Source organism: Anabrus simplex, chromosome 3, assembly GCF_040414725.1.
Source record: "Anabrus simplex isolate iqAnaSimp1 chromosome 3, ASM4041472v1, whole genome shotgun sequence".
Lineage (NCBI taxonomy): Eukaryota > Metazoa > Arthropoda > Insecta > Orthoptera > Tettigoniidae > Anabrus > Anabrus simplex.
The window spans coordinates 59,807,809-60,315,622 of NC_090267.1; the positions used below are offsets into that span (position 1 = coordinate 59,807,809).

General features: G+C 42.0%; 1 protein-coding gene across 1 annotated transcript; it reads left to right on the forward strand.

Annotated features, from left to right (window-relative positions):
* Positions 1 to 48,140: 48,140 nt before the first annotated feature.
* On the forward strand, positions 48,141 to 431,979 carry LOC136867002 (organic cation transporter protein). Its single transcript, XM_067144099.2, has 8 exons — positions 48,141 to 48,199; positions 265,716 to 266,079; positions 343,715 to 343,869; positions 354,825 to 354,993; positions 391,926 to 392,067; positions 404,000 to 404,137; positions 411,398 to 411,745; positions 429,985 to 431,979. Coding segments are annotated over exons 1-8 (1,539 nt in total). The 5' UTR covers positions 48,141 to 48,198; the 3' UTR covers positions 430,207 to 431,979.
* Positions 431,980 to 507,814: the final 75,835 nt, after the last annotated feature.

Consider the following 507,814-nt stretch of genomic DNA (forward strand, 5'->3'; position numbering starts at 1 on the left):
AACCAGCTTAAACGTGTTCTGGCTAGACGCTTTCACTTTTATAATAGAGTAGGCGATTTTTTGTCTCTCAAACTTACGTTCCTTTTTGCAGTGTGTGCGTCCTTTATGGCTTAATAAAATAATTGTTTTATTTTTAGTATTATTACAATTTGATTTGAATACGGAAGAGGACCCGAATACAGCCTTCCGTAATACCACATTTCAGAAGCTTCTATTCTATTTCTTCCTGAGCTAGTTATCGTCCATGTTTCACTTCGTGTGACTGTGTGTGTGTGTGTGTGCCTCACGGTTTATTACAGCCTTCTCAATAAGGAGGTTAGCGATAAGTAGTGGATAACGGGACAGCTCTCCATTCCAGGGTTAAAGGAGAAATTCCTCCAGAACCAAAACTGGAAATGACATATTATCGAATGGAATAATTCGTTTATTAATGAGTAGGAGTGGTGATGGTGGCGGTGATTATTATTTTAAGAGAAAGTACAAGGCAACCATACTTTTTTGTTTGAGTCATCAGTCAATAGACTAATTTGATGCAGCTCGCCATGCCACCCTATCCTGTGCTGAACTTCTCATTTCTACATAACTGCTGCATCCTACATCTGCTCTAATCTGCTTGTCATATTCATGACTCGTGTACCCCTACCGTTCATGCTGCCTACACTTCCTTCTAAGACCAACTGAACAAATCCTGGGTGTCTTAAGATGTGTCTTATCATTCTGTCTCTTCTTCTTGTCAGATTTAGCCAAAACGATCTCCTCTCACCAATCCGATTTATTATTCCTTCATTCGTGATTCGATCTATCCATCTCAACTTCAGCATTCTTCTGTAACACCATATTTCAAAAGCTTCTATTCTCTTTCTTTATAAGCGAGTTATCGTCCATGTTTCACTTCGAAAACATTTTTCTAATTCCTGCATCAATGTTCGAAGTGAGCAAATTTATTTTCTTAAGAAAAGCCTTTCTTGCTTGTCCTAGTCTGAATTTTATGACCTACTTACTTTTGCCATCGTTAGTTATTTTGCCACCCCCAGTAACAATATTCATAATTTCCTAATTTAATATTCTCTGAATCACCTGACTTCGTACGACTGCACTTTTGTTTCGGACGTATTTATTTTCATCTTGTACTCCTCACCCAAGTCTCCGTCCATACCATTAAGCAATTTCTCCAGATCTTCTGCAGTCCCAGACAAAGTAACGTCATCGGCAAATCTCAGGATTTTGATTTACTCTCCTTGGATTGTGATTTCCTTTCCAAATTCTTCTTTTATTCCCTTTACTGCCTGTTCTATACAAACCTTGAAAAATAGGGGGTGAGGAACTGCAGCCTTGCCTCATTTCTGGATTGCTGCTTCTTTTTTCATAGCCCTCGATACTTATCACTGCAGAATGTTTTTTTTATATAAATTGTAGATAATTTTCTTTCTCCGTACCTGATCCACATCACCTCCATAATCTCAAATAGCTTGGTCCAATCAACATTATCAAATGCCTTTTCTAGATCTACGAACGCCACGTATGTACGTTTTTCCTTCTTAATTCGATCCTCTAAGATCAGAAGTAAAGTAAACGTTGATTGAAGTGTTGCTACATTTCTTCTGAAGCCAAATTGATATCCTCCCAACTCAGTTTCAACTTATCTTTCCATTATTCTGTAAATAATACGTGTTAGTATCATTCAGGCGTGAGATAATATACAACGGTGCAGTAGTTTTCACATTTGTCAGTGCGGTCTTTCTTGGGAATAGGTATAACAACATTCTGCCGAAAATCGGATGGCACTTCTCCTGCCTCATATATCTTGCACACTAAATGGAATAACCATGCCATGTTGGTTTCTTCTAAGGCAGTCAGTTATTCAGAGTGAACGTCATCAATTCCAGGTGCTTTGTTCCTATTTAGGATTCTCAAAGATCTGTCGAATTCTTCCCCCGAAATTGGGTCACCCATTTCATCAGCATCAACAGCCTCTTCTTGTTCCAGAACCATATCATCTACGTACTTACATTGATACAATTGTTAGATACGTTCCTGCCATCTTTCTGCTTTGTCTTCTTTCCCTAGAAGTGGTTTCCCATCTGAGCTCTTAATATTCATACACCTAGTTTTCCTTTCTCCAAAGGTTTGCTTGATTTTCCTGTATGCAGCATCTACATTTCCTAGGACCACACAACTTTCAACGTCCTTGCAGTTCTTCATCCATACTTCCTTAGCTGTCCTGCACTTCCTATCCACTTCATTCTTTAACCCTCCGTTAAACGCGCGCTCTGTTGTAACACCGCTACACGCGCGCGGACTGACAGTCCGCGATTGTTTGTAAGCTTCCATTCATTTCATTTCAATTCTTTTTTCAAGAATTCCTTATTTCTCTCTTTTGTCAATCTGTCTTACATCGTAATTACTTTATTTCGTTGTATTTATATTGATAAATGTATACAATCTACATTTACAAGAACATTTCAGTCCTTTAGGATAAATTAGAAGTTATCAACTGCAAATCACAGGACTTAGCAAAACTAGTTGTAAATTAACAATAATTGGTTATTAATTTACTCCTTGGAATAAAATTGTAATCGTTACATTCTATTACTTGATGTACAGTATATCGCACGGAAGAAGTCACGACGTCGTGATGTTCTTGCCATGGAGTAAGTGCATTTCATTTCATCCACCTTATCAACGCCCGACTTCGTGTCATTATAGAAGGTAATCATTGAGGGTTTTGATCCATCTGAATCGTCATCAATAGAATGGTCTTCATGGAAAGTAGATAGAACCAATACAGCTTTGTCGTTCCTTGATTTGTATGACACAAGGGTATATATAGCGATTTGTGCATATTACCATTTCTTGTAGCATTTCGTCGGTAAAGAACAAATTGCAGAGCTTCAACTGGCGTCTCAGTATTCATGGCAACTCCTACTACTCCAGGGGAATGTTTTATAATATTATGTTCAGGTTGCCTGACCCTTCTACTGCAGGGCGATGATTCGACTCGGCCCCGTCCTTTCCAACATATATTCCATGCTGCTCACTTTCAGTCACGACCTCTTCGTACGTGGACTGTTTTCTCTCAGAATTATGATCACTATCGTTTACGACGTCCCGATCACTATAATCACTTGCACCAACTTCATCGTCGTCCAATGACTGCTCGATTTGATCCATAACTCTCGGAATAAATCGCACCAACTCCTTGGAAAGAGGACGCACAATAATTATTCATAGCTCATTTTATAATAACGTGTTTATCCCACTGTAAATAATCACAAGTAGAAAATGTATAAAAATGAACCCACTACTACACTTGTAGGTAATAAAAGTGTATAATTTTATAATAAATAGTAACGGAAGAATGGATGACTTACCAAAAGAGTGAGTAATATTAACAACTCACCAATACACGCCTGCGGACTCAGACTCCGCAAGTCTGCAGTTGACAATATAAACTTCCGTAATCAACAGCTCGGCGATTACTCAGACATTCTCACGCCGTCACGGCCTTTGTATTGCTGCCAAAGGAAGGTACAAGAAGGCAGCCCATTCTGCCTTGCATTTTCGGCCTATGATACCAAAGAATAATAAAGTGTGGAGTCTCACTCCGCGGCGCGTGTAACGGAGGGTTAATCGCCTGTATTCCTTTCTACCCTCTTCATTTTTTGCATCTTGTATCTACGTCGTTCATCGATCAGGTCTAGTATCCCTGGAGTTATCCATTGATTCTTTGTTGATCATTCCTTTATTCCAAACGTCTCTTCAGCAGCCCTAATGACCTCATTCTTCATGTCCGTCCATTCTTCTTCTACTGTGTTTCCTTTAGCCTTTTCATTTAGTCCTTGTGCAACATGTTCCCTGAAACAATCTTTCCACTCTTTTTCTTCAACTTGTCTAAATACCATCTCACTGGATTCCTTCGCTTCTTCAATTTCTTTAACTTCAGATGGTATTTCATAACCAACAAGTTATGATCAGAGTCCACGTCTACTCCTGGGAACGTTTTTCAATCCAACAACTGGTTTCTGAATCTCCGCCTTATCATAATGAAGTCTATTTGATACCTTGCAGTGTCTCCAGCTCTCATCCATGTGTACAGCCGTCGTTTGTGTGGTTTGAACCAAGTATTAGCATGGAATAAATTATGATTGGTGCAGAATTAAACCAGCCGACTTCCTCTTTCATTCCTTAGTCCCGATCCGAATTATCCTGCTGGATTACCTTCTCTTCCTTGACCTACCACTGCATTCCAGTCTCCCATCACAATTTGATTCTCGTCACCTTTTGCATATTGTATTAAATCTTCTCTCTCTTCATACATTCTTTCGATTTACTCATCATCAGCTGACCTAGTACGCATATAGACCTGCACTATTGTAGTGTGCATTGGTTTGGTGTCTATCTTGACAACAATAATCCTTTCACTAAGCTTGTAGTAGTAGATTACCCACTTCCCTATTTTGTTGTTCATTATTAAAGAAACTCTGCATTTACCCTGTTTGATTTTTGTTGATAATTCTGTAGTCGCCTGACCAAAAAACCTGTTCTTCCTGCCAACGTACTTTACTTATACCAACTACGTCTAACTTTAGTCTATCCATCTCCCTTTTTAGATTCTCTAACCTACCATAATGATTAAAACTTATAATATTCCACGCTCCGACTCGCAAAATGTTATTATCTATCTTTTTGATGATCGCCCCCTCTCGTGTAGTCCCCACCCGGAGATCTGAATGGGGGACTATTTTACCTCCGGAATATTTTACCCGGGAGGAAGCCATCATCAGTACATCATTAATACAGACAGAGCTGCATGTCCTCGGGAGTTAGTTACGGCTGTAGTTTCCCGTTGCTTTCAGTCGTGCAACATTATCAACAGAGCTAAGCCATGTTGAGTATTATTACAGAGCCATATCTAGACTGCCGCCCTTGTAACTTCCGAAAGGCTGCTACCCCCTCTTTCGATGGACCATTCGTCAGTCTGGTCTCACGATAGATGCCCATCCGATATGGTTGCAATTGTGGCTCGGCTATCTGCTTCATTCGGACGCACAAGTCTCCTCACCGCGGCAAGGTCACATGGTTCACAGGGGACTCTATATAACAATAATCAGAGAGAAAAATTGAAGGGGTACAAAACTTCGAAAAACGAAGGTATCGGCCAAAGAAAGACAAGAGCCGCGAGAGGCGTAAAAGAGGGTGGAGAATAATCGTTGCGTACTTTATACCTACTATGAAAACAAAAAGAAGCAAAAACTTATCTTCCACATAAGTAGGGCGATTTACAGAAAATTGTCCCTAACGATCATAACTATTAAGTTACAATATTAGGCCCTATAATGCTATTGATTCCCGTCAGGCAAACGCCGAGATCGAACCAATAACATTATAGTGACCAATACACCCATAAAAGGACGTATTTTGGTACATAGCTTACCTTGCGATGCGTATCTACATTCTGCAGCTCAGTAGAACATGAATCAGGGTATCAGGGTAAAAACGAGGGCTAACTAAGGTAAACTAGGTGGATACGAAATAATGCAGGGTAATACCTAACAGAAAACATCGCTGCATTCAAAGTTCTACAATAAGGGATTTATTACATAAAATATACTATTTACAAATACGAGAGCTTTCAAATGTGACTGGGATAAATATAATGTTGAGCCGACGACTACCAGTTCACTGCCTTCGCGAAACAGCAAGGCTGTAACAAGCATGGGACAATGGCGTAAGTAATAAAATAAAGAAAAAACGGATATCTGCAGAAATACACGTCTAGCAGTAACCTTCTCATCATAAAATTACTATGCCTCGGAGCATCGAACCCTGGAGCTAACAAATATAAACACATAATGTACAGTGCTCTGACCCGGTATAGATCCCTGGATCAGTAAAGAGCAAGGCATCAAATAACCACATACAAAAAATAATAGGAACACAACTCCCTCATCCAAGGGTCAACATAAAACGGGCAAAACGTTAAAAATGAAGCAGAACAAACAGAAATGAAATCTCTCCAGGCATCGTAACATCAAGGTCGTCCTTCCCCTCAAAACACTCGACAAACAGCTATGTTGCCGAGTTCCAAGACTGTAACGTCAGACACTACACCCCTCACCAGCGGTTCGCACTAGACAGGCGGCGGCCCTCTTATTTATGAGCTCAGCTGACGGCCTTGTAGGCTGACTGCAAGGAAAGCTTCGCTTTTCATAGTACCTCACATTATTTGGCTGCTAAAGCGCTCTCTTAATTACACATGGGCTACACGCCATCATATCAGTGTCACAAGCAATACAACAAACTCTCATTTCCGCCACCACTGGGCTCATCCTTAATTATACAAGGGCACAATCCAGTGCGCCATAATCACATAGCCATAATAAGGCGTCTCAAATGCACCTAACACATTCTTAATCTGTGCTGGGGCTTTCTCCATATCAATACACACAGTCAGCTACATGCATAATGCCCAAATTTCTCAAACATAAGGACACGCCCAACCTGTCACGTTTAGCTTTGTGAGTTACGGGGTAAATCCTTATCTCCAATACACTACATTCGACCGCTAAGAAATATGCCTTGACGCTGCACTACAAACAGTACCTGTCTGTCTGACATCACTAGCATGACCAAGAGAATCCAACCTGACCCATGAAGACAACAAGTACACTAACATAATACTAGCGAATAGAAATGTAATTACGCCAACAAGGAATATACAACCTACTACCTACGCTAATATACTGGGTTCGAGCTTGAGGCATAGCTATTCATTACCAAGAATTATCCTAATATGAATTAACCTGTTGGCTGACGGCCAACCTTGTACCTATCTAGACTTTAAGTTACATGCTTGCTGCAGAATTGGAAAGCTCTGACCTTAAATGACTGTTGACATGACGGAGCAGCCTCCCATGTGGATCACTGGATTTACCACATCATGATAGACTGTGACGCTGGCAGCAGATACAGGCGGACGACTGGAGACATTCTATCTGGCGAGAACATATCTTGCAGCTTCTTAGATGGTTGGAAGATGCCCCCTTCGACGTCGTGCTGAGCAGGTACGCCAGACGTTCGTGGGTCGATTCCCGATGTCGTGCGGCTTCAGCTCCCGTTATTGCTTCCTCGCAATGAGTGTGTAGAAGCTCGTACTGGATTGATGCAGGGGCAACTGGAAAGAAATTTCTTACTACACACAGTCCAGATTCGATGCCTGTTTCCACTAAAACCATGCTTCACACGTTACGATGACCAAGTCTTGTTCTGCATTTAAACTTGGTACACCACTGTCTTCTTCATCAAACTCGGTAACATTATTATCTTATCCTTTCACTCGGACAACACTTCGCGGTACCAGAAATAACCTGAGCCTTCATTAATTCTTGCATTACGTTAGTTACAATTGGACCTCAAAGAAATATGAAGTTACTAGTCCAACAGTCCTTTATAGGCAGTACCTCATCTGATGACAGCAGATCAACACATGTGATATCAAGAATTCAGCTTAATTATGCAGGTTAATTACTTACTTTCTCCTCGATTCAATAGTTCTAGGTGTAAGTGCAGCTCGAAGATAAGACGTTGTTCTCGATACCGACTCGCAGCGTGACGACCTCGTTCAAGCATCCTTACAGTCAAAGAATAAGGCTGACGTGCCAGGCGGTCCTGCATTTATAATCAGGCTAGCGTTACCACGCCCGCTTGGTCGCGTATGGGATACCCGCACCCGCGACTCGAAGTTCTCCCGCACAAAGGGCGTCAAGTACCATACTTAGCGAATGCATTTATAATTACAGCCATGTTGCATATCAAAATTTAGCGGAAATTATGCAGGTTGCAATTCTCTTATCAGATCCAATGCAATTCTTCCGTAGCCAGGGATATTAAATTAATTCCTTCTTCCCTCCAAATGTTCGTTTGCCGCGATATGGGGCGCGTCCCTGTTCTCAATTAAGAAGCTTCGCTTGGGCAATAAATTCCTTTTGTGAGTCTCTGGAATTTTTCATAATGATGCTGTAGCTATCTTCCCACGAGAAACGCTTCTTCAGGAATCTCTTATGAAATGAACTATTATACAATGACTTCCTTGGTGGTCTCAAGTAATCCCAATATTTAATGCTAAAATCCAGACTATTGGTACATGAACTGTATGGTTCAATATATAGCTAAGAATATTTGTCATTTAATATTAATTCTTTATTTCAAACAAGAACTGATTTGAGGGATCTTACTGGAAAAGTAAATCATTCAAAAATGAATGCTTGTTTGTTCATATTCTATAGACTCAAAACCTGCTGCACCGATCTCGCTGAAAATTTCATACTTTGTTTTTATTGCTCCTGAGATGGTTATGAAGTGGTTTGACATGTTAAGTTCTCACCGTTCCCTAGATTTAGGCACTTTAGCACATCACAATAGGCTAATTATGGAGACCGTAAAATTAAAGGAATATCATCTAAAACGCATCAAGAATTCGGAATACAATAAGACCATGTTTAAAGAGACGAGAAAGCTTTCGAATTAATAGAATATGCATATAAAACGTCGAAAGGAAGTTCCGAAGAACTTATAAATGTACACCCATCATAATTCTGGAATTTGACTAAAAATAAACGGAAAAATATATCAAAGCCCGAGGTTATGACTTAAAACGGCGAACCTTTGCGTAGCACTAAGCAATTAGCCAATGGCCTTGCCACATATTTCAGCAAAGTATATGTAAGTAATAGTTACAGAGGTAATAATTGGGTAGGCTCTCCCATGAAAACAAACACTTTACTCCCAGTATCGCATGTAGGTGAAAAAGAATATATTCAGGCTATAAAGAAACTTAAAACTACTATGTAAAGCTCTCCTTGCATAATAAAGGGCTGTTCAGATATATTAATGCAACCATTATGTTACATATTTAATCTTATAATAGATACAGGTGTGTTCTACGTTATGGGATAATATAGTTAATTTCGTCCTTGAACAAGGCCTTTGAAGAGTAGTTGCCACCTAGTACTTCTGGGATGCTGACGTTCGGTTCGGTCATGGAGATTTAATTCCAACTACCACTCTTTGGATACCAACCTGCCCAACGCAGACTGAAGTCCAGAAAAGCCTTCTTAACATCTTCAGAACACCTGGAAGGATAATCGGACAAACTCAGGATTACCAAATGGAAAAAAAGACCCCTGGCCTCTTCAAATGGATGGAACCACGGGAAGTGTTGCCTTCCGGTCACACTGAGGACTGGTTGCCATGGAGGTCCTTAAACAGACTTAGATCTGGAGTGGGTAGTACCAGAGTGATTCTACAAAAGTGGATCTTCCCCTTCGATACGGCCTTTTGTGTCTGTGGTGAACTTCAGACAACCGAACACCTGCTATGCTGCCCCCTGTGTCCATCAAACAGCACAATGGAAGACTTGGTGCTGGCCAAACCAAATGTCCTTGAAGTGGCCAAATTTTGGGCCGAATCGGTGTGACAACAGTATGCATGTATTGTTGAAGACCTTTTACTTGTATATATTTGTGTATATAGTTTGTTTCGTTTAAATGTAGTGTTATTCTATTGTACTTCTGACTCGAATAAAGGAAAGAACAGGTGTGTTCTGCCCGATTTATAAATCCGGAGATCATTCAGATGTACAAAATTACAGACAAATTTCCATAACATGTGCCTTCGTAAAAGTTTTGGAAACAATATTATTTATTTTCGGATTGTTAATCATGTTAGAAGCTACATTTCACCCTATCAGCATGGATTCTATCCTGGTAGATCAACTATCACAAACCTATCAAATCTAGTTCAAGGTGTGGCTAATGCTTTAAACAGTCATAAATCCATTGATGTAAAATGAAATGGCGTATGGCTTTTAGTGCCGGGAGTGTCCTAGGACATGTTCGGCTCGTAAGGTGCAGGTCTTTTGATCTGACTCCCGTAGGTGACCTGCGCGTCGTGATGAGTATGAAATAATGACGAAGACGACACATACACTCATTCCCTGTTCCAGCGAAATTAATCAATGATGGGTAAAATTCCAGACCCTGCCAGGAATCGAACCCGGGACCTCTGTGACCAAAGGCCAGCACGCTAACCATTTAGCCATGGAACCGGACAATTCGTTGATGTGATTTATACGGACTTCGAGAAAGCATTTGACAAGATTGATCACAGTGTGCTTCTTAGAAAGCTATCGGAATTTGGATTTGGCAATGCTATGCTAAAACATCTCATATTTACATAACAGATATCAGTTTGTCATCTAACATCAGACCAAATCTTTTGTGTTCAATATTAATTCCGGTGTACCTCAAGTTTCAAATTTAGGACCACTATTGTTTATGTTGTTTATGAATGATTTCCCAGATGTTGGTGTAAATTCCAAATGCCTCATGTATGCTAACCGCCTTAAGTTGTACAAGGAGGCGTCACATGTTAGTGACTGCATTTCTCTAAGTAAAGACATTGAGAAATCTACATACGGAGCGTCAAGAACAAAATCTCATTTAATATCAGCAAATGCTTCGTGATGATTAATTCTACGGTGAATGATGCAGTGTGAATAATTCATGAACGGACAGAATCTAAAACGAGTCGAGTACGTAAATGACTTAGGAGTTACAATGAGTAGTAACTTATCATTCACTGCACATATTGAAATAAAAGTAAAATACAGCACTCAAACAACTAGGTTTTATCGTACGAAACAGGTAGGACATAAATAACATTAAGAATTTATGTGTCCTCTATGACTCATTCGCGAGGTCAAAATTAGAATGTGCATCCGTTGTATGGAAACCAAATTACAAATCACAAATGAAAATTGTTGAAAAGGTTCAAACAATATTCTTAAGGTTTATTTATTACAAGAAACGTATTCAGTCAGCATACAGGTTGAGAATTTCATGTAGTCACTTATTAGAAGAATTTTGCTGCTTTTCATTAAACGCTTGCCGAAAATTATATCAACAACTCTTTCCACAGAAAATTATAAATGGCGTTATATATAGTGGTGATATACTAGCCAGAATACATTTTAACGTACGCAAATCAATCTTGTGTAGCCGGACGTCCTTTTACAATCCCTTATCCAACATATTAATTAATAAAAATTCGCCATTTGTAAGTGTGTGTAGTACGTTTAATGACGTATTCAAAGACTATGACATAGATCTCGCAATGTCCCTAACAGGCTTCAAAAAAGGTCTAGTAATTTTCCTTAATGAATATACTTTAACTATCTTCACAATCAATAGAATGTTATAAAAAGGAATTAGAATTCATTACACTATGCCTTTGTCAATAATACAAATGGATTTCAGTTGTCTATAAATTTCGAGGTTTTTACGCTGTTAATCATGCACCTGACCTGTTCGCATATGTGCGTGCCTGCACATACATTTCTAGATCTTCTAACTTCTGTGATGCAAAATAAATAGAATGTGTATAAATGTACAGAAATGTAAATATATCCGCTTAACTAGAGCAAGATCACAGTTACAACACGAAATTTCACTGTGTGGTAAAAACATGATGCCTTGTACCTTAATAAAATTGCTTGGCATTCACATCTGCAGCAATTTAAAATGGAATAAGCATGTTGAGGAAATAAGGTGCAAAGCATACAGAGTCCTGGAATTCATCCGCAGATCTCTACTGGGAGCCAGGAAGAAAGCAGTTCAGACAGCCTATTTGTCATTAGTACGGCCAATACTGTTGTACGGGCTTCCTTCCTGGCACCCTACTACAGTGGAGAACATGACGAAACTTGAGGGAGTTCAACGCCGAGCAGAACGACTAATTACTCAACACGGTCACTTAAATACAGCCAGGTCACTGCCCTCCATAACAACCCTCTGTAAACAAATAGATATTGCTTTCCTGAGAAAACCCCTCGCAGGTAACATTCATATAAACCCTTTCAACCGCTTACAGCTGAACTATCGTTCCGCTCAAAGAGGTCGAGGTGTGTCCCTTTTCCCTCCATTTGCAAGAACAGCATCGTATCAAAGTGGCTTCTTTAGTCGTTCTGCTCGGTTGTGGAATGAACTCCCCCCGCAGATAAAAGAACTACCTGCAGAAAAATTTTGTAAAGACGTAAAAAGGATGTATATATAACGAAACCCTCTGTACAAAACATAATTTATCTACTGTGTGAATGTTCAGTATGAGTGGGAGGATGGATGAAAGTTATGGGATCCCCAGTGATTGAGACGGTAAATGGGTATGAGTGAGCCGGCCTAGCTAAAATATGTGGGGTTTATAGAGAGAGAGAGAGAGAAGGAGTGGGACTCTGTGTGTGTGTGTGTGTGTGTGTGTGTGTCGAATTACTTGAATGTTGAACAGGTCTTGTGAGTATTATGTAAATATGCCTATGTAAATACGGTAACTGTATATAAGAACACTATGTAGAATGTAATTGTATATTTGTATATTATAATTTTAAGTGGTGATGGAGGCACTTTTGTGGTATGTGGGGCTATGCCCTTTCTCCATTCACCATCCCTAAATTGTAACTACAATTAGTGGAAAATAAATAATAATAATAATAATAATAATAATAATAATAATAATAATAATAATAATAATAATAATAATAATAATAATAATAATAATAATAATAACTTATGTAATCAGAAGCCAGTAATTGCAGCACTATCTAATCCTGATCTGCATAGCCTAGAACCGATTGTTGTTTTTTGTCATTTTTCTTCTAAATTTGTTTATTATAATTGTTCAAAATCTGTTGTTAATATTTCGTGATCTTTTTCTGTTTTGCATTATATATAATAGTACTATATTTTGTAATGTATGTTGTAATTGGAGTGCAATTTTGCTACAGACATCTGTCATAAATAAATAAATAAATAAACAAACAAATAAATAAATAAATAAATAAATAAATAAATAAATAAATAAATAAATAAATAAATAAATAAATAAATAAACAAACAATATAGGCGAAATATCGATTCTGTCGTACAAGGACGAGACAGAGCTCATTTGAAGCATCGCGATGTGAGGAACAAACCTCTGTACGTCCCTACGGGACCCCAAAACCACATTTTAAAGCACTAAAACGAACCGTTTTCGACATATTGGCACCTCAGTAACCCGACTCTAGGAATCGGCTGAAGAAGTGACCTGCTGTAAACATGGCAACGTTAAATCAAGAATACTAGATTATCAGAAAAGACAAATATTATTGTATGGATCGTTTTTAGGGTCACTGAGATAAACTGTGACAAAATTATGGATGTAATAATATTCTAAACTTACATGTGCAAAATAACATGTTCTGACTGACTGACTGACTGACTGACGATTCATCATCGCCCAGCCAAAACTAAAAAAACTGAAGATGTTACAGACATGAAATTTGGTATTTGAAATCTCCTTTAAAAATAAAGAAACGCGTATTTTTTGTTTTAGGAAAATTCAATTAATGAGGGGTGAACAGGAGTGACAAAGTGGGTGAATTTAAGGAAAGATTATATCTACAGTATAATTATCTCAGGAACTTAAATTGTTACAGACCTAAAAATTGATGAATCTCCTATAAACGTAAAGAAGCATAGATAGTTTATTTTCTGGAATTCCACTTAAGGGGAACTGAAAAAGGGGGTAAATTTTTAAAATAAGAATATCTGTAGAACGTTTCATGAACTTTACATGTTACAGACGTGAAAATTGTTTTTAAACTTTTGAAAATAAAGAAACATGTATTGTTTTTCAGAAAACACTATGGGTGGGGGTGGGGTAAAAAGTACTGAAAAGAAATTGAATTATCTTTATTAGGATAGTGATATCTCATAAACTGAAGATGTTACACAGGTGAAAACTGGTATTTTGGAGTCTCCTTTAAAAATAAAGACACACGTATATTTTTGTTATCAGAAAATGCACTTAACGGGGGGAGGGGGGTGAAGGAATTGAAATATTAGTTGAATCTTTTGTATGAGGATACTTATAGCTCAAAAACTGAAGATGTTGCAGACATGAAAATTATTATTTGTAATTTCCTTTTAAAAACGTATTCTTTCGTTTTTTGAAAATACACTCAAGTGTAGGGAAGAAGAATTGAAAAATTAGTTGAATTATTTGTATGACGACACTTATATCTAAAAAATTAACAATGTTGCAGACGTGAAAATTGGTATTTCGAATCTCCTTTAAAAATAAAGAGTAATATTTTTGGTTTTCGGAAAATCTACTTAAGGGCGGGGTGAAAATAATTAAAAGATGTGAATTCTGTTTATGAGGATACTTATATGTCAGAAAATTAAGATGTTGCAGACATGAAAGTTGGTATTTTGAATCTCCTTTAACAATAAAGAAACGCGTATTCATTGTTTTCGGAAAGTCCACTTAAGGGGGAGAGGGGTGGAAAGAAGTAAAGAGGAAGTTGAGTTCCTTTTATGAGGATAATTATATCTCAAAAACTGAAGATGTTACAGATGTGAAAAGTGATTTTTGGGCATCTCCTTTAAAATTTAAAAAAAAGTTTTTCTTTTTTTCGGAAAATCCACTTAAGTTGTGAAATGAATTGAAAAAGCTGGTGAATTTTTAAAATGAGTAGCGGTATACGTACAGTATATGTCAAAACGTAACATGTTACAGACGTGCAAACTGGTACTGTATTTGTAATCTACTTTAAAAATAACGGAACCGGTAGTTTTGTTTTCGGAAATCCACTTAGTGGGGTGAAGATGGGGGAAGGAGAGATTAAAGGAGTTGAATTTTTTTTTAATAGGGATTCTTATATCTGAAAAACTGAAGATGATACAGACGTTGAAATAGGTATTTGGAATCTATTTTAAAAATAAGGAAACCTGTATTTTTTTTTCGACTTGAGAGAGACTGTTTCTCACATGTACAGTTCTATGTCGCATGGTCATATTAGCCCCAAAAGGCGATATCACAAACGTGATTTACAAAGAGTTTCTGGGGCAAATGAAACTCAATTTTTCGGTGAGAGTTTATTCTTTCGTGATTTTCAGATAATGCCTTAGTGCAGTATTGAGGAACGATTACTTTCAACAAATTACGAAATCCACGCGATCGAAGCCGCGGGTAACTGCTAGTAAGAAATAAATAAGTAAATAATTAATACGTAATTATCAGCCATATCACAAAAATGAAGTTAATTAATTTTAAGGCTTAGAAACTTATGATACATGGTTACAAAAATATGTAAATCACTCGTTCGTAGACGTTCATCATCATCATCATCATCATCATCTGTTTACCCCCCAGGTTCGGTTTTCCCCCGGACTTAGCGAGGGATCACACCTCTACCGCCTCAAGGGCAGTCTCCTGGAGCTTCAGACTCTTGGTCGGGGGATACAACTGGGGTGTATGACCAGTACCTCGCCCAGGTGGCCTCACCTGCTATGCTGAACAGGGGCCTTGTGGAGGGATGGGATGATTGGAAGGGATAGGCAAGGAAGAGGGAAGGAAGCGGCCGTGGCCTTAAGTTAGGTACCATCCCGGCATTCGCCTGGATGAGAAGTGGGAAACCACGGAAAACCACTTCCAGAATGGCTGAGGTGGGAATCGAACCCACCTCTACTCAGTTGACCTCCCGAGGCTTTTCAAATTTCGTGGCAGAGCCGGGAATCGAACCCGGGCCTCCGGGGGTGGCAGCTAATCACGCTAACCACTACACCACAGAGGCGGACGTTCGTAGACGTTACTGAATAAATAATTATTTATTCGTTACTTCCAGTTATACTGAAAATTAAATCGGACTTGGCTGGTCAAACGAACCGCAGTCGAATTCAACAAAATATCAAACTGCACGGACGTGAACAAAACTAGGAACGCTGAATGATCTACAAACAATCAGCGATGATTAGAAAACACAACATCGAAATGGATTTTTTTTAATTGAACACCGGACAAGTCTCGCTGAAAACAAAATATAAACACCAGAGCTATAATAGATAACTCATAAAATAAAATCGATGATATAGAAAATAATGGTAGAATGGTAACAATAATTCCAAAATTCATAGAAATAATTACGTAGATGAAATCAAATGCATAACACAGAATGTACCTGAATCCAAGCGCCCAACCGAAATACCTAACCCACGTGGTTCTAGACAATATATCTGTTGCTGTACTACACACAGAAATATCTTAACATTCAAAATCAATGAGCACGACTTCAAATAATCTCAATAAAAATAATATCATACTTGTAAATGAAATATATGAAAACACTTCCAATAATATTTTTTTATTAGAATTAACTGGCTGTGTACTAAGGAGCATATATTTTTTTGCTTTACGTCGTACCGACACAGATAGGTTTTACGGCAACGATGGGACAGGAAAGGCCTAGGAATGGAAAGGAATCGGCCATGGTCTTAATTAAGGTAGAGTCCCAGCACTTGCCTGGTGTTTAAATGGGAAACCACGGTAAACCATCTTCAGGGCTGCTGACAGTGGGGTTCGAACAAAACTATCTCCCGGATGTGAGCTCACAGCTGCGCGCTCCTAACCGCACCGGCAACTCGCCCGGTACTAAGGAACTTATTGTATAACATGAGATCAGTCACATTCCTTCCAACACAAGTATGGATGTACTTTCACAAACCGCAAATGAAACCGCCATAGATCTCTTGGTTCCGTGTAAATAAAATAAGAAATCAATGCAATATTGATGTTAGCTCTACCGGGCGAGTTGGCCGTGCGCGTAGAGGCGCGCGGCTGTGAGCTTGCATCCGGGAGATAGTAGGTTCGAATCCCACTATCGGCAGCCCTGAAAATTGTTTTCCGTGGTTTCCCATTTTCACACCAGGCAAATGCTGGGGTTGTACCTTAATTAAGGCCACGGCCGCTTCCTTCCAACTCCTAGGCCTTTCCTATCCCATCGTCGCCATAAGACCTATCTGTGTCGGTGAACGTAAAGCCCCTAGCAAAAAAAAAAAAAGAAAAAAAAAAGATGTTAGCTCAAGTGCTCACAGATGGCAGCATGGTTCCATATAATTAAAATACTGAGTATGTTTCGTTCAATCACATATAGGTACAAATCAAAACAAAATGGTGTCAAAATTCCCTTTGGGAAAATCAAAGAATCATAAATATGCCCTAAATATCTGTGGGTTATGGTCCTCCAACAACGGTTGCTAGGTAACATAACATAACACATTTTGTCAGATGACCGCCAGCCATAAGATATAGCCTGCGCGTTTGCTAGGTAACATGGACAGTTGCAGAGTGCACTCCGACAGACCAATCGAGCAGAGGAGGAAGAGAGGGGGGCGCGTTGCTTCCCACCCTCCTCTGCCGTGGCAGAGAGGGATTCGTCCCCACCTTCGGCTATCCTGGGAATGGTTTTCCGTGGTTTTCCATTAACCTGGGCTCACTCGCTCCCCCCCCCCCCACCCCGCTCTCCATGCCGTGGCTCTTCGTCTCAGCATTCGGGAGGCAGAGAGGGACTGGTCCCCACAGTCGGCTATCCTGGGAATGGTTTTCCGTGGTTTTCTATTCTCCTGGGCTCGCTCCCCATCCCCTCGTCTGCCGTAGCTCTTCGCCTCTACATTCGGGGGACAGAGAGCGACTGGTCCCCACCATCGGCTATCCTGGGAATGGTTTTCCGTGGTTTTACATTCTCCTGCACTAAGGCGAATACCGAGACAGTTCCTAGTATAGGCCAGGGCCGCCAACCCTCTAATCTTCTCCGCACATCTTCTCCGATACAAATCTCCTGGCCTGAGAGACGACGTCACCGTCTAGGAGGCCAGCCTCCCCCTTCAGGGGAGGAATGAAAACACTTTAGTAGTAATAGTAGTAGTAGTAGGAAACATGGGAATGGAAGGTGCCTCAGGACCAGGCGAGATGCGTAAACAGCCACGGCAATAACGCAGCCTCGTTTCCTAGCGGCCCATATTTCAAGAAGGCAATTCAAATGAAATTCCGCAAAAGCACACACCAACATACACATACAGGATCAAATACACACCAACCCCTACATCGTCCCTCTTCACCACCCCTACCAACGTACAAACCAATAATCTACTACTACTACTCATTCTCAGTCTCCTAAACAATCCAACAGTCCAACCAAACCCAGGGCCCCCTCGGTAAATCGAGTAGCTGAGACCCTGGAATACCAAATCTGTGATTCCCCCTCCGCCATACAACTATTTCCGCCAAGATTACCAAGAAAATCTCACTTCCTTAAACGTCATACTCCACTGCCTTTAATTCGCCTTTCAAATGCCAGAAACACCAGATGAAGCACTGGTTCTCGGAGCCGAGACAAGGTGGACCATTAAATGCCGATAAGAACGCTGCTCATTCAAAATTATGCTACTTTTTCAAAATTTAACATCCATGCACTCACATTACCGTAAATGTGTTAGTCATTGCGAAAATACCACCGGTACAGTCCCGTTGCAATACCAAAGCAACAATTGGGCGTGGTCAGCATCTGGATGGGCGACCAGCAGGGGCAACCACATACCGGAGCACATTGTTCGCTGTGCCAGCCTGGTCACGAGCATGCGCTGTAGCCTTGGTAAACAATTCTTAAAATGCTTTTCACAGCGCTAACTTTTCAAAACAAATAAAACAATTCACTCAAATTAATTAAATACACATAAAATATTAAAACAACCTGAATGGAAAAGCAATTAAGCGCACCAGTATCGGTACGTCACATACCATCTATATCTCCGAAGATAGGTGGCACATACAGATTACCAAGGAGAGGTAACTTGGGTCGGCGGATGCAGAATGGGTCCCGGCCTGAAAGTGGCCACGGCTGGTCCGTGGTCGACAGCTCTGCACTCCGACCGACCAACCGAGCAGAGGAGGCTCTGACGTGGCTCTACGCCTCTGTATTCGGGAGACGGGGAGGGGCTTGTCCCCAGCATCGGCTGTCCTGAGAATGGTTTTCCGTGGTTTTTCACTCTCCTGCACTAAGGTGAATGCCGGGACAGTTCCTCTTATAGGCCACGGCCGCCAACCCTCTCACCTTCTCCACACATCTCCTTCACCGTATCACATCTCCTTGGCCTGAGAGACGGTGTTACCCTCTAGGAGGCCCGCCGTCACCCTTAGGGCCGGAATGCTACTTGCTTTACGTCGCACCGACACGGAGAGGTCTTATTGCGACGGTGAGATAGGAAAGGGCTAGGACTGGGAAGGAAGCGGCCGTGGCCTTAATTAAGGTACAGCCCCAGCATTTGCCTGGTATGAAAACGGGAAACCACGGAAAACCATCTTCAGGGCTGCCGACAGTGGGGTTCGAATCCACTACCTGCCGGATGCAAGCTCACAGCTACGCGCTCCTAACCGCACGGCAAATTCGCCCGGTAGGGCCGGAATGAAAGCGTTTTCGTAGTAGTAGTAGTAGTAGTAGTAGTAGTAGTAGTAGTAGTAGTTCTAGGTAACATCACAGCCTGCACGGTTACTAGGTTACACTTCCGTTAAGCATTTCGTGATGGTAATTTTTCAGATGACTCTCAGCCATTAAGATAGGTGATCAGTTGTGCATGAAGGGACCTAAAGTCGGATTTTTCTGTTTTGAGATATTTATGGTCCTAAAATTGGCATGTAAGATACTGACCTTTCAACAACTACAGTAATTCTTCTAGGTACAATACTTCCGACTATATTTATTATTGACTGTTGCCATTAAGAAAACTAAATTTGAGAAAAACGCAATTAAAGTTTTAATTTATTTTAATTATTTACAATTATTATGACATTTGATGGCAAAGAGTCGAACTGCTTCATAACTTAGCTTGTTCGGAAGATGCATATGTAGCGCAAGTAAAATTTCCGTTGACGACTTTGGGTCCGTTTCTGAGCAATTGGTCACTTATACTTTATTTCAAAAATCAAAACTCGCAATTGGTTAATTTTATAAAAGAATACGTCCAATTTTCGGACGAGATGTAGGGAATGAGAACGAATACGGTTTGAGTCACGAAAAGGGGCCATAAAGAGGTTTATCTTACGCATGTTAGAGGAATCTCACAGGATATCTCCATTTCAATTACGCAGAGATATCCTTAATGACTTTGAACAACTATGACCTCGTAAGATAATCTGTCTTAGACACTGGACTTAATTGCGTTTACCTGTACACTCGATAGAGTACGCAAGACGTTCTCGGTAAAAATACTTACCGTAGTTCTTGGCATAATTTATCACTATAATTACGCCATAACCTTTCTCAAACATTTTCTTTCAAACGGTCCAGAAGTATACGGGACGGTGTCTGAAACATATCCAGTCATTCCACAGAAACCACAAACAGTTGACCGATTCATTTTTCCATAATTTTCACCTTACCTTGGCACCTAGGTAGATACATTGGTCCCCATACGGAACTTTCACCCCATCAACCTAGTAATTAAAACTGAGAGGACTTTTCCTATCAGTGAAACTCACAACCACTGCGTGCTGTTTATCATGGGTGGGTTGTAAAATTACAGAGTGATCAATGTGAGATGCGAGAAAAGTAAATCGTTATACACAAGAAAATATTCGAATATATTACCTGTTGCTACTGTGTGCATGTGTAGTAATATCACCACTTTAATGTCCCAGAACGTTTTGTTTTTGCTCAATTCAATCATCACTGATCTGCATATAGAGCAGTCACCCAGGTGGCGGATTACCTATCTGTTTTTTACCTTGTCTTTTCTTAAATAATTGCAAAGAATTATTGGTAAATTATTCCAATCCCTAACTCCTCTTCCTATAAACGATTATTTGCCCCAATTTCTTCCTACTGAATTCCAACTTTAACTTCTTGCTGTAAACTTTCCTACATGTACAAACACCACTCAAACTCATTCGTGTACTAATGCCATAACACGCCATCTCTCCAGGGTGGGAACTCCGATTCGCAGGTCACGTATGGGCGTCAACTGTCAAATCACGGCAGATTTAAGTGCTAATCATTTTGTACCTAATAGTGCTAATATCATGTGTCTAAGTGAATAACTACCAATGTTGTAGACTCAGTGAAAGTGAGTGTTCAGACATATATAGATCATTCCACGTTAAGAAAACAGTATTGGAGGCGCGCGGCTGTGAGCTTGCATCCGGGAGATAGTAGGTTCGAATACCACTATCTGCAGCCCTGAAGATGGTTTTCCGCGGTTTCCCATTTTCACACCAGGCAAATGCTGGGGCTGTACTTTAATTAAGGCCACGGCCGCTTCCTTCCAACTCCTAGGCCTTTCCTATCCCATCGTCGTCATAAAACCTATCTGTGTCGGTGCGACGTAAAGCCCCCAGCAAAAAAAAAACCAAAAAGCAAAAAAACATTGCTCTTAAGAACCTACAAGGAGTGAACACTCCCCCACTCCCCCACTCCCCCACTCCCCCTCCCCCTTCTGAGACACCCATAATCCTCGACATTTTTTTTTTTGCTAGTTGCTTTACGTCGCACCGACACAGATACGCCTTATGGCGACGACGGGACAGGAAAGGGCTAGGAGTGGGAAGGAAGCGGCCGTGGCCTTAATTAAGGTACATCCCCAGCATTTGCCTGGTTTGAAAATGCGGAAACCACGGAAAACCATTTTCAGGGCTGCCGACAGTGGGGTTCGAACCTACTATCTCCCGAATACTGGATACTGGCCGCACAATCCTCGTCATTAAGGGATATTATACTGTACTTTGTAATGTATTATGAAAGATAAAAACAATGAGGCATTTCTGCCCGTGAGTTGTTAAGATAACTACATACAGTAACATTTTTTTTTTTTCAGAAATCCACTTGCAGGAAGGAAGGACAATGGCGGGAGCCATCGCTTCGTTGTCTTCCTTCATTTTCCTTCTGTGTGGCTGCGTTAGAAGACTCGTGTAGTCCCTCATTCTGTGAACCGCCGGCAGCTCACTTCTGCACTGAAGTTATCTGCAGTACTAATTTGTTGCGTGTGTGTTTTTAGGCTTGAAGTCAGTACGTAATTGTCTTGTGTTGAGTGAGAGTTATGCGATAAGCCTACGTGTGTGATTTCTTATTTTGACACTAATACTGTGATGTTTTGTACAGAAATCTACAGTATTTATTTGTTGCGTCTGTTTTCTAGCCTTTATTGCCTAGAGAAATGTATTAAGTGCAATTTAATGCATCGCTCACCGCTCGAGCCCACAAAATTTATTTGTCTATTTTCTCCTCCAATTTGTCTTACACCGGGCGAGTTGGCCGTGCGCGTTGAGGCGCGCGGCTGTGAGCTTGCATCCGGGAGATAGTAGGTTCGAATCCCACTATCGGCAGCCCTGAAGATGGTTTTCCGTGGTTTCCCATTTTCACAGCAGGCAAATGCTGGGGCTGTACCTTAATTAAGGCCACGGCCGCTTCCTTCCAATTCCTAGGCCTTTCCTATCCCATCGTCGCCATAAGACCTATCTGTGTCGGAGCGACGTAAAGCCCCTAGCAAAAAAAAAAAAAACTTCAATTCTGAGGATTTTATGTGTCATAGTTTACCTCTGAAATGACGTATGACTTTTAGTGCCGGGAGTGTCCGAGGACATGTTCGGCTCGCCAGGTGCAGGTCTTTTTATTTGACACCCGTAGGCAACCTGCGCGTCGTGATGAGGATGAAATGATGATGAAGACGACACATACACCCAGTACCCGTACTGGCGAAATTAACCAATGATGGTTAGAATTCCCGACCCTGCCAGGAATCGAACCCGGGACCCCTGTGACCAAAGGACAGCACTATAACCATTTAGCCATGGAGCCGGACAGTTTACCTCTGATTCTGTACAAACCAAAAATAGTCCTTTTAAACCCCCGTCCCATTTAATTCATAAAAATACTGTGTAGCTTACAATAGTTTCTTCCGCTTTTTGCCTTGAACTTAAATACTGAATTTCACAAATTTACGTGCCGCCGTTTTCCCGTGATGGTGTTCAGCGATATGGCAACCCTGTTGTCATAGGAGCAATACTGTTTTCTTAACATGGAATGAGCTATAGTATATAGACATAACAAGTTATTGCTATCCTCTGTAAAGCTGCTGCTAGAATAATTTGGGTGGGTTTGATGGTATGGCCCCGTGGTGTAAGGGTAGCGTGCCTGCCTCTTACCCGGAGGCCCCGGGTTCGATTCCCGGCCAGGTCAGGGATTTTTACCTGGACCTGAGGACTGGTTCGTGGTCTACTCAGCCTACGTGATTAGAATTGAGGAGCTATCTGACGGTGAGATAGCGGCCTCGGTCTCTAAATCCAAGAATAACGGGCGAGATTATTCGTCGTGCTGACCACACGACACCTCATAATCTGCAGGCAGCTAACATCACAATTTTGACACACATTGATTGAATGGAAAGTGAAACTCATCTACACAACCAATGCAGATAACGACGGATATAACAGAAGTGTTGATGATTTCTGTCGTTTTCTCCACAGTAGCATAAACCTTCTGCAAGGCCCTAAACACCCAGGTAATAAATGAGGCAAGGAAAAAACGGTCCGCCTCTGTGGTGTAATGGTTAATGTAATTAGCTGCCATCCCCGGAGGACCGGGTTCGATTCCCGACTCTGCCACGAAATTTCAAAAGTGGTACGAGGGCTGGAACGGGGTCCACTCAACCTCGGAAGGTCAACTGAGTAGAGGTAGGTTCGATTCTAACCTCAGCCATCCTGGAAGTGGTTTTCCATGGTTTCCCACTTCTAATCCAGGCAAATGCCGGGATGGTACCTAACTTAAGGCCACGGCCGCTTCCTTCCCTCTTCCTTGTCTATCCCTTCCAATATTCCCATCGCCCCGCAAGGCCCCTGTTCAGCATAGCAGGTGAGGCCACCTGGGCGAGGTATTGGTCATCCTCCCCAGCTGTTTCCCGACCCAAGGTCTGAAACTCCAGGACACTGCCCTTGAGGCGGTAGAGGTGGGATCCCTCGGTGAGTCCGAGGGAATAACCGACCTTAGAGGGTAAACAGATGAAGAAGAAGATGATGAAAAAAGAGTAGGTTCACCAATAGAAATAAAACATTCAGTAAACCCTCTAACCCTGAACGGACATCGAAAGCCACGAATGAAGCGGTATTCCTGACCAGTTCCATAATCAACGTACGAAGGCGGTTGAGACGCGTTCTCGAATCATCATCCAAATCTTGCGAAATAGAAATTCCAGAAATATTTGATGAGTTTGGGAAAATATTCGTCCGCCTCTGTGGTGTAGTGGTTAGTGTGGTTAGCTGCCATCCCCGGAGGCCCGGGTTCGATTCTCGGCTCTGCCACGAAATTTCAAAAGTCGTACGAGGGCTGGGACGGAGTCCATTCAGCCTCGGGCCTCGGGAGGTCAACTGAGTAGACGTGGGTTCGATTCCCACCTCAGCCATCCTGGAAGTGGTTTTCCGTGGTATCCCACTTCTCATCCAGGCAAATGCCGGGATTGTACTTAACTTAAGGCCACGGCCTCTTCCTTCCCTCATCATTACCTATCCCTTCCAATCTTCCCATCCTCCAGCAAGGCCCCTATTCAGCATAGGAGGTGAGACCGCCTGGGCGAGTTACTGGTCATCCTCCCAGTTGTATTCCCCAACCCAGAGTCTGAAGCTCCAGTACACTGCCCTTGAGGTGGTAGGGGTGGGATCCCTCGCTGAGTCCGAGGGAAAAACCAACCCTGGAGGGTAAACAGATCAAGAAAGAAAGAAAGGAAAAAATATTCTTAGCTGAAAATACGAATGAAAGAATTACCCTCCGAAGATCACGGATACTGAACATATCCGGTTGGACGACCTATTTAGCAGCGTAATTTCCAAAGACAAGATTGTTAAAGACCATGGGATATATCTGTAGACACGCTCCAGGGCCTGATCGGTTTTTCGTAAGAGTCATTAAGGATGATATGGCTTGTGAAATAACAGACATGATTGCTACTAGAATGCTACCAACAGGAAAATGCCTACCTATTTTAAATCTGCTAGGACAGTTCTGCTGTACAAGAAGGGCGGAGCTATCAAACTGAAGACGTATTACCATTTACTCCGTCATTGGGAGGGTAATAAAAAGGGATTTACATATTCAGCTGCGTTCTTTCGTTAGCTGCAATGAACACCAGCGAGGTTTCTGCAAATAAACAGCGACCCTTGCAAATACATAAATTCTTGAAGGATTATTAAAATCAACAAAGGAGAGAAATCAGGATACAACAATATTTATTGAAATATCGAAAGCTTTTGATAGCTTAGGCCATACACATTTAAAATCAACACTGTTTGCAGAAGGGAGCTGCCTAACCGAGGCGGGAAAGGCGAGTTCGATTCCCATTCAGGAAGTCAAAAAATTTAAGAAACGAGATTTCCATTTCCGGAAGTGCACATGGCCTTGAGGTTCGCTCAGGCTACACCATAAATGAGTATCAGGTTAATACCTGAGGGAGGGGGGGGAAGTTGGCGGGGCATATAACTAACCACTCTAACCCACCAAGTGCCGAGTTTACCGAACAGTAGAAGTCTTTGCCTTCTACCCCTCCCAGGGCCTTCATGACTTCGAATTTTGCTATCCACAGAAGGAATTCCAGCTAAACTAAGAAATTTAACTTTAGAATTGCAAACTTTTAACCAACGCAAGTGGAGACAGAGAAGGGAAGAACTAAATACTTCTTTATACAAAGAAGCGTCCTGCACAGTCCTTCCCTGTGACAAACGTGATACGATCTGGCCACCAACTACACTAGTGTCCAAACGTTAAGCAAGGCAACAGGAAACAGGCCGCAAATCGCACGACATATGCACCTACCAACCTTACGTGTTCACTCTGTATAGGAAAGGAGTGTTCCCTGCTTTGACTAGCGGCGTAACCGCAAGGTAAACAGAGCCAGTGCCTGCACTCCATATTCCCTCAGTCGTGTTTGCCATGTTATAGTGTGCGGAGTGTAGCCGCATGGTGAACGTGACAAGGCACAACGACGCCATTTAGACCCCGTTTTGAAAGGAAGAAAACTCGGCCGCCTGGAAGCAGGCCAGACACAGACCGAAGTCGCCATATCCATGAATGTGGCACAATGTGTCGTTCCCAGGCTTTGGAGACGATTTCGAGACACAGGAGATGTTAGTCGTAGGCCAGTACCAGGTCGACCAAGGGAAACTACCCCACAGCAGGATCGATATCTGGCCTTAACCGCCAGACGAAATCGGAATGCACCTGCAAGACAATTGTCGATGGAGCTTCCAGACATCTCAGGGGTTGCCGTTTCCAGGCAAACTGTGTACCGGAGGCTCAGAACAGCAGGGCTGTTTGCCCGAAGTCCAGCGGTATGTGTCCCGCTCACTCCAGCACAGAGACGAGCCCGTTTATTGTGGAGCCGTCAACATCGAAACTGGACCATGAATGAATGGAGGCATGGGCTTTTCACAGATGAATCCCAGTTCAGTTTGCAGGACGATTCCCGACGCGCATTAATCTGGAGAGAACCGGGTAGCCGATAAAACCACAGGAACATCGTGGAACGGGACCGTTATGGTAGTGGTGGCGTCATGCTCAATCATGTTCAATGGCCGCACGGACCTGCACGTCATCATGGGTGGTCTGAGGAACACTGTTAACGCTCGAAGATACAGGGATGAGTTACTGAGACCACATGTTCGACTCTTCAGAGGTGTGGTTGGTCCAGACTTCCTCTTAATGGACGATAATGCCCGACCGCACAGCGCTGCTCTGATGGATGAATTTCTGGCTGGGGAAGACATTCATCGTATGAAATGGCCAGCGAGGTCTGCGGATCTGAATCCTAGAGAAGATGCCTGGGATGAATTGGGGAGGCGAATTGCATCCTATCAGCCTCCACCAAAGACCCTCCAAGACCTTCGCATTGCCCTTTCGGAGGAATGGGATCGACTGCCACAAGAGCTCTTGGACCATCTGATAGAGAACATGCCACGTCGCTGAGAAGCATGTGTGGCCATTGGGGGTAACCATACATCCTATTAACAGCATATTTTGTTGTGGAAGACATTGCCAAGTTTTGTTAGTTATTGTCACAGGTGTACCTTAGCTATCAGAACCTTTCTGACACTGTTTTTCTGGACAAGTTGTGTGACATATGGTGTGTGATTCAGCCTCCGTTTGTTCAGCAATCCGTCTGACAATCCTATCAGGCGGTATTGGCCTCGTTTAGTGATTATGTTTAACTTTTGGACACTAATGTATGTGTTTGTTGGATTAGCTGAGGAAAGTGTCGCATCAAAATATGGGGTACAAGTTATGTCTGATTTACCGTCACTCAATGTAACGCGGTTCGCTGACGACACTATTATCATCGGAATTAATCGAGAAGCAACATGAGAACTAACCCGCGTAGCCTTACGGCTGTTGCGGCAGATAGGCCAGGAAATAAACTCCAAATGATGTGTCGGTCTGTGTTTTGAAAAGGGACACTTTGTTGAAAGGACCCTGTTAGTCGAAGAACACATGGTGATTAAACTAGGTGGACAGTTTCACTTCATTGGCGTTCCCTTCACTGTTACGATTAACTCTGATGCAAATTCAGTTACGAGAAATCTACACCAAAAGTTAGATGTGCTTACATCTTTTCCTTTACTTAAGCCTGATCATGAATACGTTGTTACCGAGCTCGATAGCTGCAGTCGCTTAATTGCGGCCAGTATCCAGAATTCGGGAGATAGTGGGTTTAAAACCCACCATTGGGAGCCGTGAATTAGGTTTTCCATGGTTACCCATTTTCACACCAAGGCCACGGCTGGTTCCTTCCCACTCCTAGCCCTTTCCTATCTAATCGTCGCCACAAGACTTATCTCTGTCGGTGCGACGTAAGGCAACTTGTAAAAAAAAAGTACGTTGTTATGGAAACAGTGATATGTCCTGCAGTCCTATCTTCACTTCAGACACTCAACTGACACAAATAATATCTCGTTTTCTGAATGATGCTGATAAAATAATACGAAGCTCCTTGAAGGAAACTATACAGTTGCCTACTGACATCTAAAATGTTACGTTATATTCTGACAGAAAGTATAAAGATCTTTTCCAACACATTATTAATGCTAGCAGTGTTTAAATAAGAGCAGCCGCTGCATACGTTTACGCTAGCTGGGATTCCATTAGACAAAATTTCACTTGTCTACCTCTTTGAACATAACTAATGATGATAGAATTAATAAGCAACTAAATAGTCTCTATTTTACGAGGATATATATATATATATATATATATTTTTTGCTATTTGCTTTGCGTCGCACCGACACAGATAGGTCATATGACAACGATGGGATAGAGAAGGTCTAGGAGTGGGAAGGAAGCGGCCGTGGCGTGGCCTTCATTAAGGTACAGCCCCAGCATTTGCCGCAGAAAACCATCTTCAGGGCTGCTGACAATGGGATTCAAACCCACTATCTCCCGGATGCGCGACTCTAACCGCACGGCCAACTCGCAAGGTACGAGGAAAATACGACAAGAGTTTCTAGACCCTAATATAAACCCCTGGCCCTCTCTACCTCACGATGGTATAGGAGTTGTTACGCCTGCCACTAATAATTGGATAAAACACCATGAGGGCCTTTCCTGTAGTGAACGGTGGGATACAATTAAAATGACGGCTAATGTCGCTAGAGTAAGAACAGTGCTGAGTAGATATGGTAAAGTCTATTGGCGTTGCCACGAAAAAGCAAAATACTGGTTCTCGTCCCGGAATCGTACCCATATGATGAAGTACAGTAAAATTATAGGTACCACCGAGTAATATAATTAATTGCAGCTGAAATTTTACTCAGACTCATTGTATATCATTGGATGGCAGCACTAGACGCATAGATATTATCTGTCTGTTAGGTCATCAGCCCAGAGGCTGGTTGGATCCTCATATAGCACCACCACAGACTATGCAGTTATATAGACATGATTGCTCTTAAAAATTGCAAAGAAAAGGCTATATAATACACCGTGAAATTTGAGCACCGTAAAGGCAAACTAAACGAAGTAGACGGTGAAATAAAAAACATTTTAATTTCTACAGTCACCTTATACAAAAATGAATACCATCTACAAGAGATTGAAGTGATTGGGATACCCTTCGAACACGCAGTACGGTACCAGCATTCTTCATGAAGTTCGACTTGCCAAAAATGGAATACGAGACATTGTGCGTAATGTAACCCGTAGTTCATTGGGAATAAAAAAATCCTACCTCTACAGTTAGTAATACTCTGCACTATACAATGTATTTACACAGACTATAAATTTACAGCAAATATATATATTAAATGGCGGGAGGTATCCGAGGACTTCGGATCGCCAGGTGCAGTTCTTGTGATTTGACGCCCCTAGGCGACCTGCACGTCGTGATGAGGATGCAATGATGATGAAGACGACACATACACCCAGTCCCAGTGTCAGGGGAATTAACCTATTATGGTTAAAAGTCTCGACCCTGCCCGGAATCGAACCCGGGACGCCTGTGACCAAAGATCCATGGAGTCGGACACTTTACAGCAATGTAGACCTATACAATAACTATTAAACTACAAAATAGTTCGTAAATCATAAATCAACGTGACAAAAAGGAATCTACAAAAAATCCGCTGCACATAAAATTAAGTGGTGATAAAAATCTTAAAAGGAAACATTCAATAAAGTACCCGGAAAGCTTGCATTATACAGCAGAATATCTGTCCGTTTATTATACCAATCTATACCGCTTCATCAATCTCAACCAAATTTTATGACTTGCCGTTTAGGACCCCGCGGGTAACACTGTCTACGACAAATTACGACAGCCCCCTCCCCATTCCCTAGATTTAGGCACTTTGGCACATTAGCATAGGCTAATATACCCGAAATATCGGCTTTGTCTTACAAGGACGAAACAGCTTATTCTAAGTGTCCCGACGCAAGGAACAAAACTCGACCACGTTTTAAGGTCCAAGAACCAACCGTTTTCGAGGTATTGGCAGTACACTACCCCCGCTCAAGGAATAGGATGAGGAAATGATCGACCGTAACCTTGGCAATGCCAACTAAACAGGCCTAGTATTCGAAGTAGGCATGTGCGTGAGTCTAGGCATTACCGCATTCGTAGTAGGAAGCGATAGTCTAGGCAAGGCCAGAAAAGTCTAAATCAATCAAACAATCACTGCTGATCTGCATTTAGGGCAGTCGCCCAGGTGGCAGATTCCCTATCTGTTGTTTTCCTATCCTTTTCTTAAATGATCGCAAAGAAATTGGAAAACTGGAACATTTCCCTTGGTAAGTTATTCAAATCCCTAACTCCCCTCCCTATAAACGAATATTTGTCCCAATTTGTCCTCTTGAATTCCAGATTTATCTTCATATTGTGATATTTCCTGCTTTTAAAGACACCGCTCAAACTTATTCGTCTACTGATGTCATTCCACGCCATCTCTCCACTGACAGCTTGGAACATACCACTTAAGCAAACAGCACGTCTCCTTTCTCCCAAGTCTTCCCAGCCCAAACTTTGCAACATTTTTGTGACGCTACTCTTTTGTCGGAAATCACCCAGAACAGATCTAGCTGCCAAGGAGAGATTCTATTTAAATATTTTAAACTCATAGCTAGTTTTAATAATCCGAGGTACTATTTATTTATTCGTGTCAGAAGTACAAAATCTGAAACATGAAAACATAAAAAAAGCATGAAATGGACACAAGTACACAAATATGTGTTCATCAAGTGACTTCAAGCAGTTCCCACCCAAAACTTAGCTACCTGGAGAGCACTTGAATTAGCTTGATTCAAATCACTCATTGTACATCTGGATAGGCGCAACGGACAACATAAGAGATGCTGTGTTGTTTGAAATTCGCCACTTATATAATTTGTCCCATTTTTCTTACAACTTCAGTTCACAATCTGTTCAGGGACTTCCAGATTGACCAGTTCTCTGTGTGGCCAGGAAGTAGAGATTTCTTCGGTTCCATCCATTCAGACAAATTACTTGTTCTCTCCTTCCACATGACAACTCGTGCTTTTGCAACTGTTCCTTGTAACGGTTGAGTAGTTGTTAGGAAGCTCTTTCTCGATTTTAATCTCCTTTCAGCAGGTTGATATCTGTAGAGTGGATGTGAAGTCATAATAGATGATTTTGTCGTTTTATTGTTAGCAGCCACATCTCTTATGGTAACAGATGGAGCAATCCCAGCCAGATATTTCACTTTATTGATGGGAATTAGCGTCAAACAACCTGAAATAACCCTTCGTTTAAGGCAACATCAACCTGTTTTGCATGGGCTGAGTTATACCACACAGGACAGGCATATTCTCCTGCTGAATAGCATTTGACCAGTGCTGTTGTTCTTCACGTTTGGGGATGGGTGCTCCAGTTAGTCTCTGCCAGTTTACGGAGGAGGCAATTCCTCTAAGAGATCTTCTGCTTCAAATTAAGGCATTGCTCATTGTATGTAAGTGTACGGTCCAAGGTGACCCCTAGATACCTAGGATGGAAGCAGTGAACCAATAACGTACCGTTCCAGTATACTTCAAGTTTCCTGTTAGCTTGCCGAGATGAATTTTGTTACTATAACCATATTTCCATACCCTGACGAGCAAATTGGCCGTGCAGCTAGGGGCGCGCAGCTCTGACCTTACATTCGGGAGATAGTGGGTTCGAACCCCACTCCCGTCAACGCTAAAAATGGTTTTCCGTGATTTCCCATTTTCACACCAGGCAAATTCTGGGGCTGTGCCTTAATTAATGACACACCCGCTTCCTTACTACTCCTAGCCCTTCCCGATCCCATGGTCACCATAAGACATGTCTGTGTCGGCGCAACGTAAAGCAATTGTAGATTTCCATACTCTTATCAGCATAATGATTCTGAATAGTTTCTAAGTGTTGCTTTCGATATTTTCAAGGACGATATCTGACTACAGAATTGCCGAGATACTTGCGGTAATCGATTCAAATTTCTAAATTCCCATTAGCATACTGATTACGAGAGCTGTTTAACAAGGCCAAGAAATAGAGGGAATATCCTCAACGGAACTTGGCCTTAGCCTAGGCCACGTCCTTCTGCATGCAATAAGAATAGCACGCTATGTTATTTTTATTAGCAAATACATCGCAACTGGGAAATATCCGCTGGCAATGATCAATGATCATTTACAATAGTGTGATAATAAATAAAAGTTTGAACATAATTACCCAACAACAACAAGATCAACATTTATTTATCGTATGGCATATATACAGAAAACGGAAAGCAAGTACATTTTATTTTAATGTCCAAAGTTGTTATCCATTCTAGAGCCTCTGTGTTGGCCTCTAGAAAATCAAACCAATCTCCAGGTTAGGCTCTTCTGCTACAGTCCTTTATAATGTGTTCGATGGTTTGAAAAGGAGCACCACAGTCACACTCGGGGTATTGTGTCTTTCCCCATTTATACGGGGACGCAGCACAGACTCCATGACCACATCTAATCCTATTAAGGATGGTCCAAGTTCTTCCTGGGAGATCAGACCTCGAGTTAGGTGGGAAGAAAGGCCAAAGATGCTCACCTGTTTTTGAGGTCCATTCTTCTTTCCATTGGGCATAGGGGTTGAAATTGTATTCTGTAAGGTTCTGAGGGAACTTAATTGGCGGATGTCTAGATTTCAACCGGTTCCTGCGAAGGTCAGGAATATTTGAGTGGATGGGCAAGTCAGGGTTCTCATTTATCTTGGAGTATTCTCCAAGCAGTGCTTGTGCTCTACGGAATGCAGGACGCATGATGTTCCTCAAGACAGAAAGCCAGTGGGTAGGAGTTGATCTTATTACGCCTGAAATAATCCTCATTGTGTTGTTGTGTTGAGTGACCACAAGTTTCACATGGCAGCTGTTGATCCACACAGGATCACAATATTCTGCCGCAGAGAAAACAAAACCAAGGGCAGAAAATCTCAAGGTAGTTGCAGTAGCACCCCAGGTTGCACCACACAACTTCTGCAGAATGTTGTTACGACTCCTAATCTTTGCTGCTGAATTTACTAGATGTTGCCTGTAGGAGAGTGTCCGATCTAATGTTATTCCTAAGTCCTTTTTTTTTGCTAGGGGCTTTACGTCGCACCGACACAGGTAGGTATTATGGCGACGATGGGATAGGAAAGGCCTAGGAGTTGGAAGGAAGCCGCCGTGGCCTTAATTAAGGTACAGCCCCAGCATTTGCCTGGTGTGAAAATGGGAAACCACGGAAAACCATCTTCAGGGCTGCCGATAGTGGGATTCGAACCTACTATCTCCCGGATGCAAGCTCACAGCCGCGCGCCTCTACGCCTAAGTACTTTAGCTAGTTATTGTGTCTGAGGACCTTGCCGTTAAAAGATACTTGGGGAGTACAGTTTGCCATTTTGTTATTTAGATGAAAGCAGGACACATCAGTTTTGCTGGTGTTTGGTTGGAGTCTCCATTTCCGAAAATAGTCTATTAGAATGGAAAGGTCATAAATTAAAATGTTCTCCGTTTCTTTCAGGTTACTATGACTTGTAACTAAAGTTATATAATCAGCATAGCAAAATTTTCTAGATTTCGTTGGTGGCAAATCTGATACATACAGATTGAACAGGAGAGAAGCCAAGACTGATCCTTGAGGGAGACCATGATTCAATCTTCTCAGCTTGCTAGTCCTATTCCCTAGAACAACCCGAAAGAGTCTATTATTAAGCATGTTTCCAATTAATTGTACCGTGGTTTTGCATGGTAATATCTGAAGAAGTTTATACAGCAGCCCTTCTCCCCAAACCGTGTCATAAGCAGCAGACAGATAAAAAAACAGCAGAGGTTTTCAACTGTTGCTGAAAGCCTGCTTCAATGCATGTTGTGAGTGCAAGGACTTGGTCACAACAGCTACGATTCTGCCTAAAACCAGCTTGGTCAATAGGAATATGTTGATTAATTACAATGCTAATTCTGTTGTATAGTAGACTTTCAAGGAGTTTATAACAACTGAGGAGAGCGATTGGTCTGTAGCTTTGTGGTATATCTTTTGGTTTGCCAGGTTTCAATATGGCAAGGACTTTAGTCTTCTTAAACTCCTTAGGAAGAATGCCTGTCTGAAGTATTTGGGTAAAGAAGCACGTCAAACACCTTCTCGCATTCCGTCCCATATTTACGATAAATTAAGGATGTATTCCATCAAAACCTGGTGACTTAACAACTTTCATGTCCTTTAATGCTGAATCAACCTCGTCAATCGTGAAGGCTTCAGAGTACTCGGAAGAGGTTGTAGAGGTACGTTTAAGCATCCTTAGGTTCTTTTTCACCGTTTTTGTATGTTTTTTATCTTTAGTAACCCTTGAAGTTAAAACAATACGGGAGGCTATTTTGTTTGGTGAGATAGTTGACTTCTCTCTAACTCCTGTTGATCTTCCTCCAAGTTTTCTCAGTAGGCTCAAGGCGTCTCTACTGGAATGAGAGAAATCCAAGTTACTAACTGTTTCTGTCCATTTCTGTCTACGATTTTCATCCAGACTCCGTAATGGACACCTGTTTCAAGAAAATCTTTGTATAGGGCATAGCTCTGTTCACTCCATCCAGGAATGCATTCTTTCCTGTAGCCTCTTGGGATGTGCTTTTTGCCTACAGATTTCACAAGCCCTACAAATCTCAGGTTGCAGAAATCCAATAGATGTATTTGTCCAGCATTTCAGAGAATTTCGTCCAGTTTGCCTTTTTAAAGTTCCAGCGTGGGCGTGGGAAAGATGTAATTAAGGGTGTAACTGTTCGCTCTCCTCATCAAGACACTTGGGGAGATGAAAGTTATTACCTTGGGACACATGAATATCAAATAAACTATATGTGGCTTGCCCGCAAATTGCCACGCAAATAGAAACAATTAACATTCCATGGTTTCCCATTTCTCTATGTGATGTTTGGGCGCCAGGGTTAAAATTTATATTTACTAGCATAGAGACTTATACTTATATCACAGGGGTAAGATTTAAATAATTAACCATTAAGTATCGCTTAAGAAAGAAAATTTACGCAATATAAAATACAAATGAATTTATTATACAAAAAAAATGAGATGAATCGGAAAAGTTCCTTAAAGCGTGGAGGGATTTAGAATTTACTTTACTGAATTTACTAATTGCTTGCTTTATCTATTTGAAGCTCACCAATTGCAGCTTTCGTTGAAGTCATCGGGTTTCCGTGGTTACTCGTTCCCTACTTCTCGAAGTAGAATTGGCTCCACGGACATCCTTCCTTCCTTCTCTGATGTGGTAAGGGCTATCTGGACTAGCACTCCCTAATTACCTAGTCTTTAAATTAGACATTGGCCCTATACTTGTAAAAACTGATCAGCGTTGATCGTAAGAGGAGAAAATTCAGAGATATGAATTTTTCCATATGAGTAGAAATCTCAATCCAACTGAGCTATACTATTTATACGGTACAGACTTGTACCAAATTCCGTGGACTTGAACTAAACATAGTTCTTCGTCCAGAAGATTTACTGAATATAACACAAGCCGTAAGCTTGTTTTGTCTCACGTAGATCCGATAACATAACCGCAGCTAAGTACTGTATCGAAGCGATAACACATTGTACAAAAATAACTATGTCGCGGAGCGACCACATACTGTCTCAAAATCAATAACGTCGTTCACAGTAGATGTTCACAGTAGAAGTTGTAGTTAGGTTGTTAGGTGCAATTCTCGTGGTGAGAATCTCTATATATCCGGGCTCACCCCCACTTTCGGTAACAGTTCAATCTCAAAACTCATATACAACGAAGTATCTGATTCGTAGATCGATTTATCAACTCCCGTTCTCTTCTTTCTTGACAAGTCCAGTAGGCGTGTCGATGATGTAGCTGACCAGCTTGCAAGCCTCGCGCGTGGGTCGCTGTTTACTAGCCTTGGCTCATGAGTTAAATCCAGTGAGTCATGTAATTTTCCACGCTCAAGAATAACCCTTTCCGTATACACAAATATGAGATGAAATGACAACAACTGTATTTCAACATATTAACCAAGTCCAATACATAATAAATTCCTATCTTTCATAATATAATAATAAATAATAAATGATGTTATAATATATATAATATGATTGCAAAAACCTAATTTACAAATGCTTGACGTAGAATAAATATGTTATTACGAATAATTGCCGATGGCGGATAAACTTGATATCAAATGATATCGCGTAAAATGATATTATATTAAATTAGTAGGGCTGGAGAAGCCTGGACGGTTACAAGGGAACGGAGATGCCCATCACAAGGAAGATTGGTCTGTGTTGACTATTTGGGAAGTACCCCAAAACTTCTCTCATCATGGGTAGAGGGTTGCCTACAGGGTCACGTGTGACGAAACAGAGGTCTGGGTTGGACTCTCTCCTAGAAGCAGCAGATCTATACGTGCCTTTGTCTTTTGCATCAAATATAAGATGCACATTTTGTTCTTCTGACCATTCTACTAAAGCTATGCCGCAATCATCGTTTCTTGCATATTTTCCAGTTTCATGATGTCTGTTGAAGTCGCCAGCATAGATAGTTGGGGGAATACTGTTGCTTCACGTCCGTAGGTTAAACTTTAAAAAAGCCCTACACGTGACCCCTGGGTTGTGCTAAGAAAGCGACAACATTGGCTGCTGGACCTATATTCTAAAGATCTACCAGCAAATATGCAAACTGTACGAAGTAATCCACTCAACGGCTCTTTTAAGAGCCAATTGACTCGAAATCTTGGACATGGTATTAAAATTTGCCAACTGAATATTCAAGGTATCAGTAGATTTAAGTGTGACGTTTTGTCAAAATTGCTACGTAATAATGACATTGATCTGGTACTCATTCAAGAAACACATACTGCTACAGGAGACGAGCTAAGCAAGAGAGGGAAGATTTATGGTTATAGTATTATTCGTTCTACCTTTGACAATGTGTATGGTATTGCTACATATGCCCGTAACAACTTGGAGCAGGTTGAATTCATCTCATCTAGTACAATTAATAATATTCATACTGTAACAATGAAACTGCAAGATGTAACCATCGTAAATATCTACAAACCTCCAACCATCTGCTGGCCAACCCCAGCTCTTCCAGACGCAACACCAATAGCTACAAGAAGACGACAACTAGCAATTCCATGGAAAGAAAATATTACGAGAAATACTACTAGTTTAACATTCTAAATCCAACATCATCATATACAAACACACCTGAAGTATTTACGGTGTTAACACTTCGGCTTACAATATTATAGACTGAGCGTACAACTAGCTTAACATTACGAGTGCTAATCAAGTAAAGTTTCATTTTTTTTGTTAGTGGCTTTATGTCGCACCGACACATATAGGTCTTGTGGCGACGATGGGATAGGAAAGGCCTAGGAGTTGGAAGGAAGCGGCCGTGGCCTTTATTAAGGTACAACCCCAGTATTTCCCTCGTGTGAAAATGGGAAACCACGGAAAACCATCTTCAGGACTGCCGACAGTGGGATTCGAACCCACTATCAACCGGATGCAAGCTAACAGCCACGCGCCTGTAACCGCACGGACAACTCGCCCGGTAAAAGTAAAGTGAAAACATAATTATCCAAAAACAACAACATCAACAACAACTACAACAAGCAATTCCATGGAAAGGAAATATTACAAGAAGTACTACTAGTTTAACATTCTAAATTCAGCATCATATACAAATTCACTAACAACTTAAGTCTTTCCATTGCTTAACACTGCGGCCCTACAATACAGGGTTTCCATAAAAGAAGTCCGGGGTTTCAAAAACTCATATCTTAATAACTGTAGAAGATAGCAAAATGTAGTTAATTTCTCTGAAACGAGTAGCTCATCAAGTTTTACTCATACCAATTGGGAATGTTTTCATCAACAGTTGGCAGCGCTGCGGAGCGTTGACCTTGAAACAACGTAGCGGCAGTCAGTGCTGTCTGGATTAGTGATGGGACATTCGATTCATTTTACTGAATCGATTCATTTGATTCCGTTCACGTTACTGAATCGATACAGTGATCCGATTCACGGCTCATTGGTCACCGCTCCTACTGCATCTGTGTAGTATGTGCTGGTAAGACACCAGCAACAGCATTCAGTGCTCGCAGCTGCCATCTGGTCTTCATACTATGAACTCCTTTCTTAGAAAAAAAGCTAGTTACTCTAATACATCGAAGGTTTCCGGCGACGCAGGGTGGGAAAGGTTAGGAAGGTAGCAGCCATGGCCTGAATTAAGGTACAGTCCCAGCATTTCCTGGTGTGAAAATGGGGAAACTTCGGAAAAACCATCTTAACGGCTGCCGACGGTAGGATTCGAACCCACCATCCCCCGAATGCAAGCGCATAGCCACGCGATATTAACCGCACGACAACTCGCTCAGTCTTTTTTTTTAAAAAGTATTTTTCTATCAGCTGAGGATTTTTTTTAAATCGTCATATTTTGTATAGGCTACCCGAGATGTACAGTAGCCCGCTGGTTTTCTGATTCAACATACTGTTATTGCGTCTGTCCACATATGATTGAAGTCTTGTGCAACGATGTGACATATGAACTGAGAGAATACTGAGCCGTTCTTCCCAATATAAAACAGGTACTTTTGAGTGGTCATGACTCATGAGCATGACTCATAGTCATAGGGCAGGCTAGAGTCAAGTTTAACTGTCAAATGTCAACTAAGTTATAATACTAAGATTCATTAAACTAATAAATAGTACAACCTAATAGCCTACCTACTTACTAGCTACCGTACTTCAGAATTATGTTGTGACTACCTTTTTAACACTGCAAATAAATCCATCTATTATTTAAACCTCCCTGTAAGAAGAGGACAGTGAATGAAAATGGGTATTATTTTCAAATGATCTGAGCTCGAGAGTCCATTATAGCATACGATTCTTTCAGTCTAGCATGGCTCACTGTATGTCTCGCTGCAGCGGAAGCTCGGCTCTCCGCGTGTCCAGTGAGCCGATAAGGAGCCGTGTGTATCATGTGTCTCACTGAGCCGCGCTCGTTCACGATTCTTTCGATGTGCCATGATTCACTGTATGCCTCGCTGCAGCGGAAGCTCGGCTCTCCGCGTGTCCAGTGAGCCGATAAGGAGCCGTGTGTATCATGTGTCTCACTGAGCCGCGCTCGTTCACGATTCTTTCGATGTGCCATGATACACTGTCTCGCTGCAGCGGAAGCTCGGCTCCCCGTCAACGTCCAGTGAGTGCGCCACTCAGCACTGTCCGCTGGGAGTAAGCTGAATCGTGTGCCGTGAGCTCGCCTTTCCTGTGAATCGATTCACTCGGACACTTGAATGAATCGATACACTGCTTCGAATCATGCATTCAGTAGCCAACACTAGTCTGGATTGCCGCGCTATGGCGACGCCGCAACAAAAGGCTCAATGTGTTATTTGGCTAATAGAAACTCATTCTGTTGTTACGGTACAAAGAAACTTTCGACGTAATTAAGGTGTTAACCCGCCTACGGATAAAACCATTCGCCAATGGTTAAGTGCTTTCAAACAAAGGTCGCCGGGAATGTGGACAGAATCCGAGCTTCATGCCTTCGAAGCCCTAAGAAATCATTGACAAGACGCAGTCTGGAGTTAGGGTGACCAAGATCAACAGTTCATAAGGTAGTTCATAAAAGACTTCGTTTAACTGCTTACAAACTTCAACTGTTACACCACATTAAACCGACAGACAAGATTAAGAGATTTGACTTTTCTGTTTCTGTGCTAAACGAAATCGATGAAAATAACTATTTTTTTAAATGTTATTTTTAGTGATGAAGCGACTTTTCATGTCTGTAAACAGACATAATTGCAGAATTTGGGAATCAGAGCTCATAGAGTATGAACGTGACACGCCAAAAGTGAATGTTTGGTGTGGTCTTATGCATGATAGGGTAATAGGTCCCTTCATTTTTGTTGAAAGAAATATCAATGGTGATGTCTATTGTGACATGTTAGATGAATATGTTTTTCCTCAGTTAGATGACATTGAGGCGGAGAACGGTTTAGTCTACTTCCAACAAGATGGGGCACCGCCACACTTCAGTTTGCGTGTGCGTGAGGCACTTGACGCTTGACTCGGCAACAGATGGATTGGAAGGGAAGGACCTATTCCATGGCCTCCAAGGAGCCCTGATATGACTCCGTTGGACTTTTTCTTCTGGGGGCATATCAGGAATCTTGTGTATGCAGAGAAAATTCGTGATGTTGACCATCTCACGGAACGAATAATCAATTGTGTGGTAACCGTCCCCCCAGACATGCCGGCCAGGACATGGGAGGAGGTGGAATACAGTTACGATGTATGGCGTGCCACTAAATGGGCTCATATTGAACTTTATTAAGTTGTTAAAAACTTGAAAATGCAACCTTTCCAACCATGTATTAAACATTAATATAAGTATTTTTACTTCGTTACAATATTTTGCCTCAAAACCCTGGAGTTCTTTTATTGAAACCCTGTACTAAGGGCTGAGCTTACAACTAGCTTAGCAGTGTAAGACCGTCCCGTCATGCAAAAATTCGCACGCGCCATAAGAATTCCAAAATATTCCACTATGACTTACAGTAGATTAAGTTCTCCAATGTCCGACTCTGTGATGTAGTGGTTAGTGTGATTAACTGCCACCCCCGGAGGCCCGGGTTCGATTCCCAGGTCTGGCACGAAATTAGAAAAGTGGTACGAGGGCTGGAACGGGTCCACTCAGCCTCGGGAGGTCAACTGAGTAGAAGTGGGTTCGACTCCCACCTCAACCATCGTCACAGTGGTTTTCTGTGGTGTACCACCAAATTTCCAGGCAAATGCCGGGATGGTACCGAACTTAAGGCCACGGTCGCTTTCTTCCCTCTTCCTTATCTATCCCTTGTAAACTTCCCATCCCCCCCGCAAGGTCCCTGTTCAGCATAGCAGGCGAGGCCACCTGGGCGAGGTACTGGTCATCCTCCCCAGTTGTATCCCCGACCCAGAGTCTGAAGCTCCAGGACACTTCCCTTGAGGCGGTAGAGGTGGGATCCCTCACTGAGTCCGAGGTAAAAACCGACCCTGGAGCGTAAACAGATTAAGAAGGGAGAAGATGAAGAAGACTTGTCCAATTACTGTTATCTTAGCATTGTAAATACAGCACACTCATATACAAATTCGCACATAGCTTAAATAATTGAGATGCCTTAATATTACAATTTACACTGGGTTTAGCGTTGCAATATAATATGACACAATCACGTAGAATGACACAATCACATGTCAGAGATCATCACAGTCAAAGAATTTTCAATCAAATTTATACATTCCTTTTCTAGAAGTAATACATAGAAGTATTATTATGTGTTCTCAGAGTCCATTGCCTTTATAGAAGAAACCAGCATTTACGTTATTTACAGCAAAATGATCAGACGTGTTTCTGTGTCTATCAGAGAGCCGCACGCTGCTCATTTAACTAAATTTATTCATCAAAGACAGTAATGTGGGTATACGAGCTTTAATCTCTGGTGTCGCACTTCACGTGTCAGCCTGTTTTGATATTTTTCTACCCTCTGGTAGATCATTCCTACCTAATGAGTTGGCCACGTGGTTAGATTCGTGTAGCTCTGAGCTTGCCGTCGGGAAATGGTGGGTTCAAATCACATCGTCGGCACCGCTAAGGATGGTTTTGCGTGGTTTCCTATTTTCACATTAGGCAATGCTGGGGCTCTACCGTTACTAAGGCCAAGGCTGCTACCTTCCAATCCTTTCAATTTCTCATGCTTAGGTCGACAAAATCCTTTGATGTGTTAGTGCGTCGTTAAACTACAAAGAAATCTATATGACTCCGTGACGTCATTTTGAAGTTTGTACAATATAATCTATATAATATATAAAATGAGAGTTTTATCTGTACATTGCTCAGAATGTAAAAAGAATGTTATTTATATATTGGTCATGTCCACAGTAACAAGGAAACGCACTTTTTAAATTTTCCGTCATGTCTGTCTGTATGTATGTATGCATGTATGTACTGTACTGTAACTGCACGACCAACCAGCCGGGTAATCAGAAGTTAAATACGGCACCACGTAGTAGCTGTCGAACCCGACTTCCCCGATCTAACGATTACTTCCTAAGTTCCTCGCCTTAGAAAATTATATCACACTAGCTGGTGTACCCGTGTTTCGCTACGGAAATCTATATTGTGTACAGAATTCTACATGACGTCGTGTACAAGTTGCGAATAAGATTTTATTAAATTGCATAACAACATTACATTTTAGGCACCTTCTCCTACACTACCATTTCATACAGCGTGAATAAAATTATTTACAACCTATACCGTAGTATTTGTTTTATTAGGTGTCCTATCGATTAATGCTACATAACTAAAGTTACATAGAATTACATTTCTGATCATTTATGCATTATATTTTTACCATGGCGGTTATTATAACAGAGATATTCAAGAATTTCAATTTTATTGCTAAGTCCATTATCAGTGCCAAGCTATGAGAAAATGGGTGAACATAATCTAATGAAAATCGGGAAATAATTAATAATAATTAATAATTAAGATACATCCTCAGCATTTGCCAGGTGTGAAAATGGGAAACCGCGGAAAACCGTCCTCAGGGTTGTCGATAGTGGGGTTCGAACCCATTATCTCCCGAATGCATGCTCACAGCTATCGTTTACTAAACCACATTAAATAAAAACATCAATTATCAGTCATCAGCGATATGCATTTAGGGCTAGGAGTGGGATGGAAGCGGCCGTGGTCTTATATAAGGCACAACCCCAGTATTTGCTTCTTGTGAAAATAGGAAACCATGGAAAACCATATTCAGGCCTGCCGACAGTGTGGTTCGAACCCACTATCTTCCGAATGCATGCTCACAGCTATCGTTTACTAAACCACATTAAATAAAAACATCAATTATCAGTCATCAGCGATATGCATTTAGGACTGTCACGCAGGTGTCAGATTATCTATTGTTTACCTGGCCTTTTGTTAAATGTTTTCAAAGAACATGCAAATTTATCGAGCTTTGTCCGACTCGTTGGCTGAACGGTTAGCGTACTGGCCTTCGGTTCAGAGGGTCCCGGGTTCGATTCTCGGGATTTTAACCTTAATTGGTTAATTCCAATGGCACGGGGGCTGGGCGTATGTGTTGTCTTATTCATCATTTCATCCTCATCAAGACGCGCAGGTCGCCTACAGGTGTCAAATAGAAAGACCTGCACCTGGCGAGCCGAACCCGTCCTGGGATATCCCGGCACTAAAAGCCATACGACATTTCATTTCATCGAGCTTTAACTTTAATTCCAATCCCTTACTCATCGTCCTATAAATTAATATTTGCCCCGAATTTTCCTTTAAACCTCCAACTTTATCTGCATGTTATAATATTTGTTACGCGCCACCCCACGTTATCTCTTCACTGACAGCTCGGAATATACCGCATAATCGACCAGTTCGTCTCCTTATGAAGTCTTTCCAGCCCAAGTTTGTGTAATTTTCGTTACACCACTGCTATATCGGAAATCACCCAGGCAAATATGTGCTGCTTTCCTTTGTATCGTTTCCAGTTCTCGAATCAAGTAATCCTGCTGAGGGTCCCGTACACGAGAATCATACTTTAATCGGGGTCTTACTAGTGACTCATACGCCCCCTCCATTACATCCTTACTGCAACGCTTAAATACCTTTATAATTATACTAGCAAAAGTACCAGTTCTTCGTACGGGTTATCAGAAACTGGCTTTAGTTACTCATACTATCGGTGGGAGCGACTTCATTAGATATGTATATTATTGGTGTATTTACTTAAGTACGTAGAAATTATTTGTCATGTTTGGAATTATAGTGTATCTTCTTCTTCTTTTTTATGGGGCCTCTAAATGTTAGTTCGTAATTAGCGTCCACCTCTAAGATCTTTTGCTACCATGTTTTTCCTTCATTCCCACCTAGGTGTACCTGCTACCTTCACAAAGCTGCAGGTTTAGTGTAAGTATACTTCCGCTAGATAGGACCACAAATATAGATATTATTGAATGTATTTGTTTGATCCGACCTTTCGTAACTATTACAAATGATCAAGGAAATACGCGATGCATAAAAGAAACTACTATAATTATCGGGAAATTTTAATTCCCAGGGCTTGTCACGCATGTCGCACATTATATAATGAATCTGAGTATAAATGTTGAGAAATTTGATAGAAAATAGTTTAAATTATAGGTAACAGACTCCGCAAAATGCTGAAACCTATGCCAGTACGCAAAAACGGAGGCCAGTCGGCAACCGCTGGTCGCTGTACTACGGAGATATCCGGGGCTATTATTTTTATACTTCACTCCCTTTCCATCCCCGCCCAAAGGAGTGCTATGAGCGTCTTACACAACAGTTTATTTTTTCCAGATAGTAAGCCATATGTTGGTTGGCAGCTATGCCCAAACGTACATGCATAATCTAGCTGGTGTAGAATCCTGGAGCTGACGTTGCCAAGGTTACGGCTTTCCGTTTCTTTATCCGATTCCTAGAACAGGGGTAGTGTGGTTCAAATATCTCCGTAACGGTTGGTTTTAGGGCCTTAAAACATGGTTTTTGGGCCCGAAGGGTTTACCGAGTTTTGTTCTTTGCGTCAAGGGGCTTAAAAGGAGCTTTGTTTCGTCTTTGTACGACAAATTCGATTTCGCCTGTATCAGCCTATTATTTTAATATTTTATACTTCCACCCGTCACCCCCTCGAATTGTTTTGAAAATAAAATACAGCCCATGTTACTCACTGGCAATGAGCTTTCTATAGGTGAAGTAATTTTTAAAATCGGTTCAGTAGTTTTTGAGTCTATCCGTTACAAACAAATATACAAATTTTTCCTGTATATAATATTAGTATAGAAGTATAGATTACATCCTTACACATACGGTTGCCGTCAGGAAGGGCATCCAGCCGTTAAACAGGGTCAAATCCACATGTGCGACACAGTTCCCACCCGCAATCCCAGAGGTGTGGGTAAAGCGATAGAAGAAGATACTCATTTTAAAAATTCACCCGCTTTTTATTCTTTTCACCCCCTTAAGTGGACTTTCCAAAAAGCGTGTTCATTTTTAAAGGAGATTCCAAGTACCGATTTTAAAGTCTGAAACATCTTCATTTTTTGAGATATATGTATCCTCATATAAATAATGCAACTCCTTTCTCACTTCTTTTCACCCACCCCCCTTAAGTGGATTTTCTGAAAACGAATATTTGAATTCTTTTATTTTTAAAGGGGATTCCAAATATCAATTTTCATGTCTGTAACATGTTAGGTTTTTGTGATTTATTGTTGTAGATAATTTCGCTGCTGTAGAATCCTGGAGCTGACGTTGGCATGGTTACGGCAGCTCATTACTTTGTCCGGTTCCTAGAGCAGGGGTAGTGTGGTACCAATATCTCCGTAACGGTCGGTTTTACGGCCTTAAAATGGTTTTCGGGCCCGTAGGGCTTACAGAGTTTTGTTCTTAGCGTCAAGAGGATTAAATTGAGCTTTGTCTCGTCCTTATACGACAAATTCGATATTTTGCCTATATTAGCCCATTATTTTTATATCTCCCCCCCCCCCGTGTCCCCCACCTGGAATTGTTTTGAAAATAAAATACAGCCCATGTTACTCACTGGCAATGTAGCTTTCTATAGAAGAAATCATTTTTAAAATCGGTTCAGTAGTTTTTGAGCCTATTCGTTACAAACAAACAAATTTTTCCCCTTTATAATATTAGTATAGATGAAAATATCTTTAATCTTTATTTACAATCTCGTTATCGTGATCACCGCAATAAAGATATTTCCCTACATTAACACCTTTGAACTTACATGAATTCCGGTGAGGTAATTAAAATTGAGGGGACTTCCCCTCTTGGTGAAACTTACAATCTGACTTTTCAACCCGTTTACCATCATACCATTGCCTATCCATCTCACAACACTGTCGGAGTCCATTTGCATTCACTCGAAATCCTGCAAGTTCTTTACTATAGTATATAGCAGGCCCTCTCAAACGCCCAAAATCTCACGCGTGCAAATTGAGGCGCAAGGGCTCCGTGCACTGTGCATCGGTTCCATTCGGCTCGGCTCGGACCAACGCTTCGTCTCTGGGCTACTCGGCTAAGCTTAGCTCAACTCGGCTCAACTCGGCTTGGATATGGAGCGCTACGGAGCAAGTGAGGAAGAGGGAGACAGGGGAAGCGAGCGAGACAGGCGTGGGGAGAGAGAGAGAGAGAGAGAGAGAGAGAGAGAGAGAGAGAGAGAGAGAGAGAGAGAGAGAGAGACAGCGCTATTGCTCCAAATCGAGGAGTGGGGGTCTGCACTCTGGTCAACCAAGCGAAGTCGTCTTTTGCACAGTGCACAGTGCATGCACCAGGCGCATGCACCCTGAGAGCCCCTGGTATATAGTATAATATTATCCGCAAAAAAAATCGTATCTGTGTTTCTAGTTCTTTACTCATATCATTTACATATATAAGAAAACGTGAAGGTCTAATAATACTGGTCTATAGAACCCCCTCTTAATCGTTACAGGGTCAGATAACGCCACACTTATTCTAACTTACTAAGTTCTATTTTCTATTTCTTTTTACAAATTGTTTTACGTCGCACCGACACAGACAGGTCTTATGGCGACGATAGGATAGGGAAGGGCTAGGAGTAGGAAGGAAGCAGCCGTGGCCTTAATAATGTACAGCCCCACCATTTGCTTGGTGTGAAAATGGGAAACCACGGAAAACCATCTTCAGGGCTGCCGACAGTGGGGTTCGAACCCACTATCTCCCGAATACTGGACACTGGCCACACTTAAGCGACTGCAGCTATCGAGCTTGGTTTTCTATTTTCTATAAATTTAGCCACCCTTTAATGGGCGTTCTATGGCTGAATTTTTATTCATTTTCTCGGGGAATCTAAGTGTGTCGCCTCTGTGGTGTAGTGGTTATCATGATTAGCTGTCACCCTCGGAGGCTTGGGTTCGATTTCCGGCTCTGTCAGGAAATTTGAAAAGTGGTAGGTCTACGATAGGGCTGGAACGGGGTCCACTTAGCATCGGGAGGTCAACTGAGTATGGGTGGGTTCTATTCCTAGCTCAGCCATCCTCGATGTGGTTTTTTGTGGTTTCCCACTTCTCCTCCAGGCAAATGCCGGAATGGTACCTAAGACTACGGCCTCTTCCTTGTCTAGTCCTTCGACTCCTCCCATTCCCCCAGGAGACCCCTGTTCAGCATAGCAGGTGAGGCCGCCTGGGCGAGGTACTGGTCCTCCTCCCCAGTTGTATCCCCAGACCCACAGTCTCACGCTCCTTGAGGCGGTAGAGTTGGGGTTCCTCGCCGCAACCAACCCTGGAGGGTAAACAGATTAAGAAAGAAGGAAGGAAGGGAAAAGAAAGAAAGAAAGAAAGAAAGAAAGAAAGAAAGAAAGAAAGAAAGAAAGAAATCCAAGTGTGTGACCAGAGATAATTTTTATGGCGACATCGTACGATATGGAGTACAATAGGAACGTTTCCACTGTACATAACTCTGCCTACCTCTGCCGAATTTGAACCGACGACCTTGTAGTCCGGAGACTGACGCTCTGCCACTGATCCACAGACGAAACTGTAATAATGAAAAGAAGTATAATAATAATAATAATAATAATAATAATAATAATAATAATAATAATAATAATTGTTACGGAGTTTTCCGTGGTAGTTAGAGGTGAAAGAAGGTGCGGGGGGTTAACAGGTCTCAGGCTACGAAATTAAAGTGAATTTAAAATTTAACAAGGTTATATTTTCTTAGCAAAAAACAAGAAATAACAACAATGGCAGGTACAGAGTAGCAAAACCACTAATCGAGAATGTACAATTACAGGATTTGGGGCTCCGAGAGCCAGACACACAATTCTTGAGCAATTAGCCCAAGAAATTATTGCCGAAGGTTTTCGCGAGAATTTAAACCACAACCGTGAGATTGACAAACAGGTTTGATTAATGATTGACGATGAATATTATTATTATTATTATTATTATTATTATTATTATTATTATTATTATTATTATTATTATTATTATTATTATTATTATCGTTTCGAAGCAGGCTGACCCGTCTCGCTTTGCCGGCGAGGATCAAGTAATGAGAGGTTCAAAGAGCCACGCGACAGGTCTCTGACAGGCCCTTCCACCATACTCTCCTCGTCGCTGGAGAGGGGAAATGTGAACCAGAGTGGACTAAGGACTGCGTGGGCCAGTCTGCTGTTGACAGCAGCAGAGCAGTGTGTTCCGTGTTCAACAGTGCTCCACGTTCCACTACAACAACCAGTGAGTACAACACCTTGTCATTAACTGATTCCTGTTCAACAAAGTTCTATGAGTTGTTGAAGATCAACAAAGAGCATCTTGAATTCAACGTCTCTCTACTGACACGAAAGTTATGACGGGACGTGTTGCTATTGGAAATTATTGCCGAAGGTTTTCACGAGAATTTAAACCACAACCGTGAGATTGACAAACAGGTTTGATTAATGATTGACGATGATCCAGCATGGGAGACCTTAGAGCGTGCGTTTTCAAGAGTCAAAGATGGAGGATTCGATCGCGGTTCTTCCGGTTGTATTTCAAACTATTGAAATATTCGAGCCTCGTTCAGAAAAAAAAAAATTACTAACACGTAGCAAGTAAAGTGCTACTACAAAAATATTCAGATCCTCTGCGTCTCCGAAAACCGTGGAAGTAGTAGTTAGTGGGCTGCAAATCATTCAAATTTTTTTTTTTTTTTTTTTTTGCTATTTGCTTTACGTCGCACCGACACAGATATGTCTTATGGCGACGATGGGATGGGAAAGGACTAGAAAGTGGAAGGAAGCGGCCGTGGCCTTAATTAAGGTACAGCCCCGGCATTTGCCTGGTGTGAAAATGGTAAACCACGGAAAACCATCTTCAGGGCTGCCGACAGTGGGGCTCGAACCCACGATCTCCCGATTACTGGATACTGGCCGCACTTAAGCGACTGCAGCTATCGAGCTCGGCAATCAATTATTCAATCAATAAGACAATCTGTCAGATTCCCTCTCAATCAATTACCTAGTATTTTCGTAAATGATTTCAAAGAAGATGGAAATTTATCAAACAACTCCCTTGGATAATTTATTCCATTCCCTAATTCCTCTTCATACAAACGAACTTTTGACCCAATTTGTCCTCCTGAATTTCAAGTTTATCTTCATATTATGATATTCCCTACGATTAAAATAACAATTTAAGACTTGAGAACAAGGAGACGAACAGTTCGACTAAGAGGAATGTTCTGAGCTGTCAGAGGAAAGATGGCTTGGAATGACTTTCGTACACAAATACGCGACGTAATACTGGAGCACTTCATTAAAATAAGCTCAGAAGTTCAAGTATTGAAGGTTAAAAAATAATTTAAGCCGCCTCTGCGGTGTAGTGGTTAATGTGATTAGCTGCCACCCCCAGAAGCCCGGGTTCGATTCCCAGCTCTGCCGCGAAATTTGAAATGTCCTACGAGGGCTGGAACGGGCTCCATTCAGCCTCGGGAGGTCAACTGAGTAGAGGTCGATTCGATTCCTACTTCAGCCATCCTGGAAGTGGTTTTCCGTGGTTTCCAACTTCTCCTCCCGGCAAATGCCGGAATGGTACCTAACTTAAGGCCACGGTCGTTTCCTTCCCTCTTCCTTGTCTATCCCTACCAATCTTCCCATCCCCCACAAATCCCCTGTTCATCGTAGCAGGTGAGACCTCCTGGGCGAGGTACTGGTCATTCTCCCCAGTTGTGTCCCCCGACCCATAGTCTCACGTTCCAGGACAATGCCCTCGAGGCGGTAGAGGTGAGATCCCTCGGTGAGTTCGAGGCAGAAAAAAAGCCCTGGAAGGCAAACAGATTAAGAAAGAAGAAAGATAAACAGAATTTATACATAAATATTTCTATATTAATTCTAAACAATTTTCATCAATTAAAAATAAGTGTGATCTGAAACAATCTGAGGATGTTCTTGTAGAACTAAACATATCATTCTTTGAATGAATGAATGAATTAATTAATCAATCAATCAATCAATCAATCAATCAATCACCATTGATCTGCATTTAGGGCAGTCGTCCAGGTGGCAGATTCTCTATCTTTATCTAGTCTTTCTTGAATTATTTCAAAGGAGTTTGAAATATGTCGAATATTTCCCTTGGTAAATTATTCATATCCGCAATTCCTTTTCCTAATTCTTTACCCCCCGTTTATCCCCGTGAATTCCAACATTATCTTCATATCATGGTCTTCCTTCTTAACAAATGACTCGTTTCCGAGAGAATTCAAATTGGCAGGAGGACGGCTTGCAGGCCCCGCGGTGTAGGGGTAGGATGCTTGCCTCATACCCGGAGCCCCTGGGTTCGATTCCCGGCTAGGTCAGAGACTTTTACTTGGATCTGAGGGCTGGCTCGACGTCCACCCAGCTTATGTGATTACAATTGAGGAGCGATCTGACGGTGATATGGCGGCCCAGGTCTAGAACACCAATGATAACGGCCGATAACATTGGTCGTACTGACCATATCACACCTCATAATCTGCGGTCGCTTTGTAGGCCAAGGCCCTTCGAGTCTCTTGTGTCATGGATCTTATTTCAGGAGGGCGCCTGGTTTGTAGTTAAAGTGTACATGCAGCTCACCTCCACTAGGGGTGTGATTGAAAAGAACTGCACCATTTCGAGGATTTTTTTTTTTTTTTTTTGCTATTGGCTTTACGTCGCACCGACACAGGTAGGTCTTATGGCGATGATGGGATAGGAAAGGGCTCTGAGGGGGAAGGAAGCGGCCGTGACATTAATTAAGGTACAGCTCCAGGATTTTGCCCGGTGTGAAAATGGAAAACCACGGAAAACCATCTTCAGAGTTGCCGACAGAAGGGTTCGAAACCACTGTTTCCCGAATGCAAGCTCACAGCTGCACGACCCTAACTACACAGCCACTTGTTCGGTGGTACGCGTTTACTTCTTCTTCTTCTTCTTCTCATCATCATCATCATCATCGTCATCATCATAAACTGTGTCAGGAGCAAGTCGAAAGGGGAAGACAGGCTACCTATATAAATATTGAACTGCATAAGAGAAGCTGAGGAAGACCAAGATAAGGATTGTTAAACCTAGCGTTTAATGACCCGAATATAAGATTTGTGGAACTAAACGAGGCCCCATAGCTAAGTGTAAATAGAGGCAGATAGATGAACTCAGTTAATTGTTTAAAGCCCGCAGACTAAATGTGTGGCTAATATGGTACAAGTCTGAACCCTAGATGGCGGGTTGTATCCTAGTTCAGTTCAGCGGTATTTGTAAGTGCTGAAATACGCCAGCCTCCTGTCGGCAGATTTCCTGGCACGTAAAATAACTCCTGTAGGACAGAATTCCGTGAACTCGGCATCTCCTGAATACTATGAAAGTAATTAGTAGGGCGTGCCATTAATAATAATAAATAATAATAATGTCAGCCTCTGTGATGTGTTGGTTAGCATGATTAGCTGCCACACCCGGAGGCCCCGGTTCGCTTCCCGCCTCTGCCACGAAATTTAAAAAGTGGTACGAGGGTTGGAGCGGGGTCCACTTAGCCTCTAGAGGTCAACTGAGTAGAGGTGGGTTTGATTCTCACCTCAGCCATCATCGAAGTGGTTTCCGTAGTTTCCCACCCCTCCTCCAGGCAAATGCCGGGATACCCGCTTCCTTTCCTCTCCCTTGCCTGTCCCTTCCAATCTTCTCATCCTCCCACAAGGACCCTGTTCAGAATAGCAGGTCCCTGGGCAGGTACTGATCCTCCTTCCCAGTTGTACCTCCCGGCCCAAAGTCTCATGCTCCACGACACTGCCTTTGAGGTGGTAAAGGTGGGATCCCTCGCAGTGTCCGAGGAAAAGCCAAGTCTGGACTGTAAACGGGTTGAGAAAGAAGAAATAATAATAATAATAATAATAATAATAATAATAATAATAATAATAATAATAATAATAATAATAATAATAATAATAATAATAATAATTTCGTATGTCTATTATTAGCCAGGTGCATCCCTTATAAAGCAGACTCTACGACGAGGGTGGGTGGCGTCTGCCTTTTATAGAAAACTATGTTTTCTTGTGGTGGAGGAGAGTGTTCTATGTTCTAGTGTGTGAGTTGGAGGAATGTTGAGGACAGCACAAAAACCTAGTCCCTGAGCCAAAGGAGTTAAATATTTAAGATTAAAATCCCAACCTGGACGGGAATCGATTCCAGGACCCTCTGAACCGAAGTCAGTTACGTTGATCATTCTCTCAAGGTGCCGGACACCAATAGTAGTACTGTAATAATAATAATTTAATAATGATAATAATACTCTGTCGGGCTGAGTGGCTCAGACGGTAGAGCGCTGGCCTTCTGACTCCAACTTAGCAGGTTCGATCCTGCCTAAATCCGGTGGTATTTGAAGGTGCTCAAATACGTCCTCCTCGTGTCTGTAGATTTACTGGTACGTAAATGGAATCCTGCGGGACTAAATTTCGGCATCTCCGAAATTCGTAAAAGTAATCAGTGGGACGTAAAGCAAAATGACATAACAATAACACTCTTTCTTTCACTTCCCTCAAACTACTTTTGAGGTCATAGGAGACACCGAGGTGGCGGAATTTTGTCTCACAGGAGTTCTTTAACCTGCCGAATGAAAATGACTTAATGTTGTCTCTTTCAAGTATCCTCGTGTAAGAGCCTTTGATATAATTTTCATTGCCTTAGTAAGGTGCATCTTGCAGTCGCTTAAGTGCGGCCAGTATCCAGTATTCGGGAGATCGTGGGTTCGAACCCCACTGTCGGCAGCCCTGAAGATGGTTTTCCGTGGTTTCCCATTTTCACACCAGGCAAATGCTGGGGCTGTACCTTAATTAAGGCCACGGCCGTTTCCTTCACACTCCTAGCCCCTTCCTGCCTCATCGTCGCCATAAGACCTATCTGTGTCGGTGCGACGTAAAGCAATTAACAAACAAGTAAGGTGCATCTCAAACCATCGCTGAGATGGTGTGTTAGGTATTAATTCCGCTGCCTGCGTATCAATGCTAAAGTTTCACTTTAGGTCTACTAGATGACAGAGAAACGAATCGCTGTTGGACGATATATGGCAGAATTTTAATTAATTATACCTGGTGAGTAGCGAATATCACACCACATCGTTCACGCGATGGAATGCGGAATGGATTTCTTCCGACCTTCAAGAATCTCACTATCTCTGGTGGGTTTGAAACTCGTAATGCGGATGCAGACATTGTACAATACCACTGTCTTGCAGAGGGAGATTGTACTAAGGTAAACAGGAGTGCGTTAATTTCGCGTTGCTTCCTTCGCTTAACAGTGTTGCCAATTCTAGTGACAAGCCGTAAATCTGGGGAATTCTGATTGTCGTTTGACGACAAATATACCTTCATAGCGATGTGTGGCTCTCCAGCGATTTTAATATTAATATATGGACAGCACGACGCTCTAACCAACTAAGCTAACGGGCCAAAGTCCGCGTCTGTGGTGTAGTGGTTATTGTGATTAGCTGCCACCCCCGGAGGCCCGGGTTCGATTCCCGGCTCTGCTACGAAATTTGAAAAGTGGTACGAGGGCTGGAACGGGGTTCACCCTAGCCTCGGGAGGTCAACTGAGTAGAGGTGGGTTCGATTCCCACCTCAGCCATCCTGGAAGTGGTTTTCCGTTGTTTCCCACTTCTCCTCCAGGCAAATGCCGGGGTGATACCTAACTTAAGGCCACGGCCGCTTCCTTCCCTCCTCCTTGTCTATCCCTTCCAAACTTCCCATCCCCTCACTAGGCCCCTGTTCAGCATAGCAGGTGAGGCCGCCTGGGCGAGGTACTGGTCATCCTCCCCAGTTGTATCGCTCGATCCAAAGTCTGAAGCTCCAGCACACTGCTCTTGAGGCGGTAGAGGTGGGATCCCTCACTGAGCGAGGGAGAAACCGACCCTGGAGGGTAAGCAGATTAAGAAAGAAAGAAAGAAAGAAAGAAAGAAAGAAAGAAAGAAAGAAAGAACGAAAGAAAGAATATCGACAAATCCGCTGTATTTCGGCTCTTAACAGGTTTTAGATGTTGGAATTTTGAAAATTTTTGAAGTAAATGTCACTTAACTCTAAATAAATAACTGCCTAAATTCTGTCGAAATCCCCATTTCCGATTTGGCTGAAAATTTAGTTACACTCCTTCATAAATTGGTTCCAGCGATGCTGAGTGGAGCAATCTAAACGTAATAATATGGACTAATCTTTCAAATATTTGGCTCCATGGCTAAATGGTTAGCATACTGGCTTTTGGTTCCAGGAATCCCGGGTTCGATTCCCGACCGGATGTGGATTTCAACTTTCATTAGTTAATTCCTAAGGCCCTGGGGCTGGGTATTTGTGCTGTCCTCAGCATTAGAATTAATCTGAGGTAGGTCCCCATCCTCACGGATACGCAGGTCGCGTATACGGCGTCAACTCAAAAGACCTGAACCAGGCCTCTGCGGAGGCCACACATTATTATTATTATTATTATTATTATTATTATTATTATTATTATTATTATTATTATTATTATTATTATTATTATTATTATTAGCACAGGGTTGCATCGTGGAATGCAAAGGTAAGGAAGCGCGTGGGGGGTGAATGGCTGGATAGGGGATCACTTACTTTAGTAGTAAAAATTTACTTTAATAAATTTGGAAATATTATTTCTTTCCTTTCTTAAAATTCAAAGAGAGTAATTTCATGATTTAACAAGAAACAGTTGAAATATTACTTGGGGATATTCACATTAAACAACGAGCTCGTCAGCCTCAACAATGCATTGGATTTAGAAGTCCTTAATCAGGTACAAGTATAGCCCGCCTGGTGGCCATGATCGTTAAGGCGCTGAAGTATAAACGGTCTGACACCGAGTTTAGCCGGCTCGAGTCCCGTTGGTCGAAAAAAATTTCACCATCAGAATATTGGCCGGCAGGGTAGGAGAGGTGGTGGTATGCAATTTCTAATCACTAGATGGCGTGCCAAAAGCCTGGATTCAATTCCAAACCTCTCGCAGTGCTCATATGGAGTGAGGGCATATGACGCTGTTGATGGTGAATCGTCCGTCGGATGAGGACGTTAAGCCTTGAGCAGACCCCTTGGTGCTATTCGGCTATGTGCCGGCACCGGGTTTCACCCTCTCCCTACTATCATATATCACGTCATTCATTTCATCTTATTAACTCCTCTGATGAGTTGGCGTCAGGAAGGGCATCCGATCATAAAAACCCGCTACGACAGATTCATCTCACCTCATACCCGACCCCGTAGGGAAACGGGACAAGGGATGGACAAACAATGAGGTTCAAGAGTCATTGGAAGGAATTCCCAGTCGTTAATACACGTATGAAAGAGATTACTCCTGGCTGTTTTCTGAGCTCCAAAAACATAGAGGCTAGCCTCAAATAAACACTATGTTGCAATATACATTTTCAATTACACTGGTAAAGCCTAGGGTAACCCCACTTCATAGTGCTCATACACAGGTTGCCCCATGGTGGGCTTATCAATTACAATATTTCACAACCAGGTAAAGTACTGTTGCCCAAGGTTACATGAAAAACCTTAAACGATATACAGGAGCATAACAACCCATTCTACTGGGCCTTAAGAAGGAAAAGGAAAGGTTACCTAAAACAAGCCATTATCAAGAGACAAGGAGGCGAAACATCAGCACTTCTCAGAAAAATGCTCAGGAAAAGGCAATAACCTAAGTGGGCTTAAGTCCCAATGACACAGAGCCTAATCCCATACCAAAAAGGGTGACTAAAGGGGAACGTTTAACGACCCAGACAAATTTCCAAAATTTAGCAGTTGAAACTATAGTCACCCGACTCCAAGTAGAAGGGGAGAGATCCGAGGGTCACTACTCGTGCTCCCTTACATTAAATACTTTCCCAGTAGTTAATATATATTGAGCCCAAACACTGCGCCGAAGGTTCTACAATTCAGCGAAAAATGAAAAGATCACATATTAGATTTTAAGGAAAACTGCTTAAATCTTCCCCTCGAAACACATTCCGGCACAATCACATAGTTAGGTAAATTCTGCCATTACTGTAACTGTTCCCTCTCGTCAAAACACTTGAGGAGATGAAAGTTATTATCTTGGGACACATGAATATTAAATAAACGATTTGTGGCTTGCCCGCAAATTGCCACGCAAATAGAAACAATTAACATTCCATGGTTCCCCATTTCTCTATGTAATGTTTGGGCGCCATGGTTACAGTTTTAAATAAAACTGTAAACCAAAATTTATATTTATTAGCATAGAGACTTATACTTAAATCACAGGGGTAGGATTTTAAATAATTAACCATTAAGTATCGCTTAAGAAAGAAAATTAACGCAATATAAAATACAAATGAATTTATTATACAAAAAAATGAGATGAATCGGAAAAGTTTCCTTAAAACGTGGAGGGATTTAGAATTTACTGAATTTACTATTGCTTGCTTTATCTAATTGAAGCTCACCAATTACAGCTTTCGTTGACGTCATCTGGTTTCCGTGGTTACTCGTTCTCTTCTTCTCGATGTTGAATTTGCTCCATGGACATCCTTCCTTCCTTCTCTGATATGGTACGGGCTATCTGGACTAACACTCCCTACTTGCCTAGTCTTTAAAATTAGACATTGGCCCTATACTTGTAATAACTGATCAGCATTGATCGTATAAGGAGAAAATTCAGAGATATGAATTTTTCCATATTAGTAGAAATCTCAATCCAACTGAGCTATACTATTTATACGGTACAGACTTGTACCAAAATTCCGTAGACTTGAACTAAACATAGTTCTTCGTCCACAATATTTACTGAATATCACACAAGCCATAAGCTTGTTTCGTTTCTCGTAGATCCGATAACATAACCGAAGCGACAACACATTGTACAAAAATAACTATGTCGCGTAGCGACCACACACTGTTTCAAATATCAAATCACGTCGTACAAAATAGATGTTCACAGTAGAATTACTAGTGATGGAGTATCCCTAAGTATCTCGCTGTAAGGTTGTCAGCAGAAGTTGTACTTAGTTAGCTCCCGTTCTCGTGTTGAGAATCAGGATATATCCGGGCTCACCCCCACTCTTGGTAACAGCTCAATCTCAAAACTCACATACAACGAAGTATCTGATTCGATGGATCGAAGCATCAACTCCCCTTCTCTTCCTCGACAAGTCCAGAAGGCGTGGCGATGATATTGCTGACTAGCTTGCAAGCCTCGCGCACGGGTCGCTGTTTACCAGCCTTGATCATAAAATAAACCCATGACTAACGCAAAATCCCAAGCTTCAAGAATAACCCTCCGTATACACAAACATGAGATGAAATGAAAACAACTATGTCTCAACATATTGACCGTATTTACAACATAATGAATTCTTATCCTACATAATATAATAATTATAATAATAAAACGATGTTATCATATATACAATATGATTCCAAAATGCCTTGATTACAAATGATTGACGTTGAATAAATATGTTATTACAAATAATTGCCGATGGCGGATAAACTTGATATCAAATGATATCGCGTAACATGATATTATATTAAATTAGTAGGGCTTGGGAAGCCTGGACGGTTACATACGCCCTCCTGTTATTTACAGATATAACATATGTGAAAATAACACACTACACCAAAACGGCTGATATACACATCATTACATCTTACAAACACTTAATAAACAAACCATACATAATTAAATCTTGTATCTAACTGTAGAGTGTCTGTTTCAACGATACCAGACAACATTCGTAATAATTCCTGCCGATTTTCTTGCGAAAGTTTGTCAGCGACACTCATAATATTTATAACATAACAACAGGTAAATAACTCTATCTTGGCACTTCACCATCAAAGTGTTCGGCAGTTCCAGGTTATCATAATATATACACCACACACACACGTAATCACACGTGGCTTACATCTCTTAGATGGCCGCAAGCAATTTCTTGTTTTCATTGCAAAAAAATATATACTTAGAAAATTATTGCATTAATTTCCTTCTGCAGTTTCAGAACAAAATCCCAAGTTACTCATGGCTTCTACAATGGTGTCAGGTCTAGGTTCACAACCTATACATGAATTCACGTTTTATAACTCAAGTACATTTAATGTTGTCAAAACAACATCGGGGAGACATTACACTTAATTCGCAGAAATATATCGTCTCAGAGAGCGAATATTATAAGTGCCCAACATGACACGATTACCATCTTTCAATCTGTATGCACAAGGACCAACCCGACAATGAATCTGGAATGGACCCTGATACAACAAAAAGAATTTCTTCGTCACTTTCTCTTCACTGGACGAGAGCATGGGAACACGTAACAGAACAGAATCTTCTATCTGAAATTCGTCTAACACCTGACGTTTCTGCTGTCTGCTACGCTTCTCCGCCGCTTTAATCAAATTCTCTCTCGCTAATCTGACATATATCTGAGAGTCACGCTGAGGTTCGTGTGTAATACCTAGTACTTTTGTCAGCTCATTCCTTGGATTGCTGCCAAAATGAACCTCTAATGGGGTGAATTTCGTACTATCATGCTGAACCATGTTAATCCATTTCTCAATCAACGCTAAAGAACCAACCAACGCAGTGTGCTTGTCATGAACTAAAGATCGAAACATCCTACCGAATTCCTTCATCGTGCGTTCACACATATTCCCTTGCGGATTCCTAATTGAGGAAAAAACATGTGTGATACCTAACTCTGTCATCACAGCCTTCCACTTCTTCGATGTAAATTGAGATCCGCTATCAGATAATAACCTACTAGGCGTACCTAATTCCTGAACATTCTTGTCACTAATAATCTTACTGCAACTAAGGCCTGTCGCTTTTCTCAACGGATACAATCTGACTAACTTGGAAAAAGCGTCAATCACCACAAAAACGTATTGACAGCCATATTTACCACGAACTACGGGTCCAAATAAGTCAATACAAACAAGATCACCAGTTTTCTCAGTAATGACCGCTTGCCTAGGTCCTTCGAGCTACCTATTGGGAGCTTTACTCCGTTGACATAAATCACAAGAGGAAATAGTTTTCCTAATTTCCCTTCCTATCTTATCCCATACAAAACTTCTCTGAATCTCATACAACACTTTACTTGCACCAAAATGTCCCAACTCCTTATGAATGAACCAAATTAATTCCGTTCTCAAAGACTTAGGTACACATATACGCCAACGATCGTCACCACAATTCCTCGTTAAAAATTGATCAACCATTCTATAGGTGTGTCTACCTTTCTTCACACTTTCCTGATCTCCGTTCTCAAGTTCTCTTATCAAATCTTTACATTCATTGTCCTGAGATTGTTCAAAACACATCTTCTTTAATTTATTCAAGGCTTCCTTATTGTCTTTATGAAGACATGCACAGATTAAAATGCCTTCCTGGGTCTTAATAACACTACCTTCATTACACAAATCTCGGTCTCTGGATAGCAAATCGGCTAACACATTGTTCTTGCCTTTAATGTGTACCACTTTAAAAACATGCTCTTGTATTGCTAAAATCCATCTACTGACTCTGTTAGATGACAATTTGCAAGTAGAAATAAAAGATAGCGCATGATGGTCGGTCCAGATCTCAAATTTAGTACCCAACACGTACATCCTGAACTTACTTAGAGAATAAATAATCGCTAAGAACTCTAATTCAGTAATCGTATAGCGTTTCTCAGCTGCACTAAGCCCTCTCGAAGCCAACGAAACAATCCCTAAGTTGTTCTCATCATCCTCCTGACATAGAACCCCAGCGATGCCACAATGTGATGCATCAGTCATCATAACATACTTCTTATCTCCTCTAGGATATTTCAAAATCACAGCTTTCCTAAAACCATCTTTTAGCTCTTCAAATGCCTTCTCATGGTATTCTGCCCACTTCCACTTATTGCCAGCTTTCAGCAAATCTCTAAACGGCTCTAATAAGTAGGAAAATCTTAATACAAATCTTCTAAAAAAGTTACATACTCCAATGTAGGATCTCAATTCTTTTATATTCCTGGGCCTTTTTGCATTCAATATTTTCTCTATTCTCGTGCTTTCTGGAGTCACACCTACGGCAGATACACGGTGTCCTAAAAAGATGACTTCGGGCTGACAAAAAATGCATTTCTCCAGTTTAAGAGTGAAACCTGCCTGTTCTAACTTGGTAAATACCCTGTCGAGATGTTCTAAATGCTCTTCAAGACTGCTAGACGAAATTACTAAATCATCAATATAAATAGTGGCATAGTGGTCGGCTTCGTTCCCCAGAGCAATATTCAAAGCACGAATTAAAGCAGAAGAACTAGTACGAGTACCATATGGGACACGACAGAATTGATACAGATTACTCTTGTGACTGAAAGCTGTTAAAGGTCTATCTTCCTCCCTTAACGGAATCTGCCAGAAACTACTACGTAAATCTGCAGTAGAAAACCAAACCTTCCCTTGAAAATCCTGTATCAGCTCCTCTACAGTTAACGATTTTAATTGATCAGCAGCAATACTTCTGTTCATCTCCCTCCTATCAATACACAAACGGACAGAACCGTCGTTCTTAGGCACAACCAATAAAGGATTGACACACTGACTACTCGAAACTTCAATAATACCATCCTCTAATATAGCTTCAATTTGATTGTCTACCGCTTTAGCATATTTATGTGGTATCGGATATCTCGGTCCAGCGAATATACTTTTATCCAGCACTGAAAATGAGTGTTCATACACATGTGTTTTGCCAGGTTTCGATGAAAATACTTCCTTGTGTTCTCTCAACACATACAACAATCGGTCCCTCTGACCTTCTTCCAAATTGCTACTATCTACCGCTTCTCTCAAAGCATCATCGTGGTTCTCCTCTAACCACACTTCACACAACTTAAAATCCGCTCTCTCTTCTTCATCTTTTGAAACCTCATTAACACACCACATGTTACAAACCTCCACTTTCGTCTGAACTTCGGCATCCCACGTGACTTTAACATCCTCATTATCCCACCTTAAATATATTATCGCCTCATTGTAATCTAGCCGAGCTGAGTATAAACTTAGCCAGTCATATCCCAAGATAACATCAAATATAAGATTCGGAATAACAAGACATATCTGAATTTTCGACTTCCCGTTAATACAAATAGGTATGGCAACTTGTTTACATATTTGCTTGGATCGTTTACCTACAGCAGTGACGATATATGTGGATTTCACAGGCATTTCCTCAATCTCAATATTCTCCTTCTTTCTATCCTCATACCACTTCAAACTTACACATGATCTTTGACTGCCTGAATCCAATAAAGCCTGATACTGCGCCTTCCATATAACGATCGTAACAACAGGGTTCTCACTTTTACTACCAACATCGACTTGATTCACTTCCACCTCCCTTAATAACTCATCTCTAACATCGAGATCATAATCCATGTGCGTCAGTACACAATTTCTCGCAACATGTACTGAAGACTGATAATCTGATCTCTCATTACCGTCTAATATCAGTTTAAATTACTTTGTCTCCTTGTATCCTGATTTCGGCTTGTACCTTCCTCTACATTGCGTTCCCTCTGAACATTCCTATTTTGCTGGTGTGACTGATTACCTACAGGTTGTCTCGGTTGAAACTGACCACGGTGATTGTGTTCTTGTCTTCTGGGTGGTGTTTGATAGTTTGTGTGATCTCGTGTACTATTACTATTTCCTAACGCATCGAAACTTGCTAGCAATCTTTCCATTCCCTGAATAGACTCTATCTGTTGCATACAGCTAGCTTCGCGGATTTTGTTGGGAAAATGTCTGAGTAATAACTTCACAATATCTCTCTCCGCTGACATCCCATCTACGTTTTTACAAATCATAACGTGGGCTAAAAAATATTCGGTTATCGAAACTCCCTCGTGTGGCCTAAATTTCCCAAAAACAATGCGTTCTCTTTCCCTGCTTTGTATAGCTTCACTCCAAACTTTTTCCGTGAAATATTTCTGGAATTCCACCATACTGGTCATGCTGCTCTTATACACCGCAAACCATGATTTCGTTTCCCCAATAAAAGCTTTACCAATTATTTCTAACGCTTCTTCCCATTCAATGATTCCTTCTTCGATTCGCTTTTCAAACCGTTTCTTAACAGTGTTTAAAACATCTAAAGGGTTTGTCTGCCTCCCATTAAATTTAGGTAGTTCAGTTTCATATATGAAATTTGTACCATGGCACTGACTTCCTATATTACCTTGCTTTTCTCTGATTTCTTTACGTATTTGTGCCTCCGACCTATCAATACGTTCATTAATTCTTTTCATGTCATTCGCAATGTGTTCTTGTCTTTCCTTGTTGGCTTTAATTTCAACCGCATATTCTTCTGCTTTCTTAAACTTTTCATTACATATTTTAGCATTAATCTCTACCTTACCACACAGATCATCGTATTGTTGTTGTACTTCTTCTCTAACTTTACTAACTTCTCCTACTTGTTCCTGCATTTTACAATTAATTGCTGTGATCTGCTGGTCTACTTCGCTCCTATGTTCATTTAACTTACTTTCTACCTCTTTCTCATGTTGGCTACGTCTCATCTCCTGTTCCGCTAACTGATTCTCAAAACGTTTCTGTTGCTCTAGTGCTTCATCTAATCTATGATCTAAAGCATCCATCCTAGCATTCACTTCCCTGCTAATTTCCGTTTTCGTCTGTTCTATCTCCTTTCTATTTTCTTTAATCTCTGTCTGTGTTTTCTCTACTTCTTTGCTAATTTCGGTTTTAGTCTGTTCTATTTCTCTGCTAATTTCGGTTTTCGTTCTCTCTACTTCCTTCTTGATTTCATTCGTTTGCTCAAATATCCCTTGCATCATCACAAACAGTTGTTCAATATTCTTATCACTATTCGTATTACCTTTCTCGCCCTCCATCCTAGCTACATCAGATTCCATGCTATTTTCCATGCTCCCACCACTCTCTACCGTTTTATCTACTTCAATACTTTCATCTACAACATTCCTAGAATTTAGTGTCTCGCCTCCCTTTACTAACTTTCCGCTACGTAATTTCATGTCCTTTTCACCTTGTGCAGCCATGATTCCCCCCAAATCACACATACAAATGATATGGACACTCACTTAACCCCCACAAACACAGATTCTACTTTACTGCTTTCTTTCCACGAATACTTACTGGTTTTCGAGCTCCACGTTGGTGCGACAAATGTAACTGTTCCCTCTCGTCGAAACACTTGAGGAGATGAAAGTTATTATCTTGGGACACATGTATATTAAATAAACTATTTGTGGCTTGCCCGCAAATTGCCACGCAAATAGAAACAATTAACATTCCATGGTTCCCCATTTCTCTATGTAATGTTTGGGCGCCATGGTTACAGTTTTAAATAAAACTTTAAACCAAAATTTGTATTTACTAGCATAGAGACTTATACTTAAATCACAGGGGTAGGATTTTAAATAATTAACCATTAAGTATCGCTTAAGAAAGAAAATTAACGCAATATAAAATACAAATGAATTTATTATACAAAAAATGAGATGAATCGGAAAAGTTTTCTTAAAGCGTGGAGGGATTTAGAATTTACTGAATTTACTATTGCTTGCTTTATCTAATTGAAGCTCACCAATTACAGCTTTCGTTGACGTCATCTGGTTTCCGTGGTTACTCGTTCTCTTCTTCTCGATGTTGAATTTGCTCCATGGACATCCTTCCTTCCTTCTCTGATATGGTACGGGCTATCTGGACTAACACTCCCTACTTGCCTAGTCTTTAAAATTAGACATTGGCCCTATACTTGTAATAACTGATCAGCATTGATCGTATAAGGAGAAAATTCAGAGATATGAATTTTTCCATATTAGTAGAAATCTCAATCCAACTGAGCTATACTATTTATACGGTACAGACTTGTACCAAAATTCCGTAGACTTGAACTAAACATAGTTCTTCGTCCACAATATTTACTGAATATCACACAAGCCATAAGCAATGTTTCGTTTCTCGTAGATCCGATAACATAACCGAAGCGACAACACATTGTACAAAAATAACTATGTCGCGGAGCGACCACACACTGTTTCAAATATCAAATCACGTCGTACAAAGTAGATGTTCACAGTAGAATTACTAGTGATGGAGTATCCCTAAGTATCTCGCTGTAAGGTTGTCAGCAGAAGTTGTACTTAGTTAGCTCCCGTTCTCGTGTTGAGAATCAGTATATATCCGGGCTCACCCCCACTCTTGGTAACAGCTCAATCTCAAAACTCACATACAACGAAGTATCTGATTCGATGGATCGAAGCATCAACTCCCCTTCTCTTCCTCGACAAGTCCAGAAGGCGTGGCGATGATATTGCTGACTAGCTTGCAAGCCTCGCGCACGGGTCGCTGTTTACTAGCCTTGGTCATAAAATAAACCCATGACTAACGCAAAATCCCAAGCTTCAAGAATAACCCTCCGTATACACAAACATGAGATGAAATGAAAACAACTATGTCTCAACATATTGACCGTATTTACAACATAATGAATTCTTATCCTACATAATATAATAATTTTAATAATAAAACGATGTTATCATATATACAAAATGATTCCAAAATGCCTTGATTACAAATGATTGACGTTGAATAAATATGTTATTACAAATAATTGCCGATGGCGGATAAACTTGATATCAAATGATATCGCGTAACATGATATTATATTAAATTAGTAGGGCTGGGGAAGCCTGGACGGTTACATTACCTGTCAGCGCTGGATCTTCTTAAAGCCGGACGCTCTCTGCCTCCTGGCCCCCTATAGCTTCCGTAAATTCGCGCGCTCTCAATCACCGGAGCAAATCAGACGAGACGGCGCCCTAGTGATCAGTATGATCCACCTATCTCCGGAGAGATACGTGATATGTGACGCACCGATACCGATTGGCTTAATTTAGCTCCTCTGTCGTTCTTTTATGTAGTTTATTCATTATGCGACTTTAAGTTTTTATTGTTTTTAAGACAAGACGGTTCTAAAGCGCTCTCCTTAAATAGCTCCGCAGGGGAAAGTTCTAGACTATATTACAATCCAGAGAGCTGATAGGCTAAATTTCCATACACTCCCCCGTGTACTGATTGGTTACAGAACTTAGTTACAGGCAGATTACATCAGAAGAGGAACCAGGTGAAGAATTGACAACTTCGGCACATAAATTAAACGATAACCAGTAAAAAGGTTTACAAACTACAACAAATTAGATTTATTCTTAAATTAATTTGGGCTTAGCCCACCAGAGATCGCTAGAAAATAGATGCCAGAGGCATCTGTTCAGCGGAGAAGAAAGTTTTAAATTCTTTTTAATGTTTCAATCACTGTCAGAGAGGGACATGCGGTAGTGGAGAAGGCACACAGTTTAAATAGCCGGAGAAGGCGTACCCCTGGTACAATTATTATTATCATTTCAAATAGATCGATTTCTGGACAGAATGTTTTGGACATAATGATGGTCAAGGAGTTAGTTAATACTTTCAAAGAAATCGCTCATTTTCAGATAACAAGGCCTCTGCGTGCACTCCAGGTCATGGTAACGACCACAAAATTTACTTAGTTTTCACGAAACGAAATCGCTCATTTTACTCTGTACTTTCAATATCTTACTCATGCAATATTGAAACTGGGGGACTGTTTAGTCACCTCATAATAGCAAAAACCACATTGTTTTTCATTAATTGTTTTTTAAATTAAGCCAGGCTGAGTGGCTCAGACGGTTGAGGCGCTGACCTTCTGGCCCCAACTTGGCAGGTTCGATCCTGGCTCAGTCCGGTTGTATTTGAAGGTGCTCAAATACGCCAGCCTCATGTCGGTAGATTTACTGACACGTAAAAGCACTCCTGCGCGACAAAATTCCGGGACCTCGGCGTCTCCAAAATCCGTAAAAGTAGTTAGAGGGACGTAAAGCAAATAACAATTATTATTATTATTATTATTATTATTATTATTATTATTATTATTATTATTATTATTATTATTAAACAAGAAATAGGTGAGGCCTACAGAGCGTAAGAATAAATACTTAATCAAATGAATTGCATTCAAAGTACCGTTCAGCTCACGAACTGCCTGAGGTATGCAATTTTCTGTTGTGAACACTTGATGTAAGGCGAAAATGTTTCACTACTTTAATTTCAAGTGGATTTATACACGGTATGTAGTATTCATAGACTATGTATGCTTTAGTGATAGTTGAGCTGTTTTTTAGTGACTTGTAAACATGGTTTGTTGGCAACACTGCCTACACATCAGTTTGCCACCTCCTTTGAAATGTAGACACCTTCTGACCTTGGCACATTCATAACTGAGACTGGCTGCATGAGGTGTGTTCATGTCTCACTGTCATGTTGTCACCGAGTGAGTTGGCTGAGCGGTTAGGGGATACAGCATTGGGCTCCAACCCCACTGTCGGCAGCCCTAAAGACGGTTTTCCGAGGTTTCCCATTTTCACTCCAGGCAAATTAAGTCGCTCTTGTCAAAGCCAAGGATGGTGAGGTGGTGGCGCTGATTATTGTTTTGAGAGGAAGTACAACTGGCCAACCATTCTCTATTAACACTAATGAGAGGTAACAATTGGAAGGGGTCTGATACCTCGAAAATTGAAGGTATCGGTCAAAGAAAGGGTAGGGCCACGAAGGGCGTGAAAATGAAGTACTCCCTACACCTCTATACGTAATACCGTCAGGGTCGGAAAATAACAAGAGTTGACCAAAGGAGATCCGATAGGATACATGAAAGTGAGGTGCCCGACACAAGTAAGTGGAAGCAATTTCAGGACTCAGCTAAGGTGGTGGAGGTGGTGGTGATTATTGTTTTAATAGGAAGTACAACTGGCCAACCATTCTCTATTAACACCAATGAGAGGGAACAATTGGAAGGGGTCAAACACCTCGAAACATGAAGGTATCGGTCAACGAAATCACAAGGGCCACGAAAGGCGCGAGAATGGAAGACTCCCTAGGCCTCGAAAACCTAATACCGTCGGGGTCAGAAAAGAACAAGAGTTGACCAAGGGAGGTCGGATAGGATAGATAAAAGTGAGAAGCCTGGCACAAGTAGGTGGAAGCAATGCCAGAAGGTCCCCGTGGTCGCCAACCCACGACACAGTTCAGAGCGCCTGAGACCCCTTTTAGTCGCCTCTTACGACAGGGAGGGGATACCGTGGGTGTTTTTCAACCGTACTCACCCACAGGGGGACCAATGATGAGACTAAGGCTGAAACTAACAAATTGACATAAATATGTTTTGGAGCTGGGGGTCATGTTACCTAGCAACAGTACCTGAGAGCTGCACAGGCCATGGATCTGTATGTCATGGCCACTCATCACAGACTGCAAGTTTTCTAGGAAACATCGTGTCATACATTTTACTGAAAGACATATTTTTGACAAAGTAAACTCGTGTCCTCATCCCGAGGTGGTGCAGCTCTCTTCAGGCACACCCCCAGTGGAGGTGAGCTACATGTATCATGTCAACCACGTACCAGCCCTCCTACCATTCTTAAATTTCTGGCAGTAGCAAGAATCGAACCCGGACCCCGAGGACGGCAGCTAATAACACTAACCGTTACGCTACAGAGGCGACACATATTTATGATCATTTGATTTTCTTGCAGGTTTTTTTTTTCTTGCGCATCTTTCTTTTCCTTATCTGTTAACACCCCAGGGTTGGCTTTTCCGTCGCACTCATCTAGGGATCCCAACTTTACCGCCTCAAGGGCAGTGTCCTGGAGCGTGAGACTTTGCGTCGGTAGATACAACTTGGGAGGAGGACCAGTACCTCGCCCAGACGGCCTCACCTTCTATGCTGAACAGGGGCCTTGTGGGAGGGATGGAAATATTGGAAGGGATAAATAAGGAAGAGCGAAGGAAGCGGCCGTGGCCTTAAGTTAGATACTATCCCGGCATTTGACTTGAGGAAAAGCGGGAAACCACGGAAAGCCACTTCCAGGATGGCCGAGGTGGGAATCGAGCCCACCTCTACTCGTTTGACCTCCCAAGGCTAAGTGGACCCTGTTCCAGCCCTCGTACCACTTTTAAAATTTCGTGCCAGAGCCGGGAATCGACCCCGGGCCTCCGGAGGTAGCAGCTAATCGCGTTAACCACTACACCACAGAGGCGGAATTTTCTTGTGCATGCCATAAGACATAGTGCACTGTAATCACTTTCTCATCAGAAATTCGGTGTATAGATATTTTCCTTTTAGTTGCAGATGGTCGGTGGCTTTAACTGCCGGCAGTGCACGAGGACAAACTCAGCTCAACTGTTCTGTAGCTGTTCTTCCCGGTATACCCCAAGAGGGGGAGTTACATGTATCGCTGCGTGACGGTGGTGTCCATTGGTGTAGGTGCAATTTTACGAGATAGGAACAGAAGGGAAACGGTCTTGGCCTTAAGAAAGGTACCATCCCGGCATTTGCTTCGGGTTGAGATAGAAAATCATGGAAACCATTTCGAGGATGGCCGACGGATCCGTACCAACCTGTCTCCTGAGTACAGAGCTAGCAGCCATAACTGAGCTTACCTGATTGATCGTGGGTGTACTGAGTGACTCAGCCGGCAGAGCGCTGGGCTTCAGAGCCCAAGATGACGGGTTCGATTCCAGCTCAGGCAGAAAAAACACTTTCCTCAACTTATCCCACGTACGTAATTTTGGGGTCACTGCAGCTACCCAGGCTCATTTTGGTTTAGGCCTGTGGTTTAAGCACGGATACCCTTCCTGATTACACGTGATATTTGAGATGAAAATCTCAACCTAGGATCGACTGAGATTTAAACCTCAGACTTCAAGGTGGCCAGCCAGCAGCTAAGCCCTTGAATTAATCATGTTCGCTTAGAACAGTTCTTAGTCTTTGCTAACGTTTCTTGGTATGGAGGGGGAATAGGTTGAGATAAAATTATATAGCACTTTTTAAGGCTGGATGCCCTTCCTGACGCCAATCTCATTTCAGGAGCTAATGAAGATGACATGAATGATCGTGAATGAAATTGTCTAAGGATTGAAAGGGATCAGCTGTAGCCTATGAATGAGAATTATCCCGGTATTTGTGAGGAGGTGAAAATGGGGAAGCATAGAAATCTATTCACAGGACAGCCGACGGTGGGGTTCGAACCCACTCGTTTCACGAATGCAGTCATTGACACGCGTGGGCCTCCACTCGGCATCCCAGTTCAGTGAGGTTCTTTTTGAAAATGCAGTCTTTTTGTGGGTAAATTTACCGGCATGTAATGGAACTAGAATGGGGCAAAACTCTGACACTTTGAAGTCTCCGAAAAAAGTTAAATTACTTAGAAAAGAGTATAATTATAACATCTATGTATAGAGGGTGCCAATAAAATGTATACAGGGTGAAGCGAAATTCGCACACTCGGGCGTCGCAGCGTGACTCCTCGCATGCCAGCAATAAAAAAATGTCTCTCACAAAAGTTCGTCTTGCTAGTATATCCGGCAGAAAAAAACGTTGAAGAGTGGCAATCTGGCAACACTGTAACCACATGTAGGGTAACTACCTCTGTCAGCACATACTAGTCGTACTGTACAGTAGGTGCAGTAGATAGAGTTTTGGGTTAGCATGCAGGAGGTCGAGGGTTCGATCCTTGGTTGAGGCGCATTTTTTGTTAATTTCCTTCGGAAATTACAGTACATACTGTAATAAAGTAAAACACCGTTTCTTAGGGCACATGTATCCTACATTTACAAAACGTTGTAACGCATCTAGTAGATGTGTCGTTGTGAGGTACACAGACTACTTCGGTCATTTGAGCACGCTGTACGTCAACCAGCACATCCCATGAGATATCTTAACGAGCTTAAGTCGCAAGGGCCGTCTCTTTGATCCAGGAAGGATGGACTTTTCGTCTTGTTGCTATGGATCTCATTGTCTCTCCGTCAATTATTCAACGCTTGTGGAATCGCTACAATGAGACGGGCCACTTTACAAGGAGGGTTGGACAAGGTCGTGGACGCATGACAACTAAACAGGATGGCCGATATCTGATCATCTGTGCGTTGCGGCGTCGTTCAGCAACTGCCAGAGGACTGCATCAAGACCTCAGGAGGGTCACTGGATTCACGGTGCCTGACCACATAGTAAGGGACAGGTTAAGAGAAGTGTCCTTAACGACCCAGACGTCCTGTTTGAGTGCTCCATTTAAGGCAGCAACATCGCGCAGCTCCCCTTGTGTTTGCCCGTACCCACGTCAACTGGCAACTTTCGCCAATGGAGACCTGTGTTGTTCACAGACGAGTCCAGATTTCCTCTGAGACAGCGTGATCGACGTCAACGTGTATAGAGACGCCTTGGTGAGCAGTACATGCCATATATTGTGCAGGAAGGCGACCGATTCGGACGAGGTTCTGTGATGGTGTGGGGTGGCATCAGTATTGATGGCCGTACGGATATCGTCGCAATAAATAAATACTCCTTTCTGAACAGCATTCTTCATACACATAAATATAAATGCATTGCGCAGCCTGTTTAAGTGATCGCCTCGTAAAAAAAAAGAATCTTGGATCGAATTCCAGGACAGTCATTGTGGCTACAAGGTGAAACTGCGATTGTAGATTTACGAGTATATTTACGAAACCCTATACGGTATGATAAAAAAAAAATCCGACACCTCAGCGCCTTTTGACTTAAATATGTGATTAATTTTGCCGTTATATCCGAAGGTTTACAGCGACAGTAGGTTGATAGTGGTGATCAATGTTTTAAGAGGAAATACAACTAAGCGACCATGTCATCAATCACAGAGGGAAACTGGAAGGAATCCAACACTTCGAAAAATGAAGGTATCGGCCAAAGGAAGACAAGGGTCAAGTGCTCTAATACCTACGGGGTCGGGAAAGAACAAGGGTTGACCAAGGGAGATCGGATAGGATAGATGAAAGTGAGGAGCTTGGCACAAGTAAGTGGAATCAATGCCAGGACTCAGCTAAGGGCCCCGTGGTCGTGAACTCACGCTCCCAAATTGATAACCCCTAAGGGGCCGACAGTAGATTTAGATGGGCTCGGGAATGAGAAGATATCGGCACACAGTGGTCTGCAGTCATGAGATGGTGGTGGTGATGATTATTGTTTTAAGAGGAAGTAATATAGGCAACCATCATCTACATAACACTAACCAGGGAGAAAAATGGAAGGCATCAGACACCTTGAAAAATGAAGGTATCGAACAAAGACAAGGGCCACGAAGGGCGTGGAAATGAAAGACTCCCTAGGAATCGTGTGCTCTAATACCGTCGGAGTCGGCAAAGAAAGAGAGGTGACCGAGGGAGGTCGGATAGGATGGATGAAAGTGTGCAGGCTGACACTAGTAAGTGAAAGCAAACCAGGACTCAGCTATGAGCCCCGTGGTCGCCAAACCAGGGTCCTAAGTTGAAAGCACCTTGGGCCCCTTTTAGCCGCTTCTTGTGACAGGTAGGGGATACCGTGGGTGTTATGTTGCCGCTCCCAATCACAGGAGTTGCAGTCGTGTCAATGTAGAAGTGCTTATTGTAGCAACGTGACAGTTGGTACCTAGACTGTTCTGTGGACCCTGATTTGAAATGTCAACCTAATTTGATCGTTCTCTGCAAGGCTATATAATTTTACTGTGGATGGCCCATTAAAAATGCGTTACGGCATTTTTGCAATCCTATGAGATTTGTCTGGCGTACTTAAGTAATCAAGGAAATCAAACAGAATATTTTGTATTCGAAAAGCAAGATTTTTCAAGTCACTAATGTAATAACAAACGGCACACAGGTCAGCACAAACCGTAAGTGTCGGATCCCTTCCATTTTCCCCTCTGGTTAGTGTTATACAGATGATGTCCGAGATCGATAGCTGCAGTCGCTTAAGTGCGGCCAGTATCCAGTAATCGGGAGATAGTGGGTTCGAGCCCCACTGTCGGCAGCCCTGAAGATGATTTTCTGTGGTTTCCCATTTTCACACCAGGCAAATGCCGAGGCTATACCTTAATTAAAGCTATCCGACTGCCCTTGTTCACTTGGTGAGATCTAGTGACTTTTTTCCACACACTTTCCGGCCCTTCTTTCTCTTTAGCCGACACCCACATTCTACAATTCCTCCTCTGATTAGTTGTTTAAAGGGGCCTAATATCTCGAACTAATGTTAAGAAAGGAGGGTTGCTGTGTTGCACTTCCTCTTAAAACAAAAATAACCACCAGAACCGCCTATCACCTGCCGGTAATCAACAACAAGTACAATGCATTTCAACACCCTGAAATGCTTCCGACCTCAACCGAGATCAACGCTATTGAGAACGGTATTACAACCACTTACTCAAAAGCTGCATTGAGCGCATGGATTCTAAAGCACGGCAATGATAAAATATTCTAGTTCTTTAGGATTTTTCAATCATGGAGTAAGCAGCGTTTCGCCCCAGTGTAACAGTGGTCTCATCAGTTAGACTGCCACACCATTCCATATTGCTGGCGGCTAGTACGTTGTTGAGACTCCACTACAAGCCTCCTATGCAGGACAATGCAGTGACGGAGCACTGGCGGAGGTATGTGCTTCCACTTGTTTAAATACCGTACCTGCCTTCAGCTAAATGCTGGTAATTGCATGATTGAAAACGAATAAAAGACTTGAATAATTTAATATTCGCAGTTGATAAAATTTAATTAAGGCTTCGTTCGGAGAAATTAGACACGGCAATGATTTAATTTTTGCTAGTAATTTAACGTTTAAATAGGGATAGGAATAGGCTAGGGGAGAGAAAGGAAGCAGCCTTAAATAAGATACCGTCCTAGTATTTGCCTAGAGTAAAAATATGAAACCATAGAAAACCATCTTGAGGATTGCCGGTGGTGGACTTTTCTGAATATCTCACTTACTTCCACGGTCTATATATGCTAATGAACTCGTACCTTCGTTGTCGTTATTAAAAAAAAAACAGCGAACCTACTACATGGACATTTCGACAGAGCAGCTGCTGCATCGTCTCAGTCGTCGATGCCAATTTGTCACTTCTTCATATTAAGTTTTACGGCGTTTTCTTTCCTCCCTGATTACGTTGTCCATTCTTCAATCTAGAAGAACGGTTCTCGACCTTTTAGATACCACAGTACGGTAAATTCCTTTTCTGTAAGACAAGGGCCTGCTCCCAAAAATGTTACTCCATACTTTTACATTCGTACATTTAATTAACAAAAACATTAATAATTAAGTATGGTATAATCTTAAAGAGAGTTAGTACATTATGAAACCGGTGTGACACGTTAACAAACAGATACAGTACATTTTTTATTTATTTATTATAATTCGTGGTGTGGGTTACTCTGCTGTAGTCACGTCTTAATCTGTGAACCATGGATATACTGTACGATTGAGTGGCCTAGTAAATAGTGCTGAGGATCGGAATATAAATTGCTATGGAATAGTAGTAGGCATCTCCGACATATATTGAATTAGCTTTTCCAAGATTAAAGTAATGACAGTAGGGAGTGAACTTAAACGAACTGAATGTCAGGTTGGGAATACACAACTTTGACAGGTAGATCATTTCATTTAGGTCGTGTGTTTTACCAGGATGGTATTATATTAAGTGAGATTGAATCAAGGTGCCGCAAAGCTAATGCAATGAACTCGCAGTTGCGATCAACAGTATTTTGTAAGAAAGAAGTCAGCACCCGGACGAAACTATCTTTACACCGATCTGTTTTCAGACCAAATTTGCTGTACGGCAAATAAATCAGGGTTGACTCGGTATATCTTATTCATACCTTAGAAGTAACGGACATGAAAATAGTGAAAAAAAACGCGGGTACAAACAGGTGTGAAGAATGGTAGGAGGGTACTCGAAAGGAAAATATAAATGCTATTTTAGGAATGAAATCGTTTGATGAAGCTGTACGTATAAACCTGCTACAATGGTTGCAATGGTTGGGTCGTGTGAGACAAATAGAGGAGGACGTGTTACCTGGGAGAATAATAGCCTCGGTCATAGAGGGTAAGAAATGTAGAGGGTGATCAAGATGACGATGATTAGACTCAGTTTCTAATGATTTTAAGATAAGAGTATGGAACTATACGAGGCCACACAGCTAGTTATAAAGCATTTTGGAGGCGTTTAATAAATTCACATAGGCTTGCCAACTGAACGCTGAAAGATGTACAGTCACTCGCATAAGTATTCGTCCATCTGTCCTGTTCATATATTGAACATCAAAAAAGCATTACAAGGCTTCGGGTGCGTTCAGAAAGAAATACGCAGTGCATATGCAATATATACGTACAATAATACCGGCAGAATATACATCTTGCACGTCAATACTATTTAGTAAATGATAATGAGTGGGGTTGGGCTAGGAAATGGCAACGTAAAAGTATTCGTCCACCTTGTGCACTGGCTTGTAGAACGAACCCAGCATTGAGGAAATGAGACACATCACCAAGCTCAGTCCATCAGTGATACGGACAGTGTCGGTGAGTTAACATCTAGTGCATGCCTTGAGTATAATGGGTAAGATAAGGGAACGAACTGTTGTTGAACGCCAACGAATTATTCAACTCCACCAACTTGGTAATTCGCAGCGAGTAATTGCTGAAAAAACCGGAATACCGCGAACTACAGTCGCAAGTATCATTCAGCGATATAAGACCAGTGCAACTGTACTCAACAGAGCAAGGCCTGGGCGGCCAAGGAAGCTGACAGCACGCGAAGAGCGAAGCATTATACGCACCGTCCAGAAAAATCCCCATGTGTCTGCACCTGTGCTTCGAACAGAAGTACAAACCTCCACTGGGAAGAACATCAGTACCGACACCGTACGACGTGTGTTACACAGGGCTGGTTTGCAGGGGCGTACAAGTCGGAAGAAGCCCTGGATAAGTGAGGTGAACCGTAAGAAGAGGCTGGCGTTTGCCAAACAGTACGTTATGAAGCCACCAGCATTTTGGAAACGCGTGTTGTTTACGGACGAGGGCAAATTCTGTTTATTTAATTGCTCTGGAAAGCGACGTGTATGGAGAAAGAAGAACGCCGAGCTCCAAAGTCAAAATCTGCAACCAACCGTAAAATATGGAGGAGGTTCCATAATGGTATGGGGGTGTATGTCGGCGGCTGGCGTAGGCAACTGCCATATAATACCTGAACGGATGGATAAGATGGTGTATTTGAATATATTAAAGCAACACTTACCACCCAGCGTAGCAAAATTAGGTCTTAGTAGTGGATACTTCTTCCAGCAAGATAATGACCCTAAGCACACTGCTCGGGTTGTTCGGGAATGGCTACTCTACAATACACCTCATGTGCTGCAGACACCACCCCAGTCCCCAGACTTAAACCCCATAGAGCATTTATGGGCGAAATTAAAGTGTGAATTGAGCAAGCAGCGTATTCCCAATAAAGAAGCTCTGAAGCAATCCTTCATGGAAGAATGGCACAAAATAGGCCCGGAAGTGACAGAAAAACTGGTGACATCCATGGGGAAACGCCTTCAAGCCGTGATTGATTCCAAAGGACGTTCTACGCGCTTCTGATACTTAGGCAATGACTGAACATTCCTTGAGTTCTTATTGTGGATGAATACTTTTGCAACGTGACTTTCTTGCAAGCAGTGCGATTGTTTTTTATTTATTCCAAATGCCAGCGCTTAGGGTGCTATAAATTATGTCCTCAGCTGTTCAGATGGCAAATAAAACATACTATTACTTGTTTACAATTAACTTCTTTATTGTATTGGTGCTGTGGGCTATTGTCCTAACATGACGAACGCGGACGAATACTTATGCGAGTGACTGTAAGAGTCTGTATTGAAGATGTTTTATATGTGTGGTGAATGAATGCATTTATTTATTTATTTATTTATTTATTTATTTATTTATTTATTTATTTATTTATTTATTTATTTATTATCAAACACCCTATTGTGTGTAAACTATAAATTCTAAAGTTTTAAGTAAATGTCATACTGGTAGCAAATGTCTATGGCAAAATCACTTAGCCTATTTTTGAAAGTTCGGGCAGTTTCAGACATAGAAATCTTTCATTATTCCGAAGGTCTTTTGTCAATGAAAATTAGCATGAATTAATTAAAATTAGCATAAAGTAATTAATGATGTTGGATTAGGGAACTCGGTTGAGAAGCTAATAAAAATGAAATGAATGATGGTGAATGAGATAGGGTAAGGGGGTAGCTGTAGCCCATGAATAGGAGCTGTCCCGCCGTTCGCCTGGAAGTAAAACTGGGAAACAACAGACAGCCGACGGTAGAGTTCGAACCCACTCGTCTTCCGAAAGCAGAGCTTGTCTCCACAGCCGCAGGGCGTAAACACGCGCGATACCTTGGCTGGATCTAACTTTCAACTTCAGAAAATGTTAACAACAGTAACTTTTCCTCACAGTAGTGGAAGAGTTCCTATTGCATGTTTATGTCTAGTGCACTCTTACGCAAGCCCAAACACTTCACCATTACAAGGATGAGATAACTAGCTAAGTATCATGTTCACACGAGAAGGTGTTGAGTAACATCTTTTCTCTGTCACACGAGAACACGACACGACCTGACGTCAGTCTTTCCTACTAGATATAAATCTGTGAATTGCTGACAAGGAAGTTCCTGGTAGTAGTTGAGAGGTGCTGGTAGTGGTGGTGGTCGTGGTGTTGATTATTGTTTCACGAAGAAGTACAGCTAGGCATCCATAATTTTTTTTTTTTTTTTTTTTTGCAAGTTGCTTTACGTCGCACCGACACAGATAGGTCTTATGGCGACGTTGGGAAAGGAAATGGCTAGGAGTGGGAATGAAGCGTCCGTGGCCTTAATTAAGGTACAGCCTTTGCTTGGTGTGAAATTGGGAAACCACGGGAAACAAGCTTCAGGGCTGCCGACAGTGGGGTTCGAACCCACTATCTCCCGAATACTGGATACTGGCCGCACTTAAGCGACTGCAGCTATCGAGTTCGGTCATAATCTATATAACACTAATCAGAGGAAAAAAATGGAAGGGATCCGACACTTCAGATAATGAAGTTATCGCCCAAAGAAAGTGGAGAGCCGCGAAGGGCATGAAAATTAAAGACTTTGTAGGCCTCGCAACCTAATACCCTCGCGGTCGGAAAACAAGAGTTGACCCGGGGAGATCGGGTAGGATAGATGAAAGTGAGGAGTCTGGCACAAGTAAGTGAAAGTAATGCCAGGACTCAGCTAAGGGCCACGTGGTCGCCAACCCTCGGTCCCATGCTGAGAGCCCCTGGAGCCCTATTAGTAGCATTTTACGACAGGCAGGGGATACCGTGAGAGTTATTCTACCGCCCCCACGCACAAGTGGACCAAGGATACCTGAGCTAAAGCTCGTAATGATGCATACGTTGAATTACACAGTCATGTTTGTGAAATTAATAACTGGTTCGATAGAAGGCAGTTCGGTTTTAGGAAAGGTTATTCCACTGAAGCTCAACTTGTAGGATTCTAGCAAGATATAGCAAATATCTTGGATTCGGGAGGTCAAATGGACTGCATTGCGATTGACCTGTTTAAAGCATTTGATAGGGTGGATCATGGGAGACTACTGGCAAAAATGAGTGCAATTGGACTAGACAAAAGAGTGACTGAATGGGTTGCTATATTTCTAGAAAATAGATCTCAGAGAATTAGAGTAGGCGAAGCTGTATTTGACCCTGTAAAAATTAAGAGAGGAATTCCTCAGAGCAGTATTATTGGACCTTTATGTTTTGTTATATATATATATAAATGATATCAGTAAAGAAGGGAAATCAGAGGTAAGGCTTTTTTCAGATAATGTTATTCTGTATAGAGTAATAAATAAGTTACAAGATTGTGAGCAACTGCAACGTGACCTCGATAATGTTGTGAGATGGACAGCAGGCAACGGTATGTTGATAAACAGGGTTAAAAGTCAGGTTGTGAGTTTCACAAATAGGAAAAGTCCTCTCAGTTTTAATTACTGCATTGATGGGGTGAAAGTTTCTTTTAGGGATCATTGTAAGTATCTAGGTGTTAATATAAGGAAAGATCTTTATTGGGGTAATCACATAAATGGGATTATAAATAAGGGGTACAGATCTCTGCACATGGTTATGAGGGTGTTTAGGGGTTGTAGTAAGGATGTAAAGGAGAGGGCATATAAGTCTCTGGTAAAACCCCAACTAGAGTATGGTTCCAGTGTATGGGACCCTCACCAGGATTACCTGATTCAAGAACTGGAAAAAATCCAAAGAAAAGCAGCTCGATTTGTTCTGGGTGATTTCCGACAAAAGAGTAGCGTTACAAAAATGTTGCAAAGTTTGGGCTGGGAAGAATTAGGAGAAAGAAGACGAGCTGCTCGTCTAAGTGGTATGTTCCGAGCTGTCAGCGGAGAGATGGCGTGGAATGACATTAGTAGACGAATAATTGTGTGTGGCGTCTTTAAAAGTAGGAAAGATCACAATATGAAGATAAATTTAGAATTCAAGAGGACAAATTGGGGCAAATATTCGTTTATGGGTAGGGGAGTTAGGGATTGGAATAACTTACCAAGGGAGATGTTCAATAAATTTCCAATTTCTTTGAAATCATTTAAGAAAAGGATAGGAAAGCAACAAATAGGGAATCTGCCATCTGGGCGACTGCCATAGATGCAGATCAGTATTGATTGATTGATTGATTGATTGATTGATTGATTGATTGATTGATTGATTGATTGATTGATTGATTGATTGATTGATTGATTGATTGATTGATTGATTGATTGATTGATAATCTAAATTATATACCAAAAATGTCTGACATGAGCTACAGTAGTTAACCAGTTTACGCTTAACAGTAAACAATCTGCATGTCCCTCTTATGTCTTCAGGGAGACAATTAAAAATATGTATAGAGTAATTCCATAATGAATTTCTACCAAACTTACAAGTATGTATTTGACTAAAATGCATTTTTTAAGCACTACTAGCATAGTACTTACGGGTGTCTATGCTGTACAACAGGCAGTTGAATGGATTAATAGTCACAATTCTAATGCACGTACAGTATATTGGGCGATTCTCAGGCTGCTTTGAATGCTGTTCTCTTTTTTTTTTTTTGAAAGCTGATTTACGTCGCATCAACACAGATAGGTCTTATGGCGACGATGGGATAGGAAAGGGCTAGGAGTGGGAAGGAAGCGTCCGTGGCCTTACTTAAGGTACAGCCCCAGCATTTGCGTGGTGTATTCTATTTTCCTCAGAAAATAATGCTTGGAATAAAGACGGTGTGGACAATTTAGATAGTTTCAGAGTTTTAAAGAGACGCCATAAGGTGTCTTAAGCACACATCAACGCTGTTGCTGATATGATTCAGTTCGGAAGGTCCAGAATAGAGTTCTGTTTGAGTACAGCTTACAGAAAGAAAATCGACGAGCATAACGTGCTGGTAAAAACCTGATACATTGTCACCACTTAAATGGATACTTTCTTTCAAAGCAAGGATTACCTTTCAGGGGTCATCGAGTAAATGAAGAATCTGATTACAGAGGTAATTACAGGAAGTTATTAGCGTTAATGGCTAAGAAAGATGACGTACTTCGGCACCGCTTAGAAACGTCTACAGTTTTCTTAGGACTTTCATTTGATAAACAAACCATATTGAAATCATAGCTGTTTAAATGACCAGCGAAATTAAAGGCGAGGTTAAGAAAGCAAACTTTATTTCCGTTATTTTAGAAGAAAGTAAGGGCGTTTCTAACAGAACACAATTTTCGACTGTATTTAGATATGTTAGTCCGAAAGGCGAAATTCAAGAAAGATTTTTTGAGATTCAGTGATGTAAGCGGTGACCGTTCTGCTGTTTCTCTCCCTAACATCTCTTTGGAGTGTTATAAGAATTCAGTGTGGTGAAAAGTTAGTATCAGACACATTTGATGGCGTAGCAGTGATGGCACAACAGCACAGTGGGTTGCAGAAATTAGTCAGGGATAAATATGACCAGGCTATATTTGTTCACTGCTATGGTCATAGGCTCAACTTGGTGTTACAGCAATCTGTTAACCACATCAAGGAATGCAAAGTATTTTTTCAGACCTTGTCCGGGTTAGCAGGGGGTTTTTATCATCCCCTAAAAGAGCCACTGTTTTTGACAAAGTAATACAGAGACGATTACCAACAGTAGCGCCTACACGATGGATATATGCCAGTAGGCTGGTTGAAGTTGTCTCCTCTGTCTATACAGATCTCCTTGAATTCTTCAGATAAATGAAAGATAACGCAGACGAATGGGACGGTTGAATAAAAATTCAAGCTAAGGGTTACTATGTTACCCTGCAAGACTTTAATTTTTATTTCCTAGTAAATTTATTTGATGAAGTGCTCCCTCAGTCTCATCTTCAGTATCAGATCCTTCAGAAGCAACTATGTGATATTGCCTTCTGCTCCAAAGAGATCCAGCAGTTTAAAGCGTTTTTGCAGACAACCAGAAATAATTTTGAAACTATGTGGTCAAAGTTGCAAGACGATGAAGGTAGCAAGATTACCCCCAAAAGCGCCAGAGAATTGGTTTTATAGGAACTGAGGTACCTCCGATTGTATTTGGAAATAATTGAGATCATATCCGTGCAACCATCAGATAGAGTTTCAGATATTAACAAGCTGGAATTCCTCCAATTAATTGACATTGACCAGTTTAACAATTTCGCGAAGAAGTTCCCGAACAGTGTCCATCAGTCGATAGTGAAGACCTATGGACGAAATTTCGATTGCATGAAACTTAAAAGTAAACTGTCTGTCCTCTACACGAAGCCGGACCTTGTGAAAAGTAATGCATATGACTTCTACCAATATTTTAACGCTAAGGGTCTTAAAAAAGCATAACCAGAAGCAACGAAATCGATTGACCCCATTCTCACCATCCCAGCCACAAGCACTTCCGCTGAAAGAAGCTTCTCGATCTCAGGAAAGGATACACACCTTCCAAAGAAATTCACAAGTACTGGACTGGCTCTCTGCATTTTCTTTGATTGAGAAGAAATTTCTGAGTGACTTACTGAACAGGCCTAATTTCTACGATGCTGTGATATAAATTTTAGAGGCCACAACATGCCGCCGTATTGACTTGAAATACAAATAGGAAATACTGAGGTAAGCCTTAAAGCTCCATTAGAAATTAATTTTAAACTTTACATGTATGAGCGCCATATGTTTTGCATGATATGAACTATTTTCAGTTAGTGCATGATTGAGACTGTATGATGTTGATACAAGTGTTCAATACATTGTGTGCCATTTCATCTTTTAAAAATTATGTTATCTTATACAAAAGTAATATAAATTATTGAGTCTTTCATTTTTATGAAATGACATCTGTACTGCTCATAAAAAATGCTGCGGTGCGAGCGACAATATACTCTCAGAAGGAGTGCGGTAACACTGCTGTTCATGACTAAAGAAGAAGACTGTATTTGTTCGCTCTCTTACACCGTACTACTATTTCGCTTCTCTCACACCGTACTAACATTCACCTCTCTCATACCGTACTAACACGTAAAGTGAAGTAGTCTTCCGATTAGAGTTTCTATTGGTCGAGAGTTTAGCTTAAATATGATTTGCCCCCTTTTGCGAGAGTATGGATCATTCCAGAAATCTTTCCGCCTTTCTCCAAACTTATCTTGCATGACGAGCACATCGCTGTGACGTAGCTCATGTGTCCTTGACCGCTCGACCCAGTTCCGGCTCACATTGCTCTCAACGGGACGGCCTGACTATCAGCTGATAACGGGTCCGTGCGTATGCACGAAATTGACGCAAATTAAACCAAATTTCCACTTATTCCCATAAGGTACCATTTGGACGGGTACAGTATATAGATTTTATTTTCCTATCTATAACAAAACATTTTCTTGCGTCGATGGTACACGCAGTAGTGATTACATCCCTCCATATAGAGTTGCATCAGGAAGGGCACCCAGCCGTAAATCAGAGCCAAATCCTCAAGTGCGACACCGTTCACACCCGCGACCCTACAGATGTGGGAAAAGCGGAAGAAGGAGAAGAAAAAATAAGATTGTTTCTTTTCGAGAATTTTCCCTCTTTCTTATGCATCCAGAGTTCAGTTTTATTCTTTCTTCATCATCGTCATTTATTGTGATGAGATATGTGTAAGGAGATCACAAGGATTGCCAGGCTACCAGTTATGTTGCTTTCTTTACATCACCCAGGAGGACACGTGTAGGGCTCTTGAAGGTTAACGGGAAGCAACAGTGAATAGGGCAAGATACCTTCAGCCATTTGTTATTGTGATTCTGAGAGATAAACCGTCTAACAGATAGTTGACCGCGAGTCTTGCCTTGTGAACCGTGTGAATCCTGTAAGTGTCAACAACATAACACGTATGCAGCCTAGGTGTTTTCTCTTTTATGCAAATTGAAATCTGCGCAATACCTGCCACTTTCCGGGATATCGCAAGGCATTGATTGCCAGCGCACCTAGCGGGACGGCCTTGAAACTGAGTGTAGGAATGTCACGGCCGACTTGATACGTCGCTCTAGCTAGCTCCGGAGCGCAGCGAGGGATCCATTCGGCCGTGAATAGTGTACTATACACTATGAATTATGCCGAAAGTGTCAGGTTTCAAGCCGTCTTTAATTCAAAAGTGGTTACAGGAGTATCCCCATTTCAGATCGGAGGGTAAAATTATGTTCTGTGCCGTTTGCAGCAAATAGACGAGTGAAAATTGTTTTATATTTCCCCCTAACGAGTTACTAACAACTTAGCATAATAAACATGGGTTTTAATAATTCATGCCTATTTTTTACAAGTTGCTTTAAGTCGCACCGACACAGATAGGTCTTATGACGACGATGGGATAGGAAAGAGGTAGGAGTGGGAAGGAAGCGGCCTTATACTTAATTTGCCTGGTGTGAAAATGGGAAATCACGGAAAACCATCTTCAGGGCTGTCGACAGTGGGGTTCGAACCCACTATCTTTCGGATGCAAGCTCATAGTTGCGCACCTGGCAAAATATATATATTTTAATACCTATTTGAGAGTCTATTTTATGGAGCTAAATTAAGCAACTAAAAATCCGAGGCCTAGTAATCACCATTTCATTTTTCTGTGGTGGTTGGAAGTGTAGTGTGTTGTCTGAAAATGAAGGGGATCGTGTTGGAACAAACACAAACATCCAGTCTCCGAGCTAGAAGAATTAATTGGACTTGCTGAAAATCCCTGATCCTGCCAGGAGTCGAATCCAGGTCCTTCTGAACCGAAGGCCTCAGCGCTGGATATTCAGCCAAGTATTCGGGCAAAACGAAATCATTATTGTTTCGTTATTTCTATCAGTATTACTTTACATTCAACTTTCATAGTAGAACAAAGGAAAAGTCATTATTTCTATCAATTTTCACTTGCAACTTTTGTAGATTCAAACTTGCCACCTGATGTTTAAGGTCGGCTCGCCAGGTGTGCCACTGTCAACATGTCTCACAGTTTAGTACGGGAGAATACGAAAGTGTCCAGTGTTGTCTATAGTGTATTTAGTTATACCTATTTTATTGCCGACTCTGTGGTAAAGGGGTAGCGTGCCTCTTTCTTACCCGGAGGACTGGGATTTGATACCCAGCCAGGTCAGCGATTTTTATCTGTATCTGAGATATCGTTCGAGGTCTACTCAGGCTACGTGATTACAATTGAAGAACTATCGGACAGTGAGATAGCGGCCCCGGTTAAGAAAACTAAGAATAACGGCCGAGAGGATTCGTCCTGCTGACCACACGACCCCTCGTAATCTGCAGGCCTTCGGGCTGAGCAGCGGGCATTTGGTAGGCCGAAGCCCTTCTGGGCTGTTCTGCCATGGGGTTTAAGTATTTCTGCGTAATGCATTTATCAGGTTATACATATTGTCATTGTAAAATATTATCTCTGTAAATATGTAGCCTGTGCTTCTAATGTGAAACAACCGTACGCTAAATAACTTGCCAAAACGTGATCTCGAAACTATGCTCCCCATCGCTTCGCGTTGAAATAACTCGCTGCTCATTGCCCCTAACGATATGTTCAGAATCCATCCAATTGAGGGCAGTATAATTACTTGCCGTTCCCGATAATTAAACCTCTATTAGACAAATTAGGAAGTAGATTCTAGTCAACAAACCGGATTCACTTATGGTCCACTTTGGTGGGTAGATAATGACGTCAATTATGTAGCACCGTGTATTTAAGAACAAAAGCGGTAGCTTTATCCCTGTGAGGGAATGTCTATTCATTTGATTACGAAATTAGTCCTAATTTGATTGCAGTGCTCTTATATTTCCTTTGTGACTCAGGAGCATTGAACTCTGTGATAAAATATCGTGTATCGATTATGATTTGTGTCGTAGTGTTTATTTATCATATCCACTTATTTCTAGGCGGTTGCTTAGTTCATAATCATCGATTGCATGCAGCCCAAGAGCTTGTCTCCAGAGGCTACAATGGATTGGGTTAGTGGCACTCAGCATGGTTCAATGCTGCTACTCTTGAATGACAGCATTTATTTAGTAAGAAGAATGCCACTTCAGGCATTGATCTCCCACGAAAGACTTCGCTTTCACTCAATCGAGTTAGAACAGGCCATGGAAGATATGGATCTCTATTCTAATATTATTATAAATTATAAAATATGAATAAAATTAATAAGTTCCCCAGAATGGATCCCTCAAATTTTAATAAAGCATGACTATTCTCTCTCCCAGGGCGTGTACATAAAGCTGCATACTGGTACATCTCCTTTCTTACCTAATCTTCTGAAAACAACCAAATAGGTAGGAACTGCACCTAGGTCCATCAATAACTACATTGATTCTAAAATAACTGTATTCTTAACAATATCCGTGCATGAGCACCTCATTAACACACAAAATATACATATAATACACACACAAAGTACTGCTGGAAGACTCCATATTTACAACAACAACAACAACAACAACTAAACAGTGGGGAACCAGAAGCGAGGACCAAGCTACCATTTGTAGTCAGCCCGGTTAAGATTAATTACAAAGCACCCTTCACTGTCTCTGTGCATTCACACAACTTGCATATTATCATAATTGGCACTTGTTATATCACACAGATACTGTACCTTTATAATTCTGTGTTCACTGATTCTAACACTTGGTTTAAGGATACATTCACTTGAGCAACACACGCTTGTTATTCCAGAACGTAAATGATAGAAAGTCTGAGACACAGTACTCCATAGCTCTCACCAACCTATAAGACACCAAGCTGCCACAAGTGATAAAATACCAAGTGCCTAAGCACTCCACAGTTTGTAGGTCAGTACCATTACGTTCCACAAAAGTTACATCTCCTCTACGTACATCAAAGTTTTTAAATTAACTCCTCCGCTGTTTTCAGTGAAGTCTCCTCCGTCGTTTTCTCACATGGCTAAATAGACCTCAGCTTTCCTGTATTCTCACATGATACGTCGAGATTGATCCTGGCCATCCAATTATGAGTGGAAAATCCTCTTGCCATACCAAGACCACGCCCTGAACCACTTCCGGATCCCATGACAATAACAACCAGGCTGCGTTATCGGACTCTGGGCTGTTCCCCATGACTCACAGAAAATTTCCGAGTTGTAAATAGCACTGTTTTCCCATCCGCTTGTACAAACAAATTACTCATATTACATATGGAGATATTCAAGCTTAAAATATTAAGAATAAATATGCAAATGACATAATAATAATAATAATAATAATAATAATAATAATAATAATAATAATAATAATAATAATAATAATAATAATAATAATAATAATAATAATAATAATACGAATTACTACAATAATATATCTTACTTCTGAATACAGTGCGAGGGTTTGATATATGTACTATCATATTACTCCCTAAATGGGGTACGCGATGATCCCGTGCTGTGACTGCGAAGAGTTGAACGAATCTGTTCAGTGGTAACCAGTGGTGACCGGTGACTATTATATTGGCGGTGTCAGCAAATTCAATTTAAAAAAAAATCTTTCAAAGTTTCAAGTACACACAGTGCATATTTACCTTTGCTACACGTTGTAAGATATCACATTATTTAATCGTGCAATTGTACGAGACCGTTCTTTTATTGAAGTATCAACTGAAACGAATTTCTAAACTGAGAAACTAATATTAATATTTGCTTAATACACATACATTCTTTTCTTAAGACGTTTTAAGAAAAGTATTGAACAAATTAGCAACCTCTAAGGAAAAGATATGTAGGGCCTACTCACCAAAAGTATTTGTTCCGAAACCTCGAACGTTACCTTCAAATTAACTAAAAAGAACGGTACTGAAAGTAACCCACTTTTTCTCCCGAATGCAATCTCGCAACTGTGCGATGCTAATCGTACGGCCACCTCGCTCGGTACTGCTGCTGTAACAATAGATTCACTGATTGATTGATTGATTGATTGAGTGATTGATTGATTGATTGAATTATTTCCTTATCCTGGAAAGATCAAGGCCAGGTGGCCTTCTCTCACATCTAACCAGTTTGATATTATACAGCAAGCGCCTTTTTAAATAATTTTATTTGGCATTCGGCAAGTAGCCATGCAGCCAGCAAAACATCAGTGCAAATACATAAAACACATCTATCTACATATATCAAATAAGAGTTTTTTTCCTGTACATTGCTCAGAATGAAGAAGAAGGGTATTTCTATATCGGTCGTGTCCACAGTAACAAGGGAATTCTCTTTTTCATTTTCCGTCATCTCGGTTCTTAATCTGTTCTGGGACAGTTTCTCCTTAGGCGGATCCCATCTCTACCGCCTAAAAGGCAGTGTCCTGAAGAATGAGACTTTCGCTTGGGGGATACAACTGGAGAGGAGGGCCAGTACCTAGCCCAGGCGGCCTCAACTGCCATGCTGAACAGGAGCCTTGTGGGAGGGTGGGAAGATTGTAAGGGATAGGCTAGGAAGAGGAAAGGCTGTGGCCGTGCCCTTAAGTTAGGTACCGTCGCGGCATTTGCCTGGAGGTGAAATCGTTTCCTACGGAAAACTACATCGAGGATGGCTGAGAAGGGAATAGAACCCTCCTCTACTCAGTTGACCTCCCGAGGCTGAGTGGACAACGTTCCAGCCCTCGTACCACTTTTCAAATTTCGTGGCATAGCCGGGAATCGAACCCGGGCCCCCGGGGGTGGTAGCTAATCACACTAACCACTACTCCACAGAGACGAACTAGCATCCTTGTGCCTGTCGATATTTACTGCAACCGAGAATGATGTGGTTAAGGACGGCAATTTCCTCTTGGTCCTTGCCGCACGTAGGAGAATTCACTACTCTAATCCGATAAGATCTATAGCAAGTTGTTCCCGACATGAAGTTGTGACACTTGCACGGATGCCCGAGGAGAGTTGGAAATCACAAGCGGGAAACGGGAATACTCACGCAGTAGATAGATAGATAGATAGATAGAGAGATAGATAGATAGATAGAGAGATATTGTGCCATGGGAAGTCTTCCCCGGCCCTTTGTGTTTTATTCAGCCTGGCCAGGCTTTAATGTTATGTGTAACTTTATAATATTTTGTAACTGTTTCCTGGTATATGTATATATTGTTGGGAGATCAGAAGAATGCACATGCCCGGTGAGGCACGGGCGAAGGGGTTTTAACCAGCAGAGCCTGTGACGCAACGGTTACCAGAGCAACTCCGCTACTACCCAGGCGACTTTATATTACCTTCTATTGGCAGCTCTTCGCTCTTGCCAGTTGTTAGCCAGTAAACTGCAAAGTGTGAGTCAAATGTTTTCGTGTAGCACATAAGAGCAGATAAAAGCCGATCTGTCTGGGTTGAGCAGGAAGTTCGTGCTTGCAGGCCACATTCCTCATTCTTGCATTCTTCTCATCTCCACACAGTACTAGGCTATGTTTATGTATTCATTTCTTAGCCTGTCTTCCTTCCTTTAATAACGTGTCATTCTTTGATTATTAAGTATGGTGCGATAGATGGATAGAGATAGATAGATAGATAGATAGATAGATAGATAGATAGATAGATAGATAGATAGATAGATAGATAGATAGATAGATAGATAGATAGATAGATAGATAGATAGATAGATAGATAGATAGATAGATAGATAGAAGTCTTTATATTTCATTGCTATAGTTGATACTTGAGATAATACTGTTCTATAGTTATGGAGATCACTAAGATCTTGATTTACAGTGGACATCGGGTACATTGTGGACTATACCAATAAAGATCAACCGACTTATTGCCGCATAGATTTCAAGAAAAGTAAATGTAAGGGGGTAATAATAATAATAGTAATAATAATAATTGTTACCGTGTTTTGGTGGATCAGCAGAGGTGAATGAAGGTGCGGGCTGGAATGGGTCTAACTACAAGTCCGAAAAATGAATTCAAAATTTAAATAAAGGTTATATTTTCAATAGACAGCAAGATTTAACAAATGTTTACATAGAATTTGAAAACTTAACAAGTCAGTCGGGTACAAGACCAGAAAAGCAAGGATTTAAATTGATGATCTGGGCTTCAAGCCCCACCTTTTACAATCTCTGAGCTCTCAGCTCACAACCACAAAAGTACCTAAGGGCCGAAAACCCCTAATTACATGGAGCACTTGCTCCCGCCTAGTAATATCAAGCCTCCTAGAGGCACCTTTCAAAATACCAGAAAGAGCTGACCCGCTCTCAATCGTCCAAGCCTATTAAAGGCAATAACAGACTATTACACTTAACTGCCATCAAGGCACAACTTATAATGAAACAGGGGTATCTCGTACCCAATCTACTAGGCCTTCGCAGGAAGGAAAACAAAAACGGGGCTAGGCCGATTCCACAGGGGCTATTCCCACACTAGGGAGGTGACTCGTATAAGAAAAATAATTTAACACATTAATGAAGGGAAGAAAATCGGTTATGAAAACGTAGTCACCTCAAATCCAAATTGAAGGGGAGCTCGAGAGGGTAAAGCACTCTCTGTCCCCGATTTAGAGTTAAAGTAATAAGAAAATGTTTACATAAGCCGGCACTAAGTTACATTTTTAAACAGGTAGGATACTTTGAAAAGGTTTCGAAACTTCCCCGGGGGTTAAACTGCTGACCAAGAAAGAAATAAAGATGTTAAAAGGCAATTACCTTTGCAGAAGAGCTGCTGCTCGAAGGAAGAGGCGCAACCCGCCCCCTGCTATACTTCCATACACTAAGCTAGATGTTGTTGAAGTGGCCGAGAGCCCGGAAAATCAGCAGTTTTTATACCCTCGTGGAAGATTCGAGACCTTTCATGAATAATTAAGACACACCCACAGACGTTTATTGATTGCCAAAAATTTACACATTAAAATTGGAGAAGCAGGACACTATTGGTCCAAAATTAATTAAAGAAATTCGGGATTGGCTAAGTTCAAAACTGGAGGAAAGAAAGTTTAATATTGCCAACCCATAGATGAAAGAACAAAATTTAGTAAAGACCAAAACTTCTGAATACAAAATTTCTTCATAAAAGTTCCTTCACTTCGCACCTAGGGTGCGTGATCATAGTTTTTTATTTGTCGGTAGAGACATCTATAAGATAATGTCCAGACTTCTTGATCATACATACATACATACATTATCATTATAGACTGTTATGCCTTTCAGCGTTCAGTCTGCAAGCCCCTGAGAATTTACTAAACGTCGCCACAATCCTCGATTTGCAACTAGAGTTGTGGCCTCATTTAGTTATATACCTCTTATCTTTAAATCGTTAGAAACCGAGTCTAACCATCGTCGTCTTGGTCTCCCTCTACTTCTCTTACCCTCCATAACAGAGTCCATTATTCTCCTAGATAACCTATCCTCCTCCATTCGCCTCACATGACCCCACCACCGAAGCCGGTTTATGCGTACAGCTTCATCCATCGAGTTCATTCCTAAATTAGACTTTATCTCCTCATTCCGAGTACCCCCTGTCATTGTTCCCACCTGTGTGTACCAGCAATCATTCTCGCTACTTTCATGTCTGTTACTTCTAACTTATGAATAAGATATCCTGAGTCCAACCAGCTTTCGCTCTCGTAAAGCAAAGTTGGTCTGAAAACAGACCGATGTAAAGATAGTTTCGTCTGGGAGCTGACTTCCTTCTTACAGAATACTGCTGATCGCAACTGCGAGCTCATTGCATTAGCTTTACTACACCTTGATTCAATCTCACTTACTATATTACCATCCTGGGAGAACACTCAACCTAAATACTTGAAATTATCGACCTGTTCTAGCTTTGTATCACTAATCCGACATTCGATTCTGTTGAATTTCTTACCTACTGACATCAATTTACTCTTCGAGAGGCTAATTTTCATACCATACTCATTGCACCTATTTTCAAGTTCCAAGATATTAGACTGCAGGCTTTCGGCACAGTCTGCCATTAAGACCAAGTCGTCAGCATAGGCCAAACTGCTTACTACATTTCCACCTAACTGAATCCCTCCCTGCCATTTTATACCTTTCAGCAGATGATCCATGTAAACTACGAACAGCAAAGGTGGAAGATTACAGCCTTGTCTAACTCCTGTAAGTACCCTGAACCAAGAACTCATTCTACCATCAATTCTCACTGAAGCCCAATTGTCTACATAAATGCCTTTCATTGATTTTAATAATCTACCTTTAATTCCATAGTCTCCCAGTATGGCGAACATCTTTTCCCTCGGTACCCTGTCATATTCGTTCTCTAGATCAACGAAACATAAACACAACTGCCTATTCCTCTCGTAGCATTTTTCAATTACCTGACGAATGCTGAAAATCTGATCCTGACAGCCTGTCTGTGGTCTGAAACCACACTGGTTTTCATCCAACTTTCTCTCAACGACTGATCGCACCCTCCCTTCCAGGACGCCAGTGAATACTTTGCCTGGTATACTACTCAATGTGATATCTCGATAGTTGTTGCAATCCTTCCTGTTCCCTTGCTTATAGATAGGTGCAAGTACTGCTTTTGCCCAATCTGAAGGTACCTTACCAACACTCCACGCTAATTTTACTACTCTATGAAGCCATGTCATCCCTGTTTTCCCACTGTACTTCACCATTTCAGGTCTAATTTCATCTATTCCTGCTGCCTTATGACAATGGAGTTTATTTACTATCCTTTCCACTTCCTCAAGCATAATTTCACCAACATTATTTTCCTCCTCCCCATGAGCTTGGCTGTCTGCAACACCACCATGATGATTTCCTTTTACATTGAGAAGATGTTCAAAATATTCCCTCCACCACTCCAGTGATTCCCTGGGGTCTATTATGAGTTCACCTGAATTACTCAAAACACTGTTCATTTCCTTTTTCCCTCCCTTCCTAAGATTCTTTATTACTGTCCAGAAAGGCTTCCCTGATGCTTGACCTAGCCTTTCCAGGTTATTACCAAAATCTTCCCATGACTTCTTTTTGGATTTAACAACTATTTGTTTCGCTCTGTTTCTTTCATCTACGTACCAATCCCTGTCTGCCTTGGCCCTTGTTTGGAGCCATTTCTGATAAGCCTTCTTTTTACGTTTACAGGCTGCTCTCACTTCATCATTCCACCAAGATGTTCGCCTTTTCCCATCTTTACACACAGTTGTTCCTAGCCATTTCCTTGCTGTTTCTATTACAGCATCCCTGTATGCCACCCATTCACTTTCTATATCCTGAACCTGCTTATTGTCTATTGTTCGAAACTTTTCACTAATCATATCCATGTACTTCTGTCTAATTTCCTCGTCCTGGAGATTTTCTACCCTTATTCGTTTGCAGACAGATTTCACTTTCTCTACCCTAGGCCTAGAGATATTTAGTTCACTACAGATCAGATAGTGGTCTGTATCATCGAAAAATCCGCGAAAAACTCGTACATTCCTAACAGATTTCCTGAATTCAAAGTCTGTTAAGATATAGTCTATTATGGATCTGCTACCCCTAGCCTCCCAAGTGTAGCGGTGAATAGCCTTATGCTTGAAGAATGTATTCGTAACAGCTAAACCCATACTAGCACAGAAGTCCAGCAAACGCTTCCCATTCCCATTAGCTTCCATATCTTCCCCACATTTACCAATCACCCTTTCGTATCCTTCAGTTCTATTCCCAACTCACGCATTGAAATCGCCCATTAGCACTGTTACGGAGTTTACCGTGGTAGTTAGAGGTGAAAGAAGGTGCGGGCGGGAATAGGTCTCTACTTTCGAAATTAAAGTTAATTTAAAACATTAACAAAGGTTATATTTTCTTTTCAAAATCCACAAATGACAACAAATAACAAAGATGTAACAGGTACCAAGTAGCAAGTTAACAATTTAAGAATTTACAGAGCCCCAAGGTTAATTTATGAGCTCTCAGCTCACCACCACAATAGTTACAGGGCAGAAAATCCCTAAGTACAAGGAGCACTTGCTCCTAATTACAATATTAAGAGGGAAAGAGCAGACCCACTCTCAATTTTACAAGTCTATCACAGGCTACAACAAACTTCTTTCCTAACTGCCCTTAAGGCACACATACAGAGAAACAGGGGTATCTTGTACCCAACCTACTGGGCCTTCACATGAAGAAAACAAACTCTTGAATTAAATGGCCCAAAAGACCAAATTGACTGGAGGCGTAGCTTGCACTCCTACACGAAACTTCTTAAAACCTATATGGCACTCGGCCAGTTATACAGGGGCTAATCCCATACTAGGGAGGTGACTAGGTGGCAAAATAGTTTAAGACTTTAAGAAGGAAGAGAAAAACGGTTACGAAAACATAGTCACCTCAAATTCAAAATGAAGGGGAGTTCGAGAGGGTTAAGCACTCTCTATCCCAAATTGCGGCTATTTTACGTGGATACAGTAAGGTTTACATTAAAAAGGATTCCAACCTTCCCCCGCGGGTTAAAACTGCTGAGCTAGCAAGACATAAAGATGTTAACAGGCCATTACCTTGTAGATGAACCGCTGCTTGGAGAAAGAGGCGCTTCCCGCCCCCTGCTATATATGTTCACATACTGCGAAAGATGTTACTGAAGTGGCCCCGAGACCAAAAAATCAGCAGTTTTTAATACCCTCGTGGAAAATTCGAGACCTTTCAAGAATGAAAAAGACACACCCCTTCAACTTTATTGGTAGGCAAGGAATTACACATGGAAACCTGAGGAAGAAAGCTATGATTGGAGGAAAATTAATTACAGAAATTAGCGATTGGTTAAATTCAAAACTGGCGGAAAGTGAAGGGTAATACCGCCAACCCAAAAAATGACTGAAAGAAATTTAACAAAGAACAAACTTATGAATACCAAATTTCTTCAAAATAAGTTCCTTCACTTCGCACTAGGGTGCACAATTATAGTTCTTAAGTAGTGCCATCTAGAAGAGAATGCTCACACTTCTTACTACAGAGCAAACAAATACAAATCGAAACAGATATAGTTCAGAACACTTCAAAATTTACAGTAGAGACATCTTCCGAGAAACTTTTGATTTAATACAGATTGTTAAATTTCAGGCTTCCTCCTGTAGAGGGATTTCAACTGGCGAAATATTTGATTCGCGGCGCCGAGGTGTACCGCCCGGTACAAGCACTATTCTATCCTTGCTGTTGACCCTGACCACGATGTCACTCAATGCTTCATAAAACTTGTCAATTTCATCCTCATCTGCACCCTCACATGGTGAATACACGTACACAATTCTTGTCCTAATTCCTCCTACTGACAAATCTACCCACATCATTCGCTCATTTACTTGCCTAACAGAAACTATGTTGCGTGCTATGGTATTCCGGATAAAGAGCCCTACCCCAGACTCTGCCCTTCCCTTTCTAACACCCATCAAGTACACTTTATAATCTCCTATCTCTTCCTCATTATCTCCCCTTACCCGAATATCACTTACTCCTATCACATCCAGATGCATCCTCTTTGCTGACTCAGCCAGTTCTACCGTCTTTCTTCCATAAGCCCCATTAATATTGATAGCTCCCCATCGAATTCCATTTCGTTCGCCAAGTTGTTTCCAAGGAGTCCCTCGCCTATCAAATGGGAGTGGGACTCCATTACTCCCATAAGACCAAGGCTTGCTTAAAGTGTTCTGAGCTCGGTAAATTCATGAAGCAGGATGCTGCCCTACTTGCACATAGTCCAAGTGAGGATCTCTCCTCTAACGGGTTATGGACCACCGGTGAATTGTATAGTCCTAGCCGCCTGAGCACAAAGAGGGCCACGACTTAGAATATGTCCGAGATGCCCACTCCCATTCCATAGCAACTGGTATCCGGACTCTCAGGACCACTTACTAGGCCACTCAGCCGTTGCCCATGGTTCACGAACTAGGACGTGACTACAGTAACCCACAAACATGAACCATCTTGATCAATGAAAAACAAAACAAATCGAAATACACACAGTGACATCTTCATATAAACGGTTGAATTAATTCAGTTTTAAAGTTCAGAGTTTCAGCTGTAGAGGCGTACTTTAAGGCGGAAAATTCAAATGTGCGGCGTATAGGTGTACCAACCGATACAATAATAATAATAATAATAATAATAATAATAATAATAATAATAATAATAATAATGTTTAACGGTTTACGTCCCACCAACTACCTGTACGGTTTTCGGGACGCCGAGGTGCCGAAATTTTGTCCTGCAGGATTTCTTGTACGTGCCGGCAAATCTACAGACACGGGGCTGACATATCAAATACCACCGGACTGAGCTAGGATCAAAACTGCCAACTTGGTCTCAGAAAGCCACCGCCTGAACCGTCTGAGCCATTCAGCCCGATTGTAAAGGAAGATTAGCAAGAAAAAGTAATAGAGTTTTAAAACGAGGCAAGTCATGTTTACAATCCGGATGAGGCGGCGAATGAAGTGAGAAAAAATGCAACAAGAAAAAAATGTGAGAGGGAAACAAGAGAGTATGATTTCAACAAGTAAAACCGCACCGGGGAGGTAGGCCAGCTCTTCAATCGAGGCTATGAGAAGTACTGTACGAGTCGATTTATACCGGAGTATATGAAAATGGAGGCTCCTTGTAAATGTCACCTTCCTACTTCTGACAGACCAAGTACTGTTCGATAGAGTGAAGCGCTCCGTGCAATGTTCCACCTCCCACCCCATCGATATTTATTTATTTATTTATTTATTTATTTATTTATTTATTTATTTATTTATTTATTTATTTATTTATTTATTTATTTAATACATGTGCAACCAACAGAGACACGCTCCAATTATAGGTGGCTTTTACAAATTATTTGAACAAATAACATAGAAATACCAAAAAGAAGAAAATGTGAAAACGCTATGTAAATGAGATGATAATGCTCTGTATGAAATGGATGAAACAATATATCGTATACAGAAGCCTGTTAATAAATCAAACAAAAATTGTAACAAAATCATGTAAATATTATACATATAAACAAATCACTTCGACGAGAAAAATTCTTTTAATATATTTACATATGTGTCATATTCATAAGCAAAGTCAAGATCTATATGATACTCATTAACTAAGTTATTGTATGTTTCACACATATTGATAAACGGAGAGTTCTTAAAAAATACAGTTTTGGAGACTGGAGTAATAAACAATTGCCGAAATCTTAAATTTCCTTTTCTAACATTAAAACATAACTCGTGAAGCGAACTATTATCGTCAATTAATGCATTAACCATCTTATAGAGATAAATTTGTTGGGCTATTACACGCCTACTGGCTAGCGATACATATTTAAATTCATTCAACAAAAATTCATATTAAACATAATTTCTAAAGGGGAATATCTTATATTTTTTATAATAAATATATCTTAAAAAGCGTTTCTGCACCCTTTCAATTTGATTTTGGTAAGATTTATAACATGGATGTACACTTTATATACTTAAATAAGGAGGATATGTTAACTGCATTCATTAAACGAACATATTTATATTAATTAAGTATATATGAATATTGTCTTTTATCAGCAAAACATATTTAGAGGAGTGCGATTAACTCAGTCGGTTAGCTCCTGGTTTCCCACGCGGAAGGCCCAGGTTCGAATCCCGGTCTATTCTATATTAATATTTTTATCTCTGAAATCACGTGGCGGCAGAAAGGGTATTCGGCAAAAACGGAAATGAGCCTGGGTGACTCCAGTGACCCCAGAAGTTACTGGTATAAGCTGAAGAAATTTAGGACGTTTATTCTAAATATTTTTTAACGGATTAGTTGTTGCTATAGGTCTAAGTGGCAACGACACAGATAGCTCTTATGGCCACGATAAGATAGCAAAGGGCTAGGAATGGGAAGGAAACGGCCATGGCCTTAATTAAGGTACAGCCCCAGCATTTCTTCTTCTTCTTCTTCTTCTTCGTCTTCTACTTCATGTGCCATGTCCTCGCAGAACGTTGGCTATCAGTATCACGATCTGTTGTTTGTTCATAGCTGTTCTGAACAGAGTAAGCTTTGTCACCCCAAACCACTGGATCAAGTTGCCGAACCACGATGTCCTACTTCTCTCCGGACCACGTTTTCCATTAATGTTTCCTTGGAGTATTACTGCAGAAGGTAGTATGTACTGTTCCGCATCATACAATCAACGTATTCTAGCTTCCTTCTCTTGATGGTAGTGAGAATTTCTGGGTCTTTGTTCATACGGTGCAAAACTTCTATATTGGTCATTTCAGCTGTCAAAGGTATCTTCAGCATCCTTCGGTACGCCCACATTTCAAATGCTTGCAACTTCTTGCACATGGTCTTAGTTAGTGTTAGCAGTTAGAAAGCTGAAAACGTAGCACCGGAGTGGTCGTGTCCGTAGTGTATTGGAAAGGTCACGGCTTGTCCAAAGTTTTCTAAGGCTCTGAAAAGACGTTCTGGCCTGCTCAATTCTGCAACGGACCTCATGACCAAGGTTCCAGTCATCATTGATGTGACATCCCAGGTATTTAAATGTTGCCACTCTTGCGATCTGGTCCTTTGCTGCTGTGATATTACCTCGAGCGCCATCTTCTTTCCTGCTTATAACCATCCCCTTGGCCTTCTATACATTAAGCCTCAAGCCCATGGTGCTGCTGGCATTAAATAGTTCCTGTAGATCCGTGAGATTGGTTAAAGTAACACAGTGTCATCGACATACCTGATGTTATTTATGATGAAGCCATTAGCCACAACTCCTTGAGTCTTTCCGAAAAGAGCATCTCGAAAAATCTTTCCTGAATAGATGTTGAAAAACACGGGTTAAAATACAGCCATGGCGAACTCCTTTCATAATTGAGACTTATTCCGAGACAACTCTTATGCTAGCACTCTGGTTCCAGTAGAGACTACCAATAATACGGTTGTCCCGCCCATCAAGTCCTAATTCTCGAAGAACGTTCATAAGTTCGTCATGGCGGACTGTATCGAAGGCTTTTTCGTATTCACTGAAACAAGCAAAAACATCGACATTGACATCTCGGCATCGTTGGACTAATACCTGCAGACTGAATAATGACTCTCAAGTACCATAACTATGCCTGAAGTCAAACTGTGTGATTCCGATATTCTCCTCACATTTATGAAAAATTCTCGAATACAAGACCTGGTGTGAAAGTGAGAAACCGCGGAAAACCATCTTCAGGGCTGCCGACAGTAGGGTTCGAACCCACTATCTTCCGAATGCAAGCTCATAGCTGCATGCCCGAAACCGCACGGCCAACTTGCTCGGTTTTAAAAAGATTACATACAGTGTAAAACAGTATTTAACAATGAAAAAATGAAATGGTGTATAGCTTTAAGCCCCGGGGATGTCCAAGGATATGTTCGGCTCGCCAGGTACAGGTCTTTTTGATTTGATTCCCGTAGGTGACCTCCGCGTCATAATGAGGATGGAATGATGTTGAAGACTACACATACACCCAGCCCTCGTGTCAGTGGAATTAACCAATGACGGTTAAAGTTCCCTACCCTACCGGGAATCGAACCCGAGACCCCTGTGACCAAAAGCCCGTACCCAAACCATTTAGCCATGGACCCGGACAGTATTTAATAATTAACGAACGTTATTGGTTTTCTGTCCCACGAACCAATTTTTACGGCTTTCGGAGTTGCCGAGATACCGGAATATTGAACCAACACGAGATTGACGTATTTGAGCAACATCAAGCACCACCGGTCTGAGCCGGTTTCGAAACCACCAACTTGGGGTCGAAGGCAAGCCCGGAAATTAATAAGTAATTGAATAAGTACTTAATTTGTCCGCCTCTGTAGTTTAGGGGTTAGTATGATTAGCTGCCACTCCCGGAAGCTCGGGTTCGATTCCCGGGTCTGCCACGAAATTTCAAGCGAGCGTTCCACTAAGCCTCAGGTCAACTGAGTAAACGGGGTTCGATTCCCATCTCAGTCACTCTCAAAGTTGTTTTCTGTGGTTTCCCACATCTCATCCAGGCAAATGCCGGGATGGTACCTAACTTCAGGCCACAACCGCTTCCTTCCCTCTTCCTTGTCTATTCCTTCTGTTCTTCCCATCCCCCACAAGGCCCCTGTTCAACATAGCAGGTGAGGCCGCCTGGATGAGGTACAGGTCCTCCATCCAATTTGTATCCCCCGACCGAAAGTCTCACGCTCCAGGACTCTACCCTTGAGGTGCTAGATGTGGTACCCCTCGCTGAGTCCGAGGGCAAAACCAACTCTGTAGGGTAAACAGATTAAGAAAGGATTAATAAATAAATTAAATGGGGTACATGGGACACACTTGTTTACCAAGGATCAATACTCTCAGGCAATAGTACAATAGAGAATGAGAAGAACTAAGAATACAGGGAAATTGTGGGGGTATGACCAGAATGACTGGAATGAAACTGGTAGGTCGAACAATTACGGAATTAGTATATCGCTGCACGCCCACCGTTGTTCCATTGACCGCTCTGTCCCCAGTATGACAAAAAGACCGATTCAGAACAGGAATCCGTTTCTGCTAACAGAAGATTGTATAAATAGTATGCTGTTACCCACGGCTTCGCTCGCGAGGATTTGAGAAGTTGATAAAAATTAATTGTTCCTTGGTATTGCACAAAGACATTATCTGTAAATCCCCAAAGTACAAAAACTCACCGAGAAATTGCATTTCATTTACCCCAGAACTTCTTTGTAAACCACGTTTGTGGCATTGCCATTTGGGGCTAAGGTAACCAGGCTGATGGCAGAGCTAAATTTGGAACATGCGAAATGGGACTCTACATGTGAGAAACAGTCCTCTTTTAAGTTGAAAAAAAAGGGTTTTTTTCTAGTTGCTTTACGTCGCACTGACACAGATAGGTCTTATGGCGACGATGGGACAGGAAAGGGCTAGGAGTAGGAAGGAAGTTGCCGTGGCCTTAAGTAAGGTACACCCCTAGCATTTGCCTGGTGTGAAAATGGGAAACCACGGAAAATAATTTTCAGGGCTGCCGACAGTGGGGTTCGAACCTACTGTCTCCCGAATACTGGATACTGGCCGCACTTAGGTTTCTTTATTTCCAAAGGAGATTCCAGACACCGATTTTCACATCTGTAACATCTTAGTTTTTGAGATTTAAGTATACTCATAAAGAGAATTCAACTCCTTCTTCAATTATTTTCGATCTCCAGCTTAAGGTGATCTTCCGAAAAAATAAGTACGTGCTTCTTTATTTTTAATGGATTACAAATACCAATTTTCACGTCTGTATCATGTGGTCAGTGTTGAGGCCTTCGGTTCACGGGGTTCCAGGTTCGATTCTGGGCTGGGCCGGGGATTTTAATCGCGTGTGATTAATTCATCTGTCTCGGGGACAGGTTCTTTGTGTTTGTCCCAACATTATCTTTTTCATATTCACTCAACGTACCACATTACCAATCACAACAGGAACATGCAATAGTAATTACATCCCTACACACGGGATTGGCGTCAGGAAGGGCATCCAGTCGTAAAAGAGGGTCAAATCCACATGTGCAACGCAGTTCAAGCCGCGACTCCACAGGTGTGGGAAAAGCGGTAGAAGAAGAAGGTACACATTTAAAAAATTTACCCGCTTTTTTTTTATTTCGCCCCCTTAAGTGCATTTTTCAAAAAAGAAAGTGTGTTCGTCTATTTTTAAAGGAGATTATAAGTGCCTGTTCTGACGTCTGTAATATCTTCAGTTTCTGAGATATATATATCCACAATTCATGAATTCAACTCCTTCCTCACTTCTTTTTACCCTCGCCCTCTCCCCTTGAGTAGATTTTCTGAAAACGAAAATTTGTGTTGTTTTATTTTTAAAGGAGATTCCAGATACCAATATTCATGCCGGTAACATGTTAGGTTTTTTTGTGATATATTGTAGATTAGCAAATGTACCCGTGCTTCGCTACGGTATTCTACATTGTATTCGAATATCGAAGTAAATACTGCACATGCAGTAAATGAGATTGTTTTAGCATGTCTCTTAGCGTTATCCGAGAAACAGCATGGGGAGGTCCCCATACGTTGTTTCCAATGTAAAGTGTTTGTTACGGATTTGTGATGATAACGGCAGGCTCACCTGCCTACTGCCATTCACAATCGAGTTGCGAAGTTTACATTATAATTGAAGGCCCCATTGTCTACTGGGCGGTTACAATCGATTTGGGGAGTTTTCGTTACAATGGCAGGCCCCTGTCTTACTTCCAGGCGGATTACATTTGAGGAGTTTTTATTACAAAGGCAGGCAACTTCCCTACTACCAGTCTAAATTGAGTTGTGCAGTTATCATTATAATGACAGGACTCTTTTCTTACTGCCAGCCAGCTTACTGCCAGTCCAACCAAGTTGGTGAGTTTCCATCAAAATAGCAGGCCACTATGCCTAATGCCAGTCACATTTTAGATGGGTAGAGTTGTTTATAATGGCGGACACCTTTGTCTACAGCCAAACACAATCGGGTAGGGGAGTTTTAAACAAAACTGCATGCTCCCTTGCCTTCTGAAAATCAAATCAAGAAGTGAATTATTCATTACAATTGTAGGCCTTTCTTACTAATGCCAGTTACACAGGAATTGGAGAAGGACCCCATTCCTACTCCCAGTCAAAGTCGGTGTGGGGAGTACTGATTACAATAGCAGACACACCCTTTCTCGATCGTTACAGATCGACATCGGTGAATATATTCTATAGATGGACATACGAAAGTATATGTTTGTTTACAATATTGCAGACCTTCATTTACAGACTAACTGCCGCTAAACGGTACGTCATATCGACAAAGGATTGTACCATACGACGCCGGATTTAGCGGTCTAAATAGCTGGTCCTATGATATCTCATCTATTCATGGATCAGATTGAGTTAGAAATGTTGAATAGGGCAAAATTTATGTAAGATTATCTCACATTGCATTACTTCTCGGATGATTATGTGACAGCTACATATTGGCTCACATATTGCACCCGCTCACTTCCTGAGTCCCAGACTAGCATTAATCTCAGGGGTGATCAGTTCGAAAAAGATAAAAAATAAATTTAATAAAGAAAATCTAATTATATATCGGCGCATCAAATGAACACAGGGATGAACGAGGCATGCAAATTAAGGTAACGGGGGACGACTCATTCATGGATATAAATTTTTTTGACTCCACAATAGGACTGGGAAGTGAAACTTAAATTCCATGGGCATAATTGACTAACTACAATAAAAAGATATGGAAACTGTTTCCTATTGATATTGCAATGAGCAGCAATTTATTCACTTATTTTGCAAACTACACATGATTACAATTATTACATTGGGACACTTCCATCCTGAAAAATAAATGACATACTACTTGGATTTACCTCACTACTCTGGTAGTGTAAAACATTTGGTGAATTCGCCCCAATTGGTTACTGGGGTTCGAATTCACATCCGTATGAGTGGACGTTTCGGAGACGAAGACATGACAGTAACTATTTACGGTCATCTCCTCGTTCCGTTTGGACATGAGACACTTCCGGTATGTACATTCTGGTGAGCCGGACACCCACCGTGGAAATGTTATCGAATCGAAAAAAACGGGAATTTATAGTACGGACAAAACTCTAGCCTATTATTTCCAGATTCACAAACACGCCAGGTAGAGTTCATTAACTCAAAGCCTATTTCAATATGTACACTTGTCAATACGACAAGACGTACGGAAAAGGTTCATTACTATGCTCTGACAATGAAGACATGTGCCGTCCGTGGGTTATCTTCCCATCTACCGCTAACAATTTCCCCCGTGAAAACCCAACATCTGGTTCTGAGCAGTTCGACACATGACGACTGTCCCTATCATATCCTCCTCTGATTATTAAATAATATCATTATCATTCTTTACCTGATCATTATCATATTCTTTGATTACCATCAATTAATTTATTATCATCATTTTCAATTATAATCCTATATTTGATTATTATCATTTGTCATCTGGGATGATTATATGCCAACCCTTGCCGACGTTTCAAACGAAGGGTCGTTCTTCCTCATAATTTATCCGCACAATTTAATGATCAGTTTCCTAATAAATATTATTATTATTATTATTATTATTATTATTATTATTATTATTATTATTATTATTATTATTATTATTAATCATCGTCCAAAAATCTCTTAATTTTCCGTCATCATAATTATTATTCTCAAAATACTATTGCAAGTTCTTCATCTTCTGCTTCTTCAACTTTTCATTATTATTATTATTATTATTATTATTATTATTATTATTATTATTTCCATCAGTGGAAATTATCATTATCGCATCACTTATTCATCATGATATTAATATCTTACATTGATCTCACCATAATTATTCTCAAATTAATCGAATAAATTCTTCCTATTACTCCTTTTCATATTATTATTATTATTAAAATGGAAAAATGATATTTTTATTTCCACTCTTTAGAATTTAGTCACATATGTTAAATCCCGTTATGAACTACCAAGATCTGCTTTATGTCGGTCGGGACAACACGGTATTCGGGACCGTACCTTCAGTTTCGTACTGCCGTTAATTTATATGGGGACACACGTCCTCCCAAGACACATCTCACAACCTATGGCACATCGCGGCTGGGCAAGTACCTCCAGTGCCGGCGATTGCTAAACTATTCCTTCCAATTTGAAGTCCATTTCCTTTTATTGGAACTCTTCAAACATTTAATTCGTAAATTAATCCTCGGTGCGTGGATTCTGCCACTAATAACACCAGAATATGCATTTTATATCATCTTAGGCCTTGAGATTCATCTATTTCATCATTACAAACAGTACGGCTCAATTTATTTCAAGCCGGATATTCGTCCCTCATGACTTGCAACTCTAAATATGGGCTTAAACCACTCTGGGCTTTTAACATATCGTGACCATTCTAATTTACGTGCCTCTATCGCTTTTAAACAAATTTTAATGGTTAAGATAAAGTCCAAAAACGTGAAATCAAAAATTTACGTAAATCATACTGATTACCCGAACTAAATTCTTTAACGCTACATGTCATCTCCACATTGATTTTTATTTGCACTAGCTAACTCACGAAGCACTGTCATTATTATTATTATACTTTAACTTGCAAACGCACAAATTATTATTATTATTATTATTATTATTATTATTATTATTATTATTATTATTATTATTATTATTATTATTATTATTATTATTATTAATTTACTTTCCTTTGCCAACTCACAAACATTATTATTATTTCTTTCTCGCAAACACACCGAGCATTATTATTATTATATAGAACTTACGAACGCCCAAAGCAGATAGAACATTATTATTATTATTTTAATGACCTTCCGTACGTAACACAAATTTTACATACTCTCATAATATGGCTGTCTGGTAGAAAATATTCCTAACTAAAATACAAATAATCACCGCAGCGATTGAAATCAAATAAATGGGTTAGCACAAAAAGCAATTTAACACTTGCAATGAACTTAAATCAAAGTATTACACACAGCATGCATTAATTGAAAGAAATATATCCCATATTTACATTATATACAACAAACAAATACTCAAATTAATTAATCTAACCCATTATTACGTTAATATAAATTAGTTCGTCCGTCTAACAAAAAAAATTAAAATCATGGATTCGGGAGGCGGACCATGTTAAGTAACCATAATTAATTTGCACTGAACCCCGTTTAGTCGAGATAACATCCCCAAATATGAAATTTGTGTACTCATTCCTATGTAGAATTCCATTGTCTCGTAGCGGATGATAAGCCTCCTGGCCCCATGGTAATTTACTCGTCCATCATATCGCACTTTATAAATTTAATACAATAAAACACTTCTGGGTGACTACCCATGATTAATACCTTCCTTACAGAATTTACATTAATTTATACAAAGAAAAACACTTATAGGTGCCTCTAGACCCATTACATTTGCACAATTATTCTTCCTTTAGCCCGAATCACACGTCGTGACACATTACGACGAAGTGTCGTTTCATTCGAACCGGCGCGTATCGCGTTCTTCAATCCGCACTTCCTGAAGTATACGATGCCGTCCTGCGATCGCCTCGCTCCTACAGTTCCCTGCTACAGTAATTGTTACACCGTCTATCATGAAATATTTATTTCAGGCTCTGAACACTGCCTTCAAAAAGTAGTATCGGCGTTCCTGTCGATCCTTTAAATTCCACCACATGAAATGTTGAGAAATTGTATTAATTTCACATACAGTGATACTGATAATGTACACTCGATATAGTGAATAATTATCACTGTTCGTCTTCACCTTCATGACTACTAACGTACTTTCACTCTAACAGAATCTATAATGAGTTTTCTGGTACCGAATTACAGAGTCACCGTGTCAGCGTAACAAATTATTTCAAACGACTGGTTGATGTGAAGCTCGACTGGTCACAACTGGTGACTGGTAACGACAGGGTGATGTGAGGTCCCACTACTGGTTATTTATGGACGATATGGTTTCCCGCCGAGGTCATCCGCGGTCATCTCATGGGGAGGGGGGTTGGTTATCCTAAATCGGCATATGCAGGTGGATTTGGATCTCTTGATTTATCCCACTTAATAAACTTGCGATACACATTCATGTGTCGTATTCTGAACTTATATCACTTAATTCCTGTCCTCCACCTTTCGCGCGCTAAATTGGCGTCCCTGATGCCGTGCTCTTCTTGACCAATGGTGAGATAGCGTGGGTCATTTCCAAGAATTCATTATTTTAATTTATTATAATTACTATTTATCAACATGGGAATGATATTACAAAAATCCCCTCTATTCAATTCTGTGGTTGGAATAATTTAATTATTTTTATCGGAGAAGCTAACTGGAGTTCACTCTGAGTTTCTTTTATGTTGGTTTATCTGCGGGCCTATGATAAATTTTTCTATTGGTCAACACCGCATCGGTTAGTTTAAAATTTCTTCCTTGCAACTTGACAACACAAAATGCCTCGAGGCGTTGGAAAATACTGGTACGTCATATTCTCGGTATCAGTGAGACACCTGGCTCGCCCTTGTTCAGAAATAAATATTCTTTCACTTCCGTGTAGTCATTACTTCTGTTGTTGTGAGCTCTAGATTTAATCCTCTTAGCTTCTGACCAAGAAACATTCTCCCCATAATGACAAGCTTAACTGTGGCGACGGACTGTCGCGATATGTTGAAATCCTTCCGTCCACACAAACCTGATACTGTATTCAATTTAATATTCCTATATATTTGCATTCATCTTATAAAAATCAAATCATGAAACTAGGGCATATCTCATCCGGGTACAATATGGATACTGGGTGGGCCAATTTTCGTGTAGAGTTTGATGATTCTATCTTTCCTATTAGTGACTGAAAGTAAAATTATGCATGTGAACAGCCCAAATTTACTTAACATCGAAAAAAAGAGAAAAATTAAACATACAAGGGATACAGATACGACAAAAAGTCATAAGACCAAGGCTGTAGATCACTCCAAATTGAACGGAGATTGTGACATTCGCTATGTGATAAGACTTCCCGAAGGTCTGCACCATCATTAAAATTGCCTGCATACTTCGATATTCTTCGGAGGTAAAGAGTGAAAAGTTAAAAGATCTTGGAAGTTTTCCGTCTGTTACAGGCTAAAACGTATAATTTTGGCAAATTTCAATTTTCTTGTTCGTCTGGCAGATTATACCACAATCTGGATTTTGGTCGAGGAGAGTAAAAATTAGGACTTTCGGGAAATTAAACCAAAGAAATGTGTCGATGTTCATTATTATCCCTTAAACGGATAGCTGTACGAAAATTTCGCCAAAATAGTCAATGTACAGGCACACAGTCGTTACGACTTTATTTATATAGATAGATAAGGAATCTGCTACAGGTACAACACTTTTGAGCAATGTCCGCTGGACTTAACTTGCAAAACCGACCATTCATGATATCTCCCTTATTAATCCTCCTGTCGAAAAAATGCGCATGAAAAATGTTTTAGAAATGGATTTCCATCACGTTTGGTCGATTTCCAGTCAGGTTGGTCTTGTACTGTATATATTGTGGAAGAGTAAGAGCACCATTTCGTTTCCCTATAAACCGCCAGTCCATTCATGGGACATGAAATCTTATTGACTTTTAAATCCTATCTTTGGACAGGTGGATGCTAAATATAAAGTTTGGTTCAAATATCTTCAGTAGTTTTCAAGTTGTAAGAAATACGCTTTACACGCATCCGCTCTTGAGGTAAGTCCGGTGGGACTTGCACGGAAAAACGGTCCGTTAATGCTATCTCCCTTATTAATCCTCATGTCGAAATAATGCACATGAGAAAAAAAAAGGTTTTGAAATTAATTTCCATTAAGGCAGGTAGATTTCCATTATGTTCCGTTGTGTATATTTTGTGGGAGTGCAAAATCACGGTTTCGGTTTCGTATAAAACCCCAGTCAGTTCAGCGATTTAGAAACAATACATGCCCTAAAACCCACCGAAGTTCAGGTGCATTTTAAATGTCAAGTTTGGTAGAAATATATCCAGTAGCTTCCAAGTTATAGACAAACAGACAAACAGACAAACATACAAAAAACAGACAGACACCAAAGCTAAAAATATGCAGAAGGTCATTATTACACCTGAAACGGATAACTGTACGGAAATTTCGCCAAAACAGTCAATGTACAGACACACTCTAGAAGTGCAGACCTTTATTTCGAGAGTTAGTGCTTTGAAACTGTACGGCATATCTACAAACAGACTTCACCATCCGACGCCTCTTTCAGTGTTCTACATGGTTAGACCTATGCCATCTTCTCGTATCTCCTATATTTGTTGGTTAGACTGAGTTATAGTCATTGAATGGTGTGAAATTTTGAACAGTTTTCATATAACTTACTACTTCTATTTTTGATACTCATGAGACAGGTAGAATCATACAATTTGACCTTCACATGGCCACTGGCCATGTCAATGTGCATGCAGAATGTCATGATTCTATCTTTCCTATTGGTGTGACAAATGATAACACATACATGTAGAAGTACAAAAAATAACTTGAAATAGAGAAATACAGCTCTATTTAACGTATAAGTGATAGAAATACGACAAAAAGTCATAGGACAAAAGTTGTAGATCTCTCCAAATTGAAACGCGATTTTGCTTTCTGATTTGTGATACGACTTACGGATTAGCCACCAATTATCCCAAAACGAAGGTCTGCACCGTCGTTAAAATTGCATCCATATTTCGATATTTTCCGGGGGCAAAACTTATACATTTGCATAGCATAGAATCATTCCTCAAAAAAAAAAAGTGTGTACAGCTTTCGGGATTAGCACTCGCATACATACGGAGTAATTAAGGAAGAAAATAATACAGTTAAGAAAGTTGAAATTAATAGAAAATGGATTATAACTGAGGACAGCCGGATGACGGCAAATATATAAATACCAAGTGAATGTACTGGAAAATCAAATTCCACTCAATAAATTATGCTGGTGTGAGTTATGGATGTAAGAAAGTGGTAAGAGAGGAGAAAGTTAGGCACAGGGATTCTTAGGTAAACAGAGAAGAAGATGACCAATGGTGTTATTATTTAAGCTATTCGAGGACGGTTATAACCTCCAACGATATTCCGCCAATATCCCGCAGAATGACCGATTGACGCCTCGCTTGCTTTCTACCCAAGGAACAACTAGGAATTTAAAGGAATGGTGAGGAAAATGGCAATACGTTACTTCCCTGCTGGCAAGCAGTCAGAGACGTTGTCATGGTAAGCTGTAGGTTGGTTGTCGGTCTGTCAGTCAATGCGGAGCATGATATCCGCAGAACATAGTAAATTTTTCTCAGTCATTTGAAGAGTAAGTTAAATTATGAACATATCGAAAGTTGTTTATATGTAAGAGATGTTTCACAAACGGTCCACGGATTTTACAGAAAATCAATAGTAGGAAAATGGAGGAAAACCGTTCTGGTTCTCCTATAAACCCCCTTGTCTATTCAAAGATTTTAAAACGATATGCATATTGAAACCTTCCTCGGGATGAATATACTATAAATATGAAGTTTGGTTGAGATCTATCCAGCCGTTTCGCCGTGATGTTGGAACAAACGGACAACAAGACACGAAAAATGAAAATCACCGATTCGGTCTTGAGTTGACCTAAAATGGATAAATATCTGAAAAATTGGCAAATCAAACGACATTACGGACCCCCTACAACTTTATTTATATAGATAATCTCGCTGCTGTAAGAATACTGGAGCTGACGTTGCCATGGTTACGGATGTTCACTTCTTTATCCGATTCCTAGAGCAGGGGTAGTGAGGTGCCATTATCGCCATAACGGTTGGTTTCAGGGCCTTAAAACATGGGTTTGTTCTTTGCGTCAAGGGTCTTAAATTGAGCTTTGTCTCGTCCTTGTACGACAAATTCGATATTTCGCCTATATTAGCCTAGTATTTTTATATCTCCCCCGTGACCCCCCCCCACGAATTGTTTTGAAAATAAAATACAGCCAATGTCCTTCAGGGATAATAAATATTTACATTAGTAAAATTATTTTTAGAATTAGTACAGTAGTTCCTGAGATTTGCCACCCCTACAAACACACTTTACATCGTTACATTTTAGTATACATGATATTTTAGCTCCCATTATACAAGATGAATATGGATAGTATGTAGTATGAGAATACCCATTAAAACTATGGGTAAAGTAAAAAATAAATCCATTTTGCATTTGGAAGATGGTGGGTTGGAACCCCAACATCGGCGGCCACGTGATTTTCCATTTTCACAGGAAGCAAATTCTGGGGCTTTAGCCTAATGAAGGTCACGACCCCTTGTTTCTCAGTTCTTACCCTTTTCTACGTTATCGTTAGAGCTAAGAATTTTAGGTGCATAATTTGGCTCAGGAAGGTGCAATAATTTAGTTTTAAAAGGTGCAAAAAAAGATGTAAATTTAAATATTCATTCCACTGTGCAAAAACCAATTAGGACACAAATTCATACATGCATTACAGTATATTATATGTATTGAACGAATCAACGACTTCCCGCAATTACGAATTGCCAGAATGGACAAAGTAAAAAACAATTCTTCTTCTTTTCCTTCTTCTTTTCTTCTTCTTCTTCTTCTTATTTTACAATTTGATTTACGTCGCACCGACACAAACAATACTCTAAAGTTACAACAGTTTAAATTCCTTCCCCACGACAGCAATCAGAGATATGTATGTATGTATGTTCAGTCCGCCAGCGATACCGCTGGTGGGATCCTCAACAGCTCTGCCATCAGCTGTCATAGATGGACTAGGCATCACTGAATAGGCGTATTAGGGAAATGAGGAGTGAGGTAGTTTCCCGTTGCTTTCCTCACCGAGCCAGAGTTAGCAACTCTGTCCAGCTCACTGAAATGCATACACCAACCGACCCTATGAGCAACATTTTCACACCATTCATAGCAGGGACTGACTGCATAAAGATTGGCATTACCAGCATCGCTCATACCTCAGTCACTTTCATATTGTCAAAGCCAAGGATAAGACAGAGACAGATCTGTGAATTGGTCTACTTGGCTTCATCTTCCCCTTCTTCTTCCTGCGAAAGCTTTCGCCTAACAGCAGAGCGATAAAACGCAATCAGATTTGTGGAGCTTTTGCTTAATAGGAGTTTGTAGAGTGTAAAACTATTCGCCTAACATGTCTACGCCGAAGCAAAGGTAATGTGATACCACCCTAGAAACCGTTAATTCTAATAAGAACACAGGCCTACAGAAAGAAGGAGATACGTCCATTTGTAAAATAGTAACGGAAGAAAAGTAGATTAAACCAAGGACGTTCGGTTTCCTTTGTTGGGTTTTTATGGGAATAAAAACGCGGCAAAGGAGGAAAGACACAAGGTTTGAGAGAGTGCTAAAATGTTCTGACATTGAGTTAAAGTGCAAAAAGATGCTGGCATTGAGAACAGGTGAAAAAAAAGTTGCAACCAAAACCCAGTTAAGATGTTTTATTTCATGTTTTCCTTGTAAGACAAGTCTGTTTGAATATTAAAATTAAAAAAAAAAATATTAAGGCGCAACACCTAAAATTCCTAGTTCTACAGTATCGTCATCAAACACAATGAGGAAAAAGGAAGACACCGAGGGAGTGGCCGTGCGGTTAGTGTCGCACAGCTGTGAGCTAGCATACGGAGATAGCCGGTCCTCACCGTCGCACAGTGTGTTATTTTGGTAATCTAGCTGGGAAAAAAATAAATTATCCAACAACGCCCAACTTACTGCTGCAAGTTATATCCTGAAAGTAAAATGTCCAACGTGTCTGAGAATGTCCGCGTCTGTGGTATAGTGGCTAGTGTGATTACCTGCCACCCCGGGAGGCCCGGGTTCTATACCCGGTTCTGCCACGAAATTTGAAACGTGGTACAGCGGCTGGAACGGGGTCACTCAGCCTCGGGTGGTCACCTGAGTAGAGGTGGGCTCGATTCCCACGTCAGCCACCCTCGAAGCGGTTTTCCGTGGTTTCCCATCGCGTCCAGGAAAATGCCGGGACGGTACTTGACTTAACGCCACGGCCGCTTCCTTCCCCATTCCTTGCCCATCCCTTCCAATCTTCCCATCCCCCACAACGCTCCTGTTCAGCATAACTGGTGAGACCGCCTGGGCGAGGTACTGGTCCTCCTCCCAAGCTGTATCCAGCGACGAAATGTCTCACGCTCCAGGACACTGCCCTTGAGACGGTGGAGGTAGGATCCCTCGCTGAGTCCGAGTGAAAAACCAACCCTAGAGGGGAAACGGATTGAGAAAAAAAGAAAGAAAGAAAGAAAGAAAGAAAGAAAGAAAGAAAAAAAAGTGACTGAGAACAGAGGTCTCTTATCCTGAAGGTCAGAGAGGTTGGGAAACTGAACGTCCGAGCTCGCTACAACTTGAAACTGCCATGTACTCTACTTCACTGTTCACTGCTCGTTAGTGCATGTCGTTTGCGTGTGCTGTGTGTATCGCCAGAATCGTTTTGAGCGTAGTTTAATGAACGTTATCTAAGCAGTTTTTACTTATCTGTAGCATGTTTCAAAAATATCTTCTCTCGACACGCAAAGGTCTTTTGAAAGGGTAACTAATTTTAATTTAGCTTATTATTCGGTTTTCAAGTTCATCTACGATTTCAAAATAGCATTTAACCTCATAACGTTGCAATTATATACAACTTGTGTATGAAAATTGCGGTGAATGGTCTCATGAAATAAAGACAACGTAAGTTACACAAAAACTTGTATACCGGCTTTCAAAGTAATCTTCGTTAGCTACAACACACTTTTGACATCGACTGTGAAGCTGCTGGAAGCTGGTAGCAAACGCTTCTTTTGGAATCTCCCGGAGGACCCTTGTCACACGTTGTTGGATACCTGCTACACTGTCGAACCGGTGGCCTTTCAGGGCTAATTTAGACGGGGGAACAAAAAAGAATCTGCCGGCGCTTAATACGGAGAATACGGAGGGTGTGGAAGAACAGTCACCTGGCGTTCAGCGAGAAACTGGGTCACGCGGACTGCGGTGTGCGGACGTGCATTGTCATGGAGGAGCTTCCACTGTCCACTCCGGTACAGTTCAGGCTGAACCCGCCTGATGCGTTGCAGTAGCCCTTTTAAAACTCCCTCGTAGAATTCCGCGTTGAAAGGTGTACCCTGGGGTACAAATTTATGATGAATGCACCATTGCTGTCGAAAAAGGCGATCAGCATTGTCTTAATCTTGGACTTTGTGCGCCGACTTTTCTTGGGAGGTGGAGAAGACGCTGAACACCACGCCATTGACTGTCTCTTGGTCTTCGGATCATACTGGTAGCACCACGACTCGTCTTCTGTAATGATGGTTTTCAATTCCTCCGGATTTTGGTCACAAACGTCAATGAAATCTGCCGACGTTTCCATCCGAGTTTGCTTCTGCTCGTCTGTCAGGTTGTGCGGTACAAACCGGGCACAAATCTTCCGCTTTTTCAAATGTTCATGAACAATGGACCTTACATTGTCCTTGCCTACATCCACTTCATCTGCTACCATTCGTAACGACAGTCGCCTATCATTCGCAAGCATCTGTCGCACTCGTTCGATGTTGTCTAGAGATGTGCTTGTGGTTGGTCGACCCGAACGCGCCTCGTCCTCAACACCTTCTTTTCCATCTCGAAAGCGTTTAAACCAGTCAAAAACGCACTTCTTACTCACCGCTTAAGGGTGGGAAACTAGCACTAACATTGCGTGTGTTTCCGTTGCCGTTTTGACTAGGTGGAAGCAAAACTTCATGTTAACGCATTGCTCCATTTTATACTCCTTTGTGCAATGACACGAGTCCTCACACCTACTCCGTACGATGTGTTGCAGTATTCAACTCCGTTTAACTGTGTTGAGTTGACCGATAGCGGCCACTTGGTGTCATGTCTCGCAATGCGTATGCACGAGCACATCGTCCGAACTAGCACGGTGTACAACCTAGGCGATCATTCACCGAACTTTTCAGACACAGGTTGTAGATAATAAAGCCAGTATCTTACAGTACCAAAATCGAAAAAGAAAATTGGGTAATATCCCCTCCCCTTGTTCTTACATTATGGCTCCCTCAATTTCTCGTAAGGTCCCTTTTTAGGTATGGCTTGAAAGGCATAGTTGATTGTGTGTCTTTATTTTCTTTTTGATTACGATATTGTATTATTTTCCAAAATTGTAAGTAAATGCAATACAGGTCTCGTTTGTATTTTTTGTCATTCACAATCTACAGTTTTTTCATAGCTGAGAATGCAGTTTAATGTTTTAAAAGCAATAAATCTTGCATATTTGCTCAAAATTGTGTTTTATTATTGCAACCCGTTCTAAAACAACAAAATGAAGGATTGTGTTTAGAAATTTTTCCATCTACATTGCCAAAATACTACACTGTGCGTCGTCTGCACTGAAGATGGTTTTCCGTAGTTTCCCATTTCCATTAAGGAGAATTAGGGCCACGATCACTACCTAACCCATCCTAGCCCTTTTCCATACTTCCGCCACTGAAAACGTTCGATGTGTTAGTGTCACGTTAAACAAATAGCAAAATCAATCAATAAATAAATAACAACATTTGGACATCCATGAAGAAGTAGGATGTCTTTCCACAAATGGATCCACAAGACGAGTTGATATTATTGTCATCGACCGGGCGAAAGGTATGGGTATGGTGACTGATCCCACTGTAAGATTCGAGGGTAATGACCAGCAGCCTTGATTAGTGCATAAGGGAAAAAAGGTCATATATGAACCATGCCTTGAGGATCTCAGAAAGAAGTACGAAATTACAAAATGGGAAGTTAATGACCTTATGATTGGCGCTAGAGGGACAATTCCTAAGGAGACGCTGAACTTCTTAAGAATAAACAAAATCCCGGATACTATTATCCAGACCATAGCGACACAGCGTAAAAAAATTCATTGGCGATTCTAAGACACTACTTGTACTTTCTAACCTGAAGAAGTATGTATTGGATTTTCTTTCTCAAATAAAATCTGAAAGAGACAATCTGCCTGATGGTAGCATTAGTAATCATGAGCTATGATTCAAGCCCTGCTTAATCCAAACATCATATAAAATAAATATTATTCATGTGAATTGATTAGGAGTCTGTCTAATTGTATGTATGTACGCACAGCACGGAAAAATGGTTGAAGATAATTTAATGAAAATCGGAATGTAAATTCGGGGGAATGAGCCACTACAATCTAGGATATAAATAATTTTATGCTCGACGTTGCTGAAATATAAGTATTATATGCCAGAAAACTGAATCTTAATGAGTCTCATTATAGTTCAAGTTTCATTATGATACAGGTTCTCCACCAATCAGAGTTCAGATTTTCATTATGATACAACTGTTTGATCAATTAGGTAAGGATGGCCAAATCAAACACGTTGGACACACATTCTACTTCCATAATTCCACAACCACGCCGCACATTCCCATAAATTCACTCCACCAGCTCTACAATAAACAATTTGTTAGATAACCGTCTATCAAAGCTTTGAAAACATATGACTTTGTGAAGATCTCTGATCCAGTCACAGAAAATCAATAACCCAGCGCATGGGTACTGCGCTCTGTTCAATAAACTCAACTGTCAAGCGACATCTAGACAGAAATTTATAAATATTAAAAAAAAATTGAGTTATAATTATCGTCGAGCATAAGCAGTCGTATGCAACTCGCCTAAGACACTCGTATGGAAATTATAAAACTCGTGGCTTAATTATTGCCATTATAGGCTTGTTACATAATGTACTATTATTCACGCTGAGTGAAATGGTAGTTTAGGGGAAGGTCCAAAATATCATTCTCAAAAATTTATGTTATTAGGGTCCTATCGATAAATAATACAAAAGTAAAGGTATATAGAATTAAATATCCGATCCTTTATGTTTAATACATTTTTAGCGTACCAGCTATAATAAAACAGATATTCATGAATTTTTATTTTGTTGCAAAGTCCATATCAACGCCGATACACGAGAAAACCATTCAGCCAACGTGTCGGACAATATGGAAGTGAAACATGGACGATAACTAGCTCAGAAAGAAAGCGAATAGAAACTTTAGAAATGTGGTGCTGCAGAAGAATGTTGAAGGTGAGGTGGATAGATCGAATCACGAATGAAGAGATAATGAATCGAATTGCTGAGAGGAGAACGATTTGGTGAAATTTGGCCAGATGAAGAGTAAGAAATATGAGACATCTCTTTTTTTTCTTTTGCTATTGGCTTTACATCGCACCGACATAGATAGGTCTTTCGGCGACGATGGGGCAGGAAAGGGCTAGGACTGCGAAGTAAGCGGTCCTGGCCTTAATTAAGGTACAGCCCCAGCATTTGCCTGCTGGGAAAATAGGAAACCACGGAAAACCATTTTCAGGGCTGCCGACAGTGGGGTTCGAACCCACTATCTCCCGAATACTGGTTACTGGCCACACTTAAGCGACTGCAGCTAACGAGCTCGGTGAGACATCTCTTTAAACAGCCAGGAATTGTTCAGTTAGTTTTTGAGGGAAGTGTTGGCTGTAAAAACGGTAGGGGAAGACCAAGATATGAATATAACGAACAGATTAGAGTAGAGGTAGGATGTAGGACTTACGTAGAAATGAACAGGTTAGCACATGATAGGGTGGTATGGAGGGCTGCATCAAACCAGTGTATGGACTGATGTCCCAAACAAGTACCTGTTCTACTTTTGGTTTTCCTACCTGACATTCAATTTTCTTACGTTTTCCCTTACTGACATCACTTTAGTCCTGGAAATGCTGATTTTCAGATTTCAAGCTTTCAGTATAGTCCGTTATTAAGACAAATTCGTCAGGAGAGGCCAAACTGCAGTCTACATTTCCACCGAATTGAAATCCTAGCTGCCTTTGTATACCTTCTACTAAATAATTAGTGTGTAAACTATGAGCCACTAATAATAATGGTAGGTGTTCATAATAATAATAATAATGGCGTATGGCCTCCGAAGTGCACGTCTTTATCCAGTTGACGGGCTATATGGGACTTACATGTCTGTGAGGATGGAGCCCTGACTAAGAGGATTTCTAACGTTGAAGACATCTAAAACACTCAGACCCAAGCTAGACGAATCTGATTAAAATTCCCTACCCAGCCGGGAATCGAACTCAGGGCTCTCTGAACTCAAGGCCTCGACGCTCACCATTCAGCCAGGAAGTCGTACTTGTGATGAAAAAACATAAATGAAAATTCTATTAAAATAATGTTTTTCTTGCTATTGGCTTTACGTCGCAACGACACAGATAGGTTTTATGGCGACGATGGGACAGGAAAGATCTAGGACTGGGAAGGAAGCGGCCGTGGCTTTATTAAGGTACAGCCTCAGCATTTTTCTGGTGTGAAAATGGGAAACCACGGAAAACCATCTTTAGGGCTGCCGACAGTGGAGTTCGAACCCACCATCTCCCGAATACTGGATACTGGCTATTAAAATAATTGTGTCCACCTCCGCGTTGTAGTGGTTAGTGTGATTAGCTGCTACCCGGGTTCGATTACCGGCTCTGACACGAAATTTGAAAAATGACGTGAGGTTTGGAACGTGGTCCACCCGGTCTCGGGAGGTCAATTAAATAGAGGGGGGGTTCGACTTCCTCCTCAGCCATCCTCGAAGTGGTTTTCCATGATTTTCCATTTCTCCTCCAGGTAAATGCTGGGATCAAACCTAACTTAAGGCCACGGTGACTTCCTTCCCTCTTCCTTGCCTATCCCTGCCCACCTGGGCGAGGTACTGGTCCTGTACTCATTTGTATCCCCGACCCAAAATATCACGCTCCAGGGCACTGCCTTTGAGGTAACAGAGGTGGGATCCCTCGCTGAGTTTGAGGGGAAAACCAACCCTGGACGGTAAACGGATTGAGAAAGAAAGAAAGAAAGAAAGAAGGAAAGAAAGAAGGAAAGAAAATGAATCTTGAAGGTATTGCGCCCTGGTGGGGGTGTGATAAGCATCATGCAATTATAATTAGTTATGGAGGAATATATATTTCATTTTCAGAAGCGAGAAGATCGTACTGTACATACAGTAAGAACAGGCCAGGCCGAGATGGTATGGTGAAACATGCACAGAATATTGTCTCCACTGAGATTAACCAACACAATGAACGCCAGAATTAGAATTCTCAGAAATTGTGACGAGGGGGAAAGAGAAAGGCACGAGTTGTTGACTAGTTGCGGAAGGTTTTCATAGCCCCGGGCAGTCTAGGTAGTGGCAATAGCGCAGAGAGCCGTGTGCAAATTTCTGAGAAATGATGGCGGGGTATCTCCATATACTAGCGGGAGTTGAACGCGGGGTTGGCACTGGAAGAAAAAAAATATGAGCCTTCCCGGTCACGTGGTTCAGGTGGACCAACGGAAAAATTCACTTGACCAAAGCAAGACGACAACTTCGTATTGTAAGAAGCACTAGCGAGGCTAACTCCGAGGATTAAACTGATAGAAGGAAGTGCGTTATCAATTCAGAATAAGGTGGAATTTAGGAGCCTTACTATATTATAAAACTTATAAAAAGTTAATAATTGCGGGATATTGCATGGTGTAATTCTGAGAATTCATGGACGCTATTCGTTGATTGGCTGGAGGCAAAGGGCTCCACAAAAGAGCGCGAAATCCTGAGCCGGGATACGGCAGCTAAATTCGCGAATATATCCATTACCAGCGAACGATAATAGTTGAGAATTGGTATAGAGCATTTGAGAACATAATTACATCATTGGATCACATATTTAAGCCACGGGCCGAACCGCAAATTGTCGTATGAGGCTATCGGAACTGTGCGTCCCAAGATGACCTCCGATGAACTCGGAAGAGAGGGGATACGAGTATAAATATGAGGTTGTGGACAAGGACTAGTTACTTCTGACAAAGTGTTCGAGCGGTCACCACGCCAGTGGTGCGTAACTACTTCTGACAAAGTGTTCGGGCGGATACCACGCCAGGGGTGCGTAACTACTTCTCACAAAATGTTCGAGCGGTCACCACGCCAGTGGTGCGTAACTACTTCTGATAAAGTTTTCGAGCGGTCACCACGCCAGGGGTGCGTGACAACTACTTCTGATATGTGTTCGAGCCGTGATTACGCCAGGTGTGCGTGTGTGTACTTACTCGTGGAGTAGGGTTCGAAGTATTATATTATTACATAGTACAGTGATTCATGACGTGATGTAGCTCATATTACAGTCTTGAGCAGTATACTAGTATGAAGTGTTTCACATAAACAGGACTCAGTAAAGCGTAACTTAAGGAGTGTGAGATTCTACCAACAGATTAGGAAGTGCGTTACGTGAGAACGGTCACGAGTGTTTATGTCACCTAGTAAACAGTCGATTCTAAACTGATACCTGGTCAGCTACACGAACGTGAGACGGGGAATTCACGTGCGCGCACGGGCCGTTGTAAAGGGGATCCCGAGATATCCCATGTTCCTAGTGTCCGGGAAAGGAATGAAGAATGTATATCTACATTAAGTGGGCTAGATACAAGGCCGAGAGTGTAAAATTTGTGAGTAGAATTTAGGGTGGAAATTATTCCAGAGTGCAACAGTTATTTTATTTGTTTTTATTCAAAATGTGTAAAGTTGAAAAGGGTCAAGGATTAATTCTTCAAGCTGGCATGAATACCAGTGGAATGCAGGGCTAAAGACTGGACGGGGCCTGTGCTTCTCGTCCGGCTTAGCAGACTACAAAAAGAGATGAGTAACCTTTTCAAATATTTGTAGATTGCTATCGTTAGGGGGAGGAAATCATATTATTATATCATGGAAACTTGATTGTGAAACGAGCCGTTTCCGGCTCGTATAAATTCAAAGATAGATAGACAAAGGGACAAATTAATATGTACATGATTAGATCGAGCACTCATCATAATTTTGATTATTAAATAGAGTATAGTAGGGTTGAGTTGTTCATTCAAGTGCTTGAGTTGTTTGATATGATATGGAGCACGTTTCACGTAAAGATAATGTTAATATTCATTTAGAAGTGCTTCCAAGGTGTTTTTCCGTTATCGGAACTTTTATAGATATTAAGGCATGTTGTTAAGATGATCCAGAGGTAGGATTGCCAAGTGATATAAATTGTTGTGGGACGGAATGAAGTCCATTGATTTGTTTGTAAATATCGCGAAGTTCGCCAGTGGACAAAATAATAATAATCTGTACAAGTATCGAAGTAGTACATTAAAATTTGGTAATGTGTAAAGGCGTGTTTAATAATAATCTTTGAGAATAAAGGCACGGGCCTAGTTGGATAGAATGATTGCAAATTAAAGTAATTTAAATGTGGAGATCACATGTGCCGTGAATAATTATAATTTGTGCAGTGAATCCGGTTTTAACACTAATTTTGATTTAACGTTTTTGGACTCCATAATAATCATAAATAAATTTGGTAGAAACGAGATAGGCACTTTTATAATATGGTCAAGCTATGTTTGAGGCCCAGAGTGATTTGAGCCAAAGGTGGAGATTTGCAGTTTTGTGGGACAGAAATCCGGCCCGAAATGAAAGTGAATTGTACTGATGTTGATGAAGAAATAGATGGATCTTAAGGCCTACTTAGAGATTGTATTTCTATACCGGTGTATTGAGTGGCAGAATAGAGTCCACACACCGAGGGTTAATTAGTGAAAATGTTTTGAAGAGTTCCGATGGATAAATGGACTTCAAAATGGAAAAGGAAGGAATAATTTAACACTTGCAGAGATTGGAGGTATTTGCCCAACTGCGAGGTGTTATGGGATTTGAGAATTGTCTTAGGAGCATATGGTCTCCATGAATTAACGACAGTACGAAAATAAGGTTGCGGGTTCGAACACTATTATGTCCCGACCGATGTGAATTGGGATCGTGGTGATTTCTGTTTGGGAGAGAACGTATGTGACTAAATTATAAAGATGGGAAATAAAAATAAAGATTCTCGAAAGAGTAAGGATATTAATAATGATAATATTCCAAGTAAATCATGTTTGGATTGATTAGTGCCAAAATAAATCGAAATTGTAAAAGGGGTTATGCGTTAAACATATTAAGAGTGGACTACCGTGCAACAAGCGAAATTAATTTTTTTTAAATTAATAATAATAATTGTTACCGTGTTTTGGTGGTAGGTAGAGGTGAAAGAAGGTGCGGGCGTGAATGAGTCTCAAACTACGGAATCAAAGTTACTGTAAAATTTAACAAGGTTATATTTTCTTTTCAAAATTAAGTAATAACAAAGAACAGGTACTTAGTAGCCGAAACACAATTTGAAATGTACAATTACAGAGATTACAGAATTTGGGCTTCGAGCCCTGAGTTCACAATTCTTGGGCAACTAGCCCAACTTTCCGATATACAAATTTTAACCAAGGGGCAGAAGACCCCAATCAAACCCTGGAGCACTTGCTCCAAATTACACAGTAAAGCCTCCTCGAGGCATACAAAAATTGAATTCCAAAAGCGCAATCTGCTCTCAAAGTGTAAGCCAATCACAGGCCACACCAAACTTCACCTTCAAGCTGTCCTCTCAGGACATATACACAGGGGTAAAATACCCAACCTACTGAGATCTATTGAATGAAAAAGAAGGTTAATTAAATGACCTCTAAAATGACAATTTGGGAGGAGGCAAACTGGCACTCCTAGTACACTTTGATTAAGACCTACTTGGCACTAGGCCGTTAACACAAGGGCTAATCCCATTCTAAAGAGGTGACTTAAGAAGAGAACACATTGTTTTACGTTATCGAAGAATAGGTTGAGAAAAATACGTTCACCTCAAAACAATATGAGTGGGAGCTCGAGAGGGTTAACACTCTCTATCCCAGTATGTCGCTTTACAAGAGAATATATAAAAGAGTAGTTACATTTAGGAAAAGGTTACATAGGGGAACGCTTAGAACCTGCCCCGAAAGTTAAACTGCTGAGCTGGCAAAGAAAAAAAATTTATTAATCGGCCATTACCTTATTGTTGACCGCTGCCGAGGAAAGAGGCGCTTCCCGCCTCCTGCTATGTACTTAATACACTGAAAGATGGAACAGAAGTGGCCCGGAGACCCAAAAATCAGCAGTTTATAACCTCTCGTGGAAGGTTCTAGGCGTTAGGGGAATGAAAACACCCGCCCACAATTATTTTATTGGCTAGGACCCCGCAATCGATACAAGTTGGGGGAAGATACTCCAGATTGGTCAGAAATTAATAGAAGAATTCCGGGATTGGATACATTCATAACAAGGGGAAGAAAGGGGTAAATATTGCCAACTTAAACAAAGACAGAAAGAAATTTAACAAAGAACAAACTCTTGAAATTAAATTTTCTCCAACAAAATAGTTCTTTGACTCCGCACTAGGTTGCACTATTGTAGATCTTCAGTAGTGTCCTCTAGAAGAGAAAGTTCACACTTCTTACTTCAAGCGAAACAAAAACACATCAAAAATGACACAGTTCAAAAACTCAAAATTTTCCACGTGGTGACATCTTCTGAGAAAGTAGAGAATTAACAGCGTAGATAAAGTTCAGCCCTCCTCCAGCAGAGGAGTTCCAACAGGCGCACATTTTAAATTAACGGAGTGGAGGTGTACCGCCCGGTACAGACCTCCCCCCCCCCAAAAGTTCCTCCAGGGATTTCACATGAAGTCAGTTTGAAAACAAAAGTCCAAGTTTTGATGTTGATATTAAAATAATTTGCAGAAGTATTTGAGAAATTCTTAATTCAGTTCCAAAATGTTTGTTGTAATTGGTAACGTAAGGTTTTTATGTTTGTAGAAGGCGAATTTCTGAAGATAATCTTTTAAAATGTGATGAAAAATTTTGCAATGTCCACCAAATTTGTTGTTGAATTCCCAAGTGTAGTGATCTCTTATAGTGACTGTCCATGTAGTTGATGTAGGCTAAGTTGAATGGCCAGACCGGCCGTTGCAGCTTGCGTCCAAAGGAGGCCGCTCGGACCCCTCAAGTACCCTGAGATACCGCTCGCCCGCACTATGAGGGGAGCAGAGGTGTTGAAGTACGCCGCGCCCGCGGTGAACATATACAGGCTGCGGGCAAGTAGCAGGTTGTGCGCCGCACATCAGCCTTGGCCGGGAGGAGAGCTCCGGCTCGCCGTGCACATGTGGTCCTCGCTGGAGAGGAGGGGGCCCATCCCCCTCCCCAGTTGCTGCACGGCGCTGCGCGGCTGCGGGGGCACTGAAACATAAAAACTCGGCGGCAGAATTGTGTTGGACCATCATGTTTCTTTGAGGGCACAGGCTTGGTGAGGAGGTCGAGGGGTCAGCGGCGTGCAGATATCCATGGCATTTACTCAAATTAAGCCACAGTGTGTATTGAAGCAGGAGACGGGAGCGTGGTAATGGCCGAGGCAAAGACAGAACGGCAGTTTAACGGATCGGGGAAGGTTTTACAAGAGGATTACATATGAGACCAAAATATTATAGAAAGGGCAGAAAGCCTTAAAGTTGAACTCAAAAAAAAAAAATATAACCTTCATATTCCTTTCAAATTATATGAAGCAAGTTGACACAAAATTTACACCGGTTTCACCTGGGACAGGTGAACCCTAAATATCCTCTCGGTGGCTGGATTGCTTACTAACAATGTAACCGGCGTGAGAAAATCGAGAATTATACAAGGCCCATGAAATCTGGGGGCAAGCTTGCCCGCGGGAACAAAATTCTTGACCATAACTTGGTCACCTACCTTCAAAGGGGTGGGTCTCCGTCCACGATCATACCTTTCCCTAACCTTTTCATGAGACACTTTAAGATTGGCTTTAGCCTTCTTCCAAAGATCTTTAATGTTATCCGGATCTATTGTCTCGGGTAGAATGTCACTCAGAGACCAGAGGTTAGAGAGCGGCGAGTTGGGAACAAACTTGAACATCAAAGAAGCTGGAGTAAACTTGTGAGATTCATGAACCGCCGAATTCAAAGCAAAAGCTAACCAATGCAGGGACGTGTCCCACCTGGAATGATCATCATGATGATAGGCAATCAGTGCGGACCTGAGATTACGATTAACCCGTTCAGCCAGAGATGGTTGAGGATAATACGCGGAAGTAGTTACATGAGAGATGGATAAGTCAAAGCAGAATTTACGAAATAAATTAGATGTAAAAGCCTTAGCATTATCGGATACAATATATTGGCACGGACCAAAAGAAGCAAAAATAGAATTTAGGCAAGTAATGGTGGACTGAGCGGTAGCCAGCTTAGTCGGAAATAACCAGGAAAATCTGGTAAAACCATCTACACATACAAGGATGAATTTGTTGGCATTTCCCTTCGACTGGGGGAAGGGTCCTACATAATCAATATACAGGCGTTCCATGGGGCGCGATGCTTGATGCGAAGACAAGAGGCCTACCTTGGTGGACATGGTTGGTTTACTAATCAAACAGGATTTACAAGCCTTTACTAGTTCACGGATTTCACCGTCCATACCTTTCCAGATGAACATTTCACGAATCTTTTCACGAGTTTTAAAGATACCAAGATGCCCCCCTAATGGGGTCTCATGATAGTACTTGAAGATCATAGGCACAAGAACAGCTGGAACGACAACCTTCATCATCTTGTCATGCCTCGAAGGGCAACATAAAACACCATTCCTCAGAACATAAGGGACGACATGTTCCCCAGAAGAAAGGGTTTCCATTATCGGAGCCAGCGTCGGATCTTCACGTTGGTATTTCTCAATATCCCTAAAAAGCATGGGAGCATCTGTTAAAATGGCATTAACACCAGATAGTATGGACTCGGGAGGTGATGAACTGTCGACCGGTTCCTGGATCTCGACGTCGTTAGAAAACATACGGCTGAGTCCATCAGCAACAACATTTTCGGTACCTCTGATATGCCTGACGTCAAATTGGAAGGCAGAAATACGGATGGCCCAACGGGCTATACGACCAGTACGACGCGGCCTACCTAAGACCCAGCTTAAGGCTTGATTATCTGTCTCCAGGTCGAATTTAACATGTTCCAGATAGAGACGGAACTTCTCTAAGGCGAATAAGACTGCCAAACCTTCGAGCTCATAGATGGAATACTTGGCTTCTTGAGCCGACAAAGTCCTAGACGCATAGGCGATGGGGCGCCTCCCTAGTTCAGTCTCTTGAAGAAGGACTGCAGCTACCGCTGACGACGACGCGTCGGTTTGGACGATGAATTTCTTCGAGAAATCAGGCATAGCAAGTACAGGGGCATTACAAAGTGCTAATTTAAGGTCTTCAAAAGCGGCTTGTTGAGAAGGTCCCCACTCGAATTTGATGCCTTTCCTACGAAGAAGGTTTAAGGGCGCCGCTCTATTAGCAAAGTTAGGAATGAACTTTCTGAAGAAATTCACCATACCAATGAACCTGGCGATACCTTTAATGTCCTTGGGAGGTTTAAAATCACGGATGGCCTGTGTTCTAGAATGATCGACTGCTACACCATCGGGTGACACAATATGCCCTAGGAATGACATAGAGGGCTTAGCGAAGGCAACCTTGGACAACTTAACAGTTAACCCAGCCTTACGAAGGCGATCGAGAACTTCTCGCAGATGATCTAGATGCTCTTCAAAAGTCTCTGAAAATACGACGACATCATCCAAGTAGTGATACAAGTATTCAAATTTGATGTCGGAGAAGACCCTATCTAGTAGCCTAGTGAGTACAGCTGCTCCCGTGGGGATCCCGAAAGGCACGCGGTTGTATTCGTATAAGTTCCAGTCCGTGGCAAACGCTGTAAGATGTTTAGACTCTTCGGCAAGGGGAATTTGATTATAGGCCTGATTCAAGTCCAAGATAGTAAAGAACTTGGCCTTACGAAACCATGAAAAACAAGAGTGAAGGTCAGGAAGGGGCACAGATTGTAACACCACCTTCCGATTGAGAGCCCTGTAATCAATGACAGGCCTGAAGCCTCCTTGGGGTTTCGGGACTAAAAAAATAGGCGAAGAATACGCTGACTTAGAGGGCCTAATAATACCGTCCTACAACATCTGGTCGATAATTTCTTTCAGAGCCTTCATTTTAGGTGGAGATAGCCTATAAGGTGGAAAACGGACAGGAATCGAATCCGTGACCTCAATTTTGTATTCAATAAGGTCAGTAACACCCAGAGTATCAGAGAACACCTCGGGAAACGACTGACACAGTTTGCGAATACTATCAGCCTGCTCCTCAGGTAGATGTCTAAGGTCTAACAACATCTCATCCTGGGTAGGCGAAATAGAAGAACATGACACAGAATTACACTTTAATAGAGGGATTTTACAATTAGAAGCAAATTTGAATGTGCACGACCTAGACTGGAGATCGAGCACAAGACCAGTGTGAGAAATAAAGTCCGCTCCCAATATAATGGGGCTAGACAATTGCTTGGCCACAAACAATTTAACTTTCCATGTAAACTTAAAAACACGAATTTTGACCAGTAAGGAACCTAGAATTTCTAATGGAGATGAATTAGCCGAAACGTATTGAACAGGAGAAGAGACATAGTCAGGAAGTTTACAAACCGTTTTCAATTTAGAATACCATTCAGCCGAAATAATCGAACAAACACTGCCTGAATCTAATAGAGCTGTTATAGGCTCGTTATTTAACTCAATCTTAAGAAAAGGAATAGGTGCGGGGGAATCCGCCGCAATCCTAAGACACTCTTTGGGGCATTCAAAAGATGAATTTGAAAATTGCTCGTTCCCTGAATTTACAACCTGTTTACCCGGGGCTGAGTCTCGGGAAGATGGATTAGTCGACTCAGCCGAAGCCACTAGTCACTTTTTATTATTGGCATAGGTGGAATTTGCACCAGAAGTTGAGCAGGAGGGGGCGCTATTCGAGTTTGGGCAATTCTTGGCGATATGTGAGAAAGCCCCACATTTAAAACAGCCTTGTGCTGAACCAGCTCCATTATTTGCCCTACTAGACTTGATCAGTGGACACTTATTGCGCAGATGGTCAGGCGACCCACAAGCATAACATTTACGGGGTGTGACTGGTCGGCGAGGTGGAGGCCGAGTATTACTAAACGAAGGAGGGGGTTCTTTCGCGACACGCAAAGAATCGGCGTATCTAACTCCTTCCGCTGAGACGGCCAATGCTTCAAGTTCAGAAAAAGTTTGCGGGCACGCCGCGAAACCCAAATATGACCTGTAGGGTGGTGAAATCCCTTCCACAATAGCTTGTACAATTTGATCCTCAGGGAAGTGAAGAGCAAACACCCTGGTATAAAACTTAATGTCTTGTATGAAATCAGCCAAGTTTTCATCCAAGCGCTGTACCCGATAATAGTACTTCTGAATAAGGGAGGACCTAGCCCTAGCAGGGATGAAGTTAGCTAGCAAATGGGCATGGAAATCCTCAATAGATGATTGCTCGGCAATGGCTCTTACGATTTTATCAGAGAGAATACCAATAGCATACGGATAGATAATTTGCAAAATTTGACATGGAGAAAGAGAAAACACAAGGGCATGATCCTGAAATTCAACTAGAAATCTTAAAAAAGAAATTACATCACTGGTGGTATTAACGGAAAACTTAGAGATCCCTCTGAGCAACATTGCCAATGGATGAGGCAAGCTGCTAAACCCGGGTGACATAGTAGGTAAAGGTTTCAATGGCAAAGAAGTTAATTCAGAACGAATGTTACTCAACGATGCACGGCGTTCAGGCTCGTTGTCCAATGGGGCAGAGATAGTTTGAGCAGCAACGGTTATGCTATTAACTTCTCCCTTGGGAGGCGCTTCCTCACTACCTGCATTCACTATGGTGGGTTGATCAGATTTGGGAGGGACTTCCCCAGTCAACAATAAAGTGACCTTACTAGATAATTCGGAAATATTTTCCAGGAGCGTACTAGCTTCCTTCCTCTGAACGTCATTCAGTTTTAGAGACAACAGATCGTTAACCCTATTCGAAAAATGATATAGCCTGCCTTGCACACGCTTAATTTGATTAGGAGACGGATCATTTTCATCAAAAAAACTAACTACAGAAGCTAGCCCAGTAATATTCTCGACGATCGTGGAAAGAGAGTCATCAATTTCTTTCTCTCCCAAATTGGGGATGGAAATGGGCAAATCTAGGGACTCTCTAAGCTTGTTAGTGTCTACTGCAACCGTGCCTCCAGATTGTACATTTCTGATAGTTAATTCATAGATCAACTCCTCTTTGCGCAAATAATTAAGATGGAGAACATCGCGAGGGCCTGGCATGATGACAGAACAATTTAGAAAAACTCAAAAGATTCCAGCAACTGGGAAAATAGTTAGAGTTCGGATCAAAACAATGTTTAGCCGTCAAAAGGGGCTAAATTGAGACCCATTCAACCACGCTCTGCTACCACTTGTTACCGTGTTTTGGTGGTAGGTAGAGGTGAAAGAAGGTGCGGGCGTGAATGAGTCTCAAACTACGGAATCAAAGTTACTGTAAAATTTAACAAGGTTATATTTTCTTTTCAAAATTAAGTAATAACAAAGAACAGGTACTTAGTAGCCGAAACACAATTTGAAATGTACAATTACAGAGATTACAGAATTTGGGCTTCGAGCCCTGAGTTCACAATTCTTGGGCAACTAGCCCAACTTTCCGATATACAAATTTTAACCAAGGGGCAGAAGACCCCAATCAAACCCTGGAGCACTTGCTCCAAATTACACAGTAAAGCCTCCTCGAGGCATACAAAAATTGAATTCCAAAAGCGCAATCTGCTCTCAAAGTGTAAGCCAATCACAGGCCACACCAAACTTCACCTTCAAGCTGTCCTCTCAGGACATATACACAGGGGTAAAATACCCAACCTACTGAGATCTATTGAATGAAAAAGAAGGTTAATTAAATGACCTCTAAAATGACAATTTGGGAGGAGGCAAACTGGCACTCCTAGTACACTTTGATTAAGACCTACTTGGCACTAGGCCGTTAACACAAGGGCTAATCCCATTCTAAAGAGGTGACTTAAGAAGAGAACACATTGTTTTACGTTATCGAAGAATAGGTTGAGAAAAATACGTTCACCTCAAAACAATATGAGTGGGAGCTCGAGAGGGTTAACACTCTCTATCCCAGTATGTCGCTTTACAAGAGAATATATAAAAGAGTAGTTACATTTAGGAAAAGGTTACATAGGGGAACGCTTAGAACCTGCCCCGAAAGTTAAACTGCTGAGCTGGCAAAGAAAAAAAATTTATTAATCGGCCATTACCTTATTGTTGACCGCTGCCGAGGAAAGAGGCGCTTCCCGCCTCCTGCTATGTACTTAATACACTGAAAGATGGAACAGAAGTGGCCCGGAGACCCAAAAATCAGCAGTTTATAACCTCTCGTGGAAGGTTCTAGGCGTTAGGGGAATGAAAACACCCGCCCACAATTATTTTATTGGCTAGGACCCCGCAATCGATACAAGTTGGGGGAAGATACTCCAGATTGGTCAGAAATTAATAGAAGAATTCCGGGATTGGATACATTCATAACAAGGGGAAGAAAGGGGTAAATATTGCCAACTTAAACAAAGACAGAAAGAAATTTAACAAAGAACAAACTCTTGAAATTAAATTTTCTCCAACAAAATAGTTCTTTGACTCCGCACTAGGTTGCACTATTGTAGATCTTCAGTAGTGTCCTCTAGAAGAGAAAGTTCACACTTCTTACTTCAAGCGAAACAAAAACACATCAAAAATGACACAGTTCAAAAACTCAAAATTTTCCACGTGGTGACATCTTCTGAGAAAGTAGAGAATTAACAGCGTAGATAAAGTTCAGCCCTCCTCCAGCAGAGGAGTTCCAACAGGCGCACATTTTAAATTAACGGAGTGGAGGTGTACCGCCCGGTACAATAATAATAATAATAATAATAATAATAATAATAATAATAATAATATAAAAAAGGGTTACTTTTTTTGAAGAAGAATGTACTTTTTTTATATTTTGGACATAATAATGATGTTGGGAGTTGAAATGAAAAATTTTAGATTTTTAATTAATAATAATAATAATAATATTGAGAATATTTGAAGAAAGAGAAGAAGAATAACCAAAGGAGCTACTTTTATTTATTTCAGATGAAAATAAAAATCGCGAAAAGTTGAAATATTATTCCGAGGATGATTACGGGTTACGATAATCATGATCTCCACAGATAATGATAATAATAATAATAATAATAATAATAATAATAATAATAATAATAATAATAATAATATTTAATAAAATATTTTTTTATTTTATTTATTTTTCTTATTATTTCGGATGATGATGATGGATGGTACTAGCGAAGTCAGCTGGCGAATTAACGTAAAAATGTCAATTGGTTGTAAATAATAAGTTAATATGTGTAAAATGAAGGCAAATCCCTACATCTGGACCATTAGGTTAGAGTCCCTTTGTCGTTTCCTTCAACTAACGATTAGCATATGTTGGTTAGGAACCCGGGGAGAGTTTGTAGTTTCCCGGGTTGGTCTCATCTCAATCAAAGTGGAGGCGATAACATGGTCCATGTGATCGCGCCTACTTAGCCAACAGGTAATTGGTCCATGATCAAATATGGTCATGGTGTTAACGAAGGTAAATCTGATACCTTCAGACATCAACGGTTCCACTACCCAAATGTAAGAGTGGTCAAAAGTGATAAATATTGTGTAATCATTTTCAGGAATAATTTGCCAAATTACCGGCAAATCAAGGGTCAACAGATTTTGTTGTGTGTAAATATTGTTTTGTTTGCTTAAATAAAATGCTCCTTTAGCATTTGCAAGGAAACAGTTCCAGGTTCTCGTTCTTGTAGAATAGTAAACCCTTGGTGACCGTTTAAATATCCGTCCCCATTTCTAGGACGGAGCCTTCATAAATTTCTTTTGATCTGAATGTATATAATTAGTGTGTTTTATGATGAGCCTTAAAGTTAAAGATTAGTGTGTCTCGTTCAACCCTGTAGTACTGATTGGATGGCGCCCTTACATTTAGTTTGAGATCTTATATCTCAAAATATAATTTTATTTTTTTATTTGTTGCGATGGATTCGGACCGTAACAGTCCCTGAGATAAATGCTGGTTGGGACTCAGGCTTTGAGCAGGTATAGTATATTGGAAAAATGCATGTTATGGGCTTGGATTGCCAAAATGACAGCTGCCCATTCGCTGACCTACAACTTTCGAGTTTTACGAGGACAATGTACTGGCATTCTAAATCTGGATTTCTGTACCGTGTACATCATCGGTGCAAGGTATTCTTGGAGATAAATATCAGGAGATGGAACGAAAACGTCTCCTTTTAGAGCTTCAGTGCATTAGATATCAAGAAAATATATCATATGGATATCAGGTTAATTCTAGACGCTCGTTCCGTTCACGCCGCCAAAACAGAAGGTTTCGTTGATGGCGAAAGCAGTGAAATACGGTCATCCTGATCAAATTTCAAAATATCACTTTACCAGGAAACTCGTTGAAAATGTTCACATTGTTCGCAGCACACTCGTCTTTCATTGCGAAATTAACAGCCTCAGTGAGTAAGAAGTGTGGTTCTTGATGGAAAGTTCGCGTGTGCCAACCTGACCAAGAAATTCAAATATATGAATGAAAATCCACAGCCTCTTTCCAGTCATTCGATCGGGTCAAGAATGGTATGTGTTACCGTGTTTTGGTGGTAGGTAGAGGTGTAAGAAGGTGCGGGCGTGAATGGGTTTCAAACTACGGAATCAAAGTTAATGTAAAATTTAACGAGGTTATATTTTCTTTTCAATATTAAGTAATAACAAAGAACAGGTACTTAGTAGCCGAAACACAATTTGAAATGTACAATTACAGGGGTTACAGAGTTTGGGCTTCGAGCCCTGAGTTCATACTTCTTGAGCAACTAGCCCAACTTTCCGATATACAAATTTTAACAAAGGGGCAGAAGACCCCAATCAAACCCTGGAGCACTTGCTCCAAATTACATAGTAAAGCCTCCCCGAGGCATACAACACTCCGTTTCCAAAAGAGCCACACGCTCTTTAATTTACGCCTCTCCCAGGCCACACCAAACTCCACCTTCAAGTTGTCCTCAACGGACATAAACACAGGGGTAAAATACCCAATCTACTGAGGTCTGTTAAATGACAAGAAAGTTAATACATGACCTCTAAAATCACAATTTGAGAGGAGGCGAACTTGCACTCCTAATACACTTTGTCTTTAAGACCTATTTTGGCTCTAAGGCCACTGATGCACGGGCTAATCCCATACTACAGAGGTGACTTAAGAAACTACTAACTTACATTACTGAAGAATAGGTTGCGAAAAATAAGTTCACCTCAAACAATGTTAGTGGGAGCTCGAGAGGGTTAACACTCTCTATCCCAGTATGTCGCTTTACAAGAGAATAGAAGAAAAGAGAAGTTACATTTTAGGAAAAGGTTACATAGGGGAACGCTTAGAACCTGCCCCGAAAGTTAAACTGCTGAGCTGGCAAAGAAAAAATTTTTTAATCGGCCATTACCTTATTATTGACCGCTGCCGAGGAAAGAGGCGCTTCCCGCCTCCAGCTATGTACTTAATACACTGAAAGATGGAACAGAAGTGGCTCGGAGACCCTAAAATCAGCAGTTTAAATACTCTCGCAGAAAGTTCTAGGCGTTAGGGGAAAGAAAACACCCTCCCACAAAGATTTTATTGGGTAGGACCCCGCAACAGATTCAAGTTGGGGAAAGATACACCAGATTGGTCAGAAATTAATTGAAAAAATTCGTGATTGGATACATTCAAAACAAGGGGAAGAAAGGGGTAAATATTGCCAACTTAAACAATGACAGAAAGAAATTTAACAAAGAACAAACTCCTGAAATTAAATTTTCTCCACCAAAATAGTTCTTTGACTCCGCACTAGGGTGCACTATTGTTGATCTTCAGTAGTGTCCTCTAGAAAAGAAAGTTCACACTTCTTAATACAAGCAAGACAAAAGTACGTCGAAAATGACACAGTTCACAAACTCAAAATTTTCCAGGTAGTGACATCTTCTGAGAAATTTGGAAATTAAGGCCGTAGATAAAGTTCAGACTTCCTCCAGAAGAGGAGTTTCAACTGGCGCAACTTTTAAATAAACGGTGTGGAGGTGTACCGCCCGGTACAGACCTCCCCCCCCAAAAGTTCCTCCACGGGGTAACACAGAAGAACATAAACTTTTGTTTGAAAATAAGTTCCAAGTTTTGATGTTGCTATTAAGATAACTTGCAGAAGTATTTGAGAAATTTCTTAATTCGGTTCCAAAATTTTGTTGTTGGAGGTGAAGTGAAGTCTTTAGGTTTATAGAAGTTGAATTTCTGAAGATAAGCTTTTACTACTTGAAAGTGAAGGAAAAATTTGCAATGTCCATCAGATATTGCTGTTGAATTCCCAAATGTAGTTATCTCTTATAGTAACTGTCCATGTAGTTGATGTTGATGAAGTTGGATGGCCGGACCGGCCGTTGCAGCTTGCGTCCAAAAGGAGGCCGCTCGGACCCCTTAAGTACCCTGAGATACCGCTCGCCCGCACTATGAGGGGAGCAGAGTGTTGAAACACGCCGCGCCCGCGGTGAACATATACAGGCTGCGGGCCAGAAGCAGGTCGTGCGCCGCACATCAGCCTTGGCCGGGAGGAGAGCTCCGGCTCGCCGTGCACATGTCGTCCTCGCTGGAGAGGAGGGGGCCCATCCCCCTCCCCAGTTGCTGCACGGCGCTGCGCGGCTGCGGGGGCACTGAAACATTAAGGCTAGGCGGCAGAATTGTGTTGGACCATCGTCTTTTTGAAGGCACAGGCATTATGGAGAGGTTGAGGGGCCAGCGGCGTGTAGATATCCGTGGCATTTAATCTTATGAAGCCACAGTGTAAGGTGGAGCAGGAGACGGGAGCGTGGTAATGGCCGTGGCAAGAACAGGATGGCAGTTTAACGGATCGGGGCGGGTTTTACAAAAGGCTTACATCTAAAACCAAAATATTATAGAAGGGGCAGAATGCCATAAAAGTGAAACTAAAAAAAAAAAAATATAACCTTCATATCCTTTCAAAATAATATGAAGCAAGTTAACACAAAATTACACCGGTTTCACCTGGGACAGGTGAACCCTAAATATCCTCTCGGTGGCTGGATTACTTAACAATAAGGTAACCGGCGTAAGAAAATCGAGAATGATACAAGGCCCATGAAATCTGGGGGCAAGCTTGCCCGCGGGAACAAAATTTTTGACCATAACCTGGTCACCTACCTTCAAAGGGGTGGGTCTCCGTCCACGATCATACCTTTCCCTAACCTTTTCATGAGACACTTTAAGATTGGCTTTAGCCTTCTTCCAAAGATCTTTAATGTTGTCCGGATCTATTATCTCGGGTAGAATGTCATTCAGAGACCAGAGGTTAGAGAGCGGCGAGTTGGGAACAAACTTGAACATTAAAGAAGCTGGAGTGAACTTGTGAGATTCATGAACCGCCGAATTCAAAGCAAAAGCTATCCAATGCAGGGACGTGTCCCACCTGGAAGGATCTTCATGATGATAGGCAATGAGTGCGGACCTGAGATTACGGTTAACCCGTTCAGCCAGAGATGGTTGAGGGTAATAAGCAGAAGTAGTTACATGAGAGATGGATAAGTCAAAACAGAATTTACGAAATAAATTAGATGTAAAAGCCTTAGCATTATCGGAAACTATGTATTGACAAGGACCAAAAGAAGCAAAGATAGTATTAAGACAAGAAATGGTGGACTGAGCGGTAGCCAGCTTAGTCGGAAATAACCAGGAAAATCTAGTAAAACCATCTACACATACAAAGATGAACTTGTTGGCATTCCCCTTTGACTGGGGGAAGGGTCCCACATAATCAATATACAGGCGCTCCATGGGGCGCGACGCTTGATGAGAAGACAAAAGACCTACCTTAGTGGACATGGTCGGTTTACTAAGCAAACAGGATTTACATGCCTTTACTAATTCACGGATTTCACCGTCCATACCTTTCCAGATGAACATATCACGAATCTTTTCACGAGCTTTAAAGATACCAAGATGCCCTCCTAATGGGGTCTCATGATAATACTTGAAGATCATAGGTACAAGAACCGCTGGAACAACAACTTTCATCATCTTATCATGCCTCGAAGGGCAACATAGAACTCCATTCCTCAGAACATAAGGGACAACATGTTCCCCAGAAGAAAGGGTTTCCATTATCGGAGCCAGCGTCGGATCTTCACGTTGGTATTTCTCGATATCCCTAAACAGCATGGGAACATCTGTTAGGATGGCATTAACCTCAGATAGCATGGACTCGGGAGGTGATGGACTGTCGACCTGTTCATGCTTCTCAACGTCGTCTGAAAACATACGGCTGAGTCCATCAGCGACAACATTTTCGGTACCTCGGATATGCCTGACATTGAATTGGAAGGCAGAAATACGGATGGCCCAACGGGCTATACGACCAGTACGACGCGGCCTACCTAAGACCCAGCTTAACGCTTGATTATCTGTCTCCAGGTCGAATTTGACATGTTCCAGATAGAGACGGAACTTTTCTAAGGCAAATAAGACTGCCAACCCTTCGAGCTCATAGATGGAATACTTGGCTTCTTGAGCCGATAGAGTCCTAGATGCATAGGCGATGGGTCGCCTCCCTAGTTCAGTCTCTTGAAGAAGGACTGCCGCTACCGCCGACGACGACGCGTCCGTTTGGACGATGAATTTCTTTGAGAAATCAGGCATGGCAAGGACAGGGGCATTACAGAGAGCTAATTTCAGATCTTCAAAAGCGGCTTGTTGAGAAGGTCCCCACTCGAATTTGATGCCTTTCCTACGAAGAAGGTTCAATGGCGCCGCTCTATTAGCAAAGTTAGGAATGAACTTTCTGAAGAAATTCACCATACCGATGAACCTGGCGATACCTCTAATGTCCTTGGGAGGTTTAAAATCACGGATGGCCTGTGTTCTAGAATGATCGACTGCTACACCATCAGGTGACACAATATGCCCTAGGAATGACATAGAGGGCTTAGCAAAAGCGACCTTGGACAACTTGACAGTTAACCCAGCCTTACGAAGGCGATTCAGAACTTCCCGCAGATGATCTAGATGTTCTTCGAAGGTCTCCGAAAACACGACGACATCATCCAAGTAGTGATATAAGTACTCAAATTTGATGTCGGAGAAGACCCTATCTAGTAGCCTAGTGAGTACAGCTGCTCCCATGGGGAGCCCGAAAGGTACGCGGTTGTATTCATATAAATTCCAGTCCGTGGCAAACGCTGTAAGGTGTTTAGACTCTTCAGCAAGGGGAATTTGATTATAGGCCTGATTCAAGTCCAAGATAGTAAAGCACTTGGCCTTACGAAACCATGAAAAGCAAGAATGAAGGTCGGGAAGGGGCACAGATTGTAACACCACCTTCCGATTGAGAGCCCTGTAGTCAATTACAGGCCTGAAGCCCCCTTGGGGTTTCGGGACTAGAAAAATAGGCGAAGAATACGCTGACTTAGAGGGCCTAATAATACCATCCTTCAACATCTGATCGATGATTTCTTTCAGAGCCTTCATTTTAGGTGGAGATAGCCTATACGGTGGAAAACGGACAGGAATCGAATCCGTGACCTCAATTTTGTATTCGATCAGGTCAGTAACGCCAAGAGTATCAGAGAATACCTCGGGAAACGACTGACACAGTTTGCGAATACTATCAGCCTGCTCCTCAGGTAGATGTCTAAGGTCTAACAACATCTCATCCTGGGTAGGCGAAATAGAAGAACATGACACAGAATTACACTTTAATAGTGGAATTTTACAACTAGAAGCAAATTTGAATGTGCACGACCTAGACTGGAGATCGAGCACAAGACCAGTGTGAGAAATAAAGTCAGCTCCCAATATAATGGGGCATGACAATTGCTTGGCCACAAACAATTTAATTTTCCATGTAAATTTAAAAATACGAATTTTGACCAGTAAGGAACCTAGAATTTCTAATGGAGATGTATTAGCAGAAACACATTTCACAGGAGAAGAGTCATAGACAGGTAGGTTACAAACAGACTTCAATTTCGAGTACCATTCAGCCGAAATAATGGAACAAACACTGCCTGAATCTAATAGAGCTGTTATAGGTTCGTTATTTACCTCAATCTTAAGGAAAGGAACAGGTGCGGGGGTATCCGCCGCAATCTTAAGACACTCTTTGGGGCATTCAAAGGACAGATTAGCAGATTTAACGTTCCCAGGATTTTCGATCTGCTTACCAGGGGCTGAGCCTCGGGAAGATGAATTAGTTGACTCAGCCGAAGCCACTAGTCACTTTTGATTGTTGTTGGAAGTTACCCCAGAAGTTGAGCAGGAGGGGGTGCTATTCGAATTGGGACAATTCTTGGCGATATGTGAGAAAGCCCCACATTTAAAACAGCCTTGTGATGAACCAGCTCCATTATTTGCCCTACTAGACTTGATCAGAGGACACTTATTGCGCAGGTGGTCAGGCGCCCCGCACGCATAACATTTACGGGGATTGAATGGTCGGCGAGGTGGAGGCCGAGTGTTACTAAAGGAAGGCGGGGGTTCTTTCGCGACACGCAAAGAATCGGCGTATCTAACTCCTTCCGCCGAGACGGCCAACGCTTCAAGTTCCGAGAAGGTTTGCGGGCACGCCGCGAAACACAAATATGACCTATAGGGAGGTGAAATTCCCTCTACAATAGCCTGCACAATCTGATCTTCAGGAAAATGAAGGGCAAACACCCTAGTATAAAACTTAATGTCCTGTATGAAATCAGCCAAGTTTTCATCCAAGCGCTGTACCCGATAATAGTATTTCTGAATCAGAGATGACCTCGCGCGGGCAGGAATGAAATTTGCAAGCAAGTGTGCGTGAAAATCTTCAATAGATGACTGTTCAGCAATAGCTCTTACTATTTTATCTGAGAGAACACCAATAGCATAAGGATAGATTATTTGTAAAATTTGACAAGGGGAAAGAGAAAACACAAGGGCGTGATCCTGAAATTCAACTAAAAATCTTAAAAATGAAATAACTTCACTGGTGGTGTTGACAGAAAACTTAGAGATACCTCTTAGCAACATTGCCAATGGATGAGGCAAGCTGCTAAACCCGGGTGACATAGTAGGTAGAGGTTTCAGGGGCAAAGAAGTTAATTCAGAACGGATGTTACTCAACGATGCACGGCGTTCAGACTCGTTGTCCAATGGGGCAGAGATAGTTTGAGCAGTGGGGGTTTTCCTATTTACTTCTCCCTTAGGAGACTCTTCCTCACTACCTACATTCACTATGGTGGGTTGATCAGACTTGGGAGGAATTTCCCCAGTTAACAATTGAGTGACTTTACTAGACAATTCAGAAATAGTTTCAAGGAGCGTATTAGCTTCCTTCCTCTGAACGTCATTCACCTTTAGAGACAGCAGATCATTAACTCTATTTGAAAAATGATATAGCCTGCCTTGCACACGCTTAATTTGATTAGGAGACGGATCATTTTCATCAAAAAAACTAACGACCGATGCTAGCCCAGTAATGTTCTCGACGATCGTGGAAAGAGAGTCATCAATTTCTTTCTCTCCCAAATTGGGGATGGAAATGGGCAAATCAAGGGAGTCTCTAAGCTTGTTAGTGTCGATAGCAACCGTGCCTCCAGATTGCACGTTTCTAATAGTTAATTCGTAGATCAACTCCTCTTTGCGCAAGTAGTTAAGGAGGAGAACATCGCGAGGGCCGGGCATGATAACAGAAAAATTTTGAAAAACCTCAATAAAAAATTTCCCGCAACTGAGAAAATGGTTAGAGTTCGGATCAAAACAGAGCTTAGCCGTCAAAAGGGGCTAAATTGAGACCCATTCAACCACGCTCTGCTACCACTTGTTACCGTGTTTTGGTGGTAGGTAGAGGTGTAAGAAGGTGCGGGCGTGAATGGGTTTCAAACTACGGAATCAAAGTTAATGTAAAATTTAACGAGGTTATATTTTCTTTTCAATATTAAGTAATAACAAAGAACAGGTACTTAGTAGCCGAAACACAATTTGAAATGTACAATTACAGGGGTTACAGAGTTTGGGCTTCGAGCCCTGAGTTCATACTTCTTGAGCAACTAGCCCAACTTTCCGATATACAAATTTTAACAAAGGGGCAGAAGACCCCAATCAAACCCTGGAGCACTTGCTCCAAATTACATAGTAAAGCCTCCCCGAGGCATACAACACTCCGTTTCCAAAAGAGCCACACGCTCTTTAATTTACGCCTCTCCCAGGCCACACCAAACTCCACCTTCAAGTTGTCCTCAACGGACATAAACACAGGGGTAAAATTCCCAATCTACTGAGGTCTGTTAAATGACAAGAAAGTTAATACATGACCTCTAAAATCACAATTTGAGAGGAGGCGAACTTGCACTCCTAATACACTTTGTCTTTAAGACCTATTTTGGCTCTAAGGCCACTGATGCACGGGCTAATCCCATACTACAGAGGTGACTTAAGAAACTACTAACTTACATTACTGAAGAATAGGTTGCGAAAAATAAGTTCACCTCAAACAATGTTAGTGGGAGCTCGAGAGGGTTAACACTCTCTATCCCAGTATGTCGCTTTACAAGAGAATAGAAGAAAAGAGAAGTTACATTTTAGGAAAAGGTTACATAGGGGAACGCTTAGAACCTGCCCCGAAAGTTAAACTGCTGAGCTGGCAAAGAAAAAATTTTTTAATCGGCCATTACCTTATTATTGACCGCTGCCGAGGAAAGAGGCGCTTCCCGCCTCCAGCTATGTACTTAATACACTGAAAGATGGAACAGAAGTGGCTCGGAGACCCTAAAATCAGCAGTTTAAATACTCTCGCAGAAAGTTCTAGGCGTTAGGGGAAAGAAAACACCCTCCCACAAAGATTTTATTGGGTAGGACCCCGCAACAGATTCAAGTTGGGGAAAGATACACCAGATTGGTCAGAAATTAATTGAAAAAATTCGTGATTGGATACATTCAAAACAAGGGGAAGAAAGGGGTAAATATTGCCAACTTAAACAATGACAGAAAGAAATTTAACAAAGAACAAACTCCTGAAATTAAATTTTCTCCACCAAAATAGTTCTTTGACTCCGCACTAGGGTGCACTATTGTTGATCTTCAGTAGTGTCCTCTAGAAAAGAAAGTTCACACTTCTTAATACAAGCAAGACAAAAGTACGTCGAAAATGACACAGTTCACAAACTCAAAATTTTCCAGGTAGTGACATCTTCTGAGAAATTTGGAAATTAAGGCCGTAGATAAAGTTCAGACTTCCTCCAGAAGAGGAGTTTCAACTGGCGCAACTTTTAAATAAACGGTGTGTAGGTGTACCGCCCGGTACAGTATGAATAAAACCGTCATCTAGCGTCGTGGATAGGAACTGTGCCGGCTCCAGAAGCCTGTCGCACTCTTCTGGGACATTGAGTGACAGGTGAAATGGAATTATATTGGAGAGGGTTGCTGGAATGGAAGGTGACAAGGGAAACCGTAATACCCGGAGAAAATCCTGTCTCGCCTCCGCTTAGTTCAGCACAGATGTCACATGGAGTGATAGGGATTTAAACCACGGAACCCATGGATGAGAAGCCGATGTGCTGCCGCCTGGGCGAGGGAAGTCCTTCGGATTTCAAAGGGAGATAAAAAATGTTGGTACTCCTTGTCTTTCTTGTTGTCATACCAATGTTGCCTGTAGGAGCACTCAATGCCATCCGATAAAATTACATTAATTCAGCCATATGAACTGTGGGTGTGGGCTGTAGAGTACACTGACAGTATTCCCTGCCTATTGTAAGAGGGAACTGAAAGGGGTAATCTCCCAATGTGTTTCAACTTCGGAGCGTGGCCGGTAACCGTGGGTCTCTGAGCTGAGTCTGGGATTGTTTCCATTTACTCCTAATACGTAACTCTATATTCTACATCCACTCTAATCCGTTTGTCATACTTAGGTGTCTTGGATTACCGCTGCTGCTCTTACCGCCAGCACTTCCCTCAAAATCTAACTGAACAATTCTTGGGAGTCTTAAGATATGTCCTATCCTTCTACCTCTTATTCTATCTAGCTACTTGGCGGAGTGGTTACCGTAGTCGCCTCCGGTTCAGGGGGTCCCGGGTTCGATTCCCAGCTGGATCGGAGATTTTAACCAGAAAAGGTGAATTCCTACGGCTCGGAGACTGGATGTTTGTAATTTCCCCAACATCCCCGCAACTCACACAGCACTACCCTTCACTACATGCACACGCAGCTTCCTATACTCGACAGATGCTACCCAATAATAATAATAATTATTATTATTATAGTTCTCCTCTCACCAATTAGATTCAGTATCTCTTCATTCGTGATTTGGTCTACCCACTCACTTTCAGCGTTCTTCCGTAACACCACATTTCTTTATGAGCTGACAATGTTAACACAATACATAATATTAATAAAAGAATGAAGTTCGAGCTTAATATCTTGGTAGATGATATCTGGGATAAGTGAAAATTACTCTAAAAAGGAGTGACCAAGGCGGATGGTAAAATACATTTTCGTTTATATACAGAGTGCTTCAGAAATACACGACATAATTTCAGGATTTGAGTCCTTGCATAGGGGTATATAATAAGGGAGAAAGTGTATACTCTACATGATTCCGGAAATGAGTACTGTCTTGGCCTCCACAATCACCTGATCTAAACCAGTTGGACTATTTCTGTGCGAGGTTTGCGGAAAGTCAATGGTTTACGAGACTTCTGTGGAGGACGAAGCAACAATTCATGACAGAATTTTAAGATCCTTTGAAACAATATGTACCACACCGGGCATGTTCCAATGTGTGACGACGAGCACAGGCCTGCAGTATGGCACCTCTCGAACACCTCTTGTTAGGCAGTGACCGGAGTTAGCCCACCACGCCGTAGATTCTAGCCAACAATATAGTCTCATATATTCTAAAGCACTTATTTTCAGACTCATGTTTATATACACTTTTCCTTTTTTCCATATATGAGGAATCGAACCCCGGAATTATGGCACGTATTTCTGAAATATCGTGTATTTGTGTCATAAAAGACGTGTTCTATACATGATGTATTCACGAAAAAATTTTTCAAGTGAATTTGACGTCACCACACCGCATGCACATTGTTCAGCAACATTGTGATGGGAAGGGGATTAGCCGCGCATGTTAACTTGCTACGACTTATGGAGCCAAACTCTGCTGCATGCGGGAGACGAGTGGGATCGGACGCCACGGTTGACTGTCCTGACAATGGCTTTCCGTGGTTTCCCATTTTCACGTCCTGGCAAATGCCGGGAAAGTTCCTTTCTGAACCGTGTGTTTGGTCTCCTCCCGCCTTAAAGGACTTGGTTCCTGTGCTGTGCTCCTAGCGAGCTCATTGAAAATTTACTACCATCATTGTGCGTATTTCTGGATGTCCTAGGCATTGATTGTGTAATAAATGTGTCTCTCCCTGTTCCTCACTTATGGCTCCATGGACAAGGAATTCTTTCCGTCCTGGGGCGTCCCTCCGTATTTGCATTTCTTTCGTATGTCGATCGTCTGCCATGCTCCCTCGCGTGTACTTACCCCCTCCCGGCTTCTCCGAGAGAGGGGCGTGATGACGTTGGTATCGGGACCTACCCCTCCCGGCGAGCCAGTGTGCCTCGCCGGGCGGTGGTCCGTCTCACTTACCTGCTGCTCTTGGTGGAGAGCACTACTCTTGGGTCGAACCGAGGACCGTGAGAGGGGCATGGGAGGTAAGATCTACTGGCTTGCTATGTGTTGGTAGGATGATGGGAGGAACTAGGAACTTGTACAGTTATGTAACGCCATGTGTCTGATTGTAATTGATAAGGAACGGCTTGGTGCCGAGATATTTGGTGAAAGTAACGTAAAGTAACTTAAGGTGTTGTACCTTTCTTGTAACATGAAAGAAAGAATCCAGAATGTTCTGGACGTGTAGTTAGGAAGTATGCGTGTCATTGTGAGTTCACTGATAGAAGAGTTTTCCTTACCTTGTAACTGGCGAGCTGTATATACGTTGTAGCGCTGTAGAGATTAGTAAGACGTTTATTTGGTACCAAGGTGCGCAGCTTACGTTATGTTAAACCTTTTATTTGAGGAGTGGATTTCCTCTTATATTTTACAAGGATGAGAAATGGAAACGGGTTAAAACCCTTCTTTAGTTATGTTATGTTGGTTTTCGTGCGCTTCCGAATTGGTTTGTTTTACTTTGTCTATGAATAAAGTTGTTGTCAAGCTGTTTGAATTGGGACTTGACATTATCCTCTGGGTTGGACCTTACATTTATATCCAGATCCCTGGCCCGCTCTCCTTTGGGTCATCCTGCCGGGGGTACGGCACAGTGGTGGTAGCAGAGCGTGGTTCGATCTGGATTTCCTTTTTTTTTCATTTACTTGCGAAATTTGAGCTCCCAGAGCTCTCTCGTCTCGGTGCTTGTAAGTTTGCCTTGTGTGTTGTATCATTTACACGTACACGATGTCTGCTCGCGACATTATTTATCCGGGAGCTTTGCGGAAGGAGGAATTGCTGTATGAATTAGCAATACGTAATTTGGAATCGAAAGGGACAGTTAAGGCCGATGAACTCTTGTTGAGGAACAATTTACATCGGAATGTCGCAGCGCCCTGTTATACCGAAAGCGAGGTCACGAGTTCGGTATCCCTTATTGAGACTAACCTCTCTGATATCGCCTCAGTGATGGATTTTCTGGAGAGCGACGTCGCTTCGCCCCATCAACTTAAGAGAGTACAGGGTCGTTTGATGCATTATGTTCATCGTGTAGGTGATTTGCTGTCATTAGAATTAAAGGAGGAGGTGTTAAATCAGGTTCAGGATTTACAGGTCAAATCTTCTACACTTTTAGAGAAAGTTGAGACTTGGCTAGCTGACTCGTCCATCAAGACTAAGCCAGTGTTACCTTCCACTGCGGCGGTGGTAGGCGAGTTAAACCAACCCACTCCTGACCTTGGGCCTGACGGGCAGCGAACTTCCCTCGAGCCGCATTTCTCATCTTTAGAGCGTTCTTCAAAACAGACTACGAGGCAACAGCCACCCTTGTCGCCGCAGGTTTCACCATTTTCGAGTATTCCTCACCCATTGAATAACATGCTGAAGGACAGCCCGCGCTACTCAGTGAATTCGGCGAGTGATGTGGTTGCATTTCTTCGTTTTCTTGTCGAATTCTTGGATCACGCTCAAGTATTTGGGTTGACGCATGCACAAATTTTACAGGTGATCTATCCGCATACTGTCGGAGTTCTTTCTGATAAGATTGTTAATGCTATATCGGAACAATTATCGTTGCATCAGTTTCATGCCCATATACTAACTCACTTTATCCCCGCTAGGGCTCTTAATTCTTTGGTGCAACAATTCTACTTTCGTGTGCAACGTTTAAATGAGACCTTATCAGAATTTATTTCTGACATTAAATTTTATGCCAGGGTATTCGCACTTGATTATACGGAGGAGCAGGTGGTTTCGACTATCGTGGAAGGGATTACTCCGTCGTATCGTTCTTGCTTGTGTTTTGTGTCTCAGCCTCGTAACTTTGCCGAGTTGGAAGCTATGGTCGTCTCGGCGGAGGGCATTCGACATGCCGACTCGCTTCGCGATCCTGGTCTTTCTTCTGGCCGGGGTGTTTCTGAGCGTGCTGTTACTCGTAAACCCGCCCCGTTAAAAATATGTTTTGGCTGCGGCGCGTCTGATCATCTCCGTAATAAGTGCCCTTCTCGATCTCTTCAGGCACAAGGGCCTAGCCGTGGTTCGAGTACCGAGGGGCCGCCTAGGGTTTCGAAGGTTGTATGTTTTCGCTGTGGGACCCCGGGTCATGTAGCGAGGGATTGCACGAAAGGGCCGAAAGGTATCTGACTAGACCGGCAAAAGGCCAGGGACAGGCTCATTAATTCGCCGTCGCCTAGTCAAAATCATCGTACGACTCCAGGTGAACGTTTGTCATCCTGTCCTGCCGAATTTGACAGCCTTCGCAACCGACTGGAACCTCTACGAATTTTGTCGATTGCCCTTTGGCATTTCCACTGGCGCTGCGGTGCTTAGTAGGCTTCTAGATCAGTTGTTTTCGGATATTAAATTCAGTTATCTTTATCATTACCTCGACGATGTCGTCATCTATTCGGAAACCTTTGAGGAGCACCTTGACCACCTGCGCGAAGTGTTGTCTAGACTGCGTAACGCTGGCCTGACGGTTAAATTGTCGAAGGTTTCCTTTGCAAAGCCGCAGATGTCCTTTTTAGGCCATATAGTGTCATCTAATGGAGTTTCAGTCGACCAGTCTCGCACCCGGGCCATTGATGAGTTCAGACCCCCACAGGACGTTAAAGGCGTCGCCCGCTTCATCGGGATGGTAAACTTCTTCCGTAAGTTTATCCCTAACCTTGCTAAGCGTGCTGGGCCTCTTAACGCCCTCCGGCGTAAAGGGGTGAAGTTTGAATGGGGTACTTCACAACAAGCAGCCTTCGAGGATCTGAAGTTGGCTATAACTAATGCTCCCATACTTGCGATGCCCGATTTTTCCAAAACCTTCATTGTTCAGACCGATGCTTCAGCCTCGGCGGTTGCAGCTGTCTTAATGCAGGAATCCGACCTGGGCCGGCGACCTGTTGCTTACGCTTCCAGGACCTTGACTCCTCTTGAAAGTAAATATTCAGTCTATGAGTTAGAGGGTTTGGCTGTGTTGTTTGCCCTAGAGAGGTTTCGAATGTATTTAGAACATGTAAAATTCGAGCTTGAAACCGATAACCAAGCGTTGAGCTGGGTCCTGGGTAAACCTAGGAAAACGGGCCGTCTAGCTCGGTGGGCCATAAGAATATCGGCGTTTCAGTTCGATGTACGGCACATTCGAGGCTCGGACAATGTTGTGGCCGATTCGCTTAGCCGCATGTTCACTGGTCAGCCTATTCAGGATGATGACTCTTCTGACCCTGAGGTCCTAACTTCTTTACCCCTGGCTGGAGCGATCTTGACTGATGCCCCGTTGTTATACCATGATCTTGCAAAATTCCAAGTGGAAGATCCTATCTTAGGGCCTATTGTCCAGCAGTTGAAAGAAGGCAAGATTGTTAACCCATATGTGTTAAGAAATGGTGTCCTTTGCTGTCCCTCCCGCTCTGATCACAAGATGAAAGTTGTTGTTCCATCGGTATTAGTACCTATGATATTTAAATATTTCCATGAAACTCCTTTGGCTGGTCATCTGGGAGTGTTTAAGACCAGGGAGAAAATTCGCGAAACCTTTATTTGGAAGGGGCTGGATGCTGAAGTCCGTGAGATGGTCAAAGCGTGTAAGATTTGTAGGATGAGCAAGCCTGCCCTTAATACTCGGGTCGGCCTGTTGTCTTCTACCCAGGCTACGCGACCCATGCAACGTCTATTTATAGATTATGTGGGACCCCTCCCCAAGTCAAGGACGGATGGCAATAGATTTATATTTGTTTGTGTCGACGGCTTCACTCGTTTTTCTTGGTTTTTTCCGACGAGGTTAGCCACGGCAGAGTCCACCATAAGGTGTTTAAAAACCATATTTTCTTCTTTTGGTCCGAGCCAGTACTTGGTGTCCGATAATGCGAGGGCGTTCACGTCGAATTTGTTCAGAAAGTTTTGCTTTAGCCTGTCCATTACGCATGTGACAACGTCCCCGTACCACCCCCAACCCTCTTATGCAGAGAGAGTCAACCGCAATTTGCGGGCCGCTCTCATCGCCTTCCATCATGACGATGTTTTGAGATGGGACACTTCGTTGCCATGGCTGGCTTTCGCATTTAATTCTGCTGTACATGAAGCGCATCAGTTTTCTCCTGTGTCTCTTATGTTCTCCTTCGTTCCCAACTCTCCACTCAGTAATCTCTGGAACATTGATGAACTGTTACCAGAGAGGATTGACCCCCTTAACATCAGGGCAATTTGGAAAAAGGCTAAGGAAAACCTCAAGGTGTCCTATGAGAAGAAGAGAGAACGTTACAATGAGGGGCGCCGACCGACCGATCTCGCTGTAGGAGATAATGTTTTTGTTAAGAATTTCGTGCCTTCCGGGAAGCTCGCTCCTAGATTCCGAGGACCGTATGAAATTATTGATTTCTTAACGCCGGTCACCTTGTTGGTAAAGGATCCGGAGACGGAGAGAGTCTTCCGAGTTCATCTTTCGCAAGTAAAGCCTGCTTAGCATTTCAGCTACGGGTACCTTGGTTTCATGTGGTATGAAGCTTTAACTTGGTTATCCGGAGAGTTTTGACTCATTTCCATTCTTGTCGGAGATATGCTCTTCCCTTAGTTAGTTTAAGTTTGTTCTTCCCTTTTTAAGAAAAACAAATCTGGATGTATTATTTATTTATTATGAATGATTTAATGTGAGTCCTCCCGGAGTCCTATCGCACCCGTACTGCTCCCATGCCCCCCGGTCCGGTCCCCTACACTGCATTGGCCCCCTGTACCCTGTACCGGTGGATGGATATCTTTCGACATCTTTGCTGGCCTTCTGCTTTATTTTACAGTGGACTGGAGTATCCACCTACGCCCACTGCTCCATGAGAAGGGCCCCTCGTGGCTGCGATTCCTGGCGATCATTGACTCCAGCCGCCGTGTCTTACGGCTACCGAGTTCAGAAGGATTGGGATTTCCAGCGTCTGAGTTGCCTAAGGAGGCTCCGAGACGGTCCGCTACTGTGGCCGTTGTCCTGCAAGCATGCCGCTCAAGGTTTGGTTGGGTTGTATCCCAGCTATGATGGTTGCCGGCCCTGATGGCCCACCGTTCCCCTGGCGATTGCTGGGGACATCTTCATTGAACTGAATGTTGCCATATCCCGGGATATACTTGTCAAAGACTCGCTACTTCATTGTGGTGTACAGTAAGAAACTAATTTTTGATACAGCAAGAATGTAAATTCAGAGATAATCTTGGACTCACTACGTCATTTTGGTAACCAGCAAGAGTATTAATTTTATATATTATCTGGGCAAGGACTTGTTTCTTCATTTTTATGTGCAGCAAGATGTTACTTTTGTATATAGTTATTTATTGTAAGGCAAGAACACTATTGTATATCCAGCAAGTATTCAAGATAATGAACCTTATGCGGCTGATCTTTATGGAAGGAAAACACTTTGGTCAACCCTGGGTTGGTGTTTGGGGGGGGAGGTCTGAACCGTGTGTTTGGTCTCCTCCCGCCTTAAAGGACTTGGTTCCTGTGCTGTGCTCCTAGCGAGCTCATTGAAAATTTACTACCATCATTGTGCGTATTTCTGGATGTCCTAGGCATTGATTGTGTAATAAATGTGTCTCTCCCTGTTCCTCACTTATGGCTCCATGGACAAGGAATTCTTTCCGTCCTGGGGCGTCCCTCCGTATTTGCATTTCTTTCGTATGTCGATCGTCTGCCATGCTCCCTCGCGTGTACTTACCCCCTCCCGGCTTCTCCGAGAGAGGGGCGTGATGACGTTGGTATCGGGACCTACCCCTCCCGGCGAGCCAGTGTGCCTCGCCGGGCGGTGGTCCGTCTCACTTACCTGCTGCTCTTGGTGGAGAGCACTACTCTTGGGTCGAACCGAGGACCGTGAGAGGGGCATGGGAGGTAAGATCTACTGGCTTGCTATGTGTTGGTAGGATGATGGGAGGAACTAGGAACTTGTACAGTTATGTAACGCCATGTGTCTGATTGTAATTGATAAGGAACGGCTTGGTGCCGAGATATTTGGTGAAAGTAACGTAAAGTAACTTAAGGTGTTGTACCTTTCTTGTAACATGAAAGAAAGAATCCAGAATGTTCTGGACGTGTAGTTAGGAAGTATGCGTGTCATTGTGAGTTCACTGATAGAAGAGTTTTCCTTACCTTGTAACTGGCGAGCTGTATATACGTTGTAGCGCTGTAGAGATTAGTAAGACGTTTATTTGGTACCAAGGTGCGCAGCTTACGTTATGTTAAACCTTTTATTTGAGGAGTGGATTTCCTCTTATATTTTACAAGGATGAGAAATGGAAACGGGTTAAAACCCTTCTTTAGTTATGTTATGTTGGTTTTCGTGCGCTTCCGAATTGGTTTGTTTTACTTTGTCTATGAATAAAGTTGTTGTCAAGCTGTTTGAATTGGGACTTGACATTATCCTCTGGGTTGGACCTTACATTTATATCCAGATCCCTGGCCCGCTCTCCTTTGGGTCATCCTGCCGGGGGTACGGCACACTTTCCATAAGCCAGAAGCGTCTCATTCTACCTCTTTACCCAATTTCGTTCACCATCAGTCATTTCATCTTCGTGAGCTCCTCAATTGAGGTTGGAGTTACGAAGAGCATCCGGCCGTAAAAACATGCCATATAATTTCATCTCATCTCATCCCCTCTCTAGTATCAGGGACGGGGATGAGGGTTGGACGTAGACACTGGGTTGTGAAATGACCGGAAATGAGAACATAGTGGTGATGGTCTTAATTACAATACAAGCCCTTCATTTGCTTGGTGTGAAAATGTGAAAGCACGAAAAACTGTCTTCAGGGCTGCTAACAGTCGGCTTCGAACCCACCATTTCCCGAATTAAAGTTCACAGCTACGCGACTCTAACCGCACGGCCATCTCACTCGGTATTATACATTTTAGGGTCAATCAATCAATCAATCAATCAATCAATCAATCAATCAATCAATCAATCAATCAATCAATCAATCAATCAATCAATCAATCAATCAATCAATCAATCAATCAATCAATCAATCAATCAATCAATCAATCAATCAATCAATCACCACATTTCTGCATTTAATGATGTCACCTGGGTGTCAGATATCTTACCAATGATGATGATGGATTTAGATCGTTAATGTAGCAAATATTTCCTTATTGATTGTTGTACTCTTCTTGTTGTAGTTGTTGTTGTTGGGTAATTATGTTTTAACTTTACTTAATTACCGCAGTGCTATAAGTGATTAGGGACGGAGATATTTCCCAATTGTGATGTATTTGGTAGTAATAACGATAATAATAATCTGTTTTTTCTTAAATGATTTCAAGGAAGTTAGAAATTTATCGAACATACCCTTTGATAAATTATTCCAGTACCTAATTCCTCTTATTATAAACTAGTATTTGCCACAATTTTTTCTCTTGAATTCCAACTTTCCTACTCTTAAACCCCTTCTTCTCCTTCTTTATCGGTTTACTTTCCAGGGTCGGATTTCCCCGGGACTCAGCGAGGAATCCCACCTCTACCGCCTTAAGGGCAGTGTCCTGAAGTTTCAGACCCTGGGTCGGGGGATACAACTGGGGAGGATGACCAGTATCTCGCCCAGGTGGTCTCACCTGCTATGCTGAACAGGGGCCTGGTGGTGGGATGGAAAGTTTGGAAGGCATAGACAACGAGGAGGGAAGGAAGCGGCCGTGGCTTCAAGTTAGGTACCATCCCGGCATTTGCCTAGGTGAGAAGTGGGAAACCACGGAAAACCACTTCCAGAATGGTTGAGGAGGGAATCGAACCCTCCTCTACTCAGTTGACCTCCGGAGGCTGAGTGGACCCCGTTCCAACCTTCGTACAACTTTTCAAATTTCGTGTCAGAGCCAGGAATCGAACACGGGCTCTGGGGGTGGCAGCTAATCACACTAACCACTACACCACAGAGGCGGCTACTCTTAAACCCAACTCTAACTTATTCGTCTAATAACGTCATCCACGCCATCTCTCCACTAACAAACCGGAACATACTGCTTTGTCGAGCTGTTCGTCTCCGTACTCCCAAGTCTTCCCAGCCGCAAAGTTTGCAACATTCTCGTTACATAATACTTTCTTCGGAAATCATCCAAAACAAATCGCGCTATTCTCCTTTGGATCACTTCCAGTACGAGAAATTATTGCATTACGCACAACGGGCAGTAGAGAAAATACACAGGAACTCTAAATTTCTTGTTTTGACAATATTGCACAACAGCAACAGCGTTGACTTTATTACAGTTTGAGAATACGCTGAAATATTAACTCTAAACGGTACATTCAAGTGTGGTCCTCATATAATTGTGTAAATGCAGGAAATAACTATCATGAGCCCTCGAAAATTTAGACAATCTTCATGGTAACCTGAGATTGTCTCATTGGATACTGAAATGTTTGAAATCCTATGAAGTCAATCATATTTTAGATAAGCATGTTGATAGGTCTAAACTTCATCTCACTGGGTGAGTTGGCGGTGCGATTAGGGGCGGGCAGCTGTGAGTTTGCATCCTGGAGATAATGAGATCGAACCCCACTGACGGCAGCCCTGAGGATGGATTTTCGTGGTTCCCATTTTCACGCCAGGCTGTAGCTTAATTCAGGCAACGGCCGCTTCCTTCACATTCTTAGGCCTTTCCTATCCTATCGTCACCATAAGACCTATCTGTGTCGGTGCGACGTAAAGCAAATTCTAAAAAAAGAAATCTTCATCTTAGGGTATACTTGCCGCAATTCAAGTCGTTGTCGTCATCAACAACATTGATATGTGTTCAGTCTTACAACTGTTTTGTCCTTGCCATTAGTCTTGTTCGAATCACATGCTGTTCTTTTATCTTCTTCATAATTTATTAGACCAGTACAAGTGAAGAATGCCTTCATAAGTGTGTTCTTTGGCCTCCAAAGAGGGCCATGTTGCAGGTACGTTGCCCTCAGTTATTAAACCGCCATTTCTCAGTTTATGCCCCCCAAATATTGACCTTCATTTGTTGATTTTATTGATTAGCTATCGCTTGTCTTTGATTCGCTCGGGTACATCCACAATGGTCATCTTTTCCATCCAGCTTATAATTTTCATACGTCGCCAGCACCACACATCAAAGACTTCTCCTTTCGTGTTATCTTTGTTCAACGTCCGGGTTTCTCCTTAATATACTGCAGCGGGCGAGTTGGCCGTGCGGTTAGGGGCACGTGGTTGTGAGCTTGCATCTGGGAGATAATGGGTTCGAATCTCACTCTCGGCAGCCTTGAAGATGGTTTTCCGTGGTTGCCCATGTTCACACCAGGCAAATGCTGGGGGTGTACCTTTGTTAAGGCCACGGCCGCTTCCTTCCAACTCCTAGGCCTTTCCTATTCCGCCGTTGCCGTAAGATCTATCTGTGTCGGTGCGACGTAAAGCCACTAGCAAAATATATATAGCAACTGTTTACACGTAGGTCTTTACAAACTATCAAGTACAAGTAGGCCTACATACAACACTTTAAATAATTAAATATATGTAATATTATCGAGCTTCGTGATTTGAGTCACGTAGGTTTCAGCTTGCATTTGGGAGCTCGTAGATTCGAACCCCACGGTACACAGCCCTAAAGATGGCTTTCCATGGTTTCTCATTTTCACACCAGGCAAATGCTGGGACTGCAACTTATTTTAAGGCCACAGTGGCTTCCTTCTCATTCCTCTCTCTTTCCTATCCCATCCCATCGTCGCCATAAGACCTATCTGTGTCGGTGCGACATAAAATAAATTAAAAAAATAAGTATTGTCACCAGCATCTTATAAATCTCTGGATATTTCATCAACTTGCGGTCTCTTTGGCTTAATGGAAGCCACATTTGTTTATTACTAGTTATAGGCCTTCTACTTGTACTGCTGATTACTGAAAAGCTAAACTGAATACTACCTAACCCCATGGCACAACAGTCCTGAAAATCCTTGGCCTACCAAGCGACCGCTGCTCAGCCCGAAGACCTGCAGATTACGAGGTGTCGTGTGGTGAGCACGACGAATCCTCTCGGTCGTTATTCTTGGCTTTCTAGACCGTGACTGAAAACCTAACAACCATAATGTTAACAGGAGAACTTAGGTAGACATGAAGCTGTTGACATAAAAGCCTTCGTAATATACATAAATTATACAGCACATTTCCGGTCAAGCAATAATGTAGGAAAATAACCATCAAATGTTTCCTAAAAACTCCGTAAGTGTGCATGTTTGTCGGTACACAAATAGGAGGAAGTTCGTGAAAAATGTAATTACCATAAATAGGCCTACGTTATTATGCCTGGTGCTGTAAAAAAAACCGCATGAATTACAAGAAGTCGGAAATGATAATTTGTTCAAGTTTATTTTACACAATTTTCTAATAATAATAATAATAATAATAATAATAATAATAATAATAATAATAATAATAATAATAATAATAATATTTTTACATCTCACTGTATTGGCTACTTCAGTTCCTGCACAACCTGATGGTTTTCGGAGACTCCGAGGTGCCGAAATTTTGCCCCGAAATTTACGTGCCAGTAAATCTACCGAAACGAGGATGACGTATTTGAGCACCTTCCAATACCATGGGACTGAACCGGGATCGAACCTGCCAGGCTGGTGTCAGAAGGTCAGCTCCTCAATTCAGCCCGGCATATAATTTTCTGATATAAGGTAACTAATATTATATGAAATATTTGACATAATTTTTGTCGAAACTCTCAATAGGCCTTAAGCTACGCCACAGTACACTAATAATAGTTATTTAAGCAGCTGCCGCGGGAAGTTTTTTACGTTACGGGTGAGTTGTTTACGGCGAGGAAGGAATTTCCAAACGAGTAACGTAAACTTATCACTTGAGCGGCTGTTGCGTACAATATTTAATTCCATACTGTGGTGACTGTAGTCCGTCTCTGTGGCATACTGGTTAATGTGATTAGCTGCCAATCCAGGAGGGTCTGGTTCGATTCCCGGGCCGTGCTGAGTGGCTCCAGACTGTTCAGGCGCTGGCCTTCTTACCCTAACTTGGCAGGTTCGATCCTGGCTCAATCAGATGACATTTGAAGATGCTCAAATTTAGATTTATTGGCACGAAATTAACATCTGCGGGACTGCATTCCAGCACCTCGGCATCTCCGAAAACCGTAAAAGTATTCAGTTTGACGCAAAACCATTATTATTATTATTATTATTATTATTATTATTATTATTATTATTATTATTATTATTATTATTATTATTGTAACGGGAGGTACATCTCTACGCCGCACACTTAAATCTTGCGCCTAAAAGAACTCCTCCACTGGAGGAACCGTGAACTTGAAACTAGACCTACTTAAACCTTTACTCACAAGATGTAACCACTAAAATCTGATGGAATTTTGTTATTTTGAAGTTTCCTGAACTGACTGTATTTCTACTTGTTTTGTTTGCTATTCATCAAGAAGTTTGGACTTTCTTCCATAGATATCACTACCAAAAAACCTATGATCATCCAGCCTTGTGCGAAGTGAAAGAACTTTTGATTTAAAGAAATTTTGTATTCATACGTCTTTTTTAATAAGTGATGTCCATTTATTGTTGGGTTGGCAATATTTATCTTTTCTTTCCGCCAGTTTTGAATCCAGCCAATCCAGAATTTCTGTAATAAATTTTGTACCAATCACAGTCTTCTTCTTCTTCTTCTTCTTCTTCGATTTTGAGGGTAACTTTTAAATTATCCAATAAACGTGAATTGGTGTGGCTAGTTAATCTTGAATGGTCTCGAACCTTCCCCGAGGGTTTATAAACTGCGGATTTTCACGTCTCTTGATCGTCATCTGAACTAGTGTGTGTGTGTGTGTGTGTGTGTGTGTGTGTGTGTGTGTGTGTCAAGCAGGAGGCGGGAGGCCTCTTCGTCAGCTGCTAGAACTTCTACCAGGTAATGGCCACTTATTATCTTCATTTCTTGCTAGCTCCGCAGTTTAACCCGAGGGAAAGGTTCGCAACTTTAACTATGTAACCAACTTCTCTAAAATGTAAAGCTCCTTTCGGCTAATGTAAAAATTTCATAAATCCTTAACTGTAAACTGGGGATAAAGAGTGATATACCCACTCGAGCTCCCCTTCATCTTGGTTTGAGGTGCCACGTTTTTGTCTCTCCGATGTATTTAAGTTATTTCCATCCGGGCAACCTCAGTAGTTTGGGATTAGCCCCTGTTTCGTCGGCCAAGTGCCCTATAGGTCTTTAAACTTTTTTTGGAGCTCAATTTTCGACTCCATTCAAGTTGTAATCGGGCCGTTTATTTAACCTGTTCTTTTTCACTAAGGTCCTGTAGGTTGGGAACTAGATACCTCTGTGTAATATTTCTATTTGTAAACAATGCCTTGTAAGGCCAGTGATTATTAGATTTTCATGTTAGGTTGCCTTGAGTAGGCTTGGAGAACGGAGAGCACGTTAGCTCTTTTTCAGCCAGGCTGAGTGGCTCAGACGGTTGAGGCGCTGGCCTTCTGACCGCAACTTGGCAGGTTCGATCCTGACTCAGTTCGGTGGTATTTGAAGATGCTCAAATACGTCAGCCTCGTTCGGTAGATTTACTGGCACGTAAAAGAACTCCTGCGGGACTAAATTCCGGCACCTCGGCGTCTCCGAAAACCGTATAAGAGTAGTTAGTGGGACGTAAAGCAAATGAATTATTATTATTATTAGCTCTTTTTCAAGTGTTGTAAAAGTGCCTCTGGGAGACTTGATATTGTAAATTACGGAGCAAGTGCTCCATGTATTAGGGGATATCTGCCCTTGAGTAAATTTGGGCTCGTTTGTAAATTTGAGCTGAGTGCTCAAGAATTGTAAAGCGAGGGGCTTGAAGCCCGATTACTAAACAGTCACTGAATTTTGGATTTTCTTGTCTTGTCTAAACTTTGTCATGGTACGTGAAATGTCATTGTTATCTCACTAAGTGAAAAGTTGTTAAGTTTGTTGTTTTTAGAAAATATAACCTTCCGTTGAGTTTTAAATTATTTTCTTGACATTGTAGTTAGACCCATTCATCCCGGCACCTTCTTTCACCTCTTCTGCTCCACGGGTAACCCCGTAACAATTATTATTGGTGGTACTGTACAGGAGTAGTCTGCGCCGGCACCGGGTTTTCGCTTCTTCCTTTCTACTAATATATCACGTCATTCCTTTCATCCCATTAACTCCTCTGATGAGGTTGACGTCAGGAAGTGCATCCGGTCGTAAAACACGTTACGAAGATTCATCTAACATCAGTGGCGTAACCAATGTTATACGGGCCCGCCTGCCAAGATAACAATTCTGGCCCCCTCAAATAAAATATTAAACCTATGAATTACTTAATGTACATTTAATTACAGCAGGTGGAAGCAATGCAATATATTGTCGAGTTATATGAACATAGGAGTTATTCGTTACTGTAAGACTGGTAAAAATTAATGTTAGTAGGCTCCGTGATTTAACGGCAAATTTGCTGAACTGCCAATCACGAACCACTTAGATGTTCGTACTTGGTTTCATTTCTCAGTAACTGTGGAAGTATACTGTGTAACCGATACCGAATCCTCGCTTATAATAATTGACTCGATTACAATACAGACAAATTTACGAACAAAATTAAATAAAAAATTAAATGAAAAATATCAAACCGCACAACAGATAGTCTTAAGCCTATTATTACTTCGCGCAAAGAGAGCTCGTTGAAACTTCTTTTTGGCGTTTTTTAAATATATTTAATTGACCTTTCTTGGAACAACATTTGGTTATCCTCCATTTACATGGAACACTCCCAGCACACATACTTCTTCTTCTCCCTCTTCTTCTTAATCGGTTTAGCCTCCAGGGACGGTTTTTCCCTCAGACTCAGAGAGGGATCCCACCTTGACCGCCTCAAGGGCAGTTTCCTTGAGCTTCAGACTCTGGGTCGGGGGATACACCTGGGGAGGATGACCAGTGCCTCGTCCAGGCGGCCTCACCTGCTATGCTGAACAGGGGCCTTGCGGGGCGATAGGAAGATTGGAAGGAATAGACTGGGAAGGGGGAAGGAAGCGGCCGTGGCCTTAAGTTAGGTACCATTCCGGCATTTGCCTGGAGGAAAAGTGAGAAATTACGGAAAACCACTTCCAGGATGGCTGAGGTGGGAATCGAACCCCCCTCTACCCAGTCAACCCCCCGAGGCTGAGTGGAACCATTTTCAGCCTTCGTACCACTTTTCAAATTTCGTGGCAGAGCCGGGAATCGAACCCGGGCCTCCGGTGGTGGCAGCTAATCACACTAACCACTACAACACAGAGACGGACACACATACAAAAATTGTCAGTGCAAAGTACATATAAGAAATTAAAACCTATCTGTGTCGGTGCGACGTAAAACAAATAGCAAAAAAAAAATCTCCCGGGAGAAGAAGGGAGAACAAACAAAACACTTGCAACAATGCGATGAACACAAAGTCAAATTCTTATATCCGCGGTTTTCAATACATCCGTCACAGCACTGAGAAATGAATTGTTTTCACCTTGCAACACTAATGCAGCGCTGGTCGGGAACGGCACTTCTACGTAGCATAGCTCAGATAGAAAGCGGCTTCGAGAAGCACCATAGAGGCCACACTTAAACAATAGACTATGTGGTTGAGATCTCCATCCTCCGCATACTGACGTCGACAGCATGGTGAATCCAAAACCCCTATGGGATTTAGACGTGAAGGGAATGATTCATGACTGAGACTCGTTCGGATTATTGAGATCGTTAGACCTCGTGACCGATGAAACTTATAATACCATGGCTTAGGAGGGATGTTGGGTTGTACGAGAGCTTAAGCTCTACCTTTATGCAGTTGAGATGTTTCCCATTCCGTAGAGCATTTGTGACGAATTTGTTGTCGAATAGTGGGAATAAAGACCATCCATGGGAGTTGCAGTGTAGTAAGTATATTATTGGCGTTATACACTGTTGTCGATTAAACGTGTGGCGAAAGTTAAATGTTCTGCGCAATTTGTGCAAAATGCTATATCAAATGCACTACACATCAAGAAAGTATCATATTTTACTCAAATATATTTTGGTATCAGCTTTTAATAGCCGCCTCTGTGGTGTAGTGGTTAGCGTGATTAGCTGTCACCCCCGGAGGTCCGGGTTCGATTCCCGGCTCTGCCACGAAATTTGAAAAGTGGTACGAGGGCTGGAACGGGGTCCACTCAGCCTCGGGAGGTCAACTGAGTAGAGGTGGGTTCGATTCCCACCTCAGCCATCCTGGAAGTGGTTTTCCGTGGTTTCCCACTTCTCCTCCAGGCAAATGCCGGGATGGTACCTAACTTAAGGCCACGGCCGCTTCCTTCCCTCTTCCTTGTCTATCCCTTCCAATCTTCCCCATCCCCCGCAAGGCCCCTGTTCAGCATAGCAGGTGAGGCCGCCTGGGCGAGGTACTGGTCATTCTCCCCAGTTGTATCCCCCGACCAAGAGTCTGAAGCTCCAGGACATTGCCATTGAGGCGGTAGAGGTGGGATCCCTCGCTGAGTCCGAGGGAAAAACCGAACCTGGAGGGTAAACAGATGATGATGATGATCAGCTTTTAATACATTCATTATTTTGAAATTTTTTACAAGTTGTTTAATAATAATAATGTTATTTGCTTTACGTCCCACTAACTACTTTTTAAGGTCTTCAGAGACGCCGAGGTGCCGGAATTTAATCCCGCAGGAGTTTTCTTACGTGCCAGTAAATCTACCGACACGGGGCTGTCGTATCTGGGCACCTTCAAATACCACCCGACTGAGCCAGGATCGAACCTGCCAAGTTGGGGTTAGAAGGCCAGGGCCTTAAGCGTCTGAGCCACTCAGCCCGGCTACAAGTTGTTTTGCGTCGCACCGACACTGATAGGTCTTATGGCGACGGTGGGACAGAAAAAGGCTAGGAGTGGGAAGGAAGCGGCCGTGGCGTTAATTAAGGTACAGCCCTAGCATTTGCCTGGTGTGAAAATGGGAAACCACGGAAACCATCTTCAGGGGTACCGAGTGGGATTCGAACCCACTATCTCCCGGATGCAAGGTCACAGCTGCGCGCTCCTAACCGCACGGCCAACTTGCCCGGCCCCGGAAGATTCAGTGTAGTGTTATGTACTTAAATAATGTGGACGATCTGGTTTTGATTTCTTATATGTACTTTGCACCGACAATTTATAGTTTTGTACGTGTGTCCGTCTCTGTGGTGTAGTGGTTAGTGTGATTAGCTACCTGCCCCGGCGGCCCGGGTTCGATTCCAGGCTCTGCCACGAAATTTGAAAAGTGCTACGAAGGCTGGAAATGGGTCCACTCAGCCTCGGGAGGTTAACTGGGTAAAGGTGGGTTCGATACCCACCTCAGCCATCCTGGAAGTGGTTTACCGTAATTTCCCACTTCTCCTCCACGCGATTAAAAGTCGCCCAGATCCTTTCCATGCAGAGTGACATTAGGTTATATATATATATTTGCTAGTAGTCTACGGGGCCCTTAAAGGCTCGGGCCCGCCTGAACTGCCGGCTCTGACGTTACGCCCCTGCCCGACCCCGAAAAAATACGGGATAAAGGTTGGACATACATACATACACACATACATACATATATTATTATTATTATTATTATTATTATTATTATTATTATTATTATTATTATTATTATTATTATTATTATTTACGTATCTTTCAATTTAACGAAAGATACCTAATGAAGGAAACCGCAGAAACACCCACCGTCAGATGATTACATTCCTATTGCATAATCCGAAATCAGTCACCTCACGACAGCAGTAAAAACGCGGCACCTGACATTGCTGTGCATTCAACCGTTATGTTTTTTACGTCAGAACCGCCTCTCTTCCCCTCAGCACACACACGTGTCCTCCAGCTTTCCCACTTTCTATGGGCCATTGTCAGCACTGTGACAGCTCGAAAAGGGATAGCATTCTAGCGGCAAGGCTATCCACCAAAACTGTCTCCAGATCGGAGTAGGATACCGACATTCTCTTCCCATATTTCAAAATGGTATAAAGGGTCTTGTAAAACAATATACTCCCTTTTTTCTACGGTGTAATGAAATGTCGTATGGCTTTTAGTGCCGGGATATCCCAGGACGGGTTCAGCTCGCCAGGTGCATGTCTTTCTATTTGACTCCTGTAGGCGACCTGCGCATCGTGATGAGGATGAAAGGATGATGAAGACAACACATACACCCAGCCCCCGTGCCATTGGAATTAACCAATTAAGGTTAAAATCCCCGACCCGGCCGGGAATCGAACTCGGGACCCTCTGAACAGAAAGCCAGTACGCTGACCGTTCAGCCAACGAGTCGGACTTCTACGGAGTTATTAATACGTAGGCAATCCAGAAATTAAGTTTCCCCTATTTCTTTTCTTGTATAGTATACGTGCATAGCTGGAAAATACGAGCATGGGTGACAGATATATGACGTAGCAAGTAGCAATCACGGTCACTAAGGTCGGAATACTGAAATATGAGTTCTGACAGTTCTTAGAGGGAAATCCGTTTACTGCCTGTCGGGGCGGGAAAAATGGAGTGGGGGTATGGTTGCCATGGAATCGAGTGTGGCCCGCTGCGGTTGCCATGGAGATAAGCCTGCTGGCCAGCTCGTGTTGTTTGGCGTTGCTACTTCTGAGTTAGACCTTGTCGCATGCGGTTTAGTATGAGTTATGTTTTATTTGTTTCTGTTTTGTAGCCGTTATTAAGAATCTAACGGTATTTTTAAGTAGTAATTCAGTACAATTATCTTAATAGGCTGCATATTACGAGCATGAATACCCCTCGAGGGAGAGGGAGGCCCAGGACTCGTCCACCTCGTGAAAACAATACCGCCGGCCGTGTTGTGACAATTCATTACCGAGGAAGGGAAATGATATGTGTCGCAAGGGAATTCGTTGAAGAGGAGACTACGAATTTTTTGGAAAAGAATGTTCCTTTAAAACTCTTTCGCTTTCATGCTCTCAGCTGAAGGATGTGTGAAAATTGTCAACCATATTTATCCCAGTATGCTCACACTTCGTTTAAAATTACATGGAGGGCACTCCAATAGGAAAAAATGAAATGTCGTATGGCTTTTAGTGCCGGGATATCCCAGGACGGGTTCGGCTCGCCAGGTGCAGGTCTTTCTATTTGATACCCGTAGGTGACCTGCGCGTCGTGATGAGGATGAAATGATGATGAAGACAACACATACACCCAGCCCTCGTGCCACTGGAATTAACCAATTAAGGTTACAATCCCCCGACCCGGCCGGGAATCGAACCCGGGACCCTCTGAATCGAAGGCCAGTACGCTGACCGTTCAGCCAACGAGTCGGACAATCCAATAGGAAGAATGGAAGGGGTAGATAGGGAAGAGGGAAAGAAGATTTATCATGTGTTTCATCTTTCCTGCACTTTATTCGACCCTACCACTGATTAGAACGCTTTATTTTCGCCAGGTGGCAAGTCTTGGAACTAATAATTGTTGTGGCATAATTCGCAAGCGAATTGCTTAGATAGTATATCTACGAAACTTCAGACTCCTACAGCATGTGCTGAGTCGTACTGAACACAGTCAGTTTAATTGTGGACATCCGGTACTAAATACGCTATATCTCAAGCAAACAAAGCATCGCATCATTGTGGATTGAAACACATTAATCACTATTATACATACAGTATAAATGATGTGAAAGAAATGGAAAATGAAACATCATCTGTTTAACATAGCACTGACTCGCAACACAGGGCCGACCCCGTACAATCTTGTCATGTCCTAACCACAGGATCGAGAATGTACATCGTAACTCGAGTACTAGAATTGCATTTTCTATAAAAACACACATCACAAGGAACATGTGGCACTACTGGCCCATTAAATGTTCAGTCTGCAGCAAAATATATTCTTTGCTCAGGAATGGCTGATACATAGAAAACCCGAAGACAGCTGTAAAGAGGGGTTAAACAGGCCTATCCGCCTTCACACTTCGTTGAAACAGCTTACATAATAGTAACGCAGTTTCCATCGAACTGAGACACAGGGGAAGAAACTTTCATTTGTGTGGGTAAAAGCTCGTGATGGAATCTTAGACAATGAGCTAGCAGACAAAGCAGAACGATCAGCTGCCACGGAAAACCAACAGACTTACACTACTGTTCCAGAATCGGATTTAGAAAGAAATGGAGTTTATGAGACCGAAGTTCGTACTGAAAACGTGAAATGTTCCAAGCTAGGATCAAAATAATTCGTTTTGAATAGTCATAAATTACAGGTAAGCTTGTCCTTGCACTCTTCGCAATCATACTTTTTACGTCGATACAACCCACCACCATAAATGCTGAAGTATTCTTTTCAAATTCATACGCACGAAAGCCTTCTGTATCAGTTTTGTTACGAAATAGAGATGTCTGAATAATTTTAACAGTTGTGTAGTATTTTTATTATTTAGTCCATTTACGCTCCAAGGTTATTTTTCCTCCAAGATTCAGCGAGGGATCCCACCTCTACCACCTCAATGGCAGTGTCCTGAAGCGTGAGATAGTTGATCGGGGATACAACTGGGAATGAGGACCAGTATCTCGTCCACGTGTCTCGCCTGCTGTGCTGAAAAGGGACCTTGTGGAGAGATAGGAAGATTGGAAGGGACAGACAGGAAAGAGGGATAGAAGCAGCCATGGCTTAAGTTAGTGCCATTCCTGAATTTGCCTGGAAACCCACGGAAAACCACTTCGAACCCACTTAATCAGTTGATCTTTCGAGGCTGAGTGGACCGAGTTCCAGACCTCGCACCACTTTTCAAATTCCATGGCTGAGCCGGCAATCGAACCCGAATTTCCGGATAGGTGGCAGCTAATGACACAAGCCGCTACACCACAGAGGCGGTGTTATGTCATAAACGTCAGAAAATATTTTCTAGGTAGAGTTTAGCAACAAATTACACTAAATTTTATTGGAAAATTTAAGTTAGCTAGTAAGATGAAAATCTAAGTAGAACTTCTCCAAGCTTAGGATTCTGACTCCCATCAACAAAATACATTCTTCCAAATGTGGCGCGCATGTTGGATGTTAATGAATCGCAGGAGGAGTAAGCAGTCGGGCATGCTGTGTTCCACCCAGGTGTGAATGACAGCAGTTAGGTGCTTAAATACAGTAGGCCTATAGTTCATTCCACGATTACCACATTACCACTACTTCATTGTAACGGTAGCTAACATGTTTTTTCTCTTTTGTTTTTCTACAAGTTGCTTTATATCGCACCGACACGGATAGGTCTTATGGCGACGATGGGACAGGGAAAGCCGGGCTGAGTGGCTCAGACGGTTAAGACGCTGCCCTTCTAACCCCAACTTGGCAGGTTCGATCCTGGCTCAGCCCGGTGGTATTAAAAGATGCTCAAATACGACAGCCTCGTGTCGGTAGATTTGCTGGCACGTAAAAGAACTCCTGCGGGACTAAATTCCGGCACCTCGGCGTCGCCGAAGACCGTTAAAGTAGTTAGTGGGACGTAAAGCAAATAACATTAATTATTATTAGGGACAGGGAAGGGCTAGGGTTAGGAAGGAAGCGACCGTGACCTTATTTAAGGTACAACCCCAACATTTTCCTAGTGTGAAATGGGAAACCATGGAAAACCATCTTCAAGGCTGGCGACAGTGGGGTTCGAACCCACTATCTCCCGAATACTGGATACGTAAGCGACTGCAGGTAGCTAACTTTAAACGGGGGGGGGGAATATATAACAATAATTTTGCAATATTTGTTTGCGTGGAGCATGAAGGCAGCTGAAATTGTTACTTGTTGTGATGTGCACTATTGAAAACAATGACAATATTTAAAGTGTTCGACAAGTCTTGCTGCGGGGACAGAGAATGTAAACTATGCATGTAGCGAGCTAGCACTGAACTAACAGTAAGTTACATATTGCGTACATTTCGTGATTAAACGATGCGAAACGCACGGAAACACTAGTACGCCGAAAACAGACCACACCAGGCAAACAACATAACTATGTTTTATGATTATATTTGTTATTTTGTTTTCTTTCTTTCTTTCTTTCTTAATCCGTGTACCCAGCAGGGTTGGATTTTCCCTCGGACTCAGCGAGAGATCCCACCTGTGCCGCCTCAAGTACAGTGTCCTGGATCGTGTGACTTTGGGTCGGGGAGATATAACTGGGGAGGAGGACCATTACCTCGCCCAGGCGGCCTCACCTGCTATGCTGAACAAGGGCCTTGTGGGGGGATGGGAAGAATATAAGGGATATACACGGAAGAGGGAACGAAGCGGACATGGCCTTAAGTTAGGTATAATCCCGGCAATTGCATGGGAGAGAAGTGGGAAACCACGAAAAACCGCTTCGAGGATGGTTGAGGTAAGAGTCGATTCCCCCTCTACTCGGTTGATCCCCGTTGCAGCTCTCGTGCCACTTTAAAAATTTCGTTGTAGAGCTAGGAATCGAGCCCGGGCCTCCGTTGGTGGCAGTTAAGGACATTAACCCCTGCACCACAGATGCGGACTACTTGTTATTTTAGTAGTGGAACTACCCGTTCTTCGAGCGAGAATATTAAAAAAACTTATTTTTAAGAATTACAATTCATGATAGTTAAGGCGTTAAGTCTGTATGATCGGAGACTGTGGTTAGCTGGTTCGACTCCCAGCGGTCAAAAAAATTTGCACCATGAGATTGTTAACCAGCCTGATAGGCGAGATGATAGGCCTACTATACAATTTCTAAAACCCAGATTGCTTGCCAAAAGCCTGGGTTCAATTCTAAACTTCCCCGCAGTGTTAAAAATGGTGTGAGGGAATATGACACTTTTGACTGTGATTCTTTCGACAAGAGCAGGTTATGTGCCGGTACCGGGTTTCACTCTCTCCCGTACTACTGTCATATATCATGCCATTCACTTCATCTAATAAACTCGTCTGATGAGCTTGATGTCAGGAAAGGCATTCGGATGTAAAGATACGATTCATCTCACTTCAAACCCAACCCCGTAGGGAATTAGGACAAGGGTTGAACAACATTCTAAACTTTTGGGTACGTCTGATCTTTACATGAAATCATAAAAGGTAACTACCGCACAGTGAGGACCCGCTAGCTCTTCAATTAGGCTTACGTTAGGCGCGCATCACTGTGAGCTTGCACCCGGGAGATAGCGGGTTCGAATCCCACTGCCGGCAGCCCTGAAGATGGTTTTACGTTGTTTCCCACTTTCACAGCAGGAAAATTCTAGGCTGTACCTTAATTGAGGCCACTGCCACTTCCTTCCCATTCCTAGGCCTTTCTTATCCCATCGCCGTCATAAGACCTATCTGTGTCAGTGCGACGTAAAACAACCAGCAAAAAAAAAAAAAAAAAAAAAAAAACCTTTCAGAAAGTGTTTTGTTACATTGTGAGGTCAAAGAACATCAGCAAACTGTTAGTGATATTATCCTAACCATGTTTGTAAGGCCTCTATTTTTTAATATTGCGTTGGCAAGAACACAAAAAGTACGGTACCGTACCACTCCAAGCCTTCGTCCAGGAAAATCTTTCAATTGTGTATGAAGAGGCCAATTGCGACTTCATACAGGTAATGTTGACGATATTTAACATTACTGATGTAATTTACGAGCTCCAGTAAACATATGACCATACTGCATAGTGTTTTGTATACTGTCGTCATTAGAATAAGTTTAAAACATTGTGCGTTTATGTCTGCCATCTAGCGGAGAAATTATGTCGCAGCGAAGTCGCAAAAAGGCTCGCATAGAGCAAGCAGTATAGGAGGATCGAGACGGCGGTATAACAGTCCAACGTGCTGTTACCAAGATTATACAGTATGCATAAAGTCACTGTCGCTAGGCAACGCACGTAAGGTAGGTAGAGAACACAATTCAAGGAGCCATTTTACGTCCATGGCGTAGGAAGCCGTTTTTGGTCTTATGTGGTGTGAGGGCATACGACGCTGTTGATGGTGATTCGTCCGTCGGATGAGGACGTAAAGTCTTGAGCTATTCGAGAGGAGTGGGCTATGTGCCGGCGCCGGGTTTCATCCTCTTCATTCTTACTATCATATATCATGTCATTTATTTCATCTCATTAACTCTCTGATTAGGTTGACGTCATGAATGATATCCGGTCGTAGAAATTCGCTACGAAGTTTCATCTCACATCATACTGTACCCTTGCGGGCCTCGAATGGATGACCCACGCATAAGAATGCCTCAGCGTAACCTGGTAACAACCACGGATGAAACTACAGTGAAGAACGGTCCGAATTGCCTAACGAGTTTGAAACCACTCACCTCCTACTTCCTGTGTTGGACTCGGCAACTCGAGCACATAGGGGTGGACGTTCGCAAGAAGAAAAACAAATACTTAAGATAGAGCCTTATATAATATGAATGTAGGATCTCTGCGTTCAATTGTCTACTGGATACTGCTTAGTACTGCTAAAAATGACAAGAATTATATAGTGGGGTTACAAAGACTAATTTATTCTGAATTATGACATAAAAGAAAACAACCCTATACAATGAATTCTCCGCAAAAGGGAGGAAGAGGAAAGGATTAACACTTTAAATTGACTCGCTGAGGGCGTTCATTTAGCACAAGGTAATTCAGGTTTTGCGAATAATATCGTCTATCTTTCCCTCATTAATTTCGTACCATTTTCTTTAATTTTATTATTATGTCGATCACACCGTGTAATATGAGATGATGTTGCCTTACATAATACATTTTATTCTTAGCAGGTAATTAACCGGTCCCGGACATATTAAAAAGATATTTACATAATACACAAACAAAAACACACATACCACTGAGCTGAACTCCCGGACTCCCTAATCTGGCACCAAGACGAACAACGTTGAACATCGGTTCTGTTTGAACTCAGAATAATGCATACTAAACACAATCAGATGTATTCATCATGTATAAATGGGCCATCCCTGTAAGGAAAACATGGTTGTCAATATTTTCTACCCCAGCGCAAGCTTGCTGGAAGCTCGCACAAGGCGGCTCATTCTGACCTGGGCTCGAACTGGACGCCTTCCGACTGAGAGGTATATGTCTGAAAATCCCTAAGCTATCTACGGTCTCATACTACCGGATACTGGGGGATCTATAATCATTTATTAACTGCCCTCTAAATCAGCGTAGTAGTATCACTTACACAAGTGTTCTTAGCCGAACCATTGAAACCAAAACAAACAGGCACAATCTGAAATCCAGAGTCCCGGGTCTTTAACTTCAGTAACACGGTAGGGCCGCTTTGTTGCTAGGGGAGAGAGAGAGCGAACGGGGTTGTCACCCATTCATTGACTATGTAGGGTTCCTGACCCCTTTTCAATTACAACGACCAGCTCTCCTTCTTTCGGATACACATATTTCTGGCCCACTTCATTTGTTTACTCCAACTTACCGCAGAATTACCAAGAATTACTCATTTATTCTCTACCCTCTCATTCTTATCGTTGAGCGCCGAATGTGGGGCAACATCCGAATTATCTCATCGTGGACCATCTGGGCATTCGGCCCTCTCACTACATCTCATATCGCGTATCCTAATTCCTCGGAGCATAGGGCTCTCATGATTCCTTTTCAGACCCTTCTTAGTTCTCTTTGCACATCGCAAAAATTATATATATTTTTACCATCCATTAAAGCTCCCGGCCTCTATGTATCTCACACTGCTAGCGAAGAACAGAAAAAGAACTCCAGACAAATTCTGGCCAAATAATCAGTAATCACGGAGTTTGCATATTGCCACTCATATAATTTCCCTAAATAACACAGTTCTGTACCTCTCTCAGTCGGAACTTCCCTCTTGCTGTTCATGCCTTAATTTGTAAGTATCAACTATGTATCGTCTAACTGACCCATGAGCTTCCGCAGCATATACGATAGCCATATCGGACATTAAATAACAACCTTTGGACATGGTCTTCCCTGCTCATCACCACTACCGTTCCAACCACCCCTAGGGGAACTCGAAATACTCTTCTATTCTTGTTTCCCATACTTGCTAGGATATTATACATATTACTAATAATTACTCCTCACGAAAAACTAATAACTAAGGAAGAAATGGGTTCTCCGGAGAGTTAGCTCCCTTGAATTTACGTTATCATGACAAAGAAAAAAGAACATTCCATATTAGGACATGCATTATTTACAACATTTAGGTGTTACAAAGGAAAAGCTCATCCTATGACTCCGGTTATACATTATCGTGGTAAGAAAATTATATTTTGATATCACTCATCTGTTTGGTGGCCGTGCTTTTTCCTTCAACGGGAGACCCATGGCGGAGCTTACTGCTGCATCGCCTCGGCGCTGGAAACGAGCGTGTTGACCTTCGATCTCGGTCTGCATTAGTCCGTTATCCTGGTTGGCTCGTTCACTGCTACAATCTTAACGTAATCCAAAAGGGGGCTACTCCACAACTCGTCATACTTTCCTCTGTTTGCAGCGACACACACAGAGAATTTACACCAGATATTTCCTTATGCAGGCAGGTCATTCTAATCACAAGCGGCACGCATCCACAGCATGAATCGAGTGGCTCACGGTACTTGAGAACCCTGACTCAGAATAGCGGTTTGGATGATACCAATTGAGTGATACCAGGTACTCATTTAGGCCGGCATTGTTCATAGCCGACTCCCGCTACTCGTTCATGAATTATGCTCGCAGGCTAATTAATTGACACGCGGCACTGAGACATATGCCTAGGCTCGCTTGGCTATTACTTGACTTCCCACTTACACGTCACAAGGCTTGTATCATTCACGGCCGCGACGGACACAATAACTCTGTCTTTGTAAGTGGTCAGTAGAAAACTGGAACACAATGTAACACACTGTCCTCTCTCAACGACCCTCTAGGAACTGTCTTCAGCGAGGGCCAGTCCAGTTTTTATTATTTCCATGCCGGAAGACTGGGGGCGTAGACATTTCACGGTTCATTAAGGACAACAGCTCCTTTCAGCCCGGGAATTCAAGGCATTTAAATGGTGCGTATTGTAGCCCTCTATTTCCTCTTTCGTTTGAGCCAGGTGTGATCGAACTGCGATCGGCAGTTCTTACGCAATTAGGCTCCCGCCATTAATTATTTGACTAGCGTCCGCTTGGGGGAGGGGCCATCTTTGAGCGCGATTCTTAGATTGGGTGACGCTCTACATTCACATGTGTTAGTAATACATTACAGCTGGACATCTAGTGACCTCATTTCGCCCCTTGAATACATTATTCCATATTTTCAGTCTGGAATACGCAGAAAATTCAGCTCTATTCATTGATGTGCCTCCCATAATTTTTCCATGTTTGGATCAAAATATCATATAATTTTTACGCGCCGAAATTCGACGTTGGAATTCGTAGAACGTGCATATAAAACCGGAAGTTCCTCCTGTTAGTTTGGAACCCTGGGAAAGTAGGCCACACCTCTGGGCGTATTAGACTACCGGAGCGTCGCGTCGTATCTCCAACTCTGTCTGCAAGTTGAGAGGGCGTTTTCACGAGGGCTTGGCTCCAGCCCAACATTTTCGGGGTCTCGTTCTGGCCGCACGCTGCTCGAGCCCATTTGCCCATCATCCTACAAATGACGCGACTTTTGAAATGATTTTAATGGGGTAGAAAGGCACCTATGCTGTCAATGAGCTGTACAGGACACTGTACGATTTAAATACCCAAACTGCGAAGAGAAAGGGGACAAGGGTTGGACATGTATATATTTAGAGGAAATATACAGGACATAATAAAATGAAGTGTCTGTCTGTCTGTCTGTCTGTCTGTCTGTCTGTCTGTCTGTCTGTCTGTCTGTCTGTCTGTCTGTCTGTCTGTCTGTCTGCGCGCGATGCCCAGCAAAATCTACAGTACGCAGAGATCTGAAATTTTGAACATAGGCAGATGGTAGGGCATCCGAATGCACCTCGAAGCCGGATGATAGAATAACGCCCTGTCTGTCGTAAGAGGATGTGACTAAAAAAGGGACCAGGGCTTCTCAACGTGGGAGTATAGGTTGGCGACCACGGTTCCCCCAGATGAGTCTGGCGTTGCTTCCATTTAATTGTGTCAGGTTCCTCGCGCTTACCATTCCTGTCTGACCCCCTTGGTCAGTTCTTTTCCGGCCGGACTGAGTGGCTCAGACGGTTGAGGCGCTGGCCTTCTGACCCCAACCTGGCGGGTTCGATCCTGGCTCAGTCCGGTGGTATTTGAAGGTGCTCAAATACGTCAGCCTCATGATTTACTAGCACCTACACCTACAAGAACTCCGGCGGTACTAGATTCCGGCACCTCGACGTCTCCGAAAACCGTAAAAGTATTTACTGGGTCGAAAATCAAATAACATTATTATTAGCTCTTTTCCGACCCCGACGGTATTAGATTTGCGAGAAATAGGGAGTCTTTCAATTTCGCGCTCTTCATGGCCCTTGTCTTTCCTTTGCCGATACGTTCATTTTCGAAGTATCGGACCTTTCCCATTTTCCTTCTGAGTAGTGTTAATAGGGGATGGTTACCACGTTGCTATTCCTCTTAAAACAGTAATCACCACCAGCACTTAATTTTACGTAGCAAGAATACGACGTGGCAACTTTATCGACCATTTGAGTTGTGGAGTTTTCAGTAGAGATTTGTGTGATATGAATATATCTTTTATTTTAATCTGTTTTACGTCACACCGACACAGATAGGTATTATGGCGACGATAGGATAGGAAAGGGCTAGGAGTGGGAAGGAATCGGCTGTGGCCTTAATTAAAGTACAGCCCCAGCATTTGCCTGTGTGAAAATGGGTAAACCACGGAAAACCATCTTCAGGGCTGCTGACAGTGGTGTTCAAACCCACTATCTCCCGGATGGAAGCTCACAGCTGCGCGCCCCTAACCGCACGGCCAACTTGCCCGGTATGAAAATATCATTTATGCAAATGTTTTTTTATCTATTAAAATGAAAATTTTCTTTATTATTAAGACAGAACATTGGAATTATATTGTTTTTCTTCCCACTGATTAATTTTTATACATAAATAGCAGCAGAAAATAGCCAACTCAAAAAGGTATCAAAATATCAAATAGGCTACGGAAGGTAAAATAAGCAAAAATGCAAAATAATAACTGGTCCTATCTTTCCCAAACATACGAAAACATGTTTGTCCCTATGTGACACTTCGATATATCCACCCAGATAAAGAAAGGCATTTTGCCTAATTTTCGAGCTCTAATAATAATAATTCTCCTGTTCGAGTGTGACCGAAAGTAGGTAAAGGGACTTCCCATTGTAATGAATTCGATTGTGACTGGCAGTATGTAAGGAGGGCTCCCCAACTCGATTATGACTGCCAGTAAGGGAACGGGGCCTGCCAATATTATGAAAACTCCCCTACTTGAATATGACTGGAACTCTGAAAGAGGGCTGCTTTTTTAATGAACACTTCCCAATTCGATTGTGACTGGCAGTAGGCAAGAAGGCCTGCCATTATAATGAAAACTCTCTAACGCGAACGTGGAAGACCAAGACACTGACCACTTAGCCATATTTCTGGACGCTCTGTTATTCAACTACAATAGCGTTCTTTCATATCTAGCTGGCAGAAACGACAGCAGGTAGAAGACTATGGTGGTACATTCAACTTACTGGGAAGAAAAAGTTCAGAATAAAAAATTGGAATATTCCGAACAGTATAATTTTTTTAAATTCTAGGTCTGACATGAAAGTTGGAGCTCCTGTGCATCCGTAATGCCTAACTCTAAAAGGAGCAGTTACAGGAGACGAAGAAATATAGAAAAATATATGTAAGAGAAGGGAAAGAATAGCCGTACGACTGAGGGATCTACTTGTAGAATTCACCATTCCTCACTGTACGAGATGTCCTGCATCTCTATTTATGGGAGCTCACAGAGAAATATGTTTGGCGAAGAAACATTACAGTGGGCAATTTGTAAGTGGGCTGGGTATTTGGAGTGACTCAACAAGTTTTATTGCGAAGTTCGGACGATCGATTACTGGCGGCAACTTGGATGTAGAACGATATTTTCTACCGTCTTTAGTACTCTCTATAACGTTCGTGATGGCTATTAATGCTTCCCTATTTCAAGGGTTTGCTACTGGCATATCAGTACAGTGAGGACTGTAAGTCAGAGAACATATGCCGTACGAATTGCTTAGATACTTGTTTTTCCATTCTTTATCCGTTTATCGTCCAGGGTTGGTTTTTCCTCGGAATAAGCGAGGGATCCACCACTACCGACTCAAGAGCAGAGTTCTGGAGCGTGAGACATTTGGTCTCTGGTACAACTGAGGTAGAGGACCGGTACCTCACCCAGGCGGTCTCATCTTCTATGCTGAATAGGGCCTTGGGGGGGATGGTAAGATCGGAAGGGATAGAGAAGGAAGAGAGAAGGAAGCAGTCTTGTTAGGTACCATCCCAGAATTTGACCGAAGAAGACGTTGAAAACCACGGAAAACTACTTCGAGGACGGCTAAGGTGGGGATCGAACCCCCTCTACTCAGATGTCCTCCTAGGGTGAGTGGACCTCGTTCCAGCCCTCGTACCACTTTTCAAATTTTGTGGTGGAGCCGGGAATCGAACGCGGGCCTCCAAGGGCCTCACACTAACCACCACACGACGGAGGCAGACGATTGCATACTTTCTTCAGCTTATCCCAGCTACTTCTGGAATTGCTGGAACCACCCAAGCTCATTTTTGTTCTGGTCACGGGTTTAAGCCACGTGGTTTTTGAAACTCTCAACCTGGAATCGACCGGGATTTGAACCTCAGCCTTTTGGGTTAGGGGCTGCTTGGCCGAGACGGTAAAGCCATGCTCGGTTCGACCGAAGGGACGTGGGTTCGATTCCCCGTCAGAAGGTGGAAAGGTTTAAGAAAGTATATTTCCACTTCTGGATGAGCACATGGCCCTGAGATCCACTCAGCCTACAGTAAAAATGAGTACCAGGGGTTATTTCCTAGGGGAAAAGGCAGTCGGACGTGGAGCTAAACACTCTGCCTTTACCTTCCATCTCTCCAAGGCCCTTCATGGCCTATACAGAGATGACTTTCCTTGTGCTTTTGCCTAATGGGTGGGAAACCAATAGCTTAAACGCAGACTTAATCACATCCTCCCATTAAGAATTGCTTAGATATCTTAAACATTCTTTTTCTTCGTTCTTAATCCGTTTACAGTTGAGGGTTCGTTTTTCTCTCAGACTCAGAGAGGGATTCCACCTCTACCACGCCAAGGGCAGTGTCCCAGAGCGTGAGACTTTGCGTCGGGGGATAAAAATGGGGAGGAGGACCAGGCGGCCTCACCTGCTATGCTGAACAGGGACCTTGTGTGTGTGGGGTAGGATAGGAAGATTGGAAGGGATAGACAAGTAACCGAGCTCGATAGTACCCAGTAATCGGGAGATAGTGGGTTCGAGCCCCACTGTCAGCAGCCCTGAAGATAGTTTTCCGTGGTTTCCCATTTTCACACCAGGCAAGTGCCGGGGCTGTACCTTAATTATTAAGGCCACGGCCGCTTCCTTCCAATTCCTAGGCCTTTCCTATCCTATCGTTGCCATAAGACATATCTGTGTCGGTGCGACGTAAAAAAAAGAAAGATAGACAAGTAAGAGGGAAGGAAGCGGGCGTGGCCCTGCGTTAGGTACCACCCCGGCATTTGCATGGAGGAGAAGTGGGAAACCACGGAAAACCACTTCGAGGATGGCTGAGTTGGGAATCGAACCTGCGCTACTCAGTTCAAATCCCGAGGCTGAGTACCACTTTTCAAAATTTTGGATTGCCAGTATCCAGTATTCGGGAAATAGTAGGTTCGAACCCCACTGTCGGCAGCCCTGAAAATGGTTTCCCGTGGTTTCCCATTTTCACACCAGGTAAATGCTGGGGCTGTACCTTAATCAAGGCCATGGCCGCATCCTTCCCACTCCTAGCTTTTCTTTCTCCCATCGTCGCTGTAAGACCTATCTGTGTCCTGTTTCGGTGCGACGTAAAGCAACTAGCAAAAAACAAAAAAACAAAAAAATTGGCAAAGCCGAGAATCGAACCAGGACCTCCGGGGAATGGCAGCTAATCACACTCTTTAATGCAGCTTGTAAATAATAGCAGTAACATCTACTGACAAACATCATATTCTGTCAACGTCTCCTTGCATCAGTGGTGGACCTCTGTGTCCTAAGTTCGCTGCTTCAGACCCTGTAAATGTAATCGGATTTCTGAGGAACAGTACAATTTCAATTTGGTGCTTTATATCGTGTCACGCTCTTGTAACCAAGAGAGGGTTATGGTTTATTGAATAGGGTAGAGATGCACAAAACGTGGCCGTGAATAGTTCTCTCCCACGAAAATGTGTTTTCTCTAATGAAACTTACGAAACGTCGACTGACAGGAGGTAAGTTAAGGGATATTCTGCCCGAAGGCAGGTCCGAACCTCCGCAGAGGTATTCCTGAGCCGGAGTTTACGTGCGGTAGGGTGGCCAGTTCCTTTCCGCTCCTCCATTCCCTTACCCCCCACCAACAGCGCGTGGCAACCCATCCAGCTCCTGACCACGCCCAATGTTGCTTAACTTCGGAGATCTCACGGGATACGGTGTTTCAACACGGTTACGGCCGTTGGCACTGACAGGAGAGGGTTGTGAAAATCTCGGCGATAATCGTCACAAAGCCTTGTGTTGTGAACAAGTAAGAGACTAAAGCAATTGGCGTGAAAAGCAGCATTTTGCAGTCACCTGCAACACCTAAAATAAACTTCAATGTCTGAAGTCATGACGTGCCAAACACACTGTGCCTGTGAAATATGAGACGTAAAAATACTGGAATTACGTACAATTTCTTAAATTTTCAAATATCATCTACACATCTCATTCCACATCTTGGCAATGTGATGTTGAAAAGCAGTGTTGCAAAAAAGGTTGCATCCCGCCATTGGTGGCTCGTTGTCTATTCAAATGGGCGTGCAACATTTCTCTCTTTCACATACAGAAGTACGCATATAAACGCAACAGCAGACTTAATCTTTCCATCAATCGTTGACACACCCCCACCTCTCCACTTAACAGTTTGAAGGAGCTGAGGAGTCAGCAAGTAGTGGAGCGGCAAACGTTCCGCGCTTTAAAATACTACATTTCACTCAATTGGCCTGATCTACAAGTGCTAGGGTTACAACTGATTCGAGGTGAGTGAGTAATTAGGGTCTCCAGAAAATGTTGGACTGTGACGTTAGCCAGTGGTGGTGAAAGTTCTTGGGACTGTGAAGAGGTTTCCTACACCACACACTGCAACTGCCGTGCGGTTAGGGTTGCGCAGCTATGAGCTCGCATCCGGGAGATGGTGCGTTCGAATCCCACTGTCGGCAGCCATGAAGATGGATTTCCGTAGTTTCCCCGTTTTCACACCAGGCAAATGCTGGGACTGTACCTTAATTAAGGCCACGGCCGCTTCCTTCCTAATAGCAAATAGTCACTGCTACTCGCAAAGGCCCATGCGCAGATCATATGGTCATTCATATTCTTGTCTCCCAATTCTCTTTACGAGACTGCCTTACTCCTTGCTTCCCTCTAACAATTTTAAATTGACAAATTCACAGCACCGCTCGTATAATCCCGATATTGCGATCTGCCAGAAAGCAGCATGCTCCTGAGAGGTGACAGTAGCAGTGGAGGTGGGGCGCTAAAATACATCCACGGTATCCACTCCCTGCCGTAAGAGGCGACAAAATGGGACCCCAGGAGCTATTAACTTGGGAGTGTAGGTTGGCGCCCTTAGTTTCGTCCCAGCATTGCTTCCGGTTACTTGTGCCAGGCTCCTCATGTCGCAGTAACATACCAAAGGATTTCGGCGACGGAATCATGGGAAAGGTTGTAAAGCTAGTGGCCGTAAGGGCTAGGGTTGTGAAAGTACCGGCCGAGTTCTTAACCCTTTCGGTCACCTTGTCCTCAATTGAGGACATTATATTAAATTCTCTGTACTAAGGTACAGCTCCAGCATATGGCTGGTGTGAAAATGGGAAACCACGGAAAACGATCTTCAGGGCTGCCGAAGGTGGGATTCGAACCCACTATCTCTTGAATGCAAGTTCACTGCTACGCGATCCTTACCGCTCGGCCAATTCGACAGCAATATTATTGCATCACCCGAGGAAGTTATACCGAGGTCAGACTTTTGTTATATTTCCTTCATCTTCATAATGAAATACAGGAGATCCCCAGTTAACAGAATACGGGTTAACCGAAACCCGGCTTATCCTCAATACCTCCAAATTCGCAAATCCAAAACACACGTACTGTACTGAACAGCAATAATCACGAGGGCGAGAGCGCGCTGGGCTATGGCTAGCTGAGAGGTAAACGCCCGACCTTTAGTCGATTCCCCAGTTCAGTGACAGCTCACGATGCTTTTGCAGCTCTAGAGGTCATCATCATCATCATCATCATCTGTTTACCCTCCAGGTTCGGTTTTTCCCTCGGACTTCGCGAGGGATCCCACCTCTACCGCCTCAAGGGCAGTGTCCTGGAGCTTCAGACTCTTGGTCGGGGGATACAACTGGGGAGTATGACCAGTACCTCGCCCAGGCGGCCTCACCTGCTATGGTGAACAGGGGCCTTGTAGGGGGATGGGAAGACTGGAAGGGATAGGCAAGGATGAGGGAAGGAAGCGGCCGTGGCCTTAAGTTAGGTACCATCCCGGCATTTGCCTGGAGGAGAAGTGGGAAACCACGGAAAACCACTTCCAAGATGGCTGAGGTGGGAATCGAACCCACTCAGTTGACCTCCCGAGGCTGAGTGGACCCCGTTCCAGCCCTCGTACCACTTTTCAAATTTCGTGGCAGAGCCGGGAATCGAACCCGGACCTCCGGGGGTGGCAGCTAATCACGCTAACCACTACACCACAGAGGCGGCTCTAGAGGTCATCCTCGGTTAAATATTTGTTGTGTTCTTCAGTAACCTACTTCTAGAGTTTTTCATGCTTTGCTTTTTTAAAATGTGAGAATTAAATAGTGACTGTTGTACCAGCAGTTGCTTACGAATACTGTAATATACATGAATACGTTTTCTTTGAGCCGCCTCTGTGGTGTAGTGGTTAGCGTGATTAGCTGCCACCCCCGGAGGTCCGGGTTCGATTCCCGGCTCTGCCACGAAATTTGAAAAGTGGTACGAGGGCTGGAACGGGGTCCACTCAGCCTCGGGAGGTCAACTGAGTAGAGGTGGGTTCGATTCCCCCCTCAGCCATCCTCGAAGTGGTTTTCCGTGGTTTCCCACTTCATCTCCAGGCGAATGCCGGGATGGTACCTAACTTAAGGCCACGGCCGCTTCCTTCCCTCTTCCTTGTCTATCCCTTCCAATCTTCCAATCCTCCTACAAGGCCCCTGTTCAGCATAGCAGGTGAGGCCGCCTGGGCGAGGTACTGGTCATACTTCCCAGTTGTATCCCCAGACCAGGAGTCTGAAGCTCCAGGACACTGCCCTTGAGGCGGTAGAGGTGGGATCCCCCGCTGAGTCCGAGGGAAAAGCCGAACCTGGAGGGTAAACAGATGATGATGATGACGTTTTCTTTGAAAGCAACACAGAACTATAGTACGTAAGAACATTGATACTATGTTAAATTACTATGTTAAAAAGATTGGTTGAACACTGCAGTGAGTCAACGCTTGCCGACGTCCCTCTAATGAAAAGATGATAGGGCATTCCTGCTCGAAAAAGATTGGAGTGAAGCAAGAAACAAACAACACTTACTGAGTTTTCTGAATGAGTAATTCAATAATAATAATAATAACAATAATAATAATAATAATAATAACGCCCCACTAACCACTTTTACGGTTTTCGGAGACGCCGAGGTGCCGGAATTTAGTCCCACATGAGCTCTTTTACGTGCCAGTAAATATACCAACACGAGGCTGACATATTTGTGCACCTTCAAATATCACCGGACTGCGCCAGGATCGAACCTGTGAAGTTGGGGTCAGAAGGCCAGTGCCTCAACTGTCTGAGTCACGCAGCCCGGCCGGAAAAGAACTGACTAAGGGGGGTCAGACAGGAAAGGTAAGAGCGAGGAACCTGACACAAGTAAGTGGAAGAGACGCCAGACTCAGCTAGGGGAACCGTGGTAGCCAACCGATACAGTATACAGAGTTTCTCATTTAAACCCAGGCTGAACGTACAGTAGCTGCCTCAGCCGAACTTATGACGCGCGCGGTCGCCCTGCTCTAAGCGTGTATTGAATGTTATATCAAATATTACGTTATAAAAGACGCTGGAAATGTCGTCCTTTCTGCGGTTATACAGGTACTGTATCTGGTAACCACATTCTGGCTGACACGTATGAGTTCTGCTACTGTAATGTTCCTGATTTCATCCGTAATATTTTCTTTCAGTTTTCTCCACAAGTAAAAATCACACACTGTATTTACTATCGTCTCGAAAACATAGGCCGAATTATTCGTCTTGCACAAACAGCACACCAAACACCAATCTTCCTATCATAATGAGGGACTTAAACATCATCAGGATTTTCCGCACACTAATAGCGAGAGTGATGACTGTTCACACGACCATTAAGATGAAACACGAGCTTTGAGTCGAATGAACAATCATTTAATGATGCTATATAAAAACAAACCATGGCACTACAGCCCTTGAAGGGCCTTGGCCTACCAAGCGACCGCTGCTCAGCCCGAAGGCATGCAGATTAGGAGGTGTCGTGTGGTCAGCACGACGAATCCTCTCGGCCGTTATTCTTGGCTTTTTAGACCGGGGCCGCAATCTCACCGTCAGATAGCTCCTCAATTCTAATCACGTAGGCTGAGTGGACCTCGAACCAGCCCTCAGGTCCAGGTAAAAATCCCTGACCTGGCCGGGAATCTAACCCGGGGCCTCCGGTGACAGACAAGCACGCCAACCCTACACAACGGGACCGGCAATGATGCTATATACCACTCACAATATCTCACTCTTGCGGCTGGATCAGCAGGTATTAAACACTGTTAAAACTGTTCGTGTGCGCGCATGTTTTTTATAGAGCACTGAGCCAGTACCGGTAGTTAAAAATCTAATGATGATGATGATGATGATGATGATACTTGTTGTTTAAAGGGCCTAACTTCTAGGTCATCGGCCCCTAATGCTACGAAATGGAATGACAAATTAAAAGTCCAAAATCCTCCACTGACCAGAATTCAAAACGTGAGGACGAAGATGAATGGATGGATATGAATTTTAAAACAATCAGTCGATCCGACCCGCAATGCCTCACATTCACAGGAACTGACGTGAAATAATAGTATTACTGACCAAGGGACTGCGTCTATAGCATAATACTGAATCGATGATGCTTTCAGTCTAAAGGGGACCAAAATCCTAGTTATCGGCCCCTCATAATGGTACTTATGGCTAGGAAAGTAGAACCATGGTTTTTGTCATGGTGCGGTACTAATCAAAAGTAGCGTAGACTCGCGGTATTCCACACAGTATGGTACTACTCACAGGTAATAAAATTCGTACATGTAATACAGACCTATGGTGTTTCGCACATTGCGGCGCCATTTACGGGCAACACAAACCTATGGTGTTCATCAGATAAGTGTAATATCCTGTGGTGTTCGCCATATAGTGGGTACTAAACATAGGCAGGCCAGAACCATTGGTGTCGCTCATATAGTGGTACTACGCGCAAGTAAAAGCGACCCATGGTGTTCTCCGCGCGGTGGTACTAATCACAAGTAGTTTCAGGGTTCTAATTCAATCATCCCTTGGTCGACACTTTTAGTCGCCTCTTACGACATGCAGGGCATACCGTGGGTGTATTCTTCGTCTGCGTCCCCCACCCACGGGGGGTAGTTACAAATCTATTTACAACTTATTTATTTACAGTTGCATGAATCTGTGCTCGTGAAGGTGGCACTTCACCAGGAAATTGCTGAACAATAGCATCGCGTACCTTTCGAGCCGACTCGTAGTTAAAATAACTTTTACATACGAAAATAACTGTCTCACAAGGTTAACAGCTGAGATTCAGACTGGTGACTGCTAGGTCGAACACATGCATGATCCTTGCGCGCGCCTCTCGTACTGCTGCTTAAGGATCGGGAAGTTAAAACGCCGCTGGACGGTTTGGCTTTATATGCTAGGGGCTTTACCTCGCACCAACACAGATAGGTCTTATGGCGACGATGGGATAGGAAAGGACTAGGAGTTGGAAGGAAGCGGCCGTGGCCTTAACTAAGGTACAGCCCCAGCATTTGCCTGGTGTGAAAATGAAAACCACGGAAAACCATCTTCAGGGCTGCCGATAGTGGGATTCGAACCTACTATCTCCCGGATGCAAGCTCATAGCCGCGCGCCTCTACGCGCACGGCCAACTCGCCCGGTGGCTTTATATGAGAGACCCTTTTTTATGTACTGTAATCTTTAAAAAAGTAAATTTAATATAAAGACCTTAAGTGCAGCCTACAAAGAAAGTTTTGAATTCATTTGTCATTCAGAAGATTTCAGAATTATACTCTGTGATTACATAAAAATATAGTAATAGATGTGTCCATGGCTTAACCGAAAAAGATCGCTATCCGAAACGGTTTTCCCCCCTCTTTAGTTGGGTTAATCGGGTTTGTACGGTTAACATGGGTTGTACTGTATTAGACACTTTCAACGCAGGGGTACTATCAAGGGTATGGCGTATGATACTGATGTATCGTCAAAGGAGGACCTTATCCAACAATCCACTCAGCGATTGAGATAATGACCACATAACCAGATGTCTTTGACCATGTGTGCCAATCTCTGCACCATTGATAAAGGCTCTGTTATCAAGTTCGAGATCGACAAATTGAACCCTTTTTATAATTTAACGCACGATGTGATGCTCTTGTTAGGTTGGTGTAGGTTTCTTGACAAAATGTGCAACGCACGATATACAATTTAAAAACTCTAATACCAAATATCCTCAGGATATGAATATGGGAATTTAGCCGTGTCATCTGCAGTCAATTGTGAATGGAGAAAGGGATATGTAATTCGCGGGATAAAAAGAAAGAGTCTGTAAGTAGCACACTTCCCATAATCACAAACGGTGCTGCCCTCGGGAGTTCAGGCGAGTGAATAGAAACTAGAGCGCAGCCAGGCGTGTCCAAAGACGAGGAACGTGAGAGTAGAGAAAAAATAGCCCGTAGAGTTTTAGTAGAGTAGGTACCATAGAATCTGACAAGTAGTCAACAGTTGAGCAAGAAGGGGAATTATCTCTTACATATGAGTCCAACTTTCAAACAAACAGCCGTGGTGCCGGGCTCCATACCTAAATGGTTAGCGCGCTGGCCTTTGGTCACAGGGGTCCTGGGTTCGATTCTCGGCAGGGTCGGGAATTTTAACCATAATTGGTTGATTTTGCTGGCACGGGAGCTGGGTGTATGTGTCGCCTTCATCCTCATTTCAACCTCATCACGACGCGCAGGTCGTCTACGGGTAACAAATCAAAAGACCTGCACCTGGCGAGCCGAACTTGTCTTCGGACACTAAAAGCCATACGCCATTTCATTTCAGCCGTGGTGTAAGACTATACCAAGCACGGCGTTGTGATGAACTAACTCTAATACCGTCACTGAAGCGTTATGTTGGCTTATCGCTGGATGCCATTCCTGACGCCTACCATTTAACATTTGTAGTTATTGTCGTCGTCCGCCTCTGTGGTGTAGTGGTTAGCGTGATTAGCTGCCACCCCCGGAGGCCCGGGTTCGATTCCCGGCTCTGCCACGAAATTTGAAAAGTGGTACGAGGGCTGGAACGGGGTCCACTCAGCCTCGGGAGGTCAACTGAGTAGAGGTGGGTTCGATTCCCACCTCAGCCATCCTGGAAGTGGTTTTCCGTGGTTTCCCACTTCTCCTCCAGGCGAATGCCGGGATGGTACCTAACTTAAGGCCACGGCCGCTTCCTTCCCTCTTCCTTGCCTATCCCTTCCAATCTTCCCATCCCTCCACAAGGCCCCTGTTCAGCATAGCAGGTGAGGCCGCCTGGGCGAGGTACTGGTCATACTCCCCAGTTGTATACCCCGACCCAGAGTCTGAAGCTCCAGGACACTGCCCTTGAGGCGGTAGAGGTGGGATCCCTCGCTAAGTCCGAGGGAAAAACCGAACCTGGAGGGTAAACAGATGATGATGATGATGAGTTATTGTCGTCGTTGTTTTTGTTGGGTAGTCAGTCCAGCGACTCACTTTATGTCGCTCTCCATGTCACCCTATCCTGTGATAAACTTTTCACTCCTACATAAATTTAAGGGGCTTCCGTTCGACGGCCGTACAGTCCCGAATCGGGATGATAATCAGGCAAAATCGCCGTGACCACTGAGGCACTCATTACACCGACGCACCAGGTTCAGGATTCCCGTGTGATAGAACGCCGTGTCCTGCTGCGTGAAGAAGTCTCTAACCACCTGCTGCACATCCTCGATCGACAGGAAGCGTCGACCCTTCAAAGCCTTGTTGAGGGGACCGAAGGTGTGATAATCGCATGGGGAGAGATCAGGGCTATAGGGCGTCAGTCACCACACGCTTGTTGTTGTCCGTAATGGATGTGGCTGGCCTCTAAGATTGCCCGGCGTCTTGTGTCGAAACGCAACCCGCATCATTCCACAACGGTGGTTTTTGACAAACATGCTGCCCTATTCACCGTCTTCCTTCTCTGATGGATGTCCACCGGTGTTTGTCCTTCGGCGGTCAAGAACAGAATAACAGTACGTTGGTCCTGTTTGGACGCATTTAACGCTCGCACTTCGGCACGACATGACTGCAACACTAATTTCTTTACGTACATCTCCTTGCGTATATACCCGCATCGGAGTCACACTACCTTGTATGTGTGCTGCAGCAACGCCCTCAAACGGAAACTTTTTGATCACGCCTTATACTACACCCTACACCTACTATAAAATGTTTTTCATATTTATATCTTTGCTTACCCCTACCGTCCCTGGCGTTCTTACCGTCCACACTTCCCTCAAAAACTAGCTGAACAAGTCTTGGGTGTCTCAAGTTGTGTCCTATCATTCTATCTCTTCTCCTGGTCAACTTTCGCCACATCGTTCTCCTCATTACCAATTTGAATCAATACCTCTTTATTTGTGAGTTGATATGTCCATAGCACCTTCCGTATTCTTCTTTAACATCACATTTCAAAAGGTTCTATTCTCCTCCTTTCTGAACTTGTTAATATCAGGGTTTTACATACATACAATGCCACGCTCTATTAACATTACACATGAATGTTTTTACTCTTACACATTTAATGTGCGTCATCGGCACTGAAGAACGGTATAATGCGTTAGGAGCTGGTAGACGCACATTGTTACATTATTATGTAATAATCGTTCATATCATTGAGTAACTGTTTTTGACCCAGTAGTGAATATTATTGCAGTCATTCGAAACATGTATAGCACTAGCGATAAATCCTAAAGCAAGCCTCTAAGCAAAGTGTTGGATTTTGAGGGATATGAGTACAATAATAAATGGAGTTAGTTCTCTTCCCCTTTATGTGGTAAAATTTATATAACTTTCTCATTGGTTTGCATTTACAGTTTGTGTTGTAATTTGAAGGATCAATGGAATTGTCATTGCTAGGTTTATCCATCATTACACCAAATTTGTAAGCAACAGGTCACGAACCAATAACACGAACACGTAACTCAAACCTCAATCTCAGTGTCGTTATAGAAGAAAAATGCTCAATCACAGTGCCGAACAGTAAAGACAGGCGAAACCGGATCTTATACAATGACGCACATGCGTGTCAGGCGGTAGTCAACGAGTTCAAGAATCGGAAAAAGGTCGCTGGATTTAGAGGGGTCTCGGCTCACAAATCTCCATGGCTGGTCCGTTGTCCGAGAGCTCTGCACTCCGACCGTCCAACCGAGCAGAGGAGGGGTGGCCACGGCTCTACCGTGGCTTTACACTTCTGTATTCGGGAGACGGAGAGGGGCTGTCCTCAGAATGGTTTTCTGTGGTTTCCCATTCTCCTGCACTAAGGCAAATTCCGGGACAGTTCCTAGTATAGGCCACGGCCGCCCACCCTCTCACCTTCTCCCCACATCTCCTTCTCCGATAGAAATCTCCTGGCCTGAGAGACGGCGTCACCGTCTAGGAGTCCCTCCTCCTTCTCCAGGGGAGGAATTAAAACATTTAGTAAAAAAATAGTGAAACATTGCCTATTGTGAAAATGGGACACCGCGGAAAGTCATCTTCAGCGCTGCTGACGGTGGAATTCGAACGAAAGAATAATACAGAAATCAAAACCAATATAACAATTATTCATGACGTCGGAATTGATAAGGTGAAAGTATTCTGTTATCTTGGCAGCATGAACACTAGAGTTCGGTTTTTAGGCAGTAATAGGTTAGAATGGAAACTCGTTGAAGCGATTAACAAGTATAGTCTACGCTAGACAACGGTTATGTTATGAGCATTGCATAAACCTTAGGGGCAAGGCCCAGCAGAATCCCGAGAATTTATGTTACTCTTCCCACATAAGGGAAGAACAGACTATACGCCAAGTCCTAACAACCAAATTAGTTTTTATTCTAACCTATCACTGTTGTTCGACCCCGCGGTATAGGGGACAACGCGTCAGCCTGTCACCCGGCGGCCCCGGGTTCGATTCCCGGCCGGTTCAGGGGTTTTCAACTTTAAATGATTAATATCCCTGTCCTGGGGACTGGGTGTTTGTGTCGTCCTTAATGTTTCCTTCCTCACATTCAACACTCTACACTTCCGCAATTACACGCAGGTTCCTATCATATGGCGAAAGTAGTGGCTAAAGATCTATAGAGGTCGACACAAACAAATATAATATTTTATTTAAAAAAATTAAAAACCTATTACTCCATAAAAATCCGTAGTCTATTGATCACAGAGGAAAACAGATTTTTGGTAGAAGTTAAGAGAAGGACAGCACTGGAAAAAGAGGCATTTATGACAAAGAGAATCATTTCAGCCAGCAAATATTATTAATATGCATTCTAGAAAATCGTATGCAAAGTCACTAGTATGGAGCACATTGCTCTGTGCAAGTGAAAATTGGATTCTGGGCAAAGTGGAAGAAAACCACCTTGAAGTTGTAGAAAAGTGTATATCACGCAAAATTACAAGAAAGAACTGCATGTAAAGGAAAACCAACCCGGGAGTATTTTTAGGGTAAGTCCAGACAGGGATAAGATTTTATCAAAGGAAATGGAAAAGAGGAAAACGATGTTTATATGACATATACTCAGACACAGCATTCTTGAAGGGTAAGAAAAGGACGGCCCATGACGAAGTACTTGGAAGATATCGTGAACAGACTCGGATGTAACAATTACACTGACTGACAGAGCAAATGCAACACCAAGAAGGAGTGGTTCGAAAGGGATGAAAGTTGGGGAAGAAACAGAGAAGGCACGGACGAATAATTGATGTTTATTTCAAACCGATATGCAGGTTACACAATGCGCACGGCATCGACTCAGTAGGATGTAGGACCACCGCGAGCGGCGATGCACACAGAAACACGTCGAGGTACAGAGTCAATAAGAGTGCGGATGGTGTCCTGAGGGATGGTTCTCCATTCTCTGTCAACCATTTGCCACAGTTGGTCGTCCGTACGAGGCTGGGGCAGAGTTTGCAAACGGCGTCCAATGAGATCCCACACGTGTTCGATTGGTGAGAGATCCGGAGAGTACGCTGGCCACGGAAGCATCTGTACACCTCGTAGAGCCTGTTGGAAGATGCGAGCAGTGTGTGGGCGGGCATTATTCTGCTGAAACAGAGCATTGGGCAGCCCCTGAAGGTACGGGAGTGCCACCGGCCGCAGCACATGCTGCACGTAGCGGTGGGCATTTAACGTGCCTTGAATACGCACTAGAGGTGACGTGGAATCATACGCAATAGCGCCCCAAACCATGATGCCGCGTTGTCTAGCGGTAGGGCGCTCCACAGTTACTGCCGGATTTGACCTTTCTCCACGCCGACGCCACACTCGTCTGCGGTGACTGTCACTGACAGAACAGAAGCGTGACTCATCGGAGAACACGACGTTCCGCCATTCCCTCATCCAAGTCGCTCTAGCCCGGCACCATGCCAGGCGTGCACGTCTATGCTGTGGAGTCAATGGTAGTCTTCTGAGCGGACGCCGGGAGTGCAGGCCTCCTTCAACCAATCGACGGGAAATTGTTCTGGTCGATATTGGAACAGCCAGGGTGTCTTGCACATGCTGAAGAATGGCGGTTGACGTGGCGTGCGTGCCTGCCACCGCTTGGCGGCGGATCCGCCGATCCTCGTGTGCTGACGTCACTCGGGCTGCGCCTGGACCCCTCGCACGTGCCACATGTCCCTGCGCCAACCATCTTCGCCACAGGCGCTGCACCGTGGACACATCCCTATGGGTATCGGCTGCGATTTGACGAAGCGACCAACCTGCCCTTCTCAGCCCGATCACCACACCCCTCGTAAAGTCGTCTGTCTGCTGGAAATGCCTCCGTTGACGGCGGCCTGGCATTCTTTGTTATACACGTGTCCTGTGGCACACGACAACACGTTCTACAATGACTTTCGGCTGAGAAATCACGGTACGAAGTGGGCCATTCGCCAACGCCGTGTCCCATTTATCGTTCGCTACGTGCGCAGCACTGCGGCGCATTTCACATCATGAGCATACCTCAGTGACGTCAGTCTACCCTGCAATTGGCATAAAGTTCTGACCACTCCTTCTTGGTGTTGCATTTGCTCTGTCAGTCAGTGCACTTAGAAGACATGGTGAACAGACTCGGATGTAAGAATTATATGCAATTATATGCAATTATATGTAATCTAATAACAGAGGAGAGTTGTTGCATGGAAAACGTGTTACCTTTAGGGTATGAATGAAAACGAAGGATTGTATCTAATGACGCGTGACCTTCGGAGAGGCCTCATGCAGGTCTTTAGATTTGACCCACAGTAGGAGACCTGCACGTCCGTGAGGATGGGGACCTATCATGTATTAAATTCTAATGATGAAGACGGCGCGAAAACCCAGCCCCGAGCCAGAAGAATTAACAATTACGATGAAAATTACAATAACCGACCAGACAGGGAATAAAAGCCGGGACCTTTTGGACCAAAGGCCAGCTTTGTAACCGTTAGGCAAGGAGTCAGACAAACGGAGGATGAAGTGTAGCAATGCGTAATGTATAATTCCATTCATTAACGAGGCAATCTCGGGTATCGTAAAAAGGTAACAACTATGTAATCAAATATCAATTACTAATTTTATACAAGATATCATTAATCAAAGGGAGGATGAATTGCAGCAATGCGTAATGTATAATTCCATTCTTTAACGGGGCAATCTCGTGTATCGTAAAAAGGTAACAACTCGGTAATCAAATATCAATTACCAATTTTATACAACCGGGCAAGTTGGCCGTGCGCGTAGAGGCGCGCGGCTGTGAGCTTGCATCCGGGAGATAGTAGGTTCGAATCCCACTATCGGCAGCCCTGAAAATGGTTTTCCGTGGTTTCCCATTTTCACACCAGGCAAATGCTGGGGCTGTACCTTAATTAAGGCCACGGACGCTTCCTTCCAACTCCTAGGCCTTTCCTATCCCATCGTCGCCATAAGACCTATCTGTGTCGGCGCGACGTAAAGCCCCTAGCAAAATAAATTATACATCATTAATCAAAGGGGGGAATTACTTTGACTAGCGTGAGAAGTGTTCACCTCTGGCTATGGGGTATAAAACGAAGCCTAATTTCAAGAATTTAATTAATCATCGTAACCGATCAAGATTTACAGTTACTCCATGACTGGGCTTTCTAAATCTCTCTCTCTCACCTTGCCGTACTCGGAGCTCAGTTGTCGACTTTAGCAAACATCGAGTAGAATATGAAAGGAAGTATCTCCACAGCTTCATGAAATTCAAAATCTTAAGTACTTCCACTTCGATGTTGTGAATTAAGAGTGGATATTATTTAATAACTATGTCTTCTATTGGAAATCGGAACAATATCATAACTACAGACCAAATATAATTCGTATTTAGGATTCCTTTAACCAACTCGGTTCGAGTCATGTAACTGTTGCCTTGCATTCGGGATTGGAACCCTACTGTCGGCAGCCCTGAAGGTGGCTTTCCATGGTTCCCACTCCTAGCCCTTTCCTATCCCATCGTCGCCAAAAGACCTACCAGTGTCGGTGCGACGTAAAAGAAATTGTAAACTAGGATTTCTTTCTTTTCTGGTTGCACAAAGGCATACAAGTTTAGAGCGTAGGAATATTAGGGGGTCCAAAACAGGAAATGTCAAATCTCTTAATACTTAATGGGGTATTCGTGATTATTACATTCTTCTCAAACTTTCAAATATCTCCGGAAGTTTATGTTCTACTCAGTGTAGCCATATCCTCAAACATTTCGGAAAATCTTCGGTTATTTTAAAATATTCCAGAATATAACGAAATTAGATGGACATTTCAGATCTCATTTTTTCCACCCCCACTTTATGAATAAGAGCTACTAGGCTGAACTATTTTACACGGATACACGTCGATATAATATTATATGTTTAACTTCCATTTAACTTCGTACATTAAACATTTCATTACCATTGACAGTAGTTATATTTGATAGGTAAAATGGGTCCACCTATTCAACCTATTTAACCTTAAAATATAATTTATGTACACTTGTGAGTGATTGAGGGGGACATCAATAGTCATTGCAGAGATTGATAGTGGCCCAGTATATGTTCAAGAATGGACTCCACACAATAACTCGTCAGTTCAAAGCCAATGCACAACATTTTACGACGTATGCACACAAGTGTCACTAGGCTTTCAGTCAGAAATTGATTTGATGATGATGATGCTTGTTGTTTTATGGGGCCTAACATCAAAGGTCATCGGCCCCTAATGGTACGAAATGAAAGAACAAAAATTGCAAAGGCATCCACTGACCAAAATAAAAATAAAATATGGCATGAAGAATGAATGGATGGACAGGAACTCAACAAAACACAAAACAAACAAACAAAAACCAGTGGATCGGACTCAATACAGATCGAAAATAACATTATTACCGACCAAGGAACCACTTATAAAGCACAATGATGTTTGGTGTCTAAAGGGGGTGCAAAATCCACGTCTAAGGCCCCACAGAATGGTACATGTCGCGAGTAAAATAGAACCATTTTATGTGTCATGTTGGGGTATTAATCAGAAGTAGCGAAGACTCACGGTGTTCCACAAAAGATGGTACTACTCACAAGTATTGCAATACGTACAAGTAACGCAGACCTATGGTGTGTCTCACACAATGGCCCAACTCAGAGTCAACGCAAACCGAGAAGGTTCCCCACCTAGGTGTACTAAACACGGGCGCCGGTATTCCCGTGGTGGTCCTCACATAGTGGGTACTAATCACAGGCAACGCAGACCCACGGTGCTGCTCATATAGTGGTACAACTCACAGGCTACGCCCAAACCCGCGGTGTTGCACACATGGGTACGACGCACGGGTACTGGAATCCACCAGGCCAGGCTTTTACTGCTACTAATCACAAACCTATTTCGTACCGAATTTAGTGGCACTACTCGCAAGTACAGGCAACCTATGGTGTTCCCCGCGTGATGGTACGATTCAAAATTAGTTTCATGGTTCTAATTCAGTCAGCCCTTGGTCGCCCCTTTTAGTCGCCTCTTACGACAGGCAGGGGATACCGCGGGTGTATTCTACATGTGCGTCCCCCACCCGCAGGGGGTAGTGTGTTTGGTCCGTGAGAGGTATTTTATTTCCCTCCAGTCCGCCGGCAAGCCGGTTAGGACCCCCCTATCCGCCACCTGGGACGCGCCACGTGGGAGTATCATCTCTCCCCCTGCTACGCCTTCGTAACAGGTTCGTGGAGAAATTGATTTAATGTGTGTTCTCTTATCTTGACATCTTCGCCTGTTTAATGTTTTCATTACGCCAAGGTATAAATTCGTTGTACAATATTTGTGGCACATGAGTGCCACCAAGTTTTCTATCAGTGATTGATTTTGATGCGTAACTTTTTTTAGATGCCTTTGTTTGTTTCATTGACTTTTATGTTTTTAGTTGTGCCAATTTTTAAAATCTTTACCGATTCTATGTGCTAATTATATGGCACTGTAACTGAATTTTGACCAAATACACTATAGTTACAGGTGTTGTTGGTGTCCTTCCATTTGCGAACATTCACACAGAATGCTAGACAAATTTATTTTTGACGAGTTAAGCATTGTCCCATTTGCGATCACTCTTATCAGTGACAACATAATGACCTACAAACACTAAGGTTACTGTGAGGAAATTCCCTACTGAATGACTGGTATTGTTGGGAGTTCAGAAGAATGCACATGCCCGGTGAGGCACGGGGCGAAGGGGTTTTCACCAGCAGAGCCAGTGACGGAATGGTTACCATAGCAACCCCGCTACTACCCAGGCGACTTTACATTATATTCTACTGGCAGCTCTTCACTCTTGTCAGTTGTAATTCAGCAAACTGCAAAGTGTGAGTCAATGTTTTCGTGTAGCAGACAAGAGCAAATCTGTCTGGGTAGGACAGGAAGTTCGTGCTTGCAAGCCACATTCCTCATTCTTGCATTCTTCTCATCTCTACACAGTACAGGGAGAAAGACCTCAAGTAACTGGTGAAAACAACGTGCTAGGGTTCTGGTGTTAAAACTCATTAATTTACTTATATTTACCGCTTGAGTCTGATGCGTTAGTATGGGGACAAACGAAGACAAAACAGGACTCAAATGCACCTTTTATTTATGGTAACCATATGGTTGTGGCCAACGGCCGTAGCCGTGTTGAAACACCGGATCTCGTGAGATCTCCGAAGTTAAGCAACATTGGGCATGGTCAATATTTGGATGGGTTGCCACGCGCTGTTGGTGGGGGGTAAGGGAATGGAGGAGCGGAACGGAAATGGTCACCCTACGGTACGTAAACTCCGGCTCAGGCACACCTCTGCGCAGTTTTGGACCTGCCTTCTGACAGAATACACCCTTACCTTGCCTTACCTTACCTTACCTACGGTTGTGGGTGGAAAGGCGGTCAAATGAGTTTTAAGAAACAGGACAAAGGGAGCGCGTATTAAGACCATTGAATTTTACACCTTTCAAATTCAAAATAAAGATTTTTGCTGTAACACTCTGATTTGCTTCCTCGACAGTTCTTGAAGCAATTATAGCTCATCTCCAACTTAGCAGTAAATTTACGGATTCTTTTCCCCATTATACAACCTGTGACAATAGTGAATAGTCCTGTACTATCAACATAGATGAACAATGCACGACAGTGACCTTACTGTCCTTCAAAATAGTCCCCTCCCATAACTATGCACTGCTGAGATCGGCGATACATGTCCTGGAAACTTTGCAAGAAGGCTTCCTTTGGGATGGTGTTCAAAAGCCTCGTCACGTTTCGGTGGATGTCAGGAATATCGTCAAATCTCTTTTCTTTCAAAGCGAGTTTGATGCGTGAATTTTCGACTCTGACGTTTCTCCGACGAGGGGGTCCCGGAGAATGCCATTCCATGCTTTTACGTTTCGTTTGAGGGTCATACCTGAGACACCAGGTTTCATCTTCAGTGACAATACAGTTCAAGAAATTTGGTGTCGCATCCACCGTTTAGGCAAAATCCTGTGAAGTCACTAAATCTGCCTGCTTCTGATCGTCAGTCAAGTGATGTGGCACAAGAAGAGAACACGATTTCCTCTACCCTAACTTCTGGGTAACGGTTTGTCGCACGGATTCACGGTTAATCTGCAGTTCATCCGCTATCATGCGCATAGTTAATCGCCGATCGTTCGCGATTAATGTCATCTTCTCAATGTTTTCGTCACTGCCGGCGGTCGCCGGTCTTCCACTGCGGGGGTTGTCAGAAACACTTTCCCGGCCTCCTCGAAAACGGTCGAACCACTCGTACATGTACTTCAAGGACATAAACACGTACCAGGATCGCATGCGTTCCTTTCGGTGTCTTGCCAAGCTTAAAACAAAACTGTACATTGATCTTTGGGTAGTTCATGTTCTTGTTCGCAGTTCAGAACCAACGCACTAAACACGCACTGTGTCAAACAAGTCTCACACGGCATACACACGATGCTCAACTGAACAACGTTGGGAGCAGGTGGTCAAAACCTGCTGCTACGCAAGTGCAGCGTTGTGTGTCGCCAGTGTTGCCGGATTGATCATTCTGACTTCATTCACCGAACTTTATTGCCACAGGTTGTATGGAAACTGATACGTTAAATAAACAACTGCTCAAAATATAATCAGCCTACTTACTGTCTATCTGTCTACCACTTAGTCCCGTTTCTTGATACGGGATCGAGGTTGAGATTAATTTATACGACCAAATGCCCTTCCTGATACCAGCCTCAGTTGAGGAACTAATGAAGATGAAATGTATTGTCGTGAGTGAAATTTCCTGTAGCCTATGAATAGGAACTGCCGCGGCATTTGCCTGGAAGAGAAAGTATGAAACCACAGAAAAGCATTCTCAGGTCAGACGACAGTGGTGTTCAAAATCAGGCGTCTCCCGAATGCAGAGCTTGGCTTCACAGCTGTAGCGATTTAACACGCGCGGCCACTTTGCATTTTTTGATCTTTATGAATAAAATTATAATTGTTTCTGTATGCTTGGATGATATATACAAAATTCCAAAACTTAATCCTAAGAAAATGTTTAGATTAAAATAAGTTTATGTAATAATAGTTCTATAATGATAGTGCGAAAAGGTCCACTGTTAGCGCCAGCCAGAACTGAGTGCCTTCTTCGTAAATAGGCACCTTAACTAGTTTGAAGTGTTTCTGTCTTGTCTCCTCGCACCAGCTTCAAGACAGGGCGTCAAGTGACCCACCGACGCCATGGACCCGCACGGATAACCGTCCTCGGTCTTCAGTTACAGACCTTGTTGCCCTTTTGACATTAGTCAAGTTTCAGAACGTAAGACATCGTCGTAGGAAAGTTTCTAACATCGAATATTCTTCGTACATTCCAATAATCCTTGCTATTCTTCCAATCAACTCCCTATTCACTTTTTCGTTTTTACTCCTAAATTCAAGTCCGTCCTCAGAATTTTATGATTAGATTTCTCAGCTTTAGATTTTAATTACTGTACTTGATACTGTCGTTCACTCTGGGGTGTAGTGTTCCAATCCGACAGTTCAGTTTATGATTCCATCATTCTACTGAATGATTCGTCCTATGACGTCTCCGGTAGCAGTTCCATAATTCAGGATTTTGTAGCCATTGGTCCACTAAGTAGTCATGGAATTCGACAAGTTTTTCTTCTTCGGGTGCTTCAATATTTTTCAGGCTTGGGAAGAGCAAGGGCAGCACATATTTGTACACAGACCGACGTCTTCATTTTCCTTTTATACCGTAGTCATGTCAATATTCTGAACCCTCCTCCAGATACATTGCGTAAAATGAACAAATGAAAAACACCCGCTGATATTAACTGAGGGAAATACCTCCTTTAAGTCTGAGTTAGCCGACGTTTCAAAATCAATATATACCGTCTCAAGCTGTCTATCAGGTAATTATCATACAAGCAATCGTAGCATTCGCAAATAATTTTTCGTCAGGAAGAATAACAAGGGCGACTGGTGCAACGTTTTTTCATCTTCTGTGCTTCCAAGGTCGACATGTATGGAATAGATTTGATTAAACTGACTACTGCAGCTTTTGAATGTCCCGTCCACGAAGAGAGGCTTTTCTGTTCTCAAAATCGCGTTTCCTTTGCCTCCACCAAACACCAACAACCTATTTTTGACACCATTATTGGCCAAGAGAAAATGCTCCCCGTCAGATATTTTTAGGATTTCCTTACGAAGAACAACCTCCTCGGAACTTCTTGGCTCTTATTGTACTCCTTGAGTATGGCTTCTGTTTCTGTACAACATTCTCTTTAAATTGTAGAGTGCGGCGTCCTTATAACGAATTCGTAACCCCTGTTTAGTAAAGGCTGAATTTCTTCGTCAAATATCTGAGGAACTGCCACACTGTTGCCTTCGCGGGATCAGTTCTTCGCTCGAAATATAAGTTTCTTTACGTCCAAGTTCGCCTCGTCAGGAACACACTGATGATCGATCGTTCTCGCCACTGTATCGTTTTGACACACTAGTCTTCTTTTACACTGATATTTCTTCTATTTTAAACATACCCATGTCACCAAACACCCTTGACTTTCCCGTAAATTTCTGTAAGAATGTCCGTTATGTAATGCAATGAACTCCACATTGCGTAGAAGGAAGAAATGGAATACTACCAGTGAACTCCACGCAGATAACAACTAAAGCCACATCATCATCATCATCATCATCATCATCATCATCATCATCATCATCATCATCATCATGTCCGACTCGTTGGCTGAATGTTCATCATACTGGCCTTCGGTCCAGAGGGTCCCGGGTTCGATTCCCGGCAGGGTCGGGGATTTTAACCTTAATTGGTTCATTCCAATGGCCCGGGGGCTGGGTGTTTGTGCTGTCCCCAACATCCCTGCAACTCACATACCACACATAACACTATCCTCCACCACAATAACACGCAGTTCCCTTCAAATGGCAGATGCCGCCCACCCTCACCGCAGGGTCTGCCTTACAAGGGCCGCACTCGGCTAGAAATAGCTACACGAAATTATTATTATTATCATCATCATCACTCGTGGTCTGCCTATCGGCAAGTCTTCGCATCAATTCTCCACACTGTTCTGTCTTCAGCCATTCTCTTTGTCTTCCAATAGCTTCTATTCACCTTTACACTGTCCACTAACTGATACGACTTCCTCCCTCTCTTCACTTTCCCTTGTATCTTCCCTTCCAATGCTTCAGTTATTAAAGTTTCGTCGCAAACAGTGGTCTAACCAGTTTTTCTTCCTTCTTTGAATGCATTCCAATATCGTTCTCCTTCCTTCATCCACTCTTTTAAACACTTCCTAATTTACTTTTACCTGCCAGCTGATTTTCTCCATCTTCCGCCAGATCCACGTTTTAAATGCTTCTAGTCTTCTTTCTTCCTCTTTTCTCAACGTCCAAGTCTCAGCCCCATAAAGCGCCGCACTTCACACAAAGCACTTCACTAACCTCTTCTTAACGTCCCTATTTAGATTCCCACTCAACAGTGTCCTTTGTTTCATAAATGCTTCCTTGGCCATTGCATTCGAGCCTTCACTTCGTCCAAGCAATAAAGATCACTTCTGATTATGCTTCCCACATATTTGAATTCAGACACTTGTTCGATCTCCTCCTCCGAAAGTATTATTTTAGCTGTTGAGTCCTTCTTTGATTCCATGATCACTGCCTTGGTCTTTTTCCTATTAATTTTCATGCCTAACTTCTTACAGGATCTGTTAAATTTTTCCAACATAGCATTCATCATTTTCTCAGTTTCTGCCAGAACCGCCATCTCATTGGCAAATCGAATGCATCAGCCATATCAATAGCTGGAATAAGTACGTTGAAAAGTATAGACTAATATTTCCTCAAAAACAAGAGCGAGGGGAGGGGTTGGAAGAATCCCTGAGTCTAGCCTTATCACACGGTTATCTGGAATATGCCCTAATTAGCAGCCCCCTGCTGGATGGATGTTGGATAAACCTGATAGGCTGCTGTTAATTTTATAGTGATCACAAATGGGACAAGAACGGGTGCTTTCTTCGCATTCTTTTCTTCCTCTGTAATGGGAGTGATCAAAAATGGGACAAATTTCGCTGTGATCGAAAATGGGACTGATCTCAAATGGGCAGAACCGTTTTATTAGTGTGGTATTGAATTTACCTACCAAGAGTTCCAATCAACTGCTATCAGTCTTAGGAATTTTTTTTTTTTTGCTATGGGCTTTACGTCGCACCGACACAGATAGGTCTTATGGCGACGATGGGATAGGAAAGGCCTAGGAGTTGGAAGGAAGCGGCCGTGGCCTTAATTAAGGTACAGCCCCAGCATTTGCCTGGTGTGAAAATGGGAAACCACGGAAAACCATTTTCAGGGCTGCTGATAGTGGGATTCGAACCTACTATCTCCCGGATGCAAGCTCACAGCCGCGCGCCTCTACGCGCACGGCCAACTCGCCCGGTACTTAGGAAAATTAGGGTGCGACAATGTTACATTACCGTCTCCGTAGCGCAACGGTTAGCAATATAATGTGCCGCTCTCGGAGGCCTGGGTTCGATTGCCGGTACATTTTTTTATAAGTTGCTTTACGTCTCACCGACACAGATAGGTCTTATGGGGATGATGGGAGAGGAAAATGGATAGGAGGGAAAAGGAAGCGACTGTGGCCTTAGTTAAGTTACAGCCCCATCATTTGCCTAGTATGAAAATATGAAACCGCGGAAAACCACATTCAGGGCTGCCGACAGTGGGGCTCGTACCGACTATCTCCCGGGGAAAACCTGACAGCTGAGCGCCCTTAACAGCACGGCCTACTCGTCCGGTGATTTCCGGTACTACCACCTCCATTGCTGGAGGGGTGTGCATGAAAAGAGCTGCAATATCCCGGGATGAGGATACGAGCTTAGTTTAGATTGAGAATGTGTTACTTAACGTGCCCATGGTACGGGACTCTTGTATACAAGCACTATTAAATGGCAACAGACTTACTGTGAGTTGGAATATTAATACATTACCTTTCAATAAATTGTTAAGGACAGTTGAAGAGTAAAATTCTGCTAGGATTTCGAACTTGGTAGATTATTTCTAATTCTGACGAAGAACAATATCTATCAAGGCAAAGAGATGACGTAATTGTTAGGCCCCTTTAAACATCAATTGTAATCATCAGAAATATGTCCGACTCGCTGGCTGAACGGTCAGCGTACTGGCCTTCAGTTCAGAGGGTCCTGGGTTCGATTCCCGGCCGGGTCGGGGATTTTAACCTTAATTGGTTAATTCCAATGACACGGGGCTGGGTGTATGCATTGTCTTCATCATCATTTCATCCTCATCACGACGCGCAGGTCGCCTAAAGGCGTCAAATCAAAAGACCTGCACCTGGCGAGCCGAACATGTCCTCGGACACTCCCGGCACTAAAAGCCATACGCCATTTCATTTCATCAGAAATATGAAGACCATCAGATGAATCACTGAATCTCATTCAGTTCAATCGCCCAATGTTCATTTAATTTTCAGTAATATACAAAAAAATATATGATGGAGAGTCTGCGCAAAATCGGCTCTTAATGTCTCTCATGAAAGGACGGAATATGTGGACTACAAGCACCAAAGTGAGAGGTATATGGAGTAGTACATGAAAAGATTAAAAGGACAGAGAAGTTCAAATACCTGGGTGAATGGATCCAACCCAACGGACTGGATAAAGAGACAAACAAGGCAAGCTTTGGTCTACGAGCTAACACAGAACAAATATTACAAACTGGCAATATCCTACACGGCCATTATAACTCCATAATGAAACCAGAAGATTTGTACTTTTCAGAGTGTCTTGTATTAAAAAAAAGGGGGAGCCGCAAGTTCTTGAGAGGAAGGAAAGGGAGATTCTGAAGAAAACAGGAAGACTACAGATGGAACTTAGAAGAGAAGGAGAAATGAGGAACTCTACAAGTGCGCTGAAATTCACGGACAAGGCTGAAATTCTACGAACACCTAGTAAGAAAGGATAACAAATGACAGACCAAAAGGACCTTCAGGTACATTATGGGATTAAGAGCCACCTCAAAGTGCGTAGAAGAGGTCAAGAGGGATGCAGAAGAAGTTGGATTATCGACAGTAGAAGAGAATTCAGAAGAAGAGTCAACAGTCTAAAATCATTCGCAGAGAAACCCCCCAAAACGAGACCCAAACGGATTGTTTCCTAAGAGGATAAAAAGATGAGAAGTGAAATAATGAATAGGTTCCGGGAAGAGAAGAGAAGAAGTGCCAAGAAGCATTAAGTTCTATGTGATCCATAGTTGCCAAATTCGGAAAAGAGGAACATATTTTTAAACGTCTTCGAACGTTTTCGAACTCAGTCTTACGAAATATTTTTATGTCTTGCAACACTGGCTCTATCTAAAATCAGTTCAAATACAAGTTATACCACATCCAGTATCTCATCTTTTACGCCTCATTTGTTTTCGCCGTACAAGCTGTGATACTGGAGATAACCACTGATTTAGATCTCATTGCTAAGTCCACGAATGGTGAAAAAGTACTAGGACTGGAAACGTATAAGTTGTGGCCTTAGTTAAGGTACAGTCCCGGCATTAATTTGGTGTAAGAGTGCAGGGTTGGCCACTAGCCCTTAAAATTCATCAAGGTATACAACTCACCTAACTGTATTATTCCTTCAGGTCGATATTGTTCTACTTACCACCTAGGAGTGCATCTTCAATATGGATTAATCGGTAAGGTGTTCAAGATCTGTAAATGGAAGCACGGTTCAATCCTATTCTATGTAGATATGTTTGAAGTGATTCACAGCTTCGCACTACCGATGTACGACAGAGCGTCGGTTTTGATGTGACAAGAAAATGTTATCCTATATTGCCTGTACTCCACATGCGGAAAAGTGCACTGGAAGTGAACACTACTGTGTTTACTAATCTATACTCACGACGTGTTGCAGTGATAAATTTGTCGGTATCTTACTTATCTATGGAAATGCAAGATAGAAGTGAATAGAAGTCATTACACAATCGCTTTCCTGAAAGAAGAAAACGAACAGCCAAACCATTCTGGAGCCTTATCTCCTATTAGCGATGCTCCCGTAAAGTCTGTTCATAATCAAGAGGTTGTTTTAGACACTGTCCGGAATGTTTCTCATACTGCTACACAGACATTTGAGCTGCAAACCAACATCAGCCGGTATTCTGCTATGTATTACATATCAACAAATTCCGTTTGCACCATTCGTTATTATATCAGGAGGTCCGCGACCTGATCTCAACGCTTTGGGAACATTTTGGCAATGGATATTGTATAAAAGGGCCATTGATGTAGCCTTGTAGCCTTTTCTTTATTAGTTCCCTATTTTTCGATACGTCACGATTTCATAACAGTGACACTAAATGACAACGTACAAACGGACATATTCAGACCTAAAAAAGAATTCATTTTTTTGAAAGTAAGAAGGCATGTGCCCGTAATAGACACTGAAGAAGAGGTAGAGACCGGTTACTTAAAAGGAGGTGCGTGCGCTTGCCACAGTTTATATGAACGTGTTCCTAAGCTTCCTGTCTTGACGTGTTATTCGTATTCATGTTCGTTTCATTTTTTTCATTACAGTTCCAGTCACTGAACTACCATAGGCGCGAATGATTTCATCTGTATCGTTGTAGTAATCCTGTGTAGGAATAGTGACCGATGTAAGTACTGTAGATCGTACAAAATTATATTTTTAGGGACTGGTGGACCACTATGGAAAATCAGTCATGTATGTCGCCAGGTGATCAGCCAGATAAGTTAGTTCGCAAAATAGAATATCAAGAACTTAGAAGACAAAGATACTGTAAAATCAGTTAATTTTCTTTTATTGTTCGACTCGTTGGCTGAATGGTCAGCGTACTGGCCTTCGGTTCAGAGGGTCCCGGGTTCGATTCCCGGCCGGGTCGGGGATTTTAACCTTCATTGGTTAATTCCAGTGGCCCGGGGGCTGGGTGTATGTGCTCTCCCTAACATTCCTGCAACTCACACACCACACATAACACTATCCTCCACCGCAATAACACGCAGTTTCCTAGACATGGCAGATGCCGCCCACCCTCATCGGAGGGTCTGCCTCACAAGAGCTGCACACAGCTAGAAATAGCCACACGAAATTATTATTATTATTGGTTTTTATTTATTTATTATTGATGTGACAATTTACCTCCAAGTTTGCATTCGTCTCTTACTTGTAACCTAAGTAAAATTATATAACATTGAATATGTAATTAACTAAGTCAAATTTGCGTCGCCCACTTTGCCGTTCTCGTCCAGTGGGACAGTCCCTCACCTGTCCACCTCCCGTACTTTAAGGGGCCTAATATCTAGATAACTGGCCCCTTCTGTAGAGCAGGTCAGTTCAAAATTAATTGACCTCTCTAGAGAAAGAAAATAATTACCACGTGTTCAATTCATGTGGTGTGATTTGCGGCACTAAAGCATTCACTCCCATACGCCATTTCATTCCGTTTCATTTCGCGTTGTTTATGTATCATCGATAGAGTTAATATTATTCCACTTACTGGCGATATAATAAATACAATTACAAATACTACTACTACTACTACTACTAATAATAATAATAATAATAATAATAATAATAATAATAAGAAAGAAAGAATGGTGCAATATGTATATTTACAAAGCACATATGGAAGAAGCGATCACGAAAATAGAAATATATGTATATTTGAAATTACTGATAGATAAAGGAAGATATGGTTATCATTTACCGAATACTCTGACCAGGAGTTCAGAAATTCTTTGTCCATGAGGCACCATAAGATGTCTACGAAATTCACTACGTAACGAGTGGAATACGTTAATTTCATTCAGTGATCTTAGGAGCTACGTAAACCAAGAGTTACTGTGTGTTTCCGCACTGCACCTGCGGCAGCGACAGATGACAGTCTGTCTGGTGTTACGGGAATCGCTAGCAACTGGAGTACATTGGAGCGGTCTGAAACGGTGTATGGAACGTGCATTCGTATACCACCGCCAAGTTCCTGTCTTTATACAAGACAGATTATAATGGTACAAAAAACACTTCACACAGATGCATTTCAGAATAAGTTTTTCACTTCTCTGAGGCAGTTGTTAGGTATTGATATGCAAGAGTCCACACTTCAAACAGTACTTTATACTCGATCGTATGAGTGAGAGACATAGAGTTTTCAAAGAGACAATGTCTAAATGGTTAGCGTTCTGGTCATTGGTCTGAGTTCCGGGTTGGATGCCTGGTTGAGTCGGTGATTTTAACGTTCATTGGTTAGTTCCAGTAACTCGACGGGTGGATGTGTGCGCCACCTTTTGCATTAGAATTCATCTTCCATCCTCAGAGACGTGCATGTCACCGATAACGTGCCAACTAGAAAGACCTTCACCAGGCCTCCTCGGAGGCCACACGCCATTATTATTCTTAGTGAGACAATGGATTGAAAACTCCTGCAATTTCTTTTCATGAAGCTTGATTTGTATTACATTTTTAATTTAATTTAAATTTAATTTCGTGTGGCTATTTCTAGCCGAGTGCAGCCCTTGTAAGGCAGACCCTCCGACGAGGGTGGGCGGCATCTGCCATGTGTAGGTGACTGAGTGTTATTGTGGTGGAGGATAGTGTTGTGTGTGTTGTGTGAGTTGCAGGGATGTTGGGGACAGCACAAATACCCAGTCCCCGAGCCACTGGAATTAACCAATGAAGGTTAAATTACCCGATCCGGCCGGGAATCGAACCCGGGACCTTCTGAACCGAAGGCCAGTACGCTGACCATTCAGCCAACGAGTCGGACTTTTATTACATTGTAAACTATATTTAACACGCATTCATTAAAAGATAAACTATTATGTTGAAAATAAAGAAAGCGAAGCTATCTCCCGGATGCAAGCTCACAACCGCGTGGCACTGACCGCACTGACAACCCCCCCTCCCACGGTGATCTCTGTTCTGACATCATAATTAGTTTCAAATATGCGCTTCGTGACGTGTTGTTTTAAAGCCTGAAAGAGATGAAGATCACTTGTCGCAAGATCATAGAGATGATGTTACAAAATCTCACGGCGACTCACCACGCTCCGCCGTAGACTTACACGAACTGACGATGAGTTTCTGCCACTGGCACATCCTTCACGTTGAGAAATCGAACAACAGCATGAACGCTGTTGTTAAAAAAAGTCAGCGCACCAAAAGGAGGAGGGGGAAAGCGTATTGGTAGGGCTAATCACATTAAATAAAAGTTAGGGCTATCTTCACATGGTTATGAGAGTATTTAGGGGTTGTAGTAAGAATGCGTGTAGGTCACTGGTTAGGCCCAAACTAGAGTATGGTTCCCGTGTATGGGTCCCTCACCAGGGTTACTTGAATGGAGAACTGAAAACCAAAAATACAAAGAAAAGCAGTTTGATTTTTGTGTGTGTTTTCCGACAGAAATAAAAGTAGTGTTACGAAAATGTTGCAAAGTTTTGGCTGGGAAGTCTTGGGAATAAGGAGACGAGTTGGTCGAGTAAGCGGTATGTTCCGAGTTGTCGGTGGAAAAGTGGCGTGGAATGACATTAGTAGAAGAATACGCTAGAGTGACCTTTTACAGGTAGGAAAAATCATAATATGAAGTTAGATTTAATTCAAGAGGACAAATTGGTGCAAACATTAATTTATAGGAATTGTAATAATTTATCACGGGAAAATTTCTTTGAAATCATTTAAGAAAGTACTAGGTAAACAAATGATAGGAAATCTCTCACCTGGGTGACGTCCTGCTGGGACTACACTGACTTAGTAAATGTCATGGGAAAGTCACCTAATAGCGTGTGGGGCTCCTCTGGCCCTGCGAACTGCAGTGAGACGCCGTGGAAGTGAGTCGACATGTCCCTGGTAGTCCTCTGGACACAGCTGACACCAAATCGTTTGCAGAGCGGCCGCATATGCTGGTCTGTTCGTGAGTGCAGGATCCATGGCACGGAGCCTGCGTTCCAGGACATCCCAGATATGCTCGATAGGGTTCATATCGGGGCTCCTGGGTGGCCATGGCAGTCGTTGGACCTCCGCTGCATGTTCCTGGAACCATTCCCGGGTGACTTGGGAGCGATGTGGCGGCGCGTTATCATCTTGAAACACCAGAACCATCTGGGCGCTGGAAGGCCAAAAATGGGTGGAGATGGTCTCCGAGCAGCTCAACATACCGCGTACCATTCAAAGTCTCTTCCAGAACAACTGGGGGGGCCCATTCCATACCAGAAAAACGCAGCCCAGACCATAAAAGAGACACCTGCATCCTGGACCACACCTTCGAGGCAGGCGGGATCCATCGCTTCATGTGGTCTGCGCCATACATGGTGCCTCCCATCGGCATGGTGCAGTTGAAATCGTGATTCGTCCGACCATATCACGTTACGCCATTGTTCCATTGTCCATCCCTGGTGACTGGCGACAAATGCGGGTCGTTGTGCCCGATGACGTTGGGTTAACAGTGGCGCCAGTGTGCGGCGCCGGCTCCCATACCCCATAGAACCCATTTTCCTACGGATTGTCCCCTGGGAGACGAGTCTAGCACGGCCTGTGTTGAATTGAGCAATGATTTGTTGCACGGTTGCCCGTCTGTCACTATTGACAATCCGTCTCAGATGTCGCCGGTCACGGTCATCGAGGGTGGCTGGACGGCCGGTCGTTCGTCTGTTGTGGACGGTGACACTCGCATTCAACCATTCACGATACACCCTGGACACGGTTGATCGTGTGAAGCCAAATTCCCGCACCACTTCCAAAATCGCACTTCCCATCCGTCGGGCACCGACCACCATACCCCGTTCGAACGGTGTCAGCTCACGACGACGTTCCATGTTACACCTGTCACATGCACAGCCACTGCTCACAAGGTCTCCTATACAACTGACGCTGGCATGGGGGGCGTGTGGTGCGCAGACAACACACCTGCGCATCAGTGCTCCGCTATCCCATGTCATTTGCTCAGTCAGTGCACTGCTCAAGCTGACGCTCAACACTTAACTTGTTTTTTCGGGTAAGACTGTGCATATCAACTGAAAGGCAAAACAAAAATGCTACTATAATATTACAATCACTCTGGCATCATGTTTACAGATTATAAATATTTTGTACACTAACTTTGAGAATGCCCCTCGTTCAATTCCGGGCCAGGAATGAATTATTGTCGAGATTTCTTAACAAGATCATCAATTTTATTTATTTATTTATTTATTTATTTATTTATTTATTTACAGACATAAGATGTTGAAAAATCATGGTATTAAGTATTACGTAAGATCCCTTCATAGAATCAATGCCAGAATGTCGACTTCCGGATCCCAATATCACGGGTTAAAATCTGTTAGAGGTTAGTCGGCTTTTTGTAGGGGAAATATTTCATTTGGCACTTCATGTTGCATAATATCGGCATGTAAAACATATTCGATATTATCCGACAAAATCAATTGAAACTCAGCTGCGGATAGCCCAACAGAGGTCTGATTTACTCTGCCATCTGGTAGACTAGAAATGAACGTCGAAACTGACAAGCAGGCAGCCTACACGGCACAAATGAAAATGCCTGCAGAAGGTAGCTAAGGTCATATTCTTCTTCTTCTAATTATTATGATTATTATTGTTACCGTGGTTTGGTGGATCAGCAGAGGGGAAAGAAGGTGCCGGGTTGAATGTGTCTAACTACTTGTCAAGAAAGAATTTAAACTGAAATGGAAGGTTATATTTTCGAAAAGCAACAAGTTAACAAATTCTCACTTAGTGAGATAACAATTACATAGCAAATTAAAAACAAGACTTTAGAAAAATCCAAGACTTCAAATCCTTAACACACTTGGGCTACCAGCTCCTAATTTTACAATCGTTGAGCTTCCAGATCAAACTTTACAGAGGAGCATAAATTTACAAAAGGGCAGAAATCCTATAATACCTGGAGCACTTGCTCCCTAATTTACAATATCGAGCCTCCTAGAGGCACTTTTACAATACTTGAAAAGAGCGGACACGCTCTCAGGTTTTCCAGCCTAGTCAAGGCAACACCAAAATGTCTTACTCTTTCTGGTCTTCCATGAACCAGCTTACAAATTGAAACAGGGGTATCTCGTACCCAACCTACAGGGCCTTCGAGTAAAAGAAGTAACCGTTAAATAACTGGCCCAAACACAAAGGAAGGAGGCGGATACTTACACTCCTCTATGTAACTTCCTAAAACCTTAAAGGCACTAGGCCGATGAAACAGGGGCTATTCCCAAACTACGGAGGTGACCCGTATAAGAAAGAAATTTTAAAACATTAGGGAAGAGAAGAAAATCATTTACCAAAACGTAGTCACCTCAAACCAAAATGAAGGGGAGCTCGAGAGGGTAAATTACTCTCTATCCCCGAATTACAGTTACAGATTTATTTAAGTTTTACATAAGCCGGCAGAAAATTACATATTTAGAAAGATAGGTTACATGGTAAAGGTTTCGGACCTTTCCCGCGGGTTAAACTGCTGAGCTAGGAAGAAATAAAGATGTTAAATGGCCATTACATTGCTGAAGACCTGCTGCCTGATGAAAGAGGTGCCCCCCGCCTCCTGCTTCACATTCACACACTTAGATATACGTTGATAAATGGCCAAGAGACGTGAAAATCCGCAGTTTATAAACCCTCGGGGAAAGTTCGAGACCTTTCATGAATAAACAAGCCACACCCTCTCACTTTTATTGGTAGATGAAAAGTTCCACACAAAATCGAAGAAGACACCTGTGATAGGCTGAAAATAAATTACGGAAATTAGGGATTGGCTGAATTCAAAAGGTCAATATTGCCAAGCCAAAAATGAATGAAGATAATTTAGTAAAGGACAAACTTATGAATGCAAAATGATCATAGTTTTTTTAGCAGAGACATCTATGAGAGAATGTCCACACTTCCTGAAGAACGGAAAACAGAGCACGTTGAAATTCACACAGTACTGGCAACTTCATAATCACAAAATTAAGGTAGTGACATCTTCTGAGCAAAAGGTTAAGGAGGTTTAGTTTTAAGTTCAGTGTTTCTCGTGTAGAGGAGGTTTTCTTGGCGCAATATTTAAAAGTACGGCGTAGGGGTGTACCGCCCGGTACAATTATTATTATTATTATTATTATTATTATTATTATTATTATTATTATTATTATTACTATTATCATCATTATTATTATTATTATTATGTGCGTATGGACCCAATGGATCACGCAAAGCTCTAACGATTCTGTTTTCTGAGTTGCCAAACAGCTCTCATCCTTTCTCCGTGGATCCTTTTTCGTTCTTCTGTCCACTTTGCTCCAGTCTTCTTTTTCACTTCGTTCTCTGGTTGCACTTTCCATCCATTAATTTTTTTCCTATAAAGGTTTCTGTCCGCGGTGTCATTTGGGTTTATCTGGGCTTTTTCCACATCCTTCTTCACTTCCAGTACCCATGGAATATTTTTTAGATGTTCTATGTAGGTGAGAATCTTGTGTGTCAGTCTACTTGCCGGCAATCTGTGGACGTGCCCATAGAATTTCAGGCGTCTTTTACGGATGTCTGCTGCAATGTTGGAATGCTCTTCTGTCTCTTTGCGTGACCTCAGTCTATATCCATCTTCTGTTTTTCGGGGGCCGAGAATTTTCCTCAGGATTCTCCTTTCTTCTTTTAAAATATTTTCTAGGTCACCTTTCCCGTTTAGTGTAAGGGTCTCACTGGCATATAAGACTTCGGGCTTTATTACTGTATTATAGTGTCTGATCTTTGCATGGCGGGACAAGCACTTTTTATTGTATATGTTGTGAACCCTACCGTAGGCTTTCCGAAATTTTTGTAGGCGAATTTTCTGGGCAACCTTCTCGCCTCCCGTTGGTTCAAGTATTTCTCCCAAGTACTTGAAGTGTGGTACTCGGTTGATTTGCCCATGTGTCGTGTTCAAAGTTTGGATGTCAAGTTTTGAGCAGAAAAACTTGGTCTTTTCAAAGGAAATTTGTAGGCCAACCTTTCCAGCACATTCGCTAAGGGTTTCAATTTGTTTAACGGCTGTGAATACATCATCTGTAAATATGGCCAGGTCATCTGCAAAAGCGAGGCATGATATCTCAATACCGTCTTTGGGTCGTCCTAGTCGTATGGGGCGCCGGTATCCCATGTCTTTCAATACCTTTTCCCACTCGCGGATGACTTTGTCTAGGACGAGGTTGAAAAGAAGCGGAGATAAGCCGTCACCTTGTCATTATTATTATTATTATTATTATTTTACAAGCGAATGGACCACTTACGATCACCCAACAAGTTTATTTCTTTCTCTTCGTGCGGAGTTTCCTCTGTGTCCAATATTCCTTCATGCGTTCGCTGGTCTGCTTCCGTTGTTGATCTGTACAGACTCTTGCGGTTTTCTTTGCTCTTCTTGCGGCTTGAAGCCTTTAAAAATTTTCATGGCGTTCCTAAACGTATTCGTTTCTAACAGTTGGACATCCGAGATGTTTAACCCTTCCATATCCTTCTTCGTTTCCTTAATTCATATTGTAGTGGTCTTTTTCCTCCAGAAGTAAGCAAATATCTGTTTGGTAAGTTGTTGTTGTTGTTGTTATTATTATTACTGTTATGTCCGGCTCCATTGCTAAATGGTTAGCATGCTGGCCTTTGGCCACAGGAGTTCCGGGTTCGATTCCCCTGGCACGGACACTGAGTGTATTTGTTGTCTTCATCATCATTTCATCCACATCCTGACGCGCAGGTTGCATCCGGATGTCAAATCAAAAGACCTGCACCAGGCGAGCCGAACTCCTCGGACACATCCCGGCACGAAAAGCCATACGCCATTTCATTTCTATTATTATTATTATTATTATTATTATTATTATTATTATTATTATTATTATTATTATTAAGAATTTCTGCTATTTTAGACCGTGGTCTTAAAATTCTGACTGGCACTGTACTTTCGTTGATGAATCCAGCAAAATGGGCGTGAACACTTCGAGGGCGTGTTTTTTCCTGGATTTACCGACTTGAAACTATACGGACCGTAAAGAACGTCATGGCTACTGTAGCAATGCCGGTGCTTACGAAAGACTTTCAGGCAGCAACTCACCAAAACTTAATCTTGTTAATCCTTTCTCCTCGGCACTGGAAGATAAAGTGTGTTTCTAGTACTTCACGGGCAGTCGCCAATTTTGTCTTCTAGTTTAGGACTTCTCGTCCAGTTAGCGTCGCAGTGGAACTCTTTACTTGTGAAATGTAATGTGGCAGCTCTTTGCAAGTTGATGTCTCGTAATTTTCAACTTGAACACAGTACTGAGGCTTGCTGCAGAAACCGGCTCTTCGTTTGCTTCACTTGAGACAGACATTGCCAAAGTAGTAATATTACCTCTTCTCCCTTACCCACCCCAATTTACTTTCCTAAGGCAACAGATCTCCAATGTAATGCGGCGTAAATACTTCTGTGCTTGTTTCATTTTAGCTCAAAGGTTATACAACGGTTTCAAACCTGTTTGCGTCAACTGCTAAACATTTACCTAAAACTAGCAAGATACCCGTTCTTCGCTACGGTATTATACTGAAATTTATAATTGAATGCTTAACATTTTATATTATAATCCGCCGAAATTCGCGATCTGACTCGTTTTCTGAGAGAATCCGCCAAAATTCGCAATCTGACTCATTTACTGAGAGATTACGGCAAATTTCCTTCCATTTTTCAATCTTCCTTTCCAGCAATCGATTTCGCACTTCCCGGGCTAGGCCCAGGTATTCCGCCCGGTCAGTTGGGTTCCTGAATCTTTGCCATCTTTTCCTGTAAGCATTTTTAATATGGATCAAATCCTTGAGGAGATCCGGTGTGGTGTCGTCTTGGGTGCCTTGGCGGTACTGAACCCGCGGCTGGACTGCATTCGTAGTCATTATCCGGCCAGGATCCGTTTCCAGCTCGGTCCGCACATTTGGACGACGGTCCAGAACATTGTTTTTTATTATTGTTAATATTAGTGTGGGTGATATTAGTTGAACTTAGGTTATTATTATTATTATTATTATTATTATTATTATTATTATTATTATTAATGTTCAGGACCACGCAGCAAGATGCAAGACCAATACTTGGCGGTAAATTACATCTGCTACCATTGTCATTGCTGACAATGTGACCAGCGCCATTGTCGCGCACAGGCAAGTGCGCGGGATTTCTGGCGATGCGATTGATATACTTCCGTGCATTACTGACCTTATTATAGAGGTAAACAATTGCACTTCCTATCGTTTATTTCAAATGTGCTTAAATTTTTATTTGTATGCCAGGAAAACCTACTGTAATCTAACTTTCGAGTTCTCCAAAGGAAAAGATGACTCATGAAAACGATCCCAGGAATGATTAATAAATTATCGGTTTATCATCAGAATCAAGTACATTATGAGCAATAAAATAAGTTTTGATATTGATGCATTCACGGCCCGTACTTACAGACATGATACTGTATAGGCTTTTAGGGTAATGTCGTGTCAAGAAAATAAGGTGAAATTCTTTACGTTTCGCAGTACAGTTTGTCTCAACTCCTTTTTCATCGCACCACCATTAAGTTGATTTACCCGCTCGCCCCCCCCCCCCCTCCAAAGAAAGAAAGCGCATTTCTTTATGTTAAAAGGAGATTCAAAATACCAATGCTCACGTGTGTTACCTTCAGTTATTTCACCGTTAAGAGAATTTTCCGAAAAGGTACTTGCTTCCTTATTAGTAAAGGATGTTCTAAATACCAATTATCACGACTGTAACATCTTTTCTTTTTGAGATATCAGTATCCAAAAAAAATATCTCAACCCCATTTTCAGCCATTTTTACCCCCACCTGTCCAACTCGTTGGCTGAATGGTCAGCGTACTGGCCTTCGTTTCAGAGGGTCCCGGGTTCGATTTCCGGCCGGGTCGGGGATTTTAACCTTCATTGGTTAATTCCAACGGCCCGGGGGCTGGGTGTTTGTGCTGTCCCCAACATCCCTGCAACTCACACACCACACATAACACTATCCTCCACCACAATAACACGCAGTTTCCTACACATGGCAGATGCCGCCCACCCTCATCCGAGGATCTGCCTTACAAGGGCTGCACTCGGCTAGAAATAGCCACACGAAATTATTATTGTTAGACCCCCCACCTAAGGGTTTTTCCCGAAAACTAAAAATACGTGTTTCTTTATTTTTAATAGAGATTAAAAATATTTTTCACTTCTGTACTATGTTAAGTTTTTGAGATGTGCTGTAGACATGCTTATTTTAAAATTTCACCCCCTTTTTAGTTCCCCTTAAGTGGAGTTTCTGAAAAAAAATCACCTGTGTTTCTTAACTGTTACAGGAGATTCCTAATACCAGTTTTTACGTCTGTAACATTTTACGTCTGTGAGATATACTGAGGATATTTCTTTATAAAAATTCACCACATTTTTCACTCCTCTTTAACCCCCATTAATTTGATTTTCCAAAAACAAAAAATACGTGTTTCTTTATTTTTAATAGAGTTTCCAAATACTCATTTTTAGGTCTGTAATATATTTAGTTTCTGAGATATTAATATCCTCATTAAAGGCATTCAATCCCATTTTCACCCCTCTTAGGGGGGTTTCCGAAAACAAAACAACACGTGTTTCTTTATTTTTAAAGGGGATTCAAAATATAAATTTTTACATCTGTAAACTTTTAAAATTTTGAGATATAGATACACTCATTTCTGAAATTCACCCCCCCTCTTCACCTCCTTAGCGACGGAATATCCAAAAATCCTCTCTTAACGAGCACTTACATTGTAATATAAAAGTATGGTCGAAATTTCATTTATTTATGTCCAGTAGAATTGGCTCGGCGATGATTAGTCAGTCAGTCAGTCAGTCAGTCAGTCAGTCAGTCAGTCAGTCAGTCAGTCAGTCAGTCAGTCAGTCAGTCAGTCAGTCAGTCAGTCAGTCAGGAAATGTTCTTTTATATATATAGATGAGAAAAAGCGAGAGAATTCTTCAAAAATCGTGGCTTGGAAACAAGGCAGAAAGAACAAGAGTCCATTTTGCCTTTGGAAAACTTTTTTCCAAAGATAACCTGTAGTTTTCATGAGTTTTACAGTTTCCTGGAAGAAGAATTTCATTTGGCTTAAGATCGGCCTGAGAGCAGCAATCGAAGTTAAAATACTTCGCGAGAGAACACGGACCTCCCATCTGATGGGATCGCTCCATAACAAGTGTGCTGCGGTGACACTCACTGAAACCCACAGTGTATTTGTGTTTAGTGCAGATTTATCGGCATGGCTCCCGAGCGGATCTTAAGCCGCTGCTGATTCATCAACACCGCTTTGCAAAGCACATTTCAGTTCGCCCGCGAGACGATCTGATTGGCTAACTTCAGCAGCTGGTAAAAGGACAACGGCCCGAGATATCCAACTATTTATTTCAAATTATGTATCAGTATGACCAACCCTCTAACACTAATATAGCTGATTCACGCTGCTTACGACCATCCTGTATATGCTAAGGAAAATAACCACTCACACGAATTAAAGTAGGCTTTAACGTCTTTTTATTTGCAAATTTTGGTTCATTCCAAACTCATCATCATCATCATCATCATCATAATCATCTGTTTACCCTCCAGGTTCGGCTTTTCCCTCGGACTCAGCGAGGGATCCCACCTCTACCGCCTCAAGGGCAGTGTCCTGGAGCTTCGGACTCTTGGTCGGGGGATACAACTGGGGAGAATGACCAATACCTCGCCCAGGCGGCCTCACCTGCTATGCTGAACAAGGGCCTTGTGGAGGGATGGGAAGATTGGAAGGGATAGACAAGGAAGAGGGAAGGAAGCGGCCGTGGCTTTAAGTTAGGTACCATCCCGGCATTCGCCTGGAGGAGAAGTGGGAAACCACGGAAAACCACTTCCAGGATGGCTGAGGTGGGAATCGAACCTACCTCTACTCAGTTGACCTCCCGAGGCTGAGTGGACCCCGTTCCAGCCCTCGTACCACTTTTCAAATTTTCATGGCAGAGCCGGGAATCGAATCCGGACCTCCGGGGGTGGCAGCTAATCACGCTAACCACTACACCACAGAGGCGGACTATTCCAAACTCATACGAAAGAAAATGTTCTTTACGTAGTGGTTTAACGTTTTGAAGGTTTTTGGTGACGCGAGGATGGGAAAAGGATAGGAATGCGAAGGTAGCGGCCAAGCCCTTAATTATGGTACATCCCAAGCATTTGTTTGGTGTGAAAATGGGAAACTACGGAAACCCATCTTCATGTTTACTTTTGCTGATAATAGAATAGGATGAACATCTACAAACTAGGTTCCCTCGCTCGTACGGTGCGGATTTGTAACGACCTCACAGCAAACATTAAATGTAAAAATGTAAATATATTCAAATGTTATGCTAGGAAACACGTATGGTGAGGAAATGAATGTGAATATTTATTGTTATTAACAAATACATCGCAATTGGGAAATATCCCGGTGGTAACGATCACTTACAGTAGTGCGATTATGAAGTAAAATTAAAACATACCCAACAACACCACAACAAGAGTACAACAAGCAATTCCATGCAAAGAAAATATTACAAGATATATGTGGAAGAATGAACCAAGGAGTGAATGAATGTGTAAATGAGAAATATGTATGCATTATACTTTGTTACTTTTCCTGAAAATAGCGTATATGATTGTTTTATTTTTATGATTTATGTGATTATTTCAAAACGTTAGGGGGCATTACGTGTAGGGAGCCAGTCGTTTTCCCTTCGCTTTCAGTAGATACTATAGAGCAGGGCCTCTCAAACGCCCAAAATCTCACGCGTGCAGATCGAGGCGCAAGAGCTCCGTGCATTGTGCATCGGTGTCACTCGGCTTGGCTCGGACCAACGCTTCGTCTCTGGGCTATTCGGCTAAGCTCGGCTCAACTCAGCTCAACTCAGCTCGGATTTGGAGCGCTACGGAGCAAGTTGTCAGAGGGAGACAGGGGGAACAACTCGCTCGTGAGGCGTGAGGAAAGAGAGACAGCGCTATTGCTCGAAATCGGGGAGTGGGGAGTCTGCACTCTGGTCAACCAAGCCAAGTCGTCTTTTGCACCGTGCACAGTGCATGCACCACGCGCATGCACCCTGAGAGGCCCTGCTGTAGAAGTTTATGGTGAATAAGTAATGAATGAATGAAAATTCAAAAAATCAACTAACGCTATTTACAAATAATTTCGAGAGTATGTTCCTTTCAGTTTATTCCATCCATATTACCCTCTGACTATTGTTAATAGGAGATCGTTCCGTTTTTTACTTCCGCTAAACACAATAATCACCAGCACCATTTTACCAAATTTTTGTCATGCATTCGTACATTCTCTGAATTAGAATGCACAATTTAATATAAAAACGTTCTTGACTTAGAAAACTAGAGACAAAGCTTCGTGAGGTGCAAGAGGCAATATTCTAGGATATGGAGCTACTTTGTGACCACTGACCTGTAACAAAATCTCGTGTCGAGGGCTCTCTTCTCTCTAGTGACACTACGCACCTTAATTGGCTTGCCACTGTCGACCTTAGTTAATTAGTGAGACCGCTACTTTTTCTGTTGGCACGTGGTGCTAATTGAAACTGCAGGTTACTGCAGTGACAGCTCGCTTCCTAATTCATTTAAAAAAGAAGTATTAGTCCGTACCCTTATTTTTATATATTTTATTGGTAGTTCTGACTTCGGAAGTCTCTCACACCCTGAACTGATTTCGTAGGGCTCATAATATAGTAACTTGAATTAAATCATAATTTTTTAATATCGTGTGGCTATTTCTAGCCGAGTGCAGCCCTTATAAGGCAGACCCTCCGATGAGGGTGGGCGGCATCTGCCATTGGTAGGTAACTGCGTGTTATTGTGGTGGAGGATAGTGTTATGTGTGGTGTGTGAGTTGCAGGGATGTTGGAGACAGTACAAACACCCAGCCCCCGGGCAATTGGAATTAACCAATGAAGGTTAAAATCCCCGACCCGGCCGGGAATCGAACCCGGGACCCTCTGAACCGAAGGCCAGTACGCTGATCATTCAGCCAACGAGTCGGACAATTAAATCATAGACATCTACTTACAGAATCTCGTAATTTAAAGCTTGCTTCCAGGAGGAGAAGGGTTCCAATGCTATCATCAGCAACAATGAAGATTGATTTCTGTGATTTCGTATTTTCACTCCAGTGCAATTTTAACTTTTCATTCCAGTTTGCTACATATTCATAGACTTTGATCTCTTATTACGATAACAGCAAGTATCGTGACAGGTAGTCAAATGATACTGCGCCGAGTTGGGATAAAGGTGGTTTACTTACAGAATCAGATCAAATTCCGGATAAAGATACTCAAAGATTGCAGGGTTTAAAAAAGGAATACTGTTCAGTTACTAAGTATTGAGGCACTAACGAGAATGGGTTCCCGGTAAACAAGTACTCGGCTAGCATCCTTCAAAATGTTATGAATGTTTGCAGATAGAGTTCACTTACACCTTGCAGAACTTAACTGATTAGAGTTCACTATTAAAGACTCAATCACTTTTTCTGAACAATGAAACACTGATCTGTTCAAAGTAAAGTGTCACAAATATAAAAAGAGATATTAAAACCAAACCCCATGGCACTACAGCCCTTTAAGGGCCTTGGCCTACCAAGCCACCGCTGCTCAGCCCGAAGGCCTGCAGATTGCGAGGTGTCGTGTGGTCAGCACGCCGAATCCTCTCAGCCGTTATTCTTGGCTTTCAAGACCGTAAAATGTGATATTACATAATATAAATGAATATACGTGCACAATTTTGTGCAAATCTTCGATTTCCGGCTCTGCCACGAAATTTGAAAAGTGGTACGAGGACTGGAACGGGGTCAACTCAGCCATGGGAGGTCAACTGAGTAGAGGTGGGTTCTATTTCCACCTCAGCCATCCTGGAAGTGGTTTTCTGTGGTTTCCCACTTCTCCTCCAGGCAAATGCCGGGATGGTACCTAACTTAAGGCCACGGCCGCTTCCTTCCCTCTTCCTTGCTTGTCCCATCCAATCTTCCCATAGCAGGTGAGGCCACCTGGGCGAGTTACTGGTCATTCTCCCCAGTTGTATCCCCCGACCCAAAGTCTGAATCTCCAGGACACTGTCCTTGAGGAGGTAGAGGTGGGATCCCTCGCGGATTCCGAGGGAAAAACCGACCCTGGAGGGTAAACAGATTACGAACGAATAAAATCCTGTCCTTGATCATCGTTATCCCGTCGATTAGAATAGCAGTTTGCCTTTTTCTACCACTAACAGCGCTATTGTGAGTCAATGCATTCTTTCACTTTCACTTAAGCTCTTATAACTACCTATACATTCGGTGTGGACATTTTTCAAAAAATGCCTAAGGATATTGAACCAAAGAACACATTATAGAAAGAATTATGTAAATAAGTTCATTTGGCCAGGATTTGAATAAAAGAAGGAAAGAAGTAGAGAATCAAGGATTTCAGGCTGTTTTTCCGGAACTGCACTTAGGTTGGATATGATTTTCGAAATTTGCTTCTCAGCTTGAAAGAGCTATCCAGGACTCACAATTTAAAACCTTTCCGGGCCCTTTGTCCCTTCAACTTTGGGCACAATTGAGGAAATTGCTTAATTTTATATTTTTCATTGTATGCGCACCCCTACATTCTAAGAAATATTTTCAACATTAATATAATATACAACTAATTACCATTGTATTGTTTCATTACGCGTTGTCCTTAAAGACAATCTTCAGATGAGGGAAAATTTTTAAATAATGAAACGCTGTGTGCAGTGTTGCGGTGTCGCATCATAAAAGGGGCACATAAACTTACCATCACCGCAAACTGCAGATTAGCGCTCCTTTCCCATTGTGTTCTGTGTTGGATAATTAGCGAGGCTGCCATGTACACGGAAATAATTGTTTTTGAGACAAAGGAGGAACTTGCTGTGTGGAGATATGAAGATAAAGACGTAAAACTTATAAGTAATTAGGAGGAACAGGCTTATTTCTTCTTCATTCTGGTTGGAGAGTTTGTCCTTCATTGATTAAGTAAATCTGTGTTTTGTAAGCAATGGAAGTGGGACATTAAGTGGGTGAGGATAAAGAGGCGGAGATAGGGAGCCAAGAAGGATGTTAGGAGACACACAAGCAAAAAGCGCAATGGCGAGCAGCAGTTGAAACAAAAAGGAATTTAATTTCTAACAATTATGTTCAAAGATAGAGCCGCACTTCGTTGCTCAAACGGCAAAACTCTGGCATTCATGACACCCAACAATTCGAAAATATGTAGTAAAAGAAAAAGAAGTTATCTCCGTAGAAGCCGTGAAGCCCCTGGAAAGTGTGGAAGTTAAAGGTTTCTGTTATCCGTAACCTCAATACTTGATGGAGTAGAGCGATTAGCTCTATACCCAACTACATTTTTCCCCAGCAATTAACTTGGGTACTGACTTTAGTGTGGGCTAAGAGAAATTCAGGGTCTTGATAAACCTTCGGAAGAGGAAATTTCGTTTTTCAAATGTTACAACTCCTTGACGGGGAATCGAACTAACGTCCTTCCGGGTGAACCGAAGACGTCTTTACCACCTCCTACAGGAAGCCCTTAAAAGTAGGTATTAGTATTAGTATTAATATTACTATACGTACGTGTTCATCATAGGCCTATAATGTTATGCCTTTCCGTGTTAAGTCTGCAAGCCTCTATGAATGAACTAAGCGCCTTCCCAATCCTCTACTTGCTACTAACTCCACTGCCTCATTTAATTCGATACCTATATTCATTATATCATTCAAAACTGAGTCTATCTTCGCTTCGGTTTCCCTTTTTCTCTCATCCTGTTGACCAGGTCCATTATTCTCGTAGGTAAGCCATCCTGTTCCATTTGTCTCGTATAACCTCACCACCGAAGCAAGTTTTTACGTACAGTTTAAGTAATGAGAATTTATTTTATTCCTAACTTCGGTTTTATCTCCTCATTCCACGCACATTCCTTCCATTGTTCGCACCTGTTTGCACCAAGAATCATTCTCTCGCTCTTTTCATATCCATTATTTCGAACTTATTTGTCCAACTGTTGTCCCGTTTCTCTACGGGGTCGGGTATGAACTGAGATGAATCTGTCGTGGCGGGTTTTTATGACCGGATGCCCTTCCTGACGTCAACCTCATCAGAGTTAAGGAGATGAAATGAATGACGTTATATATGATAGTAGGGAAAGGGTGAAGCCCGGTTCCGGCACATAGCCTACTCCTGTCGAATAGCACCGAAGGGTCTGCTCAAGGCTTAACGTCTCCATCCGACCGACGAATCACCATCAACAGCGTAATATGCCCTCACTCCATATGAGCACTGTGGAGAGGTTTGGAATGTAATCCAATTTAGTGATTAGAAATTGTATACCACCACCTCCCCTACCCTGCCGGCCGACATTATGATGGTGAAAAATTTTCGACCAACGGGACTCGAATCAGCTACCCTCGGTGTCAGACCGTCTACACTTCAGCGCCTTAACGATCATGGCCACCAGGCGGGCTATCCATTACTTCAAACTTATAGATAGGATATTCTGAGTCCACACAGCTTTCACCGACGTACAATAATACGCTAAAGATGTAAAGATGGTTGCATCCAGAAACAAGCTTCTTCTTGCAGAATACCGTTTATTGCAACTGCGAACTCACTTATGAGCTTTGCTGCATCTTGATTGATTTTCACTTAGTATACTACCACCTAGAGAGAACACACGGTATGAAAAGTTCAATGATCCACTTGTTCAATTTTTTTATCCCAACCTAACATTCAGTCCTACCAAGTATTTTGCCTACTGACATCAGTTTAGTCTAGGAAATGCTAATTTGAATATACTCACTGCACCTCTTTATAAACTCCACGATCAATCATTTATCAATTATCTGCATTTAGGAATGCCGCCCTGATCAGACAGAAAGCTTTTTGCGGATGATGCCATACCGTATAGCGTATTAAGTAAGTTACAAGATTGTGAGCAACTGAAAAAAGACCTAGAAAATGTTGTGAGATAGACAGCAGGCAATGGTACAAGTTATGAGTTTTACTAATAGAAAATGTCGTCTCAGTTCTAACTAATGTGTTGATGGGGTGAAAAATCCTTATGGGAATCACAGTAAATACCAAAGTGCTAATATAAGGAACGACGTTTATTGGGGTATTCTCGCAAAGGGCGTTGTAAATAATGGGTACAGATCTCTTCATTTCATTGTATAATAGTGTAATATTGTTATTGGTTTTACCTCCCACTAAATCAATTGTATTTTAGTATAGTTTTTTTAACATTTTCTGTTTGTGAAGGGGCTTTAGGATTATCTGTGTTGGTTTCTACATTTTTGTTTTAGGAGACGTCGAGGTGCCGGAATTTTGTCCCGCAAGAGTTATTTCATATGCTAGTAAGTCTACCAGCAAGAGGCTGAGGAATTTGCGCACCTTCAAATACCACCGGTCTGAGCCAGGATCGAACCTGCCGAGATGGGGTCAGAAGGCAAGCGCTCTACCGTTTGAGGCACTCAGCCCGGCCATTTGCTTATACGAGCATTTAGGGGTTGTAGTTAGGATGTAAAGGAGAGGAATATAAGTATTTCGTAAGACCTCAACTACTGTATGGTTCCAGTGTATAGGACCCTCACCAGGATTACTTGATGCGAGAAAAGAGTAGTGTTACGAAAATGTTGAAAAGTTTCGGCTGGGAAGACTTGAAAGAAAGGAGACGAGCTGTTCGACTAAGCAGTATGTTCCGATCTGTCAATGGAGAGATAGCGTGAATGACATTAGGAGACGAATAAGTTTGAGTGGTGTTTTTAAAAATATGCTTTTTTTAAGTATGCCTTTTTTAAGTATGAAAGATCAGCATATGAAGTTAAAGTTGGAATTCAAGAGGACAAATCGGGGTAAATATTCCTTTATAGAAAGAGGATTTAAAGATTGGAATAATTTTCTAAAGGAGATGCTATTATTTAAGAAAAGTCTAGGTAAATAACACATAGGGAATCTGCCACCTGGGCGACTGAACTAATTGCAGATCAGTAGTGATTGATTCCCTATAAATTGTTTATCTAGCCTTTTAGTAAATTAGGCCTATTTCAAATTATGGACATTTCGCTTGATAGATTATTTTTAGCCCTAATTCCTCGCCCTATAGATAAATATTTTCCCCAATTTATTTTATTTTTGCTAGTGGTTTTATCGTTGCCCTAACACAATAAAGACTTTTGGCGAAGCAAGGATGGGAAAGCGATGGGATCGGGATGGTAGTGGTCGTGGCCTTAATCAAAATGCAGCCCTAACATGTGCCTTATGTGAAAATGCGAAACCATGGAAAACCAACTTTAGGGCTGCCGACAATGGGACTCGAACTTGCCATCTCCCGAATTCAATTTTATAGCTACGCGACCTACACCGCACGGCCAACTCGCTCTGTATATTCCTCCCAATTTGTAGTTTTGAATTCCAACTTTATCTTATCTTTCCTACCTTTAAGAGCTCCTCTCAAACTTAATTGTTTACTAATGTCATTCCATGACATCGCTCCACTGACAGATCGGAACATACCACTTAGCCGAGCAGCATATTTTCTCATTTCCAGGTCTTTCCTGCCCAGATTTTGTCGTAACACTGCCCTTTTGTCGGAAATCACCTTGAACAAGTCGTGCTGCTTTACTTTGAATTTTTTCAGTTCCGGTGTGGATCCGATACACTGGAACCATATTCTATTTGGAGTGTTACCAGTGACTGTCAGCACAATGAGACCATGTCGTCGCCATAGCCTTAACTGCTTACTACTTTTCTACCCAGCCGAATCCCTCCCTGGCATGTAAATGATCAGTAGGCCTATACAGGAAGGTCGGAAACATCGTGAAGCGGGTATATGAGCGTTAGAGGGTTGGTCACACTGATAACTAAATTGAAAGAAATTATTAGATATCTCGCGCTATTTTATCGGCACCCTTAAGTCAGCCAATCAGTTCGCTTCGAGGGCGAATTCAAATGGGCTTTGTGAGGCTGTTGCTAAATATGCACATGGATTTAAACTGGCTTGAGGGCACCAATCGAAGGAAAAACTTCGCCAACGGAGGGATTTGATATGGACCTCCGAAGTAACATGATCATGCCATAGCAAGTGCTCTATGGCGACATTGACTGAAGAAGACGGTGCGTTTTTGTATCATGCTAATTTCTCGGCATCTGTAGCTGCTAAGCGATCGGTCATTAGCGAAACGTTTGTTAGCAGTCATTTGGCATGTGTACAGTTAATTTCGACTCAAATTGCAACGTAAGACTCCTTCGACTGGTGCTCTCAAGACGGTGTTAAACTACGTACAGGTTTAGCAACGCCGCCTCGCAAAGCCCATTTGAATTCGCCCGCGAAGCGACCTGATTGGTTAACTTTAGCAGCTAATAATGTAACAATGGCGCGAGATAACGAAATATTTCTTTTCAAATTATTTATCAGTATGACCAATCCTCTAACACCCATACATGCGGTTCACATTGTTTCCGACCATCCTGTATATTACAAACAACGAATGTGTAAGATTAGAGCCTTGTCGAACCCCTGTAACCACAATGAACCAAGAAGCCCTTCTAGTATCAATTATCACTGCGGCTCAGAGCAGGCGCACCTTCATTAGACGGTCTACCTTGCTAGGTGTGAATTACGTGTTGATTGATTGATTGATTGATTGATTGATTGATTGATTGATTGATTGATTGATTGATTGATTGATTGATTGTGTTTAGTAGCCAGTAACTGCACAGCCACAATATTAAAAAGGGAAGAATAAGAAGCAGAAATGTATGTTGTGTTATTCACAACTATGGTAATAACATATTTTGAAGAGAAGGAGAGACAGTCAGGAGAGGTTGAATTGAAGGGCCTGAGAAATAAGTGGAAGCTATGCTAAATTCAACTGAGACCTTATAGTGGCCGTCCACAAATGTTGTAATCCATATAGAAATACTAGCTTTGAGACATCTTGCTTCGGGTAGAAACACTGTCCTGGTTGCTGGTAGTGAGCAGATATTTTAGAAGGTCTCACCAATAGAAAATAAAGTCACAAAATTAACCCAAACAAATACAACCAAAACCTCGATAAGAGTGTTGTGCCATCACCTGTTTTAAAAGTATGTTGTAGATATTTTAACCCGCCAATGCACGGGTTGGGTCTGTGAGACCCATGCGCTTGTATTTCCAACATTTTCTGACAGACGGTGATAGCTGCATACTTCCGGCTTCTGCTACCTTCCTTTTATCACCGGTGTAGTATTCCTGCAGACGAACATGGAAGTGATTGCTTTAGTACGTGAGCAGTGGTAAGTTAAAGTGCTCTGTGGGCCTGTGAGACCCAACCCGTGCAGTCGTGTAAGTCTTTTTTTATCATAAGCATTTTAGTCTTTCAATATTAACCGTGTACATAAAGATTATAGGGTGATTATTACTTAGCGCCTTGACCAAATCCGTGGTTTAGCTAGCCTGGCTGTCTTTCACCTTAGTTCCTTGGGTTTTAAGTACAGAGGTGACACTGAAAATGGGTTGACCTAGGCTAATGAGTTCGTTTCTTCGTAGGTGTAAGAAAAAGGAGTGTTATGATGTCAGCAAGCCACGTGATATGGAACGAGTTGCCGCATTATTGGAGGAACCATTGTCAGATGATGAAATTTACTGTGGTTTTCCTCTCGTCGATGCACAGTGACGATAAAACTGAGGAAAGTATAGAAGGAAAGAGGAAGCCTGTAATAGTCACATTCTATAATTCAGCTAAGGGTGGTGTAGCCTGTGCAGACGAAAGGACCGCTCGAAACACCACAAGTTGGACAATGGTCGTCTTCTATGCGTTGCTGAATATTACAGGCTTTAACGAATATTTAATATTCAGAGCCAACAACACTAACTCTCCAGACGCAAGGAACAGAATAATTTTTTTGAAGAAACTCTTGTTTCTTCTAACTGAAGAACAAATAAGAGAAAGAGCTGTCTCAAGATATCTTCCTAAGAGCATTCGCGATACTGCAAGAAGGATATGTGGGTTGACGGCAGAAGCAGGACGTGAAAATACAGAAAATAAAAGAGGACGTCGTGCATACTGTAGAGTCAGAAAAGACCCGCTACTCGTGCTGTTTGTGCAGAAATTAAATGTATCTTGAACCCCCCGTATTTGTGTGTAGTGAATGTAAAGCTTAAATTTGAAAGTTCCAGTGAACATTCTGGATCGTGAAGATTAGGTTATGACGATTTCATAAATTTTGATTTGATATGTTCTGAATTTTGTGATCAAATAAAATATTGTGTGTAAATTTGCAGTGGTTAGAGAATTGCTTTGTAAAATGTTAAGTAAGTGTTAATCATCAAAGGTTTTGTGACAGCAATGTGTTTATGATGTTATCGGAATAGGAGGGAATGAATACTGAAAATAAAAATATATTAGCATACTATAAAAAAGAAATATGATGATGGGTCTCTGAGACCCAACCCGTTTACTCATGTAACTTTTTGTGACCCGTGCACTGGCGGGTTAAGCTTACAATGAAAACTGTGTTCAAATTATTATGTCCAGGAGAAACTACAGATGTCCCTAGCATGAATGTACTGAAATAGCCAAACAAATTACTATCACTACCGTTGTTATGAATAGTGAATTTACCACCCACTTCTTCATAGATCACCATCGCGTCTTTGGCGACAACTTTTCTTTCATTTGTACAGGAAGTTGTGAGAGTGGCACGTGGCATTGTCCTGTGACTTCATCACATTTGCATTCGTTTAACAAAAGTGGGCTGCTCAAGGCGAGTTGCTTTCACTGGTTCAAGCCACTCAGAGATGAGAGTGAATGACCTTACTTACAAAAACCATATTTGTTGACAATAGATATTCTCGAACAGTTAGTTCCATAATAAATACAGTTAAGAGACCTCTAGTTGTCAGTCCACGCTTCTGCGGTGGGCGGGGAGCTGACCTCATTTTAGTCGCCTCTTACTACGGGCAGATGCCGTGGATGTATTCCATCGCCTCATCCACAGGGAGAGAGAATCCACTGCAACAGCTACTGTGCATCCAAGTGGAGCCCTCATATATCACCTCGTTTTCAACTGAGTGATATCACGTTGTGTATTTTATTTGTTCTATGTTTCTTTTAGCCCTCATGAGATTTATGAAAACCTACAATCTGTTTTCCAATCATTGACCGGGTCAGGGATGAAGTAAATGAAGCCCCCTTCTTGCGGCGGGGATAGCAATTGTGCCGGCTGCCGAGGCCTGTCGCACTCCACTGGGGCAATGATTGATGACTGCCAGATGAAATGAAATGATATTGAAGAGAGTGTTGTTGGAATGAAAAAGGACAGGAAAAATCGGAGAACCCGGAGAAAAACCTGTCCCGCTCCCGCTTTGTCCAGCATAAATAGCACACAATATGACCGGGATTTGAACCACGGAACCTGGCGGTGAGAGGCCGACACGCTGCCGCCTGAGCCACGGAGACAGCCGGTACCGATTTAATAATTTGAAAATTAATAATTTCTTAATTCACAAACACAAGTTTTCTGTAAAGCCCATCCGAATAAATACAGGATGGACAGAACAACGTAAAAAGAAACACAGCGAGAGGATGAAGAGATATTGGGAAGAGAAGAAGAAGAAAGTGCTAATAAGTACAAACGTGTCCCTCAGTTAGGCATAACGAATCAAAAAGAAGAAGAATTTCAAAATATATTTCAAGTAGTACAATCGCCCATCTGACAACGATAGAATATCCTACAGAAAACTTTTCATGTAATTTTTTAACCGGTGTAATAGGTAACTGCGTTTTTGGAACAATTAAATGTTATTGTCAATTTATGTGTGCGACAACTTTCTATTGTAACACAGCATATCGCGAGAACTCATCAATACGGAGAATGTGTGTAATATTCCATAATTTAATATATTAAAAGAAACACATAGCGTGATTAGCTGCCACCCCCGGAGGCCCGGGTTCGATTTCCGGCTCTGCCACGAAAATTTGAAACGTGGTACGAGGGCTGGAACGGGGTCCACTCAGCCTCGGGAGGTCAACTGAGTAGAGGTGGGTTCGATTCCCACCTCAGCCATCCTGGAAGTGGTTTTCCGTGGTTTCCCACTTCTCCTCCAGGCGAATGCCGGAATGGTACCTAACTTAAGGACACGGCCGCTTCCTTACCTCTTCCTTGCTTATCCCTTCCAATCTTACCATTCCTCCACAAGGCCCCTGTTCAGCATAGCAGGTGAGGCCACCTGGGCGAGGTACTGGTCATACTCCCCAGTTGTATCCCACGATCAAGAGTCTGAAGCTCCAGGACACTGCCCTTGAGGCGGTAGAGGTGGGATCTCTCGCTGAGTCCGAGGGAAAACCGACCCTGGAGGGTAAACAGATGATGATGATGAAAAGAAACACAGTCCGCCTCTGTGGTGTAGTGGTTAGCGTGATTAGCTGCCACCCCCGGAGGCCCGGGTTCGATTCCCGGCTCTGCCACGAAAATTTGAAACGTGGTACGAGGGCTGGAACGGGGTCCACTCAGCCTCGGGAGGTCAACTGAGTAGAGGTGGGTTCGATTCCCACCTCAGCCATCCTGGAAGTGGTTTTCCGTGGTTTCCCACTTCTCCTCCAGGCGAATGCCGGGATGGTACCTAACTTAAGGCCACGGCCGCTTCCTTCCCTCTTCCTTCCTTATCCCTTCCAATCTTACCATTCCTCCACAAGGCCCCTGTTCAGCATAGCAGGTGAGGCCGCCTGGGCGAGGTACTGGTCATACTCCCCAGTTGTATCCCACGACCAAGAGTCTGAAGCTCCAGGACACTGCCCTTGAGGCGGTAGAGGTGGGATCCCTCGCTAAGTCCGAGGGAAAAACCTAACCTGGAGGGTAAACAGATGATGATGATGATTATTATTCCAATATTAAATGGAATTTAGTAAGTGAACAACCACTATTTATAAAATTTCAGCTCTATATTAGGATGTCAGAAATAATTATCTAATGCACTATTTATCTTAGTATCTCATTGTTATCACTGTCGTCGAAATTATTGTTCTCAACAATGTGAAAGAACATTCTGACCTTAACTCATTATCATGTATAGTTAGACAATGTTGTAAAACTACGCATGTATTATGGTTATACTGACGTTCTGCATATTTTGTATTTGCCGGCCTCACGGATTTAGGGATTTTTACCTAGACCTCTTTTGCTATTGACTTTACGTCGCACCGACACAGATAGGTCTTATCACGACGATGGGATAGGAAAGGCCTAGGAGTTTAAAGGAAGCGGCCGTGGCCTTAATTAAGGTACAGCTCCAGAATTTGCCTGGTGTGAAAATGGGAAACCAGGGCTGCCGACAGTGGGATTCGAACCCACTATCACCCGGATGCAAGCTCACAGGCGCAAGGCCAACTCGCCCGGTACCTGGACCTCAGGGCTGGTTCGAGGACCATGCACGGCCGTGACTCACCACGCATGACATCGTAATCGGCAGGCTTTTGGACTCAGTGCCGGTCGCTAGTTAGGCCAATGTCCATCGGAGCTGTACTGCCTTTTGCTTATTAATTAGTCTTTATCATCATCATCATCATCATCTGTTTACCCTCCAGGTTCGGTTTTTTCCCTCGGACTTAGCGAGGGATCCCACCTCTACCGCCTCAAGGGCAGTGTCCTGGAGCTTCAGACTCTTGGTCGGGGAATACAACTGGGGAGTATGACCAGTACCTCGCCCAGGCGGCCTCAACTGCTATGCTGAACAGGGGCCTTGGGGAGGGATGGGAAGATTGGATGGGATAGGCAAGGAAGAGGGAAGGAAGCGGCCGTGGCCTTAAGTTGGGTACCATCCCGGCATTCGCCTGGAGGAGAAGTGGGAAACCACGGAAAACCACTTCCAGGATGGCTGAGGTGGGAATCGAACCTACCTCTACTCAGTTGACCTCCCGAGGCTGAGTGGACCCCGTTCCAGCCCTCGTACCACTTTTCAAATTTCGTGGCAGAGCCGGGAATCGAACCCGGGCCTCCGGGGGTGGCAGCTAACCACGCTAACCACTACACCACAGAGGCGGCGCAATTAGTCTTTATACATAGCGATTTGTGCGGCTCAGGCCGTGTAACTGTTAGCTTGCACTCAGATGATGGGTTCAAACCCCAACGTCATCAACCCTGCTGATGGTTTTCCATGGTTTCCCATTTTCACACCAGACGAATGCAGGGCTGTGCTATTACCAGCATGCATATTGATGTCAAGGAAGAAATTAAATGTTGGAGATATCCGGATATTAGAAGAGGTAAAAGCAAGTTACCTGAAGACAGCCCTCGGGGTATCTAAATACACCCGCTCAGGAATAGTATACGAGTTCACTGGGAAGCCATTCCTGATGGAGGACGTAACATTTAAGTTCGTTTGGTCTTCTTCTACGAACTACATTTGGGTACAGGTGGGAAGGACAGTGAAAAGAAGAGAAATCGATTAATGTTATTTGATTTACGCCCGCCAACGGCCGCAGCAGTGGTGATACACCGGTTCCCGTGAGATCTCCGAAGGTAAGCAACATTGGGTGTGGTCAAGATTTGGATGGCTTGCCACGCGCTAGTGGTGCGGGGTAAGGGAGTGGAGGAGCGGAAAGGATTTTTTTTTTCTTTTTGCTACTTGCTTTACGTCGCACCGACACAGATAGGTCTTATGGCGACGATGGGACAGGAAAGGGCTAGGACTGGGAACGAAGCGGCCGTGGCCTTAACTAAGGTACAGCCCCAGCATTCGCCTGGTGTTAAAATGGGAAACCATGGAAAACCATTTTCAGGGCTGCCGACAGTGGGCTTCGAACCTACTATCTCCCGAATACGGGATACTGGCCGCACTTAAGCGACTGCAGATATCGAGCTCGGTCGGAAAGGAACTGACCATCCTACCGTACGTAAACTCCGGCTCAGGCATACCTCTGCGGAGGTTTCGACCTGCCTTCGGGCAGAATACACCCTTACCTAACATTTACGCCCCACTAAATACTTTTACGGCTATCGGAGAGAAGAGAAATTTTGATAGCGTTCTACTCGACCGAGGCCATGATGAACTGAACATGGACGGATGTGAACCAGGACCTACGACACTTTGTGAACTCTCCTGGATGTGCTCGGCAACCACCATAAAATGTGCAAGGCAAAATTCTATCATGAACCAAACTCGACTTACATCTGTGAACGATATGACTAAAAGTGAACGATAGTAGTATAATAGGCGGGTTCTGCGGCCACCTCCACCTCAGGCTCCCAGTGGCCACCTCCACCTCCACCTCAGCCAGAGGCCTCCCAGTGGCCACCTCCACCTCCACCTCAGCCAGAGGCCTCCCAGATGCCTCCTCCACCTCCCGCGGGAAATTTGAATTTGTAAACAAAGCCACGTGCTTTTTGACAGCTGTCATCGACAACAACGCATCGCTAACCTCAGTACTGCCATCTTGACGGGCCTAAACCTCAGTAGTGCCAACTTAACCTAACTAGCTCGAGATAAACAAAGCCACGTGTTTTTTGACAGCCACGTGCTTTTTGACAGATTTGTAAACAAAGCCACGTGCTTTTTGACAGACAACAACGAATCGCTAACCTCAGTACTGCCATCTTGACGGGCCTAAACCTCAGTAGTGCCAACTTAACCTAACTAGCATGAGGTAAACAATGCCACGTGTTTTTTGACAGCCACGTGCTTTTTGACAGATTTGTAAACAAAGCCACGTGCTTTTTGACAGACAACAACGCATCGCTAACCTCAGTACTGCCATCTTGACGGGCCTAAACCTCAGTAGTGCCAACTTAACCTAACTAGCGCGAGGTAAACAAAGCCACGTGCTTTTTGACAGCCACGTGCTTTTTGACAGCTGTCATCCGCCATCTCTAAACTACAGAGCGCTGTGCTACCCTCTTTCGTCACCTGTCATCGGCAGTGCAGCCATCTTGACGGGTCTAAACCTTAGTGCTACCAACTTAACCTCACTAGCTCGAGGTAAACAAATCCGCGTGCAGCTGTCATCCGCCATCTTTAATCTATAGAGCACAGTGCTGCCCTCTTTAGCTACTTACCTTTGAAATGTGGTGGCGGATAATTTGAAAAATGCTTTTTGACAGCAGCCATCTTTGTGCACCGTGCTGCCCTCTTTAGCTAGATACCTGTGGTGGTAGACAATTCCACGTGACAGCAGCCATCTTTAATCAAGAGAGCACCGTGCTGCCCTCTATGTGGTGGCGGCAAATTGAAAAATTCCACGTGCTCTTGTTTGGAAACAAACTCACGTGCTTTTTTTGACAGCTACCATCCACCATCTTTAATCAACAGAGCACAGTGCTGTACTCTTTAGCTAGATACCTTTGAAATGTGGTGGCGGCAATTTGAAAAATTCTATGTGCTCTTGTTGGGAAACAAAGCCACGTGCTTTTTTGACAGCTGTCATCCGCCATCTTTAATCAATAGAGCACTGTGCTGCTATCATGCGGGCAATTTCGTTAGCTGTCATCCGCCATCTTTAATCCAGAGAGAACAGTGCTGCACTCTATGTGGTGGCGGTAAATTCTATGTGCTCTTGTTTGGAAACAAATTCACGTGCTATTTTCTGACAGCTGTCATCCGCCATCTTTAATCCAGAGAGAACAGTGCTGCCCTCTATGTGGTGACGGCAAATTCCACGTAGAAACAAAGCCATGTGCTTTTTTGACAGCTGTCATCCGCTATCTTTAATCACCGTGCTGCCCGGTGGCGGCAAATTCCACGTGCTCTTGTTTGGAAACAAAGCCATGTGCAGCTGTCATCCACCATCTTTAATCACCGTGCTGTCCCCTCTTTAGCTACTTACCTTTGACAGCTATCATCCGCCATCTTTAATCACCGTGCTGCCCGGTGACGGCAAATTCCACGTAGAAACAAAGCCATGTGCTTTTTTGACAGCTGTCATCCGCTATCTTTAATCACCGTGCTGCCCGGTGGCGGCAAATTCCACGTGCTCTTGTTTGGAAACAAAGCCATGTGCTTTTTTTGACAGCTGTCATCCACCATCTTTAATCACCGTGCTACACTCTATGTGGTGGTGGTGGTAAATTCTGTGTGCTTTACAAACCTATATGCTTTTCTGACAGCTGTCATCTGCTATCTTTAAGCTGTAAATCCCTCGATTCTCGACAGTTTCTTAATCCGAGTTCTTTGACGTCAGGAAGGGCGACCAGTCGAAAACTATAGTGTATGAGGCTAGATACTGCTAATTTTGCATCAGGGAGGGTGACTAGTCTTAAAAACAAATTCTTGCGATTTAAAATCTTAGTTTTGCGTCAGGAAGGGCATCCGGCCGTAAAACAATAGTTCGTGATTTAAAATCTAAGAAGTGCATCTAGCTGTAAATCCCCGATTCCCCGTGTTAGACGTTGTAAAACAGATTCTTAATCCGAGTTGTCAGGAAGGGCAACCGGTCGTAAAACTATGGTGTATGAGGTTAGATACTGCTAGTTTTGCATCAGGATGGATAACTCAACACATTCATGTGATTTAAACACATTTTTACCCCCAAGAGAATCGAACCCGAGACTACCGGGTGAGAGGCATGCATACTGTAGGCTATAGATTTGTTCTACAGTCCTCGAAGTATCGGCACAGTCATTCTGAGCGAGTTGTGTGGAATGCGTGTGTTAGCTGAAATTGTACACGTATCTTCCGGCTCGACCTTGAACGAGGACACTACATGCTGATAAGCGGCTTGTAACTCGCGAAGGTCTTCTTAGCTGAGTACCATTCAAGCTCTTAAAACACAGTACCAATTAAGGTTGTAAAATATTCTGAAATAGTCCTCCTCTGTGGTGTAGTAGTTAGCTGCTACCCTCGGAGGTCCGAGTTCGATTCCTGGCTCTGCCACGGAATGTGTAGCATTTAGCCTATGTAAGTTCCTAACGTAAACTATCATGATTGTACGGAGAGGTTAAAACACACACAGTGCCTACTCCTATCGAAAGAGCCTGCACGGTACCGGCATGTAGGCTTCTCCTGGTGAAGGAGCTTGCACATGGTTTAACGCCTCCTATCAACAGCCCTTACTTAATGCTGGCTTTCTTGCACACCCCGCCTCACACCATAGTTTTATACGACCGGCTGCCCTTCCTGACTAGGATTTTAAATCGCAGTATACGTGATAAATTTGTTGTAGCGGGTTTTATAACTAGATATCCCGGTACCGACACATAGCCTACTCCCGCTGAAGAAGCCTGCACAAGGCTTATTGCCTCCATCCGACAAATGAATCACCGTCAAGTCTTGTACTCAAAAAATCATTTTCGAAGGAGTCTGCACAAGGTTTAACGCCCCCATCAACAGCCCTTACTTAATGCTGGCTTTCTTGCACACCCCGCCTCACACCATAGTTTTACGACCGGCTGCCCTTCCTGACTAGGATTTTAAATCGCAGTATACGTGATAAATTTGTTGTAGCGGGTTTTATAACTAGATATCCCGGTACCGACACATAGCCTACTCCCGCTGAAGAAGCCTGCACAAGGCTTATTGCCACCATCCGACAAATGAATCTCCGTCAAGTCTTGTACTCAAAAAATCATTTTCGAAGGAGTCTGCACAAGGTTTAACGTCCCCATCAACAGCCCTTACTTATAGCTAGCTTTTTTGCACACCCCGCCTCACACCATAGCTTTATACGGCCGGTTGCCCTTCCTGACTAGGATTTTAAATCGATATCCCGACATAGCCTACTCCTACCGAAGAAGCCAGCTTAACACCTCCATCCAACAAATGAATCACCCTCAAACACTCTTCAATCATTCTCGCTACTTCGGAAGATAGCGGGTTCGAACTGGAAGCCGTAAATGTTAGGCGAGGGACCTGCGCGATCGTCATTGCATGATCTAGCCGGATGCCCTTCCCGACGGTATAAGTTGCCAGGATTTGAATCGCGTACCCCGACTAGAAGAAGCCTGCACATAGCTTAACGCCTCCATCCGACGAATGAATCACCCTCAAACACTCTTCAATCATTCTCGCTACTTCGGAAGATAGCGGGTTCGAACTAGAAGCCGTAAATGCTAGGCGTGGGGCCTGCGCGATCGTCATTACATGATCTAGCTTTAGCTCAATACCTACAGGTAAGGAATACCGCGGATGTACCCTCGAGAAGTCGAGGATCATACGCTAACTTTCCAAGGCTCGAACTCTTAAATTCTGACACCTCGGCGTCAACAGGAGGTTCGATTCCGGCTTAAATACGTCAGCCTGCGGGACTACAGGAGTGCTCTTGTTGCATTCGTTCCGACTGTACTGCAGTTGTCAGCGATTTTCACATCCGCTTGGTAACAAGCAGCATATTTACTCACCGCAGTCTGCGTGAAATGCTTACAGTTCTCTGTATGCGTTTATCACGTACACATCTCCCGTCTAAGTACTGTCTGCTGTGAATATTATTCTTCAGCCTTTATCTTAAGGTAAGCTAGAACTGTTAGTTACTGTCTGCAAAGCAACTTCTACGCTAGGTAATAGACATCTACATTCATATATGTTTGTTCTTTTCTTTTTAGGTACCGTTCGAGTTACAGGCTTGAAAGTACGCATTTTATTCATCCGAGTAACAGTCTGCAGCACATGCATTTTTAAGGTATGTTTTCGAACTTTGAGTTGTAAAGATAACTAGGCTAGCTGATACACCCTACACTACATTCATATATGTTTGTTCTTTTCTTTTTTAGGTACCGTTCGAGTTACAGGCTTGAAAGTACGCATTTTATTCATCCGAGTAACAGTCTGCAGCACATTCATTTTTTTAAGGTATGTTTTCGAACTTTGAGTTGTAAAGATAACTAGGCTACCTGATACACCCTACACTGCATTCATATATGTTTATTCTTTTCTTTTTAGATTCGACCAGAATATTATCATTCAAGTTTCAGGCTTGAACGCACGCATTTTATTCATCCGAGTAACAGTTTGCAGCGCGAAGATTTTAAGGTATGTCTGACCTCTATTCGTTGAAACTTGGTTTCTTCTAAAACATCGTAACTTTAGTCTATTGATAAATAGTTGTTCTCTTTAATCCTCACGCGAGGTGCGTACATAGCTATGTCTGCCCTCAACAGGCTGAAACTTGGTTTCTTCCGTAACTTTAAGCTATTCATAAATAATTGTTCTCTTCAACCTACATACTATAGACGTGGTATAATTTCAAACACGCACACATAGCTATGTCCGTCCTCAACAGGCTTAAACTTGGTTTCTTCCGAACATCGTAACTTTAAGCTAATCATAAATAGTTGTTCTCTTTAATCAACATACTATAGACGTGGTATGATTTCAAACACGTACACATAGCTATGTCTGCCCTCAACGGGCTGAAAGTTGGTTTCTTCTGTAACTTTAAGCTAATCATAAATAGTTGTTCTCTTTAATCTACATACTATAGACGTGGTATAATTTCAAACACGTACACATAGCTATGTCTGTCCTCAACAGGCTTAAACTTGTTTTCTTCCGAACATCGTAACTTTAAGCTAATCATAAATAGTTGTTCTCTTTAATCTACATACTATAGACGTAGTATAATTTCAAACACGCACACATAGCTATGTCCGTCCTCAACAGGCTTAAACTTGGTTTCTTCCGTAACTTTAAGCTATTCATAAATAATTGTTCTCTTCAACCTACATACTATAGACGAGGTGCGTACATAGCTATGTCCGTCCTCAACAGGCTTAAACTTGGTTTCTTCCGAACATCGTAACTTTAGTCTATTGATAAATAGTTGTTCTCTTTAATCTACATACTATATACGTAGTATAATTTCAAACACGCACACATAGCTATGTCTGCCCTCAACAGGTTGAAAGTTGGTTTCTTCCGAACATCGTAACTTTAAGCTAATCATAAATAGTTGTTCTCTTTAATCAACATACTATAGACGTGGTATGATTTCAAACACGTACACATAGCTATGTCTGCCCTCAACGGGCTGAAACTTGGTTTCTTCTGTAACTTTCTCTTTAATCTACATACTATAGACGTGGTATAATTTCAAACACGTACACATAACTATGTCCGTCCTCAACAGGCTTAAACTTGGTTTCTTCCGTAACTTTAAGCTAATCATAAATAGTTGTTCTCTTTAATCTACATACTATAGACGTAGTATAATTTCAAACACGCACACATAGCTATGTCCGTCCTCAACAGGCTTAAACTTGGTTTCTTCCGTAACTTTAAGCTAATCATAAATAGTTGTTCTCTTCAACCTACATACTATAGACGAGGTGCGTACATAGCTATGTCCGTCCTCAACAGGCTTAAACTTGGTTTCTTCTGAACATCGTAACTTTAGTCTATTGATAAATAGTTGTTCTCTTTAATCTACATACTATAGACGTAGTATAATTTCAAACACGCACACATAGCTATGTCTGCCCTCAACAGGTTGAAAGTTGGTTTCTTCCGAACATCGTAACTTAAAGCTAATCATAAATAGTTGTTCTCTTTAATCAACATACTATAGACGTGGTATGATTTCAAACACGTACACATAGCTATGTCTGCCCTCAACGGGCTGAAACTTGGTTTCTTCTGTAACTTTAAGCTAATCATAAATAGTTGTTCTCTTTAATCTACATACTATAGACGTGGTATGATTTCAAACACGCACACGTAGCTATGTCTGTCCTCAACGGGCTGAAAGTTGGTTTCTTCTGTAACTTTAAGCTAATCATAAATAGTTGTTCTCTTTAATCTACATACTATAGACGTGGTATAATTTCAAACACGCACACGTAGCTATGTCTGTCCTCAACAGGTTGAAACTTGGTTTCTTCCGAACATCGTAACTTTAGTCGTTCTCTTCAATCCTCATGCTATAGGCCTAACTCACAGCCATGTCCAACCTCTATAGGTTGAACATCACAACTTTAGGCTAATCTCTATTGGTTGTTCTCTTTTCAGATGTTTCCCTGCTCGCAGTGTGATATAACTTTCACAAGAAGAGATGCCCTTACACGGCATTTACAAATCAAACATCGAGAAGCGTCTACGTTCACCTGCGAGCAGTGTGAAGTATCGTTTACAAGGCGAGATAACTTCATGCGCCATATGAAATCAAAACACCCTAGCATAACATCTGCTTTATGTGATGTTTGCGGGCTGTACTTCGCTAATGTAGAGCAATACCAGGCTCACTTAGCAGAGGTACATCAAATATCTACTTGCCCTCAGGTAGTAGTAGGGAAAAAGCGTGCAGCTACTGATGTAGCTGTAGAAAGTACTAGTAGTAAAAAACCTAGAAAAAATCATGAACTTCAAACTATTCACTGCGAGCACTGTAACACTGATGTACCATCTTCACATTTTCAGGGACACTTACGGAGTAATGCGCATAAAAATAATGCGTGTAGAAGTGGTAGTAACGCAAACATCGAGGAAATTAATACAGCATTTAAAAGTAGGATTGCTAGTTACCGAATTCGCACCAGTCAAAAGTTTCACAGCACTTCAAACTTTTTAAATTGCGTTCAACCGGATGTACAACAGCTTCTTGCTAAATCTTTGTCCAATCATAGTTTATTTAAAGTTAATTTTGAACTTTTCGCTTTGTACATTAAAAGCACGGATGAATCCGAAATAACGGACATTAAATCATTTAATACGAAGAATTTTGTCATAAGTGGGTCGACTAATTTTGGTGATGTACTTAGGGATGTCTCTAACATTATTTCAACTAAGAGCGAGGAATTTCAGGAAAAGGAATCAGGGTGGGCTTTACTTGAGATAATGTATCTAGAAGTTAACATCAATAAGTACAATCCTATGCGTGGATCTTCGCACATTGAGCTGCCGACATGGATTCAGCAAAGAAAAGCTGTTGTAAACATCCAAAACAATGACGAAGCATGTTTTGCATGGGCGGTGATGTCAGCTTTAAATCCCGCGAAATCAGACGTAGCTAAGAGAACATCATCCTATCCACACTATTCAACGCAGCTAAATTTCGATAGTATAGAATTTCCTGTACAGTTAAAAGATATTAAGCGCTTTGAGGAACTAAATAACATTAGTATTAATGTATATGGTGTAGAGAAAAAGTCTGTAGTAGGTCCTCTGTATTATACATGTCATAAGAAGAGTACTCACGTTAATTTACTCTATATTGAAAACAGTGAGAATAGCCACTTTTGCTGGATTAAAAGTCTGAGTAGACTTGTTGGCAGTCAGTTGTCAAAAGATAAGTGTAAAAAGTGGCTATGTGATGGATGCTTGCAGTATTTTAGAACTGAAGACCAGTTAACGAAGCATTCCAAGAATGACTGCAATCATGTACGTACAGAGATACCTACTACAGGCAATAATGTTTTAAAATTTACAAATTTTCACAAGCAGATGTGGGTACCGTTCGTGATTTATGCAGACTTTGAAGCCATCCTCACGCCATGCAACACATGCTCACCTAATCCTGACAACTCTTTCACTAATACTACGCACATGCATGTCCCGTATAGCTTCGCGTATTACATCAAGTGTAGTTACGATAGTACGCTTAACAAGTTAGAGCTGTATCGAGGACATGATGCTGCTAAAGTATTTTTAGAAAGACTTGAAAGTGATGCAGTTCGTCTCGGTCGTATTCTGAATAGTAATATTCCTATGAAGCCACTCACCGACATTCAGTTAAATGATCATGAACGTGCTACAAAGTGTAGCATTTGTGATGGGGAATTTTCCGAAAATGACCCTAAAGTTTTTGATCATGATCATTTAACTGGTTTCTACAGATGTGCCGCTCATTATAGCTGTAATCTTAAGTATAGAGTTCCTAAATTCATCCCTGTAATTTTTCATAACTTATCTGGTTACGACTCTCATTTCATCATTTCACAATTTGGAGCTTCGGATGAAAAAGTAGATATAATCCCTCAGAATAAAGAGCGGTACATTGCGTTTGCAAAGTCTGTAAAAGTAGATGCTGAGCATTCTATAAAACTGAGATTCCTTGACTCGTTTCGCTTTATGGCGAGTAGCCTCGATAAACTTTCTAGTCATTTACAGCCTGAACAATTTACAGAAATTCGACGCGTTTTCCCTGAAGAAACGCAGTTTAATTTACTTCGGCGTAAGGGTGTTTTTTGTTACGAATATCTCGACTGCTTAGACCGCCTCGAAGAACGTGCCTTACCATCGAAACAATCCTTTTACAGCTCGCTGAATTAAGCAGATATTAGTGATGATGACTATTTACATGCACAACATATCTGGGAGCAGTTCCACATTCAAACGCTGGGTGAATACTCCGATTTATATTTAAAGACAGATGTACTTTTGTTAGCTGATGTTTTTGAAAATTTTCGCTGTGTTTGCATGAACACCTACAGCCTTGACCCATGTCAGTATTTTACTGCACCTGGGTTAAGTTGGGACGCGATGTTAAAATACACGCGTGTGAATTTGGAGCTGCTGTCCGATCTCGATATGGTGCACTTTATAAAAGCATCCATTCGAGGCGGTCTGAGTCAGTGCAGCGGCCGGTATTCGAGGGCTAATAATAAGTACATGCCGAGTTTCGATTCTAGTCAGGAATCTCGGTATATCGTTTACCTCGATGCTAATAATCAGTATGGGTGGGCGATGAGTCAGCATCTACCGGTGAGTGGTTTCCGCTGGCTGACGCAGTGCGAAATTGATGCTTTACAGCTACACGCCCTAGGCGATGAAGCTGATAAAGGTTATTTCCTCGAAGTTGACTTACAGTATCCTAAAGAGTTACACACTTCTCATAATGACCTACCGTTCTGCCCTGAAAATATGAAGTCCCCGTACATTGCATCAACGACGAAAATGCTCATTGCTAATTTATGCGATAAATCTAAGTATATCATTCATTACCGAAATTTAAAACAGTGTTTGCAGCATGGTTTGAAGTTATCCAAAATTCATCGCGTACTAGAATTTAATCAGTCACCGTGGCTAAAGCCATATATCGATCTGAACAATAATTTAAGAACGAATGCGGTTAACGAGTTTGAAAAAGATTTCTACAAGCTCATGAATAACAGTGTGTTTGGTAAGACTATGGAGAATGTTGACAAACGCGTTGATGTAAAATTGATTACAAACTGGGATAATATTAAGAAAAGGTATGGTGCTAACTATTTAATAAGTAAACCAAATTTCCACAGCTGCACCATCATACATGAGAATTTAGTTATTATACAGATGAATCGTGTCAAGGTTAAGTATGACAAACCTACCTACGTCGGCTTCACAGTACTTGAATTGGCTAAAACACTCATGTATGAATTCCATTACGATTATATGATGAAGAAGTACGCGCATAATGCGCAATTGCTCTACACAGATACCGATTCGTTTATTTATCAAATCAAAACTGATGACTATTACAATGATATAAAGCCAGACTTGGGTAGGTTTGATACGAGTAACTATCCTGCAGATAATCAATATCATCTACCGCTAGTGAACAAAAAGGTTCTAGGTAAAATGAAAGATGAATGTGCTGGGAATATTATCGATTCATTTGTAGGTACTAAATCCAAGTCATATTGCATAAAACTCTTAAATGAATTACAAATAAAGAGATTGAAGGGGGTTAAAAAGAATGTCGTTCAGAATCAGCTAAGTTTTGAAAAATATAAAAATTGCATTAAAAGTAATCCACCTGTTTTGCATAAGCAAATGTCTGTCATTAGAAGCAAGAAGCACCAGTTGTACACTCATTTAATTAGTAAGGTAGCCCTTAATAGCGATGATTGTAAACGGTTTGTCATCCCAAATTCTACCAACACGCTAGCCTGGGGGCATAGTAGTATTGATAAGTACTACTTTACATAAACATTATGCTAGAGGTGTGTGTACTTACGTTACGCTGTCTTACATCACAAAGAGGTACGCTGAGAGTGTAGTACGGCAAGTCTAAACTTGTACATTCAAGAATTGCATCGAGAAGTACGCAAAACATCACTAGGGTAAAATGATTCGAGATAAAACTTGTACATACAAGATGTAAATAAATAATGTAGAATTGGCATATTCTTTTATTTTAGGTTAGGTATTACCTTCCTCCCACTCCTTATTTGCAAGATAGAGTTTTTGTTTATTACTCATAGAAGAAGAAAGAAGGTGGTGAGCAGTTTCGTAAGTATAGTATCGTCTTGTTCGGTAAGTATCTCGAGAGCAGAATTTTTTTTTTGTCAAAAAAGCACATAGCTTTGTAAAGCACGTGGAATTTGCCGCTACCAGGGCAGCACTGTTCTCTCTGGATTAAAAGCTTTGTTTCCAAACAAGAGCACGTGGAATTTGCCGTCACCCGGCAGCACGGTGATTAAAGATGGCGGATGACAGCTGTCAGAAAAGCGCATAGGTTTGTAAAGCACGTGGAATTTGCCGCCACCGGGCAGCACGGTGATTAAAGATAGCGGATGACAGCTGTCAAAAAAGCACATGGCTTTGTTTCTACGTGGAATTTGCCGTCACCGGGCAGCACGGTGATTAAAGATGGCGGATGATAGCTGTCAAAGGTAAGTAGCTAAAGAGGGGACAGCACGGTGATTAAAGATGGTGGATGACAGCTGCACATGGCTTTGTTTCCAAACAAGAGCACGTGGAATTTGCCGCCACCGGGCAGCACGGTGATTAAAGATAGCGGATGACAGCTGTCAAAAAAGCACATGGCTTTGTTTCTACGTGGAATTTGCCGTCACCACATAGAGGGCAGCACTGTTCTCTCTGGATTAAAGATGGCGGATGACAGCTGTCAGAAAATAGCACGTGAATTTGTTTCCAAACAAGAGCACATAGAATTTACCGCCACCACATAGAGTGCAGCACTGTTCTCTCTGGATTAAAGATGGCGGATGACAGCTAACGAAATTGCCCGCATGATAGCAGCACAGTGCTCTATTGATTAAAGATGGCGGATGACAGCTGTCAAAAAAGCACGTGGCTTTGTTTCCCAACAAGAGCACATAGAATTTTTCAAATTGCCGCCACCACATTTCAAAGGTATCTAGCTAAAGAGTACAGCACTGTGCTCTGTTGATTAAAGATGGTGGATGGTAGCTGTCAAAAAAAGCACGTGAGTTTGTTTCCAAACAAGAGCACGTGGAATTTTTCAATTTGCCGCCACCACATAGAGGGCAGCACGGTGCTCTCTTGATTAAAGATGGCTGCTGTCACGTGGAATTGTCTACCACCACAGGTATCTAGCTAAAGAGGGCAGCACGGTGCACAAAGATGGCTGCTGTCAAAAAGCATTTTTCAAATTATCCGCCACCACATTTCAAAGGTAAGTAGCTAAAGAGGGCAGCACTGTGCTCTATAGATTAAAGATGGCGGATGACAGCTGCACGCGGATTTGTTTACCTCGAGCTAGTGAGGTTAAGTTGGTAGCACTAAGGTTTAGACCCGTCAAGATGGCTGCACTGCCGATGACAGGTGACGAAAGAGGGTAGCACAGCGCTCTGTAGTTTAGAGATGGCGGATGACAGCTGTCAAAAAGCACGTGGCTGTCAAAAAGCACGTGGCTTTGTTTACCTCGCGCTAGTTAGGTTAAGTTGGCACTACTGAGGTTTAGGCCCGTCAAGATGGCAGTACTGAGGTTAGCGATGCGTTGTTGTCTGTCAAAAAGCACGTGGCTTTGTTTACAAATCTGTCAAAAAGCACGTGGCTGTCAAAAAACACGTGGCTTTGTGTACCTCATGCTAGTTAGGTTAAGTTGGCACTACTGAGGTTTAGGCCCGTCAAGATGGCAGTACTGAGGTTAGCGATGCGTTGTTGTCTGTCAAAAAGCACGTGGCTTTGTTTACAAATCTGTCAAAAAGCACGTGGCTGTCAAAAAACACGTGGCTTTGTTTACCTCATGCTAGTTAGGTTAAGTTGGCACTACTGAGGTTTAGGCCCGTCAAGATGGCAGTACTGAGGTTAGCGATTCGTTGTTGTCTGTCAAAAAGCACGTGGCTTTGTTTACAAATCTGTCAAAAAGCACGTGGCTGTCAAAAAACACGTGGCTTTGTTTATCTCGAGCTAGTTAGGTTAAGTTGGCACTACTGAGGTTTAGGCCCGTCAAGATGGCAGTACTGAGGTTAGCGATGCGTTGTTGTCGATGACAGCTGTCAAAAAGCACGTGGCTTTGTTTACAAATTCAAATTTCCCGCGGGAGGTGGAGGAGGCATCTGGGAGGCCTCTGGCTGAGGTGGAGGTGGAGGTGGCCACTGGGAGGCCTCTGGCTGAGGTGGAGGTGGAGGTGGCCACTGGGAGCCTGAGGTGGAGGTGGCCGCAGAACCCGCCTATTATACTACTATCGTTCACTTTTAGTCATATCGTTCACAGATGTAAGTCGAGTTTGGTTCATGATAGAATTTTGCCTTGCACATTTTATGGTGGTTGCCGAGCACATCCAGGAGAGTTCACAAAGTGTCGTAGGTCCTGGTTCACATCCGTCCATGTTCAGTTCATCATGGCCTCGGTCGAGTAGAACGCTATCAAAATTTCTCTTCTCTCCGATAGCCGTAAAAGTATTTAGTGGGGCGTAAATGTTAGGTAAGGGTGTATTCTGCCCGAAGGCAGGTCGAAACCTCCGCAGAGGTATGCCTGAGCCGGAGTTTACGTACGGTAGGATGGTCAGTTCCTTTCCGACCGAGCTCGATATCTGCAGTCGCTTAAGTGCGGCCAGTATCCCGTATTCGGGAGATAGTAGGTTCGAAGCCCACTGTCGGCAGCCCTGAAAATGGTTTTCCATGGTTTCCCATTTTAACACCAGGCGAATGCTGGGGCTGTACCTTAGTTAAGGCCACGGCCGCTTCGTTCCCAGTCCTAGCCCTTTCCTGTCCCATCGTCGCCATAAGACCTATCTGTGTCGGTGCGACGTAAAGCAAGTAGCAAAAAGAAAGAAAAAATCCTTTCCGCTCCTCCACTCCCTTACCCCGCACCACTAGCGCGTGGCAAGCCATCCAAATCTTGACCACACCCAATGTTGTTTACCTTCGGAGATCTCACGGGAACCGGTGTATCACCACTGCTGCGGCCGTTGGCGGGCGTAAATCAAATAACATTAATCGATTTCTCTTCTTTTCACTGTCCTTCCCACCTGTACCCAAATGTAGTTCGTAGAAGAAGGCCAAACGAACTTAAATGTTACGTCCTCCATCAGGAATGGCTTCCCAGTGAACTCGTATACTATTCCTGAGCGGGTGTATTTAGATACCCCGAGGGCTGTCTTCAGGTAACTTGCTTTTACCTCTTCTAATATCCGGATATCTCCAACATTTAATTTCTTCCTTGACATCAATATGCATGCTGGTAATAGCACAGCCCTGCATTCGTCTGGTGTGAAAATGGGAAACCATGGAAAACCATCAGCAGGGTTGATGACGTTGGGGTTTGAACCCATCATCTGAGTGCAAGCTAACAGTTACACGGCCTGAGCCGCACAAATCGCTATGTATAAAGACTAATTGCGCCGCCTCTGTGGTGTAGTGGTTAGCGTGGTTAGCTGCCACCCCCGGAGGCCCGGGTTCGATTCCCGGCTCTGCCACGAAATTTGAAAAGTGGTACGAGGGCTGGAACGGGGTCCACTCAGCCTCGGGAGGTCAACTGAGTAGAGGTAGGTTCGATTCCCACCTCAGCCATCCTGGAAGTGGTTTTCCGTGGTTTCCCACTTCTCCTCCAGGCGAATGCCGGGATGGTACCCAACTTAAGGCCACGGCCGCTTCCTTCTCTCTTCCTTGCCTATCCCATCCAATCTTCCCATCCCTCCCCAAGGCCCCTGTTCAGCATAGCAGGTGAGGCCGCCTGTGCGAGGTACTGGTCATACTCCCCAGTTGTATCCCCCGACCAAGAGTCTGAAGCTCCAGGACACTGCCCTTGAGGCGGTAGAGGTGGGATCCCTCGCTAAGTCCGAGGGAAAAAACCGAACCTGGAGGGTAAACAGATGATGATGATGATGATGATAAAGACTAATTAATAAGCAAAAGGCAGTACAGCTCCGATGGACATTGGCCTAACTAGCGACCGGCACTGAGTCCAAAAGCCTGCCGATTACGATGTCATGCGTGGTGAGTCACGGCCGTGCATGGTCCTCGAACCAGCCCTGAGGTCCAGGTACCGGGCGAGTTGGCCTTGCGCCTGTGAGCTTGCATCCGGGAGATAGTGGGTTCGAATCCCACTGTCGGCAGCCCTGAAGATGGTTTTCCGTGGTTTCCCATTTTCACACCAGGCAAATTCTGGAGCTGTACCTTAATTAAGGCCACGGCTGCTTCCTTTAAACTCCTAAGCCTTTCCTATCCCATCGTCGTGATAAGACCTATCTGTGTCGGTGCGACGTAAAGTCAATAGCAAAAGAGGTCTAGGTAAAAATCCCCTAATCCGTGAGGCCGGCAAATACAAAATATGCAGAACGTCAGTATAACCATAATACATGCGTAGTTTTACAACATTGTCTAACTATACATGATAATGAGTTAAGGTCAGAATGTTCTTTCACATTGTTGAGAACAATAATTTCGACGACAGTGATAACAATGAGATACTAAGATAAATAGTGCATTAGATAATTATTTCTGACATCCTAATATAGAGCTGAAATTTTATAAATAGTGGTTGTTCACTTACTAAATTCCATTTAATATTGGAATAATCATCATCATCATCATCTGTTTACCCTCCAGGTTAGGTTTTTCCCTCGGACTTAGCGAGGGATCCCACCTCTACCGCCTCAAGGGCAGTGTCCTGGAGCTTCAGACTCTTGGTCGTGGGATACAACTGGGGAGTATGACCAGTACCTCGCCCAGGCGGCCTCACCTGCTATGCTGAACAGGGGCCTTGTGGAGGAATGGTAAGATTGGAAGGGATAAGCAAGGAAGAGGGAAGGAAGCGGCCGTGGCCTTAAGTTAGGTACCATCCCGGCATTCGCCTGGAGGAGAAGTGGGAAACCACGGAAAACCACTTCCAGGATGGCTGAGGTGGGAATCGAACCCACCTCTACTCAGTTGACCTCCCGAGGCTGAGTGGACCCCGTTCCAGCCCTCGTACCACGTTTCAAATTTTCGTGGCAGAGCCGGGAATCGAACCCGGGCCTCCGGGGGTGGCAGCTAATCACGCTAACCACTACACCACAGAGGCGGACTGTGTTTCTTTTCATCATCATCATCTGTTTACCCTCCAGGGTCGGTTTTCCCTCGGACTCAGCGAGAGATCCCACCTCTACCGCCTCAAGGGCAGTGTCCTGGAGCTTCAGACTCTTGATCGTGGGATACAACTGGGGAGTATGACCAGTACCTCGCCCAGGTGGCCTCACCTGCTGAACAGGGGCCTTGTGGAGGAATGGTAAGATTGGAAGGGATAAGCAAGGAAGAGGTAAGGAAGCGGCCGTGGCCTTAAGTTAGGTACCATCCCGGCATTCGCCTGGAGGAGAAGTGGGAAACCACGGAAAACCACTTCCAGGATGGCTGAGGTGGGAATCGAACCCACCTCTACTCAGTTGACCTCCCGAGGCTGAGTGGACCCCGTTCCAGCCCTCGTACCACGTTTCAAATTTTCGTGGCAGAGCCGGGAATCGAACCCGGGCCTCCGGGGGTGGCAGCTAATCACGCTAACCACTACACCACAGAGGCGGACTGTGTTTCTTTTCATCATCATCATCTGTTTACCCTCCAGGGTCGGTTTTCCCTCGGACTCAGCGAGAGATCCCACCTCTACCGCCTCAAGGGCAGTGTCCTGGAGCTTCAGACTCTTGATCGTGGGATACAACTGGGGAGTATGACCAGTACCTCGCCCAGGCGGCCTCACCTGCTATGCTGAACAGGGGCTTTGTGGAGGAATGGTAAGATTGGAAGGGATAAGCAAGGAAGAGGGAAGGAAGCGGCCGTGGCCTTAAGTTAGGTACCATTCCGGCATTCGCCTGGAGGAGAAGTGGGAAACCACGGAAAACCACTTCCAGGATGGCTGAGGTGGGAATCGAACCCACCTCTACTCAGTTGACCTCCCGAGGCTGAGTGGACCCCGTTCCAGCCCTCGTACCACGTTTCAAATTTTCGTGGCAGAGCCGGGAATCGAACCCGGGCCTCCGGGGGTGGCAGCTAATCACGCTAACCACTACACCACAGAGGCGGACTGTGTTTCTTTTCATCATCATCATCTGTTTACCCTCCAGGGTCGGTTTTCCCTCGGACTCAGCGAGAGATCCCACCTCTACCGCCTCAAGGGCAGTGTCCTGGAGCTTCAGACTCTTGGTCGTGGGATACAACTGGGGAGTATGAGCAGTACCTCGCCCAGGCGGCCTCACCTGCTATGCTGAACAGGGGCCTTGTGGAGGAATGGTAAGATTGGAAGGGATAAGCAAGGAAGAGGGAAGGAAGCGGCCGTGGCCTTAAGTTAGGTACCATCCCGGCATTCGCCTGGAGGAGAAGTGGGAAACCACGGAAAACCACTTCCAGGATGGCTGAGGTGGGAATCGAACCCACCTCTACTCAGTTGACCTCCCGAGGCTGAGTGGACCCCGTTCCAGCCCTCGTACCACGTTTCAAATTTTCGTGGCAGAGCCGGGAATCGAACCCGGGCCTCCGGGGGTGGCAGCTAATCACGCTAACCACTACACCACAGAGGCGGACTGTGTTTCTTTTCATCATCATCATCTGTTTACCCTCCAGGGTCGGTTTTCCCTCGGACTCAGCGAGAGATCCCACCTCTACCGCCTCAAGGGCAGTGTCCTGGAGCTTCAGACTCTTGATCGTGGGATACAACTGGGGAGTATGACCAGTACCTCGCCCAGGCGGCCTCACCTGCTATGCTGAACAGGGGCCTTGTGGAGGAATGTTAAGATTGGAAGGGATAAGCAAGGAAGAGGGAAGGAAGCGGCCGTGGCCTTAAGTTAGGTACCATTCCGGCATTCGCCTGGAGGAGAAGTGGGAAACCACGGAAAACCACTTCCAGGATGGCTGAGGTGGGAATCGAACCCACCTCTACTCAGTTGACCTCCCGAGGCTGAGTGGACCCCGTTCCAGCCCTCGTACCACGTTTCAAATTTTCGTGGCAGAGCCGGAAATCGAACCCGGGCCTCCGGGGGTGGCAGCTAATCACGCTATGTGTTTCTTTTAATATATAAAATTATGGAATATTACACACATTCTCCGTATTGATGAGTTCTCGCGATATGCTGTGTTACAATAGAAAGTTGTCGCACACATAAATTGACAATAACATTTAATTGTTCCAAAAACGCAGTTACCTATTACACCGGTTAAAAAATTACATGAAAAGTTTTCTGTAGGATATTCTATCGTTGTCAGATGGGCGATTGTACTACTTGAAATATATTTTGAAATTCTTCTTCTTTTTGATTCGTTATGCCTAACTGAGGGACACGTTTGTACTTATTAGCACTTTCTTCTTCTTCTCTTCCCAATATCTCTTCATCCTCTCGCTGTGTTTCTTTTTACGTTGTTCTGTCCATCCTGTATTTATTCGGATGGGCTTTACAGAAAACTTGTGTTTGTGAATTAAGAAATTATTAATTTTCAAATTATTAAATCGGTACCGGCTGTCTCCGTGGCTCAGGCGGCAGCGTGTCGGCCTCTCACCGCCAGGTTCCGTGGTTCAAATCCCGGTCATATTGTGTGCTATTTATGCTGGACAAAGCGGGAGCGGGACAGGTTTTTCTCCGGGTTCTCCGATTTTTCCTGTCCTTTTTCATTCCAGCAACACTCTCTTCAATATCATTTCATTTCATCTGGCAGTCATCAATCATTGCCCCAGAGGAGTGCGACAGGCCTCGGCAGCCGGCACAAGTGCTATCCCCGCCGCAAGAAGGGGGCTTCATTTACTTCATCCCTGACCCGGTCAATGATTGGAAAACAGATTGTAGGTTTTCATAAATCTCATGAGGGCTAAAAGAAACATAGAACAAATAAAATACACAACGTGATATCACTCAGTTGAAAACGAGGTTATATATGAGGGCTCCACTTGGATGCACAGTAGCTGTTGCAGTGGATTCTCTCTCCCTGTGGATGAGGCGATGGAATACATCCACGGCATCTGCCCGTAGTAAGAGGCGACTAAAATGAGGTCAGCTCCCCGCCCACCGCAGAAGCGTGGACTGACAACTAGAGGTCTCTTAACTGTATTTATTATGGAACTAACTGTTCGAGAATATCTATTGTCAACAAATATGGTTTTTGTAAGTAAGGTCATTCACTCTCTTCTCTGAGTGGCTTGAACCAGTGAAAGCAACTCGCCTTGAGCAGCCCACTTTTGTTAAACGAATGCAAATGTGATGAAGTCACAGGACAATGCCACGTGCCACTCTCACAACTTCCTGTACAAATGAAAGAAAAGTTGTCGCCAAAGACGCGATGGTGATCTATGAAGAAGTGGGTGGTAAATTCACTATTCATAACAACGGTAGTGATAGTAATTTGTTTGGCTATTTCAGTACATTCATGCTAGGGACATCTGTAGTTTCTCCTGGACATAATAATTTGAACACAGTTTTCATTGTAAGCTTAACCCGCCAGTGCACGGGTCACAAAAAGTTACATGAGTAAACGGGTTGGGTCTCAGAGACCCATCATCATATTTCTTTTTTATAGTATGCTAATATATTTTTATTTTCAGTATTCATTCCCTCCTATTCCGATAACATCATAAACACATTGCTGTCACAAAACCTTTGATGATTAACACTTACTTAACATTTTACAAAGCAATTCTCTAACCACTGCAAATTTACACACAATATTTTATTTGATCACAAAATTCAGAACTTATCAAATCAAAATTTATGAAATCGTCATAACCTAATCTTCACGATCCAGAATGTTCACTGGAACTTTCAAATTTAAGCTTTACATTCACTACACACAAATACGGGGGGTTCAAGATACATTTACTTTCTGCACAAACAGCACGAGTAGCGGGTCTTTTCTGACTCTACAGTATGCACGACTTCCTCTTTTATTTTCTGTATTTTCACGTCCTGCTTCTGCCGTCAACCCAGATATCCTTCTTGCAGTATCGCGAATGCTCTTAGGAAGATATCTTGAGACAGCTCTTTCTCTTATTTGTTCTTCAGTTAGAAGAAACAAGAGTTTCTTCAAAAAAATTATTCTGTTCCTTGCGTCTGGAGAGTTAGTGTTGTTGGCTCTGAATATTAAATATTCGTTAAAGCCTGTAATATTCAGCAACGCATAGAAGACGACCATTGTCAAACTTATGGTGTTTCGAGCCGTCCTTTCGTCTGCACAGGCTACACCACCCTTAGCTGAATTATAGAATGTGAGTTTTACAGGCTTCCTCTTTCCTTCTATACTTTCCTCAGTTTTATCGTCACTGTGCATCGATGAGAGGAAAACCACAGTAAATTTCATCATCTGATAATGGTTCCTCCAATAATGCGGCAACTCGTTCCATATCACGTGGCTTGCTGACATCATAACACTCCTTTTTCTTACACCTACGAAGAAACGAACTCATTAGCCTAGGTCAACCCATTTTCAGTGTCACCTCTGTACTTAAAACCCAAGGAACTAAGGTGAAAGACAGCCAGGCTAGCTAAACCACGGATTTGGACAAGGCGCTAAGTAATAATCACCCTATAATCTTTATGTACACGGTTAATATTGAAAGACTAAAATGCTTATGATAAAAAAAGACTTACACGACTGCACGGGTTGGGTCTCACAGGCCCACAGAGCACTTTAACTTACCACTGCTCACGTACTAAAGCAATCACTTCCATGTTCGTCTGCAGGAATACTACACCGGTGATAAAAGGAAGGTAGCAGAAGCCGGAAGTATGCAGCTATCACCGTCTGTCAGAAAATGTTGGAAATACCAGCGCATGGGTCTCACAGACCCAACCCGTGCATTGGCGGGTTAAAATATCTACAACATACTTTTAAAACAGGTGATGGCACAACACTTATCGAGGTTTTGGTTGTATTTGTTTGGGTTAATTTTGTGACTTTATTTTCTATTGGTGAGACCTTCTAAAATATCTGCTCACTACCCGCAACCAGGACAGTGTTTCTACCCGAAGCAAGATGTCTCAAAGCTAGTATTTCTATATGGGTTACAACATTTGTGGACGGCAACTATAAGGTCTCAGTTGAATTTAGCATAGCTTCCACTTATTTCTCAGGCCCCTCAATTCAACCTCTCCTGACTGTCTCTCCTTCTCTTCAAAATATGTTATTACCATAGTTGTAAATAACACAACATACATTTCTGCTTCTTATTCTTCCCTTTTTAACCCTCAAACACAAGCGTATGGGGTGGAATCCACCCCAGGTCATTTTATTTCTTAGTGAAGTGTTCAAATACCTTTTCTGTGCTCTCCCCGCTCTTGTACATTTCTGGCTGGATCCCTGCAGAAAGAGTCATTCGTACATAATCTATCTTAAAATCTCCAATTAATACAGTAATTCGTATTTTACAATACAATGATATATGGGGTGGAAAGCACCCCGACGCGTGTGTCTGCGTCCTAAGATTTGGCGCGTGTGGTTGAGGGTTAATATTGTGGCTGTGCAGTTACTGGCTACTAAATACAATCAATCAATCAATCAATCAATCAATCAATCAATCAATCAATCAATCAATCAATCAATCAATCAATCAATCAATCAATCAATCAATCAATCAATCACCCCTAACAAGGTAGACCGTCTAATGAAGGTGCGCCTGCTCTGAGCTGCAGTGATAATTGATACTAGAAGTGGTTCTTGGTTCATTGTGGTTACAGGCGTCCGGCTCCATGGCTAAATGGTTAGCGTGCTGGCCTTTGGCCACAGGGTTCCCGGGTTCGATTCCCGGTGGGGTCGGGAATTTTAACCATCATTGGTTAATTTCGCTGGCACGAAGGCTGGGTGTATATGTCGTCTTCATCATCATTCCATCTTCACCACGACGCGCAGGTCGCCTACGGGAGTCAATCAAAAGACCTGCACCTGGCGAGCCGAACATGTCCTCGGACACTCCCGGCACTTAAAGCCATACGCCATTTCATTTGTGGTTACAGGGGTTGGACAAGGCTCTAATCTTACACATTCGTTGTTTGTAATATACAGGATGGTCGGAAACAATGTGAACCGTATGTATGGGTGTTAGAGGATTGGTCATACTGATAAATAATTTGAAAAGAAATATTTCGTTATCTCGCGCCATTGTTACATTATTAGCTGCTAAAGTTAACCAATCAGGTCGCTTCGCGGGCGAATTCAAATGGGCCTTGCGAGGCGGCGTTGCTAAACCTGTACGTAGTTTAACACCGTCTTGAGAGCACCAGTCGAAGGAGTCTTACGTTGCAATTTGAGTCGAAATCAACTGTACACATGCCAAATGACTGCTAACAAACGTTTCGCCAATGACCGATCGCTTAGCAGCTACAGATGCCGAGAAATTAGCATGAAACACAAACGCACCGTCTTCTTCAGCCAGTGTCGCCGTAGAGCACTTGCTATGGCGTGATCATGTTACTTCGGCGGTCCATGTTCAAATCCCTCCGTTGGCGAAGTTTTCCCTTCGATTGGTGCCCTCAAGCCAGTTTAAATCCATCTGCATATTTAGCAACACCGTCTATGAAAGCCCATTTGAATTCGCCCCTGAAGCGAACTGATTGGCTAACTTAAGGGTGCTGATAAAATGAAAATGGCGCGAAATATCTAATGATTTATTTCAATTTAGTTATCAGTGTGACCAACCCTGTAACGCCCATATACCCGCTTCACGATATTTCCGACCTTCCTGTATAGGCCTACTGATCATTTACATGCCAGGGAGGGACTCGGCTGGGTAGAAAAGCAGTAAGCAGTTAAGGCTATGGCGACGACATGGTCTCATTTTACTGACAGTCACTGGTAACACTCCAATTAGATTATGGTTCCAGTGTATCGGACCCACACCAGGATTGCATGACACCAGAACTGAAAAAATTCAAAGTAAAGCAGAACGATTTGTTCAAGGTGATTTCCGACAAAAGAGCAGTGTTACGACAAAATCTGGGCAGGAAAGACCTGGAAATGAGAAAATATGCTGCTCGGCTAAGTGGTATGTTCCGATCTGTCAGTGGAGCGATGTCATGGAATGACATTAGTAAACGATTAAGTTTGAGAGGAGCTCTTAAAGGTAGGAAAGATAAGATAAAGTTGGAATTCAAAACGACAAATTGGGAGAAATATACAGAGCGAGTTGGCCGTGCGGTGTAGGTCGCGTAGCTATAAAATTGAATTCGGGAGATGGCAAGTTCGAGTCCCATTGTCGGCAGCCCTGAAGTTGGTTTTCCATGGTTTACCATTTTCACACAAGGCACATGTTAGGACTGCATTTTGATTAAGGCTACGGCCACTACCATCCCGATCCCATCGCTTTTCCCATCCTTGCTTCGCCGAAAATCTTAGGGCAATGATAAAACCACTAGCAAAAATAAAATAAATAGGGAAAAATATTTATCTATAGGGCGAGGAATTAGGGCTAGAAATAATATATCAAGCGAAATGTCCATAATTTGAAATAGGCCTAATCTATATAAATAAAATTGTTTCTGTTTGTCTGTTTGTCTGTCTGTTTGTCTGTTCCACCATCACGTCGAAACGGCTGGATAGATCTCAACCAAACTTCATATTTAGAGTATACTGACCCCGGGGAAGGTTTCGATATGCATATCATTTTAAAATCTTTGAAAAGACGGGGGTTTTATAGGAAAAACGGTTTTCCTCCATTTTCTCTTATACTATTATAGGCAAAATATCGAATTTGTCGTATAAGGACGAGACAAAGCTCAATTTAATCCTCTTGACGCAAAGAACAAAACTCGGTAAGCCCTACGGGCCCGAAAACCATGTTTTAAGGCCCTAAAACCAACCGTTACGGAGATATTGGCACCACACTACCCCTGCTCTAGGAATCGGATAAAGAAATGAACTGCCGTAACCATGGCAACGTCAGCTCCAGGATTCTAGAGCAGTGAGATTATGCATGTACGTTTGGGCATAGCTGTCAACCAAAATAGGTACAAATAAGACTTAATATCTGGGAAAAAAATATACTGTTGTGTAAGGCACTCATAGGACTCCTTTGGGCGGGGATGGAAAGGGGGTGAAGAACGAGTGTAAAAATCTATATAAATAAAATTGTTTCTGTTTGTCTGTCTGTTTGTCTGTTCCACCATCACGTCGAAACGGCTGGATAGATCTCAACCAAACTTCATATTTAGGGTATACTCATCCCGGAGAAGGTTTTGATATGCATATCATTTTAAAATCCTTGAATAGACAGGGGGTTTATAGGAAAACCAGAATGGTTTTTCCACCATCACGTCGAAACGGCTAGATAGATCTCAACCAAACTTCATATTTAGAGGATACTCATCGCGGGGAAGTTTTCCATATGCATATCATTTTAAAATATTTGAATATATGGGGGGTTTATAGGAAAATCAGAATGGTTTTTCCACCATCACGTCGAAACGGCTGGATGGATCTCAACCAAACATTGTATTTAGAGTATACTAATCCCGGGGAAGGTTTAGATATGCATATCATTTTAAAATCCTTGAATAGACGGGGGGTTTATAGGAAAACCAGAGTGGTTTTCCCACCATCACGTCGAAACGGCTGGATAGATCTCAGCCAAACTTCATATTTAGAGTATACTCATCCCAGGAAAGGTTCCGATATGCATATAATTTTAAAATCTTTGAATAGACGGGGTGTTTATAGGAAAACCACAGTGGTTTTCCTCTATTTTCTCTTATACTATTGATTTTCTGTAAACTTCGTTTACCGTACGTGAAACGTCTCTTCATTATAAACAACTTTCGTTATGTTCATAATTTACCTTACTCTTCACATGACGGAGAAATTTACAATTTTCTGCTGGTATCATGCTCTGCATTTAGTGACCGACAGACCGACAACGAACCTACAGGTTACCATGGCAACGTCTCTGACTGCATGCCAGTAGAGAAGTAACGTATTGCCATTTTCCTCATCATGCTTTTAAATTCGTGGTTGTTCCTTGGGTAGATGGCAAGAGAGGCATCAATCGGCTCATCTGCGGGATATTGGCGGAATATCGTTGGAGGTTATAACCGCCCTCGAATAGATTAAGTAATAACACCATTAGTCATCTTCATATTTGTTTACCTAAGAATCACTGAACCTAAATTTCTCCTCTGTTAGCGCTTTATTATATCCATAACTCACGGCATTTATTTATTTGTCGTTATCCGGCTGTCCTCAGTTATAATCCATTTTCTATTAGTTTCAACATTCTTAACTGTATTATTTTCTTCCTTAATTACGCCGTATGTACGTGAATGCTAGAAACTACTGGATGCATTTCCACCAAGATTCGTATTTAGAATACACCTATCCTTGATAGGTTTCAGGGCAAATATTGTTTCTAAATCCCTGAACTAACTGGGGGTTTATATGAAACCGAAACAGTGATTTTGCACTTCCAAAAAATATACACAACAAAAGTTTATGGAAGTCTACCTACCTTGGTAGAAATTAATGTCTAAACCTTTTTTTCTCATGTGCATCATTTCGATACGAGGATCAATAAGGGAGATATCATTAAAGGACCGTTTTTCTGTACAAGTCCCATCGGACTTAACTCACGAGCGGGTGCGTGTAAAGCGTATTCCTTACAACTTGAAAACTACTGAAGACATTCGAAACAAAATTTATATTTAGCATCCACCTGTCCAAAGGTAGGTTTTAAACGTAAATAACATTTCATGTTCCGGAATGGACTGGCGGTTTATAAGGAACCGAAATGGTGATTTTACTCTTCCACAATATATACAGAACAAGACCAACCTGACTGGAAATCGACCAAACCTGATGGGATTCCACCTCTAAACCTTTTTTTTCATGTGCATTTTTTCGTCAGGAGGATTAATAAGGGAGATATCATGAATGGTCACTTTTGCAGGTTAAGTCCAGCGGACATAGCCCAAAAGGTGTTTTACATGGAGCAGATTCCTTATCTATATAAATCAAATCGTAACGACTGTGTACCTCTACACTGACTATTTTGGCGAAATTTTCGTACAGCTTTCCGTTTAAGGGGTAATAATAACAATCTCCATAATTTTTGATTTCCTGAAAGTCCTAATTTTTACCCGCCTCGCCCAAAATCCACATTGTGGCATAATCTGCCAGAAGAATAAGAAGATAATTGAAATTTGACAAAATTATACGTTTTAGCCTGTAACGAATGAAAAATCCTATATCATTAAATTTTTCATTTTTTATCCCCGAAGAATATCGAAATATGCAGGCAATTTTAATGATGGTGCAGACCTTCGGAAATTCCTATCACGTAACGGATTGCACAATCTCCGTTCAATTTGGAATGATCTACAACCTTGGTCTTATGACTTTATGCCGTATCTGTATCCCTTTTACGTTTGATTTTTCTCTATTAATCGATGTTAAGTCAATTTGGAATTTTCACATGCATTATTCATACTTTCAATTACTTATATGAAATACAGAATCATCAAACTCTTCACGAAAATTGGCCCACTCAGTAGCCATATGTGAGCCAAATGCTACGTATGTAGCTGTCACATTATTATCCGAAAAGTAATGTAATGTGAGATGATCTTACAAAACCTTTACCCTGTTCCACGTTTCTAAATCTGACCCAAGAATAGATGACATATCATTGGACCAGCCATTTAGGCCACTAAATCCGGCGTGTCTTATGGTATAATCCTTTGTCGATATGACGTACGTTTAGTAGCAGTTAATCTGTAAATGAAGGTCTTCAATATTGTAAACACGCATATACTTTCGTATGTCGATCTATATATATTCACTGATGTCGATTTAGCGATCGAGAAAGGGTCGGTCTGCTATTGTAATCAGTACTCCCCACACCGACTTTGACTGGCAGTAGGAAAGGGTTCCTTCTCCAACTCCTGTGTAACTGTCATTAGTAAGGAAGGCCTACAATTGTAATGAATAGTTCCCTTCGCGATTTGACTTGCAGAAGGTAAGTGAGCATGCAGTTTTGTTTAAAACTCCCCTACCCGATTGTGTTTGGCAGTAGGCAAGGGTGCCCGCCATTATAAAGAAATGTACTCATCTAAAATGTGACTGGCATTAGGCATAGTGGCCTGCTATTTTGATGGAAACTCACCAACTTGGTGTGACTGGCAGTACGCTGGCTGGCAGTAGGAAAAGGGGCCTGTCATTATAATGATAACTGCACAACTCAATTTCGAGTGATAGTAGGGTAATTGCCTGCCATTATAATAAAAACTGTAATCTGTCTGGAGGTAGGAAAGGGGGGCTGCCATTTTAACGAAAACTCCCCAAATCGATTCTGTCCGCATAGTAGGCAATGGGGCCTGCAATTATAATGTAAACTTCCCAACCTGATTGTGAATGCCAGTAGGCAAGTGAGCCTGCCGTTATATCACAAATCCGTAACAAACACTTTACATTGGAAACGTACGGGGACCTCCCCATGCTCTTTCTCGGATAACGCTAAGAGACATGCAATTTTAAAACTATCTTATTTACTGCATGTACACTATTTACTTCGATATTCGAATACAATGTAGAATACCGTAGCGAAGCACGGGTACATTCGCTAGTTTACTAAAAGGCTAGATAAACAGTTTATAGGGAATCTGCAATCAATCACTACTGATCTGCAATTAGTTCATTCGCGCAGGTGGCAGATTCCCTATCTGCTATTTACCTAGAGTTTTCTTAAATAATAGCAAAGAATTTGGAAATGTATTGAGCATCTCCTTTAGAAAATTATTCCAATCACTAGATCCTCTTTCTATAAACGAATATTTACCCCGATTAGTACTCTTGAATTCCAACTTTATCTTCATTTAGTGATCTTTCATACTTAAAAAAGGCATACTTAAAAAAGCATATTTTTAAAAACACCACTCAAACTTATTCGTCTCCTAATGTCATTCACGCCAGCTCTCCATTGACAGCTCGGAACATACTGCTTAGTCTAACAGCTCGTCTCCTTTCTTTCAAGTCTTCCCAGCCGAAACTTTGCAACATTTTCGTAACGCTACTCTTTTCTCGCATCAAGTAATCCTGGTGAGGGTTCCATACACTGGAACCATACACTAGTTGAGGTCTTACGAAATACTTATATTCCTCTCCTTTACATCCTAACTACAACCCCTAAATGCTCGTATAAGGAAATGGCCGGGCTGAGTGCTTCAGACGGTAGAGCGCTTGCCTTCTGACCCCATCTCGGCAGCTTCGATCCTGGCTCAGACCGTGGTAATTGAAGGTACTCAAATTCCTCAGCCTCTTGCTGGTATACTTACTGGCATATGAAAGAACTCTTGCGGCACAAAATTTCGGCACCTTGGTGTCTCCAAAAACAAAAATGTAGTAGTTAGTGAGATGTAAAACCAATAACAATATTACACTATTATACAATGAAATGAAAAGGTCTGTATCCGTTATCTGCAACGCCCTTTGCGAGAATACCCCAATGAACGTCGTTCCTTATATTAGCACTTTGGTATTTACTGTGATTCCCATAAGGAACTTTCACCCCATCAACGCAGTAGTTAGAACTGAGATGACATTTTCTATTAGTAAAACTCATAACTTGTACCATTGCCTGCTGTCCATCTCACAACATTTTCTAGGTCTTTTTTCAGTTGCTCACAATCTTGTAACTTATTTATTACTCTATATGGTATGGCATCATCCGCAAATAGCTTTCTCTTTGATCAGGGCGGCATTCTTAAATGCAGATAATTGATTAATGATTGATCGTGGAGTTTATAAAGAGGTGCAGTGAGTATATTAAAATTAGCATTTCCTAGACTAAACTGATGTCAGTAGGCAAAATACTTAGTAGGACTGAATATTAGGCTGGGATATGAAATTTGAACAAGTGGATAATTGGACTTTTCATAACGTGTATTCTCTCAAGGTGGTAGTATCATCATCATCATCATCATCTGTTTACCCTCCAGGTTCGGTTTTTCCCTAGGACTTAGCGAGGTATCCCACCTCTACCGCCTCAAGGGCAGTGTCCTGGAGCTTCAGACTCTTGGTCGGGGTATACAACTGGGGAGTATGACCAGTACCTCGCCCAGGTGGCCTCACCTGCTATGCTGAACAGGGGCCTTGTGGAGGGATGGGAAGATGGAAGGGATAAGTAAGGAAGAGGGAAGGAAGCGGCCGTGGCCTTAAGTTAGGTACCATCCCGGCATTCGCCTGGAGGAGAAGTTAGAAACCACGGAAAACCACTTCGTAGATGGCTCTACTCAGTTGACCTCCCGAGGCTGAGTGGACCCCGTTCCAGCCCTCGTACCACTTTTCAAATTTCGTGGCAGAGCCGGGAATCGAACCCGGGCCTCCGGGGATGGCAGCTAATCACGCTAACCACTACACCACAGAGGCGGACAAGGTGGTAGTATACTAAGTGGAATTGAATGAAGATGCAGTAAAGCTCAGAAGTGAGTTCGCAGTTGCAATAAACGGTATTTTGTAAGAAGAATCCTGTATCTGTATTAAACTATCTTTACATCTTTACAACACTGTACGTCAGTGAAAGCTGTGTGGACTCAGGATATCCTGTCTATAAGTTCGAAGTATTGGATAGCACGCCTGATGGTCATGATCGTTAAGGCGCTGAAGTCTAGACGGTTTGACACCGAGGTTAGGTGGTTCGAGTCCCGTTTGTCGAAAATTTTTCACCATCAGAATGTTAGTCGGCATGGTAGGGGGAATGGTGGTATACAATTTCTAATCACTAGATTGCGAACCAAACGCCTGGATTAAATTCCAAACCTCACCGCAGTGCTCATATGGAGTGAGGGCATATGACGCTGTTGATGGTGATTCGTCGGTCGGATGGGGACGTTAAGCCTTGAGCAGACCCTTTGGTGCTATTCGACAGGAGTAGGCTATGTGCCGGCACCGGGCTTCACCCTCTCCCTACTATCATATATAACTTCATTCATCTCATTAACTCCTCTGACGAGGTTGACGTCAGGAAGGGCATCCCGCCACGACAGATTCATCTCACCTCATACCCGACCCCGTAGAGAAACGGGACAAGGGTTGGACAAACATGTTCGAAGTAATGGATATGAAATGAGCGAGAGAATGATTCTTGGTGCGAACAATGGAAGGAAGGTGCGTGGAATGACGAGATAAAAGCGAAGTTAGGAATAAAATAAATTCTCGTTATTTGAACCTATACATAAAAACTTGTTTCGGTGGTGGGCTTGTACGAGACATGTGGAGCAGGATGGTTTACCTAGGAGGGTAATGGACGTGGTACAGGATGAGAGAAAAAGGGAAACCGAAGTGAAGATAGACTCAGTTTTGAATGATATAATAAATATAGGTATCGAATTAAATGAGGCAGTGGAGTTAGTGGCAAGTAGAGGATTGGGAAGGCGCTTAGTTAATTCATAGAGGCTTGCAGACTTAACACGGAAAGGCATAACATTATAGGCCTATAATGAACACGTATCTATAGTAATAATAATACTAATACTAATACCTACTTTTAAGGGCTTCCTGTAGGTGGTGGTAAAGACGTCTTCGGTTCACCCGGAAGGACGTGGGTTCGATTCCCCGCCAAGGAGTTGTAACATTTGAAAAACGAAATTTCCTCTTCCGAAGGTTTATCAAGACCCTGAATTTCTCTTAGCCCACACTAAAGTGAGTACCCAAGTTAATTGCTGCGGAAAAGTGTAGTTGGGTATAGAGCTAATCACTCTACTCCATCAAGTATTGAGGTTACGGATAACAGAAACCTTTAACTTCCACACCTTCCAGGGGCCTCACGGCCTCTACGGAGATAACTTCTTTTTCTTTTACTACATATTTTCGAATTTTTGGGTGTCATGAATGCCAGAGTTTTGCCGTTTGAGCAACGAAGTGTGGCTCTATCTTTGAACATAATTGTTAGAAATTATATTCCTTTTTGTTTCAACTGCAGCTCGCCATTGTGTTTTTTGCTTGTGTGTCTCCTACCATCCTTCTTGGCTCCCTATCTCCGCCGATTTATCCTCACCCACTTAATGTTCCACTTCCATTGCTTACAAAACACAGATTTACTTAATCAATGAAGGACCAACTCTCCAACCAGAATGAAGAAGAAATAAGCCTGTTCCTCCTAATTACTTATAAGTTTTACGTCTTAATCTTCACAACTCTACACAGCAAGTTCCTCCTTTGTCTCAAGAACAATTATTTCCGTGTACATGGCAGCCTCGCTAATTATCCAACACAGAACACAATGGGAAAGGAGCGCTAATCTGCAGTTTGCGGTGATGGTAAGTTTATGTGCCCCTTTTATGATGCGACACCGCAACACTGCACACAGCGTTTCATTATTTAAAAATTTTTCCTCATCTGAAGGTTGTCTTTAAGGACAACGCGTAATGAAATAATACAATGGTAATTAGTTGATTATATTATATTAATCTTGAAAATATTTCTTAGCAAATTAGGGGTGCGCATACAATGAAAAATATAAAATTAAGTAATTTCCTCAATTGTGTCCAAAGTTGAAGGGCCAAAGGGCCCGGAAACGTTTTAAATTGTGAGTCTTGTATAGCCCTTTCAAGCCGAAAAGCAAATTTCGAAAAGCGTATCCGACCTAAGTGCAGTTCCGGGAAAACAGCCTGAAATCCTTGATTCTCTACTTCTTTCCTTCTTTTAGTCAAATCCTGGTCAAATTAACTTGTTTACATAATTCTTTCTATAATGTGTTCCTTGGTTCAATATCCTTAGGCATTTTTTGAAAAATGTCCACACCGAATGTATAAGTGAAAGTGAAATAATGCATTGACTCACAATAGCGCTGTTAGTGGTAGAAAAAGGCAAACTGCTAATCTAATCGACGGGATAACGATGATTAAGGACCGGATTTTATTCGTTCGTAATCTGTTTACCCTCCAGGGTCGGTTTTTCCCTCGGACTCAGCGAGGGATCCCACCTCTACCGCCTCAAGGGCAGTGTCCTGGAGCTCCAGACTCTGGGTCGGTGGATACGACTGGGGAGAATGACCAGTAACTCGCCCAGGCGGCCTCACCTGCTATGGGAAGATTGGATGGGACAGGCAAGGAAGAGGGAAGGAAGCGGGCGTGGCCTTGAGTTAGGTACTATCCCGGCATTTGCCTGGAGGAGAAGTGGGAAACGACAGAAAACCACTTCCAGGATGGCTGAGGTGGGAATCGAACCCACCTCTACTCAGTTGACCTCCCATGGCTGAGTTGACCCCGTTCCAGCCCTCGTACCACTTTTCAAATTTCCTGGCAGAGCCGGGAATCGAACCCGGACCTCCGGGGGTGGCAGCTAATCACGCTAACCACTACACCACAGAGGCGGACCCCATATTTTATTATGTTTAATTTACCTAAATTTCATAGCTCATACCTCTTGGATGTTTTCAACTTTGGGTGCTTGCCTGAAGGGCTGTCTATAACTTTGGATTTTTACAATGTCGTTTAAGTACACCAACTATGATTGGGAGCAATGGTTTCTATGCAGTGAAATCGGACCTCGTAAAGCAGTTCTGCAAAGTCTTAATTAAACAGCTTCTAAGCATTCACCCTGTATCGAGGAATGGTCATTCGAACCAGTAGCCTACCATTAAATAAGTGCCTTTCAATCCAAACTTGCCTTTTTTTAAAAAGGTATGTCAGCTTCTTTTCCTTAGCAACGTCTTTTGGTTGGTCAGTTCAGATTTCGTAAAGAACTGTGGAGTCTGTTATAGGGTATACAGGGTAAAGCGAAATTTACGCACTCGGGCGTCGCAGCGCGACTCCTCACATCCCAGCAATAAAAAATGTCTCTCACAAAAGTTCGTCCTGCGAGTATATCCGGCAGTAAAAGAACGTTCAATAGTGGCAATCTGGCAACACTGTAACCACATGTAGGGTAACTACTTCTGTCAGCACCTATTAGTCGTCTGTTACTTCTAATTTAATATAGAGATAGCGGGTTCGAACCCCTACTGTCGGCAGCCCTGAAGGTAGCAAATGCTAGGGGGTTGCTGACCGCTTCTAGCCCTTTCCTGCGCGATCGTCAGTCTTCCTGACAACGTGTAATTACATGAAACATAAGGATCTGGCCGGATGCCCTTCCTGACGGCAAAAGGTAATAAGTTGCCAGGACTTGAATCGCGGTATCCATCATTTTATATCTGTAAGTATCTGACTTGCGTGTGTGCAGGAACAAGGCCATGCGTATTTTTTGCTGAGATAACATGTCACTTTCGTTCACGTTTAAGCAAATCGTAGCAGAAACTCACAATACTGCTCCCATTTGGTCTTACAACTTGGAGGAAACAACATGCAGACAAAAAAATTATGGTTTATTATTTTTCATCCTCCCTTTTTTTAACATGTAATTATGTCAGGTGTAGTATCTCGCAACATTCTTGTCCGTGTGTTTCAAAAAAAATAAGTAAAGTGTACGCGTATATCAGTGTTCTAGTCGTGTTGTGATGTATTTGCAATTACTAAGCGAGTGACCGAGCGAGTTGGCTGCGCAGTATGTTTTTTATTTTTACATAACGTATGTTAGTGTTCCGGTCGATTACGCGTGTATTTGTAATTACTGAGCGTGTTAGCAGTGCGAGCGAGCGAGTTGGTTACGCGGTAGGGTCTTTTTAGTAGTTTTTTATTTTCTCACTAAGCAAATAATTGAAGTGGTGCTATATCGTTTACTGAGCGAGATAGCTACGCGATATGTGCAGAGTGTGTTTCCGTAGTTTTTTTATTTTTACACTAGGCAAATCATTGAAATTGTACTTTTGCTCTGAACACATCAAACAATGTTCTGATTACATGAAGACGTTAACAACATCGAGTACAGTGTTCGATTCTAGTCTTGTTACGCTTCTTTTGTAAACTGATCGTCTTTGAAAAAAGGTATCCCCTAACATGTTCTAAACTCATGTTGTCGAGTTCAGTGTTCGATTCTAGTCTTGATCACTTATGTAGTGTTCTAAACACATCAAACAATGTTCTAATCACATGATGAAGTTAACGACATCGAGTACAGTGTTCGATTCTAGTCTTGTTATGCTTCAATCTGATCTTCATTGAACAAAGGTATCCCCTGACATGTTCTAAACACATGTTGTATCGAGTACAGTGTTCGATTCTAGTCTTGATCAGTTATTTAGTGATCTGAACACATCAGTCAATGTTCTAATCACATGTTGAACTTAACAACAACCAGTACAGTGTTCGATATTGTTATGTTTCAATCTGATCTTCTTAAAACAAAGATATTCCTTGACATGTTCTAAACACATGTTGTATAGAGTACATTGTTCGATTCTAGTCTTGATTACTTATTTAGTGTTCTTAATACATCAATCAATGTTCTAATCACATGTTGAATTTAACCACATCGAGTACAGTGTTCAATTTTGGTCTTGTTATGTTTCTTTTGTAATCCGCAAGCCTAAACATGCACAATGAAGTTATCGCTGCACACTCACACCTTAGCAATGCATAATCGATAAAGCTATGCCTTGACAGAGGAGGAGGAGGAGGTAGAGGACACTATAACAGCCGCCGCCATTTTGCGTAGTAACCTCTAAGTGCTAATTAGAGTCGGGAGGGGCATCTTGTTGTAAACTAAGGATAGTCTCCTTCAGGATGGTAGATGGGAGGTTAGGCTCGCGAATGCATTAAGGTTTTACTGCTTAATGATGATAGCTAACGGAATTTTTTCAAATTGCCCCCCACCACATTACAAAAGTAGTAGCTAAAGATAGCAGCACGGTGCCCTTTTGATTAAAGATGGCAGCTGGATAGAATTTCAAATTGCCGCCACCACATGTTAAATGTATGTAGCTAAAGATAGCATCACGATGCTTTGTTGATTAAAGATGGCGAATGACAGCTGATGGAATTTTTCAAATTGCTCGCAGTGCCGTAAAGATAGCAGCACGGTGCTCTCTTGATTAAAGATGGCAGATGACAGCTGTCTAAAAAGGATGTAGGTTTTAAATTTTCCACCACCACCACGATAAGGTTTAGTACCGTAAAGATAGCAGCACTAAGGTAAGCGATGCAAGATGGCGGATGACAACGGTCAAAAAGCATGTGGATTTTAAATTTCCCACAACCATGATAAGGTTTAGTACCATAAAGATAGCAGTACTGAGGTAAGCGATGCAAGATGGTGGATGACAGCTGTGAAAAAACACGTAGATTATTATCTGCCACCACATTTCAAAGGTAGTAGCTAAGGAGGGCAGCACTGAGGTTTGCGATGCAAGATGGAGGATGACAGCTCTCAAAATGCACGTGGATTTTAAATTACCCGCAGTACCGTAAAGATAGCAGCACTAAGGTAAGCGATGCAAGATGGCGGATGAGAGCTGTCACATGGAAATTGCCCGCCACCACATTTCAAAGGTAGTAGGTAAAGATAGCAGCATGGTGCTCTGTTGATTAAAGATGGCAGCTTGTCAATAAGCACATAGCATTTTTCAAATTGCCACCACCGCATTTCAAAGGTAGTAGCTAAAGATGGCAGCACGATGCTCTGTTGATTAAAGATGGCTGCTGTCAAAAAGCACGTGGAATGTTTCAAATTGCCGCCACCACATTTCAAAAGTAGTAGCTAAAGAGTGCAGCACTGAGTTTTGCGATGGAAGATGGCGGATGACAGCTGCCAAAAAAGCACGTGGATTTTAAATTGCTCACCACCACCACGATAAGGTTTAGTACCGTGAAGAGGGCAGCACTGATGTTAGCGATGCGTTGTTGTTGAGGTTTTGTGCCGTTAAGATGGCAGCACTGAGGTTAGCGATGCAAGATGGCGGATGGCAGCTGTCAAAAAAGCACGTGAATTTTAAATTGCCCACCACCACCACGATAAGGTTTAGTACCATGAAGAAGGCAGCACTGAGGTTAGCGATGCGTTGTTGTTGAGGTTTTGTGCCGTTAAGATGGCAGCACTGAGGTTAGCGATACAAGATGGCGGATGGCAGCTGTCAAAAAAGCATTTGGCTTTGTTTACAAATTCAAATTTCGCGCTAGTGAGGTTTAGTGCCGTAAAGATGGCTGCACTGAGGTTAGCGATGCGTTGTTGTTTAAAGACGGTGGATGACCGCTGTCAAAAAGCACGTAGATTTGTTTACAAATTCAAATCTCGCGCCAAAATTCAAATTTCCCGCGGGAGGAGGAGGCCTCTGTGGATGGCCTGAGGAGGAGGAGGCCTCTGAGGAGGACTTGACGAGGAGGAGGAGGAGGAGGATGCCTCTCCTGAGGGCTTGAGGAGCAGGAGGCCTCTGCGGTGTGCCTGAGGCGGAGGCGGCCGCCGAATCCCTGACTTTATCTACTCGCTTCATTCCCTCTTCCTTGTCGATACGTTCTCATCTTGCCATCCCACAAGAGGTCCCTGTTCAGAATTGTAGGTGAGGCCACTTGTGTGAGGAAGTGGTTCTGCTCCTCAGTTGTATCCCCGACCGAAACTCTCACGCTCCAGGACACTGCCGTTTATGCGGTAGATGTGGGATCCGTCGCTGAGTCCGAGGGAAGAAAACTAACCCTGGACGGTAAATGGATTAAGGTGGAAAGAAAGAAAGAAAGAAGGAAAGAAAGAAAGAGTAAAGAAACAAAGAGTGCTGGTATGCGGTTAATAACGTAGATGCAACTCACCTGCATTGAGAGTAAGTCTGGAAAGAACTGCATCTCCACGGGACGAGGACACGAATTTTTCCGTCTCCGTTGCTAACTGGCTGGTATGCTTACCTTAGGTCCATGAGGTGCTGAGTTCGTATTTCGGTCGGTTCCTGGATTTCGAACTTCATTGGTCCTTTAGCTCGGGGCGAGAAATGTGTGACGTATTTCTTAATCTGTTTATCCTCCGGAGTTAGCTTTTCCCTCGGACTCAGCGAGGGATCCCACCTCTACCGCCTCAAGGGCAGTGTCCTGGAGCGTGAGACCTTGGTTTGGGGGTACAACTGGGGAAGAGGACCAGTGCCTTGCCCAGGCGGCCTCGCCTGCTATGCTGAACAGGGGCGTTGTATGGGGATGGGAAGATAGGAAGTGATAGACAAGGAAGAGGGAAGGAAGCGGCCGAGGCCTTATGTTAAGTACCATCCCGGTATTTGCCTGCAGGAGAAGTGGGAAACCACAGAAAACCACTTCCAGGATGGGTGAGGAGGGAATCAAACCCATCTCTACTCAGTTGATCTCCCAAGGCTGAGGGGACCCCGTCCCAGCCCTTGTATCACTTTTCAAATTTCGTGGCAGAGCCGGGAATCGAACCCGGAATCACAGTAACCACTACACCACAGAGGCGGATGCGAACCATTTACAAATATTTATGTCTTGTATCTTGATTTTCAAGTTGCGCAAAAATACTAAAACTTTTAATATTCTGTCTACCCTAAACTGCGGCATCAGGAACGTAATATCATAAACCTCACGCCTGGGTTTCGAACTTCACTTTAACAGCGACTCTCAGTAGGGACTTCCCGAAATTGCATAAAATATTTATTAAATATCTATGGTTTACAACTAGGCTGGCCTGCTGTTCAGTACTATATTTCTGTTGTGGACTCTGAATACGAACTGCGCTGATAATTCGTCATGGGACTCAAACCCGGGCCATCTTTGTAAGAAGCCACATGGTTTTCATGGCCCCTAATAATTAACGTGTTCATTTAAAATGATCTGCATCGATGTTATTATGTTCCTGACCCTTTGAGCTCCAATAGGACCTAGCCAACTCCACATGCTTTACGACGGCTTAATTTCCAATAGAGTTTATATCCTTCCCGTTTGGCTGCACGGTCCGCCCAACGATAAACGTACCTCGCCACACATCGTAGATAATGAAAGACTCCCTTAATGGGTGGGGGAGAAATTTAAATCGCGCTAGCTATACAACAGAACATAACTTCAGCAGTTTCGAAAAGCATATTCTTTAGAAGCTCTTTTATTCCGCGTTACAGCTTGAGGGCGACAACTTAGAAACGACATCTAGGGTGACAGAAGATTGGGATAAATAGTAGGCTACAAGAAGTCACTATTTTATGAAGGACACTGTACCTAAAATATTCATATGTCCTTGGAATGCCTAGCAAAATAGAAAATTCCCAGAATTTTCCGATGGGTGACAGGCTGGATTGGGTTTCAAAATTGGCGCTCGGCATAAGAAGGCATGTATGGCTGTATGAGGCTATTGGTAGGCTTTTCAAAAGGGAACAACATCGAAATCGAGATGTTGACAGCACTGGATTCTACAGTTAACACTTTATAGTACTGTTACAGCAGCTGAATTCAAGCTCCCTCTGTAGAGTGTTGGCTTTTGTCTTCCAAGATCGAGGTTTCAAGCCCGACAGAAGTAGTCGGATTTTTGAAGGGGAGGGGGTGAATTTTTTTCGCACTGAATGTCGCACATTGTCGACCAAATATTTTATGGTGACACAATTGGTGTTCACCCGACTAAATTAATTAAAAACCCAGCCATAATTAGCTTAACAGAGATACGGTTAAGTCCGCTATCTGGCAGAGTAAATTGGAATTTCGAAACTGACGCGCACTCAGTTCAAATGGCAACAAATTAAAACACCTGCGCACTCTCTTGGAATCAGGATACTGCCAATAAGCTTCTCCCGTTCTATTCATGTGACCGCAGCCATTTCATGGTAAAAACAAGAATTAGTTATGTGTGTTCTGTTTGCATCTGTTGATTCTTGAGATAATTTTTAAAACTGAAATTAAACTAATTACCTTAAATAAAACCGCTACTTGTCTAGTGTTTGGAACTGAATTACTTCTTGTGTTTTTCATTGAGTAAGTGCTATTTAATCTCAATTTCTTCCTTTCTTTCTTAATCAGTTTACCCTCCGGGATTGGGTTGGGTTTTCTCTCGGACTCAGCGAGGGATCCCACCTCTTCAGCCTCAAAGGCAGTATCCTGGAACATGAGACTTTCAGTCGGGGATACAACTGGGAAGGAAGACCAGTGCCTCGCCCAGGCGACCTCACCTGCTATGCTGAACAGGTGGCTTGTGGGGGGATGGGAAGATCGGCAGGGATAGACAAGGAAGAGGGAAGGAAGCGGCCGTGGCCTTAAGTTAGGTACCATAGTGGTATTTGCCTGGAGGAGAAGTGGGAAATAATGGAAAACCACTTCGGGGATATCTTAGGTGGGAATCGGACCACCCTCTACTCAGCTGACCTCCCGAAGCTCAGTGGATCCCGTTCCAGCCTCGTACCACGTTTTTAATTTCGTGGCAGAGTCGGGAATCGAACCCGGGCCTCCGGGTGTGCAGCTAATCACACTAACGACTACACCACGGAGACGGACTTTTATTCCTCTTTCGAAATCCTGTGTTGAACACACCTTTTCCTTCTGGCAGCCACTTTATGGAGGAAGTTGTAAATAAATAAATAAATAAATAAATAAATAAATAAATAAATAAATAAATAAATAAATAAATAAATAAATAAATAAATAAATAAATAAATAAATAAATAAATATATACAGCAAATGATTTAATATTCATATCATTCCAATACATAGTATGAATGTGAACTGTCACTGGCGTAAATGATTTGAACTAACAAGGAAACCATTTTTATTTTACACGCAATATACTTAACGATTGTGTGCCTTGATTGACCTTGGCCTACACAGCGACCGCTGCTCAGCCTCAAGCCTTGCAGATTACGCGTTGATGCGTGGTCAGCGCGACGAATCGTCTAGGCCTTTATTCTTGGCCTCATAGATTCAGGCTGGCATCTCACCGTCAGACAGCTCCCCAATTGAAGTAACATAGGCTGAGTGAACCTCGAACAACCTCCAGAACCAGTTAAAAATCCCTGATCTGCACGGAATCGAACCCGGGGTTGAGAGGCAGGTACGCTACCCCTAGACCACGTGGCCGGCTATCTCATTATCAGGTATCCCTTAATTTTGTGCTCATGTAGGCTGAGTAAACCTCAAAGCAGACCTCAGATCCAGATAAAAATTTCTACCTGGTCGCGAATCGAACCTGGGGCTTGAAGGTAAGAGACAGGGGGACTTAGTACTTCTAGACCGCCGGGCAAGATTTAAAAACATAGTAAATAGGATTCTGAATTTTGTTTAACAACATATACTCTCGTTAATACCAAAAATAGTCTCATATTTTTTTACAACTTGCTTTACATCACACCGACACAGATAGGTCTTATGGCGACGATGGGATAGGAAAGGGCTAGTAGTGGGAAGGATGCAACCGTGGCCTTAATTATGATACATCCCCAGCATTTGCCTGGTGTCAAAATGGGAAACAGTGGAAAAACCATCTTCAAGGCTGTCGACAGTGGTGTTCGAACCCACTGTCTCCCTAATGCAAACTCACAGCTGTGCGAGCCTAACCGCACGGCCAAGTTGTTCTCATATTTTCTGTCCCGATATATTTGCTAATTAAAATATTGCAAGTTAATATAATTACATTCATTTCCATGTTGTTTCAGTGGCACCTGGTGTGGGAGAAGATGTAGTGCAAGGTGCTATGGGAGACTTCGGTCGGTGGCAGCTGTGGATCTGTCTGAGTATCTCGGTCCTCAAGCTGCCTGTGGCGTGGCACCAGCTGGGGATCGTGTTCTTGGCGCCCCCGACCACTTTCTGGTGTGCAGATTCCAACAGCAGCAGTTCCGCTATGGCGTGTGATAAACCTTGCAATGCAGGATGGGTGTTCGATAGAACAGTCTTCGAGGAAACCATCATCACTCAGTGGGAGCTGGTCTGTAGTCGAGCACAACTCGCTAACGTGGCGCAGACTGTCTTCATGTTGGGTGTACTCCTGGGGAACGTGCTCTTCGGGATAGCTGCAGACAGGTAGGTGCATACACTTCACGATGATTGCAGAAGAAATTTCCTTGGTTTATAGAATGTGGTCCAATTTGTCTCGCTCCTAGGCTTCCCCGCATACAGCGCTGAGCATTTATAAAGTTTCCGTTCACTTCGAAGATCAGTGGTACACTGAAGGAGTATCTGTGCACCTAAGGGGTGACGATTATAAGTGGGGGTGGGGGTGGAGGGGAGATTGGCCTGGTCGCTCCTCCCCCCATACTCTTTATGAGGTCAAAGTGAAGTTTAATTCCATTTTCCCGCCTAAAACCAGGATCTATAGAAAACAATTTTTACTAATCCTGTTTTCCTATCACATCATTATCTTTCCCTCAATTTGTTCCTGGCTGGATTTTAGCAAATTTTTGGTGTGTATATTCAAAGAGCCATCATTTTAATGAAATGAATGCCGTTCATCTGTAAATTGTCAAAGTGCTTCTATTTAATTGTACTACGTGTGTAACTATTCCTTTGGTGAACTTATTGTTATACTATTGTTACCGAAGTTAAGTTGGCAAATTATCACTCTTTACTGATCAATCCAGATTTGCTCAGAGACCGTATTTTAGTTACTTTTAAAACATTTTCTTGTTTACCCGACCCCTTCTATACCGCACACACACTCACGGTACTTTCTGTTGCCTATAGACTTTTGTGCCCCTCCCCACACACTTGTAATTCCCAATTGCTGCCAGCACAGTGTTGCGATCATAAGGGAGTATTGGACGAAACATACATACATACATACATACATACATACATACATACATACATACATACATACATACATACATACATACATACATACATACATACATACATACATACATCATTATAGACAGTTAGACCTTTCAGCGTTCAGTCTGCAAGCCTCTGCGAATTTACTAAACGTCGTCACAATACTCTATTTGTTCTTTGCTAGTTGCTTTACGTCTTATGGCGACGATGGAATAGGAAAGGGCTAGGAGTGGGAAGGAAGCGGCCTTGGCCTTAATTAAGGTACAGCCCCAGCATTTGCCTGGCGTGAAAATGAGAAAACACGGAAAAATATTTTCAGGGCTGCCGACAGTGGGGTTCGAACCTACTGTACCGTACCCAGGGGTAAATACCCTCTAGGGCGATACCTCCCTTCCTGTATGAACATCCGACTAACTCAGGGTTGGGCAGAGAGTGGGTTGGTCGTCATTGGGTCAGCCTAAAAGTCAAAGTTCTACACTTAAATATAAGTAAATGACAGGAAAATCGAGGTATAACTCGAATGAGAAACAATAATATGGGGTAGGATGAGTTTATTCATAAATATCCCCGAATCATACTACTCAAAAATCAAATAAATCAAATAATAAAATGTCATTACAAAAATCTCAAAATTAAAGAAATAACTGGACATTAAGAACGTTAATTGTTCAAAGAAACAAAAGTGAAATAAAGTATCAAGCACAACATTGAGTACTTGCATACATTAAGAAATAATCTTCTTCTTACTGTCCATTTTTCATGTTATATGACAACATATGTACGCATATACCGATACGTATTTATCTCAGATGGAGTCACACTTGAAAGTATCACATCGATACGGGTTTGTAATTTAATTTAGAGTCATCGCAAGATTAAACGTTAAAAGAAAATTACCATATACAAGATAGTTACGATGAAGAGAAAAACCAAGATAAAAGAAAAATTAAGACGCAATGGGACATGATATGAATTATGAAAAATACTAGTGGCATTTCCCTACGCTATATTTACAATGAACAAAAATAAGCAAAACATCACATCTATTTACATCGGATAAAGAGAAAAGTCTTACATACTACACAGATTCTACGTGAATTGCGGTTAACCACAAAGGATCTAGTGAGAACTAGATTGACCATCAATATAACTCAGCACTCGGGCTGTTCCCCATTAAACAACAAGACAACATATTCAAACAACACGAAACATCATAAAACACCTTGCTGTAAGAGAAAACCATATAATTATCCAAGCAATATCCATGTGGAAAGCAATGGGCAACATTGCCTTCTTCTGCTGCATCTGCGCACTCAACAGCGCGATCATCCGTCACGTATTTCCTGGTGTGCTGTGAGCTGGAAGGGAATGTTGGAACTCAACACTGTACTAAGGCTTGGATTCTGTCCGCCAAGATTGTAACACGGAAACACCATCTCATTCACGCCGTCTAAGAAAAAACGGCCGATATATCAACTTGCAATGAGATATTATCTTTCGTCGGCTACACGGAAACTCACGTATAATCGTATTCCTTCCTAGCATGCTTTGACAATTTAACACGCATCAGACTCATTGGTCTGGAATCAATTCCGTCAATTCTGATAACTAATATTCTCTCAGAAGACACTAGCAGGTACATATCCACTGCACATAATTCTTTCAGTTATCAGGCATGCAATCGGCCTGCATAATCATTTTATAACTCCGCATGCATTATAATTTCTCATATCTATCACAAATCACATCAGTCTTTTACATTGTGAGACCCGGTTCGTTTCCTTGTGCAAATCATTGGGCAAAAACAGATTCCAACCTAAATTCGAAGATCCTGTTCTTTCAACGTTGTTATGGAGCTCCTTACGTACAGCTTCTGAAATACCAAGCGTCATGCAATTAACTGTTACTGTCTGTTTAAATGACCAAAATAAAATAACGTAGCAAGTGTTTAACTTTGAAAATTGGATGAACTTGTCAATCTAATCCTCCTAGCACTAATATACAAGGAAAAAGCGGATTAACACTAAACAAAATTATCATGCATAAAGGAACAACAAAATAATCCTAACAAATCCCTCATTATCCCAACTATCTGGTCATAAATAAAAATAAAAATGAAGAGAACATGCATTTCTCTCCTATCCGTATATACAACAATATAAAAGTGAAACAAACACATGCCGTCAGGCTTACTTTACGTTAAATAAAATCCCTATTCTAAACTGCACTAGTATTTTAACATAACCCATATAACATTCCATAATTAACACATGCGCCTTATCTTGGACGACTCTCTGGATACATGGCAGCAGCTCACATCTCTGCCTTGCTGGGTGTCTACTCCATGTTGATCACTGCTTCAACACGTAGAAATACACTTCCTTCTTCCACAGGCGAAGCAATCTTCTTGCTAAAAATATTGAACACTGCAACACAGAAGGCTTTGGATGAATATCTCTTCACCGCTCAATTCTGCACGTGCCGAACAACCCTTCAGTCAAATTTACTGACACATAAATACACTGTAAATTTTACACTTGAGGGTTTATGTACACAGTTTTTGAGAGCGGCACGCGGTACGAATCGAGAGTTCCTCGCGAAACGCGACCGACACGAAAATATGAGACAATGGAACGTCTCTGCTGCACTTTCTACACTGTGGTTAATTATCACCGTCTATATACTGGTAGTGAACTTTGCGACAATATAATCTACAATTAACTCTGCATCTGTTACTTTATTCCTCTGCACGACTGACTTTTTATTGATCTTATTAACCATACTCTGTTAACTCTGGCAACTTTTAAGTACAATTCTCGGAGCACATCGAACAACGTCCACCTCACATCAGTATCTACGATCAGAGTTACACTTCTACACTGTCCAAACTGCCCGATCAGAGTCGCACTTCTACACTCTCCAAACTACCCGATCAGAGTCGCACTTCTACACTCTCCAAACTGCCCGATCAGAGTCGCACTTCTACACTCTCCAAACTACCCGATCAGAGTCGCACTTCTACACTCTCCAAACTACCCGATCAGAGTCGCACTTCTACACTCTCCAAACTACCCGATCAGAGTCGCACTTCTACACTCTCCAAACTACCCGATCAGAGTCGCACTTCTACACTCTCCAAACTACCCGATCAGAGTCGCACTTCTACACTCTCCAAACTGCCCGATCAGAGTCGCACTTCTACACTCTCCAAACTGCCCGATCAGAGTCGCACTTCTACACTCTCCAAACTTCCCGATCAGAGTCGCACTTCTACACTCTTCAAACTACCCGATCAGAGTCGCACTTCTACACTCTCCAGAGCTTGGGATTCTAAGGAAGCGTAGGTAACGTCGTTGCAACTATGGGATTCCCGCTTGTCTAGACAAACCACCAATCAGAATGCTTGCCATTTATAATGACACAATATCAATTATAACATATCAATAAAACAGAGTTCAGATTATATCAAATCTCTTCCTATAATTTTTATACCGTATTCCTGATTATATTTCACTTATAGACCCGTGGAAATCCGCCAAATAACAGAATTTATCTCAAGCAACTGTACACGTTGGTCAACATGGGATTATGACTTCGCGCCATGTAGACTCCATATTTGCCACATCCTCACGTTCTCATTGGCTCAATATTTCGCTTGGTCAGCATCTTGTACACGTGCCGAGCTGTGCCAACTCCTAGTGACGCTAAGCCATTCTCTCGGTCCCGAGAAAGTATTGGGCAATAACCAGCGACTTGATGGCTCCATAAACTTCCGGTCTCAGCTATCCTGCGATTCCTTACTTTACCATATATGACTGCAATTCATATCAATAAAATTTACATATTATGTCAAATAATAATCCGAGTATCTCTTATGGGCCGGCAGGATACGGCTCACTACTATGTCCCCAATACTGGATACTGGCCGCACTTAAGCGGATGAGGCTATCGAGCTCGCTAAGCCTTTATTTGCAACTAGCGCTGTGGCCTTATTTAGATCTATACTTCTTATCTTCAAATCGTTAGAAACTGAGTCTAAGCATCGTCGTCTTGGTCTCCCTCTACTTCTCTTAACCTCCATAACAGAGTCAGTTATTCTCCTAGGTAACCTATCCTCCTCTATTCGCCTCACGTGACCGCACCACCGAAGCCAGTTTGTGTGTAGAGATTCATCCATAGAGTTCATTCCTAACTTAGCCTTTATCTCCTCATTCCGAGTGCCCTCCTGCCATTGTTCCCACCTGTTTGTACCAGCAATTATTTTTGCTACTTTCATGTATGTTACTTATGAATAAGATATCCTGAGTCCACCCAGCTTTCGCTCCCGTAAAGCAAAATTGGTCTGAAAACAGACCGATGTACAGATAGTTTCGTCCGTGAGCTGACTTCCTTCTTACAGAATACCGTTGATCGCAACCAATATGACATTCACTTCTATTGAATTTCTTACCTACTGACATCAATTTAGTCTTCAAAAGGCTAATTTTCATACCATACTCATTGCACCTATTTTCAAGTTCCAAGATATTAGGCTGCAGGCTTTCGACATAATCTGTCAGCATAAGCCAGGCTGATTGCTACATTTCCACTTAACTGAATCCCTCCTTGCCACTTTATATCCTTCAGCAGATGATCTATGTTATCTACGAACAGCAAAGGTGAAAGATTACAGCCCTATCTAACCCCTGTAAGTACCCTGAATCAAGAAGTCATTCTACCATCAATTCTCACTGAAAGTTTTGCGAACACCATTTCCCTCTGTACCTTGTCATATGCTTTCTCTAGATATACGAAACACAAACACACCTGTCTATTCCTCTCGTAGCATTTTTCACTTACCTGGTACATACTGAAAATCTGATACTGACAGCCCCTCTGTGGTCTGAAACCACAGTGGTTTCCATCCAACTTCTTCTTAACCACTGATCGCACCCTCCCTTCCAAGATGCCAGTGAATACTTTGCCTGGTATACTAATCAATGAGATACCTCGATAGTTGTTGCAGTACTTTCTGTTCCCTTGCTTTACTGTAGATAGGTGCAATTACTCCTTTTGTCCAATCAGGAGGTACTTTACCAACATGCTAATCTTACTACTCTATGAAGCCATTTCATCCCTGCCTTCCCATTATACTTCATCATTTCAGGTCTAATTTCATCTGTTCCTGCTGCTTTATGACAATGGAGTTTATTTACCATCCTTTCCACTTCCTCAAGCGTAATTTCACCAACATTTTCCTCCTGCCCATGAGCTTGGCTGTTCGCAACACCATCAGGAAGATTTCCTTTTACGTTCAGAAGATGTTCAAAATATTCTCTCCTTCTCTCCAGCGATTCCCTGGGATCTATTACGAGTTCACCTGAATTACTCAAAACACTGTTCATTTCCTTTTTCCCTCCCTTCCTTTCTTTATTACTGTCCAGAAAGGTTTCCCTGCTGCTTGACCTAGCCTTTCCAGGTTATTACCAAAATCTTCCCATAACTCCTTTTTGGATTCAACAACTATTTGCGTCGCTCTGTTTCATTCATCTACGTACAATTCCCTGTCTGCATCGTCCCTTATTTGGAGCCATTTCTGATAGGCCTTCTGTTTACGTTTACAAGCTGCTCTCACTTCATCATTCCACAAATATGTTCGCTTTTATCCAACAGTTGTTCCTAGGCATTCCCTTGCTGTTTTTACTACAGCATCCCTGTATGCCACACATTCTCTTTCTATATCCTGAACCTGCTTACTGTCTGCTGTTCGAAACTTCTCACGAGTCATATAGGTGAACTTCTGTCTAATTTCCTCGTCCTGGAGATTTTATACCCTTATTGGTTTGCAGACAGATTTCACTTTCTCTATCCTAGGCCTAGAGATACTTAGTACACTACAGATCAGATTGTGGTCTGTATAAATTTTCTTCACGTGTTTATTGTCTGTGAAGGTGCTCACTGGCCAATTAGACCTAAACTAACATGTTTGTTGACGTTGATCTTTACAACTGTAAATATACTTCTTCTTTTTCTACCGCTTTTACCACATTTGTGGGGTCGCAAGTACGAACTGTGTCGCACATGTTGATTTGTCCCTGTTTTGCCCTTTATGAGCCAACCCTATATGGAGGGATATGATCACTACTGCGTTTTTGTGTGGTCGTTGGTAGTGTAGTGTGTCCGAATATGAAGTGGAAAATGTTGGAACAAACACAAAAACCCACTCCCAGGGTCAGAAGAATTAATCAGACGGGATTAAAATCCTCGACCCGGCCGGGAATCGAACCCGGAACCCTCTGAACTGAAGACTAACCGTTCAGCCAATGAGTCGGACCTACTATCTCGTCCGAGGAGTCCCGTATCAAACTTCACAAGGCACTTGTAAGCACAAGTAATAACACTGAAAATATAGTGAAAATCAATTAATTATATGACTTCAACATGTGTCCAGATTTTCGTTCTATCAGTCGTCACCATCACAGTCTACCATATTATAGTTGTCCATAGCGGTATGGAGCTGGCCAGCATCATTTCTAAAATAAATGTCCAGATCCGTATCTATCGTCCTTTTCTTTGCGTACTTCTTTATCTGTAATGACACACGAGGGTCCGATACAATATGTATGTGTGTCGTCAGGTCTAAAGACATACTTGATCGAGAAATTTTCTGTGTATGATTTAACCTAGTGTGGCGGTACACTTTGTGGAGGGCTTCTAAAGGCTCTTACAAAGCTCAATCGGTCTTCACTTTACTCTGGCATTGAGCAGTTATCAATGTTGTTACGTAGTCTGGGAGCATACGTGGACGATCGAGCCACTCTGCATGTTTAGCTAGAAACACCGACCTAACCCTCTGAGACATCCACCAAATTTTGTTCAAAGTCTGTGGAGTAAGATGGCGCGTGCTGTGTGTGTTGTGTAAGAGAGCTCCGTGTTATCAGCCCGAATTAGCAAGATAATTAGCAGACAGGTCCAGTGAGTGTGTGTCAATAATTACACCAGACAACTGACATCTAGTTCTAGTAAAAACAGTGTAAATAAGCGTGTGTTGGACTTTGAAACAAAGTTTGTTAAACGGATGGATGAGTTCCAAGCTCGCTTGGAACAGTTGACATAAGCCAGTGCCAGCAGGGCTGCCAACACTAACGACCGCGCCGATGAAGATCTGTCTTCCCTCTGTACTGACTTTAAAGACTTCCGCCAGTACATCTTGACGGAAATTTCTTGTGTAAAGGATGAGTTATTAGTTGTGCAACAGCGTCTTGACCAGCACGAAGCCAGGGCTGACGAAGCCGAACAATACAGTAGACGGAACTGTCTACTCATACACGGGGTGAAAGAAGAACCGGCTGAGAATGTCTATGCCAAAGTGATAGAGACAGTAAAATCTAACCTACAAGTGGACTTATCGATGGATGACATCGATCGCTGTCATAGATTGGGACCTCTACGCAGATCAGCTGCGGAAGTCGTGACCTCGGGAAACAGGCCGATTATAGTTAAATTCGTCCGGTTTCATGTTCGCGATCGTGTCTGGCGCGCTAAGCAGCCCTTCAAAGGCACCAAACTATTGGTTACGGAGTCATTGACTGCTACAAGAAAAGATCTGTTAAATAGAGCCCGAGACCAGCTCGGGGTGCGTAACGTTTGGACCCAGGAAGGAAGAATCATAGTTCTAGGCAAAAACAAAAACAAATTTGCAGTGGCCACTAAAGCGGTACTAAATGCTGTTATTTCAGGGCTAGGTGATTAGTAGAGCACATGACTCATGGATTTACGTTTTATTTATAAGTGGTTTTATTGTAAGTTTAGTGTGAGTGAATGTTTAAATGATTCAAGTGGCTTACGTAGGCAAGAGGAAACCATGGTTAGTTGCCCTCTGTTTATTTTTGATTATGGCTAACACAGGTAATAATGTAGCTTTCTCCCTGGGCAGGGTAAACAACCTTCAAATTGATACTGAACCCTCCCACCCTTCTCTTTCCCTGACTCCTTCTCACCCCGCCCGCAGTCACCTGGAGAGAAAATTCTCGTCCTTTCCCCGCTCATTACTGTGTGCCCATGTCAATGCTCAGTCTATAATTGCCCATCACACTGAGCTGAAAGCTATTTTTGAAGGAAGCATGGTAAATGTTGTAGCAATTAGTGAGAGTTGGATGAAGGACTCGGTCCCTCTAAACACGGTAAATATAGAAGGATTTAATGCACTTTTTCACAATAGACCGAAGCGCCGTGGAGGAAGAGTAGCTCTATTCTACAAAAACAATTTAACGGGGAAGATTATACAAACTTCGACATTATCTACTGACACCTTAACTGAATATATGTTTGTAGAACTATCTGTTGATAAGACTAAAGTACTGATTGGAGTTGTTTACAAACCACCAAAAGCAGGAAACTTCATCGACTTCGAATCAAATTTACTAAGACTCGTACCTACCTACGAACGTGTACTCATATTTGGTGACTTTAACACAAACCTGTTAATAGACTCCATTGAAGCAAATCGTTTACAGAACATATTTACCTCTTGTAACATGTCAGTATTGCCACTTAACCCCACTCACCACGTGCACAAAGCTAACGGATCCTCACACACTCTAATAGATTTACTTATCACAATCAATCCTCAGAAAATACTAAAACACGGACAAACTTATGTACCTGGTATATCATACCACGATCTCATATATACAGCTTATTCTTTGAAAGTTCCCAAAACAAAGCCGAGGTGGATAACCTATAGAGACATGAAAAAGTTAAATCCTCGACAATTAATACAAGATGCTAATCTCTGCCCGTGGGACGAAATACTGCACTTGACTGACAATGACGAAAAAGTAAAGACGTTTAACACATTATTGTTGGGATTGTATAACAAACACGTACCTAAACGTACTGCTAGGGTGACTCGCAAAGCTGCTCCATGGTTATCAAATGACATTAAGTCCGCAATGGCTGAACGAGATGCACTACACAGATGTTACAAGCAGACATTATCAACTGAAGATTTTGAAAAGTACCGTGTGCTTAGAAATAAAGCTAAACGAATAAGCAGAAACAAAAAATATGCGTACTTCCAACAATTAGCCAGTAACTTGAACACAAAAAGTACCTGGAGACAACTCAGATCCGTGGGTATTGGGAGGCAAACTACAAACTCCAATACGCATGACATAAATCCAGATGAATTAAATGCCCACTTTACTAGAGAAAGTTAATACCGACCCTCATATTATACAAACAACAATAAATTCTCTTCAGTCTACTCCGTTACCACAACGGCCTTTGTTCAAATTTCGTAAAGTAAATGAAAATGATGTAAGAAGGAAACTATCTATCAAATCACAAGCAATCTGAGTGGATGACATCACGATACCCTTCGTCGTTACCTTGATGGATGTAGTATTGCCAATTTTAACCCACATATGTAACTTATGTCTTTCGGAAGGCTACTTCGCAATTGTTTGGAAGGATGCTTTAATTTTCCCAGTACAAAGAAAATCTCTAGCAAATTCTCCATCTGACTATCGACCTGTCTGTATACTTTCTTCACTTTCGATAGTCTCAGAAAAACTCATGCATTAACAACTGCTCCAATATTTGACGCACCATTCGTTACTTGATCACTTGCAATCTGGATTTTAAAAAGGACATAGTACATCTACTGCTCTTCTAAAAGTTACGGATGACGTAAGAAAAGCAATGGACGAACGTAAAGTGACCGTGCTCATTCTCCTAGACTTCAGCAGTGCTTTTGACACTATCAGTACGGACATATTGAACCCATGACCTTTGTGCCCTAAGAACATTATGCATAAATCGACAATCATTTGAAAGTTGGATTCTTGATAGCATAGATTTGACACGTGACGAGGGGGTGATTACCTTCGGTCCCACGCTCTGGGGTACGTGACGTCAGCCACACGTGTCGACGGCGGAAGAATCTCAAGTCATTTTTGTGAACTATTTCAAAGCGCGTGTACATGGCGTGACCAAAGCCAAGTCAAAAAAATATAGTGCCTATCAAAGGGGGTCAATCATTTCACAAATCGAACCCGTATAAATTTTAAATGTCCATGAACACTACCGCCAGAAATGTAGCAAGCATGTAGTCACTTTCAAAACTCTTGAAATTACAGTTTAGTTAAGTCAGAAAATTTATAGAAATTTTCTTAGCGGCGAAGGGAGATATCCGAAGAGATATCTGCTATAAATATGAAGGGACGCCATGACGAAGTCTCCTTCTCCGGCATTTGTGATACAAAGCGGACGAAAAATTGTTGAGCTGCTCTGCGAAATCAAACAACAAAAGCAGACTGAGTTCAACTGCAGATTTTAGCCATTGTGACTAGGTCTTGACTCCATGAGGAGATAGTTTTCTTGAGTGAAATAATTGTACCAGATAGGACTGTCAAAGTACTGAATAAATTCTAATGTGATTAAGTAATTCGTGTGCGGAAATAATTATAGTCCATCGTGTGCGCTCAGCAAACAAGTGAAGGGTATTTTCTTTTTTTTTGTGCTTTATTCCAGGAAACCTGAAGAAATATAATAATGATCTGTAAAGCCATGAATGTAAAAATGGCTAAATAAAATGCCAGGGTCGCAGGTGAGCCCTATGACGAACAATGGTGTGACTACATGAGGTAGGTGACTTTCCATCTTACTACCTATTATATCTTGTTTCATGATCTCTAAAAGTGTATTTGAATGGGGATATACGACGCAGTGGTCACCCCTACTAAGTTTTGTAAATGTGAGAATACGACTAAAAGAGTCATTTGTTTTATTTTCCACTTGGATAAATGTTTGAAGTCTTGCGAGTGCCGTATAATGTTGCAAAAAGTTATTGAATAGGGTTTCGAAGTGATATCACGTCCAATGTAGATCGTCATCCGTGTGAGTGTACTGCCTATATTTTGTGATGTCAAATTAAGATGTTCATTCGACGTAAATTTTTCCTGTCTGCAATTTGACGTTAATAATGTAGGAATCCATGGTTACTCATTTTCAATCGAGTGGAAGCGCGCTGTTGGGTGAGAATCTAGGGTGATGAATTTGGTCACGGAGAGAAACGTTTTTCTAGGCCCATTTTAAACTGTGTCTGAATGACAATAAAAAGATCTAGTAGAATGTGTCAGTTATTTTTCGTAAAAATCAAGTTATTAAATACGATATCATTTATGCGAAGTTATTCATGATTAATGCATTGTGCGATATTAGACGTCGATATTTCTAGTAAGGATTTTATTCCAGTTCTTTGTCGATGATAATTGTGGAGCTGGGAAACAGAGGTTAGTTTTGTTGATATGAGATTTGTGAATCAGGTTGGACCTGTCATTGAAGCCGGGACATGGAAGCCCGAGGAATGTTTTATATGAGTTGAGATGAGATGTGCGAATCAGGTTAGAGTCCTGTCATTGAAGCCGGGACATGGAAGCCCGAGGAATATTTTATAATGTTGGGAATGGAAAGAAATACATAGAAATCCATAGCGGTATTAATTTGCGACGCGTATAATTAGTGTGGGCATCTTGAAGCATAATCTGTGCATTTTGTTTGTTAGAATATCGTATTTGTTTAATTATGTCGGCAGAGTTTAAAAGGGAGCATTTTGAGAAGCCAGTCAACTGTAATAAACCAGGTGTTTCATGTTACTGCCAAGCGAACTAGGGGACGAGAGGCCTCAGCTGAGAGGGTTAGACCATATGATAACGGGACAGGCGTGGAATTGAGATTGTATTTTCGGCCGGGGAGAACGTTAAAATGCTGGATTTAGTTGAAATTCATAGCCGCTAACAATCTGAGTATTGTGGAATACTGTAAAATTTGTTTAATTGGGGACGTAATGAACATTTGAAATCACGAACTTCCAGTATAAGGAACAGAGTAACCAAATTCAGGGTTGTCCAAAATATAGAGCGATGGTTGTGATGATTGGTTTGTCTGTGAGGGGTGTGCAAAATTCATAAATGGTATGACGAGATATGACATCGTAATTATATGGCGAATTGTTTGGTTTGTACGTAGATTATTAGGATATCCAAGTGTTAATAACGGTTAGGACTAGATTAGATTTTAAAGTGTGAGATCATGAGACAAGATATATAACTGGACATGAATTATGTAACAATTCTTTTCCAGCCAGATAAATATCACAAGATTGAATTTACATCACAGCTGCGTAGGAATTTATGAAGAAACCAGAGTCCGCGGAGATAAAATTTACTGTTCTTTAACATTTCGTTAAATCATTTAAATATATTTAATTATTAAATTCAGTGAAACCGCATTTTTAAATAACTTTAATCAAGCGAATAACTTGGAGATGCATTCTGGAAATTTTAGTTAGTTTTCTGGGGAATATTTAAATGTAAATTAACGATTAAGGGGACATATCCGAAGGAAATGGATTTTACTGCCACAAAGTTTGTGAGCATTGCTATTGTTGTAATTATTGAACTTTGATTGATTGAGCAGTGAATGTGCTGGGATAGTAAAGTGGAAACTTGGTCATCAACCGATGTAACTTAATTGTGTTTAGCCTTCAGCCTAGAAACTTGGATGGTCAGGGGGTCATCAACCTCAGTGACTTAGATTAGGGCCATATGCCACTGTAGCATAATTTTCCTTGCGGTCATCATCCACAATGACTTTAAAGTAACTTAGAAGTTTAGATGTCGGTCCATGACATAGACGCAGGTCACATCGATTCAATTAAGGGTCCATGCCGTAGAACCACTGTGTGGCACACACCGATTGGACGGCCTTAATTATACCCAGAGTCCAGAGTTCGTGTTACGAGGGCTGGACCATAACGAATCACTATGATGGTAAATGTGGTCTCACATGGAAGCCGAATTTAAGGATTTCCAGACTTTCCTTTCTTAAATGATTAATAATTGAGACAATGGTTTCTAGTATGAATGCCCGTCAGGCAGTTACGTTAAAGTCTCACACCAGTATTCTGACTTTTATGTAAAAATGATTGTGGTGTCCAGTGGACACATTTGACTATGACACCGTTGACATATCAGATTGCTTCAGAATTTTTCTGAATAAATAGGAACCTTTTAAATAGACCTTTCATTCCAGTAGATAGATTAGAATTACTGAACCCTACCTTTACCTCAGCAAGTGACGAAGAACCCGATACGACCCAAGAGACAGATCTCATGAACTTTGCTGATAGGTAAGAAAGGTAGGTATCCCTCAATATGGACGAAAGGGTTCAATATTAATAGCGAAATTGCCACGCTGCTCTCAATTTGTTCGCTCCCTACCTCCATAACCGACGACAGTGTGTTGTCATGAATGATAAGAGAACGGAGTGGAAATACAAAGTTTATGGTGTGCCACAAGGTTCTATACTCGGCCCCTGTTTATTTTATATTTGAATGACATCTTTTCTAAGTTGAAAAACTGCAACTACCATCCCTATGCCGACGACCTTCAAATTTACTGCCACACAAAATTGAATGACATAAATGCAGTCATTGAAAATATGAACCGAAACTTAGAGCAGATCAGCTGTTATGCAGCCGAGAATTCTCTCTCCATCAACCCAACGAAAACACAAGCTATCATACTAGGGCAGAGAAAACTGCTTGCCCATTTACACAGTCTACAAATTCCTGTCATTCAATTAAATGGCGTTGCTATCCCATTCTGTAAATCAGTAAAAAGCCTTGGAGTCACTATAAATGAAACTTTAAACTTGGATGAGCATGTCACTAACGTATGCAGGAAAGTTCATTCATCACTTCGTCCCCTTAAGATTCACCAGACCGTCTTACCTCTCAACCTAAAAATAAAACTGGTTCTAACATTGATACTTCCAATTTTTAACTATTGTGATGTTGTGTTGCTGGATGCTACCAGTGAACAAAATAGGAAATTGCAGAGAGCTTTGAACTCCTGCATTAGATTTATTTTTTCATTGAATTTTGCCTCGCATGTATCCCCTTTTTATGCACAACTTTCTTGGTTAAAAGTAGAACAGCAGAGAAATCACCATGTATCAACCCTTATCTATCGTCTCTTGACTGAAAATATACCTAAATATCTCTCCAGTAATTTCCGTTTTCTATCTTCCTTTCATGACCGTGACACGCGATGTGGGTCAACAGTTGCAATACCTCCACATCATACATCTGCCTTCAGTAATTCTTTCCTTGTGTCGGGCGCTAGAATATAGAATGCTTTACCCCCTGAAATTAGAAATTGTTCCTCATTAATTACCTTCAAAAGACAGTCTAAAGATTTCCTCTTGAGTACGTAGGCTATATCATGTATTTATGTGTGAATGTGTGAGTGAATGTCTGGAGCAAATAGTTCCCAAAATTTTACATACATTTCTGTTATATTATATGAATTCCACCTAGAGTAGTTACTGAATTTATTTTTCTAATTTTAGACTTAGGATGTAATTTTTTAGTTTTATTCTATATTAAGTTATATTATTATTATATTATATAGGCTACAGTGTGTTAAGTTTCAATATTAAGTTTGTATTCAGTATTAAGCCGCATAATGTGGTTGAGTGTAAGAGAGGGCCAAGAGCCCTAACTTCGCCACAAATAAATAAATAAATAAATAAATAAAATAAATAAATAAATAAATAAATAAATAAATAAATAAATAAATAAATAAATAAATAAATAAATACATTTACGTGAACTGTTGTACACATCTTCTTTGCAGTTTTCAAGTTTACAAGCACTACAAACCGCCTTAAGATCTTCTAGCATCGGTGGTTGAAATGAAATGTCGTATGGCTTTTAGTGCCGGGATATCCCAGGACGGGTTCGGCTCGTCAGGTGCAGGTCTTTCTATTTGACGCCCGCAGGCGAACTGCGCGTCGTGATGAGCATGAAATGATGATGAAGACAACACGTACACCCAGCCCCCGTGCCATTGAAATTAACCAATTAAGGTTAAAATCCCCGACCCGGCCGGGAATCTAACCCGGGACCCTCTGAGCCATCGAGTCGGACATCGGTGGTTTACATCCACCCTTTGAACATGTATTGGTGTTTCGTGGTGTATTCTCTCGAAAAATGCGTCATGAAAGTCAAAATTGCGAGCAATTGCACACAAAGTATTGATAAACCTGAAGAGAAATGTTAGAGAAAGATATTACTTCATAAATCCCAAGACATGTTTTGGCTTTTTTAAGATGTCCTTGATATACCGGAGAAAACATGTCTACCAATCGTTCGTCGTAAAGAAAAGCACGTACCTGTACCGAAACTGTCCACTAATAACAAGAAGCCTCCGCCTTGACTGTGGATTTGAAGACCAATGCACTCCCTCGACGAGTTGACTGGCAAGTGGGGTGGTGACGACTAGTGTAGGTCGAACAGCGTCGCTTGGAGTACTCACTCTGTTGAATGTGGGTATTTCATCTGTTTGCGACGTCGGTTTCCTATCTTAGCAATAAATTATAATTCATTCCGTGCTACGCACACTTAAGGTACAATTGCTGTTTTGTTTTATTTTAGTCCATTGGTCGACGCACTGTGCAGCCGGTAACTTAAAACTATCAACGCAAATCTACAATTGATGGCCTGTTTGCACACAGTGGAAGTGCAGGCAGATTTTCAACAATGCAGATCAGAGCCTCTCAGGGTACATGCACCAGTGCATTGCGCTGTGCACGGAGCAAAAGACGACTTCACTTGGTTGACCAGAGTGCAGACTCCCACTCCTCGATCGGAGCAATAGGGCTATCTCTCTGTTTCCCCAAGCCTGTCTCGCTCGCTCCGTCTGTCTCCCTCTTGCTCATTTGCTCCGTAGCGCTCCAATTCCGAATCGAGTTGAGCCGAGCTTAGCCGAGTCGCCCCGAGACGACGCGCTGGTCCGAGCCGAACCGAGTGGGACCGATGAAGTATGCACACGACCTCTGCGCCTCAGTTTGCACGCGTGAGATTTTGGGCGTTTGAGAGGCTGTGATGTAGATCATAGGTCTACAGAGCTTCCAGCAACGATCGTAAGGTCTTTTTTCACTGTCAACAGTTATCCTATTCCTACTGATGTGATGTGATTTATGATACCTTGTAGCTTCCAGAGAGGCTTGATGCAAATCTTTCTACTTGGTGTCCGTGGAAGACCTGCGCGCCTGTGTGTGTTTGTGATGATTATGTACGTAGAAGGTAAAACCCCGTGTCGGCACCTAGCTTAGGCCTGTCGAATAACACTACTATTACAGCCGTTGGCATGAAAATTAAACATACTTTCCTCTGATAAAGTAACATCACGTGGAAGCAGCTGAAACTGAACCAAACTGAACAGCGATAAGGCGAGGATTTAATGCAAACAAGGATTCGAAGAACCTCTGAAGAGAACTTGAAATGAGGAATCAATGATATGGTGGCTTATGTATTTAAAAATTACTCAGTAATTAACAATAATCAATTGTTGTAAATAAAACCCATCTTATGATTAATATTTACTTTATAACGTGACATTATTTTTCTTTCCTTCTTAATCCGTTTACCCTCCAGGGTTGGTTTTCCCTCGAACTCAGCAAGGTATCCACCTCTCGAGGACAAAGTCCTAAAGCGTGAGACATTTGGTTGGGGATACAACTGGAATGGAGGACCAGTACCTCACCCAAGTGCCTAACCTGCTACGCTGAACAGATGCCTTGTAAGGGCATGGGAAGATTGGGATGGTCAGAGAAAGAAGAGGAAAGGAAGCGGCCGTTGCCTTAAGTTAGACCATCGCGGCATTTGCGTGTAGAGAAAGTGAGAAAACATGGAAAGCCACTTCGAGGATGGATGAAGTAGGAATCGAACCCTGTCTACATCGCGAGGCCAAGTAGACTCCGTTCCATTCCTCGTTCCACTTTTGAAATTTCGTGGCAGAGCCGAGAATCGAACCCGGACATCCGGTGGAGGCAGGTTATGACACTACACCGCAGAGGCACACTGGCATTATTTTGAGAACGCTTAACCCGAAGTACAACATGATAGATAACTTAGCAGAACAATAATTAAGTACAAATACCTAAATTGGATAAATAAGTGATCGTTAATGAATAATGAATAATGAATACACATTTAATATGAGTCATGAGTCGGAAAATACTAATTTACTTCTCACAGGAAAACAATAAAACAAGATGAATTAGAATCAGAAAAAGAAAACAATAATACATTAATTAATTGGAGGAGACAAATGAATAACACAGAATGCCTAAGCAAACACCCGCCAAAAGATTATCAATTCCCAGAAACTACATGCGATAGACACACAAATTATCTTCTTCAAAGATAGCACGCCCACATTCAAATCATCAAGAAGAAGAAAAAAAGGAAGAACAATCGAATTCTGTGGTATATCGAGGTTCATCTACTCTCGGGAAATGTTATTAATACAAACTTCTCCATTCGCCTCGTAAGAGCTCGCTTCTGGAGTCATTTTAAACGTACAGCTTCAATCATCGTGTTTGTACCTAACTCAGCATTTATCTTCTCCTCACGAGTACCCTCCTGAAATTGTTCTGATCTCCTTTATCAGCATTAATTCTCGATACTGAAATGAAATTAAATGGCGTATGGCTTTTAGTGTCGGGAGTGTCCGAGGACAAGTTCGGCTCGCCAGATACAGGTCTTTTGATTTGACATCCGTTGGCGACCTGCGCGTCGTGATGAGGATGAAATGATGATGAAGACGACACATACACCCATCCCCCGTGTCAGCGAATTTATCCAATTGTGGTTAAAATTCCCGACCCTGCCGTTAATCGAACCCGGGACCCCTGTAACCAAAGGCCAGTACGCTAACCATTTAGCCATGGAGCCGGACATTCTCGATACTTATATTCCTATATTCTTGTCCCTATATTCCATATATCTGGCCGGATACCTCGGTCCTCGAATTTCCAGTGGCATGACACCCGCTAGGGATCGTGTTCTTGGATAAACTCCGTGCCGACTTTGATACAGTCGACGTAGGAAAATTCGGCATAAGAAAAAATATCACACGAATAACCAGAAGATCATAATGATGAATTATATTTAATAGATTTTCCAAATAACTTAATTCCGTGTCCTGGTAATCTGGATATTCAATATTATGACTGGTGCCTCGCATAATCGGATGAGATCAACCGATGGGTAGTTTCTTCATTGTTATCTTTATGCATATGTATAGGCTAGTTTTTTATTTGAAATCATGTTTGTGGGTTACTGTAGTCACGTCCTAGTTCGTGAACCATGGGCAACGGCTGAGTGGCCTAGTAAGTGGTCCTGAGAGTCGGGATACCAGTTGCTATGGAATGGGAGTGGGCATCTCGGACATATTCTGAGTTGTGGCCCTCCTTGTGCTCAGGCGGCTAGGACAATACAATTCACCGGTGGTCCATAACCCGTTAGAGGAGAGATCCTCACTTGGACTATGTGCAAGTAGGGCAGCATCCAGCTTCATGAATTTACCGCGCTCAGAACACTTTAAACAAGCCTCGGACCTATGGGAGTAATGGAGTCCCACTCCCATTTGACAGGCGAGGGACTCCTTGGAAACAACTTGGCGAACGAAATGGAATTCGATGGGGAGCTATCAATATTAATGGGGCTTATGGAAGAAATAAGGTAGAACTGGCTGAGTCAGCAAAGAGGATGCATCTGGATGTGCTAGAAGTAAGTGATATTCGGGTAAGGGGAGATAATGAGGAATAGATAGGAGATTATAAGGTGTACTTGACGGGTGTTAGAAAGGGAAGGGCAGAGTCTGGGGAAGGGCTCTTTATCAGGAATACCATTGCACGCAACATAGTTTCTGTTAGGCACGTAAGTGAGCGAATGATGTGGGTAGATTTGTGAGTGGGAGGAATTAGGACAAGAATTGTGTCCGTGTATTCACCATGTGAGGGTGCAGATGAGGATGAAGTTGACAAGTTTTATGAAGCATTGAGTGACATCGTGGTCAGGGTCAACAGCAAGGATAGAATAGTGCTAATGGGCGATTTCAATGCGAGAGTTAGGAATAGAACTGAAGGATACGAAAGGGTGATTGGTAAATGTGGGGAAGATATGGAAGCTAATGAGAATGGAAAGCGTTTGCTGGACTTCTGTGCTAGTATGGGTTTAGCTGTTACGAATACATTCTTCAAGCATAAGGCTATTCACCGCTACACACGGGAGGCTAGGGGTACCAGATCCATAATAGAATATATCTTAACAGACTTTGAGTTCAGGAAATCTGTTAGGAATGTAAGAGTTTTTCGGGGATTTTTCGATGATACAGACCACTATCTGATCTGTAGTGAACTAAGTATCTCTAGGCCTAGGGTAGAGAAAGTGAAATCTGTCTGCAAACGAATAAGGGTAGAAAATCTCCAGGACGAAGAAATTAGACAGAAGTACATGGATATGATTAGTGAGAAGTTTCGAACAGTAGACAGTAATCAGGTTCAGGATATAGAAAGTGAAAGGGTGGCATACAGGGATGCTGTAGTAGAAACAGCAAGGGAATGCCTAGGAACAACTGTGTGTAAAGATGGGAAAAGGCGAACATCTTGGTGGAATGATGAAGTGAGAGCAGCCTGTAAACGTAAAAAGAAGGCTTATCAGAAATGGCTCCAAACAAGGGCCGAGGCAGACAGGGATTTGTACGTAGATGAAAGAAACAGAGCGAAACAAATAGTTGTTGAATCCAAAAAGAAGTCATGGGAAGATTTTGGTAATAACCTGGAAAGGCTAGGTCAAGCAGCAGGGAAACCTTTCTGGACAGTAATAAAAAATCTTAGGAGGGTGGGTGGGAAAAAGGAAATGAACAGTGTATTGAGTAATTCAGGTGAACTCATTATAGACCCCAGGGAATCACTGGAGAGGTGGAGAGAATATTTTGAACATCTTCTCAATGTAAAAGGAAATCATCATGGTGGTGTTGCAAACAGCCAAGCTCATGGGGAGGAGGAAAATGATGTCGGTGAAATTATGCTTGAGGAAGTGGAAAGGATAGTAAATAAACTCCATTGTCATAAGACAGCAGGAATAGATGAAATTAGACCTGAAATGGTGAAGTATAGTGGGAAGGCAGGGATGAAATGGCTTCATAGACTAGTAAAATTAGCGTGGAGTGTTGGTAAGGTACCTTCAGATTGGACAAACGCAGTAATTGCACCTATCTACAAGCAAGGAAACAAGAAGGATTGCAACAACTATCGAGGTATCTAATTGATTAGTATACCAGGCAAAGTACTCACTGGAGTAGTATAATGCAGGGATTCGGGCGCCTCCTCCTCCTCCCGCGGCGCGGGAAATTTGAATTCTAGCGGGAAATTTGAATTTTGGCGGGAGATTTGAATTTTGGCGCGAGATATGAATTTGTAAACAAAGCCACGTGCTTTTTGACAGCTGTCATCGCCGACAACGCATCGCTAACCTCACTGCTGCCATCTTGACGGGCCTAAACCTCAGTAGTGCCAACTTAACCTAACTAGCGTGAGGTAAACAAAGCCACGTGTTTTTTGACAGCCACGTGCTTTTTGACAGACAACAACGCATCGCTAACCTCAGTACTGCCATCTTGACGGGCCTAAACCTTAGTGGTACCAACTTAACCTAACTAGCGCGTGGTAAACAAAGCCACGTGCTTTTTGACAGCCACGTACTTTTTGACAGATTTGTAAACAAGGCCACGTGCTTTTTGACAGACAACAACGCATCGCTAACCTCAGTACTGCCATCTTGACGGGCCTAAACCTTAGTGGTACCAACTTAACCTAACTAGCGCGTGGTAAACAAAGCCACGTGCTTTTTGACAGCTGTCATCCGCCATCTTTAATCCAGAGAGAACAGTGCTGCCCTCTTTAGCTACTTACCTTTGACAGCTGTCATCCGCCATCTTTAATCTAGAGAGAACAATACTGCCCTCTATGTGGTGGCGGCAAATTCCACGTGCTCTTGTTTGGAAACAAAGCCACGTGCAGCTGTCATCTGCCATCTTTGAGCACCGTGCTGTCCTCTTTAGCTACTTACCTTTGAAATGTGGTACGTCATCCGCCATCTTGCATCCGAAACCACAGTGCTGCACTCTATGTAGTGGCGGCAAATTCCACGTGCTCTTGTTTGGAAACAAAGCCATGTGCAGCTGTCATCCGCCATCTTTGAGCACCGTTCTGCCCTCTTTAGCTACTTACCTTTGAAATGTGGTACGTCATCCGCCATCTTGCATCGCAAACCTCAGTGCTGCACTCTATGTAGTGACGACAAATTCCACGTGCTCTTGTTTGGAAACAAACCTATGCGCTTTTTTGTCAGCTATCATCCGCCATCTTTAATCTAGAGAGCACCGTGCTGCCCTCTATGTGGTGATGGTAAATTCTACACGCTTTACAAACCTATGTGCTTTTCTGACAGCTGTCATCCGCCAGAGAGAACAGTGCTACCCGGTGGCGGCAAATTCCACGTGCTCTTGTTTGGAAACAAAGCCATGTGCTTTTTTGACAGCAGCCATCTTTAATCACCGTGCTGCCCGGTGGCGGTAAATTCCACGTGCTTTACAAACCCATGTGATTTTCTGACAGCTGTCATCCGCCATCTTTAATCCAGAGAGAACAGTGCTGCCCTCTTTATGGCTACTACCTTAAGCACGTAGTAGCGGGCAATTTGAAAAGTTCTGTTAGCTATCATCCGCCATCTTTGAGCATCGTGCTGCCATCTTTAGTTGAAATGTGCTGGCGGATAATTTGAAAAATGCTTTTTGACAGCAGCTATCTTTGAGCACCGTGCTACCCTCTTTGTGGTGGCGGTAAATTCCACGTGCTTTACAAACCCATGTGATTTTCTGACAGCTGTCATCCGCCATCTTTAATCCAGAGAGAACAGTGCTGCCCTCTTTATGGCTACTACCTTAAGCACGTAGTAGCGGGCAATTTGAAAAGTTCTGTTAGCTATCATCCGTCATCTTTGAGCGCCGTGCTGCCATCTTTAGTTGAAATGTGCTGGCGGATAATTTGAAAAATGCTTTTTGACAGCAGCTATCTTTGAGCACCGTGCTACCCCTCTTTGTGGTGGCGGTAAATTCCACGTGCTTTACAAACCCATGTGATTTTCTGACAGCTGTCATCCGCCATCTTTAATCCAGAGAGAACAGTGCTGCCCTCTTTGTGGCTACTACCTTAAGCACGTAGTAGCGGGCAATTTGAAAAGTTCTGTTAGCTATCATCCGTCATCTTTGAGCGCCGTGCTGCCATCTGTAGTTGAAATGTGGTGGCGGATAATTTGAAAAATGCTTTTTGACAGCAGCTATCTTTGAGCACCGTGCTACCCTCTATGTGGTGGCGGCAAATTCTACATGCTTTACAAACCCACGCGCTTTTTTTTGACAGCCATCTTTAAGCAACAGAGTACAGTGCTGCCCACTTTGTTGTGGCGGCAAATTCCACGTGCTCTACAAAGCTACATGCTCTTTTGACAGCTATCACCCGCCATCTTTAACCAACGGAGCACTATCATGCGGGCAATTTCGTTAGCTGTCATCCGACATCTTTAATGAACAGAGCACCGTGCTGCGGGGCAATTTCGTTAGCTGTCATCCACCATCTTTAATGAACAGAGCACCGTGCTGCGGGCAATTTCGTTAGCTGTCACCCGCCATCTTTTAATGAACAGAGCACCGTGCTGCTCTCTGTAGTAGCGGGTAATTTGAAAAGTTCTGTTAGCTGTCATCCGCCATCTTTGAGCACCGTGCTGCCCGGTGGCGGAAAATTCCACGTGCTACGCGCAGCTGTCATCCGCCATCTTACATCGCAAACCTCAGTGCTACACTCTATGTGGTGGTGGATAATTTAAAAAGAAAAATTCTACAGCAGCCATCTCTCGACGCTAATTGCACAAGATGGTGGCTATACATGACTCCTTAAAGGTGCTTATGCAAGATGATCGCTATACATAGACGCCCTTGGGATGCTTGCGCAAGATGGTGGTTGCTCTTATGAGGCGGCTTAAGGATCCATGGCTAGAGACGCCCCCTAAGGATGCTTGCGCAAGATGGCGGACGCAAGATGGCGGCTATACATAGCTCCTTATGAGACAGGCAGTACTCGATACAACACGTGATCAGAACATTGATTGATGTGTTCAGAACACAAAATAAGTAGAATCGAACACTGTACTCGATACAACATGTGATTAAAACATTGTTTGTTGTGTTCAGAACACTACATAAGCAGAATCGAACGCTGTACAACATGTTAGGGGATACCTTTGTTCTAAGAAGATCAGATTGAAACATAACAAGACTAGAATTGAACACTGCACTCGATGTCGTTACATGTGAACAGAACAATGATTGATGTGTTCAGATCACTAAACAAGTAGAACCGAACACTGTACAACATGTTAGGGGGATACCTTTGTTTAGATTGAAACATGCCGGGCTGAGTGGCTCAGACGGTTAAGGCGCTGGCCTTCTGACTCCAACTTGGCAGGTTCGATCCTGGCTCAGTCCGGTGGTATTTGAAGGTGCTCAAATACGTCAGCCTCGTGTCGGTAGATTTACTGGCACGTAAAAGAACTCCTGCGGGACTAAATTCCGGCACCTCGGCGTCTCCGAAAACCGTAAAAGTGTAGTTAGTGGGACGTAAAACAAATAACATTATTATTAGATTGAAACATAACAAGACTAGAATTGAACACTGCACTCGATGTTGTTACATGTGATCAGAACAATGATTGATGTGTTCAGATCACTAAACAAGTAGAATCGAACGCTGTACAACATGTTAGGGGATACCTTTGTTCTAAGAATATCAGATTGAAACATAACAAGACTAGAATTGAACACTGCACTCGATGTCGTTACATGTGATCAGAACAATGATTGATGTGTTCAGATCACTAAACAAGTAGAACCGAACACTGTACAACATGTTAGGGGATACCTTTGTTTAGATTGAAACATAACAAGAATAGAATTGAACACTACACTCGATGTCGTTACATGTGATCAGAACAATGATTGATGTGTTCAGATCACTAAACAAGTAGAACCGAACGCTGTACAACATGTTAGGGGATACCTTTGCTCTAAGAAGATCAGATTGAAACATAACAAGACTAGAATTGAACACTGCACTCGATGTCGTTACATGTGATCAGAACATTGATTGATGTGTTCAGATCACTAAACAAGTAGAACCGAACACTGTACAACATGTTAGGGGATACCTTTGTTCTAAGATAATTAGATTGAAACATAGCAAGCCTAGAATCGAACATTGTTTGATGTGTTCAGTACAACTTCAATGATTAACACACACACACTGTACACATATCGCATAGCTATCTCGCCTAGTATGAAAATCAAAAAACACACTGTGCACATATCGCATAGCTAACACTTCAAATGATTTGCTTAGTACGAAAATAAAAAAATCTATACCGCGTCAGTACAACTTCAATGATTAACACACACACTGTGCACATATCGCATAGCTATCTCGCCTAGTATGAAAATAAAAAAAACACACTGTGCACATATAGCATAGCTAACACTTCAAATGATTTGCTTAGTACGAAAATAAAATAAAAAATCTATACCGCGTAGCTAACTCGTTCATCACATTGCTAAGACGCTTAGTAATTGTGAATACACTCATACGAAAATCAAGAAAGCACACTGCGTAGCCAACTCGCTCGGCTCACTCGCTTAGTAATTACAACACACACGGATAAGAATGTTGTTAGATACTACATACTTACATGTTTTTTAAGGGGGGTGAAAGATCATAAATTATATGTACACATGTTGTCTCCTCCAAGTTGTAAGACGAAATAGACGCAGTACTGCGAGTTTCCGCTCTAGCTCGCGAACGGGAGTAGCACGATATCTCAGCAAAAAAAAAGAAAAATACGCGTGAGCTTGCAAATCAGACACAATGATGGATACCGCGATTCAAATCCTGGCAACTTATGCCCGTCAGGAAAGGCATCCGGCGAGCATCTAGCTGTAAATCCCCGATTCTCGACAGATTCTTAATCCCAGTTCTTTGACGTCAGGAAGGGCAACCGGTTGAAAACAATAGTGTAAGAGGCTAGATACTGCTAGTTTTGCGTCAGGAACGGCAACTCAACAAATTCTTGCGAATTAAAATCTTAGTCAGGAAGGGCATCCGGCTGTAGTGATACAGCGATTTAAAATCTAAGAAAATCCTAGTCAGGAAGGGCAACCAGTCGTAAAACTATGGTGTATGATCTAAGAGGCGGGGTGTGCAAAAAAGGTAGCAATAAGTAAGGGCTGTTGATGGGGGCGTTAAACCTTGTGCAGACTCCTTCGAAAATGATTTTTTGAGTACAAGACGTTGAGGGTGATTCATCTGTCGGATGGAGGCATTAAGCCTTGTGCAGGCTTCTTTGGTAGGAGTAGGCTATGTGCCGGCACCGGGATATCTAGTTATAAAACCCGCTATAACAAATTTATCGCGTATACTGCGATTTAAAATCCTAGTCAGGAAGGGCAACCGGTCGTATAAAACTATGGTGTGAGGCGGGGTGTGCAAAAAAGCCAGCAATAAGTAAGGGCTGTTGATGGGGGCGTTAAACCTTGTGCAGACTCCTTCGAAAATGATTTTTTGAGTACAAGACGTTGAGGGTGATTCATTTGTCGGATGGAGGCAATAAGCCTTGTGCAGGCTTCTTCGGTGGGAGTAGGCTATGTCGGGATATCGATTTAAAATCCTAGTCAGGAAGGGTAACCGGTCGTAAAACTATGGTGTATGATCTAAGAGGCGGGGTGTGCAAAAAAGCCAGCATTAAGTAAGGGCTCTTGATAGGAGGCGTTAAACCTTGTGCAGGCTCCTTCACCAGGAGAAGCCTACATGTCGGTACTGTGCAGGTTCTTTCGATAGGAGTAGGCACTCTGTGTGTTTTAACCTCTCCGTACAATCATGATAGTTTACGTTAGGAACTTACATAGGCTAAATGCTACACATTCCGTAGCAGAGCCGGGAATCGAACTCGGACCTCCGGGGGTAGCAGCTAATCACACTAACTACTACACTACAGAGGAGGACAATTTCAGAATATTTTACAACCTTAATTGGTACTGTGTTTTAAGAGCTTACATGGGCTGAATGGTACTCAGCTAAGAAGACGTTCGTGAGTTACAAGTCGCTTATCAGCACACCGTGTTTTCGTCCAAGGTTACTACTACAGCCGGAAGATACGTGTACAATTTCAGCCAACACATGCATTTCGCTGCTCGCTCTGCGCTGATACGACTTCAAGGACAGTAGAACAAACCCATAGCCTACAGTATGCATGCCTCTCACCCGGTAGTCTCGGGTTCGATTCTCTTGGGAATAAAAATGTGTTTAAATCGCAAGAATTTGTTGAGTTGTCCTTCCTGACACAAAACTAGCAGTATCTAACCTCTTACACTATAGTTTTCAACCGGTTGCCCTTCCTGACAACTCGGATTAAGAATCTGTTTTGTTTTAAGACTAGTTGTCCTTCCTGATGCAAAACTGACAGTATCTAAGCTCTTACATCATACGCTATTGTTTTCAACCGGTTGCCCTTCCTGACGTCAAAGAACTCGGATTAAGAATCTGTCGAGAATCGGGGGTTTTACAGCTAGATGCTCTTCTTAGATTTTAAATCGCAGTATCACGAACTATTGTTTTACTGCCGGATGCCCTTCCTGACTAAGATTTTAAATCGCAAGAATTTGTTTTAAGACTCAAGTCTTGTTATGTTTCTTTCGTAATCTGCAAGTCTAAACAAGCATATCGCTGCACACTCTTGCCTTTACGATGCGTGTTCGATAATTGTTTTCAACCAGTTGCCCTTCCTGACGTCAAAGAACTCGGATTAAGAATCTGTCGAGAATCGGGGGTTTTACAGCTAGCTTAGATTTTAAATCACGAACTATTGTTTTACTGCTGGATGCCCTTCCTGACTAAGATTTTTAAAATCGCAAGAATTTGTTGAGTTACCGTTCCTGACGCAAAACTGGCGGTATCTAGCCTCTTACATCATACACTATTGTTTTCGACTAGCTGCCCTTCCTGACAACTCGGATTAAGAATCTGTCGAGAATCGGGGATTTACAGCTAGAAGCACTTCTTAGATTTTAAATCGCGAACTATTGTTTTACTGCCGGATGCCCTTCCTGACTAAGATTTTTAAAATCGCAAGAATTTGTTGAGTTGCCCTTCCTGACGCAAAACTGGCAGTATCTACCCTCTTACATCATACACTATTGTTTTTCATCCGGTTGCCCTTCCTGACGTCAAAGAACTCGGATTAAGAATCTGTTTTGTTTTAAGACTAGTTGTCCTTCCTGACACAAAACTGGTAGTATCTAAGCTCTTACATCATACACTATTGTTTTCAACCAGTTGCCCTTCCTGACGTCAAAGAACTCGGATTAAGGATCTGTCGAGAATCGGGGGTTTTACAGCTAGATTTTAAATCGCAGTATCACGAACTATTGTTTTACTGCCGGATGCCCTTCCTGACTGAGATTTAAATCGCAAGAATTTGTTGAGTTGCCCTTCCTGACGCAAAACTGGCAGTATCTACCCTCTTACATCATACACTATTGTTTTCATCCGGTTGCCCTTCCTGACAACTCGGATTAAGAAAGTGTCGAGAATCGGGGGTTTTACAGCTAGATGCTCTTCTTAGATTGTAAATCGCTGTATCACTACTGCCGGATGCCCTTCCTGATTAAGATTTTAAATCGCAAGAATTTGTTGAGTCGCCCTTCCTGACGCGAAACTAGCAGTATCTAGCCTCTTACACTATAGTTTTCGACCGGTTGCCCTTCCTGACGTCAAAGAACTCGGATTAAGAATCTGTTTTGTTTTAAGACTAGTTGTCCTTCCTGACACAAAACTGGTAGTATCTAAGCTCATACATCATACACAATGGTTTTCAACCGGTTGCCCTTCCTGACGTCAAAGAACTCGGATTAAGAATCTGTCGAGAATCGGGGTTTTACAGCTAGATTTTAAATCGCTGTATCACGAACTATTGTTTTACTGCCGGATGCCCTTCCTGACTAAGATTTTAAATCGCAAGAATTTGTTGAGTTGCCCTTCCTGACGCAAAACTAGCAGTATCTAACCTCTTACATCATACACTATGGTTTTCGACCGGTTGCCCTTCCTGACGTCAAAGAACTGGGATTAAGAATCAGTTTTGTTTTAAGACTAGTTGTCCTTCCTGATATAAAACTAGTAGTATCTAACCTCTTACATCATACACTATTGTTTTCAACCGGTTGCCCTTCCTGACGTCAAAGAACTGGGATTAAGAATCTGTCGAGAATCGGGGATTTACAGCTAGATGCTCACCGGATGCCCTTCCTGACGGGCATAAGTTGCCAGGATTTGAATCGCGGTATCCATCATTGTGTCCGACTTGCAAGCTCACGCGTATTTTTCTTTTTTTTTTTTTGCTGAGATATCATGCTACTTCCGTTCGCGAGCTAGAGCGGAAACTCGCAGTACTGCGTCTATTTCGTCTTACAACTTGGAGGAGACAACATGTGTACATATAATTTATGATCTTTCACCCCCCTTAAAAAACATGTAAGTATGTAGTATCTCACAACATTCTTATCCGTGTGTGTTGTAATTACTAAGCGAGTGAGCCGAGCGAGTTGGCTACGCAGTGTGCTTTCTTGATTTTCGTATGAGTGTATTCACAGTTACTAAGCGTCTTAGCAGTGTGATGAACGAGTTAGCTACGCGGTATAGATTTTTTTATTTTATTTTCGTACTAAGCAAATCATTTGAAGTGTTAGCTATGCTATATGTGCACAGTGTGTTTTTTTTATTTTCATACTAGGCGAGATAGCTATGCGATATGTGCACAGTGTGTGTGTTAATCATTGAAGTTGTACTGACGCGGTATAGAATTTTTTTATTTTCGTACTAAGCAAATCATTTGAAGTGTTAGCTATGCGATATGTGCACAGTGTGTTTTTTGATTTTCATACTAGGCGAGATAGCTATGCGATATGTGTACAGTGTGTGTGTTAATCATTGAAGTTGTACTGAACACATCAAACAATGTTCGATTCTAGGCTTGCTATGTTTCAATCTAATTTTCTTAGAACAAAGGTATCCCCTAACATGTTGTACAGTGTTCGGTTCTACTTGTTTAGTGATCTGAACACATCAATCAATGTTCTGATCACATGTAACGACATCGAGTGCGGTGTTCAATTCTAGTCTTGTTATGTTTCAATCTGATCTTCTTAGAGCAAAGGTATCCCCCAACATGTTGTACAGCGTTCGGTTCTACTTGTTTTGTGATCTGAACACATCAATCATTGTTCTGATCACATGTAACGACATCGAGTGTAGTGTTCAATTCTAGTCTTGTTATGTTTCAATCTAAACAAAGGTATCCCCTAACATGTTGTACAGTGTTCGGTTCTACTTGTTTAGTGATCTGAACACATCAATCATTGTTCTGATCACATGTAACGACATCGAGTGCAGTGTTCAATTCTAGTCTTGTCATGTTTCAATCTGATCTTCTTAGAACAAAGGTATCCCCTAACATGTTGTACAGCGTTCGATTCTACTTGTTTAGTGATCTGAACACATCAATCATTGTTCTGATCACATGTAACGACATCGAGTGCAGTGTTCAATTCTAGTCTTGTTATGTTTCAATCTAAACAAAGGTATCCCCCTAACATGTTGTACAGTGTTCGGTTCTACTTGTTTAGTGATCTGAACACATCAATCATTGTTCTGTTCACATGTAACGACATCGAGTGCAGTGTTTAATTCTAGTCTTCTTATGTTTCAATCTGATCTTCTTAGAACAAAGGTATCCCCTAACATGTTGTACAGCGTTCGATTCTGCTTATGTAGTGTTCTGAACACACCAAACAATGTTTTAATCACATGTTGTATCGAGTACAGTGTTCGATTCTACTTATTTTGTGTTCTGAACACATCAATCAATGTTCTGATCACGTGTTGTATCGAGTACTGCCTGTCTCATAAGGAGCTATGTATAGCCGCCATCTTGCGTCCGCCATCTTGCGCAAGCATCCTTAGGGGGCGTCTCTAGCCATGGATCCTTAAGCCGCCTCATAAGAGCAACCACCATCTTGCGCAAGCATCCCTCATAAGGAGCCATGTATAACCGCCATCTTGCGCAATCATCCCAAGAGCGTCTATGTATAGCGATCATCTTGCATAAGCACCTTTAAGGAGTCATGTATAGCCACCATCTTGTGCAATTAGCGTCGAGAGATGATGCTGTAGAATTTTTCTTTTTAAATTATCCACTACCACATAGAGTGTAGCACTGAGGTTTGCGATGTAAGATGGCGGATGACAGCTGCGCGTAGCACGTGGAATTTTCCGCCACCGGGCAGCACGGTGCTCAAAGATGGCGGATGACAGCTAACAGAACTTTTCAAATTACCCGCTACTACAGAGAGCAGCACGGTGCTCTGTTCATTAAAAGATGGCGGATGACAGCTAACGAAATTGCCCGCAGCACGGTGCTCTGTTCATTAAAGATGGTGGATGACAGCTAACGAAATTGCCCCGCAGCACGGTGCTCTGTTCATTAAAGATGTCGGATGACAGCTAACGAAATTGCCCGCATGATAGTGCTCCGTTGGTTAAAGATGGCGGGTGATAGCTGTCAAAAGAGCATGTAGCTTTGTAGAGCACGTGGAATTTGCCGCCACAACAAAGAGGGCAGCACTGTACTCTGTTGCTTAAAGATGGCTGTCAAAAAAAGCGCCTGGGTTTGTAAAGCATGTAGAATTTGCCGCCACCACATAGAGGGTAGCACGGTGCTCAAAGATAGCTGCTGTCAAAAAGCATTTTTCAAATTATCCGCCAGCACATTTCAACTAAAGATGGCAGCACGGCGCTCAAAGATGACGGATGATAGCTAACAGAACTTTTCAAATTGCCCGCTACTACGTGCTTAAGGTAGTAGCCATAAAGAGGGCAGCACTGTTCTCTCTGGATTAAAGATGGCGGATGACAGCTGTCAGAAAATCACATGGGTTTGTAAAGCACGTGGAATTTACCGCCACCGGGCAGCACGGTGATTAAAGATGGCTGCTGTCAAAAAAGCACATGGCTTTGTTTCCAAACAAGAGCACGTGGAATTTGCCGCCACCGGGTAGCACTGTTCTCTCTGGCGGATGACAGCTGTCAGAAAAGCACATGGGTTTGTAAAGCGTGTAGAATTTACCATTACCACATAGAGGGCAGCACGGTGCTCTCTAGATTACAGATGGCGGATGATAGCTGACAAAGAAGCGCATAGGTTTGTTTCCAAACAAGAGCACGTGGAATTTGTCGTCACTACATAGAGTGCAGCACTGAGGTTTGCGATGCAAGATGGCGGATGACGTACCACATTTCAAAGGTAAGTTGCTAAAGAGGGCAGCACGGTGCTCAAAGATTGCGGATGACAGCTGCACGTGGCTTTGTTTCCAAACAAGAGCACGTGGAATTTGCCGCCACTACATAGAGTGCAGCACTGTGGTTTCGGATGCAAGATGGCGGATGACGTACCACATTTCAAAGGTAAGAAGCTAAAGAGGACAGCACGGTGCTCAAAGATGGCGGATGACATCTGCACGTGGCTTTGTTTCCAAACAAGAGCACGTGGAATTTGCCGCCACCACATAGAGGGCAGTATTGTTCTCTCTAGATTAAAGATGGCGGATGACAGCTGTCAAATGTAAGTAGCTAAAGAGGGCAGCACTGTTCTCTCTGGATTAAAGACGGCGGATGACAGCTGTCAAAAAGCACGTGGCTTTGTTTACCACGCGCTAGTTAGGTTAAGTTGGTACCACTAAGGTTTAGGCCCGTCAAGATGGCAGTACTGAGGTTAGCGATGCGTTGTTGTCTGTCAAAAAGCACGTGGCCTTGTTTACAAATCTGTCAAAAAGCACGTGGCTGTCAAAAAGCACGTGGCATTGTTTACTACGCGCTAGTTAGGTTAAGTTGGTACCACTAAGGTTTAGGCCCGTCAAGATGGCAGTACTGAGGTTAGCGATGCGTTGTTGTCTGTCAAAAAGCACGTGGCTGTCAAAAAACACGTGGCTTTGTTTACCTCACGCTAGTTAGGTTAAGTTGGCACTACTGAGGTTTAGGCCCGTCAAGATGGCAGCAGTGAGGTTAGCGATGCGTTGTTGGTGATGACAGCTGTCAAAAAGCATGTGGCTTTGTTTACAAATTCAAATCTCGCGCCAAAATTCAAATCTCCCGCCAAAATTCAAATTTCCCGCCAGAATTCAAATTTCCCGCGCCGCGGGAGGAGGAGGAGGCGCCCGAATCCCTGCATTATACTACTCACTGGCATTTTGGAAGGGAGGGTGCGATCAGTCGTTGAGAGGAAGTTGGATGAAAACCAGTGTGGTTTCAGACCACAGAGAGGCTGTCAGGATCAGATTTTCAGTATGCGCCAGATAATTGAAAAATGCTACGAGAGGAATAGGCAGTTGTGTGTATGTTTCGTAGATCTAGAGAAAGCATATGACAGGGTACCGAGGGAAAAGATGTTCGCCATACTGGGGGACTATGGAATTAAAGGTAGATTATTAAAATCAATGAAAGGCATTTATGTTGACAATTGGGCTTCAGTGAGAATTGAGGGTAGAATGAGTTCTTGGTTCAAGGTACTTACAGGAGTTAGACAAGGCTGTAATCTTTCACCTTTGCTGTTCATAGTTTACATGGATCATCTGCTGAAAGGTATAAAATGGCAGGGAGGGGTTCAGTTAGGTGGAAATGTAGTAAGCAGTTTGACCTATGCTGACGACTTTGTCTTAATGGCAGACTGTGCCGAAAGCCTGCAGTCTATTATCTTGGAACTTGAAAATAGGTGCAATGAGTATGGTATGAAAATTAGCCTCTCGAAGACTAAATTGATGTCAGTAGGTAAGAAATTCAACAGAATTCATTGTCAGATTGGTGATACAAAGCTAGAACAGGTCGATAATTTCAAGTATTTAGGTTGTGTGTTCTCCCAGGATGGTAATATAGTAAGTAAGATTGAATCAAGGTGTAGTAAAGCTAATGCAGTGAGCTCGCAGTTGCGATCAGCAGTATTCTGTAAGAAGGAAGTCAGCTCCCAGACGAAACTATCTTTACATCTATCTGTTTTTCAGACCAACTTTGCTTTACGGGAGCTAAAGCTGGGTGGACTCAGGATATCTTATTCATAAGTTAGAAGTAACCGACATGAAAGTAGCAAGAATGATTGCTAGTACAAACAGGTAGAACAATGGCAGGAGGGTACTCGAAATGAGGAGATAAAGAATAATTTAGGAATGAACTCGATGGATGAAGCTGTACGCATAAACCGGCTTCGGTGGTGGGGTCATGTGAGACGAATGGAGGAGGATAGGTTACCTTGGAGAATAATGGACTCTGTTATGGAGGGTAAGAGAAGTAGAGGGAGACCAAGACGACGATGGTTAGACTCTGTTTCTAACGATTTAAAGATAAGAGGTATAGAACTAAATGTGGCCACAACACTAGTTGCAAATCGAGGATTGTGGCGACGTTTAGAAAATTCTCAGAGGCTTGCAGACTGAACGCTGAAAGGCATAACAGTCTATAATGATAATGTAATGTAAAAAAAATGTTAGCGAAGTAAGCATAATTGAAGGTATCCCCGATATCAGGATGGAAGCAACAAATTTTTGAAAAGTGACATTTCAGTAGAAGTAGAGCGTACCATCACGCCTTTATGCTGTGATGTCATCTTATGTCTCACATTTGAACTTCAAGTTGGTTTACAGCCAGCAGAACACTGCCCTCCGTGGTGTGTGATTGGAACATCAGTCAAGATGGTGGACAGTGCTTTTATTGGTTCATTAACAGGTGTAATAGATCATTTAAGTATAAAGGCCACAGACGAAATCACGTCGATATTTTGGAATAATTTCTCGACATTTTTATTGTTATTTATATTATTACACTGATATGAGTCATGTTCTAAGTGCATGTACAGAACTTCTATTCTGATATATGCTGACGTAAGACTATTTGTTCGTGACGTCGACCTCTAAATATCTTTTGCCACTACGGTTATGTGAACGAATCCGATCCGCGAAATGTCATTGTAATATTTATCCCAAATAGAAGATAATAATTGCTTTTACTGAAATAAAGTGTAAAATCTGCCGTAAGTTAAGAAATACCGTCGTTAGTAGAGAAATATGTATGTTTACTTACGGGCTGTAGACAGGGCTCCCTTGTGTTGTATTCCGCTGCTCGTGCCGTCTTTTGTTTATTTCTTGAGGTCCAGGGCTAGCATCGACGAATGGGAGTGGTATGTCTGTGAATTATCATTATCTTAGTTTATATGACTAGCGCGGGCAGTTCAAACAGCAAAATAGCATGATCCTGGACCAATAATAATGAATGGGTTAGGGCAAAAATGCGAATGGGCAACATGAAGAAAACAACACTTAATTAATTTAAACAACTTCGGTGAGCAAAGACATCACACGCGAAAGTGTTAGGCAAACAAAACACGCGCGGAATCGCTGCGACGTAGGAGAAAAAAATAGTAAGTTGTTAGTTAGTAAAGTATGTATGTATATTATTCTCTACAAGTAAAATATTTTGTACTTTTTCTTAATATATAGCAGATTTTACACTTTATTTTAGTAAAAGCAATTATTTTCATCCATTTCGGACAAATAATACCGTGACATTTCGTGGATTAGATTCGTTCACATATGCACCATACGTTATGTACCTGCGTGTAATTGTAAGTGCGGATGTGAGGAAAGGAACGTTAAAGGCGACACAAACACCCAGTCCCCAGGCCAGGGATATTAATAATTTAAATTAAAGACCCGGCCGGGAAACGAACCCGGGGTCGCCAGGTGACAGGTGGACGCGTTTGCCCCCTACACCGCGAGGACAGACGACGAAGACATACTTGCAGATTATTATCCACTCCAATTCATATATTATTTTTAAAGCCATAGGTTATAACAATAAAATATTGCTTTTAACAGATAATTTCATTTGCACACTTGGAATTTGCATATACTTACATCGATATATCGAAATCTGAATGAACATATTTAATCGAATTTTCACCTATTATCCCCATTCCATAATAAAGTAACTCCCATCCCTCGGTCTTCCCATCAATCACTCTTTATGCACAGTATATTTTCATTGTGACCGGGTCCCAACTTTGTTCACCATCAGTTGCAGTTAGCTGCATTTCCCTCGACGTTATTACACAATTGACAGTAACTTTAACTGCTATTCGAGAGCAACAGAGCTCAAATGTGAGATCCATGATCATATGTAATACTTCTCAAGGTCATGACTATATATATTCCATTGTGTCCAGACTGGCGGAAGGAAATTACTTTCTAAGTTTTTGTTTGAAGGTCATAACATTACGGAAAATATTATTATGTGAAATGTCCACATATTGTTACGCATTGTCTCTTCGTAATGGCATTTTGAGAAAAAATACGCTACTCTGCTGTCATTAACACTGATACTTCAATTCTTCTTACCCTTCACCTTTTCCCACACGAGTGGCGTCCTCCACCTGTAGAAATTTGTACCTTGGACTCTATTTGCTAGTGATGGGCTAGCGACGGAATCGAGTAGAATCGAGTAATGTGCTCTTAGAATCGGTATTACTCGATTCCAGACTCGAGTCCAAGCATACTGGTGTCGCTATCTGTGGACATGCCTTAGAACTAAAATCTACTGTACTGGAGTGCACGGCATTCAGGGTCACCCACAGAATATTTTTGTGATGTGGAGTGCAATATGTTTGCTGCTGATGATTGATGTTGTTCAGTCATCGGTCGTCAATAATTCGATTGTTATGATTATTATTATCATCATCATAGGCAGTAAAGGTTGCGACTTACTAACAAACTGTCAGCTGTTTACCTAGAACAGAATGACATTCTGTCCGCTGATTTGCTGCGTGAACGTACGTCACATTCTGGACGCCTCATCTTAATACCCGACATTATATCTGCCGAAAGTATGATGTACATATAAACTGCTGTAATTCACCTGTTCCCCCGGACGATTGTAGGCTTTGGCGCGGTTAGCAATAGGCTATGGTTACAATAAATCTGTCATACTACCGATCATATTAGCACATCTACGCCCGTGTATATGCATAATGGCTACATGAGATATAATTTACCAGTAGCGAAGCAATACAATGTGTGCAGAAATACCGTCTATAGTCTACAAATAGCACATGTTTAAAATACATTAATTGCAACATACATACCGTGACAGGGATTTGAAATAATAATAATAATAATAATAATAATAATAATAATAATGTTATAACTTTTACGTCCAAGTACGTACATTTGTATGGTTTTCGGAGATGCCGAGGTACCGCATTTAGTCCCCCGGGAGATGTTTTACGTCCCAATAATTCTACCAACACTAGGTTGACGTATTTGAGCACCTTCAAATACTACCGGAATAAACCAGTATCGAACCGGCCAAGTTGGGCTATGAAGGCCAGATAAGCTATATTATCAATATTAGAATAGATGGCATATTCAGTGAAGTGTGTGCGAGACGCCGTAAACGGATATTTTCATATCTTATTATGCGTATTAAGTGGCATTATTATCGTTCTCAAGTAATTATCAAATTTAGGTTATTCCTTTTGCGCATTCATTCAGGTTTTACATATCGTACCGCGCTGTCGCAATCCCATAAACCCTCAGCGACCGCTTGTACGCATGCTTCATCCATCTATGAGCCGGCGAGTGAGCGAACGTGTGACGTCATGCTATCATCGAGCCTTCGCAAGCGAAGCGAGTCCGAGCCTGGACTCGAAAGAATCGAGTACCGCGATTCCAGGCATCACTCGCGCACATCACTACTATTTACATCCGCGATGGTATCGTCCAGGTCCTTTCTAACTCACGAATACTCCTTGTATTTAGAATATGACAATTCGGTTTCTTTGATGTAGACAACAATAAACCATGTCAAACACGACGAAGTGTTAAACTGTTCGTCTACGCAGTTTTCCAACAACGTCCTTGAGCCGATTGGCTACCTACTATATGACTCTCCTGTCTATGAGCCACATTTTCCTATTGTCGTAATTTCTTCGAGACTGATATTACTGTCAGAGATTGCTTGTTGTTTGTGTCATCAGTACTTAGACTGGTTTGATGCAGCTCTCCATGCCACTCTATCCTGTGCTAACCTTTTTAACTCTACCTAACAAGTGCATGCTACATCTCCTCTCATATTCATACCTTACTCCAGTCCTTCTGTTCTTACCGTCTACACTTCCCTCAAAAACCAACTGCACAAATCCTGGGTGTCTTAAGATGTGTCCTACCATTCCTTCTCTTTTTCTGGTAAAATTTAGCCAAATCGATCTCCTCTCACCAATTCGATTCAGTATTTCTTCATTCGTGATTCAATCTATCCATCTCACCTTCAACATTTTTGTGTAATACCACATTTCAGAACTTCTATTCTATTTCTTCCTGAGCTAGTTATCGTCCATATTTCACTTGCATATAATGTCGAACTCCAGAAGAAAGTTTTCGAAAACATCTTTCTAATTCACATACCAATGTTCGAAGTGAGCAAATTTCTTTTCTTAAGAAAGGCATTCCTTGCTTGTGTAAGTCTGCATTTTATGTCCTGCTTACTTCTGCTATCGCTAGTTATTTTACTACTCATTTACTTCCTTTAAGACTTCATTTCCTAATCTAAGGCCGCGTGCACACCGAGCGCGCTTCGCATAGTGTGTCGCGTGTTGCTCAACGCTAAGCGTCACGCTAAGCATAACCAGTGCTTTGTTCGTAATCCAGGTGTTCACGCAGCCCCCGCTCTGCTGCGCTGAACGCCTATCTTACAGCTAAGCGAAGCGCCAGGCAACGCGCAGTGTTGGTTAATTGCTTAGCGTTACCTAGCTGGTTCTGAATCTATGGAAGAAGAAATTATTCATGCAGTGTTTCAAACAGAATAATTATGGAACCCAAGACACAAAAACTATAAAAATGTAACTGTTTTGCAAAATAAGTGGACTTAAGTATCTACAACAGTTGTATCGCATTCCTACAGTAAATATATACAGTAATATTACTTCTACTGTCACACTTTACTGGGCTTAACATTGTGACAGGATGAAATTGGGTATGAATTTTAATGTCGGAAGTGTCCGAGGAGAAGTTCGGCTTGCCAGGTGCAGGTCTTTTGAATTGACGCCCGTAGATGACCTGCATCATGATGAGGATGAAATGATTATAAATACACACATACACCCAGCCCCCGTGCCGACTCTGCCGGTAATCGAACCTGGGACTCTGTGACCAAAGGCCAGTGCTGTAACCATTTAGCCATGTAGCCGGACACTTTGTGACAAAGTGCATAGAATCTCCCACACTCTGTCATATCGGTTTATAATTTTGCCAATGGAGAGTGGTAACATGAAGAATATCACTCTGCAGGCTACTAGTGGGCTTGGAAGTAAATATTTCTGTTTATTAATTATATTTGTCACACATTTACTCCATTTTTGTTACACATGATTAATTATGTATGCTAATTGTAACAATATTGCAAAATACTATTTATAATTATTATATAAAGAGCGTGATTTAGCCGGAAATTTAATTTCCACGTGTTTGCTACACGGTGCTCCTAGATAATTCGGAAAATTGAATTTCTCCCAATACTTCTCTGCCACTTGACGCCACATTTCAGTTGCAGGGTTTGGAAGGTCAAAGATATTCTTTGTCATTCTTAAGTAATCATAAAATGTATCGCGATAAAGTCTTGCATCTCTGTGCAAACGATGGAATTCTCTGAAACTAATTCGTTCTTCATTAAATTCATGAGCCCACTTTCGATTCTTTTTCCTAATTTTCAATTTTAGGTAACTGTTATCCATCAGTAAACTGTTTCTAGTGTACTTGGATAACGGCATTAGTTTGTGACCACCCTAAAACGCCTCGCACCAAACTAAGCTGAGAGCACGGCGTAGAGTTTTCGATGTGAACAGCAAGCACGCCTTGCGCTATGCATTGCATTTCACGCTTCACGCGACACACTATGCGAAGCGCACTCGGTGTGCACGCGGCCTAATGTTTCCTGCATCACCTGACTTCGTTCGAATGCACTCCATTACTTTCGTTAGGGACTTATTTACTTTTATCTTATACTCCTTGCCCAACATCCTGTCCATATCATTCAACAATGTCTCCAGATATTCTGCAGTCTTAGATAAAAAAGCACTATCATCAGCAAGTCTCAGGCTGTTGATATCCTCTCCTTGGATCGTCATTCCCTTCCCACATTCGTTTTGATTTCCTTTCCTGCCTGTTCTATATAAAGGGGCTGCCTGGCCGAGGCGGTAAAGGCGTGCTCGGTTCGCCCGGACGAACGTGGGTTCAAATCCCCGTCAGGAAGTCATAAAAACTTAAGAAACGAGATTTCCACTTCCGGAGGTGCATATGGCCCTGAGGTTCACTCAGCCTACACCAAAAATGAGTGCCAGGTTAATTCCTGGGGGCAAAGACGGCCGGGCGTAGAGCTAACCACTCTACCCCATCACGTGCCGAGGTTAACAATGGTGGAAACCTTTACCTTCCACTCTTCCAATGGCCTTCATGGCCTGTACGGAGGTGACTTTGCTTTGCTTTGCTGTTCTTTATAAACACGGAAAAGGAGAGGGCCACACTGCAATCTTGCCTCACTCCTTCCTGGATTTCTGCTTCTTTTTCAAAGCCCTGGATTATTATCACTACAGACTGATTTTTATACAGATTGTGGATAATTCTAAGTTCTCTGTATCAAATCCCGATCACCTTTCTGGATCTCAAATAGCTTGGTCTAATCAGCATTATCGAATGCCTTTTCAACATCTACGAACGCCATGCATGTATGTTTGTCCTTAATTCAATGCTCTAAGACCAGACGTAAAGTTAGGATTGCTTCACTTCTTCCTACATTTTTCTGCAGCCAAACTGATCTTCTTCCAACTCAGTTTCAACTTGTCTTTCCATTCTTCTGTAAATAGAAAATTTTTGGAGCCATGAGATACTAAACTAATATTGCGGTAGTTTCCACACTTGTCAGCACCGGCTTTCTTGGGAACAGGTATAACGATAAATGGTGCCGTTTTACATTTTATCGAGCCTGTCACTCCGCGTGCCCATTTTCAACATCCTCATCTCAGCTACATCGAGTTTCTCTTTGTACGCTTTCCTTTGTCGCACAACATTCCAGTTCACAATAGTAGTGGCGGTGGTGGTAATTATTTTAAGAGGAAGTACAACTAGGCCATCATCCTCTCCTAACACTAATCAGAAGATACAAATGGAAAGGGTCCGACACTCTGGAAAATAAAGATATCGAACAAAGAAAGGCAAAGGCCATGAAGGGCGTGAAAATGAACGACTTCCTAGGCTTTGGAATCTGATAGCGTCGGGGTAGAAAATGAACAAGAGTTGATCAAGGAAGGCCCGATAGCATAGATGAAAGTGAGGAGCCTAGCACAAGTAATTGGAAGCAATGCCAGGATTCATCCAGAGTTTCTGTGGTCGCCAACCCACGCTCCCTAGTTAAGAGCCCCTGAGGCCACTTTTAGTCGCCTCTTGCAACAGGCAGAAGTTTCCGTGGATTTTAATACACCGCTCCCTCCCACAGGGGGGAATTAACAACATACCTTTATTCTATTTAATTTGAACATCGATATGTCTCAAAGGGGCCGTGCTTAGCGCAGTGGATGAAGTCTTGGGTCTCCATCGGGCAAATGGAATTTTCACCTAAAGAAGCATATGTGGTCAGGAAGGAAAATGTTTATGCTAATTATTATAATTTTAGGAAGAAGTATAACCGGGCAACAGTACCCTCTTAGTACTAATCAGAGGGAAAATTGAAAAGGTCCGACATTTCATAAAACGAAGCTATTGTCGGTGCGCTTCAGTCCAGAGATTAAATCAAGTAATGGGATAAACAGACAGTGAAAATAAAACCTTCAAAGTCAGTAATTATATTGTTCTTTCAATTATTGTTAACATGTTAAAAATGTTATACCTTCAACTTTAGCTACGTCTTTACTTCAGAACATTTTGTATTCGCAATTCACGTAATGGAATAATAATCATGAAGGTATAATAATAATAATAATAATAATAATAATAATAATAATAATAATAATAATAATAATAATAATAATAATAATAATAATAATTGTACCGGGCGGTACACCTCCACGCCGCTTATTTAAACTTTGCGCCAGTTGAAACTCCCCTACTGGAAGAAGTCTGAACTTTGTCTTATGTGTTAATTTTCAAGTTACCCTGAAGATGCCACTACTTGGAAATTTTGAAGTTTCTGAACTGTGTTGTTTTCGATGTATTTTTGTTTTGCTTGTAGTAAGAAGTGTGAACATTCTCTTCTAGAGGACACTACTGAAGAACTACAACGGTGCACTCTAGTGCGAAGTGAACGAACTGTTTTTTTTTTGAGAAAATTTAATTTCAAAAGTTTGTTCTTTGCTAAATTTCTTTCCGTCATTGTTTAAGTTGGCAATATTAACCCTTTCTTTCCCCTTGTTTTGAATTTAGCCAATCCCGAATTTCTCGAATTAATTTTCCACCAATAATATGTTTCTTCTTCGTATTGTGTAGGGGGTTTCTTGGTGAACCAATAAAATCCTTGTGGGAGGGTGTTCTCATTCCAAAAACGCCTCGAACTTTCCGCGAGAGTATATAAACTGCTGATTTTCGGGTCTCGGTGCCACTTCAGTACCATCTTTCGGTGTGTAAAGTACATAGCAGGGGGCGGGAAGCGCCTCTTTCTTCGGGGAGCAGTTCAACACCAAGGTAATGGCCTTTAAATAACTTCTTTTCTTGCTAGCTCAGCAGTTTAACTCTCGGGGCGGGTCCGAAGCGTTTCTACCATGTAACTTTCCCTAAAATGTAAAGACTCTTGGCCTCTATTCTCTTTCAAAACTACATATTGGGATAGAGAGTGCTTAACCCTCTCGATCTCCCACTCATATTGCATTGAGGTGAACTTATTTTCACAACCGTTTCTTCCCTTCTAATGTAACGTAAATTGTTTCCTTCTAAAAGTCACCTCTTTAGTATGGGATTAGCCCTTGCATTAACGGCCTAGTGCCAAGTAGGTTTTAAACAGATGTATTAGGAGTGCAGATCGCCTCCTCTGAATTGTTATTTTAGAGGTCAGGTAATTAACCTTTTTCTCACTTAATAGACCTCAGTAGGTTGGGTATGTTACCCCTGTGTATATGTCCTTAGAGGACAACTTGAAGGTGGAGTTTGGTGTGGCCTTTGATAGGCTTAAAGTTGAGAGCGAGTGGCTCTTTTTCGAAAATTGAGTGTTGTATGCCTCGAGGAGGCTTTACTGTGTAAATTGGAGCAAGTGCTCCTGGGCTTGATTGGGGTCTTCTGCCCCTTTGTTGAATTCTGTATATCGTAAAGTTGGGCTAATTGCTCAGAATTGTGTGTCTGGCTCTCGGAGCCCAAATCCTGTAATTGTACATTCTCGATTAGTGGTTTTGCTACTCTGTACCTGCCATTATTGTTATTTCTTGTTTTTTGCTAAGAAAATATAACCTTGTTAAATTTTAAATTCACTTTAATTTCGTAGCCTGAGACCTGTTCACCCCCCGCACCTTCTTTTACCTCTAACTACCACGGAAAACTCCGTAACAATAATAATCATAATAATGGCGTATGGTGCAGGTCTTTCGAGGTGAAGCCGTATAGGTGACCTGCGTTTCTATGACGATGATGTAATGAATTCTAGTGGTGAATACGGCACACACATACCCAGCCCCGAACCATCGGTATTAACCAATGAAGGTAGAAATCCCCGACCCAGCCGGGAATTGAATCCGGGACCCTCTGGACCACCACGCTATTCATTTAGCTATGGAGCTGGACGTGAGGGTATCCTTTGCGTAGAGATGTTGATGTTGACTGTCGATTCCCACGGAAGGCTGAAGTTAGAATCCCCGGTCCATCCTGGAATGAGGTATTAAATTGAAACTATAATGAATTAATTAGAAATATCATGATCTTCCATCTGTGAAGCAGATAATTATGTGTTTGACATTACACGATGTTAAGCAAGTCTAATACAAAGTTAAAGAAAGTTTCATAGTTCAACTTATACTGTACATGGAACGGTAAACTACTGCATTGCCAATTAGATTTATTGCATTTTCCTTTTCAGCTACTGTATGGTAATTATTCTGTTGTTACATTGTGTCTAGGGAACTAAGTCTTTCTTCCGTCATATTACTGGTTGCGGAGGCTTTGGACACTCACGGCCGTAGTAATTAAACGGTTAAATGCCTTTGAGCTCTGGTGTTATCGTCGTATGCTCAGAAGTTGCATCATGTAACGAACGAACGAACGACGTGGTGAGAAATAACAAAGACCGTAAGAGAAAGGAAGACAGAATGGCTATATTATGCGTAACGAGAATACCACATCCAACAAAATTATACTTAAAGGAAAAGAAAAATGAAGAAGAGGCCCTGGCCGACAACGTATTTTCTGGTTGGGAAATTCATCATCAGATGGCTTATTTAGAGCAGCTGCTCAGTAGTGAGGCCTGGACTAGATTGATGGCAAACGTCCTCTGAGGATATGGTACTTCCAGAAGGATAATAATAATAATAATAATAATAATAATAATAATAATAATAATAATAATAATAATAATAAGACGAAGAAGAAGAAGAAGAACGGAAATTAGTATGAACGGTGGCTTAAGAACAACAATTCAAACACTAGGTTCTATCGTGTTTGAATGCCCTTTTCGCTTACAACAATGACCAGAAGCAAACCTATTATAATATATCCCGACTAACTTAATAGTTAGATACATTTATTTATCAATAGTTAAATACCCAACTGTAGATGATTCAATAAAACATTATATACAACATGTTCACCTTAAATAAAAGAACTTATTACCTAAAAGAATTTCACTTCATTTCATCATCTGTTTACCGTCCTTATTTCGATTTTCTCGTGGACTCAGAGCGAGATTCCATCTTTACGCCTCAAGAACAGTGTCCTGGAGTACGGGATACTTCGTCGGGGATACAACTGGAAAAGAGGACCAGAACTACGCCCAGGCGGCCTCACCAGATATGCTGAACAGGGGCGTGGTGCGGTATGGAAAGATTGGAAGGGATAGGCAAGGAAGAGAGAAGGAAGCGGCTGTGGCCTTAAGTTAGGTACCATCCCGGCATTTGGCTGGGGAAGAAGTAGAAAACCAGGGAAAACCAATTCGAGGATGGCTGAGGGGGGAATCGAAAATCCTATACACACTTGACCCCCTCGAGGCTGAGTGAACCCTGTTCCAGCCCTCGTACCATTATTCAAATTTTGTGGCAGAGCCCAGAATCGAACCCTGGTGGCAGCTAATCACACTAACCACTACACCACAGAGGTGGACTCCTAAAATAATATAATTATCAAGTTTACGAGACTTTCATACACACACATTTACAACACCTTGAATAAATAAAAACGAATTTTGCCATGATTAAACTAAATCTGGAGATATTTACATAGCCTACACATATTTATATATTTTACAGAGAGAACCTCACATTTTTTAGGTCGTTGGGGCGCGTCTAATTCAGTGGACTGATAATCTGCATATCCAACTGTGACTGGTGCGTGTTTTAACCGGACGATAATAGTGTCTTAATTTTTATTTTTACTGCAAATTTCATGTTTAATGTTCATATATTTGCCATATGGTAAATAAATAAATAAACACCAAAAAGTTACGAAGGCTTTCAATTAAGAGTATTTCGAAAAATGCGTATTAGCTTCTCTGTAAAGAAGCGTTGCCTTCAACATTGAATTCTTACACCATAAACTCTGATAATGTTAACGCAGAGAAATGCGGCATGAGAAGGAAAAAATTGGAATAAGAACGAGATGGTAATGATGTTTGCTATTCACTGTAATCTTACTTATTATGGAAACATGAGTGTTCTACTTAGGTAATACCCGTATTTTGTAGGACGTCACTTGTGCAATGAGAACAAGCAAACACCTTACATCAGCGTCTTTGTCGCAACATTGTGTCAACTTCCTCATCATTTCTCTGTTGATACTACGAACTGCAGAAAATTATTTTTCCTCCTAAAGCCAATATCTTCCCCTCAAGTATAAACACATATCACTGATCATAGTGCCAGCTCTGAACAGAATGATACCGTCACTCTGAATTGCCTCTGGCCTAACTGCAATATAGGTTATACGAGGTGTGTTCAGAAAGAAACCGAACTTTTGAAATAGCGCTCCAACCGGCAGAAGGAACGCACTGTGGCTACTGAGCGCACGTAGCGGAAAGTTTAGAAAACACACTGCATCTGCCCCGTTTCGCTCCGACCATTCGTTGGAGAGCTACAGCCACTGAAGTGAGCAAGTGCATAAGCTGTTGGTCGCATTAGTGCCAAAGTGATAATGAAAGAGATTGAAGAACAACATGCGTGTGTATGTTGTACCGTACCCAGGGGTAAATACCCTCTAGGACGATGCCTCCATTCCTGTATGAACATCCGACTAACTCAGGGTTGGGCAGAGTGTGGGTAGGTTGTCGGTTGGGTCAGGATAAGAAGTCGAAGTTCTACTCTAAAATATCAATCAATGACAGGAAATGGAGGTATAACACGAATGAGAAACAATCATAGGGGGTAAGATGGATTTATTGATAAATATCCCCGATAATATTACGAGAAAACAATTAAATCAAGAAAAAATAATATGTCAAAATGAACTCAAAAATGTAGAAAATAAATGGAAATCAAAACGTTACTCGAATGATAAGACAAAAATTTGAAATCAAAAATCAAGTTCAACAAAGAACATTATATACATCAAGACTGAGTTTCTTCTTATAGTCCATTGTTTATATTGTCTGGCAACAAGTGTACGCAAACACTGACATGTGGTATTTCCGTATGGAGTTACACACTATCGCATCACAACGATACGGTTTCCAAATTTAAGTTAAATCCGAGAGTCGTCGAAATACTACCGTTAAATAAAAGTTACATTATAAATAAAAGTTACGACAAAAAGGAAAATAATTAAGACGCAATGGACGCTAAGTAAGTTATGCAAAATACTAGGGGCATATCCTACACTATATTTACAACAATTCAAATAATCAAACTAAATACATCTATATACATCGGATATCGAATAAAGTCTTAAATGCTACACAGATTCTAAGGTGAAACCCGGTTCACTGCAAAAGATCTAGACAGAACTAGATAAACCACCAATACTTCAGCACTCGGGCTGTTCCCTTTTAAAACAACGAGACAAGTATACAACCACAAATAACAATGTAAAACATCAACCTGTAAGGGAAAGACATATATATAACCCTTGATATCATGAAGAAAGCAATGGGCAACATTGCCTCCTTCTGCTGCATTTGAGCGCTCAACAGCGCGGTCATCCGTCATGTACTTCCGGGTAGATTACGAGCTGAAAAGAAATGTTGAACTCAACACTATGCTAAAGTTTGGATTCTGTCTCCCGGGGTGGTCACAAGGAAGTATCGTCTCCTTCACGCCTACAGATAAACACAGGCCAGAAATCAGCTTGCCATGAGATAACGTCTTTCGCCGGCTACACGGAAACTCACGTATATTCATACCTTCTTAGCATGCTTTTACCTTTGAATATCATCAGACTCAATAGTCTGGAATTAATACTGTCCATTCTGATCACAATATACACTCAGAAGACACTTAGCAGGCACACACATCTGCACAATATTCTTTCTCTTGTCAGGCATACAATCAGCCTGCATCAATACATTATAATTCGGCATGCAATCTTTATCTCATTATTTCTCATAAATCCCATTGGCCTTCCACATTATGAGACTCAGTTCGTGTCCTTTACAGACCATCAGGTAAAACAGAATCCAACTTAACTCAAAGATCTTATTTTAACAACGACGTTTGCAGCTCCTTCAGTCAGCTTCCGTAAAAGCATGCGTCATGCAGAATATCTATACCTGTCTCTCTGAATAACCGAAATGAAATGAACTAATGCGTATTGAACGTTGTATAAAGATGAACCTGTCAATCTAGCCCTTCTAGCATATAAGTAAGGAAAACTCGGAATATCCTATACTAAGTAACATACGTAAATAAACAACAACTAATCCTATCAATTCCTCATTTTCCCAATCCTCTAATCATAAAGCAAAATGAAAATGAACTAAACATGCGTTATTCTCGTATCCGAATCTATCATATTAACAAAATTAAACAAACACATGCCGTCAGGCTTACGTTACATGAAAATTAAAATTTCTATCGACACTGCCCTAGTACCTTAACATAATTTACATATCATGCCATAAATAACACATGCGTCTTAACTGAATTCCATCCGACGACTCTCGAGATACCAGGATAGCAGCTTACATCCCCGCTGATTGAGGGATTTACTCCATGTTAATCACAGCATTAACATGTGAGAATGCACTTCTTTCTTCTGCATGCATCGTCATCATCTTGCTGGAAAATAATTCACTGGAACACAAAAGACTTTGGTTGACAATATCTTCGCTGCTCAATGCTACGAGCCGAAATACCCTTTCTCTATACAGTATCATCTAACACACTGGTATATTTATAATAAACACTACACTTAAAGGGTGAAAATACAGTTTTAAGAGCAGCACACGATTCGTCACAAAAGTTCCTCGCGCAACGCGCCCGTCGCGAAATAGTGAAACAATATCAGGTCTCCTATACACTTGCTACACATCGGTCACTAAGCACCGTCTTTATATGTTGAAAGTAAACTCTGCTAAAATATACTATTCCATTTACTCAAGAACAGTAAAATCTTCCAACTGCACAATTTAAAATATCATTTAGAACCAGATACTGTTACTGGAATCACGATCACCAATTCAAAGTTTGTGCTTCCGCAACATCCAAGCATTTAACACAGAGTGATGCTCTCCAGAGCTTGGGTTACTGAGGAGGCTTCGGTGACGCCATATCAATAATGGGGTTCCCGGGTGTCTGAACCGACCACCAATCAGAAAATTCGTCGTATATGATGACACAATATTATTTGTGATATATTTACAAAACACAACTCAAACACTAGCAAATCACTTCCACCAATTCTTATATTACTTTTCCAAATATATCTGACTTCTGAAACTGTAGAAAACCGATTACTGACAGAAACTGACTTTAGCAACTGAGCACGTTGGTCATTCTGGAATTAAGATTTGGCGCGGTGTGGCCCCCATGTTTCCCAAGTCCTTAATTTCCATTGGCTGAAATATATTGCTTAGTCAGCATCTACTACACGTGTCGATCCTTGCCAGCGCTTGGTTAAGCCACCCTTTCTCACGGTCATACGGAAATATGAAGCAATGTCCAGCAACTCACTGTCTTGCTCAACATCCGGTATCAACTATCTTGGGATACGATGCTTTAACATGTTAGACTGTAACTTTTATGAATAAATTTTACATATTGGGTCAAATAATACTCTAATTATTATTATGGGCCGGCAGGATACGGCTTAATGTGTGTGTGAAAGTTTGCTATAAATAAAAATGAAATCGTCGCTGTGGGTTGACAAATGGTCTTCTCGTTCAAAAAGAAAAAAAGAAAAGGAAGCGCGCATCAGTCGGTCCAGTGTCAGGGTGATGTTGGTTGTGTTTTTTGACTGCAAAGACATTGTCCATCAGGAATTCGTACGACGTGGTCAGATGGTAAACAAGGAAGTCTACCAGGGATGATGTGCTCAGAAAGAGGTCTGAGTTGTGGGAAAATCAGACTTGGGGTTTGCATCATGACAATGCACCGGATCACGCGTCGCTCCTTGTCCGCTTCATGTCTAAAGAAACATCACACTCCTGTCTGCCCCATCCACCGCACATCCCGGACTTAGTCCCAGCAGAATTTTTCCTGTTTCCCAAGCTTAAAACCAAAAGGAAACGACATAGTTTCGAGACCATAGAGGAGATTCAGGACAATGCGACTAGAGACCTGCGCGCCATCCCAGAAAGTGCGTTCCAGGAGGCTTTCCAAAAGTGGAAGGAATGAGAATGGTGTATTGCCAGTAGAGGGGACTACATAGAAGTGGAGACTTCTCAAAACATTGTACAATAAGCGATAAAGATGTTACAGCAAACGTTCGGTTTCTTTTTGAACACCCTTGGTACATCTCAATACTGTCAAAAAGTAGCCGAAACCGGGTAGAAATGTTTATTGCAGTGGACACGGAACATTTTATACAACAGCACTTTCAAAGTGAGCTCCTTGAACAGTGACACGCTTATACTAGCTTTCGTACCACTTTTCGAAACAATTCTGCAGTGCACCTTTGGTCATGTCACGCAGTGCCCGCATCGTATTAGTCTTCACCTCTTCGGTCGTTGAGAACCTCCACCTGTTGAGCAAGGTTTTAAATTTTAGAAACAGGTAGTAATCCACTGCAGCATGATCAGGAGAATACGGAGGGTGAAGATGTGTAGGTATGTCATGGAGTGGCCAGTGGTCGATGTTCAGGTTCGTTGCCGCTGTAGAAAACTCAATCCTGTCCTTGCCACAAACGATGAGTTTTAGATTAAATTAGATACCGGTATCTTTTTTGCTCATGGAGCATTAAGAGCTATGGGGCTTTTCTGTTTACTTTTAACCCCTATCACGTTATTTGACTAGTATTTATATTGATTGAACAATAGAATAACTGATAATAATGACAATACTAAAAATAATATTAATAATAATTATAATAATATTAATAATAAACACGAGCGAGTTAGCCGTTCGGTTAGGGGCGAGCAGATGCGAGCTTGAATTCGGGAGATAGTTGGTTCGAACCCCAATATTTGCATCCCAGGAGATGGCTTACCGTGATTTCCCGTTTTCACGCCAGGCAAATGCTGGGGCTGTACCTTAATTAAGGCCACGGCCGCTTCCTCCTCACTCGTTATTCTTTCGTAGCCCTTCGTCGCATGACACCTGTCTGTTTCGCTACAGCGTAAAGCAACTTGTAATAATAATCATAATAATTTAATTAAAACTGGTGTCAGACAAGGTGATGGACTGTCCCCACTTCTCTTCAATTGCGTGTAAAAGAAGATCATCCGAGAATGGAAAAAGGAATTAGCCGGGAAAATTTTAATGAACAAAGTCCACGTTGGAGGCTCAATAAACTGCGTGAGAGTCACCTGCCTAGCCTTCGCCGTTGACCTGATAATCCTGTTAGGATACATAGAAACAGCTGTGGAACAAATAAACATACTGAAAAAGTAGGCAGATAAAGATGGCCTCCAAATTTATTACGAGAAAGCAAAGTACATAACCAATATCCGAACAGCACCTCAACACCTAACAACAGAGTACGGTAAAATAGAGAAAGTGGACAATTTCAGATATCTTGGTGAGATAGTGCAAATGAAAACTAGTGAGAAAGAAGTCAACAACAACAGGCGAGAGATGATGGCCGCAGTTTTTCGTAGGACGCATCCTATACAGGAAAAGGCAATCTCAAGGAAACCTAACTGTGGCTCTATAATACAGTGATGAAAACCGAGTGTCTGTACGCAAGTGAATGCCTCAGAATGGCATTAAAGGCTGGACTTAGAGAAGGAGAGAAGTAGGAAAGCAAGATCTTTCACAAAATAATGGGTCCTAAGAGTACAGATGAACAGTATAGATTCCGAGGAAGAGAAGAACTATAGAGGGATAATGAACGGCTGATGGAGTCAATAAGAAAACGACGACTGAAGCCCTACGGACATCTGTTCAGGATGAATACAACCCGACTAACGAAGCGGAATTTTAATGTTTTGGTCAGCAGATATAACGTCTCGGGTAAATGGTTCAAGGGAGTATGCTTTTTTTTTCTAGTGGCTTTATGTCGCACTGACACAGATAGGTCTTATGGCACCGATGGGATAGGAAAGGCCTAGGAGTTGGAAAGAATTGGCCGTGGCCTTAATTAAGGTACAGCCACAGCATTTGCCTGGTGTGAAAATTGGAAATCACGGAAAACCATCTTCAGGGCTGCCGATAGTGGGATTCGAACCCACTATCTCCCGGGTGCAAGCTCACAGCCGCGCGCCCCTAACCGCACGGCTAACTCACCCGGTCAAGGGAGTATAGGAGGACCTCAAGAGCATGGGATCGAACCAGGACATCAGCTGCCTCTGTGGATGCGTGGTAGAGTGTCGGCCTCCGGATCCCAAGATAGCGGGTTCAAACCCGGCAGAGGTAGTCGGATGTTTGAAGGGCGGAAAAAAGTCCATTCGACATTCCATGTCGTACGATGTCGGCATGTAAAAGATCTCTGGTGATACATTTGGTATTTACCCGACAAAATTAATTAAATCTCAGCTATAGACGCCCAAGAGAGATCCGGTTTACTCTGTCTGCCATCTAGCGGATCTAGAGTAAAACGGAACGTCGAAATTGACGAGCAGACAGCCAGATGGCGTCAGATCGAAATGTCTGCACACGGTAGCTGAGACCATACGATTATTATTATTATTATTATTATTATTATTATTATTATTATTATTAAGGAGGACATCCTTAAGCGATAAAAATACAGATCAGTGATAAACAGATTTAAATAAAAACAAAAGAATAACAGTGGCCGGACAGAAGTGAGAAGACAGGCGGCACGAGAAAGAACGTAACGTTTAGGGGCTGCAAAAAACAAATAGGGCTTCAGAAATAATTTATAGTAACTTGACGTGGTCTCTAATGGCCTTAAACGAAAGAGAATGTATATAATATAGTGATTGTCAGAAGAACAATCATTTTGACACGAATCTAATACGTAATTATATTCTAAGTAAAATAATATTTGACCATTCACTCAAACATTCATTTCTCGGTCATCTCACAGGTTAATTTGATGAATCAAGCAAGTACCGATACCTGCGGCAATTAATTTTATTTTTTGAAGGGAATTCACGCCCCTAATGTTGTTACCAATGGGGATTCCATGAATTGGCAACAGAGGCTGAGAAAGAGCGGTTATAGGTAATACTATAGTATGGTCCAAATGTGTAGTATACTGTGATTTCACGAAAGGAAGTTAACGTATGAAGAAAGGTAATTTGGTTTGCGCGAATTGAAAATTCTGTGGAGGATTTTAATTGTTTCAACAAACATTTATTAAATACGAGGTAAGGATATGAGAAATATGGGACGTAAAGTTTAGCGATTCCATGCAGTTTTGCAGTAAATATTAAAACATTATTATAATTAACTTTCTTTTGATCGCTGCGCAATCGATAAAGGGTACACATTTCCGCAGATGGTTATGAGGGTATTTAGGGGTAGTAGTAAGGATGTAAAAGAGATTTCACATATGTCTCTGGTAGGACTCCAATTAGAGCATGGTTCCCGTGTATGGGACCCTCACCAGGATTACTTGATTCGAGAACTGGAAAAAAAGCGAAAGAGCAGCAGCTCAGATTGCTCTGGGCGATTTCCGAAAGAAAGAGTAGCGTTACAAAAATGTTGCGAAGTTGCGGCTGGGAAGATTTGGAAGAAAGGAGACGAGCTCCTTGACTAAGTGGTATGTTCCGAGCTGTTAGTGGGGAGTTGACAATACTAGACGAATACGCCTGAGTGGTGATTTTTAAAAGTAGGAAATATCACAATATAAAGATAAAGTTGGAATTGAAGAGGACAAATTGGGGTAAACGTGCGTTTATTGGAAGGGAAGTTAGGGACTGGAATAATTTATCAAGGGAGATGTTCAATAAATTTCCAAATTCTTTGCAATGATTTAAGAAAATACTGGGTGAACAACAGATAAAGAGAGTCTGATACCTGGGCGAGTGTCCTAAGTAGAGATCAGTACAGTACAGAGATAATTTCATCGTCTTATGAATGGTGAAGCAATAGGTCGTCTTACTTGCTTTGTTGTATTTCCAAGTTTGTCTAAAATTTCACAAAATACCTCTTTCACAGACGTTCGTCACTAATGGCTTCAACAACTGAAATGAATTTAAGTACTTTTGTAGGGTGTTGTAGGCTTCCAAACCACCCTTTTTTTCTCTTCTAAATTTGACTGACGATTCAGAAGTTACAAAAATTACCCTCGGACGCGGCACGGACAAAAATAGGATCTGATTTAGCGGCCATCTTTATTTGACGGGTGACGTCACATAAATTGTTTTGTGTCGGTTTATAATTTAAGAGTTCTTTGCAACAATATAATTTCAATGGCGGAGGCGGAGGTACGGAGATATCAGCTTTGCATTATAGCATCTCGCTTTGTGATAGGTGTTTTAGTGCTAATATACGCTCAGTAATAATGGCGGATGGCCTCCGGAGAGGCCTGATGTGGGTCGTTTTCACGTAGACGGCCTATGAGGCGACCTGCATGTCTATGAAAATGAGGGCCCTTCCTAAGATGATTTCTAATTCTGAATACGCCACACATACCCAGTCCATGAGCCATTAGAATTAACCAATTAAGGTTAAAATCCCCGATCCTGTCGGGAATCGAACCTGGGACCCTCTGAACCTGAGACTAGTACGATGACCGTTCAGCCAACGAGTCGAACACACGCTCAGTGCAGGACCGAAAAGAAAAACGTCTTGACGTCAAACGACACAACGCTGTATGTGCTAGCAAGTCGCCCGCTCCCAGCCCTGCATTCATTACTAAACAGCCACTCGCTGTTGTGCACTCTGGCTTTGAAAGGTGTGTGGGTAGACTGTCTAGACGTTCCTCTTTTCAAGTCGGTTGTCACACAAGGTGGCCCATCAGCCCCATACTTTCTACTTATAACTGTCCTCATGCACTAATGATGAATGAGTTGCCTAATCGCTGGTTTACAAAGGAGCGCTACAAAGTGCTGTATTTCGGACGCGAAAAGAAGTAGCAATAATTTTACTACGCACATTCTATCCCCTATGGGTGAGGAACACATACGATGAATATACCAACGGTATCCCCTGCCTGCCGTAAGAGGCGACTAAAAGGAGCGACCAAGCGATGATGGCGTTAGAAACATTAGATTACTTGTGACTAGTACAATTAAGTGCAGCCTCCGTGGCTCAGGCGGCAGCGCGCCGGACTCTCACCGCTGGATACCGTGGTTCTAATCCCGGTCACTCCATGTGAGATTTGTGCTGGACAAAGCGGAGGCGAGACAGGCTTTTCTCCGGGCACTCCGCTTTTCCCTGCCATGTTTCATTCCAGCAACACTCTCCATTAACATTTCATTTCATTTCATCTGTCTGTCATTTATCATTGCCGCAGAGGAGTGCGACAGGCTTCGGTAGCCGGCACATTTCCTATCCTCGCCGCTAGATGGGGCTTCATTCATTCCATCCCTGAACCGGATGAATGACTAGAAACAGGCTGTGGATTTTGATTTTTCATTCATTGTCAGTACCATTACGTGCGGAACACCATGGGTCGACGTTACTTGCGACTAGTACCACCTTGGTAGGAAAACCACGGGTTTACCTTTCATGGGAGCAGTACCATTATGCGAGGGCGTTGCTTCTTGTAAGTATCATCGTGTGTAGTATTTCACCGGTCAGTTCCACTGTGTTCAGAATTGGTCTGCGTTACGTACGAGTAGTACCACTTTGTGAGAAACACCACGGGGCTACGTTGCTGTGATTAGTAACCACTATTTGAGAAACACAACGTGCTTGGCTGGCGCCCGTGATTCGTACCACTTTGTGAAGAAATCCATGGATCTGCGTTGCCTGAGAGTATTACCAAGTATGTGAGGAACACCATGGGTTAGTGCTGCCTCTTGGTGTTGCCATAATGTCCGATACACCGTGAGTCTACATAGCCTACGATTAGTACGACTATGTGAGCATCATTGTGAGTTTACGTGGCCTGTGACTAGTTTCACTAAATAGAGGAAGGAACACCACAGGTCTGTATTGCTTCTGAGTAGTACCCTTAAGTGCGAAACACCATAGGTTTGTGTTATCTGTGATTAGTACCGCTGTAGGAGGAACACCATGGTTTTGCCTTACCAGTGACAAATATTATGAGGTGCCGGTGACCTGGATTTTGGACCCTCTTGGTCAACAAGCATGATCTCTGAAAATAAGGAATGTGAATTGGATCCGCTGAATGTTTTGGATTCATGGTCGTTTTTTCCATGTTCGTTTGAGATTCTAGTCAGTGGATGCATTTAGAAGTCTTAATTACCGTGTCATTTCGTTGCACCTCGCCGATGACCTAGCTGTTAGGCCCTTTTAAACAGCAATAATAATAATAATAATAATAATCATCATCATCATCAACAATACACGCGTTCTTTAACAGGGTGCATTTTGTAAAACGCCAAATGTGCAGAAAATAAAGTTTAATAACTCATTAATGAATGCACGTATAGACATTCCACTCTCCACTCCAACAAAAAGTTCCTTGTATGTGCCGTGAACGATTTATTACATTAACTTCAACTGTGCTAGACGAAGTATGTGTAATAGAAGGCAGGCGGAGCGTATCTCGTGCAAGCTTCGACTGCATTCCGATCAGATTTTCTACAGGATAAAATTACTCTGTGTATTCGTCGCTGCTGAACACACCCGACATTTTCGATATGTTGACAGCGACTGTAGTGCTACTGTACCAAATACCAAATACGAGTCTATTACTATGAGTTCGGAAACAAGGCTCACTAACGCCAGGAGGTACGTTGGACGGGTAGCGCTCAGGGACATGCAACGAGCGGCCGTTCGGTTGTTATTTCTTCATATTCTGACGTAAATAACTTGCAAACTGTAATGCCCCTGTGAAAATCAGTTGTTAGGCATCCCATTCATCAGTAGTACATGCGGTACACTTACAAGTAGAAAGTACGGCATTGGCTAGGTATAGAAGGAAATGAAAAGGCAGATAAACTAGCCAGGAAAAGGGCAGAAACACATTTTGTAGTCCCAGAACCTATATGTGCAATTTCTTATGGACAAGCCTGATACTACGTAGGAAAATGGCTACAAAAAAAAATGGAAAACTGGAAAAATACTCCAGGATGCAGGCTTACAAAGGAACTGATGGATGGACCAAACAAGAAGCATACTAAAGAACTATTGAAACTCAGGAGAGAAAATATAAGATGGGTAGTAGACTGTTGACAGGACACTGCCATCTGAAAATAAGACCTACATAGAATTGGAGTAATAAGAGACAACATGTGTAGGAAATGCAATGAATCAGAGGAATCAACCGAACACATACAGTATTTTTCGAATGTGAGGCGCTGGGTAGAATCAGACTCTCCACTATAGGACTACCAGGTAGAGATAGAGAAAAAATCAAAGAAGACCCAATAAGAACATCCTGCAGCTTTGTGAAGGGAGCAGGTATAAGTTATCTAGGTGGGAATGAAGGAAATACATGGTATCAAACGATCTTAGAGGTCGACGCTACTTAGGAACTAATATTTAGAGGCCCCGTGAAGAAAATAATAAGAAGAAGACTGGCCACATGGTGTGTTTACTAGCTTTTATAGTTTCAAAATATTTCAGGGATGTATGGTGAATACTATTTTGGGTCCCATGGATTTTTACCGAGGGGTCAAGTATACATACGTTAACGAAATAATAAGGGTATTCTACGTCAGATCTATTGACCTGGTTCAATTACACAGGGCGAGACATCAAACGTTACCACCGGGAACATTTCTTAAACAACAAATAATTATGAAAGAAAAACTTTCATAGACACGGCGTTAGGAGATAAGTTCGTTAAATTAGTGGATACAATTAAGTAAACAATGTACGGAAGTATAATAACAATAAAAATGCAAATAATAATAACGGAAAGCAATAGACAAAAATTCTAGAATATAAGAAAGATGGTCAATAAAAGTAACAAAAAATTAAAAAGGCCTACAGAAACCACATGCTTATTCATATAGATGAAGACTTTAGTAAAAAACAAGACAAGAATTTTCTACAAAATGTTTAAACAGAGAACAACGAAGTACAGGCCACCGCCTCTACAATTACGGGACAAGAACTGAAATATAGCACATAACAACACGGACAGCTTCAGGATACTAATCGACTACTTTGAAAATTCTCCTCAACGGTGAACCGCCAATCGAAAACTTCCCAACAAATACCAATCCCGACTCACAGCCGCCAACCTTTGAGGAACTAGAGTGCATTTCGAGCCTTAAAAGCAAAGCATCGGGAGAAAACCAGATAACAGCCGAACTTTGGAAGAATGCCAACAAGGAAGCAATATAATCTCTACGAAAATTTTTGAAGAAATCTGGGTCAGAGAAAGAATTCCAGAAGAATTTAAGATGGCCTTTATCCACCCAATCCAAAAGAAGGGGGATAAAATGAACCCCGACAACTATACAGGCAAAGATAGAGAAAAATCCAAGAAGACCCAATAAGAACAACCTGCAGCTTTTTGAAGGGAGCACTTTTGGATATTACATATATAATACTAGCCGATATACCTCTGCTTCGCTACGGAATTCTCAGAAAGACTGTTCTTTTAGTTTTCCCAACTAAAGTCAACATAGGTCATTACAATGATGTAGCGATCAAAATCTATGTTATCATATAAAATACTCGATCAAATGAAAAACCGCACATTTTCTCACTTTTAACGAACAGTACTAAGCTGCCGATCTAACAGTCCAAAGTTCCAGAGCTCGAGTGACGAGGCCGCAGACCGCCGTGAACACTGCCATTATTCCGTTAGTAGTGTACACTGATGATACCTAACAGTGCCTCAGAATAGGGATCGAATAGCTGGAATACCATGATGAAAGAGTGAGTTACGTACCAGTAGTATCATAAAATTTATGAACCACAAGAATGGCATACTAAAGAAGAGAGAGATCTGACTCCCCAGCTACTTCACGCCAATATTCAGGCAGGCTGTTGTTCTTGCTACGCAGCAATAATCCCATCTATTGGAGATGAATGGCAGCAGAAGACACAGAGCACATCACAACAAACAATGGTCAATGTAATGTTCTTGTTGATCAATTTTATGAGCTTTCTTTATCGCAGGCCTTCACATTTAGTTTTCTTCCGACTCTGTGATATATTAGAGCATGTAATGTAAAGGGACTCCTCCTTTCTTTCATGAGTCTCTTTTGTGTTATTATTCAAGCGATCGTTCTTTCATGGATTTTTTCTCATTTTCATAATCGTCTTCACAATTTAATCACCATCATCACCAATCTTATTACAGTCGGTACGGTAAAACCGAATAAGACATAAATGATCGGAAATTGTATGCTCTGTAACTTTTGTTATGTAGTACATTTCGATATGACCAATAACATAGGTGATTAAAAATAAAATTGTAGGTCCCTTCCCCTAAACTACAATTTAAATCAGGGTGAATAAAATTGTTTATTGCGTAGACTGTAGTAACTTATTCCCCGTCTTCACATACCGACTTTCGTTAAATACTTTTTACCCATTTTCTCGTGGCACGGCGCTGATTTGTATTTAGCAGCAAACAAATTCACGAAAACTTCTGTTATCATAGCCGGTACGGTAACAATTTATGAGACGTAAATGGTCGGAAATTTAATACTATATAACTTTAATTATCTAGTATATATCGGTAGAACCAATAATAAAATTAATAATAATCGTCGCCATAAGACCTATCTGTGTCGGTGCGACGTAAAGCCCCTAGCAAAAAAATAAATAAATTGAGAAATCAATTTTAGGCCTTTCCCTAAGCTACCATTTCATTCAGCGTGAATACAGTTATATATGACCTAGATTGTACCGACTTATTCTCCGACTTTATATATCGATTTTCGTTCAATTCTCTTCAGCCGTTTTCTCATGATGCGCGTATATACATATAGGCAGGTGGTGGTGATTATTGTTTTAAGAGAAAGTACAGCTAGGCAACCAGAAATGTCGTTATTTTTAAATTCTGAGCAATGTAAAGACTCAACTCTTATTTTATATATATTGATTCTCAACGGCCTTACTTAATAGAACAGAACAACAGTTAGATCATCAATTGGAAGAATATCAGGAGTGATTCAGAAAGGGGGGATCCTGTCCGGAACAAATATTGAACCATAAATGTAGCATACCAGGAATCTAGGGCAAAGACATACGTCATCACTTTTAATGTCTTTCAAAAGACATATGGCTCACTAGACCGGCAAAATCTCTTATCTGTACCCAAATAATTCGGTCTGGAGAACAAAACAACAAACTTTATTAGGGAAACTCTCACTAATACATTTTCCAAAGTCAAATTCATGGGAAAATAGTTGGCTCCTTTTGAGATCAAAACTGGTGTCCGATAGGGTGACGGGCTGTCCCCCATACTGTTCAATTGTGCCTTGGAGAAGGTAGACAGAGAAAGGGATAAGCCAACCAGCGGCTGAATTCGATTGGGATCGGTAAACAAGGGTATCAGGGTCAAATGTTTAGCTTTCGCAGACGACATGGCCTTACTAGTTGAGACTTGAGAGAAAGCCAAGGAGCAGTCCATCGAACTGCTGAAGCAAGCAGAGAAGATAGGTATCAAGATCGCCTTTCTTCTTCTTCTTCTCCTTCATGTGCCATGTCCTCGCAGAACGTTGGCGATCAGTAGCATGATCTGTTGTTTGTTCATAGCTGTTCTGAACAGAGTAAGCTTTGTCAGCCCAAACCACTGGCTCAAGTTGCCGAGCCATGATGTCCTATTTCTACCCGGACCACGTTTTCCATTAATTTTCCCTTGGAGTATTACTTGCAGAAGGTGGCATTTAGAGTTCCGCATCATATGACCAAAGTATTCTAGTTTCCTTCTCTTGATGGTAGTGAGAATTTCTGGTTCTTTGTTCATACGGTGCAAAACGTATATATTGGTCATTTTAGCTGTCCAAGGTATATTCAGCATCCTTCGGTACGTCCACATTTCAAATGCTTGCAATCTCTTGCACATGGTCTCAGTTAGTGTCCATGCCTCAACGCCGTATAAGAGAATGCTGAAAACGTAGCACCGGAGTAGTCGTGTCCGTAGTGAAATGGAAAGGTCACGGCTTGTTAAAAGTTTCCTAAGTCTCTGGAAAGACCAAAATAATGACTAAAAACAAAACAAAACAATCTTCCAAAATATTTTACTTAAAAGTGGGGGGAGGAAAATAGAGATCGTCAGAGATTTCAAATACCGTAGTGAATGGATCAGTTGGAATGGTCTTTAGAAGAAAGCAATGGGATCTCGACGAACCAAAATACAAACAGCCTTCTAGCTTACGACAGATAACTATTGCAAAAAGTCCTTCTCCTGGAATCCAAGATCAGACTTTATAACACAGTAGTCAAGCCTGAACCCTTTATGATGCAGAAACACTGTCAATAACTACAGTACATGGTCCAATAGAAAAGTTGGAGGTAAGGAAAGGAATATTACTACGAAAAATTCTACGCTCCAAATTTCGTAATAAAGAACTTTTACGCATCAGCAATGAAACCATGTATAGGAAAAAATAAATGATTGCCGACACATTAATGAAAAGGAGAATTTACTTCTATGGCCAAATCCTAAGAATGGACCTGAAAAGGATAACTAAAAAATCTCTTCGACTATTTTCGCAATATGAAACTGAGAGGGACCTACGAGAGTTCCAAATTTCAGAAGAGATGCTTGTAGATGGATCCGCGAAGAAAATAACCAAAGATGAAATAAAGAGGTTTCAGGACAGGGCGAAGCTCAAACGACTATACAGAGTTTCTGAAGAAGAGAGGAAGGCAAGATCTGAAAGAATGAAAAAGTACTGGGAGGACAGGAAAACACGACTCACCCACCATTGATTGATCTATCATACCCCAAAGTGGGTAAAACGGACAAGAAGAATAAATTAATAATAATAATAATAATAATAATAATAATAATAATAATTTTTATTTATTCAGTTTACCGTCCAGGTTTTGTTTTTCACCCGGACTTAGAGAGGGATCCCAGCTCTAGCGCCTCAAGAGGCAGTATCCTGGAACGTGAGACATTTCGCCGGGGATACAACTGGGGATTACCTCTCCCATGCGGCCTTGCCTGCTATGCTGAACAGGGGCCTTGTACGTGATGGGAGGATTGAAAAGGACAGGCAAGGAAGAGGGAAGGAAGTAGCCGTGGCCTTAAGTTAATTACCATCCCGACATTTGCCTGAAGGAGAAGTGGGAAATCCACTCAGTTGACATTCCGAGGCCGAGTGGAACCCGTCCCAGTCCTCGTATCATATTACAAATTTCGTGGAGGTTCCGAGAATCGACCCTAGGCATCCGGGTGTGGCTGCTAATCACACTAACCACTACACTACACAGGCGGACAATACAACTACTACTACTACTACTACTACTACTACTACTACTAATGTCATTGATTTTACGCCCCACTAAATACTTTTACGGTTTTCGGAGATGCCGAGGTGCTGGAAATTTGTTCTGCTGGAGTTCTTTAACGTGCCAGTAAATGTGCCAAGACGAACGTGACGTATTTGAACACCTTCAGACCGGCATGGAAGTATAATTTTCAACACAAACTAGTCCGGCTCCACTACTAAATGGTTAGAATGCTGGCCTTCCGTCTTAGGGGTCCCGGGTTCGATTCCCGGTCCGGTCGAAGATTTTAACTTTCAATAGTTACTTCCTATGGCTAGGAGGCTGGATGCTTGTGTCGTCTTCAGCATTAGATTTCATCTTAGATATGGCCTCATTCTCGTCTACGTGCAGGTTGCTTATACGGTTCCAAGTTGAAAGACCTTCACCAGGTCACACGACATTATTATTATTATTATTATTATTATTATTATTATTATTATTATTATTATTATTATTATTATTATTATTATTATTATGTTATTTGCTTTATGTCCCACTAACTACTTTTACGGTTTTCGGAGACGCCGAGGTGCCGGAATTTAGTCCCGCAGGAATTCTTTTACGTGCCAGTAAATCTACCGACACGAAGCTGACGTATTTGAGCACCTTCAAATACCACCGGACTGAGCCAGGATCGAACCTGCCAGGTTGGAGTCAGAAGGCCAGCGCCTCAACCGGCTGAGCCACTCAGCCCGGCTATTATTATTATTATTATTATTATTATTATTATTATTATTATTATTATTATTATTATTATTATTATTATTATTATTATTATTATCCTTTCTTTCTTAATCCGCTTAGCATCCGGAGTTGGTTTTTCCCTCGGACTCAGCGAGGGATCCCATCACTACCGCCTCTAGGACAGTGCCCTGGTGTGTGATGCTTTGGGTTGGGGGATACATCTGAGGAGAACAAGTACCTCGCCCAAGCGGCCTCAACTGCTATGCTGATCAGGGGCCTTGTGCGGGGATGGGAAGCGTGGAAGGGATAGACAAGGAAGAGGAAGGAAGCGGCCGAGGCCTTAACTTAGATATCATCCCGGCATTTGTCTGGAGGAGAAGTGGAAAACCACTTCCACGATAATTGAGGTGGGAATTAATGCCCTTCTACTCAGTTGACCTCCCGAGGCTGTGTGCACTGCGTTCCAGCCCCTGTACCACTTTTCGAATTTCATGGCAGAGCTGGAAATTGAACTCGAGCCTTCGGGGATGGCAGCTAATCGCACTGACCACTACACCACAGAGGTGGGCAATAATAATAATAATAATAATAATAATAATAATAATAATAATAATAATAATAATAATAATAATAATAATAATAATAATAATAATAATAATACTAATAATAATAATAATAATAATAATAATTTATAATTTATTATAATAATAGTAATAATAAGAGTAATATGTTAGTTGAATTCCGAGTCATTTTAATGTGAAGTTAACGATTGAAATACACTCCTCAGCAGTTACAACTCCAGAGAACGTGAAACACGGCACAGAGGCAGCCAGCGGTGGGATTACATCAGACATGCTGGGACGTGAAATCCATTCATTACTGGGTCGATCGTAGGTGCGTGCTGAGAACAATAGGCACCACTTCGAACATTTAATTGTATAATTGAATGTGCGCCATTCTATGACGAAGGTATTCAACACAATAGACAATCCTTACAAAAACAAAGTTACGGTTATAAAAAATGGCACGTGCATGTAATGCGCAGTTAATACTTATTTCATATGAAACGGTTTTCTTTATTGGTAATTTATTTAAATTTTAGCAAACGACAGTGTTAATATATTTTAATGGTTTCAATTGAGCTAAATACACCGCCTGACAAAAAAAAAAAATGAAGCACCCAGAAGAAATGGTCCGATATCAATGTAACTTCGAACACGTACATACCGTTGACGGATGTGTAAATGTTATTATTTTTCTTTTTTACGTCTTGCTTTGCGTCGCACCGACACAGATAGGTCTTGTGGCGACGATAGGATCGGAAAGACCTAGGAGTTGGAGAAAAGTGGCCGTGGCCTTAATTAAAACGTACATCCCCAGCATTTGCCTCGTGTGAAAATGTAAAACTACGGAAAATCATTGTCAGGGCTGCCGACAGTGGGACTCGAACCCACTATCTCTCGGATGCAATGTCTCAGGTACACACCCCTAACCGCACAGTCAACTTGCCCGGTTGGTGTGTAAGTGGTTAGAGTTGCAGTTTTCTGTGACGACCACCAGAGTGCATTAGTGTTGTTCGTGGTTAATGTTGATACCATGCCTGGTAGAGTATATAAGATGTGTGAACAACGTCCGATGTTGAGTGATCACTGTGAAGAACACGGAGTTGCCGCGTAATCGTGTGAGGCAGTGTTATCAGCTCCTGATAGAGTTTGAAAGGGGCCTCGTTGGGGGTCTCCATTTGGGCGGCTGGTTGAATCGTGCAATATCCGGATTTGTGTAGCATTCGGATGTGACTATGGCTCGATGTTGGACTCCATAGGAACGTGAGGGCAGGCATACTCGTCGTCAAGTTTCTGTACAATACAAGGGAGTATCGCCGTATTGTGCACCAAGCACATCGTAACCCCTTTACATCTGCGTCTGACATTTTAGAACAAGTAATGGACCCCCCCTGCAACCTTCTGTGTCATCCCGCGCCATTGATCGGAGAACAGAAGCAGCTGGACTAGGGAATTACCGTCCCATGTTTGGGCTGCCGTTAACACCACATCATTTACGGCTGCGTTTCGAGTGGTAAACATGGGCTGCTAATGAATGGTGTCGCATTGTGTTCAGTGATGAATCGCGGTTCAGCACTATCCCAGATGACCGTCGTCTGCGAGTATGGTGGCGACCTTGGGAGAGGTCCCATTGTTCCAATGTTTTGGAGAGGCTCAGCGGTCGTACTCCTGGACTTATGGTGGGGGAGGGATTGGGTATTAATTCATGTCACGACTATGAATGATTGAAGTAACTCTGAGGGCGAAACTGTACGTCACGCACATCCTCCGTCCTCATATGTTAAGTCTCATGCGACGTGGTGCCATTTTTCAACATTACAATGCTCGTCCACACACGGCACTGCCTCGGTGATGCTGACGTACTTCCGTGGCCAGCAAGATTCCCAGATCTGTCCCCGATTCAACAAGTGTAGGAGCAGCTCGGACGTCAGGTCTGTCCCAGTGCCCACATCCAGAATATCAAGGACCAGTTACAACAGTTCTGGGCCAGCTTGCCCCAGGAGAGGATACAATGGCTTTAAGAAACCCTTCCCAACAGAATCAGCGCATGCATCCAGGCCAGAGAAGGCGCAACGCCATGCTGATAAGCGAGCTCGTAGTGCCAAGTGCTTTGTAAATTTGACTCGTTTTTGTAATCACTGAAATAACATCACATATCCTCTCATCACATGACGTTTCATTTCACGATCTCCTCCCCTTCTGGATACTTCATTTGTTTTTGTTAGGCAGTGTATAATAGGGGGTTTATATTATGAATACATCGGTTTGTGTTGATAATTGTACTTCGGTACATTTTTACTTGCTTGTATGTACTAATTTCATAAGCCCCTCTGTTAACGAAGTGTCTGTGAAAGTTTTTTTCCAAAAATTCCTTTTACCGAGCTCGATAGCTGCAGTCGCTTAAGTGCGGCCAATATCCAGTATTCGGGAGATAGTAGGTTCGAACCCCACTGTCGGCAGCGCTGAAAATGGGATTCCGTGGTTTCTCATTTTCACACCAGGCAAATGCTGAGGCTGTACCTTAATTAAGGCCACGGCCGCTTCCTTTCCACTCCTAGCCCTTTCCTGTCCCATCGTCGCCGTAAGACCTATCTGTGTCGGTGCGACGTAAAACAACTAGCAAAAAAATCCTTTTTGTTTAAGAAATATTGCCGGTTTAATGTTAAGTGACTCACCATGTGTTAACGCGATGCATTCCAATGATAAGGTTAACTCACGTTCTCGCCCCGAGGTGGTGGAGCTCTTTTCAAGTACACCCACAATGGAGTTCAGTTGCATGTACCATTTTAACCATACTCCATCCCTCCTGCCATTCTTGAATTTCTGGCAGTACCCGGAATCAAACCTGGGCCTCCAAGGACGGCAGCTTATAACGCTAACCGTTACAGTACGAAGGTTGACATTTCATCATACATTGATTGTTGACCTCTTTTCTTAAAACTCATCACGATTTTTACGTGCACTGAAGAGTACATAATCTCTGACCCATTTTTTTGGCTTGCTTAATATAATGTCAAGGTCATCGCATGTTACGTATGACTGTTGTGAGCGGAACTAGGGAGCAATGAGTTTCTGCCGGCCTTGCTATAGTTGAACGTGCCTGTCATACTAGCGCAATGGAGGGGGCCTTGAAGCCCCTATAGCTTCCACAACACGTTCTACTTAGCTGTAAATTTAGTTGCGTACGAGGCCTACTGCACGGCGCTAGCCTACGCAATGTTCACGCATTGCTAGCACGATCAATCACTCGAGTCCTTGATGCACATCTCTGTCGATATTTATTTACCATCAATGGATTGTATAGAATGTCAGATGATATATTAGTGTAATTATTCACCATGTTTGACAAGGCATTGACTGTTCTGCTCACCAAAACTGAACGCAAAGTTATACAAAAATTGAACACTCATCCTTAAATACTGCATTAAAAATTTGACGTTAGTTAGAAATTACCACGAATCAGCAGGGTACTATTCGTATTTCATTACATTTCAAACTTCTTATCACATCTTGGTACCAATTTTAGTATTATAATTCCATCTAGCGATTTAATGTGATTCAAGCGTAACAAAAATAATATTACTGAAGGAATAATTGAATCGGAACATGCTAAAAGGGCCTCTGTCCAAACAACCCAGTTTTGATAAAAACCTAAAAAACTGTCTCTCAGCGACCCTAAGTTTTTTAACTAATTAACTTTACTGGGAGGTAGTACATACCTCAACGCTACCCGTTTATTTTATTTTAACAATCTTTTGTGTTTAGTTACTTTGCAAACTAGGTGCAAATGCCGTGGACTGAGGCTTTTTTTAGCATACTTCGAGGTTTTCACAAAATAGAAACAGAACATCTTCTGTTTTTGTCAATCTGTTTAATAACAATCAAAGATTCTGAGTACCATATTTATATAAAGGTAAGAAACACTAATTGTATCACTACAAAATGCCATTTAAGTTGAACATAGTCATCAATTCCATCATCATTGCTGTGTTCGAAGGTAGGTCAGGCTAGAATTTCAGTATAGAACTCCAGAAACTTATGAGGAATGTATGGCATTACCTTTTTAATGTCATTTACTTTGGAAGGTTTTATAGGGGCTTTGTTCAGTGGGTAAGCTACTGCATCTGGAAGCTTAACTTCTTCAACTCCGGGTTCTTTAAGGTGAAATGAAGTGTCCTTCGACAATCTGGAATTTAAACTTGGAGTCGTAGGTAAAGTGCATGCATGTACTGATCATGAAATTAACTTTGTGGTATCTAGGAACAGTCTTGGGTTTAGTTTCTTCTGAGATACAGTTTCTTTTATAGTAGCGTGGCCACCATTGTTTGAAATCGACAATTTCTTCACATTGAACTTCTTTTACTATGAACTTGTGATTTTTACTTGACTGGATGATAATTTGTCAGTTCATGATTGCCATAAATTCTGTCGTGTTTTTTCAGCTTTTTTTTTATTATGGCGAAATCCCTATCACGTGCTAGAAACGAATGTCCTCGGGCACGAAAAAAATGTTCAACTTTTTCAAAACGCTTTGTGTCCGTCAAAGACAAAAGCATTATAGATAGGGCATGATTTTTATTCCCCCCCTCACACACACAGTAGTCTGAATACACATGCAGTTCTGTGAATTGTGGGGGGGGGGGCACTCTTCAAAAAGTCATAAACAAGTGAGCATACTTCATTCGGCCCTATATTTTCCCTACACCTTCATGATACAGATGAATAACGGCCTTTTTTTTTAATGTCGTGTATACAAAACACGCTGGTTGTGAGCTGACGGAAGTAGAAGGTTTCTTGAACAGCTATTTGAGGTAGTTGGACATTCCGCGTGAAATTAAAGCAGATAGCGAGCAAATGTGGTTAGTCTTTGGTTTCCTCTTCCCTTTTCAAACGAGCATAAAACTTTGAGGCTTTTCTGTTATGAACTAAAAGCTCCGCAGATGCCACTCTTTTAGCTGCCTCATTTAGGTGGGGGCTTTTTAACTTGAGTTTCAGTTCTTCACAAGTGTAACAACAATGACTCTGTGGTACTCCAAAATGCAAGTTATAATTTTTATCAAAAAATCTTGCAAACAATGAATGGCTAACTTTGTTGTTTGGATTATTTTCATTGTAAAGGATGCACAAGAGTTTTTTGTTCAAACTTGCATCGAAGTAGTTGATGCATAACGGGTTTGTTTTTGAGGGAAACTTTCAATATGTTCCCGCAAAAGCTGTTTTGCATCTGGCAATTGGGCTTTACTAACGTGTTTTCCACTTTGGTGAACAGGACTTTTACCCAATAGTTTTTCAAGGATTTCAGTCACTTCAGTCACTTCTACTGACACTGAAGGGAGAGCTAAGAAAGCTTTAAGACATACTTGTTGTCTGTTTGATCCTACCATGACATGCTAACGAAAAGTGTTGCTAATTTCTCTGGCAGCATCTCCTTTTCGAGGAGGTCTTCGCTGTACCGCAAAAACTTCAATCAAATGTTGCAGATGCAAATCTTGTAAATCTTTGGAGAACAAATCATAAAACTTTGCGAAAATGTCAGCTTGTTCATCTACCTTTATGATTTCAAAACAATTCATTCTCTTGCAACTGTTAGATAACATAAAAATTATTAACAGAGACTAGAAATGCAAACAAAACACTTTGTGTATGTTGAGTTAGGCTATATTCTTTACAATATAAAAGGTGTAAGTCTCAAAGTCCTTAGGGCTATGTTTTTCATTAAAAAGATTTTGATTTAAAGTTCCAAATTACACGTTTGTATGTGTAGGTTAGTTTTTAGATTTTATCAGAACTAAGTAGATTCAAAGATTGGTTGCAATGTTATTGCACTGATATATCTTACCTGTAGGCATTTCCAGTAGTTTCCTTAGGCACAATAACATTTGCTTCTGAGTCGGCAAATTCCTCATTGTTAACCCTAGCTCTTTTAATTCCATTCCTCTTCCACAAGTCTTTGTTGCCCTTACGCTTCTTACCAACAGACTCTTCACTATTCTCTACTAAATCTTCTATTGGTATTATGAAGTACAACAAACTAAATGTTTTATAAAACTACAATAAAGCAAACTTTTAATTCTGTCTATCACACACTACACACAGTGCAGGCTTTCTAAGTAAGGTTAGGTTAGAAAAAACAACAACAAACGAGTATTACAGCTGATCAAGCGCGCGAAACAGTCAGGCAGTGTTTTATTGTTGATGCAGAACAAGCATAAAAGTGGACAGTAAGTAATCGAACCTACGTATGGTTATTTCTTGGTTTAGTAAGGTTGAGTACGCGCTGCCTTTTCTTCCCAAAATTAATGCGAGTAAAACAAAACCCAGTCTAAAAATATAGAACTAAACGCAATTTATAAAACCTAACCTTATGCTAAATGATTTAGGAATTTTTATACATACATACTAAAAGTTAAAAATTAAATTATTGCTGGTAGATAACATTTAGATGTTGGAAGCAATGCACTCTAATAATTAAGTAATGAACGCTCAAGTAATAATTAATGAATTATTCGTCGGCAATCACCGTGAATGTGCGAAGTAACTAACATATCTTGCTGGTCAGTGTATTAATATTTGAAAAAACGTGGGCTTTTCCTAAAGAAACAAATGATACAAATGTTTGTGTGGAAGAAAGGGCCTCAAGAAAGTTTTTCGAAGGATAGTGCTGTAAGTGTCAAGAAAAGAAGGAAACAAGAAAGCTACTGTATTTATGGTCATCGAGAGTTAAGTCTATTATTATTTTTGTTGTTGTACGTTTGTTGTCTCCATATTTTTATTAATTCATAATAATTATTTGTTGGGTACATTGACGAGTAATACATACACACAAGCTTTGCCCGCGTAGATCGCATTTCAAACCTACTTCTGCTAAAATTACATAGACCTGACTTACGAATTACGATTAGATTAATGGTATTAGTGATCTCACCTGTTATATTAATACAAAATTTGTGAATATTTCATAATTACAAGGTACAGACATATCAAGTATTTGCATTGCATGGGTCGGACGGAGGAAACAGTTCGCTTCTTTACGTGGCGTCATCGGAGTTACAGTACGCCCTGTGACTAACTAATCAAGTCTAACCTACATGGTTATGATGTAGTCTGATTGATAACTGTTAACCAAAGCATGAATCAGAAGCAAAATGATGTGTGTACACTACTCTTTTGTCATAGACTTCAAAATGGTCACGAGTATATTCCTAATCCAATTCTCTCTTAATGTTTTATTCCTTAGAATGATTGAGAATAGTTATATCGGAGGTATTAACGTAGTTCGACTTAAACCTGGTACACGATACGATCAAAACAAACACATTCTCACATTACTGCGTATAATTACAAACCGTATCCTAAGTGTTTACCGACTCATATAAATACACACGCACATTTATTTGCTATAAGTAAACTAATGTTTATAAACAACTGATGAAATTATACCGACTGCATACGGAAACAAAGAACCTATGTTTCCAACATATCCGACTACTCCATTTACCATCTCGGAACGATCGAGAGTACCATTAAGGTCTGATCAGTCCGTCCAAGACGAACTGCAGTCTGTCAGACCTTGATGCAACTATCGTTATTGGCTAAAATGGCGCAACGATCGTTTTATTCAAATGTAAAGATGAGCATGTGCGAAGCATCAGTTTAGTTCTTTGTGTTGGTTTGGTTTGATTAGGAAACGTTAGTGTAGTTATGTATTTATTGAAATTTGGTTTTAAAAGTATTTTGATATATTAGGACGAGTCGATCGTATTATGTACCTGGATATCCGACTCGTTGGCTGAATGGTCAGCGTACTGGCCTTCGGTTCAGAGGGTCCCGGGTTCGATTCCCGGCCGGGTCGGGGATTTCAACCTTCATTGGTTCATTCCAATGGCCCGGGGGCTGGGTGTTTGTTCTGACCCAAACATCCCTGCAACTCACACACCACACATAACACTATCCTCCACCACAATAACACGCAGTTACCTACCTATGGCAGATGCCGCCCACCCTCATCGGAGGGTCTGCCTTACAAGGGCTGCACTAGGCTAGAAATAGCCACACGAAATTGTATTGTATGTACCTGGATGTAATTCATATGACAGCAGATGCACTCACATTCAGATCAAGTGTATTTAATGCATCGTGATGATTTCGTAGTTGCAAATAGTTTATTAGGGTGCATTAAAACATTCGAACATAAATTATGTAATAGAGAGGATATTTTCCCTGTACTTGATGAGCTACTTTTTTCAGGTAAGGCCAAAACTCTGTGTAAGTGCCTATCTTTGTACATTTCCCAAATGCTATACATTTTGAGGGTTTTTAGAAGTGAGGTTATAAGAAGTGATGTTTATTTTACCTCGAATGAATATTATATTCCCTTTGTTAAATTAGAACACAAGGTATCAACTCGTATACTCTCATTTACAGTATGCATTTACATTGCCAACGATTTGGGTGTTTAAGGTTGCTTTATACGAAAATGCGTATGCCACCAGAGAACTTCAAATAGATTCTCCTGTTGATTATCTGAAGTGAAATGATGTATTATAGCAGTTTGGTGAATCCTTATCAGAATCACGTTATGAGAGTATTGCAATTCGTGACATGGTTATGTTTTTAATGAATTTCTTGAACGAGGTAGGCTATTATATTTAAAAAACGTATGGTAATAGATAGTTCATGGAAATAAATATATTTACAAAACAAGTACAGATTTATAGGAAGGAGAAATAGGGACTGCGTATATCCACACCAATTCTATGAAATTCCAACTCCTCTGAAATCATTTCAGTAAAGACTAGGTACACCGCTGAACGGTAATGTGTCCCCTGGACGGCAGTCCTAAATGCAGATCACTGTTGATCACTGGAAACTGTCGCTCTTTGAAACGCATCAGATATTCTTCATGACTGTTACTTTAGAACGCAAACCTATCTCACCAATTTCCTGGACTATACTAGATCATAGAATACTTTTGTTTTGAGTTTTCCACATGTTGCTTATCGAAATATATGTCTAGATAGTATTGGTTTTATTGCCCCAAGTAAAGCACTCTTGAATGAAAATAGTGAACTGCTTTAAGAATTAGAAATGTTATAAGATATGAAGTACAGAGGATGGAAATTATTGCGTACGGCAGAAAATAGAGTAGATGTCGGTTTTTATTTCTTTAATGTCATATCCACGAAATAAGGATATTAGTGACCTTCCCTGCTAAAATAGCTTCAACCTGATACACCATATAATCTTATTATTGGCGTTTCACATGTTATGCATGAGCTTGAGAGAATTCCAGTGATATAATCAGCGTTCAATATCACTCATGTATCAATGTTATTAGTGTACAAATAATAATTATGTTTCTTACAAATAGACCTCAACATTACATGTGTCTTGTACCAAAATTTGGTTTTAAATGCTCCATCACCGGGCGAGTTGGCCGTGCGCGCAGAGGCGCGCGGCTGTGAGCTTGCATCCGGGAGATAGTAGGTTCGAATCCCACTATCGGCAGCCCTGAAGATGGTTTTCCGTGGTTTCCCATTTTCACACCAGGCAAATGCTGGGGCTGTACCTTAATTAAGGCCACGGCCGCTTCCTTCCAACTCCTAGGCCTTTCCTATCCCATCGTCGCCATAAGACCTATCTGTGTCGGTGCGACGTAAAGCCCTTAGCAATAAATGCTCCATATTTTCAGATGGGTCCCCTTATTTTTTAAAACTCAACATAATATACTGAAATGTGTACGTTATTATTGACAACTTAGCAATTCAATACGATAATCAGAAGGTCATGTTTATGGTTTAAAAGCTTGTTTACATTCCACTCAACCGATGCGTCGGCCATGTTAATTTTGTATTAAGGTCTGATACTATTGTAGATGGTCTTGGTACGTTGTCTACGATATACAACATGGCCGGCAGATAAGCAGCTGACGGTAGACGGCAAGCTTATTGTTCAACAATCACTCGCCAGATTCCCATTTAAACTCCCTACTTCCTCAACTTTCAAATGCACACAGCTGGTAGAAATTATTTTCATCTTAAATCACCTCATACCTCACACGATATTTACAAATCTTAATTTATGCACGGCGCTAGACGTTAAGTATCACGAAACTCAATTTACTCCTAATACCAAACCAGGAACCACCAAATATCTTAATATGATCATATTAAGCTATTTGGAACCACTCACTTCCAAGGCTGTGACCAAAAAGCTGCCTGCATTCGCTAATGTAAAGTCCATTCTCAAACGTGAATCACTAGCAAAACTAGGGTTCGCCGCGACGAGATGCGCCGCAAAATGCCGATAACTAATCGCTGCTTTTCTAAATTTTAACATACTCATATTAAACACATAAAGCACTGTTTATATAAATATAATTCCCTCCATCGGTACCCACGGTATAGTCCCAATCTCTAAAGCAACACCGTGCGTGATCAGTGCCTGAATGGGCGACATTTAGGTCTACCATATACCATACTGTACCGTACCTTTGAGCCAGGCTGGTTTTCGGAGAAATACAATTACAATCAAGATCGTACATACTGTATTATAAAATACATCCTAAAACAATCTTAAACCTCTAAAACTATTATAAATATCTGAAACAATTTGGAAACCTTGTGGAGCGCTATGACGCACCGGTATCGGCACCACACTAATTACATGCGGAGAGGTTACTTCTTTCTTTCTTTCTTTCTTTCTTAATTAATTAATTAATTAATTAATTAATTAATGCGTTTACCCTCTAGGGTTGGTTTTTTCTTCGGCCTCAACGAGGGATCACACCTCTACCGCCTCAAGGGGAGTGTCCTGGAGCGTGAGACTTTGGGTCGCGGGATTACAACTGGGCCTCGTCTGCTATCCTGAAGAGAGGCCTTGTGTAGCGATGGAGTCGAAATCTCCTCCCGAGGCTGAGTGGACCCCGTTCGAGTCCTCGTACCACATTTTTAAAACTTCGTGGTGGTGCCGAGAATCAAACCCGGGCCTCAGGAGGTGGTAGATAATCACATTAACCACTACACTACAGAGGCGGAGAGGCGTGGCAAGTGCAGTAAGTGAAACAATAGAAAGAGATTCTTCGAGACCGTCACAATCACTGCAGTTCGGATTAACATGGCAAGAGCGAATTGTTAGCTCACCTACTTTTTAATTAAACCCCCAGAATCGTGAGAGTCAAATGGGAAAGGGATGGTGCAGTTATTTATTTATTTATTTATTTATTTATTTATTTATTTATTTATTTATTTATTTATTTATTTATTTATTCAACCTTTCTATCGCATTTCTTAACATCATGGTATGTGGATGTTGGTGCATTCGTAATTGTTAGGAGTGTTTCCTACAGATAACTGGGTACAGTGACATGTATGTATCCTCTCTAAAAGGAGATCCAGCATAGGAGGAACCTAGAGAAAGTACAGTATATAGCATGAATTATTTTTTTGAAGTGTCGGCAGAGACTTTCACATGTTACAAACATACAAACATTAGGTGAAGCTAGGGTGTCTGGCCCCCTCCTAAAGCTTAACCACATCTAACATCTGTTGTCTATAGATAACAGAGTTGCATTGCACTAATACTCATACTGTCAAATACATAAATGAATGTAAATAGTATACTATATATTAACCAAAATAATTACCAAGTGATATTGTTCACACACACACACATACACACAAAACTTATGCATAATACACAAACTAGGTCTAGGTCTACATATCCAAGGAAAAACACAGGATGCTTCTTTATTCACACGCTCAGTTGTACAATACACACGTCAGTCGGTAGCTTTCAGCAGGTATCCGCAAAATCGATAACTTCAGCGGAGAGTATGTTGATACAGATAATAGTTTGCAATTGGACCGTTCAAACTACTGTACTGCAAGTCATAGTGTAAAATTTTGAATACTTTAGGTACGTGTGCATTTGTATAAGATGATGATGTAACGTTAAAGGTGGTAGTAGGCTCAATCTAGTATTGTAAGTCGTAGTGTTGAGCACTGGAAATACATAAGTTTTATGGGAATTTTTGTATGATGACGCTGGATTTAGAATGTTAAAATAGTAGTATTCCTTGCTGTATATTTGTTGTTGATGTTGTTGGGTAATTATGTTTTAAATTTAGTTTATCACATTATTGTAAGTGATCGTTAGCGCCAGCATATTTCCCAATTCGGTGTGTTGGTTAATCATGATACTTTATTATTAATGTTACTATTATTATTATTATTATTATTATTATTATTATTATTATTATTATTATTATTATTGTTATGGAAAAACGGTGGTTTAATTTATTTCTGAATTTACTAAGTTAAAATATTTTTATTTTTATTTTCTCGTACGTTAGCATAAGTATTATTGGTAATATTTTAAATATAAATTTCATATAAGGGATCATTATCATTATTACTTTTATCTTCGCTTGACATCCAGGATCAGTATATGTATGTATGTATGTATGTTCAGTCCGTCAGCGCTTCTGCTGGTGGATCCTCAACAGCTCTGCCATCAGCTGTCATGGATGGCCTAGGCATCACTGAAGAGGCATACTAGGGAAATGAGGAGTGAGGTAGTTTCCTGTTGCTTTCCGCACCGAGCAAGAGTTGCTATTACATATCAGTCTGCCAAGCCCACTGAAATCCATACATCAACTGACCCTATGAGCAACATTTTCACACCATTCATAGCAGGGACTGGCTGCATAAGGATTGGCATTACTAGCATCGCTCATACCTCAGTCACTTTCATATTGTCAAAGTCAAGTATAAGACAGAGACAGATCTATGAAAGTAACAAAATTACTCTAGCCCATACCAGAAGACATAGTGCACTGTAAACATTAGTCCTGCCAGCAAAGGGATAGAATCAGTATAGTGTAGTTTATTCATTCCATTTTATTGTGTACTTATTTGTTATTATGCATTTAAGCTGCCACTGGTTGTAAGGTGGTGGTGGTGATTATTGTTTTAAGAGGAAGTACAACTAGACAACCATCTTCTATATAACACTAATCACAGAGAAAGAACGGAGATATCCGACACTTAGAAAAATGAAAGTACCGGCGAAAGAAGACATGTGCCATGAAGGCCTCGAGTGCTCTAATACCGTCTGGGTCGGAAAAGAACAAGAGTTGACCAAGGGAGATCGGATAGCTTAGTTGAAAGTGACTAGCCTGGCACAAGTGAGTGGAAGCAATGCCAGGACTCAGCTGAAGGCCCCGTGGTCGCCAACCCACGCTCCATAGCTAGGAGCCCCTGAGGCCCCTTTTAGTCGGCTCTTACGACATTCAGGTGATAGCGTGGGTGTTATTGTACCACCCCCTCTCACAGAGGGAAGACACCGGTTGTACGCCACTTGTAGCAGAAGTAAATATTTGCTTACTTACTAATATGAAATTTAAATTACCGGTACTTTTGTTTCCAACACCTTGAAAGAGCATTCTCAGGAATTATTCTTCCTCTTCGTTGTCGTGAGGGGTTCACTTAGGAACACACGGAATCTACATTTGTTGGTTTTTCCTTTTAGCCCAATATTCCTTCATACGTAGTGAATGGATATGTTTTCGTTGCAGGGACCATACATGTCGGTTAGTCATTCTCCCATCATCCTCAAAACTGCGTGTGAGTGTAATTTTTCCAATTTCATCTCGTCCAGTAGATTTGGTGATCCTAATTCCTTCAGGTCTTTTTCTCTGTGTGTTTTTACCAATTTGATCTAGTGGTTTTAAGCTTTAACAATGGATAAATTCTGTGAATTAGTCTGTTGAGCCCGTTCTTTCTAAGTGCCCGTGAATTGTAATCTTCGCATGTGCTTTAGGTCAGTAATTTTGGAGATTCTTTTATGTATTTCCGCATTTGGTTTTGGAAAATGTCCTCCATCTTTGATAATGGGTCCTAGGATCTTTCTCATTATTTTACGTTCTTTCACTTCTAATTGTCCTTTTAGTGTTTTATGCTGGAGATTGAGAGTTTCTGATGAGTAGAGAGCTTTCGGTTTTATAATTATATTTTAGTATAGTGTCGGATGTTGCATTTCCAGGAGAGCCTCTTTCGTCGTAAGTAATTTTTGTTTAACTGAAATGCTGTCTCCATTTTCTGGAGTCATGATTCAGTACATTTATTATCGTTACAATTTTCATTAATCCCCATAAGTATTTAAATTCTTTCACTTGAGAGGTGTGGTTGGAGCCAATTTGGAATTTGGACGTGGCAGTTTTAATGTCTTATAATTCTCTAAAAATATCATATGTATTTTATTTGTTCACAGAATTGGGCGTAAAACACCTCTAGTGGCATCAGTCGTACTCCAGTTATTCGCGGGTATTGGTGTCGCACTGGTGCCATGGTTCCCTGGCTTTCTGGTACTACGCTTCCTCCTCGCCCTCGCCACGGGAGGTACAATGATCACCAGCTTCGTTATATGTACGTAAAACAAACTACTTTACACTTGTCTTACGTTAGACTTTCAAACCTTAAATGGACTGTCTACAAGTCTTACAGGTTTCATGTTTATAGGAGTGACAAAGATAAATTCCCAGTATCAAGGTAAAATTGGTAATATGACGCATTTTGAGCAAAATTATCGAAAGAGCATTTACACTCTGAAATAACTATAACTTACTTTGCATTTGTGTAGTAACTAAAAATTAAAAAAACAATATCAGAATTTCACTTTTAAGTAATAATATTAATAATAAAAACAATAAAAATAATAATAATCGTATGGCCTCAGCTACCGTTTACAGACATTTCGAGTTGACGCCATCTGGCTGTCTGCTCGTCAATTTCGACGTTCCGTTTTACTCTAGGTCCGCTAGATGGCAGACAGAGTAAACCGGATCTCTCTTGGGCGTCTATGGCTGAGATTTAATTAATTTTGTCGGGTAAATACCAAATGTATCACCAGAGATCTTTTACATGCCGACATCGTTCGGCATGGATTGTCGAATGGACTTTTTTCCGCCCTTCAAAAATCCGACTGCCTCTGCCGGGTTTGAACCCGCTATCTTGGGATCCGGAGGCCGACACTCTACCACGGATCCACAGAGGCAGCTATAAAAACAATAGTAATAATCTTATGGCCTCAGCTACCAAGTAAAATCATTTTAAGTTGACGACATCTGGATTCTTGCTCGTTAATTTCGACGATGTTATTTTACTCTAGGCTTACTGGATTGCGGAGTAAACCGAACCAATTTTGGGCGTCTATAGCCGAGTTTTAATTAATTTTATCGGGTAAACACCAAATGTGTCACCAGATTATTTTGGCATGCCGACACAGTACGACATGGAGTGTCGAATGGACTCTTTTCCGTCATTCAAAATTCCGACTACCTCTGTCGGGTTTTAACACGCTATCTTGGGACCCGAAGCCGTTACTCGTCCACTGATCGACACAGGGAGCTAATTGAAAAAAGACTAATTCACTTAACTGAAATACTTCGATTTAATCCGCAGTATTGCGGGTAATTTCCCAGCATGGTATGACTAATTCTGCAGTAGTTCGTGAATTTATTGCCAATAACACTGCTGATAACACTAATTGAAAGTAGTAATAAATATTGTCGAAGTACCGTACCGAGCTTAAGTAACCCAGTCTTCCAAAACATAGTAAACAGGATAATTACTGAAGTTTCTTGATGCTACTAACAAAGCGATCCACTGCACAATTTACAACCTTTACCTTCAGAGTTCAAGATGTTTACAGAACGTAATAACCCTATCAGAACTTCTCCTCACGCTGGGTTGAAGCCACAGTAAAGTGATATTTTAGCTACTGTGAAATTAACCGTACTACGGATTTAGTCGACCCTCCCGAAAAAATTACAATTACCGTTTATAATTTGTCTCTGTACCAGTTTTCGTTCATTAATTCCCAGTAACCATCTGTGCAGGTCCATGGCTAAGTGGTTAGAGTGCTGGCCTTAGGTCACAGGGGCTGCAGATTCCTTTCCCGGCAGGGTCGGGAAATTTAACCATAATATTGGTTAATTCCACTGGCACGGGGACTGGGTGTATGTGCCATCTAGATCATCATTTCATCCTCATAACGACGCGCAGGTCTCCTACGGGAGTTAAATCAAAAGATCTGCACCAGGCCTCTCCGGAGGCCACACGACATTTCATTTCAGTAGCCATCTGAGATATTTGAACTCTCGATCAATGAATCACTGATCTACATTTAGGACTGTCGCCAAGGTGGCAGACACCCTGTCAAATATTTACCCAGCCTTTTCTTAACTGATTTCAAAAAACTTGGAAATTTATCAACCATTTCTCTGGAAGAAATATTCCATCCCCTGATTACTCTTTCTATAAATGAATAATAATTAATAATAATAATGGCGTATGGCCTCCGGAGAGGCGTCTTTTCTCGTAGACGGCTATGAGGCGACCTGCATGTCTGTGGAGATGAGAGCCCTATCTAGGATAATTTCTAACGCTGAATACGCCCCACATACAACCAGCCCCCGAGCCATTGGAATTAACCAAATGAGGTTAAAATTCCCGGGTCTGCCGGGAATAGAACCCAGGACCCTATGGACCAAAGGCCAGCACGCTATCCATTTAGCCATCGAGCCAGACAATATTTGCGCTAATTTGTACTCTTGAATTCCAAATTTATCTTCATATTATGAACTTTTCTACCCTTAAATGATCCACTCAAACTTATTCCTATACTAATGTAATTCCGGCTCTGGCTCCATGGCTAAATGGTTGTCGTGCTGACCTTTGGTTACATGGGTCCCGGGTTCGATTCTCGGCAGAGTGATTAATTGTAACTATAATTGGTTAATTCAACTGCCATGGAGGCTGGGTGTCGTCTTCAGCATCATTTCATCGTCAACACGATGCTACGGTCGCCAACGGGTGTCAAATCAAACACCTGCATCTGGCGAGCCGAATTTATCCTCGGACACTCCGGCACTAAAAGCCACACGCCATTATATTTGTTTTCTTTCATTCCATACTATTTCTCCACTGATAGCTCGGCATATCGCTTAGTCAAGCAGCTTGTCTCTTTACTCTTGTGAAACATTCGTAACACTAATCTTTTGTCGGAAATCACCCAGAACATATCGTGGCGGGCTGGGTAGCTCAGCCGGCGGAGCGTTGGCTTTCTGAGCTCAAGTTGGCAGGCCCGATCCTGGTCCAGTCCGGTGGTATTTGAGGGTGTTCAAACACGTCAGTCACGTGTCAGTAGATTTAACGGCAAGTTAAAGAAATCGAACGGGACAAAAATTCCAGCACCTCGACGTCTCAGAAATTAGTGGGCCGTAAAACCAATAACATTATTATTAGAACATCGTTCTGCTTTCCTTTGGATCTTCTCCATTTTTCGAATCAAGTATTCCTGTTGCAGGTCCCACACCGGAATCATAGTGTAATTGCGGTCTTAACAAAAACTTGCCCTCCCCTTTACATCCTTACCACTGCTCTAAACCGAGCAATTTGACCATGCGGTTAGGGGCGTGCAGCTGCGAGCTTCCATTCGGGAGATAGTAGGCTCGAACCCCAATATCGGCAGGCCTGAAGATGGTTTTCCGTGGTTTCCGATTTTTACACCACGCCAGTGATTGAAGAATAACACAAGAGGGAGTCATGCTTTATATTACATGCACTAATATCACAAAGCCGGAAGAAAATAAAATACGAAAGCCTGCAATATCGAAAGGTAACCAGCAATAACATTATATTGACCATTGTTTGCTGTGATGTGTTCTATCTCTTCTGCTACCACTCATCTCCGGTAAATGGTATTACTGTTGCGCGGAAAACAGCTGGGGTGTTAGATAACTATGCATAGGCTGTATGATTGCCTGGTCAACGAAGCACACTGCAGAGAGTTAGACATAATTACATCAGCTTATATATTCCATTCAACCTGCTTCTATGAGATAATTTCTCACCAACACAAATGTGTATGGAACAATTAAAATAGTTGAAAAAAGACCCCGCTTACACATCTCCTCCCCTTAATTAAATCCCCTTTTACCCATCTCCCTCATTTTTTCACTTCTCCCCAACCCCGTATAATTTCCTGGCCGGAGAGAGGGCATTGCCCTTTAGGTGGCCCGCCTCACCCCTTCAGGATGGGGAATGAGAGCAAAAAAATATGAGCGAACCCGAGTACTTTCTGTGTGCGCAGAGTTTAATCGAATCTAATGACTGTGCGGGTTACACACTTGGGGCATGAAAACGAAGACAATTGTATTCGTAGTAGTACAGTAATGTATTTTCTACCAGATATCACTTTTTTCCAATGTGTTTTATGTCACACCCGCATAGATAGGTCTTATGGTGACGATGGGATGGGAAGGGGCTAGGAGTGGAAAGGAAGAGGCCGTAGCCTTAATTAAGGTACAGTCCCAGCATTTGCCTGATGTGAAAATGGGAAACCACGGAAAACCATCTTCAGGACTGCCGACAGTGGGGTTCGAACCTACTATCTCTCGAATACTGGATACTGGCCACACTTAAGCGACTGCAGCTATCAAGCTCGGTACCAGAAATCACATACCGGTACTTGTTAAATTAACACTGGCTGGCAGCTGAAGAAAGCGTTGATAAATAAGAAATACCGAGTTATTCTCAAACGTAAACCAAATAATAGTCTCAAACCTGTGTGAAGAATACTAATTATGTAACGCATTACACTAAAGCTAAAGGAAAAAGGCTTAATGATTTTTAAAAATAAACTTAATACTGTAACAGGTCTCTTGCTTAGGTTAGGAACCAATAAAAGAAAAGAAAACACTCGGCCGATCTCGGGGCTATTCGGGACATTTCGTATCTTTACCCTAATGTAGCAAATGACGAGTCGAATACCTCGTCAACTCAAGTAACTCGTATTCGGAAGCTCTGTCAACTCGAGTTCGCGACTGAGAGGGGCTGCAAATGTACATAAACAACTATTATTCTTTTAATTGAAAAAATCCTAGTTGCACTCGACTTCTCTTCCTAGCATTTGTTAAAAATCGATCAGTCAATGAACAGAAAGAACTTGATCTCACTCGAGATGATTCGGGCGAGTTCGTGTCTATGACTCAGGTAACACGGGAGCGCGTCAGCCAGTGAGGTCTTATCACAGTCGGCCATGATTCATCTGGACATCCGTCGATATTTTTACTCGAGTTACAACAGAAAGGCACTCGAGTTGACTCGAATGCATGTTTGACTCGAGTTAAACGAGTTGAAATATTCGACTCGTCACATTACTTGGTGTTACCTTCCAGGTGGCCAGCCTCCTCCTTCAGAAGATGAATGAAAATATGCTTAATAACGAAAATCAAGTACACATAACAAATCTCCCGGCCTGAGAGACGGCGTCACCGTCTACGAGGCCCGCCTTCCCCTTCAGGGGAGGAATGAAAATATTTTAGTAGTAGGCCTACTCATGCACACGAAGGTAGGTCGGCCGTTGCAGAGACGGCTTTGGCTGGTCCGACGGTTCTTCATTCCGACCGACCAACCGAGCAGAGGAGGGGTGGCCGTGGCTCTACGCCTCTGCATTCGGGAGACCGAAAGGGTCGGGTCCCCACCGTCAGCTGTCCTGAGATTGGTTTCCCCTTCTCCTGCATTAAGGCGAATGCCGGGACAGTTCCTAGTATAGTCCACGACCGCCAACCCTCTTGCATTCTCCGTACATCACCTTCACCGTAACAAATATCCTGGCCTGAGAGACGGCGTCACCGTCTACGAGGCCTGCCTTCCCCTTCAGGGGTAGTAGTAGTCAAGCACATAACTTGTTTTCAAATCTCACACCTAGAACCAACAAACTTTACTTCCACCAAGAACTCAATTTACTCCTAATATCAAACTAAGAACCACTCACTTCCACGGCACTTACCAAAATGCTGCCTTCTTACGCTAATGTATAACCCTCAAACCTGAAGCACTAGAAAAATAGGAGGTCACCGAGGCGAGGCACATCGCAAAATGCCGATAGCTAATCGCTGCTTTTCTGAATGTTAACATCCCCATACTCATATTAAATATAATAACCACTGTTATATATCAATATGAGTCGCACCGCTGGCACCTACACTATAGTCCCGTTGCAATCTCTGAAGCAACACCGGGCGTGGTCAGTGCCTGAATGGGTGACCATTTAGGTCTACCACATATCGTACCGTACCGCTGTGGCAGCCTCTGTGGTGTAGTGGTTAGCGTGATTAGCTGCCACCCCCGGAGGCCCGGGTTCGATTCCCGGCTCTGCTACGAAATTTGAAGTGGTATGAGGGCTGGAACGGGGTCCACTCAGCCTCGGGAGGTCAACTGAGTAGAGGTGGGTTCGATTCCCACCTCAGCCATCCTGGAAGTGGTTTTCCGTGGTTTCCCACTTCTCCTCCAGGCGAATGCCGGGATGGTACCTAACATAAGGCCACGGCCGCTTCCTTCCCTCTTCCTTGCCTATCCCTTCCAATCTTCCCATCCCTCCACAAGGCCCCTGTTCAGCATAGCAGGTGAGGCCGCCTGGGCGAGGTACTGGTCATTCTCCCCAGTTGTATCCCTGACCAAGAGTCTGAAGCTCCAGGACACTGCTCTTGAGGTGGTAGAGGTGGGATCCCTCGCTGTGTCCGAGGGAAAAAGCCGACCCTGGAGGGTAAACAGATGATGATGATGATGACCGCTGTGCCAGACTGATTTTCGAGAAATATAATCGATCTCCCAGTCAATTATTCACAAACAAGCTCACGCATATTACAAAATACACCCTAAAACTGTCAACCTCTAAAATGAACCTTATACCTTCAAAATTAATCTTAAACCTTGTGTACGAACACATACATACGCTGAGTGAACAGCGCAACGGCGCACCGGTATCGACACTACACTAACCACGTACTGTACGTTCGACAAGGGAGAGGTTACTTCTAGTTCTTGGCGTGACACCTGCTGGGCTGGTCAACTGCAGTAAGTGAAAGGAAAGAAAGAGATTCTGCGAGACCGATATAACAACTGCAGTTCGGGTTAACATGGCGAAAGCGAATTTTTAGCTCACCTGCTTTTTTAATTAATCCCGCAGAATCATGAGAGGTGAATGGTAAAAGGATGCTACAGTTATTTATTTATTCAACCCTTCTATCTCATTTTTTAACATTATGGTTAGTGGATGTTCGTGTATTCGTAACATTTTTATAACCTCGTTAATGTGAATACCTCAATGAAGATCTTTCTTTACATTGGAATGAAATGGCGTATGGCTTTTAGTGCCGGGAGTGTCCGAAGACAAGTTTCGCTCGCCAAGTGCAGGTCTTTTGATTTGACTCCTGTAGGCGACCTGCGCGTCGTGATGAGTATGAAATTATGACGAAGACGACACAAACACCCAGCCCCGGGGCCAGCGAAATTAACCACCGATGGTTGTAATTTCCGACCCTGGCGGGAATCGAACCCGGGACTCCTGTGATCAAAGGCCAGCACGCTAATCATTTAGCCATGGAGCTGGACTTTCTTTACATTAACACCTGGAGTGATCTCAGTGAGATAACCTTCACCCCATTTACATATTAATTAAACTGAGGCGACTTTTTCTTTTGGGGGAACTTACAACCTGACTTTTCATAACGTTTACCAGCATACCATTGTCTGCTTTCCACCACACCATGTCGTCGAGGTCTTTCTTTATTTATTTACTACAATCGTGTAACATCATCTGCTAAAATGAAAATGAAAATCCACTGCCTGTTTCCAGTCATTCGACCGGATCAGGAATGGAATGAATGAAGCACCATCTAGCGGCGAGGATAGGAATTGTGCCGGCCGCCGAAGCCTGTCGCACTCCTCGGGAGCAATGATTAATAATTGACAGATGAAATGATATTCTGGAGAGTTGCTTGTATAAATTATGACAGGGAAAACCCGAAGACCTGGAGACATCCTGCCCCGCCTCTGCTTTGTCCAGCACAAATATCACACGGAGTGACTGGGATTTGAGCCACGGAACCCAGCCGTCAGAGGCCGGTGCACTGTCACCTGAGCTACGGAGGCTCTCTGATAGAATCCTAATCTTATTCCTATTTACCTTCTGTGTGACTTTGCTGTTTATGTTACATCAGTTACTCTCTATCAATAAACAAAGAGTCAAGCCCTTCATTTGCGTTTCTGTCGCTGATGGAACAATCGAATACAAAATAATCGCTTATTCGATTGTTTCATTTTATTCGAATATTCTATCATTTTTCCATTCGATTATTTTTTCGTTTATTCGATTACTTTTCCATTCGATTATTTTTTCGTGCATTCCACTATTTTTTCCATTCGATTAATTTTCGTTTATTCGATTATTTTTCGTTTATTCGATTATTTTTCCATTCGATTATTTTTTCTTTTATTCGATTATTTTTTCTTTCAATTATGTTTTGTTTATTCGATTATTTTTCGTTCATTCCATTATTTTTACACTCCATTATATTATTATCCGATTATTCATTCGAAACTCCATTCGAATGAATGGGGCAATCGAATAGTGAATGCTTTCGAAATAATCGAATGAAAAGTTATCCTGATGACATCGGCTCATCAATCTCATCACGGGCAAATTAAAACTAGCTATCTTCATTCCTTACAGGAAGTGTGTGGGTGGAAGGATCGGCCTCTGATAAGCCTTCCGAAAATAATAGGAACTCATTCTCCACTAATGTGAATGAACCATGGAAGATATTGCACCATGCGCCCACGCGATTACGCGAAGAGCAATGCTAGTGCTGACTAGTTAGCTCGCTTAATTTATCGTCATAAATTAAAATTCGTCAGTATTTTCTCTATAGAAATTCTGTCTCTAAATGACTTCAAAAAGACTCCAGATTACTAGAGTTAGCAGCTCAATCGATTATTCATCCTACACACTCAAACCGAAAACTTTATTCACGATGTATCCAATTATGCTATGCGATACAACTGAATGGTATTTGAAATTCATTCGAATATTTCATTCGATTATTTATTCGAATATTCAAATAAGTAAATGGAGGCTATTCGAATTAAATGTAATTTATTATTCCATCACTAAGATGAATGAAATTTGAAATTCATTCGATTATTTAAATAGTTATAATTCGATTATCCCATCACTAGTTTCTGTCATGAATGTCTTGATTTTTTAAAATTGGAACAAAATTTTGAAAATCTATTAATAACCATATAAAAATAACTTTTTTCACACAGCACTAAACGCTCAATAATAATGTACATACTGACCATGCATGAAAAAATTCTTTCAGATATTGAATATTTTTATGAAATGTACGTTTGTCAGTGTACAAAGTAATGATTTCCGCTGTGTGTAGAATTTTATGACATAGAGGCATCGTCCGGCTCAGTATAAACGTAACGTTAGAAGCAAGTGAGTTCACTGCGGGGTTTCGGTGACGTGACTTTCACCTTGAATTCGAAATATGGTGGATTTGAAACCCGTTGTTGGCAGCCCTGAAGAGGGCTTTCAGTTATTTCCCATATTCACACCCGGCAGACACTGGTGCTGTAACTCAATTAAGCCCTTGGTCTCTTTCTTCCCAGTTTTAACCCCGTCCTGCGCCATCTGTCTGTGTCAGTGCAACGTAAAACAAATAGCAAAAGAGAAATATAGAATGAAAATTCTGTTTTTAAAGCAGCACATTAAAAAGAGGTCATTATGAATGTATAGAAGATAGAAATATAAAGCTCTGCATCACACAGTAATCTTAATTGTCAAAAGGATCACGAGTGACACAACTGATAACCGTGCTGTTTATATTCTACAGATATAGAGATCGCATGTTATATTAAAGTCCACGAGAGTTGGAGTCTGACGTTTACCGCCACCGGCGAGAAAAAGTTGAATAACGCTGTTCGAAAATGGTTTGTTGCTATGGCAACGATAACAGCGATACCACATTTACTGAAGCTGTCGCCAAGTGGGTTGGCTTGCTTTCAGTAGCTTTTGTGATATTATTGGGAGTGATATTGTGTTACTATCTGCATCTGACGAGAACTTGTGACAGCTTGTACGTGACAGATACTACACTAAGCTAAAAACATTAGTCGTGATAGACAGGAAGAGCTGATGCATGTTCATTATTAAACTGTTCATTATGTACTACCTACAGTAAATGTGTTACTAAAGCGCAGTTGCACTACCAATTTGAAACTTCATAGCAGCACCTTAGTTCGCAAAATCACCGTGGACGGAACAGACGTTTATTATCAGACCTTGAGACTTGAGATTGCCGCATGCGCAATAGCAATGCTTACCCGTCACACCTCTCGCCCCGCATCAATGCGACTTCTTGTGAAATGACCATACAAGTTGTGTTAGTTGTATTTACGTGTTTGTTTTCTGAATGTTATTAATTCATTCATATTCCGAATGATTTTCTCTTTTGAATAAATGCATATTACACCGTAGCTTATTCCTGAATTGTACCGGTACTGTTAACAATCGACGTTAAACAATAACAAAACTATCAATGAGGGTAGTGTTCTATTCTGTACGTAGCATCCGCATTTGTTGAGGTTATTGCCAGAAAATGATGATTTTGTTAGCGATTAAGAAATTTCATATTTATCGGCAATGATTTGTTCTGTTTTAAATGCTGCTTTCGCCGTTCAAATGTCACACTTCAACTCTCGTGGGCCCAAACATAGTTAGAGACTAGTGCTTTTAATATTTCATAAACCACAGGCATTTAATGAATAAATTTTTTTCGATAGGTGTGGCCATCCTAGTTTAAAGAGGGACATGTATTCATTACATTGTACACCCTACCCATGTAAGAATTTGACCTGGTACTGAGATCATTGGTTGAATATTGCGACTAGTACTGTGGTAACGTATGTTCGGTTCACCCGGAAGGACGTGGGTTCGATTCTCTGTCAGGAAGACGAAAAATTTAAGAGTTGCGTTTTACACTTCCGAATGTGGACATGGCACTGAGGCACACTCAGACTACACAAAAAAATGAGCACCAGGTTAAATCCTGTCGGCAATGGCGGCCGGGCGTAGAGCTAACCACTCTACCCAACCAAGTGCCGAGGTTACGGATAATTACTACGTTGGACCCCTCCAAGGGCCTTCATGGCCTGTAAACATCATCATATTATTTATTAGGAAGATTGGAGAAGAAGAAGAAGAGAAAATATACAGGAGGGTCTTAAAATTCTGCTTCCTCCTTGTCTTTTTCTCTTCTTCTTCTTCTTCTTCTTCTTCATCTTATTCTTCGTCTTCTTCTTCTCCTTTTCTTCTCAAGGAAGATTGGACAACAAGACGAGAAAACATGCACGAGGGTCTTACAATCGTCCTACGTCCGGTTCTTCTTCTCTTCCTCTATTTCTTTGTTAATTTCTTTTTTATTCTTCTTCTTAAGGCTTTCTGATGTGTGACTTCTTATCGACAGGTATGGAGATCCTAGGTGGTAGGTGGAGACTGATCGTCTCTACTTTGTACCACATTCCGTTCTCCCTGGGTCACACCACGCTGGCAGGGATAGCGTACTACGCTCGCGACTGGCACAACTTCCAGCTGGCTCTGACTCTTCCTTCCATACTGTTGCTATCGTACTGGTGGTAAGTGGAAATACCTGATATGTCATTTAGGGAAAAGTAAACTTGACACCTGTAGGACGATCAACGGATGGGATTTTATGTAATTCTGTCGGTTAAATACCAAATACAGATGTGCCAACTTTCAAAAGGCAAAAATCAGGAGATTCTTTTTGCGGCATATCCCGAATATTTAACACACGATACTACTCAATTATGTAATTTCTCTTATTTATTAATTCACTTTATAAATACTGAATGTATCTGATCTTTTGAACATATGACTCTTCATTGTAACTGCCTTAGCCCTCTTCATAAATTTCTGAACTAGATTTATGCTCAAAGCACTGGCCTTGTTGAATGGTTTTATCAGAATTCTTTTTCGGGAAGCTTTGATCTGAATTGAGTTTTTATCCTTGTGAATATGCTAAAACATAGTCTCACAGTTGGCATTGCTTGGTGGAAATTATAAAATAAAAAGCATTACGTTAGAGATTCTGGCATATTTAAGAACATCACCAGCTGATTGCATCAGTGTTGCCAGTGCACACTGAGCATGCATTCTCTCCAGATACTTATAAAATGAGGAAAACCTGGTATTTTTCTAAAATACAGTAATACTAAATCTGTTCTTAAAATCGGGAGATAAGTCTCTGCGATCAGGAAGGACCAAAAATTGGGAGTTCCCCGCTTAAATTGTGGGGGTTGGCACGTCTGCAAATGTGTCACCAGAGCTGCCTTACATGCCGGCGTCGTACGACATGGAGTGCAGAATGGCCATTTATGCACCCCCTAAAAAATCTGACCTTACACTTTATAGGGTCGTAATAAATATGCAAACTCCGTTTTAATTCTACGGAAATGGCGATTCAGAACAGGGACTGCTGCGGAAATTATCATTACCAATTTGCTCATTACAGCAAACCACATTATGAACGAACTAACAGAATTGATGGAAAACGTACTGTGTTCCTCCATAAAACGGTAAACCTCAGCCCTACAAGATTATTATAATAAGAAAAATAAAAGCGGAACATAGTAAAAGTGCAACAGTCACAGTGGCGATGGAAACAGTATCTTGAAAAGTGGTAAACTCTTGTCTGAAATCGCACCAGCAAGAGTAAAGTAAGGGATTGCTCTTCACGAAGGAAAATGCGGACAGTTGACAAACCACTATTGCAAAGAATGGTTGCCAAACGAAATTCTCACGTTCCTCAAGAGTTTGTTCGATCAAAAAACAAATATTTAGCTGCGAGATGTTACACTATGTCTCGGGTGTGGGATATTTTAATGAGAACAGTAAAGGAATGCCTATACAGGGTGGTTGGAAAACAACGTGAACCGGGTATATGACTGTTAGAGTGTTGGTCATGTTGGTATGTAATTTGAAAAAAAATAATTTTATATCTCACAACGTTTTCATTTTAATCAGCTACTGAAGTTAGCCAATCAGATCGCTTCACGGGTGGCTTCAAATGGACTTTGCGCGGCACTGATGCTAAATCTGCACCCGACATAAGAGCGGCTTGGGAGCCATGCTCTGAAATCAGCATCAAACACACCGTGAGTTTCAGCAAGTGTCACCGAACTTGTCAGTTCGGAGCTCTGTATTCAAATCCCTCCCCGGGCGAAGTTTTATTCTTCGACTGGCGCTCTCAAGGCGGTCTTAATCCATGTACAGATTTAGCAACACCACCCCAGTTCAATTCGCCCGCGAAGCGATCTGGTTGGCTAAATTCAACAGCTGATAAAAATTACAACGCGGTGGGATATCGCAGTATGTCTGAGTATGGCCAACACTCTAACGCTTACATACACGATTCACATTGTATACGACCATCCTGTAGAACTGTGTAAAGGTAGAGCTTTTATGGGGCGATCACACAATCAAAATCTAGATTTGAAGAATCAATGGAGATTTGTGTCTAAATCTTGGTATTAAATCCACGCACGGCGTTTTAGTAAGTGTAACTACGCTCTCTATAGGTTTTATCGGAATTGATGGCATAAGGGAAAAGGATACGAGAAGCAAAACTAGTGAGACCGCAATCGAACTGTTTGAGAGGTAACGGCTCCGCCTTGCATCCATGGACATGCAGTAATTCGTCCATTTTGAGCACCTCTTTTATTAGATACGAGTGTACAGTAGTGTATTGTCACATGTCCCTCTATAACACACTTGTGTTTAATTACAGCTGTGTTAACGATATATACATACAAGGACGATGGCACCGGCTATACAAACGCGCAAAGCACACGATGTCTCCACGTATACCAGCAATTGACTCATTAGTGAAGCGTCAACATGTATTCGCAATTAATTCGTGAACGTTTCGATTGTGACCCCATGATCACAGAGGAGTTCTTGCATCTCTTATTGTGTACATTCGACCGCTTCGCTTTCTGCATCTCTTCCGATACGACCTTCATAAAACAAAATAACTTCACTGTAAACTTCAATATATCACACGAGATGCTGTTTTAGTAACCGTTTTCACCATAAAACAGCTGCAAAGCTCATGTTCAAACATTTTTTCTAAAATTCAAAAATTTGTGTTTTCTTGAGATTTTGTCATGTGATGAAGATAATGTTTTATCATTTTCTTTACAAAGGGAACCACCTACCTTTATTTATGATCCGATACCAGCTTTTGCGGGATTAATTGAAAAGTTAGTTCCTATGGACACGACGCAATATCCTTCGGTAGGGTAAGTTTCCTCGTCTATTCTTCTTCCTGTCAGAGCTACAGGACTCACTACTCACTTTACTTCCTCAGAGATTTCCGACTTCCCACTCGAGAAGCATTGTATTTCAGCAAAGAGTTTATAAACTAATTAGGTGGGCCTGTGTCTACATTAAAAATTCACTTGATCTTTAAGGAAGATTGTATGAAAATTAGGTTGTTATTTAAGTTCAAGAGGAACTAATTGAAACATTCTCTCTCAGTTAATGAGGCGCACAGTCCATTTTAAAGTGAGCACGAAAGTTGAGCTCAATGGAGGTAATAGCTTACACTTAACTTAGATGTAAAGGCTGCTTGAGTTAAAAAATGAGCAGATTAAATCGTACATGAATGAAAGATAAGGGAGACAAGGGCAAAGCGATCCTGCGGGGCAAAAGGTTTACCGTTAATATCAGCCCGATTATTGGTGCCATCGTGTGGAGAATTCCAAGGCTGTCTTTAGTTGAAGTCACATCAGTGTTGTGAGTTAGATTCGGTCGGCTTTACTTTTGAAAATTTTAGACCAGAAAACTTTTAATTCGTCTTGATCTAAAGTAAGTGATTGTTTTTATTTTTTGTGTCTCTCAGCGTATAACAGAGTTTAATCACTAATATGTAAGTGTCTTGAGCATTTAATGCAGTTCCTTGTTGAAGCTTCATTTGGTCCAAGTAAGTTGGCGTTTAGGCGTTGCATTGGGTTTCCTGCGATAGGTGCAAAAGGGGCAAAACGATCAGTGAAAGGGATCATTATTATTATTATTGCATAAACTGGCTTCGGTGGTGGGAGTCATGTGAGGCGGATGGAGGAGGATAGGTTACCTAGGAGAATAATGGACTCTGTTATGGAGCGTAAGAATAGAGGCTTGTGGCAGAGTTTAGTAAATTCACAGAGGCTTACAGACTGAACGCTGAAAGGCATAACGGTCTATAATGATGATGTATGTTATTATTATTATTATTATTATTATTATTATTATTATTATTATTATTATTATTATTATTATTGTCAAATTGCTTTATGTCGAACCGAAACAGATAGGTCTTATTGCAACGATGGGATAGGAAAGACCTAGGAGTGGGAAGGAAGCGGCCATGGCCTTAATTAAGTTACAGCCCCAGCGTTTGCCTGATGTGAAAAAAGGAAAACAACGGAAAAACATCTTCAGGGCTGCCGACAGTGGGGCTCGAACCTACCAATTGGCGGATGCAAGCTCACAGCTGCGCGCCCCTAACCGCACGGCCAACTCTCCCGGTAGTATTTTCATTATTAGTATTATTATACAACTTGCTTTATGTTGCACCGATCTGATGGCGACGATGGGAGACGAAAGAGCTAGGAGTGGGAAAGAAGCGGGCACGGCCTTAATTAAGGTGCAGCCCCACAGCCCCAGCATTTGCCTGCTATGAACATGGGAAACCCCGGAAAACCATATTTAGGGTTGCTGACAGTGGGGCTCGAACCCACCAATTCGCGGATGCAAGCTCACAGCTGCGCGCCCCTAACCGCATGGCGAACTCGCCTGGTATGTTATTATTATTATTATTATTATTATTATTATTATTATTATTATTATTATTATTACAGTAGATTTCCGGAACAGGGTATGATGGCACATCGTTCAGGCTGCTTCGCCTCTCACCGAGATGCACCGGGTTCGATTCCTGATTAATGCATTTGAGAATTTGGAGGTAAATATCACGTCTGCTGGTTCGGATTGCACGTAAGTACGAATGGCCCGATTAACAGTAACGTGAAACTGCAAGCTTCCTTCCTTGCGCATAGAGTATCGGATACTCTACCTAACGGGCTGTTGAGTTACGAAAAATAACGAATTTGATGGACTTACTGTATTTCAGGTTTCATTTCCGGAGTCACATTTTTTTTTCATGATAAGTTTAATTCAAAGAAATTCGTGCAGCTATAGCACGTCATTCATCTTTAAAATGTATCCTCGTTAGAAAGTTCACATCATTCGGTGTTATGACTGGGAGCAACAGACAGATAGGCTGCGCATGATGAGTAATTGTAAAAACTTATCCTTCGGGACCCTGGTTACCTGTATGTTCCACCTATCTGCGGAGAGATAGATGGTTTGTGTCGTACCGATACCGGTGCGCTATTCCGCGCTCCTCTAGCAGTCTGCAGTGAGTGTATGGCTGCTGTGTATTTATTTTTGTGGTTTCGAGCCAGTTTAGTGGGTTTTGTAAGCAGTTCGTTATGTTTAGTAAGCTGTAAAATTGCGGACGTTTGGACAGGTAGAAATTTCCCCATTCAGGTCACGATCTGTGCGTGCTGTAGGCTGTATTATGTGCCACATGTGCAAACAATGAGCTCAAGAACAATCTGCTGGAGTGGATAATGATGATGATGATGATGATGATGATGATTATTATTATTATTATTATTATTATTATTATTATTATTATTATTATTATTATTATTATTATTATTTCGTTTCTGATACGCCAAATTAGAGGCCTAACAGAAAAGGATACCCACTACGCAGTAGGAAGTTAAATGTCCAAAGTGATCCTTCCGTTTTTATTATTTCATGTGTTCTTGAAAATATATTAACACTTTATTTTGACACTTTGTGATGATTAAACAAGTGGATGAAACAATTTCTGAATTACGGGCGGTTTGCGTCGTACCGACACCGGTGCGCTATTCCGCGCTCCACTGTCGGTCTGTAGTGAGTGTGTGACTGTTGTGTGTTTATTTGGGTTCTCGGATATTTAATAAAATGTTCCAGACATGTGGCAGAGAGAATATATCGTTGCAGTAAACCTTAAGGCAAATACAGTGATATTGAACTACCGGTATCTCGGCAAAAGAGAGATCATATTGACCCAGACCTCATGGCAAAATGATGATATGAACTAAATTTGTATATGGGTATATTCCGAGCTGTATTTACGTTAAATATCCCCTCAAAATATCTCAATATATGCACCTAAAATATATATAATTTTCTTAAACGTACTGTGATGTTCATGGATTATATGCATAAACTTAACTTAGAGGGATAATTTTTCCCTGGTCCCCCCCTATTGTAAGTTGTCGTTTTAGGGTAATCATTTATTGACCATCGTGTAAAGTTTTGTACGGAGTGTTGTAATCTATGGCTCAGAAATATGGACCCTGTGAAAAGCGGAAGTGATAAACCTCAAGGCCTTTGAAATCTGTTGACTATTAAGAAAACGTAGGACGGATAGAGTCACAAACCAGAACGTTCTCAAAAGAGCAACTGAGATGTGTACCTTGGTCGAAACCTTGAGAAAAAGACGAAATAGCTTCTTTTGTCACTCTCTTCGTCATTCTGACTGGTGCACAATCCTGCTTGAAGAGAAAATGGAAGGTAGAAGGAAGACCTAGAGTGCAATTTATAGACAACATTAAAGGTAAACACACCTATTACCACTTGAAGCTGTTGGCTAACGAACGGAAACTCTTTGAAGACATGCATGTTACCCACCAACGTTAGGGTTGAGGAGAATAGTAATAATAAGATACCACAATCGAGCAAGTTAAGACTTTCAGCTACGTTCGCCATAAAATTACTGAGGGCGGAAAATGGTTTTATACGGAAACCTAGGCTACACCTTCTTATAAGGAAACTGCATACATTTACCTGGATGTACTAATGTCTTCAAACACGTGGGTGGGCTTTGAAAATATCAAAATGTGGTGTTCTGTTAGGTCAGATAAAGATGAAAATGTATCGGTGACATTTTGCGTAGAAATTGGCCAGGCTGAGTGGCAATTATTATTAATGATAATGTTATTGCCTTTGCGTCCCACTAACTACTTTTACGGTTTGCGGAGACGCCGAGGTGCTAGAATTTAGTCCCGCAGGAATTCTTTGACGTGCCAGTAAATTTACCGACACGCGGATGACGTATTTGAGCACCTTCAAATACCACCGGACTGAGCCAGGATTGAACCTGCCTACTTGGGCTCAGAAAGCCTGCACCGTAACCGTCTGAGCCACTCAGCCCGGCACAATTCTTCTTTTTCTTCTTCTTCTTATTATGTACAAGAGATCTGTACTAAATGCAGGGACGTGACAACCAAGAGTTTAGTCCTGTTAGCTCTGTATGAGTATGGATCATATCTTTGCTACTCGAAGTTTCATACTTTTCGTGTGTCCAGTTTATTATTCCTTGTTATTCTAAGTTCTACGCTTCTCATCTGCCCAGTCTGTTCCTTAAAAGCTGTAGTATTAGAACTGGCGTCAACACATAAAACTTTCTACCTTTTATTTCAACGTAGACTTACGATACTCGAGAACGGGTAGGCCTACATGGAAAGAAACATTTTAAGCCGCTTCTAATGTCTGGGTAGAACACTTATATTACGGAGAGTATTTAACTAACTATTATATTTAATGTCTCAATTTACAGATAAAAGAGGGAGCTACCTGTTGTAAAAAATAAAACATAAACCACAAAATATATAAAAATGGCAATCTGAAACGTAGCCTTCATGAAATATCTGTTCAAAGTAAGGCAACATTTGTGCTAAATATGTAACGTCACACACATACTCTGTTATAAGATGGCGCTGTGTTGACTCATGTGCTCAGATGGAGGTCAGCTGTAGTCAATGCATTGTGGTCAGTTTCTAATAAGTAAGTGTACGTAACCATCAAAACCCTGCGGTTGTTACAATAGTGACAGGCTATTACCTATTTTTCTTTAAAATCCTTGACGATATAGGCACCTCCGAGTGCCTCACGAGCCTCGGTGCAAATTTTTGTACTGCTCAATGGAGCGTGTAGATTTGAATAAGAAACAAATAACAAACAAACGAACAAACAAACAAACAAACAAACAGAAAAAGAATCAAACAAACAAACGAACACATAAATAAAATTAAGTTTGATTTTATAAATATAGATTTATTTATCATAATGCCTTTTAGTGCCGGGAGTGTCCGAGAGCATGTTCGGCTCGTCCGATGGAGGTCTCTCTATTTGAGGCCGATGGGTGACTTGCGCGTCTGGATGGTGATGATGATGATGATGATGATGATGATGATGATAATGTGAAACTTGTCGGTACGTCGTGTACTCCTGTCGAATAATACGAAGGGGTCTGCTCTCAAAGCTTATCGTCTTCATCAGACGGACGAATCACCATCATCATCATCTATGCACTCACTCCGTATGAGCACTGAAGAGAGGTTTGAAATTTAATCCAGGCCTTTGCCACGCAATATAGTGATTTGAAATTGTACAGGGTGTATCTGTGATGATGTTACAAATTTTCAGGGACGTTGGAGGACGGAAAATGGATCAATTTGAGGTCAGGATCCGTAGTCCAGAAACGTTCGGGTCAAAAGCTATTAATCCAAGTTTGGTTAACTTTTGACTCGATCGTTTCCGAACTACGGTTCCTGACCTCAGTTCATCATTAGCTGTCCTCCAACATACACCCTGTATACTAGCATCTCTCCTACTCTGTCGTCCAACGTTCTTTGGTGAAAATTTGTTCGACCTCCGGAACTGGAACCGGTTAACCATGGCGCCAGACGAGACTTGACGCCTTATCTATCATAGTCAAAGGCCTCGGAGAAGATTCAGAAATTAATTCATAGAACGAATCTCAGAAAACTTTGGAGTGGGAAGCTAGAGTATGTAGCAATGAAGAGAAGAGCCATCAATCCGGCTACATTGAAACATTTCGTGGAAACAGACCGTCTTTTCTTGCTCTTAGTGACACTTGTTACGTGTAGTTTGTCTCGTTCTTTTCTCTTTCGGTCGAACGTCTGCTCTATAATAGAACGAGTAATTCCGCCTTCGAATTTCGCCTTTGTACAGGCACATGTTATTTTTGATTGATTTTGAACGAAAGGAATTTGATGCTTTGATGTTCTTTCAATACTTTATTGAATATGACATGCCTGTGCCTTGCTTATACAATAGATCATATTAACCGATGACGAGCTTGACCGTCACATCCGCAACAATTTCAACAATACCTATTCATCAACCAATCATAAATTGGCTCGGAAAATGCCAGCTTCAAGTAATGAAATACATTTACAAAAAAATCAAAATCTTTTCATAACACGTATTTAATAGAAATGTCCCCTTCAATGTTACCAAATGATTCCGATATTTTCTAGCCTTTCTGTATCACTTTCGTCTATATCATAAGTCTGTGGATAAACAAGGGCCCTAAACACATTCGCATCGATCGCATCACTATCCGCTTCAGAAATCTGGACGGGATTTGAAATGAAAATGCTGAAAGTTGCGAGGACTTGTTGGCATCGTTATAGACATGGAACCTCCTGTTTCATGTCGTATCTGAACCAAAGGAATATAGAAAAGCACACTGGTTTGCAATGAAAATGAATGTACGCATGTGTGGTGTATGTTCAATTTTTATGTATAACATGCGGCAGAGGAAATAAAATTAAAATTTAGAAAGAAAATCTCAATCCAAGCAGAGGAAATCAAATATCTGAGATTTGCCTATGACTTAGTAATTTTATCTGAGTTTTCAGAAGATCTGGAGAAATTGTTGCATGGTATGGACAGAGTCTTGGAGAAGGAGCTAAAGATGACAATAAATAAGTCTAATGCAAATTGAATGGAGTGTAGTTGAGCAAATTCAGGTGTTGCTGTAAATACTAGATTAGGAAATGAAGTCTTAATTTTATTTTATTTTTTACAGTGTTGTTTACGTCGCATCGACACAGATATGTCTTATGGCGACGATAGGATAGGAAATGGCTAGGAGTGGGAAGGAAGCAGTCATGACCTTAATTAAGGTACAGCTTGGTGTGAAAATGGGAAATAACAGAAAATCTTCTGGACTTCTGGGGTTCGAACGCACTATCTCCCAAATGCAAGCTCACAGCTGCGCGCCCCTAACCGCAGAGCTAGAATCTCTGCAATAGTGTACATGAATATTTTACTTGGATTTTAATTTAACTTCTTTCCTTAAGGAAAGGAAATTGCTCACTTTCAACATTAATATAGGAATTAGAACGATATTTTTCAGACATTCTCTTGGAGCGTGGCACTGTATGCAAGTGAAACGTAGACGATAACTAACTCTGAAAGAAAGAGAATCGAATCTTTTGAAACGTGGTGTTACAAAAGAATGCTGAAGGAGAGGTGGATAGATCGAATCACGAAGGAAGGTATACTGAATCGAATTTGTGAGAGGAGATCGATTTGGCTAAATGTTACCAGAAGAAGGGACAGACACCCAGGATATCTTCAGTTGGTTTTTGAGGGAAGTAAGAACGGCAGGAGCAGACCAAGGTATGGATATGTAAAGCAGATTAGAGTAGATATATTAGTTAGGTAGAAATGAAAATGTTAGCACACGATGGGGTGGCATAATGAACTGCATTATGCCAGCCTATTGACTGATGACCCGACAATAACTACAAGAACTTACATACATACATATACATCTACAATAGGAATTCTTGTATTCTCAGACATATTGATAAAATGAATATTTTTGGTCGTTTGCGCATTACGTTAGTGTTGCTTTATGAACAAGTGCACTTAAATGACGAACAGAGGAGAAGGTCACTTCGGGCGCAGGTGTGTACTCTCGTTACTGAACGAGGGTTTATGGCTATGCTGATGCCCTTCACATGGTCTATGCAACAGGAACAATTATTATTTAATGTGGTACCAGGAACTTCAAGACATCACAATGGTGCATTAGTATGAGAACTCAGCCCGTTTTGTATTCTTTGTCATTCAGGATAACCAGGTGTTGGGCCTAATGGTTCTTGATTACCTCAACTGTTATATAAGTCCCGTATTTTTAAAATGTCCTCTCCCGGATATTCTTTTCCACGCAATTGCGATTGTAGTCTGTATGTTTTTCTACAATTAAAAACCGAGGCTAAACTAAGTCTCAAACTGTTTCTCTTACTGTTAATAGCCGTTACGGAAGCTGTGTTAAAGAAGGAAACGACACCATTAAGAAGATAATGGACATCTGATGCAACTTTGACTGGATTTATAAGGAGGCGAAATGTATGCTAAACTAATGGTTTCGGAGATTTATGACTTAATCATTAATTAATATTACAAGATGACATACGAATACAATGAGTCCGCGGATGACAAAGCAAAATGATAAGGAGTTGACTATGCAATGACAACAATTACTTGGCTCTTAACAATACAATCAATGGCCAACGAGTCAATAATGATATGATTCGACGGACGTCGACCGACGTGATGAATATGATGATGATAATAATAATAATAATAATAATAATAATAATAATAATAATAATAATAATAATAATAATTGTACCGGGTGGTACACCTCCACGCCGCTAATTTAAATGCGCGCCAGTTAAAACTCCTCTGCTGGAGGAAGTCTGAACTTTATTGACGGTATTAATTTTCTACCTTCTCAGAAGATGTCACTACCTGTAAATTTTGGAGTTTTAGAACTGTGTCACTTTTGATGTGCTTTTGTTTCGCTTGAAGTAAGAAGTGTGAACCTTCTCTTCTAGAGGACACTACTGAAGATCTACAATAGTGCAACCTAGTGCGGAGTCAAAGAACAATTTTTTTGGAGAAAATTTAATTTCAAGAGTTTGTTCTTTGTTAAATTTCTTTCTGTCATTGTTTAAGTTGGCAATATTTACCCCTTTCTTCCCCTTGTTATGAATGTATCCAATCCCGAATTTCTTCTATTAATTTCTGACCAATCTGGTGTATCTTCCCCCAACTTGAATCTGTTGCGGGGTCCTACCCAATAAAGAGTTTGTGGGAGGGTGTTTTCTTTCCCCTAACGCCTAGAACCTTCCGCGAGAGGATATAAACTGCTGATTTTCGGGTCTCCGGGCCACTTCTGTTCCATCTTTCAGTGCGTAAGGTACACAGCAGAGGGCGGGAAGCGCCTCTTTCTTCTCCAGCCGTTCAACACCAGGTAATGGCCGATTAATAAATTCTTTTTTTTTTTTTGCTAGCTCAGCAGTTTAACTTTCGGGGCGGGTTCTAGGCCTTCCACCATGTAACTTTCCTTTAAAATGTAAAAACTACTGGTATCTATTCTAGCTTTCAAACGACATATCGGGATAGAGAGTGCTTAACCCTCTCGAGCTCCCACTCACATCGTCTTGAGGTGAACTTATTTTTCTCAACCAATTCTTCCGTAATGTAATGTAAATTGCTATTAAGTCACCTCTGTAGTATGGGATTAGCCCTTGTATTAATGGCCTAGTGCCAAGTAGGTCTTAAGCAAAGTGTATTAGGAGTGCAAGTTCGCCTCCTCTCATATTGTATTTTAGAGGTCATGTATTAACCTTTCTGTCATTTAACAGACCTCAGTAGGTTGGGTATTTTACCCCTGTGTATACGTCCTTGGAGGACAACTTAAAAGTGGAGTTTGGAGTGGCCTATGATAGGCTTGTATTTTAAGGGGAAGTTGCCCTTTATTGAAAATTGTGTCTCTGCCTCAAGGAGGCTTTTGGGCGTGATTGGAAGCAAATGTTTCTGGCACGTTTGGGGGTTTTCGGCCCCTTTGTTGTATGGTGTTCATTGTAAGGTTGGGCTCATTGCTCAAGAATTATGTTTCTGACTTTTGAAGCCCCAAATGGGGTACCTATGTAAATGTATTTCTCAATCGTGTTTCGGCTACTAAGTACCTGTTCTATTTGTTGTTACCTAATTTTGAAAAGAAAATATAACCTTGTTAAATTTTAAAATTAATTTCACTTTAGTAGCTTGAGACCTATTCACCACCCAGCACCTTCTTTCATGCATAACTACCACCAAAACACGGTAACAAGTGGTAGCAGAGCGTGGTTGAATGGGTCTCAATTTAGCCCCTTTTGACGGCTAGACATTGTTTTGATCCGAACTCTAACCATTTTCTCAGTTGCTGGAATTTTTGACTTTTTCAAAATTGTTCTGTCACCATGCCCGGCCCTCGCGATGTTCTCCTTCTTAACTACTTGCGCAAGGAGGAGTTGATCTATGAATTAACTATCAGAAATGTGCAATCTGGAGGCACGGTTGCAGTAGACACTAACAAGCTTAGAGAGTCCCTGGATTTGCCCATTTCCATCCCCAATTTGGGAGAGAAAGAAATTGACGATTCTCTTTCCACGATCACGGAGAATGTTACTGGGCTAGCTTCTGTAGTTAGTTTTTTTGATGAAAATGATCCGTCTCCGAATCAAATTAAGCGTGTGCAAGGCAGGCTATATCATTTTTCGAATAGGGTTAACGATCTGTTGTCTCTAAAACTGAATGACGTTCAGAGGAAGGAAGCTAGTACGCTCCTGGAAAATATTTCCGAATTATCTAGTAAGGTCACTCAATTGTTAACTGGGGAAGTTCCTCCCAAATCTGATCAGCCCACCATAGTGAATGTAGGTAGCGAGGAAGAACCTGCTAAGGGAGAAGTAAATAGGAAAACCATCGCTGCTCAAACTATCTCTGCCCCATTGGACAACGAGTCTGAACGCCGTGCATCGCTGAGTAACATCCGTTCTGAATTAACTTCTTTGCCATTGAAACCTTTACCTACTATGTCACCCGGGTTTAGTAGCTTGCCTCATCCATTGGCAATGTTGCTCAGAGGTATATCTAAGTTTTCCGTTAATACCACCAGTGACGTAATTTCATTTTTAAGATTTCTAGTGGAATTTCAGGATCATGCCCTTGTTTTTTCTCTTTCTCCATGTCAAATCTTGCAAATTATCTATCCGTATGCTATTGGTATTCTCTCTGACAAAATAGTTAGAGCCATTGCCGAGCAATCATCTATTGAGGATTTCCATGCCCATTTGCTAGCTAACTTCATCCCGGCTAGGGCCAGGTCCTCCCTTATTCAGAAGTACTATTATCGTGTACAGCGCTTGGATGAAAACTTGGCTGATTTCATACAGGACATTAAGTTTTATACTAGGGTGTTTGCCCTTCATTTTCCTGAAGATCAGATTGTACAGGCTATTGTAGAGGGAATTTCACCTCCCTATAGGTCATATTTGTGTTTCGCGGCGTGCCCGCAAACCTTCTCTGAACTTGAAGCATTGGCCGTCTCAGCGGAAGGAGTTAGATACGCCGATTCTTTGCGTGTCGCGAAAGAACCCCCGCCTTCCTTTAGTAACACTCGGCCTCCACCTCACCGACCAGTCAATCCCCGTAAATGTTATGCTTGCGGGTCGCCTGACCATCTGCGCAACAAGTGTCCGCTGATCAAGTCAAGTGGGACAAGGAATGGAGCCGGGTCCTCAAAAGGCTGTTTTAAATGTGGGGCTTTCTCACATATTGCCAAGAATTGTCCCAACTCGAATAGCACCCCCTCCTGCTCAACTTCTGGTGCAAATTCCACCTATGCCAATAATAAAAAGTGACTAGTGGCTCCGGCTGAGTCGACTAATCCATCTTCCCGAGACTCAGCCCCTAGTAAACAGGTTGTAAATTTAGAGAACGAGCAATTTTCAAATTTATCTTTTGAATGCCCTAAAGAATGTCTTAGGATTGCGGCGGATACCCCCGCACCTGTTCCTTTTCTTAAGATTGAGTTAAATAACGAGCCTATAACAGCTCTCTTAGATTCAGGCAGTGTTTGTTCGATTATTTCGGCTGAATGGTATTCTAAACTGAAATCGGTTTGTAAACTTCCTGACTATGTCTCTTCTCCTGTTCAATACGTTTCGGCTAATTCATCTCCATTAGAAATTCTAGGTTCCTTACTGGTCAAGATTCGTATTTTTAAGTTTACATGGAAAATTAAATTGTTTGTAGCCAAGCAATTGTCTTGCCCCATTATATTGGGAGCTGACTTTATTTCTCACACTGGTCTTGTGCTCGATCTCCAGTCTAGGTCGTGCACATTCAAATTTGCTTCTAGTTGTAAAATCCCACTATTAAAGTGTAATTCTGTGTCATGTTCTTCTATTTCGCCTACCCAGGATGAGATGTTGTTAGACCTTAGACATCTACCTGAGGAGCAGCCTGATAGTATTCGCAAATTGTGTCAGTCGTTTCCCGAGGTGTTCTCTGATACTCTTGGTGTTACTGACCTGATCGAATACAAAATTGAGGTCACGGATTCGATTCCTGTTCGTTTTCCACCGTATAGGCTATCTCCACCTAAAATGAAGGCTCTGAAAGAAATTATCGATCAGATGTTGAAGGATGGTATTATTAGGCCCTCTAAGTCGGCGTATTCATCGCCTATTTTTCTAGTCCCGAAACCCCAAGGAGGCTTCAGGCCTGTCATTGATTACAGGGCTCTCAATCGGAAGGTGGTGTTGCAATCTGTGCCCCTTCCTGACCTTCATTCTTGTTTTTCATGGTTTCGTAAGGCCAAGTTCTTCACCATCTTGGACTTAAATCAGGCCTATAATCAAATTCCCCTTGCCGAAGAGTCTAAACACCTTACAGCGTTTGCCACGGACTGGAATTTATATGAATACAACCGCGTGCCTTTCGGGCTCCCTACGGGAGCAGCTGTGCTCACTAGGCTACTAGATAGGGTCTTCTCCGACATCAAATTCGAGTACTTATATCACTATTTAGATGATGTCGTCGTATTTTCAGAGACTTTTGAAGAACATCTAGATCATCTGCGAGAAGTTCTCGATCGCCTTCGTAAGGCTGGGTTAACTGTTAAGTTGTCCAAGGTTGCCTTTGCTAAGCCCTCTATGTCATTCCTAGGGCATATTGTGTCACCCGATGGTGTAGCAGTCGATCATTCTAGAACACAGGCCATCCGTGATTTTAAACCTCCCAAGGACATTAAAGGTATCGCCAGGTTCATTGGTATGGTGAATTTCTTCAGAAAGTTCATTCCTAACTTTGCTAATAGAGCGGCGCCCTTAAACCTTCTTCGTAGGAAAGGCATCAAATTCGAGTGGGGACCTTCTCAACAAGCCGCTTTTGAAGATCTAAAATTAGCTCTCTGTAATGCCCCTGTCCTTGCTATGCCTGATTTCTCAAAGAAATTCATCGTCCAAAGGGACGCGTCATCGTCAGCTGTAGCTGCAGTCCTTCTTCAAGAGACTGAACTAGGGAGGCGACCCATCGCCTATGCATCTAGGACTCTATCGGCTCAAGAAGCCAAGTATTCCATCTATGAGCTCGAAGGGTTGGCAGTCTTATTTGCCTTAGAAAAGTTCCGTCTCTATCTGGAACATGTCAAATTCGACCTGGAGACAGATAATCAAGCCTTAAGCTGGGTTTTAGGTAGGCCGCGTCGTACTGGTCGTATAGCCCGCTGGGCTATTCGTATTTCCGCCTTCCAGTTTGATGTTAGACATATCAGAGGTACCGAAAATGTTGTTGCTGATGGACTCAGCCGTATGTTTCATAACGACGTCGAGACCCACGAACCGGTCGACAGTTCATCACCTTCCGAGTCCATACTATCTGGTGTTAATGCCATCTTAACAGATGCTCCCATGCTTTTTAGGGATATTGAGAAATACCAACGTGAAGATCCGACGCTGGCTCCGATAATGGAAACCCTTTCTTCTGGGGAACATGCTGTCCCTTATGTTCTGAGGAATGGTGTTCTATGTTGCCCTTCGAGGCATGATAAGTTGATGAAAGTTGTTGTTCCAACGGTTCTTGTACCTATGATCTTCAAGTATTATCATGAGACCCCATTAGGAGGGCATCTTGGAATCTTTAAAACCCGTGAAAAGATTCGTGAAATGTTCATCTGGAAAGGTATGGACGGCGAAATTCGTGAACTTGTAAAAGCTTGTAAATCTTGTTTGCTCAGTAAACCAACCATGTCCACCAAGGTAGGCCTCTTGTCTTCGCATCAAGCATCGCGCCCTATGGAACGCCTGTATATTGATTATGTAGGACCCTTCCCCCAGTCGAAGGGAAATGCCAACAAATTCATCTTTGTATGTGTAGATGGTTTTACCAGATTTTCCTGGTTATTTCCGACTAAGCTGGCTACCGCTCAGTCTACAATTACTTGCTTAAATTCTATTTTTTCTTCTTTTGGTCCGTGCCAATATATTGTATCTGATAATGCTAAGGCTTTTACATCTAATCTTTTTCGTAAATTCTGTTTTGACTTGTCCATCTCTCATGTAACGACTTCTGCTTATTACCCTCAACCATCCCTGGCTGAACGGGTTAACCGTAATCTCAGGTCCGCACTTATTGCCTATCATCATGAAGATCATTCCAGGTGGGACACGTCCCTGCATTGGATAGCTTTTGCTTTGAATTCGGCGGTTCATGAATCTCACAAGTTTACTTCAGCTTCTTTGATGTTTAAGTTTGTTCCCAACACGCCGCTCTCTAACCTCTGGTCTCTGAGTGACATTCTGCCCGAGACAATAGATCCGGACAACATTAAAGATCTTTGGAAGAAGGCTAAAGCTAATCTTAAAGTATCTCATGAAAAGGTTAGGGAAAGGTATGATCGTGGACGGAGACCCACCCCTTTAAAGGTAGGTGACCAAGTAATGGTCAAACATTTTGTTCCCGCGGGCAAGCTTGCCCCCAGATTCCTTGGGCCATGTGTTATTCTCGATTTCCTCACCCCGGTTACGTTGTTATTGAGCAATCCAGCCACCGAGAGGATATTTAGGGTTCACCTGTCCCAGGTGAAACCGGTGTAATTTCTGTGTTAACTTGCTTCATATTATTTTGAAAGGATATGAAGGTTATATATATTTTTTTTTTGAGTTTCGCTTTTAAGGCATTCTGCCCCTTCTGTAATATTTTGGTTTTAGATGTAAGCCTTTTGTAAAACCTGCTCCGATCCGTTAAACTGCCATCCTGTCCTTGCCACGGCCATTACCACGCTCCCGTCTCCTGCTCCACCTTACACAGTGGCTTAACTTATGCCATGGATATTTGCACGCCGCTGGCCCCTCAACCTCTCCACAAGCCTGTGCCCTTAAAAAAGATGATGTTCCAACACAATTCTGCCGCCAAACTTTAATGTTTCAGTGCCCCCGCAGCCGCGCGGCGCCGTGCAGCAACTGGAGCAGAGGACGGGTCCCCTCGGCCCCAGCGAGGACGACATGTGCACGGCGAGCCGGAGCTCTCCTCCCGGCCAAGGCTGATGTGCGGCGCACGACCTGCTACTTGCCCGCAGCCTGTATATGTTCACCGCGGGCGCGGCGTGCTTCAACACCTCTGCTCCCCTCATAGTGCGGGCGAGCGGTATCTCAGGGTACTTGAGGGGTCCGAGCGGCCTCCTTTGGACGCAAGCTGCAACGGCCGGTCTGGCCATCCAACTTAGCCTACATCAACTACATGGACAGTCACTATAAGAGATGACTACACTTGGGAATTCAACAACAAATTTGGTGGACTTTGCAAAATTTTTCATCACCTTTTAAAAGATTATCTTCAGAAATTCGCCTTCTACAAACATAAATACCTTACGTTACCAATTACAACAAAAATTTTGGAACTGAATTAAGAAATTTCTCAAATACTTCTGCAATTTATTTTAATATCAACATCAAAACTTGGACCTTATTTTCAAACAAAAGTTTATGTTCTTCTGTGTTTCCCCTTGGAGGAACTTTTGGGGGGGGGGGGGAGGTCTGTACCGGGTGGTACACCTCCACGCCGCTAATTTAAATGCGCGCCAGTTAAAACTCCTCTGCTGGAGGAAGTCTGAACTTTATTGACGGTATTAATTTTCTACCTTCTCAGAAGATGTCACTACCTGTAAATTTTGGAGTTTTAGAACTGTGTCACTTTTGATGTGCTTTTGTTTCGCTTGAAGTAAGAAGTGTGAACCTTCTCTTCTAGAGGACACTACTGAAGATCTACAATAGTGCAACCTAGTGCGGAGTCAAAGAACAATTTTTTTGGAGAAAATTTAATTTCAAGAGTTTGTTCTTTGTTAAATTTCTTTCTGTCATTGTTTAAGTTGGCAATATTTACCCCTTTCTTCCCCTTGTTATGAATGTATCCAATCCCGAATTTCTTCTATTAATTTCTGACCAATCTGGTGTATCTTCCCCCAACTTGAATCTGTTGCGGGGTCCTACCCAATAAAGAGTTTGTGGGAGGGTGTTTTCTTTCCCCTAACGCCTAGAACCTTCCGCGAGAGGATATAAACTGCTGATTTTCGGGTCTCCGGGCCACTTCTGTTCCATCTTTCAGTGCGTAAGGTACACAGCAGGGGGCGGGAAGCGCCTCTTTCTTCTCCAGCCGTTCAACACCAGGTAATGGCCGATTAATAAATTCTTTTTTTTTTTGCTAGCTCAGCAGTTTAACTTTCGGGGCGGGTTCTAGGCCTTCCACCATGTAACTTTCCTTTAAAATGTAAAAACTACTGGTATCTATTCTAGCTTTCAAACGACATATCGGGATAGAGAGTGCTTAACCCTCTCGAGCTCCCACTCACATCGTCTTGAGGTGAACTTATTTTTCTCAACCAATTCTTCCGTAATGTAATGTAAATTGCTATTAAGTCACCTCTGTAGTATGGGATTAGCCCTTGTATTAATGGCCTAGTGCCAAGTAGGTCTTAAGCAAAGTGTATTAGGAGTGCAAGTTCGCCTCCTCTCATATTGTATTTTAGAGGTCATGTATTAACCTTTCTGTCATTTAACAGACCTCAGTAGGTTGGGTATTTTACCCCTGTGTATACGTCCTTGGAGGACAACTTAAAAGTGGAGTTTGGAGTGGCCTATGATAGGCTTGTATTTTAAGGGGAAGTTGCCCTTTATTGAAAATTGTGTCTCTGCCTCAAGGAGGCTTTTGGGCGTGATTGGAAGCAAATGTTTCTGGCACGTTTGGGGGTTTTCGGCCCCTTTGTTGTATGGTGTTCATTGTAAGGTTGGGCTCATTGCTCAAGAATTATGTTTCTGACTTTTGAAGCCCCAAATGGGGTACCTATGTAAATGTATTTCTCAATCGTGTTTCGGCTACTAAGTACCTGTTCTATTTGTTGTTACCTAATTTTGAAAAGAAAATATAACCTTGTTAAATTTTAAAATTAATTTCACTTTAGTAGCTTGAGACCTATTCACCACCCAGCACCTTCTTTCATGCATAACTACCACCAAAACACGGTAACAATAATAATAATAATAATAATAATAATATGTTATTATTTTAGTCATACGTCTATTGACTGGTATGATGCAGCTCTCCGTGTCACCCTATCCTCTGCTAACCGTTTAATTTCTAGGTAAATACTACATCCTACTTCTGCACTAATCTGCTTTTCATATTCGTACCTTGGTCGACCTCTACCGTTCTTACCACCTACGCTTCCCTCAAAAACTGACTGAACAAGTCTTGCGTTTCTTAAGATGTGTTCTATCATTCTATCCCTTCTTCTCTTCAGATTTAGCCAAATCGATCTCCTCTCACCAATTCGAATCAGTATCTCCTCATTCGTCGTTCGATCTACCTATCTCACCTTCAGCAATATTCTGAAATACTACATTTCAGAAACCTCTATTCTCTTTCTTTCTCAGCTAGTTGGCATCCATGTTTCACTTCCACACATTGCTACGCTAGATGCGAAAGTCTTCTAAATCATATTTCTAATTCTTATTTCAATGTTCGAAATGAGCAAGTTTATTTTCTTAGGAAAGGCCTTCATTGCTTGTGCTGGCCTGAATTTTATATGTTCCTTACTTCTGCCGTCCTTAGTTATTATGCTAACCAAGTAACAATATTCATCTACTTCGTTTGATACTTCAATTACTAATTTAATATTTTCTGCATCACCTCACTTCATTCGACTGCACGTCATTACTTTTGTTTTAGACATATTTATTTTCACCTTGTACTCCTTCCCCAAGTAGGCAGCAATTTCTCCAGATCTCCTGCAGACTCTAATAATAATAATAATAATAATAATAATAATAATAATAATAATAATAATAATAATAATAATAATAATAATAATAATAATAATAATAATAATAATAATAATAATAATAATAATAATAATAATAATAATATTTCCCACACTTGTGGGTTCGCGGGTGCGAACTAACTCTCGCATGTGGATTTATCCCTGCTTTACGGCCGGATACCCTTCCTGACGCCAGGCCTATATGCAATGATGTAATCACTACTACGTGTTTCCATAGTGGTTGGTAGTGTAGTAAGTCTGAATACTTCGTATGAAAAGAAAGATCTTAGTATAAAACACCTATTCCCGAGCCAGAAAAATTAATCGGACGTGATTAAAATCCCCGGTCCGGCATGGAATTGAATCCGGGCGCCTCTGAAGCGAAGGTCTCAACGCTGATCATTCTGGCAAGGAGTCGCACGAGAATAATAATGCTCTGGGCTGTCCTTGGCACCTAGACAACAATGGAAGCACCTAATTGGTTTTCCACATATTCCACAGATGAAGTTCTTCTTGTATCGTCATTGTTATATGTGATATTAGGTATCAAACTACGTTATTTATCCGCATTAACTTTCTCTGGCTTTGTAGAACAAACATAAGAATTCCTCTTAGTAAATGAAGTCCTTAAGGAAGTAGATAAATATTATTACTTGGATAGTAAAATAACCAACGATAGCAAAAGTAAGGAAGATATAAAATGCAGACTTGCACAAGGAAGGCCTTTCTTAAAGAAAGAAATGTTTTCATTCGAACCTTGATATAACAGAAGTATGATTTGGAAGACTTTTGTATTGAGCGTGGCATGGTATGGAAGTGAAACATGGACGATAACTACCTCAGAAAGAACTAGAATGGAACCTTTTGAAATGTGGTGTTAGAGAAGAACACTGATGGTGACATGGATATATTGAATCACGAATGAAGAGATACTGAATCGAATTGGTAAGAGGGGATAGATTTGGTTAAATTTGACGAGAAGAAGGGAGAGAATGATAGGGCACACCTTAAGACATCCAGGTCTTGTTCAGTTAGATTTGAGGGATGTGTAGGTGGTAGAAGCGGTAGGGGTTGACTAAGGTATGGATATTGTACGCAGATTACAGAAGATGTAGGATGTAATAGTTACTTAGAAATGAAAAGGTTAGCACAGGATAGGGTGGTATGGAGAGCTGCATCAAACCAGTCTATGGACTGATGAAACAACAACAACAATCCTTCTTAACAAGCCAACCTAAGTATTATTTTCCTCTGTAAATAATTTAATACCCACGACGAGAAAAGAAGATATACCCGTTCACCTCAAACTTCAATTTTATAAATTGCAATTTCATTTACACAGATTATCCCATTGTGTATAAAGATCAGAATACTCTTGTACACAGTTTTAGATGAGAGTTGTCTGTGTTAGATATTTTCTCCTCCACAAACTGGTCTGGAGTTTCCGTGTGTCCTAGTAACTACACACAGCTAAATTAAGAATAAAATCTTCCGAGATAGAAATTATAAAACCAGGCTTGCGAAGAGATAGAGCAGTAAGGATTAAAAGCTTATATACATGTACTGTGGATTAAAATTTCCAAGCATTTCTACTTGTAAATGCATTGTGCTTCTACTCTTGACTGCAGGGTAATGCGAGCACAACGTGATATTAATTAGTTTTAGCGGGGAAGAGTGTGGCATGGTAGGGCGGAATGGATTATGAGTTTGTGCCGGAATTTTATTTTCTCCAGATCAGTTAACTGATAACGAGAATTATATTTGGCCTTATGTATAGCTGTTATTATTTTGGAGAGAATGTTCAATTCGGTAGTGCCTGTGTGTTTTGTTTACGTACAGGTATAGGTAGCGGAAGGTAAATAAAAAGTGTGAAAGCTGCTTAGATATGAGTAGTGTCGAGTGATGGCATTTGGAGCACGCCTACTGTTTGTGCCTTACTACTTTAGTCAGTAAGTTCCTGGACTGGCGCCTACGTAGTAGGCAACTCAGCATACACTGATATATTACAGTTCGGCGCCTGCTGTGCAGGCAACGCATTCTACACTCTCGTATTACAGCCGATAACTTCGTGGAATAACGCCTGCAGTTCAAGAATCACATAGTCTTTCGACCTGCCTTTTCGTTTCTTTTTCCCGTCGTGGTGATCCCGACGATTTCGACGTCATCATCTGAAACGTTTAGCTACAGGATTTGTCTAACTTTTGGTAGAACTTGAAATTTTCCCGTTGCTCATTCTACGGCATTCTCAAGTTCCACCGCTCTCATTCAACTATCCTTGACAACAGAGACCGTAGTTCTACTTATACTGAATGAACGCAACTACCTCTTGCTCGGTCTAGCGAAGAACTGTCACGGCAACATCTTGTAGTGCAAACTCTCCGCTGTAGCGCACCACGATGACACTAAGTGGCCAGACAACGAACTTAATGACTCTGCTACGTAGATCATCAAAGGTTCTATTCATATAGGCGATCATGCTGACACGGTGACGAAAACAGTGGCAAACTATCTCACTCCCCAGCGTGTCTAGTACGCCTCACTTTAGCCCCACCATCAGGAGTTTTTACTGTTTCCGATAACCGCATAACATTTTATTTTGCTATTTGAGGATCCAGACTGTCTGCGGTCTAAAAATCTAATCTAACATGCAGATACATAGGTGCTTTGAAAGCATTTGCACGTTGTAGATCCCTGATATTCTCTCAGGAAATTTATTCCATTCATGACATGTGGAAACTGTGAAAGAGTTGGTTAACGTGGTAGTTCCGTGAGTTGGTGAAGTATTTTATGAAGGGTGTTTAGGGTGTGAGCCAACGGCCGTAGTCGTGTTGAAACACCGGATCCCGTGAGATCTCCGAAGTTAAGCAACATTGGGCGTGGTCAGGAGTTGGATGGGTTGCCACGCGCTGTTGGTGGGGGGTAAGGGAACGGAGGAGCGGAAAGGAACTGGCCACCCTACCGCACGTAAACTCCGGCTCAGGAAAACCTCTGCGGAGGTTCGGACCTGCCTTCGGGAAGAATTACCCTTACCTTTAGGGTGTGAGATCTCCTGTGAGTTAATCACGTAAACGGGATTGTACATAAAGATTACAGATCACTTCATATTGTTATGAGGTTTTTAGGGGTTGTTGTAATGATGTAAGGCCGGTCTTGCTGAGCAGGGGAGCGTACCTGCCTCTTATCCGGAGGCCCTGGGTTCCATACCCGGCCAGTCAGGGATTTATTACCTGGATCTGAGAGCTGGTTCGAGGAACACTCAGCCTACGTGATTACAATTGAAGAGCTATCTGACGGTGAGATGGTGACCCCGCTCTAGAAAGCCAAGAATAACGGCCGAGAGAAATCGTCGTGCTGACCACACGACACCTCATAATTTGCAGGCCTTCGGACTGAGCAGCGGTCGCTTGGTAGGCCAGTGCTATTCTGGGCTGTTGCGCCATGGGGTTTGGTTTTGTTTGGTTTGTAATAATGCAAAGGAGGGGGCGTACACTCGTAAGGCCCCAATTAGAGCATGGTTCCAGTGTAAAGGACCCTCACCAGGAATACTTGACACAAGAACTGGAAAAGTTTCAAACGAAAGCAGCACAATTTTTTCTGGGTGACTTACGACAAAAGAGTAGCGTTACGAAAATTTAGCAAACTCTGGACTCGGAAGACTTGGAAGAAAGGAGACGAGCTGCTCGAATAAGTGGTATATTCCGAGCTGTCTGTGAAAATATAGCCTCGCATGATGTAAGTAGACGGACAATCGTGTATGGAGCTTTTTAAAGTAGGATAGTTCATAATATGAAGATAAAGTACAGTTCAAGAGAATAAATTGGGGCAGATACTCATTTCTTGGAAGAAAAATAGGGATTGGAATAAATCATTTAAGGAAAAGTAGGTAAACTGATTGGGAATCTGCCACTTGGGCTAAAGCCCTAAATGTAGATCAGTGGTGATTGATTGATTGATTGATTGATTGATTGATTGATTAATCGATTGATTGATTGATTGATTGATTGATTGATTGATTGATTGATTGATTGATTGATTGATTGATTGATTGATTGATTGATTGATTGATTGATTGATTGATTGATTGATTGATTGATTGATTGATTGATTGATTGATTGATTGATTGATTGATTGATTGATTGATTGATTGATTGATTGATTGATTGATTGATTGATTGATTGATTGATTTAGTAATGACGTCGAGCATTTAAGTATGATAAGATAAATGGGTAAGTGATGACGATACACGATCAAAGTAGGCCTACCTTAGGTTGCAGATGTATCGAATATATACGTTATTCTTCCTTTGCAGTCAATTATTTTGGCTCATTCATGTCGGAGCAGTGACCTTCTGCCCCTAGGTTACGTCCCGGCTCAGTACAGTCATGCTGAAAGGCACTCAGTGTGAGATACATTCTAAAATTCCGCACAGAATGCACATTGCATATTGAAGATTATCTGCATCAAACATACATGACAAATGTATCTTTTGTTGAATGTTACATACGACCACTGCTGATGACAGATAATGGTAACACATTTGTTCTACGGACAAGTTTCTGTCGTTGTATTAGTTATTTGCAAGCAATAAAACGTTTGACCCAGTTCAGCTTGACAAATATTTACTCCATTTCTAAAGCAGGTTATATTTTCACAAGCTATTGATGGTATAAATTGTATAGACCGAGGTTGTTTGATTTATCTGACGATCAGTTTTAAACAAAGGCATACACCAAAAGTTATGTTGTCTCTATCCTTTTTTTGAAATATGCCAGAATAATACTTATCAACACGAATTTAAATGTACATTTAGCAAACATCCACTTCAATGATCATCCAGGTCGCAGATTTTGGCCACGATTTATTAATTCCAGTGATTGGGTGCTAATGTCACGCATTGTTGAACTCTTTCAGTTCACCTGCAGATGGTAGCGGTGGAATACTTCCACAATATATCTTGCCTATCGTAAGGGACGTGTTAAAGGCGTAACCCAGGGGGCTGTAAAATTTAGAACGTGGCTTTGCAACATCACGACCCCTAGCTCAAGCTGGCATATTTTACATTTACTTATTTCCGTCACCTCAATTTCGTCTTCCCTATCAGATCTTCTGAGGTTTAGAGGAGATTTCATTTTCTCGTCCATCGTGACTATTACTTTCTCCTGCTGACACCATTCTTCGAAGACTAAAATCCTTTTCGTACTTTTCCTCAGATGACTGTTAAGAAAGAATAGTTGCTCAGTCGTGGTTCTTTTAAACAACAATAGATACCTCCATCAATTTTCAACTATAGCTCAATGTGCAGAATGTTTAATATGTTACCAGTATGCAATTTATGCAGAACTGCCTGGTATGTAAAGTATAAATAGGTCTTAATTATTTCCCAGAAATACCAATCGGGGAGCGGGGGTGGGCTGACAATCTCACCTGCAAATTTCAGTAATCCTAATAGACAATTTGCGTATCTATGAAACACTGTCCCCTCCCCTCCTTTGGTAATTCTAAGGTTCTACTAAAATAAGACTATATTTTTATTGCGCCTTTCCTCGTCGCTATTTTTTAAAAGACAATTTTATCGTTCAACCAGAATCCTCCAGATTTAGTGACTTGTCACTCGAATTGGCAACACTGATATACTCCCAATCAGATCCCGCAAATATGAAAACATCGTCTTGTAATCAAAAAGGAAGGATGAAGAAGAAGCTATATGGGATCAAAATGCTTCAAAGCGAAGGTAAAGAAATTACTTCAATACGGAACAAAATTCTGTGCGATTAGTTGAGCTTTTACAAATTTGGAGGAGGGCCCGTGTGTGGTTAAAATGCTACATACAGTACCCCTCCATATGGGGTGTACCTGAAAATATCTGAACTACCTCAGAACGAGGACAAGTGGGAATCTGTGTGAATGAATAGATATGATTGTGTGATGTGTGTGAGCGCCAGAAAGGAAAGAAGCGAAACATTTTTTTTTACAATTCACTTCGCGTCGTATCGACACAAGTAGGTCTTATGGCGACGAAGGGATAGGAATAGGGAGGAAGTAGCCGTGGCCTTAATTGACGTACAGCCCCAGCATTTGCCTGGTGTGAAGATGGGAAACCACAGAAAACCATCTTCAGGGACACCGACAGTGGGGTTCGAACCCACAACCTCCCGAATGTAAGCCCACATCTTCACACCGCTAACCACACGGCCAACTCGCTCGGTGAGACATATATACGAAGTGAGAGAGATGATCACGAGCAGTGATTTTGCGGATGAAATATATTGTGAAGGAAATAGTGATGTAGAGTCTGGATCTTTGGCTGAGTGGTCAGTGCAGTGGCGTCTGGATCAGGGGCCTCGTTTCAATTCCCGGACTGGCTAGGAATTTTAATTCCGTACGGTTACTCCTCTGGTTTAGGGACCGGATATTTACATCTGTGTTCGTATTTACGCACATATTCATTTATATACTGTATATTGAACTGCAAACCACTAGAGAAACACATCTCCTTGGCCACTGAGTTGACGTCAGGAAAGACAATCGGCTTAAAACTGGATTTAATACACTTTGTTAATAGTAGCGAATAGGGGGGATGGGGGAGGTCGTGGTTTTTGGGTGGTCTAAAATCGCCCAGCCGAAAGAAAACGATATGATGTGATGACTTGCAATGTCCACAGTTGCTAAAACAGCAACATACAATTTGTTAGTTGAGGTGTGCTGCATCTTTACTGATAATATTCGTCTCCATAAGATGACATTACAGCTGAAACTGTGCTAAAACCAACCAATTCGTCAACGACGACGGGTATAACGACTAGCCTTACGATACTTCGGGATGTATGTGACCAGACGGACACGAACTCAGCAACTGAGAAACGAACAAGGAAGTGTCCACTAATCCCCCTACCTGAATTCCGCAACTTGCCCGTCAGGTAGAAAAACAGGTGCGTCCAGCTAACTTGAACCTGGCGGCAGAGAAGTGCATAGTGGTGGTGAAACTAGTGTCGAGGAAGTAAGGTTCTGAAGACATTTAGGGTAGTGATACTGAAGATGGGGAATAGCGTAAAAGTAATGTATAGTGTTTTGAAACATTATATTCAGACATTATAGGAAAGTGAAATCTACTGATTATCAGGGTTGGAGATGCTTGAAGTAGGAGAACTGTAATGCCAAACTTATAACACTTGGGAGTGATCATGTTAGGTGCATGGGAAATTACATTCATGATCCACTTTGAGAAGATTCATGCGGCTAAATAGTTTCGGCTCTGGCTCCGTACGAAAAACTGACAAGAAAAGAAAATTGTACAACTGGAAAATAATGAATTATACAGATTACACCTTGATTATACAGATTACCTCGTGGGAACTCGGTAGAGTTCAAATGTTACCGTTAGCTTAAAGAATATCTTCTGATTAACAGTAGGGCCTACTTGCAATTGAAGCACGGTTTGCTGATGTGTTGCGGGAAGTGGCCAAGGGAAAATCACAGGTCTGCTGCTAGTTGCAGACTTCGCGTGTAGAGTAAGTAAAACTTGCGGAGTTCGTGTGAGCCGATGAGTTCTCACCCCAAAGGCACCGGACAGATTTAAAGTTTCACTGTCAGTAGCCACAGGAAACGCGGGTGTCACTCAAAAGGGGTGTTTGGGAAATGAAGACTGAAGTTGTTTCGCGTTGACTTCAGTAGTAGGATAAGGGGGATTCTAAAACAATGGGCGCTGAATCAGCGCTGCGTCAGCATTTTCCCACGAAGTCATTGCCCCCTGGCAAGGTCATTGTCCCCTAGTACAACGTGATGTTGTTTACCAACTCGACCACGTGCTCTTGTTTACTAACACAAGCACGTGTTAGGTGCGGATTTTGAATAAGAAAGCTAGCCGTGGTCTTGTTTGTAAACAAAAGCTCTTTGTACTAGAGGTCAATGACTTTGCCAAGAAATAATGACCTCGTGGAAAAATGCTGATGCTGCGCTGAATAAGCACCCATTGTTTTAGAATCCCCCTTGCTTTACTACTGACTTCCCCATTGAGCCAGATACTATTATATGTGATTCTCTCAAATCCACTAAAATGTGTGGACCCTACCGACTTCGCAAGACGTTAATATAAACCGTACACGTGATAATAAGCTTTTGGGTTTTCGCTATGTCAGGACCAAGGTGAAATTCTTTACGTTTCACAGATAAATTTTCTCTGCTTCTTCAGAAGATAATCTCCCCTGCCTGTCGTAAGAGGAGACTAACAGGGGCTTCAGGGGCTCTGAACTTTGAAGCGTGTTTAGGTGATAACGGGGACCTAAGCTGAGTCCTGGCATTGGATCCACTTACTTGTGCCAGCCTTCTCACTTTCAGCCATCGTATCCGACCTCCCTTGGTCAACTGTTGTTCTTTTCGGAATGATTATATCTTAAACACAGCACTGGAAAATGTAAGGTTGAACTTCTTACCGTGTTCCTAGGATATAAATATGTTGAAGTAGGTGTTGGACATGAAATGTTATGAGACACACTAGAATTGGTCGTGTCTCTCCATTTGGAAGCTTATTTGTAAATCGTTTCACTTCGTAAATGGGAACATCAATCTGAATTGCCTTTATAATTTCATTTTCACCAAATGTCGTGTCACCGCACGAGTTGGTCGTGCGTTTAGGGGCGCGCAGCTGTGAACTTGCATCCGGGAGATAGTGGGTTTGAACCCCATCGTCGGCAGCCCTGAAGATGGTTTTCCGTGGTTTACCAGGCAAATACTGGGACTGTATCTTAATTACGGCCACGGCCGCTTCCTTCCCATTCATAGTCTTTTCCTATCCCATCGTCGCCATAAGACCTATCTGTGTCGGTGCGACGTAAAGCAACTAACAAAAAAAAAGTGTCGTGTCTACATCTCTTATCATTCATAGGATGTGCACAACACTACTTGGAATATACACATCAAGGTGTTTTTCCTCCAAAAATTTTGATTTAACTAACTTGTTTGCTGATATTCCGGATAAGGTATCAATACTAAGTCTATTCTTACCAGAAGGTTTAATCTCGAGAACTTGTTGACGGGGAATTATGTTTTCTCTAAAGATCAATCGTATTATTGACATCGGATGTACTGTAAGTTCTCTATAGTATCTTTAGTCCCTTCATCAACAAGAAGGAGTTGTCCATTAACAATATTATTGTACCTGTTAATTTGACTGATACCGGATGACGACGATGTAACCCTGGTAGAAATTTTTTGGGGCATCTAATGGGGTTTTAACAGAAAGTTGGTTGATGCCTTTGCGTCATTAGTTGTGTCATTTTAGTTCTCAGTATCCATATCTACTGAATGTTCCACATGTAAATTGGGGTCAGTAAGAAAGCGCTTAGTTTTAGGGTCTAAATTGTACTTCATATTGGAACTATTATTACTATGTTCACCTGTACTTGATTTTCGTTTTGTTGCCGTTGCTCTTTTCATGATGTTTAGCACGTAAGGGGCGATGTTGCTCCATTATGAGGATTGTTGCTGTTGATCTTGAAGATCTGATTGAAAATCAAGGGGATTTATCTGTAAAGGTGTTGTAGCTGGATCTGTGTACCAAGTCTGTAGGGCAGAATGATTAATCTGCCCCTTATCGTGCGGATCATTCATAGTCCAGTTGATAAGGTTAGCTGCAGTTCGTGGAAAATCCGTACGAATGAAACACTAGGTTATGGATGAGTCACACGTAGCGGTCACGAAAGTGACTGCACTCCACGAAGTTTGCCATTAACTATTATATTTTAGTGCAAATGTCTGTGTGAACACTGGATTCACAATTTCCCCCCTAAGTTTTCATTCCCCTCTCTGAAGGCGAGGGGCGGGCCACGTTGAAGGTTAAGCCTTCACCCAGGCCAGGATATTTCGCGGGTTGAGAAAGGAGTAAGGGCATTAGGAAGATGGGAATTTGAAGTGAGGAAAAGGGAGGTGTGTGTGGGAGTTTTTTAAAATATATTTATCTATTTATGTGTGAGGAGTGAAAGTTCAGATGAGAGGGCTAGGATGGAATTGAAGGATTAGGAGGTGTAGGGTTGCGGTGATATTACATAATGTGGTGGTGAGGAGTCTGAGGAGTTAGATTTACGGAGGAGGTTGATAGAAGAAATTAATTGGGGGTAGGGGTGGACGGACGGGTTGACCAGGTGGAAATGGAGGACTGGCTGGCCGGGGGCGACGATAGGGATTGTTGGAAGTATGGCGAGGAGGTTGGGGTGGTTATCAAGAGGGCTCCTCTTTGAAGCGATATCGATAGATGTAGGCAAAAGTGGTGATAAGTTGTTTGACATCATCAGCGGTGGGAAAATATACTCGGATCATATATGTAGGGCCAGAGGCACTGTGAATCCTGAACACGCGACGGGCGTACCCGGAGAATGTCACGTTCGGAGATGGTAGGTTCTACGCCGCGGATGATACAACTGGACATAGTGTGGCCAGGTGGTAGTGGCGACGTAGGCGATGAAGTTGCGGCGGTTGCTGCGGTGTCGTCCGATGGTGGCGCTGCGGTCGAGTCGAAGATGTTGTCGGGGAGTTGTTGGGGACAAGGTTTTACTGAAGTTGGGGTAAGAGGAAGGGATGATATCATTACAGGCGAAGGATGGCATGACGTAACGGTAGTAGCAGGAGTATGGTAGGAAGTAGAGGCTGACGTCGTAGTGGTCGTGATGATAGTAGTGGTAGTTGTGTGAAGAGTGGTAAAGGAGGGCGATGTTGGTTGTTGCGGTGGCCTGGGTTGAAGCGCGTTGATGACGGGCACAGTGGTTTGATCTGCTGTGAGCTGAGCTAAGATGGGTTGAGAAGTAGGCTCCACTTGGTAGTATCGGTCGTGAATAATCACTCTGGCGTTGAGGAGCCGCTGCCAGTCGTCCAACGTAGGTAGATAAAGAAGAATCTGCGATGATGTGAATGAAGTGGAGGCGTAAACATCGTGGACTGGAAAGCCGGCTGTGCGCAGTGCGCTGCAAATATCGTCTTCGGATATGGCGGATGAATATCGGGATTGATGCAGGTGCGCATGGTGGTGGGGAGGCCGACTGCCAACTTGGTGTTAGCCTATTTGCTTGATTGAGGTCGGCGAGGTAGCAAAGTGTAGATGGCAAGCCACCCAGCCGAGCAAAAGAATATTTGGAGATGTTGCGACGGAGATCAGTTGTCCGTAGAGAGAGTTCGATGAGAGATCAGTCGATGCGTCGTGGACAAGAGTTGTGCGTCCTGGAATGCACAATTTTTTAAATTTATTTTTTAAGGTTTCATTCCCAGCCCGAAGGACGCGGTGGGCCCCCTAAATCGTTACGCGATCTCTCGGGTCAAGAGCAGTGAAGATAACAGTGTGACGCTTGTAGATATAGGAGATGGGTAAGCGATGTGAAGATATTATAAAGGAGTAGAAAAGATGAGGCCTCTTGCCCATGGTAGTGAGAATAAGAGAGAAGTTGCGAGGGAAAGGAATACGGTTATACAAGAGTTCCGGGGTGTAGCTGATTGGAAAGCAGTCTGGCGACGATCTGGTTTAACGAAGTGGTGAAGAGTCGGAGGAGGGCAGCTTGCAGAGTTAAGGGGAAGAAGGAACTAATGAATGGAGGTAGTGGGCAAATAGAATAGCTAGATTGAGGAGGAGGGGCTAGCCGGGTGCGACGTCGTATGAGTCTTGGAGATGTGCGAGGAGGGGAGCTGGAGGGTACAACTTCATGGCGATGGCTGAAGATTTAGACTTTGACGAGAAGAAGATGCTTTCGTAGGTAGTTGTAGCCGGACCAAGAATGTAGGTCCAGTGAAATTCCTGATTCAAAACCTCTGTGTGCAGGAATGCGTGCAGCGTGGAGTTCTCGTAGTTTGGTTGAGACAGAGATGGAAGGGTCGACACCTCGGATGACGTACCTATACATTTCTGGTGGAGACTGAGGTGGCGCTGGTGGCGATGGTAGTGGTGCGTCGGCGATCTGAACTTGTGGTGTAGCTGGTGCGTCTTGAACTGGCCGACGTTGCAGATGAGGGGGAGGTCCGGAATTCACAATATATTCGCACGAGTTTTGCTTATAGCATTCTTCTTTCCGACAGCGAGGGCTTACTGCATATCCGCTGCCGCCATTTTTCAACAAACTGCGTATGCAATGTTCTGTATCCATATTTGTGAAATAATGAAAATACAGGGTGGCCCAAAAATGCGTTAACTTTGACGAATCAATATTTCACGGAATATTGCAGGTAGAGAGGTAATTGACACACGTGACTGGCATGACATGAGGTTTCATTGACTCCAAATGACCAACAGATGGCGGTGGATAGCCATACGTCAGATACAAATGGCCACACATGCTTGACATAACATGAGGTTTTATTGATACCAACAACGAGTGCCCAAACAGGCCAACAGATGGCGATGGACACCAACACGTCAGTGATGCCACATGCTATAAAAGAAACTGTCGTGAGAGAGGGCATCAGATGCGCCTACAATTGCGGTATGTCTTGCTTGGCCTCCCCGACCTCAGTCCGTGTGATTATTGGTTGTGGGATTACCTGCAGTCGCTAATGAACCGCAATCATCCGGCATCATTAGGAATGCTAAAGTACAACATCCGACGGCAGTTTCTCACCATATCTACGGATATGCTGTACAGCGGATTTATATGTAAGTCACATAAACATTGTCCCTCGACTACAGGTATTGTTGATGAATGACGACCGACAAGTTGAGCATTTCTTATAAGGAATATCGTCTTTGCTAAAACTCGAGTGTTATGTTAATTATTGCTTGTTTATCGTATGAAGCACCATTTGTTAGTCATTTTGTGTACTTTACTTTGGTGTCAATAACACCCGATGTCATGTCAGTCATATGTGTCATTTATTGCCTCTCTACCTGCTATATTTCTTGAATTATTACCTCGTCAAATGCTAACGAACTTTTGGGTCATCTTGTAAATTAATCGTTATGAATATGATTTACATTTATTGAACGACATATTTATGACCATTTAATTTTCCCAACGGGAAATTTGACACAATTGTTTTTCTCTTCTCTGATTAATTTTAAGAGAGAATAATTTAATCGGTCATTTTAAAAAGCACACATGTCCACTATTACTAGTTTTGAGAAATAACTGCCTACAGCTTCTAATGTTTGGAATTTTGTGTAACAATTATTTATCAGATCTTTTGTAATAATTCTGACCAATTTAGAAAAAAATAAGTTTTCAATAAAAGAGTAATATATGGACTGAAGTTTACTGCAAATATGTAATTTCTCACGTAAATAAACTCTTGATACCAAAAACATTACAAAATCAGGTTATTTAATGCTTACCAATATTTAAGCTCACTACATGTCGCACTTCAATTATGCAATTAAGTTTCATCTTTAAATTTCCCTTCATACAATAACATTGAAGTCAAAATTCGGACCTGTTTCCAACATTGCCTGTCTTAACAATATCACTTATTAAAATTACTCAGCGACATCCTCCCTGTTGACAATAACAATGTCTTGTCATGCTTGTTATTCCAGTCCCCAGATATATCCTGGCTATTAACAGTAGGCCAGAAGAAAATTTCCAAGTTCCCTTATAATGAGGCGGTCATGTATGTTTTCTCTCTGAAAGGTTGGAATACTATAATTTTAACATATATGCATTAAACCTATTTTTTTTCCGGAAATGGACATCTCTGCTTTCTCAAATAACCGATTCAATTGGTCAGTTGTATTTCCTCGTACAAAATAATCACCGCCACAAAAAAGTAATCCAGAAAAAGTATTTTAAATTGCTTGACCATTAATAAATTGAATATTAATAAATCCTAGGATTTTATATTGTACCGGTTACGACCTGTACCTGCCGTATTTTTTTATGATTAATTGCATTCAGTCATCACGCAAGATATTCAGAGCGAACTTGGTTTGTTTACGTTCGGAGAAACGAGCAGGCTAGCCGGTGACAGCTGGGTGTGTGTGACGTAGCTGCAGGGGCAAGATAGACTACCCGCCTGACGCGCCACGAGTAGCCTGCCTGACCTGGTATGTTCTGGATATGAACGTCACGCCTTCGCGAACATTCGATTGAAAAATTTCAAAACTTCTCTAATAGGTATCGCAGCGACTTGAGCGATACGTCATTTTGAAGGGAATAACATAAACGTCTGAAATTTTGAATCGCAAGTAAATCCGTCGAGGGATTCACGAGATAGTCCGCTTCAAAGGGATCACGTTATAGGATGACGTAGGAGCCCAAACTGAATATAAGGAGAGCTCACTTTACCCGGATCAGACAGTCATAGATGGGTGTTCAGCCGGACTCTCCAAGCTGCAGTGTTCGTCGAAGTGCTGACAGAGTCTCTCTTCGAATATTTCTAGTCTTCAAGTGGGACTTAAACTCTGACAGTCGTGTTGAACTTAAAAACTGTGCGCGTGTGAACTCTAACGAATAACAAAGTCTTTATAATGGACATTGAGTCTATCAATCAAGTTGAACTTATAATCTGTGTGCGTATTGGAACTGTGATTATGACAAGTCGTGTATTGGACTTAGGTGACAACAGTTAAGACGGACTTATATTCTGAGCGCATGTAGAAACTTCTCGATGCAAATTACTTTTGTTCTTGTAGAACTGAGTTTATTACCACGTTGCCTGTGTGAAACTTAGCATCTGAAGAAACATAATTAATGTCAATGTGACACTACTACGTTATACTATTAACTGTGACATTTTGTTAAATCTCAGTCAGCATAATTTCATTGGGATTTAGAGTGTTTATGAAAGTGTTCGAACTTTCATAAGAGTGTTCCTGCAAGTGATTACCATAATCGTGTGCTATGACACCAAGGTTTCACTCCGAACTCAAACTGTGTTCTTTATCCAATTCAAACAAAATTGTGTATTATTTTTTTCTGAACAGTGTGTAAATTATTTGTGCGTGACTGACAGCAGTGTCTTTGATAAACTCTCGAACAGTCGCATATTTTATTTAATGTCAAATGCGCCTAAAAACGAACTTTGCTTTTCATTTCAACCTTATTTCTTCGTCAAAGTGCTTAGTGTTGTTTCATGACTGACAGCAGTCTCTTTGATAAACTCTAGAGCAGTCATACATTTCTTTCAATGTCAAGTTCTACTTTATTTAGTGGAAAATCACCACGAACTGTGCCAAGTGCGTGAACAATTTTGAGTTTCATTATTTCTATTCATGAACTGTGATTTATTTTCTTCCAATCTCGATGCTATTCGCATCTACATCTTTAGTGAACTTTTAAATTCTATCTACAAGATTAAGAGTGAATTCGACGGCATATCCCAGCCATATTAAATGAAACAGTGCGGTTAAACCAAAGTGTCGGGGAACTGTGTAATTCTGAATACTCGTATAAGTTATGTGACGAGTGATTACCCCGCAACATCGTCGGAGATCGTCGGAGAACGTCGTAGAACGTCGGAAGTTCGAGACTCAGAGCCATATCAAACCAACCTGGGTGTTCCGGCCTTATCTCAACGTAATATTGGCAACTTCCAGAACGTGTTCCAGCCTCGTTCAGCCTGGTGAACTGGGAGCAAGGGTCATCAAAAGGTGATGTTGAAGACAGCGACTATCAACAGTAAGGTGATGTGCTCTTTGAAATGTATTTTCTGAATAAAAAAACTATTATCCAATCTAATTAAAAATTTTCTTGTAGATAGGACCCTGCCTCCTATACCAAGCCCTAGCTAGAAACCACCCAGTGTTTCCCTGAGAACTACTTCATGCTAACTTTCAAATTAATCCATAAAGTCGGGCTATTTTACTGGTACAATATAGAAATATAAATTAATATAAACAAGCAAATACCTTGATAAAAAAAAGAATCGTATTGATCTGGCACAAATCTTGTATCGGTTTGGAAGGTGGAGTTCCAAGTAAGGGACATTATTTAGAAAACGAAAACGAAGTTCTGAGGATCATCAATCCCCCCAACTTACGTAAGGAAGGATTCTAGAGGCTCTCTACCACTGTGGAATTACGAACACGCAACATGAAAATTGCCCATTTTCAGAACAAGCGAGAATACGTATGTAAACCTTAGTATGATCAGAAAGTAGTATTTCAATGATTTTTGCGCTAATTGGCTGGAATATAGTTTGTATGAGAATATTCAAGAAATAGGACATTCCCTTAGGCTGAAGTGTGGTAGTAGCTTTGCATAGTGCAAAACTTCCAGAAGTAATAAATGTTTGTCTTTGAAATGACGAATTTTAAAAAGAATATTTTTATGGTGATTATGCATTACTTTTAATATTAATTTATGAAATAAATGATACATTTATGGCGTAATTTCGGATCGAAATCCAAACTCAGTCAAAGTTCAGTGACCGCAGAAATACCTGATGATATTCAGCCTAACTGTACACCGCCAAGAGCACCAAGAAACTGAGACCTACATCTGATTTGTTGCAGGTTGATCCCCGAGTCCCCTCGTTGGCTGCTGGCTGTGGGCAGGTACGAGGAAGCCACTGCTGTCTTAGAAAAAGCTATGAAGAAGAACAAAATTGAAGGAGTGGATATCAACCAAGTAGTGCAGAGCTATGTGAAGGAGAAGGTATTATCACTATTAAATGTTATTAACGTATCTCAGTTCACTAAGATAAGCAAGTATCATCCCTCTGAACTACAGAAGAGTTAACCTTATTATCGCCTGTTACGTTTCTGTGGAGGGACGTACAAGGACTGCTAAACGATCCCGAAATTATCAAATTAATCTTTAGAGTCTTTCCTGCAGCCTAGCTCATTCCAAGTACTCCCTTATTCTTCTCCTTCTTCTTGTTCTTTCGAATAAGCATAATTGGGGTCCACTTGCACAACTGTTGAGCTTTGATCTTTGCTCAGTATTGTCGCATCTCTCCCCGGTATAGCTCCTTTGTTTCCTCTGACGAGGAGGTACCTTTCTTCTACACTTTTTTTCTGAAAACCACAAACTTTCCTCAGGATCTCCCTATCAGTATGTTTCCTTCCTTAGTCTGAAGGGGAGTTGGGGATTTGAATTTACCAACGGAGATGTTGCATACATTTCCAAATTCTTTTCAATTACTTAAGAAAACACTAGGTAAACAACAGATAAGGAATCCGCCAAATGGGCGACTGTCCTAAATGCAGATGAGTGGTTGATTGATTGATTGATCGATCGATCGACATTTTATGTCCTGAGACTACAGAAAAACTTGCGTGCTTTCACGCTGCGTTACTGCGTGAAATCTCGCGTCAAAAATACACAGCACTAACTTGGACGGAACCGGCCACACACAGCGTGATTTCCCGCGGCGGGGCAAGAGACAAAAGCGCATCTTCGAGGACATCCGCTCCAGAACGGTCTGTTTTGTTTGCGTGTTTTCCCCTCCAGGGTCTGGCTACACTTGCGGCAAGAAGACGCTGTGTTATTATGCTTCAGTTTGAAACTGCCCGTGTTATATTTGCTTTCGGTTTCTACTTTCACCTTGCAGAATGAAATTAGTTAATATTGGAGGTACAAAAGTACTCGTGCCTTTACGATACAGAGGACCAACAGTTCAACAAGAGAGACATGAAAAGAAATGTGTGGTTATCAGTAACGGGCGCTGTGTTGAGGGAGACGTTGTGTTTCTTTCACCGATAGCATTTTTCAGCAAACAGAAAAGCATTTCAAATGAGGTCACGGACATTCTGTAATGCTCAACAAATTTATCTTGTTAGTCTTCTAGTTTAGTGTGTAGGAGCATGATGACCTGCCACTTATTAGAGATGGATCTGATATTTACATTGATGACGACGACGACGAACGCAGCACAAAACGCAATAACGGAGTTATTATTTAATGGAATTCCTTCTATATGCAGAGCAATGGCGATACTTCATCACTGTATAAAAAACACTAATATAACCACGGCGTGGAAACACGCCAATTTTGGCCGCGTATCCTGTCACACTACTGCTTAAAAAAGCACGCGGAAATGCAGCGTGACAAAACGCAAGTGTGGCCACCCACCTTGCAGGTCGTCCAGCTGCGTGAAAAGCACGCAGTAACGCAGCTTGAAAACACGCAAGTTTGGCCTCAGCCTAAATCTCCAGTAATCAAGTGGTACTGACTTCCTTCTTTAGACAGAAAGTGAGCAGGCAGTAGGCAAGTTTGTTGAAGGCAACATTGCACACGACCACAGAAAGAAATCTCCCCTTTCCTTTCACACAGATCTTCTCTGTCTGGGAGCAGAGTTCTCAATTGTGACGTCTCTGGTAATCCCTATCTTCTAATTCCGATTCGAGAATCACTCTGACTTTAGATTTACGAAACCCTTAATATTTAGTGACAAATAATCCATGGTATACAGTGCTTCCAGGCGGATGACTGTTGTCTATCATTTCTGCTTCTCACGCATTTTTCCACTTATGGAGGCAGACTTGGTGCGCGATTTCAGTTAGATCCCTTCATTTGACCGAAATCTTCTTCCCTTCAGGGTGAATGGGGAATAAGAAAATGTATGTCGATGCTGGGTCAGGAGATTTGGGTGTAATGCTCGCCAAAAATACACGAATCAACAGTGATGAGTAGGGCTCGGAAGTTGAAGACCTATAAATTGCCTGAAAAGAGCCGTAAAAAATCTAAAAACGTCATGAGTAGGGCCTAAAAAATGGCAAAAACAACCTAAAATTGCGATCCGAATTAATTAATTTTAGTTTTAATTATATGTTTAATGTCCGGCTCCATGTCTAAATGGTTAGTATGCTGGCTTTTGGTCACAGTGGTCTCGGGTTTGATTCCCGACAGGGTTGGGAATTTTAACCATCATAGGTTGAAAAACGAAACAAATAAGAAAAATCACCATTTTCCGGCCTACAATGACCCAGAATGAACGTATATTTTGCGAAGCCTCATATCCGGACACTCGAGAGTAAAACTATTTTTCTTCATCTTCCGAGATTTAGTGATGAGTAAGCTGGCACATTGTTGGATGTTTCCCTAGTTGTTTCTACATGATTCTGAACGTTTACTCTCAAACGTCTCAGACAGCGAGACATTGTCTTCGGTTCACCGTTTGATCCTCAGACAGGAATTCATGGTGCACAACACCGTTGATATCAAATATTACGTCGACAAGATTTTCATGTTTCACCTCAACTACGACACTTTCTTGGATCTCAACGGATTTTCCCCACGCCACTGTGTGTCTCCATAAATGGTTCCCCATTTCGAATAAGAAGCGAATGTCAATCCTCTGCTCTAAATATTCATACATTACGACAGCACATACGCAACACTCTCGCAAAATAACAGTTTCTTTCTTTCTTTCTTTCTTTCTTTCTTTCTTTCTTTCTTTCTTTCTTTCTTTCTTCTACTTTTTTACAATTAGCTTTATGTCTGACGGACACAGACAGATCTTATTGCGACGTGGGGTAGAAATGGGAAGGAAGCGGCCTTGGCCTTAATGAAGGTAGAGTTCCAGTATTTGCTTGGTGTGAAAAGGGGAAGCTACGGAACAAAATCTTCTGGGTTGCCAATAGTGGGGTTAGAATCCTCTATCTCCCGAACCCAAGCTCATTCTCTTTAATAATCCTAATACGCTCCAGGATTGGCTTTTCCCTCGGGGGATACATCCGATGAGGAGGACCAGTACCTCCCCCAGGTGGCCTCAGCTGCTTTACTGAGCAGAGGAATTGTGGGGGATGGGAAAATTGTAAGGGATAAACAAAGAGGAGGGAAGGAAGTGGCCGTGGCCTTAAGTTAGGTACCATCCCAGCATTTGCCCGGAGGAGATGTGAGAAACCACGGAAAAACACTTCGGTGATGGCAGAGGTGGTATTCGAACCCCCGGCTACTCAGTTGACCTTCTGAGCCTCAGTGCACCCCGTTTCAGCACTCATACCACTTTACAAATTTTGTGTCAGAGCCGGGAATCGTAACCGGGCCTCCGGGGGTGGCAGCTAATCACACTAACTACTACACCGCAGAGGCGGACAATGCTGGTAGCTACGTGACTCAAACCATGCGGCCACTAATTCCGTGTTATTGTACTTGATTTGCATGCTTTTAGAATCAGTATTGAAGACAATAAGTCGTTTCATTTTGTTATTTAAATACACCTTTATTATTTCGGTTTATGTCTGACATTCAGTGAAAACGTTACTGTTACTATTCACGTCATTTGAAGCACCCACTCCATGTTTAACAAACAAAAGAACCTTGAAATTCCTTTCTTTTATTCTTTTCCGTCAGATTGGGACAAATTGTACTTACGTAACATTATTAATTCATGCACGCCATTACTAGGTGACCAGAAGTATTTAATGCTGCTAAGGCGAAGAATTGATGTTTTAATGATTTTACTGATAAGATCGGCATGTAGTTAACATATATATTCTCCTTAATAGAGTTGATAAACACGTTTGGGTCTACATAGTTAACCGTAAAATGCACAGCATTGCGTATGTGCAAAGGATAATATACTTGCTTGTTATATCTACTTTATGATTTTAGAACTGTCATTTACTTTTGCCTTTCAGAAGACCTCACCGGTGGTCGTTATTGTATTAAACAATGAACAATAATTTATTTTATGATATTTCTTGCTAATCAGCGCGAGTGGTGTAAACTTTAAACGGTTAGCGGTTAAGCTAAGACAAATAAAACGCTTTTTTACCTCAGAGAATTCGTGAGCCGGGACATCCCTAAGAAGCTACAGTAATTAATGCCGTATGGCCTACCAGAGAGGTCTGGTTCAGGTATTTTCATTGGATTCCTGTGGGCGACCTGCGCATCATGATGAGAATGAAATGATGGTGAAGACGGCACTTTCACCCAGTACCCGTGCCTGGAGAATTAACTAATTATCGTTAAATTTCCCGACCATGCCAGGAATCGAACCCGGGTCCCCTGTGACCAAAGGCCAGCACGGTAACCATTTATCTGGACAGAAGCTACAGTAATCGTAACGCTTTGCATATACCGATACGCAAACATTCAAAACTTTTAATATTCTGACTGATCCACGTCGGCGGTTACAGAGTGGGCTTCGGCTGGTCCGACACCTCTGCACTCCGACCAACTAACTGAGCAGAGGAGGGGTGGCCGCGGCTCTGGCGTTGGTCTACTCCTCTGCATTCTGGAGACGTTGAGGGGCTGGTCCCCACTGTCGGCTGTCCTGAGAATGGTTTTCCGTGGTTTTCCATTCTCCTGAACTAAGTCGAATGCCTGGACAGTTCCTAGTACAAGATCTCCGAACATCTCCTCCACCGTAACAAATCTCCTGGCCTGAGAGATGGCGTCACCGTCTAGGAGGCCCGCCTCCACTTCAGGAGATGAATGAATATATTTTAGTAATAGTAGTAGACTGATCCAAATATATTTTTTTTGCTAGGGGCTTTACGTCGCACCGACACGGATAGGTCTTATGGCGACGATGGGATAGGAAAGGCCTAGGAGTTGGAAGGAAGCGGCCGTGGCCTTCATTAAGGTACAGCCCCAGCATTTGCCTGGTGTGAAAATGGGAAACTACGGAAAACCATTTTAAGGGCTGCCGATCCAAATAAATAAAAATGTATTAATTTTGACAAATATATTTTTAAATATTTTCAGGTAACAATCTATTATTTTTGGAATGAGAAACCATCACATTTAAAATAAATTGCGCATTTAAGCGTTAAACTATGGAATACTTGTCTTTCAAGCTAACATTAAAAAGCATAGCTGGATTGAAGTGCTTGTTAGAAACTTGGAAAATCATCTTGGTCTCATTTTCCGCTATGCGATGCATTAATTTTTCTTGGAACTTCTTCATATACACTACAAATTTTGCTCCTAATCTTCACTTGCCATGTTCATGAGACAAAGAGCCGGGCTGACTGGCTCAGGCGATTGAGGCGCAGGCCTTCTGACCCCAACTTGGCAAGTTCGATACTGGCTCACGAGGGGAACCCGCCAAGTATACGAGGAACTTCGCTCAACCGTTTCCGACAAAATTACGGTCGAAGTTACCGACGTCCTCTACGCGCCCATTAGCGTGCAGCAAGTGGCGCGATCTCACACTTTAACGCTTCGTGTTAAAATCCCGGTGAATTGATTTCTGTTTCATTCTTCTACTTTTACCAATTGAAGATTACTACAATAATGATTTTGCTCAATGTATTTTGAAATATACTTCTTCGTTTTCGTCTATTAATGTTCTTTCTGCTGAATGAATTTAAAAACAACAATTATTGTGTTCACCTCTGTAGTGTAGTGGTTAGCGTGATCAGTTACTACCCCCTGAGGCCCGGGTTCGATTCACGGCTCTGCCACGAATTTTGAAAAGGGGGCTGGAACGCGGTCCACTCCGCCTCGAGAGGTCAACAGAGTAGAGATGGGTTCGATTGCCACCTCGGCCATCCTCGAAGTAGTTTTCCGTGGTTTCTCACTTCTCCTCCAGGCAAATGACGCGATTGTACCTAATTTAGGGCCACGCCCGCTTCCTTCACTCTTCTTTGTCTATCCCTTTCCATCTTCCCATCCCCCATCAAGACCTCTGTTCAGCATAGCAGGTGAGGCCGCCTGGGTGAGGTACTCGTCCTCCTTCCCAGTTGTATCCCCGACAAAAAGTATCACGCTGCAGGGCACTGCCCTTGAGGTGGTATAGGTGGGATGATTCCTAGGGAAAAATCAACCCTGGAGGGTAAACAGATTAAGAAAGAAAGAAGAATTATTGTTCTACACTCATTGCACAACCAAGGAAAAACACGACTAGATGTGCTGCAGTAAAATCCACGCAGAGAGCTAACCCACCGGATAATTGCCTTTATTATGGAATCAAAAGTTCGGCCTCCTAATCAGTTCATATGAACAATATTTATTTTATATGATGTGTGGATTAAGACGGACCTAAGTCAAAATTCAAGATTAAAATTTCCACCCATTAGGCAGATTGTCTCTTTCAAATTCTACCTGAAAAAGAAAATTCAATGTCCACCCCTGTGATGTAGGGGTTAGTGTGATTAGCGGCCACCCCCGGAGAACCGGGTTCGATTCCCGTCTCTGCCACGCAATTAGAAAAGTGGTATTAGGGCTGGAACGTGGTCCGCTCAGCGTCGTGAGGTCAGCTGAGTAGAGGGAGTTCGATTCATACCTCAGCCATCGTCGAAGTGTTTTTTCGTGGTTTTCCACTTCTCCTCCAGGAAAATGCCTGGATGGTACCTAACTGAAGGCCTCGGCCGCTTCCTCCCACTTCTTTGTCTGTTCTTTCCAATCTTCCCATCCCCCACACCAGATCCCTGTTCAGAATAGCAGGTGAGGCCGCCTGGGCAATGTACTGGTCCTCCTTCCCAGTTGGATCACTTACTCAAAGTCCCATGCTCCAAGACACTGCCCTTAAGGCGGTAGAGGTGGGATATCTCGCTGAGTTCTAGGGAAAAAACAACCCTGGACGGTAAGCGGATAAAGAAATAAAGAAAGAAAGAAACTTATAAAACATTTTAATCCCTAAATACCATATATTGCACCTGTCCCGGGCTCGACAGTGTGCTGAATATAAAATTTAACTTCACAAATATCTCGTTGGATGGAAATCTTCTGGATGAGGAACCTCAAAAGATCAAACTCGAGCGTCGAAGTCCCATCATCCGTACTTCCATATGGCACAATGGCTACGTTCAAGAGCATAGGGGTTCGGTTCGTTACATACAAGTGGGCACTTAATCTAAATATATTGAAAGTACGGTTCTATAGTAAGAGGAGTACGCTAATCTATTATATGATAAGAATGGATGGTTTCTAATTCCGAAACATAATTTTAATTACTGAGATAATCATATGAAATATACACACACACACACACGAGAAATGCCGTATTATTGCCTGCGTGGCAATTTTTAAACGCTGAAATTTATCATATGGGTAATTTCGTGAAATGTCTTTTATAAGTCTTGGTCACATCTGAATCTCGTTCTGACATTCTCAAATCAACTCAACACCACACAATTGTATGAAGAGGATGGCACTCACGAGAGGAAACAACACAATTTTACAGTATAGTCATTGTGTTTTGACGTAACGGTAAAAGACCATTCCCGCATATTTATCCAGTCATAAAAATCATGTCGTCGCTTGTCGCTAACAAGATCTACATTATCACATTAATTATACATCTCTCTATCGAATATACGTATTTCTCCGGTGTAATAACTTATTGTCATATTGACAAAGCGGACACACGACGTTGGTTAGCTTGTAACTCCATAGAAATCAACATACACTGACACAATAAACAACATTATAAGCACATATTACAGTGAAGCATTTCCTCTAAATACAATATATAATCCACATACTTTAATGCTTTCTGAAAAACTGTGACCTCTACCAGGTCTCCTGGCGTCGATTCAAGGACGTCGATACCATTCAGGTATCGAACCACGCTAGCTTGACTTCGAGGTGCTATTTGAAAATCCCTACTATGATCTTATTTAAGTGTATAAATTGGAGGATTACTTCACCTATTGGCTTAATGTAAAGGACACCGCTTGGTGACAACATATTGTTGACATGTGAACATTCAGTACACTGTGAAACGGGAAACATTTTAGGCAGTTGGTGCAGTTAGCAGGACAAGCAGCCGAGAGTCGGAAACTCACCCCTCTTGCCACTTCATCTGCGGTCACAAAACTCTCACTTTGACGACAGCCTGGGCTACAAACCCAGCTGAGTAGACGTATACAGTCCCTACAATCCCACCCGGACATTAACAACCTAATTCTTAATTCAATATCTCCTGTCTGCCGGGCATATGGCCATTTATGGATACTCTCCACATATAATTTCATCTCAATATCTCAAACACTTTCAGTAAACTTTCCTTTCTCCAGTCGTCAGCATTCTTAAGACTAAAAGGGAGAGTATCTGTATTCATGCATGGAAGTTGTGAAGCATGTGAATAATCTATATTTGAAAAATTGAGAGGATCCGTATCAGCTGACTGAAATTGGAATAGATAATGAAGTCCGCTGAATTATCTTTGTCCACCCTTACGAATGCTTCACTCAAACATAACAAACTATAGGGCCTTATATACTACTTCATGCAAAATACTCGGAATAACTTTGTGATTAACCAATAACCACAAAGACAAAAATTAAAATGAATAAAGAAGCTTTACCCCATTGAAACAGGCATATTGCGTCACCTACACGTTGTAATAAACATCAAAATGCATGCTGATAGATTCTATTTACAAAGTTCTTTGTATAATTATTAATGCGACATGGCTGATTTTCATGCTAATATTATGGGAATGTACTTATCATTTGTTGTGTGTAACCTGCTGTTATCTGAGAGTACCCCTATGGACTTAGTTGTCCATAACTGGCGTCTCGTTAGTAGGAAGTCCTGGGTTCACCTCCTTCGGGGTTGAATCCATGGTGTTTTGAACTGCTACCTCCTACTGCTGGAGGTTCTGCGTTGTCTTCAAACAGGAATTTCGCAGGCACAGAGGCGCGTTCTCATAGTGGTGAATCCTGGGTACGAAGAGCATTTACATACATGCGAACAAATGGGGAATCGGTTATTTGAAGCACTCTTTATACGTCTTCGAATAACATGACATTGATAGATCAAGTCCTAGACTCGAAAGGACTTCCCAAGTCGTAGTTACTGTCCCTGAAGTACGCTACTCGATTACTGTTCGTTATAGAGATAAATATTTATTGATTTGTTTTTTCCTGCGGGAACGTCACTGTCAATTTATGGTGCACGTTTCTGGCTAATATGACGTTTATTTTTTTAGGCTGGGTGTCTCCTACGACTGCACATACCTTAATCACAGGACAATAACTACTGGTTCTCTATATTTAGTAAGTCACTACGTCGTGACGATTTTTGTAATGTTATCCATTCTAAACATATTCACTTAGCCTGCAATAACACTGCTTGTCCGCATTCCGTTGATGTACATAGGGATTAGTATTTCGTATATGTACATACACAACTATCACTTCGCACAAGGGAAATGAAACTGCATTATGAATGCATATCGGACTGACGTGGAGTAGACTTCTTTCTAACACAATATCGAAACCGAGTAACTGAGGGTTGTCCTGGTTAATCTTATATACAAGACACGGGTCGTCCACTATGGAGAGGGTAAACTCCGCCCCTATGGGAAAAATCGCTCCGCTAATGATTGTCTCTCAAAGTCGTATAGTTTTTTATTTTGTAGATCTCGACGTCCTCTATTCACTGATCTACTCTCGTTTAAATCGCACCGCAGGTTTTCGGGTGATTTCCCAAGCGTCATTTTGCACTTTAGCGCGCGAAGTGGTGGGGTATGGGGACACCCCTATCTGTGTCAAGATAAGTACTAGGGACCATCACCGCACGTCAGTCGAATAATGCGCTCGATAAGTAATTAACTTTCTTACATTATCAAATACTGTGAATTATGCTGAGTTCATTGAGTCCTTACTTGTAAATTTCTTAGGCTTGTAACGAATTCTTATTATCATTACTACTTGACGTGCGAAATTTGTGGGTTGATATCCAAGAATATGCAGGGAAATCGGTGAGAATATCCAGATCTCAAGTTAGAACCCTGTAAATTTAACTCCTGACCTAGGGAGTAGTTGAGCGTGGCGTTCTACTTTGCGCTCGCTTGCAAGAGAGAGAGCGTAGTTCCAATGTCTCGCCGTACTGGGAGCTCTCCTTCTCGGTACACGCAATTAGAACTTCAAGCTTGGAGCTAGCACAGCGCCGCTCGTATCCCGGACCTGGCATAAAATGCATGTTACAACCAAATATTTCGTAGAATTATGCGGAAACCGGCATATATGTCTTATTGGGTATCAAGATGTGTCTCTTAGCATGGTATTGAACAGTTACAATATATATAATAAATACGTGACACTTATTGTGAAACCCAGTTGTAATTTTACAATAAACATAACTCCCTTGTAACCACTAACAATCGTGTAGTAATCGTCAATGGACATAAGTAGATAAATAGAAATAAGAATACGTCATCAGGATTCGAACGTGGGGCGCAAAAGTGTGAAGCCGCGGCGACAGGCTCAGTGACTCCGCGCCAGTTGACCGAGCTACGCTCTAAAAGGATCGTAAAGCACGTTGAAAAATTCGACTGTCATTTTCTCGGAAACGGTCGAGTGTCTACGATAACCTAAACCATGTATTCGCTTATATCGACCCCTACTTTACTGAGAGAAGTTTCTGGAAAATCGGGTCGTTACACATATCGGGTTCCCCTCATCAGTCTAGTGGTATTTGGAGGCGCTCAAATACATGAGCCTCATTTCGGTAGATTTACTGCAGGACAAATTCCGGCTCCTCGGCATCTCCAATAACCGTAAAGATAATTAGTGGGACGTAAAACCAATATTATTAATTTATTATTATTATTATTAGTAGTAGTAGTAGTAGTATAGAAATTGCCCTAGAGGAGTGTGACAGGCTTCGGCAGCTGGCATATTTCCTATCCTCGCCGCTAGATGGGGCTTCAATCATGCCATTCCTGACCCACTTGAATGGCTGGAAACAGCCGTGGATTTTCATTTTCATTATGATAGAAAGACTGTAAGATAATTTCCACTCATTTTGAGGGAAACACATCAATTTTGTAGTCAATTTAGGCTTTTGTTTCCGATTTAAGAAAACAACGGTAGGTACTCACAATTGTCCTTTGAACGTAAAATAAACCGACTTTTTCAGCATTGGTCCATAATTCGCTTCAATTGCGGTCAATAATTATCTAGTATACCGTCTCTGTTTATAACGTTTTAGAATCTCATTCCACTTTTCAAACTGACATACTGGTTTATTAAACGCATTCAGCTTGAAATGTAGTGATTATGTCGTAAATTAAAGGAGTATTGTCGAAATAAATCAGTGTTCTTCGCCTTCACCTCCCTTGTCCATTTCTTCTTTCTTAATCTGTTTACTATCCAGGGTTGGTTTTTCTCTCGAACTCAGCGAATGATCCCACCTCTTCCTCCTCAGGGCACTGTCGTGGAGCGTGAAACTTTGGGTCGGGAGATACAACTCGGAAGGTGGACTAATACCTAGCCCAGACGACCTCACATGCCATGCTGAACCGGTGCCTGTGGAAAGATCGGAAGGGATATACAAGGACGAGGGAAGGAAGCGTCCGTGACCTTAAGTTAGGTACCATCCCGGCATTTGCCTCAAGGAGAAGTGGGAAAACCACGGAAAACCTCTCGAATGATGGCTGAGGTGGGAATCGAACCCATCTCTATTCATTTGACCTCCTGAGGCTAAATGGACCCTGTTCGAGCCTTCGTGCCACTTTTCTTACCACCACATTTCGTGGCAGAGCCGGGAATCTAACCTGGGCCTCCGGAACTGGCAGCTGATTACGCTAATCACTACACCACAGAGGCGGACCCTTTACCATTTCACAAAAATAAATATTAGCGGAATGTACTATCTGACATTCCGTCATAGATGTTTAGAAGTTAACAGATCTTTAATTTCCTTCTCACTATCGAGCGCCACTAATATTGATGTTTTCCAGGGAGCAGAACCCGAACGCACAGGGAACATGCTGGACCTGTTTCGAACTCCGAACATGAGGGTCAAGACGCTCTGTATATACTACAACTGGATGGTGTGTGGACTGTGTTTCTTTGGACTAGCGCAGTACATCGGTCACGTAAGTACAGTTCTAGAAATAAGTAATGACACTTCTCTGTCGACACAAATTGAAGTCCTTTAGCATATGTTTCACGACGCCTTACAGCCGTCAAATTGACGTTCGTGGGATGAAACCTCACCAACGCTAACGATAATTTTGGTATACACACTGCACGATTACATGAAGAAGGTGGAATTGGCGCTATCCAACGCTTCGGGGTTAGGTGAACAGACGTTATTTATTTTGTTTATCGATGCCTTTCGCTACATGGTGGGGCTCAGTCTACGCATCCTAACTATTACGACAAATCATATAATTATACATCACAGGGCGAGTTGGCTGTGCGGTCAGGGGCACGCAGCTGTGAGCTTGCATCCGGGAGATAGTGGGTTCGAACCCAACTGTCGACAGCCCTGAAGATGGTTTTCCGTGGTTTCCCATTTTCACAGGAGGCAAATGCTGGGGCTGTACCTTAATTAAGGTCACGGTCGCTTCCTTCCAACTCCTAGGCCTTTCCTGTCCCATCGTCGCCATAAGACCTATCTGTGTCGGTGCGACGTAAAGCCCCTAGCAAAAAAAAAAAAAATTGTTACTTGGGTAGTAAAATAACTAACAACGGTAAAAGTAAGGAGGATATAAAATGCAGACTAGTACAAGCAAGGAAGAGCTTTCTTAAGAAAATAAATTTGCTCATTTCAAACATTAATATGGGAATTAGAAAGACGTTTTTGAAGACTTTCATGTTGAGCGTGGCATTGGATGGAAGTGAAACATGGACGATAACTAGCTCATAAAGAAAGAGAATAGAAGCTTTCGAAATGTGCTGTTACAGAAGAATGCTGAAGGTGAGATGGATAGATCGAATCACGAATGAAGAGATACTGAATCGAATTGGTGAGAGGAGATCGATTTGGTTAAATTTGACGAAAAGAAAAGATGGAATGATAGGACACATCTTAAGACACCCAGGATTTGTTCAGTTGGATTTTGAAGGAAGTGTAGGTGGTAAGAACGGTAGGGGTAGACAAAGCTATGAATATGACAAGCAGATTAGAGCTGATGTAGGGTGCAATAGTTACGTAGAAATTAAAAGGTTAGCACAGGATGGGGTGGCATGGAGAGCTGCATCAAGCAGGTCAATGGACTGATGACTCAAGCAACCTGTACTCGTTCTTTGACGGAAATTGATAATCTATTTACACGATTCCTTCATGAATTAATACGAAGTTATATGCCTGTATTTAAACGTTTAATACGGCATGTTAAACTGATACTCTTCTACGAAAGCCCGTGGCAGTAGTCTGACGTGAACTTCGATAAAGCTGAACAAAGTGGAGACAGAATGGACGAGACCACAGAGTTTATTGAACGATACAGTTCCTGGTCGGGAGCTGTGCGTAATTCTTCCTATTCCTCCGTTGTTCATATTGTAGTTCATCTGTGGCAGTGTTACTGAAGACTCATGAAACCAATCGTTGACGATCACCTCTCTTATTATCTATTCTATCGAAAATAGTAAAATGGCTCTTTAGTTAAACTGTTTAATCCAAACTTGATATGACGTGACAGCCTGTAAAACAGTCCATTAGTGATAACTCCCCTGTATTCTCCTTACGAAAATGTGCACATGAGAAAAGCATTTTAGAAATTGATTTCCGTTATGGCTGGTAGTTTTCCATTAAAGTTGGTCATGTATATTTTGTAGGAGGGTAAAATCACTGCTTCGACTTGCTATAACCCCCAAGCCAATACGAGATTTAGAAATAATATTGTCCCTAATATCTACCCAAGAACAGGTAGATTAGAAATATGATGTTTGGTAGAAATATATCCAGTAATTTTCAAATTATAAGACCTCAAACAAACAAACAAACAAACAAACAGACAAACAAACAAACAAACAGATACCAAAGATAAAAAAGTGAGCAGATGGTCATTATTACACCTGAAACGGTTAATTGAATTAACATTTCGCCAGAATAGTCAATGTACAGACACACGGTCGTTATGACTTTATTTAAACAGATAAGGAATCTGCTCAACGTACAAAAGCTTTTGGGCTATGTCCACAGGACTTAACCTGTAAAATCGTTCGCTGATATTATCTAACTTATCTATCATCCTATCGAAAAAAGTGCACATGAGGAAAAAATTTTAGAAATGGATTTCCACAAAGTTCGTTTATTCCCATCCAGGTTGGTTTGGTATATTTTGTGGGAGAGTAAAATTGCTGTTCCGGTTTCGTATAAACTCGCAGTCCACTCCGATTATTTGAGGTACTTTCGACAGGGGGACGAGAAATATGAAGTTTGGTTACAATATTTTCAGTAGTTTTGCAGTTACACGAAATATTCCTTACACGGACCAGTTTTAAGTCTTAATCTGCTCGAATTAAGACTGAAAAACGGTACATTTATGATATCTCTCGTATTAATCCTCGTATCGAAATGATGCACGTAAGAAAAAGTTTTAGAAATTGATTTTAATTAAGGCAGGTAGATTTCCATCAAGTTTCGGTTGTGCATAATTTGTGGGGTTGCAAAATCAAGGTTTCGGTTTCGAAATAAACCCCCAGTCAATTCAGGGATTCAGAAACAACATTGTCCCTAAAATGTACCCAAGGACAGGTTTACTCTAAATATGAAGTTTGGTAGAATATATCCAGAGTTTTCAAGTTATAAGTACACAAACAAACAAACAAACAAACAAACAAACAAACAAACAAACAAACAAACAAACAAACAAACAGGCATCTAAGCTAGAAATACGCAGATGGACATTATTACACCTGAAACGGAAAAAGGAATGAACATTTCGCCAAAATATGAGGGTTGGGGCAAAAGTCATGGCAACATTTTTTCTAGAAGATACCAGTCCGGTTGGAAAATGTGACATACTGTATACAGACGAAAGGACAAGGTGTTAACTACATGTGTGGACAAAGAATACCACTGAAATATCGTAACACACTAATTTATTACGGTAGTATACAGGGCAACATGGCCTTCCCGGTGCAAAAGAATGACAACACAGTACAGATAAAGTTGACATGACAAACCTGGGCCTAAAGACCCTCAAAGTAGTCCCCTGCTACTGACACTACACGCTGTCAACGATGTGGTATGCGTTGAATACTATCTGCCTCAGCATATGCCGCACCATGTGTGAATCAGGTCACCTGTTGGCACAAAGCATTAGCAATGTCTTCTCGTGTTGCAAACCGCGTACCACGTAGTGGTTCCTTGATCTTTTGAATGAGACCAAAGTCACAGGGCGAAATGTCGGGAGAGTACGGTGGGTGCTCCAATTCTTCCCATCCCCAACGTCGCAGTAGATTCCCTACACACTCTGCTTTTTGGGTTTTGCATTGTCGTCCAGGATTATTGCACTGTCCATAAGATCCGGACGTTTCTCCCGAACGCCACGTCGTATCTGTCGCACCAGGAAGTCCCTGTAGTACTGTGCGGTCACTGTTCTGCCATGTGGAACAAAGTGGCAAACAATGGCACCCCTGACGTCATACGTGACGATCACCATCAATTTGACTGGGGAAGAATTCTGACGGACCTTCTGCCTCCATGTCGGTCCGCACAATGACAGATCGTCCCGAACGTTGCTCATCACTGGTTGACACACGTCCTTGCTGAAACCTTCCTACCCACCGCGCTACTGTACGGCATGGTAGGGCATTATTCCCAAGGGCTAATTCACTGCGATATTCCATCGCATTTCTCCCTCGGAGAACGGCTATTTTGATGTAAGCGCGCTGCTCAACACGGGTTATTTCCATCTCGCACGATACTCACCAACTGACTGATTTCACAGCCCTCGCTGCGCTACTAACAGCTGTCACAGAGCCATCTGTTGTTCTGCATACACACTATGCCTGCGGAACTTCCACACGACACATATACGTTTGTGATCCGTTCACATATCTACAAGAAAAAAATAGTTGTCATGACATTTGCCCCAGTCCTCGTTAGCATTTTATTTATGTAGATAAGGCGTGATCAAAAAGTTTCCGTTTGAGGACGCTGCTACAACGGACACGCAACATAGCGCGATTCCAATGCGGGTATATAAGCGCGGACATGTAGGCAAAGGGAGGTCTGTAGATGCAGAGTGTGTTTCGGCCCTTGGGTTTCGTCCCTTAAGAGGCCACGGCTTGCTCGTGGTCCAACAGCTCTGTACTCTGACCGGCCAACCGAGCAGAGGAAAGTTGGCCACGGCTCTACCGTGGCTCTACGCCCCTGCATTTAGGAGACGGGCCTGGGGCACAGTGCCGTACTTCACGCCTGGTCCCACCCGTCGGTGGTCCTGAGAATGGTTTCCCGTGGTTTTCCATTCTCCTGCACTAAGACCAATGCCGGGACAGTTCGTAGTATAGGCCACGGCCGCCCAACCCCTCACCTTCTCCGCACATCTCCTTCACCGTAACAAATCTGCCGGCCTGAGAGACAGTGTCACCGTCTAAGAGGCCCACCTCCCTCTTCAGGGGAGGAATGGAAACGTTTAGTAGTAGTAGTAGTAGGCAAAGGTATTAGTGAGGCAGTCGTCTCGTGCCGAGGTGTGTGCGTTAAATGCGGCCTCGTGAACCTATGGTGTCGAAACAGGACCAACATGCTGTTGTTCTGTTCTTGGTTTTCGAAGGACAAACACCGGTGGACATCCATCGGAGAACGAAGACTGTGTATGGGGCAGTATGTCTGTCGAAAACTACGTCGTGGAATGGTGCACCAAGTTCCGTGTGGGTCGCGTTTCAACACAAGACGCCGGTCGATCTAGGAGGCCAGCCTCATACAATACGGACAAAAACAAGCAGGCAGTGGATGAGGCCTATAGTCCTGATTTCTTCGCATGCGATTGTCACTTGTTCGGTCCTCCCAAAAAGGCTTTCAAGGGTCGACGGTTCCTGTCGGACGAGGATGTACAGCAGGCGGTTACGGACTACTTCACGCAGCAGGGCACACGGGGATCTTTAACCTGGTGCGTCGTTGGAATAAGTGCCTCATTGCCCACAGTGATTTTGCTTGATTGGCATCCCGATTCGGGACTGTTCGGCTGTCAAACGGAAATTTTTGATCGCCCCTTATAGTTGAAATTTAAATTATAATAAAAAACTTGTTGAATAGGCAGTCTTTAAACTCCGATCTTGGTGTATTTTCATGAATACACAGAAGAAATCTATACCGCTTTGTTAAAACGATGATCACTCTATAAATGCTCTGCTAATTGGAAAGCGAGGGTTAAAAACTTTTTTTTTTTCAGTGGCATGAGTTAGCTATTTAATATCGTCGCTCGACCGGTAAAAGGTTGTATTCCACAAAGCTCTTCCTATCAATTATTCTCCCTAAGACTGGTCACGCCTCCCAGCCACGTATGGATATGCAGTCCATCAGAACAAATTTTGTTGTGTTCATTTTCCTATGCCCATGTGTAAAGGAAAATGAACCTTACAGTACCGTACTGTTGGAATGTACGTTTGCATTACGTATTTACGCACTTCTAGTGTGCAATGCATGTAAGGTTCATTTTCGTTTAATCGTCGACATAGGGAAAAGAAAACACAACGGACATTGTTCTGATGGACTGCGTATCCATATGTGGCTGGTAGGCGTGACCAGCCTTAAGGAGAATAATGGATGGGAAGAGTATTGTGGGATACAACGTTTTACCGGTGAAGCGACGATATCTTTATGTGAGTGTATAAGTCAGCTTCCCGTTCGTAAGCGAATATCCTCTGGAAACTTTCAATATTTCCAATACATGCTCTTAATGGGATCTCGTTATCTCCTAATACACTTTTGGGCACATTAAAATCCTTTATTCTTCCTTTCTTTTTCATCAATCCGTTTGCCTTCCAGGGTTGGTTTTTGCCTCGAGCTCAACGAGGCATCCAACATTAACCACCTCAAGGGCAGTGACCTGGAGCGTGAGACTTTGCGGCGGGAGGATGAAGCTGGGGATAAGGACCAGTACCTCTCCCAGATGGCCTCACCTGCTATGCTGAACAGAGACCTTGTGGGGAAAGAAGGAAGGGATACACTAGGAATAGGGAAGGAAGCGGCGGTGGCCTTAAGTTAGGTACCACCCGGCATTTACCTGGAGGAAAAATGGGAAACCACGGAAAACCACTTCAAGGATGGCTGAGGTGGGAATCGAAATCCCTCTCTACTCATTTGGCCTCCTGAGGCTGAGTGGGCCCGGTTCCATCCCTCGTACCACTTTTCAAATTTCGTGGCACAGTCGGGAAACTAACCCGCGCCTCCGGCGGTGGCAGCTAATCAACTAATCACTACACCGCAGAAACGGACTCACTTCTTTATTACGCAAGTTATTTAAGACTAACGCCATATCACCATCGTCACAATTCCCTCTTATTTCCCCATTTTTATGTGCAACAAAGGAAAGAGCCGTTACTGCTTATACCTGGATCCAGACTTTGGCCGTCCTGTATTTCCCGCCAGTGTATTGTCCGATGCCATACGAAAGACTCGGAAAGAAGACTTTTTTGAAGCGTATAAATTTCAAATGTCCGCTTCTGTGGTGTAGTGGTTAGTGTGATTAGTTCTCATCCCCGAAGGTCCACGTTCGAATCCCATCTCTGCCACGAAATTTGAAAAAGTGGAACGAGGGCTGTAACGGGGTCCACCCAGGCTCGGGAGGCCAACTGGGTATAGGGGGGGATGGATTCCCTTCTCAGCCATCCTCGAAGTGGTTTTCCGTGGTTTCTCACTTCTTCTCAAGGATAATGCCGGGATGGTACCTAAATTAATGCCACGGCCGATTCCTTCCCTCTTCCTTTACTATCCCTTCCAATCTTCCTATCCCCCACAAAGAGTCTGTTCAGCATAGCAGATGAGACCGCCTGTGCTAGGTACTGATCCTTTTTATAGTTGTATCCTCCGACTAAAAATCTCATGCTCCAGGGCACCGCCCTTGAGGTGATAGAGGTGGGAACCCACGCTGAGTCCTAGGAAAAGCCAACCCTGGGGGCGGGGGTATTTTAACCTTACAGTTTATAGAGAAAGAATGAGTGTCTATATTAGTACTTTTAAAATTTAATTCAACTTGCCTTTAACTCTATTTAGAGTTGTGAAAAATGAGTTCTAACCTGGAAATAAAGCCTTTCCTAAATCATACTCACATAATATATTTTCCTCTTTTATGTGCGAGGAATCTGTCCTGAATGTTCCGCCATACATTATTGTTATATACTCCCTGTATAGCTTCGAAACAAACTGTGTACTCCCTGAATCACTGATGATCTTGTTGCAGGTGGGTGGCGACATCTTCATCAACGTGGCGGTGTCGGGGGTGATCGAAATCCCCGGTGCGCTGCTCTGTATCTACTGGATGGATCGGTTCGGACGACGTCCTACTCTGCTTTCCGGACAGCTACTGGCCGCTGCCGCTTGTCTCTTGCTGATCGCTGTCCCCAGTGACTTGACCTGGCCCACAGTGACCTTGGCCGCTGTTGGTATCTTAGGGATGTCAACCTCCTTCCCAACAATCTACCTCTTCAGCGGAGAGCTCTTCCCCACTGTGGTCCGTAACGTCGGCGTCGGATCCTCCTCCATGTGTGCTCGTGTCGGGTCCATGGTGGCACCTTTCGTCACGTCACTTGTAAGTATACATACTTTGAAACATTGACAACGGGAAGCTGTGATATTGTTCAAGCTTCTGGAGGTTGATGTACGTCAAAAATAAAGAAATGTCCTTGCCATTGGTACTTGCTTAACGAAAATATGACTCCTTAATTTCACTGCCTGCCTACGATACCTGTTAGCAGTTTTGATATGTGTAGCTTTAGCACTCTGAAGTAGAAACGCTTATATTTTGGATCAGGCCTATTTTGTATCATCATTCCCTGGACTGATCTCATACAGCTCTCCAGTACATCTTATTTTACTCTATAAAACTTACAAACCTTTCTATTAAGGAGCAACTGAACTTCCAGATTCAACCTTTCAACGTCTCGTAGAGAAAGAGGCAATTTTCCCTTGCTCACTCACATAATCATGCATATCATCTCACCATGACTTGGGTAAACTCTAATGAGCAGGAATTGGGGTAGGCTCTGCTGCCTTCTACACAGCCACGACATCTCTCCAATGAAAACGGATTGGTGCAGGCTCTGTCATCTACACAGCCACGACTCCTCACCCATGAGAAAGGCTTAGTGTAGCCTCTGTCATATACACAGCCATGAAACCACACCCATGAGAAAGGATTAGTGTAGGCTCTGTAATCTACACAGCCACGACACCTCACCCATGAGAAAGGCTTAGTGTAGGGTCTGTCATCTACACAGCCACGACACCTCACCCACGAGAAAGGATTAGTGTATGCTCTGTCATCTACACAGCCATGACACCTCACCCACGAGAAAGGATTACTGTATGTTCTGTCATCTATACAGCCACGACATCTCACCCACGAGAAAGGATTAGTATATGCTCTGTCATATACACAGCGATGATACCTTACCCACGAGAAAGGATTAGTATATGCTCTGTCATCTACACAGCCATGACACCTTACCCACGAGAAAGGATTACTGTATGTTCTGTCATCTATACAGCCACGACATCTCACCCATGAGAAAGGATTAGTATATGCTCTGTCATCTACACAGCCACGACATCTCACCCACGAGAAACGATTAGTATATGCTCTGTCATCTACACAGCGATGATACCTTACCCACGAGAAAGGATTACTGTATGTTCCGTCATCTATACAGCCACGACATCTCACCCACGAGAAAGGATTAGTATATGCTCTGTCATCTACACAGCCATGACACCTTACCCACGAGAAAGGATTACTGTATGTTCCGTCATCTATACAGCCACGACATCTCACCCACGAGAAAGGATTAGTATATGCTCTGTCATCTACACAGCCATGACACCTTACCCACGAGAAAGGATTACTGTATGTTCTGTCATCTATACAGCCACGACATCTCACCCATGAGAAAGGCTTAGTGTAGGCTCTGTCATCTACACAGCTATGACACCTTACCCACGAGAAAGGATTACTGTATGTTCTGTCATCTACACAGCCACGACATCTCACCCACGAGAAACGATTAGTATATGCTCTGTCATCTACACAGCGATGATACCTTACCCACGAGAAAGGATTACTGTATGTTCTGTCATCTATACAGCCACGGCATCTCACCCACGAGAAAGGATTACTGTATGTTCTGTCATCTATACAGCCACGACATCTCACCCACGAGAAAGGATTAGTATATGCTCTGTCATCTACACAGCCATGACACCTTACCCACGAGAAAGGATTACTGTATGTTCTGTCATCTATACAGCCACGGCATCTCACCCACGAGAAAGGATTAGTATATGCTCTGTCATCTACACAGCCATGACACCTTACCCACGAGAAAGGATTACTGTATGTTCTGTCATCTACACAGCCATGACACCTTACCCACGAGAAAGGATTACTGTATGTTCTGTCATCTACACAGCCATGACACCTTACCCACGAGAAAGGATTACTGTATGTTCTGTCATCTATACAGCCACGGCATCTCACCCATGAGAAAGGCTTAGTGTAGGCTCTGCCATCTACACAGGCGTGACACTTCACCCACGAGAAAGGATTACTGTATGCTCTGTCATCTACACAGCCATGACACCTTACCCACGAGAAAGGATTACTGTATGCTCTGCCATCTACACAGGCGTGACACTTCACCCACGAGAAAGGATTAGTGTATGCTCTGTCATCTACACAGGCGTGACACTTCACCCACGAGAAAGGATTACTGTATGCTCTGTCATCTACACAGCCATGACACCTTACCCACGAGAAAGGATTACTGTATGTTCTGTCATCTACACAGCCACGTCACCTCACCCACGAGAAAGAATGTGTGTAGGCTCTGTCATCTACACAGCCACGACACCTCACCCATGAGTAAAGATTGGTGTTGGCTCTGCCATATACACAGTCACTACATCTCAGCCTGAGAAATTATTGATGTTGTTCTTGTCATCTGCACAGTCACAATATCTCAGACGTGATAAAGGATTGATATAGGGTTTGTCGTGTGTACATTTGCGAATGTTCTTGTGGGACAATGACTACCACCGACGTAAGAAATGAAACTCAATTAAAAGACGATATAGGTACCTGTTACTTACAAACAAGCAAAAATCAAACCCTTCATGGCACAACAGCCCGTAAATGCCAAGGCCTAACAAGCGATCCGAAGGCCTGCAGATAATGAGGTGTCGTGTGTTCAGCACGACGAATCATCTCGGCCGTTATTTTTGGATTTCCATACCGGCGCCGCTATCTCACAGTCAGATAACTCATCAATCTTAAACACGTACGTTGAGTGGACCTCGAACCTGCAATATACATAAAAAATATGACCTATCCGGAAATCGAACCCTCGGCCTCCGGGTAAGAGACATGCACGCTACCCGAAGACAACGGTCTGTTACCGAAGCCCACGATTCGATATGGGACGAAGCTATGAGAAACTAGACATGAAACTAAGAGTTTCTATGGTTACCTGACGAGCGAATATGAGATGGCATCAAGCGCCTAATGGCCTTCTTTCGTTCATTGAATGCGATAATGATGCAACGGCGTCTTGGATTCACTCACCGGCACGCCTCTACTAAAGTCATCGTCACATACCTTTTGATAAATCTTCGCAATTCTTTTCTAATTTCGTTTACCTCGCCATGCTCTATTTACAAGGTATAAATTGATTGCTGAGTGCTGAATGGTTACCATTATAGAAATCAGGAAAGAATGGATGCAAGCTGTAAATGTTGACAGTCACTCACACACAAACTGTAACTGTGAATGAAAATCCACAGCCTGTTTCCAGTCATTGTACCGGGTCAGGAATGGAATGAATGAAGACCCCATCTAGTGGCGAGGATAGGAACTATGCTGGCTGCCGAAGCCTGTCGCACACCTCTGGGGTAATGATTAATGAATGACAGATGAACTGAAATGATATTGGAGAGTTTTGCTGGGATAAAATATGGCAGGTAAAACCGAAGTACCCGAAGAAAAACCCGTTCTGCCCCGCTTTGTCAAGCACAAAACTCACATGGAATGATCGGGATTTAACCACGAAACCGAGTGGTGAGAGGCCCGCGTGCTGCCGCCTGAGCCACGGAGGCTCTTCGAACTGTACTTGTACTCCCTACAGAAAGACAATAATGGCGTGTTGCATCCGGAGAGGCAAGGCGCAGGTCTTTCGAGATGACACCGTTTAGGTGACCTGCGCGTCTGTAAAAATGGTGCCTTACCAAGGATGAAGAGGGGTGCGCATCCGGGAGATAGTGGTTTGAATCCCACTGTCGGAAGTCCTGAAGATAGTTTTCAGTGGTTTCCCATTTTCTCACCAGGCAAATGCTGGGGCTGTACTTTAATTAAGGCCACGGCCACTTCCTTCCAACTCCTAGGCCTTTCCTATCCCATCGTCGCCATAAGACCTATCCGTGTCGGTGCGACGTAAAGCCACTAGCAAAAGAAAAATAATGAAGAGGGCTCAAACACCCAGCCCACGAGCCAGAATCATAAAGTAATTACATTTAAAATCCCCATCCCTATCAGAAGTCGAACGCGGGATACCTCTGGGCAAAGACTGGCATGTTAACCATTTAGCCATGGAGCCAGACTAATGTCGCTGTATTAGTTAGCATGTTTATTTGCGAATAAAACGCGACCGATCCCTCGCAACGGCGCGGCGCTGCGATGTGTACTGAGTGCGTGTAATGGCTAATGAGCATTAAGAGCACAATGGCTCCGCAGGGAAAGGTTCCATTATCGCACTACATTTGTCATTATGCCATATATCTGAGGTCCTTGATTACCTAGTTTGTCAGAAACAGCCTCTAATATATGTCAGTAAGGCCTGCAGCCTACTCGTACCCGGCCGAGCGGCCTCCATGCGCTCGGCCTTCTAGCGCTCTCTCCAATCTCTGGTCAATTCGGCTGGAAATCTATCAGTAATTTCCTTTCGTACGAAATCTCCAGTCGCCTCTGTGGTGTAGTGGTTAGCGTGATTAGCTGCCACATCCGGAGGTCCGGGTTCGATTCCCGGCTCTGCCACGAAATTTGAAAAGTGGTACGAGGGCTGGAACGGGGTCCACTCAGCCTCGGGAGGTCAACTGAGTAGAGGTGGGTTCGATTCCCACCTCAGCCATCCTGGAAGTGGTTTTCCGTGGTTTCCCACTTCTCCTCCAGGCGAATGCCGGGATGGTACCTAACTCAAGGCCACGGCCGCTTCCTTCCCTCTTCCTTGCCTATCCCTTCCAATCTACCCATCCCTCCACAAGGCCCCTGTTCAGCATAGCAGGTGAGGCCGCCTGGGCGAGGTACTGGTCATACTCCCCAGTTGTATCCCCCGACCAAGAGTCTGAAGCTCCAGGACACTGCCCTTGAGGTGGTAGAGGTGGGATCCCTCGCTGAGTCCGAGGGAAAAACCGAACCTGGAGGGTAAACAGATGATGATGATGATGATGATGAAATCTCCAAATTTCTACGCCACCTTCTCAACACTTTACTCTCACCGGCAGACGTCGACATGTCGGAAACATTATTTCAATTCCCTTGCTAATCTTGTCAAGAAGAAGTGACTATTTTGAAGTTCTCAGTGGTATCATAATTGCAATTCACTCTGAAATTTGAAATCAAATCAATTTCGGGATAAATTTGTGTGTGTAGACTAACACCCAATTGTTAGTTAAAATTAAGTTTAACTTTGGAATAACAGCATGGCAATGCTTAGTTTAAAGAATTACCGAGCTCGATAGCTGCAATCGCTTAAGTGTGGCCAGTATCCAGTATTTGGGAGATTGTGGGTTCGAACCCCACTGTTGGCAGCCCTGAAGATGGTTTTGTGTGGTTTCCCATTTTCATACCAGCAAATGCTGTGGCTGTACCTTAATTAAGGCCGCGGTCGTTTCCTTCCCAGTCCTAGCCTTTTCCTGTCCCTTCGTTACCGTAAGCCCTTTCTTTGTCGGTGTGACGTAAAGCCAATAGCAAAAAATGTTCCAAGAATTCAGAAAATGGAAATTTCTTTTCAACCCAAGAATGTTTATTATAAAAACTCCTTGTCCTGGAACAGTAAAATTCGTCATTCGTCAGAAACGCTCAATTTACACCTTAAAAATATAAAGTAACAATTATAAGTTAAAGAAAGGAAAAATTATGAGAAGAGTCTTAGGGCCAAGATTTAAAAATGGAACACATTACACCAAACCCAACTGAGAAATATATTTAAAAATATCTAAACTTACTGATGCAATGAGGCTGCGACGAATTCAATTTGTAAGCCATTTGGAAAGAATAAATAACAACAGACTTACTTATCAAATACACAATTTTTGTAAACCAAACGTACAAGATCAAAATGGTAAAAGCATTGAATTAGGTTCATTAAATCCGCAGGATAGAAATGCAATCAGGAAAATGGTTCACACAAGGGAATTTGAGGAAGACGAGAAGAAATCAACACGACATAGCCTACTTGGTCGGAGGAAACGAAATTACAAAAATCGATGAAAATGAGGAAATATAGGGCAAGGAGGAAGTCTCAACAATATTGATCCCGTGTGGTCCTAAGTGACCCATTCGTGCAGAAGAAGAAGAAAAGGTATACACATTGTTACGGAGTTTTCCGTGGTAGTTAGAGGTGAAAGAAGGTGCGGGGGTGAACAGGTCTCAGGCTACGAAATTAAAGTTAATTTAAAATTTAACAAAGTTATATTTTCTTTGCAAAATCAAGAAATAACAAGCATGGCAGGTACAGAGTAGCAAGGTAACAAATTACAATTACAGTATTTACAGGATTTGGGCTTCGAGCCCCGAACTCACAATTCTCGGGCAACTAGCCCAACTTTACCCCAAAACAAGATTTAACAGAGGGGCAGAAAACCTCATTCATGCCCAGGAGCACTTGCTCTAAATTACACAGAAAAGCCTCCTCGAGGCATACATACTCAATTTTCAAGAAAGAGCCACTCGCTCTCAACTTTAAGCCTATCAAAGGCCACACCAAACTCCACCTTCAAGTTGTCCTCTAAGGACATAGACACGGGGGTAAAATACCCAACCTACTGAGGTCTATTAAGTGAGAAAAAGGTTAATTACATGACCTCCAAAATAACAATTTGAGAGGAGGCGATCTGCACTCCTAATACCTTTTGTTTAAAACCTAATCTGGCTCTAGGCCGCTAATGCAAGGGCTAATCCCATACTAAAGAGGTGACTTTAGAAGGAAACAATTTACATTACGTTAAGGAAGAATCGGTTATGACAAATAAGTTCACCTCAAAACAATATGAGTGGGAGCTCGAGAGGGTTAAGCACTCTCTATCCCAATATGTAGCTTTAAAAGAGAATAGATGCTAAGAGTCTTTACATTTTAGGGAAAGTTACATGGTGGAAACGCTTCGGACCCGCCCCGAGAGTTAAACTGCTGAGCTAGCAAGAAAAGAAGTTATTAAACGGCCATTACCTTGTTGTTGAACTGCTGCCCGAAGAAAGAGGCGCTTCCCGCCCCCTGCTACGTACTTTACACTTTGAAAGTTGGTACCGAAGTGGCGCAGAGACCCGAAAATCAGCAGTTTATATACTCTCGTGGAAAGTTCGAGGCGTTTCGGAAATGAGAACACCCGCCCACAAAAACTTTATTGGCTAGGGTTAAGCAAGATATTCAAGTTGGAGAAGATACATCTGATTGGTCAGAAATTAATTAAAGAAATTCGGGATTGGCTAAATTCAAAACAAGGGGAAGGAAAGGGTTATACAGCCAACTTAAACATTAACAGAAAGAAATTTACCAAGGAACAAACTTTTGAAATAAAAATTTCTCCAAAAAATCAGTTCTTTCACTTCGCACTAGGGTGCACCATTGTAGTTCTTCAGTAGTGTCCTCTAGAAGAGAAAGTTCACACGTCTTACTACAGGTAAAACAAAAATACATCGAAAACGACCCAGTTCAGAAACTCCAAAATTTCCAAGTAGTGACATCTTCTGAGAAACTTGAAAATTAACACAGTAGATAAAGTTCAGACTTCCTCCAGCAGAGGAGTTTCAACTGGCGCCAAGTTTGAATTAGCGGCGTGAAGGTGTACCGCCCGGTACACACATATTTGAGGCTTATCCCAGGGTAAATTTTGTTCATACGTAAATGAATTATATTTCAACATATATTTTTGCTCAATGCACAGTTAATAACAATACAATTACAATAATATCAAATTCAATTCAGCTGGGCAACTTGAAATTGAAGTAGAACACGAACATGTCACGTTAAATATAAGAAACGACAAATAGTTCGGATTTTATCCATCCTCTACTACAACTCACCCTTCTTCTTCGTATTCTTTTCTCCTCGTCTCCTCGCAGATCGATCATCATGGAGATCACTTAAACGTATTTTGTGTTCCTCGTATCGTCTATTTCGAAACACTACTAAGTATATTACCATCCCCTTCAGAGGGTGACGGTGGGGACAGTGGACCGTTAAATAGGGAAATAATAACTGTATTTTTCTTTATTCTTTATTAAGAGACCGATACAAAATTTCTGCACCCATAAAAATGGCGATGATGATGTTGGTAAAAACAATAAAATAACAACAATAGAATGATCTCTAATAACAATCGCGCAGTCACAGTCAACGTGCGTAGGCTTGATTTGACGCCATGCACGCTGCCTGAGCGTCAGTTTCAACCTCCTGTTTCACTATACCAGATGCCAGAGAGGACTGGACCTCTGTTGGGTGATATGGTGGTGGTAAGTATTAATAATAGTACCACTGCTTACAACTTCAACAGATTTCGGGAACGCTGAGGTGCTGGAATTTTTTTCCGGTGGGTTATATGCCCATCTCTCACATACCCATTCCAAACTATCAAGCCAGAGAAAATTCCGAAAATGTTCATTGCTGATACAGACATTGTAATACAAAATGCTTTTAAGGAAATTCTTCAAACACGTGCAGACATTCTTAATGGAATTATCTACAATGAGAAAACTATAAGGGATTCGGACTCTTCAGCGCCACTTGGGAGCACATCTTCAGCATATTAACATCTGTAAGGTACTATTAAGCTCAGGTGGCGAGTATATCCATGCTACAATAAATCTGAAAGAAAATTTACTGCAATCCCTCAATTTCCCTCCATCAGACAATTTGCTACATCCTCGCTTAGAAATACCAGATGCCAGAAAAGTGAGAAGAGTACTGTGAGAAAGGGCAGTCAGTGAGTGGTGTAACTTGCAGCAGAAAGGAACAGGTGCATGTTTAAACAATGAGTATACTCTTGCCAACTCCTGGATTCAAGGCCATGCAGGCTTGGCATGTAATGAATGGCGTGAGGGAATTAATATGACAGCAAACATTTCTTCAGTTAAATCGGTACCAGGAAGATCTCAGAACGATTCCCCTTATAGGCGTTGCCTCAGAGAGGTTGAAACTCATGCGCATGTTCCGGCATTTTGTCCTCATGGTGAACTTTTGAGGAATACGCGTCATCTTAACATCCGCTCTTTAATTGCGACAACGCTGAAAGACCGTGGTTTCCAGGTATTTGAAGAGGTTCCTGGCTTAGCGGACAACGGAAGCCAAAGGAGGATCGACATCATTCCCTTCAGATATAAAAAGTTAGGTTACATCATCGATACAACAGGCCACTTCGAACGCCATAAGTCGCAGCCCTCAGGTGTCAACCGTAGGAAGATGAATATTTACCTACCAAAAATTCCTTACTACAGGGAGAAATACCAGATGGAGGAAATCGACACTGTGGGCCTGATGATTGGAACGAGGGGAACAATTTCCGTTTTTGCCGCCAATTTTTGGAAACAGATGTTTCTGCCAGTTACAACGTTAGGGGAACTGCCATCATAGCCTTAAAAGGTTCATTAATAATTCTAAGAAATCATTATTACAATTAAGTTACTATCTAAATTTCTCATGTATAACTATTTTTCTTCTAGAAATGAATATAAAAGGATACTATGTCGCAAGGCAGCCTCTGCATGAGAGAAAGTATTTCATACAATAAAAAATACAAATAATACGAGTGACGTATTTGAGTACCTTCAAATATCATCAGAGAGAGTCAGGATAACCACCAACTTGGCTCAGGAAATCTTCTGTCCCCTGTGAGCCATCAGCCCAGTGGTGGTACGACGTACATCGAGATTAGCATTTCCTCTCGTGATATAGCATTATAAAATGAAGTAATGTAGACGTGTCATTCTCACAGTTTGACACTAAATCATCTTCTTCCTGCTTGAATGTTACGTAATTTGTCACGCTGATGGTGAGAATGTTCGTAACAACATCACACTGCAAGAGCAAGCCGCAATTAACTGTCGCCACAAGCAATAACGAGCACTACATTGTGTAATTAGCAAACGAGATGAGAAAACTCAGAGGAATATGTGTTTCGTACAGTTTACTTACCGTCAAGCAAGGTTAATTCATCACGTAGATATTTGTTTCATTTTCTTCGTTATTATTAAGTTACTTTTATTTTATTTATTTAACCCTTCAGGGTTGGTTTTTCCTCCAGATTCAGCGAGTGATCCCACCGCTACCGCCCCAAGGTCAGCGTCCTGGAGTGTGAGACATTTGGTCCGGGATACGAGTGGGGAGAAGGACCAGTACCTCACCTGCTATGCTGAACAGGAGCCTTTTTGGAGTTGGAAAGATTGGAAGGGGTAGCCAAGGGGGATGAAATGAAGCGTCCATGTCCTTTTAGGCACCATCCCGGATTTTGCCTAGAGAAGAACTGGAAAACCACGGAAAAGGATGGCTGAGGTGTGAATTAAAAGCCCGTTCTAGTAGCAATTTTGAAATTCCGTGGCCCTTGATGCAGTAGACGTGAGATCTCTCGCTGAATAGTGTTTTTGGTTGTTTTTTTTTTTTGCTAGTTGCTTTACGTCGCACCGACACAGATAGGTCTTATGGCGACGATGGGAGAGGGAAGGGCTAGGAGTGGGAAGGAAGTGGCCGTGGACTTAATTAAGGTACAGCCCCAGAATTTGCCTGGTGTGAAAATGGGAAACCACGGAAAACCATCTTCAGGGCTGCCGACAGTGGGGTTCGAACCTACTGTCTCCCGAATACTGGATACTGGCCGCACTTAAGTGACTGCAGCTATCTAGCTCGGTTCGCTGAATCGTAGCAGAGCGGGAATCGAACCCGGGCCTCTGAAGGTGGTACTTAATCACACTAACCACTACACCACAGGGACAGACGTTAAACTATATACAGGACGATTCAAAGGGTTGCGAAGGAAGTGAAGTTGTCCAGAGGGAGGTAAAAATACAGCACCTGAATAGGAACATACAGGGTGTGACAATAAGGCACTCCGAGCTCGATTGCAGCAGTCGATTAAGAGCGGCCAGTGTGTAACATTCGGGAGATGGTGGGTTCGAACCCCACTGTCGGCAGCCCTGACGATAGTGTTCCATGGTTTCTCATTTTCACACCAGGCAAATGCTGCGGCTGCACCTTAATGCCACAGCCGCTTCCTTGCCATTCGTAGCCCTTTCCTATCTCATAGTAGCCGTAAGACCTATCTGTGTCGGTGCGACGTAAAATAAATTGTAAACAAATGAAAAAACAATAAGGTGCGGTCAAACTTTCAGGACATATTCCTGACACGTAGAAGAAAATATATTTTCCTGAAGCACTTTATTTTCACTAATACTACTACTAAAATGTTGTCATTCCTCCACTGAAGGGGGAAGCGGGCCTCTTAGACGGTGTCGCCGTCTCCCAGGCCGGGAGTTTTGTTATGGTGAAGGAGATGCTCGGAGATGGTGAATGGGTTGGCGGCCGTGGCCTATGCTAGGAACTGTCCTAACATTCGCCTTAATGCAGGAGAATAGAGAACCAAGGAAAACCATTCTCAGGAAAGCCGACAGTTGTGCCAAAAGTGATGTCCAGTCCTGTCTCTTGTTCCGAATGCACAGGCGAAGAGCCACAGTATAGCCGTGGCCACTCCTCCTCTGCTCCGTTGGCCTGTCAGAGTGCAGAGCTGTTGGACCACAGACCAGCCGTGGCCACTTATGGGTCGAGACCCACTCTGCATCTCTCGACTTTATTTCAACGTTAGAACTCGCTTTCTGCAACTGTACGTAGTACATTAATCATAGAAAACACAGGAAGAGAACGAACCAGCATACCGCATAAAACTCTTTCGTAAGTGAACTGTTGGGAGTGTCAGTAATAACATAAAAGCAAAAACTCGTGTCCTTGTCCCGGGGTGGTGCTGCTCTCTTCAGGCACAACCCCAATGGAGGCGAGCTGCATGTGCCGTTACGCCAGCCCTCCTGCCATTCTTACGTGTGTGGCAGTACCGGGAATTGAACCCGATCACCCCGAAGACGGGAGCAGTTAGTGACAACAGTTACGTAACTCAGGGGAACAGGAATAACAAAAGAGTTGATATATTAACATGGGTATTGTCCGACTCTTTGGCTGAATGATCAGCCTTCTAACCTTCGGTTCAGAGGGTCCCGGGTTCGATTCACGGCCCGTTCGGGGATTTTAACCTTAATTGGTTAATTCCAATGGTCCGGGGGCTGGGTGTTTGTGCTGTGCCCAACATCCCTGCAACTCACACACCACACATAACACTATCCTCCAACACAATAATACGCAGTTACCTACACATGGCAGATGCCGCCCACCCTCATCGGAGGGTCTGCCTAACAAGGGCTGCACTCGGCTAGAAATAGCCGCACAAAATTTTAAAAACATGGTTCTTTTGTTTTTTACAAATTGCTTTACGTCCTACGGACACGGCGACGATGGAACAGGCAACGGCTAGGAGTGGGAAGGAAGCGGCCGTGGCCTTAAGTAAGGTACAGCCCCAGCATTTGCCTGGTGTGAAAATGGGAAAACGCGGAAAACCAGCTTCAGGGCTGCCGACAGCGGGATTTGAACCCACTATCTCCCGAATACTGGATACTGGCTTCACGTAAGCAACTGCAGCTATCGAGCTGGATGGGTATGTTTTTAGACAGGGGTTCTGTCGAGAATTAGTGTTATACATATCCCGACACGATTGCAACTGGTGTTTGTTTATGAATACCAGGTCAGTAGTGTCATCTTCTCACTGTGAGATTTCTTCCTGTAACTAACAGGTTGAGAAAATCTCGTATCAAGTGAACCCCGTTCTACTCCTCATTCCAGAATTGAAATACTTTACCTGGCCGGAAAACGAACCCAGAGCTTTGCATTAAGATATAGACACACTACCTCTACACAACAGGTGTAGCTAGTAATAATAAATAATAATTTCATAAGAATTAGAAAATATCGTTCTTTGGTCATCTGTTGAGAACACCTCAAGACAGGTTAATAGGCAGAGTTTAGGAAGAGCTTTGGTATCGAAACAACAACCTGTCTGGATAAAAGGAATAAAAGAAGACAAGAATGAATTAGACATAACAATGGAGGATTTAAAGAATAAATCAAAAAAGTAAATGAAGTGAAGAATAGTAAAATCAGATTCCTACCAAAATGTGATAAAAGGGAAACAACTAAAAGTGTATTTTCAGAAGAAGAACGACAACGAAGATCAGATAGAATGTAGAAAGACTGGAAGAACAGAAAAGAAAAACCATAGAAGACTCGACAGAAATTGACTACGGTGGTCCAATGTGACCGTAAAGCACAATAATAATAATAATAATAATAATAATAATAATAATAATAATAATAATAATAATAATAATAATAATAATAATAATAATTCTTTCTTTTCCTGCCGCTTTTTCCCACACATGTGGGGTCGCGGGTGCGAACTGCGTCGCACATGTGGATTTGGCCCTGTTTTTACGGCCGGATGCCCTTCCTGACGCCAACCCTCTATGGAGGGATGTAAGCACTATTGCGTGTTTCTGTGGTGGTTAGTAGTGTAGTGTGTTGTCTGAATATGATGAGGAGAGTGTTGGGACGGACATATACACCCAGTCCCCGAGCCAGAAGAATTAATCATAAGCTATTAAAATCCCCGACCCGGCCGGGAATCGAACCCGGGACCCTCTGAACCGAAGGCCAGTACACTGACCATTCAGCCAACGAGTCGGACAATAATAATAATAATAATAATAATAATAATAATAATAATAATAATAATAATAATAATAATAATAATAATGTGTGTATGTATATGTATGTTCAGTCCTCAGCAAGCGAGAGCGAAACTTTGGCCATAGACACCAGGCGCACCAAGTTAGAGAGGGCCGATCCTTGCAGTAAAAACATCTGTACGTCGAAGAACGTAAAGCTGAAGCACTATACTCAGTAGTAAGACCTTCTGTATTCTATGCCTCTCAGTGCCTCTTGATGAAACAAAAAGGACCACTAAGGGAAATAGAACTTAGGAAGATCTTGAGGAGGATACTAGGACCTATAGGAGAGGAAGATGGCACATACAGGTTAGGCACAACAACGTGCTCTGCGAACATCAGGAAGACATAGTCACATGTACGAGGGAAAGGCGACTGACCGTTTATGGGTACCCAGCCCGCCTGAAACCCTGAAGGAATACAAAGAGAACCCTCGTAGTGGCAAGTAGGGGAAAGGCGTCCAAGACTAAGCGGGTCACCTCAGTAAAGTCAGATATAGAGGAAGTACAGTTCCCATTAGAGACCACACAGAACGATCTCAGTACTGACAGGCCGTACTACAATAAGTTTGGTTGTTTTTTTTTTCTATTTTGCTTGACGTTGCACCGACACAGATAGGTCTTATGGCAACGATGGGACAGGAAAGGCCTAGGAATGGGAAGGAAGTGTCTGTGGCCTTAATTAAGGTACAGCCCCAGCATTTCCCTGGTGTGAAAATGGGAAATCACGGAAAACCATCTTCAGGGCTGCCGACAGTGGGGTTCGAACCTACTATCTCCCGAATACTGGATACTGGCCGCACTTAAGCGACTGCAGCTATCGAGGTTTTTCCACTGTCCCTCACAAGTAAAAAGAGTACAGGGACCACCACACCTAAGAGGATGGATGGAAGGGAGCAGGCACACAACCAGAAAATGAAAGGATACTGGGCCAAGAAAACGCAGAAGACTATAGATAAGAATTAAGACGAGCTCCGTGGTACCTAGTAGGAGAAAACTAACCGAATAATAATAATAATAATAATAATAATAATAATAATAATAATAATAATAATAATAATAATAATAATAATAATAATAATAATAATAATAATAATAATAACAATAATAATAATAATAATATTCTCCCAGGGCGTTCAGCATTGTTAAGGTTCGCCACTGAGGAAAGTAACGCTGCTCAGAAAAATGAGCACATGGAATTTCATGTTCCTCCCATTTAATATTTTATCGGACTTAATTTCAAATGTTGTAAAAACAATTTTCCTCCCGTGTAGATACAAATCCTTTAAATACCCTCAGCAGAGGTCATGTCTATAGGGTCAATTGTTTTTGAAAACTGTGTGCCTGCAAGAAGCTTATACAATACCATGCACACATGTTTATCAGCGTCTTCACTTTTTCAGCCACATATACCTCCACTGTCAATCCTAAATCGCTATCTGAGGCAGGAACCCAACTCAGACCTTCGTGAACGGAAGCTGATAATGCGGGTCGTTACAATGTGGAGCTGGAAGTCTAGGAGTTTAATAGGCAACTCATTGAAGAATATATAACTACCAGGTGTTCCCGCAATCAGCCTGAGAAGCAAACAGCACTTACCTGCTGCTGGTTTAAGCAGGTGGAATTGTAATTTACTAGTTCGACGTCTTTTATTATTTGAAGTTTTGATTCTTTTATTGTGATGCAAATAAACTTTTTTACCGAGTGAGTTGGGCATGCGGTTAGGGTCGTGCGGCTGTGAGCTTGCGTTCGGGTGATACTGGGTTCCCATACTACCGTCCACAGTCCTAAAGATTGCTTACCGTGCTTTCCCATTTTCGCATCAGGCAAATGCTGGAGCTAAACCTTAAATGAGGCCACGGCCGCGTCTTTCCCAATCCTAGAATTTTCCCATTCTTACGACGCCAGAAACCTTTGATGTGTTAGTATGACATTAAACAAGATTGGAAAAAAAGAATAACTTCTAGAGGAAGTTGAAGAATTTGCACGTTTTCGTTTGAAACCTAATAATTTATTTTAACAATCAGATACTTAATAATATAGTTGCCTGTTCTACCCTCTTTGGCGTTACAGTGTAGAAGAGAATTGGGTAGTTCCGATTTTTGGCCTCAGAGGAGTAAGAGGCGAATTCTGCTTACCGAATAGCTTCCTCTTGTCACAATAAACGACATCGCCGGGTATCAATGCGGTCTGAAACGCACGTGTTAAGGTAGTGTCAGAACGCGAGGAACGTTAGAACTGCTGTACAAGCTTCAATTCCTTAGTACAAATGCTACCGACAGCGTGTCAAGCGCAGAAGCCTTTCGCCGTTGTCTGAGTTCGTGCATGCGCTCTGAATCAGAATGGGCCGCCTAATTCTTCATGCCCAGTTTTTTGCTGCTTTTGCTAATTACTTTACGTCGCACCCACCCAGATAGGTCTTATGGCGACGATGGGGTAGTAAAGGCCTAGGAGTTGGAAGGAATTGGCCGTGGCTTTTATTAAGGTACAGCCCCAGCATTTGCCTGGTGAGAAAATGGGAAACCACGGAAAACCTTCTTCAGGGCTGCCGACAGTGGGATTCGAACTCACTATCTCCCGGATGCAAGATCACAGCCGCGCGCCTTTAACCGCACGACCAACTCGCCCAGGTGTTGCTGCTTTTGGATGTGATGATTCTTTTCTTCTTCACGGGAGGCATGTTGTCGATGAAACATAGATGTTTATGGCGTTTTGCAAATGTCGAAAATGTTTGCTTCATCAATAAAACCTTTCACTATAACCAAGGAGTGTTGTGACACCTTTGATTTAAGCTCTCACTAGCTTTCCTACGCTTTCAACGTTAGAATTTATAGGGCTTGAAAATTTCGGACTGAATTTATCTGAATTTGTGATGACTTCACATCTACAAATATTATTTCGGACGAAACATTTTCATTTTATGAAATTGCCATGCTAGTGCTGTGTAGAGCTCCTTTTGTTTTGTTGGGGTTGGATGTAAACTAAGGTAGCTATAAGCATCTGAATTTACCGTAGATTTTTTTTTTTTTGCTAGGGGCTTTACGTCGCACCGACACAGATAGGTCTTATGGCGACGATGGGATAGGAAAGGCCTAGGAGTTGGAAGGAAGCGGCCGTGGCCTTAATTAAGGTACAGCCTGGTGTGAAAATGGGAAACCACGGAAAACCATTTTCAGGGCTGCCGATAGTGGGATTCGAACCTACTATCTCCCGGATGCAAGCTCACAGCCGCGCGCCTCTACGCGCACGGCCAACTCGCCACCCTAGTTTTTATAACGCTGCTATAGTAGATAGGGTGAGGTGGGTGAGGATGCTTTAAATGACGTTAACGGACATGGACATACAACTTGTGTTACTATTGCAACCATGAGAAAGACACCCTTGAACGTTTCATTAACATCCGTCAGGTTGTTTTTGAGATTAGCCCGGACATCCTTGATGACGTAGTTTGTTTATAATATACGTAACAGAGTCATTAAGTTGTTGGCCTGGCCGTCTAACGTCGCTCTTGTGTACTATAGCGGAGGGTTTGCATCACAGGATGTTGTGATAGTTCTTCGCTAGTCCCAGCTATAGGCAGTTGTGTGCATTCAGTATAAGCAGAATTACGCTCCCTGTTGTGAAGGGTAGTTGAATGTCAGCGGTGGAACTTGAGAATGTCGTAGTTTGAGCAACGGGAAAATTTCATGTTCTGCCAAAAATTAGGTAAATCCGCTAGGGAAACATTTGAGATGGTCAAGTCGAAATCACCTGGATAACCACAATGGGAACGAGGCGCGAAAAGACAGGTCAAAAGACTATGTGATCCTTCAACTGTTATAGCAAATCTACGATCATATTGACAGTAGTACGTACATAGGTATACACTGTGTTGCGTACACTGTATGCACCAGTTCAAGGAGTAGTCTGTAGTACACAAGTGTACGCCGTGTTGCCTACACTGTAGGCGCCACACCACGAACTTACATACTGTGATACATACTGTGATAGTATATCAATACGTAGACACTTTATCGTCATCATCATCATCATCACCATACCTTGTCCGCCATTTCTATGCAACTATATTTCTATTATTTTTGCTTTTAGCTTTAGTTCTTGATAGTTCTTGTTGCCTGTTATGTGCGTTATTTCATCCACCATCATTTTCCTTGCCTTACCTCCAGTTTTCTTCCCTAAGGTCTTGCATTCAATTATGTTCGTTATAACATCATTGTACCTTACCATATCATAAAAATGATTTCCTGTTTCTCTGAATTGTATTTATTTGATGCCTGTGTTTTCTGACTATGTTCAGAATATTTTAGTTCGTTCTCTTTCTGTCCAAGAAGTTCTAGTCATTCTTCTCAAAATTCACATATCCATTGCATCCAGATGTTAGTAGTATTCATTTAAAAACGACCTTAAGCACACTTCAGATGGAAGTCTTAACGAATTGCTTTCGTTTGTTGATGTTTAATGATACATGAGTAGCTGTCTCTTCTCCTGAAATGCAGTGATATTAATCTCTTGATTTCTACGCTGCATCTATTATTCTCTTAGGAAACCTGGTGAATTTTGTGATTTCCTGTCTTCATATTAATAGTTCTTTCCTCACTTGATTTCCTGATGGTATGGACACATCTGGATGTTTATTTTGTTTTCACTATGATAAGTTTAATTTGCAGTAAAAATGAGTCTCCCTTTTCTTTCCAGGCTATGTTCGGCTACTTCCTACCGCCGCTAGTGTTCGGAGGAATCCCGCTGATCGGAGCTCTGCTATGCCTGCTGCTACCTGAGACCAACGGCTTCCCACTGCCAGATTCGCTACAGGATGGTGAAGAGTTCGGTAAGAAGAAGACGAAGACGACGAGGGCGACGAACATATCAGAGAATGGGGAAGCGAATAAGGCGTACGTGGATGACAGTACTCTCTAGCGTGCTTGAGAACTGTAAAGTGATTTGCTCAAGTTATTTTCGGTGCTGTCACTGACATTTGGGACGAATAGACCACCGATATGTCACAGCCTGAATAAGGCTGAATTAGCTAAGTATGTTGGGGAAAATAAAATACCGGTGTGCCCTAAGGATTGCACTGAACGATGGTTCACTTTCAAAATAAGTTTTCAGGTAGTTGCACCGCTACATGGTATGGTGTGCTGCTTCTGGAACCATTCTTCTAATTATTGAAGGATGTGTTCTAAGAAGGGCTAATACACTAAAATGTTAACTAAGATGGAGACATACTGTATAACAGGGTCCCTCAGGGTACAAGAACCGGTCCATTGCACGGGGCAAGATGCATAAGATGACTTCGCTAGTTTGACCAGAGTGCAGATCCCCACTCCTGGATTTTGAGCAAAATTTCTATCTCTCTCTTTCCCCACGCCTGTCTCGCTCACTCCGCCTGATTCCCCCTTCGTCATTCGCTCTGCAGCGCTACACAATCCGAGCCGAGATTAGTCGAGTCGCTCCGAGACAGAACGCTCGTCCGAACCTAGCCGAGTCGGACCGATGCATGGTGCAGAGAACCTCTGCGCCTCGTTTCGAAGATGTGAGATTCCGGGCGGTTGAGAGGCCCTGCCGTATAACATCCAGGGTGAAAGAAATATTTCGTCCATTACCACAAACAAAACTAGGTGTTTTCTAATCAGTTCCGAATCTTTAAAATTGATCTTATTGTAGATAGTGGATATTGAATTCATTTTACAGCACATGCCCGATAAAGTAACTTTACCGCGCATTTAATGGCCTTCCTCTTCCAATGTAAAAAGAATTAAGAATATAATAATGCGATATGTTTTTATTGTTATTACATGAAGGACGATATTTCAAGAACTTTAACACATTTTACATAACCATATCGAGGACGTCTTAAACAAGTCTGTGTATTGGAAGAGAAAGTAAACAATTCGATTAGTATGTTATAATATTCCTGTTGCCGTACACTATACATCATATCGTTCTCAGTGTGCTTCAAAGGACAATTACGACACATAATACCAAAGAGTATACTGTATATTTGAACAACCTGAAAGATAAATCTGAAAATCTTTAAATAAACTTGTTTCCATAGAATTGTATCATTTTTATGACAATACATAAAATATGTTTGCAATATGTGTGGCTTAAACGGTTTTGCTCTCCTGGTATTAGGGCACTCTGCTAACTCTCCGACCTCAGGTCTTTACGCTCATGCATGTAAGGTCCACTTTATGCACTACCCACGTAAATAACTATTTTGCGTAAAGAATTCCACCTCGTTTTCTCTCTCGAAAAAGGCTTAAAAGCTTATTATCATGTCTACAATTAGGGCCCGTGAAAGCATCAATATTAATAATTATTTTGCTCATTTTTACCAGATTGAACTGAAATAAATTCTCGTCTTTATACCAGTGAATTCTTATTTTAGATACTGTATTTATAAAACAGATAGAGTTATGATTTATTAAAATGTATTCTCATGTGGTCAGAGTTGGTATACATTCCAACCAACGTCCGTCTACCGCACCTAAATTTATCGTCTGTTACCTCAAGAGTGTACTTTTAATACCTCTTACTTTATCAGTCATGTAGTTTTCAAGATAATTATGCATGATTGTCCTTCCTAGTGATATGTATCACCTGAACCGAAATATATAGCCCACATTAAACAGAAAGTTTGTGATAAAATGTTTTCTAATAAAAATATATTTTAATTTCTAAGTTTCATCCGACTTTTATTATACTGAAAATACCTTATACAACGCAGTCCCGGTCATTAACACAACCATATAATTAATCAGTCTGGCTCCATGGATAAATGGTTAGCGTGATATCCTTTGGTCACAGTGTTCCCGGGTTCGATTTCCGGCGGGTTTGGGAATTTTAACCATCATTGGTTAATTTCTCTGGCAACGGGGCTGGGTGTAATTCTCGTTTTCATCATCATTTTATCCTCATACCGACTCGCAGGTCACTTACGGGAGGCAAATCAAAAGACCTGCACCTGGTGATCCGAACGTGTCCTCGGACACTCCCGCCACTAAAAGCCATAAAATAAATAATTAAATAAAATAAGTAGCCTTGTAAATTCCCTAAGGACTATGGCCTCCTTTAATGCAGGGACAGTGCTTAGTTTAACTCGATGAAGAGCATTATTATGTTTGTTATTTCATTGTTTGTTTCGTGAAAACGTATCACTGCATGTTGTACACTTGTGTAGTCTCACCTCCGAGTGGATGCAATTATGTTTCTCGAGAACAACATTTCGCAAAAACGTACTGTTACATTATTGACACTTGTACAGTTTTTACCCAGGGAGGGTTGAGATATCTTTTTGGTGAAAACGTACCCTTACCCCCTTCGTTCTTCCATACCTTCTCCTCCGAATATCTTCGACGTTTCTTTTAAGTTCTCATCCTCCGTTGGGAATTCTCTACGACATTCTTTACATGTAACAGTCCTTCTTTCACTATGTGTTCCATGATGACTTATCAGATCACTATAATGCCCAGTGTAGCAGATTTGTCACACAGTCATGAACACACTCTGGTGGATATTTTATTCAACTGTGGTCCGGGAAGAATAAAAGAGATGCATTATAGCTTCTGATAGCATCTGAAAGTCGTGTGACAAATTTGTCACGCCGGGCATTATAGGGTTAATGCAAACGTCTTAATGTCTATTAGGCAACAGTCTTGCTACTTTCCCGAGTGATCAGAAGATCAGCATCACGGCTTTCTTTTCGTGGAGGCGTACTATTGTATGCTGTATATTTCACCCCTGTCCTGAGAACGTACTTCAACATACATTACACCTGCGCGGCTCCTTTCCACGGTGTACGCGAGAATGATATTTTTATGTTCACCACTTCATAAAAACCTATTTTTGTATTCTTGACACTCTTACTGTTTCATCCCGGAGTGATCACAAAGGTGACCTTCAGGTTTCCATTTTTGTGGAAGCGCACTATTCTATATTTCAATGTTGCACAATTTTTATAATATGTATCTTAATCGACCAAGGTTATCACGAGGTTTGAACTAAATGTGTATCCCCTAAGGTTAGTGATCTCTGCACACAAATTTTCCTAGGTCTTTCCACCCTTGCTTTATCTTTGCTGTTCTTGTCCGTTGTTTTCCTCCCCAGCTCGCAAACAAGTCTGGCGATCCAGTTCTTTGCCTTCCCTCGTTCCGTCTTCCTTCTTTGGGATCCCACATCGTCATTTTGTGAGTCCATCGATTTTGGTCCAGTGTCGCTACGTGTCCTCCCCGTTTCCATTTTAGCTGATCCGCTGTCGTCAGAGCGTCTGTCATGCCGTTTCTCCTTCGTCTGTCTTCGTTCAGTATTCTGTCTCTCAATGAGACCTGGAGTACTTTTCTTTCCATTTTACGCTGGCATATCTGGATCATTTGCCTTTGTTTTAGTGTTAGTACCCAGGTTTGGCGTCCATACAGTGGGACCGATATCACACATTTTTCTAGGATACCAGCCTTAAGGGTGGAGTTTCTGAGTCTTGTAAGTCAATACGAACTTCAGAGACCAGAACCTCTTCCATGCTTCTCTTATTCGCCCTTTGACCTCTTTCTCTGAACAGTTTGAGAATTATATGTATATGCTAAGGTATATACGTATATTCCTCTGCGTATTCCAGTGTTTTTCCCAACGAGCTAGAATAACATAGAGAGGCGGAAGCGCTGCCTGGGTGAACCTAATAGAACGAACGTCCGCCATGTTTCCTGTTGTCACACAAGCAAGGGGGCATGGCCTTTAAATGACGAAAAGTGTAGAAAATGCGCATTTTAGAATCGCTGGGGGGGAATTAAAATCCGTTGCCGAAAGCTTGAAGCATGAAAGCGAATACCGCCACTTCATCATATTGCGGCACGAGGCCAACATCAAGATCATTTGATTGTAGGGTAGTTCGAAATCATCACACAGTGACATACGAATAGGCCTCGAAATCGGAACAAGAACGTTACCCTGCTTGGCTGTTGTGGTTAAGCGTAAATTAGAATAAAAACGATGAACATAAATATTTATGACAGGAAACCTTAAAATCATAGGGACCTATAATAGGTTACAACCTCATTCTGTTAATATTTTTAAAATTATTGCATCCTCATGAGTACTGTGTTCCTTTCTTAATCTGTTTACCCTCCCGGGTTGGTTTTTCCCACGGACTCAGCGACGGATCCCACCTCTACCACCTCAAGGACAGTGTTCTGGAGCGTGAGACATTGGGTCGGGGGTTACAACTGTGAGGGAGGGCTGCACCTGCTATGCTGAACAGGGGCCTTGTGGGGGGAGAAGGAAGCGGCCGTGGCCTTAAGTTAGGTACCATCCCGGCATTTGCCTGGAGGAGAAGTGGGAAACCACGGAAAATCTCCTCGTGGATGGCTGAGGTGGGAGTCGAACCCACTTCTACTCACTTGACCTCCCCAGGCTGATAGAATCCCGTTACAGCCCTCGTGCCCCTTTTCAAATTTCGTGGCGGAGCTGGGAATCGAACCCGGGCTTCCAGGGGTGGCAGCTGCTCACGCTAACCAGTGCACCACAGAGGCGGCCCATGAATACTTTACCACAATAATCGTTTAGTGTAATTATTTATTATAATATAGGGGGATATCATGTTTCTCCCATTACCATATCATACTGGGATTACTAGCTTGAAAGTTGTCCATTATGAAGTGTGGCATAGTTTTAAAAACCAAGGCAACAGACATCTACTATAAAGGCTGTATACATTTCAAAAATAGCAGTAAAATGCTGTATTTATCATACTTGGTGTACGTTTGAACGAAATAAGTGATTTTTTGTGGTTACGTTTTCTTGGTGGTGGGCGTTCCATTTCCTTTATTTGTAAATGTGAATGAAAATTAAATAGGGCTGGAAATGTACAGCGCATAAGCAACTGAATTGAGTGGGATACCGTTTATCTCTTTTCGCCCTCACAACGCATTGTTCAGTTAATTCCTTGTTCTTTAAACGAAATCTGAAACAAAATTCGACAAATATTTACCGTGGCTATCCGTACTTTCGCTAAGTAAACAATAAAATGGATTTAATTACAAACAGAAATTACAAAAAGGAATCTCGGCTATAATTCAGTAATACTTATTACAGTACGATATATCCTTGCTTTTATTACTCCGATTAGTACAACCATACGCTGAGCTTACGGCTGGCATTCTTGAAAGCGACAATCTATCTTTTCACTTCTTAAAACTTAGGGAATTAAATTGGCATGCACGATCTCCCTGTCACCTCAACATATGCTCTCGCGCCAATTCGCTTTGTTTTGACAACCGTTAACATGGCTGCCCCTTATCAACTTGCTTCAAGCAGGGAGCGCTGATGTCAGGTATACAGCCCCTCTATGTTATTCTAGCTCGTTGGTTTTTCCGTTTACGCTAATTGGGTTTTCCAATGTATTGGTCATCAACATTTTTCTTGGGTTCTTTTTTAGGTACACTTGTTTGCTGGTGGTGTCTATAATATCACTTTTTCTAGCTCCGTTGGCGACTCTGCCATCAGTACGATGTCGTCTGCAATCAGTAAGTGCGTTAGTCTTGCTCCATCTATTTTGATGCCATATTTGTTTTCCCAACCTAGTTTCCTGAACGGATTCTCCGGTAAGCACGTGAATAATTTTGCTGAGAGAGGGTCACCTTGCTTAACTCCTCTTTCTGTCTTGATGTTCCTTCCTTGCAAAGGAAATAATTCACTGCAAATACTGCCAAACAAGCTACGTGCAAGTACAGACTTTGCTTGACCCTCCAAATGCAGTGAAGTTCGTTTGTTCGTCATTGCATGATAATTTTTATAATCACCTACCTATGAAAATTAGGGACATTCAAATATTGTGTAACTCTTCAACAGGACATAAGAATCTTTCGATTTCTCCACTATCATGTTCATTTTGAAATGAGAGCGATTTGATTCACTCAAAGGATCATTCCCTATTCGTTACATGGAGTTACATGGCGTGTGACCGCAACATGGGCCTAGTTAACCAAAAAGCACGTATTGAAACCCCTGAAGACTGGGCATATATTTTCAGCACAGCCAGAGAAAACCACTCACCTTTTAAAGTTCGGCTCCTTCATTCATCGGAAGACCGTTTTCCACGTCTTCTGCCATACATGATTTCATTTCTGCAAAGTGGACAGTGCACCTCTCTCAGTTCCACAAGAAGAAATTTCCTACTCGACCTGTTCGCGAGATTGCTCTGGACAACAATGACAGAGGGATAAAGTTCCGCTGAACATACATTGGGTAATGGAATGATGAAGAAATGATTTCCATAACCCAGAAGCAGTTTCCCGAAGGACAATTCTTCTTACCAGGACATAGCTACTCTACTGGTAAGTTAAATTTGCATTACTGTTTACCCCTGTGTCCAGCAATGGAAAATAATGTTACACAGTGAAAATATCTAAGGCAAAGTACGACGACTTGCAACAGCTAGTAAAATTCTGGCTCAAACATTCTTTCAAGCACTGTCAAGAGAGTAGGAGTGGAGTGGATTTAAACAGCGATATCGACCATTCAATACAAATCAGTACTCTTAATTTCTTCTAATGTGCCTTTAGTCTACTGCAGAAATGTTGGTCAGACATAAGTTCGTTGTAGTTCCTCATTGAAATAATAATTAAAATGGAAAATGTGTTGACTTTCTTTCTGATCTGATTGTTCGTTCACAGTAATTGTCATTTCCATAATTATTATAATTATGGTACAGTATAAAAATTACTTTAAATAAAACTGAAAAATTGTTAAAAATAAATTGGCACCATTTTTACCACTCGCCTCTGCATGTAGTTAGGAGAGCAAAGTTTATTTTTCCGACCATAGAATGTTGCTTTGACAGCGTATAAGTTCAAATTGTTTAAACATAATATAGCTAGTAGAGAATAAATATAACTGATATTCACTTTAGAAAATAAAGCTGGTAAAAAAAAGTTTAAATTTTAAATGATATTTACTGGAAATTATGAAAATGTGACTTATCCCTTTCTTTCCCTGCACCTTTCATATAAGATAAATCAGAAATGTCAATTATGGTTTGGCATAATAGCAGGAATTTTAGCCTCAATCATGTTATATCAAATAGCTGTAATAAATAAATAAATAAATAAATAAATAAATAAATAAATAAATAAATAAATAAATAAATAAATAAATAAATAAATAAATAAATAAATAAATAAATAAATAAATAAATAAATATCAGGAAATCACAGATTATGGTGTAACATACAAACTATTACAAACCACCCCGTGTTTGAAAATAGGCAGTCTCGTGTAATGGGTTCTACTGTAATTCAACGGGGGGACTTTACTTACGCTTACACTGCTTGAAAAGAATGTAAGCATTATACTGAAACTATTTACAAGTGTTTCAGCATGTGAAATGGCTAGCTACCTGCTGGCAGCCTTGACTAGTGCAAACACATTTAACTGCAGAAAAAAGCACATGCGCAGCGAAAACATATCTTAGCTTGAGGCCAATGTAGAGGTAATTTCCATGAAGTTATAGCATAAAGGAACAAGACAAGTAAGCCAAGGGTATAATAATATAAACAGCAGGAAATGCTTGAACAAGAAGATTTTAAAGTTGGCTGCCTAGCTATATAAAACTGGCAAGACAACGTCAAGTCCCAAACTTTACAAAATATAAATTGCCATGCATGTGCAATCCTTCAAACAATAGCAGTAAATCTTCGAGTGTACATTACAAGCTATTCACAGTAGTAAAATGATAAGACGGGAATGGCTTATAGCTAGTTTCCGCTCTTAATTAATACTTTGATAGCAACTATCCTAAATATCTGAACAATAATATAGCCATAGTTACAATAAATAGCCGTCTCCGCGGTGTAGGGGTAGAGTGCATGCCTCTTACCCGGAGGCCCCTGGTTCGATTCCCGACAGGTCAGCGATTTTTACCTGTATCCGAGGGCTGGTTCGAGGTCCACTCGGCCTACGTGATTGCAATTGAAGAGCTATCTGACGGTGAGATGGCGGTCCCGGTCTAGAAATCCAAGAATAACGGCCGAGAGGATTCGTCGTGCTGACCACACGACACCTCGTAAACTGCAGGCCTTCGGGCTGAGCAGCGGTTACTTGGTAGGCCATGGCCCTTCAGGGGTTTGGTTTGGTTTGCAATAAGTATGGGAAATAAAGTAAATGCTTATACCATGAATTTACAAATAACCATAACTTAACATCTCATGGAGATTAATTATCGTCCTCCATATTTCAGACGTAAAGATGTTCTCCTAAGAGAATTCAATAAAAGAATGAACAATCTAGAACTGCAGATACTTGATGACATACGTGATGCAAATACTAATCGCCTGCGTTCAAGAAAACCACCATGGCATGAACCTGAGCAACAGCAACTACCAAACTACCGTCGAATGGCAGAAGAGGATCAACGAGAAGTAAGTTATTACCCAACAACGCCTCTTGTGAAGAAGACGCCACCAGCTGGTTTCAAACTCCCCCATAGACTATGGTCCACACTGAACAGGATTCGAACCAACGACGGGGACTGAGCAGCCTTCCACTACAAGTGAAACAGAATTTCAACTCCTGAGTGTGACCGGGTGTTACACAGCAGACGATCCAGCACATCACCACCGATTGTATGATAGGAAAGTATAATGACAGTGCTGATGACTTTGCTCTCGCGACCCCAGAAGTTATAGACTACATCCAAAATTTAAATATACGTATATAGAAGTGTAGATCCTACCTAAGACAGTCAGTGTATCTATAACCATATGCTAAATAAATAATTTAAAAAGATGGGGAAGAACAATCGGGAACTACAAGACTATTACGAATTTTTCAATCAGAAGAAAATACGGAGAGTCAATCCAATAGCTATTCGACTGCTAAAAAGTTCAGAGATTATTAATCTAAGGCATTTACAACTTCAATGAATTTGCCTCAACCTCACATCAACAAATCTGGAAAGAAAGTAGAGAAAGAAAATAATACTGAAAAAGGGGTTTGATATGACGGAAGAAAGAATCATCCGGGAAAAACGGGGCAGAAAATGGGGAAGAATAATTCAGAACTACAAGACGATTACGAAATTTTCAATGAGAAGAAAATACAGATAGTCGGTAGAATAGCTATTCGACTAAAATCTGCCTCCGGATCCCAAGATAGCGGGTTCAAACGCGGCAGAGTAGTCGGATTTTTGAGGGCGTAAAAAAGTCCACTCGACACTCCATGTCGTACGATGTCGACATGTAAAAGATCTCTGGTGACACATTCGGTGTTTACCCGACAAAATTCATTAAATCTCAGCCACAGACGCCCAAGAGAGTTTCGGTTTACCCGACCTGCCATCTAGTGGGCCTAGAGTAAAACGGAACGTCGAAATTGACAAGCAGACAGCCAGATGGCGTCAAATTGAAATGTCTGCACACGGTAGCTGAGGCCATACGATTATTATTATGATTATTATTATTATTATTATTATTATTATTATTATTATTATTATTATTATTATTATTATTATTATTATTAATTTCAGGGATTATTAAACCTAACACTGTTACCACTTGATTTCAAAGAATTTCCCCCTACATTACACCATCTAATCTGAAAAGAAAGTATTATTAGTATTATTTATTGGTTACAAAATGTCCCATGAGCCTCTGGCTCGGGATAGTGAGAGTAAGTACATATTCCTAAGGCGACACAATAATTACATTTCATATACAATAGCTTTTTCAGTAAAGTGACAAGTACAGTTTTGATACCTAAGACCGTTTTTTAAACATGTCGGCATCATAATTTTTCAGAAGTACACTGACTGACTGAGCAAATGCAACACCAAGAAGGAGCGGTTCGAAAGGGATGAAAGTTGGGGAAAAAACAGAGACGGCACGGACGAATAATTGATGTTTATTTCAAACCGATATGCAGGTTACACAATGCGCACGGCATCGACTCAGTAGGATGTAGGACCACCGCGAGCGGCGATGCACGCAGAAACACGTCGAGGTACAGAGTCAATAAGAGTGCGGATGGTGTCCTGAGGGATGGTTCTCCATTCTCTGTCAACCATTTGCCACAGTTGGTCGTCCGTACGAGGCTGGGGCAGAGTTTGCAAACGGCGTCCAATGAGATCCCACACGTGTTCGATTGGTGAGAGATCCGGAGAGTACGCTGGCCACGGAAGCATCTGTACACCTCGTAGAGCCTGTTGGGAGATGCGAGCAGTGTGTGGGCGGACATTATCCTGCTGAAACAGAGCATTGGGCAGCCCCTGAAGGTACGGGAGTGCCACCGGCCGCAGCACATGCAGCACATGCTGCACGTAGCGGTGGGCATTTAACGTGCCTTGAATACGCACTAGAGGTGACGTGGACTCATACGCAATAGCGCCCCAAACCATGATGCCGCATTGTCTAGCGGTAGGGCGCTCCACAGTTACTGCCGGATTTGACCTTTCTCCACGCCGACGCCACACTCGTCTGCGGTGACTATCACTGACAGAACAGAAGCGTGACTCATCGGAGAACACGACGTTCCGCCATTCCCTCATCCAAGTCGCTCTAGCCCGGCACCATGCCAGGCGTGCACGTCTATGCTGTGGAGTCAATGGTAGTCTTCTGAGCGGACGCCGGGAGTGGGGAGTGCAGGCCTCCTTCAACCAATCGACGGGAAATTGTTCTGGTCGATATTGGAACAGCCAGGGTGTCTTGCACATGCTGAAGAATGGCGGTTGACGTGGCGTGCGGGGCTGCCACCGCTTGGCGGCGGATGCGCCGATCCTCGCGTGCTGACGTCACTCGGGCTGCGCCTGGATCCCTCGCACGTGCCACATGTCCCTGCGCCAACCATCTTCGCCACAGGCGCTGCACCGTGGACACATCCCTATGGGTATAGGCTGCGATTTGACGAAGCGACCAACCTGCCCTTCTCAGCCCGATCACCATACCCCTCGTAAAGTTGTCTGTCTGCTGGAAATGCCTCCGTTGACGGCGGCCTGGCATTCTTAGCTATACACGTGTCCTGTGGCACACGACAACACGTTCTACAATGACTGTCGGCTGAGAAATCACGGTACGAAGTGGGCCATTCGCCAATGCCGTGTCCCATTTATCGTTCGCTACGTGCGCAGCACAGCGGCGCATTTCACATCATGAGCATACCTCAGTGACGTCAGTCTACCCTGCAATTGGCATAAAGTTCTGACCACTCCTTCTTGGTGTTGCATTTGCTCTGTCAGTCAGTGTATATTAATATATTGCATGGCTGTAAGAGATTAAATGTGGACAATCTATTATTGTGTTAATTAAATTAAGTTATATAGATATTATATTAAGATATCTGTAAAAGAATAATATTCCTTCAGTTTAAAGAAACCATATAACCGATTTAGAATTCTTTATAACAGGAGAGAACACATCGTATTCCCTAAACATTGATGATTCTATGCCTTTCACTCCATACATTACTGAATTAGAGTGAGAGGGATATATCCTTAATGATCCTCTAGTTTCATATCTATGAATTTTACTAAAATGGGAGTTAACAGTAGAGTGGGTTAATTTCCTGTATAGCTTATACATGAAGATTGATAATGAAAATGGAATTTGTTTATAGAATGGCAGAATATTTGACTCTGAAAACACTTCATGTGACGGTTTGAGGAAGGGGAATCCATACCTGATTATGATGGCTCTTTTTTGTAGGATTTCCAAATTATTAACATAATCTTTCCTACATCTTCCCCAAATTAAGCTTATGTATGTTAGATGTGGGTGGAAAATTGCATAATATATACCAGGGGTTTCCAATTTTTAAGGGCTCGAGGGCCATTTTGGAAACCTTAATCATGTTCGCGGTCCGCACTTGAGTAGGCTAATTTTCGTAAAATTCTGCAAATAGTACAGATGGACCATTATGAAATGATATGCATAAATCAATTGAAATGAGGATTAGATCATTTTAGTTGCTTAAATCATTATTTTAAAATTGCATGAAAGGGTGAAATTTGGAGTCGGGCTGAATGCCTGAGACGATTGAGGCGCTGGCCTTCTGACCCCAGCTTGGCAGGTTCGATTGTGGCTCAGTCCGGTGGTATTAGAATGGGCTCAAATACATCAGCCTAGTGTCAGTAGATTTACTGGCACGTAAAAGAACTCCTGTGGGACAAAATTTCGAAACATCGGCATCTCCGAAAACCATCAAAAGTAGTCAGTGCGACGCCAAAATAATAACATTATTACTTCAAATTTGGCTTTTAAATGTTTTAAAATCAAAAATAATCTGTTGAGAACAAGAGGAACTAGTATTAAAGAATATTTAATTATGACCTGGGTCTATGATGTGTATAAAAATGAGCACGTTTCTGAACGGGCTAATAAATATTTTTGTGACTTTTCTACACATTATTTCTTACAGCGCTTTCGCGGGCAGCAAAAATGGCTTCGCGGGCCCCTTGGAAACCCTTGATATATACTGTACCAGGAAGGCATAGGCCCTGAGACATATGAGTTATAAATCTTTAATCATGAGCGAACGGCTAAGTTCCGATGCACAAACAGCTGTGTGAGAGAAGGTTCTCGTTCTCACTGCACTGCGTAGGGAGACCGCATGAGTGGAGCAAGGTCAAGTGACGTCAGCACTGTCTGTAGCTTCCCTCCCTTCAGAATTCTCTCGAAACCATTTTTGAACTTTTTAACGCCTTGATCAATTAACATGAGACCAACACTATATTGTAGCCCATATTCTGAAAATATATCCCTGCAAATTTGAGATCAATCCGTCCAGTGGTGTCCAAGATATAACAAGTTACAATTTAGGAAGTATTATCACCCCTTCATCACCTGATTCCGAGCGCTGCTCGCAGCCAGGTATAAACAGGTCAACGAAACGAGGTTATGGCCAGTGTGTTCTTTGATTATGAAAGAAAGACAGTATGCTCCGTCGCGATCCGCGAGGACGTAGAAGTCACACTCGAACACTTTGAAATTGTGCGAAGACGTAGCAAGTAAAGTTTCTGCCGCGTCGCGACGAAGGAAATGTTGTAAAATTTTCTCCGACTAAATCGTCTTTATATAATATTTAGGGGTGTGTTAACCGAGTGAAGTATAATAGAAATTGTGAATTGAAGTGTCAAGTATTTCATTTATCAGTAAACGATATTGTGGACTTTGTCATTTTCATGTAACTCTGAACTTTATCATTGACTGTGACAATATTCTAAGACATTGCGTGTGATAAACTAAACTAATTTGTGACCATTTTAATGACTCTGAGACACATTTCTCCTATACTAGTACAATTGTGGACTGTGTGAGATACTATTCCACTAAACATTCACCAAATAACAAGGCTAAATGTAACTATTTTTTCGTGTATTCTCTCGAAATTTAGATCACCACTACGAGAAACTAACTGAATGTTAAGAACTTTTTATGACAATTTTAACTCGCACGGACTCGTGTTATGCAAATTTAGTCATAAAATCTTCTCAATCTATGAATAGTATTATTCCAGAGACTGTTGTAGAGACTGGTGTTAATGACATATTTCCAAGTGTTTTATGGACTGTGATGATTATTCTAGGTCGAACCTCAGACATAATCAGTGACTATTATGAACTTTGACAGTGTTAAATCCTAATTCTAAAAACTGTGTGTGTGAAAAACTGTGTTTTCCATGTTGAAAACGATTGTAAGTCATTACTTCATTAACCTGACTTACAAATCATACTGTAGCATAGACTGTGATATTCTAAGTCACGAATTCATCACCGTAAAACGAACGTGAGAATACGAACTGTGTATTTAGACTTTTGTCAGTGTATGATACTAATCTTAATGATAATTGAGAGCTCTATAGTGCCAATTGAACTTTCCGTGTTCCGACATTATCTCAAAGCACATCGGAAATCTTGGCAAAGTGTTGTGAGATTCTGCTGCAACTAACGTCATTTCCAGCGTGGGATTAACGTGGTTTCCTCGATTATGGTACCCATCGAGGGACGTCGACGAGGGATATTAACGTGGTATCTTCACTGAACGGACTTGTCACGCTGCTGGTGCTGAGTTCGAGCCTTAGCTGCACGCTGCAGAAAGTTTCAGCCACCAAGCCGCAAGACGGCGCAACACCAACACTTATAAGCAGATTCCAGGTGATCTTCTCATATTTTGAGTGAGTAATTCCACTAACTTATTTTTAACAAAGCACTCAGTTAATCATAGTGCTCCAACAACAGAATAGTGCTTAGTATTAATTTCAGCTTGCTATTCATAATCATTCAAGAAGGCTTCATATCTTGTTCTTGAACTGTAAATTCCTTTCCAAAACCTTTTATAACTTGAAATAATTCCACGTAGAAGAACTCTAGGGTTTGCAAGTGCTCTATTTTATTTTTCAACTTAGATGAACTTAGGAGTATACAGCAAGTGACAAAATATTTTTTTATTTGAACTATCAACTTATTCATGAAAGTGTGTGTTAATGATATGTTCAAAAACATTATAAAACTGTAGGCTTGTATCGCGAGTTATGGAATTAGTGAAATTCAAGGTGCAAAGTGTTATTTTGGTATTTAAATCCATATTAGATGAACTGTAGGATGTTTACGATCTGTAAGAAAGTGATATTTATTTTGGACATTTTAATCCATTGGATGTCTCAGAATACAACATCATCGATATTTTGTTTTGCATTTTTGAAAATATTGGCTGGAATTTTGAGTTTGAAGTTTCAACTGCAGGGTGATTTTCATAAATATTTTAAATAAATATTGTCAAAATGATTTTACCATCTATTATTCGCCCTGCGATACTATCCATCTCTGTACCTGCTCCAATAAGAAACCGAACACTAGCTGAGATCCTTCCCATGCTCTGGTCCCCTAATCTTTTCCTGGTACAATACACTTCAATTGTTGATGAGAGAAATTACTGTATCTTAATCAGTGCATTATTCCTATCAGAGGGGTAATTTTGCTGATTACATAATCAAAATGGCTTTTCCACGGAAGTGTTGAGTTTAATATTATACCAAGATACTTAGCTGAGTTGACTCTCTCTATTACTTGGTCCTTTATGGTAACAGTGTGTGATCTTATGGGCTATTTTATGAAATATTAAGTATTTTTTTAGTCATTTGGTAATTTTTTGAGAAAACGCCCAGTCCGATAACTTGTTAAAGTCAGAAATATCTTCCATAATTTGTGTTTCACTTAGTCCTTTATATGTTATTAAGATATCATCGGCTACATTTTCCATTTAGTGTTAAAGATTGTATATCATTAATATAAATCAAAATATAATAGGACCTAGTACTGAGCCCTGCGGTACTCCCGTTTTGTTTGTTGCTTAGAACTTTTAGTATTATTAATCATCACATATTGTGTTCGGTTTGATAAATAATTTTGGAACCATTTATGTGCTGAAACCCTAATTCCTGCTTTTTTTAACTTGTTCAGAAATATTTTGTGGTCAACCAGGTGAAATGCTTTTTTTTAAGATCTATGAGTAGACCTGCTAAGGTCTTTTGAACATCTAAGAAAAGGGAAATAATACTGGAAAAACGGGAGGATATGACGGAGGAAATTAACAGCTGTGGAAAATGGAGGAGGGAAGCCATAAGCGTGCGGAAGGGAACCTATGCAGTAAGTCAGCGGAATTTCTAAACAAACCCAGTAATACGAATGAACCACATGTTCGCTCCTAAGACGAAGTCTCCACATAAGGCACAACACAGGAAGTTCAATTTCAAACTTCAGTGTCCATTACGACCATGGTACATTGTTACCCGAGGTCTAGGCGACCCCGTGAGAACAGAATGACAATGTTGATGGTCAGTAAGGGCCACAAAAGTAGAACATTTCGCAACATTTCACCTCTTGACGAAAATAGTAGGCATCCACATGAGAAGAACTATCTTACTCGATAACGATGCAGAGAAGTATCCATGTAAACAGGAACTGCTGGAACTAGAGCCAGGCAAGTTTATATACGGCGAGCCGAGAAGTTCGAAAAAATGCAACATGGCGTACAGCTGATCGCCGGTCACGTTTCATAATAACGTTAGAGGGCAAGAGAAGGTTGAGAGAGTCAGGCAGTGGCACGAGCAATGGGATTGGTGCAAACATTTTAAAAAATAGGATGCAAAAACAAGAAAACTAAGGTAAGAGGTTGAATATTGTACCAGATTATAAAATTATGAGGATGGGAGTCACACTCATTAACACCATGCTCAATAACAGAACATTCCATGTTGTTATTGGCAAAAAGATAAGATCACAAATGAAGTTCAACACTGGATTGCCGTAGGGGTCTGTCTTCACTCCTCTGCTGTTTAATCGGTATATGGCATCATGCCTGAAACCACATAAAGTGAGTTCGGCTATGCTAACGACTGGGTACAAGCTGCGAACCGTAAAGATCTAGTCATTACTGAATCTATCCTGACCAGAGATTTATCAACTATTGGTATGTACTTCAGTATATGGCGGTTGCAAAAAATGCAGTAAAGATGGGAGTTACCACCATTCTTTTAAGAACCGACAGACAATGAAGAAATTCGGGTTTAATTTGAGAAAAGATTGTTATCACATATTAGAAATCCCAAACATCTGGGATTGTCCTGGACAGAACACTTAGCTCCGAAGAGCATTTTTCAAGATCCAGGAATGACATCTTACAGATACTCAGTGGAGCTATATGAAGTTTATCTCAGTTAATCTGAGAACTTCTGTAGGGATAGTGTACCCTATGGCAGAATACTGCGCTGCAGCGTGGATTAAGATTACTCACAGCAGGCTTGTTGGTTCTCAACTTAACCATAAAATGCGCATTATCACAGGAACACTTAAAAGCACACCAAATTTCTGGCTACATAACCAAGGACATATAGCACCTCCATCTTTGAATGTGCTCTCATGAAGAAGTTGAAAAATAACTGTTGACTTGACCTACATATTAATGCGGACATTCCTACCATCAACAGGAATAGGCTTGGTTCCCGGTGTCTTCCACTACTGACTGATCAGACCATGAATAGCAATTGAACCAGCCTAACAGACCAATGGTCAAAAATACAAAAGGCTTGTGCTGCTCAAGAAGATCTCAGGTTGTCCTGCATCTCAACCATGCCTCCAGATTTTGAAGAACTTCGGAAGATCTGGTCTGTCCTCTGGAGAATTTGAACAAACTGTGCAAACTGCGCTGACTCTTTGTTTAAAAGTGTTATGACATCTTCACCCTGCTCTGATATTAGGGCTGAACGTCAGCCTGTTCAGCGTAGCACACATACGCTCCCAGTATGAGAGGTTCTTGGTGACCCGGAGGAATTTCTGCAGGCGTCAAATGGAGTGCTCAAATATTAGCAATCATGATCTATGTGCTATTTTTCTGAGCACTGTTAAATGTAAATCAAAGTTTAATTTAGATTGATTGTAAGTCACAAATTCATGATGAGTTGTTAGCAATACTCTAAATAAACCGTAAATATTACAGATGATCATTTTTTGAAAGCATTGATTGCTGAGCCAAAGAGGCAATGGCTTAGCTGATGTATTTCCGTCTGGGTGACCAGGTTTCGATTACTGATCGAGAAAAATTTGGAATTCTCCTCTGAAAAATTACGCGGCATCTGGAAGGATGCCTGGTCTTTAATCCCGGCCGAAAGTCGAAATGTCCCAGGTGGTTCCAGCCAAAAACCCGAGATAAGCTGTGGAAATGTTCACTGCTGAGAGTATTCAATTGTAAAAGCGGCTATATCAACTTCGTAAGAAATTGTGTTTTATTTTCTCCTTCTTCTTAAGTATTCAATCCATATATTGGTCTGCAGCAGTTTACAAGTCGGCTCTATTCATAGCTTTCCTCTTCATATCTTCATAGCTTCTGCATTCTAATCAGACATGATTTGCTGAACATATTTTGGGCGTGGTCTTCCTCGACATCTTTTGCCTTCAACCATTCCCTCCAATACCGTCTTCAACAAGCTATACTGTCTCAAAATATACCCTATCACTCTATTCCTCCTCCTCTTTATACTTTTCCATACGGTATAATTTTCCTCCACCTTCTTAAACACTTCAGCATTCGTTACTTTTTTCTGTCCAGCTAATCTTTAGCATTCTTCTATAACACAATTGTTCAAAACAATTTATCCTCCTTTTCCTTATTTTTCAATTGTCGACGTTTCGCAATCATAAAGAGCAACGCTTTCTATAATCTCTTTCTTGTTTTAAGATTAATGGAATTTGTAGTGAATAAACATTTCTTTTTTTGAAATGCAAATTTGGCTTGTAAAATTCTACATTTGATTTCCTTCTTGCTTCTTCCATCTTTGGTCATTTTGCTTCCGATGTATTTAAATTCTTTAACATTTTCCAGTGTTTTGTTACCCACCAATATTTTCATAATTGAGTCTGCTTTTTTATCGCAGACCATAACTTTCGTTTTTGTCTTACTTATTTTCATGTTGTATTCATTACATATGATTTCCTCCATTTTTACTATTATTTGTTTGAGATGTTTTTCAGTGTCTGCAACTATGGCACTGTCATTTGAAAATCTAATCATATGTATTTGTTTATCCTGTATCCGTATTCCTATATTAAACTCTTATTGGATTTGTTACAGTAAAATTGTACTGTGTAAGTCTATATGAACAGAATATCTATTTTCCAGGGACATTTCAATGCACAAACCAAACCAAACCAAACCAAACCAAACCCTATGGCACTACAGCCCTTGAAGGGCCTTGGCCTACCAAGCGACCGCTGCTCAGCCCGAAGGCCTGCAGATTACGAGGTGTCGTGTGGTCAGCACGACGAATCCTCTCGGCCGTTATTCTTGGCTTTCTAGACCGGGGCCGCTATCTCACCGTCAGATAGCTCCCCAATTCTAATCACGTAGGCTGAGTGGACCTCGAACCAGCCATCAGGTCCAGGTAAAAATCCCTGACCTGGCCGGGAATCGAACCCGGGGCCTCCGGGTGAGTTTCAATGCACAACTCCAATCAATAATATATTGTCCACTTTTGTGGTGTAGTGGTTACTGTGATAAGCTGCCACCCGCGGAGGTCCGGGTTCGATTTCCGGCTCCGCCACAAAATTTGAAAAAGAGATACGAGGACTGGAACGGGGTCTACTCTGCCTCGCGAGGTCAACTGAGTAGAAGATGGTTCGATTTGCCCCTCATCCATCCTCGAAGTGGTTTTCTGAGGTTTCCCACTTCTCCTCCACGCAAATGCCGGGATAGTACCTAACTTAAGGCCCCGGTCGTTTCCTTCCCTCTTACTTGTCCATCCCTTCCGAACTTCCCATCCAACCACAAGCCCCTGTTCAACATAGCACTTGAGGCCACCTGGGGCGAGACATTGCCCCCCCTCTCCAGTTGTATCCCTCCGACCCAAAGTTTCATGCTTCAGAAAACTGCTCTTGAGGCGGTAGGTGAGAGATCCCTCGCTGTGTCCAAGGGAAAAACCAACCCTGGACGGTAAATGGATTTAAAAAGAAAGAAAGAAAGAATTATAAGTGTATTTCAGCCACAAGTTTAAATAAAGAATTGAAAGAATTTCTGCTCAATATGCAAGGAGACAAATATAGTTGGCTTGAAGCTTGCAGCGCCTGAGGCTTATATTGGTTTAATCTGCTGAAATTTCAAAGCGAGATACAGCTCATACTAACAGACGAGGAAACTCACATGCGCGGAAGGGAAGAGTGATGCGGTTGAAAAGGAGAGAGGGACGGTAGGGGGAGTTGGGGGAGCTACCGTTGTGGAAACGAGCGTTATTTACGAGTATTGTGAGATCGGTGTGAGGTAGCAATTTAGATATTAACCTCTCCCTGAACTAATTTTCTTAATTTTTGAAGCCCATGCTTTTGTGTCAATCCCCAGGCTTTTGGCCAGATTTAAGTCTTGCGTAGACATTTCTGTCCTCGAGCAAGAATAATAGTAATTATATTGTATTGTATTGTATTGTATTGTATTGTATTGTATTGTATTGTATTGTATTGTATTGTATTGTATTGTATTGTATTGTATTGTATTGTATTGTATTGTATTGTATTGTATTGTATTGTATTGTATTGTATTGTATTGTATTGTATTAGGCCTAATCATTTCTTTCGAAACAGTTTTAAACAGGCTCTGCAGTGAATTATCACTCCATCCGTATGGTGCCATGTGAGAAGTGTAAAGGTAGTCTGGTACATACAGACAATATGGGTGACACCCATTCCCGTAAATTTAAGTACTTGTTAAGGATAATGTATTCGTTTGGACCTGATACTGATTTATTCCTGGAGTACATTTCGATTATGCTGTCTTCTTCCACATGAATGCTAGAATGCGAAATATTTTACGGCATGTATTAATACTTCCTTAGAGGCGCACGGCTGTGAGCTTGCATCCGGGAGATAGTAGGTTCGAATCCCACTATCGGCAGCCCTGAAGATGGTTTTCCGTGGTTTCCCATTTTCACACCAGGCAAATGCTGGGACTGTACCTTAATTAAGGCCACGGCCGCTTCCTTCCAACTCCTAGGCCTTTCCTATCCCATCGTCGCCATAAGACCTATCTGTGTCGGTGCGACGTAAAGCCCCTAGCAAAAAAAATACTTCCTTACAAATTTGTTGGTCTACTTACAGTTACCCGCGGCTTTGCTCACGTGGTTTTCATAATTTGATAAACGTAATCGTTCCTTTTTTTGGTCTACTGTACTAAGACATTATCTGAAAATCCCCAAAGCATAAAATCTCACCGAAAAATTGAGTTTCTTTTACTCCAGAGACTCTTTGTAAACCTCGTTTTGGTATTGCCTTTTGGTGCTAAGATGACCATGTGACACAGAACTGTACAAGTGAGAAACAGTCGAAAAAATAAAAATTACAAACAACACATGTTTCTTTATTTTTAAAGGAGATTACAAATATCTATTTCCACGTCTGTGCCATCTTCAGTTTTTGAGACACAAGTATCCCCATAAAATGAATTAAACCCCTTCATCAGTTCTTCCCCCACTTCCGGAAAGAAAAATACACGTTTCTTTCTTTTTAAAGGAGATTCCGAATACCAATTTTTACGTCTGTAACTTCTTCAGTTTATGGGATATAAGTATCCTCATAAAAAAATTTCAACTCTCTTTTCACTTCCTTTCATCACCTATAAGTGCCTATTCCGAAAACAAAAGTACGTGTTCCTGTATTTTTAAAGGACTTTCCAAATAACAAGTTCCATGTTTGACACGTTTAGTTTTGGTATACAGTATACTGTAGATATACCAGTACTCGTTTTAAAAATTCACCCAATTTTTTAATTATTTTTAGCCTCTTAGGTGGATTTCCTGAAAAGAAAAATAAGTGTTTATTTTTAAATATTTTTTAAAATACCAACTTTCACTCTTGTATCATCTTCAGTTTTTGTGACATAAGTATACTCATAAAAATAATTCAAACTTCTTCACGTCTTTTCAAACTCTCCATACTTAGATGGATTTTCCATAAACAAAAAGCACGTGTTTCTTTACTATGAAAGAAGATCCCAAATACAAATCTTCATGTCTGTAACATCTTCAATTTTTTGAGATATAAGTATCCTTATAAAAAGTATTCACCTCCTTTTTTTCATCCCACCCCCGTTTATCCCCCGCCCCGCCCCCGGGCCCAAATGCGTGTTCCTTTATTTTTAAAGGAGATCCAAATGCCAGTAACCTTCAGTTTTTGAAATATAGGTATCCGCATTAAAGGAATTCAGTTTTTCACTTCCTTTCACCTTCCCCCTTTAAGTGCATTTACCGAAAACAAAAAATACGTTTCTCTGTATTTGTAAAGGAGTTTCTAAATATTAATTATCACGATTGTAACATCTTCAGTTTGTGAGAGATGTGTCCTCATAAAAGGAATTCAACTAATTTCCCCCCTCCCCCATGTTGATTTCTACCGCGAAATGCTTGTTTCTTTATTTTAAAAGGAGATTAAAAGTACCAATTCTCACGTCTGCAACACATTTAGTTTTTGAGATATTAGTATCCTGATACAAATAAATCAATTAATTTTCAATTCGTTCAGCCCCTTTAAGTGGATTTTCCGACAACGAAAAGTACGTATACTTTTAAAGTAGATTCCAAATACGAATTTTTCACGTCTCTAACAACTTCAGATTTGAGATAACGTATTCAAATAAAATATTCAACCCCTTTTTTAGTCTTATTTACCCGCCCCAAGTGGTTTTTCCGAAAACAAAACAATACACGATTACTTTTAAAAGAGATAAAATACCAATTTTCACTTCATTAACATATTAAGTTTTTGAGATATACCAATAATACGCTCATTTTAAAAATGCACGCACTTTTTCAGTTCCCCTTAATTGGATTTTCCGAAAACAAATTATATGCGTTTCTTTACTTTTACAGGAGATACCAAATAGCAATGTTTACGTCTGTAACAAGTTGAGTTTCTGAGATATACTGCAGATATATATTTTGTTTCGAAAAATTCACCACCTTTGACACTCCTGTTCACCCCCATTAATTGGATTTTCCAAAAACAAGAAATACCGGTACGTGTTTCCTTATTTTTAAAGGTGATTTCAAACGCCAGTTTTCATATCTGTTACATCATCAGTTTTTAGAAATAAGTATCCTCATAAAAGTTATTCAAACCCCTCTCACCTTTTTTCACCCCTGTTGATGGGATTTTCCAAAAACCAAAAAAATACTGTTTCTTTACTTTTAAAGGAGATTCCAAATGCCAAGTTTTACGTCCGTAAACTTTTAAGTTTTTAAGATATAGGTATAGTCATTTAAACAATTCATCCTCCATTGTCTCCCCCTTAGCGAAGGAATATCCAAAAATCCTCCCTTTGTTAGCACCTACACTTTGATATAAATGTATCCCCAAAATTTCACGTCTTTATGCCCGGTAGTTTTGGCTCGGCGATGATGAATCCGCGGTCAGGACATGTTATTTTATATATACAGATAATTTTGCATGAATTTTCTTAAAGTGGGTCTGCTCTTATCTATATTGTAGAGATCATTTACCACATGGTGAATCAATTTGCTCATTGAAATTTTCGGACGTGGTTTCACAAGGTCTTCTGAGCATTTCCTAGTGAGATGTTCAAAATGACCAATATTCACCTGCCTGAACAATTTTCAGTTCATTCTTGATTCGCCGGATGGAGGTAAATGATAAGCCAGTTGGTTCAGCCACTCGTTTCAGTGTGGATTTGAATTTCAGAAGAGCAGCAAGCACAGTTTCTTTCTTCGTAACTTGGTAGACATTAGCAAACCTTGACGGGTTTCAATATTAAACAATTTGTCCTGTAACTTGCTTTGTACAGGTGGCATCTTCAACTTCGAATATCTTCCTACAGAGAAATACCAGCTGACAACACATCCGATCCTTGCGCTCGGCTGAGCGATGAATTAATACTTGTAAGCCGGGCCCAGTGTGCATCTTGTTTACAATGTTCTCCTCTATTTCCATAAGCTGTATATCAGTGAAGAAGCACTGCGCCGTGTGTTACAACGAACCACATCCCGCCCATTTACGCTGCTCTGTTCGAGTGTTGTATGCGGATAGATGTCGCAATGGTGGTGGATGAAATGGATCACCTTCCAGCTCAGCAGAAAACAATTACATGGTTGATTTAAGGTGTCATAAGTTAAAAAATTCCTGTATTAACCGTATTCGTATGTCTTTAGGAGAATAGGTATGAGGTTATCCACCTTTCAATACACTACAAGTAAAATGACAAAGAGAATTTTAGACCATTTTACAATTTAAGGAAACGGTTTCAACCCAACCAGGAGTCATCCTCAGCCTTACAATTCTAAACATCGGCAAGTTATAAAATGTATGCACAATCATTAACATCTTTTACACAAGAAATAAAACACACATTAAAATACAGGTTGATTCAGCTAAATTGTCCACCTTAAATATCTTCTGATTCGCTGAAGATATAGACACTCTGTTTTCAAATTCTTAAATTGTACTAAGGTGCTGCGATCACATACGTAATTTCCGAGAAACAGGTATTGCATTTTTTAATGGGACTATACTGATTTCACATAATAGAACAATTAATAATCTAGCGAGCGGCAAATTCAGCGATGTGCTTATTTTGCAAACCTGACGATTATCTTTGGAGACATTAAAGAGTTTCAAATGCCTAGGCATCAGACAGAAAGAGATGCGCCACATGCCTTGATGCCGGGTGCGTAGTTCTAGTGTTTGACTCACGCCGTGTTGGTAAATACACATACAGTCGCTTCCATAAATATTCGGCCACTAATAAAATCGGCATAAAAATGATGATAGTAACGCCACCATGACCAGAATGTGAAACCAATTGTGTCTAAGTAATGGAACTACATGCGATTGCTTATACCGAAGAGGAATGACGGAGCATTGATGTACAGTATGCTGTAAAAGAAAGGACATTGCGCACATGGGTGAAATGACACGCCTCAAATATATTCGATCACCCGGAAAGGCCGGGATTGCCGTTGTGTTTATTGACAGAGACAGGGCAGATAGTGTTGCAAAACGTGACGCCGCAAGGCACGTCGTGACGAAGTCATTTGTTGCAGACTCTTATCAAATGGTGAGCAAAAGACAACACAATACCATGTTTCAAGAACGCCAGCTCGTGGTATTCTATCATGCTCGAGGTAATTCGCATAGAAACATATCGCGAACGCTTAACATTAGCAGAATAATAGTTGGAGATATAATCGGACGATCCAAAAATGAAGACAGAATTGATTAAGTTCCTCACACAGGCATACCAAGAAGGCTGACAGAAGTTTGTGCTTCAGAATGGGAAACGAAATCCGAAAATTAGTGCTCCGAAACAGGCAACAGCCGTTTTGAGGAATATGGAAAGGAAATGGGCACTGAAACCGTCCAAGGAACACTGCGAACGAATGAGTTCTTGGGAAGAAGAGATAGGAGGAAAGCATACATCAGCGCTGTAAATAAGTAGAAGCGGCTAGAGTTCGCGAAAACCTACGTAAGCAAACCCAGTGCTTGGTGGGAGGATGTGTTATTTGTTAATGAGTCGAAGTACAACGTCTTCGGGTCCAATGGAAAGCAATTTGTGTGGAGGAAACGTCACGAGGATTTGAAAAGAAGCAATTTACAAGCACCAGTAAAACGTGGTGAAGGAAGTACAATCGTGTGAGTATGTGTTGCATCGAACGGGGTTGGTGTACTGAGTTTCAGTATTTTGACAAAAGAGGGCTATTTGGCTATCTTCAAGAACAATTTTAGACAATCTGTGGAACAACTTCGAATACAGCGTACTTTCAAGTTTTACCAAGATAACGACCTCAAGCACAAGTCGTAACTTGTCAGGGAGTGGCTCTTGTACAACTGCCCGAAAGTTTTGGAAACTCCACCACAGTCACCCGACCTGAATCCCGTTGAGAATGTGTGGAGTCGAATGAAATCAGCCTTAGAATTGCGGCTGCCAAGTTCCCTCATAGTCTTAAAGAGGAGACTGCTACAAGAATGGGCGGCATTAAGACCTGATTATATCAAGAAAGTTATCGCCAGTATGCCAAATCTACTGAAAGAGGTCATAAAACATCAAGGTGAAGCTACAAAGTACTGAATCTGTAACAGGGTTGTGAATTATGAGATTTTATGTTGCTTTTCGTATAGTGACCGAATATTTTTGAGGCGGCACTGAAATTATTGCTTTTATTTCATGTACGACAGATGGCGTACTAATGACTGTCGGAATAGTTTTGACTTACATCACAATGTTTCTAGAACGTGTCATTACGTTTTCCTGCATGTTTCGTTGCATTATACACTATCATTAATAGTGTAAGAAAAACTACCCAATAAAAGTGTGTCAAAAATCGGACTGACCGAATATTTATGGGAGTATCTGTACCCCGTCATTGTCCCAATGGGCACCGGAAAAAACAGTATGATGTAGGCCTACAGCATTTCAAAGTTATATAGCTTTTGTTTCATTGCCGTTGTGTCAGTGAAAGACGAGATATGTCAACGAAATTGTAATAATTTATGTATTTTATTGTTCTTCTCATGATAACATGGCACACGAGATGAAATCATCAACTTCAAAATCAAACGAATGGCATGGTCATTGGGAATAATGGATGCAAACTTAACGGACGACATTATTGTTGGGCTTTATGTTCCTCCTTAAAGCCAACATGTATGATAGATGTAGGTTAGCAACAGGAGAAGGTCGAGTTGAAATAATTACTGTACTCTTTCAGTACTTGCAAACCTGAGAAAATTGAATTTATTTACACATTAAAATTTAAAATGAAGCCAAGCTTACCTATTTAGTTTCTTGTGAAGGTCTCTTCTAACTTTATTCTTACCAGTGTGGCTGACCATCAGATATTTTGACTGCACAATACCGTCACAATATGCTATGTATGTAATACGTTAGGTGTGTGTGTTTTATCAACAAAGCGTGAGTCATGCAGATGGACAATGCACTGGGCACCACAGCGAGTGGCGTATCGCTTTCTGTGTAAGACCCACACTTTGGAAACCCTCCAAAAGTACTCGTCTGATTTGCAAAACAAGCACATCACTTAATTTGTCGCTCTATTCTTGATTGTTCTATTAGGTGAAATTTCCATTTAACAAACAAAGTTGCTACCTATTTCTCTGTAACTACGAATGTGATCGCGAGGAATAGGACAGTACTTTGTCAGCTCTTTAATACAATTTAAGAATTTGAAAACTTAACGTCTATATCTTCAACGGATCCGAAGATATTTGAGGTGAACAACTTCAGTGAATAATTTTGTATACAATGACATTATAGAAGACACTTAAAACACCAGATGTGGAATTCAGATCGAAGTTTTGGTAAATTGACCACTTGTAAACGAGTTCTGTTAGGCTGAAAGTCTGAAGTGTGTCACTCATTTCACATTTGTGCCTTGTGTGTGTCCCACTTGTTGATTGTATCAGTTTACAAAATTTAAACACTTTATCTCCTTAAATTACGTTTAAAAACGTTGGTCGAAATTATAGGGTTGATAAGAAGTCATTAACAGTTATAAATGACTACCATATTATAATATATGGGTATTGTCATGTGACCAAGCTTTAAAAGTATATAAGTTGTAGGCCAACCAGTGGGTTAAACTCAAGAGTATCCTCCTGACCATGCCAATGTAGAAACATGTTTAAATAACATTCGTCCGTATTTTCAAGTGTCGGGGTGTTGGCAGTCTGAGGTACACTGTGTTCAATTTAACGCCGAACTGCTTGCTCACTTTCTTCAGATGATGTCACCAGCATCTTCTGTGTTTGTTAACAAGGGTCAATCCCGAGTCAGTTCTATTGTAAATATTTTTCTGGCCTATTTAATTTTCCTCACCTGGAACTTAAACACTTGTTTCCTGGCACACTCACTGATATGAACATAGAAAACTATCTTCAAAGCTGCCGACAGTAGGGTTCAAACCTACTAACTCCCGAGTACAAGCTGATACCTAAGTAACGCTATCCACGCAGTCAGGATAAGGGATTTTAATGATTGTACGTACATTATAAGTATAATTTGCCGGTGTTTAGAATTATGAGGCTAAGGATGACCCCTAGTTGGGTTCAAACCGATCTCTTAAATTTGTAAAATGGTATAAAAGTCTGTTTGTCATTTTACTTGCGGTGTATTGAAAGGTGGATAACCTCATAGCTATTCTCCTGATATAAGCTGTTTCTTTTTTACAAGTTGCTTTATGTCGCACCGAAACAGATAGGTCTTACGGCGACGATGGGATAGGAAAGGGCTAGGAGTGGGGAAGGATGCAACCGTGGCGTTAAGACACAACCGAAGTATTTGCCTGATGTGAAAATGGAAAACGATCTTCAGGGCTACAGACAGTGGGGTTCGAACCTACTACCTTCGGAATGCAAGTTGATAGCTACGTGACGCAAACCGCACAGCCAGTTGCTCTTTTCCTCTGTGGGGCTTTCTAGGTATGTCAAAAGTGACGTAATCTAAACATTAACAGAGTTTACTAAAAGCAGATTTGACAAACCCGTTCTACTGGACTGATTTGCTTCATTTTTGTTTTATTCTCTCTGGAATTACTTGCCGGTGAATCATAAGACATCGATAGGTCTGAAAGTTCAGCCAACTTTGAGTAATCATAAAATCAAATCATGAATTGATCATTCCAATAATTGCAGGCGAAGGCGTACCCTAACCCGCAACACATTCTGGACCTAGCGGGTTGCTAAGCAACTAACACCTTCATTAATATTCTGAATATATGATTTTTATCCTTAGTAATGTCACTGTATGCAGCCATGTTTGATTACTACTTGTCAAGCCAGAGAGTATGCACTTCCTCTGGTCACGGTAGAATAATATTCCCTGCTAGATACTCTTTGTTTCTCTAAACTTTCCCAGTTTCCTGATATATTCAACAGATGGTAGAGCGTTCCTAATAACTTACATGCAACTGAGGAAAAAAGTCTACGTACAAATAGATCCCATCATGACATACACCTTAGGCATTATCTATTAAAACCTATCGAAGGATAATATAGCTATACTAGAAAGAGTGAAAGCCGTGTATCTTAAAAAAGTTCTCTGCCTGGAAAAAAAACCCTTCTTGGAGACTAACTTATGGGCTCACAAGAGAACAGTTCTATATAGAAGAACTGCGATTACAAATACCGTTGTCTTGTATGACACAACACCAAGCTTTACATCGAGAAACGCAGGATGAACTAACAAATATACGGGTAAATTTTTACCAAACAGACGATATGATAACGTCAGAATGGATGGATTCGTACTACAAACTGCGGTATGCCATAATGCGCTTATTATTACAAGTTCATAAAACTATTGCAAAGGGCAGGCAAAACAGTGCGACTACGGCAGGCATATCAATACGAGTTATCTGACCTATTAATAACGAACTAATAAATGTACCTGAGCTTCGCTACGGTATTCTACCTTGTATACGGATTCCTACGTAAGTAAAGTTATGTTATATTGCATGTCTTTTAACGCTATCCCAGAAACAAAACGGGGATGACCCATACGTTGTTTTCGATGTAAGGTGCACGTTGGGGAAATGCTAATCGAGTTCGGGAGTTTTTACTAAAACGGTAGGCTCTCTTGTTGTCTTCCATACACAATAGAGATAGATAGTTTTCACTATAATGAGGGGCCCCTTTTCCTAAAGCCAATCACAACCGAGTTTGAGGGATTTGATTATAATCAAGAAATGCAGCGCTATCTAAATTATTTATATATACAAAGGGCACTAGGAAAGTTTTGCAATGGGATTGAACGCTTTAGATTTTTCAAAATAATTTCCACCACACTCAATACACTTCTCCGTACGTCGAAGCCAGTCACTGAGCCGACTGTGCCACTTTTCTTCGGTTACATTTTCACACTCTTGATCCCATGCTGCCAGAAGGTCCTTGTCGGATGCAAAACGCTGCCCTTAGAGCTTCATCTTCACTTCTGGGAAGAGTGCGAAGTCACGTGAGGCAAGATCAGGACTGTATGGAGGGTGATCAAGCACAGTCAACCCTGATCTGGCAAGAAAATCCGTTGTTACATTAGCGCAATGTGCTGGAGCATTGCCGTGATGCAAGAGCCAAATGTTGAGGCGTGACTTGGACGAAGCTGCTTGAGAGCCTGATGACCTGAGGCAGACAAGTCTCACTGTACCACTTCGCAGTAACTGTCCTTTGTGTTTCTAGCACAACCCGAGTCAGGATGCCCCCTTTAGTGAAGAATACTGCAATCATACTTTTCTTCACTGACCTTAACTTTCGCACAGTCACAGGAGTACCCTCACCTTCAAACAGCAACACCTTGTTCTGGGATTTTGTAGGGACATCGTAATAATAAAGCCAAGTTTCGTTACCTGTAACGATACTATCGACGTTACGCGAAGTCCCATTTTCAAACTGTTTTAATATTTCTCGGCACCATTTCACTCGATGTGCCCTTTGTTCCTCTGAATGTGAATGGGACACCCAAAGGGAACAAACCTTTCTAACATGAAGATGGTCGTGTAGAATTGAATGAATAGCTCGTGCAGGGATGTGAAGGGTCTCTTCTACTTGCCGGTATGTCAATCGCCTCTCTTGCTGCAACATTTTCCTCACAGCTTCAATGTTTTCTTCAGTTACTGATTCAGACGGTAGTCCAGAACGAGTATCGTCTTCAATCCCATAATTTCCCCTCTGGAACTCTTTGTACCAGCGAAAAATTGTTGTCCGATGTGGACAGTCTATCCTCAGCACAGGGGTCATTTCCTCCAGGAACTGGTCAACAGTTAATCAACGAGCAAGATTGTAGCGGATAATTGCGCGATATTCACCTTTAGACCACACTGACATCTTAACTTCCTTTCAATCCCACTGCTTGGTAACAACTGGTGTGAAGGTCGCGCCTTGCTGTCTTCTAGACCGGTTTTCACCCCTCTTTTCGTCCCTCACCATAACAGGGGTGTCCAGTCAATCGTTTTTGCTTATTGCAGAACTTTTCTAGTGCTCTTTGTATATTACTTTTCGTTTTACGTCCTACCGACACAGAAAGGTCTTATGCCTACGATGGGACAGGAATGTCTTAGAAGTGAGAAGGAATCGGCTGTGGTTTTGTTTAAGGCACAGCCCAATAATTTGCCTGGTGTGAAAATGGGAAACCACGGAAAACCATCTTTAGGGCTGCCGACAGTGGGGTTTGAACCCACTATCTCGCGGATGTAAGCTCACAGCCGCGCGGCCCTAACCGCACGGCCAACTCGCCCCGTTCATCTAAAGTAGAAAGAAGCGATTCATGATTATGTCATTCGTTTTGTGATACGACTTACGGTTTAGCCACATACCTGAAAAGAAAGGTCTGGACCGTCATTAAAAGTGCCTCAATAGTTTGATATTTTTCTGGAGTCAAAGAAGTGAACAAAATTAACATCTTGGAATTTTTCCGTAGGTTACACACTAAAAGCTATAATTTCGTCAAATTTCATTTTTCTACCTCGTCTAGCAGGTTGTGCCGCCATATTGATTTTCGGGAGGAGGAGGGCGTAAAAATTAGTAATTTCCTGAAATTTTTTAAACCCACGAAACCTATAGGTTATCGCTTTGGATAAACATATCCGACTGCGTTCTTATGTTGTGCTCAGAATTTTAAGCCTTTCAACGTGCTCCCCTCAGGGAATTTTGAGAATTTTCGATTTTTCATGGGATCTTGAGGTCATCAGATCCCTTGGTACCAAGTTGTCAGTTTCTGAGATGTGTGTAAGTGCCTCATTAATTCATGTCTCTTTTCATTTTTATACCCTTATACATACATGCGCTCCAAACCGACTTGCTTATATCTATAGATGCTTCGGAGCTGCGCAGGTCCTCTAGTCTATATATTAAAATAGTTTACTAGAAACAGTTTTAGCAAATCCGTTCTTCCGTTCTACTGGACTGATTTGCTTTATTCTTGTTTTATTCTATCCGGAACTACCTTCTGGTTAATCTTAAGACATTGATAGATCAACTTTGAGTAATCATAAAATCAGTTCACTAATGCTCACTCGAATAATTGCAGGTGAAGGCTTTCCCTAAAACGCAATACATTCTGTACTTTGAAGTTTCGTAAGCGACTAACACGTTCATTCATATTCTGATATATGCGATTTTCATCCTTGGTAATGCCTTGCAGGAAGCCATGTTTGATTACTACCGGTCAAGCCAGATAATATACACTTGCTCTGATGATGGAAGAATACTATTCTCTGCTAGATACTCTTTGACTCTTTAAACTTTTCCAGCTTCTCAATATTTTCAAGAGATAGCAGAACATTCGTAATTACTTACATGCTGCTAAGAGAAAACAGTCTACGAACGTACAGACGAGAAGGTATCAAGTCGACCAGCCTTCTGCATGACCATTAATAAAGAGCAGGGCAAATTGTTGAAACAGTGGGTAGTCTACTTACTTGAACCAGTATTCAATCACGACCAATTGTACTGTATGTTGACTGTGTCCGGCAAGATCAAGATACGGCCGAATGTTCGAAGGGCGGAACATATTTTATCGAAAGAAGTGATATAAACTACAATACGAATGAATAAGTCATTATGTACTCTTGAAAAGGGCAGGCTAATCAATATGTCTGCGACAGGACTTATGAGTATCACCCTTCACAAATCCACACGCACTAGTCAAGATCTGAATGCACGCACTTCCCATATTGTCACAATCTAAAACGAGGATGACATTTCTGTGGAAGCTGCACTTCCCTCTTGACTGTCCCAAGAAACAGGTTTTAAAGTGCCGGGTATGGAAAATGAAACTGGGCCGGAAATTTTTTACAATAGGACTGATGCGGGATTGACCCTTGGTAAAAAAACATCACAGAAGATGCTGGATATGGTCTCGTATAAGTGAAAAACTGACGATCCAAAATTTGTGACTCCACTTCACTCTGAAACCATCGGCAGAACTCAACAAGCGAAGGTATATGTGAACGCTTTTACGCATGCACAACAGTATATTGGATACAGATCCAGGACCTTTTTGATAACGTTTCGACATCACCAACTCTTAGTTCCCACTTGCACAGATAAACGGCGATGAAATTTCATCGGACTTCGTTTCAGACTTTCCTGCAGTCGATCATTCTTTTCTGGTGGTCAAACACCTTTCCTATGGTTACGGTTTTAATTAGCTACAGAGCCCGTTTTATGGGGTAATCACATAAATGGGATTGTATATAAAGGGTACATGGTTATGAGGGTGTTTAGGGGTTGTAGTAAGGATGTAAAGGAGAGGGCATATAAGTCTCTGGTAAGACCCCAACTAGAGTATGGTTCCAGTGTATGGGAGCCTCACCAGGATTACCTGATTCAAGAACTGGAAAAATTCCAAAGAAAAGCAGCTCGATTTGTTCTGGGTGATTTCCGACAAAAGAGGAGCGTTACAAAAATGTTGCAAAGTTTGCGCTGGGAAAAATTGGGAGAAAGAAGACGAGCTGCTCGACTAAGTGGTATGTTCCGAGCTGTCAGCGGAGAGATGGCGTGGAATGACATTAGTAGACGAATAAGTTTGAGTGGCGTCTTTGAAAGTAGGAAAGATCACAATATGAAGATAAAGTTGGAATTCAAGAGGACAACTTGGGGCAAATATTCATTTATAGGAAGGGGAGTTAGGGATTGGAATAACTTACCAAGGGAGATGTTCAATAAATTTCCAATTTCTTTGAAAACATTTAAGAAAATGCCAGGAAAGCAACAGATAGGGAATCTGCCACCTGGGCGACTGCCCTAAATGCAGATCAGTATTGATTGATTGATTGATTGATTGATTGATTGATTGATTGATTGATTGATTGATTGATTGATTGATTGATTGATTGATTGATTGATTGATTGATTGATTGATTGATTGATTGATTGATTGATTGATTGATTGATTGATTGATTGATTGATTGATTGATTGATTGATTGATTGATTGATTGATTGATTGATTGATTGATTGATTGATTGATTGATTGATTGATTGATTGATTGATTGATTGATTGATTGATTGATTGATTGATTGATTGATTGATTGATTGATTGATTGATTGATTGATTGATTGATTGATTGATTGATTGATTGATTGATTGATTGATTGATTGATTGATTGATTGATTGATTGATTGATTGATTGATTGATTGATTGATTGATTGATTGATTGATTGATTGATTGATTGATTGATTGATTGATTGATTGATTGATTGATTGATTGATTGATATGCCTTGTTGCCACTAAGTTTTGCATTGCAGACTTTGCTGGAGATTTTGCCAGAACTCATCCAGTCTTAAACTCTTGCGCAAACAGTTCCGCACAACTTTTGCACGAATCGTGTTTCGCATAACACTCGACAATGAACAAACAAGTGTATTTTGTGTTGCATTCAACGGGTCAGTAAACACGTCTGCTTCTCTTACTCATACACACGTAATGACACAGCGACGTATTAGGGTGATGCGGGAGATGCGCACGCGCTGACATGTGGCAGGAACGGATTGGTACTTCGAAATAACGGGTGTTGGGCGGTTCTGCTGTTCATTAACAGAGTCAATCCCGCGTTTGTCTTATAAATATTTTCCAGGCCAGTTTTATTTTGCCTACCCTGTGGTATGTCAGCCAACGGCCGTAGCTCTGTTGACACAACGAATCCCATGAGATCTGCGAAGTTAAGCAATATTGGGCGTGGTCAAGAAGTGGATGGGTTGCCACGCGCTGTTAGTAGCGGGAAGGTAAGGGAATGGAGGAGCGGAAAGGAACTCGCCAACCTACCGTACGTAAACTCCGGCTCAGGCATACCTCTGCGGAGGTTCGGACCTGCCTCCGAGCAGAATACACCCTTACCTTTTTTAATTTCTTATTGCAACTTTTTCATGCTGCCACAAAGACAAATTATGGTTAGACACTTTAGAAATCGAATAACTGAAGAACGAACGATCGAAGGAAAGAAAAAAAGTAAGAAAGAATGCAGAAAGTAATACTATTTTAGGTCCATATGCATGGTTTCTTAGAATAGTGTTGGGGTCTTTTAGTGCACTAATTACAAGCGTTGTATTGAAGGTTGTCCGCCTCTGTGGTATAGTGGTTAGTGTGATTCGCTGCCACCCCCGGAGGCCCGGGTTCGATTCCCGGTTCTGCTACGAAATTTGAAAAAGTGGTACGAGGGCTGGAACGGGATCCACTCAGCCTCGGGAGGTCAAATGAGTAGAGGTGGGTTCGATTCCCGCATCAGCCATCCTAGAAGTGGTTTCCCGTGGTTTCCCACTTCTCCTCCATGCAAATGCCGGGAATTTACCTAACTTAAGGCCGCTTCCTTCCCTCTTCCTCGTCTATCCCTTCCAATCTTCCCATCCCCGCAAGGCCCCTGTTCAGCATAGCAGGTGAGGCCGCCTGGGCGAGGTACTGGTCATCCTCCCCAGTTGTATCCCCGACGCAATGTCTCACGCTTCAGGACACTGCCCTTGAGGCGGTAGAGGTGGGATCCGTCGCTGAGTCCGAGGGAAAAATCAACCCTGGACGGTAAACAGATAAGGAGGAAGAAGAAGGTTTCTGGAAGTCCGAACTGCTAGCAGAAGTCTGCAAAAAGTTTCGGGATCGTACCTCTGGCTCCAATCATTAAATCAGCGACTGACTTATCTGTAACACCGGTGATATAACTTCATGCATGTTCTTCTCTGCATTGAGTTCCTGGGATTGATATACATGAGTGTGAAACCTTATGGTGCAGTCTGTAATGTATCCTTGTAGCGAATTAGGCTCGTAGGCGAAAATATCTATTCGACGATTGCTGCCATCACCGGAAAGATCACCGAGCACATGGCTCCGCGGTTTGTGTATCGTAGCTATCAGCTTGTATTCCTCCTGTTGGAGGACAAAGAAATTGTGACGACGGGGAACTTTGTGGTGGTAAATTCATGGCTCATACAAAAAAGTACACGTCTTTAAGAAATAAATTAATGACCGCAGACTTGTTGAAGACTTATTGCTAATTTATCCAGGCTGGAGTGTTCTTGAATTTATAGCAAGGTAATAATTATTGTTCGTGACACGTACAGCGTTTACGATTTCAACTCCTCAGTTACGATCTATTGTTAGTGTGGTCAAACATAATATGACCATTATAAACTGCGGAAATGCAGTCCGCCTACTTGTCCGAACGATCTGCGTCGCAGCCTTTGGTTCAGAGGGTCCTAGATTCGATTCGCATCCGGTTAATTACCGAGGATCGAACCATGTGTATTTGTCTTTATTAAAATGCACTCTTCTTCATGCAAAACATAACATGCCACGCTACCAAATACCACAGAAATATGTAATAGAGAGTGCACCCTACTCAGAGGGTTGGGGCCAGAAAGGGCAGCCAGCCGTAAAACAGTTCCAAGTCCACACGTCTGACTTTTTGCATCCGAAACTCCACCAGTGACGGGCGAAGAAGTTGTGAAGGGGAAGTACTCTGTTGTGTCGACCGTAGAACTCGAGCAAATCTGGTAGTAAGAGTACAGATGATTTTGATTTGAGGGGTGCCTTTTCAAAAGGTAGGGGCTGCCTGGTCGAGGTGGTGCTCGGTTCATCCGGAAGGACGTGGGTCCGATCTTAGCCTACAAGTAATAAAAGGCCTGCCCAATAGCCACTCATAGCTGTTCGGCCTGTGGATGCTATATTTACCGCTACAGGCGCTGCAATTCAACCTCACATGAACACCTCAGTAGGGGGTATTTCTACACGTTGTATGCTTACGGGTGACATCGTAATATTAAAATACGTCAATTATATTACGAGCGTGTACTGTTGCATACCGTTTTGTAAACAAGGTACTAGAAATAAAGTTCCTGGAACTAGTTTCCATGAATTCCCTTGCCAAGAGCTAACTAGGGAATTATGGATTAAAGCAATAAGCAGACAAGGTATGGTACAATAAATACACAGACCCTGTGACGGTAAAAATTAGGTTACTTATTATTATTGCTCCTGTTTTGATGATGATAATTTCCTTATTATGTTGTGTAAGTGGTACCAAGGATAACCCTAGTGTCCGCTGCGTCTTGAGCATGGAATGTTGACTACAAACCTGAACCAGAGCTAAAGCGGTTAAATCCTGATGCGTAGCCCAGCGTCTTTAGTGATTACCCGCCAAGTAAGAAAATCAAACTCTCAGCGCCAAGAATATGTACTGTAAAATCAATTATACCCAGAACATATCCCAATGCTGGTTCTTTTCCGAATAATTCTTGTGCTCCTGATGACGCCCCCACTCCACCCCACCTAACTAGTATCACAAGTGGTAATGATTTAGCCAAGAAAGACGTGTCTACATAAACAAAGTTACATCTGCGACATTTAACTCCCGGAATATGACATTACAAACACTGCGTAGGTAGGTCACTTCAACGTGCAAGGCAGAAGATATCTGCACTGAGGTGTTACCAGCAACAACTCAAAAAAATGTCAGTACCTAGGCTAGAGAAAAAATGGTTGGTTATAATCTAGACGCAGTTGAGGCTTCGAATGCTGAAGGAAATTTAAAAGCGAAGTTTCTACAAGAACAGCTTGAAGTATTTGTACAAAAAAGAAGCCCAGGTGGAGTGATATAACCGGTAGGTATTGCATTATCTGCCCTCCGGCAGGTTAAAGATTTATAACATTTAGACCGAGGTCGATAGCTGCAGTCGCTTAAGTGCGGCCAGTATCCAGTATTCGGGAGATAGTAGGTTCGAACCCCACTGTCGGCAGCCCTGAAAATTGTTTTCCGTGATTTCCCATTTTCACACCAGGCAAATGCTGAGGTTGTACCTTAATTAAGGCCACGGCCGCTTCCTTCCCAATCCTAGCCCTTCCCTGTCCCATAGTCGCCATAAGACCTATCTGTGTCGGTGCGACGTAATACAACTAGCAAAAAAAAAAAAAAAATAACATTTAGCGAACTGTTAAGCTTTCCTTCTAAGTCTACTATTAAACGTTATGTTGAAAGCACTACTGGTGTAATGTTTTCAAGCTTAATAGTAAAGGGACTGCAGGAAGAAGCAAAATGCATCCCGGGAATAAATATATTTGGCTCGATTATTGTAGATAAGAAGGCTATTCAACCCCGCGCACTTTACTGTTAAGCCGCTGATGAACTACAGGGACGTGTGTCACTGGGTGGACTGGAAACGGATTTAGATCTAGAAAAAGTGATTGCAAGAAAAGTTCTACCTTTTGTGTTCGCTGCATTTCCTGCTGATTTTAAAATCCCTGTGGCTACCTTTTACTAAGGACCTAAACGCTGAAGTATTTCATCAACTTGCTATTGAAGTTATTGATAAACTGTAAAAGTCTTCTTTTCTAGTTGTACGTATAGTGACAGATAATCACTCAACAAATGAGAAACTTTTCCGTTTGATTTCTGGAAGTATTATCCCCCTACCGGTTGTGCCACATCCTCTGACAGCTCACGGAATGTTTCTCCCTTATGACCAATGTCATACATTGAAAAATTTAAGAAATGCATTACTAGACGTGATGAAGCACTTGGTCAAGGATGAGAAACCCATATCTGGTAGGTTCATCAGAAAATTGTACGACTTACAGAAGGGCATGAAAGCAAAATTAGTAAGAAGACTGTCACACAAACATGTCTACCCGACAACATTTGAGAAGATGCACCTGGGCAGAGCCGTGGAAATTTTCTCTTCAGATGTTATTTCGGCGCTCGATTTCTTGAGGCAATACGGGTCTCAGTTTGGAATAAAAGAATTTCAGGATGTTGAAGGTACTATTGAGTTCTTGAAGACAGTTAATAAATGGTTCACCATCCTCAACGTGAAGAACTCTTTCCAGCATATTCACTATCGGAATGAAGACAATGCATTTCTTCTCAGTTGCTGATGAAAGACTCGAATGGCTGGAGAACGACCTCATTTCCTATCTGGAACACTGGAAGAAAGCATCAGCAGGTCCGGTGGAATTCACAAGTAAAGAAACTTATCAAGTAGCTTGTCTGAAGACAAATTTCCCATCCGGTGTGTCAAGTACCTGCTTGAGAATGGCTTCCATTTTGTGCTAACCAGAAAATTTTCTTCTGAAGAAGCAGAAAGTGTATTTAGTTGCATCAGACAACTTGGAGGTAGCAACGAACAAACAAACACTGCACGTGTTACACAAGATCCTACATAAAATTTTAACAAATGGACTGGTTAGTGCATCTCTTACGGGAAACGCAGGACCTGAATCCGCCTGCGGCGTATGGATAGAAACATCTAACTCAACAGGGAAGCGTACTAGATCAACAGCTGGAAGGAACGAATCCAGAGTTAGCAAGATATTTTCAAACACAACTGGAAAGCATCGAAAAGGAAGCGATTCTATGTCGAGTGCTGCAATGGCATACGTTGGAGGGTATTTCGTAAGAAATGTCGAAGACCATATGCCCTGCCAAGAGTGCCTTGATAAAATTAGCAGTATCCAGAATCCATCTCCACTAACGTCATTAATAAAAATCGAAGACAGAGGTGGTCTCAGGTGTCCAAAGCCAGGTTTTGTTTCACTGATGAATCTGGGGCAACTAACAGACGAAATGATATCGGTGCGCTGGGCAGTTCAAAAATGGCACAAATATTAACTGAAATTCTGTCGCCACATGTTGCTAAAAATCCTAATCTACAGTGTGGGGAAAGTGATCACCCTGAATAACTAAGCAGAGTAATACTGCAGAAGTTTCTGCGCCCCTCTTTCACTAAATACGCCAGTGGCATGATAGATGAGTATCGCCGAGAGTACTTCTGGAGAAAAGAATATGAGAAGAAAATAACAAGGAAAATGGTTAAAGTCGTTCCTTTTCACTGAAAATCTACGGTGCGGTAGTAAAAATATCTAGTGCAGACCTTATATCCTTTTAAATGCCAGACATTAAATTCGACAGTTATGTGTGTTACCTAAAATTAAAATCCACAGCTGAATTTAAACTCCTAGGGGTCAAAGGTGAAAATTGATTATTTCTACGAGGGGCGTACTATATTGTTTTACACTTTATTTTTTGTACGTCCGGGTATGGTTCACATTTCACTTTTGAAGGTGGTGACGTGTAACTAGTGTCTTGTTCCACCGTTTGGTAGCAGCACACGCACAGGGGCCAACGAATACACTCGTCATAGCCATTTCATAAAAACACTGTCAGCGTAGGAGCAGTCACCATGGAAAGCAACCGTCAAGGACAGCGCTGTACGACTTGGTTCCTATGGAAGGAAGGCGTGACCACTGCAGAAATTCATCGGCGCTTAGTGGCAGTCTGTGGAGAACATGCCGCGTCACGGAAAAGAGTTTATAACTGGGTGGAAGGCTGGAAAACACGACGCACATCGGTGGACAAGGCAACCAGTACTGGAAGGAATGTGACAATTTCAACACCAGACAACATTGCCCGGGTCGAACAGGCCATCCAAGGAAACAAAGGCATCACATTTACGAAAATGGAGACAGCCGCGAGAATTAGCCGAAACAATCTGTAGCGGATCGGGCAAGGCCACTTACAGCTGGGGAAGGTGTCATCCACGCGGGTGACTAGACTCTTGTCTGCAAACGAAAAGCAGGGATGTTTGGACGTATGCAGAGAACTTTTGCAACGCCATGATCAAGATCCAGCCGACTTCATGGCTAGTTTTATGACTGGTGATGAGACATGGCTCCATTATAATGAGCCAGAAACGAAACAATCGATGCAATGGAAACATAGGGACAGTCCACCGCCACAGAAATGTCTAACAGTGCCAAGAGTTGGCAAGCGAACATGAAGAAACCTCTGTGTGGTTACAGTTTTTGCAGTACTGGAAACAGCTTTCAAGGCATGGGTACGCAGCGCTCCGAAACAATGGTTTCAGGATGGTCTGGAGAGACTGACACATAGATGGCACAAGTGCATACAGTTACAGTTGAGAAGGTGGATGTAACAACTGGTGTGTAATGTACTTAATTTGGGTAGAAAAAATACAGTCTAAAACAATATAGTACGCCCTTCGTACTTCATTCTGCTCAGTAACGTACATAACGTACAGGAAGTATAGTGTAGAGGTAAATTTATACTGGTTTAACTCCCGTTAGCAATGCTAGTGAGTGCTGATGTGAGGTGGTATACTAGCGCTGCAGTGGTTAAGATGCGCACTGCCAGGCGGATCCTGTATCTGAAGAGAGCACTGCGAGTGAGCAGGCTTTGTGTTACTTGTAGCATCGCCCTCTACTATGACTGCGTTAATACGCCTTCTCTTTCGCCCGGTCACACACGTAATCGAGCGAACACGGCGTAGTTACCAGTTCAGGCGCTTGGAGCGCTGAGAAGCTGGAATTAGTCTGCTTGATGAGACACGCTCAGTGATCATTGCTAAGAGTGCTGGTGTAATTTGAGCCTGCGTTTACCTTATTTGGTTGTTTCTTTGGTCGTGAACCGTTTTAATGTTTATGGAATAATATTGTTTACTGTTGTGTGCCTTAATGTAAGATGAAAAGCAGATTGCAAATTGGGATTTCGTTTCATGAATTTCTTATCAACGAGCAACAACGTCATAAATGGCTAAATGTTATTTCAAGAAAGGATTCTCGCCGAATTTCAATTCAAGATCATCGAAACGATATGTTTGCCACGCCGAATAAATCCACACTTTCACGCTACGTACGAGATATAAACTACGAGACTGGCATGGTAACACACTAAGGAAAGGAGTGTCTCTTAGCAGAAAGTCAGTGCCTAAATTAAGCAGAAACTTTGTGATTGTTAGAAGTCCATCGAACAGCGGATGTTGTATGACAAGAAACTCGACACCTTCTTTCAACAGAAAGACGCTTCATTCCATGTTGAGCGAATAAAAACTACTCAAGATGACCGTCATCCAAGCGAAAGTAGAAATCGAATTACCCAAGTTAATAACCTTTTCTGTTTTACAATTTCTGCTGTAACCACAAAATAAAGGTTACAGCCGCATTTTTCTTCTTTAAGAGGCTTTTAGGTACAGAGAACTGCATACTTTAACACTCAAAACAATAACGGAAGTCGAAGCTTGCTGTTTTTTCGTGTTGCGCATTGTGAGTAACAATCATAAGACTAATGTTAGCAGTATAAAAAGAATTTCTTCTCCAAAACACATTAAACTTATGAATTGTCGTCCTGTTGATAGTGAAATGCCTCTCCTTGCTTTCGACAAATGGCACATTCTGAAATACAAGAAATTCTTTACTCAAAAAATCTATGTATGATGGTTCCCAGGATTTAAATGGTGATTTTATCAAGAAACTGCATCAGATGCAATCAAATGAAACTGTGAAACCGGTTCATTTACGTGCAAAAACATCGACCCGTCTAAGTTTAAGAAAATGAATGTGCTGCGCGCGAAATATATTTTTTGTGACTGAAGTAATAACAGCCCTATCATATTTGAAAGACCATTCGTATACAGATATGCAGGATTTTTTAACGCAGGTACCACTGTCAAATACAAGTTATCGATAAAAAACTTATTCGACGTACGTGTCAGTAGCACAAATGTAGCAACATTGCAGCCGGACAAGATGCTTGATTCTTTTAAACAAGACCAAGGTAAAAGTTTCAAACAAATTTATTAAAAAACCACCATTCCAATACAGTGGTTGTAACATTCAAACAAATTTATTAAAAAACCACCATTCCAATACAGTGGTTGTAACACTCAAACAAATTTATTAAAAAACCACCATTCCAATACAGTGGTTGTAACACTCAAACAAATTTATTAAAAAACCACCATTCCAATACAGTGGTTATAACACTCTTTTCATCGTTTCTAAAGCCACTGGAGGTTGATCAAAGTTATCTTAAAATAATAAGATAAAACTAGGCTTGAGTCAAGCGTGATCAGAATTTTTTGAACCGATAGTATCATACCATTGGACACAGGATTGCAAGGCAATGTAAAGTGTTGGAATGGTGGTTTTTTAATAAATGTGTCTGAAACTTTTACATTCTGTGCTCCAATACGGCTATCATAATGAGACTCATAACATGTCATAACAAGACCAAGGTGTTCAACAGTGCTAATGGACTTGACTTACTCGTATAAAAGAGATTGAAACAGCAGGCTGCAGTACACATCTGATTTGCCACCGTAGATTTTGGAAGTTATTCATGATTTTGTATTGAAAGCACAACCATTTGTGCATAAAAATCCTGTTGCGTCTTTGAGTGACTTTAGTTGCCTGTGTTGCGTAATTTTCCTCACTTCAGTTTTCCTGAAATCGGACATTCATAGTTGAGTGAAGTTATTTGCGAGTGTGCTATTCCTGTATTCTTAAATAACATAGCCACATCAATAACAGAGATCTTTGAAAGATTTGAACGCGAGAACGGGAAACACTTAAACAGAAAAGTGTGTGAATATATTTATTTTCTACAGTATTTACTACCTGCCGTTAACATTATTTTGTACGGTTTCTCCGCTGCGGAGGGATACGTTCTTCACTGAATTTCTTTATTAAGGTATAAGGTGCGATTCAAATATGTTTATTGAGTGATTGGCTTTATATTTGAACAGAAATATACAAAATACTTAACGTGTGCTCTTATGAACAATCGTGTTTCACTGCCAGCGAAGCAGCACTCGGTGGTAGAAATGGGAACTAGGCCCATATCGCTCACCGCCGTCTCGATCCTCCTAGGCTGCGACATTTCTCCGCTAGATTCAATCAATCAATACTGATCTGCATTTAGGGCAGTCGCCCAGGTGGCAGATTCCCTATCTGTTGCTTTCCTAGCCCTTTCCGAAATGATTTCAAAGAAATTGGAAATTTATTGAACATCTCCCTTGGTAAGTTATTCCAATCCCTAACTCCCCTTCCTATAAATAAATATTTGCCCCAGTTTGTCCTCTTGAATTCCAACTTTATCTTCATATTGTGATCTTTCCTACTTTTATAAACGCCATTCAAACCTATTCGTCTACTAATGTCATTCCACGCCATCTCTCCGCTGACAGCTCGGAACATACCACTTAGTCGAGCAGCTCTTCTTCTTTCTCTCAATTCTTCCCAACCCAAACATTGCAACATTTTTGTAACGCTACTCTTTTGTCGGAAATCACCCAGAACAAATCGAGCTGCTTTTCTTTGGATTTTTTCCAGTTCTTGAATCAGGTAATCCTGGTGAGGGTCCCATACACTGGAACCATACTCTAGTTGGGGTCTTACCAGAGACTTATATGCACTCTCCTTTACATCCTTACTACAACCCCTGAACACCCTCATAACCATGTGCAGAGATCGGTACCCTTTATTTACAATCCCATTTATGTGATTACCCCAGTGAAGATCTTTCCTTATATTAACACCTAGATACTTACAATGATCCCCAAAAGGAACTTTCACCCCATCAATGCAGTAATTAAAACTGAGAGGACTTTTCCTATTTGTGAAACTCACAACCTGACTTTTAGCCCCGTTTATCAACATACCATTGTCTGCTGTCCATCTCACAACATTTTCGAGGTCACGTTGCAGTTGCTCACAATCTTGTAACTTATTTATCACTCTATAGAGAATAACATCATCCGCAAAAAGCCTTACCTCTGATTCCACTCCTTTCAGAGGTAAGGCTTTTTGTGGATGATGTTATTCTCTATAGAGTGATAAATAAGTTACAAGATTGTGAGCAACTGCAACGTGACCTCGAAAATGTTGTGAGATGGACAGCAGACAATGGTATGTTGATAAACGGGGCTAAAAGTCAGGCAGGCATAGGCGCACAATGTTCCAAACTTATTCTAATGATGACGACAGCCTACAAAACACTATGCAATATGGTCATATGTTCACTGAAGCGCGTAAATTACATCAGTAATATTAAATATAGGCAATATTACTGTATGAAGTCGCAGTTGGCCTCTTCATGAACAATTTAAAGATTTTCCTGGACGAAGGCTTGGAGTGGCACCGTACTTTTTGTGTTCTTGCCAACGCAATATCAGTTAATAGAGATCTTACGAACTTGGTTAGGATAATATCACTAGCAGTTTGCTGATATTCTCTCACCTCACCTCAACAAAACACATTGTGAAAGGGAAGACGTCGCAAGTCCTCGTATAACGCTCGTACGTTTGAAGGACTTCGACAATAGGGCACAGCAGCTTAAACGACCTCCTGCAGATACTTCACCATAGCAACAAAACAAGGTTTTGGTCGTCGAACTCCTCCTCTGACCTGATGCATAATCAGTTCAGTTTAGCGGTGTCGAAGCTCTATGCAGTGAGATGTTGCAGTCGCAAATGTCACACTCCATCCTCTCCTCAAAAACACGAACCAAGTACCGGTACCCGCGAATTAGGATTTGGTTTCCTGTTTCTAGTTTGATTGGGATATTGTCTGGATATTTGAGGTTGTCTAAAATGTCTAAACATGAAGACGTTTGTTTTGTGATTGCCCGTCACAATTTTTATCACAAGGAATCCAATATCCTCCACGGCTGTAATCACCTTCTGAAAAAAATCCGCAGTCTGTTTCCAGTTATTCGACCGGGTCAGGAATGGCATGAATGAAGCCCCCATCTAGCGGCGAGGATAGGAATTGTGCCGGCGGCCGCAGCCTGTCGCACTCCGTTATTAGGTCCTTGCCTAGATAAAGCCGGCAGCCGCTTTTCTCTTCATTCCCTTCCAGACGGTATTTCATGGAGTCGTATCTTTTCTGGCTGCGAACCACCTTGCCGAGATTGACAAAATGGTACACAACAGTTGATATTTCGGGGGAAAAATCTGAAGGTTCAGTTGTACAAAAAAATACCTTGAGAAACGGAAAGAAACAAGTACACCTTAAAATCACTTTTGAAATATCTATAAGCATACCATGATTAATTCATTTCACAGTTCTATACAAAATATCTCTTGTACGAACGGAAGTGACCAGACACGTTTACTCATTGTACGGAAAAACTCAGATTTCCACAGAAATAACACAGTGCTACACCCACACTGACAGCGAAGATTGTGCGTCTACTACTGCACTCTTACGGCGACTTGAAGAAATATTGGTAGTCGCGCCTTCCTGTGATAAACTAGTGGCATAGAGCAGGCAGTATAAGAGGATCGAGACGGCGGTGATATTGGGAAGGCGTATTAGCGCAGTCATAGTAGAGGGCGATGCTTGTAGGCTAAGGTCCGATTCCCCGTCACGAAGTCGAAAAATTTAAGAAATGAAATTTCCACTTCCGGAGGTGCACATGGCTCTGAGGTTCACTCAGCCTACATCAAAAATTAGTATCAGGTTAATTCATGGGGGCAAAGGCAACCGTGCGTACTGCTAACCACTCTGCCCTATCAAGTGTCGAGGTTATGGATAGCGGTAGCCTTTACCATCCACCCCTCCAAGGGCCTTTATGGCCTGTACGGAGATGACTTTGCTTTGCTTTTTCTTTTTTGTTCAAAAGGTGCTATTTCCCCACTTCTCCTCCAGGCAAATGCCGAGCTGGTACCTAACTTAACACCACGGCCGCTTCCTTCACTCTTCCTTGCCTATCCATTTCAATCATTCTACCCCCCCCCCCCTCACAGGGCCCCTGTTCAGCATAGCAGGTAAGGTCACCTGGGTGAGGCACTGGTCCTCCTCACTAGTTGTATCCAAGACCAAATATCTAACGCTCCCGGGCACTGCCTTTGAGGCGGTAGAAGTGGAATCCCTCGCTGAAAACCAAACCTCGAGGTAAATGGGCTAAATAAATAATAAAAATGGCTAATTATTATTTGATATGCTAAAACTCACTGATTAAAATAAAATTATGGAAATAAATAATTATTAAAGCACCAGTGTATCACATTTTGTGTCACTTGGTGATGATGGCCACTTAATGTCTCCATGATAAAAAAATATGAAAGAAAATATGGTCATCATCATTATCTAAAAGCTTTGCCTTGTCACTGCAACCATTGATCTCTCTTCTCTCTGCGATCCTTTTCATCTCGCCATAACCTTGGCATCCCATCATCTCAACTACCTCCTTTTTTCTAGTTTCCCTCTGCCTTTCTTTCCCATCACCTTGCCTTTGAACAAGTTCTTTATGAAGTCATAATGCCTGAGAATGTGACCCAAAACTGACGCTTGTCTCCTTTTTGTCGTTATTATTAAATGTCTCTGGGTGTTTATTTCTCTAAGAACTGCTTCATTAGCTTTCTTCTCAATCCAGCTAGTTCTTTTACTTTTTACTTTTCGCATACTTTGCTTTCATTCAAGCAAAATACGAAGTAAAATCAATGATTCCTTTCAGAGTAGTTTGGTTGTATTTGCAATTTTTATCGGTTACTTGATGAAAGAGTAATTTGTAATAGTAACCGAGTTAAATGTTCCTCAGGAGTAGGAGGCTCTTAGACATTTCATTACCAACCTGACTCCATGATTCTGTATGGCGGCATTTTCCTATTCAAGTGTAAATTGTCATTTGCACTTTTATTCAGAGACTCATATTACAGGTTTTGAAATGGTTTATAATTGTTCACGGAATACTCTACTTCTGAATCCGGCAACACAATGCCATCTATGAGGACTTGGTGAAAGTAGAAGAATAAATGAACAGTAAATGACAAACAAGATGGAATATGCCCCAGGTAACTCAGTCCGAATCTCTTTAACTTTACGATTAAATTAAGGTCATTTTATATAAGAGAATAGCTTTGTTTGTGGAATAACTGCCCTTCAACAGAAAATGGAGTCATAAGTGGATAGACATGGGCAATTGCCCCTTTTATAACATCTCGAACGTAAAAATAAATATGCCATTAATTTAAATTAAATTAAGGAATTCGTCGCTGTGCGAGCAATACCGTGTATACCACAATGCCCTTCCTATCCATTATTTTCCTTAAGACTGGTCACGCCACACTGCCACACATGGATAGACAGTCTCTTTTTTGCTAGTGGCTTTACGTCGCACCGACACAGATAAGTCTTTCGGTGACAATGGGATAGTAAAGGCCTAGGAGTTGGCAGGAAGCGGCCGTGGCATTCATTAAGGTACAGGCCCTGCTTTTGCCTGGTGTGAAAATGAGAAACCACAGAAAACCATCTTCAGGGCTGCCGACAGCGGGATTCGAACCCACTATCTCCTGGATGCAATCTCACAGCCGCTCGCCCCTAACCGCTCGGCCGACTCGCCCGGTGATATGCAGTCTATCAGAACAATTTTCGTTGCATTCATTTACTATTCCGATTTGTAAAGGAAAATGAACCTTATTGTACCGTACTCTAGGAACGTATATTTTCACGAAGCATTTACGCACTCCTACAGGTTAATGCCTTTAATGTTCATTTTCTTTTATAAATTAGCACAAGAAAATGAACACAACTAATATTATTATTCCGATGGACTGCTTATCCATATGTGGCTGGGAGGCGTGATCAGTATTAAGGAAGTAGTGTTGGCTACTGAGTGCATGATTCGAAGCAGTGTATCGATTATTCATTCAAGTGTCCGAGTGAATCGATACACAGGAACGGCGAGCTCACGGCACACGATTCAGCTGACTCGCAGAGGAAAGTGGTGAGTGGCGCACTCACGGCTCACTAGCGAGGCACTGGTCATTGGCGGCGAGCCGAGCTTCGGCTCAGCGAGACACAGTGAATCATGGCACACTGAAAGAATCGTGCGCAATCACGACTCAGTGAGACACAACTAACACACACACACACACACACACACACACACACACACACACACACACACACACACACACACACAATTCACACCGGCATATTGGCGGGCAGCCAAGCTTCCGCTGCAGCGAGACATACAGTGAGCCGTAGCACACTGAAAGAATCGTGCGTAATCACGACTCAATGATACACAACACACACACACACGATTCACATCGGCACATTGGCGGGCAGCCGAGCTTCCGCTGCAGCGAGACATACAGTGAGCCGTGGCAATGAAAGAATCGTGCGCAATCACGACTCAGTGAGACACAACCAACACACACACACGATTCACATCGGCACATTGGCGAGCAGCCGAGCTTCCGCTGCAGCGAGACATACAGTGAGCCGTGGCACAATGAAAGAATCGTGCGCAATCACGACTCAGTGAGACACAACACACACACACACACGATTCACATCGGCACATTGGCGGGCAGCCGAGCTTCCGCTGCAGCGAGACATACAGTGAGCCGTGGCACAATGAAAGAATCGTGCGCAATCACGACTCAGTGAGACACAACACACACACACACACACACACACGATTCACATCGGCACATTGGCGGGCAGCCGAGCTTCCGCTGCAGCGAGACATACAGTGAGCCGTGGCACAATGAAAGAATCGTGCGCAATCACGACTCAGTGAGACACAACACACACACACACACACACACACACACACACACACACACACACACACACGATTCACGTCGGCACATTGGCGGGGAACCGAACTTCCTCTGCAGCAATACATACAGAGCCATAGCACACTCAGTGAATCGTACACTATAATGGACTCTCGAGCTCAGCTCGCATTCACTGTCCTCTTCTTACAGGGAGTTTTAAATAATAGATGGATTTATTTGCAGTGTTAAAAAAAGGTAGTCAAAATATAATACCAAAGTACCTAGCTTGTAAGAAGGTAAACTATTAGATTATTCCATTTACCGTATTAGTTTAATCTATCAGTATTTTTATAACTACTGGACCGGGCGAGTTGGCCGTGCGCGTAGAGGCGCGCGGCTGTGAGCTTGCATCCGGGAGATAGTAGGTTCGAATCCCACTATCGGCAGCCCTGAAGATGGTTTTCCGTGGTTTCCCATTTTCACACCAGGCAAATGCTGGGGCTGTACCTTAATTAAGGCCACGGCCGCTTCCTTCCAACTCCTAGGCCTTTCCTATCCCATCGTCGCCATAAGACCTATCTGTGTCGGTGCGACGTAAAGCCCCTAGCAAAAAAAAAAAAATATATAACTACTGGACGTTCGACAATTAATTACTCAGCTCTTCAGCCTAGTGGTTCAGACGGTTGAGGCGCTCGCCTTCTGAACCCAACATGGCAGGTTCGATCCTGGCTTAGTGCGATGGTATTTGAAAATGCTTGGCCTCGTGTTGGTAGATTTGCTGGCACGTAAAAGAACTCATGCGGGACTAAATTAAGGCACCTCGGCATCTACAAAAACCATAAAATTTGTTAGCGGGACGTAAAGCCAATAACATTATTATCTAGTCTGCCCTATGACTATGAGTCATGCTCATGATCACTCGAAATTTTCTGTTTTATATTCGGTAGAACCACTCGGTATTCTCTCATTTCACGAATTCTCTGTAGACCACGGAGTGCCTCAAAGCAGTTAGCACTTTCATCTTAGTTTTCCGTTTCTATTTAGGGTATTTATCTTCTTTCTTTCTTTATTTCATAATCTGTTTACCCCTCCACGTTTGGTTTTTCCTCGGACTCAGTGAGGGATCCCACCTCTACCACATCAAGGGCAGTGTCCTCGAGCGTGAGACTTTGGGCCGGGGAATACAACTGGGAATGCTGACCGGTACCTTGCCCAGGCGGCCGCAACTGCTTTCTGAAGCCAAGCTTACCCATTTAGTTTGTTGTGAACGTCTCTTCTAACTTTATTCTTACCAGTGTGGCTGACCATCAGACATTTTGACTGCACAATACCGTCACAATATGCTATGTATGGAACAAAGCGTGAGTCATGCAGATGGACAATGCACTGGGCACCACAGCGAGTGGCGTATCGCTTTCTGTGTAAGACCCACACTTTGGAAACCCTCCAAACGTACTCGTCTGATTTGCAAAACAAGCACATCACTTAATTTGTCGCTCTATTCTTGATTGTTCTATTAGGTGAAATTTCCATTTAACAAACAAAGTTGCTACCTATTTATCGGTAATTACGTATGTGATCGAGAGGAATAGGACAGTACTTTGTGAGCGCGTTAATACAATTTAATAATTTGAAAATTGAATGTCTATATCTTCAACGGATCCGAAGATATTTGAGGTGAACAACTTCGGTGAATAATTTTGTATACAACGACATTATAGAAGACACTTAAAACACCAGATGTGGAATTCAGATCAAAGTTTTGGTAAATTGACCACTTGTAAACGAGTTCTGTTGGGCTGAATGTCTGAAGTGTGTCACTCATTTAACATTTGTGCCTTGTGTGTGTCCCACTTGTTGATAGTATCAGTTTACAAAATGTAAACACTTTATCTCCTTAAATTACATTTTATAACGTTGGTCGAAATTATAGGGTTGATAAGAAGTCATTAACAGTTATAAATGACTACCATATTATTATATATGGGTATTGCCATGTGACCAAGCTTTAAAAATATATAAGTTGTAGGCCAACCAATGGGTTAAACTCAAGAGTATCCTCCTGACCATGCCAATGTAGAAACATGTTTAAATACCATTCGTCCGTATTTTCCAAGTGTCGGGGTGTTGGCAGTCTGAGGTAGACTGTGTTCGATTTAACGCCGAACTGCTTGCTCACTTTCTTCAGATGATGTCACATCCAGCATCTTCTGTGTTTGTTAACAAGGGTCAATCCCGAGTCAGTTCTATTGTAAATATTTTTTTGGCCTATTTCATTTTCCTCACCTGGAACTTAAACACTTGTTTTCTGGGACACTCACTGATATGAAAAGAGAAAACTATCTTCAAGGCTGCCGACAGTAGGGTTCGAACCTACTAACTCCCGAGTACAAGCTGATACCTAAGTAACGCTATCCACGCAGTCAGGATAAGGGATTTTAATGATTGTACGTACATTATAAGTATAACTTGCCGGTGTTTAGAATTATGAGGCTGAGGATGACCCCTAGTTGGGTTCAAACCGATCTCTTAAATTTGTAAAATGGTATAAAAGTCTGTTTGTCATTTTACTTGCGGTGTATTGAAAGGTGAATAACCTCATAGCTAATATAAGCTGTTTCTTTTTTACAAGTTTCTTTATGTCGCACCGAAACAGATAGGTCTTATGTCGACGATGGGATAGGAAAGGGCTAGGAGTGGGGAAGAATGCAACCGTGGCGTTAATTAAGACACAACCGAAGTATTTGCCTGATGTGAAAATGGAAAACGATCTTCAGGGCTACAGACAGTGGGGTTCGAACCTACTACCTTCGGAATGCAAGTTGATAGCTACGTGACGCAAACCGCACAGCCAGTTGCTCTTTTCCACTGTGGGGCTTTCTAGGTATGTCAGAAGTGGCGTAATCTATACATTAACAGAGTTTACTAAAAGCAGATTTGACAAATCCGTCCGTCCGTTCTATTGGACCGATTTGTTCCATTCTTGTGTTAGTCTCTCAGAAATTACTTGCATCTGAATCATAAGACATTGATAGGTCTCTAAGATCAGTCAACTTTGAGTAATCATAAAATCAAATCATTCAGTGATCACTCCAATAATTGCAGGCGAAGGCTTACCCTAACCCGCAATACATTCTGTACTTAGCAGGTTGCTAAGCGACTAACTCTGCCATTAATATTCTGAGTATGTGTGATTTTCATCCTTAGTAATGTCACTGCAAGTTGCCATATTTGATTACTATCCATCAAGCCAGAGTATATACACTTCCTCTGATCAAGAAAGAATATTATTCTGTTCTATATACTCTTTGATTCTCTAACCTTTTCCAGCTTCCAAACATATTCAATAGATGGCAGATCGTTCCTAATAACTTACATGCTGCTGAGGGAAAATGTCTACGTACAAACAGACGCAATCATGGCCTACGCCTTACACATTACCTGGCTACACCTATCGAAGGATAATCTAGGTACACTAGAAGGAGTGAGGGCCTCGTATCTAAAAAAAAAAAAAAAAAAAAAAAAAAAAAAAAAAAAAAACGTTATCTGCCTAGCAAAGTAACGCTCCTTCGAGACTAAATTATGAGCTCACGAGAAAACCGTTCTATATAGAAGAACTGTGATTTAAGATACAATTGCCTTCAACGACACAATACCAAGCTTTACATCAAGGACTGCAGGATTAAAAGCGAATATATGAATAGATTTCTACCAAAAAGACAGCATGATGACGTCAGAATGGAAGAATTCTGACTATCAACTGCGGTTTACCATAACGCTATTCTTACTAAATATTCATAAAAGGATTGAAAAGGGCAGACAAAGCAATATGACCTCAACAGGCATAGCAAGACGAGTTATCTCACCTATTTATAACGAATACTGCGGAGCACACGTCCTCTAGTCTATAATGAGTGGCTCAGCGCCATAGGTGCCTAACCCACAAATTTAAAAAATGCTGTAAATGTGCTATAATGGACTCCTAATAGTTGCCTCTATCAGGACCAGACTTGCCTACTACATTCCAGTAGCTTGATTGGTGCTGCCACCTGCAATTATGTTAGGCAACTTCCATAACCTTCAGTTCCTTTAGTGCCAGCTGTGCCTATCCAACATCAAGATGGCTGAAGAGAGCTGGATTGTGGAAATGGTCCTGGAGGATAATTACGATGGCAATGGCAAGGAGCAAGGTTATGAACGTAACTATGCTGATTTCAAATCCTCAGGTAATTTAGAATAGATACACATATTGATAATATTAGGTAATAAGTTGAATGGTTTGTGATTAATACGGAAACATGTAGTTGGTTAGGCATTTCTAGCTCTGACTGAAGTAAATGAAATTGTATTGTGCTTAGGCATAACTGATTGATACTTCAATGGTGATTATGTTATGTATTAAATTTGGTACTAGTTCTAACATAATGAATAACTGAAGAGGATAAGTTCTGGCCATAAAAATATTAATATAAGTAATTCAGAAAGTCCATTATAAATATTATGTTGGTTAGGCAAGTCTGGCTCTGATCTAGCGATGCATTTTCAGATGCAGGAAGACAAGATGGGCCTGCAGCTGCTACGTCTGTATGTGATTCTATTTCACAAACCTCAGGTAAAATTTCTTTATAACTATAAGTGCAGTGGAGATAATGTTCTAGAGACCTGTTGTTGAGAGTTAATGTAACTTGGTTACAGGTAACTCAGAACCACAAGTACGCACAAGGAAAAAGTGGAATGGTTGAAGCTACGGTGGCAGATACAGAGAGAGTACCCAAAGACCCTGTTTTATAGCTACAACAGCCATGGAGATAGGATATTCCAGACAGCTGATCTCTCAAAGAAATCTGTTCGAGGCTGACCCATCCGCCAGTTACCAAGTTCTCTGGAGCTCTACCCCAAAGGCAGGAAATATCAAAAGGGAAATTAAAAGATTTACTGGATCTGATGAAATATATTCCACCACAACACCACCATTTCTACAGATCACTTAAAAGAACAAGAACAAGAAGAAAGTGAAGTTGACGAAGATTGAAAATAATGAGTTACCGTAGATTATGTATTGTCAAGAGCAGATTCAAATATTATTAATTTCTGTCATTTGAATTTCTTTAGAGGTAAATACTGAACTTATTTCAATAGTTCCTGCTGAAAATGAGCATTAAAATGTTCCTTATATCTAAGTCCATTGTTGCCTAACCAGCAATTTTGTTTGTGAAGTGTGTTATAGTTCAGCGCCAAAACTGCCTATAAGTTTGTGATTTATTTTGGTTGGGGATAATTAGTGCCACTTTTTTATTGTTATGTATGTGAAAAAACCGTATTTGTACTAAGTAATGCAATAAAAAGTAATATTTAAGATGCACTTGTCATTTTTCAATCGTAGTCTAACTTTGTTTTTTTTTTTTGTTTTTTTTTTTGCTAGTTGTTTTACGTCGCACCGACACAGATAGGTCTTATGGCGACGATGGGACAGGAAAAGCCTAGGAGTGGGAAGGAAGCGGCCGCACTTAAGCGACTGCAGCTATCGAGCTCGGTAGTCTAACTTTAACCTAAAATATCTCAAAATGAAGTAAATGTGGGTTAGGCAACTATGGCACTGAGCCACTCATATACACTGACTGACAGAGCAAATGCAACACCAAGAAGGAGTGGTCAGAACTTTATGCCAATTGCAGGGTAGACTGACGTCACTGAGGTATGCTCATGATGTGAAATGCGCCGCTGTGCTGCGCACGTAGCGAACGATAAATGGGACACGGCGTTGGCGAATGGCCCACTTCGTACCGTGATTTCTCAGCCGATAGTCATTGTAGAACGTGTTGTCGTGTGCCACAGAACACGTGTATAGCTAATAATGCCAGGCCTCCGTCAACGGAGGCATTTCCAGCAGACAGACGACTTTACGAGGGGTCTGGTGATCGGGCTGAGAAGGGCAGGTTGGTCGCTTCGTCAAATCGCAGCCGATACCCATAGGGATGTGCCCACGGTGCAGCGCCTGCGGCGAAGATGGTTGGCGCAGGGACATGTGGCACGTGCGAGGGGTCCAGGAGCAGCCCGAGTGACGTCAGCACGCGAGGATCGGCGCATCCGCCGCCAAGCGGTGGCAGCCCCGCACGCCACGTCAACCGCCATTCTTCAGCATGTGCAAGACAACCTGGCTGTTCCAATATCGACCAGAACAATTTCCCGTCGATTGGTTGAAGGAGGCCTGCACTTCCGGCGTCCACTCAGAAGACTACCATTGACTCCACAGTATAGACGTGCACGCCTGGCATGGTGCCGGGCTGGAGCGACTTGGATGAGGGAATGGCGGAACGTCGTGTTCTCCGATGAGTCACGCTTCTGTTCTGTCAGTGATAGTCACCGCAGACGAGTATGGCGTCGGCGTGGAGAAAGATCAAATCCGGCAGTAACTGTGGAGCGCCCTACCGCTAGACAACGCGGCATCATGGTTTGGGGCGCTATTGCGTATGATTCCACGTCACCTCTAGTACGTATTCAAGGCACGTTAAATGCCCACCGCTACGTGCAGCATGTGCTGCGGCCGGTGGCACTCCCGTACCTTCAGGGGCTGCCCAATGCTCTGTTTCAGCAGGAGAATGCCCGCCCACACACTGCTCGCATCTCCCAACAGGCTCTACGAGGTGTACAGATGCTTCCGTGGCCAGCGTACTCTCCGGATCTCTCACCAATCGAACACGTGTGGGATCTCATTGGACGCCGTTTGCAAACTCTGCCCCAGCCTCGTACGGACGACCAACTGTGGCAAATGGTTGACAGAGAATGGAGAACCATCCCTCAGGACATCATCCGCACTCTTATTGACTCTGTACCTCGACGTGTTTCTGCGTGCATCGCCGCTCGCGGTGGTCCTACATCCTACTGAGTTGATGCCGTGCGCATTGTGTAACCTGCATATCGGTTTGAAATAAACATCAATTATTCGTCCGTGCCGTCTCTGTTTTTCCCCAACTTTCATCCCTTTCGAACCACTCCTTCTTGGTGTTGCATTTGCTCTGTCAGTCAGTGTATTCAAATAGTTTACAAAAACAGTTTTGGCAAATCCGTCCGTCCGTTTTACTGGACTGTTTTGCTTCATTTTTGTTGTATTCTCTCCGGATTTGCCTGGGAGTGAAAATGATACATTGATAGGTCTCCAAGTTCAGCCAACTTTGAGTAACCATAAAATCAAATCATCAATTGACCATTCCAATAATTGCAGACGAAGGCGTACCCTAACCCGCAACACATTGTGGACCTAGCGGGTTGCTAAGCAACTAACACTTTCATTAATATTCTGAGTATGTGATTTTCATCCTTAGTAATATCACTGTATGCAGCCATGTTTGATTACTACTTGTCAAGCCAGAGAGTATACACTTCCTCTGATCACGGTAGAATACTATTACCTGCTAGATACTCTTTGCTTCTCTAAACTTTTCCAGTTTCCTGATATATTCAACAGATGGCAGAGCGTTCCTAATAACTTACATGCAGCTGAGGAAAAAAGTCTACGTACAAATAGATCCCATCATGACATACACCTTAGGCATTATCTATTAAAACCTATCGAAGGATAATATAGCTATACTAAAAAGAGTGAAGGCCGTGTATCTTAAAAAAGTTCTCTGCCTGGAAAAAAACCCTTCTTGGAGACTAACTTATGGGCTCACAAGAGAACAGTTCTATATAGAAGAACTGCGATTACAAATACCGTTGTCTTGTATGACACAATACCAAGCTTTACATCGAGAACTGCAGGATAAAATAACGAATATACGGGTAAATTTTTACCAAACAGACGATATGATAACGTCAGAATGGATGGATTCGTACTACAAATTGCGGTATGCCATAATGCGCTCATTATTACAAGTTCATAAGACTATTGCAAAGGGCAGGCAAAACAGTGCGACTACGGCAGGCATATCAAGACGAGTTATCTGACCTATTCTACCTTGTATACGGATTCCTACGTAAGTTAATGCACACGCAGTGAGTAAAGTTATGTTATATTGCATGTCTTTTAACGCTATCCCAGAAACAAAACGGGGATGACCCATACGTTGTTTTCGATGTAAGGTGCACGTTGGGGAAATGCTGATCGAGTTCGGGAGTTTTTACTAAAACGGTAGGCTCTCTTGTTATCTGCCATACACAATAGAGATAGATAGTTTTCACTATAATGAGGGGCCCCTTTCCTAATGCCAATCACAACCGAGTTTGAGGGATTTGATTATAATCAAGAAATGCAGCGCTATCTAAATTATTTATATATACAAAGGGCACTAGGAAAGTTTTGCAATGGGATTGAACGCTTTAGACTTTTTCAAAATAATTTCCACCACACTCAATACCCTTCTCCGTACGTCGAAGCCAGTCACTGAGCCAACTGTGCCACTTTTCTTCGGTTACATTTTCACACACTTGATCCCATGCTGCCAGAAGGTCCTTGTCGGATGCAAAGCGCCGCCCTTTCAGCTTCATCTTCACTTCTGGGAAGAGTGCGAAGTCACGTGAGGCAAGATCAGGACTGTATGGAGGGTGATCAAGCACAGTCAACCCTGATCTGGCAAGAAAATCCGTTGTTACATTAGCGCGATGTGCTGGAGCATTTTCGTGATGCAAGAGCCAAGTGTTGAGGCGTGACTTGGACGAAGCTGCTTGAGAGCCTCGATGATCTGAGGCAGACAAGTCTCACTGTACCACTTCGCAGTAACTGTCCTTTGTGTTTCTAGCACAACCAGAGTCAGGATGCCCCCTTTAGTGAAGAATACTGCAATCATACTTTTCTTCACTGACCTTAACTTTCGCACAGTCACAGGAGTACCCTCACCTTCAAACAGCCACACCTTGTTCTGGGATTTTGTAGGGACATCGTAATAATAAAGCCAAGTTTCGTTACCTGTAACGATACTATCGACGTTACGCGAAGTCCCATTTTCAAACTGTTTTAATATTTCTCGGCACCATTTCACTCCATGTGCCCTTCGTTTCTCTGAAAGTGAATGGGACACCCAAAGGGAACAAACCTTTCTAACATGAAGATAGTCGTGTAGAATTGAATGAATAGCTGGTGCAGGGATGTGAAAGGTCTCTTCTACTTGCCGGTATGTCAATCGTCTCTCTTGCTGCAACATTTTCCTCACAGCTTCAATGTTTTCTTCAGTTACTGATTCAGACGGTCGTCCAGAACGAGGATCGTCTTCAATCCCAAAATTTCCTCTCTGGAACTCTTTGTACCAGCGAAAAATTGTTGTCCGATGTGGACAGTCTATCCTCAGCACAGGAGTCATTTCCTCCAGGAACTGGTCAACAGTTAATCAACGAGCAAGATTGTAGCGGATAATTGCGCGATATTCACCTTTAGACCACACTGGCATCTTAACGTACTTTCAATCCCACTGCTTGGTAACAACTGGTGTGAAGGTCGCGCCTTGCTGTCTTCTGGACCGGTTTTCACCCCTCTTTTCGTCCCTCATCATAACAGGGGTGTCCAGCCAATCGTTTTTGCTTATTGCAGAACTTTCCTAGTGCTCTTTGTATATTACTTTTTGTTTCACGTCCTACCGACACAGAAAGGTCTTATGGCTACGATGGGACTGGAATGTCTTAGAAGTGAGAAGGAATCGGCTGTGGTTTTGATTAAGGCACAGCCCAATAATTTGCCTGGTGTGAAAATGGGAAACCACGGAAAACCATCTTCAGGGCTGCCGACAGTGGGGTTCGAACCCACTATCTCCCGGATGTAAGCTCACAGCCGCGCGGCCCTAACCGCACAGCCAACTCGCCCTGTTCATCTAAAGCAGAAAGAAGCGATTCATTATTATGTCATCCGTTTTTTGATACGGCTTACCGTTTAGCCACTTACCTCAAAAGGAAGGTCTGGACCGTCATTAAAAGTGCCTCAATAGATTGATATTTTTTGGAGACAAAAAGAGTGAAAAATTTAAACATATTCATTTCCGTAGGTTACACGCTAAAAGCTATAATTTCGTCACATTTCATTTTTCTAGCTCGTCTAGCAGGTTGTGCCGCCATATTGATTTTCGGGAGGAGGAGGAGGGCGTAAATATTAGTAATTTCCTGAAAGTTTCTAAACCCACGAAACCTATAGGTTATCGCTTTGGATAAACATACACGACTGCGTTCATATGCTGTGCTCAAAATTTGAAGCCCTTCAGCATGCTCCCCTCAGGAAATTTTGAGAATTTTCGATTTTTCATGGGATCCTGAGGTCACCAAGTTGTCAGTTTCTGAGATGTGTGTAAGTGCCTCATTCATTCATGCCTATTTTCATTTTTATACCATTATACATACATGTGCTCCAAACCGACTTGCTTATATCTATAGATGCTTCGGAACTGCACAGGTCCTCTAGTCTATATATTAAAAGAGTTTACTAGAAACAGTTTTAGCAAACCCGTTCGTCAGTTCTACTGGACTGATTTGCTTCATTCTTGTTTTATTCTATCCGGAACTACCTTCCGGTTAATCTAGAGACATTGATAGATCAACTTTGAGTAATCATAAAATCAGTTCACTAATGCTCACTCGAAAAATTGCAGGTGAAGGCTTTCCCTAACCCGCAATACATTCTGTACTTTGAAGCTTCGTAAGCGACTATCACGTTCATTAATATTCTGATATATGCGATTTTCATCCTTGCCAATGCCTTGCAAGAAGCCATGTTGGATTACTACCTGTCAAGCCAGAGAATATACACTTGCTCTGATGATGGAAGTACTATTCTCCGCTAGTTACTCTTTGATTCTCTGACCTTTACCAGCTTCTCAATATTTTCAAGAGAGAGCAGAACATTCGGAATTACTTATATGCTGCTAAGAGAAAACAGTTTACGTAGTACAGACGGGAAGGTATCAAGTCGACCAGTCTTCTGCATGACCATTAATAAGGAGCAGGGCAAATTGTTGAAACAGTGGGCAGTCTACTTACTTGAACCAGTATTCAATCACGACCAATTGTACTGTATGTTGACTGTGTCCGGCAAGATCGTTTGAAGAACTTTAAGATCAAGATACGGCCGAATGTTCGAAGGACGGAACATATTTTATCGGAAGAAATGTTATAAACTACAATACGAATGAATCAGTCGTTATGTACTCTTGAAAAGTGCAGGCAAATCAATATGTCTGTGACAGGCCTTATGAGTATCACCCTTCACAAATCCACACGCACTAGTCAAGTTCTGAACGTACGCACTTTCCATATTGTCATCATCATCATCATCATCATCATCATCTGTTTACCCTCCAGGTTCGGCTTTTCCCTCGGACTCAGCGAGGGATCCCACCTCTACCGCTTCAAGGGCAGTGTCCTGGAGCTTCAGACTCTTGGTCTGGGATACAACTGGGGAGAATGACCAGTACCTCGCCAAGGCGGCCTCACCTGCTATGCTGAACAGGGGCCTTGTGGAGGGATGGGAAAATTGGAAGGGATAGACAAGGAAGAGGGAAGGAAGCGGCCGTGGCCTTAAGTTAGGTACCATCCCGGCATTCGCCTGGAGGAGAAGTGGGAAACCACGGAAAACCACTTCGAGGGTGGCTGAGGTGGGAATCGAACCCACCTCTACTCAGTTGACCTCCCGAGGCTGAGTGGACCCCGTTCCAGCCCGCGTACCACTTTTCAAATTTTCGTGGCAGAGCCGGGAATCGAACCCGGACCTCCGGGGGTGGCAGCTAATCACACTAACCACTACACCACAGAGGCTTCCATATTGTTACAATTTAAAATGAGAATTACATTCCAGTGGAAGCTGCACTTCGCTCTGGTTTGTCCCAAGAAATAGGTGTTAAAGTGTCGAGTGTGGAAAATGAAAGTGGCCCGGAAAATATTTACAATAGCAGTGATGCGGGATTGACCCTCGTAAATGAACATCACAGAAGATGCTGGAAATGGTCTCGTATAAGTGAAAAACTGACGATCCAAAATTCCTGATTCCACTTCACTCAACACGTGAAGGTACGTCTGAACGCTTTAACGCAAGCAAAATAGTAAATTTATAAGGATACAGGTGCAGGTCGTTTTAGGTATTGTTTTGACACCACGATCTCGTAATTACCACTTGCATAGATAAACGGCGATGGGATTTCATTGGAGTTCGTTTCAGGCTTTCCTTCACTCCACCATTCTTTTCGGGTGTTCGAACTCCTTTCTGATGGTTACGGTTTTAATTCGCTACAGAGCCAGTTTCATGCCATGTTGTCACTAAGTTTTGCATTGCAGACTTTGCTGGAGGTTTTACCAAAACTCATCCAGTCTTAAAATCTTGCGCAAAATAGTTCCGCACAGATATTTTCTTCGCATAACACTCGACAATGAACAGGCGGTGTTTTATCGTCAACACAATCTTGTGTTGCATTCAACGGGTCAGTAACCACGTCTGCTTCTCTCACTCATACACACGTAATAACACAGCAACATATTCGGGAGATGCGGGTGATGCGCACGCCCAGATATGTTACAGCAATGAATTCATGCCTCAAAATCACGGTTTCCAGCATTTCGGGTGTTGGTCCGTTCGGCTGTTCATTAACAAGTGTCAATCCCGCGTCTATCTTATAAATATTTTCCAGGCATGTTTTATTTTGCGTACCCTGTAGTATGTCAGCCAACAGCCGTAGCCGTGTTGACACGCCGGATCCCGTGAGATCTCCGAAGTTAAGCAACATTGGGTGTGGTCAAGAAGTGCATGAGTTGCTAAGCGCTGTTTGGGGTGTAAGTGAATGGAGGAGCGGAAAGGAACTGGCAACCTACCGGATCGGGCACACCTCTGCGGAGGTTCGGACCTGCTTTCGGGCAGAATACACCCTTACCTTTTGTAGTATGCCCATCAATTTTTTAACTTCTTGTTACAACTTTTTTAGGCTGCCACAAAGACAAATTTTGATTAGACATGTCCTAATCACTTTAGAAATCGAATAACTGAAGAACGAACGATCGAAGGAAAAAAAAAAAAAGGAGGAAAGAAAGCAAAAAGTAATAATATTTTAAGTTCCATATGCATGGTTTCTTAGAATAGACTTTGGACCTTTTAGTGCACTAATTGCAATAGTTGTATTGAAAGTTTCTGGAAGTCCGAACTGCTAACAGAAGTCTGCAAAACGTTTCGGAATCGTACCTCTCGCTCCAATCATCCAGTTAGCGACTGACTTACCTGTAACACCTGTAACATAAGCTCGTGAATGTTCTTCTCTGCATTGACTTCCTGGGGGTTGATAAACATGAGTCTCGAACCTTGTGGTACGCTCTATGATGTATCCTTGTGGAGAATTAGTAGTAGACCACACGTCTCAACGGATATGTGGGCGGAGCCCAGATCCTTTGAGCAATTATAGCCCTTCGGCCTTGTGGGCCTTGAGTGCTGCTTTGGACAATTTGGGGCTTGGAACAGAATGGTTTTGAGGTATGGTGGTACCTTTGAAGAAAATCAAACTGGCCAGGATATGACCTGCATCCGGAGGGTGAGAGAGTGAGCCTGGGGTCTCTGGTTGGAGGGTCCAGGGCTTTCATAATTTCCCGACATTGGGAGTAGGCACAGGCACAGAACCAGTGAGAGTTGAGTGGGAAAATGGTCTTCCAACCAATGGGTGACCACTGCCGATGTTGCTTAACTGTTAGTAGAGCTGGTTTAGCTGTAGTGCTGTTGAAGAATAAGATGACGATGTGATAAGGGAGGAGAGCTGGCAAGGCGCTGAATCTTAGCGAGATTAAGACTTGGATGATGGGTTAATATACGAGGAGTTGGCTACTTGGCATGGCTGGGATCTGGGGTGAGAAATGGGGGGAAAGTAGGTTGAGTAGTATATGAATGAGAATGGAGGTGTCATGTCGAGGCTGGTGGGCGGATGGAGTGAACGGAGGAGGGAAAAAGTGATTTGAGAATGATGGGGGATGGTTTCGAGGGTTTAAGTGTTTGGCGTGCTTGTAGTGGGACCTAAGTGTCCGTTTCAATGAAGGGGCACCCAGGAAACGAGGCAGCATGGTTGCCTTGGCTGTTGGCACACCTCGCCTGGGTTCGGGGCACTTCGCAATCTGAGTGGCGGTGAGGGTCCCCACACCTATTGCAGCGGGTGGATTCAGTGCATGAAGCAGCGGTATGCTTTAGCTTTAGGCAATTGTAGCACCGGATGATCAGGGAGGGATGGGGGGCGGAAAAGAGGTTGAGACGGGGTGGCTGATTTAGGGCGCGAAGAAAGCTTGGGAGCAGGTTTCTTGCGTTTTCTTCGAGTCTGGGTGGCACTGGTGGTTGAGTTAGGCGTTGGTTCATTAGGGTTCGGGCCAGGGTCTGGCGTCGAAGGGTGGCAGATTTGGGTGGGGGGTGATGATGGCATTAGATGGGGAGGTATAGGGGTAGCTTTGATTTGGACTTCTTGATCACGGATTTGAATAGCATCTGTTTGGCTAGGTTAGATTGGGTGGTTGGGGTTTGAGTGCTATGGTCGGGAGTGGCTCTTCGGCATGAGTTATTAACTGGGTTGATTAGGATGGGAGTGGAGATATCAATGTGTTGTAGCTTACTGAGGATAATGGGAATAGATCTGTTACTGCAGGGAGTGATGATGAGGTGATTATTATGGGTTTCTTCGATGACTGCTTGTGCTGGTTGATTAGGCTTGCAGGCGAAAATATCTATTCGACGATTGCTGCCATCACCAGAGAGACCACCGAGCAAATGGCTGCGCGGTTTGCGTATCGTAGCTATCAGCTTGTATTCGGGAGATAAAGGGTTCGAACCCCACTATGGGCAGCTTGAAGAAGGTTTTGCGTGGATTCCCGTTTTCACACCAAGCAGATGGTGGGGCTGTACCCCTTTCCTATCCCATAGTTGGCATAAAATTGTAAATTAAGAAATGAAGTAAAAGTAGGAGAGACCATGAAGTTCTTGGTATTCATTGAATCCCTTATCCTTTTGATGTTGATCTAGCAGCATTTATACCAACAGGCTGTAAATTCTATTGTGAACCCCGAAACCATTTCTGACTTACAGGTCAATAACCTTACTTAACTACACTACCATTCCAGAGAGCAAATGAATTTTTAGTTCCGTCTACACGTAAACAACAACACATATTTTCTGAAGGCCAAATGATTTAGTGTGCAGAAGAAACCTCATTTCATTGATTCTGATAGCTGGTTATATTTTCAAACCACGTTCCATGCCAATAAAATTGGAAGTGAAACATTATGATCATGAACAGACAAGAAAGGAACAACTATCAATAAGGAAAGCCGGCCCCATGGAGTAGGTGTAGCGTGCTTGCCTCTTACCCGCAAGACCCGGTTTCGATTCCCGGCCAGGTCAGGGATTTTTACCTGGACATGAGGGCTGCTTCAAGGTACACTCAGCCTACGTGATTAAAATGAGGAGCTATCTGACGGTGAGGTAGCGGCCCCGGTCTAGAAAGCTAAAAATAACGACCGAGAGAATTCGTCGTGCTGACCACATGACACCTCATAATATGCAAGTCTTCGGGCTGAACAGCGGTCGCTTGGTAGGCCGCCAAGGCCCTTCAAGGGCTGTAGTGCCATGGGGTTTGGTTTGGTTTATCAATAAAGAAAGAAAGAAAGAAAGAAAGAAAGAAAGAAGGAAAGGAAGAAAGAAAGCAAAAAGTAACAATATTTTAAGGTCCGTATGTATGGTTTCTTACTGTAGAATAGAGTTTGGGCCCTTTGGTGCACTAATTACAATGGTTTTATTGAAGGTTTCTGAAAGTCATAACTGCTAACAGAAGTCTGCATTAGGTAAATGGGATAAACAAGTAATAAAATGGCTAATTATTATTTGAAGTGCTAAAAGTCACTGATTAAAATAAAAATTGTATGAAAGAAATAATTCTGAAAGCACCAGTGTATCAGATTTAGTCTCAATTAGTGATGATGGCCTCTTAATGTCTCCATGATAAAAGAAATATGAAAGAAAGTACGGTAACATCACCCTTTTTTATTTTTTATTGTTCTTGACACGTACAGCGTTTACGATTTCAACTCCTCAGTTGCGATCTATTGTTAGTGTGGTCAAACATAATACGACCATTCTAAAGTTGGGAAATGTAGTCCGCCTACTTGCCCGAACGATCTGCGTCGCAGCCTTCGGTTCAGAGGGTCCTAAATTCGATTCGCATCTGGTTAATTACTGAGGATCGAACACTTGCTATTTGTCTTTATTAATACATTCTTCATCGAAAACATGGCACGAAACCGGAATGAACTTAATGGAAATTATAGTATAGACGGTCGTAATTATACCTACAGTTACTGTTGGAGGACAAAGAAATTGTGACGACGGGGAATTTCGTGGTGGTAAATTCATGGCCCATACAAATAATTACTCATCTTTAAGAAATAAATTAATGACCGCAGACTTGTTGAAGACTTATTGCTAATTTATCCAGGCTGGAACGTTCTTGAATTTATAGCAAGGTAATAATTGTTGTTCTTGACACGCACAGTGTTTACCGATTTCAACTCCTCGGCTACGATCTATTGTTAGTGTGGTCAGATAAAATATGGCCATTATAAACTGCGGAAATGCAGTCAGCCTACTTGTCCGAACGATCTGCGTCGCAGCCTTTGGTTCAGAAGGTCCTAGATTCGATTCGAATCCGGTTAATTACTGAGGATCGAACCCTGTGTATTTGTCTTTATTAAAATGCAATCTTCTTCATGCAAAACATAACATAACACGCTACCAAGTACCACAGAAATATGTAATACAGAGTGCATCCCTAGTCAGAGGGTTGAGGACCAGAAAGGGCAGCCAGCCGTAAAACAGTTCCGAGTCCACACGTCTGAAATTTTGCATCCGAAACCCCACCAGTGACGGGTGAAGAAGTTGTGAAGGGGAAGTACTCTGTTGTGCCGACCGTAGAACTCGAGCAAATCTGGTGGTAAGAGTACAGACGATTTTGATTTGATGGGTGCCTGGCCGAGGTGGTGCTCGGTTCACCCGGTAGGACGTGGATCCGATCTTAGCCCACAAGTAATAAAAGGCCTGCCCAATAGCCACTCATAGCTGTCCGGCCTGTGGATGCTATATTTACCGCTAGAGGCGCTGCAATTCAATCTCACATGAACACCTCAGTAGGGGTTATTTCTGCACCTTGTATGCTTACGGGTAATATCGTAATATTAAAATACGTCAATTATATTACGAGGGTGTACTGTTGCGTACCGTTTTATAAACAAGGTTCTAGAAAGAAAGTCCCTGGAACTTCTTTTCATGAATTCCTTTGCCAAGAGCTAACTAGGGAATTATGGATTAAAGCAATAAGCAGACAAGGTATGGTACAGTAAATACACAGACCCTGTGATGGCAAAAATTAGGTTACTTATTATTATTGCTCCTGTTTTGATGATGATACTTTCCTTATTATGTTGTGTAAGTGGTACCAAGGATAACCCTAGTGTCCGCTCCGTCTTGAGCAGTAATCACTTCAAGGAATGTTGACTACAAATCTGAACAAGAGCTAAAGCGGTTAAAGCCTGATGCGTAGCCCAGCGTCTTTAGTGATTACCCGCCAAGTAAGAAAATCAAACTCTCAGTGCCAAGAAGATGTACTGTAAAATCAATTATACCCAGAACATCTCCTAATGCTGGTTCTTTTCCGAATAATTCTTGTGCTCCTTATTGACGCCCCCACCCTACCCCACCCAACTGGTATCTCCAGTGGTAATGATTTAGCCAAGAAAGACGTGTCTACATAAACAAAGTTACATGTGCGACATTTAACTCCCGGATTATGACATTACAAACACTGTGTAGGTAGGTCACTTCGACGTACAAGGCAGAAGATATCTGCACTGAGGCGTTACCATCTCAAAAAAAAAATCAGTACCTAGGCTAGAGAAAAAATGTTCGATTATAATCTAGACGCAGTTGAGGCTTCGAGTGCTGAAAGAAATTTAAAAGCGAAGTTTCTACAAGAACAGCTTGAAGTATTTGTACAAAAAAAGGAGCCCACGTGGAGTGATATAACCGTTAGGTATTGCATTATCTGCCCTCCGGCAGGTTACAGATTTATAAGTAGCGAACTGTTAAGCTTGCCTTCTCAGTCTACTATTAAACGTTATGTTGAAAGCACTAATGGTGTAATGGTTTCAAGCTTAATAGTAAAGAGACTGCAGAAAGAAGCAAAATGCATCCAGGGAATAAATATATTTGGCTCGATTATTGTAGATAAGAAGGCTATTCAACGCCGCGCGCTTTACTGTTAAGCAGCTGATGAACTACAGGGACGTGTGTCACTGGGTGGACTGGAAACGGATTTAGATCTAGAAAAAGTGATTGCAACAAAAGTTCTACCTTTTGTGTTCGTTGCATTTCCTATAGCCCTGTGGCTACCTGAAGTATTTCATCAACTTGCTATTGAAGTTATTGATAAACTGTAAAAGTCTTCTTTTCGAGTTGTACGTATAGTGGCACATAATCACTCCACAAATTAGAAACTTTTCCGTTTGCTTTCTGGAGGTAGTACCCCCCCCCCCTACCGGTTGTGCCACATCCTCTGACAGCTCACGGAATATTTCTCCCTTACGACCAATGTCATACATTGAAAAATTTAAGAAATGCATTACTAGACGTGATGAAGCACTTGGTCAAGGATGAGAAACCCATATCTGGTAGGTTCATCAGAAAATTGTACGACTTACAGAAGAGCATGAAAGCAAAATTAGTAAGAAGACTGTCACACAAACATGTCTACCCGACAACATTTGAGAAGATGCACCTGGGCAGAGCCGTGGACATTTTCTCTTCAGATGTTATTTCGGCGCTCGATTTCTTGAGGCAATACGGGTCTCAGTTTGGAATAAAAGAATTTCAGGATGTTGAAGGTACTATTGAGTTCTTGAAGACAGTTAATAAATGGTTCACCATCCTCAACGTGAAGAACTCTTTCCAGCATATTCACTATCGGAATGAAGACAATGCATTTCTTCTCAGTTGCTGATGAAAGACTCGAATGGCTGGAGAACGACCTCATTTCCTATCTGGAACACTGGAAGAAAGCATCAGCAGGTCCGGTGGAACTCACAAGTAAAGAAACTTATCAAGTAGCTTGTCTGAAGACAAATTTCCCATCCGGTGTGTCAAGTACCTGCTTGAGAATGGCTTCCATTTTGTGCTAACCAGAAAATTTTCTTCTGAAGAAGCAGAAAGTGTATTTAGTTGCATCAGACAACTTGGTGGTAGCAACGAACAAACAAACACTGCACGTGTTACACAAGATCCTACATAAAATTTTAACAAATGGACTGGTTAGTGCATCTCTTACGGGAAACGCAGGACCTGAATCCGCCTGCGGCGTATGGATAGAAACATCTAACTCAACAGGGAAGCGTACTAGATCAACAGCTGGAAGGAACGAATCCAGAGTTAGCAAGATATTTTCAAACACAACTGGAAAGCATCGAAAAGGAAGCGATTCTATGTCGAGTGCTGCAATGGCATACGTTGGAGGGTATTTCGTAAGAAATGTCGAAGACCATATGCCCTGCCAAGAGTGCCTTGATAAAATTAGCGGTATCCAGAGTCCATCTCCACTAACGTCATTAATAAAAATCGAAGACAGAGGTGGTCTCAGGTGTCCAAAGCCAGGTTTTGTTTCACTGATGAAACTGGGGCAACTAACAGGCGAAATGATATCGGTACGCTGGGCAGTTCAAAAATAGCACAAATATTAACTGAAATACTGTCGCCACATGTTGCTAAAAGTCCTAATCTACAGTGTGGGAAAAGTGATCACCCTGAGTAACTAAGCAGAGTAATACTGCAGAAGTTTCTGCGCCCCTCTTTCACTAAATACGCCAGTGGCATGATAGATGAGTATCGCCGAGACTACTTCTGGAGAAAAAAATATGAGAAGAAAATAACAAGGAAAATGGTTAAAGTCGTTCCTTTCACTGAAAATCTACGGTGTGGTAGTAAAAATATATAGTGCAGACCTTATATCCTTTTAAATGCCATACATTAACTTCGACAGTTATGTGTGTTACCTAAAATGAAAATCCACAGCTGAATTTAAACTCCCAGGGGTCAAAGGTGAAAATTGATTATTTTCTACGAGGGGCGTACTATATTGTTTCACACTTTATTTTTTGTACGTCCGGGTATGGTTCACATTTCACTTTTGAAGGTGGTGACGTGTAACTAGTGTCTTGTTCCACCGTTTGGTAGCAGCATACGCACAGGGGCCAACGAATACACTCGTCATAGCCATTTCATAAAAACACTGTCAGCGTAGGAGCAGACAACATGGAAAGCAACAGTCAGTGACAGCGGTGTACGACTTGGTTCCTATGGAAGGAAGGCGTGACCACTGCAGAAATTCATCGGCGCTTAGTGGCAGTCTGTGGAGGACATGCGGCGTCACGGAAGAGTTTACAACTGGGTGGAAGGTTGGAAAACACGGCGCACATCGGTGGTCAAGGCAACCAGTACTGGAAGGAATGTGACAGTTTCAACACCAGCCAACATTGCCCGGGTCGAACAGGCCATCCAAGGAAACAAAGGCATCACATTTACGAAAATGGAGGCAGCCGCAAGAATTAGCCGAAACAACCTGCAGCGGATCGGGCAAGGCCACTTACAGCTGGGGAAGGTGTCATCCACGCGGGTGACTAGACTCTTGTCTGCAGACGAAAAGCAGGGATGTTTGGACGTATGCAGAGAACTTTTGCAACGCCATGATCAAGATCCAGCCGACTTCACGGCTAGTTTTATGACTGGTGATGAGACATGGCTCCATTATCATGAGCCAGAAACGAAACAATCGATACAATTGAAGCATAGGGGCAGTCCACCGCCACAGAAATGTCTAACAGTACCAAGAGTTGGCAAGCGAACATGAAGAAACCTCTGTGTGGTTACAGTTTTTGCAGTACTGGAAACAGCTTTCAAGGCATGAGTACGCAGCGCTCCGAAACATTGGTTTCAGGAAGGTCTGGAGAGACTGACGCATAGATGGCACAAGTGCATACAGTTACAGTTGAGTAGGTGGACGTAACAAGTGGTGTGTAATGTACTTCATTTGGGTAGAAAAAATACAGTCTAAAACAATATAGTACGCCCTTCGTACTTCATTCTGCTCAGTAACGTACATAACGTACAGGAAGTATAGTGTAGAGGTAAATTTATACTGGTTTAACTCCCGTTAGCAATGCTAGTGAGTGCTGATGTGAGGTGGTATACTAGCGCTGCAGTGGTTAAGATGCGCACTGCCAGGCGGACCCTGTATCTGAAGAGAGCACTGCGAGTGAGCAGGCTTTGTGTTACTTGTAGCATCGCCCTCTACTATGACTGCGTTAATACGCCTTCTCATTCTCCCGGTCACACATGTAAACGAGCGAACACGGCGTAGTTACCAGTTCAGGCGCTTGGAGCGCTGAGAAGCTGGCATTAGTATGCTTGATGAGACACGCTCAGTGATCATTGCTAAGAGTGCTGGTGTAATTTGAGCCTGCGTTTACCTTATTTGGTTGTTTCTTTGGTCGTGAACAGTTTTAATGCTTATGGAATAATATTGTTTACTGTTGTGTGCCTTAATGTACGATGAAAAGCAGATTGCAAAGTGGGATTTCGTTTCACGAATTTCTTATCAACGAGCAACAACGTCATAAATGGCTAAATGTTATTTCAAGAAAGGATTCTCGCCGAATTTCAATTCAAGATCATCGAAACGATATGTTTGCCACGCCGAATAAATCCACACTTTCACGCTACGTAGGAGATATAAACTACGAGACTGGAATGGTAACACACTAAGGAAAGGAGTGTCTCTTAGCAGAAAGTCAGTGCCTAAATGAAGCAGAAACTTTGTGATTGTTAGAAGTCCATCGAACAGCGGATGTTGTATGACAAGAAACTCGACACCTTCTTTCAACAGAAAGACGCCTCATTCCATGTTGAGCGAATAAAACCTACTCAAGATGACCGTCATCCAAGCGAAAGTAGAAATCGAATTACCCTAGTTAATAACATTTTCTGTTTTACAATTTCTGCTGTAACCACAAAATAAAGGTTACAGCCGCATTTTTCTTCTTTAAGAGGCTTTTAGGTACAGAGAACTGCATACTTTAACACTCAAAACAATAACGGAAGTCGAAGCTTGCGGTTTTTTCGTGTTGCGCATTATGAGTGACAATCATAAGACTAATGTTAGCAGGATAAAAAGAATTTCTTCTTCAAAACACATTAAACTTATGAATTGTCGTCCTGTTGATAGTGAAATGCCTCTCCTTGCTTTCGACAAATGGCACATTCTGAAATGCAAGAAATTCTTTACTCAAAAAATCTATGTATGATGGTTCCCAGGATTTAAATGGTGATTTTATCAAGAAACTGCATGAGAGGCAATAAAATGAAGCTGTGAAACCGGTTCATTTACGTGCAAAAACATCGACCCGTCTAAGTTTAAGAAAATGAATGTGCTGCGCCCGAAATATATTTTTTGTGACTGAAGTAATAACAGCCCTATCATATTTGAAAGACCATTCGTATACAGATATGCAGGATTTTTTTACGCAGGTACCACTGTCAAATACAAGTTATCGATAAAAAACTGATTCGACGTACGTGTCAGTAGCACAAATGTAGCAACATTGCAGCCGGACAAGATGCTTGATTCTTTTGACAAGACCAAGGTAAAAGTTTCAAACAAATTTATTAAAAAACCACCATTCCAATACAGTGGTTGTAACACTCTTTTCATCGTCTCTAAAGCCACTGGAGGTTGATCAAAGTTATCTTTAAATAATAAGATAAAACTAGGCTTGAGTCAAGCGTGATCAGAATTTTTTGAACCGATAGTATCATACCATTGGACACAGGATTACAAGGCAATATAAAGTGTTGGAATGGTGGTTTTTTAATAAATGTGTCTGAAACTTTTACAATCTGTGCTCCAATACGGCTATCATAATGAGACTCATAACATGTCATAACAAGACCAAGGTGTTCAACAGTGCTAATGGACTTGACTTACTCGTATAAAAGAGATTGAAACAGCAGGCTGCAGTACACATCTGATTTGCCACCGTAGATTTTGGAAGTTATTCATGATTTTGTATTGGAAGCACAACCATTTGTGCATAAAAATCCTGTTGCGTCTGTGAGTGACTTTAGTTGCCTGTGTTGCGTGATTTTCCTCACTTCAGTTTTCCTGAAATCGGACATTCATAGTTGAGTGAAGTTATTTGCGAGTGTGCTATTCCTGTATTCTTAAATAACATAGCCACATCAATAACAGAGATCTTTGAAAGATTTGAACGCGAGAACGGGAAACACTTAAACAGAAAAGTGTGTGAATATATTTATTTTCTACAGTATTTACTACCTGCCGTTAACATTATTTTGTACGGTTTCTCCGCTGCGGAGGGATACGTTCTTCACTGAATTTCTTTATTAAGGTATAAGGTGCGATTCAAATATGTTTATTGAGTGATTGGCTTTATATTTGAACAGAAATATACAAAATACTTAACGTGTGCTCTTATGAACAATCGTGTTTCACTGCCAGCGAAGCAGCACTCGGTGGTAGAAATGGGAACTAGGCCCATATCGCTCACCGCCGTCTCGATCCTCCTAGGCTGCGACATTTCTCCGCTAGATGGCAGGCATAGGCGCAAAATGTTCCAAACTTATTCTAATGATGACGACAGCCTACAAAACACTATGCAATATGGTCATATGTTCACTGAAGCGCGTAAATTACATCAGTAATATTAAATATAGGCAATATTACTGTATGAAGTCGCAGTTGGCCTCTTCATGAACAATTTAAAGATTTTCCTGGACGAAGGCTTGGAGTGGCACCGTACTTTTTGTGTTCTTGCCAACGCAATATCAGTTAATAGAGATCTTACGAACTTGGTTAGGATAATATCACTAACAGTTTGCTGATATTCTCTCACCTCACCTCAACAAAACACATTGTGAAAGGGAAGACGTCGCAAGTCCTCGTATAACGCTCGTACGTTTGAAGGACTTCGACAATAGGGCACAGCAGCTTAAACGACCTCCTGCAGATACTTCACCATAGCAACAAAACAAGGTTTTGGTCGTCGAACTCCTCCTCTGACCTGATGCATAATCAGTTCAGTTTAGCGGTGTCGAAGCTCTATGCAGTGAGATGTTGCAGTCGCAAATGTCACACTCCATCCTCTCCTCAAAAACACGAACCAAGTACCGGCACCCGCGAATTAGGATTTGGTTTCCTGTTTCTAGTTTGATTGGGATATTGTCTGGATATTTGAGGTTGTCTAAAATGTCTAAACATGAAGACGTTTGTTTTGTGATTGCCCGTCACAATTTTTATCACAAGGAATCCAATATCCTCCACGGCTGTAATCACCTTCTGAAAAAATCCGCAGTCTGTTTCCAGTTATTCGACCGGGTCAGGAATGGCATGAATGAAGCCCCCATCTAGCGGCGAGGATAGGAATTGTGCCGGCGGCCGCAGCCTGTCGCACTCCGTTATTAGGTCCTTGCCTAGATAAAGCCGGCAGCCGCTTTTCTCTTCATTCCCTTCCAGACGGTATTTCATGGAGTCGTATCTTTTCTGGCTGCGAACCACCTTGCCGAGATTGACAAAATGGTACACAACAGTTGATATTTCGGGGAAAGAATCTGAAGGTTCAGTTGTACAAAAAAATACCTTGAGAAACGGAAAGAAACAAGTACACCTTAAAATCACTTTTGAAATATCTATAAGCATACCATGATTAATTCATTTCACAGTTCTATACAAAATATCTCTTGTACGAACGGAAGTGACCAGACACGTTTACTCATTGTACGGAAAAACTCAGATTTCCACAGAAATAACACAGTGCTACACCCACACTGACAGCGAAGATTGTGCGTCTACAACTGCACTCTTACGGCGACTTGAAGAAATATTGGTAGTCGCGCCTTCCTGTGATAAACTAGTGGCATAGAGCAGGCAGTATAAGAGGATCGAGACGGCGGTGATATTGGGAAGGCGTATTAGCGCAGTCATAGTAGAGGGCGATGCTTGTAGGCTAAGGTCCGATTCCCCGTCACGAAGTCGAAAAATTTAAGAAATGAAATTTCCACTTCCGGAGGTGCACATGGCTCTGAGGTTCACTCAGCCTACATCAAAAATTAGTATCAGGTTAATTCATGGGGGCAAAGGCAACCGTGCGTACTGCTAACCACTCTGCCCTATCAAGTGTCGAGGTTATGGATAGCGGTAGCCTTTACCATCCACCCCTCCAAGGGCCTTTATGGCCTGTACGGAGATGACTTTGCTTTGCTTTTTCTTTTTTGTTCAAAAGGTGCTATTTCCCCACTTCTCCTCCAGGCAAATGCCGAGCTGGTACCTAACTTAACACCACGGCCGCTTCCTTCACTCTTCCTTGCCTATCCATTTCAATCATTCTACCCCCCCCCCCCTCACAGGGCCCCTGTTCAGCATAGCAGGTAAGGTCACCTGGGTGAGGCACTGGTCCTCCTCACTAGTTGTATCCAAGACCAAATATCTAACGCTCCCGGGCACTGCCTTTGAGGCGGTAGAAGTGGAATCCCTCGCTGAAAACCAAACCTCGAGGTAAATGGGCTAAATAAATAATAAAAATGGCTAATTATTATTTGATATGCTAAAACTCACTGATTAAAATAAAATTATGGAAATAAATAATTATTAAAGCACCAGTGTATCACATTTTGTGTCACTTGGTGATGATGGTCACTTAATGTCTCCATGATAAAAAAATATGAAAGAAAATATGGTCATCATCATTATCTAAAAGCTTTGCCTTGTCACTGCAACCATTGATCTCTCTTCTCTCTGCGATCCTTTTCATCTCGCCATAACCTTGGCATCCCATCATCTCAACTACCTCCTTTTTTCTAGTTTCCCTCTGCCTTTCTTTCCCATCACCTTGCCTTTGAACAAGTTCTTTATGAAGTCATAATGCCTGAGAATGTGACCCAAAACTGACGCTTGTCTCCTTTTTGTCGTTATTATTAAATGTCTCTGGGTGTTTATTTCTCTAAGAACTGCTTCATTAGCTTTCTTCTCAATCCAGCTAGTTCTTTTACTTTTTACTTTTCGCATACTTTGCTTTCATTCAAGCAAAATACGAAGTAAAATCAATGATTCCTTTCAGAGTAGTTTGGTTGTATTTGCAATTTTTATCGGTTACTTGATGAAAGAGTAATTTGTAATAGTAACCGAGTTAAATGTTCCTCAGGAGTAGGAGGCTCTTAGACATTTCATTACCAACCTGACTCCATGATTCTGTATGGCGGCATTTTCCTATTCAAGTGTAAATTGTCATTTGCACTTTTATTCAGAGACTCATATTACAGGTTTTGAAATGGTTTATAATTGTTCACGGAATACTCTACTTCTGAATCCGGCAACACAATGCCATCTATGAGGACCTGGTGAAAGTAGAAGAATAAATGAACAGTAAATGACAAACAAGATGGAATATGCCCCAGGTAACTCAGTCCGAATCTCTTTAACTTTACGATTAAATTAAGGTCATTTTATATAAGAGAATAGCTTTGTTTGTTGAATAACTGCCCTTCAACAGAAAATGGAGTCATAAGTGGATAGACATGGGCAATTGCCCCTTTTATAACATCTCGAACGTAAAAATAAATATGCCATTAATTTAAATTAAATTAAGGAATTCGTCGCTGTGCGAGTTATACCGTGTATACCACAATGCCCTTCCTATCCATTATTTTCCTTAAGACTGGTCACGCCTCACTGCCACACATGGATAGACAGTCTCTTTTTTGCTAGTGGCTTTACGTCGCACCGACACAGATAAGTCTTTCGGTGACAATGGGATAGTAAAGGCCTAGGAGTTGGCAGGAAGCGGCCGTGGCATTCATTAAGGTACAGGCCCTGCTTTTGCCTGGTGTGAAAATGAGAAACCACAGAAAACCATCTTCAGGGCTGCCGACAGCGAGATTCGAACCCACTATCTCCTGGATGCAATCTCACAGCCGCTCGCCCCTAACCGCTCGGCCGACTCGCCCGGTGATATGCAGTCTATTAGAACAATTTTCGTTGCATTCATTTACTATTCCGATTTGTAAAGGAAAATGAACCTTATTGTACCGTACTCTAGGAACGTATATTTTCACGAAGCATTTACGCACTCCTACAGGTTAATGCCTTTAATGTTCATTTTCTTTTATAAATTAGCACAAGAAAATGAACACAACTAATATTATTATTCCGATGGACTGCTTATCCATATGTGGCTGGGAGGCGTGATCAGTATTAAGGAAGTAGTGTTGGCTACTGAGTGCATGATTCGAAGCAGTGTATCGATTATTCATTCAAGTGTCCGAGTGAATCGATACACAGGAACGGCGAGCTCACGGCACACGATTCAGCTGACTCGCAGAGGAAAGTGGTGAGTGGCGCACTCACGGCTCACTAGCGAGGCACTGGTCATTGGCGGCGAGCCGAGCTTCGGCTCAGCGAGACACAGTGAATCATGGCACACTGAAAGAATCGTGCGCAATCACGACTCAGTGAGACACAACTAACACACACACACACACACACACGATTCACATCGGCACATTGGCGGGGAACCGAACTTCCTCTGCAGCAATACATACAGAGCCATAGCACACTCAGTGAATCGTACGCTATAATGGACTCTCGAGCTCAGCTCGCATTCACTGTCCTCTTCTTACAGGGAGTTTTAAATAATAGATGGATTTATTTGCAGTGTTAAAAAAGGTAGTCAAAATATAATACCAAAGTACCTAGCTTGTAAGAAGGTAAACTATTAGATTATTCCATTTACCGTATTAGTTTAATCTATCAGTATTTTTATAACTACTGGACCGGGCGAGTTGGCCGTGCGCGTAGAGGCGCGCGGCTGTGAGCTTGCATCCGGGAGATAGTAGGTTCGAATCCCACTATCGGCAGCCCTGAAGATGGTTTTCCGTGGTTTCCCATTTTCACACCAGGCAAATGCTGGGGCTGTACCTTAATTAAGGCCACGGCCGCTTCCTTCCAACTCCTAGGCCTTTCCTATCCCATCGTCGCCATAAGACCTATCTGTGTCGGTGCGACGTAAAGCCCCTAGCAAAAAAAAAAAAATATATAACTACTGGACGTTCGACAATTAATTACTCAGCTCTTCAGCCTAGTGGTTCAGACGGTTGAGGCGCTCGCCTTCTGAACCCAACATGGCAGGTTCGATCCTGGCTTAGTGCGATGGTATTTGAAAATGCTTGGCCTCGTGTTGGTAGATTTGCTGGCACGTAAAAGAACTCATGCGGGACTAAATTAAGGCACCTCGGCATCTACAAAAACCATAAAATTTGTTAGCGGGACGTAAAGCCAATAACATTATTATCTAGTCTGCCCTATGACTATGAGTCATGCTCATGATCACTCGAAATTTTCTGTTTTATATTCGGTAGAATCACTCGGTATTCTCTCATTTCACGAATTCTCTGTAGACCACGGAGTGCCTCAAAGCAGTTAGCACTTTCATCTTAGTTTTCCGTTTCTATTTAGGGTATTTATCTTCTTTCTTTCTTTATTTCATAATCTGTTTACCCCTCCACGTTTGGTTTTTCCTCGGACTCAGTGAGGGATCCCACCTCAACCACCTCAAGGGCAGTGTCCTCGAGCGTGAGACTTTGGGCCGGGGAATACAACTGGGAATGCTGAC

Coding starts and splice junctions, on each gene's coding strand:
- LOC136867002 (XM_067144099.2), top strand. Junction 266,080..343,714: donor TTCGGGATAGCTGCAGACAG/GTAGGTGCATAC, acceptor ATTTGTTCACAG/AATTGGGCGTAAAACACCTC. Junction 411,746..429,984: donor CACCTTTCGTCACGTCACTT/GTAAGTATACAT, acceptor TTTTCTTTCCAG/GCTATGTTCGGCTACTTCCT.